The sequence below is a fragment of the Rhipicephalus microplus genome, chromosome 4 (assembly GCF_043290135.1).
Source record: "Rhipicephalus microplus isolate Deutch F79 chromosome 4, USDA_Rmic, whole genome shotgun sequence".
NCBI lineage: Eukaryota > Metazoa > Arthropoda > Arachnida > Ixodida > Ixodidae > Rhipicephalus > Rhipicephalus microplus.
The window spans coordinates 39,853,226-40,386,780 of record NC_134703.1 but is presented as its reverse complement, the minus strand read 5'-3'; the positions used below and the strand labels follow the sequence as shown (position 1 = coordinate 40,386,780).

Here is a 533,555-nt window from a genome sequence, read left to right as displayed (position 1 = left end):
AAGACTGAATGTTCTGTTCAAATTTGCATCGTACTTGTGTTCCGATTCGGGTCACATCCACTTTTTCTGCTGCAGACACCTCAATTTACAGTTTTTAATTAGAACTAGGTCAGTCTTTCCATTTGATTATTTGCAATATAGGTGCAAGGCAGACAATATCAGTTTTTAGTACCATGACTAAGCTGAAAACTTCACAACTGCTGTTTGCACGTCTCATAGCAGTTTATTCAAGATTTGAAGTTCCGAGAGTTGATATAGGAAATACTTCAACAACTCCTCAGCTCGAGAGTGCTTTTGCTGATATGGCAAACTCTCCAAGTTGTGTAAGTGAGACTAGAGATTCAGTACTTGAGTATGTATATATGAACACCAACTTTTGAAAGCAAACTTCTCTGTGCAAGTTGCTCATGAGAAAAACTCGGCGGCTCTTGACACTTGACTTGTGGTGCCCCTTCTGTTTAATATCTGTACGAGAATACTGAATAATATTTGTAAAACACTAATAGGTCATGGGATTTTTGGAAAGATCAGAAATAGGTAGTTGGTAATGATATTTTGGGCAGTGTTAATAATTTTAAAGCATTTGTTTGAAGTTCATAGAATGAAATTCATATTGAATAGCTTTAGTGTAACAAAGAATTGTTCTCGAAGTTGATACTGAACAATGTCCACATCTCTTATCAATAGAAGTATGGCATATTGCACATTGTCGGGCATTCTTTCTGAAAGCACAAATGTAGCACACTGCATCTATATGCTTTTTATTTTTTTGTTGGTGAATGTCGGACTCTGCGGAAAGTGCACAAAATTTTGTGAATGTTTCCTTCTCTGAGGTATATAAGCTGCACTCTTGTGGTTAATACCGTCATATGCTAGCTAAGACTAGATATTAATTTTTCCTCCAGTCATTATGCTTGATTGTAGGCAGATCACATTTTAAATATATGCTCAAACTTAGTTCCAAAGAAACCAAATATAACCAAATATCTGTTGTAACGAGATATATGAAAAATAGTGTTGCAATAGATATAGTGTTAAAAATAAACCTTTAGAGTGAATTTTTGAATACTATAACGAACTTATTTTTATGTAAGGTACAAGTTTGTTATAATGAGGTTTGAGTGTACAAGGTTTGTAAAAATACTCTGCCAATTATAACTTATATAAAACATGAATTGAATAGTATGACATCTTTTTACACAGCTTTGAATGTTCGTGCACCATAACTCTTAAAGACAGCAGTGCATGAATACGCGAGTAGATGTGCCAGTAGGTTATAATAAACCATTAGGGAAATGCCAATTGTAGGTAAAGGCATGTTTCGGTCAACGAAAAGATGTGGCACTGGAATTTGAAGCATAAGCATCCGTGCATTTTACTTTAAAGAATACAGTGTCAAGTATGCAAATGTAGGCACACCTCGATCAAAAAAAATGTACCAGTAGAACCTCATGCATACATGTGTCACAGGTCCCGTTAATTAGGGAGGTGATCGCCGGGCTAATTCCAAGGGCCGAAGTATCGGCCCCCCGAACCGCACCACGAAAGCGTTGACAATTCAGAAGTGGCCCTTTTTGGCGCGCCAGCGGACGCTGGCTGTGGCCCAAAGAACAAGTCAGAGCCGAGAGTTGATAAACAAACAAAATTATATTCTCAATAATGGCAGATCGAAAACAATACACAAGAATGCACACTCCACAATAGTTGCATACAATATGTCACCAATCAAACTACAATATGTCACCAATCAAACAACGTACTACACAGTACAATCAGCCACACTCGAAACAACGGACACAGACAACAATACGCACTACAATGCAGTCGCATGCATTGAACAACCAAGACACTTAAAGACTAAAGAGATAGAAAACCTATTCAGTCCAAAGTTCTTGGAACAAAAGTCTGAATGATACTCTTCCGAGAATCACTCACGGAAGTTTCTCTTCCAGGAAACCTCGCGTCTTCAATTGGCCACTCTCCAAGCTTCAACTTCTTCAACACACACTCTTGCCTGTAGCTCGAGTCGAGTCTCACCCCTCAGGTGGAAATCATCTTCTTCTCCTGCTTTGTCTCTACGGACAAAACCTTTGCCGACTACACGGCGGAATCCCTTCGCGCTCTGGCGCTAACTTCCGTCTTCTCCTGATCTCTCATCTCGGCTGCTCGATTAAATACCTTCCGCGCGCGATTCCAGAAAATTCTCATTTCGTCGGCGCGATACGCAGCGAAGGCTGGGGAGAGGGCGAGATGGTTCGAAGGCCGTCCACGACGGATGACGCAACCCGGCATCACCACGCCCCTTTCCATCTAGAAAATTCCAGTGTTTGCTCGGCCGCCGATGCGAGGAGGTTCGTCGGCGAACCCACGCTTCCGAGGGGAGAGAGGCGCGGCCCGGGGAGTCTTTGAATGCTTGTTTTCTTTTTTTTTTATCGTTGACCTCTCGGCGCTTCGCCGCGAGAATTTGGCAGCGCGCCCGTTTTTGAGCGCTCGTTTTGTGACATGTGTGCCTCTGCTTTTGGAGAATATATTGCTAGCTAATTGAAAAAGATTTTGGCAGTTAGGAGGCCCCCTGTTCACATGTGGCACCCGAAAGTCTTGGCTACAGAAATTAAAAGCACAAAGTTGACGCTCTTTGCTGGGACCTTTTTACCAGGTGCTGCTGACAAGGTATTGCAGCTTTATTTTTGGGCAACCTATTTCACAAGCACAATTTCAGTCTGTAAGTTGTACCAGGAGTTGATAAATTTGCGAACCAACGTTTGAAACCATGTGAACATTCATTTGCTGCATATGTGTTCTCTCAGACATCTTGATTTTGAGGCTACATCCAATCTATCACCATCATGAGCATAAAGGAATCGGCGAGCTATACCGCACGCAAAGCTTGCAGCTGTTGGGGGGGGGGGGGGGGTAACGTTAGCGTTAAGGTCTGACCCCACGTATCAGTTGCAGCGTGTCGGTGCGTCTTTTTGACGCGGCCCGAGCCCTCTCCCAAATGGAGAAAGAAAGCGCGCAGCTTTGCGTAGCCAAGCGCCCTTTCTCTTCACCGAGAAAGGGCACGGCGCGGCGTCAAAAAGCCCCACGCTAACGCGCTGCAACGGGTGTGTGTGGTCAGGCCTTTAGTCATGACTCAATGGGTGCGCGTACGACGCATGCGCAACGCAAACGCACAGCTTTGCTCAATTGCGAATTCTATGCGATAAGCTCTATTGCGAACGCTTTGAAACTCTGACTTGAACTGAACCTTGCTAGCTCTGATGTGAAGGTCGCTTGTTAGGCTACTTGGGCGGATACGTTTTTCTTCTTGCACGACGCTTTTGTTTTTTCAGTTTATTTTTCTTCCCGCCATCCATAGAGTTGTTACATCATCGTGAGCGTGAAGGCTCATGATCTTGAGCATCATGAGCCGCAACCTCCTTGGCCGCAACTCGTAGAGTATCATAGAGTTAATATACAGCAACTTGGAGGCTAATTTAGCCGCCGAAGCCGCAAAACTGCGCCACCAGTACCACCGGGCTGGAAAGCAAAACTGGGCCAGGCTAGAAAGCCTGGCCGTGCAGTGTGCATATCTGTGGCAAAAATGCCACAGCGGCCACAATGAGCTTTGACAGTTTGAAAATTTTTACAGGTGCATGCAAACGTCACGTGTAGAGCCAATATGGCCAAGATCGGTCCTGGCGCAACACCTCCTATATTTCTTGTGCCTGCCGTATTATCGGCGGTCACTTGGGAAGTGGCGGTCGTTGGAACTTCGGTGGTGGCGCCACTCAAGTAGGGGTGTTTTCAAATAGGTTTTTACGTTTTTGAAGCTTATATGCAACACAAATAACGTAAAAAAGTTTTAAAAAAGCGTAAACGTAATTATAATTAACCCTACGCAAATTAAGCTGTCATTCAACAAGCAATTATTTAAATACAAGGCATCCTCTGAAATTAGTAGCAAACGCCCATCTTAAAGGCCAAGTACAAAGACCTTTATTCCTACGTAGGCAGCGCCGCCATAAATGACCGGCGTTTAGCGCTCATTCGGCAGGCACTGAAAATCTAGGAGGCGTTGCCTGGGGCTAAGCCCACCTTTAGCCCTGAGAATGCTGGCCGGCTAGCCACCCTGGTATCAACAAAACGCAACAATCGCTGCATCCGTGGCTGCATCCTTTTTCCAAACGCTGCAACATCAAAACATGCGACGGTTGTCCAGTTGTGTGTGGTGGTTGTGAAAGCGGCGGTCCAATTATTCCGTTGTCAATATATTGGTATATTCTGCAACATCTTGAACGCTAGGTTAGCCTCGTGATAGACGCGGTCTTCGAAGCGACAATTGTCATGCGATATTCGCAGAAACAGCAGGCAAGGTTCTGACAGGTGTGGTCTGGCTATGCCAAGTTTCGTTTCCCTGGTATAATACGCCGCGCCACCGTTGCAATACTACATCGGCGCGACAGTGTGTAAGTTCGAAAATTTTACTTTTCGTATTGTGTTTCCTTCCTTGGCGAAGGTGATGCAAAAGCAGCCTGTTGAGTCGCGTGTGCCTTGGTCGCATTTCAAATGTGCACCGGCGTAAGGTAGGCGAGTATATAGGTGTTCTGTGCCGCTACATTTTCGCCATGTCTTTGCTGATGTGTTGCGTCGACGAAAAAAAAAAGAAAAAAAAATCATGACCTCTGATGGTGGCGAATGTTTAATTGACAGGCGTAGTTCATGTTGTTTGCTTGCTGTACAGTGAGTGCAAAACAGTGTTCGTACATACTGCGTAGTGTACAGCTTGCTGAATACGCCGCGACAAATCGGAGGTGGTGGTGGTTAGAAGATAAAGAAGGCGCCTAATTTCTTCAATCAAATAATTATTATTTATTACCCCCCAAAAATTCTAAATGATGAGGTGAAGTAAACGCAGCTGAGTGGTAATCACAACACCTGAAATCACAAAATTTCTCAGTTTGACTTTCATTTCTTTTCGTTTGCTCCCTTTTTTTATATGGTTTTCCCCGCATTAGTCATACTATAATACAAATTCATTACACATAGTTAAAATTCTCACAGAAAAAATGCACTACGCTTTCTTGGCCAATCCCCCTGAGTGGGTGTGAGCCATGAGTCCAGGGAAACAAACAAATAATCTGCAGCCCGGTAGGGAGCACGGCGCAGTGCCTGGCCGCGACAAATTATCAATGCAGTTACGTCTATCATATGCGTGCTCCAAAGTCAAAATCAGTGCCTTAGCTTAATGCTGCATATGTGAAGTAGTAGAGCTGACATTTAATATTTAGTGTGTAATCACCATAAATTAGGTGTGGTTTGCAGAACTGACTTCTTAGTGCGTCGTGTAAGTCAGAATATTCTGTCTGAACACTGAACAGTTGACACTTACCCACTGTTTGTTTATCGTACTCTTTGCTTTATTGCTTGCGTGACAACAATTTGTGTATGTTTTAGTGCTCTATTGTGATTGGAATTCATGTCACCCGTTACTGCGCCTACTTTTGCGCTATGAAGCTTTTTCGTGTTTGGCAGTATATCTGCAGATCAGACCAGTACAAGGCGCTCCTATTGCAACTGCAGGGCTCTAGAAAGGGTTGTGAGCTGCATCTGGACCCTGGCTCGGCTACAATGAGTTGGTCAGAAGGGGCATGCAGCTATTTGCAGGCACTGAAAGGCACAAGGCATGGTTCACTTAGTGATGACACTGATGAAACAAGCCCTCATGCATTGGCGATAGAGCCCAGGTGTGACACGTCTACTTGTGAAAGCAGGCAAGGTTGGTTCATTCTCTCTGTTGGCTACCCTTTTGCTCTTAATTTTATTATGTCAATAGTACATTGTTTCATGTGCCGAGTTTGTCGTACCGTTGCTGCTGGTATGACATTCATAACACTGTTTTTTGTAGCAATAAGAAGCCAGTCTTAACATAGATGACATGACTGCCTTTTTTGCAGACGAATTGGTAGCCACATCGTGAAAGGTGGCTTGAGTATGAATAGAGCCTAAAGTCATCCAACAAAATGTGTTTCTCATATATGTCCGTATATAGCATATCTGCCTTAGTCATAGACAAAGCGGTAGTATCACTGTGAAACAGCTAACGGTGTCTCCAGCATGATAAGGCCCAAAGTGACTTGAGCAGGGGTGAGTGTGGCAGGGACTGCCGCATGTTTTTTCTTGTGCATTTCTACTCTAAAAATAAAGTAATCACAGACACCCACACAAAGTTGTGAAGCATCACAGAATATCACTAGGGATACACAGGCAAATTGCAGCTGCACTGTCTGTGTGTACTGCACACTCGTTGAAACTGATGTGAATTTTTTATTAGCATTTCTTTGCCTACCATAGGCACTTCGACCCTTTCTATCTACCTCTTTATTTATAAATCTGTCTAGCTGCTTATGTATGTGTGGGTGCCTTCATGATCAACTCTTTAATGGGCCCCTAAACTACCCAGATGTTGAAATTTAGCTGTAGTGTGACAGTTGTATGTGAGTTTATCATGAGCACGTAGGCATGAGAATTTTTCTAAAATGGTGCCGCAATTGTAGATTTATGCGCATCTGGTGATCGAAAAACAGCGATTGCATGCTTCACTTTTTTTCTTCACTACCCTTCGCTCATTGGCTGGTCTCCTCTACCAAAGCCGCTTTGCCCTACTTGCGAAATGCCCCTCACAATCTCTCATGGCACTGCTGACGCGCTCTTTGAAACGCTGTGCACTTTTGGATGCCGCGAATCTGTGAACTCTGTGCTTCTCGGCTAACCACTGTTGTTGTGTTGCCAGCTCATGCTTCTACAAATTGTGCTGGTATGGACCCTCTGTTGCACGCATTCCTTCAGAGAATCGACAGCATGATGGGCTTATACTTTTGAAATTTTTGTGGCCTTGATAAACTTATACTTTTGAAATTTTTGTGGCCTAAGGTCCATATCAGACTTTATCGATTGAAATTGCAGAACTTCTTGGCATTGCTACAAAAAATGGACATCATGTAACATTTCAATGGATACCTGCTCATTGTGGCATAATGGGCAACGAAGACGTGGACGCTGAAGTTAAGAGAGCTTTAAATAGTGCCCCGGAAGTGTGCATTTCATTTTCTCGACAAGATACTAACATCCTACTTCGACGCGTAATACGCAACTCCATCTTGGAGCACTGGCAGAAACCAGAACACCAGCACAAGCGGCTGCACAAATGGGACCCGGAAATGAAGTTCTGTATGCCTCACAAGTTCAAGCGAAGCATCTCGTGCATTATCCACCGCATTCGCCTAGGTGTGGCTTACACGAGATGTTACACCCTCTTGATTGGCTGTAATGACACAGGTCCCAATTGTGGCCACTGTTGGTTGCCAGAAATGCTCGACCATATATTTTGCGACTGTCCAGCACATGCAAGCGAATGTCAGCAACTGATATCTTCGATTGGCCGATATATTAGTCGACCATTAACCGATGAGGTTGCGTTAGGTCCTTGGCCTGACGCCAGCAGCACACATGTGGTTATACGAGCCGTCATTGTTTTCTTAGAAGCCACTGGACTGGATGCACGTCTGTAGAGTTACCCAGCTATAATAAGAACATATCATCTCTCTACCTTACCATCGTCATTCATCACTCTTTCACTCCCCAGTCACCCTTCCCCAGTGTAGAGTAGTAGGCCAGAGCAAACTATAGCTCAGGTCGACCTCTCTACCTTTCTGTAAATAAATTCTCTCTCTCTCTCTTGTGGCCTGCTCAGGGGGGAGGGGGGCTCAGGAGGGGTCGCAAATTGGAGCCCAAGTTTTGAGGCAGGCATGCATGGCCAGTGATGGTAGTCTTGCAGCAGTGAAGGGCTGCCCAGAAACACGTAAAACACTATTGTGCTTTGATTCTACTGTAACTCGGATGCGCTCTTGCGTCTTTTGATTTATTCTTTCAGTCGGTGCTATTGCAGCCAAGCGTCGCACACTGATGCATGAAAGCCATCGCAAAACACTGTTAGATTCAGTTTGCAACTTATCAGACCGCTAGGTGTGGCTGTGCTGGTATGCTAGCGATTTGGTAACTGTGTTATGGGCTGCAGTTGCTAATAAAAAAGTGTATGCATATGGGAAACATGACAAAGAGCTGCAAAGAGCGCGGACAGCTGCTTGCTGATTGACTGGAAGTCATAGGTTCTTGTTCGTCGAGTCGTAGCATCGCTTGCAGATTGCATCACAGATTCAACATGTTGATGTCACGTACGCCACTGGCGACGTTGTAAAGGGCTGGGGAGCAGAGGGAATTGTGTTTTTTTTAGAATTCGTGGTGCACCTATGGCTTATAGCACCGTCACGTGTGGCATTGTCGCTTGTAGTAGCGTTCGGAATGTCTTAAAAAATATCTATCGGACGTGGCTTAGGGACATTTTAACTTGACACACACCCAAATTTGCATAAGAGGACATTGTAATGTGACGAACTCGATTAGCTGGTCATTATATTAATAGCCTGAGATGCTTGCCGCGTACGTCACGAAACCTTTTCCCTCTGTAACGTGGGGCACATACCGGCATTCTGTGGTTCATGGAATGTGAGTAAGAACCTCAGGTGGTAGATAGGCGATATCGAGCCAGGAACAGTAATAACTGATTTTGAACAGTTCAACCTGGAAGCATTAGTTCTTTTATCCCAGAAAACATGATGCATCAGCAGCATTTCTGAGAAAAGAAAAATTTTAAAAAATCAGAGGGACAGAAGGAATGAAAATCAGTGTAAGACCCAGAACCAAACCTAGGCATTGGGTGGGGCAGTCAATTATTCAAACACTGAGTGATGCTAGTACTTGAGATTTTTCCCAAAAAGACCCTTACATCCGTGATCTTGTGGCAAAGTCGATGATGGTTGCAGTGTTGGCTATCCACTTTAATAAAAACTTAAGCGCTACATATGAACTCATATGGCTCGCCAAGCTACAGTCAACTATTGTGCGACCTGGAGTAATATGGTGAAAACAGCATCTTACGATATGCACATCATTGCATTTTATCATGTAGTTATTTTCACTGAAACGGACATCTGCTCTAACATGGGTGTTTATGAGCCTGGTAAAACCACAATTTACACAGAACTACTTATTAAAGTGTGCTCCAACTAGTCCTGCCCCGCCGCCGCGGTGGTCTAGTGGCTAAGGTACTCGGCTGCTGACCCGCAGGTCGTGGGTTCGAATCCCGGCTGCGGCGGCTGCATTTCCGATGGAGGCAGAAACGTTGTAGGCCCGTGTGCTCAGATGATTTGGGTGCAGGTTAAAAAAACCCCAGGTGGTCGAAATTTCCAGAGCCCTCCCCTACGGCGTCTCTCATAATCATATAATGGTTTTGGGACGTTAAACACCACATATCTATCTATCCAACTAGTCATGCTTGGCTGAAAGGAATGAAAAACACGATATGGGCAGCTACTCGCCTACTGTTTCGCATGACATAGACTTCCCGAACGTGTGGGATCAGCCAGAATTTTTTTTTCTTTGCATCATTAATAAAGACAAGTGAATAGGCTGTTATCACACACTCGGCAAAAGCGTAACTCGTGCTAACTGCTTACCTGCTTGCCAAGCAGTTGACTTTTTTTTAGTATGAGTACATACAATCGTTAAAAATGTTTTCTAAAATTGTTTGATATCTACATTACTCCCAGCATGACTATAGAATTGTACATTTGTGCAGTGGAGCAGCATCTACCTGTGCTAGACTTTTCGCACCAGCGTTCATGGTCTGAGACAGGTTCAGCATCGCCTGGCTCTGAAACCTACTCTCAAAATGTTGAGGTGGGTTGTTCTTATTTTCTTGGTGTGAATGTTATGTCTTAAGTTGTTTGGTCTTGATTTTCCATCATCATACTGAGTATTTATAATTGGGACATTATAAAGAGACTAGATGCCTCTTTCTTCCAGTTTATCTGTGGACTCTTTCCAGTGTTTTACTTACTAAAAAAAAAAGTCTGTCTCACTGTGAAAAGACTTTTTAAGTGTAATATTGGTGCATGTGAAATTTATGCTTGGTGGGAAAAGGGAAAAGAGGATTCTTCCCCACCCCACATCATCGTTATGATGGATAACCCTATGCATACCTATGGTTACTCGCAGACAAAATTTGCAAGCAGCCCCTGCATAGCATCCAGACAGGAAGAGAATGGCGTTCATCAACATTGGAATGCCTGTGATGCAACAGCGGAATGGTCACAAAAGCCATGTAGCTATTCGGAGGCACTGAAAGGCGAAAGATACGTTTCGCTTCCCGATGACACTGATGAGAGTAGTCTGCATCCCCTGGCGATTGAGCCGAGACGCGCCACTGGTGGGCCCGAGATCAGGAAGCAAGGTTGGTGCATTCAGACTACTTCTTGCTACTTTCCACAGATTTTTGCTCGAAGAAGCAAAACTGAATAAATGTGTCAGGTGGTTTGCAACAGTGAACAGCGGGCTGTTTTGTGCAAAAACATAATGTCACCGCTTGCTTTGGGATTTCGTAGAGCTTGCAGTATGTGATTCCAAACTAAAAGGAAGCTTCTCGGGACTACATGAAAAATCATTTGCGAGGTAAAGCAATTGGAACCAGCAGGCACAAAGAGCGAGCAAGTGGTCGGGTTCTGGGAACATGATAGAAGATGCGTGCGGATGCTCTGTAGAGGTATTTATTTATTTATTTATTTATTTATTTATCTATCTATTTATTTATTTATTTATTCAGATAGCTGAAGTTCCCCAAGGCATTATTGTAAGGGGGAAAACAAGAAAGAATACATCACAGATAGTATTAAATATGAAGAGGTAACAGATAGTATTAAACATCAAGAGGTAACAATGCAAGATTAGCAATAAGTTTAAGATTACAAATGACATGACACATATACATTCTGAACAGATCACTCGAGGGAAAAAAATATAAGAGAAGTATATATGTATATATATATGTTTGTATATATTGATACAAACCCAAAACAGAACATTCGTGTATAACTACAAAAGGCTAAAAAAAGTCGAATGCTGCGTAGAAGCGACACGATACATATTGGAACAAGAATTCAGCGAAGGCACAGTCAAAGAAACTGATTGGCGACAAGACAGCCTCCTCCGACGGAATATTCCAATCATGGCATGTTGTCGGAAAAAATGAATGCTTATATATGTTAACGCGACGGCTACATTTCTCTGACCTTTGAAGAATTCTCGCGCAGGCCGACCTGTAGGTTGGATCAAGGATATGTTTGCTTCCTTAGTCCTGTTGCTCCAATGAAGATGTTGTGAGAAAGCTGTGTGCGCATGTATTTCCGTCTGTCTTGCAAAGTCGGCCATCTGAGATCGGCTCTTATATCAGAGGAGCTTATCGTAAAGGGGTAGTCGGGGGGAATCTGTGCTGCACGTTTCTGAACGCCTTCTGCTTCGGCTATGCAAGTCTTTGTACTTGGGTCCCATGCTGAGCATCCATATCCCAAAATAGTGTGCACGTTTAAAAAGTAAAGTTTCTTTAAATTTAGGAGGAGCTCTCTCGAAGTTTTGCTTTAGGAAGTTGAGAACACGGCCAGCCTTCGCTGCTACATAGTTAATGCGGTCATTGCATGAAAAGTCATTCTCATACAACAGACCTAGATACTTGTAATTTGATAGAATCGACAGGTTTGAACCATCAAGACAATACTACCTATCGGAAATATGACGTTTGTTAGTAAACTGGACAACCTTACACTTAAGAACAATACGGCTTCATATTCCATTTATTGGACCATTGTAATATCATGCCTAGGTCACTTTGTAATTGGGAACTATCAGACCAGGAAGTAATTTCGAGGTAAAGACAACAGTCGTCAATGAATGATAAAAATTTAAAAAAAAAAAGAGATGAGGCTCCAGAAGGGATTTTTGGGGAACACCTTATAAGACTGTTCTCTATCATAAAATGTCCCGTTAAGGACAGCACGCTGTTTTCGGTCAGCAAGATAGGACTCTATCTAATGTAAAAGTACTGTAGCAGTATTTCATGCAGACAATTTCATCAGCAACAAATTATCTGCTACAGAATCAAAAGCATTTTGAAAATCTAAAAAGATGCAGCCAACCTGTGTACCGTTACTAAATGATAAGGCTATGTTGTGAGAAAATTCAACCAAACTTGTGTCACAAGATAGTCCCCTTCTGAAACCGTGCTGTGCTGGGCTGAAAAAGTTGTTTTCTTGAAGATGAGCCATCAAATTAGAAATAATAATGGGCTCTGGTGCCTTAGACGACACACTTGTGAGTGAAATAATTCTGTAATTTTGAGTTTTTATGTTATAACCACTTTTGAAAAAAGGTTCAACATTTGCAGTTTTCTAGTCATTTGGCAAGGTTCCGGAATCAAATGACTTTTGAAAAGGCATTGCCAGGAAAGGGGCAAGTGACACAGGGCAGTTCTTCATTGCATAGTTGGCAATGTTATCAGGTCCTGGTGCTGACTTCAAGTTCACTTTTAGCAGTAAATTTGCTATTCCCTCTTCTGGAAAGGTTATCTTACACATCTGAGAGAAATTCTGAGGAGTTTACTGCACTGGCCTGAAGGGTAGAATGTAAGAATACTGATTCGAAGTAGCTGTTAAAACTGTTCAGCCTTCTCTTTGTGGCCATCACCATAGTCATTGTATTCTTTAACATTTGGAATAGCATCCTTTGGCTTTCGCTTGCTTCTCACTACTTTCATACTTCTTTTGGCTTAGTCCTTATTTTTTCACTAGTGTTTCTAAGTATGTGCTTTCTGCCTTTCCCATTATTTTTGGTATCTTTTTTTTTGCGAAGTTTCTCCGAGCCGCTGTAAAAGTTGGGTTTCAGAGATCTGCAGTATCGGCTGAACAAGCGGTGTTGTCTGTTAATCAAAGCGCAAATATTTTTGCTCATCTATGGTTTATCGGCTCGGTGCTTGAATGTAATCGCTCATAATGGAACGAATGACGATGTTAGGGATAAAAGTTTGGTTTTTAGGTTATTCCATGCGGCTTCTACATCGATAGAAGTGATCTTTTGAAAAACGGGCAAAGATTCGTCAAGTTTGCGTGCTAGTGAAACGTAATCTGCTTTATCATAGCAGCAGACCAGTTCTGGAGATAGATAATGGTAATACATTGCTAAGCAAGAGAGGTGTGCTAGAACGATTTCGATCACTTACACCTCATAATAGATCAACAGACAAAATGAGGGTACGGTCAGAACAGAACAAAAAGTCTAGCATATTAGCTGAATATAGAGAAGGTGCATTTAATATTTCTCAAGATGCAAAGTAAATTGGTGATGGAGTACTTATATTCGGCTGTAGATCGATCCAGTTTGTGTTAGGTAAGTTGAAATCACCCGCTAAAACGACATACGTTGCATCCAAGGGCAGCAGTACATTGTTCAACTCCTATAAAGGTTGAGAAGAATTGGAACCAGGTGGCCTATATATATATATATATAAAACGACCCAACTGCTAACGAAGTGGCATTGGTGAGGATGATCCTACACCAGACTGTCTCACATGATGAGGTTTGAACGTTAATATGCATACTATTCAAGCTGTTGTGTATCATTACAAATCCCACCGCCTTGTATGTTACTGTCTTCACAATAGATTCTGTAATTATATGGAAATATTTTGTTGCTACTTATAGTGCTGTCTAACTAATATTCTGTACCGATGACTATGTGCGGGATAACCAAGTCCAAGACTGGAGCAAATTGTACATTTTTGTTCTTAATACTGTCACAATTAACCACAATAACCTTCAGGCCATTCATCTGCTGCAGTTTCTTCGTCTCATTCTTATTATCATACACAAAAACTTGATTTCCCATGATCAGCTTATTAAAGCTGTCGAAAGGACCCACTATGATTGCGTGCAAATTGAGCCAATTTTCCCCGAGCTGTCCTGACATTTTCTGAATAACCTTGGTTAACAGAGGAATAAGTCTCAGTCTTGCAGCAGCCGCGAGTACTCGTCGTTTATCTTTAAACGAAAGGAATTTGACAATCAGTGACTATGCTGCTCTTGCTGCATACTGACCAATACGGCGCGCTCTTTCAATAGACGTTGTACTAGTCGTAATGTTCAGTTCATCAGAAAGAAAAGACATAACTTTTTCTTCAGATTCCGTTCATGTTTTGTTGGCACTATCCAGGAGGCCGTAGGTCATCAAATTATTCCTTCGTGATTGGTTATCTAAGTCATATTGGCTATCATGCAATGCCTCAATTGACTAATTGATTTGTTTCAGCGTGTGGATACTTTATCAACTGCATCTCTAAGGTGCGGTACGGACGATGCAAAGCCCTTTGCACGTTCAACCTTGACTGCCAGGTCGGTCACCTTTAACTCAATCGCCCGTAGGTTAGACCGCAGCAAGCGAATTTCGTCTAGTATGTCCATCTGGGTTTGAACCAAGGAGGGTAATTGAATGATAATTTCAAACATCTTGTGTTCCTGGTCAGCCGTAAGAGGCTCAGGGTTTTTTTCAACATCTCCACCGTGAAGTAGACATAGCAACAACAGCAGTATTTTGACAATGGTACTAAACAGAACAGCGCAAGTCAAATGTAAACAAATTCATGCTCACAGTGGTATTTGACGCCAATTTTTCTATTGGTTCATCCCCTATATTACGACAAGAATAACCAACCTGCGGAAATACAGCATGTAGGCATCTGGCATCCATGGCGGCGCCAGGTCCCGTCGTGGCTGGTCTGGGGAGCTGCTTAAGTAGTTTTCTGTCCTCCTTGATAGGCATGGCTGCCAGAAAACTTGGTTGTCGATTCAGTGGCTCTTGCCGAAACCAGGTATTGATCAAAGCTGGGCATGATTCATATGCATAGCCGACGTCATAAGTCAGAATGCACATAGTGTTGTAGGTCAGATCTAAGGCACTCACCACTTGCAAAAGCTGTAGAAATACAGAATGTAAGTGTGGGCTGTCCATGGTGGAGCCAGATCCCTATCAAATCATGGCTGTAGGATCTGAATTTTCACAAGATTGGTATTCTTGCACTACTTTGAAATGCTTTTTTCTTGACTGTTTGTGTGAGTGAATCTTCTGTGGACTAAACTTAGCAGAAAATTTTGAATTTCAATTCAACAATGTTTTGCTAGAAAGGTGTAAATTGCCCATTTTACTAACTTCGTTATATTAAGGTTTAACTGTATACACTAACACCTATAAGCTACCTGGCATATCTAAAAGACAGGTGCTTGTGTGTTCTTTTGTTTGGTTAGTTGGCATGCGATACTGGTCCAAAACTGTTTGACTATAACAGAAAGTAGGTTCTTGTCAAATTTTTTGCTTTGTGTTATAATCCAAATAAACAAGGCACCCCTTTATGACAGAATTTTCGGTGCAGAGAACTTGCAATATTGAATTCTTGCTCTGTATATTATGCATTGACCTTATGATGCATAAAGCTGTTGTGTATTGCCCAGCAGTGAGACATCCACAGACGCCCGACTTTTATGACCTACAGCAACAACTAGGTGGAGATGGGACTCATCGAGGAACTAGTCCGACGTGGTCTTCACCTGAAACAGGCGTAGAAAAGAGCAAGGTCGGTTGTTCTCATGCTGCAGTTCTGAGAATTTGCTGGTTATTTGGAGGCTTGGTCATTGCGTCGTCACTTGATAGGTCTTTTTCTGGAATTTTGCATTTAACACGGGGAAAAATTAACATTTTCTTCTAAGTACAGTCTACCCACTGTCGTTTCCCACCTCGCTTCTCTATTGTGTTCCAGTTTAGGAGAAAAACGTTTGGTTCATACCAAAAGTTATTGGGAGTATTAAGTTTTTCCACTCTCCACTTGGATGAACATGAAGTTTTTACCTTATTTGAAAACTCCAAATGAGAAAGAGTTCATAAGAATCCTTGTAGATAGTATAGACAAATGTAATATCTAATGTGGCTGGGTACTTGCTAAGTTCAGCCATGTTCTGTAGAATATGCTTGTGTTCGTAATAATGGCACAAACGCAGATGCCTGAATCTGTGTGCCTTTGTTCCTTGGTACAAAGCACACTCCTGCTTTTTGCATCTCAGTTTTTTTGTGTGCGCTAGTGCCGCTAGTTCTGGCACGCTGCTCATGCATGCTCGCATATTTTTATACATTTTAGAAACATTTCAGTTGCACTTTTAAGCATCATAACTGTTGCTGCTGCATTGTTCTCTTTTTTTTTCCACAGCCGAAAGTGTTCGCCACAGATGCAAGGCATAATTTTGCCTCATTTGCTGTGTCCTGTGTTCTCTTGCGAAGTCAGGATTTCTTTTTTTTTTGCTCGTTCATTTCAGTGTGCTGCACAGATTGAAAAGATAGTGAAGATGGTGAAAAGAAAGTTGCCTGACTGGGAAGAGTGAGTACCACTTTAACATATCTCCGTTGTTCCTTTGGCTTAATAGACAACCCTAAAATAAGGCTAAATAGATGCGATATACCGTATTTATTTGAATATAGGTTCACCTTTTTTTGTCCGAAAAGGTTGTTCATAGTTAGCTATCGACCTATGTTCATGACCAAAGAATCTCGACGTATATTCACGATCAAACCAACCGAGAGTGCCGAGCTTATGGCTTTAAACTGCCACGCCCACTGTCTTCAAGCGGTTTCTGCTGCATACGCATGTTATATACCATGAAATTTGAAATAAGGACCCCCCCTCCCTCCTTTCCAACTACCTAAGTAATAGAGAAAGAAGTTATTGATGCAATAACTGCATACTGCCATTTCAAAGCCCCTGCAAAATGCAACCACTCCACCATGTTTGCGATGAAACCCACAATTTCCCATAGGTATAGGCCGCGAAGTCCTTAGCCCGCTAGCACTGCTTCCGCTACATCCTCCCGGTGTGCAGCTGCACTGGCACTGGCTTGAGGCCTTGCCGCTTTGCACTTTGTTCATTGTACGATCGGCGTGACGGGGGTGATGGTTCGCATTTGCTTTAGGCGCTGTGCAGTGCTCCCTGCGGGGCTGCAGAAATTAAATGCCTTTTCTTCTTCTTCTAATCACTACCACCATTTGCTTGTGCGCGGTTGCGACGATGTCACGCCGGCAAAGCTACACAGTGCCAAGTGATATGTTTTGCAGTGTGAGTTCTGTGTAAATGAGAAGTTGATTAAGAGATGGCGAAAGCAGCGGGACCGTTTGTTTGCGTGCAACGAACGGCTTCAGGCTTTTTGCGGTCCAGCAATCAGCAGCGATGGCAGCGAAATTGACGTCGTTAAGGAACCATGAATGCTTGCGAAGAATCCGATGACGAGAACATTTTGCACATCTGACAAGATGACGTTCCAGGCAGTGATTAGGATGCTAAGTTATGTAAATAAAGGTGTGCTACATTTCACTTTTTCTGTTTCTAAATTAAAGAGAAAAAAACATGGGCCAACCTATATTCAATTATATATTTTTTTGTCATAGAACACTATAAGTAGGGGTCGACCTATGTTCGTGCCAGACCTATTTTGGAGTAAGTACGGCAGCTGTCCCTTGTGTTGAAAAATGAGTTTCCTTTGATATGAGCATTCCATAATGAAAGGAGCACGTCACCTCTTCCACTTCACTGAAAACATATTTGATGCAGACTGACCATAGTTGAGCACGAAATAAGCCATCGCAGAGGAATTTTAAAATGCCTTTCATCGCCATTTCTCACTACATTTATCGCTAATGGTCCACGTTGCTAATGCTGCGAACGTGGCTTCAGTTTTGTACTCGATCATTGCTTCTTGCAAAACGTGCTTTCTGAATAACGCCCTGGTATTGCAAAATCAGCCTGCGATACAAAATTTGTTAGTCTCGCCATAGAAATGGGGAACTATCAAGTTATCTGGGCTCATGCCAATACTACACCACGTGTCACCTGCGTCACTATGTGACAGTTGTCAGCACAGTTTCGTTTTCGTGTAGCGGACAGGGGGCTGCCATCAAGTGTAATCGATTCCAGATATATCGAACTCGAAGGGGATGGTGAAATAGTTCAATATATCGACAATTCGAAATATAAAATGCATACTTAAGAGTAAAATAAAAGTTCTCAGGGCTCAGAAATCATTACAAGTGCTAACATAACGATTCGCTCACAGTTTAATGAAGAAAAAGGTGTGAACTGCAAGTTACTGTACTTTATTTTGCATGAAGATAGTCCATAAATTTGTCTTGCTTCTTGTGCGCCGCTAAGTTTCAGTCATCCTCAATATCACTGAAGCTTTCCAAATAAGCAAATTAAACTCTTGGGCCACAACAGCGTTGATTGATACAGAATGCCGATGCAAGTTTCGAAGCACGACGAAAGGTTGGTTAGTGGTGGCAGCGCAGGTATTGGCATATCATAATTGCACAGGTACACTTCCGCTTCCGCAGCACCGGCAACGGCAGTCATGATCTCCGCAGCGATGCAGTCAGAAATAGTTACGTCGTCATCTTCATCAACTTCATCTGCACTGATGAAGTTGCTCACTATGAGATAGTGCTTGAAAATGCTGATAAGTCGCAGAAATCACTATGGCACTGTACGCCATTGTCAGCAGTTATGACGCACCCGAAGTCGTCATCTGGCTTGCAAGGAACATTTACAAGAGTGTTTTACTTGACGTCGCTCCACGCGCTGGTCAGAATTTTTATTGCTGCATGCTGGTCAACGTTCTGTTCAACTCCTGAATGAGGATTTATCAGAAACGAGGCGCAAAGTACACAAGTTCACAAGGCGTAAAAGACAACGCCGAGTTCCCGCCATCGACATGTTGGCGATTTTGATATCACTTGTGGCTTTGTAGCTGGCAGCCGCTGTTTTCAGCTGCTTTGATGTGATAAGCTAGAATGCGCGTGGCCTCCGAGACATGCATTTTAAAATCAAAAACAAACTAAAAATAGGTTGCGAGTTTGCACATCTCGAAGGCCATGCTTTTCAGGCTCGCATGCCCATCGCATGCCATTGTGCGCTAACGAACAAGGAAAGAAATGTGAACATTGCAAAGAGATTGCCGAGTCACTTTGCATTTTCGTTTTAGTGTCCTCAGCAATCGGTATTCTTTAAAAGCACTGCGCTTGTGTGTTATGACCTGCAGATCACTCATCAAACATACCGGTGCACTCGAAAGTGCTGTGCAATGAACCAGATCAGCGTGATGGAATAACATGACCTTTTCATCAACTATGCACGAAAAGCGATCAGAACTTGTTAAAATGCCGCTGAAAATTTATCAATATTTGTTTGGAAAAATGCACTTTTTGGGCTTCAGCATGGCGCTGCGTTCGATGTACGAGTTCTTCAGTCCCATACTTTTACTTGGGAAATTCAAGGGGATTTCTTAACTGTTTTATATAGCCAACAGTTCGATATGTCCGAGTTTGATATATTCGGCATCGACTGTATACGGGTCACCGTGCAAGAGGAATTTTTTGTTTATGGCAATGTTTTACATTGCATTTTAGCATGAAAGCATTACTTGGCCAGGATTGCAAAAGTGAGCACTTGTTCAGCATTTGTAAATGTCGATTGAAAAAGATGCGGGGCCTCTCCTGCGGGAAGCAACGCCGGTACCAACAACTGCTGCAAAAGCACTCTCAGTTGTGGAGAGAGGGCCAGTGCTAGAGAAACTCATAAGTCGAAGAAAGTGTGCCCTTCAGCTTCTGTGCAGGCAGTGCTGCAACAGCCTGCAACACTGCTTCTAAAATTATTGCCACACGTAGCGGCAGTTAAGTTAGTTGCTGGAGTTATAGGCGTAGGGTCGACATCGTGAGAAGACTTGTCGGCATTGTAATTTGCAGTACCTCGGCAAGGAGATAGAAAATGATATATAAAGTGTTGCTGACACCACTTCGGTTTCACCTAATTATGAGAATTAACACAATTTGGCCTGTGCATTCTCTTTATAGCACAACTTGGACAGACGACTTCTCAGCACCATTTTGTAGCACTGACCTACAGAATGAAAACACTTGCATGTTCCTGCCTCATAAGAATATTTCAGGGATCCCCTGCAACGTTTCTGTAATTTCACATGGAAGTATAGAGAAATATTCTAGAAATATTAGAAAAATATTCTATTTCATTCTCACTCAAGCTTTAATATTGAAATTCACTTTGCACCCAAAGATTTGCTATTTGCGCAGCTTTAATGACTATAGAAAGTTTACTGCATTGATTCCAATTTTCCTTTGAGGACGTACATGACAAACGCACACATACAAAAACGACGTGGCTAGCAGACGACGCAGGGAGCAATCCACACTAGGCGTGCTTCAGTCAGAAGCCGCCAGGTGGCGACTCTCCCCAATCTCGCGGCCAATAGTATTACACTAGCATGCTGGTAAATACTACTGAAAGGAGCTGACGAGTTCAAGAAAAAAAAAAAAAAAGCTCAAGGCCGTGACGTCTGCAGAGCAATTTTTTTGCCCCTTTGTCATCCCCCCTTGCTTTTTGGTGCACTTGTTGGGATGAAAAAAGAGAGCAAGGACTTGAAGCGTGCGACAAGTCACTAACCCTGGTCACTGATGTGAGGATTTTCAATTGTCATTTTTTTTGTGTCACACAAAAGCCAAGGTCCTCAAGGTCCTAGAAAATGTACTGGTGAGTTTGAGTGCACCATGAAAAGTAATTTTGGTCGGTTTTTAAAAGCTAGTTTCTGTTCCTTTTGTACCCTGATGTCGCAACATGGTATGAGCTATTCGTCGCATGCTTGCATGAAATATTGTGGTGTTTCCACACCTGCTCCTCTGCATGGCTTTCTTGTTGATGCACAGCCGGCCATTTTTGAATGTTTTGGTGATGGGCTAGCGGGGATTTTGTGTTTCTTTGTACCTGATGTCATCACACCTTCCCATGCTGGTTTGTGAAGCCACAAGAATTGACACTGTAGCCTGAAGTCACGCAACTGTCGATGTCAGTAGATGGGGAATGTGAAAATCAACTTCAGTATTAAAATGAGTTACCTTATCGGCACTTTCTGTGCGTCACACTTGCTAAGAGCCGTCTCTGTGTAGAGAAGAATAGTATGGTGGAGTAAACTCAGCTTCAAAATTTGGTGTCAGTACCCCTGTCGCGAAGGGCCATTCGTTGCCATCGCTTAGCGGGTTTCTGAAAAACCAGAAAAAATTTTGAGTAAGTGTAAGCATTTGACGTGGAGAGTGACACCGTGGTTGGGTGCAATTTCTATCGCATGCTTGCGTTGATGTGTGCAGGGAAGAGATCTGCAGTCGTGTAGTCAAAATACGCAAGGAGCAGGGTGGCTTCTCGTACATGACACTCAACGCCATTGTTGCCCTCGTGCTCAGTCACATAAGGAACACTGCACACGGTGAGTCACTCGGCGCTTGCTTCAAGTGCGACATCTCGCAGATAAGTCCAACATCCTCTATACCAAGTGTGCGCAAAAAGTCACATGCTCAATGTCCTGGACAAACTGTTATCATTTGGTGTCAGTTGTTGGGTTAGATAGTTGCAAGCAATTAGGGCAGAGACAAGAATAATGGTGAGGGCGAGCCTAATGCTTAATTTTTATTCAAGGTTGTTTCTTGTGCCTACAATTTTGTTCTCAGAGATTGCTTATTATCAATATGCACATTCTGTGCCTCGTGTTCTGGCCGTGGATATTTTGACCTTGCAGTATTTCAGATTTTCTGTGTGTTTTTTGAGTGTGCTGACATTTTTTGGGAACATATGTTGTTTCCAATATTGCTGCTTCCTTGCTTCATGTATAGGCCTACACTGCTACCACAGTCACAGTGATATGGGCTCTAACTTCAGGGTTTTCATGTGATAGTGAAACTAAGATGTGCACATTACGACCTTTCAGTACCATACATTTCTTATATGGCTTTGATGTCTTAAATTTTCGGTGGAATGTTTTACGTTAGTGCCGTAATAACGAAAAGGTAGGGAATGTATTGAGATGTGGATTTCATATTAATATTGAGTCATAGACTGTATGGCGGCATGGTGCCCAAAAGCAACAGGGATGATTACGGTGGCAATGCAGCAACATTAGTGTAATTGCACATGATTTACATACCAGAGCATCGGTATTGCTCCCCTTGACTACTTTCCTGATTATTTTCTTGCACAAGAACAGCTTGGGTTTTTTGGGCATAGGCCGGCAAAATAAATGGAAATCGCACAGACTCACTCAATGAATATATTTTTCGCTTGGAACTCACTCGGAATCAGTCCTGCAAAAATTTTGTTGAAGCAGACTCACTCAGACTCAGACTCACGAAATTTCTCTCCAACCAAACTCGCTCGGACTCAGACTCACCGAAGTTTTTGTCAGCAGGACAAACTCGGGCTCAAACTCGCTAAACATTTTTTCAAACAGACTCACTCAAACTGAGACTCGCTAAACATTTCCTCAAACGGACTCGCTCGTTCCTTGGGATGCACAAAGAGCGGGAAAACAGGTACGAGAAACTTGACCCTGGGAAACGCTTGTGCCGTTGAGCTTTTTGCAGTGTGGACTGCATGAACACAATGACGGATGAGGGACCACTGAAAGTGCTTCCGCGTTTCAATGCTGACTATGAAAAGAAAGGCATTTGAGAAAAAAAAATAGACAAAAACACAGGCGCTGGTATGTTGTGTAGGGACGGCTGAACTACAGATGTTTTGGGAAAACATGCAAGCAATATCTCATTTGGAGACTGAAAAATTTGAATACGTCATTAAAGTTTGAATGCCCATCTAAATGCCAAAAGGTAACAGAATTCTTCGACCACATTTAAACTTGAAGAAATTCGTTTTTGCGAGTGACGAAGCGATACGTATGGCATGAACGGTGTGTTTCCACACCCTTCCTTCTTGAAACCTGGCGGTTACAACTTTCAAGGTGCCCTAAATATCGTAACCACTGTTTAATTTGTAGCGAATGATGTGACAAGTTCTGATGGTCTCTGTCGATGCTAAATTTTAACAGAACTTGAAATTTGGCAAGATGGTGCATAGCTTTCGGGCAATTTTCATCTCAATGCCTTCACAAGGCGTTCACAAGGGCCCGTCCTGACTTTTTTATTCTTGTGAGTAACTTGTTTCGCACTCGTAACTTTCCCGATCACCACATTTATGCATGGAAAAACTAAAGTGGCATCTGAGGACACAAGCGGTTCAATGTGACCGAGAGAGAAAGGGTGCTCATTGCTCGGGAATCGTGCTGCTTTGTCGTCGTTGAACCCACATGAACGATTGAAAAAATTCGAGCAAAATATAATGATAATAAAACTAAAAATAAATAATAACAAAGTGTGTTTCCCGACTTCGAATTTGAACCCATTCATTCTAAGTGGCAGCCAAGTATTCCACTGCAGAGCCACACCAATGCCTGGCACTACTTTTGGGGAAAGAAACCTTGTAGAGACATGTCTGATAAGGAGTCACAGTAACCATTATAATACTCCTGTCACACGAGCACACAAAAACTCTTTTACGTCAGTGGTCTTTTGCCAGGGTGAAAGACATTCTATATATGGCATTGCCTCGCAGACACATGGCCCTGTTTTTAGTGCTTTCTTCCCAATGTGTGCTGAAAGCGTGGCGCTAGCTTTCAATGAGACAAAATAAAATTATGTATCTCGATATGCTGAAGTGCACGTGTTCTTTCCCGACTGTTGTAATCATTGCTCTTAGCATGCACCTAAGGCTGCTTGGTTGCTAACAATGGCTTAGTACTCAAGGAAATAAGCTTCAAAGGGTTATCACATGTTCTATGAGATGTGAATTTTTTTTTTACGAGCCACGGTGACAGCAAAAGAAACATTTGCTTATTTTTTCATCAATTCATAATGGCTGAAGCTCATTATTTTCGAGAGTATTGTTTAATGGCTGTGAAAGAGATAGACAAATGCCGTTTACAGCAAATACCAATGCGTGTGTCTTTGGTCGATACATTTTTCAGAAGAAGCCTTCTTGCTAAAAAGACTGTCAAGTGCCCCTGTGAGAGTGGTATATTGCTTGACAAAAAAACGGTATCTCGCCATGTGCCACTCACAAAAGGGCTCGTCCATCATTCGTAATCATCATCTGCCACAGTGTAAAGAGATAGTGCGACTACATATGTGCACGTATTGCCATACAGACGCATAGTGGGTACATCACAAAACCCTGACATATGGCACAGTGGGTACGTCTCTACTGCGTTTTCAATAGCTGATGTTCAAAAGTTCGCAAGGGCCAATATTGCGTACACACATTTCTTCCTTCACGGCACAGTTCAGTTGTCTACTGAAAAGCGATGGATGGCAAGGGAATGAGAACGTGATTGCAAGCGGGTTCTAATAACACTGTCTAGTTCCATGAAGGCGTAGCTTGAGCATCTGCCAAGTCTTAACAGGATAGTCTTCTGTGCTAGGGTGCGCACGTAATTTTTGTCATGGATATGACGTCAGTAAAAGGGCACTTGGGTAGCTAAAAAAAAGAAACGAAAGGATTTTTATCACTGGACATGGAAAGCAACACTCCGACTCCACAATATTCAAGCCAAGGGACAAGACAGCGATCACTGCGCCACAAATGCGTGCGTTATCTCAGGTGTGAACACAAAATATGTGCTTCCCGCTTAGGCGGTGATCGTGCCACCATCTAGGAGCAGTGAAGCAAGCTATAATGCCAAAGCGCTGTGGGAGTGTCTTGGCTCGGCACGGCGCAGTCATGAATGTATCGATCCAGCAGTGAATGCTCCAGCTGCAAGCACGGCGCTTCCAGGAATTTCAGGCACATACATTAAGCTATGCCTCTTGCATTGATGAATCTGAGCATGGCACAACTTACTGGATTGTCAAAGGCACCATGCAATCGCATCAAAATCCTTGGTGGAGATGTTGCTTGGGGAAGTATGTGTGAATCCACGTGCGTAATAGGCATTTGTGCCAGCCTATAAGCAATACAAACTAAACTGCAATTATGAATTCCTAACAGAGCAGCAACACCGTTCGAGAAGGCATGTTTCAGTTTCGTGTTAAGAAACGTTTGTTTTGCATGGGAAATCAAAAATATATATGTTTTTATTAGTGAACACGCTGCAGCATCATTTTCCTGTGGTTTCATTTTGATTCGTGCCTCGTTGCAGACTCTGCGGCCAGGCCTACATCTTAGCAATCATCAAGCAACCTGCGCCTTGGCTGCATCCTGCATGAATGACCCTCAATGATGAAACAATCGTTGAATTCTTTAGTGAACTTGCTTGAGATGTATTGTCACTGTGATATGTACATCGAAATTGTCTACATTGGTGCCAACATGCAATCATGCAATACAGGACTAAAATCTGTTTTTATGGAATCAGGAGCGTTGGCTATAATGAACTTTTTCTCCCTGAATAATGCTGTCTTTGTTTTTTTTTTAATGGAGTCTCTTAAAAGAAATCTTTGTTGATAGTGGTATTTATGTAGACCTGCATTCTTGACATAAGTAAAGAACTCATATTTTGTATTGAATAGTGTGGAAGTACTTCATTGCAGACAAAGTGCTCCCGTACATTCAGGTTTAGGGACTACTCATGGAAACCTCATGATCAATGATCGTGAGCCATCCTCTAAATGCGGTCCCAGTTTGAGAATGTCAGCCTCCCATACTTGATATGAAATTACTAGTCAAAGAAATTTAAGCATCCACAAAAAGTAGTTTCTGAGGTCTGATATTTATGGGGAGCAACCCACTGATGCTTCTCGTGCACCATGCTTGGAACACTTTAAAGGGTCGCTTGAGAGCAAAACAATTTTTTGTGTGTTAGTAAAGTACACTTTCACAATCAATGAAACCACCACTTTTACCGTGACGACGCTTGATAAGTGAAAAAAAAAAAAAAAACAGGCGAAAAGAAAGTGCGGGTGGAGATGTCAACTTGAGATTTCCGCATCAAACATCGTGATGTCGTAGATGTTGAAGGCCTTTACTGAGCCCTACGCAGCTAATTGATAAAAATGAAGCGTATTGTCATCTGCGGGTGGTGCCATAGGCCTAGCATAAAGAAATTTTATCGAGTCAATGTCATTAAAATGCCGAAAATACATTTTGCAATTTCTGATGTTGCGCATGGATATTACGGCGTGAAGTTTAAAAATGAAGCTTGACATGCTTGATTTTCTCCGCTAATAAGGAACTTATGAAAGTGAAACATATGGCACTAGATTATCGGAGTACAGTTTGCCAATCTAAACCAAATCATTGTTTTAAAGACGATAGTCTTTCTTGGAGACCTTCGACAGAAAAATTTTGGTCTGTCTGTCTATCTGTACATTGGTCTATTTGTCCACTCTTACCAATTTCTCAAAGGGCATGAAACGGCCAACCCCATCCGCAGCGCCCACTAATATTGCTCAAGTTTCAGCGTTCATACTTGTGCGATTGTCAATTAAAAACAATTATTGCGCATATCTGAGGCACCATTAAAACACATCAATATCTTGTATGTGCGTCTTAATACTAGAGAAGGCACACAAAAGTATTTCTAAGGACCGTAGTGTTTATCACGCTGCACTGACAGTGCAACGCGATGCTCAAAAAGGTAAGTGCTTCCGACGCTTTACTAAGACGACACGGTGGTGGCACCTGCCCGTCGCTTTGTGTTCTACACCTTATCATCTCCGAGACAAGCACGCATCTTTCTCCACGGGCGCGCACGCCTTCCTCCGTTTTCGAACTGCCAGATGGCGCTCGTGTCTAACGTGCCTCGATGTGCTCGTTCGCCTCTGCTACAGGCTCAAGGCACTAACGCAGCGCCTCAAGAATACCATTAACCAATTTTCTGGTGCAGAACATCAAATAAACGTTTTGTTCACTCTATCCGGACGCAAGACTATCGTCCTTCAACGACATATGCAGTGTAACATTCAAATTTGGGGACAATTTTGCTTTAGTGTCTCTTTAACATTCGTGCTGCGGCTTACTTTTTACGCTGTGTTTTTTATATAAGTTCTGATGGAAGGGCTTATCCAATCGCACCGTGCTGCTCCCTCTTGTAATACTTGTTATATCCTCTGAACCTGTTCCAAAATGGCACTGGGAAGCTGAAAACAGTTAACTTTAACCACGTGACCAACCAGTGAGCCCAAATGTAATACAAAAACAAAAAAAAACAAGAGCCATCCTTTTCTGTGCAGCTTGTATACTATCTGTATGCACTCGCACATTGACAATGCTACATGTACTGGCATTGACAGGGTATATCAACCACCTATCCGATGCTGTGTAAGCAGTGTTTGATTTAGCTGTGAATGCATATGGGATTAGCGAACTATTTTGGTGAAATTTGTGTAGGATTAGTTCAGTTTCACACTGATTACTCACTGCTGCTGTGGCGACCTCGACAACTTTGATCGGTGACTGATTACATTTACCGCTTTATCAGCTTTGACCTCGTTTATGCCATGTGAACAGACATTTTGAGTGTTTTGCTCATTTAGCTTATTTTATTTCTGAAGTTTACAATGCTGGCTATTCTCTCAAAATATGAAGATAACGCATTGGATTGGTGTCAATTACGTATAAATAAACTGCACCTTTAACAGTTACATAAGATTGTGGCTACTTTTGTGACTTAGTGCTCAACTTTGTTGCTTCTATATCATTTCTGCCACAAGTGCTAATATTTTAAATGTATGTTGTTCATCTTAGTGTTCAATAACTATCCATCTGCTTGATTATTTATTTCTTACAATTTGAAGGAATCATTCTATGTGCAGTATCTTTAGTAGTAACTATTGTTATTTATGATATACTTAAATGATGTTTTAAACTGCTGGGGTCATTGGGAATATGTTGTGATGTTCTATGAAAATTTTTTGGCCGCTTCTAAGCACCATTTTTTCTGCTTCAGAATCTATTCCATAAATCAAAATGTCGCTTCTGTTACTTTGTATGCAGCTTTAGATTACCTTTAAGAACTTTGAGTGCAACAGTAGAATCTTGTATAGGTACTGCTGTGTGGATGAGAGTTCTCTGAAACTTTTTAACTCAAAATTTTAGCACATAAAGGTTCCCTTGCTATTTCATGCACAGAAGAGTTGACCCCTTGAATTGCCACCTTTCGTCAATTCTGCTAGAATGTTAGGAAAAAAAAATGGCAGTGGCTTAGCTCAGCTATGCCAGGATATACGTAGCGTTAGCAGAGGTTCAGCTGATTATTCTTAGCTTTCCAGATATCATGCTTACAGCTGTTCCAATGACACACACACGGTATACGTATTATGTGGCACATGTATATTTATTTTGCCGGGCAACTACTTCGGGTTCCGATGAGTTAAGCTTCTCCGCTCTACTGCACCGTTGAGCAGCATTTGCACTCTCCTTCTCCATGGCTATACCACAGTGGCAAACGCCAGTCAGAGGCGCTATCAAGCGGCTCCAGGGCAGTGTCAGATGGCGACTGCACAGGGAAGGCGCGCGCGTCGGCGTCCATATGTCTACCAAGGCTATGACGGCACTCCTTTGGAAAGTGCACACCAGCGACGGCGAGTCGCGCGCGGCCGCGGCTGAGTGCGAGGAAAGTGCCGGCTCCGGTGCGTGACACCACTGATCGTCTACGCAGCGCATCGAATGGCGCGCACATTGGCGGCGAGCCGCGCGCGGCCGCGGCGGAGTATCATTGCGCATGCGCAGACCAGTGCCATGTAAAATTGGCTCAGCGAGGCCAGTGTAGCTAACGCTACAATAACAGTACTCACTCAAGAGGAACAGGAAATGAATGGAAGTGGGGACTTCAACGAGTTATTCCATTGTGGGGGCACCACATTTTGTTGTGTAGGTTTACCGGTTTCCGATAGCATCCACAGAGCTGGTCACTTCTGCTCAACATTATTTAAATATGCTCTGTAAGAATGGCCCAGTTTTAAAGCAGCCTAAGAATTATTCCGTGGCGGACCAATTTATTTGCCTACTATCACATTTCCGCACCTTTTCAAGCAACTGTACATTTGCATGCCATGGTATAGCATAGCCCACAAGTAAACACTCCATATTCATGTATCACCATGGTGGGCCTGATTTTTATTATAGCTGCAACGTACCAGAGTATTGACTCCACCTTTCTTTAGATGTGAAGCACTTTGGGGTCTTTAGTTGTCGGCGTCTAATGTCGTGACAATGGGACACGTAGTCACGGTTCATCATAAATGTTCGTGCACCACAAAAATTGGCTAAATCCTACCACTCGTTACTGGTCCACTAAATATGAAGGCAACAGTAGGCGACTACGCTACTGAAGCTGAAACACCATTCCCCACATTCTGTAGGGAACTGAAACTGGGCATGTAGGGAAGAAGCGGTGCCACCTCGAGGTAAGGTGCATTCCTATGCGGTTTAGCGATGACGTTTGTGCAGCAGACATACTTGCTTACATGCCTAGTTTCAGGCTTGATCGTACTATGGGGCCTCAACAAAGAAATCTCTCTCAAAACGCTGCACGCTTCACCCCTCACCAGGTTTCATATTAATGGAGCTGGAACACTCGTTCCTGCATGTGCTCCTTCCCCCTCCCTCTTCTTTTCCTATCTTGCAAGATCTTCATTTCCCTCGCCTGGCTTGGAATATGATCGTGCGCATGTATTGAGCTGTGTAAAATAGCTGAAAAAGTGCCAGGCCTGTGCGGAAAGTGAAGCATAGTCACAGCGAAAGCTGGAAAAACCACCATTTCTAAAAACTCGTAAACTCTCTTGAAAGTACTAATACACATACGCTTGCAAGGTACCCACTGCTTCATTAATCGATTCGATGGCTCCTGACGACTAAGAGTTATGGCTGAGCCCTTTGTAGTGCATTGCAAGCATTGATCGACCCCCTCATTATGTAATTCATGCGTCACACCTGGTTACACAATTCGCATTCTGTGTTATGGTCGTTTTACTCTTCTACCATGTTATACTGCGCATGTCGACGCGGTTGTTTTACTCTTCTACCACATTATATTGCACATGTCGAAGCGGTTCCTTCCCAACATAACGCTTGTACAGGGGTTTTGTGCACTGGACTTTCAAGCACCAGCATAGCTGAGTGGACAATTAAATTGGTGGTGAACACTAATTATGGGATGCACTTGGCAGCTCCTTTTGTTAACCGTCTTTATCGAGTGCTTAAACGGTAATTGAGCGCATGCCAGTTCACGGTGGTGGTTACGTATTTTCTATCTACAACGCATGGCAGACCTCGATCGTAACAGCTCGGCTGTAATAATTTGTCTGAAACGGACGATACGTATATACGTATAAAAAAAGACAACGCACAGGGTCCTTTTGCAACAGTTTATTTTTTGGACCACGTGGCAACTTGGGTGCCATGTAGACATCAGTTCAAACCAAGCATGCCAGTGTGCACTGCTACAAATGCTGGTAGTATATTGTCCTAACAATAAAATGTTAGTAATCCATGCTGCCTCCCCGAAAGAGTCAGCTTTTTTTTGTCAAGACAGCTAACGTACGATAACACCAATTAAGGTATAGGGGATAATATTTGTATTAATTGTGGTATAAATCTAAAGAAAGTAAAGTGCAAAAATCAACTTGCTGCTGGCAGTGATCCAGCCTGCAATTGACCTTTGAATGACCCTGTTTTAAGGCAGCACAGTAATTTGAAGGTTCCAGGTTCGGTTCCAATTGCCGGTGGCAAGTTATTGTTTCGTCTACCTTACTTTCTTCACATATATATCAAAATTATACTACAAATGACATCCCTCCCCTATACTTGGTGTTATTGTCACTTTTCATTAATATTGTGTGTAATAAATGAAAACTATCCCTCTTCTTTTTTTAGTTTTTTGTTGTGTGGTAGGTGTCATGCTTTCATGTAATTCATATAGTCTTCCTATCACCTATGTTCTGGTACCTACTAAGTTGAATATTGCTGCAACATATTCAGCATGTATCACCCAAAAAGTAAACCTTGCAGTGCACTGCAACAAAATCCACGAGCAAGATTTTTATTGCTATAATGCTCTTTTTTTGTTAAAATTTACAGTGCTCAAACAGACGGAAATAGTAAAAGCGGTGCAGCACAACTGCTGGTGTTGGGCTTTACTGGGACCCATTCATTTGAGCATTACAAATTTCAACAGATATGTATCACCACATATTTCGCTATGCGTACTATGCACACTGATACACTCAATTAGCTGTGATGTCTGCGCGCTGTACAAGTTTTAATATGATGATTAACAAGGAACTGATGGAAGCATTGGCCCCTGTGTGTGTATGTTGTAGGCACTTTAATTTTTAATTCACGTGTCCAGTTCACATCTTTACCTACATGCCCATATATAGCCTACTGTCATAGTTTTTTTTTTTTTCGTGTGATGGTAGCTTTAGCAAATTAGTCTGGTGGGCTTCTTTTGGCATGCGCTTATCGGCAGCATTTACCATGCAAGAATGAAATTGCCCCTAATTATTCATGCAAGCTAATGTTCCACATCGTTCATAATTTTTTGGGTGTTTTGGGTAATGTTCAGGGGTTGTATTACACCTGTATGCATATTCTCACATTTGACCCTAAAATTTCGTTGTGCCATCATTGTTGCTGTGGTAGATAGGCACATTATTTGTCTTGAAGAGGCACAGTTCTTTTCTTCTTTTTTCCTTGCGTTTGGTGGGCTTTTTATCGGCATGCCCTTATCAGCGGCATCGAGCATACATGAAGAAGATTAGTGCATAAAACGGTGCTTACTTATTGTTTTGGAGCAGTTGCTAAGCACCAAGAAGCTTAAGCACATTATGTAGCAGAGTAAAAACTAAAAGAAAAAAAAGCACAAGGGGCCTTTCTTTTTGAGTAGCGGTAGCCTTAAATAAATCTATATAACATGAACTTGGGTTAACATTTGAAACGAGGGGAAGGAGGTGGTAACAGCTTCTGAAGTTTTAAAATTTTTCATTTAGAAATTTACGCGCACAAATACAAACACATGCTCCGCCGCGGTGGTCTAGTGGCTAAGGTACTCGGCTGCTGACCCGCAGGTCGCGGGATCGAATCCCGGCTGCGGCGGCTGCATTTCCAATGGAGGCGGAAATGTTGTAGGTCCGTGTGCTCAGATTTGGGTGCACGTTAAAGAACCCCAGGTGGTCGAAATTCCCGGAGCCCTCCACTACGACGTCTCTCATAATCATATGGTGGTTTTGGGACGTTAAACTCCACATATCAATCAATCAAATACAAACACATGCACAACTACGTAAACTTCACGAAAAAAAGTCGCAGCTTTGCCGCAAAGGCGAAGCAATGAATGCGATAGCAACAAATTGGAAGGTCAAGCGCAGAATGACAAGCAGATCGATACGTGCCCCGCGTTTCTCACGCACAAATGACGCATAAAACGTACTCACACGTGCAGATGAACGCGAATAAGCGTTTTAGTTGTTACTTCGCTGTGTCTGAAAAGCGCACCATTTTCACAAACGGAAACTGTGGTACAATTGCAGTGACCTTTGTGCGCCCGGTAACTGCAATAGAATCGCTCCGGTGAAAGCCCAAGGCCAGCCAAGACGTACGATTGTCCCCACCGCGAGATTCGTAGGGCAAAGTATGCGTGGGATATGAGAGCGCGCGCCGCCGCGTCGTGATGATGTGGCGACGCGCGCTTACTGCGCCATCTTGTTGGTAATGTTGAAGTTAGTTCCTCCTAAGATGCCCTTCGCCAGCAAAAAGTGGTAGATATAAATAGCTTGCCGTTTGAACGTTGAAGGAGGTACTCCTTCATGGCTCTGTGTTTAATGCCTCGCGCACCCACTTAAGAGGTCCCACGCTCGATTCCGCGCGCTGGAGTCTTAGAATTATTTTTCTTCCTTGCGTTTTCATATATACAAATAAGTATACATATACGGTGAGTGATGGCGATCATGACGCCGACGCCGGCGGCAAAATCCAGCCGAGAGTGTTCATATAATTGCTATTGCAATAAAAAAATTCTGGCTGTTTTTTTCTTGGCTAGTACTGCTGGAAAGCGCCTCAAAGCAGGTGCGTGAATGTTTTTTTTAGTTTTTTAGCTCCTTACGGCTTAGCTGCTGCGAGAAAGCTGTCGAAGATAGTCTTGCGCAAACTATTAGTATCGCGTATGCACTTAGCATTTTAATTTGGGAAACCGCAGGCTTCGCCAACTGCGTTAACATGGTGGTGGGATGGTAGAAGAAGGGGGCTTGCGATGTCTACTTTCCACAAAAGCCACCGCTAATATTGGAGCCCCCTACTACTGCATCTCAGAACCCTATCATCATCAGCAGCAGCCTGACTACGTCCACTGCAGGACAAAGGTCTCTCCCATGTTCCGCCAGTTAACCCGGTCCTGTGCTTGCTGCTGCCAATTTATACCCGCAAACTTCTTAATTTCATCTGCCCACCTAACTTTCTGTCTCCCCCTAACCCACTTGCCTTCTCTGGGAATCCAGTTAGTTACCCTTAATGACCAGCGGTTATCCTGTCTACGTGCTACATGCCCAGCCCATGTCCATTTCTTCTTCTTGATTTCAACTATGATATCCTTAACCCCCGTTTGTTCTCTAATCCACTCTGCTCTCTTCTTGTCTCTTAAGGTTACACCTACCAGTTTTCTTTCCAATGGTCGCTGCGTCGTCCTCAACTTAAGCTGAACCCTCTTTGTAAGTCTCCAGGTTTCTGCTCCGTAGCTAAGTACGGGCAAGATACAGCTGTTATATACCTTCCTCTTGAGGGATAGTGGCAATCTACATGTCATGATTTCAGAGTGCTTGCCGAATGTGCTCCACCCCATTCTTATTCTTCTAGTTATATTAATCTCGTGGTTCAGCTCCGCGGTTTTTACCTGCCCTAAGTAGACATAGTCTTCTACAACTTGAAGTGGACTATTACGTATATCGGAGCGCTGCTCTCTTCCGAGGTTGTTGTACATTACTATTGTTTTCTGCAGAATAATTTTAAGACGTACCTTTCTGCTCTCATTGTCTAATTCCGTAATCATGAGTTGCAATTCGTCCCCTGAGTTACTCGGCAATGCAATGTCATCGGCGAAGCGCAGGTTACTAAGGTACTCTCTATTAACTTTTATCCCTAACTGTACCATTCTACGCCTCTGAAAACATCCTCTAAGCACGTTGTAAATAGCATTGGGGAGATTGTGTCCCCTTGCCTTACACCCTTCTTGATTGGTATTCTGTTGCTTTCTTTATGAAGCTCTATGGTAGCAGTTGATCCCCAGTAGATTTCTTCCAAGATGTTGATATATGTTTCGTTGACGCCCTAATTCGGCAGTGTCTGCATGACTGCTGATATTTCTACAGAATCAAGCGCGTTCTCGTAATCTATGAAGGCTATGTATAGTGGTTGGTTATACTCTGAGCATTTCTCTATAACCTGATTGATAGTATGAATGTGGTCGATTGTTGAGTAGCTTTTTCGAAATCCTGCTTGTTCCTTTGGTTGATTGAATTCTAATGTTTTCCTTACTCTGTTAGCAATTACCTTTGTAAACAGCTTGTATACTACGGAGAGCAAGCTGATCGGCCTGTAATTCTTCAAGTCCTTGTCATCTCCTTTCTTATGTATTAAGATGATGTTGGCAGAACCCTATATCAGCTTGTTAATCCAACTATACTCCGACCTTGACCTTTTACAGCGCGGCACGTGGCTTGCAGGGCTGTCATTGTTGCAACTCTGGAAGCACCTGGTGGTCTTCGCAGTTTTATCGCCCGATCTCTTTGATGAATAGGAAAAATGCGAGTCCGAATATGACAAGTCGATTGATGTGCCATAAAAAAAAAGGAAGTACAAAACTGCGTTGCTAGCTCGGAATTATATATGGCAGAGATCTCAAGTGCACCTCATCTAGCGGCTGCAATCACGAAATATACTACCTCAAGGGCTGAGACAATGAAGATAATAACGGCGGGGGAAGGGGGTCGACGAGGGTTTGATGCATATAATGTCACCGAACGCTGACATTTGAAAGAACTCTTTTAACCCATATATGGGTCATTTCTGGACGATATGTGACGCCAGGTTCGAAAAACCTGTGGATACTGGTTTGCACAGGGATCAAAATCTGAAAAAGCCGATTGGGAAATATGGAGTTCTTGCCCTACAATGATGTTGCTACCAATAACGACCGCATGGAGTGTGGGACCACTCTCGTCTGTGTAGCTTACCCAATACGTAACAAAGAAAATCATTCGAATACTATTGAGCAGAGTCACCTAGCTTTGTTTCAGGCGAAGCCGCGGGCCGCGTGTTCGCGACTAGATATGGATAGATATGGTCTCACTATTTGTTACATGCGTTAACGAGACCAGATTGATTATATATATATATATATATATATATATATATATATATATATATATATATATATATATATATATATATACATATATATATATATATATATATATATAATTTGTTTTGAAAGGTCTGATGAAGTATTGAGTTATGGGACGAGGTGGAGAAAAAAAATGACAATAAATTCAAAACTCCCGCTTCGAGCTTTTCTTTCATTTTTTTTTACGTTTGCAGTCGTTTCATTGTGAAAACTTGTAAGCGCGCGGAGGATTTAATCGCTACAACCGGTTCGTAAAGCGGCCCAGACGTCGGTCGAATAAATCAGTGCTGCAGTCGGTCGTCGTAACGAACAAAATGTAGGCGCATGTGTCGGCTTAACAATATACAAAACGCTATGTCACAAAATGAAGCAGCTATTTGCGCTTGTGATTGGTCGCATTCCCCCCATCCCCCAACGCTCATTTAAATATTGTTATCGAAGACACATGCATCTCGGGTGAGGGTTTATCCAGCATATTGATTTTGGGGTTGTTGCCAGGACGCCTGGGATGGTGACAAGACGTGGTGGTGGAGTGCCTGTGTCTGTAAGATGGATAGAGAGAGGGGGGGGCGGGGGTGTCCGGAGTAACTTTTTGGGAAGTGTAGAGGCCCTTTGGAGGTGGGTGCAGATGTTGTGTGCAGGAGAATGGGCGTTTTCCTGTGGCAACGACGTGTTTTTTTTTATATATTCGACGTCGCCCTATATAAAAACTTTATGTTTGTAGATTTTTTTAACGACTCCAGGTTTTGGTCGAACCCTGTTGGCATTATAAAATAGTCGAGGCCGTAACAGCTACGTCATAAGGCTGTGAACTGTCGCTTATGCGGGGAGTTTTACAGTATAACGGTATTTCACAATGTCCAGCCACGGCCGCTGAATGCACGCGCTTGCATTATGTGGCCGTGTTTCGGTAAGTAAAGGAGAGGTTCGTTTGTGGAGTCCAGAATAGGGGTATAGATTTAGTGAGCTATCAATGCAATATACCATAGCTGCGTCTACAAGGTTGTAGCTTAGGTTAAACGTCAGTGCTTACGCCAGTTCTCACGTGCGTAATGCACCATAACAAACACGTCAGGAAGAGCTTTATTATCGAGCCACGGGATTTACCTGGATCACTTACGCGTTAGTCAATTGCGCTTTTATTTCTTTATTTGTTCACGCATTCTATAAAGTCTTGCAGCTTTGGTTTCTGTGTGATTCTAAACAGAACGCGCATTCGTTCACGTTGGCGAAGGAGTTTAACGCAAGTACTAGTGCATAGTGTGGCAGTACACGTTTAGGATGCTCAACTTTCATACGTGTTTTCAGAAGTTTGAGCTCCGTATATTCATTCTGGCCTTTGCAATGTAAGAGTACTTCCTGCACTCTTCATCTTCCCTTATTTCTTACCTTTTTTTACCGGAATGGATCGCTTTGTTCGTTCCGCATAAGGTGGTTATGAGCACTTCGAAGAATTTTGTGTTCTTTAAAAATACATAGAGTGACTGAAGGCTGCGCTCTGGGCCATAGCGCAGCCCCGGACCGCTGCTTTAAGCGCAGTGAATCTTCCCAGCCCGGGTGTGATCAGAATTTTTCCCAAAAGCGCATTCCCCCCCCCCCCCCCCCCCTGCCTATATTTCGCGATCTTGCTGCGACATGCGAATTCAAACTTTTCCTCTTGTCGGTGTTCGTGTTCCTCAGATGCAGACGTGCTGCGAAAGCGAATAGGCGCATTGCATTTGAAACTGCTTGGGATTAGATCTCCCAACTGTGTCTGAAAGTGTGTTGTATACTTTGACGAAGCGGGTTCACACGGGCGTCTTTTATAACATGCGCACGTAGCGCACGTGTTGTCTGTGTATGGTTTCAATCGACTCCCAATATGCCCTCGTGTAAGTAAGCGAACTTTCGCGAGAAGGCTCAGCAACGCAAGCGGACATCCACAGAAAGAACTACGATTGCGTAAGCTGGGGTACAGGGAGGCCAGAGCAGTTAGGTCGGATATCGGGGAATAGCGGACCGCTCCGATGGAACAACAGGGCAGTGCCATAGTTCCGCACTCATTTTTGCAGATAGTCCTAACAACCTCCCGGAGAAAACGCTTGGGAATGAGCGCACGATTGGCACAGTCCTCGCGACGCATTTTCTCTGTGGCCTACAGTACGCGCCGCGTCCGTCTGTTCATCAGCTCATAACGCGTGCCTTGAGAGATCTGTATACTGTGACATGGATATGGCACAAACACACGAAAGAAGTTCACGTGTCTACTTCACTCCGGCCGTCAGCTTCTCATGTCGATCGTGGCCCTGATCACCAGCGAGCCGTCGCGAATGTAATCGCCGAGTCGCTCGACCGCCATGAAGGCAGAGAACCCGCAGGCGTGGTCGTTGCGCATTGTCTTTGGCCTGTGGAAGGCCTCGAGTGGACACCGCGCGTGCGTCGGGTCCACGGTCTTGGAGAGGTCCGCCCGGCCACTCGCCGTATCGACGACGGCTAGCGTTATGACGTGCGGGAAGGGCCACTTCAGTACGGCGTCGTGCCTTCCCTTCCAGAGCGTGAAGTAGATGCCCAAGACGCTCTGGTCGTCGTTGCTGGCTAGAGTCTGCAACGGCGTCGTCACCTTGTTGAGTACCAGGCTCATCCTTAGGGCGTAGCCCTGGTTTCCCGTGTAGAAGATGGGACTTTCGACCTTGGCGAAGCCAGCGTTCTGCAGCAGGTTCACCTTGGCGGGCGCATCCTTGAGTTCCCAGAGGTACTCGGAGACGAGTGCGTTGTTCCGCACAGTGACGGATGCCACGTGACTTGCGTATTCTTTGAGGAACACGCGGAACCGTACGCGGATGGCACCGTCGCGTACGTAACCTCCGTTCAGGAGCGCCGCGTGGCTCGCCATGCGGCTCTCGCCACAGCTCCACTCGGCCAGTTCTTGAGTGGGCTTCTGAAGTGCGATGTCCGGGCAGCCGGACGCCGCGAACGTCGTGTGCACTATGTCAGTCGAGGAGTCTTCCTTCTGGTCGACAATCACCATTTCGTACTTGTGCGTGAATGGCCACTCGAGCACGTCGTCGTAGGCGCCTCGCGTGAAGACTACGTACAGGCCGACAAAACCGGACGCCTTCTCAGGGTAAAGGCGCAGCATCACGCGGTAGCCTCCGTTGGTCAAGTAAAACTTGTCGCTGTCTACAAACTGTGCGTTGCCGAGCTTTGCCTGTGCCACTTTTTCCTTTATGTCCGGGACGAGCCAGTCGTACTCGGCGACGACACTGTCGTCGCGAAACACCAATCTTGCCATGTTTGGTGGTTCGATCTCCTCCATGTAGACGACTACCTTGACGAGTAGGCTTCCGTAGCGTATGTACTTGCGATTGTAAACTTCGTCATAGGAAATGGCACTAGAGGACCCGCACGCGTCGTTGCGTCCGAATGGCCTCCAGAAGGAGCCGACGCACGCTTCGTTCTTGATGTACGGGTTATTTGGATCCACGGCTACCACCACATCATTGCCCCTTTTTCCGTGCTGCTGATCGATGATGATGAGGTCGAAGCGCTTCACGAAGGGCCACTGTGCCAGAGAGTCGTAGCCGCCTTCTAGAAGCGTGAGGAAAACGCCTATGCTGCCGTTCGTATAATTCTGGAACTTGAGCTGCATCTGCATGAGATAGCCCTGGTGCCTGGTGTAGAACCGCTCGCTCAGCAGGTTCGAAGGCCTGCCTGAAGTAGCAAGGGCGATTTTCCTTTCCACGCTGGGCACTTTCCAGACGTACTCAGCTACCAGGTGACGATCCTTCACCGACACAGAGGCGAAATTCGGCATCTGGTCAAGGATGGCCGTGAAGCGTAGTAGAATCTTGCCATCTTTCTTGAAATTGCTCCGCTCGAGGGCGCTAAATGAGACGAGTTTGCGGAAGCCGCACGGTGTGTTGGGCTGGAACTGTGGTTTGGTGAACGCGCTGAGCGGGCAGACACCCGAGGTCGGGTCGATCACGCCTTTGCGGTCGGCAGTCAGGAAGCCCGCCGACTGATCCACTATGGACAGCTCGAAGCTGTACGACAGCGGCCACTCTAGCGTGTCGTCAAACTCTCCTGGAATGACGACGGCGAATAGTCCCAGGTGTTCGTCCTCCGAGTGGAAGGTCAGCTGGAGCACCATCAGGTAGCTCTCGCTGTTTATGTAGAAGAGGTCGCTCGTCAGCGGCTGCGGCTCACCCTTGCGGGCCTGCTTGATCTTGGCGTCGATGTCATCCACGGCCCACTGAAACTCGGAGACGAGCTGGTGACCGCGCATGTAGGCCTTGGCCCTCTTGGGAATGGCGCCCTTGTCCTCGAGGAATATGCTGAGTCGCACCTGGAGGGTGTCGTCGGACACATACCCGAGCACCTTGCTGTGCGGAATGAGGAACGACTTGCCGCACCCTTCGACGCCGTCGTTCCTGCGCTCGGTGGGTCGTTGAAACTGTTTGCGCAGTCGGCAGATGGCCGTCATCGGGTTCATGGAGACGTGAGCGTCCTGTCCCAAACCCGACGGGTCGACCACGGTGATGTTGAAGCGGTACTGGAAGGGCCACTCGAGTGCGTCGTCGTAGCGGCCGCGCAGGATGGTGAACCAGACGCCCATGTAGGGTACCCCGTTGGACGGATTGATCCTGCCGAAGGACAGTCCCAGCCGCACTCGGTAGCCGGGCTTGCCCGTGTAGAAGTCGGGGCCCGCCAGGTTGACTCCGTGCATGACAGACGAGCGCTGCAGGAACGCGTACATGTCGCGCACACTCCACTCGTACTGGGACAGGTAGGTGCCATTGTGCGTCTCCTTGACCTGCGAGTAACGGTCGGGATCACCTGCGAAGCGTGGGAAAAGAAAGGCAGGAAGAAATAGGGTTGATATAATATGGTCAGCGATTTATATATGCCGGCTAAATTCTCTGCTTTTCAATAAAGAGTTATCCTTCTCTCCCTTTTCCCACAGTGCTAGTTCTGTATAAGCTTTTGCGTTATTGTGTACTGCCGTCTGTAAAAAAAATGATGGTTACTGGACGCTTTCCAACCCCATTTTTCAGGCTTTTTGTTCACTTCCCACAACATCATTGTGATTCTCATGTTGAAAAATAAGACAAACAGCTGAACTGAATGCTCGCTTGTAAACTATAATTTCACATCGTCATAACACACGACCGCAGGAATCTCTCTAGCGGCTGGCTTATAATGTTTACTACCTTATTGAACTATTCAAAGATGACGGTATTTCGATCGTAATACCGCTGATTGTGCCAAAGCGCTTGTCATTAATAGTCCCAAGTATACAGTCTTCTGAATTCAAGATAAATGGTATAATCATTATGCCATTTGTATTGAATACACAAGGCAGTATATTTGAAAAATATAAACCAGGGGTCACAAATACGTGGCCCGGCGACCTTTCGCTATCGGCGCAAATGATATTCTTCGTCCCGTATTTTTTTATGACTTTGTGACTGTTTGTTACAGGACACCATTTTCTCACCAATTATGATTGTTAATGCCTCGCTACACAGGCGGAGCTGGTCTTAGTGATTTTTTTTTGTGATGTACCCCATGAGGTCACTTTTTGTTGAAACATTTCTTCGGAAGAGATGCTGTAAACTTGAAGGGCCAGTCAACAGACTCCGGAACGCGCAGGAAAAGCTCGCGCATCTTTCGTACGCCTGACCATCCTTCTTCCACGCGCGATGACGTCAACTCGGCGATCGGCGACGTAGACTAAGTTTCTCTTTATTGATACCTGGTTTAGACCAATCGACGAGCTGCGTGCTGCGTCGTCGATCGCCGAGTTGACGTCACTGCGCATTGAAGGAGGTTGGCCACGCGCAGGAAAGATGCGCGAGCTTATCTTGCGCGTTTCGGAGCCTGTTGACTGGTCCTTTAATGGTCGGCGTCCATATTTTTACTCATTGTAGAGATTTACTTATTGTAGATTGGCAGAAAACAGTGCTTTGCGATAAGTGGAGAGACGCTAAAAGTTTTAAAGGAGTATCTCTATTTAGGACAGGTAGCCAAGCCATGAGAGTGAAATAACTAGAATAAGGATGGGGTGGATCACATTCGGCAAGCATTCTCAAATCATGTATGGTAATCTACCACTAACCTTCAAGAGGAACGTATATTGCAGCTGTGTTTTGCCGGAGCTTACCTACGGAGCAGAAACCTGGAGGCCTATTAAGAGCGTACAGCTAAATTGAGCGAGCGATGGAAATAAAAATGATAGGGGTAACCTTAAGAGACAAGAAGAGAGCAGAGTGGGTCAGGGAACAAATCGGGGTTAAGTATAACATAGTTGAAATTAAGAACAAATGGACATGGGCCGGGAATGTAGCGCGTTGGCAGGATAACCGCTGGCCATTAAGGGTAACTGACTGGTATCCCAGAGAACGCAAACGCACGAAGGGGAGACAGAAAGTTAGAAGGGCCGATGAGATAAAAAAATTTCGCAGGTACAACGTGGTAGCAGAAAGCACAAGACCGGGTTGATTGGCTGATCATGGGAGAGGCCTTTGCCCTTCAGTGGGCGTAGTCACGCTGATGATGATGATGAGAGATACGTATAGACACGTTTCTCGAATGCTCACGGCAAATCCCCTTGAGAAATGGCCTACATATGAGATTACAAGACATGGGACAGCCCCCCCCCCCCTTTTTTTTTTCTTCAAATGGCAACGTTAGCGCTGACGTTTTATTCATACTTGGTGTGTATGTGTGTTCTCATCCTTCATGATGTATACGTGCGAAACATCAGCAGCAGACGTATTAAGTTTACTACGTAATTAAACTGTTCAAAAATGTCGGCTTTCTGAATGCTTTCTGGCATAGGAAGGGACGCGCTGCAGTAGAACGCTGACTTTGCCCCTCCCTCCCTCCCTCCCTCCCTCCCTCCCTCTATTCTGTCGTGTTGGGCCAGTGTTAGGCTGACTTCCCCCGCCCTGCTCTTAGGTGACCGGGGGCAGTGGCTCTGAAGGGCCCCCCTCCCAACCTGTGCGTGCGTATGGCACGTGATAAACATATGAACTCCGTCTTTTCAGTTAGTACTGTAGCAAGAACGCTAACCGGCACTCGAATAGACTTGCTATTGTTAATATTACTGTATAATTATGACAACCATCCTCGCGAACACCTTCATCGATTGCCATCACAAAAGGGAAACCTTTGTTTGAAGAGCCTGAATCCGCGCTCATAATTAGGTCCTTATAACCCCCATATCCTCATCTTTATGTAACATATTATAGGTTATTTTCTGCGTGCTTCAACGTTCCTATTGATTGGTACGTAAGGTTAATTGGTTCCGACGAAAGGTCGGGCCTCACCTGTGCTGCAAGTGGCGCAGAGAAGAAGGGAGACTCCCACTGTGAGGCACCAGCGCAGAGCACCTGTGAAAAGAATAACCGGCTGTAGACGGAACCAAAAGCACATGACTACGTGCCCTGCTAATTGTTCATCGCGAATATTATTTTAATCAGCGCCTTATCAGCTTGTTCCCATAACTTTCCGCTGGCCTGTAAGCGCGCAGAAATTTCAATTGAATAGCTGATTTTCACACTTCTAAACAAAATATATTTTAGTTCCGACTCAAAGGCTCAGTTTTGTCATTTTGCCGGGGGAAAACTAATGGGAGGGCGTGGGGTTTTAGCCACCAACTGGATCAACGTTACTAGACTACCTAATGTAATAACGTTGCAGCGTCTAGGTTCTCCTCTTCCCCATTTTCGTGGACGGAAGTAGGGCAGCCGGGGGTGAATAGAAATGAAGGTTATGGTGCTAAACACATAAGCGGGCTCGTTGAATAGATGCATAACAACGCGCAACCATCGTTAAACACAGGTTTGGGCGAGAGGGCGAAAAGACACGAACACAGAGAGAGGGAGAGAATAAAATGAAAGAAAGGCGTGGAAGTCAACCAGAATTGTAGGATGTGGTTTGCTACCCTGCACCAAGGCGAATCGAAAAAAAAATGGCTTCGCGCGGTAAGGTTGCGAGCGAATTCTTGCCCGCCCATAGCTGACTCCCTCGTTTGTGTTGTCCGTCCACTGCTGGGAGGTTATGGTATGTTGATGCTATGTGTAACGTGCTGTATAGCATCATTGGCTCACTACTCAGTGGTTTACGTAGTTGAATTGTTGAGAAGAAGGTCGTGGTTTCTTATTTCTGTAGGCCGCTATGGGATGCGAATGCCCTTACGCTATAAGTGTACGTCAAGTATCCCAGACGGTTGAGGTTGATGAGGAGTCTTTCAACTGCGTTCTTGTAAGCTACAAAGCAGCGTCATATTAGCCTACTAGGACGGAAAAGCCGATCAATCAATCAATCAATCAATCAATCAATCAATCAATCAATCAATCAATCAATCAATCAATCAATCAATCAATCAAATAAATAATCAATAATCAACAAATCGGCTCACTTAGAATGTCGATAACTCTAGTGTTCAGCTATTCGGAATGAGTAACATGACCACATAATAGTTGCACTTTCAGCGGGAATAAAAACTGATGTTGGGCAGCTGTAAATTGTCTGGTGTGATAATATTCTCAACTGCTTCTTTTTGCTGGGCCGTTTTACAACCGATACAATTGCTGAGACTGTTTTTCCAGGTGAGGAGCGAGCTGGGCTTGATTTAATATCATCCTTGTCGCAAGAGGAATGATGCAAGACCTTGTGAATCTGAATGTGGTTCTCTCTCGATTGAGCGTGGGTTCAGCAGCCATTCGTCTCCCGCTGGCCACAGAGGTCACGGCTGTCTTGTGGCACGCTGCGCTACACGTCAGCACAGTCGGCAGGCGTGATCACCCGCGGCTCGCTTATTAGCGTGGCGTGTTTCGGAAAGCTGGCAGCCACCGCTGTCGCTTAGAGCCTTGAAGGCTCCCGTGGTCCATCCAACGTATCTCGCCTCTAGAGCGTGATTTCAGACATGGCTGGCTGACACGTGAGTCTTCATTGAGAAGAATTGGCGCATGCGCTCTTCGATATGCTTCCTTCACCGCAAATATACTGCTTAGTGGCCAAGCGAGCGGGATCGTGGGAAAAAACTGGTTGTCCGTCTTGAACGGTGGGATGGAAGCGTTCAAAGGGCGTCGTTGAATGAGATGCCGACTGGACCCCTGGTGTTCTCGGACGCGGCACCGCGCCACCGGGGAGAATCGCTCGTGGAGTTTTTCGAAACGATCCTTGGCGGCTGATGCGAGAGAAATCGCTCGAGACGCTCGAGCCTCCTTTCAGCGGCGCGCTGTAAGTACTCACTCATGAAAGACTGAGAGGACTCTATGCATTCAAAAGCGTGATAACCTTGCGCGCATAATAAGTAGGCTGAAAGTTGCTCAGCATGAGAAGGTCGGCGTATCACCTTGAATTCGTTGTTTTCTATTTAATTCACACACATTTTACTCGAATGATGTCGCATGTTACGGAGGGCAGCCGATCCAAAGTATATGGCGAATAAACATAGGGAGCATGCAACTGATTCTCTAGACTGTGGAGCTAGCAGGCGTCAAATTTAAATGTAGCTAGAGGACATGCGAGATGGTTTTAATTGTGCAGAACAAGACTGACTCCTGATAAGAGCACTATTTCGATGCTCAGCAAAGATTACTTTGCATGCCATCTTGTGGAGTCTTCGCGCTGTGGCAGCGTTTCTTGCTGTGAGCCAACGGACCTGACTGTATACAGTTGGAACCACACGAGTCTGGAGCAGCCAATTAGCCGCATAAGCCACAGTTTTTTTTCTTTACCACAAAAACGGAGTGTGTTTCAGACTGTACACCTTAACACAGTCTATATCTCGTATATAAAACGCTTTCGCTCTTGTGGCATGTGCTAACTTCAATGGTATAAAACTGCATTGATAGAATTCAAGCGAGGGTGGATGAAGAAAACGTTTCTTTGTTGCAGTGCAGTGTATAGACCTCATCTGGCATAGTGATACAGGTACAAAAGTCCCAATAAAGAAGGTTGTAGGCAGGGAGACACGATCTCCTGAGTACCGCGTGCTCACAGGAGGTTTTCATGGCCATAAATCTGGATGTGTTAGGGATACTAGTTAATGGAGTGCACCCTGGTAACCTACGATTCATTGATGATATAGAATTGATGAGTAACTAAGAGGAAGAACTGCAAGTCATGATTAGAAAGAAGGACAGTAGGTTTGAAAATTAATATGCACAAAACTGAAGCGAAAAAGTCTGGGATGAGAACAGTGCTACACGATAGGTTGTGAATCACTGAATACTGCAAAGGTATATGTCTATTTAAAACAGGTAGCAACTATGGATCCGAGCCATGAGAAAGAAGCAAATAAAATAATAAATATGTGGTGGAGCACATTCAGCAAGCAATCTCAAAGTAAGAATGGTAGTTTGTCAGCATTCCTCAAAAGGAAGTATATCACTGCTGCAACTTACCGGTACTTTAGCAGAACAGAAAATTTGAGGCTTACAAAGAGGTTTCAACTTAAACAGAGGAAGACGCAGCTAGCAAAATAAAATAAAATAAAATAGGTGTTACCTCAAGGAACAAGAAGTGAGCGTAATGTGTCAGGGAACAAACAGGTGTTACGGACATTGAAATCAAAAAGAAACGGACATGGCTAACGCGTGGCTTGCCTACGCGCTCCACGCGCTACCCGGCCATTACGAGTGACCGATTGAATTCCAAGAGAGGCTAAATGCGCGAGGGGAAGACAAAGTTCGGTGCGCAGATGAGATTAAAAATTTTCTGGGTGTGACGTGGCCGCATCAAGCATAGGGTCAGGTTGAATGACGGAACATATGGGAGAGGCCTTAGCCCTGCAATGGGCTTTGTCAGGCTGATGATAATAGAAGTGCGATGGAGACGGGGAGGGTCCCTATTTTGGGATGATAATCTATGAAACAGCCTGGGCTCATTTCACTGGACGGAGCGCTCTACAGGCTTCGGGTGGAATTGACTTCGCCGCCTGCACTGCCGACACTGTTCCTTCTTGTCGGTGCTGGTTTGTAGCCATAGTGACAACGTGGACTGGAACGGGTTAAACCGTGCCTTTGTTGGATGCTGCCCTTGCAGAAATTGTGGCTTGAATTCTAATGCCCTTGGCGAACAAAAAAATAAATAAAAAAGCCACAAGATGGTCACGGAGTGTGATTGTTTGACCGTCAGCTTCTGTAACGTCTTCATATATACGTGTACCGCATACCGCTCCTTTAACCACTGCGTGTGATGTACGAGCTCATTTTGTCCTTTATAGGGACCGTCACTGCTTTCTCGAAATGGAGCCCGCTTTACGCAGTCAGACGTCGTTCTTGAGCCACCATGTATACGGCTTCGCCGCAGCAATTGCCCCGCATTAGCATACGAACGCGTGCTTCGGACGCAATCCGCTGGGAAACGCCGCATGCGACGGCGTGGTCTCGTTTGCGCGTGCGCCGCTAATGAATACTGACTCTTGGCTTCTCGGATGATTCATGACTGTTGCTCTTTCAATTCCCGTAGTTTTCGTTTGACGTGTTTTTGTTGTTTTTTTACGTCCGTCTGATTCAGTGTCGTCTACGTGAGACCTCGCAGTAATAGAGTGAGAAAGATGCCGCAGAACTCATTTCGCGATGAATGCATGGTTAGCGCTGCCTCGCGAATCGTTCACGGGGAGCTCTCTTGCAAATCGGGGTCCTCTTTAAGTGGACCTGGAAGAAAGCGCGTTTAAGAAAGAAGGTGTCGAATAAGATTTCGCAAGCTGTTGTGTCTCGTGGGAGTCCACTCGCCCGGCCTCGTTAGTTTTTATGTCGCAGTGGTTTGCTTTCTCACTCAACCATGAAGGGTTGTTTTTTTTTGTTTCTTTTTCTCTTTTCAGCGTCGGTTTATGCATGCTTTCACTCGAGGGTTCAGCCGGCTCGATTTTAAATGCTGCAGAAATTGAAAGAGAGAGAGAGAGAGAATTAACTTTATTAAAGGTCCTGAAGGGGACTGGGCACCCCTTACGGGGGCCAGCCCGGTGGCTCCACCCATGTGGGGACTGGGAGTCGGAGCTCGCCAGCCACCTTTTGGGCCTTCTGGACGGCCTGGTAAGAACTGCTTGTTTACGTCACTCAACGGTACCACTCAGTGCTTAACTGGCGGAATACGCGCTGCGTTCAAATGCAACGCATGCAAACAAAAAGGGAACACTGTATTGAATGCAAATGATTGGCAACTTACCAGTCAGTATTATGGAGAAAGCTTTAGATGCCCAATGAAACACTTGGCGTTAACTTTTCCTTTTAAAAAGTATCACGGCAGATGTCGCCATTAATGATTAGTGACATCAGCAAGACGTCGGAGGTTGCAAAGATTCGGGGCACCATAACGCTGTTATGACGTCATCACGTGACATTGTCACTTGGTTAAAGGTGAGCCAATCCAAGAGGAAGCGTAACACCATGAGAGGTGCAGGAGGAAGGAGGGGGCGGGGATATAACAGAATAGACGGCTTGCGCTGACGTCACTGAAACAGCCGTATCGGCGCACCGACATGATGTAATGTGAAGTTTGTCATATAACGTGAGTGTTGTCACTACACGGGGCATGCTCACTCGCTCACTCACTCACTCACTCACTGACTCACTCACTCACTCACTCACTGACTCACTCACTCACTCACTCACTGACTCACTCACTCTGCCCTGACACTAAGAGACAGTGATTTGAGGTTAAGAAATAAGCTAGTCTCTGCAACCCTTGAGAGCTCTGCACAGCGTCGTAGAGGAGAGTGAAAGACAAGAAGAGAGTGGAAAGGAAAGGTCGCCATCGGTAGACGAAGACTCTACCATTCCGCCTCCGCTGCGGTGAGCACTCGTCGCCGGCAGAATCAGGGGCGCGACTTTCACATTCCTGACCCACGTGACCGCAATACTTCTCGGCGCGTGCTCACACTTCACGCGCGCAGAGATCGGTTTCCAACACGGACCTCATTCTTCTTCCTGCTTTTGAGCACATCTACGCCATTGACGGGAATGCGGCCAATCAGGGAGCGTACCACCGGGTGCCACAGGGTGTCATGGGTCTTCCGTCAATGGGTCAGGCCACCGCCTTTCGAAAACTATTTTGCAACGGCCCCTCCACGCCGATCGCTCGGTATGCAAATCAGCAGGAGCAAACACACAAAACGCAAAAGACGCGCAGCGACTCGCACGACGACTTTCGACCAGCGCTACTTCCGGCTCCAAACACGCTTGCGCGCGCGCCGGTCGGAAGCTGCAGCGCGTGCGACGGAAGAGCAGCACTTTTCGAACTCGTGCCGATGAGCGAGAAATCGGTGCGGCGTGCCTATAGCCACGCCGGCGGTCAGCCGATTGTGTGCTACATGCTTCTCGTGTCTCGTTCGTGACTCGGAGCGTGATCGCCGGCTAACTGCGGCCGTCGAGGGATTGGCACGGTTCGCGCTCTGCCAGGTTGTTTCGATTTTGCCGGGACGTGCACGTCAGAGGCACGGCCACGTATGGGGGCGATAGAGACGTTCTACGTTCTCTCCTTTTAGAGAAATGCATTCGTGTACCTGAAACGGAAGTTAAAGCGGCGCCGCGTGCGCGAAGCAGCACCTGCCAGTAACGTCCCATGGCCGCTCGCACATCGCATGAAGCGTTTGTTTCGGCCTCTGTTTGCTTTTGAACAATAAGAACCACAAGGTGACGTCACCCCCTCCCCTCCGGCTGACCTCGTTTAACGGAGTTCACAAAATAAATAGAAAGCGAAAAGGCGCAAAATGCTTGCTTTTTTCCCCAGCGTTATAGAAGGTATGTGCACTCAAACCTCCATAGCACGAAGCAGCACAATGAGCATAATTCAGTTCGTTATAACCAATATTCATTGTAACAAAGATAAAAATAGGCTTTGAAGATACTGGCAATGTGGTTTGCTTTAAAGAATCCCGCATACATAACCGCATCGCATCATTATATATCTCTCGTACAGATTACCTCGAGCAAACAAGGTAATATGAACTTGTGACGTTCCAGATTAACCGAGAACGTGAGAAGGCGAAATTGTAAATAAACAAAAGTCACTTCACGAAGCAGACCAGGGATCATATTTATTTCAAGAAGGGCGTGGTGGTGAATTTCAGCGGAAAGTATGTGCTCGTGAATTGTGTTTCAATATTTATCGGGATTTTTGACGCCTTTCGAGTTTTTAACCTTCCGGGAAACAAATATTTCTTCGTTAAGGCCGATATTGCGGTGGCTTTCTTGTTTTTGGTTCCGTTATAAAAGGAATAAATATGACTGAAATGAAGCGCGACCAACCAAAGTTCGTATTTGGCTCACTGTAAACTATAATTCGCTATATCAGTGTTCGTTGTAACGAGATTCAGCAGTACCGCGAAGAAAGTGCGTATGTGTGACGCCATTCTTCTGTCCTAATTTGTCTCTTTAGCTAATCGCAGTTTAATTCTCGCGCATATAGTGACTTCGCACGACACGATTAAACCTCGCCACGATGTGCATTGTTCGTTTGCGGCTTCCGGCGGATGACCGTGGACGCACTTATTCGCACGTGCTTTGCATTTTCGCCGATGCTGCAGCCCGGCTCGTTTGTCCCCGTTTGCTTAGAGGCACGCCTGGCGACGCTCCCGTTTCTTGCAACCTTACTATTACATTTTCTTTTTTGTCTTTCACCCTGTGTTTTCACGTTGCGTGTGGCTCGGGCGTTCGTATTCTTTCGCTCTTGATCTCGTCGCGCTGCATGCGGCAGCATTCCCTCTTCCTTCTCTGCGGTCGTCATTCTGTAAACGTTGCGGGTCGTTATTTCTTTTTGCTACGTACCGGATTTACTCCTGTAAGGCTCGCACCTCCTGCCCTTTGAATAAGGAGTTTTAGAATACCGTTTGCAAGCGCTGCGGGTGTTGCGGGCGTAGCGGGCGCCATGTGAGATTTAGAATAGTGTTTGCCCTGCTGCAAACCCCAAGGCACGATCGCAGCGACATCTTAGCCTCGAAACCAGCGCTTGCGGGCCACATGCGGGCCGCGATCGTCGCACGCAATTTTGGATTTTCTGCGTGCGGTCCGCAAACGCCGACACACGTTACGACGCATGCGCAGTGGCAGCGACCGCGCCGCAAGGGCTCGCGGTGCGCTATTCTAAAACCCCCTATTATCTTGACAGCGTGGGTGTGGTGCGTGCGAAAAGCCGAGCATGAGCTGGTTTAATAGTTGTTGGAATTTTACGTCCACAAAACCACGGTATGATTACGATAAACACCGGAGTGTTGCGGAAATTTCGGCTACCTGGCGCTCTTTAACGTTCGCCGAATCTATGCACACGGGCACTTCGCCAAACGTGGCCGCCGCGGTCGGGATTTGATCCCGAAACCTTCGGGTCACAGCAGTCACGCATTGTAACCACCAGACAAACGCGGCGGGTCTGAGCTGGCTTGCTGTCACTGTGCGTATTTCTTCGCGAAATGTATATACGAGTATTTTAGAGGTGTTAATTTCAGTAAAGGTGTTCAAAAACTTCAAACCATACGTGAGTGAGATGTGAGAGAATACAGATTTGCTACAAACGACCTACTTATAAATCAACAACAAGAAAAAATATAAAATATAAAAGTATAAATATACAGCAAAAACAAAATATATATCGAGACAACACACGTTCGAGGGAGTGATAGGTGTGCTTGGCCGGCTGTAGTTCCACCCGGACACCTGTCATACTCTGTTTTAGCAACAGTGTTTCGCCGTACGTTCACCTTTTCGGTGTGTCGTATGGCAACGCAATTAACTGCTGTTGTAATCGATACCGTACATCCGAATGCTCTCAATTAACTTTAATCTCGTGATGCTCGATCCTATAGCATATAGAGTTGGGCATATTGCATGTGCGAATGGAACAGTCGCAGCCGAGAACCGCAACCCGAACTGTCGCAGCGGGACAAACATTAAGTTTAAGGGCGTAACCCGAACGTTCCAGGCAAGTCGTCTTTTCATGCGCTTCACTTTCTTTGCACTGATATCTTATTTACTGCAGTACAATTACAATACTACAATTAATGGGCCCTGAAATGTTCTTCGCTTCATTATTTGCTGGTTTTTCGTTAATGTTGTGTGAAAGCCCCGGAAAAAAAAAAGCGTTTACGTCTTTCATCCACATTAAAAATACCTTTTCAGTTATGGTGACGGCTATCACAACATTTCTTTCTTTCTTTCTTTCTTTCTTTCTTTCTTTCTTTCTTTCTTTCTTTCTTTCTTTCTTTCTTTCTTTCTTTCTTTCTTTCTTTCTTTCTTTCTTTCTTTCTTTTTTCTTTCTTTTTTTCTTTCTTTCTTTCTTTCTTTCTTTCTTCCTTTCTTTCTTTTTAACTTTCTTTTTTTCTCTCTTTCTTTCTTTCTTTCTTTCTTTCTTTCTTTCTTTCTTTCTTTCTTTCTTTCTTTCTTTCTTTCGTTCTGCTCCCTATGATGCGCATTCCAGCGCCTCCTGAATTTTGGTAGCTCTGAAGTAAGTATACTGAGAGCCTCGCACGAGTAAACACGGTGTATGGTCCGTGCGAATCTCTTTTCCCTCGACTCTCGCTTAAGTATTCGAACGCACGGATGCGGAGGGCCACACTCGAGTCTCCACAGTATTCAGGCACACAGAGGAAGAAGAGAAAGTAAAAAAAAAAAACGTTATTAAAAAAAGAACAAAACAAAAGCTGGCAGCGACTCTTTTTTTGACTCGCGTAAGAGTACACACTGGCCGGGTCGTGCGAGTGTGTGTACACATGCCGGCCGTTGGTTGGCGAACATCTCGTCCCAGAGTGCGTGCTTGGCGTGCAGTTTGCCCAGGGAAACCACGGTGGCGTGCCACTGCTAAATAGTACCGTGCTGCGCGGCCATGAGTCGCGGTTGTGTGCCACGAACTGAGTCGCACGGCTCTTTTTTTTCTTGACTTCCGTGCGCGCATCACATATGCTGGCCGAGATCCCCTCGGGCCCACTCTCACTGTCCGAGCGGTAGCGAGCAAAATGGCCACGCGAAGGTATACGCTGGCGTACGGTATATTTCTCCTAGCTGGCGAAAGCGCCCTGCTTTCTCACGGGATGCATGCACGCTCTGCGGAGAAGAGACACGACACGAATCGTGTGAAGGCACTTGCGAGATAATGCGAGGAAGTATTCGAGATAAGGATTAAGTTAGATAGCAAGCAAAGAAACTGCACTCACTATAGGACACTGAATACCAATACCTGAATGTCAAGAGTTTCAGCGTACAATGTATCAAGGAAATGCTCTTAGTTGTGCTCGAGATTATTTCTAATGTAATAAATGCTGGATGGCGTTTTACGTGTCAAAAATCACAATTTTCCGTTATGGCGGACGCCGGATTAGTTTCGAGCAGCTGGGGTTCTTTAACGTGCACTTAAATACACGGGTGTTCTTTGCCCCCACCGAAATGCAGCCGCCGTGGCCGGGAGCCGAACCCGCGTCTTGGCGCTTTCAAATCCTGTCCAGCTCGAGCGTGCCTTAATCTGATCATGAAGGAAACAGACGTAAACAAGGAGCGAAAAAATACAGGTGACCCTTCCCTTCGTGCTCGGACTGAATTGCGCTGAAGCTGTACAACATTAATATCACATTGCGCCAACTCACCCAATCTCGTGAAGCTTTCAGGTTACTTTCGAAATATTTACAAGACAAACAAAACATTGCTCGAGTTATTCATGGCAGCGCTATATTTTGTCAAACAAGAGCGTCGGGCCTAATTACCAGCAACATTTAGCGGACTCCGTTAAAAGCAAGTTTAACAATGAGCGTTAGACAGCCTGCTCTCTATATCGAGATGTCGGCGCCTGCAGTGAAGGGCACTGCACAGCACATCAGCGTGCTTCTTGTGTGTGTGTGTGTGTGTGTGTGTCTGTGTGTGTGTGTGTGAGAGAGAGAGAGAGAGAGAGAGAGAGAAAGGGAATAGGAAGGAAAAGTACTTTTTGGGTGTAAACGTGAAATATTCCAGCAATATATATATATATATATATATATATATATATATATATATATATATATATATATATAAGGAAAGAAGTGTATACATAAGGGCTCGTTTTTCCGTGTTTTTACACAATATTAATGAGATCTAACAGACAATAATGCCAAGGAAAGTATAGGGGATGATATTAGACCAAATTGTAATGTAAATATGAAGAAAAGTGGGTGAAAAGATAACTTGCCGTGGGCAGGATCCGAACCTGCGACCTTCGAATCACGCGTTCGATGCTCTACCACTGAGCTACCACGACAGCTATCCCCCCAGCCACTTTATAGGGTTTATATGTGAATTAAACGTGGGAGTGTCAGTCAGCGCCACCAGTATATATATATATATATATATATATGACTCTAAAGAAAGATTACATTTTATGGTATATGTGCAGTGTTTTGTTCCCTGAGAGTAAAACACAACAGATGGACGCGTGAGTTTTTTGAAAATATTGTTTGGCCTTTTCTGGCTCTCTATATAGCAGCCTCTGGTAGAAGAAACTGACGGTTTCTTCAACTAAGGCTTGATGAAAGCACATGGGAAAAACATGTGCCCACAAGAAACACTAACTTAATTACTAAAGATTGGTATACCATTCGTGTCAACGCCGCCAACGCCAGCCAGCCGATTTTTTTCTGTACTGATGAGTCATGTAGTAAAGCTGTCGCCTCCCCATTCCTCCTAATTAAACCTCTCTCTCCAAATAAATACACCTGAGAAGGTAAGCATTACCAAGAAATAAAGTATAAAATTCGGGGTTTCAGTTTCTCAATACACGAAACGAAATTCATAAATATCATTTTTCTCTGCAGGCAAGTAATATACACAAGTGATTGGCTGCGACAATTCGAGCTGAATAAAGTTGGTAGCCTTTGTGATATCTAAAACAGAGATATACAACCCCTTTGCGATGCCCTTTTTGTTACCCTTTGGTACCCTTTGTGATACCCTTCGGTACCCTTTGTAAAATTCGAAACGTTATCCATAGACTTCGACGATTTCATATGGTATGTGCGGTAGATGACAAAAACGACAATCGATCTCTTCGGTTATACGCGTTTCGCGTTTCTTCAGAAGCGAAAGTCCAGGTTCCATGAACACCCTTAAGGATTTGAAGTTTGCCAGCAAAGCCTTCTAAGAGACGAATGTTTATGGATTAATGGCTACGAAATAGGGAAAAGGACAAAGACGACTGAATAATACATGACGAATGAATTTTTCTTCTGACGACTTCCGTGCACTACATCCGCAGATCTGAAACAAGCACTTTCTCGGCGAGTCTCTCGTTATAAAGTATATTTGTTATGTGAAACGATTGTCTCATTATAACGAGCCCACTGTACACATTTTCTCTCGACGGCGCACATAAGCTCTGGTTGACCTGGAAAACGCAGCGTCGCGACCCGTTATTTCGCCACTGTCGCGTGCATGCAATCACGTCGGTATTGTAGCTTCCCCTTTCCACCACGCTCCAGTTTCCGGCCAGGCTTGCGCATTACGTTTAGGCGCTAATTAAAACAAAGCGACTCTGAGCAGAGCTTTACGTTTTTTGCGAGGCCACTCTTGAAAACATGTTGTTTGTTGAGAAAGCGATACAAACCACTTTGCAAATGCAAATCGCTGCCCATTTCAAAGGCTTCGCTCTCGTTTCTCCCGCGATGGTCCGCAGAGAAAGGCCGCGCGCTCCCCTTCGCGCTTCCGTGCCTGCAACGGCGGGAAAGCGTTGCACGCAATTGCGCTAAGCGCGGTTACACTACGCAACGTTTTTACGACGGGCCGCAGAGCGCGCGCTCGGCTGGGCGGAGAGAGAGAGAAGGGTGCTGTGGGATGGGGAGGGAGAAAGGGCGGCCACGGTCACCTAACGGGACTTTCCGCGTCTCGTTGCCGCATTCGCAGTTGGCGCACGTAACCGCCGCCGCCGCGGCATGCTCAGACGGCAGCGCGTCGTCGTCGTCTTCTTCGACGGCGTGGCGACCGCAAGACAAGCGCGAGGCAACGAGGTCGGTCGCGCGAAAGAGAGCCGTCCTTGGACCGGAGGAAGAAGCCGCTATGCCCGTCGGCAGTACATGTAGGCATCCCGAAGTTGGTATAATACCGTCGCCCGCCATGTCTGTCTTCTCTGCCGCACATACGCAGTACCGAATGTCCGGGCGCGCGGTAAATGGGAGGATTTTGCCATTGGTGCCCTGTGAAGACATATCTAGCTAGTTCGCACCCGCATTAGGTTGTCATCTTCGGGCCGAAGTCGCGAATCTTTTCGCTCGTAACCGCCGGACTTCGCTAACAGTATTCTCATCACGGTTTGTTGGCACGTGGTACTAAGAGCCCTAGCGTAAGAACTTATTCCGTGCGAATGCGAGTTTGCTTTTTATCCCGTTTAACCTGGCGTGGTAGAAGGAACGATGAATGGCCCCGCAGCGGCGTTATCGCGATTCAGTAATACGGGTCTGCAAGAAGGGTAAGTTATCGCGGAGAATAAAATCGACTGGCTATTTATAGCGCCAAGGTGAAATGTGACGCAAGCATAAGCGAAGTTTGGTGTCCGTTGACACCGAGCCTGCGAGTGTATACGTACAGCCTCCGCCGTAGTTAACAGAAACACTCGTTTGTTTTCGTTTCTCTCGTAATTTACGCTTGCGACAATTGAAAGTGTATTCCACATCTTTCCATGTTTGCTTACAGCTCGCATTCTTACGAAAACAGCTGTAGCTTCTGGGTATGTTCGGATTGGGTGTGACAATGTGTCATGTACGGTCTAGTATGACTGCGATTGCAATTGCACTGCACTAATACGCCTAAATGATAGTTGTGCCACACTAGAACGGTACTATTCTGCATTATTACTGTACTTAAACACAGACTTTATAGTGATATGTTGAACGAAGAATGTCCCTGCAGCCAACGTTTCGACAAGTGGCTTCATTTACACGAGTGACGAGTACAACTTTTCTTATGGAATGTCGGCTTTGGTGACAGAGCACACGTTCCATCATGGACTTGGTGCCTTCATCTTCATTTTACTTCCCGTCGTGTTTGTCTACTAGTTTTTCTGTGACGGTAAAGTGTTATTACACACAGTTCAGTTTTAGAGAAACCGTACTTATATGGTAACTCTGTATCCGTAGCTTTGAGATAGGCGATAGCTTCATTTTTCGCCCGTCGTATACGCACGAGACTTCTGCGACCTTTGGCTGCAAGTTCTGCTGTCCTGGCCCGTCCAACCTTGTCAGGTCGTGCTGGCTGTCTTTTTCTTTCTTTCTTTTTTGAGCGTTTTGCATATACCACTTCCTCGTGGAGATAAGAGCGACTGTCGGAGGTCACGTGGGCTTCACCGAATGCGTCGTGCTACGGCAGGTTTTCGCCTGGTGTCGGGGTTAAGTTCAAACGGACTTCGTGCGGTAAGGCGATCGCGGGTAATAATTTTTAAGGTCGTTAGGTGCCGCGCTGCGCGCGGATTTTACGACAGTGCGCGGACGTTGTGTGTGTTTAAATAGTTCAACTCGTTTCCTTCCTGCCTTTGCGAGTCCGCGTGTACTAGGTGCAATGCTTGGAGCGGCGAAAGAATCGATCGGCGCCTGTGTAGTAGAACAGGGCAGAACGCAGCCGGTCGCGAAACCTACTTAGCGGCGTGCCGATTGCATTGCTTCGGGAATCCCCGGCTGCATCTCAGGGACATACCGGTCGGACGTTTCTGCTAACCTTGCACTTTCAAAATAAAATGAACTGAAAGAAAAAAAGAAAGAAAGAAGGAAAGATAAGAAATCGCATAAGTGTTTACGCCAGTGCTCACCCGTCGCCGGCGTTGTACCGGCATACTCCGACTGTTATGCATCTCGGCTTTAATTGCCAACGTATCATCAGCTTTTACTTCTCTTATCGCAGGATTCCATCTGTTTTTTTTTGTATTATTTGCATACGCGAACTTGCGCCTAATTGCATGAGTATGTGCGGCTAAGCGTCGGATATAGAATGTGTGTGCTTTCCCTCCTGCCGATGGGACGTTTTGGCGCCTGCCTATAAAGCTCGTGTGCAAGCGTGGGCTATTCTTAGCTTGTTATACATGAGTAGCACTGACAGTTGTGAGAGTTGGTGTGAGTTCATAGCTATGAACGGCGCAAAAAGCTATACATCGTTTGTTCATAGCAAAGAATTTGCTTTCGAAAGGGCGATGCTATGAATCGGGTAGGTTGGTGGTAACAAGTCCGTGTTGTAATATCTGTGGCAGCATGGAGACAGTGCAGCACATACTACCAGAATGCCCCACGTACCGCGATCCGAGGCAACTGCTCGAACAAGAAATGCACATCATCTGCCACGAACAATTAACGTTTCGCAACATATTAGACCCTGTGCGCGGACCTTTTAAACATCGTTGGGTCATACTGTCATTGATCAATTACCTATCCGATATTGGCCTTGTCGGAATGCTGTAATAGTAGACATCTCACATAAGAAAGCTTTAATTTACCTGATACCTCAATGTAAATAGTTTTATAAGGTTCACTAGGTTACAACTTTTTTTTTCATATCTTTCTTTCCTCTCTGCTGAGACATTTTAGTCCCCTTCCCCATCCCTATACAAAGTAGCATGCCAGCGATATATAGTAGCCGGCAAAAATCTCTATTTTCATGCTCGGACTTGTTTCAAACGACCAAGGAGACGGAACTCTGGAAACAAACGGAAAAGTATAGCGATGGATGGTTCTTTGATGTAACCTGTGTTCGCCGATTGTTTTATCTCTGTTATTTCAATTTTCCTTCCCCGAGTGCAAAGTAGTAAACCAGACGGTTCTCCTTTTCTTTCTCCCTCTCTCCAAATAAGCTTGCATGTCTCTCGAGTGAACAGACATTTCTCCTTTTACTCGGATTAATATAATTCATTTATATGCTCTCTGTCCGGCGGGATTGCGTGATGTATATGTGTACCAGTGACATTGATGAAGCAGGCTTCATAATTCGCGTATTGAGCAACTATGCGAAAAATCGTCGCGACTGTCACACACCGCCTATGCACGTTGAAAATGAACGCAAGGTGTATTCAGTGAGACAAACATGTTTACTAAACGATATATTGGGGTTACCCCGCTCGATATCCATTATACGAAGTTGCTAAGCAGGCCTGCATACCTGCAAATGAACGATGGAGCATATTGTTTATCACAGAAGCTCATACTTTCATGGTTTTGGAGCGTAATTCTCCAAGGTTCTTGTTCGTTAGATCTGTTGGTCGTTGACTGGGCTCCTGTAATAGTAAGGGCCAATACGAAGATAGCCGCCATTTCTTCTGTGAATAGTGTAGTGCAAGAACTCTGTGCGGGGAGGGGGGTGCAGGTGCTGCAATAATTATCGTTAAGCAGGCGTAGATTTCTAATGAACGAATGGCCACCGTCTACCCTCGGACAATTTATTAGCCACACTTCATAAGGCCTGCGCACATTTCCTCGTATCGACGCTTATTCTCCTTAAGAGCGCTGCAATCAGCGTGGCCAACGCAATGGGACTAATTAACAAACGTAAACTCATTTCCGCTTTCGTTTCGCCGAGCATGCCAGGTTGACAGGATAAACGTTTCGGCACGCTTAACAGGTTCGTCCTAAACTGTAATGGAAAACCTCGCTCTGTAAATGTACACGAAACTTTCCCGGCAAGCCAAGCAAGCGTGAGCGCTTTCTCGTTATGGCGTGTGGCTGCAGGTGTCAAGGATGCCACGAGGGGTCGCCATCTCATCTGTACACGCGGGCGGTCGTGCACAGTTTTGCCGTCGCAGAGAGCACAGTACGTGCAGTCATCTCGTTAATCCCGGCTGGCCTACGCGGTCATCCGCAGGACAAGCATGCATAAACATTAGACCCAAGGAGGACTTCATCGTCCGTCCTTATCCGTTCGTCTATAACACCGAGTCTGTGTACAAGCAGCGCAACGCGCATTCCCAGAAATGAGCGTGTTCTGCCTTCGGAGGGGACTCTTAATATATAGCTTAGGCATATTTTTCCCCCGCGTGGACGGCTTTCCTCGACGTTTTTTTTTTTACGTCCAAGTCTGCGACTAACCATTGTAAACACGCGGGAACAATGTTGTGAGAAAACCGAGTTGATTGGTCGAGCGAGAAAGTCCGCGAGTTGAGGTCTGGTTAATTGATTATTTAGTCTCCGAGTCATGGGACTGACGATTGGCTCAGTAATAGCGTTTCCGACAGGAATGATGTCCCAAATAATTAAAAATAATAATAATAATATGGAGGCAACATCGCTTTGATATAATCAGCGTGCTGGGTGCGCAGTATACGTTACATATAACTTTGTGCAAGGTCTGTATGGTGAGATGAATAAACCTTTCGTGACAGCTTTGAAAACGATCCCATGGGGTCAGGGTAATTGCATTTCCAATGTGTTGGCGCGTATTCACAAAAGAGTTTAGACGTACGAAGAGCATGTCAGCCTGTCGTATAGTGCTGGATATATGTCATTAACGGAGAAGACCATCGGACGACAACGTGCGCTTTCTAACAAACAGCTTTCTGGAGATCGCTCCTAACGTTTTACTAGACCAACATTCGGAGAGAGCGAAAAAGTGCAGTTGGCCCACGTTGATTCAGCACGAGCATGCGTGTGTGCTCCTCTTCTGCTCGTCCTTAAAGTAAAATGCACATTTAAAGCAAAACTTTCGATGTATCTAAAGCGGTGCTTTAGTAAACGGCTTAGTCGAATGCTGTAAACAAAATTCGAAGTAAATTATGTTAATGCAGTGAGTGAATTAGTTTAGTACTGCCATTCATTGCTATCTTGCAGAAAACACGGGCGCGCCCACTGCGTGACGCCATTTCGGGAATAAGCTGCTTCTTGTGTATCTGCCAGTGTGCTTTGTCCTCCCAGCGGGCGAGAACGCTGGACAGTGTAAACCTGGTGCTTAAATGTTGTGTGCGCGTACATGAATAACTTGAATAACCAAGAAAGTGGGCGGGGAAGCAGATGCTATGGTATAGCATGACTAGTTGCACACTCTGCGCGCAATGCGGAGGTCGTGGGTTTGGCTCCTGTCGCAATATATGTTTTTAAAAGAACGTTAGTTCTTTGATATATATATATATATATATATATATATATATATATATATATATATATATATATATATATATATATATATATATATATATATATATATATATATCGCAAACAATTCAATCGATGAAAATCACAGTAGTGAAAATATTACATGAAAGAGCACCTCACAAGTCGGTCATAAGTTATGGCATATTCGAGAAGTCTATTCACGTAACGACATGCGAAACTTCGCATAATTCAATAGTTATAGCGCGTAAACAGAACGACGACAAAGATACAAGAAGGACACGAAGGTATCTTTGTCGCCGTTCTATTCTCGCGCTATAACTATCCTCGTGCCATACTAACTAGCCCAAGCTGCCACACTTCTAAATTCGCATAATTCAGTCCATGCTGTCAAATACTGATACGGTTTACATAAAATGCAGTCACACGCACATCATATACGCTGAAAATAACACTCGTCCATATTATGATTCCTGCAGATCAATTAAAAACAGCAAATGACGTTCGTTAAGCGTATCTGCTTGACATTACGTCCAACGAACACTAGCTCATCGGTCGATTGTGCTGCTTCTCGTTCATGTTTCACAAGGCAGGAACACGGTGAAAACAGAAAGAAAAAAAAGGAGAAAACCATAACGTAAAGAATCGAACTAGTCGTTTGTTGATGCCTTCAGCAGTACCGTTCCAATCCTTCTTCGTCGTCGTACCCTTGTACACGCTATAGTTTGTCTTCAGGCCGCGAAACACCGAGCACGAAAACATACGACGTCGCTGTGGGAACCAGCGCAGAGAAGCCACGTCGTGTTCGCACTAATAGGGAACACGCGTGCCCAATACGCGGAAGGATGTCGTACGAAACGACGCTGTTGAACGCGGTCGAAGCCAGAGAAGTCGTGGCTTCTTTCAGCGAGCATTGACTGCACCATTCAGCCCGTCGCGTGCTTGCGTCTCGGGTCGCAGCGCGGATCTAATTGCCGGGGATGAAGAGCGCTGAATTGAGACGTCGCGTTAGCACGACATAAAGGACTCTCATACTCGAACCGTGGTGTGCCTGTAGTGCTGACTCGATGGGTGTATTTTACTGCCGCTTGCTGATTAGTGTCGCGTTGATGCGATCAACTCCTTGTTGCTAGCACGTTCCAACCACACTTTGTGCTCGTGAAAAGTCTTTGCCCGTACTAACTAGTGTAGTCGGATGTAAACGTGACATAAAACGAAGAAGCGTAAAGGAAATGCGATGAGAATGCCCCAGCCCTAATGTGTACCCGCGAGAAGTGCTGCTCACGCTAACGTATAGCCGAAGCGGGATCATGCATAAAAAGGAATGGCCTCTTGGAAACTCTCCGGTTAAGTCATAGCCATGATGTGTACACTCCAAAACTCGAGCTGGGGCTAATTGAACCGAATGCGTGTGTGACGCAAAATGGGAGGGCGTAAAAGAAGCTCTGTAGTAACGTCTAGCCATATAATGCATGCACTCAAGGAAGTAAAGGAGTAAAAGAAGTATCGAGGTTACTCCTTTAACGGAATAACTAACCTGCCACACCCAATGCACTATTTCGGGAGTAAGTGCGAAGGAGTAACCGTACTCTCGCGGTTACTTTTCGAAGAAGCAACAGTTATTTTGCTCAAAAAAAAATGAGGTTTTGGTTGTGTTAACGAGCCCTTCGAAGCGAATGCGGGCATTTGGGCATTTTATTAAATGTACAAACCATGTGCAAGAATCACATTCGAAAATAAATTTTCGAAAATTTGTAGAAAACACATGGGATTCGAACTCATGACCACTCAGTCAGCATACGCGTACACTAACAACTGCACCACACCACGCTACGTGGCACCGTCCGAAAGGAAACAGGCTTGTTGTGTAGGCGCTGATGGGTCGTTTGCACACGGCGCGAACATTCCTGCAGTTACGCAAAAAAAAAAAAAAAACGGGTGTTTTACTCCACAAGCAGGAAAGTGTCCCTCCTTGTCGTGCCGTGTGCAATCTTTTGCGCAAATTTTGTCTTTTGGAGGATCAAAGAGCGGATAACTGCGAAGTTGCTCTAGAAAACATTTTAGAGTGTCGCTTTGAAAAAAAAAATGTTGCTCGTATATAGAAACCTAATGCAAATACGACATAGAACGGGAAGGCGTAAAAGAAGTGCTTCAGTAACGTTCTAGCATATAATGCGCACTCTAGAAAAGTCTTGTTCGCACTAATGAGAGCAAAAGCAAATGTGATAAAGCGTAATGAAGGAGCTGGGGTAATGTCCTAGCCGAATAATGTACGTTCTCGCAAACTCTTCAGCGTATTCTTGAAACGAAAAGAAAATATGACATTAAACGGCAAAGCGTACGGACAATGCGACAATGCCCTGGCAACCTTACATAGCCATATTACGTGCACTTTCGAAAAGTCCTGTTCGTACTAATGAACTTGAGTGCGAGTGTGACGTAAAACGAGAAGGCGTAATGGAAACGCAGTGGGCAACATCACGGCTAACGCGATACGACGTGTTGCCAAGATCGCTGAGTGCGCGTTAAAAAAAAAAAAAAACTCAGACAAAAGGTTAGACGCGGAAACGCAATGTTAGAAAATGAACAACAAGGGCAGGGAAATCATGTTTTCTGAGAGCGTTCGCGGAACCATGCACTCCACAATTCGCGTGTTTTTGTTTCGGTTTACGTTTCACTAAGACGTGCGCTGATCTCGCTTTCAGATTGAGAGCCATTCATGGCAGCACCATGTGAACAAATCATTAGTGAAACTCAAAATTTGCGACATCTAAAGATGGAGTAATCTTTGTAATCAACGTCGAGCCTGGCGAGTGTTAGAACGATTTTTCTTTGCAATCAGTTCTGCATAGGTGACACCGCTTGTGCCATTCTTACTTGCCTGTAAATATGGCTTTCTGTGTCGCCCCATACCGAAAAGGAGACGAGATCATTTTTCGCATTTATTAGATGGAGAACTGATGACGATCCGTAATTAGCTTGCAAGCGTTGTGCACAGATTAGAACAGCCGGGACAAAGGTCAGACTTATTGAGTACACCCCGACTGCCGGTGACTGCATGGCATCCAAATCATACGCAACACCTCTCAGTGAATCATTACGTTCCGAGTGCGTCGAAAGTCAATAAGCTTAGTCGAATGTTCTGATGTAAATTATACTGAACCTTACTGCACCAGTCATAGGAAACATTTGCAACTTGTTTGTTGCATGCCAAGCTGTGCACTAAACGAGGAACATTTGTTGGCAAGTTTGGTTAAATGTCGCGAGAGTCATGCCGTGGGGGAGACCTAGGTCTGCAGTACCGCAACACTGTTCCGAAGCTGCAGCACATTGCGATCGGAGAAGCGCAGTTTGCGATCGGGCGTCAGAAAACGGGATTATCATGAATCGTGGTTTAAAGTGGGCCACCCACTACATAAGGCACACGTGTTACTAATACTGCACCACGTCCCTTGATGCAAAGTAGGGGGTGCATATCAAGCTCGAAAAGATTTCGCGTGCACAATTGCCTGTGGTTCAAAGTATGCTACCAATTACACAGAATGCACACGTATGCGAAAGCTTTACTGACACAAGCCATTTTGAACTCAGTACGCAGGGACAGGATATCACTATCGCGTTCAACTCTTAAAGGCGTAGCTTAAAAGTCTCCAAGTTTTTCATTGTATTTTTTACCCGTATAACACCCTGCATATAACATACCCCGAAAAAATATTTATGGGTATATGCCACTGATGAAACGGATGAGATTTCTATCTGTACAGGCAGGTACATTAAGCGGAATACCTTCTCCAGCTTCTTTAGATGCACTTTGCTGTTCACTGAAGTCAACCAGCAAGAAAAGCGTCTATGTGAAGCAGCAGATCAACGTTAGATGATTCGTTGAGAAGGTCACACTGCACTTTCGGTTGGCACTTGCCTCGCTGCGATGTCCGCGGTTATTATGCCTTTTAAGCGTTCCCTGGATAGTTTTTGCAAACAAGGTGCTACCAAATGTAATTGTCATAATTTGGGTAATAAGTGTCATCTAGCACACTAGTGGAAACATGCTAGCATTCACGAAATAAACTGATGTCAGTGCAGTGCAGTTTCTGTTGTAATTTTTCTCTACTTTCGGCCCCTAGTCTGAAGGGGGGGATAAACAACAAGAGGGAAGGCAGGGAGGTTAACCAGGCACATGCCCGGTTTGCTACTCCACGCTGGGGGAATAGGAAGGGGGCATAAAGATGAGAGAGAGAGAGAGGAAAGAGAAGAGGAAGAGAGAAAGAGAAAAAAAAGGAGGATTGTCAGTCAATCGGCTGGCGCGAAGGGATTATAGTAGCACTATAGTAGCGGAAAACGTTCAATAATACTGAGCTTAACAGCGATACATTAAACGATGGCTACTTCTGCTTGGCAGATGTTAGAGCGTTGAGTGTGGCATGGTTCGGACCGGAAATTACATGCTTTACTGTAGAAACCGCTGTCGTATACCTGCGAGTCTGTCAGTTCGCCTTTTTCACGATGACATGGCGTTATGCGCCGTTCCGCTGGCGGAAAAGTTGCGAAACGCCTTTTGATATCGGATGCTTTCGTTCTGGCGTTACAAGTTGTTCATGCCACTGCAAAAACCCTATACCAAAAACGGGGGAGGGAAACACAGGAAAATGTAAAAGGCGGATCGCACGAGTTGTATCAAAAAGGCTGTCGCTGTGCTGACAGTTCCGTATCCGGCGACGCCACATATCTCGAATGAGCTCGACGGGAAACACTGTCGTATAGTCCAATCCATATTACCTGCAAAGTTGGTTGTTTACACGCACTCCATCTAGCTTTTGTCGCATGATGACTCGCTTCGTCGGAGACCTGTCTTACGGTTCACGGGGCACACCATGGAGTTTCCGATGAGTGCGCTCGTAGGCCGCCCAGCGATTGCCCTTCGCGAAACCGGCGCAAGCACTCGCACATACATCATCTCCGAGGAGCAGCACCGCTGTTTAGTGTCCCGGATTATGAAAAGCAGCGTTGTCGTTCCTCCTCGTTTCGTGGTGCTCTCGACGATGCTAGCACACGCAGTACGTACTATATGCGTTGACCAACCGGGATACACCGACGAAACGGGCGAAGTTGCTAGAGCGTCGAGTTTGTTCGTTCGTTGGTCTCCTTTGGAATGGCGCGCGCAAGAAAAGCTCTTTGGGGAGAAAGTGCAAGTTCACGATGCCGCGAAGGACGCCGAGTCAACCGACGTTCAGTTCGATGCGTGAAAAAAGACAACACGGTGCCCTTCTGCGAGGCTTGCTATGCGCCTTAGCGTTTGGGGAATGGCGCCGTGATACGGGGTTGCGCCGTGGACGGCACATCCGCGCGTGCCCAGCAATATCGGCGGGGAATAAACGCCGAAAGCGTAAACGCGTGGTTTTGACCCAATTGCGGCGCGCGTCACGTAATACTTCCTTCGCGCCCTTGGCCAGGCTACGCTGACCCGACGCTTGTGTGTGGTTCAGGTGATTATGAGATGCGCCGCAAATTGGTGGGAGCGACCGCATACCGGTCGTTTGCCGCCTGGTCGGTTGGCGTTCGGGGAGGAAGGCGCTAATGTCTGTCACGACCGGTGAATTCCTGCGGAAGCGAGTGGCATGCTGCAGTGTGTGCGAAGCTTCCAGCGCATACCTTCGACACGTGTCGATGGCGCAATAACCGCGCCGTATATTGATTGGGTAGTGGAATGAGCAGTAACGTGTATATACGTAGTTGGAGCGCCTGAAGCACACATGACTGGCTGCTGTCAAACGTGTTCCCGAAAGAGGTTGTCTTTGCGCTCATCGTGACACAAAGTTATGAACCAAATGCTCGCAATGTTTACGTTGTGCAGAATATAAACGAGAAATAACAGTGCTGGTTCGTAGACCAGTAGATGCCATCTATAGAGAGAGTTCCCAGCGTTGCATTCATTCATTCATCGTCGAAAGAGTTCATTAAAAGCACCGGGCCTTTATGATGGCGCACCTTTAAGAAGTTCATAAACCAGAAGAAAAATGGTGGTGTTCAGGAAAAATAAAGATAGCAAATGAAAATAAGCAATAAATATGTAGTGAACGTGTAGAAAGCAGCTGAATAACACGCACGCGTACATAGGAAAGATATCAAGATATACAAAAAAATTTTTATTCTTGGTTACCGAAACGATAACGTGGCCCAAATAATGGCTGTGACTATTAATAAAGAAGCGGGAGGATGTATATCCATTCTGTTCTGTTCTGATTGGCTAGCTAGAACAGAGCATACCATATATATAAATCACCTATCTCGTGTGAAAACACAAGTGCCTCGCTTGAGTGTTTGTCGATATACTTCTCTACAAAGCAGCTTCACCATTAACTAATTTCGTTAATGACGTAGATCTGCACGAAGTCCAACTACTTTATTCCCATTTAGCTAACCTGGCGTCGTCAGTGGTCGCCAGCACAACAGTACACCTACACGTGCATGTTTAACTGACTTAAGCCCCATCTCGTTTTCGCTCATGTAGTATAGCTGTTACATTTTCATGCCGCTGGTCACGTGTTACACTGATTGCGGTGCCCGGCTGCTGACCTAAGGTCACGGGTTCGACCCTCGCCGCGACGGCCGATGGAGAGAATACTGGAGGCACGCGTATCTGGCGCACGCCAAAGAAACCCCGGAGGTCGAAATTTCATATCCCTCCGCTACGGCGTGCTTCATTTGGCGTGCACGTGAAGCCCCAGCCGTTATTAGTAGCTGTTACATTTTTGAAATTACGCTGGTTGGGCTGAATATACTGGTACATTTTAGTGATAGTTTTATATCGTTAGCATGCGCCGTTTCTTACCGTTGACTCGACTTTACTGTTAATTTACTTAAGGCGATGACACGTGCAAACGAAAAAGCATAAGAATGTGTGCCCCACTTGCGCATTTTGGCTATAACGCATTAAATTAGCTCCTAATATAGCGAAACGCCGTAGCTGGCGATCTCTTTGACTAATTTAATCAGTTTTTTCTAATATAGCAAAACGCCGTGGCTGGCGATCTCTTTGACTAATTTAATCAGTTTCTAAATTTCTTACCACATATACTGCTGCCTTTCTGAACTGCGTTTAAGCAGCGAGATGTCTTATGACACCTTTTCGCTTATGACACCTGTGTCTTAATACACAGCTGTTAACAAGGTGTGCGGTAAAGAAACCCGGGTTGATTTTTAGGATGCTTCAGCGGCTGTGGTGGTGCAATCCACTTTAGGAGATCGATCGACCTTCCGGTGATATGGAGAGCCAATAATGTCGAATCAATATTCAGCAATTTACTATCAAGCAGTGCGTATAACAATCCGTGGACTTACGAATCACCTACTTTGTACTTGTGCGCACTAAGAAAAACGGAACCTATATTGCTTAAAAAACTTACAGTAGCAGAAAGGAGAAAACTCGGCTTTCAGTTCTTTTCATCTTGCTTTGGAAGCTAAAAGTTGCATCTCAAACAATCCTACAGTTCAAATTGGGCTACGTGGTGGTACCATTCTAAAGAAAAAAAAAAAACTGAAGAATAAAGTTCAAGCCAAGTTTTCGAAAGAGATCCTTAAGAAGTATCTCCCTTTGAGATAAACTCGACGACTTCCTCAGAAGGAATCTTCAAAATATTCAATCTTATTAGAGAAATAGCGCTAGGGGATTGCGCAATAGACATCGGCTTGTAAGCGCATGTTGAAGTGCATGGAGTGGATTGGCAACGGTGTTTCGCAGAGCTAGACAATTTGTACTGAGAGACGAGATACTGTTCTTTGAACGTGCCGGTTGTCGACATAGCGAATGTAATACTGCCTTTTTTTTTCTTCCCCACCCTACTTGGATTCCGTGTGTTTGAATCAATCTTTTTAAGCTTTTATTAAGTGGTGTGTCCTATATAGTGACGGCTTTAGAAGCGAAATTAATTAACAGGAGCGAAAATAATTATCGCATGGTGCAGATTATTACATGTAGCGGATCGAACAGGCAGGAGACACCAGGGATAGTGTGATTGCCTGCCCACCTTCTTGAAATACGAGCCCCAATTTCTGTGCTGATGGTGGAGAACTGAAAATGAAAGAACGCGTCTACATTAAGGACACCAGGAACGAATATCACAGCGCTGATTGCCAGCTAAAAGTTTATTAACGGAAACCGGCCTCTAATACAATCCCACAATAGACAAGAAGTCAGCGTGCTTTTTGTAATATTTCTAGCTTTGTGATCCTTCATGCTGCAGCAGCGTTCTTTCACCCTCGGTTCTAAACGTGAGCCTTCTTAAAATTCCTGTAGAAATGTCGAGACGACTTAGTGAAGCAAACCAGTGAACGCAACTCGTCATTATTTGAACTCGCAAATATCACAGAAATAGACATCATTTCTAAAAAAGCGTGTAAATGAATTTTCGCCAGATTACTCAGTGGCTTGTTTATATAGGCTTTAAAGCGTGATGGGTTGACGTTGTATAGAGTGAGGTATACAGTTACAAGTTATGCACGCAACACATGGAAAGTCACATTTTCGCTCATATGTGAAATTGAATGATTTATCAATTTTCGTAACGGATACAAATCCTCTAGCACATGATGTCTCTCATAAGCGCTGTTTTTTTTTTGAAGACGAAGACGAAGTTTTTCCTGAGTGGAACGCTGGTTTCAGTCTCTGTAATTTTTTCTAGTTTTATTCGGTGCTTGTGGAAGCCGCCGCTCTTCTGCCTGCGGAAATGGACGTAGAATCACCAGGGCCTCCACCCATACGTTCCGCGTCGTCTGTGGCCACTCTAAGAAAGCGCTCCGGCCACCCAAGTGACGTCGACAGTGAGGACACGCTCATGTACTCCACGGCCAGTGATGAGAGCTCCGATGAAAGTGACTCTGTGCCCGTGGCAAGACACAAGGCGAAGAGGAGGCTGCTTACGACATCTCCTTCCCAAAGTAAGGCCACCACGAATATTCAAGAGCCACACTATTTTGTTTGTCCCGCTGAATGCCGCTGACAGCATGAACCGACTTAATCGCCAGGTCACGTCTATGTCACTTGAGGCGCTCGTTCCGGGACAAATAACAAACGTGAGAATCAATGGCCGCAAGAACGTTCTGGCGATAGACGTTACGCAACGTACTGTTCTCGACGTATTGACCAAGGTGAATGTGCTCGGGAACATCAACGTACGTTCTTTCATACGAGATGGCAAGGACTCTAAGGCAGGCGTTATCTACGACGTCGACACCTCTATCAGCGATATTGATTTCTCACTCTAATCAAACCAGTGACTGAAGCTACTATAATCTTGCAATCCCGCCGTCTCGGGAACTCACGATGCGTGAAACTAGTTTTCAAGGGTGACAGCCTCCCAACTCAAGTAAGAGTTGGTCATTTTCGACACACAGTACGGCCGTTCGTGCCGAAACCTCTTCAGTGGTGGAAGTGCTGTAAAATAGGACACGTGAGTGCTGTTTGCACAAGTTCTGCTGTGTGCTCCCGATGCTCGGAGTCGCACAACACGGAAGCCTGTCAGGCAGAACATCGCAAATGCGGCAATTGCCAAGGTCCTCAGGAGGCGTCATCAAAGAAGTGCCCAAATGTGAAGAAGGAGATGCAAGTGCTGAGGCAGTTGGCCAGAGACGGTTCCACCCACAGGGAGGCTGCTGCCAAAGTGCGACGTCGGCGTTCGCGTCATAGGAAAACTCCTAGGACATCCTCGGCCAAGGCCAGGGATACACCGCTACACCATATCACGCACTCACTACCACAAGCATCAACAATTGCCAACAACAAGGATCCTCAGAAAGACGCAAGAAACATTGACCCTGATGCGTGGCCAGCACTGCCGTAAGTGACACCGCCAGTAGAGCCGCAGCATCGCCCGCTGAAAACTACTTCAGAGCGAGTAAGTCATGAAAGTCAAGATAACGAAATAATAGACGTGATTAAGACCCTCATGAAGACAATTCGAGTACTCCTGAATAATATTCAGACTCCGGCTGCCCACAGTGCTCTTCAAATATTGGACGCTTTGAATCCGGTGCTATCAAATCTACAGAAGCACCATGGCTCTTTCCCTGCAGCCCTTCCGTAAACAAGTGAAAGAGGCATCAATTTTCAAATGGAATGCCCGAGGTCTTAAACCCCGCATTTCGGATTTTCGACCATATGTTTTCAAGAATCAGTTTCCAATTATCGTAATTTGTGAACCACGTCTTCACAATGCTATAAGACTTTCTAAATACGAGGCTTTCAGATCTGCAACCCGTAACGAAACCAGTAAGGTCATTGTTTACATCAGGTGCGAACTCACATATATTGAGCATCCAGTAACACCGGACGACAGCAACCAATACGTGTGCCTGACAGTTAAGCGTAAGAACGTGAACTTCACGCTAGTGGCAGTATATATTTCGCCTTCAGGCCGCTTCGACCCAGCAAGATTAAGCGCCATTATATCAGCGACACCTGGGCCATGGATTATTACCGGTGATTTTAACGCTCATCACCCCCTGTGGGGAAGCCAGAAGATGGACCGTCGGGGAAGAGATGTGTCCTCCTTTGCATCTGACCACCAACTACATTGTTTAAATGACGGCGCTTCCACGTTTTTACGGGGTCTGACATATAGTAGCTGTCTCGACCTAACCTTTGTGTCGAGTAGCCTGAACACCAAGGTGCAGTGGTTTGCGGACAATGAAACGCATGGCAGTGATCACATCCCCACCTATATAAAAATCAAGGGGCTAAGCAAGTCGCAAATCGTGCCCACTTCCCGGATAGACTGGTCAAAGTACAGATCATCCACAGAGAAGCAATGCGAGAGAAACCAAGAAGGCTCTCTTGAAAGCCTAGAAGGTATAATGAAGGCCGCTATTCAAGAGGCAACGTTTAATTGTGGACTTTTGCCAGATTTTTGCAAATATGAGGTGGAGTTGGAGCGACTTCGCGCAATCCGTCGTCGCGCCGAACGACGTTATAGGCGCACGAAATCCATCTACGACTTGAGGGAAGCGAGACGTCTACAAAAGAAGATTCAACGTCGAATCAATGCACTACAGTCGCTACGATGGAAGTCACTATGCGAGTCGCTCGATCCCCACAAACCTCTTTCGCAAATATGGAGAATAATCTGCGGCCTACGAACATTGCCACAACAGCATCGTCCGTTCAAATGCCTTGCTCTCCACCAAGGCCGGCGTGAAATTGATGTAGAGGAAGACTTCTGTGCCAGGGTTGCAAACAAGGGGTCCGGGATCAACATGAGTAACTTACGAAACGCGCCGGTGTCCAGAGACACTCGGATGGACAATATGTTTTCTCTAGAGGCGCTTCAGGCAGCATTGGCAGCATGCAAGCGCTCGTCATCGCCTGGACCCGATGGAGTCACTTACATGGCCCTTGCTAACCTAGGACGAACAGCTCGGCGTGCCCTTCTAGCTGTATGCAATGACTCGTGGAGCAACGGTTTGGTTCCTCCTTCGTGGAAGTGCAGCCGCCTTGTGCCCCTGTTCAAACCAGGCAAATCGCCTCCGGACATGGCCTCTTATCGCCCCATCACGGTTGCCAGCTGTTTTGGAAAGGTGATGGAGAGAATGGTGCTGACTCGCCTGGAGTGGTACTTGGAACATAACAATATATACCCCGATGCTTTGACCGGCTTTCGACGTGGACGGTCTTTCATAGACAATGTTGTTGAACTTGTCACGTCTGTACAACAGCAGAAAAGCCTAAAGAGATTATCAGCGGCACTTTTCTTGGATATTAAGGCTGCATACGACAATGTACTACATGAAACCATCCTGGACGCCTTGGGCAGCATTGGATTGGGAGGCCGCGTTTACCAATGGATCTACAGCTGTTTGAAGGACAGAACCTTCTTCGTTCAGACAGAAGATGGCGCAACAAGGCAACATCATACTTATCGCGGCGTACCTCAAGGTGGGGTCCTAAGCCCCATACTTTTCAACCTTGCGCTCATCGGCCTCATTGACGTCCTGCCACACTCCGTACATCTGTCGATATACGCGGACGACATCTGCATCTGGACATCAGGGGTCACGCGTCTACACGTACGAGCCAGGCTTCAGACAGCGGCTACACTGACGTCAAACTACCTTCAAGAACGAGGACTGGAGCTGTCATATGAGAAATGCTCACTGGTTGCGTTTACGCGCAAGACAATGACGCCATCCCGCATCAGAATTAATGGACACACAATCAGCTATCAAAAGACTCACCGTTTCCTGGGAGTAATAATAGATCGTGATTTGTCTTGGAGCCCTCATATCGCTTACATGAAAAAGAAACTGACCATGATCACCCACGTCCTAAGGTTTCTTGCGGGAAAATCATGGGGTGCATCGGTACGAGCCATACTTCAACTCTATGCTGCACTTTTTCTTGGCTTCATGTGCTACAGCCTACCTGTGCTTGGCAAGGCCCGCATAACAAACGTACACGTCCTCCAGTCATTACAAGCTCAAGCACTGAGAATATGCCTCAGGCTGCCGAGATGCGCATCCTCAGCAGCGACTGTCGCAATCGCTCATGAACACCTTATCACAACCTACATTTGTGTCGATGCTTTAAGAACGCACATAAGACATGCCACCCGGATTCAATCGCATCACCTCGCCTCCCTTCCAACTTCCAGGCCATGCTCTGCGTTCTGCTTTATTATTGCCCCACATTGCACGGTGATTCCCACGAGCCTCGCGCACGCAGCAAGACCGTCGATACCATTGTGGTGTCTACATCCACTGGAAGCCCGGATAACCATCCCCGGAATGCAAAAGAAGAAAAATTTGTCAAATTTGGCCCTAAAACAAACAGCATTACTGTTTCTGCATGAGAAACACAGTGGACGCCTTCACATTTACATGGATGGGTCGGTCGCTTCAACAAGTTCAACAGGCGCAGTGGTAATTCCGGAGAAATTCATCACGATAAAGTTCAGGACCTCGCATCTGACATCATCCACGGGGGCAGAACTCGCCGCCATTCGTGCCGCTCTGGAGCTCCTAGTTGAAGAACCGCAACAGACATGGTCAATATTCTCCGACTCCAAAGCAGCTCTCCAGGGCATTGCCTCGCCATATCTTCATGGACCAAACGAACAGCTAATTACTGAAATACGACTGCTTCATCACCGGGCTATAGAGAAACAACATGGCATAGCGTATCAATGGATACCAGGCCACTGCACCATTGATGGAAACGACCGTGCAGATGAAGCAGCCCGAACTGCTCATGATGATGTCCCTTGTGTAGCTATACCATTATCAAGAACGGATGCCGCTGCAAGGCTTCGATCACTTGCACGAGAACTGACACTAGCTCAGTGGAATTCACCGGCATTCACCAACGTCCGCCTTCATAATTTGGACCCACACTTACAGCTCCGTCTTCCTTCAGGAATAACCAGAGCAGAGGAGACACTTTTGTGCCGTCTGTGGATTGGGGTGGCCTTTACGAATGCTTATTCGTTTCGAATCGGAATGGCCAGAAGCCCGACATGCGACAACTGTGGCTGCGTAGAGACTTTCTCCCATCTTCTCTGCGAGTGTCCCCGCTTCAGCGTGCAAAGAAAAAGACTGTCGAAAGCTTTAGATAGAATAGACAATCGCCAATTGTCGGAAGAAAGGGTATTAGGACACTGGCCGAGACCGTCCTCTGCACGCAAGGCATTGAGAGCGTTGTTGCGCTTTCTGCGGGCAAGTGGTCTTAGAGACAGACTGTAAACAGCGTCGTGGATCGTCTGATGACCTTCTCTCCCTTTTTTTTTACAACGTCTCTTTTCTCTCATCTTTTATCCCCCTTACCCCCTTCCCCAGTACAGGGTAGCCAGCCGGTCTGAGAACTGGCTAACCTCCCTGTCCTTCCTCATTTATTCCTCCTCCTCCTAGATAACAAATCCATTGCTTGAAGAAACGACCGGTACCTCTTTCATTTCACACGACGCAATTAGGGACTACGTTGATGTCGCGCGTTCAGGTAATGTGAAAGCTCTATGCGCGGACCTTATTGTTACCAGCAGTGAACACATGTTCGAGAGAAGTGGAAGGTTACAGTTAATAAGCAGCGCAACCTTGCAAAAGAAAACGAATCTTGTTCTTTCTCTACGGCGAATGCATCAGCTTGTGTGTGTGTGTGTGTGTGTGTGTGTGTGTGTGTGTGTGTGTGTGTGTGTGTGTGTGTGTGTGTGTGTGTCCTTCAACATGCGCTATCGTAAAAGGGCCTATATAGGCGTTGCCTCAAAGCAGAAGTGCCCCGCATATATCTTTTTTTTTTCTTGCTATACACGGACAAAGCATAGTCTGAAACAGCTTTGTGACTCGTTTATAATAGCGCTGTGTTTAGTTACACAGGACACGCTCTGCGATGTCGTCCTGAATTTCCAGATGGCTATCGCACGCAGGGCGCGCGCCTACTGTACATTCGCGAGGCTTTTGCCTTTCATTCCTCTGTTACTGTTCCGTGGAAGCTTCGCTGATGTTTGCCAGTTAGGTGGGCGACGTATGAGACCTCGAGGCACCTCCACTGTTGGCGTTAAGTGATCCGAGAGTAGTCATGCACTCTCTTTAGCATTACGGTCACGCCTGACCATATATCCGCGACCCTGCTGCATACGTGTGGTTGCAGCGATTGCTCCAGAACTGAAATCACTGCAGTTATTCACTCGCAGAATAACTTAGCTTAATCGGTCGGTTTCGCACGAACAACGCAGTCGGCTGAGTGGAACGGCAAAGAGGACTCTTGGTTAATTTCGCTGATCCGGGGTTCATTAGCATACGTATAAACCTAAGGTCGGCCGGTTAGAATTCGGTGGACGAGTTTAAATCGTCATTAACGCGTTAATTCGTCACGCCAAGATGGGAAAAAATATGGCTGCATATTGGCGGCCGTAAAACGCAGTGCTCCGTACAGCCTTCTGAATGTGAAATGCCGGACGAGTTTGCAGTAGCCCGCATGCGTGCGCGTACAGGAGGAAGAAGGTGGGCAGTGTGATGGAGGTGACTCTCCCTAATATTTCGTGTCGCATCGGGTACTAATCGAAAAGGTCTCTGCAGGAATGCGGTTTCGGAAAAGGGGAGGGGGGAAGCAATTCGTACAGCTAGGCGCCCCCTCCCCCTCAATAGAGAGTTCTGCGCACGACTTGGTATAGCACATGAAACCTTCGCGCCGTCCGATACCCTATAGTGGCACATGCTTTCGGGACATCCGGGAGCTTTCTACCAATATTGAAACGGCCAGGACACGATGCGAACTGCAAAATGAAGCGCGCAATAACCTCTAAAAATCAGCCGCACGTCTATTGTGGGTATGAAGTGACTTTTGATAATGATAATAACAATAATATGTGAACTTTTTATACCTGCCGAAACCACGATGTGATTATGGGTCACCCCATCATGGAGGGCTCCGGATATTTCGCCCCTTTGATGACCTTTAACGTGACCTGGCATTGCGCAGTACACGTGCCGCTGACGTATCACGTCCATCTAAATGCGACCGCTACGGCCGTAATCGAACCCGTTACCTGCGGACCAGCAGCAAGGCATCGTAACCACCGCACAACCGCGGCTAACTTCCTATTATGATAGCGGCACTACTGAGTGGATGAGGATAATGAAATGTTACGTCTATTATAATAATCTCGACGCTTTGTCTGCTGCGATATAAAGGTGTGAAGAATGCTCACTTCATTTTGTCAACGAGCTCGAAAAAGGACGGGCCCTCCTATTGCGCACGTGCAACCCCGGGAAAACGGCGCGGGCAGTGCTGTTCCTGTTCTCGTGCATAACGTGACGGGATCGGTGTTACAAGCACGCGCACGTGAACCGGTCCGGCACAGGTCGACGGGGCGGTCTTTTGAATGTGCGTTCGTGTGTATGCACGTACATGCTTGACATGTACGGAAGGGCGTCTTTATCCCGCCTATACGGGTTCTGTTTTCCTGCTTCCTCCATACATGTATCCGCTGCGTTCGCTACTTTCAGCTGTTCAAATATTGCCCGGCGGCATACCGCGCAGGCAAAAGGATGCTTCGATGCATCAGACGGGGTGACAGGAATAGCCGTAATAGCACCTCGGCGGTGCTATTACAGCTATTTCTGCGAGGAACGCGATTGCGTCGACAAAACGAAAAACTTCGCAGTCAGACAGGCGCAGCGCTGCAGTTTCTGCGTCTTGAGCGGTAACTGGAGGCTTTTCTGAGTGCCATTCACGAATAGCCCGTGCATTATCGTGCCTCTTTTGACAGTTGACAGCTTCTTTAAAAGTGTTTGCGCGTCACTAAGCGTACAAGCAGGAAAGTAATTGTTAGCTACTGCTTCTTCTTTCGCTTCACTGGCCACAAAGGGCATAGTGGTCACGTGTGCGCACATTTGAACCTATAGCTTTTGATAACTAAGCGCAAATATAACGGACTTAAAGAGTGATGTGAATGTTCAAAGCCAAGTTGGTAATCACGTTTTTAATGCCGTTTGCCATGACGGTAGTTTCTATTCAGATTCAGATAGTTGTGCTTTCCTATATTAAGTGAAACCGCTGAAGTGTCTATGCTCCGATACGCAAAGTGTGGAATTTTCCAATGGTCACCCAAGTAGTTTATATTAAATCGTCGTGTGTCATATCCCGTTTATTAGGAAAGACTGTGCCCATTGAGCGTTGGCTATAAAACTTCGCGTGATCTCTAAAATATTTTCGTTTGAAGTTTTTTTAAATACAAATTGGTTCTGCGTGTGTCGGTGGTCGTCATTAAACGTGCGTTTGAGTTCTCGATTAATTAGTGTGGAGCCAACATCTTGTGTTGCTTTTCAGTATCCGCTTGAAGTTATCTCTGTCATTTTCTCTTTCAAAGTTGGCTGATATTTCGCAACAGTGTTTTGGGATTGTTAGCATCGAAATAGTCGATGTCGCTTTGTGGTTCGTGATAACAGGGAAGAGGGATTCAAAAATCAGGAGCAACACATGTATATTCGTCACCTGGGCCATCTAGGACAGCTTTCACGGAAGAATATTGATCATATCTCGCGGTTTAGCCCCAAAACCGCAATATGATGATTGTGCGAGACGCCGTAGTGGATGGCTCTGGCAGTTCCGACCATCTAGTGTTCTTTAGCCTGCGCTGACATCGCTCACCGCACGGGCCCATAGCGTTTCGCCTTCACCGAAACGCGACCACCGTGGTCAGGGATCGAACCAATGACCTTTTTTTCAGAATCGGAGCACCATAACCGCTTCTCCACCGCGGCAGACTTCACGGAATAAGTAAAAAGCGACACAAGCGTGCGTAACCTAAGAACTAACCTTTGAAACTGTGGTCACAGCCATAGCCACCATCGGCATGTAATATTCGACAGAGAGCAGAAGATCCATTTATCTTCATTTCGCACCCGAGCGGCTAATACAATTGGATTTCCATACAATGCTCTTGCCACTGTTTACAGAAAGGAACGAAGGTGTTGCAACTGCAATGTTACATGTCTTCTTATTGCTGGTACACTGTCATCAAATAATGTATTACTTCAGATAATTGCTTACGCGTACGATCACACAGCGCGACTAAGCAATCTTGCTCTGCGCGGGAGGGCCACAAAGGGGCGTTCTGGTTTTCACCGATCATACAATGCTCTGTACCAGCGTCCAGCCCGAGGCCTTCATTTGAATATATTTGATGTTGCCTTGTGGGAAAACGACACTTCATTTAGTTACATATAACATGTATACTCTCGAGCCCTAAGGACGGTATCACTTGGCGAGAAATATACAAGAAAACACCGTTCAACCGGTACTGCGCCACATGCCTTATAATAATTGTTCGGAGAGAGTGCTTTCTCGTTGTTGGCCCGGCCAGCGTGTTTAATGGTTACCCGCTCAGAAGACGAAAGGAGAGCTGACAGCTCTTACAAAGCAATTCGATTCGGAGCACTTTCTTATTTTCATAGTGATCTACCTCTAACAACACTGACATGGGCGTTTGTGTGTGAAGAGAATAATGCGTGGGTGGGTTGGATAAGGGTGTGGGCGTGCGCAGGGGTGGGGCGAAGGTTTATCGCAGTGCCCCCCCCCCCTATTACGTCAACGTATAGGGCTGACTTTGCGCTCCCTTGTGCTTCCACACCCCATCCTCGGTGCGCGCGCGTATGCGTATGGGCCTGTAGAAGAGGATTGTATCTTGGTGCACGGGGACATAGCGAGAGTGTTAAATAGACGGCCTACAACTACTTTTGCCGAAACGAGCCGCCGAACCTCCTGTTTACATGTTGATCGCACGTGCGTGTTTTTTCTTAAACTACGTGTGCATGTGTATCTTGCTTATTAGGAAGGGAAATACTCTTCACCGCCTTTACAAAAAGGGATTACCTCAGCCTCGTTGAGAAAGAACGAAAACTGTAACGAGATTCGACATGCCCAATTTCATCAACTGAGGGGATCGTCTTGCGCGAGACATACTAACGCGACTGTCTTTTCCCGTTAATATGCTTTAAAACGCTTTAATTGGGAGATAAACTGAACTTGCAATCGATATTCCCAACTGGACCAGGATCTATTCTCACCTCTGTCTCCACGTCGTTCCGATGGAAGAGCCCAGCTCCAGCGGCGTCTTCGTTCCAGGGGCAGCTGTCCGCTGCTTCTCGACACCGCGTGGTGGTCGCAGCCACCGCTTAGCGCCGCACTCATCAGCTGGCGGCGGTGCGGCGGCAAGACTTGGCGCTTGCCGGCATCCCGACGGCACGGTCTCATCGGCCACCGACGATCTCGTCCCATATTCCGTCGCCGGGACCGGCAGCTACGTGCACCGGGCAGCAAGCTGCCCTGCAAACACTCGACTTCACCGTTCCAGCGGCTGCAGCCCCTCACCACGGTGGTGGTGGTGGTCACTGCGGCGACGGCACATCTCGTATCCACGAGCGCTGTACCATCCCCGCTCAGAGCACGCTACTACACTACTCTTCTAAACGCGGCGGGCGTCCGCCGCTGCTTTGCTCCCAGGCGCCGCGGTAATCATTTCTCTTTTTCTCCCCCCTCGCCGCAGGGCAGTTTCACTGAGCAAGAGAGGGAAAGGACGAGAAAGAAATAAGGGCCGACCTGCGAGCAGAGAAACTTTTTTTATGTTTGTTTCCTACCCTGGAGCATCGACGGGTGACTTCTCCGGTTCGTCCAGCGCGCTTCTTCCTGGCGAGAGGAGGAGATCCGCGTCCGTTCCTGCGCGTAAGTGTGTGTGTGTGTGTGCCTGCATGTAAATCGCCACTCTGGTGGACCCGACCTGGCAGGCTATACTTACTACTCCTGGTGTTCTACGGAACCGAGAAAGAAGGAAGTGCGTGCCCTAGAGACGCAGCAGTGACGTTGCTATCATCCAAGGACCGTTGTCCTTGGTGCGCGATTCCATTCCGAATGGGGAGGAGGACGACAGTCCTGGTATAAGCCGGAACGAATGCGCCGTGCTCTCGTTCGGGCCCTGGCCGATAAATGCGAGGGGAAAGTGCATCAGAGAGGCGGCAATATACGCTGTTTGAATGGTTAAGGCTGCCAGAGAAAGTGAAGCTGCGTGTAAAGTGCCTGGGACGCTTCTGCAATATTAACTATGCCTCAGTTTGCGCGTGATACATGCTCACTGTGGCTGAATATGGGGCGGTCAGTGAATTGCTGAGCAAGATGTTTGCTGTGCTGGGCGGTTGTCGATGGATGGCGGTCTACACACTCACAGCACGCCGAGCTCTGCATTTGGGCTTAGTGCCAAATCTAAGCAGCATGCTATCAAGTAAGTTGTTATAACGCATTTCAGGGTTCCGCGAGCATCAACAAATGATGGGTATTAAATTCTTACAGCTACGGCTTCATGTCACGCCGGTTTTGGATTCACCGCAGGTATAGACATTTTTGTCAAAAAAAAGTTAATCTTAGAGTACACAAAATGCAAAAAAAAGTGTTTCTCAGACCAAGTAAGAATAACTGAACACTAGATATTCACACAGTCGACCTGCGGTAAATTAGGCCGAGGGAATGGAGAACTGGAAAGGGAAACAAGCCGAGAGAGGGAGCGAGTTACATGTGGCGATGAAATTTTAAAGTTTGCTGGGATGAAACGTACCCAGCCTGTTCAAGATTGGTTAGTTTACATATCGTTGGGACATTTAAGCTTGCGTCCTGAGAGAGAGAGAGAGAGAAAATTTAATGCGGAAAGGCAGGGAGGTTAACCAGAAAACATATCCGGTTTGCTACCCTGCACTGGGGAAGGGGTAAGGGAAAAAAAAGGGGAAAGGGAGGAAGAGAAGCACAAACACACACACACACACTCGCACACAGTAGTGTCACAATCGTTCAACGAGGCGGGTCGCTCGCAGAAACTTCATCAGCGCCTTCGTTGCTTTCTGGCGTGAGGCTCGATCTTTCCGACATTCCAAGATTGACTGCTCAGAAAATGGCTGGTCGTCGAGGCGAGCAAACACTGCTGAGAGGGACTGTCGCTGAGAGCTGTACTGGGGGCACTGACATAAAATATGTTCAATTGTTTCGTCATTGTCGCAATGGTCGCATGTAGCGCTGTCTCTCATTCCGATGCGGCAGGCAAAAGCGTTCGTGAAAGACACCCCAAGCCACATACGGCAGAGAAGGGTCGTCTCGGATCGGGGTAGGCCAGATGGAATAGTAAGTCGTAGGCATGGGTCCAGGCGGTGAAGACGGGTGTGGAGAAAACCGGGCGTATTCCGCATAGACCTTGCGACATCCTGCGCAAGCGTATTAATCTTTGCTGCTGCGTCGCTTCTTGATAGTGGAATAGGTTCCATCACTCCATTTTCGTGAGCATTCTTAGCTGCATTGTCGGCATGTTCGTTACCGATGATGCCGCAATGGCCTGGTAACCACTGAAAAGATATGTCATGTCCTTCGTCTATTAGGTGATGGTACAGTTGTCGTATTTCGAGCGCCAATTGGTCTTGAGGTCCACGACGTAGAGCATTGTGTAGACATTGGAGAGCTGGTTTCGAATCAGTAAAAATGCTCCATTTTTGTGGTGTCTCTTGGTCAATCCTGCGGAGTGCGCTGCGGAGTGCCGCGAGCTCCACGGCTGTCGATGTCGTCTTGTGTGACGTTCTGAACTGGATGGTTTCGGCTCTTGCTGGGAAGATCACAGCTCCTGCAGATCCTCCAACAGTTGTCGAGCCATCCGTGTAAAGTTTGACATGATCTTTGTATTCTTCGTGTAGCATGAGTAGAATCATCTGCTTTAAAGCTGGCGCCGAGAGCTCCGCCTTCTTGCGAATCCCCGGCACTGTCAAGCGCAGTTTTGGTCGGTCCAAGCACCAAGGAGGTGTTAGTATCCGTTCCGGAGGCGTGTAGACTGTTGGAAGGCACTCACGGAAAGTCAATACTCTCTTACAGAAGGAGGCACTCGGTCGATCTTCTGGAAGCGAAGCTAGGTGGTGGGCAGGGGCGCGAGCAAGGTGTCTAATATGAGCTCTAAGCACCTCCAAAGTAATGTGCACTGTGGCCGGATGATCTTTGGCGATTGCGATGGTTTCCGCTGTTGATGTACAGCGTGGTAATCCAAGACAAACTCTGAGTGCCTGGCCCTGGGCGTTTTCTATTGTGCGTATACTGCTTTTGCAAGCGTTCGTCAGAACCGGCAAGCTATACCGCAGGTACCCCAGAAACAGCGTTTTGTACAAATGCAACATCGCGTGCACTGATGTGCCCCACGTTTTGCCTCCGAGGAACTTGAAAAGTTGTGCGATGGCCGTTAGGCGCTTCTTTAGAGTGGCCACATGGGGACTCCAGCAGAGATTTCGATCCATCGTGACCCCCAAAAACCTGTGGGTCCTGGCGTAGCAGACACTGTGTCCATCGATGGTGATGGGAAATGACGTCATTGCCTTCCGCGTGAACGCGACCAGCGCCGATTTCTCAGGAGAAATCTCGAGGCCTTGTTCTCTAAGGTACGCCGATATTGAATTCGCTGCTTTCTGGAGTCTCGCACGTACCTGAGGACGTGTTACACCTGATGTCCAGGCACAAATATCATCTGCATAGAGAGATATCTGCACGGAATCTGGTATGCGTTCAACGAGACCGATCAGAACCAGGTTGAACAGTGTGGGGCTCAATACACCACCTTGAGGAACACCACGGTGTGTATAATGTTCAGAAGTCGGCCCATCATCAGTTTGCATAAACAATGATCTCATATGTAGGTAGCATTGGATCCAGCGGTACACTCGCCCACCCAAACCAACTGACTCGAGGGCGTCAAGTATGGCTTCATGAGAAACATTGTCATATGCTCCTTTGACATCTAAAAATAGTGCGACAGATAACCGTCTGCTCATTTTCTGGTGTTGTACGTAGGTCACCAGGTCAATGACATTGTCAATGGAGCTCCGAAGACGACGAAAACCGGCCATGGCGTCTGGATATATTCTATGGCGTTCTAGGAACCACTCGAGTCTGGCAAGGATCATTCGCTCCATCAGCTTCCCTACGCAACTAGCCAGCGCTATTGGGCGGTATGATGTCAGCTCTAGAGGCGATTTTCCAGGTTTGAGAAGTGCAACCAACCGGCTTGTTTTCCACTCTCTGGGGACCGTTCCATCTCTCCAAGACTCATTGAATACTTCCAGCAAAGCACTTCGTGCTCGATCACCGAGATTGCATAATAGGCGGTATGATATGCAATCCGGCCCAGGCGATGACGATCGATTGCATGAAGCAAGAGCCATATTCAGTTCTTCCATTGAAAAAGGCAGGTCCAGGTGCGGGTCCAGTGAATGTGGCGTGTAATCAGCAGTAAGGGCTTCTGTGCAATTTGGCGGGCCCGCAATCTTCCTACAAAAGTCTTCCGCTACCTCGATATCCCTTCTATTTTGGAAAAGGGCCAAGGCTTTAAACGGAAAACGTTGTTGAGGAAATATGCGTAGGCCTCGCACGGTTCGCCATATTTGAGAAAGCGGTTTGCGAGGGTCTAGACTCGCGCAAAATTTCGCCCACCGTTGAAACTCCAGTTTGTCTATACGACGCTGGATCTTCTTTTGCATGCGCCTGGCCATCCGTAGATCTTGAATGGATTTTGTGCGTCGATATCTACGCTCCGCACGCCGACGAATCGCACGGAGTCGCTCTAACTCCATGTCCGTTTCTGAGGGCCTTGAAGAATATGCCAGCGTGCGCATCGCACTCTGCGCTGCTTGTTTGATCGCTTGCTCAATGCCAGAGGTTAAGCCTTTTTCACAAGCGTGTTCAATGTTGGTTGTGAATGCTGAAAGATCGATCCTCCGTACGGTTTTCGGCGGGTGGTCGCTAGCAAAGCCTTCGATGGTGAGATAACTGGGGATGTGATCGCTACCATGTGTCTCGATGTCTAAAAACCACTTAACGCTTGTGGCGAAGCGACGTGACACGAACGTCAAGTCCAAACAGCTGCTGTACGTTAATCCTCGCAGAAATGTAGGGCTCCCATCATTAAGTAGAGACAGTTCATGAGTCGATACAAATGAAGCCAGCCTCCGGCCCGTGGTATTGACTTTTGAACTTCCCCAGATTGGGTGGTGGGCGTTGAAGTCCCCTATAATTATCCACGGATCCGGGACGCTCGAAAGAATGTCATCCAGTCTTTGGCAATCAAAACGGGCTGAGGGAGATAAGTAGACACCTATTAATGTGAAGGTGAGGGTCTTCTGCTTCACAGTCAGGCAAATATATTGGTTCTCATCATGAGGCGACACAGGTTGAATGATGTAGGTAAGCTCCCGACGAATATACACAATGACCTTGCTGCTTTCGTTTCGGGTTTTGGACGGGATTGATTCGTAGCCGGATAGCCTGATCGGGTTTGATAATTTCGGTTCACATATTACGATGATTGGGAAACGGTTAGAAAACACGTACTGACGAAAATCGGAAATCCGTGATCTAAGTCCTCTTGCGTTCCACTGGATGACTGATGCTTCTCTGACGTCTTTGCGGAACGATTGTTGATCTCCTGCCATGACTCTACGCGAGGGAGGCGAGGACTGGGCTCAGCGCGTCCAACACCTGTAACCCGCTTCGAGCGGTTGGAGTTCCCAGGCTTCTTAGTATGTCTGCCATGACAGCGACGAGGGATCGTAACATCGGGATGATCTGTCGATCGACCCTTGACACATCCTCAACGGAAGTAGACTCGGTGGAAGGTGTAGGGCGGCGAGGCCTCGCAGGAGGCTCCTTTGCCGGCTGCGTACGCGGAAGCGTAGGCCACTCATCCGCAGCTGTGAGCTTCTCCACTTCATTTCGCTTCGTGTTTACTACTTCTCTCGTGCTCGGAGGAAATGGGTTATGCGCAACACTCTGTCCTACACGCCTCCGTCGGCGACTACGTCGCCGCCGTACCCTTTCAGCAGCCTCTCTGTGGGTTGAATTGTCCCTAACCATTTGTTTGATAATGGCGATTTCCTTCTTAATCCGAGGGCATTCCTTGGATGCAGCATCATGCGGACCATCACAGTTTCTGCACTTCAGACATGTTGCCCGACATGCGTCTGCAGTGTGCGGCTCAGCGCATCGGGGGCATACTGTGGTGTTTGTACATACACTCTTGATGTGACCAATTTTCATGCAGTTATGGCACTGGAGTGGTTTAGGGACAAATGGTCGAACAGGATGTCGGAAGTGTCCCACTTTGACATGCGACGGAATGGAATCTCCTTTGAACATTATCTTTACACATCGGGTGTTTCCGAGGCGAAGTACATTCGCGATGAGAACTCCTTCGTTCGCTGGTTTTATGAGAGTTGGGAGGTCCGAATTTGCTATGGCCAAATCAATGTCGTAGATTACTCCCGCCGTGCAGGCACCGTCCATTGGAATAACCGGTCGAACTTTGATGCCTCCCAAATCTGATACTCTGCGAAGCTTGTCTATGGCGCTGGCAGTCATTGTGTCCACAGCTAGAATATTCTTCCGCGTGTTCACCCGGATATCCTTAATGTCGTTTGGTGCTACCCCCTCAAAGTACATAGAGAGAGCTTGCCTGTTTACTGCTCGAAGGCTGATGGTGGAGTCCTCGGGCATGAAGAGGATGGTGTGCGGCCAGCATTCTCCTTTTGAATGAGACGTTAATGTCCCTGCTGGTGAAGACGACTTGATACTTCTTCTTTTGGCCTTCCTGCTTCTCACGGTCTCGAAGTCGTCATCCGACGAGTCGTCGCCAGTGGCCGAGTACAGTTCCGTGTCCTCGCTGGTGCTCGAACAGGTGCTTCGTTTCCGCGACGAGCTTGCCAAAGGTGGTCTATGGTCGGACAGAGCCGCAGAAGGCTTCACGTCCACAGCCATGATGCAGTGACTATCACCGTTGGCCTCACTGGTTCTGGGCCAGGCGCGCTGATTTACCGAGGAGCTCGCCATAGCAGACCTTTGGCTGGGCGGACCAGTGGATGACTCCGCGTCCGTCGCCTTGGGGCAGGGAGCAGCGTCTCCCGTAAAAAGCGAAAAACTTGATAACAATGCTCGGAGCCGAAAGCAGAAGCGTTCTATGAAGAGACACTTCGTCGTCGTCCTTGCGTCCTGAAGTCAACATAAACAAATTAGGCTTGGAGTGATGTTGATGATGATAACTGATACCCTAAAATTAATTTCTGGCGCATTTACGACTTACAGGAGTGGGGTGTTCCAGCTGCTTGCTCGGCACTGTCACATTACAGAGCAACATGTAAACAGCCACACAAGGGCAGCGTAAGGCCGGAAGGAGTTTCGTGCATACTTTATGCATATTTTTTCATGTTGAACCATTACGCTTGAACGTGCGCTGAGCGCTTCCTGCTACTGTCGCGTTCATTTCACTTCATCTGAGCCCGTACTGTTTTTTCGAGCATAGCGGCGTTACTTAGCTTGGTCAATTATCGCCCATGTATAGGCCTGCCACGTATGGTATGCTCTTTAGAGAGACCTCCACACCTTTACCCGATAAGTCAGAGATAAAGGAAGGATAAAGAAATGAATAGGTAAAGGACGCTTTTGCCAGTCCATAATTTAACTTTGTCAAACGTGCAAGGGCAGTTAGACGACCATGATGCCAGCAATTGGCAGAACGTGAATTTGTCCATGGCCACAACGGAAACGTATAGCGTCTCCCGGCACCACGATATGTACGGTTCTCGTTATATTGACGCCACATGTTTGTAATATCCATAACGTAACCTGGAATTGAGTGATAATAACGGTTACGCTATGTATTCAGCGATTACCGTAACTATTCGGCGCTTGTTAACGTTACTAGCATGAACGCATGAGCAAGAAGAGAAGCACGTGCAAACGGCAGTTAGAAGCGAGAAGATGGGTGAGATCGTTTCCGGATGAAAAAAGTGCCTCAAGTGATAAGTGACGGCTGCTGCTAAATGAGCTAAAAACACCAATGAATGTTGTTGCTTTGGTGGCGGAAGTGTGGTCCATTAGGATTGATGGCCACAAGAAACGCCTGAAGCTTGAAATGTGAGTGCCACTTATACTGCAGTGGCACGTCATGCCATGTTTTCAATCACCCATACAGGCAAGCTTCCATGATACAATAACGAGATCTCTATCAGGGACGTGTCACGTAGCGGCTGAGGTTGTTTTTACTGTAATGGCAGCAGCTACAAACACGAACATACGAGAACCCCTTCAGCATGCACCACATATATCCTATAGTCCATAGCACTAGTCTATGCAACTACTGTAGCACCACAGCCACTCTTGACCGTATCCTATGGGCTTGTCCACCATTATTCTGTAATACTGGGGTCGCGACCTTTAATGTAGACTTTCGTGCGTGTTGGTGGACTGTGCTGCTCAGTTCGGGACTGGACAAGCAACTCTGGGCGATCCAGCAGGCCGACGAAGCTGGAGTTAGCTCGGTTAGCTTGTGTGGGAGGCTATCCCAGCCGTGTGACGGAAATTAATAAAGTTTATCTCTCTCAATCACACACAATTGCAGTGAATGCACTTGGAGCCTCAGGCTCAGCTTGCCAGAAATACAGGTGTTTCCAGGTGGTTCCAATACACGCTTTCGGACATCACAAGCGAGTAGACGTTTGGTGTCGCAGTTTAACGAGAGGCTATCGCTCCTTCCTTCCTCCGGAACGCGAGAACAAGTAACGAACGACTCGCGGCCACCCATCATTTACCACCCGCTTACGACGCTTACAGGCACTTCCGATTTCCCTGTTTATTAGTGCGCAACTGCTCGCAATGGGTGAGAAAATGTAGCAGGCTAGAAAGCTCGCAAGATGGCACGAACTATCGACCGGACACTAATCGCGCATCTGAGCCCGTATTCACAGAAACGTCTTACGCTAAACAATTCAGTAGGAAATTGTTTCCGCTAATCACGATGTGGAACATATTATTAGCCAAGCCACCTGACCAATAAAGAAGGGCGCTTGTAAAAGAGAAGTTTCCCGGACCTTTCACTCACCTCGAGTCTCGTGCTGTGGTTTACATTTCAATGCAAAGTGAGAGAGCGCACCTTGTAAATCGCGTGGAAGCCACTTTCCTCGCGCGACGGAAGGCCGAACGCAGTGTCCTTTCCGCCGTACGTTGGCGCCCATGTTGCTGGACAAGGTGTTTTTGTCGTGCGCCGTTTTGTATCCTGGAGCGCGCGCACCGTGGCGACGACGCTCGTCAAGGAAACGAGATTACACCGCGCTTATAGGAACAAAAAAGCGCCAGTCCGTGTCTCACCGTATCCATGCTGTCTTTTAGTGCCCTTTCCACGGTTTATTTCTTTTTTTTCTCTTCGCACCATTGCGGTCTCCGGCGCAGTTGGGCGTGAGCGCAATTGCAGGCTGCGTGAAAAGTCGCGCTCGCACGACCGCAGCCAGTGGCAGTTCTGGACCGCTGCCGGCGATTGTGCACCGTGAAAGCCTTGTTGCTGGAAGCGTGTGGACAACGCCATTTGTTTTAAATGCGAAGCATTTCTTAGCAAACTTCGGTGACTTTGAGCGTATCTATCTATCTATCTATCTATCTATCTATCTATCTATCTATCTATCTATCTATCTATCTATCTATCTAGCCGCTTACGTTTGGGTGCTCTAGTGGTCACCCTTTGACTTGGCGTGAACCAAAATTAGCATGGCAGGGTAAGATGGTTTGACGAATATCACGCGCTGGTCAACACATGAATAATTTCAAGATCCCGTGGCGTATGTCGTCGAACACTTCCCGCCAGACAGTGGCGCATACCCATGGGAGGGTATGTGCCGCTGTTATGCGGGTATGTGCACAGATCATTGACACTTAATATTTACCCAGGAATGACGAGAACACACATGAGAAATTTTAACGTGTGGGCATTAGGCAATAATCGACATCGGTAGCGTCGACCCAAAGAAGGCACAGAAAGAAATGCCGGTGTTAAGAAAGACCTGACATAGGCAACATTGACCACCGAAGAACGCAAATAATAAATATCACGGTCCCAGCAGGAATCGAACCCAAGCATTCTGCGTGGCATTCAAGCATTCTACCACCGAGCTACGCCAGGTCTCGGAACTACTTTTCAAATAGACGCTGATCTTCGTGCAACGTCAGTAGTGGTTGCAGTGCGGCCTGCCCAATTTTATAAACATTACATATGTACTCCTTTGATACAGCCGTCACGTCGGGTTAACTTCAATTGCGGTTAGGTGCCATGTGCTGGAGTTGATTTATGACGTAGCAGTGTCCAGGGCCAGCATCTTCGAGAGCATCAGCACTTCATATCAGCTTCTGGCGTTGCTAACACGCATGGTCCAGTTGACATCGTTGTGCAAGTGCAAACAACTGGTTATATAAACATCTGCAACTCCTCAACATATGTCAGTGCGTGCAACATTTGTAAATATATTTAGCGTCATTTCATGACGTGTCGCTGAATTAAATAATTGGAACACGGTCACCTTCTCTCCGCATGCTTCGCATAACGTAGATTCCCAGGTACGTGGGATCTGCCGAATTTTTTTATTACGAGTTTCAATACTTACGCTTTATGGTCGGCACGTGCATACTAAATCAAAGCCTGTGGGCTCCCTTATGTGTTGGCCCAAGACAACTCTAAGGCGGAAGACATACTTTCCTTCTCAATCCACATGTTCATTCTCTCCCGCCCCCTCTGAAAAGTCCCTGCACCTACCGTGGTTTAACAATGCCTCAACTATTGGAGACATTGCAAGATTTCTGCACCTTGTTGCATTTTGCACTGCCTCCATAATCAGAGAGAGACAATCAAACAAAAAAATGCGAAAATTGTCTCTTCTCCACGCACAGCAACAAATCAGCGATTTCTATACAACGGCTAAATTCTCTGCCTTTCCATAAATAGCTCTCTCTCTCTCTCTCTCTCTCTCTCTCTCTCTCTCTCTCTCTCCCTCCGTGATTGGTCTACCTTAGACCAAGCGACAATCGCCTACGTGATGACGCGTCATCACGTGACGTTATATACGTTATTTGAACTCACAAATTTTGGCGTTCTGTGGCTCCATGATTACGTCTTATAGGAACGTCGTCACATTAGCATAGCTTTTTTTTGCATCACTTTGTTGAAGCCGACGTTGAAGGCATGGTTATATTTTTTGTTTGATGTGGCATCACAGACTTTCACCTTGATAACAGTAATTGAATTTAGCACTTGACTCACGCATGTTTTCGGGTATGCCGACAATAATGCGGAAAACGAGTAGCTTTCTTAGCTTGATTGTAATATTTAAAAGGAGGGATGCTATATTTTGAAGCTGTGGTTATATAAATCCTTGAAATTGCGCTTGCCTGAACGCGTTGGACGAGCTCTTGGACGAGGACAGAAGAACACACCGGTGTTGTGTCGTCACCCCTTTTGTGTATACTTGTGCAAACAGTTGGCTGGAACCACCTCGCTACTCGAATCTGTTTCACGTTGCTCGTCTGCAGCTTCCTTCGAAAACAACCGCCAAGTGTTCATAAGCGTTCACAAAGTTGCCATAAGACCCAGCAAGAATTGATATCGTGCCATATGCTTATACTGGACGGCCTACATTCGTTTTAGCTTCGTCGCAGCAGTTCCGCCTGTATGCAAGAGTAAGACGGACATTTCTCAGAATTACGGTCTCGCAGAAACTTCACGTGATTAAAGCCCTCGCTCTGCGACTTAACTCCGGTAAAGTTTATAAGACGTGAAACGGAAAACGAACGACATCGCGTTGTAAGAAAATCTACTATGTGGGTCGGCAGTTTTCTAACCATGCCTTTACCGCAAAACAGCACGAGCAAGTGTGTGTGTGTGTGTGTTCAGAGCCTTACGTGTCTTTACCAGAAACGCGGAAGTAGTTAACTCAAACTTCGCGTGCTCGCTCACGCAAATATTGCGTCGCTGTTCTGTTTCACTTGCGGCTTCCAGAGATGGTTAATTCACTGAGGTGAATGTTCTTGACAGTAATCATGGCGGGCATATACTGCGCAGCTGAAAACCGACAAGTTTCGCCACTGATGAAAACGGTCGTGTTGCGTGCGAGCTTATGTATATATGGCCAACCAGCGATCTACTGTGCAGGGTTGTTCGTTTGCGGAGAATATGGGCTGACATGACTAAGCTAGTTTAGCAGCAGTATACTTGACATTATTTCATGTTAAATATCTAGTGCTTCGTGTAAGCGCTGCTGTTTTTGCCATCGTGCCACGAGTTACAGGTCCTAATGGTCTATTTCCGTTTATGTTACGGTAAGGTATAATACACGTGCAAGTTTGTTTCTCGAACGCGACAATCTTGAGCGACATTTTTTTTATGAAACTGTGAAGTACTCTTGAGTCGGTTTGTCCTGCGAACGCGAATTCAAAGTTTCCATACGCCCACGCTTCTGTGCCCCATACTGTTTGAACGTCCACATATAACGGAGAAAACATTACCAACTGTAACTCGCTGGTTAATGTCGGCTGTTTGTGCACAATTCGTATACGTGATGACTAATGCTTGTTCTTAGAGCTTTGTTAGACGCATATGTCAGTAATCACACCAGCAGTTGCAAGGCTGATGTTACGGCTTTCTCCCCCTTTTTGATTTATAATTGCAAGAGCTTATTGATATATTTTAAGGGGGGGGGGGTCTGATTTTACTTTGGTTAGCGACTTCTGCACATTTACTTCGCACATGCATTTGTGGGTGGCCTTGCTTGCGAAGTATCATGTTGAAATTAAATCATTGAATATTTTAAACTAAGTTTTGGACTAAGCTTGTAACAATAAGGATAACTTAATAGGCCTCCGATAATCTGGGCAGTGGATCAGCGCTTAAATCAAAATACCCCAAAATGCATGTTGCAATGTACTAAACTGGCTACACGGTCAGGTAACCGGTTTTCGCAGCAGCTATAGCGCTGCGTCCATGAACGAATACGTAGAATACTGGCGATAACACCAATGTGTTTACTAGTTCTCACACTATTGCCGTTCGTGATGGACGAAGCTCCTTCAGAAACTTTAGGTGACATTAGCGCTACTCTTTGCCTAAGCTAGATATATCCTGGTTCGAGTGTTTTTGTGTGTATGTTTATGCAGAGATGAAAGAGCCGCATCGCAACTAGAGAAAAGACGTGTTCCGGCCTCACTGGCATCTACAAAATTTCATCTCGTGCTGAAGTCCCATTTCAAATCTGCTCCTAAAAAGATTGAGTTGCCCGTAGCAGAAAAAAATCGTAAAACTAAGAAGTCAGAGACCTGCCTAAAAACTTTCACTGCTTGTCCTTGACGATGTTTATCGTGCCTGTCACTTTCATTTAAGGAGACAGTCGAAGTTGACTTTTTTTTTCAGAACGAATAGGTGAATGCTAGAGATGCATCTCTTTATCCTGTGATATTGTTGTCAAAGGGAATAAAGGAAGAACACCGCTCCACTCGTCTATCCTTTGTCAAACAGTAGAGGAGACTGAAACCAGAACTGACGTCGCGGACTTTCTTTTTGACCGAAAGAAAAGCTGTTCACGTTACCGGTAAACAACGTCGTCTTTCGGCATGGGAGAATCGCGGCGGGATTTAAGGGCGGGAAAAGCTGGCAGTATGAAATGCTACCCGCACAAAATTGAAAGAAGGTGGAAGAGAATGTCACGATAGTTTGGCTTTCAGAGCTACGCTTGCAAAGTTGAACAAGCTTGAGAGCATGACTTAAAAAAAATGCACGAAAAGTGGCAAAGCAAGCGAGTCCGCTGTCTTGTCATTCTTGGTCACTTGCTCTTTTGCGTTACCTTGTTTGACCGAGCGTTCGTATACAAGTAAGTTGAGGCCGCCGTTTCCAAGACATATATGTTGCTTCGCTCTTTGCGCGCGACAAAGGGGCTTCTCTTCAATACTCCTACGCCGTCAGAAATGCGAGCCGACGCGCGAAGTTCAGTCGTCATTCTGGTAGAGTGCAATGCGGAATGCCAGAAGCTCAGAAGCCGACATGCCAAGAGTGGCTGCGAGCGAACATGAAAGGCTCAATGGCTTCGAAGCCCAGCACATGTTTTGTATTTGTGATACGAGGCTGGGAGCTGAATTTCTTCAAAGCTCCGCGCAAAGCCATTCGGTTTGTCGTCGAGCGTTTTGTTACTTGAGTAACGTCTCGGAACTGCAGTGGCGTAACGAAAAAAAAAAGAGAAAACTTCGAGGATGCTTGAGTTTCAGCTTGAAGAGTGGAGCGCGATAGCGTAATCTGGCGCCGTGTGCACTGCCTTCAACTATGCTGCTAGGGAAAAAAAACATACGTGTTTAACACAGGTCGTTTCAAACTGTCCTAGAAGTTCTATTGGAGGTAGAGTTCCAAGGTGCCCACTACGCCATAGCTCTTCCTTTTGCTAATATATAGAGGGACGCATCGAGTATAGGTGGATGCATCGACAATCGCACTCCTGGTGGTGCGCACCTGTGGTTTGGTTGTTGTTGGGCAACGGCGTGGAGTGGTTTCTGAAGACGGGCGTTTATACCTCTAACTTTGCCAAATGTTAAAAGAAGACGCCTTCCGTATTCGCGTCATCTCACGCAAATGAGTGAAGGACCGTGAGACTTTTCCTTCACGGGTTCACTCTACCAGGCAGTTGAACAACCTCTCAACCCTCTCCGGCGTTTTTCTCGCATATCTTCCTTGTGCACCATCTTCCGCACAGGTTCTGCTAACCGCGTTAGTTACTCTATAATTATGCCTGCGTGGTCGTCACACTAGCACAATTTACAAGACTCCTCTGACTACTCAGTGCATCTGGTCCTCCACCACCCTCTCTCTGCCCGACGAGTCGAATACATGTCCCACATCGACTCTGGTGCCCAGTGCTGGCGACGTGATTTGGAAGCGTCAGTGAGGAGTTTACAGCTGGAGGCAGGCTTTCACGGCGATGTTATCACGTATACATAGATTCGAAGAGACTCCACCGACGACGTTCGAAGGACTCAGCGTTACGCCTTAGCTCGACTACTTATCGTGTGCGTGGTACAGGGTGAAACAAGGGGAGCTACAGTGGCTCTTTTTCCTTCTTTCGAGATGAACAATTGGAAAAGTATAGAGTGCGGGAAGTAAACGACCTTGGCGGGCGGAGAAAGAAGGGCTCGCGCTGGCTGCGTAGCCTCGGTATCTTACACTTATGCTGCAGCGTTCTCTTATGTGCAGCGACGTAGAAGTTGCGACCTAGTTCGAAGCAATTACACAGACAGACAGACAGACAGACAGACAGACAGACAGACAGACAGACAGACAGACAGACAGACAGACAGACAGACAGACAGACAGACAGACAGACAGACAGACAGACAGACAGACAGACAGATAGATAGATTCATTCATTCATTCATTCATTCATTCATTCATTCATTCATTCATTCATTCATTTATTCATTCATTCATTCACTTGCTTTTTGTTCGGATTTGACTTATTGATTGACAAATTCAGCCCGTGTCGTCGGTTGCAGTGACATGTGTTGCATCCCCAGGATGCATCAGAGCCGCTGTGGCGCCTATCTACATGGTTCTTGCATGGTATGTCCAGTTTCGGAGTGTTACGATTTTCCCAAGAGCAATGGTGCGCAGTGTTAACCATCCGCCCACGCCCAACTTGCATACATGCACACAGGCCATGTATTAGTCCGTCATAAATTACCGCATATAGTATAACGAAACAGTTGTAACGCGTGTTGGTCGCATGTGAACAGCCTCTAACTGCACTGAGGTCTGCATTGCCCGCTGCCTGGAACTATAGTAGGTAGCATTGAGCGCTACTTGGAATCGAGCTAGAGCGGAGGCGTCTCCAATTACCAGGAGAGGGCGGGACGGTGCCTTTTTCCTTTATCGAGTTTGTCTGGTTTTTATTTCTTCATACAGCATAACTTGCGCTGTATTCTCTGCACACCTTGGTGCTGGTCTATACTTTGTCACATTTACTCAAATGCTCGGTGATCTTGGACCTTGAGACCGGAGTAGGAGATTACAGACTCCTTCGCCCAAACTCACGAAGCTTTTATTTTTTAATGCGTTATACTTCGGTGTACTCTACAGAACAGAGAATGTGAGGATAAAAACGATCGAACGAATTTCTCCTTCATTTTATACTGCACAACACAGCGGGCGAATCTCTTCTGCGAAGCGCGCATGAAACAACTTGCTCGTTCGTATTCTGAAAGAGTTCTCGTCGAGCAACGGCAGTAATCCGCTCTTCTTGCTTCTTCGTTTCTTGTGCGTCGCGACGCGTTGTGACCGTCTGGCTATATGGATTATTTTACTGCTTTAATTCACGGCATGCTATGGAGAAAACCGCCCACCACAGTGCGACGGGCGCGACAGGGTAAGGGACAAATAACGACGAACCCCTAGCTTGCCTCAAGGTCGACGGCACAACTCCGTGAATGTGAATTTACATAACTCGTCTCCGTCTTCCCGCATGTGATGAAAAGAGCTTGAGGCGCACATGAATGGAATCCAGCAGTGTCGTAGCAGGGTGTCCATTGGCGCCGTGTGACGACAGGTTCGCGGTGCGCTTGAATTCATCGATGGTTCTTGTTATTATTAAGATTTTTTTAACATTAGCAACATTTCATGTATTAACAAGAACCCCAATAGTACGTTTACTGGTTTTGGAAAGACTGATGACGACAATATGGCGGCAAAAAGAAAAAGAGAAAACATTAATCGAAGAATAGGTAGCTGGTGAAGGTGCGCGGCTGCCTTATTCCAGGAACCACATAGGAAAATAAAAAAAGTTAGCCATTTACACGCAGTGAAAATCAGAGAACAATGAAGCTGTAAGCGCACGAGCGTATGTGATTGGCTAGCGAAATCAGGTGGGGCGAATGCGCCGCTAGATTTGAAGTACGCGCACTTTTACTTGATTGGTTGATGCAAGGTCACGCGACCTGCGGACTCCGGCAACGGCGTTTCAGCGGACGATTCGTGTCGTGTGATTTGGCGCCAGATTATTAGGCGACGACATATTCTTCCTCGCAGTGGCGTGCAGGAAATAAAGACGAAAAGCAAATCCTGCGCAAATGCGCGCTGAGCCGACCTCTTATGTTCATAGCGAGCGTGGAGCGTTTGCTCATTTGTCCTGAGTCGTAGCTTTTCTTGTTTTTGTTTTTTTTTTCATTTCAATCTGAGATTTCGCTGAGAGCTTGCTGCACTTGATCTCGGAGCGTCCTTTGCACTTTGCTCCAGGAAAGCAGAGTCGCTCACGTATAAGCTCTTTTTCGATCAAGGCTCATTAATCCTTGGCCTTAGACTATTTTCCACAGCAGCGAAATGGCCTTCATGGTTATAAGAAATTGATTGTATGGCGCTGGAGTTGCGCCAAGAAGACCCAGCTACTTAAATATATGTTTGACGTATACTTAGAACTAGCTCCACGGGACTGTGAGTTTAAGAGTATGCACTCGCAGTCTGTGAAAGAGAGAAAAGCTGGTCCACGCTAATTGTAGCGCTACAATAGAATGTGCCCGCTAGGTATTAGCGTTTTGAATTGGGCTGGTTAATACATACTGGTGACGTGTTTTTGTTTTTTCGTCTCCGTCCTGTCCCAGCGCTGTTTTTTTTTTCATTCAAAGCCCGCTATGTAATATGGTTATTTTTACCTTCGGTTCAAACAACTCGCGGTTTTCCCCCACACTGTCGCTGAGTTTAATTAATTGTTACCAGTACCGCTATCGGAATACAAAAGCAGCCCTGGGCATCAGAAAAGTTAGCTTTAATAAAAAAGTGATGATATGTCACGCGGAAAGAAATCAATATAACAGGCAGAATCTAAAAAGGTTTTGGCCCCTAGGTGTTATTAGCCATTGGTCAGCAGGTATCATAAGCCCAGCATCATGATTGCCTGAAGTATTGTCTTACGAACGATTCTAGCGTAAGGTGTTTTTTCGTGACGTGGTTCTCATGCTTTTCTATTTACATTATCTATTTAGCTATAAAAAACAAATGCCACCATAAATTATGGCGAATCGCTCTCGTTCGCCAGTACTGCATTCATATTCCTTCTCTCACTGTCGAACCATATCCTCTGAAAATTGTTCAAGAAGCAATGCGACAAGTGCAAAAAACAAAACAAAACAAAAACGATCAAGCATGCAATGAGACGCCGTAAAGGCCTGTGAAATTTAATATTATGAAAACAATGCTGCACACATATAAAAATTTTTTTTCTACTGAAATACGGTAGCCGTGACTGTTCTCGAACATATGACGTGGAGCTCAGCATCGCAACACCGCGCTCCTAAACAACTGTGGCAAGTGGGGTTTCTGTGTAATCAGCTCATTAGAAAGTGAAAACAAAGGGTAACAGTGTGGTTTGGCAGCTTGGCCAGTCCCTCATTGTGGACGAAAGAGAAAAAAATAAACAATCCAATCCATGGACTGCTTGAACACATAGGAGCTTACTCTCACCTTACTATTTGTAACCTTGACTGTGACGTCCAAGGGACACCACCCTGAGTTCTCGAAAGAGTTCATCGTTTATGTTTTTCTCAGACCTCGACCCGCAAACGCGGTTCAATTTGAACGACGACGATGACGACTACGACGATGATAACGATGCTGATGGTGGTTATGGCGACGTTAATGGGATGGTGCCTATTCACTAAAGGGAATCGGCTAAGATTCTGGCGGATAATATGGCCTTAAATGTGTCGAATCATTGACGTAAATTAGAAGTTGGTTCCTAATTATTTGTTCGGTTCCTAACGGATCTGAATTTTGGACTCTCCTAATACTGATCTAACATAGGCAACCTGCATTTTTGCTTTGTATATTACGGTCTCGCGTTGCTGTGTTTGAGGCGTTGAAGCCGTGGTTTCGAATCCATAAGCTGTGGTTGTATTTTGGAGGAAGCTAAATTAAAAAAAAACGCCCTTGTGGTTAGATTTTCATAGGCACACGCTTTAAGAACTCCTGTTTGTCTAAGTTAACACTGAGTTGCCCGTTACGGCGGGCCTCGTAATCAGTTCTTTCTTCTTACTCGTAAGGTCACCGAATAAAAAAGAAAGAAAAACATACCGTTAATGCTTCGCTAAGTACCCTGCGTACGCTTGCTTTACTTATATAAGCTTCACATTTATTCAGAAATTCTCCGTTCTTAAACGCGAAAAGAATTGCTTCGTGGGCATATCATGTAGCGGGTATTGCACTTGATTCAGAACAACTAGAATAAGAACAGAATTAGGTTTTTGAAATCAATCATTGCTCTTATATTTTACCTTTTCAAATTCCTTTTTAAATTCAATTTACTCGCTTCATTGTTTGCATATCATCACATTTTATTATTCCATTAATAAATCCACCCTGTTTCATATTTCTTCTTTCTCTTAAGTAGTCCAGCCCTGACGTATTGTTAAAGAATTCTTTTATGAAACCTATCCGGTTTTCGGCAGATCCCCCAGCGTGGGTGTGCGCCATAGATTCAAGGTTCTACACTCTGTACTTGATGAGCAAGCGTTTCGGTAAGTATTTGAGCCCTTTGTAGCAATAAGTTTATAGCGATGATACCAATCACTGGAATTTTACGTTCGCGGTTGTGATCTGGAGAAAAAGTGGTAGTTGTCGCGCGTTGAAGGCTCGTGTTATAGCCCCCGTATTCACAAACGCCCCTCGACTCGACTTTCACCCTTCACTTGACAGAGTTGAGCGCTGCGCCGCCGTTCGGCTGAGAATGGCGCTGCTCTACTCAAGAATAGCAGGAAATTACCATTGATATGCAGTGACTCTCCCTGCCTAGAGATGACGCTTCCATCGGCATTCTCGAGTGAAGGTGGAGCGTTGAGTGAGGGGGCGTTCTAGAATACGGGGGTAAGTGTAGCTCGAATGAATCTACGAACGTGCCATTGTGAACGCGAGGTTGTTGAGGAAGTATGCTGTGTCTGATCAACATTTCACAATTGTTTCTACGTGATTGATGCGCATGAATTTCGAATCATTTCTTACCTTTGAATAAAAAAATATAATCAAACAGTTTTCAAGAGCCCGATTAATCGCACTAATAATTCAACAGACGTAGACAAAACGCAATTATTCACGCGCTATTCAATGATCGGAAAAGTATAACGTGCTGAGGAATTAGACGTTCAATTTTGGTCAAAGTAGTGAACAGTACTATTTAATGAAAGAGGAAAACTAAACGAAGAAATCAATAAGAAAGGCGCCAGTTATGAACGACATGTATATCAGTTATGAACGACGCCTATACTCGTATTCAGCCCACCCACACGCATTCTCCTTCTCACACACACGTATATATATATATATATATATATATATATATATATATATATATATATATATATATATATATATATATATATATATATATATATATATATATATATATATATATATATATATATATATATATATATATAAGGGAAAGAAGTGTATACCTAAGGGCTCGTTTTTCCGTCTTTTAACACAATATTAATGAGATCTAACAGACAGTAATGCCAAGGAATGTACAGGGGAAGTTATTAAAACCAATGGAATGTAAATAAGAAGAAAGAAGAAAGAAAAGTGGATGAAAAATTTGCCACGCCTGGTAAATTTTTCATCCACTTTTCTTTCTTCTTTCTTCTTATTTACATTCCATTGGTTCTAATAACTTCCCCTGTACATTCCTTGGCATTACTGTCTGTTAGATCTCATATATATATATATATATATATATATATATATATATATATATATATATATATATATATATATATATATATATATATATATATATATATATATATATATATATATATATATATATATATATATATATATATATATATATATATATAAGCAGACGCACATATATGCGCATACAGAAAGAAATAGAGAGGAATAATAACAGACGGGCGCACGCACGTTCCTATAATTGCAGTTTTCGTAAAAACCCCGAGGGCAAGTGAAAATGATTTCCTTCCCTACCTCGCGAATAAGGCTTCAGGTAGAGATACGAGGAGTGAGGTAGCAAAGTAAATGAAACGGAGAAAGTTTAGGTTCTTCCACAGTTACTTTTTTCCCCTTTTTATGGCCGTTGTTTATATTAATGGTTTCAGGGACTTTTCACTGTTGGTAATTTACAGAATAGGGCCGTAACCTTTGTTCTAGCTCATCCGAACGTAGAGCGTGTGGGTTCAGGAAGATAAAGTTTTGACTTCAAAAAGAACGACCACTGTATTTGCCATCTCCGAAGTCTTGTTCCTCTCTACTCGCGTTAAAAAAAAAATCATCATTTACTTTTACATGCTCTCTTCTTGAGTTTATCGACAGGGGAAACGGCGGTTTGAAACAATTCTGAGAAATACCCCGAAAGCACGTCTGTTTTGCTTGTCCTCTTGTTCATCCTTGACGGTAATGAGCGTAATCTTAGTGTTGGAACAGCAATAGACCGGGATAAACATTCGAAGCGGATGTAGATATTGGAAGGGCGGCGCTTTTCATTTCACCAATATTATTTTCCGAAGAGGCGAAGTAAGAAAAGCGGCTTAAAAATAAGTTGGAAGAACGTAGAGACATCATGTCGGAGCTGGCAATTATCCCGAGGCAATAGTGCGGCCAGTGTTTTCTTTCAATTGAAGCAATATATGCGTCTGTGTGCACGTACACATTTTAGAAAATTCCAACTTATATGCAGATGTAGCGGGTCTCACATGGAGCTTAGACATTTCTGCGCTCGCAGTTCTAGCGATTTAATGCAAAATTTGAAAAGATTCGGTGCTTTAGTTGGCTCAGTCCTTAATTGAACCTTCGCTCACATGCAATTGTAAAGAAGCATAACTTTGTCGCAGAGTGCACTGACATAAAGTGCGGGTCGCATATTGATTTGTGTCGGTTAATGCATATATAGTGCACTGTTCGAATTTGAGCGGTGTAATATTACGAAGTTGTTTCTGCGTAAGTTAACAGCTCCTGTTTATCAACAAACAAGCTTTCATTTCGTCATGCGCTGCGCACTTATTATTTTTCATGTTTGTATACACCTCTGTAGGAACGTGACGAGACCTAACAGTGGGTACACTAAAATATTTAAAGATAAATATTAAGCTGGTCGTTTGCGAACAATGACAGAGTGCTTCAACTGCAGCGTGCGCCCGTGCCGAAAGGCGTGCGGGGTATAGTGGTGATATGCAGCTTTCTGAGCCTCACGCAGGAAGGCCTGCCAAAAATACTCAAAAGTATTTCAGATGACGTTCGATCGTCAGCACGTATAGGGTGTACTAAGGGGCGTAGCCAGCGGTTCTTTCCATGGGAAGGGGGCTCGCCTACTTGATTAATTTTGGGGGAGGGCACCTCCTTAAAATTGTCATTTTTACCTCTCTATGCCGTGGCGAAAATTTTTTTTTGAGAGGGGGGGGGGGGGGGCACGGGCTTGGTGTTGGTGTGCCGTTACCTGGCTATGCCCCTGGGTGTACCTTTTTACTGTGGCTACAAGCCTAGATTGTGTTTTGTACGCACTATAGGTTAGGTCTCGATTTGTATTTCAGATGGCTGGTGGAAAGTACTTTATGATCGCATTGCTAGGAGTGACATGGTAAGCATTTTTATGTACATTCCGACACAAGTAAAAAATTAAAAAATCAAGTGGCGAGAGTAGTGTTTTTGAAAACAAAAAAAGCGAGCTAGCAAAGTGACGATTGCTGTTCCGTCGCTGAAACACTCCCCCAGTATTCTATTCTTCCTTGAATGGCAATAAAAAGGCTGCCATCGCTTTCTGCAGAAGCTCGGAAATCCCGTGAATCCGCGCTCAGCAGGCGCAATGCTGCAGACCCGAAAGTGTTTCGCGAGCTTTTAACTCCATTTAACGAGGTTTGTCTGGGGATGTACTTCGCTGCTTAGAACCATTTCACCTTGAAGAGGGTCCATATAGCGGCAGCGCTAGAAATAGGCAATCAATGCTAATGCGGTAGTCGCCTCAAAGAACAGAAACCGCAGGAGCTTCGCCGGAAAGCATAGCTTCGCACGCATGGAATCTGCACGGGGGCCAAGGGCCACACGTTATCGCCCGTCGTGCAGGAAACCTCCGTGATGCACTGTTGCTCCGTACCATTCGCGTGAATGCAACGAATGCCCACTGCAGGTGCATGTAGCTCAGGCTCTCACTTGACCTCCTTACACCGCGCAGGAATTAGTATGCACAATCCCGGTCAAAGGTTCTGCAGACAGTTGAATAACTCAGACGCGCGCGGGCCTGTCCTATATCCGGGATTGCCTCATTTTATTCCCTAATTGCATCTTCAGTCTTTTCTGTCGCGTCTCCTTTTCCCTCTCTCCAGGTCTTACGTGTACGCAAACCTGACCGTTGATGAGGCGACCACAAAACTTGTCGTCCTCGGCTCCGGCTACAAGAAGTACACAGCGCCGTCCCAAGCCGGTGAGCCAGCTTGTTCCTCGCCGAGTGCACATATTTTTGAGCTTGTGATGATTCTCTTTTATACAGCGTGTGTATACTGAGCGTCTCCTTTTGCCCCTTTTTGCGGCCTGCAGAATGAAGCGTGTCTCGGGGCCATTTGAAACTCTCGCTTGTCGGTTAAGAACACCGTCTTCTCGTCGCGGTTAAGGCCACATGAGTCGTGCACTCGCGTTCATTCTGGTCAGCTATTAATCAACGCACGTTCGACTTTTGAGGCCGGCCGGATACCGGCGGTACAGGCATTGTTTACATATATGGCTAAGACGTGGGGCATCTTCTAGACCTTGCGAAGAACAACACGAAAAACACTGAAAACGTTACGAGGCTTCCTGTTAGGATTGCGCTTACCCCATTCGTGACCACCCTTTTGGCGCAAAAGTACCGTATGGCACATCGTGTCTACTTTGCGATGCCACAGTTCAGGAAAGAACTGCACTGGTCTACAATATAGCCGTCGGCGTCAGCTCCGTGCAACAGGCCTCAGGAATGGCCGACCACCCGACTTTGGCTGCTGGATTCGTGGACCTCACCACCATTCTCTACTGGACTTTATACACGAAGCAAGCCTGTATGTGTATTTTTGAATCAAAAGTTATTATGCGTAGGAGCAGACTCCCGAAATAAAAAAAAAACACTGCACTAATGAAGAGCATATGCAGGGTGCTCTGATATTTAGCACTGGTGCCGATACAACGTATTCGCTTGGAATGTATATATTGCTTTATTTTCCAGCAATCAACGCCAAAAGCCTTCGAAGCTGACTATCACAATACGTGGCCTCTCTGGTGTGGCTAGAAACTATGACGCGTCTGAGGCGCTCTATTCGACGGACACGTGTCGCATGTTTGACCTAATCTCCCGGGTCAATGAAGATGCTGGCACTGCCCAGACAGGCCGTTCGTGATATATTTCCGTGGCAACTAGCACCACTCAATATTTTAATTTTCGGTCGCAGGAATGCATTATTAGAGGTACAGAAAGCCTGACTCTGTATTCGCTAGTAGTCTTACAAGAAAGAGGGAAGACATTATGATGAAAAGAAAATCAGAAGCTGCATCCGTAGTTTTCTTCGTTGCGCATTTTACCGAATCTAGAGATTCCCTCGCCAAGGCGCATCGTTCATCTTTGAAGCACTCCATGAAAGGTGACCTTGCCTGCGCTACATTTTTGGCACGCGTTGAAGCGAGGAGCAGCGTAGTCGTTTCGTGTCCGCCCGGATGTAACGGGACCCTGCCGTTTTATGACATTAGGATCATTCTTCAGCGCTTCTCTTTACTTCGTTCGGACAGTCCTTGTGATTCCTGAGTTAAGCTTATGATATGTAGGTGCTCCTTAGCATTCAAGGGCGACGCCGCACAGAACTTGACCAAAGAACGAACTAGAAAGCGAGGAAACCGTGTGTTGTGCAAGGCTGCGCGTAAGCACGCTCTTCTGACGGGGAGAAAGGACGGCGATCGAATCCTTCGTGTTACGTTGCACAGTGTGTCCCCGAACTAATCGGAATGTAGAAAATATCAAAGTAAGCGGTGAAAGGAAGTTGAGAGTCGGAGTAAGTAACGTTGGCTGCGTGCCTCGAATCGAGTAAGCTCACTGCAGTCCACATGCTTACGAGCATGCGTTTTACTTTGTAGCTAGCTCATTGGTATGCGTGCTGTGCCGTATAGGTTGTATAATGAGGCAATGGGTGCCTCAGACTGCCAGCTGGACGTTTCCATAGGTGTGCCTATCTTTATCAAAGGCGATTTCGAAAACAATTGTTGACCTATCGAAACGTGGACTAGCCTTTCTGAAGTACCATAGCCATGCTCATACAACCTTCATAGCACATTGTGTTTCCATCTGTTCCTATCGTTACGAAAACGTGGTAGCAATTAGTGACTCTTTCAACGGAAGGCGTCCGTGAGGGCGTAAGCCATGCTCAGCTTTCTACCTTTCGTGCTACCGCGCAGTCAACAGTTAAAAAAAAAAATGTGTTAGACGAGTTGTCACTCCTTGCGTATGCGTGTGCTCTGTCCAACATACACAAGCGGGAGAAGAAGGTGTACGCACACCGATAAAATAACCAAGTGCTTTCATAGGTAAAGACTTTCGTTGGCACGCTGTAATGTTATAGGTACGTCTTGTGGCGGCACAGCCGAACGTTGCCAAGAGTGACTTCGCTTCGTCACGGAACGGCATTTTAATTCGATGGACATGTTCATTCATAGACTACTGCGACGGTTCCCCGCTGAGTTGAAGGTCACCACGAATGGTTCAGGTTACATGGAGTGCCAAAGCGAATAGCGCGTGGGTTAAAATATAAATACCTGCGCCAATTTTTTAAGTTTGGGGACGCAGTAACTCCGACTGGCGGGGAAACATAAAGATGAAAAGAGAAAGTCAAGGCGAGAAAAAATTCTCGGCAAAGTAGGATTCGAAGCAGCGTATCAACGATCCGAAGGGCGGTGTGGTAACCCTTTGGTTATCCGGGAGAGCTTGCTATCTGAACAAGCATTTACGAATGTAACCATATGATTGTGTAGCTATGGGCACAACAGCGAGAAAAATATTGCGAGAAACAGAAACAGAGAAAAAGTAAAGAAAAAGAGCGAGAGAAAGAGGCAGAAAAAGAAAGAGAGAGATAAAGAAAGAGGAGAGAGAAAGGAAGTGTAGCATGCATTGGACATGTGTAGTGAAGTCTAGCAAGGGGATGAAAAAGGGAAATGAAGGCGTGGAGTGGGAAATTGGGGGGAAGATCGGGTAAAGCCTAGCATACTGTTTGAAAAAAATATGAAGACAGAAAGGAGAAGGGGAAGGCCACCAGCTCCGCTGTTTGCTCATGCTTTCGCACCAGCGCAGCTGCCCCAATTTTGCATGCGCACGTATTGACCTGAATCTATAAAAACAGGCAGGTTGGTAGCTAACTTACGTCGGCTGTATGCACCTAATCAATGATCACCAAAGCTTTTCGGTCTCCCAACTATATGCACTGTGATGACAATTCTCCGTTGAGTCGGAAAATTTACTCCAACAGTCCACTGTTTTGCCGTAACCTCGTGAATTTTTTTGTTGATTAAAACCCGGCTTATTTTTCCGAACGGTATGCAGAGTGACACAGACCTTGGAAGCATTACAATAGCCCAGAAATACATTTATTTCCTTTAATTCTGTTTTATGTGCTATTTCTATTTCCAGGTGAACCAGCGCAAGTTTACCTCGACATGAATCTATTGAACGTGAACCCGCTCTCAGGCGCGGAAAGTGTAAGCGGCAACATGTTTATTGAATGGAGCACTGTTTTATTTTTGTGACATACTTAAACGGACGAATGTGTATACCAGTGGTGCTATGAAAAAAAACAACAACATAAAGTGTGCAGCATCAAGCGCACTTACTTAAGGCACTACTAAAGAAAACAGTAGCAGGCGCTTACAAGCTATACACTACACTAATACGCACCAAGTAATTAATTCAAAGGCGAGCGAATGGACACCGCGATTATTCATGCATAAATTGATTCGCTTGCATTCTCGTGTTAGTCGGCGCAACTCTTCGATTACGTGCAAGGTGTGTAGCTCATTTATGCTTTGTAGCGTTAGAGCGACGACATTTGAGCATTGTGAGGTGACCTATAGCTTCAGCTCACTTCACTTCACTTATTTATTTAGCCCCGACGCGATGGTCTAGTGGCTAAAGTCCTCGGCTGCTGACCCGCCGGTCGCGGGATCAAATCCCGGCTGTGGCGGCTGCATTTCCGATGGAGGCGGAAATGTCGTAGGCCCGTGTGCTCAGATTTGGGTGCACGTCAAAGAACCCCAGGTGGTCGAAATTTCCGGAGCCCTCCACTACGGCGTCTCTCATAATCATATGGTAGTTTTGGGACGTTAAACCCCACATATCAATCAATCGAATCATTAGCTTATTTATTTATTTATTCAGTACTGATGACTTCTATGTGAAGTCGTATTTCCTCAAAGACCCCCCCCCCCCTAGGGGTTTTATATAAGAAGTGGTGTTAAAGAAAAAAAATCATACATTGGTGCTATTAATAGCTTCAGACAGCAAATATAGATGAGTTGATGATGGCACAGATGGCGTGAGGAAGGCTGTTCCAGTTTTTTGCTGCACGTACAAAAAAGGAGGCTTGGAATGGAGTGACTCGGGCGCGTGGTATTGCGACTTGACCAGTGCGATGACATATGCGTGAAAGGGGCGTGATGTACGGTAGATGATTCAGTGAACTGAAATAAAACACATGAAAAAGAGAGAGGGTGGCACACTGTTGGCGGGAAGCAAGAATTTCCAAACCCGATTTAGCCTTCAGAGATTAGATGCTCATATCATGTGAATATCTAGAATGAATGAACGCGGTAGCCCGATTTCGAAGCTATTCCAGTTCATTTATGATGTATGTTTCATTGGGATTCCATATATGGAACCCCCATCAAACATACATATATGTAAAATGCATACCCGAGCTTAGATCTAGCAAATGATTCATGTGCAAGCATCATGACATAAGGCGGAGTATGGTGTAAGTGACATCTGAGAAATCTAAGTGATTTATTATAGCAGCTTAAATAATGTTTGTAGGGTGATGACGCCAGGACAGATGCCCCGCCGTAGTGTTTTAGTGGCTAAGGTACTCGTGGTTTTGGAACGTTAAACCCCACAAATCAAATCAACGATGCCTGGACAATTCATGGGCCAAAATGACACCGAATTATTTGAATGATTGAACTGATTGTGTAGGAAAATTAGCGATGGAACAAGTGAACGTTAAAGGGCCATGGCGGCGAGAAAAAGAAACAGGTTTTCATTTATAGGGTTCATTAATTACTTGATATGTGCGGCTTAACGTCCCAAAACCTTATATGATTATGAGAGACGCCGTAGTGGAGAGCTCCGGAAATTTCGACCACCTGAGGTTCTTTAACGTGCACCCAAATATGAACAGACGGGCGTACAACGTTGCCGCCTCCATCGGAAATGCAGCCGCCGCAGCCGGGATTCGATCCCGCGACCTGCGGGTCAGCAGCCGAATACCTTAGCCACTATACCACCGCGGCGGGGTGATCTAGGTTCACAAGCCAACAATTACACCATGTTTTTATGTTTCTAAAGTCATACTGAATTAGTGTTTCGTCCTGAGTATTGGTTACTGATTGGTAAATTACGTAGTCATCTGCCAATATACGAAATCACACGATACATGCAATGTAGATTGGTAATATAAATTAACAAGAGCAGAGGTCCTAGGACAGACCCTTGCGGGATACCTGAAGTTACAGGTACTCGGTTAGAGGAGTGAATAATAATAAACACGAATTCGGAGCGATTAGTCATGAAGGATGTTATCCTGCAAGTACGCTTGGATCTAGATTTAACATAGCTCAAGATGTCTATAGCTCCTGCAAATATTACTCTAGCAGAAAAGGTGAAAATACTCTCGCTGATTACATGAATTGAGACGGCGCGTGTTGTGAACATATACTGCAACCAACCATCATAACAGTGAATGACTTCCACTGGTTTCACCGAAAAAGCCATGCTCAAGGGACAACATGGTGAGGCACGAGGTTTGTGATAGCTCGTTGATGTTACTAGTGCATTGCATGCAGTTTCTTTCGTTATTATTGCTTGCAGGTAGCGAACGTTTCAACGGCATTGTTATCACATTCAGGCAGGTTAATCAGCACATTATCATGCCGCTATGACGTTATCAATGTCGCCATTTTTAAGTACCGGTACTTTAGCCTTGTCGTCACGCGCAAGCTATCAATACGGAACATGATTTAAGGTTCTTTGTTCCTTGTGTAAGGTTTTACAGATTTTTAACTAGGGTAACTCGAAAGCTGAGTGCATCTTCCTTGTAAAAAAGATTTTTTTTTAATTACGCAAATGTGTCGTCTGTCTTTGTTGTCGGTGAGCCGCTACACAAGTATTCCCGCCTCTCGGATTGTTTGTAGAGAATTTTCACTCCTTAGGAAGGTTCTGTGCTTGTTGGTCTACAGCCTTAAAAAAACATGTACTTGTTTCTTGTTTGAAGCCCTTGGCAACTTGTGGAAGCCTGGCTTTGTTGGTCTTGTTTGTTGTTCGAGTGGCAAATAATTATCACTAAAGGAATCATAAGGAACCTTCTCGTGCAACAGCTCTAGAACCTGTCTAGTAGCATGTTAATTGTAGTAAGATTTTCATTTTTAACAGATTATCGTGCAACAAACTACTGCACAATCTTCGAAACTCTATTCAGCATTACCACTGACTTTCAACAGCTGTCTGTTGACCTATCTATAAATAGAAGGCTGTCGAGGCTGCTATCGATCGGGATGCTATATGCATGAAATCGCTGGAAGATGAAAGGTGTCGCAAGAGATGGCACAAGAAATGGTGGGACATTGGAAGTATGAGCACGGAGTGTCCGGCTGCAGCGCAACGTTCTTAGAAACGAACTTACTATAACGAGTCGTGTGTGTCGCCTGAAAGGCAACAGTAGAAGTCATCACAGTTTACTTTTTTTTGCGTGGCCACGTTGAGGGAAATGATGACGGATGGGAAGCCGAAAAGTTCCTTGGCGATCGCGCTTAGCGGGATCATCGAGTGGGTGGTGTGCGATGTGGAACACAGTTCGAGGCTGTGTGCGTGTGTGTTACGAAACCAACTGTTGGTCGGAAATAGAACAGGCATCCCGCAAGAAGGCTGCGATCCCCAAAGTCATCACGTCAGGGCGTCGTTCAGCCGTTCTCATTTCTCTTGGGGACGGCTCGCATGGTCACGTAGCGACAGTAGCTCAGTAATGACGACTGGAGAAAAAGAAATCCGTCAGCTTCCCTTTCGCAAGACACGCGAGCTTTGCGCGTCAAAGAACCTTCTTCTCAGAATAGTAGTGGTGCTGGCGACACTGGCGAAAAACCTTTCTTGCGCACGTTGAAAAAATGTTATTGTATAAATTCGTAATAAATTTGTGGGCATGAACAACATGGTGAGGCACGAGGTTTGTGATAGCTCGTTGATGTTACTAGTGCATTGCATGCAGTTTCTTTCGTTATTATTGCTTGCAGGTAGCAAACGATCCAACGGCAGAACTTTTGAGAGGGCTAAATTGGTATATGGCCCCTCAGCTGAATCTTCGACAGTGTACCGCAGAGATGATAATGATGACGCTCCATCCGTCACCTGCGAATCGCAGATTTCCCTAACGAAGTGTTTCACAGGTTGACATTAAGGTTGGAGGACCAGGTACCCTCGAATGATTAAAAGAACCTTTTAGCGCCTTTTGACGGTGGCATCACAAATGACTTCTCGAGGCTGCGTTCCTTTAGGCCCAATCGAGATACCCGAGAACGACAATGCTTTCGTCTGGAGTTGAACTTTCACATCCAAGTGCTGTGGCATAGTAATATGGCGTGACTTGCCTAAAAGGACGCAAAGAGTCGCGGACTTGACCTGCGATACATAACTGCCCATATAGAAGACAACACGTGCCTGCAAATTTTAGCGAATACAGGGACTGTAGGAGCAAACACAAGGGGAGGGAAGTGTCTACAGTTCAGCTTCCTGATCTCTGCTATTTCGTGAATAGATCACGTGCAGCTGTATTATGACTGCCATCATTATCTGTAATTTGGAATAATGATTTGCAAGAGATGAATACGCAGTTGAACCAGCCAATGTCGACGCTCACAAAGAAGTTTTTCGCTTCAACGTTGTGATGTTGCCAACAAATTCAAGATGTTCTACCTCTACATCGTTGCTTTTTTTTTTCTAACAGTGTGTGTCAGTTCAGTTTTGTGAAAATATTCTTGTCTAGAGATTTCGCGATAAAGGTAACATTTTGATGTAGAATTTGACCTGACCCCTCTTGTTGTTCTATGGACTTCCTGTAGCATCAGTGAAGGCGCATGCAACTTTCATATGTGTTGGTTAGGTGCTCCATTCGAGTGATATTCGCTGATACTTCTGCGAATCCGCGAGTGTTTCATGAAGTTAAAGTGGCTAAGTGTATTCTCACGCAAGTATTTTGAGATCTTACACGGGGAAGCGTTACGAAATAGCGAACAGCTCCAGAAAGCACTCAACACGTGTGACTTTGCCTAATAACTATAGGGCAACTTCGTTCGGATTCGGACTTCGATAGGGCAACTTCGTTCGGACTTCATGGGCTGGCAAGATATTGCGGCACATTGAACAAGCAGTAGGCCGCTGGCCTATGAACGGCAATTTCGTCAAGCCACCACTGCACTTCTTGCGTGTAGGTCTCGTTCTATGCGGTTATATTTAAATAATATTTGTTGGGGTTTAACATTCCAAAACCATCATATAATTATGAAAGACGCTGTAGTGGAAGGCTCCTGCAATTTCTACCACCTGGGGTTCTTTAGCGTACAGCTAAACCTAAGCACATTGGGAGCCTGGTCGCGCAGCACATCAGCACAGAAAGCCACACGAGCCCTCCTGAGATACTTGTCAGCAACTTCATTGAGGGACCGCCTGCGAAACTCGGTATTGTGTGTGTCATGTGACATGTGTCTATCCTTCTCTCTCTCTCTTTTACTCCCCCCTCCCCCTCCTCGTGTGTAGGGTAGCAAACTGGTCGCATAGTCTAGCTAACCTCCCTACCTTTCCTACATTCCTTCTTTCTCTCTCTCTCTTGGCCTCAAGCATTTTCGTCTCACTGAAAATGCGGCCGACTCGGCCGGGATTCAATCGCACCACCTGCTGGTCAGCAGCTGATTACCTTAGCCACTAGACCACCGTGGCGGGTCCTTCGGTTATATTTAAGCATACACTCATGTGGCAGATCAAGCTCGCAGTTAAAGAAAGTCCCGTCAGCGTATCACGTGCACTTTCTACCAAAATTTTCCGCCTGCACCTTCATATTAGTGATTAGTGGGGAGTTGTGGGAAACCGATCTGCGCATCTCCGATACCACCCTCCAAGGCCGAGTATTGAGGTGGGTAAAGAGATTGCGGAGGCCTACCACGACTGGTACACTGATGTTATGCCACGTGAATAGGTGTGGGACGCATGCTGTGACTTGGTGCTAGTCACCTCCCTCTTTCTCCTCCAGCCCTTCCCCTTTCATAGTATTTTCGCTCACTCACTCACTCACTCACTCACTCACTCACTCACTCACTCACTCACTCACTCACTCAGCAAACACAAATGTATAGGGAGATACGAGATTTGACAGCGTGGTAACATGAGTGGGCACTGCAACCTTTCCTGCCCAGGAATTTGGCCTACTTTCTCTGGTACGGCTGAGGTGGCACGACCCGCGGCTCAACCTGACCTTCTTCAAGAAGAACAGCTTCGTGGCGCTGCCCGCCTACCTCGAGGACGCCATCTGGACTCCACGACTGGCATTCCTGGACGCGAGCGAGGTGCGTCTGCTGGCCGCCACAGCTGACGATGCCTCGCGCATCACTCGGGTTTCCGAGGACGGCACCATTGCGGACACTCGCAGGTACCTCGTTGAACCCTAGCCTTCGCGATTAGTTCCGGCTGCGCGCCGCCGCAATTGATCGCGGAGGCCATGTTGGAAAGCAGTTTGTTCAAAGACGTAACGCGGGGCTCCCGTGCACCCGCGTACAGCCGCCCAAATCTTTAGCTATTGTGCGTGAGTGCCGACTTTTCTGCGCGTCACCGCCGTATACGATGGAGCCAAGTTGCAAACAGGGCAAGAGTAAGCGCATGCCCAGGAAGCGCGCTCAGCTGGGCCCATCGTCTGCTTGGCTGTTCCTTCGTGAAAACGTCGCCCTGCATTAACTCACTTTAGACGAACAGGCTGCGCGTCTTGCCCGTATCTTTTATTCCGAATATCGGCAAGCAACCCAGATAATAAAATCCGCAGATACGTCGCACACCACCGTGCATGAGATAAGCTGACAAATGTGGATCGTCTAAAGTGAGTTGACGCAGAGCGACGTTCTCACGGAGGAACAGCCAAGCAGAAGATAGGCCCAGCTAAGCGCGCTTACTCTCGTCCTGTTTTACAACTTGACTCCGTCGTATGGCGCTGACGCACATAAGAGTTGGCGCTCGCGCACAATAGCCAAAGATTTGGGTCGCTGTACCAGTGTGGAACAATTATTCAAAGACGTATAAAGTACATCAATTGAGAAACTGCATGTTTGCGATGATTGTTTTGAAGATGCGTACGTCGTATACTTCAGTGCATCTGTCGAACAGCAGACGAGCACAAGTAGGAAAAAGGGAGAAATCGTCATGAATGAACACCAGCGGCAGATCATCCTGGTTTCTTTTGGCCTTCGATCCGTGTTTGATTTTGGTGCGCGTATACGATGTGGGAAACTCCGTCACAATAACACTCAGCGAGCTCGTGAAGTAGTGAAAAAGGGTTCCGCGTTAATGAAATCACTCTTCGTGTGAAGATATCAGAATGAAACGTTGGGGGCTTAGTTTCTTGGAAAACTCAGTACGCTACTGCAGCAAACAATGCTTTATCGTATGAGACTCGGAGTGGAAAGCACCGCCCGAGTAGTGCACTGCTTCAGGCAACTTGTTAATTAGGCGTGTGTGTTCAGGCATGTGTTGAGATGACATGGCGACGTGAATATTGCATCACAGACAACTAGGAATGTCCCACTATTTAGCGATTTTAACCAAACTCGTATTGCAATCGTACGTCTATATCAGTCTATAGATCAGTCTATAGAATTAGAAATAACTGAGAGATAAATTCAAAGTTACATCCAAAGTGTCGTTTTACGACTCATCCAAATTTTAGGAATTATGCACTGAACACTATGCTCTTTAACATGATGCAGCAGATGTCTATATGCATCGTAATTTTGTGACCTCTACTCTCATCTCGACCCAACAGGTATGTGTTCAGGGTGTCTTGTGCCATAAACTTGGACCTCTATCCCTTGGACACACAGCGTTGTCCGTTCAGGATCAAGTTGCGTGAGTTGCTCATCTTGTTCAGTTGTGAGTGATGAAACATCTCACTTCTACATTGCACACCACTGGGGAGACAGAACTTATATGGGGACTATAGTCACCATTTTGTAACGTTGCAGTTGTTTTTCGGCGTACCAAACTGATGTCCAAGTCATGATTGCTGGCAAGGCGCCTGTAGCTGTCAAAATTTCAACCGCCTATTGCGCGGCGTTAAGCTAACGTTCTTCTTTTCTCTTCGATTTTCTTTCTTATGCTGTGCACAAAAAGCAATTTACAGTTACGCCAAGAACTCACGAGGCGTGGGTTGTGACAGAGCTCTACGTTTGCACTGCTAGGCTGTCAGGATTGCTCAAATGTATATGGCACATGTTATTTATTACCTCAGGCTTCAACTTAAAGTTTTTGGGTGCGGGTTCAAACTTCTTGGAGATCTATTGTTCGTATTTTATGGCAAATCTTCTGCATTATAAATGTTGAAATTTCTGTTACTGGTGGGCTGGCGTTATTTCTCAATCCTGGTTCCTTCCTGGCACCCACTATGTGAAAGTGGAGATGTCGCTGTACAAAGGGATCGTTGAGGATATTTGCGCATAGGCAGAAGGATTTCGAATATTCCACATCATTATTGAGAAAAATGAGGAGTTTAAAATGACGTGCTGAAGTGCCACAACTAGTGAGAGGTAGACAGGGGGCGGTGCTTATTCTCATAAATGCTTAATGTTAAGCTTTAAATGACGGGGGTTCACTTGCCGTTCAGTATATGTGGAATTATCTTGACCTATGTGGCCGGTTCAGGCGGCCGTGTCAACCTTCTTGGTGTGCACGTTACGATTACTTTTGCGCTTCCCACAGAGGGTCACACGGAATCCACGGCGCAGCTGCATTGGATCAGCGCGTTCAAGACTGGCGAGGAAAACGTGCTCTGGTTGCGCGGTGCGCGCTTACACACCATCACTCTGAACACGAGCGAGCAGACACTCGATTCAATCGCAGGTGAGGGTCTCTGGAGCATAGCGTCGGCAATAAGAGTAATGTGTCGAAAGCACACGAATCACGGCAGTGCGATTGAGCAGCAGCTGGCGGCTGTATTATTTCTCCGTATTTTTCAGCTCAACATACTAGCCCACTTGCGTTTACGTTTAAATTCTCATGCTCGCGACGCAGCATTCCACTGATGGACAGAATTTGCCAAAAACTTTTGAGGTCGTTCTTCGAGCTAGTGTATTTCGTGCCTCAACTTCTGGGCAGGTGTTTTTTTTTTTACGCGCCTGACATTCCGTACCTCAGGTTATGGAAGATACAGTCCTTACATGCAGCTTTCGCAGAGCGAAAATTCCGTACGCGTTTGCATTTGCCAGCCTGGCCACACGCGTAATTAATAAAAGATGCCTTCGAGTTCGTCGAAAGGCCTAGGTGAGGACAGCTAACTTGAACATTGTTACGAATCACTGTTGTGGCCTCTGATGAAAACGAGACGTATTGAAGAAAAGTGTACATACCCATTCTATTTGATTAAGTTTATTGGTTTTTATATTAAGGCATATGGTTAACAAATGGAGAAAAGGACAATGGTGGTCTCGGAGAAAGGTACTGTGCGGGTGTCTGCACTTTAAGTACATTTTACTTCGGAATTTAGATACCGCGAGGCACAAGAAAAAGCGCAATATTTATGAGGCTTAATTCGGCAGGCAACCATAGTTTCTTTTTTCGGCCTGTCCTGAAACGCTTGAACAACATGTACTGCACCTGCAGTTCGGCTGATCACACTCACAAACTACTCCGAAATTCACAGTTCTCCCAGGCCTAAATGGGCGTCAAAAGTGTGATAATTCTCCAAACATTTGGCACTTTTGACGCCTGCTAAACGTAATTATAGATTTACAGTTGAACAATATTACGTGCCGAATCATGGTGTATAGCGAGCAGCCACAATGAATGTTAAAATCGAAAAGAAATAAATCTGAATTGCTAGCGATTTTTCGTTGCACTGCCTTATTTTCCTGTAAGATATCTAACTCTATACCCTGTCGACTTACGGTCTCCTTGATGTCCCTGCTAGCGCAGGCCGCCAGCGTTACCTGTTGTTGCAGTTCGCGTTCGGTCGCAACCCGTGGCCGCACCTGCTGAGCACCTGGCTACCGTCGGCCATGTTGGTGCCCGTTGCCTGGGCGCGCCTGTGGTTACCGGGCGGTGGCCTGTTCCTGCCCTGCGCCGCCCTGGCTGGTCTGACGCTGCACACGACGCAGTTCAAGGCGATGCTGCAAGGACACGACCTGCTCACTGCCATGGACGTCTGGCTCCTGCTCTGCCTGGGATTTGTGCTCGGCGCCTTCTTCGACTACCTGATCGTCTGCAACGCGGTCTGAGCGCCTCGTTGTCTCCTGACGTTATTTATTTATTTATTTATATATTGAAAACTACCTTACAGACCCGAAGGCATTGAGTAAGGCGGGTTATCTAGATCTCTCGAGAGCTTCGTTGTCTTGTATAGAGCTCAAGAGCGCATGTGCAAGATAACACAGAGATTCGCAAGCAACCAGCCAAAACATTTTGAGGCAAAATAGTATTTTCAGCGTGCAGCGAAAAAAAAAAGCCCTCTTAAAAGGTTAACTCTATTCGAGTTGGTACAGCAGATGGCTGGTTTACGCACTTTTCTGCACACATCTTCATGTGAGATGCTTCAGGGATCTTGCGTGTTAGTTTATTTCGGTGCTAAACAAGCGTCACACAAGACTCGGCGCTTGTTTGTCTTCTTTTCTTGAGAACATGTTGTGTGTGCGCTGAGAAACTTTCCATAAGAAATTTCTTCCAAGTCAACCAGCTTTTTTATACATTTACACTTGATATGCATCGACTATAGCCTTGTCTCTTGTGTGTGTCGGTGCAGCATACGGACCATATACATGACCATATACACACGGACCATATACATGTACAGGCTCACTCAACTTGTCATGGCTATCCCTTCTGTTCGTGTTTCCTTCTACGTGTTTGTGTACTAGACACTGCCTATAGTAAGGCACCGCCAATTTTGTTCCTTGACGCAGAACCAGCGGACGTGGAGCGTGCAGAAACTGGCCGAGGACGCCGCCGTAGACGACTGGAGCCGCTTTTCTGACCAGGTGTACGTGGCCGATGGTTACCGACTCACACACGAGGCCGGCACTCAGACACCGCCGGACGTCGGGCTGGACGAGGCGCGACACGATCGTCGCGCCTGGATTGTCTTCGTCTTCGGATTCCCGTTCGTCACAGTCTTCTACTGGGGCTATTATCTGGCCGCGTCTCGCTGACACCGTATGGCGCATCATCCCCGCACATTGTCTCGGACGCTGTGTAGCCACACTAAGTCTCATGATTGTTTTCTAATCTGAACAATTAAGCGAGTAATCCACAAGGCTTCTTCGTTTTTCTAGGCGATACGATTTTGGAGATGCGTGTTTTTTTTCTGTACGGTTATTGTTAGAACGAAAAAAAAAACGTTTATGAAATGCGGATGGCTTCTTATAGGTTGTCTTCGTTTAGCTAGATATGTAAATGCCTTGGAACCTGAACTTGGCAACGTTTAACGCTAGAACCTTATATAGTGAGGCAAGTCTAGCTGTATTATTCGTGAAGCTAGAGGGCATTAAATGGGATGTAATAGGAATCAGTGAGGGTAGTAGGACAGATGAGGCCTCTACAGCGCTACAGAACGGGCACGTCCTTTGACAAAAGAGAACTGGGAGTGGGGTTCCTTATCCACACGAACATAGCTGGCAACATAGATGAATACTATAGCATTAATGAAAGGGTGGTAGGTATCGTAATTAAAACTCAATAGGAGATACAAGGTGAAGGTGGTACAGGCTTATGCGACTACGTCCAGCCATGACGACGCGCCAGTTGAACGCTTCTATGAAGACGTGGAATCGGCAATGAGTAAAATGAATACACAGTATACTATACTGATGGGAGACTTTAATACAAAGGTAGGGAAGAAGCAGGCTGGAGACCAGGCAGTAGGAGATTATGGCATCGGTACTAGAAACGCCAGAGGAGAGCTACTAGTAGAATTCGCAGAACGCAATAATTTATGGATTTTGAATACCTTCTACCGAAGCGAGGGAACCGTAAGTGGACATGGAGGAGCCCTAATGGCGAAAATAAGAATGAAATAGACTTTATAATGAGTGCAGACCCAGGCATCGTGCAGGATGTGGAAGTGCTTGGCAAGGTACGATGCAGCGACCATAGATAGATTAGTACGATCCCGAATACGCCTAGACTTGAAGAAGGAACGACAGAAACTGATATGCAAGAAGCCAATTAACAAGCTAGCACTTCTTAGAGAGAAACTACAGGAATTCAGAGTCTCGCTTCAGAACAGGTACTCGGCTCTTATCGAGAAAAACACCCTCAGCGTCGACGCAATGAATGATAATCTGACGAATATCATTACGGAGTGTGCAGTGGAAGTTGGAAGTACTGTAGTCAGACAGGACACTGGCAAGCTGTCCCAGGAAACAAATAATCTCATTAAGAAGCGTCGAAGCACAAAAGCATCATGTACAACAGACAAAATAGAGTCGGTAGAGCTTTCGAAGTTGATTAATAAGCCTAAGTTATCCGATGTAAGAAGGTATAACATGGAGAGAATTAAACACGCTCTCAAGAACGGAGGAAGCGTCAAAGCAGTGCAGAGAAAACTTGGGATATAGGCAAAATCCAAATGTATGCACTAAGGGACAAGGAAGGCAAAGTTATTACCAATATTGATAGGATAGTAAAATTAGCAGAGGAGGTTGACGGAGATCTGTACATCCACGACCTTAATATAAGAACTAGCTGTAACCCAGATGACAACCCACCAGTAGTGATAGAAGTCAGAAAAGCCTTGGAGAGCATGCAGAGAGGCAAAGCTGCTGGTGAGGTTCAGGTAACACCAGATCGGCTGAAAGATGGAGGACAGATTGTGTTAGAAAAACAAGCGACCCTGTTTATGAGGTGTCTCCTGACGGGAAGAGTATCAGAATCTTGGAAGAATGCTAATATCATCCTAATACATAATAAAAAAGATGACAAGGACTTAAAAATTACAGGCCGATCAGCTGGCTCTCCGTAGTATACAAGCTATTTACAAAGGTAATTGCTAACAGAATTAAGACAACATTACAATTCAATCAACCAAAGAAACAAGCAGGATATCGAACAAGCAACTCAACAATCGACCACATTCATGCTATCAATCCGGTAATAGAGAAATGGTCAGAATATAGCCAACTATACATAGCCTTCATAGATTACAAGAAGGCGTTTGATTCAGTAGAAATATCAGCAGTCGTGCAGACACTGCGGAATCAGGGCGTCGACGAAGCATATATAAACACCCTGGAAGAAATCTGCAGGGGATAAACTGCTACCATATTGCTTCATAAAGAAAGCAACAGAATACCAATCAAGAAGGGTGTAAGGCAGAGGGATAGAATCTCCCCAATGCTATTTACCGCATGCTTGCAGGAGGTTTTCAGAGGCCCAAACTGGGAACAGTTAGGCATAAGAGTTATTGGAAAGTACCTTAGTAACCTGCGCTTCGCCGATGACATCGCATTGCTGAGTAACTGAGGGGACGAATTGCAACTCATCAGGTAGTTAGACAAGGAGAGCAGGAAGGTAGGTCTTAAAATTAATCTGCAGGAAATGAAAGTAATGTACAACAACCTGGGAAGAGAACAGCGCTTTGAGATAAGTAATAGCGCACTTGAAGTTGTAAAAGACTATGTCTACTTAGGACAGGTAACAATCACGGAGCCGAACCACGAGATTAGAAGAATAAAAATGGGGAAGCACAGTTGGCAAGCAATCTCAAATCATGACAGGTAGATTGCCACTATCCCTCAAGAGGAAGGTATGTAATAGCTGCATCTTGCCGGTACTTAGCTACAGAGAAAAAACCTGGATACTTACAAAGAGGGTTCAGCTTAAATTGAGGACGACGCAGCGAGCAATGGAAAAAATGGTAGGTGTAACCTTAGGAGACAAGAAGAGAGCAGAGTGGATTAAAGAACAAACCGGGATTAAGGATATCATAGTGTAAATAGAGAAGAGGAAATGGACAAGGGCCGGGCATGTAGCACGTAGACAGAATAACCGCTGGTGATTATGGGTAACTAACTGGATTCCTAGAGAAGGCAAGCGGGTTAGGGGGAGACAGAAGGTTAGGTGGGCAGACGAGATTAAGAAGTTTGCGGGTATAAATTGGCAGCAGGAAGCACAGGACCGAGTTGACTGAAGGAAAGTGGGAGAGGCCTTTGTCCTGCAGTGGACGTAGTCAGGCTGATGATGATGATGATGATAATGATGATGATGGTGATGATGTAAATTCAACCTCACCATCTTTCAAACGCGTACTGGTCATCACTTAAGTGATGTTTGCTGATGTCTTTATAATAAGGTTTCACTTGCAGACATCATCTAAAGCCAGACATAGAGAAGTGTTCGCAGCGAGATGAAAGATGACAGCTGTGTTCTGCATGTCGATCCTGGTATCGACTTGTTTGTAGAGGCTGGAGTTAGGAAGTCTGTAGTCTATAAACTGTGGCTGCAGTCTTGTTCGGGTATACATTTTGATCTCTTGCGGACATACGACGTCCTGTATACGTTCTTTTAATTTTATTCGTGGTTCTTGTTAATTTTTTTCGCAACCTGATAAGATGTAGAAAACACCACACGATTCGTTGCCACTCTTGTTTCGTGAGTTCACTGCGCCGTTTCACGATGGTGCAGCGCCACCTCAGAAGCGTGGGTGCCACGCGACACGAAAGTCGGCCAGAAACTAATGAAAAAAGTATCTGTGCGACGCAGGTCTGCTCCTGTGTGGCGTCAGGCTCCTTCGATTGCCTGAACTGTGCGACCTGTGCTGTGTTCGCATAGTGACTGCCCATCACTTTTGTCAAGTTCGTGGCTTCCAACGACTTCATACTTTTGCTGGAACACATGCATGGTTTCAAGAGCCATTCATAGTGTAATCGTTAGGGTTTTTATGTTCCAAAAGCACAATATTATTGTGAGGAACGCTGTGGTGAAGGTTGATTGATATGATAGATATATGGGGTTTAACGTCCCAAAACCACCATATGATTATGAGAGACGCCTTAGTGGAGGGCTCCGGAAATTTCGACCACCTGGGGTTCTTTGACGTGCAGCCAAATCTGAGCACACGGGCCTACAACATTTCCGCCTCCATCGGAAATGCAGCCGCCACAGCCGGGATTTGATCCCGTGACCTGCGGGTCAGCAGCCGAGTACCTTAGCCACTAGACCACCGCGGCGGGGCAGTGGTGAAGGTCTCCAGGAATTTGACCACCTGCTGTTCTTTACCGAACAGTGACGTCACACAGTACTTCTAGCACTTCGCCTTCATCTAAACGCGACCGCCGCGGTTGGGATCAAATCCGCGACTTGGTAAGAGTAATAAATACTTTATTGACGTAAAGCGTTCTGTCTTTTGTCTCTCTGGTTGTGGCCGCGTTGGTTCGTTAATACTAATTTTTGGGACTGGTTTTACATTATCAAACTAGGATATGATCATGAATTCATAAATTTCAGACAGCGTCTGTTCAATCAATTTCTTGCGGAAGAACACAGGTCGATTCCGGAGGCAGTGCAATCAGCCGGTTAAGCGGGACTCGGGCATAACTTGCTGTACGTACGCGCGTCTTGGCATCCTGTTTCATGAACTCTTGGTATACTTCAAGGCTTAGTATACAGAAAACGTGTAATTATATGCGCCATAACTCGAAGAAGAACGGCACGGAACTATCGCGATGCAAGAAGAAAGTGAACACTCCCTTGGAGCGCAGCTGAGAGTCGGTAAATTTGGGGCAGTCGAAGGAATGGGACAGTTAGCCAATCGGCACGTTAGCCAACTATTCACGGGAAGGTGCTGACACAGCGATTGCATGTCTGTAATGGCCGCCGTTTTCGGCGGATTGAGAAAATCGCTTTTTTCACGTGTCGAAAGTGAGTTTATGATATTGTTACGGGTAACGTATTTAATAAGTTAAATACGATGCACTGTGCTCGGCGAACAAGATGGCGACAGTTCATCAACAACCAGCCACCAACGTCGTCTTTCTCTTTCTTCCAGACAGGCTGTGCCGGCGGTTGCGTATCATAACCCCCCGGCGGTAGAAGCACCGTCTCGGTGCTTGAGCAACTCGGATGCGGTAGAAGGAGGGTGATAGGGCTTGAGTCGGGCTATGTGAACGATGTCACTCGAAGGTGACGATGATGACGTTGAATCGGCTGGCACGATCTCGTATGTAACGTCAGTCACCTGGCGAACGACGCGGTATGGTCCAGTGTAGCGTGACAGCAGTTTTTCAGAAAGCCCTACACGCCGAGTGGGGGACCAGAGGAGGACAAGGGAACCCGGTGAAAAGTGCACGTTTCGATGATGGGAATCGTAGAGCTGTCTTTGGTGCTCCTGTGAAGCCTGCAGGCGGCTGCGGGCAAGTTGGCGTGCGTGGTCGGCTCGCGCGATGGCTTCGCCGGCATACTCCGTGACCGAGGGCAGCAAGGTGTCAAATGGTAGGGCGGGTTCTCGGCCGTATAGAAGATAGAATGGTGAATAGCCGGCAGTGTCGTGACGTGACGAATTATATGCGAACGTCACAAATGGCAAATGAACGTCCCAGTCCTGGTGGTCGGCCGCTACGTATTTGGAAAGCATGTCGGTTATGGTGCGGTTGAGGCGCTCCGTAAGACCGTTCGTTTGCGGATGGTACGAAGTGGCAAACTTGTGCTTGGCCGAGCAAGAGCGCAGGATTTCTTCAACGACAGCTGATAGGAAGGTGCGGCCCCGGTCAGTGAGAAGTTGGCGTGGAGCTCCGTGTACTAAAATAATATCATATACCAGAAAGTCCGCCACATCGGTTGCGCAACTCGTCGGAAGTGCTCGTGTGATAGCGTACCGTGTCGCATAGTCAGTGGCGACAGCGATCCATTTGTTGCCTGAGCTGGAGATCGGGAATGGGCCAAGCAGGTCGAGGCCAACTCGAAAAAAAGGTTCAAAGGGAATGTCGATCGGCTGAAGGAATCCAGCTGGTAGCGAAGATGGCTTTTTGCGGCGCTGGCAGGGTTCACAAGCGGCGACGTAGCGTCGAACAGAGCGGGCAAGACCAGGCCAAAAGAAACGACGACGTACACGGTCGTATGTGCGAGAGACGCCCAAGTGGCCCGCCAAAGGAGCGTCATGAAGTTGGTTGAGAACAGTCGCACGAAGATGTGCTGGTATGACGGGGAGCAAGTCATGGCCATATGGATCGAGGTTACGGCGATACAGGATGCCGTCTTTTACCAAGAACATTTGTAGAGATGCGTCGCGAGGCCTTGACTCAAGCTTGCTAATGATGGTTCGCAGTGAAGCATCCAGGCGTTGTTCGTGGCCAAGGTTGAGTAGCTGCGTCACAGACAGAAGGTCTGGTAAGGTGTCAGTATGGGCAGCCTCTTCCACAGGGTAGCGTGATAAGCAATCAGCATCTTGGTGTGACCGCCCTGTTTTGTACGTTACGGTGAACGTGTATTCTTGTAATCGTAGGGACCAACGAGCGAGGCGTCCTGTGGGATCCTTGAGTGGGGCCAGCCAGCAGAGCGCGTGATGGTCGGTAACTACCCGGAATGGACGCCCGTATAAGTATGGGCGAAACTTGGCGACTGCCCACACGAGAGCGAGACACTCACGTTCCGTGATTGAATAGTTGCGCTCGGCTGTAGATAGCAGGCGGCTTGCATATGCTATAACACGGTCATGTCCGCGTTGATGTTGCATTAGCATTGCTCCGATGCCATGCCCACTAGCGTCAGTGCGAACCTCGGTTGGAGCTGATGGATCGAAATGGGCTAAAATCGGCGGTGTTGTAAGGAGCGTCGTGAGCTGGGAAAAAGATGAGGCTTGATCAGCGCCCCAGAAAAACGGGGTGTCCTTCTTCAGGAGGTTTGTGAGTGGGCGTGCAATGATGGCGAAGTCCTTAACAAACCGTCGAAAGTAGGAGCACAAGCCCACAAAACTGCGAACGTCCTTTGTTGACTTCGGAACAGGAAAGTTCGTGACGGCGCGAATTTTCTCGGGATCCGGGCGGACTCCTGCGGCATCGACGATGTGGCCAAGTACGGTTATTTGACGACGAGCAAAGTGGCATTTCGACGAGTTCAGTTGAAGTCCGGCTCGACGAAAAACTTCAAGAATCGCCGATAAACGCTTGAGATGGGAGTCGAATGTGGGCGAGAAAACGATAACGTCGTCTAGATAGCATAAGCAGGTTGACCATTTAAACCCTTGGAGCAACGAGTCCATCATTCTTTCAAATGTGGCCGGCGCATTACAGAGACCAAAGGGCATAACTTTGAAGTGATAAAGTCCGTCAGGAGTGACGAATGCGGTCTTCTCACGGTCCATCTCATCCACAGCGATCTGCCAATAGCCAGATCGAAGGTCGATAGTGGAAAAATACGTAGCACCGTAAAGGCAGTCTAAGGCATCGTCGATTCTAGGCAATGGATAAACATCTTTCTTCGTAATTTTGTTGAGATGCCTATAATCTACACAAAAGCGCCATGTTCCATCCTTCTTTCTGATCAGGACGACAGGAGAAGCCCAGGGGCTACAAGAGGGTTCGATTATGTCTTTTGCAAGCATCTTTTCGACTTCCCGTTGTATGACGGTGTGCTCGGACGCGGAAACACGGTATGGACGTCGGTGAATGGGACTCGCGTCACCAGTATTGATGCGGTGAGTAACAACACTCGTTCGGCTTAAAGCCGTGCTGGCGAAGTCGAAAATGTCACTATAGGACTCTAGGACGTGACGAAGGGCTTCCGCTTGATCAGGAGCGAGGTCTGATGGTACCATGTGGTCAACGTCGACGCCCGATGAACGTGATAGAGTTGGTTCATTGTCTGAGGTGCAGCAATCATCCACTCTGAAAGGTTCAACCGTATGGTCTTGTAGAGCAGTAATTTCGGCCAGGGAGATACCTTGTGGAAGAATTTGGGCTGTGAGGGCGAAATTGACAATAGGAAGGCATGTGCGGTTTTCAACGATTGTCAAAATGGTGTGCGGAACAGCGACGCCATGCGTAAGCATCACGGCATGAATTGGTGCCACCATGTATTCACCGTCAGGTACAGGTGGTGTAGAGAAGAGGTCGATATGTGTGACACAGTTAGGCGGAAGGCGTGCGAAATCAATGCAGCAAAGGCGACTTTGGGGTGGGTTGGTCAGATCAGAAAGTAGAGGCATTTCAAGGTCAAGACAGCCGGCTGAACAATCTATAAGGGCCGAGTGAGCGGTGAGAAAATCCATGCCTAGAATTACTTCATGAGGACAGTTTTCTATAACGGTGAAAAGAACAGCAGTGCTTCTATCGGCGATAGTCACACGGGCGGAGCACATGCCGATAATCGCGGCAGTTCCCCCGTCGGCGACTCGAACGGCTTGGTTCAAGGCGGGTGTGACAACTTTCTTTAGGCGGCGACGAAGAGCAGCACTCATTATGGACACATGCGCGCCAGTATCGATCAACGCGCGCACAGGTACATTGTCTAAAGTAACGTTCAACAGATTCCGGGTGGTCGGTAATGTCACACGAGGATTTCTTGCAGAGGTCGTCGTCAATGCAGCTTCACCTCCAGAAGCTGCACTGCCTAGTTTTCCGGTCGGGGGCGCTGCGAATAGGTCGGAGAGGCAGGACGGCGTTGTGGGGGCGAACGAGCTTGACGGCGAGCAGGGGATGGCGAGCGGGCGTAGCGCGGTCTCGTCAGAGGTGCGGCAGGATCAGAGGATGTGGTCGGCATAGGGGAACCAAAATCAAATGTTGAGGACGATTGGTGGTCAGAAGTGGCTTGGGTAGGTTGAAGTGGTGGCTGGTTGTTGATGAACTGTCGCCATCTTGTTCGCCGAGCACAGTGCATCGTATTTAACTTATTAAATACGTTACCCGTAACATTATTGGTGGAGGTGGACGACTCCCGTACCTCGATGGAGACGCGCAGCGGTCGCAACACCGGGGACTCTTCGGCTACTTCAACTGCCAGTGCCTCATCCCCACCGGTCTCTCGATTCGAGTCAACAACCTACGTCACCCTGCCACCCCTGCGGGATCCTGGAACTTTCTCCGCTGACGGCACCATCGACGTTGACTCCTGGCTGCACCGGTACGAGCGAGTCAGTGCTACCCACCGCTGGGATCCGACGCTCATGCTGGCCAATGTTGTGTTCTACCTCGACGGCACGCCGCGGACATGGTTCGAAACCAACGAAGCCGAAATCACAAGTTGGGATCTTTTCAAATCGAAGATCCGTGATCTTTTCGGCGATTCATCTGGTCGTCAGCTCGCTGCCAAGAAGACTCTCGCCACTCGCGCCCAGACGTCTACTGAATCGTACGTGTCATACATTCTTGACGTCTTGGCGCTTTGTAGCAAGGTCGATCAGCGCATGTCAGAAGACGAAAAAGTTAACCATGTCCTCAAAGGGATTGCTGATGATGCCTTCAACCTGCTGGTTTTTAATAATGTCACGACCATCGACACGATCCTGACAGAATGCCGCCGTCTAGAACAGGCTAAAGCCCGCCGCGTCACCCACGGCATCACGCGCCTGCCGAACACAGCTGCTACTTCCTCGTGTGATGACTCCGTCCGCCAAGTTCCCCGATGTGACAACCTCACCCGCATCATTCGTCGTGAGGTCGAGGCAGCCCAACCAGTAGCTACTCCATTTCCAACGCCTGATCCTTCACCGACCACAATCTCACTGATACAAGCCGTCGTTCGTCAAGAATTATCGAATGTCGGCCTACACCCCATTCAACCAGTCTACTCTGCCGAGCCTTTTTATCGTCGTCCATCCGCTCCTCGATATGGTTCCAACTACTCTCGACAGCGCAATTTGTCCGAATGGCGTATACTGGACGACAAGCCCATATGCTTCAACTGCCGACGTGTTGGTCATATTGCTCGCCACTGCCGCAATCACTGGGCTCCGCCGGCACGCTATGGGCCTCCTACCCAGCACCTCCACCAATAATGTTACGGGTAACGTATTTAATAAGTTAAATACGATGCACTGTGCTCGGCGAACAAGATGGCGACAGTTCATCAACAACCAGCCACCAACGTCGTCTTTCTCTTTCTTCCAGACAGGCTGTGCCGGCGGTTGCGTATCAATATCTCAATTGTAACGCTTTACAAACGCCAGTACCGTTTTTTTTTTCGGCAAGCACGCATGAACAGCGTCCTTCTTCAAAGATGAAATTCGGGCTTGACCACAGAACTTTGGGCAACAAGGATTGTGACAATTGACTTCAGGATGGGACGCGAAACTGTGAATTTTACCCCTGCAATAAGACTGGTGCAGTGACTGGCAAAGCAGCTTCGAGGGTATAAGCTTTGCTGGCCTTAAGAGCAAGTAATATTTTTATTTCGCATTTTAAACAGATATATATTCGGTGGTGCGAAAATTAGTACGATAAAATACTCGCTACACTGGGAGGATTCTAAAATACACCACTTCCCTTTATTTGAAGCTGTTTCATTGTTGCTCCAGGCTAAACGCGGAAGTTGCCGGCTGAGTGCTGCTGATTGCTTAAGGGAGGTTGAACTACTTCCTATAAATGGCAAAAAAAAAGCTTAAGCCTGCTTTGTAGGTGTGAACGTTCTCAACTGCGTGCATGATATCACATCATTTCGATTTCGAAGAAGATGATAAGGGTTTACGAGAGAAAGCTTCGCGACAAGCCTCGCAAGTCAAACAGCGCTGGCGTTGCCAGGGTTGAGGGTTGAGGAGAAGGGTGTTTAACACTCCTACCATGTATTTGAAACTTATGCACGGGTATTGTGGGGTTGCATGGGTAATCCAGTGTCTGCAACGTGGCGCCTCGGTTCATGATATGGTTACGGGCTCCGCAGAGAGAGGGGTCGCATCGGAGGAGGGTAGGGCCATTTCGCCACACCCGCTGCCCTACGTGCTCTGCGCTTATTCCGAAGCCAAGATGCCCCGTCCCTCCTTTTCCTTTTTGGGGGTGGGGGGGGGGGGGGAGGTTCCTCTTTTCAATCCGAGGAATGTGCGTCGCTTTTTCGTGGGGCATCAGGGGGTCTTCCGTCTCGGGATGCGTGACTGGCGGCGTCTGAACCAAACCGGGAGCACCGCCGCCGCCATCAACCCCGGCATGGAGTGCGAACTCCGGCTATGGAGTGCGAACTGCATCCCCGGGTCGTAGTGCAAAAGTCGCGCGAGGTGAGATGAACAGTTGTCACTCCTTCGACGTGTGCCTGCTATTCGTGAATTATTTGCCCCAGTAACCCGGAACGCTGAGCCACTGCGGGCCTCTTTACGATGTACTCAGCTTGTATTATCGCTGCCCGTACATATAAGAAGGGAACACGACAAGGCGTAAAAAAAAAGGTAGGCGCTAAACTTGCAACTGGTTATTTTGTGCCACTCGCACCCATCTTAGTCATGAGCAAAAAAGATGTACAGCTCATCTTCACGTGATCTCTTACCAGTATACATCATTTTCTTTTCCGTCGAAGCAATTGATGAAGAACTGGCACAAGTTTCTCATATCTGCTAAGATTCGGCTTCGTGTCAGCTGATTACGACCGACCGATAACAATACAGCGGTGCGCATTAAGGGAGCAACCCCACCCCTTTTGTTTTGCGCTGCTATAGAAAGCCTCCCGCGCGAAGTCTGTTCCTCGCGTTGTAGCTGTGTTCACGTATTCTGTCATTCAGACATCGCTTAGTATGCCTTATGTAGCATTTCCCGCACGATAATAAAAACAAACAAACTTGTACACCAAACAACACTGAAAATGAACAAACATAACCTGTTGTTTTTTATCCCAGGCAGTGTGAGCGACATTTTTGGGCAGGTCAACTTGCGAAGCTCCCCTAGTTTTTTGGGGGCTGACAAAACAACGAGTACGTTAGCGACCTCGGTCACCTCCTTCAAGTTATGGGAAATAATATGCATATACGGGATCACACCTATCTTGGTTCGCGAACATTCCAAGTCTTCTTGCCTGTTTTCTTTGCGTGAATATACCAGAATGCGTTCGGCAACAAAGACCTGTAACAAAACTATACATATTCAGTTCTATCATTCAGTTCTCAAACCAAGCGTCTTGCCACGCCGCGGTGGTCTAGGGGCTAAGGTACTCGGCTGCTGACCCGCAGGTCGCGGGATCGAATCCCGGCTGTGGCGGCTGCATTTCCGATGGAGGCGGAAATGTTGTAGGCCCGCGTGCTCAGATTTGGGTGCACGTTAAAGAACACCAGGTGGTCGAAATTTCCGGAGCCCTCCACTACGGCGTCTCTCATAATTATATGGTGGTTTTGGGACGTTAAACCCCCACATATCAATCAAACCAAGCGCTTTAAAGAAGCAGGGTATACCCTGTTTCTGTGAGACGTACGCTTGCTTTGAGTCTTGAAACTGGACACCATATTGTGGCTCCAGAATAGAGGATCGTCAGGGCATTTTAGAAACGCCGCTATGCCTCTAAATGCGTCGATACAAAAGAAAGAATAGGCTTATTCGCTCGTGGCTCATACCACCAACATGTGTGCATTTTAAAGAAAAACAAGCGGATATCCAAAACCTGGATAGAGCCCCCTTGGGGAACGTTGCAGTGACTTCAAGGGGTACAAGACATTCCTTGATCGCGGGAAACACCTTATCCTTTTTATACATGTAGCGCTAATACGAGCTATGTTCATGGAGTGACAATTTGCCCGAGCTACAACACGTCTGATCTTTAGGATGTGCTACATACAGTGTTGGTTCAAGAAGTATGGTTCAATCAAGCGTGCTTACAGGAAGTTTTCAGAGGCATATATATATATATATATATATATATATATATATATATATATATATATATATATATATATATATATATATATATATATATATATATTTAGTTGACTTTGTACGTATAGTAAAAAGTCAACTCATAAAAGGTAGTTACCCTCCCCCCCCCCCCCCCCCCCCCCCGAAACCGTAGCATATTCACGGAGTGAACGTTCATGAGTGTGGCGAAGCGTCTGGCCGTTCGTGTGTTCATCCGTGCGCATGAACGCTTCGCCCCACTCATCATCATCCACTCCGGGGATATGCTGTGACAACCACTAACGCCATGTAGTTATATATTTCCCAATGACATATACACACAACGCCATGTACTTAGCAACTCAAGTACTATAGAGGTGACTGCATACTACTACGACTACAGAAGAGGGAAGGCCATACGGCCTAAAAAGCTTCAGTCCTAAAAAAAAAATCTGGCTACTTTCCTGCTATCGAGGGAACAAGTGTGCAATCCTGTTTAAAGTCTGTCATTGAACTGTCGGCTCATAATGATTGCTGTAGACGTTTGGACCGTTGAACTATATATAGGGCTCACTTGACCGACAGAGGGATGTGGAGTGAGGACGTATTTTAGGTATTATAAAATATTTTTATAGCTGCACCAGGGCTGGTAGGAACCATTGATTCACAGAATTTTTGTAGCTTGTTCAGACTTGCTTTATAATCCAGCAAACCCCGTTCTGCCTTCAAGGTAAATAAAACTAAATATATTGTCACACGACATCTCACCCCCGTGACAGTATCATTGTGAAAAGTGTCGCAATCTTCCCGATTCTCGCATACTTATAAATAAAAGTAAACCTAAATGCAATATGTGTGTGTCAGCGTGGAATTTAATTCACGAAACACTTCTATGACGGCTTCAAGTTTCCCTTATGCGTGACTCTAACAAGTGCGTTCATTCTGGCGTAATTTTCGTCCGAATTTGTTTGAAAGCATAGTGATCGCGCTGGCAATCAAGGAGGGCAGGGAGCGAAAAGCCCCACTGACATTAATCACGGATTCGAAGGCTGCATGTAGGTATTCCGAAAAAGGTAGAATATGTATTAAGGCCTTCCAAATTCTGACCAAAGGTCATAAACACTTTCGAATTGAATATGCCCAAACCATTGTTTGGGCGCCAGGGCTCGAGAGCGTCACCGGGAACGAGTTTGTGGATGAGGCGGCTCGAGGCTTCACAAATCACCGAGCTTCCTTGCACACTGCAATAGAGGATCCAACGCCCCTAGACCCCAACTATGGTACAATTCTTCAGTATTTATTACAGGGACAATAGAAAACTGTATCCATCCCTGCATAAGAACCTCACAGCAATGGAATCGGTGGCATTACGCAGAATCCAAACAAGCACATACGCGAACTTACACAGGCTACATGTATTCTACCCGACAGTATACAGAGATATATGTCCGTAGTGTGGGGCCACACCAACTCTGTTTCACATCACGTGGGAGTGTACACATCACAGTGAAGAACACCACAACATGAATAACACAGAGGAACACTGGGAGGCACTACTGTCCAGCTCGGCTGTTGCTGATCAGCGCAGGCTGGTTCAACTGGTACAGATGATGGCCAGCGGAGCCCTGGAATAGGCCTGGGCCCGACCTTTTGGAATGATCCGCGTTATGCGCAAATAAAGTTTTTTCTCTCTCTCTCTCTCTTTGAAAGCAAGAATTTCACAGGGCATGCACTCGTCAATCTAATGCTATTCGCTTTCACATGTATCGTACAGCTAACATTCCGCTATAAGTAAACTATACAATACAATCAGTACTTTATTACGTATCAGTCTTGAGGCGCAAATATGTTGTGCGCAGATAAAATAGACAACGTGGTTCAGCACAGTACAAGCTTAGGCCGGTCAGAACTGTGCTTGCCAGATATTTCATTCGACTGAAGTCTCTTGCGGCACGTTTTGTTTTGCTCATTATTTCGTTTGTTTCTGTTTTTTTTTCTGTCCTAATGCAGACATCTTGGCAGCAGCGTGACAAGTCTTTACCGAGTGGCTTTCACGAAGTCATTCTCTTTTCGTATCGAAATGGCTGACAGAGCCTTTTGTGACATTTGTGGTCGCGAACAGTTGTTGTCTGTTGTTGTCTGGTTCTAAAGAGGTCTACGAACTGGTGCAGACGAGTATAGTATCCTTACTCGTTTGCGTAAACACGTGCTAAGCCAGGGTGACTTTTGTTAACAGCAACCAAGAACCGCAGATGACGTCTGTAGCTGTACAAGAAGCAGGCATGGCTGAGAAAACATGGAGGGCGCCGGCGGGCCTCTCGATCCGTGTTTACCGTCTTTAATCGCTGTCGCAAACAAGAAGCCTGTGCCGCAGTCAGATGAGAGCCTGTTCGAGGTTGTAACACTATGCGTGTTTGCCGTTTATAGAAAGGGTTAGCGGCCAAATTCGCAAATATTTTCTTTCGTAATTGCATTTTTTTCTATTAGTCAGCCGGTTTTGCTACTGATGCGTCTCGTATACCGCGACTGACTGGAATATTCTTTCAGGCAATTTACTAGCGCAAGATGTTATTGCGAATACGAACCTCGAGGCCGAGTTCACACAACTTCTCTCGCTCGTAAGAGCGGCTTTGCTAGTGATATGTTTCGTATCCTGAATGGCTGAAATGTTCTGGTACAGAATTTTTTTAACGTTAAGGCGTTATTGTGAACATGAGGGCAGAGCCGTATATACGACCTTTTGTGCTCATTGTATGAAAATTTTCTCGTTCGATTCAATGCAAAGTTGCCACGGTGGTCCAGTGGCTAAGGCACTCGGCTGCTGGCCCGCAGGTCGCGGGATCGAATGCCGACCGCGACGGCCGCATTTTCGAGAGAGAGAGAGAGATAAAGATGCAAGGAAAGGCAGGGAGGTTAACCAGACGCACATCCGGTTTGCTACCCTGCACTGGGGAAGGGATAAAGGGGAGAAAAGAGGTTGCAGAAAGATCAGAAGGTACACACAATCACGAGCACACTCGGGGAGCACACACAGTCTACAGGCGGTCGCTCAGGTTTGAAGGAGGCGAAAATGTTTGAGGCTCGTGTGCTTAGATTTAGGTGGACGTTAAACAATCCCACGTGGTCGAAATTTCCGGAGCCCTCCACTACGGCGTCTCTCATAATCATATGGTGGTTTTGGCACCTTGTACTCCAAGAATAATTATCAAGCCAAACCTAGTGGTAATCTAGACAGTTATTGCGGTCGACCTGTTCTCTGTCTTCATTATTAACTAACAATGGCTAGGCGCGGGCTCTAACCCGGCCAGGGTGGTCGCGTTTCCGATGGGAGCGACAGGCATGAGCCTTGTGTAATACGCGATGTCATGCACACTACGTGAAGAATCTCGTGTGGTCGAAATAATTTACTGGGGTCGCGTTCGGAATAAAACACAGTGGATAGTGCGAGACACCTGAGAGGGAAGTGTGCAAGGTATATATAGGAAAAATATTGAAACGGAATCAGTCTCCAAGAACATATATATATATATATATATATATATATATATATATATATATATATATATATATATATATATATATATATATATATATATATATATATATATATATATATATATATATATATATATATATATATATATATATATATATATATATATATAGTTCGCGAAAAAAAGAAAAATTCTCCCGTACCTCACTTGCTTATCTTCTGCTCGGAAAGGGTGCACATCAAGGTGCGCATACCCGCCATGATAGCTTGATTGATCAATCAGAGTCACTCAAACAATCAATCCGTCGCAATCTAGTGAACAAATTATAGTAAAAATTTGGGTAAGATGAGGATACATGGTGAGACACATCGCAATAACCGAGACGAGTACGATAAGAAGAAAACACGGTGCTTTGTGTGCCTGTCTTATCGTCCTAGTCTCAGTTGTCACGTTGTAGTTAACCATAGCAAAACCCTCCTGCGCAACAGAGAACTCCAAATAGCTACAAGGACGCTCGTGGAATCACCCATGAACTATTACCAAGTGGCCCAACTTACCACGCTCCTGCCTCTGGATAATTCGTTTGATTCATCTTCCAATTAGCCTACAAAACGAGTCTGTTCCTGGCAAACACTGCAGGTGCGTGTAAGCGGACTTCACAAGAGACATTTCACTGTGCCATTGCTTATGGAAAGTATGAGAACCGGCGATTAGTTACAGAGGGCATCTTTGGGGGGCCGGAGAGTCGACGTCCAAAGCGATAAGTGAGATAGACTGATGCTGAGACAATGACGCATGCCCGTCTTCGTCGTATCTTCACGTGGTTCTTGGAAGGATCGTGGCGGCGGCACTGTACCGAGCAGTGGAAACAAAACAGTATTCGCGACGAAAACTGCAGTGGTCTTGCAACGGGTGAGGTGAGTTGCGTTGCATACAGATGTTGCCACGGCTAGTGCACGTGTAGCCGCTGGGCAGCCGCGTAGCTCAAGTTTGCTGTCGATCTTCCGGCGCGATTCGCGATGTCCACACCCGCCGCTAACGCCGAATGATAGCCGTTCTGAACGTTACTCGTTGGCTCACATGGAACGGCACTTTGGGAACCTCAACCAGTGGCAGCCAAAATTTTGCCGCTGTGAGTGGAGTTCAAGTTCCTGAGGTGATATACGGTGACTATTTAATCGGATGCGGAGTGTGTTTGAACGTGCACGTATGGGTTTCTGGGAGCCCTTGTCGCTTTGACAGCGGATCGGGCCGGTTCGCTGGTCCTAAGCGCTGCTGGGAAGAACGCGGAGATAAGTTTAGTGTGACAGGGTCGGTAGTCCGCAGAGTGGAAAGGAAAAAAAAAATGTCCAGAATAGGAAAGTTGGTGATTTAAACGAAAGTATCTCTTTCGTCATACTGTTTTATGCGTCGGCTGTGTGTAAGTGTGTATCTATTGTAAACGCAAGCGCTCTCACCGTTTATCTCATTCACAATATTTTAAAAAGCGCATTTTTAAGACTTTGATCTTATGATGTATTTACTATTGGGATGGCGTTTCTTACAGACTGAGTTGCTACAGCTTGCACAAGGTGACGAGAGCTAAGAATGCGTGGAATATTGCCCAGTCATAGACTGCGTACCGCAATATATTAATTGCTGGGGTTTCACGTGACCCGAAACCATGATAGGATTATGAAAGACATCATAGTGAAGGGCCCCTGTGCTTCCGCCTTTTCGGGATTTTATAACGTGCACCTAAGTAGACGGGCCTCCAGCACTCGGCTTCCTCCGAAATCCGGCCTCCGCAGCCGGCATTCGATCCTGAGACCTTAAAGTCAACAGTCAAGCATGGTAAACATTATAGACCACAATTGCGGGTCCGCAGACCGTCGACCTCGCGGGATAGAAGTCCGGTCGCGGCGGCCACATTTTCGATGGAGGCGGAAACGCTTGGGGCCCGAGTACTTACATTTAATTTATATGCACGTTAAAGAACCCCGGCTGGTCGAAAGCTCTGGCGCCCTCTACTGTGGCGTTTCTCATAATCGTATCGTGGCTTTGGGACGTAAAACCCAAACATTTATTGTTATAAACCACAGAACCCCCGCTTTTCTATGAACGAAGACCAAAGATGGCCATCAGCACGTGCCGCTTCCTCCGACATCTAAACCGGTATTTTTAAAGAGACCCGCTCGTAACTCGTAGAACGGGCATACACGCAACGTGGCGCCATCTATTGATAAACAAGAACAGCTGCTTGGGTGACGTTGACGGTGCACTGGATTGAAAGTAGGCACCGGCATTTGCGTACCATCACCCGCAGGAGCGCAGCGGCGCCAAGTGGTGTCCCTTGTACCGGTTTCTCAGTTTTTCTCGCGATAGATTGGTCCGTTAGCTTCATGAAAATCGAGGCCTTCTGATCTCGAAATTAAAATACACGACATTGTTTCGAATCTATTAGGTTTTATTTTATTTCATAGGTCGTGGTTCTCATGAACGAAGTACTTTTCGGCCCACGCACCACGTAGCTCGGTAAATAACGTTAGTTTGATCTGGCTATTTTAGCGCCTCATAACGCCGTCGACTGTTAACATGTCGCAGCTTGAGCTTACGGATGCCCCTTCTAGAAATATTAGCTGCACCCAAGTTTGTACACGACGAAAGAAGCATTGATTGGTCTCGATTCCACTCCTTTCTTTGAAGCGGTCATTGTGATGTGGACGAATAACATCTCTTCGTATTACAATGCGTGCAAACAGTGCAAAAACAGGTCTAAGTGCAGTTAACACATAGTACAAGCGCTGACAAACAACTGGTGTAAGTTCATTGCGCCGGAAGATATGTAGCAAACACAACAACTAAAACGACCAAAAATCATGAACTGGGTCAAAGTGATGAAATTAGAGTGAATGTCGGCCACTATTCAAGGTATCACACTAAGCTTCATAAAAAAAAAAACGCGGTTTGTTTATGTAGAAGCGCAATTGAGGGCTTACCGATGTCTGTGTTCCCTTTTTTCTTGATATGAAAGGCTTCACTGATTTCTCGCTTGATCTGATTTCGATATTTTGAGAGCGTGTCACAATGATTGAATGGTGGAGTGCAGTCACAAGAAGAACAATCAGCTGCCATAGTGCTGCCTGTTGAAGACCTGAGATTGCACGCATATACTGTCGAAGGCGGTTATTCAAGCAGCGGTTGGTTTGTTCCGAACGGTCACACACGACAAAGGAATGTCGTATACATCATGTTCGATGCAATCAATGTACTGTGTCCTGCGGTTCTCGAGAGATAAGTACTTTTTGGGTTCTTCAGCGTTTACTTGCTTGCACAAGCGGCCGTATTCGCGGAGAGCTGAAGAAATGAACCTTACAGATGCTTTGCCTACAGTCTTCTTGAACGCGTGGCTAACGCCGTGGGCGTATAAGGAATCGCACAAGTTTTTTTTTGTCCTATACCTGCAGTGAGCTCTACAGCGTGCGTGCCTTGAAAAGCTCTTTTAGTATCTTTTTGACCCAGGCGCATGTATAGTTTCATCGGATAGGTGGCGCCTTTGTACCCATGCACCTGAGCACTAACGTTTTTTTCACGCTTGATGAAAACAAGGCCTCTGAGGTGCACTTATGAGGACCCTAGAGGCAACTCCGTGCTTCAAGAGTTTTGTATGCTCCGATTTGATCGAAAGATTTATTGAAAACATTTATTCGAAACAAAAAAGAGGTATAGTTAAGGGGCTCTGCAATGGTGAAGTCCTTATTCCGCAGCCCCATTGGTATCAGCCGCCAGCTCAAAAGCAATTATACGGCAGTAGCTACTTCTTACGCTTGCGTCGTGCCAGGGGCTTCGCATACCCCAGCATGTAAGCTCACCACCAACAAAAAGTCCAAAACATTGAGGGACCGTCTGTGGGAATTGCTTGGTTAGCAATAATGCGTCGAGGGTGGCCTCAAGCACAACAAAAATTGCTTCTGTTCTTCGTCAATCAACCAGTCATGTTTGAACAGAGGAAGGAAATCATCCTGGCACAGTAGACATTGAGGACACCATGGCCGGAAAAGTCATCCTGCAACTGCCTGTCTATAGGCGTGCCTACAGTAAATCGAACGATACGGGGGCAAGGCATGAGCCGATATATATGCCCACTTTATGAATTTAAAGGCCCCCGTCAAGCTCGAAGAACGTGAAACGTAAGTACAACGTACCAGCAACTCCATAAAAGCATGAGTGTTGACCACACACGAATTTTGAAATCGAACTGTACCGTAGTCACTAACGCTCTCACTAACGACTTCACATTTGGGGTTGCCAGGCAAAAAGTGATAGAGAAATTTGGCAACAAGCGTGAATGATCCAACCTTGTCGGGGGTCCCGAGGAACATGTCGACTCCGTTCGGTCTTCTGACGAGGAATGAATCGTCTATAGTCGGGACAAATACAAACCGCTGGAGGCAGAGACGTGGCGAGTGCTGCCGAGTGCCTTTTTCACTTACGACGACCCTAAATTAGCATGCGTCTTTGTTCGTCCTAGCTCAGAAAAACGTCGTTAAAGTCAAGGCTTCTGTCTTTTTGACTGACCTGACCAACCACTCAAGTCCTGCATCATTGCACAGATGCATCGCCCACCTTTTAACCTTTCTATGCCGATTGCCTTCAACAAAGCTAAAGTTGGCAAGTGTATGCCCAAAGTCAAAGTCGCAGCGCCATTGTCTTGGGTCCAGGAATGGCGGGTGCCGACAAGAAGTAGCGGTCTCCTGAGCTCCGGGTGAATGAACCGACGGGAGGCCCAAGACTCGTCTTCGGTAACTCAAGCCTTCCTTCCCCCATACTACGCTCCGCAGAAATCAACTGCGCCTCCCCCACCCACGCTCTACCATATAACAGCGGGTGGAATACGAGACCCATGATCCGATGGAAGCGCGTTGGAATACGAGCCACGAGTGGTGGGCGGGGGGCAGTGGAGACGGGCGTCAGCAGGGAGGGAAGACGCAGTGCCATCCATGTTGGGCCATACCGTTCTCTTCCTTCCTCCAAACTTTACTTCCTCCCCCCTCCCCCATTTTGCTTTTCGATAGTAAACGCCGCACGTCGGAGCGTAGGTGAGCAGTATGAGCTGCAACCACGCTGGGGTAGAACGATGAGGTTCTGTATTGTATACTTCCCAGTAGCGCCCCGGACTATAACCCCAAAGGACGTTTAGAAGAGGGAAAACCTCTTTGATGCACCCGCAGTTAAGTGACAGTTGCAGTTTTCCAACCTGTGATCATCGTGTGGGGTTTTACTACAGTTTATTCATAATAGTTCAACGTCTCCAGTAGAATATTCCCTCCTCCCCCCGACTTTTCCCGTAAGCTTCATGGCAGGAAAAGAACCTTTACTGGCACAGGATTTCGGCACCTTTCACTGCTGGGTGAAGACCACCCAGTTACTAAGTGGGGCCAGAAGATCCGTGAAAGAGCCCAACGGGAGCCGCTCATCGAGGCCGCCTGTGGCGCTTCGATGAGTTAGTTCGAAGAGTCGCAGCAGGCATTGATGACAACACTGGTGAGTGGCATTTATTGAGCTTCGTTGTGGTGACAGTGACTTAACTGTTAGTGTAATATATTTACAAAATGTGGGCGTAGTGGTGAGTAGTGGAACTAAAGAGGGTCGCGTAGGCGAAAATGATATACAAAATGCCGGAGCGCCAGAACCCACATAAGTGGCCACACGACACTTTGAGCTTCAGTTTGAGGTGCAGAAGATGCAATGCTAGCTACAAGTTATGCAGATCAAGTAGCAGAAACGCATTGCTCTTAAATGCGCTGAGTTTGAGATGGCGGATGGCAGGCACACTCCTTCGAGCTCAGAGCCGGGAGAACTCTACCGCTGAGCTTAGTTGCCAGCAACAGTATCTAAAAACGTTGGTTACCACAGACCTCATCCGTTAGCTTCACGGCAGGAAAAAAAAAAAACCTTACTGCAAGAATGGCGTCTCTTGCTTTGTCTATTTAGGTTGCTGTCGGCTTGGTGGCGAATCGTCTCTTTTTCTGTAGGCCCCTTGTGTTTTTCAGTTCAACTTAAACTCGGTCGCTTGTGCAAGTAAGCAGACGCTCAAGAACCCACGAAGCGCACATGTGTCGAGAACCGCAGGACACGATACGCCGAATGAGTTGGTTACGTGGAGTACGACATCACTCTGTATAGAGCGACCGTTCTTCCACGGGACAAATCAGCCGCTGCTTGAATGACCGCCTTAGAAAGAATGCACGCAATCTCAGGACCTCAACAAGCAGCACCTTGGCAGCTCATTGTTCTTCGTGTGACTACATTCCAATCTTCGATGACTGTGAAGTGCTCTCAAGTTATCGAAATTGGATCGAGCGTGAAATCGATGAAGCCTTTCATATAAAAAAAAAGAAAAAGAAGGGAACATGCGTCATTGAGCATTCAGTCGTGCTTATAGATAATTAAGTATAATTTTCCTCAAGTTTAATGTGATACCTTGAATAGCTGCAGAATTTCATTGTAATATCATCACTGTGACCACCTGACAGTTCATTATTTTGTGTATTAAAAAAAAAGTTGCTATTTTTTGGTACACAGTTTCCAACGCATTCATCCGCGCTTGTATTGTGAGTCAACTCCACTTCGACCAGTGTTTGCGCTGTTTCGACGCAGTATCATGCACCAACTGGCTCTTCGAAAAAGTCTTTTACAATTCGCATTTTGCCCCTTTTACGAAAAAGGTTCTTGCGCCCTCTTTGTTGTTAGCTTGGAAGTTATAGTTCTCGTGGCACTCCTGATGGAGGTGTGCGTAGACCGTCCTAAGCCTTTTCACAATGACGTAACATTCGCGCACTGTTAATGGAATTGTGTCGGCTTGGTGCGCCGGCCGACTTGGCGCGAATGAAATTGCACTAATAAAATTAAAATAAAATTACTTTTCGCCATAAACAGTGATCTGTTGAATTAGTTTAGCAGCCTGATGATTTCTGTTGCGGTGAAATCCTTCCCAATAACATAATATATCTACCCATTATATAAATATAAATGTAACCACCCATCCGCTTCCCTTTTGGCGTAGAAAATTCGTTTAACAAGGAAAAGAAAACTAACAAATCAAATAAATCTGATTGCCGGCCATCAAGCTTTGGAATGATGCCACAAATATTTCTGTGCTGTAAGCAACTTATTCATCAATTCGTGAATGAATGATTAACATTTGTTAAAGTGATTTCAAGATAGATTCATGAGTTTTGTGATTTTTGTAGACAGATACAGAAAGAATTAATAACAATAAAATATCAATACCAGATGTAACGTGCAACGTAATTTAACTATATCTTTAAAATCTAAACTTTAATTAGCAATGCAATTTAATAACTGCTTAGGAGTTATCATCCTTACAAAATGTATGTGGAAAGCAGATTCTCAAGAAGTCTAAAATAACCCTAAAAGCATAACGAAGTACCCTAAAAGCAATTTCGCAGGCACGAGCATTTAGTCATTGCATTCCCAATTTCTCCTTATAGTAACGATGCCGCCAGTACTGGCACGAGCAAAGATGAACCACTTCTACCTTCTACACGCATACTGGAAGCAATCAGCAAGTTTGCATGGCTGGATAATTCAAAAGTTTCGACAGACCCACATAATGAAGAGTCGCTATAGTGTGAACGACGGGCGTATAGAGAAATATGTAAGAATTGAGCAGAAGTAGAGTGTGCAAATGTTACGGCATCTGGTCGACATCCCGCCCATACTTGTCGATTGGATGAGGGAAACGGGTCTTAGGAAATTTCCCGAGAGATCTTGCCTCTCGAACGGTAAGAGACGAGAGTTAAAGACACAATATATTTCTCGGATCTCATTGGAAGTCGCTAGAAAAAGTTAAACCCGTGTTACCTCGCGTCGTGTAAATAGGTGCGCTTCCAGACAGCCTAATGAGATTTCCCAACTTTCTGCGAGACTTCAGGGATGGTACGTGGTGGTGACAATCAACAGAAAGCCGCCCTCCTCTTCTCACGGGGTGAAGTTGAGTAAATGCATCGCAGAGTGGTTGGGGTATCGCGTAAATGTTGCGTACTTGGGTATGATTTGGGAATGCTTATGCGTAATTTCGTCTTTATTATTCGTATTCATTGAATGAATGAGAATCGTTGCCTTCCACGAGTGATGGGACGCTGTTATTGGGTTGTGCCCCACTACTGATACTGTTGCTTCCATCGCATCTACTCGAGTCAAGCAGAGCATCAAGTAAAGCGAAGGTCAAGTGAAGACGACATTGACTGAATTCCTAACACGCAATCCAGTGCCTACATATACGGGCTCGCCAGTGAACGGTTGTGCAGTGCTTGCAGTCGCTTTGCGAGGCGAGAGAGGGAGAAAAAACATGGCACTTCGTCTGTTACGCGCGAGCTACAGAGAGGCTCGTGATTACAAGAATGTGAGCACGTCGTGCGGAATGATATATATGCTTTTTTTGCGGAACCAAGTGAACTTTGAAGTATAGTGCGAAATATGAACGATCATAAATGCCTTTTTCTTTCTTATATTAACATGACACCACGTATTTACGTGGTTGATTTCACACGTGGCGACACCTACATTACTCGTAGATTCACCTGTTGGAATGAGCGTTAACAATGACGCGCATCGGTGCTGCGTAAGCATCTGTCACACCTGTCCCGTTATAAGGGAGGCGATCGCCGGGCTAGTTCCAAGAGCCGAAGTATCGGCCCCCCGAACCGCACCACGAAAGCGTGGACAATTTAGAAGTGGTCCTTATTGGTGCGCCAGCGGACGCCGGCTGTGGCCCAAATAACAAGTCAGAGTCGAGAGTTGATAAACAAAACAAATATTATATTCTCAAAAATGGCAGATCGAAAACAATACACAAGAATGCACACTCCACAATAGTTACATACAATACGTCACCAATCAGACAACGTACTACACAGTACAATCAGCCACACTCAAAACAACGGACACAGACAACAATACGCCCTACAATGCAGTCGCATGCATTGAACAACCAAGACACTTAAGGACTAAAGAGATAGAAAACCTATTCAGTCCAAAGTCCTTGGAACAAAAGTCTGAATGATACTCTTCCGAGAATCACTCACTCAAAGTCCAGCGTTGTTGTCGTTCCGTAGTTCTCGAAGTTTCTCTTCCAGGAAACCTCGCGTCCTCAAATGGCCACTCTCCAAGCTTCAAACTTCTTCGCCGGAAATCCGTCGGCTTCACACACGCAGCTGTTGCCCGCGTCTTCGCTCGATAGCGGTAAACCCACGCTCTTGCCTGTAGCTCGAGCCGTCCCTACGGACCAAAAACTTCGCCGACTACACGGCGGAATCTCTACGCACTCTGGCGCTCACTTCCGTCTCCTCCTGTTCTGTCACTACGGGCAGAACCTTCGCCGACTCCACGGCGGAATTCCTACGCGCTCTGGCGTTAACTTCCGTCCCCTCCTGTTCTGTCGTCTCGGCCGCTCGATTAAATACCTTCCGCGCCACCTTCCAGAAATTTCTGGTCATTTCGTCGGCGCGATACGCGGCGAAAGCTGGGAAGAGGGCGAGACAGTTGGAATGCCCTCTCCGGCCGGTGAGTCAACTCGGTATGGCCCCGCCCCCTTCGTTCTGGAAAAATCGCGGGCTTGCTGGGCCGCCGAAGTGGGGTGAGGAGGATCGTCTGCGAAGCCGTGCTTCTGCGGGGAGAGCGCGCGCCCGGGAGCCTTGGATGTTTGCTTTCTTTTTTTTTTCTTTTTACCTCGCGGCGTTTCTACCGCCCGTTGTCGCAAGGATTTGGCGGCGCGCTCTTTTTTAGCGCTCGTTCTGTGACACTGCCCCCCACTTTAAGAATATTATCTCATAATATTCAAAACCACACAAACGAGCGCGAAAAGTCACCACACACTCTCACAGAAACACCATCAGTCGCTCATGACACTTCACATTCACAATAGATCACTTAATACAATCGTACATTGTAGTTCAATTCCACAACACATGAAATATAGCCACAGGTACCTGCCTACAACACTTCATCACACATTCCAAACAATACAAACGTACAAAGTTCTGTCTATACAACAATTATACAACACTATACATCACATCATCGCACAGAACACTGACTCGCTCGACATACACTTGAGACACAGGATAACAAGAACATTAACACAACATATGTCACTCAGCACTGCCAAACACATTCTGATTCGACCTAAGCACTTATCCTGTGTACTTTGAGCGGCGCTTGCGCCCTTTTTTGCGGTGCTCGCTCGATCTCCTCTTGTGTTTCCACGTTCTTTTTCGGCGAGCCCTTTCCAACGACGATATCTGAGGCGTCGTCTCAGCCGTTAACGCGTCATTACATCCGACGGGTCCTGTCTGTTTATTTACCCGTTTGATCATGCCTCTACATTTTGCCCGGCTGGCCAACTCCGTCTCCTTTACACTGTCGGTCGGTTGAGGTCGTGCCGACGTAAGTCCAGTTGCTCGGCCCGTGAACTTATTGGACACGATCGTCTTCTCCTTCGCTGTCTCTTGCGCCGCGGCTTCACCTTGGGCTCTAGTGAGATCCGTCACGGGATGCTCCTCCACTGTATCTCGCGGCCGCTGTGTTGGCGAGGGCTCTATTTTCGGGTCTTCTCCCAAACATTCTGGATCACTTGGCCCTCGCGCCCCGTCGATGTTTCCGATGACAAGGTCATACAGGGGGGTCGTCATGCATAACGCAGTAACCTTCCCGCTGAAGTACGGGGTTTCAACCTCAATTTCTGCTTCGGGAAGCATCCGGACCGTACGGTCAATTAGGCAAACCGGTTTCGTTCTGCCTGTCAACTCTCTTCCCCGTACCAAATTTCTCCTCACGATAACCGTGGAGCTACCGGTGTCTCTTAGAACCATAATCTTCTTGCCAGCAATCTTTCCAGGAAGTGTTGGCATTCCCTTCGTAACACCGGTTGGCTGTTTTGACATTACAGCCCCCACAATAGGAATTTTCTCCCCATTCTTCAACTCTACGAATCCATCAGTGACGGCATTATTATCAGATTTCGGTGCCGCTTGCACACAAGATACCTGGTGAGTTTGACTCACTCCGTTCCGACAAGCGTCTGCTTTGTGCCCAGTCTGACCACACTTAAAACATTTCACTACCGTAGGGCTCGTAAAGATCGTTCTACAGTTTTTCGCGCGATGACCCACTCGGTTGCACAGAAAACATCGCGGAATGTTCTCTGGTGCACGCTTCTTTTCTTCGGGAGCCAATTTCTTCGAATCATCGGGACAATCCTTCTTGACCTTGGCCAAATTAGTTCCACCTTGCGCTTCCAAGAATTGATCAGCCAATTCAAGCATGTCTTCAAGTGAGTCAGCCTTCCTCTCTTTCAAGTACAGCGACAGGCTTGGGTGGCAACTAGTAAGAAACTGTTCTCTAATTAGCAGCTCTCTAAGTTCATCGTACTCCTGCGCTGTCCCTGAAAGTTCAATCCATCTGTCGAAATAATGACAAAGTCGGGCGGCATACTGCGTAGCCGTCTCACCATCAGCTGGCTTTCCTGTCCGAAATCTGTCCCGGAATCCTTCCACAGTGAATCTAAATCGCTTCAGCAAAGCAGCTTTCACTTTTGCATAGTTGGCTGCATCGGTCGGCGTCAGCCTACCGTACACACCGAGCGCTTCACCACTCAAGCAGGTACTTAAAGCAGTTGCCCATTGATGTTCCGGCCAATTCTGGCTCTTCGCAATCGTCTCAAATCGGTGAAGGTACGCGTCAAGGTCGTCCTTCCTTTCATCAAACGCTACAAGCAGCTTGCTTGGGTTCAAGCGGAAGCCATGATCTTCCCGTTCGCTGCTTTCAACTCTAGCTTGGACCGGAGTTTCCCTTCGCTGTTGCAAACGGAGCCGCTCGAGTTCCATCTCGTGCTGCCGCTGCCGTTCCCTTTCAGCCATCTCCGCTTCTCTTTCTTCTTTCAGCTGTCGCTCCCTCGCTTCTCTTTCTTCTTTCTGTTGTCGCTCCCTCGCTTCTCTTTCTTCTCTCGCCCTTTCGGCTGCTAACTTCTCTCTCTCCAACTCCAACTTCAATTGTTGCTCTCTTTCTTCCTTCGCCCTTTCAGCGGCCAGCCTTTCTCTCTCCAACTCAGCTGCTTTTTCTTCCTTGGCCCTCTCAGCTGCCAACCTCTCTCTCTCCACCTCAGCTTCTTTTTCCGCTTTGGCTCTTTCGACCGCCAACCTCTCTTTTTCCAGCTCGGCTGCTTTTTCTTCTTTGGCTCTCTCTTTTTCTTCTTTTTCCTTCTGGGTGACCCACTTCCGTAGTTCGACGCCAGAAAGACCCATCTTTTCACCAAGAGTAACTAACTTTTCGAGATCCATTGTGTCTCGCAACTCGCAAATAAAACCTTGCCGCGTGGAAAAAGTATCTGCCTAAATCAGTCTACCGGAACACTCCCCTGCACTCGTTAACGAGAACACTGAACAACACACAAAATCGTTCCGATAGCACTATCAACAACTCGAGGCTCTTTCTCACTACTTTGGACACACTGTGCACCAAAAGGTCCTGTATCGCGGACGCCAGATTAATTGTCACACCTGTCCCGTTATAAGGGAGGCGATCGCCGGGCTAGTTCCAAGAGCCGAAGTATCGGCCCCCCGAACCGCACCACGAAAGCGTGGACAATTTAGAAGTGGTCCTTATTGGTGCGCCAGCGGACGCCGGCTGTGGCCCAAATAACAAGTCAGAGTCGAGAGTTGATAAACAAAACAAATATTATATTCTCAAAAATGGCAGATCGAAAACAATACACAAGAATGCACACTCCACAATAGTTACATACAATACGTCACCAATCAGACAACGTACTACACAGTACAATCAGCCACACTCAAAACAACGGACACAGACAACAATACGCCCTACAATGCAGTCGCATGCATTGAACAACCAAGACACTTAAGGACTAAAGAGATAGAAAACCTATTCAGTCCAAAGTCCTTGGAACAAAAGTCTGAATGATACTCTTCCGAGAATCACTCACTCAAAGTCCAGCGTTGTTGTCGTTCCGTAGTTCTCGAAGTTTCTCTTCCAGGAAACCTCGCGTCCTCAAATGGCCACTCTCCAAGCTTCAAACTTCTTCGCCGGAAATCCGTCGGCTTCACACACGCAGCTGTTGCCCGCGTCTTCGCTCGATAGCGGTAAACCCACGCTCTTGCCTGTAGCTCGAGCCGTCCCTACGGACCAAAAACTTCGCCGACTACACGGCGGAATCTCTACGCACTCTGGCGCTCACTTCCGTCTCCTCCTGTTCTGTCACTACGGGCAGAACCTTCGCCGACTCCACGGCGGAATTCCTACGCGCTCTGGCGTTAACTTCCGTCCCCTCCTGTTCTGTCGTCTCGGCCGCTCGATTAAATACCTTCCGCGCCACCTTCCAGAAATTTCTGGTCATTTCGTCGGCGCGATACGCGGCGAAAGCTGGGAAGAGGGCGAGACAGTTGGAATGCCCTCTCCGGCCGGTGAGTCAACTCGGTATGGCCCCGCCCCCTTCGTTCTGGAAAAATCGCGGGCTTGCTGGGCCGCCGAAGTGGGGTGAGGAGGATCGTCTGCGAAGCCGTGCTTCTGCGGGGAGAGCGCGCGCCCGGGAGCCTTGGATGTTTGCTTTCTTTTTTTTTTCTTTTTACCTCGCGGCGTTTCTACCGCCCGTTGTCGCAAGGATTTGGCGGCGCGCTCTTTTTTAGCGCTCGTTCTGTGACAGCATCTACAGTAGTAATATAATAAAAAAAAAACAAGTTTTGCTGGCTATGGTGCGGTGATGCCAATATCAACCCTCGACTAAGTTTACAGTAACGACCTGGCGTTATCAATATGGCCTCAGAACGCTTTGTAAAAGCACATAGCGTCCCTTCTGTTCTGTCCTTAATTTTTGTTCCTTTATGGTGCACGTCTTTTTGTATTTCTCTGCATAATATTACAGTGCACGGTGCATTACAGTGCACTGTGCATTACTTTTGATTTATTTTGCTTTGTATGGCGTTTTCACTTTCTTTTCGCGCTGTTCTCAGCAAGCCAGTTGGAGGTTCGGCGACCGACTTAAGGCTAGACCGATAAAGTTACGGGGAGCTCCCACGTAAGATGAGGCCGCCTAATTTGCTTTCTAAACCTGCAATTACACCCACAATCAAAAACTTAAAAAAGCTTGTCTTCACACAAAGTTGCACAAAGCATCGATCATCAAGTACGACTTTTAGCCACTTCGAGCCGTATTGCATCAAGTACGAATACGAATTTCCACTTCCGCAATAAGTCAATTAACGTGTTCCCCTTAATATCGGACGTACCTGTAGCAGGTGCCAGGACTTTCTCCACGACTGTCATGTCAATATGCAGCGTCGTTCTTACGCGATCTGATACGTGACGTGGAAATTCATATTGCAGGCTGGTGATCAAGTATAGAGGGCTGAATCGGGACTCTGCGTGAGCAGCCGCTTCGTCTGGGGATCGGAATGGCAGAGGAAGGGCAAGGTGAAGCTCATTGCAGCCACGCGAGTCGAAGCTCTTTGATCCCCGGCGTGTCCCAGCACGCTTCATTTTTCAAGCACCGCTCGAGAGATTACCGCCGCTCCTGCCGCTATATAGACTTCTTCTCTTCGCCCAATTTCCCGCCAGTCTCGGGGGAAATCTCGCCGAGTTTTCTTGCATTCTTCCAACCGAGGGGCCATGAGATCTGCTCGCCGAGTCTTCCGAGCCGCGAACGTCAACGAGTCGCGGAAACGACTGCGTCGGTGCGACTCATCGCGCAACTCGGTGAAGTTGACAGAAAACTCGGCCCCGCGCGGTTGGGGAGGAAGCCCACCGGGAATAGAATGGCTCTGGCCGACTCTATTGAGCGTCACAGATCTCCGAGCTCGATCGGCTGCCCAGCTAGAGGCGTGGATCTTTACTAGCGGGGAAGAAATATCGCCCGAAACTCGCGGAATCACCGTCATATCGGAGGTCGTCCGCGTGGCTATCGCCCAAATTGCTGCTTCGTATACGGTTTTCGTGTTTTTGGCCGAGAGCGTGATTTGCCAAATTGCTCGTGTAGTTGTTTAGAACGGAACCGTTGGGACATAGGTGTCGTGCTTTATATGGCTCTGTTAGCCATTACTCCAAGTCGAATTACCGGATGCCTCACAGAGCTGAGCGGCGGAGCACAATTAGGAAGTGAGATAGTTCAAAGACGCTACTAGACACATTTAAAAGCCCTGAGCTCGTATTCACTGTACCGCTTGGTTGTTGCGTGTTCCGTGAGTTTAAGGGTGGTCGTTAGTTTGCAGCGACACAAGTGAAAAAAATTTCAGAGAAACATGAATTCTGCGCTAACATCTCGTTTTCCTCCGATTCGGTTCGTGTATATATAGTCTATTTGACCAAGCGGCCCCTATAGAGTGACAGTTAAGACGTTGGTAACACTGCGTCGGAAAAAAATAATGGTGTTTAAAAAAGTCATAATCTATTGTGTAAAGGTAAATCTCCTCTATTTTCTGCTTGTTCATTTCAGATTATATTTATTGTTAAGGTGAAGAAATTATTCATTTAGTATAGCTGCCCCTAGCACGCAGATTTGTTCCATAAGCTACAACACATGAATAAAAGGTTAAAGCGGGATTAATAAAGAATTAAGTAATCAGAAACGATGGAGAAATACGCGGTGCGAATCTAGTTTTCTTTCTGTCCCGTCATAAACATGGTACTAATGCGCACACACGCTTTTTTCCCCTCACCGTGCAAAGCGTCATTTCGATAGTATACTATTGTGTAAGCAACTATAGTTGCTTACACAAAGCACATTACTGCGACCCCTTCAACTCGCGCACTGTATGTACCTTTGCGTCTCTCAAGAGGGTTTGAATATAATATAGCATGCAATCCGACAAAGCCCAGTAGTTTTGAATAAGATAATAAAAATACTCTAACTGTACTATATTGATGTATTTACGACATTACACTGCGAATGTTTCGTTCCTTCATAGTAACGTGGCAGAGTCTCTGATATACGCGACGCTCAAGTTTTTCTTGCGTTTTCCAGTTTCCCCTATCAGTCACAAACACTCACCGCTAGATCTAGTTTTCTTTCTAGCAATACTTGATACGGAAGAATGCTCCTGACGAAACACCTAGCACAAGGCAAAGTTAGTGACATCCTGACGAATCACAAATAGTGACTTGTTTACTTTCGTAGAAAAGTCAGCACAGTGGAAGTCATTCCCTTATTTAAAAATGCATGTGTACCTCAGCCCGTTCAACCCCCGATACAGTGCTGGACAGACATGCCATATATTTTACCGCTTGAACTTCCTGTTGGGCTTTCTATGTCGCAGGTCGGGTCCACTCGACGCCGGCACGATGGCAGCGTGGCTGCGGGGATATGTCTGCGGATTGCTTCTGGCATCGTGCCACGTTTCTGCAGCCCCTACGATGAGACTTGAGAAGCAAGAGCTTCTTGGTGGCTACCGCGCATTCTGCAGCAAGTACCGCTGCTGCCCTCAAGAGACGGACCACGAGAGCATGGACTGCTCGGCCCGGAACGCCTCCGAGCTCCAGGAAGTCTCGATTCCAGCGCCGATCACGTCTCTGTCGCTGAGGCACAATCGCATCACGCAGCTCCAGCCAGGTTCCTTCGCAGTGGCGCCGACGCTTTCGAGGCTGGACCTGTCGTTCAACAAGATAGATTTCATCTCGCAAGGTTGGTGGACGTCGGGCAGTGGTAACCCTGACAAAGCGACGTCGGGACTCAAGTCTCTCTCCCTGGCCAACAACGCAGTGCAAAGCGTAAACAGCTCATCCTTCGAAGGACTGAGCACGCTCCTGGCACTCGACCTGAGCTACAACCGAATACGAGTCCTGAGAGGCGAGAGCTTCGTGGGTCTGACGAATCTCGAGGAACTCGTGGTGGACCACAATCCTATATATTTCGTCCGAGGTGACGCCTTCGCGACACTGCCGCAACTTCGCGAGCTTCAGATGAACTTCTTGGATCGTTTGGTGCTTCCTCCTAATGCATTTGGATTCGTGCCCGCCATCACGACTCTGGGGATGGCAGGCAACAAACTTGAAGATGTGCCCGAGCAGAGCTTACGGAGCCTCAAGTCGTTGAGGTCACTTGACTTGAGCAGGAATCCGTTCAAAGTAATCACCGATTGGAACTTGCAAGACCTGCCAAACCTGAGTACGCTGCGCCTCAACGACCTGCACAAGCTGAGCAAGGTGGAGGCGAACGCCTTCGGAGTAGTGCCACGCCTGAAGGAACTCCACTTGAGCTACAATCCTCTGCTGACAGAGGTAGTCAAGATATTTATATGAAACCTATGAGTAAGATTAACTTTTGGTTAAGTTGCGGTTGTTGACCCAGTTCATCCTGTAGCATGAACATTAGAGCTTAATTATGAAAAACTGCCTGTTTATTAATTTAATAGATTCAACGTCGTTTCCTTCTAATCATACGTTATTGCTCGTAACCGCTTGATGTTATCTTACCGAGTGACAGCAGAGACGGAAATCCTTCATAACCAGAAAAAAATGATCAGGGAGTGGTGCGATCCATAGTAATACCTTGGGTCTTACAACAGTGATACAGAGAGCATCTACAGTGGTGAGTCATGATTTTTAATGGTAACCCCGCTGGGAGATAAATAAAGTAAAGAAATATATGAAAGGCACGGAGATCAACAAGACTACCTCCAGTTTACTACCCTACACATGGGGAGAAGGAAATAAAGGAGCAAAATAGATAGATGAAGAGAAGGAGAGGTACATTGCGTCCCACATACATACTGCAGGGTTTCAGAGATGATCGCTCGGTGATGTTGCCTTCAAGAGCTGTAGGAAGCTCGTGTGACTTTCTGGGCTGATGTACTCGGAGTCCATGCTCCTAAGATCTTTCCTTGAGCAAATGTTCTATCATCGAGTCTCCTCAAGGCCCACTGGAGAGTCCGGGGATTTTGCTCTAATTCGGAAAAATAGCACAAGGCATAGTCAATAGTGTCTACACAGTTGCAGTCACCACACTTCGATGAATCAGCCACATAAATGCGATGGCTAAATGAGTTGGTAAGCGTTATAACGACCCGCCACAGCATTGCAGTGTCACGTCGTGAAATCTTTGATGACAGGTGTCGTTGGAGTAATGACTCGAGGTTCTGTTGGCGACATGTTGAATTCAGTGGAGAATTTAAAATCGTAAGCGTGACATTGTGCATGATTAGATTAAGTTCTCTTGCCGCATCGACTATTGACAAATGTATGAGCAGTGTGGACGTTCCGTCCCGCCGCGGTGGTCTAGTGGCTAAGGTACTCGGCTGCTGACCCGCAGGTCGCGGGTTCGATTCCCGGCTGTGGCGGCTGCATTTCCGATGGAGGCGGAAATGTTGTAGGCCCGTGTGCTCAGATTTGGGTGCACGCTAAAGAACCCCAGGTGGTCGAAATTTCCGCAGCCCTCCACTACGGCGTCTCTCATAATCATATGGTGGTTTTGGGACGTTAAGCCGCACAAATCAATCAATCAATCAATCAATCAATCAATCAATCAATCAATCAATCAATCAATCAATCAATCAATCAATCAAGTGTGGACGTTCCATTGTGAGCACATCAGGCAGCGCTGTCGGTGATGTGGTTACCGCTAATCCCACAGTGACCCGGCCGCCATTGAAATACTAAGTCGTGTCCTTGATTAGTGGCGTGACGATCCATTTTATAGATTTGAGACACCAAATGATGATAGTTTCCAAATCATAGACTTCGCACGCATATATGGAAGTCACGGGAATCACTTTCTGCGTGCACGAAGTGCGCCGGAAAGACGCGAAACACCAGAAAAAAAAAAGGCTCTCGTTTTTTTTAACACACAAGCGTTTTATGTTGGGGTCCACCACGGCTCCACGTGACGTCATAAAATAAGTACTAACAGATGACAAACAAAAAAAAACGAGAAGAAAAAGTTTCATGCCGGGTGTCGAGGCAATGACCTCTCGCTCCGCAGTGCGCGGCGGGAAACCACTAAGCCACGAAGCATACGTTAAACAGCTTGCTAACGGCCAGCCATTTTCACATAGACCGCATTCAGTTATGGTCCTCAGAGCTCAGTAACTCGGGTGCGTTTTTGTCGTCAGCAGCGCGATGGCGTGAAGGACACGCGTTGGGTAATTCAGTGGTGAATGAGCTTTGGGTGCGCCCTAAACGTTGTCGCCCCGCGTGTTGCAATGAGAGCGCACCTCCACAAGGTGTTGCCTGTCCGCGCGTGGTTAGGCCGCTTTGTATCTTTTGTGCTTCCACCGCATATTCGCTTTAAAGTTAGAGAGTAAGAAAGCACAAAAGTCACTTCGCTCCCTGCCACGGCCGCGTTTACGAAAGCAGTGCGCAGGCCACACTCGAAGAAATAAGAATTCGGACGGTTCGCGCTCGCCTTGTGTATACGTGTGCGTTTGTTTTGGGCATATTTTTTTAAAGTCCCGAGCTGTAACAGCTGTTAGTTTGCGCTTGTCCTGTGTGTGCTCATTTTGTGCGTGCTTTTTGCTTGAGGTGCGCTCTGCAAGCTTAGAGCTACTTGCCGTTTTTCGCCTGACGATAGAATTCGCTGCTGTAGTGCTCATTCCTCTGCCCTTGTGGTGAAACCATTCATAATAAACCCTCAACTTCGTCTGTGAAACAAGCTTCACATTCGTGTTATACCGATTTCTTGACAGAGGGGTCAGCCAAGTTTTTTTTCGTATTTTCATAGGCTGGTGAAGGTCCTTTAAAGGCTATTGCTTTCACGTATGTAGCATATTTTTATTACTTTTCGTCGATTAAGGGAGATGCGAAAAAACTGCAAGTAAGTTTTTCTATACTTCTTGTTTAGTCCGCACTTGCCTAACGACGCGTGCACTGGGAAGCAATTTGTGGGAGTTTGCTATTTGGTACTGCATACTTAAAAGCTTCAGCGCAAAATGTACGCAGCCAACAAGGAAGTGACAAGGACCAGTGAAAGCTTCCAGCTGATGCTTATTACAGCAACACACAAATATATATCTTAGACGCGTGACTGCATCTACACCTGTCAATGCAAAGGAGTGGTAAAACGAACTCATTTAAAATTGTGGATGTATACTACAAAAGGACATCGCGCGTGGGTGAATTCAAGCTTCTTATGTGTTGGAGCAATGAATGGCTTGCTGACGCAGCTTCCATTTGCTATCATCGCAGCCTCAACGGTGATGCTAGTGTTACCGTTAGAGTGAGTGGCCAGTGCGGCTGCTCTGTAGGGAGGGTGCTTTGACGTGCGTTCCCGTATGCTCAAAATAGTATGCACTGCGGACTAACATTATATACGAAACTTTGTACGCGTGTGACGCGCAGTTGGAACCGGAAGTCTTCCACGACGCAGAGAACAACAGAAGCGTGCAGCTCAGCGGGCTTTACCTGCGCCACACGGGCCTGCGTAGCCTGTCCCCGAAGCTGCTGGATTGGAACCAGATCGTGGACGTGGACCTGAGCGAGAACGCGTGGAGGTGTGACTGTCGGCTCAGCTGGATGGCGAGCTTGGCGCAAAGACTGCCAGCCGAACACCGGCCTAGGTGCGGAACTTCTCTATGGTTCTTCGATCCTTTTTAAGGGGCACCGACATTCGGCGTACGGGAGATTCGTAGCGTATCCGACATTCGACAGCGATCCTGTGGCAGAAATATTCGGAAGCGCCTGTTCGCTAATATTTCTGTCTCCTCATTTTGTAGAACCTTTCTTTGCAGTGTTTTGTCCTTAATTTTCACTGTTTAAGAGCTTGTGCTCAGGGATTTCGGAACCGATGTATTGAAATCCCAGTGGCGTGTCTCTGTGCGAGGTGTTGATTCCGTATAAATTCAATCAATATTCAATACTGATTCAATATCATTCAATATCAATCAACAAATCAATAAATAAATTTGAACATGATATCACATCTGTTATAGATAACAGGAAAACAGACAAAAAGCCACATAACGGCTCGACAAAGTCGGTACCCCCCCCCCCCCCCCGTCCTTCTTTTTTTCGTTTTGCAGCAAGAAGTAAACGAGCAAAATAAAACGTACAATGCATAAACAGGTTCGTGTAAAAGAGTATTTGCGGAAAAGGCATTTATGAACTTTAATTAATCCAAAGAAACGCATTTCTGCAACTCTCAGGAAAAGAAAGAAAATAAAAACAGTACAATAGAGATAATTTCAAAGCACTTGTACACGAAAACATTTCAATCAATCAATCAATCAATCAATCAATCAATCAATCAATCATACCAAAGTATCGATATATTTACTAAAGAGGTGGCAACAGGGGCTAGTTGATTCGTCTTCATGCTTTTGATGCGTTGCCAGGTAAGGCACGGACCGGAAAGAACGAGAAACAACACAGGGTGATGGGCATCACGGTGTTTTTTTTTTTTTTGATGCGTGCGTTAACTGTCAGCACATAAAAAGCATGAAGATATCTTATACGTTGTTTCGCACAGCCAGAGGTATTACAGCATATGGCAGCGCAAACCAGGTTACACAAAGAACACACACAAAAAGGGACGACACAAGCAATGAACTTCAAGTGGTCGAAATTCAACTAATTGAAGTTCAGTGTTTCCTTACCTCCTTCCTTGTTCCGTCCCTTCGTGTGCGTGTTCTTTGTGTAACCTGGTGTGCGCTGCCATATGCTGTAATATCTTAGTAACTGGCCCGCCTATACGTTTTAAGCCATAGATAGTTCTAAATAACCGAACTCTCAGGAGGCCTTGTGCATTCGCCTGAGACGGTGACTCAAAGGTCAAAGCCGTCTTCTTTTCCCTCTCAGCCGATGTGTCGATCCTTGCCGCCAGCCTTCCGAAAGCTTTCTGTACCTAGCATGGTTTTAAATTGCCTCCGTGATCTGAGACATTGTAAGCTCTATACAACTTACCCGTTTTTCCACTGCATCCGCGATCGGCCCTCATTTGATCAAGAGAAGATGTCGTCATTATGCGATGCAAGGCTTCGACGCCACGTCATGATGAAGTAGCACAAATTTTAGCTATTTTTGGTGTCATGATGTGATATCGCGCCTTCATTACAGGATGGTGATCTTTAGGGGCGAAGTTCCTTAGGCCTTGGGTCCTTCCCTCCCTTATAGTAGTAGTAGTCTGTAGCCACCTTTAGTTTATAAGTTGCTAAATAGATGGCATTGTGTGTATATGTCCTTGGGAATAATATAACTGGATGGCGTTAGGGGTTTTCACTGCATATCCACGGAGTGAATGATGCTGAGTAGGGCGAAGCGCCCTTTCGTACGTCCATCCATCCATCCGTGCTTGCGTCCGTGATTCCATTTGTCCCGTCCGTCCGTCCGTGCTTCCATCCGTCCACCCATGAGTTCGTCCGGGCGGTCGTTCATCCTTCGGTCTGTCCGTCCGTCCTTCTCTCCGTCCATTCGTGCATTCTGTCCATCCGTTCGCTTGTCTGTCCGGACGCACGGATGGATGGCCACACGGACGAACGAATGGACGCTTTGCCTGATTAACCAACATTTATTTTGTGGATATGCTGTTTTTTTCATCACTGTCGATGCCCGTGGTCAATTGTAGCATCTAAATAGTTCGCCTAACTAAATTAGTTAATTATACATAAATAATTGAAAAAATAAATAATCTGGAAACTCACGTGTCGTGGGCTCTCAGTGCATGTTAACCACCTATGCAGCTGAGATATCATGCGGTGCGTTGCAATGCTACGGCCATCTTTATCCCACCTTTCTCTGAGAGTGTCCCATGCTATGCGGGGTAGCATACTGGCTATCCTAAGCTGGTTAACATCCCTGCTTTCCTTCCTTCCTTCCTTCCTTCCTTCCTTCCTTCCTTCCTTCCTTCCTTCCTTCCTTCCTTCCTTCCTTCCTTCCTTCCTTCCTTCCTTCCTTCCTTCCTTCCTTCCTTCCTTCCTTCCTTCTTTCCTTCCTTCATTCCTTCCTTCCTTCCTTTTTTTCTTGCTGTGACACTGCAGTGACGTCGTTCATATTTAAGCGCGTCCCCTTTGATTACTATGCTTCACCGAAGACAATCACTCGTGTACGCAGATGCGCGGCGCCATTCAGCGTGGAGGGTCGTGCCGTGGGTGACTTGAGGCCATACGAGTTCACGTGTGGAGACACCGACTCATCCGGGCTCGGCTCTTCAATTGCCATGCTGTGCATCCTGATCGTGTCGGCGGCAGCCGCTGCCCTCGGAATGGCCATTTACAAGCGCGTCTCGCGGAAGGACGGGCCAGCCTACAGGACCGTTCCCGGAACTGCGGGCCCCGCGGTAGAGGAAGTGGAACTCTAGCGTATATCTGCGGCACCTCCCCTTCTGTGGAGCGTTCGCGTACCTTCTTCGTTAAGCAGCGCTACGATGTACTACGCCATGGGTTACGAAAGACGTATGAAACGACGGCACCGCAAGCTTCGTGCACTTTCAGCGAGTGTTTCTTGGCATAGCGTGCTTCGTAACTGTAGCGCCGTTTAACCAACATGCAAAACCAACTAGGTTATTCCCGACATTCGCGTACCGCAGTTCAAGTGGGCAGGTGACCACGCGATTATCGAGTCGAGGGTAGACATCATTTTGTTTGTATTTTGAGTGTTCTTGGCTGAATAACTTCGAACTGCGTGTCCCTAACGCTGCCACTCAGGCTGCACTAATCTAGCCACCCTTCAGTATACGCTAACCGTAGCTAAAAAGAAAAGTAAGAAAAATGTTGTACTTGAGTACTGTTGGAGAGCCCCTTTAAAGGGGCTCTCCCCCTTTAAAGGGAAGAGAGAGAGAGAAAAAAAAAGACCTGCATCAGTAAATTGCGCATCTCTAATACCCCTTAAATCCACGACTTCGTGCACAAATCCGCACCCAAATTCATTGCTTTGTAGAAGCAATGTAGCTTATAAAGGTTCTAGCTTGGGAAAATATCCATTTTGCACAAGTGCCATTTTTGATACAGATGCGAAGAAGAGGAAACGTGATCATTGAATTAGATGAATGCACGCGTTTTACTGAATACATAGAACAACTATTTCACTCATGCGTGGCCTGCCCACACTGCCCTCCACTTTGTATGTTACCTCTCCCCCCCCCCCTCTTTTTTGTCATTTCGTTCCATTAAATTCAGTTTATTGATGCGGTTTGATGTCTGTGTAGTCCTTGTTTTTCATGTTCTCAACTTCGCAGCTTTGCCTTTTTCCTACAGTATCTATTTTGGCTGTTCAGCGCATAGAGAAAAGGACGAAATGACAAATATTGACGAGGGGCGTATTTTTTCCTAATGTTGTATGCACTGTCAGAACCTTAAAGATAAACTAATCAATACTGACGTTGACGGTGTGGAATTCTAAATTTCCTTTCCTTGCTTTAATAGTGCTATACACGAAATTAACAATGTACTGAAATAAACCCCATTCAGTACGACCCTAATTCGATTAAAAAAAAGCTTTTAAAAGATGTCTTAAACAGATAAAGCGCAATAAAGGTTAACAACGTACTAAGAAAACAACGAGGCTCGTCCTCGTTGTTCTCTTAGTCCGTTGTTACCCTTTTTTGCGCTTCAACTGTTTAAGACATGGAATACCAACTAGCCCGCTCCCACATTTTGTTTTAAAAGATGACCGCTGATTTTGGTGGCACAGTCGTCCACCGCAGGCGCCGGTGACCAACATACAGCTGTCCTGCTCAATGCGAAAAAAGAAAAAAAAAATTGGCAGATCTCACGTACGACGGGAATAGATGTCATGCAACATATGTGAAGGAACGTTGACTGTGGTGTGATGTCTTTTTTTTTAGCGAAACGTTACGAAATTACGTTAAAGGGGCCCTGAGACACTTTTTGAGCATTTAATGAAAATGCTGCCGAACGGTAGTAGATGAACGCGACAACACGCGAGCCAAATATTATAGCGCAGAACGTGGCCTGGAATTCACAATAAATGATCGAAATCAGCTAAAAATTGCTCTCTCTTCTCTCGACAAATCACGCAATAAGCTCAAAAATCACTCGTAGTAAGCCCATCTTTCAACCATTGGGTGATTTGAACATGGCGCGCTCGGTCGTTACAGAGATCGCCGCGGGAGGCCGTCACTTGTCCACGCGTGCGCGTGCGATCCCACTGAAAAAAAAACCACGTATTCGAAGAAAAATGAATAAAAAAGTGCCCAAGGTCATGAGGCGCGTGTGAAGTTTTTTTTTTTTGTTTGCCCTTCCTATCCCTCCCTGTTTGGCTTCCAGCGCTTCCAGCCGAGAGAAGAGACAATGCGATTGCAGCGTGTGACAAATCGTTGTAACTCCACTCGTACTGGACGGATTCTTACAGTTTGCCGGCGTTGAATTCGTGAGGCAATACGCTTTTCCAGTGATTCATGTCCATGGTCCCCCCCCCCCTCCCCAAACAAATGTTTCAGCGTATTCAGCCCCTTTAAGCGTACTTACTGATGTTATATGCAGAGACATATATATTGAACAGTCGCGCACGCTTTATATAATCGGTTGCTTACAGTCGCGTAACGATGCCACGAGCAGCATTGGTATTACCGAAAGCAGAAGCCTATAAGCTACAATATAGCGCTAGGACTTGCGAGAATGGTATACCACTGGATAATGCCGAGTAGATTAGCCCCTGTGAATGGCGTCCAACTACAATTGACGCGGACCCGATGTGACGCCTGTATCACAGGACCACAGATGTCATGTTTACAAAATTATATATAGAAATTGTTGTAAAGTATACTGAGACTAAAACTGGCGTTTCACCGACATTACGTCTTCACAAGGGTGTTTAACAAAGCCGTTCAGAGTCCTGGCATGGTCTTGCGGTAGAATACTTGATTGGCGCGGAGAAAGATTGGGTTCGATTCCTGCTGGAACAACAGCATTTCTGTGCATTCATTAGGGCAAAGCTGCTGATATTTTTTTTTATTACCGCGTTCGCACCAATACCCGTTCTCACCGTTCCTCCGTAAATAAAACTGTCCAACACCTGTGGTGTATACCCGCATACCGTGGCTCATGGTGTAAGAATATGGGCCACACCTGTCTGCAGGAAAGGGTTTGACGTCGTACGTGATGGGATTTTCCCTTAATTCATGTCTACAACATTCCTCATGCAGCCAACTCGGTTCTGTGCTTGCTGCTGCCACTTTATACCCGCGAACTTCCCAACCTTCCCAGCCCATGTAACATACGCAGATGGAAATGCGCACGGTGTCGGCAGTACGCGAAGAAATGCTTTCAACACACACACACACACACACACACACACACACACACACACACACACACACACACACACACACACACACACACACACACACACACACACACACACACACACACACACACACACACGCACACACACACACACACACACACACACACACACACACACACGCACGCACGCACGCACGCACGCACACACGCACGCACGCACGCACACACGCACGCACGCACGCACGCACGCACACACGCGCACACACACGCACACACGCGCACACACGTGCACACACACGCACACACGCGCACACACGTGCACGCACACACACACACACACACACACACACACAAACACACACACACACACACACACACACACACACAAATGGAGTATGATTTCTATTTAAACCAGGTGAACATAGCAGATTGACTGCAAGGCAGCAACAATTGAAACAGATTCATCTCTGCAGAATAAAATGCAATGAATATGTGTCAGTGCCGACAACTCTTTCTTAACAAGCTAAACTTTTATTTCTGTAAAAGCAAAGAACAACAACAACAAGAAAAAAAAAGCACACAGAGACAAAAAAAAACACAGACTGCCGGCCCGACTTCTAAGGGTTTCGGCAGGTGGCGTCTCGGGCCTTGGACTTCTTGGCCCGGAACTGGGTGGTCCAGATGAAGCTACTGCTTACGACTGTGGTCCATCGCAGATACGCTCGCGCAGGCTCTTGTTCTCCAGCTTAAGCTGGATCAGTTGTTCCTGCAAAAGCACGACAGCTTCAGATTTCGCCGCAATGAAAGAAGCTAGCCGATTTCACCGTCGATCATTTTAATGTGTGCATTGTTAAAGCCTATGCCCGAATGTATGCATAAAGAAGGGTAGAACACTAACCGGGAAGTCGGGTGTTTCGGCTGAGAAATATGTGCGCTTTTGTTGCGATAAAATTTACCTCGGGTACATTTCCATGAAATTTTGCGTGTAAATTTCTTCATGCTGTTTCTTGTATAGGGTCCTTGTTTGTGTGCGCGTCACATTCTGTCAAATAATGGGCGTATAAAGCATCAATACTACAGCGCAGCACTCTAACAATGTGAACTTAAGAACCGAACGCGGCGGAAAGTGGAAATTCTGCTCCCAGGGCGTAGCCAAAGATTTTTCGCTAGGGGGGGTGTATACATACGCAAGCCAAACTAAACATATCCGGGGGGGGGGGGGGCATACAGCCCTTTCCCTTCTCGCGACGCCCCTGTCTTCTCCTGTTTCGGCGCTAATCGAAATATCTCGAACAATCTGAACAGTCTAATGAGCGATAGCAACGGGAAGAATTGTCATTCGTCAAATGTCATTAAAAATGCCGTACTTGATTGATTTGTGGGGTGTAACGTCCCAAAACTACGATATGATTATGAGAGACACCGTAGTGGAGGGCTCCGGAAATTTCGACCACCTGGGGTTCTTTAACGTGCCCCCAAATCTGAGCACAGGGGCCAACAACATTTCCGCCTCCATCGGAAATGCAGCCGCCGCAGCCGGGATTCGATCCCGCGACATGCGGGTCAGCAGCCGAGTTCCTTAGCCACTAGGCCACCGCGGCGGGGCAAGGTGCCGTACTTGCACACTTGACGAAAATGAACACCGTGAACCCGCGCCGATTCTTTTGCTGCGCTGTGCTGTTAGGCATACACACCGGACGGACACAGAAAGACTTAATTACACACCTCTGCTCTGTTTTGTCCTGGTGTAACAGTACAGCGTAGTTAAACAACTGTCATATCAACTGACCCCGTTGACCACGTATTGATCAACGCCGAAGACAATGATCATACAGCAAGAATATTTGGCATTTCTTCTTGTGTTGAGGTGTACTCGTATTTCTGCCTGTAAAATCTAGGGAAGTGGCATTTTACTCAGGGAACCTTAGGCCTTATCAAATACGTCAAATATACTCGCTCCTATAGCACTAATGCTTTAAGATAAGCTACAATATTAGTATTCACTAGCAACAGGACATAAAGTTTGGTTAGTGCAAATGCTTCTCCGAAGCAGCGCGCAAGGACAGACGAGAAGGACACGAGTACAGCGCTCTTCGCGATGCCATATAGCATTCACTTGTCAGGTTAGTTTTGCGCCGTTAAGTTTGTCGCTTGATATATATTGTGTTACCCCTGGCGTTTCACTCACGGTTGTGTCAAGCGAACATCGAGTAACATCGCACAATCGCTTACATCTCCTTGTTGAGCACATTGTGGCTGTACGTGCCAGCGAAGGAGCGGAGGGGCCAGCCGAGCGCATCACAAAAGGAAGAATAGTCGAGTGAATGCTCCGCTTGTTTGAGCGGTTGAACGCGGTTGGAGCTACTGTCGAGCGAGCTCGCAAGCTCCGCCGAGTGGGCGAAATGAGCGGGTCAGCGGCTCGCTCCGTTAAATCGCTGGCTCGCTCATCGTGCCGCGCATGCGCAGTTTGCGTCTTCGCTCGTTCGTTGGGCCCACTGAGCCACTCGGCTAACAGCTGCATTGTGAAAGCTTTAAGAACGAAGCCTTATAGAAACGCACACAGTAGATATCACTCTCGAAGGGTATAGATAGCAGGCATGGCATGCGCTGGCGCTACACTTTTCAGCTTCACGCCCACTAAGGGAACGTGAACGTAACGGAGCGTGAACGGAGCGCAATCGAGCCCCGTGCACACCACCTTCTCAATCGCTCGCCTGGCTTCAGTTCTCAGTGCATGCCTCGACCGTGCCGCGATGAATTGAATTAACTGTGCACGTAACAGTTTCGAAGTGTTCCAAAATGCCTACTGCAAATGCAGTTGTCAAAGCACTCACTACGCCATAACTTCTTAATTGGTGCAGGACCCACTATGCGTACCGTGAGGCAACACGCGAACCTCTGCAGTTTCACTTTGTTGGTGCTTTTGCAGCTGGTGGTGACTTAATATGTCTGAGCTCTTTGTAAAACACCTACTCCTTGCGCACTTAGTGTTTTGACAACCGGTGGGATTCTACGCTTATTGCACGCCATATGCGTTAGGAAGACTACTTTCAGTACACCGCATTTATATAGCTTTTTTTTTCTCGAAACGGTTTCAACAAATAGCGTGGACCTGTGGTAGGCAGAACACCTGCCTGTAAAATAGACCGCCTGTGTTCAGTTCTCACTTGAGCCCGAAGATTTTTATTATTCATTTGATTGGAGTCTTTCTCGATGACTTTCACGGAATTTTTTTTTCTTGCTCTCAACCAATGACTCCGACACCGACACGACACCAACGCGACATCGACACCAACGCTAATATGCGAATTTCTTCAAAACGGGCTCATTAACGCAATCACGTTACAATTCAGCTAGCTCCGCGTGGTGGACAATGGAGAAATTGCGAGGCTAGTGACGTGCATCGGGGTCAAATGAAATGGAATTAAGTGGGCGACTGAAGTCGGAGCAGTGGCGGGAGCGATTGTGGGCGTAGCGGTGAGTTGTGGGGGCAGTAGGCCTGGTGGGAGGAGTGGCACGTTTCCGTAGTTTGATTTACCCCATTTCTTTGGGTAGATCCCACTATACGATGTACGATCTGTGACGGTCCCTGCAAATAAAAATTTCCACCAAGAACAGCCTCGTTGTTCAAAGAACGGAGCTAGCCTGCCGATGGAATCATGTCTTCGTCTTAACAGTAGATATAACTCCAAAGCAAAGAGTAGAACGACCGGCACTTATACCTTGCAACAAGTCATTATGTATTAAGCTTACGCATTATAATTGATGCTATCATGTTGAAGACGGGTGAAAGCGAAGGCTACACATTTCCACCACGTACTTTCTCGGTTGTTTCTATTCGATTCCTGTATTTGGTAAGAAAAAAACGTGTGGACCTTGCATGTGCATCTGTACAGTCTTTGCGCTAGTAATGATGGTTGAATAGACAAAGTGGTATGGTTAGATCGGGCATTATTTAAACGAGATCTATAACAGTTTTAACGCGAATCGACTGCCACCGTTTCTGAACACGAACAAACCATGCAGCGCCGCTGGTAGCGACATCGATCCTTTATTTTGTCAGTTCAGCGCTAACCTCGAGAGAATAATGCCAGGATCGCTTGTGGTAACTAGCTGACTATGCACCGCTCAGACGGGCTAATGCAGAGTTCATTAGTCATGTTCCTTTCGCTGTTTCTTTCCGCAGACGTGCTATTTCGCGCCGGCGCTGAAAGAAAGAATTCGGTGACCAGCGCAAGAGTTTTATAATTAGCTTTCATTTGATGTTTGTGTATATTCGATACGTGTCCTGTTCTTCCTATAGGTAGGGGGCAGCAGGAGGTCGGGGTGAGGGAGAGGAGAGTGGTACGTTTGGGTGAATAATTGAAGTTCCTCTCCGGCATCTAAGTACAGGATTCACGTTACAAATATCCACCATCTGTCACCGTGGTGGAGAATTAATAGAAAATTGCCGCTTCTCGTATTCCCTGCATCAAACCTACCCGCCCCCCTTCACCCCTCCTTTTTGTTTTCGTAAGGACATTTCATTGTTTCAGTCCTTACACAATCAGCGCGACGTTGCAAGGGAACTCGATTCCCTTTTTGTTATTTGCGTCGTTTTAATTACGGAGCCTAATGCGTCCAGGTTGCGGAGGAAACAGAAGCAGCCTTTTCCAATTAAAGGAGCTGTTTTCTCCGATTGCACTGTTCGACAACATCGCTCAGCGCTCGCATCGATTTGCTTCGAAAGTCAATACCACGGCTTTCGCAGACGATATAAGAAAACAAAAAAAAAGCTTGCTTGCTAGCTTAGATTTCGCTGCATAGGAAATGCTCGCGTAATGAGATTATGTTTCTTCGTTTTCTTATAAGCGCGGAGCTGGTTCCCGGGGTGCTTAGCTGTGTAGCCTCACGCATTCGCGAACGAAAAACGTTAGTCTCAAACGATGCGAAAGTTTACTACGACTTTCAATCCTCGCAAACTACGATCCTCGCCTCTGTGAGTGTTCGTTTCTTTGTTGCGTTGCTGGTTTGCACTTGTTTTCTTACAAAATTTGCTCGCGTTATGAAGGCGCACGGATCGAAGCCGGCGGAAGCGTGCCGTCGCTGGAGGCAGGTGTCTGAAAGCTGCGTCGACGTGCGCATTACAGTAAACGATCCCATCCAGTCCTCAGCTGTCGCCGTTCGAAAGAATAGCATATGAGTGAAAGTGCTCACTCCGAAACGATGCTAGCAAAAAAAAAAAAAAAAAAAACTGGACAAAGCGTAGTAACGTTGAATATTGGACGCCTCGGCAGATGCGTAGGGAACTTCAGCTAAGTTTCAATATCTGCGTCTGACGTATAGTTTTAACAGCTGCGAGAGTAAAACACCAATATTGTCAGTTTCATCAAAGTAACGATCGCGATAGTGTTGTTTATTGCAGCGTTTCAGCACGCTACTTAGGCATTAATAATTGTGTTACTTAAGCACGTTCAAAGCAGGGGACTTACGGCGATATTGTCCTTTCAGTGCGACGCAGGACCAGTCGTATACGGATAGTATCCGTGGTTTCAACCACTTTTAGCGAGTTTTATTAAGTTCCCCAAAGTTTCATATGATCAGATTGCCGGGACCTGAAGGAGTCTGATGAAATCTAGTGAGGTAATAGTAATTGCGACTATTTCTCACGTGTACACATGGTCCTGCGTCTTAATTCCCGGGAAGGGGGGAGGAGGCACGGAATTCATACTTACCCCTGATACCTCGTCTGAATTTCTGATTCCCCCAAATACCTCGTCTTAACTACTTATTGCCCCTGACGCCCTATGTAATACCTCCCCCCTTCTCCACCCCCCTAATACCTCGTCATTGCACTGCATACTGATCGCATATAAGGGGCCATAGTAGGGTTTGGAAAGAAGCAGGGTAGTGGCACTGCTGTGAGACTTGGGCCCCCTCCACTTCCCCTCCTCCTTGTGTTTTTTTTTTTTTGATGACCCCGCACACACGCCAACCTGCATGTAGGGCCATGTTGCATCGTCGCAAGCCCCGCGTTCCACAAGCACGCCTTTCACGTACGCACCACCCGACATGCAGTGATTGCCTCACCTTGAGCTGCCTGACAGCGCGATCCTTGTTCAGGATCAAATCGTCGACGATCTTGGAGTTTCGCACGTAAGATTTCCACGCGGCGCGCATCTGCGAAGTGGCCACGCGCATGTCGTCCAGCTTGAGGGACACGATGGTCCAGAGCACGTCTCGCAGCTCCTTGTGGTAGTACTCCTCGGCCGACAGCTCCGCCAGCTCTTTCTCGGCCTCGCTGGATGCACCGTGGTGCTCGCCGCTCGTAGCCAGCGTGGCCACGGCACCGGCATTTGCAGAAGCAGCAGCAGCAGCAGCAGCGGTGGCCGGCACTGGGTTTTCGTTGTAGTACGGCCTGCGAATTCAGAAGTGTAAGACGAACACACTGTGCAGTTATTACAATAAGACGAGTACTTTCAAGCATAGAAATACTAGCACACGAATAAAAAAGAAGGGGGTAAGCATATAAATATTCAAGGAGCCTTATTCTTATCGAGAAAATTGGGGCAAGCAAAGCGTGGCGCTGCTGCTGCACCCTCTGCTATAGTTCCCGTCTTCTTGTCAATCGTCCTTTAAGTAAGGCTCTTGGTTCTTGCGCGCAGCATAGGTGTTAATGAATGGGTGGACGAGCGTCTGGCCGTCATTCAAAGTATGCGGCCAGGCATTTACATCAGTGGGTTATGCGCTAATGCAGCTAAGTACGGCTTTCAGTGTTGTGAAGGGCGTTCCGCAATCGCTTGGCGAAAAGAACGGTCCAAGACTGATCAGGCTCACCTCTTGGGCTTTGGACGAGGTGGGCTTATTTCTAGTAAGTTTCCCGCTTTCTCCCTCACTTAGGTGATGTCTGACTGTGCTTTATTAAGCGCGCGTAAGTGCTTGAAAAAATAAAGTAAATCTCTAGTGAACGACTAAAAAAAAAACTTGTCTGCGTCAGGACAACAACATACAGGACAAGACAAGAATAGTATGCCCATTGGGGTCCGACTTCGTTGTTTCGTCTTGTTTTGCCTTGTGTGTTGCTTTGAAATAATGTACTTGTCGAAATGTTAGCTGGCTCCACGAATATGTCTCGTTCGGACACTGTTTATGCAAGTGAAGAACGTACAGTCGCGAGTAAAATTTTGGATAACATGACAACAGCAAAATTGAATTTCGTTTTCAGACAAAGCTCATCTGCTTGTGCAGATAGCTCCGATACATTGCATTGGTTGCACATGCGCTGTTGGACAGGACCAGTTTATTTCAGACAATACACTACCGCTGCAAAGAAAACTTAGTAGCCCCAATCTGTGCCCAAACAGCCCCGCCGCGGTGGTCTAGTGACTAAGCTACTCGGCTGTTGGCTGACCCACAGGTCGCGGGATCAAATACCGGCTGCGGCGGTTACATTTCCGATGGAAGTGAAAATGTTGTAGGCCCGTGTGCTCAGATTTGGGTGCACGTTAACGAACACCAGGTGGCCGAAATTTCCGGAGCCCTCCACTACGGCGTCTCTCATAATTATAGGGTGGTTTTGGGACGTTCAACCGTTCCTATCAATCAATCCGTGCCCAAACTATCGCTCGCAACTACACATCTCCTGAGCTATTGTCTTGTGTGTTGTATAAGGTTGCACGTGTCGTTCGAGGCTATCTTTCTTCAGCTGACGTATATAAAAAATGTATATGTACATGTATAAAAATGGGTTCTGTCGTTACACGCATGTAAGCCGTAGGGAAAGGGGTCGAGTAAAATGGTCCTTTAACAGCTGAGATTCTACTCGCTTTTCTGATGAAGGCGCAAACTATTCATACGATGGGCAGCAAGCAGCTATGAAGATTAAACTGGTATGAAAATGTTGGCAAAAGCGACAGTTGGCCTATTTGGTGGTTTATGCTTGGATGTGAAAACAGCGCAAAAATATGGACAAAGGCGGAAGAGACGACAAGACGCTGATTAGCGCTTATTAGCACCTTGTCATCTCTTATTCTGTCTTTGTCTATATTTTCGTGCTGTTTTTATATCCAAGAATAGAAATGGTGGGTATAAAAAATGGCAGCATATCCACGGAGTGAATGATGGAGAGTGGGGCGAAGCATTCGTCCGTCCATGCGTCCGTCTGTGTGACCGTCCATGCGTCTGTTCGTGCGCCCGTCCCTGCGTTCGTTCATGCATCCGCCCCTGCGTCCGTTCATGCGTCCATCCATGCATCTGTCTGTGGGTCCATTCGTCCATCTATTCAACACTCCAAGTCCCACCATCTCGCATCTTTTTATCATATATTCCCCATATAGAAGCACCGCCATTCAGTGGACATTCCAAGGACTAAACGAGAGGTGGCACGTGCACACTTTCTCACGGCTTGCGCTTCGGGTCTACTTCCCACCTTCAACCACCTTGAGTTCATGGTATATACTAGTTCACTGTATTCATGGCACTGCGGCCCAATGCTCGCTAAACCTTTCTAAAACCAAAGAGGTTACGCCCAGCGAGTATAACGTAGCAATCTTTTCCTGTCAGATAGTGCTCAATGTACATGCCAGTGGCTGCTAATGTGAAATGAGAGACAGGAGGATTCAGCTTTCAATTTCTTACGGCTTGCGCTTCGTATCTGCTTTCCCCCTTTAACCACCTCGAATTCATTCATGGTATATACTAGTTCATTGTATTCATGACCCTGCGGCTCAACGCTCGGTAAACCTTTCTAAAACTAAGGAGGTTACACCCAGCGAGTATAATGTAGCAACCCTTTCTTGTCCGATAGTGCTCAATGTACATGCCAATGGCTGCTAATGGGGATCGCAGCGTGCGCATTGACTAAAAGCCGAATGCTCCTGTCTTTCATTCCCCATTAGCAGCCATTGGCATGTACATTGAGCACTATTTTTATTGTTAAACAACGCACAGAAGAAATTTCTCACCGGCACCACCCTGGAGGTCAAATGTTATACCTATTTCGGGTATGTGCCACTGTTGGTTACGTACTACGAGAAACGCCCAAGCCACGCCATAAGGAGCTTCGCCCCTAAAATTGCATCGTATTCTGCCTTCAAGGGGCCCCGACATCACAGATTAGTCCCCGGCGGCCTAACGGGGCATTTGAAACGCGACAATAGACAGACTCGCGCAACAGTGATAACGCTTTATGTACGTATGCTATCGTATACATCTATATACCTGTCTAGATGCGATGTAAGAAGCTCATGTCAGCAGGATACAGCAAAGTAGGAGGAATATGTTTGATAGGAACTTTTTTTTGTGAAAGAGGGATATTCGTCACTGCCGACTACAGTGCCATTAGACAGCGGGTATGTGGCGACCGCCTTATTAAGGAGGAATGTTGAATAAAGAGCAATGGGTGATATATCCGACACGGTACTGGCTGCGTATAAGGGATGTTTTCGATAAAATTATCAGTTGTGAGTACATTGCATGTGCTGTCTTCGTATCGTCTAAGTTTGCATTCGTTTCAGTGCTAGTTCCCTTTTCACTTCATTGTGAAACTAAACAAACTCGCTGACCTATTTTTTCTGTATCGGATAGGGCTGGCTTAGGTAATAATATGCACGATATAACTATTTTAATTGCCAACAATTTCCAAGTCTTCTAGAAATCCGCATAATCATACGACGCGTATACAAGCAAAGCGAACGCCTTGAGGCCAGCCATTGCCTCACCTGGGCAAGCCGAGCTGCTCCAGCATGCGATCCAGCCAAGCCTCCTCGTTGAGGAAGTCTCCGTAGCAGCGGGGATCGCCCGTCACCGAGGTCGCCTTGGACGAGGTGTCCGACGACTCGGTCGTGATGTCGGTGCTCGTGTCCGAGGCGTCGCCAGCGGCGTCTCCATGGTGCTGCTGCTGGCGCGGGCCTAAGGTCCTGGCGCCCTCCCCTCGAACGGGCATCTCGGACTGGCACCTGTGACACGTCGGTGGCTCAGTGGTGGTCAGTGGCCACTGCGACTGCGTGGACACGCACCGCTTGCCAGTAGCAGCCAGCGCTGCCTCGCCGGGGCTCATGGCGGTGTCGCACTTCTGCTCGGGCGGGTCCATGATGTTGTTGCTGCTATACGCAACGCTGCCTCCAGATCTTCAAGACGTCTGGGTGGTCGTCAGCCCAGCGGGCCAAGCACCCCGTCGTACAAGCTGCGGCGTTCGAATGAGCAGAACGAGCTGCGCTTGGCACGAGAGGTGACGGGCACGCGACGCGCGCCTGGCCGTCACTTCTTTCGCATTTTCACTGACACTGCGCGAGCGCGTGATGCGTCGGATCTTCTCAGTATTTAAATTTTATTGACTAATATGTAGAACTTAACGCCCAAAAACCATCATGTGATTATGATCAACGCCGTAGTTGTGGGCTTCAGTAATTTAGACCACCTGGGGATTTTCGACGTGCACCCACATCTGAGCACACAAGCCTACATCATTTTCGCCTCCATTCTCCATTGTCCAACCTCCGTTCTCCAACGATGATGATTATCAGCCCAAACAGACGAAGGTGATTGACTGCTGTTCAAATGAGGATGAAGTGCGTAATGTGTGCCTACAATAGCCATGTTGCTCTTGCTATCGTTACGCTACTGCATAAACAATGGTTTCGACAGGTAATAACAGCGGAGCTGAACCATGAGATTGAAGTAACTAGAAGAATAAAAATGGGGTGGAGCACATTTGGCAAGAACCCTCAAATTATGACAGGTAGATTGCCACTATCTCTCAAGAGGAAGGTATATAACAGCTGTATCTTGCCGATACTTAGCTACGGAGCAGAAACCTGGAGACTTACAAAGAGGGCTCAGCTTAAATTGAGGACGACGCAGCGAGCAATGGAAAGAAAAATGGCAGGTGTAACCTTTAGAGACAAGAAGAGAGCAGAGCGGATTAGGGAATAAAGGGGGGTTAATGGTATCATAGTTGAAATCAAGAAGAGGAAATGGACATGGGCCTGACATGTAGCGTGTAGGCAGGATAACCGCTGGTCAGTAAGGGTAACTAACTGGATTCCCTGAGAAGGCAAGTGGGTAAGGGGGGACAGAAGGTTAGGTGGGCAGATGATGTTAAGGAGCTTGCGGGTATAAATTGGCAGCAGCAAGCAGAGGACCGAGTTAACTGGCGGAAAATGTGAGAGGCCTTTGTCCTGCAGTGGATGTATTCAGGCTGATGATGATGACGATGATGATGATGATGATGATGATGATGACATGCGTGATATAAAGGCCGAGGTGATTCAACTATTATCATCGGATGATGATCGTTACTGAGAACCCGTAACGGCTTAACAAAAGGCGTAACAGCTCTGCTGTAAAATACTCCTCGATTCTTCACTAAAAAGTCTCGGCTTTGTTACAATGACTGCTGTATTAAAGACGAAAGAAAAAAATATCCGCACACTGCCGCCCCCGACTGAGCCTGAAAATTTCTGCAGGAAGAAAACGCTACGATCTCAAAGCGCTTATTTCACTGGGGTAGAATAGACACTTGAAAGAACACTAGTCGGGTTTATTGACACACAGTTGTCTTGCCTGAGACCGAAATGGCAGGTTATTGCAAAGGGTGCTTTACAGTAAAAGCACCCTTTTTACACCCTTTTAAATGTAAAATGTTTTACTGTGTACGGCTTGACGTGTACCCTGGTTGACGGCTTTATCGCACTTGGCCTTTTTTTTTTCTGCTCACCACTCACACGGTCGCATACTTCCTTTTCGCCTATAACGAGCATACTTGTAACAAGGACGTCTACGATATAGCTAGCTCAATATAAAACTGTGTACTTATTATGTATACTCACGGATCAGAACCTTCGTTTCGAGTTGGACCGCAGCTTACTTTTGTTTACTGCGATGTCTGCGTTCCTGTCAAAGCGTGTGAAATGAAGTACAAATTTAGATGTATGAAACAAAGACCGCAGAAGACATAATGCTCTAGTGGTGAAGGTACCGAATTCAGTCTTTGCAGATAAATGATAAAAATATATCTGGGGTGTCAAAGCAAAAAAAAAAGATCTCTTATCTTTGTACATTAAGAAAAACAGATTAACAACAAGATGTCCTGCTAGAAGTCACGTGCACTCGAGCCGTCAACATCATACGTTGACGTGGATTGAGGAATTCCTCACTTTAACTTCAGGCTTGAATCGAGACAAGTGGATACGTAAAAAAAATTTGGAAGAATAATATGTGGAGCTGGAGCAATCAGTGAGAAAGACTTCTTACGAAAAAAAAAAATAAGACGGAAGGAAACATTCTGACAGTATCGCAATAGCAGTGCTGAGCTGCCTGTGTGAAGAGCGGAGATGACTGAGGGGAGGGGGTGTTCTTTCTCTCTTTATTTACTTTTTCTATCGCTCTCTCTTTCTCTTTGTTTTTTTCTGTCTGTTTTTTTTACCTCTTGCTTTCTTTTTTATTTTTTTTTGCATTTCTCTGACTTTCTCTTTGTCCTATTTTCTTTTTGTCCTCGTTTTTCTCGCTTCATTTCTTTCTCTCTATTTCTCTATTTCTTTTTCTGTCAGTCTTGCCTGCTTTTATTTTTCTATCGGAATTTCTTGTTCATTCCTTTACATCTCTATCGCTTCTCAAACTCTATGCCTTGCTCTGTCTTTATATGACTTTCAGCTCTTTATTCCCTTCATTTCCTTTTATTTTTCTCTTTCTTTCTATTTCTATTTTTTCTTTCTTTCTCTTTCACGTGTTTCACGTGCTCTACTTCGCAGAGCGAAGTTCTAGTTGAACGCTGGCACCTGCATTACTCGTTTCTGGGGCTCGCCCTTCTCCCATGACGCATACCCACCTGTAGTTCGCTGTGGACGCTAAAGTTTAAACAAAGCTCCACTGTTAAGAAGTAAGCTCCGACGTGAAAGACAGGGACGTGTAGAACGAGACAAACTTCGACTGTCTTCACGAGCTCACGAAAGGAGAAAAAAAGGGGGGAGGGATAAAAACTAGACACAAAAGCTCGTCGTTTGGCAAATTGAAGGGCTCTTATTGGTCCATCAAGGAAAGGCGCGAAGAGGGCTGACAGGCGGCGCCACTTGACGTCTGAAGCGAAAGACGACGGGAGAGCGTGGCCTCGTTACGTGGGTAGAGTCTTCACAAAAGGATGACTTGCTGGGCGTGTAGTTGCGTCATAGTTGCGTGCACTGTATGGCCACATTGCGGATATAGCTGACGCGAGCTTGAAAGCGTGATGGAAGTCTTCGTCAGCTGTCCCAGTAATCGTTCAGCGAACTGGAAGCGCGGGGGAACACACCCAAAAAGCGAAGAGGCACACAGCAAGGTACTCGTGCTGTGTACCTCTTTGCTTTTTGTGTGCTCCCCCGCGCTCCCAGTTCACTGAACAATTATCAACTACCAACAAGCGCACCTTTCTATCCTGTCCCAGTTGTCGCTCGGCACACTGTATGCTCGGAATAGGACGGCACATCATAGAAAGAACCTTCTCTGGGATTCGCTCACTGGATTTCGTGCCGACTGGTTGTGCCTCCGCGATCTCCGACGACAGCGCAGTTCTGGCCGACTGGCTCGCCCTACGCCATCTCCTGCCGCCGACAAGAGCTCTCTCTGACTGGTGCTCCACCCTCGGACTTTTGCGACCGTGTCCATCTTTCCTATTTTCTCCTCACTTCTGGTTGTCACCTTCCTGCGCCACGCTCTCTCCTTCCCCCTCTCTCTATCTTTATACCTTTTAATCCTATCCTTTTAATCTCTCCTTGCCCCCAACCATCGTGAGCTACTGTTGAGGTGTCCTCCCCCTGAGAGACAGTTACGGGGCTCACTTTTAAATCCGTTTCATTTGAGAATCACATAAGAACGTTCTCTTCTCCCCTCTTGGCCGGGCCCATTGCAGAATGTTGCATCGCATCTTTTTTGCTCACCAGTGCACACAAAAATAACAAACTGAACATTGCTATCACGTAGTAAGAAGAGAGAGGGGTGGAGGAGAAGAGATACTTAGATTTCGTTGCACGCTAAATAACCCAAGGTAATTGAAATTTCCGGAGCCCTCCGTTAAAAGGTCTCTCATAATAGTATCTGGTCTTGGGTGCGTAAAAGCCCACCAGTTATTATTATGTGCAGGGGGAAGCTCAACATCCCCTCCCCCTACCTAAAAACTTTCAAATCTTGCATGTACGCACGAATGCAAATGTATACATAAACATAATTAAAGGGTAATCGGCACCGATGCTAACGCATTTTGATATCAAATGTTTGGTTTATTGCGTGGTGATGAACAAACCTTGTAGTGGCGTTTCTGCGAACATAACTGACTCTTCCAGTAATTCTTTATTTGTGTATGTGTGTGTGTGTATGCACGTGGATTCACTAGTGGCTAGTTGGCGCAAGCAACAGAGACAATTGGCGTCGTGCGCGCACGTGGTCCTGCACCGAAAAGAAAGACCGTTGCCGGCGGTGCAAGCTGGGCCAGGATGGGCGTGCTGACAGCAGCGCCGTGTTGCACCCACAGCACGTCAGCACCGAACGAAGAAACCGTCTTTCACTCTCGGCACATCTTGCTTTTTTTTTGTTTGCTTCTGCCTATCCGTGTTACGTACCGACGTGCGTGAGTGGCTTTGCGTTTGCGTGCCAATATAAACTCTCTTTCCGTTTCGGTATCTTTTCTTCGAACGGGGGATGTAGTGTGTGGCACGTTTGTTTCGTTTTTCATGCATCTCGTTTCCTTTGAGACATTAGAAAAAAATTCCATGCATAGGAAGGACGCGCCAAAGCATTTTATTTTCGTATGCTCGCGGTGTCACGTCTCGGCGTGCACGTGCAGAGTAAAGAGTTGCAAAAAGAAAATGCAGGCAGCTGTGCGCAAAATTTAGAAAAATGTGCAAAGCATGCGAACATAACAGCCCACGCCTGAAACTATGCAATTATCAGTGCGACAAACATTTTCGTTCGCAATAAATCACTGTGTTTTCACGTTTGTCCTCACACGAAATTGCTTCAAACTGAGTAATTTATTGTCTACAACTCAGTATGTACACAGCGCACCTGTGAAGCCCCTTTTGCATGTATTTAATAATCACACACGAGTGTGACATTCTCTTGAGACGCTCCTGTCGTGTTCGCTTTAAGCGGGTGTCGTAACATACCAACCCACTATCATCAAAATTTGGCCTGCCTGAATCTCTAACCTCGTTCGAGGACCCATGGAAGAGGCCTGTCGATCGTTAAAAGCGACCATATTAAGAAAACACATGATAAAACCTCGGGAAAGACCAGAGAGTGTCATTCGTAGTTGTTAATTTAAGTATGATAGTTAATCAGATGAAAGGAAAGTAACTAATTGTGGCTGAAAAATTAACTCGCCACTGGTGGAGACCAAACGCACAACCTGGGCGTGCGAAAGGCGTGGATTCGAATTTCGATCTACCAGGGATAACAAAAATTTCGATGAAACAATGAAAAGGGAGAAATTATATTAGACGGCATTTGTACTCTCGTGTTCGATCAAATTGAAGCAAGATTAAGTAGGCCACATCTTCCTCAATTTAATTTCATTTCTGTTTGCAGTTCCTACGCATGTGACTCCTACTTGCTGTCAATACTTCTCTCTTTTTTTAATCTCAACGTTATCGAAAAAGCTCGTTTATGATCGGAGCAATAGAAATATTACGCTGCATTAATCATTCTCGTTTAACATGTGCGCAAGATTGGGCGTTACGACACGACACTGCGATAACGCAGTGAGCGAGAATCACAGCAAAGAAAAAAGAAAGACCTCCCCCCCCCCCAACAAAAAAATAAAAAGAAAAAGTTCACCGTGACGCCCTCTCATTTCTTCCCGAAAGATATTCTCGTTCGCCTGAATGCCACCGCTGATCCATTTTTTTTTTTCCTCCACTCGCAACAGTCGGAACGTACGCCCGTAACGGCATAAGGGCGCGAAACGTGTGGGCTGGCCCGACGTTGCGGATGTGGGCCTCGTTTCAAGGCGCAACCGTGGGCCGCGCTCCACGGCCGCGTACTGGTAGAATCGCCCAATTCACCCTCCCGTCTGCACTGCCCCGATTCGCCCGCCTGTGACGTTGGCTGCCCTGCGTAGCTAGCGAGACGCAAGGCCACGCCGAACTCCTACGCGGCACGCTGTGGGCTCTCCCACAGTACATCGGTGGTGGATACGTGCCGCGCCGCCGCCGTCAGAATGGCGCTTACGCAGAGTGTACCGTGCGAGCGACAGCGCGTACAACGCGTCTAGCGAGTGAGAACCGCCTATTCGCACCGTTTCACTTGTTCGATCGTATGCACTCTGCTTCTGTGCGTTATCGAGGCTTCTAATTAGCGTCGGCCAATTACGTTAGCGACTAGCCTTGGCCCCTACGGAGAAATGGTTCGTGGGAGTGCGGAATTGTAGGATGAAAGTGAGAGTCAATGAAAGCCTTCCCTGACCACGCAGACCTAACACTTATAGACACAGTGACTTTGTGAAGAGGAAGAGGAAAGAAGTAGAGAGATAGAAAGTAGAGCTCACTGTATGGGCACCACGGGATAGCTTCAATGTACAGCTTTTGAGGACCTAGTTAGCAGCCCCTTCTTTTTGCGCTGACGTTTGCGACGAGGCTGGGAAAAGAAAACGGTTGCTTTCGGTGGTCATTAAAGGTCGCTCTTTACTTGTGAGTTGGTCTGTCTGTCTCATTTCACCGTGTACTTTTCTCTCTTTGAAGCCCATGCGTGCGTGGTTTGTGCTTCCGTGCACGAAAGTTATGAGCCCTTACAAAGAAAGAAAGAAAGAAAGAATGAAAGAAAGAAAGAAAGAAAGAAAGAAAGAAAGAAAGAAAGAAAGAAAGTAAGTATATTCTGTGCACACACACACACACACACACACACACACACACACACACACACACACACACACACACACACACACACACACACACACACACACACACACACAAGCCTTCGCTCGCAGGATATTTATTTCGAACGCTTTTGCTCACAGAACCATATTTTATAACAAAATATTGAACAATATACAAGCGGCTGTAAAATAGGCCGCAAAACATACAGACTACGAAGTGTAATTGTGCAAATTTAATGACCTACACGAGAAAGAAGTACAAAGTAAACAATGAAGTAAGACTCCATTTTTATATTTGCATATACCCAGGTGCCCTCTTGTCCTAAGGCTCGTCGCTTACTATATCTTTATAATGTACGCCCTATACTGAATCGAGCAAATGTTTTGCTTTTTCATGAATGTACAACTGCATGGAGCAAGGACTAAGCGTGCGGTGATTTATAAAACTTGCCGTTCCTTCGTAGAAAGAGCAAGAAGCGACAGTGTCGCAAGTCCACCTTATAGATTCGCCGAATCCATTATAGAAAAGTCGCATTAAAAATTCGCAGCCAGTACTTCGTTAAAACTTTTGCGCTGCCTGCGATTAGACCACGTAGTAAGCCGTGCTTACATTGTGCACCCTCATTAGACAGAAGTTTCGGGTATTCGGATTCTATAAGACGTCAGTGCGAGCGCCGCCCGGCGAGCATGATTTTTGGCTCCGCAAGTCTCGTATTGTATCTATGCGTATAAATTAGGGTAGATCCCACGTACCCTGGGAATCGATGCTATGTGAAGCGTGCGTATGGAAAGTGACAGTGTTGTGTTTTTATTGAACCAAACGTGACGAAGTGGCGTGGACGATATGTACGGATGCATGCACAGACGTACGTGAAACAGCCGCATAAGTTTAGCCGATGTAACACTTCCAACAGGATAGTGGAATGTGATAGACTATTATTCCCTTTTCACATTCAACCAATCTGTGCCGGTGTTTGACATCACACTAATTCCATGTTCTCGTCTTGCCACCTTCAACTTTCCTTTCAACTGCTGCGCAGATACGACCTAGCTTGTTCTTGGAGGAAAAAACTATAAGTCAATCTCAAGAAGACTCCCCACATTTTTCATGCACTGAGAAAAAAGCATGCCCCTATGGAGTACTAACGACTGACCTATCATTACCGTGAGCCTCCCTCATTGCGTCACCCATTCCGTCCCTTTTTAACTTCCTCAATACTCGTTCACTGAGTACGGCCAATGTTTTGCAGGGATAATTGGACTGTTGTAGTCGATTGACTTGATTGGAGGCTCACGGCAAGGATAGGCCAGCCGTTAGTACTCCATATGTGCATGCTTTTTCTCACCGCATGAAAAAAGTGGGGAGTTGTTTTGGGATTTGCTTAGTATTTTCCGTCAAGAACAAGCTAGGCCGTATCTGCGCAGTGGTTGAAAGGAAAGTTGAAGGTGCAAAGACGATAAAATGGAATGAATGATGTCAATCACCGGGATGTATTCGTTTAGTGGGAAAAGTGGGTAGTCTATCGTATTCCACGATGATGTGGTAAGTGTTACATCGGCCAAACCAGTCGCGGTTTAAGTAGTCGATCAGTGGACCACAGAAATTGCCTGAAAGGGCAGCCTTCGCCTAAGATCTGCCTGCATTGTAAAGATTGTGGATGTCATGCTTTACTAAATGAAATGGAAGTTTTGTCAAGAGTGAGAGATAGGACCACGGGAGAGATCGTCGAGGCCTTTTTCGTTTACGTAAGTCCGGTGACGTATATGTGGCGAGGCCATCGGTGAACCTTCATAAACTCGAGACAGATTATCTAACCGCCAACTTGTAATCATAACCACGTGTCTTTGCCTTCCCTTTATACGTGTGTTTTTTTTTCTGAAAATAAACTTCGGTTGTTAGTGTGCACCTATCGGTGTTCTCTTTCCTTTTTGTCAGTTTTTTTTTTGCGCAAAATGCCATCCACAAACTTTTGCTGTTAGCGTATAATCTCGTTGTAATGTTCGCGTAAAACACTGGGTATGGTCTCATTTTCTTTAACGCACCTGCAGGCAATACGGCGTAGCCACCTTCTTTTTCATAAATTGAATGTACAGAGCGAATAGCTGGCCAAGACCGGAGAGGGGAGCCAAGTACACAATATGGAGCTTTTTAATAATATTATGAGGGGTCACAAAACCAAGAAGTGATTAGGAGAGACGCCGCAGTGGAGAACTCCGGAAATTTCGACCGCCTGGTGTTCTTTAACGAGCACTGACAATTTCCAGTACACGGACCTCTACCATTGCGCCTCCATCGAAATGCCACTGCCAAACCCGAGATCAAACCTGCGACCTTCGGATTAGCAGCCGACGTGGACAATATGTAGCTTGTTAAATTATATAGTTGATAGGAAGAATAAAAAGCCGCAATATCAGATAACTTATTGAATAATCGGTATTAGAAGCCATACATAGCAAAAAATTATTTATAAAATCTTCGATTATTAACCACGAGATGAACGGAAGTTTTATTGATTGATATATACTAGAATAACGGAATCTACAGGTGTACGAATAGGCTAACCATATGCAGGTCACCTTTGTTCTAGACCGAATATTCGGGGTTGCGGCTAAAAACTTGCCAGGGGCGCTTTGCGTCAGCGCTATTGCCTTTGACAAATTACCGCCCCCCATATACTCCATATCTTATCTCCCACAAATCTTACGTCTCTTTCGGAACCACTTAATGCCATTCCTACATTCACTGCCAGTGCAGCCTCCATTCAAGCGATGGCGCCACCGCTCTGAAAGGCCATCTCTCGAGTCTCGCCGCGTTCCGTATAGACGCAAGCGCCCTTGAGTTTCGACCGGTCCCAGGCCGTAACGCTCTTCCCCTGCTGCATCCCGTCCTCCTCGCTCTCTCTAACAGTCTCGCTTTTGGTTCGCGTGGTCGCACCGCCGTTGGTGCTCCCACCGGCTGCTCCGGCCGCTCGCTGCGTCTTCCGAGAGGGAGCAGCAAGCAGTTGACTCGCCGGACGGCCAGCTGGCGTGTGGCGCGCTCTTGAGCTGCCGCTCCTCTTGTCCACGCAGTGCACGGCGTGCGCTTGCGGTCGCCCGGTGCTTACCGTGCGCGCGTTTGCTTGCTGGTCAGTGGGTCTATTACAAGGTGACTCCGTTTCGTGTGCCATGAGCTTCGGCCTGCCGGGTGGATTTCGCGTGTTGTCACTGTTGTCCACCGGAATTTGACGCTACCGCGTAGCCACATCGTTTGTTTGTGTGTGTGTATCATCGCCAACGTTCGAGTGTTCCGACGCGGAAAAAAAAAATGGAGTGTAGACGCCGTTCTACCGTGACGGTTCTGCTTGCGGTGGTCGTGTGCATCTGCGGATACGCCAACGGCTCCTCGGCGGTTGAAGGTGAGTTCCAATGTATGGAGCTTCGAGTTCACTTCTTGCTCAAATGTGCGTGGTACTGGCCAGCACGACGTCATGCTACGAAATTATTTTATGATTTATTATCCTACGCAATCTTCTACATCTCACAGACAAGCCATTTCAATGTCCACTGCGTTTCCGTTTATGGTCCTTATTGCGAACAGCCCATTCTGTCATGCCTGCGTGTACAAAAACTGCACGGTATCACTGGTTTAATTGGACTTGCACTTTCAAAGAGCGTCACAACTGTTAGTTGTTTCGCCATGCACCAGACGCGTGAGTGACGCACTATGTGAAATGTGATATCAAAAAAAGGTACATGCTACGCCTAGATGCCGATAAGAACTAATGTAACATGTCCTGATGGTCTTACTGGAACCGGTTATATACCGATGGACGAATTGAGGCTGCAGAATGGTTTCAAGCACACGCAGTAGGGCACGCGCTGGCCTATTTTCAGCCAGCTGACCAGGGGTCAATATTGTCTCCGGTCTTTGTTCTCGTGTTTGGAGGCGGTGGAGGCGCATCTTATCGTCTCGCACGGCTGCCCAACATTGAGAGCTTGTTCAAAGTGTGGGATTAGGTAGAAGTGGATCCTTAATTTTAACGTAAGCCCTTTACCTAACCTGCTTATAAAACCAAATAGGTAATGAGGCTTGAACTAAAAGGTTGTCGCGCAAAAAAAAAAAAAAGAATAAAGGGGGTTGGGGTAAAGCCACGTGTTTTCAAACGATGCCACTTTTCGGTTTACAAGACATGGTCATAAATCCCTTGCTTTTCAATGATTAACAGCGTTAGCAGATTGGCGACTGAACTAAGAGACCTGTTACGTAAGCGCATGATACTTTTTATGTTTACTTGGTTAATGAGTACCTAGAAGGAAGACCTTTGGAATGGTTCGAAAATTGCTGTTCAACACGGAGTTGATGTGTCAGTGGTCAGCTTCATGGGCGGGCTGGAAGGGCGATGTGGGATCAATAATGTTTAGGTAAGGGTAAGATACGTCCTCATTGTTGGTCTCTTCTGTTTGCTTTTTGTAGGGGTTTCGGTGTCTATATACCGCACTTCAAAAACAGTGTTATATATGTCAGAAAAATTGCCGGCAGCTTTCCAGACTAAGCTTGGTTGTCGAGTGCAGACCTCTTTCTTACTAATTTTCATTCCAACGGCAAGTTGAACACAGAGAACACCATGAATTGTTTTAGGAATCTTCGTTCACTCTAGTTATTGGTGCGCTATTTATAATCAGAAACGGAAGAATCCAGGTGACGTTCTGACACTCCACGTCCATTGTGCAGGACAGGCGAATAATTTGCACACATGAAACGTTAGGTAGTACTACGTGATTGGCTATGCCACGAAGCTTGTGTCAGACGCCTCCCTATACACGTTACACACTGCCCAGGTGGCGCTGCGAAAAACGCAGTCACCAGCGCCCTCATCACCGCGCTGGACATAACTGGGCAGTCCAAAGTGAGCCACCCGCAAGATAACGCACATAGGCCCTCCTCTTTCGTTAATCTTGAGGCGTGGTTTCCTGTAAACAAAGGACCAGACAAGCTTCTCCCGTCAATCCAATCTCACGTCAAAGAAGTAGGAAATCTCATCAACGTAAACTGCGGGCATAACGCAAGATATGTTTCAGTTATTTCGGCGTGCTGCAACTCCAATTTAAGTGCAGGCGGGCATCGCATGACATCGAGTTCGAGGTAAGCACTTCGAAATGCGTTCTGTCACGCCTAAAAGCGTTAAATTTGGGCATACACATGATGTTAAAGCGATGAAGTGGAGGCACAAGCAATGTATCTTACGATCAGTGAGGCGACGCTCGCTTTTTCTGGCAGAAATGCCACCGGCGATTTTTACCTTTGCAGTTGCTTTCTCCATCCATCTCTTGCTTCTTGTGCGTTGAACTGTTTTATTACGGATCTCAGAATGTTCTGTTCATGTTTTTTCCTGTTTGTATACCCTGTAAATGGGGATACATGCGTGTACACTTTTTTAGTGTACAAAGAAAGGCAAAACCAAGGCCTCCGAGATAGCTTAGGCAACCGCGGAGACCAACGGCAAGGAAAAGCCTTATTGTGGTAACAACCAACATTATGCGATTTACCTGTATGATGTACGTGTTCACACTTGCTAGTTAAAGCTGGAACTTGGAACCTTCAAGCCTGCGTTCGTGATTCTGTGTGGTGGCGACCACTTCAGATTATCGGCGGTCGCGGCGTGTGCGATCTCTATCTCGCGCGTCAGCAGTCTACTATTGCCCGGCGTGCACTGCGGTCCGAGGCTCTATTAAGCTTCATAATCAAAGTTACCACGGTTATCCGTGATGGCTACTCAAAACATTAAGACGAGACATACATTATCACACTTTCTCATGCGACCGGCTGGGGAGAACGCGAGTAATTCGCTTACCCAATACGTTCGCAACGGCCCGAATCCAGCCCTCTCGCCGTTCTCTTTCGCAATAGCTGCAGATATCAGTAAAACTGATGTCTTTTACGTCCGTGGCAATCAGCAACAGTAGCGGCGACTGAGGTCTTTCGTCGTAGAGTGCAGAGCTAATGCGTCTGCTCTTGCTTTCACCGTCGTTATGGGGAAAGAACCAGCAAGCTTTTGATGGTGGTTCAACGACGCGTTTGACTGGTGGAGAGAAATTCGTAGCTCTCTTTCTGAGTGTTCAATGCGCAAACACACCTAATATTATGCTCAATCGTCAGCAGTATTTACACACCTCCACGACCAGCCGCTTTCCAAACAATTAATTTTGGAATGCCGGAGAGATCGAGCTTCACGCCGAAAAGCGACGAAGGCCCTCCTGTGTGTGTGTGTGTGTGTGTGTGTGTGTGTGTGTGTGTGTGTGTGTGTGTGTGTGTGTGTGTGTGTGTGTGTGTTTTCGCTTCCGTACCGCTCTTTTTCTCTCATTCCCTTTTCCTTCTTTTTCTATCTCTCATTCCCTTTTCCCCAGTGCAGGGTAGCAAACCAGATGCTTGCTTTCCGGTTAACCTCCCTGCCTTTGTTAATACCATATCTCTCTCTCTCTTTCCCTCTATTCCCGTCGAAATACGAGGACACTCGCCTTACAGCTTCTGCTATATGCATTTCATACGCAGACTCGGTTTTTAGGCCACACTGTGTGCAAACGGTTTGCTCTTACGCCGTGTAATCGAGTTTCTGAAACACATTCAGTCATTCGGAAGATGAAGAGAATAAAAATGCCGTGCTCGCTCACCGGAACATTCGAGCGCTGGGGATTCACTGGAAGCCACGCTACGTGGTATCTAAGCCAATTATGGCAGCAATTGAGTCACCTGGGAACATAGCAACTAGACCGTAAAGCCAGTATAGCGGTTATGCGCTCCCTGTGCAGCCGAAAGTAGACAAACGCCGAATTACAAGGAAAAATATATTCTAAAGACAAACGCCATAGAGGACTATCTAACATAAAAATTGACCATCGGCGTCGACCATCGTCTCGCGGCGTTAGCGTCAACACGAGTGATGTGAAATAATTATCACGCGATGATGTCGTCATGACGTAGCGTGACGTCATTACGTGATGTCGTTGCCTAGAGAAACGCGCGCAGATCCCAGAGGCCGTGGAAAACCACATTAGGTGTGGAAAGCATTTGTAGAGGGCAGGGAAGGATCAATACAACGAGTGATAAGGAAAAAAAGATGGATTCTGCCTTCAAATCGTCGTAAGCAAATCTGTATGGGACTCTTAGTTCTTTTTTTTTTCACTTAATCGCATTGTCTTGATAGTGTATTCCTTTTGATTTCTTATTTTGCTGAAATTTATTAACGTTGTGTCAAAATCGTCTTACTAAGAAAATCCGAGTAATCAGCGCTGCAAGTAAGTGTGATTATACGGTTAAATTGTTTGAAAGTTGGCGGAAAACTCAATAGTTGTATTGCGATTGAGAGAAAGTCAATATTTTGTCGTATAATAAACAAATACTCAACTGGAAACGAGGACTGGGACTATGAAAGTAAATGCGGTAGTTAAAACCAAGTTAATTAAATCGTTGTCAGACTAGCGCTTCTCCGTGATCAGACCCCAATTTTTGTTGAAAATCGAATATCTTACTGGCCGTTGCAGAAAGCAAATAGAAGACACCGGGGAGCACAAATCAGTGTAGATTCACACGGAGTACCACGTCACGTGTACGTCACATCACGGGTTCACCACCTTGCTATAAACCAAGTGATGGACTGGTAGATCGAAGGTTGCGATTATTAATCCCACTGACTTCACTAGTGCCTTTTAGTGTGCCCTATTTTATCTTCATTAAGTCATTATCATACACTATAATTACAAAACAAAAAAATAAAAATTTCTTCTATGGCCATTATCATCATCAGCCGCAGCCTGACTACATCCACTGCAGGCCAAAAACCTCTCCCATGTTCCGCCAATCAACCCTGTCCTGAGGCGCTTTCTGCGGCCCTATATACTTAAAAACGTCCTAATTTCATCTGTCCACTCAATTTTCTGTCTCCTCAGGCGTTCTCCTTCTCTGGGAATCCAGTCAGCTACCCTTAATGACCAGTGGTTATCCTGCCTACGCGCTACATGCCCAGTCAATGTGCTATTCTTAGCTTGTGCTATTCGGCCCATGCGTTATCTGGTCCCTATGCTGTCCTTGGCATAATTGTCAGTTGTTTTCTTCGGCTGGGTCCAACAAAGATACTCATCCAACGATTTACTTTCTTTCGTGCATTCATAGCTGGGGCTTCGTACTTGATGCCTTTGGTGGCAAGCGTGGATTTATTGGCCAACTGCCACCTCAAGCGAGGCTCACGTTCCGTGCGACCCCTACTGGCAAGAAGAGCGTTCCACACTAGCGCCTCCTTGGCTACGAGCGGCGATCACTTACACTCGGATTACACACTCATTAACGCCGAACAAAAGGTTCGGGGCAGCACCCTCCGTGGTTGCAAAATTGGTAGGACATTCATTGAGCGCCTAATTTTAAGGTTGTGGGTTTGGATGTCAGGTACAAATGGGGTGTTTTTCGTGCACTTTAAGTGCTCACACTTTAAGTCATAATAATATAAGTCATAAGGATACAGTTGCAAAGTTACAAAACGTGAAATACTTTATCCTCTGCTTTCATTTCCTTTTAATTGCCTGCTGGTTTCATTGATTTCGTGTACAACACAGAGACGGCCATAACGTTGATGAGAGCCAAGAGACAAGCAAGCCAAGGAGAGTACAGATGACTTTATTAGTAGTAGTTATGATGTAAACCATATGAATAAATTGATAATTCACTTCCTCACATTTATATAACTATTGCTACAAATAACGTCACCTCTACGTTCTTTGGCTTGATTGTCTGTCTCAAACAAGCAGCCCTAAGAACACTAACAAACACAAACTAAGAAACACCACACGAGGTGTTGCAGCTTGGGCTAGTTGGTATCACATGACGGTAGTTATAGGGCGAGAACAGAACGACGACAAACAGACAAGAAGTACACGAAGGACATGAGTGCTCGTGCACATGTCCTTCGTGTCTCTGCGTCGTCGTTCTGTTCTCCCGCTATAACTATCGTCATACCACACGAGGACGACGAGCCGCTCTTACACAGGTGATCCTCAGGCGAAACATATGCCGGCCATTTAGGCCAGGCGTACCCCGCCTGTTGCAGCACCACCCCCACCAGCGGCCGTCCTCGTGTGCGTTTCTTAGTTCGTGTTTGTTTTAATGCTGTTCACATTGATCTGTAGTAATGAGCTTCAACCTATTCACTTCTAAGTCTTCTTGATTGTCAGTTAGTTGTCATTACCATTGTGTCTAATAAAATAAAAGAGTCCTTCAGTTGCCCTTATTTGGTTCATTCAAGAAGACGGCCTGCGATTTCTGGGCTTTCGATGCGCTGTGCCCGAAGATGCACCGATTCCGGGTGCTCTAAGAAGGACCCGTTGCGGCCTCTGTTTACACTTCCCCTCCGGGACTGCTGACCTTTGGCCATCACCGCAGTCACGCTGCGTGGCCTGCGTTACAGCGACCGCCGCCGAGGGAAAGCGAGCTAACGAATGTGCGAGTCCTGGTCAAACGAACCGCCCGCCGTTAGTTCGCACTGATTGGACCCACGGACATAGCGAGTTGCAGCTGCAAGGGGGCGAATGAGAGAGAGAGACGATGGGGACTAGGTCAGCGGCGGCGTCTAACGGCACCGAGGGCCACCGCTAGAACCGAGTGGCTGCGCATGATGAAGACGGATGCAGCGCGCATGAACGATGTTCTCCAAGGAAAAGCCGAGCCGGAAAGGACCGTCTTTCTTCCATTTTCTTTCTTTCACTTCGTGCGCGCGTCGTCTAGCGAGTCTTTTTTACGTGCGTTTCCGGGAGGATCTGCGCGGCTATTATGCAAGCGCCTTTTTAACGCCTATGCTCTGCGTCGCCGGCTGCGGCGCTGCGATGCGGACGTTGGAAGTGCAATAAGTCAGCGTGAAATCATTAGCAGTCTACCGTCACGCTTTTAATGCAACGTCGCTGTTCGAGCAGTGTCCCCTTTTCACCATCATCGTCGCCATTATTAATAATATTATTATTATGATATCATTATTAGAATATACAAAAATTTTGAAATGCCGAGATTGAGTTTACTTTATAAATCTCATCGCGACGGCCACGTTTAGTTCGTATGAAAAACACGGTCGTTAGCGTACGCAATAAACGGCGGGTCTTATATTGTTGAAATAGCGTGCTAGGCTGAAATTATTGATGAGAGAAAATTTCAGCCAATCCTGGCACTGTACGCATCCTTAACAAAGCTGGCTGGGCTAATCGCAACAATAAATTACAAGAAAAAGAAATCAATGGATACGCGGCGAACTAAATTGATCGGTAACTTTCACTGTACAAAGCACTCCGCTAAATGCGTTTGTGGTCAGTAACTACCCACATTCACTGCGCCCTGCTACATAATGATATCACACGTGTAAACATGAACCACGGGAACAAAGTATTTCAATTCCCCACCTTCTATTGTCGAGTATGTTTTATTTCAGCAGCTCCAACTCAAAACCGTTTAGCTTGCGTAAGAGGCTTTATATATGACAAGCTTGAAAGCACGCATTTATTATATATTTGCAAGGATCATTAAGTTGTTCAATCTAAACGTTGCATGTAAGCACACAGCACGATGCTCATGCCTCTTTCGTAGAGCTTGATGACCCCGTATTCTATGCAGTCAGGGCTGTGTGCTCGGGAAATTATAAATGTATACGTTAGCCGACAGCTCCTGTCAGTGCATGACTGGAATTCAGTTGCGTACAGCTGTCAGTGAACAACGCTATTCCCACTGCATAACGCTTTGGAGTACGTTTTACTCGTATAGTTTCCTTCAAAAAGATTGGGGATGGCGCTGACGGGCCCGTTCACGTTTATAATTAATGAGCTGCTCCATAAACAACCGTTCTCGGCGCTCTGTCTCACATACGGTAAAATAGAAACATTGTGTATCTTCTTTTACTTCACTGTCTTCTTTTAAATCTTAGTCGAGATTTCGCAAGCGTTGTTGGGAAGCTAGGCTGAAAATAATGCATCGTGTGAATGAACTATAATTCAGCGTGATAAAATGCAGCAACACGAAACTCAGCAAAAAATTGAATGGAGATAATAAGTAATTTACGGAGTTATTAATACGCAATTACTTGCGCTTAAAATTAGAAGCCAGTGCTTCTGACACTTCGCGACCGTTCGTTATGCCCGATACCACCGTAACAATAGACTATAGCACCATCAAATTGCGTGAACACTGAATTTTTTTCTATACGCGCAAGCACATTGTGTGATAAGTAGCTTAGCGATATAACTTTGCATGAAGTTACAGCCAATCGTATGCTTGTTAACTGTATATTTTCCTGCGCTTTATTGCCTGTTTCATTCGGTTGTTCACCCTGTCTGCGCCTGCAATCTGCAGTCTGAATTAAGACTAATAATATTACGCATGAATGCAAACATTAGCAATAAATAAGGTGATCGGCACAATTATCGGCATAATGGGGAACGTTGCTGGCGACCACTTCGAGGCACCTGTTTAATTAAAGTTTGGCTTAGCGACATGCCAAGGTCGGCCTTAGACCATGAACAGTCTGGGTAAACTACAGCTGAGGTACCCCCCCCCCCCACCCGCTACACACGCACAACCTTACTTTTAGTTATGCCAACATTACTACAAGTTAAGGCCTTGTGTTTCGGTTGTTCACCCTGTCTGCGCCTGCAATCTGCAGTCTGAATTAAGACTAATAATATTACGCATGAATGCAAACATTAGCAATAAGTAAGGTGATCGGCACAATTATCGGCATAATGGGGAACGTTGCTGGCGACCACTTCGAGGCACCTGTTTAATTAAAGTTTGGCTTAGCGACATGCCAAGGTCGGCCTTAGACCATGGACAGTCTGGGTAAACTACAGCCGAGGTACCCCCCCCCCCCCCCCCCCCGCCACACACGCACAACCTTACTTTCAGTTATGCCAACATTACTACAAGTTAAGGCCTTGCGTTGTTGGTAAACGTGCCAACAAGAGTAGAAATAGGTGCTCTGTCAGCTAGAAAATACATTCAAAATAAGAGTTGCGACCGAACGTAAGGCGTCCTGGATGACCGCTCGAGTGCATACTGAGAAGCACGACGGTGTCACAATAGCAAGAGAAAGGAGACTGGGAGACCGCAGCTTTCGCAACTGCATTTCGCTAGCATCGAAAGCGTGCGTCATGTGCGGAGAGTTTGGCACTCGCAAGTGGCGATCGGGTTGTCTGCTGATCGCGCATCAAATTCCTTATTGCATTATGAGTTATGAGTTCAACCCTTACTCGAACTTATTCCTACCTACTCTTAAATGATCAAATGAAGCAAAAAAAATTCACAGCATATCCACGGAGTGAATGATCAGTAGGGCGAAGCTTCGCGGGCTCTCAGTCCGTCCGTCCGTTCATCCATCTGTCTGTCTGTCTGTCTGTCTGTCTGTCTGTCTGTCTGTCTGTCTGTCTGTCTGTCTGTCTGTCTGTCTGTCTGTCTGTCTGTCTGTCTGTCTGTCTGTCTGTCTGTCTGTCTGTCTGTCTGTCTGTCTGTCTGTCTGTCTGTCTGTCTGTCTGTCTGTCTGTCTGTCTGTCTGTCTGTCTGTCTGTCTGTCTGTCTGTCTGTCTGTCTGTCTGTCAATTCGTCCGTTCATTTCTCCGCCATCCTATCGAACTCCCATCAAAGTAAACCACACGCAACACGCCTCCACGCCATCCAGTGATCACTTCTCGTATGGATGGATGGATTTATGGATGGATGGATGGATGGATGGATGGATATGGCTGTACCCTTTAGATCGGGCGGTGGCTAGCGCCACCAAGCCGTAATACTTAATGAACCAGAAACTAGATTTATTTTTTCCCCTTTAAATTGTGAGGTTGAGGATTCGTACTTTGTAGTGAAGGGTTTAATTTTCACTCGTGCTTTGACTTTAGCCACCAATCAGATAACCTCCTTCTAGTTAATTGTACCCGCTTAGTCTATTTTGCCCTCCCTGTCCCCAAACCCCAGTGCTTTGAAAAACTCTGCGCCATCATCCTGAACTATAGGGTGAAGCCCTTTACAGAACATTATCAAGTGTTCGACAGTTTCTTCTTCCTCTCCACACGCACTACATACCGTGTCTACCCCTTCGTATTTGGCCCGATATGTCTTGGTTCGCAGTACTACCGTCCTGGCCTCAAACAGTAGAGAACTACCCCGAGTATTATCATAGATCCTTTCCTTGGCAATTTTCTGCTTAAAAGTTCGATAGATCTTTATTGCGGACTTCTTAATCATGCCCATTCTCCACATGCCAGTCTCCGTTTCCTTCGCTTTCTTCTTAACCGATAGTTCTTTTTGGTTTGGCCACCTGCTGTTTTCTAAGTGTTTACCAGTCAATTTCCTGGTTCTCTTCCTCCATTTTGTATCGACATTCTTCATGTACAAGTAGCTGAAAGTCTTCCTAGCCCAACGCTCCTCCCCCATTTCTCTCAATCGCTTCTCAAATTTTATCTTGCTGCTAGCTTCCCTGCCCTCAAATGATGTCCATCCCATATCACCTTGTACTCTCTGATTTGGTGTATTCCCGTGAGCTCATAAAGCAAGCCTACCTATTCCACGTTGCTTAATTTCTAACCTTGCTTGAACTTCTGACCTCATGCACAAGACCGCATTGCCGAACGTCAGCCCAGAAACCATGACCCCTTTCCATATTCCTCTCACAACATCATACCTATTGTAATTCCACAGTGCCCTATTTTTCATCACTACTGCATTCCTGTTACCTTTAGTCGTCACGTATATTTCGTGTTCCCTCAGGTACTCGGTCCCATTGCTTATCCATACGCCCAGATATTTGTTTGTATCTCTTATCTCTAGCATGATAACGTATTGCAACAGCGCAGCGCCTCCTAGTGAACATTGTGAGAAGTGGTGGCTACAACGGAGGAGAAACGAGTCACAGCGTAAGGAGCTTCGCCCCCTAAAAACAGCATTATCTGCCATTACTGTTCAAGCTTCCGTGGCTTGTCGGCTTCACACAGATATCTCATGTCGGCGTATCTATAGTTGTGAATTTAACCCGGCTGGTTTCCACATCATAAGACGGGAACAAGCAGGCACAGAACGGTGATATCAGCGCTCTGTCCAGCGTTCTACCACTGTACTGTGTCAATTGTTCGATCAGTGTCTCACAACTTACTCTGATTATTCACACCAAAACACGTTCGGCGAAAATTAAACCTGTTGTATTTCAACACGATGTACCGCCAACCACGCCAGCCCAACCCCTTACCACGCCTCTATCTCGACCTCAGTTAGAGCACAAAAGCGTCCGCAACCTTCGGACACCCCGCGGAAGAGAGCACATGTCCACACGACGCCTGACTCACAGTGTACTCGAAACTCAAGCGCTTCCCAGCGAGCTCAGTGTGGCGCCTCGGGTGTGAATTGCGATGCTTGCCGAACTTCGCGCAATTGCAGAGCGCAAGCAAGGCGCGCGCCAGGGCGCGTCGGCGGGCGTAGCTTCGCGCGGCTGCGGCGGCTTCACGCTTGCCTGGCCGCCCCGATGACCCGGAAAGCAGTGGGTGGCCGTCACTGCAGTCCTCGTCCCCAAAATCTTTCGCCGCAGCTATCGGCGAACGAGCAAAGGCTGGGCAAAGCATGACCTCCTCCGCTTCGTCGTCGCCGTTTTCGCCGTGATTGATGACGCCCGAGAGAGACTCTCCGAGTTCTATACGCGCGGCGCTAGTTTTGATATCCGCGCTTTTAAGGATGGTGCCGCGGAGTCTTCGCTTCTTTGGGAGGCGGCCCAGGCGAGAGGATTCGCGCGTTCTACTCGAGCGCGCGTATGCGCTCTGCGTTCCCAACGCTGAGAGCGCTTGCCCGTTCATCCTGCGCGTTTCGCCCGCTCCCTTTATATCGCGTAGGTCATCTCTCATAGTCGCGCCATATCGAGAAAGAGAGAAAGAAAAGAGAGAGAGGGTGTGATGGAGAGAGGCAGGAGAGTAACAAGCGGGCATGGAACTTACTTCCAAAGTTCCTTTTTATGTTGTTTATAGCTTTCGGTTATTTAAATGGCTGTTTTCCCTATTAGCGCACCCCTCTGACCTTATAGCTTCGCGCGAAACCGAAAAAGAAACTTTGGATAGTTCAGAAGTGATATCGGCTGACGTGCGACTGACGGAGGCGTTTTTGATGGCGCATCGCGCCTTCCTAGATACCCGTCGCGAATGTGGTGATTCTCGCCTCATTTTTTTTTTTTGCTTTTCTCTCGCCACCTCGATAATATTATGCAAGTTGTTTCCCCGCAACTTGTCTTGGGAGTGATCGTACGTGGTAAATGTGTTAACTAAAGCGGAGAGCAAACTCGCCTAACCTGAGCCTTCCGGCAGACGAGGTGATTCCTGGTTTCGCTGACGAGATAAATATTTTTGGCTACTTTTCGTGAAGTCAACAATAAAGAAAGATAAAGAGACAGAGGGCACGAGGTACAACGCACTGAGGAATTACATGCAGAGATAACCGTAGGTAAGCTGATACGAAAGGATTTAGGGTATAAATAAATCAAATGAAAAAAGTTCTCATTACTGCTACTGACGCGTGCACGGTCAATGTGACGTAACATTTGTGGACGCGCCCTGTCACCAGGACTGTCGCATTGACGCCTTTGTTCATCAGATTATGCAGTCACAGCCTTTTGAGAATCTTAACTTCACGGCAGTCAAGCCCGAGAAACGAATCCGAGTTCTGCACAGGGCTAAGTGAATAAATCTCCGTGTTTAGCGTGGTTGCGTTTCTCTGTTGGAGTGTTATATGGCGCCACTGCTAAACTTAGTTTTGTTGTCGGCCGTGACCTTTACTGAAGCTGCTTGCTCTAAGGCTTTATGAATGTACAGGAAATTATCTGGCGAGTCTGCAAGCGAGGAAAGGTTTATCAGGTGCTCAACGCAAATTGCAGCGTGCGTTCGTGGCAGACTTGTGGTGACCTGGAGGCCATGTTCCTTTCCTGTACACCACAATAAGTGTGTGCGATTCCCCGCTCTACAACAGCCGCATTGACCCGAGGGTCGCTGTATCCAATCCCGAATGCTACGGCGGCTACAATTCGATGGAGAAAAAAATTGTTGGGGGCCCCGCAGGAACTCACATTCAGATGCCCGTCAAGTTACTACGTATAGTCGAAACTTCCGGAGTCCCTCCACCGCGTTGTCTCTCATAATGACGCCGTGGTTCGAGACACAAAACCCCAAGAAATAACACTGAAGCGGCCGCGTTCTCGTTTTGGCGTAATACGAAAACGGTCGCGTACTTAAAGAGCGCAGGTGCCTTTCCTGCGGCACCTTTGATATAAGCTTGAATCCTTTCGAACGAAACAGCGTGTATCTAACCCGTCGTGATAACTGAGCTCGTATAACGTGTCGCGCTGACCTCGAGGGCGCGGTTTTCATTCCAGGCGGCCTCACTTCGATGTGAACGAACTTCGAAGAACACCGTGCTCGTACTTGATTTTAATTGTACGTAAAAGAACTCGACCTGGTGAAACTTAATGCGGAGTACATTATACTGTGGCGTGCTCCATTATACTACATAGTTGTTTTTACACGCAAAACGCCACATTTTCGGGATAAACAAAAACTCTGGCCCCACCACGGGGGACCAGTGGCTAAGGTACTTGGCTGCTGACTCGCAGGTCGCGGGATCGAATCCCGGCTGCGGCGGCTGCATTTACGATGGAGGCGGAAAGGCTGTAGGCCCGTGTGCTCAGATTTGGGTGCACGTTTAAAGAACCCCACGTGGTTGAAATTTCCGGAGCCCTCTACTACGGCGTCTTCCATAATCGTATAATGGTTTTGGGACGCTAAACCCCAAATATTTATGCATCAAACGAAAACTGTGTGGTACAACTAAGCTTTCGAGCCGCGTATGTTGCTAAAACATTTATGTTTGGAAATGATAATTCGATTGCTTCAGATCGTTGTGCCAGCCTTTTCGCCCTAAAACATTTATGTTTGGAAATGATAATTCGATTGCTTCAGATCGTTGTGCCAGCCTTTTCGCCCCTCAGATAGATAGATAGATAGATAGATAGATAGATAGATAGATAGATAGATAGATAGATAGATAGATAGATAGATAGATAGATAGATAGATAGATAGATAGATAGATAGATAGATAGATAGATAGATAGATAGATAGATAGATAGATAGACAGACAGATAAATAGATAGATAGATAGATAGATAGATAGATAGATAGATAGATAGATAGATAGATAGATAGATAGATAGATAGATAGATAGATAGATAGATAGATAGATAGATAGATAGATAGATAGATAGATAGAACGGTTACACTCGCGCGCGTTGTTCACGCAGGGTGTCTGTGTGCCACTCGCTGCCTCGAAATCACGGACAAAGTGAAGCGCCCTTTCACAACCTCGCCTTGTCCACCCTATCGACCGTCAGATGAACATATTCGTTCGTACTACGACTCCGTGTACATGGTAGGGGGGCCCTGTCTCGTTCTGGCTTGCGTATTCGTTGCGGCAACGACGACGAAGTCGGCATTGGCGCGAGGAGGCACGCGCGGGCCGTGAAATAAGACAGTTCGCTTTTGTCATTTGATGTAGCAGCATCCTTTTTCCTACAACGCCTGCCGCTACAGATAGATGGATTGAACAAAGGCGAAGCGGTTAACCAATTCGAGTGGTTTGTATCTGGGTTAGTTGGTGATCTCGCATGCCGAATGATTGCAGCTAAATTTAAACGTACGCTCTAAAGAAAGAAACACTGTGAAGAAACAAAGAAACACGTGATGCAGACAGCACTGTCTTCTTCTTTTTTCGTGCATACGTTTAAAATTTGCTGCAGCCATTTGACACGCAATCTCTCCAATGCTATTTACCGCGTGCTTACAGGAGGTTTTCAGAAGCCTAGAATGGGAACAGTTAGGGATAAGAGTTAATGGAGAGTGCCTTAGTAACCTGCGCTTCGCCGATGACATTGCATTGCTGAGTAACTCAGGGGACGAATTGCAACTCATGATTACGGAGTTAGACAAGGAGAGCAGAAAGGTGGGTCTTAAAATTAATCTGCAGAAAACGAAAGTAATGTACAACAACCTCGGAAAAGAGCAGCGCTTCGAGATAGGTAATAGTGCACTTGAAGTTGTAAAAGACTATGTCTACTTAGGGCAGGCAATAACCGCGGAGCCTAACCACGAGATTGACGTAACTAAAAGAGTAAGAATGGGGTGGAGCACATTTGGCAAGCACTCTCAAATTATGACAGGTAGATTGCCCCTATCCCTCAAGAGGAAGGTATATAACAGCTGTATCTTGCCGGTACTTAGCTATGGGGCAGAAACCTGGAGACTTACAAAGAGGGTTCAGCTTAAATTGAGGACGACGTAGTGAGCAATGGAAAGAAAAAAGGTAGGTGTAACCTTAAGAGATAAGAAGAGAGCATAGTGGAATAGGGAACAAACGGGTGTTTAGGATATCATAGCGGAAATCAAGAAGAAGAAATGGACATGGGCCGGGAATTTAGCGCGTAGAGAGGATAACCGCTGGTCATTAAGGTTAACTAACTGGATTCCCAGAGAAGGCAAGCGGGTTAGGGGGAGACAGAAGGTAAGGTGGGCAGATGAGATTAAGAAGTTTGCGGGTATAAATTGGCAGCAGCAAGCACAGGACCGGGTTAACTGGCGGAACATGGGAGAGGCCTTTGTCCTGCAGTGGACGTAGTCAGGCTGATGATGATGATGATTTGACACACGGCTAAACCAAATTGCACCTTATGTCTTACCATATACCGTTGAATGCAACGCTACGCGGGCGTCTCAGCCGCACGCGCCTCGGCATTTAATATATCAATATTTGCACTGGCGCATGCGGTTTTGGATGACAATGTGCGAAAGCTTGATCATATACTTGCACTCGATTGCTACATCTCGATTTGCGCAGCGGATACAACTTACGCGTAACATGCCCAGCGGGAACTCTACCGCAGATACGCTGTGTGGGTGACCGAAAAAAAAAAAGAGAATGCACTCCGCCCAATTAGTTCCTTGCACTGGTAGAGCGCGCAGCGGAAACTTCGAGCCGAGTGACCCAGTTTAGCCACTAATCGGATTATCTAGCAAGCGGAGGGCAAGCTGTGGCGACCGTGCATTCCGGTGTGACATAAACGCGTGGGTGCTAACATTCGATTCTGCGTGGTTTGCTTTCTCGACTGGGCGACATGTATACGCGGCCATGGATATGCGTATGCTGGTGTGTAAATGGGGTTTCCTCGTTTTTTGTTCCTCTCTTCTTCTCTTCCCTCCTTCCGAGTGTTTGCCAAACCTGTCATGTTCACAGACAGATCGTGGTCGTGCATACGAGACGGCGCTTCGTTCGACTTATAAGCACTAAATCAAGCAGCTCCATATAGCCTGGCTCTAATGAAGCTATGGTTATCACACGCGAACTTCTACACAAAATACTTTTGCCGCGCGCGTGAGTGCGCGTGCTCGCACACACACACACACACACACGCACACACACGCGCGCACACACACACACACACAGACACACGCACAGACACACACAGACACACACACACAGACACACACACACACAGACACACACACACACACACACACACACACAGACACACACACACACGCACGCACGCACACACGCGCACACACACACACACACACACCTGCTTGTGTTGGGGCTACTCTTATTGGTTGTATAACTCGCGACCGAAAATTTTGACCTTTCTTTTTTTTTCAATTCACGCTTAGGTCGCTGCACGGTCCTGGCCAGCTAGATGCCTCTTCGGCTTTTGACAATACGAGATTTTTTTTTATTCAAGTGCTAAAACAATTACAGTTCGAAAAGAGGCGACTAAGAACATTCACGCCTGGATTGAACAGACCAGAACCCCCACCAGAAGCAACAACTGTTTGCACATAAGCAATTCCAACAAAAACGGAAGCAACTGAAAAACTTGCATAAATGTAGTAGTATTTCACGCACCACTTGAATACATATAGAAAGATCAAATAAGATGTTAAAAGTAAAGATATAATCAAAGGTATCATTGTTGACACCGAAAACATTCATCGCAAATAGCAGGTTATATGCACTTAATGAAACACAATAAAAACCACGAAAGAAGTAGTTGAATCATTTGGCGCTTGATTATTTTTTCTGATTTGGGATTAGTTATTATTTCTTCCATATCTTTGTTGTTGTTCAAGAGTGTTGTATTCTGGTAGTGCAACGTTAGCGAACCGTAGTGTGTCCGTATCCTGTTGTTCCTGTAGCTAACATGTCGGAACGTATAAGGCGGAGGTTCTCGAGGGTCTTGGAAAGTTAGCGAATTCACACCAAGTGGATTGCGTAACGAGTGGGTTCGAAAAAACTTTCTACCCATTATGCCATCATGATGATGATGCCGTAATGCGTCATCATCAACATTATCGCTCACACCATCATCAACAGAGCGTGCAGCCGCGTATGTTCACAGGTTGCCTTACACAGACGTAGTCGGTTTCTCTAACAACGTAAAATGATGATGGACCATGGCGTAGCGGCTACTTCTCAGCCGAACTTGCACTAAGCGCCCTAAGAGAGTTTATAACGGGCGCTATTTAAGGCCGCTCCTCCAGCTTGCTCAGCGACTGTCCTGCGTGCTGAGCGAGGCCAGGTGTACTCTTTTTTACTTTTATGTATTTGTTTCATTTCTTCTGTTGCTGCCTTTGTCATCATTTCAGTTTAGCTTACACTCTTTAAAAAACGCAGAGCTACTTACTAACTTTGAGGTAGTAAATTGTTGTCACAACATTCACTACCTAAGTAGTAACTGTAGGTAGTAGACCATAGACATTTACTACCTTCGGTTGCTTCTGAGGTAGTAAACGTATGTGATCTACTACCTGTAGTTACTACTTAGGTAGTGAATGTTGTGACAACAATTTACTACCTCAAAGTTAGTAAGTAGCACTGCCTTTTTTTAAAGAGTGTATGTGGTAGGTAATATTTTTTTTCTTTCCTTTCGGGATTTCCTATCTTCCTCTCTTCTTTCTGTCGCGTGCTTAATGAATTGCATAGGAAGGCGCCGTGTCTCTTCCGGTAGCAGTTGCCACTCCACTTCCTACTTCCCTTTCGTTCGCTTTTAATTGCATTTATGTTTTCAAAGAATAACGATTTTTATAAAAACGAAGTGCTTGGTGATGCCACAATGCGCATCAGGGCAGTGCTCTTCCTACTGTTTAGGCGTTACTGCGGAAGTAAACAACGTCGCAAAAAAGTAAAAAAAAAAAACATCGCTTGTGCCAGCGCGGCACCGCGAGGGGTGAGGCCTCGTCGCTGCAAGCGGTGTCCGCGTCGCCGCGCCGGTGATTAAACGGCATCGTGTAGGACACGACCGGGTTCTAAGGAGGCCGTTTCCCGCGCTACACGCACGCGGCCTCGCGAGGAGGTCGCGACGACAAGTGCCGCTGTCGTAGCCACCGCGTGTGCCCTTGCCGTCGCGACTTTCGGCGCTGCGCCTCCAGCGAACGAGACGGCACCCATTGCAACGCGCTGACCCGCGAAGGCGACAAGGCGATTCCACGAGTGCGTCTGCTGCTAGCGACGAAAGTGCCGTGCCTTCGAAGGGCAAACAGCCGCAACACAGCGCGGTGTTTGCCTTTGGGCCCTTTATCGTGCCTCACCCAAAAGAGGAGTGCGATGAAATTCGTAATTAGCATATTTGGATAGTATCGGTCAGCCCGACAAAGCTTAATTGTACTTTTTGTGCACACAATGGAAGATTCTGCTAGCGCAGAGCCAGAAAACTCGGTGCGATATTTATGGCTTAAATCGAACCTCTCTACTTTGAGAATCACGCGTCACCTAGCTAAATCTTAAGAACGGCCCAGAATTAACCTAGAAACATACCCTCAGCACCCAGATGAGCCTAGAAACAACTTAGAAACAACCTTATTAGTATTCACAATCGTGCAGTTTATCTGTTTCAAGCCTGGCACGGCTGAGTGCAAGCACCGTCAATTGTAGTTTTTTTTGTCAGTTTTTTTTTGGGGGCGGGGGGGCTTCAATCATCCTGAATTGCTTTATAATAAATTTGCTCAGGCTACAATCATATGATGCGTTTTCTTGTGTGTAATGAGAATGCGAGGTTGTATCAAAAGTGCATCGACCGCGCACGCGCGTATGCTCCACTGACAGCCGAGCGAGAGGCAAGACTCTAGCCGGCGAAGAAGACAACGACCGAAGCTTTGCATATTCATTGGAAGCACACCGTGTCGCAGCGGCCGCGTCAAAACGGCCTCTCGATCATGGGAACAAGAAGAAGGTCTCGGCGCGGTGAAAACGTATACGCCCTAATTAACGAGTCTCTTCGCAGCGTGTGAGTGGGAAGTCGAGGTTATTGACTTCGCGAGGCTTTATTCTCCAGTCTTTCTGTCGGCACGCCGTCTTTCCGAGAGTGCGTTCCTTCTTCGTAACCGTCGCCCTTCTTCCAATCAGCGAAAGTTTATCATTATTTTGCCTTGCTTCCGCATCCACTGGTGGGTTCGTATTTTTTTCCCCACGCTGTTGATATCTTAGTAACAATGTATAACCAACTCGTCCAAACGATCACGTTAAACGTCCAACGACCCGCTGACATAAAATAGAAAAGAAAATGCGTGTGGCAATGTAAGGGACGCGTGGACGAATATATTTTTCTCATATCGAACACCTTCCCGTGCATTCTTGTTTATTCAGAATACCAAAGGAGTTTCTTGCTCGCGAAAATCTATTTGCTGCTGGTTCACTTCTCGTGCAATCGCCAGTTTGTCCTGCTGGCGTGGCAGGCGCGAGCGCATTGCGAAGACGGTGTCAAGGATTGGGACGGCTTCCAGCGCCCAAGGTCTGTGCAGCACACCTACAGACCTTCGTTGTCCGTGCCATACTGTAGTTAATAAGCGACGAGGCCAAGGTGGCGAAAAGACGGCAAGTAGAAGTACCGCGCAAGAAGAACGAAGCAAGATCACCAACAGAGTAAAGAGAAGAAAGTGAATACAGAAAAGCTAGGGAAATGTGGCAGTCGCTGCAGGTACTTCGCCTTGTGTGCGCGGTGCGTGGAACGTCGCGTTTAATGAGGTGCCGGCCGCAAAATGCGTGCTTTTCGCGAAGACTTTACCAGCTTCGCTTGCGCCAGCAGGTCCGTATACCACCTCGCTTCTTGATGTTTTTGTTTGTTAGGCCGCAGGCATTTTCGCTGTCGCCTTTGCAATGCACGTAGCCCTGTCCTCCCGCCGAGTTCTCGTTATGCTCACATCTTGATGCTCACAGAGGATCATCATCGCCCTCTGATTAAGCATTCTCGCTCGTCACTCTGGAAAGACTTGGAACCTCTTGGCGCACCGCCCAAGTATTCCTCGCTGGGCGCATAAACAGCCCAGATGTAGGCTCATGACGCGTCCTGGGTTTCGCAAGAAACTTCTGGCATGTTAATATATATGCATCTACGTACACCTTGCAAGCCGGGCTCACACCCGCGACGCTGAAAGTCACCCAAGCGTCGTTTGAACAAGACACCTAGACACCGGGTCTAACCGGATGAGAGCTCTGCACCTGGAATAATAACTTCAGGTAACTCATTTGAGACAAGCGAGATCACATTGCTTACTACTGCTTCAACCTTTCGTAACTTGGCAGTCAATTATCTTTCCCACTTTATAATCTGTAGTTTGTAGATGCCTGTAATTGAAGTTATTGGATTAAACTAGCCCTATTTTTTCTTAATCATGGAGGTAAAGGCTGAGCTGTCGGACGATCTCTCAAGCAGTCGACCGTTTCGAAGAAATAAATTAAGGAAAAGTTTTTGTGGTATTCTGGTTGAACACTTGAAATGTTTTTGACTACAGTATTTTTTATCTACAGAGCCGCTGTCGTTATTTCATTATTATACTACTCTGGCAAACGGATTCTATAACACGTCGGATGTGACACAACCATTACCGAGTGCAAAAGGTGCTCGTGTAATTTACCGTAAGCGGTTTTTGAGTAAACACGACTGCTCAGAACTGCTGTGAAATTTTCCAATAAAAGTCTCAGGTGGCTCCTACATCGTATTTTTTTTTTGTACCACTCAGTCACTGCTGAACTATTTAACAACACGCTCTGTCATGTATGTAATTGTCTACGATGGCTCTTGGGCCTGCGGCAACACCGCACCTGTACGGTACGCGCCACGAAAGCACTGTTAACTTTATTGCGGACCACGAGCTTGAACGAAACCTTGTAAACAGTATAAGAATCTACGTGTTGGTGGGCGTGGCTGTATGCATTATGTGATTATCAGTGGATATGTCATATAATCATCATCCAGACGCTGGCGTAGCATGGCAGGCGAATAGGCAGGCTAACAGGTACTGCTTTCCTTTCAAGATCCCTTTCTATTTCTCTTAAGGGCGAATGCCACCTTTTTTCCTTTTCCTCCCAGTCGACACTATTCACGCCTCTCCACCCCCTCCTACACAGAGAGAGAGAAATAAACGTTTATTTTGAAACTGAAAGTTTTTTTTTCTTTTTGACCCGACGGGATTTCGCACGGCGTTCGGGGATAGGAAGCTTTCTGCAGCTCGCGTTAATTTGCACTACTTTCGAGGGCGGCCCACCATTAGACAAGTGGTGATGTCTTGTGACGAGGTCGTGATGTGACGTCAAAATGACGTCAGAACTTTTTGTGACCTGTGACGTAACTGCGACATCGTATGGACGGGGACATCACATGGCGCTGTTTTGTGGCATTACTCGCTTTGACGCCGGCTGACGCCGCCGACGGTCGTGTTTCGCATTTCAGGAAGCATCGCAAGCTTTCGCCTTAAAAAACGATGACACACACAAAGATAGTCGACCCTGGCAACTCCAAATGTCTCCGCCAGGTCAATTTCGAAACGCGAAGCGTAGCGAACGCAATCGACGTTCAACTCTCGGAATGCGCACTCATCTTCGTCTATATAAGATCGCTACGTCCTTTGCCCCCGATCGATATCTGACTCCTTATCTACGATTTTTCAGTCTGCTTCCCTGGTTTTTATTATTACGCCCGTATCATGCCGTTTTATTATCGCAGGAATATGCGCTTCATTTTCCTTTTCATGCGAGTGACAGACGGCACCCAGATTCCGGCCAAGAACAAACACCTGTTCGAGGCCTTATCGTTGACATTTCTCACAGTCTCTGGCTCGACTATTAAGTGCGCGGCAAAACTGGAGGACAGACGCCTCTGTGCGCGTGTCTTCATTTGTTCTCGGAGAATCAACCAATCGAGAATCGATTCGCCTTCGTACATACGTGCACTCTTTCTATTTATGAAGAAGTATTGCAAGGAAAGTGGCCCCCGACTTCTGTTGGAGTATAGTGCCGGGGCCGCTTTTACCGTCACTCTCTCGATCTCGCACCATTTTCGCACTCTGTCGTTCGTTACTTCCGAAAATTTCTCTTTCTTCTCGCCTATTTCCGCATCTCGATCGAAACTTCCGCCAAGGCGCGGCTCAGTGGTCTTTTGTCCGCTCGCTGCTTGCCGTCCTTTGTCGCTTTTTCATCAAGTCCTGCTCCTCTACAGGCGTTTGTTTTTTATACAGGAAGTCAAGAATATACAGGAAGTCAAGAGAAGGGGCGTCGTTTGTATACCGCTGAAACTTTACTACACGACCTTAAGACCTCGGTTACTCTTTTTTACAACCACGCTGTTAAAATAGATCATTAAGAGGTGACGTGCGCCCGTTCGCCGCTCCACTTATCGAAATTACTGACTCAAGTGCTTAAAAAATGACCAAGGGCGTGTTTTTTTTTCTGTCCTTTCGAGTGAAGAGTCTGTGGGCTGTGGTTTCCGCGCTCTTCGAGACATCATTCATTAGTTGTTTGTACAGTACTTTCACTTCACAACGCTGATGATTCTTCTTTAGCGGTTAGAAAACGCTTTGATGGCCAGCCCTGACAGCAACATACGTGCGGGAATCACGAATGCGATTATTGGCAAGACCTTTTAGCACACTTACCGGTACAAGCATGTTGGCCAAGACGCGCTGTGATGCAAGGCACGTGGGTTAGGTAGTACTTTATCTGGCGAAGATACTGAGCTTAAGTTTATCAAGAAATGCTCAGTATTTCACCTGTATGCAAATAAGAACTCTATTTTTCTCGTTAGTCATACTATGTGATAATGGTGCACGTTTGTTTAGAACATACCACTGAGGGCACTCTACACAGGTGGCTGCGTGCGTGCAAGAAAAAAAAAAGCGAGAAATAGATTGAGAGAGAACAGCGAAGGAAGCAGTAAAAATGTGCGATCCGAGCAAGTACGAGCTCATTTCGCGCCTGGTAAGCGAAAGGCAGGTAGCACGTGGGGTTTCAAATGTAGCTGTTTCTACGTGACGAGCTGCCTTTTCACCTGAGGTCCGCGCGCTCATTATAAGATGCCTCATTCATATGCTCGCTTCTCAAGTCTTGTGTGGGGCTTCTGTATATATTTTCCTATGGGTACTCTCGCGGCTTCAGAAGATTTGAGCTCATTTGCATGCGCGACTTCTCAGCACGTCGTCATCACTCTCACTTTCATCGCCTCGTTATTAGCGACCCTTGGCTGGTTTCGCTTGATAACAACGTACCCCTTTGTTCCTTGCACCCACTTCCTTTCTTTCTGTCTGCTTCCTTTTGTCCTTTAAAGCGCTGTCTTCATTTCCTCACCACATGACACAGCTGGCGCTCCTCTTCGTTACCTACATGACCCTTACCGGCCCGGATACCTCCCTCCCTCTTTCGTCATCTCTCTATCCTTGCCTTTCTGACCAAAAACAGCCCTTCGTAGAACACCTCGGTGAAGATTTTAATGATCGGTATCTACATCGCTTGTCGACGTATTCACGGTACACCCACTATAAGCTAACTAACGTCCCATGCATATATAGTCTGTCACCGATGCCTAAATGTTCTAGCGCAGTGGTATAAAACTCATTTTGGCTAGCAGTCCGCAGTCATGTAATTTGGTCCCAAGGTGGGACAGTGAGGAAGGTTGGAGCGGTGGAGGGAGGGGGGGGGCGGTAATTAGGGGTAGCTTCATATGCCCCTTAGCGTTGCCGTCAGAAAGAAGGCCTTTCTCATATCTCGTATATGCGTAATATCTGAAAGTGGTTTCACATCAGGTTTCCATAAATGTTTCAGTACTGATTCCCAAAATGACAAAAAATATAAAAAAAGCTTTTGTCCTACGGTGAAGACCCAACAAATAAAAACTGCATGGGGTGCCTCACGAAAACAATGCTTGAGATGAATCTCTCTTCTGTAGCTTGACTAAAGTGATATTTATCGCAATATGCGAAAAAGTAACGCAATCGCCATTTGTCAAGGCACGGTGTAAGTCGAGGTTACAAAAGTTTATTCATTGCGAAGTGGTGGGCTGCTTGTTAGACACCCCCGCTTTCACTAAGGGTCACATAATGCTTGAAATAGTCGAAGGCAACCTTAATACACCGAAAAAACTGCCACCACTTCATAACTTGCATCGATTTCTTTCCTGTTAAGCATCGAATATAAAATTGAGCACAGCCTCATTGGCTGAGCAGCCTTTTCCTAAAGCCATCCATGGCTTTGGGAAAGATTGGTCTCTTAGAGCAACTGCAGTCTCGACAAGAGCCACTGTAATCTTTTTCATGGCTTTGGCGACGCAACTGCCTAAAGTGATGGGCAGGTGGTATGGAAGTTCATTAAAGCACTCCTGATGTTTCAGAAATGTAATTATGCAAATGAACTTCCCAATTATATAAAACATTTGCTGCCGGTATAGTGTGAAGAACAGTGTTCCCATGGAAGTGATGGACCTTCTTGAAGACCTGGGTGTGGCCGTGGGCGGGAAAAGGAGGTTTCTCTGTGTAACCACGTGTAATCCCTGAATGCCATCTAGCACCGTATAGTTGTCTTCTCATTGTTTTTCGTGTTTTCCTCGTGCTTCTTATCAGTTCTTTATCGATAACGATTTTTCATCATATGAGAGAGAGAGAGAGATAAAGATACAAGGAAAGGCAGGGAGGTTAACCAGACGCACATCCGGTTTGCTACCCTGCACTGGGGAAGGGATAAAGGGGAGAAAAGAGGTTGCACAAAGATGAGAAGAGAGAGAGACAAAAGAGGAAACAGTCAGCGAGTTTAACGAAACGCACTTCTGGTTTGATACCTTTAGCTGGAAATAGCGAAATGATTGAGCGCAAAAAAAAAAAAAAACAAGGGACAAGAAGCGTTAGCTGCGTACATGCTTGGAGAGGCAAATCATGTCTGCAAATGGTCGTAGAGACGTGCCCGTCTTGTTTACATTGGGCTTTGACGAGATTGGTACCACCGTGCGTTGCGTGCACTGGTATATGTAATGAGTCTGACTTCTACTGGTGCAGAGTCACACCGCAGACATTAGCCTCTTAAAACTTGGGATTATTCAAGTATTGACATTTACACCTTTACCGTGTGCCCCCGCTCATTTAGTCCTCGCACTATTTCTCGCGGATGGTTTCGAATAAATGAGATGACGTTGCTGCAATAGATTGCTGCCTTGTTCCACGCAACGCTTAGGCAAGTGTAAACAGTCGTGTCCGAAGCTGTAGACAAATTTTGCAGGCTCATGTTTCGCGCGGCTATCGCATTATTATGGCAAATGCGTGGCGTTTCGCGAACGTGCGCTCGGCCTTGGCTGTTGCGCAAGCTTCCAACACTCGCTACGTCGCCGGCCGGCCGACGGTTATCCCACGTATACGTGCGTCGCGCGACGGACTGTCGCATTCGCGGCAGCAGGCGAGGCACGTGTCGTGCCTTTCTTAGACCCCATGGAGGCTCCAAGAAAGGCACCGTCGATCGAAGCGAGACGTGGTGCCTGAGAGCAACGACACCTCGACAAAGCGACACACGGCTTCCTTTATCTCGTCCCGGAGTCAGAGGCCCCGGTCTTTTTCTCTCCCTCGCCTCCACCCACCGACGCCACTTGGATGGCACAGATCGAAATAGTCCCGATGCTGCAGTGGAACGCGCCCGCGCAGAACGTGCGATGCCACAATGCGGCATCGACACAGAGAACTTGTCCTGTACGCTTGCGGGCTTCTTGGACGCCAGCCAATGTTATACTTCCTCCCTTGTGCGGATGAACAAATGAGCGCCCCGTCACCTCTTTCGGGGTGCCTCCGCATCGTGACCTCGATCGTCCCACTGATGCAGCCATAGAGCGCCGATAATCGTGTTCGTCGCTTGTTCGAGAGTGTTGTTTGTTTGTGGGTCAGAGGGCGGGCTAACCCCGTGTTGCCGGAATTTCACGCTTGATAACAAGGAAACCTTTAAAAGAGACTGAGAAGCGGGATAGGAGTGACTGAATGAAAGCGTAATAGCCATGATAGGGGTGAGGAAGTATCACAAGGAATATTGATGAACGCCGACTGATAGAAGATGACAACGCTGATTGGTCAACTAACGCGTCTAAGTGATGTTCTGGCGGGTTTTAACAGGCGTAAAGTAGGTGATATCGGATGTAAAGCAGATAACCTCTGGCCTACATCAATTTCAAAGGCTTGCGTAACACTGGCAAAATTTGTGGTTCCAGGTAAGAGTAAAAACGGATCGCAAGATATCTTCGATAATTTTTATTTTATGTCATGGAATGAGGCATGGATTAAGTTTTGCTGGACATTTAATACACAAGAGTGAGAGTCTGGTAGTTTTATCGCGCAAATAAATAGATAAATCTAAGAAAGGGAGTCGCAGCCTACATGCCGTGCTGCAGGTATATGATCCTTGAGGGTGGCAGACGTAGATATCTCTCGTACAGTTGCATTTATCTTTTTAATCAGCAGAACGAGAGTTAGCTGGGACATTTCGTATACATATAAGAGACTACTGGTACATCTGACAGAATCTGTCGGTGGTTAAAGCGAAAATATATGCATATCGCTCATTAGCCTATGTAGCTATCCAGTGCAACCACCTGGCTCCACAGTACGCCTTCTGCTTGCTGTTCCAGCAGATGACGCACTTCACAGTTATATAGCATTTCAAGGGGTCATTGCAGCCTTACCGTGCGTACGTCGCGCACAAGAAGTCTAACGCAGCTAGTGTGCCTATATTAGGACGCTGAAAGCGCGTTCAGTACCTTCATTTCGTCACTGTGTGCGCGCGCATACTACACACACACACACACGTTAGCGCGCACACAAGCAAACAGATTTTTGATTAGAGTGAGTGAGAGAGAGACAGAGAGGGGGGGGGGGGTGAAGCTCTTAAGCTCAGCTCGTCCTATTACGCAGTCCCGCTATTATGAAATGGTAAGGCTCACTTTCTCACAAGCGACCACTCACTGATGACGGGTACTTATGAAGTCGGCTCCAGGAATGCAGTTTGCGCATGTTGCCGAGCATTAAGGGAAGGGGGATCGTATTCCGTAGAGAAAGGGGCCCGGCGCAGTAATTTACACTGCGACGGCCGGCTGGAAAACCGACGGCCTTATATTGCCTCGCACGCCCCATTCCGCATCCTTTCCTTTCACTGGTTTGCTCTTGAGCGCTTGCCCCTGGGGCGAGGAGGCGAAACACTGTGGCGAGGACGCACCGAGCTGTACACAGTCCGGCGGAGTCTTCATCGCGTAGGCACAGGGAATCGCGTATATCTTTCCGGGGCCCTAAATTACGGAGCGTACCGCATATGCGGTGGCGTTAATTACAGTGTTAAAGCGAAGCACGCTGGAGCCCCGTCTCGCTCCGCTCATACAGTCACTGCTTCAACGATCGCCACGCGTATTACGCAGGACGCTCGTTTCGTGACCGAGCCGCGCGGGACAAGCGCTGGATGTGCACACCGTAGCGGCGACGTGTTCCGCAGTGTAGACCGGCCGAGCGAGGACCGGCCTATAGGTGCAAGGACGCCGACATCGGGAAGGGTTCGCGCAGCCTCGAGCGGCAGATGGTCCGATTAAAGTGCGCTTACAATTGGGAACCATTTGGCACTGCATTTCGCGGTGTCATCCATAAAGCTATCTTAAGTACGCGAGGGCTTTGCATTCCCTTGCATTTCACCTGCTCAGATCGTCAAGCCTGCGATTTTAGCGCTAGCTAGGTTCCTGCATGGTTAACGATTGAGTTATTGCTTGACGAATGGTTATTTCGTATGCTTTGATCCTCACGAAACGAACCAGTTTAGGCGTTGTCTCGGGATGGCGTGCCACAGAGGCGTGATTGATGAGGTGTCTGGCTAATGGTATCTCGCTTACGGCGCACGAATGCTTTCATCCTGAAGGTTAACGTATACGAAAACAGCTTACACACACACAAAAAGAAAAAGACCGGCTGCGATATTACCAGCAGAGAGAATAAATAAAAGAAAAGTAGCAAGCAGATATTAATAGTTCGCAATCCTATACGGGGAGGTGGGAGGTCGGACAGAATTTCACCATGTCTGAAGGGCGTACAGCTAAGTTGAACAGTTGTGCCTGTGTACTTCCTGTGACAAGATTATGGCAGAATTCGTTATGTGTAGTTATGTCCCCTTAGCGATTCAAACAAAGAACAGTAAGGCATGAAGTGATAAAATATTGAAGGGCAGATCCAGTATTGCCTCATTTGTGTTACGGCGAAGAAGTTAGAACGACTAGAAGGTCTGTTGGACGTTCGCGTTACATTGCGGTCACGTTAAAAATATTTTGTTACTAAGGTTATATTTTCAGGAAGGCGAGAAATCTTAGAGGCGACGTGTAAGGTTCCGAATGCGTCGTACACATTCGAGTGACATCTTAGAGCTTGTGGTCTAATGACAGGCCAGGAACGTTTTTATGCAATCTACTAAAAACTGCTTCATTGTAAATTGTGAACATGCAGGAAGGTAGCACAAATATACTTTGTGTTTATAATTAGATGACTCCCTTATGCCCGCTGGGCTAACTGTGACTCCGTGAATATAGTGTCGGGCCTGTCCGCAGGTTAGATTTTAATTGTCGACGGCTTGGCGAGAATATTATAAGGGAAAGACGGCCGCAGGGTCCTCCAGCATGATGCCGCGTATCGCTGGTATAGGGTATCATTTTGCAACTCTTTAAACCTGTATATAAAGCCTTAACACCGTCTATATGCACTTCCAACACTCCTTCGTTCCACTTAAGAAGGTAGCAAGCAGACGCTATATATACGGGGCATCTTTCCGAGCAGTCCGCACCTCTAATTACCTCGTTTTCGGCGCTCTTTGAACTCGGAAACCCATGCGCGTCTAAAACCTAATTAGGAATAAGGCTCCTTCCGTAGATTATAAGGCAGCGTGTTCCTGGCTGTAGCCGGCTCGACGGCCTGCCAGACCGCCCGGTTGGTTTCGGAGGTCAACGGCGCCTTCGCCGAAGTGACGCTGCTTCGCCCACGCCGTCTCGGTGATACGCGCCGAGGCGGCAGCGTGTCCGTCGAGCTTGGCTGCGCCTCTAACGAGGCTTGCGGCCAGCCAGCTGCATTCTAGAGGCGGGAATTACGTAAGAGTAGTGAACCAGGCTTGGTTAGGGGCACTGCGATGTATTACGCGTCGCTTGCCGAAACTGTAGACAAAGCGGGCGACGACACTGTCACCGCTTCACTGCCCCCATTAGTGGCCCTGCCTTCAGTGCATGTAGAAATACATATGGGAGATTTATTGGAGTTGGATACACTGCATCGAGCGCAGGTCGCTAGCCCGAGGCCCTGCCCCTCCTGTGCTGATATAATTCATTTGCTTTTATTTATATATTATAGGCTATGTGGCGTGTTACGTGGGAAAGGTTCTGCCTGAGGTGTTAAGGATCATGTGTAAAGGATTGGTTGCGCCAGCGTGCTCCAAGGTAAAAAAAAAAATATTGGAATCTCTTGCGTTATTGGCAAAAGAGAGACCAACCAAAGCTTGGTGTATGTGTACCTGACCTTTCTTTCCTTCTTTCTTTTCCTTTGTTTCCTTCCTTCCTACTTTATTTCTTTTAAATCCGAAGCATTTTTTTGCGTATTGCAGGCTATCTATCTATCTATCTATCTATCTATCTATCTATCTATCTATCTATCTATCTATCTATCTATCTATCTATCTATCTATCTATCTATCTATCTATCTATCTATCTATCTATCTATCTATCTATCTATCTATCTATCTATCTATCTATCTATCTATCTATCTATCTATCTATCTATCTATCTATCCGTCTGGGTGCTCTCGAGATCACCCCCTTCACTTGGGATGAACCAAAATCAGTGTTGAAGGGTAAGATTGCTTGACGAATGCGCCTCGCTGGTCATGACATGAATATTGCCACAATCCTGTCGCGTACGTCGTCATACACTGGCCGCGAAACAGTGCCACATACCTGCAGGAGGGTATGCGCCACTGTTAGGCAGGTGTGGGCCTCAGGTATGTGCCACTGTTTAGCGGGTATGTGCCACAGGTGATTGACACTTCGTATCTACCGAGCACCGGCAGGAACGTACATAGGCAATTTTAACGCGTGAGCGTTAAGAAGCTGACATTGGGAGCGTTGACCTGATGAATGCAAAGAATAAATGTCAGGATCCCACAAGGAATCGAACCCAAGCATTCTGCGTGACAATAGAGTATTTTACCACAAAGCTACACCAGGTCTCGGAACTACTTTTCAAGTATACGCTAATGTTCGTGCGATGTCAATTCCAGTGGGAGTGCTGGCTATCCAATTTCATAAACATCATATATGTACCCCTATGAAACAGCCGTCACGATGGCTTAACGTCAATTGTTGTTAGGTGCCATGCGCGGAAGTTGATTGATGTAGCAGTGTCAAGGGCTACCATCCTCGCAAGCACCAGCGCTTCATATGCTTACCGCTTCCGGTGGTTCTAATATTCGCCTTGCTGTTACCATCGTTGCGCAACTGTAAACAACCGCTTGAATAAAACATATGCGGCTGCTTAACGTACGTGTGCGTGCAGTTGTACCTATGTTTAGCGGCACTTCGTGACTTTTCTCTTTTCCCCGCCGCGGTGGTCTAGTGGCTAAGGTACTCGGCTGCTGACACGCAGGTCGCGGGATCGAATCCCGGCAGTGGCGGCTGCATTTCCGATGGCGTTGAAAATGTTGTAGGCCTGTGTGCTCAGAATCGGGTGCACGTTAAAAAACCCCAGGTGGTCGAAATTTGGGGAGCCCTCCAGTACGGCGTCTCTCATAATCATATAAAGGTTTTGGGAAGTGAAACCCCACATATCACTATCATCTTCGTGACCTTTCGCTCGATAAAAAATTACAAGGCAATCACATTCCATGTGCATGTTTCGCATAACATCGATTCCCAAAGTACAAAAATTGAATGTGTTGAATGTCTTTCTTTCTTTCTTTCTTTCTTTCTTTCTTTCTTTCTTTCTTTCTTTCTTTCTTTCTTTCTTTCTTTCTTTCTTTCTTTCTTTCTTTCTTTCTTTCTTTCTTTCTTTCTTTCTTTCTTTCTTTCTTTCTTTTTTTTCTTTCTTTCTTTCTTTCTCCTGTAAACACAGCAACGGAAGAAACAGTGCTGGTCTTGACAGTTTGAACGTTTAAAGAACGTCACTTCCGTTCTACACACATCGGTGGTTAGGTGTATGAACCAACGTCAGCGCCGTCAACTTCCGACCATTTACGTTTAGGCCGCAGAGAGAGAGAGAAAGAGAGAGAAAAAAAACACAACTACAGAGTATCGAACCACAAGTATAGTGCTTCTAGCAGCGTTTCTGGATACGGGGGTCAGCCTCGTGTATCAGGGTTGTAGTGACTCAGGGCGCAGGGAGAGAGAAGGAACATTTACATGTAACGCGCTTGCGGTAAGCTGCAGTGGTCGTCGTCTTTCGGTGCCGAACAGTGGACAGCTCCAAAAATTCCAAAGCAGACCTTCTTATCGCGCTTTCTTGCAGCTAAACAAGAAGCAAAGGATGCAGAGGAGGAATCTCTCCGACGCTTCTCCCATCCGAGTTGAATCCCCAGCCGCGGACTTCGCAGGGAGCTTTGCCGGTCTCTGGACGCAAAGAGAGCAGGGCAGGCTTTCGTGAACTGGTTCGGCTATCTGCTCGGACGACTCTCCGTACGCTCGCCCGCCTTCGTCCCTCATTCTCGCTCTTTTCCTTCGCCGCGTTAAGGCGCGTTGGAGCCCGTCTACACGCTCGATTCGCTCGCAGGATTTCAAGCTGGACGGTTGTGCCCTCGCGATCTCCGACTTCAGCGTAGCTCCCGCCGACTGGTTCGCCCTCCGCGGTCTCCTGACGCCGTGTAGCTCTCGCATTGTGGCACCCCGCCCTTGGACTTCTTCGACCGGATCCCCACTTTCCTATCTCCTTCTTTTTTCCTCTCGTTGGCTGTCTTCTTCTGCTTCTACTTTCCTTCTATTCTTTTTATCCCTCCTTCCCCCCACCCCTATAAGGCACTGCGCCGTGTCGCCTGAAGGCAGACAGAAATTAGGTGCCTTTTTCCTCTTCATTCTAATCACTACCACCACACGCTCTAGCGACGATGACCGATTGGCAGAGTTACCTTGCGTTTCGGAAATGGCGCATTGCGAGTGCGGGCTTGCGTGTTGTTCGCGAAATTTGTTTTTTCCCCGTTGGGCGCGCACGCTGTTTTCGGATGTTGACTGGAATTGAGGCATCTTTGCACCTCTCTTTGTGAAAAAAAAAAAAAAAAGTTTGAAGCGCCGTCAACTCACTCCAGCTCGGAGGCTCCCGTTGCTGTTGCTTGTCAGTCGCGCGACGCATGAGGAATGCCGGGAAGTTTTGCGCTGAAGGTGGCACTCGTCGAGGATTTGGTTATATGAGGACGTTTAAGCACACGCGCACGCTTTTGAGACCCTGGTCACAAAAATGAGCAGTTGAGATGGATTGTCGTGTTATGTATATCAGTCAGCAAGTTAGCTCTGTGTATACCCTATGGCAGCTTAAAGGATGGGCCAAGTATTCTTGACTACATGCTTCTTGTAATGTGATTGGACAGAACTTTTTTTTAACGTGATAGCGTTAATTTTCGGTGTCGGCATCGGTGTCGCTGGTTGCAAATATGCAAATATGAATGCAAATGAAATAAATAAATGACGAAAATCCTGGAGCAGAGTGGAGCCGAGTAGGTTCGAATGGGGATCGAACCCGGGTCGTTTGCGCGGCAAGCGGATGTTGTACATCTATAAGTGGCCGAGAGAGTAAATGCTCGCCAAAATATGATGATTGCGCAGTTTTGTACAGGTACAGTAATGGAAACAAAAAAAAAATTAGTCTACGACATATCGTTGAAAGTGGCAGTGTATGCGTGTGTCGAGTGTTGATATGAATTCCTAGGACTCAAGTGTGCGACTCTAGACGAATACCTCTTGCGAAGTGGTAGTGCTTCCCGACGCGACAAGGCCCACCGAGCTCTCCTTACATTCATGAACCAAACGGACCTGGCCACCCGTTTATAGACGGCCTTTTTTATTATTTTTTTTTAAATATTTTTACTCATACTCGTCAAAGTCTTCGTCATTTTTCCCTTTCTCACCTTCTTTGCTCTTTATCCTATCTAATATATGTTTCCTCTGTTTCTTACCTCCTCCCGAAAAAGTGAGCATGCGTTGTGCCCCTCCAGGTGGCAGTTGCCAGCTTGCTCTCTCCCTCTTTCCTCTTTGTCCTTGTCTATCTGTGTATGCAAATCAAATATTAATAATAATAATTGCCCAAAGAAAAGATAAAATGCCTTAACAGTGATCTCTCACGTAGACCTTTACGCGTGCCCATTTTATAAGTTCGCCCGTTGCCTGGGAATGCTCAAGTAAGTTTTCGAACCTTCTTTCTTTCCTGCCATCTTGCGCCTTTTCATTTGTGATTCGACGTTAGTGGCGTCTTGAGCTCTTTCTTGTGTCTGCAGTGTGTTCGCCAGCCCATGTCTTTGAAACGACACCGCTTGTTTGTGGCTGTCGAAGAAAGCGTAATTGCGGGAACAACGTGGGTCCTAGCTTTATTATTCACTGGTTTCAAATGTGACTATTAGAGCGGCTCTTAAAGATTGTCTAATTTCTGACATGCACTTTCTTGTCTTTTTTTTGGAGCGGCTTTGATTCCGTTGTACCGTCCCTGAGCGTGCTCGCATTCACCGCGTTTTCATTTATGCCCACTTTCATACCGCCGCATTTGTCTGTCTTCATCCCCGAGCGTGGGAAAGCTAATGAAGCGTTCATTTAATTAATATCGACTGCTCCTTCAGGAATGTTGGTTCTTTTCGCAGCGGACGTTGCGTTTGCCAGAGTGAAAGACAGCAGCAGTATTTTACTTCAGCACGTTAAAGAACCCCAGGTGGTCGAAATTTCCGGAGCCCTCCACTACGGCGTCTCTCATAATCATATGGTGGTTTTGGGACGTTAAACCCCACATATCAATCAATCAGTACTTCACTTCAAACCAGGAGGAGCAAAGTAGGAATGATGTGAAAGCTGGTAGTTGTGCACGAGTCGTTGCGGTATTGTTCAGTATGCAAAAGCACCGACTTCACTCGGGGAATCCGCGCGCGCACATAAAACAAAAATAACCGTGGAGCTTTGGCTTCAACTAGGTTTTTCGAGTGCCATAAAAAAAGGGGGGGGGGGGGGTTGAACAAAACAACCCGGAAGATATGTTTGTGAATGAGGTAGCATCGCGGAGAACCCTCAAACCTGGAAATGAAAAAAAAAAACTATTTTGTGCAGGTGCGGAGTCTGTTGGTCACAGAAATAAGTGATCTTGAGAGAGAGAGAGAGAGAGAGAGAGAGAGAGTAACCGCCCGCGCAAGGAGACTACTCGTCGCTATGTAATACGCGGATAAGTTGTCACCAGAGAGCTCGAAAGATCACCTTCCATATCGCGCCCTTAGCAACTTTCCGAGCAGCCGTACCTCGTTTCCATATTTTCTTCCTTTGCGCCTGGCTGGCGAGTTAGTCACATTGTAAAGGGTTAATGTTTTCGTTTTTTTGTATTCTAGTGAACAAGGCCACTGTTTTCGCTTTTACTTCAAGGTAAAGCATTACGCCGAACCAGGATCTGTAGAAAACGTTTCTCGACGACTTTGAATCCAAGATTAAAGAAAGGAAGAGTGAAGTCGGGTAAAAAATTACCTGCAGGGTTATCAGACTGAGACGAGACTAAGCGCTAGCAAATCCTGCTTCAAATGACCTCGTCTGGGTCATGAAAAAAGAAAGCCCGCATAAAAAGTGCGTCAAGTTTGTCCGCCTCATACGGCTGGATTTCAGGAATTTTTATCTGCCGCGAAAGCCCTGTTCCACTCTGACAAAAAAACTTGCTTTGATAGTCAGCACGCGTCCTAAGCGCCACTGACTAAAGAAAGATTGCTGCGAAGAAGCAGGTTAATATTATTGTTTTTTCTTCAGGGTGTACGCAACTTTCCTAGTTCCCTTGCAGCGGGCTCCATAGAGTCTTCCGCGCGTACCTAACCAAAAGACCATACCACCGCTGAAATTGGGATAATTTCGTGCGGTGTGCTTTGGTCGAAAATGAACCAGCTGAGCATAGGCCGTCTCTCCCCCCACCACCCCTGCTTTTGTCGTCGTTGTCTCTGGAAATTTATGAAGCCCAGAACCAGAAAACGAGAGCTGCTCGCGAAAAACGCAGGAGACTCATTTATCTTCTGTATACGGCAGAACTATATGGCTTTGTGTGTACACAACACTGGGGCTGTTGCGACAAACTCGGTCACTAGGGGTCTCACCGGCGAATCCGAGGCGCGCGCTCATCGCTGTTTCGTTGTTCTTTGGTACCACGTGATATGCTTCCTTTTTGTTTGTTTTTTTCCCACCTCAGCTTGTTACATGTTTCGTTGTGCCGGCCGCTCTCGTGTGACCAATCCGACTGGCGGAGAGAGACTTTCATTTCGCGGGTTTTATACTCGCAAAGCGAGCTCGTTTACTTGCGGGGTGCTTGTTTGCGCGGGCTTTGCAATATTGACTGGTCGGACGTATATTGGAGGCTTGAACGCACGTCCCCGAAACGAAAACCCTTTCTCTCTTTCACTCATTTACTCGCGTCCAGTTCGAGAGAAGCCGGTCTGAACCGCGAGTCCACGCGGGACCCATTGATCATTTTGTGGCTGTTTGTATTGTACAAAGCCGTAGTACATGCCGTCCGTGTCGCAAAGGCGAGAAGGTGGGTGAGCGGTCCGGGTGGCGTTGCCGTGGATCGATCAGAAATCGTTCGTAGATCGTTTGAAGCCGTTACTTTGAGCTCGCCTGCTGCGATATCGCAGAGATGTCGTTACGTGCGGACGGATTGCACGTGGGAGGTCGGCGACTGCCAGTCACCGTAGTTCGTTGAACGTTGTAGAGTCGGGGGTATTCTGACCAGTCTAACTTGGTTTCCAGGGTGGTCGCCGTTAAAAATGAGACGCGGAGATCTTATTAAACATCCGAGTCGGGAGGGCGAACTTTCTTTTAAGGGCGAGGATGTCCTGGCCCACCCTGTGTTCGAACGTCGTCGTCGTGGTCGTCGTCTTCGTAGTAGTAGTAGTAGTAGTAGTAGTAGTAGTAGTAGTAGTAGTAGTAGTAGTAGTAGTAGTAGTAGTAGTAGTAAGAGAAATATAATAAGGTAGTGTGAAAGGCAGGGAAGTGTCAACCAGAAGAAAATTTCCGGTGTGCTACCCGGCACCGGGAAAATGGAAATGGGCATGAAAAGGTAAGGTGGGAAAAAGGACGGAAATGGGTAGTTAAAGAAAAAAAAAAGAAAACACGCACACACTCAAGCATGGGAACGTCCCAGTCGTTTAGCGGGTCCGGTTGACCACAGAAACTTCAGCAGCGCCTTCGTCGCTTTCTGGCTGGAAGGTTCGAATGTTCCGGCATTCCAAAACTGACTGTCCCGAAAGCGGCCGGTCATATAGCCGCTCTAACGTTGTCGACAGCAGCTGTCTTTGGCCGCTATAATGTGGACAGTCACGAAGGACGTGAACAATGGTTTCATCACTGCCGCAGTAATCACATGTAGCACTGCCAGTCATCCCGATCCGCTAAGCAAACCTGTTCGCGAATGACACTCCAAGCCGCAAGCGGTAGAGGACGGTTGCTTCGGATCGAGATAGTCCGGATGGAATTCGAAGTTCTAGTGACAGATCTAAACGGCGTAGGTGGTCAGGCAGAAAACCAGTCGTGATTAGTAGTAGTAGTAGTAGTAGTAGTAGTAGTAGTAGTAGTAGTAGTAGTAGTAGTAGTAGTAGTAGTAATAGTAGTAGCTTTAGTAGTGGTAATAACAGTAGCAGGAGTGATAGGTGTCACGCAGGTCACGTGACGATAGGGGCGAGTCAATAAAGAAATAACTCGAAGTGATGATGATTACTTTTTTGTGCCGTAGTCACCATCATCGTTACACTTTTTTTGTCCGGTGGTTTTCACCACGTGCAAGTGGCTGAAGGATTGTGTGTTGGGTGCTTATGTTGATACCAAGAGAAAGAAGCAGCACAACTTGCCATGCCGCCCACCTTCAACTGTTGGTTACGGAAGACGGTGCTCATATACCGAGAGTGTGATAGAAGGTACGCAATAATAAATTTCGAAGCGTTGCGAGTCCAACCTTTGTCAGACTGTTCGTTCAGTGCTTCAAGCGTGTTGTCGCACGCTCGCGTTCTTAGGGGAAATGCACGTGGGTTATCGGTTGCGGTTTTGAATCAGCTTGTTAATAGAACTGTAGAAAGTGAACAATATAGTAAAGGCTATTAGTTCGAAAAAGAGAAATTTTGTCACGTAGTGACTGCCTCATAAAATTCAACAATTTTAATTCACGTTACTTCACTTCAACTATATTATTTAGTACGTCATGGTGATTTTGACGCGGTGGATTTGCATATTCGCTTCTTAGTGGGCGGGCTGGTTTTTCATGGCTCCCGTGCTATCCCGTGGACTTACGTAATGGAATTTCAGGCAGTTTATTTAACCAATAGTTGCCCGTGCTGGTTTTCATGCCGCTGTCAGTCTGTCGAATAATAAGGGAGTGATGGAAAGAAGGCCACCAACACTTGTGTTGTTCGCCAGTACAAAGGGCTGCCGCCGCTAAAATATATTCAGACGCAGAGGAAGGGCTACTCAATAGAAGCTGCTGTACTAAACTGGACTAAGAGGCGACAAGTCGCTGAATCTCATTCGTTTCATTGTACAGTACCAGAAGCTGCTCGCGATGTTCAAGCAGCTTGATGTTCTCGATCTGTTTTTCAACTATATATGTGAGCTTCACTGCGCAATATATATATATATATATATATATATATATATATATATTGATGTTTCACGTGGAACACGTGCTTAGAAGAGTGAACAGGTCGAAACCCGACGTTTAAAAGCCATAAGAGGGCTCTTTGGTTGAGGTCCGATCATCTGCCCCTTCCGCTTTTGAAAGTGACAATGACGAAGCAAAATTGATTGATGAGTCCATCGCGTGCCAACGACAGACCCTGACGTGTTTGCCCTCGCAAGGTCGCTTATGTATACCGCACCCGGTCCTCCCAAAGTGCTCGAAGGTCTCGCCTCTCCGTCCGGGATGTTGATGCTTGCCTGAAGCGTGCATTGCGTAAGCAGAGAGCGACCCACTCAGACGCTTTTGGCGCGACGTAGCCGAGTCGCTTCATCGAATGAGAGGGCAAGCAGAAAGAGAGGCAGACAGAGAGAGAGAGTAGCTCATAATCGTTCGGCTAGGAAGACAAATGTCGATTCACGATTCTGAGTGATGGCGTCCCAAACAAAAGCTGCGGGTACAGCAACAAGACGAAGTGGACGACGAGCCGCTGCATACGATAGACTGACAGGAAGTTCGACAAGCGAAAAAAAAAACAGAAAGAAACCTGTCTCTCCGGCACAGGAGAGCGGACAAATGAGCTCGGAAAGACACCCCCTCCCTCCCTCCTTCCTCTTGGAGCTTTACACACTATCGGCTTTGGCTTAGTCTGGCGCAGGCTGCCGCTGACCTTCCAGTTCCCTTCGTTCTTGGTTTGCACGAGCGACGCACGGATCACGGATGGAACCAGCTGTACTGCCAGACGCTTTGCATACAACAGATGCTACACGACTCTTTCCTTTTTTTTGGTACTTGCCCCCATTTATCGTCAGCATGCTTTGTCTTCGCGCTGCGGAAGGCGCAGGTGTGGTTTAACCTGCTCTGACCGGTCGTTGTAAATCACTGTGCTTCAGTCTCAAGGTCCGTAAAAGGAATGGATTGCTTGGTCACCGCGAACCTGTATAATGATGTAGTGTGTTAGTTATCTAAAAAAAAAGTAGCAGGCAACTTAACCGTTAGCTTGGCGTGAAAACGATGTGGCTGTTGAATAGCCAATAGCCAACAATAGCCGACATACGCCAGTAGTATAGTTGACGTTAGCTAGTGATGGCAGTGTATCAGTAAATAGTGCGGCAGAATTCAGTAACAAACTATGACTGACATCGTGGACATCACACTGTGTTAAAATGGTGCAAAAGGCGCTCATAGACACCATTTTAGAAACATTAAACACACTTGTGTGCCATCTTAATACATTGTTGGAATAAACTGACAAAACTAGGAGAGGAACGACGGCTTCGATGGGGACTACGAATAATTGTTTCTTTAAATAACTAAATCTTTGCACACTTATAATTTATTTATATATTTGCAAGATTCAAGCATGGTGGACACTCTTTTCAACAGCGCGTGGTAAGACGCGACGAAGTTCACTTGGCCACTCGAGGATTCTATAACCTAGTAAATGTAAATCACGATGATCTTCAACCTAAAGTCAGGTGGATGGAGGCAATAAAAAAATAACATTAGGGCTCTCATGAGTGTCGCAAATTTTTTCATTAAAGTAAATGTTCGTAGTTAACTGTTAGGTAGGTTTTTCGGTGCCGGTGCGAAAATTCATACAAGAATAATAGTATTATTGACGAGTAGCACCTACTTCAAGCCGCACTGTTTTACAGCGGAAGTGGTTATGAGACCACAAGGGTCACGTGTGCCGTAGTCATCCGCCTCACTACAACAGTGAAACCTTGCTCAGCGTGCGTGAATAAGTCTCCGGCCGCCCGCACCAGAACATCGCACCGTATTTTTCTCCAGCGTGCGCGACGAGTGGCTTCACTGCACAACCGTTGAACATAATGGCGGATTTATGTGAAACTCTGCTCCCGTAGCACTCTGAGCTCCGTAGCTAGGCCCTTAGTACACCCTCGTCTTAGGCTTACGTGAACACCGTGTGCAAACCATCAAAGGCGAGACCGCTGAGTGGTGCCCCGTTCTCGCACTCCTGTGACCGTGTCAATCTTTCCTATCTTCTCCTTATTTCTGTCTCTATGTCCCTGTTCCTATCCTTATTTTTGTTATTCTTCCCTATCCTTTTTAATCCCTATCTGCCCTGCGCAGAACTGCGGAGGTATCCTGCATTGAGAGAGGCACTAACGGTACTGCGCTTATTTCTTCCCTTTCCCATTTCAGAAGTCACTTTGCAGAAAGAACTATAAGAAGTCACGCGAACGAAACGCTATATTGTTCGAATGTCAAAAAATTATTCGACTTTAATTGCAGTGCACTCTATAGGAGAAATACATATATAGAAATACAGAGGTAGATATATGAAGTGAAAAAAAAAACGAGGAGAAAGAGGAAGAATGATCTATAAGATAAAGGTGATTGGCACGGGGGCTCTCGGAAAAGAGGTTCAGTGCCACTCATTTTCAGACCTTGGACAAAGCGGTGACTCGAGGTGCTAGGAACAGAGAGGAGAAAGGAGAGATACACGGAAGAGAGAGAGAGAGTCGCCGCTTGTCAAGAAACAAGAAGGCTCGAAGGAGTGCAGTCATTACGATACCTAAGCAAGTATGTAAGGTCTGTGTAAACACGCGCCTAGAGCCCGTCAAAGGCGAGGAGCGGCCCATCGCGTCGGCGAGCCTCGTCTCGCGCCGTCGCGCCCGAGATGGACGAGCCGATCGCGTGACGCAAGCAAGCGGCGCTGAACAGGGCTTTCCGAAGGGACGACGATCCCGGGCGTTTTTCGCTGGCGCGTCCAGTCCAGGACCGGAGCCTTGCTTCCCGTGGGAGCCGGAAGCGATGCGTGTAGGATGTGTAGATAGGAAGAGTGGCGCGGGGTAGGATGGTAGACAATGAGAACTCTCACTATTGCAGAAAGTGACAAGCTCTTTTTGACATTCGTGGAAAATATACAAATTGAAATCCTGCATGCGTGTCCTGTTCAAACTCTATACAATAGAATCCTGCAGATTCTATAGGAAGGGTCAAGAGTGAGAGAGAGAGAAGATGCTAGGGTGCACGCTAAGGTAGACAATGAAAACTTTCTCTATTGAGGAAAGTGACGAGCATACATACATACGTACTCCCGTGTAGACTCGCGGAGAGTATACAAACTGAAGAAAGGCGTCGTGCGTGTTTTTTTCTAGCGGCATTCCTTGAGAGAACTAGTGGTTTAGGTCTCTTGTATCCACTAAGAACACATCGGTGCGCTTGTCTTGCACGCTTGATTTCCACGAAGAATGATCATCTGCGTGGCATCAGATGTCGCTGACACCTATCACACAATATTTAAGAGCGAAGCCCGAGCTAAATCTTCGTATGAAAGGGTAGAGGTGAAAGTATTATTGGATTTCTGCAAAGCGCGCGCCTACACTTAGGGGGGTGGATTGCCACGTCGAAACCGTGAGGCCAGGCTTGTCGGCCGCTCCACGAGCCTGCTAGACGGCCCAGAGTTGGTCAGCCAGGGGGGAACTGCGGATGGCCGCATCCCGCCTGGCCGAGGTAGTATCGAGATTGGTGTGCGTTGCCCTGCACTGCCAAAGCATGCCTGCTAGCATGGCTACATCCCCGCTTGCGGGGCACGCGTCATTGGGGAACACCTCGGGATAATTAAGTGTGTCCGCAAAAAACCCTCCGCGCCCTTGCTCATCAGCTGTGCCCATCGACGTAGACAGTCATGACAGTCCGAGATTGCCCGGCTAGCGTACCGAGTACAAGTGGCGAGAGATCCGCACTCCCACCGGGGTACCACTGCCAGCTTTGCACGTTAGTTCTGGCGCTCGAGCTTCGACATTCTTGCATGTTCTGTAACAGGCTGTGATTCAACTCTACTCTGCCTAAGACAAGAAAAGAAAGCCAAGAAGGCTGCGTTAAGCCCCTAAGATCAGTCAACTTCGCTGTTTCTTAATCTCTACAAGGCTGGTGTAACCTTCTCCCTTTTTTCATTTTATTTCAGTGGCCAATGCTATTGTTTAATGAAAGGAAAAACTGGGGTCCGTGCGACTTTGAACATTTAATACCATCATTCTCAAGAGACCTACAAACAAGATTGCTCCCTGTTCGAGTGCGTTGTTGGGATCTCTTCTTGATATGTGGGGTTTAACGTCCCAAAACCACTATATGATTATGAGAGACGCCGTAGTGGAGGGCTCCGGAAATTTAGACCACCTGGGGTTCTTTAACGTGCACTCAAATCTGAGCACACGGGCCTACAACATTTCCGCCTCCATCGGAAATGCAGCCGCCGCAGCCGGGATTCGAACCCGCGCCCTGCGGGTCAGCAGCCAAGTACCTTAGCCACTAGACCACTGCGGCGGGGCTGGGATCTATTCTTCATTTGTATGTCTGCGCCCTGCTTTCTTTTTTCTTTCATTGCACTATAATTGATGCTAATATATGTATTTTAGGTATTGCTATTCATTCGCAAAGGCATTGTCATGTGACATAGTCGTTAGTTGTTTTACAGAAAAAAATTTAGAAGATAAATCGGGATGCAGTCGAGGGGGGGGAGGGTGGCGGGGGTTTCGGGGTGGTAAACTATGCTTAGCATATTCACTGCGTTTGTTCTCAAAAAGGTTCATAGAGTTCATTACCTATGTTCAGCTTAAGAAAAGTTAAGCGGAAGAAGTGCCCTTGATTACGATAATGTCGTGAAAAAGTAGCGTAAACGAACGTACACATGATAAGTTGTGGCGGGGCTGGAGATTAACAGCATCAGAAAAAACCTAGGTAGCGTTTGCATGTCAACTATCCTCTTTTAGTTCACGGAATTCGTAAGCGAATATTTCTTTGTGGACTGGGCTTCGGCTGTGAGTGGAGCCGAGCGCACGCCAGTTTCAATCTACAGTTGTTCTCCTCCTCAATACAGTGTATCAGCGTTTACAAGCACCGCGCAAGCCGACTTACCCGTCTTAATGGAGCTGCGCTTTTTTTTCTTTTTTTTTTTTGGGTGGGGGGTCAGTTTAGAGTTTCGCTTTCCTTAGGCGTTACAATAGTTTACCCTGATGCGACGCGCAAAAGCAACGTGACGCGATGCATTCTTGTATACTTATGCTAATGCGGCTGCTAAAATATCGCGAGAAACCAGGAGGAGCAGGAGGAAGGGAAGAAATGAAAGGCAGGGAAGTCAATTAGACGCGCGTCCGGTTTGCTACCCTGCACTAGGGGACGGGGTGAGGGGCTTAAAAAAGAAGAAAGAGAGAAGTGAAGGGCAACGTGTGGGTGCATGTGACCTTGTGCGTTGCACGCTTATAAGCGGTCGCCGGTCGTCTTTGGAAAACCTGGCAATGCCCACGTCGCTTTGCTGGCCTGCGACGCGTAGAGCCGTGAATCGAGGATCTTCTCTTCGGAAATCATTCTACGAGTCATTGGAACCCCGAAAGTCGGGTCTTTCGCATACAGCGGCGGGCTGATGTGCGCCTCCACTCTCTGCTGGCACACCTGCTATCTAGTCTATAGGATACCTCTCCCACGCTGCTGAAATTAAAATATGCATCACCACCCGGGCGGAGAGCAAACAATCGCGGCGCGCGTAGGCCCGGACTTTGCGCGGCCATATGGCTGCCGCTTGCGCAAGGGACACGGGCGAAACTGCAATATGTAGCGCTGGAACGGCGCGTGATCGCTACAAGTCCAAGGCCGCTCGGCCCACAAACGATCGAGGGCGGTGCAAGCTGCACGAACTCTCTCTCTCTAGTTTTGTGCCACGCGTATCGCATCTACATAATCCTAGCCCAGCCAGCCGCGCAGGCCGAGTGTATATATTTCGCGGTTAGGTGGGCCAATATGCTAAAACTTCAAAGCCTTATTTCGTGTCATGCCGAGAACGAAGGGGAACTGTTAGTGTGCCCGAGTTTATCTTATTGTTATTGTTTGCTATGTTTTCGCTGTTTGAAATAATGTATCTATAGCTTGAAACCTTGACGCCTGTCACGTAATAACTACTGGACGTCCACGTTTCACAACGTTCAGTAAAGGGGAAGGAAGGGGTTATGAATGAGTTGCTAAATGAGTTGCTGAATGAGTTGCTGTGACGTGAGTTGTATGATATTGTAGGGGTCAATATATGAACCCAATATGCGTTCGCAGTGAGTGCTTTCTGTTGGTTGATGAACGTAAAAGTAAAAAGTGACTGCGTAGGTAAGGCTCAGCTGTAGTTTAGTGAACCCAAAGGAGTCAGATTGGTTCAGTAGCCATTTACTACGGAACTTTTAAGCTTCGATGTTTTGTTTAAAATGTCAATAACGACTAAACAAAAGTTGGAAATAGTGTAGCTTGTCACTTCATTGCGTCACAGCACAGGCTAAAACACGGACTAAAATAGGCCACCGATATAGAAGCCTACATCGCACGAGATTGATAAGACAGCACAGGTGGAAAAAAAAGAGAACGGTTCACTTGCAATTGATTTTATTTTCTTGATGAATTGATAATTGCGTGGCAAGAGATAGCCAGACGTAGCCAGGGAACTGGGCAATATTGATCCACAAAAAGGGTCATCGGTCCGTCCGTGCACTCAATTGGACACTACACGAAACTCAAACATTCGTACGCACGTGCACGCAGTAAACTCCACCCACACAATTACTCATAACTTCGCCTAAGCTTCACCATCTTCAAGAGAGTGCACGTAAGTTTGAATCGAAGACCCGCTTACGCTATGCCAATGCCAAACCACCGTCACCTTGCCTGTGGTCACGCGCAACAAACGGTCAACCTCCCTTTTACTTATGTTGAATAAATTGCAAAAAAATTTCGGAAAGGTGTACGTGGGATTGGAGCCCCCCTACTCAATACCACATGGACTACGTCGATGCATGCAAACATGCGAGATGGCGTTCGAGATGTGAGGTACTAGGTGCAACGTCTTCTGATACGCGCATTTTGTTTTTTTCTGAAAGAGCAACGTTTAAGAGATAGTTAAACTGGTTTTTCGGATTTTGGATGCTTGCTTGCTTTCCAGAATGCGTGACCATCAAGGCTTAGTGCAGTGGCATTGGTGCCGATTCGATGCATAGGTTTAGGATTAGATTTAGGATTGAACAGATCATACCGAGGCACTGGGTTACGAGAGCATACACGATGGGAAACTCTTTAAGCGGTTTATGCGCTTTGAGCAGATTGCGTGTACTAAATATACTTTGACAGAGGACCACACAGAAGCTGAACAACGTTTGCGTTTTAAGTCGATTACAGGAGCACTGCGCCTCCCGCAGCTTGTTCCACGTGACTGCACAGAATCTGAGAGGGAAAGTAGCGTTAACCGCTTGTGTATGTTTGAGCAATGACGCGTGAACAGTCGCGTAGAACATTTTCTTAGTCCGCAGTGTATTGTATACTTGTGGCTGCTATGCGATGCCGTATCATTTTTTTTTCTTCAGTGTTGGCAGATCTCACCGCATTGCATCATATGTAAATCAGTGTTTCTATAGCCTGCTGCACTTTGTCCCATTGCGGTGGTTATACATGTTCGCACGATGTTTAGTAACAGCACAGCGGTCATTGAATACGCACCAAGTTAGCTTAGTATAGATAAGGGGTCCTCTGGCAAGTTCGAAGATGCGGGTTTGATTCCCAGCCGTGGGTGGCCGCATTGCAATGTGCGTGAAAATGCAAGGAATACCTGCGTGCTTACATTTGGGTGATCGTTAATGATAATCGAATTTGATCAACAGTTCCCGCACTACGGCGTGCATCCTGATGCAATCGAGATTCTGGCCCGCAAAAAAAAAACCACAGTAATTTTATTAATGACGTAGTGGACACGTCCTGCAGTCCGATACAGCATAAAACTGTAAAAGAGAAAACCTGTTTATGAATGCTTAGAACCTGCAAGAAATAAAGGTGACCTTAATTTTAGGTCTGGTAATCCCATGCCACCTATTTCTTACTGGGTGGGTGCCCTCCCAAGCGCCTAAGAACTTCGTTCTGTTGAGCAGCATGCCAGAAGTGCAATTGTGTATACCTTTTTAGCCAGCAAGTTCCTGGCGGCAGCAATTCTCAGGCGGCCTCCCGCAACAGCGGTGGATGCTCAACTATTTCACCAAGGCTGTGGTGGATTAAGGACAAATGTATAAAAAAGTTACTTTTCTGTATATGCATTGCAAGTATGTATTTTAAATGTTATCTCCCCCCCTACACTAATGACCCACATGGGACGCTGTAGGTATTATAAAGAAAGTGTATTAGGACACTGGCCGAGACCATCCTCTGCACACAAAGCATTGAGCTAGAGCGTTGTTGCGCTTTCTGCGGGCAAGTGGTCTTAGAGACAGACTGTAAACAGCATCGTGGATCGTCTGATGACCTTCTCTCTCCTTTTTTTTTTTTTTACAACGTCTCTTTTCTCTCATCTTTTATCCCCCTTACTCGCTTCCCCAGTACAGGGTAGCACCCGGTCTGAGAACTGGCTAACCTCCCTGTCCTTCCCCTTTCATTCCTCCTCCTCCTCCTTCCTTAAATAAATAAATAAATAAATAAATAAATAAATAAATAAATAAATAAATAAATAAACCTACGAGTGTGCTTCATTCCCGTATATTCCACACAGAGAGAGCTCAATTGTGACATGCAGGGCTATACGCACTCGTTGAGACTGTTGCTGCGCACGTAGTGCAACGCAATAAACAGATCTGATTTCCAGGAAAATGATTTATTTTATTAATTTATCGTGTTTTGTACATCACACCGCAATGCATGGCCTTATGCATGTGATTGGCTGCTGACCCGAAGGTCATGTGTACGAGTCAAGCCGCAGTGGTCGTATTCAGACGGAGTGGAGACGCATGTTGTAGGCGTTCATATTATACTGTGCGAGGCCAGCGCGCGTTCAAGAACAACACCAGATGGTCGAAATTTCCGGAATCCTTCACTACGACGTGCTACACTCTTATATTGTGTTTTTTGGCTGGTAAGACCCCAGATATTGTTATTATGGCCTTTTCTGCGGTCACTCTTTATTCATAGCAGACCACTACGGGATTAGGCTGTCGTCAAAGAATTCCAGCCAACTTCGATGCAGGACGTAATAGTAACGAAAGGTGAGCGATCAATGGCTAATGACGTGTGTGACCTAGGGTGTTCGCAAAACACAAACCAAGTACACTGGGGTGTGCTAACTGATGCCTTTTGAGTTGAAAACTATGTTTAGTTATCTTCAATGAACGCAGTAGCGTCCGTTTGCCTTTCTGGACTGTAAGTTACACTCCTCTGACACCTAAACTTTCGCGTTCGGCCAGCCAGCCACACTATGCTAAATGCGTAACCTGCAGTACGCTCAAACATCTAATTCGAAGTCGCCATTTCACGGCTGACTTTTCTCAGGGATTGTTAAGTTAAGTGGGCTATAGCCAAACTGATGAACATAATCAGCATAACAGCGCCAAGTTCGCGACCGCGACACACAGGACACAACGCTGTCCCGCGCGTTTCCTGTCCACTATTTTGCGCTGTACAGCCATAATGACTTGATTCAGAGAGCACGCAAAGCTGTAACTGCGCACCGTACCCCGTGCTACGCAACACTCCCCAGTCGTTAAGCTGCATATTTAAGGCGTGGCTTACATCAACCGTATAGCACGGTCCGTCGCGCACTGCAGTGGCAGTCCTTGGTGTAGGCTCAGAAGCAGCGACTGGTCGTCAACCTTCAAACAAGCGAAGCTGCGTCCTGAAACCAGACGCCTGTACTGTAAATGACACAAAAGCATCTCCGCAACCGTACACAAGCTTTAAGACAGGTCTCCCGCACGCTGTATACTTCGCTTTGCTGACTCATATGACGGCATTATAGCGGTGTTTACGCATTCGCCGTTGCTTGGTAGCTAGCTCTGCACGCGTTTCGCAACGGCAACTGCGTAGTTGTGCCGGCTGACTGAATTATGCGCTTTCTTCGGGCGAAAGGAGGCGAAACCTACTTAGGACGATGCGACAGTGCTCGGATCGCGTGTTTGTGGTCTCTGTGTTCTCTCTTGTTGCTGTCGTGGCAAGCTAGCCGTGACCAGCGCGCGCTGACCAGGACGGCTCGCGAGGCAGCGACAGTGCAAAGCAGCACAGCGGCGGACATTGGCCAATGTGGCCGACAATTAGAAGAAAGAGAGATCGTATGTTCGGTTTGACCTACTTCGTGTCAGACTCGAGGGCCCGGCGCGTTCAGTATGCGCAACATGGAGGCGACCTCCCCTATTCGCCCTTCATGTATGCATTACTTTTCTCACTGTATGCATTTTACAGATGTTTGTTTTGTCCAGGGCCGCTATATTGTATAGCGTCCTGCTGCCCGATTCTATGCTATCAAGTTGTGGTCCACCGCTGAGGCTCAATAGTTGCGAAAGACATATCCAAGAAAAGGCATACAAACGATATAGTTGCTCTAAATTGGGTGGATACAGTTTTCACCTCAGGCGAATTTCCATTGAACTTACAGGATCGTTTCTGTGGGCCTGTTGGTTTCTCTTTTGACCTTATTGACAAAAAATGCTTTTAGGGAACTGCAAAACGATTTCTCAGTTGAGTAGAGGAACGACGACGACACTCTTAAACTTAAACCCCCCTGCACGCCCCTTTCTGTGAACACTTCCTCGATTTCTCCTCCTGGTTTGTGTTTTGACCATCGGCTCGCCAATGTTTTTGCATGTATAGCCAAGCAGGTCGAACATCGATTTCATTCCCTAATCATTCTTTTCATTCCCCGACGTGCTCACGCATTCTCACCCTCAAGGTAACGATCACTTTAGCAGTGTAACGCCTTGACATATTTTCTAATTGGTAAATTGTGAACATTCTTCACATTTATTTCTGACTATTCACGCGTGTACTTGAAGAAAAAATTACTCAAGTGCAACTGAATTCGGAACTTAGACATGTGTTTATCTAGTTAGTAATAGTTTTGTTGAACTGAATTACTTGAGGCCGAAAATTCACTCCAGCATGTAAGAAACTTCCAGGCTCTCTTATGCACTCACTTTAGACGAATTGAAGGCGGAAAAAAGATGTAATCTTCATCTCAGTCGACGCATTGTTCCTGCCTCGCCACCCTCCCAAAGCTTTCTGCCACTAACGTCGTTTTTCAGTGCCTCCGGGATCTGAGGCGCCTTACCTGTTTTTGCACGGCCTCCGTGATCGGCCTACTGTTTAATAAGTTAGGATGTCACCTGGTGACGTCTTTGTGTGACGTCACTGTGACGTTACGATTGTGTCATAACGTCGCCAAACTTAGCAGCCATTTTGACTTACCATTGAGCAAGCTTCGACGTCATGTGATGATGATGACGATAACAACTTCTTTCCGCCAGATAAGAAGGCCCTCTACTACCCGTTTTCGGCAGTAATGCCTATAGGTAACCGGAGCCGGCATCTCCGCGATGAAAAGCAGGCAAATAGTTTCTGACTCTTCGCGGCTTGTTCCGCCTAGCGGATGGTTTGTTGCTCTGCAGCAAGGTCCTCGCAGCGCCTCTCAGACCTCGCTACGGTTTATATGACATCGTCACGTGACGCATTGTGATGTCATGACATGTGGTGACGTCATCACAGGATATTTCGCATCGCTCGTGTTGACGCAGCCAGCGCGAGATGCTGGCCAATTTTCGCGCTTGACGAGGCACCGGGCATCTTTTGAGGTATTAGACTCAATGTAAACTTTAATAAAACAAATGTTACTATTTTAGATGAGTCATGACTCTCGCCGTGTATGACTCTTTAAAGAAGCAAGTTAGCTCTCTTTTTGGGCCCACGAGTCTCCGAAGAAAGTATTATGATCTCTAAAAAGAGTTCACGTTGTCTCTTTAAATATAGTCATACAGATGGTAACTCAGGAATCACAAGGGAAGTCAGAGAACTCTATTTTTTTTTCTTCAACCTACCACACGCAGCAAGCCGACTGTTGCAAGGGTTAATAATCAAGTGTCGAGAGAAAGGTTTCAGCGTCCTTCTGACACGTCGGTCCATCGGCGCTTTGAGCCCCGCAGCTGTGCTTCCGTGACACAACTCGCAACCTGGCGAGCACATCGGATGGCATTCCGTCGGACCAAGCACTCTGACACAAATGCACTCAGCGACGAAACTCTTTTCAGGTAACAAGCGCACGCATGTTTGAGTTCGCCTTTGTTCGTCCGCGCTCAGTCTCGAGCACTGAATCGCACTCGAGCGGGGCACGACCGCGACGAGTGTTGGACGTGTGCATGGCCGCAATGCGTGTACACACTGCCTTTCGTGTGGCAGCTGCCAATAAAGAGCCCTCGCCACTGCTGCAGTACTCGCCTTTAGCTCTGTCTGCATTCATTGCAGCGGCTGCACTTCGTGGGTGGGCTGGCAGCAAGCAGGAAGCGATGGACATCGCGTGTCATTAGTGGTTTAAATGTTTGTGCATTTTTAAAAGGAAAGTTCAGTGTCTCTTCCTGCTACACTTAGAAGACACAGTACGGAGGTGAACGGCTTTGGCTGTGCAGGATAAGTTCTTCGCGCTGATCCAGCAAATGAAAATCTAGAAACACAACTCGGAGGCGTTCCCGACCCTGCCTTGCTCCTTTCTGCGTCGGGCTTTAAAATTAGTATTATGCCACATTCGTAAACGTTGCAAGTGCTGTGTGTGTATATGCGTTATTATGAAGTCTGCCGTGAAGTCCCAGAAGGGGTTACGACGACTGTTCATTACTTGACGACAGTGCACTTCTACAAGAACTTATACATTCGTCTCTGATAGAGGAATTCCTCGCATTATGAACAACAACAACAACAACAACAACAACAACAACAACAACAACAACAACAACAACAACAACAACAACAACAACAACAACAACAACAACAACAACAACAACAACAACAACAACAACAACAACAACAACAACAACAACAACAACAACATTAACAACCACATTAATAACAACAACAACAACAACATTAACAACAACATTAACAACCACATTAACAACAACATTAACAACAACATTAACAACAACAACAACAACAACAACAACAACAACAACAACAACAACAACAACAACAACAACAATGAGAAGATGGAGGAGAAGGAGAAGGAGAACGGACGACTTGTTCGCGGGCAACTGGGCGCTGTTTCATCGAAAGTAAAATTCATTCTTCATTAATTCGTTGCCACACATTGTTGGATTATAAACACCCTCATCTTTGCCCGCGCAGCTACGCCAGTCATTCATGTGTTCATGTTTACAATATAGTTAGTATGTAAACCAGCCGCACACTGTTGTAGTTTTCCAGGACGTCCTTCTCAGAGACGCGCACCGAACTTCCAGGTTCGCGGCATTATCAAACAACGTTGTGTCGAGCGGACTATACATGCGAAATGGCGTAGCTGTCGTGAAAGGTTGGTGCTATTTATGTGCTGGCATGTTCCGTGCTTCTACGACGTCGATATGAATCTGCTGAGCTTGAGGAAAACAGACGTGCAGAGAAATGCATGCAGTTCATCCGGCAGGCCGTACTGTACACATTTCTCGAAAAAAGAAAAAAAGAAAAAGAACGATGGTAGTATCGGGGAGGGACGCGCAGTAAATAGTGACAATTCAATGCCTGTTTTCTTTTTGTTCGGCTTTGTTTACTGGTAAGCCCACGCGTCAGAAAAAAAGGTTCGGAGATAATTTGCATATTCTAGCAGATTCTGAGGCGTTGCCGGTGCCCCTTTGTAGGCTTTTTCGTGCAGCCCCGTCGATATTGAGCCCGAAGAATGTGCCCCCTTTTCGAGCTCGCCGGCGATGTTTAGGATATCGACTTACATTCTCTTCCGTTCGTATACCGAACTCAAGAGTGTCGCGCACGGGTTGAGAGAGAAAGAGAGTGAGATAGTAGTTCAAGGCCGATTCTTCCTTTTCGCAGCATCGGCGCCGACTTCAATTTGAGGGTTCCGACACCTCCGCATTCTCTTTAATCTCCCGAAGGTATTTCGCGTTGGAGAGCCCCGTCTCTTCCAATTCGCATTTGGCGTAGTTAACGAGGCCACAGATTCACTCTCTCATTTGTTTCGTGCGCTTAGCCTTGCTGTTTGACAACAAAAAAATTCTTGCAAATTTGCCACGGCTTTCAAAACAGCATGCGTTGTAGCGAACTTATTTAGGGAGTCGCACATCTTGCATTGTGAATATGCGACGTTTAATATTTAGGGATTTTTGTTATTTTCTTTTCTGCCCAATTTAATGAGCCCCGTTTAAATCATGGTTCAGTTACGGTGACACGGTGCCGAGACGTGCTGCCGCCATCGTCCACCTTGGTGGCACTGTGGGCATCCAACCCGAAAATGGCGCGTTTGTTCTCAGCCGTGGCATCGCACTTCGATGGAGGCGATTAGTAGAGGTTCATGTTCGATGCGATGTCAGCGCTGGTTAAAGAACGCCAGATGATCTATACTTCCTGAGCCCTCGGCCATGATGTGCCTCATAATTGTGTCGCGATTTCGGCATCTACAACCCCAATATAATAAGTGGGATTTTTACGTCCTAAAGCCACAATATATATATGAGACACTGTAGTGGAAGGCTGCAAACATTTCGACAATCGCACAGTACACGGGTCTCTACCATTTCGCCTCCACTGAAAGGCAACCGCAGGGCTCGAACCCGCAACCTTTGCGCCAGCAGCCGAGCACCCTAGCCACTGATTCACCGTGGCGGACGCGCGTAAAGCGCCAGATAATATTATTCCTAGTGCTCCCGCTGTACAGTTACTGAAAATAGCGCCATTATTCTTTACAAGAACCTCAACTTCGATGATCAAGCGAAGAGGGAAGCCACGTACTCTGCGGTCATGCTTTACGTGCGTAACACCGCTCGGACAAAGGACACAAGGTCCATGAATGCGGCCCGCCGTACAAGTATACTCTCGATGCGCCCGCATTGCCGCTTCGTGCTATGGAGACGAGACGTTAGAACGCCGCTTATGAGAAGCACGACCAACGCGCCGTGTTATTGTTGCAGTCGTTCTCGCCCCATCTTCTTACCGCGAACACTTCACCTGATGCTCACGAAATAGAGCAAACGTTCCGGCCTGTTCCACGAGAAACCGTTATGCGCGTGCTACGTTCAGTCTAAAAATAGACGCCTCACCGTCTGAGCCAGTGCCCTCGTACTGCTGCTGACTTGCTGATAACTGCCGGCATAACGATTCACCGTTTGATGTTCGCTCACAGACGTTTACTATTCACGTCACTGATTTGCTTGTGTTCTTATCGTCTGCAGTCTGGACCGCATCCACGTGCAGCTAGGTCAAAACGAATGGGCAAGCGTGTACAGGAAAGTCTGGCCTTCACGTGCGCAGTAAATCTCGCGAGAACGAACGCTCGCGCAACGAAACGAAAATACCTGCCAAGTAACCATAAAGCGAACGGTCTGAAGCGGTCTTTCAAGACGTTTCGCTTGCTGTTTCCGGCCGTCTGGCGATGTCGGCACGATGCGGTCGTCATCAAATGCCGACGGTACTTTCTCACCGCTCGAAGCGTTGCGACTTACAAGACGAGGAAAAAGTTGACAGGCTTGCGAGGGCAAGGGTGGCTTATGTTCGTGTGCACTGCAACCGAATACTAAAAAGGAGGAGTCAAGAGAAGACACATATTCCGTCTGTCACGCTTCACTTATGGCCTTCGTTTCTCTCTCTCTCTTTTGGTCGTGCTATTGGGGCATCCGGCCATGAGTTACGTAGCCTAAAATATGAGACTCAAAGTCAACATCGTGAAAATTAAGTAAAACAACTGAATGGAGGTGCCACGACATAGTGTATTCCTTGTCCCGTGTTTCTTCACGCTTGTGAAATTACTTGACTTCTGCTGGCTGTCGTCCCAACGTGCCACGTATCATACCTCAAAGCCTGCGCAGCACACATTCCTCCACTGTGTATCAGTTATTATTTGCTTATATCTGAGATTTCGCGTGCCAAAACTTTGATGCGATGATGAGGGGTGCTGTAGGGGAGGGCACCGGAAATTTCGACCACATGTATTTATTCACGGATACGCGTTTTCGTCTCCGTGAAGTATGTGTCCTCCGTGGCCGGGATCGGACCCGGCGTTTTGGCCGAGCCCTTGCCACAGTGGCGGACAGGTTGTCAAAATTTAACATACGAGAAATGTCGCACACAATATGTTACACGTTTACACTAGTCAACATGTAGTTCGTATTCCGTAATCGGTTTTAGAGGGGATTCGAAGAAACGCCGTAAACATCCACGTAGTATTAGTTTTTTTTTGCCTGCAAGAAATATACCCACAACTAGAGATTGATAAACTGATCAGTGATAAATCACAGTTTGATCGAACAAATCAATATTTCGCTGCAAGACACGCCACTCTCATATACAGCGTTTTTATAAAAGTGGCGCAATGTTTCATGTAATAATGTCGCCGAGCCTTGTTGTCTAAACATAAGCAAGGAAGGAAGAAGCAACAAAAGGAAGATGGTAGGGAGGTTAACCAGAAATACATCCGGTTGGCTTATACCCTAAACTGGTGGATTATGGTAGGAGTCCAAAAAGATGAGAAAGAGGGAAGAGAAGGAAAAGAAAAAGAGAGAGGCAGATAGTAAATTCACTGCAGCGTGTTGAAATCCACCGCAAGTCAGAAACGTTCACACAAACCCGTCTTCCTCGAAAAACACAAGAGGCTTTTCACTGATTTGTGGGCTGTCGATGGATGTGGATTGTGCTGCAATAGCACCTGCACAGAAAAAGGTCGATAATCCAGTCGCCGCAATGCGTTTGCAAGTACTTGTCTCTCTGAGGCAAAGAGAGGACAGTGCAACTCGCACGTAACCTGGCTGCTGCCACAGTGCAGCGTACAGATAGGAATTTCTTTATATTTGTTCGGATTTTGTGGTACATTCAACTCTTTGCAGTCTCGTTCCACATTAATAACAGCCGGTCTGTTTATTCAGATCGAGCATACGTTGTCGTGTTTCGTAATAACTGTGAGCGCGTTTTAAATGCAGTGTGGAAAAAGTGTCTTCATTGCGAAAGCGGTTGTGATCCGCAGGTTCCGTATCGCGTGTACCTCAATGACGCTAATTGAACTAGTGGTTAGCAGCCATCCGCCTGTCAGGTTAGTAAATTCGTTCGATTTATTGAAACTTATCGTTTTACTGTAATGTAAAGGAGTAAGACGGTAAGTTAGGCCAGTTGGTTCGAGTAGCCGTTGTGGCGTGTTCGCTTACCTCGACAGACCTGAAATAAATTATGATTGGATATGTCTGCGACAGCGTACGTTGAATAATATGAAAGCATAATGTCCATTAATCAACACTAGGCTTTTTCCCCTGCAAATGACATCGGTAGACGAATATGTGGCCTGATCAGCTGAGGCGATTGCGTGTGTGTCTGTTCACAGATTTGTTAGCAAACAGAGGAATAGAAAAAAACAGGCTTTAAATGAATTTTGTCTGTATTTTGATTTCCGTTCTTTTAGGAGAGAAAAAAAGTCAGCAGTGAGAATAAGTGAGGCGTGACGCTTGTTGCAATGCAAAGCCAATAAAGAATACTGTTGCCATTTTGTGGCACCATGAGTCAGCTCGGCTGTTAGGCTTGCGGTCAGGCCAGGGACGATCTGAAGCTGAAATGTTCGCACCTAGCGGGGAATATGAGTAAACACACTGCTTTTCTTTTTTCCCGCTTGAATCAAACTAGAAATAGCGTTTTAAGCTGTGAAGCATGACAGTAAAAACAAATCCGCAAATAGTGTCTTCAAAGAAATGTTCAAAAGCGGCACCGTTGTGCCCTGTACTGTTTGAGCACCGGCTGCTGCAGCGTCGTGCTTCGTAGAACGCTATTTTATGGACGGCTGCCTCCGCTTGAGTCGGTGTAATGTAGTATTCGTGTCGAATTAGGCACACGGTTCTGCTTATGTAAAAAAAACAAAACAAAAAAAAACGTCTACGTTCTGTCTACGTTGCTGTGCTGACGGAGCCTGAAAGTGCGCTGCTCTGGTGAATCGGGCTGTCTCGCGTACGCTGTAAATACTTTGCACTTTTACTCACCGGTGAGCTTAGGCTGCAGCTTCTTCTTGCGATGCCTTTACTGTCAGTAGTTTCAGATTCGAGAAGGTAACAATTTGCTTTCTGTGAAAGATTTGTTTGCTTAAATTCTTTATAAAAGCACACAAAACCAGGCGCGTCCAGTGAACTCCAGGAATGGTGTCCTTTTACAAGACCAAGATGCTGACAATGCAGTGGCAACCGGAAGTTCTAGTGTTCGGAGCTTATAAGTTAGAGACAGCACGTCTAAATCTGAAGTTGAGCCGTTTTACGAGCATGTATGGGTTGGGTTCACTGCATGGATGTATATTATAGCGATGTAGAGAAAAAACGAGAAAAAAATATAATATTCGACGTGGGAGTGGCCCGCAACGTGGTAAATCGCGTTCCGAAGGACCTGATAAAATTCGTCCGTCCGTCCATCCATCTGCATTTATTGAATGCTACGTGTGCGTCCGTTTTTAAATGATCGGATAGAACAATAACCGTAACGACGCAGTGAAATATTTCAATAGAAATTGGTGAATGAGGGAAGAGCGTGTGTGAAAGATGAGCGCTTGTTATAATGTATGCACTGGAAGTTTGCGCAATTGCAACGATTTAAGGAAGAACCGAAATGGCCGCACCATGTAGTTAAACACGAAGGACACTATTTGCCGGTCAGATTCGATCCAGTGAAAAATGTGTGCTTGATAAAAAAAACGAAAGAAAGAAAGCCTTTTGAAGCTATACACCTTTGACATTGCGGGGTTGCTTATTATGACGTGCTTTCGGATAAGTTATCCATTTGCACGGCTGCATTCTTCTGATCATGTTTCTGTTAACAATAAAAATAAACAAATAAGGACCTTCCGCTGCTGTTCTCTTTGCTCCACTTTTTTCTCTTTCTGCGCTTCGTCCTCGTTGAGGTCTTTCTACTTTGTTAACTGGCACGCCAGTTAGGTTGCCTGCCTAACTTAATCTCTATCGGATAAAGGAAGCAAGCGAGTCGCGCTCATTTTCACACTTTTTCTTTCTTAGTTTGTGTTTGGAGTCTACGCCGCTCGCCCACATAGCTAGAATAGCTAGCTGTCCGGGGCGACACTGTAGCTTGGCGGGTGTGAGAGTTAGCTAGCGACAGAGGTGTGTCTTCGCGCTTTCCTTTCATCAACTGGGTCTCGTCAACAAAACAAAAATAACTGAAAAAAAGTTTGGCGTGCAGTGGAGAACGTAAACGAACGACAACGAGAGAAGCGTCCCGCGAGTGTGTGTGTGTCTCGGCGCGCCCGGGGTACTAACCATGCCTCGCTGTCCCATCTCTACTACGGCAGGAGAAGCCCGGGCTCCCGGCTCCCGCGAGAACTCGTTAGCAAGCTGAGCGGCCCTAGTCACTTGCTCGGGGCGGGCTTCTATGCGAGGGCGCTGCGTGAACGAAATTCGCTATAGAAAGAGGAACATGAGAATGAAAGAGAAAACAAGAGAGAGAGAGAGAGAGGAATGGTCGGGTAGCATGAAAGAGGAAGAGGGAGGGAGGAGACAATGATCGAAGTCTCGCGTTGCTTGTCTGCGTAGGGTCTGCGTTGCATCGACTCGCATTTACGCCGGGTTTCCGGCCTCGACTCTTTTTGTTGACTTTCGCTATAGTTTGTTCGCTTGGTTTTCTGTGAACATGTTTACCGATGGCCTGCGGGCTTTGACACGATGTTTTGCCCGACGGAGAGAGAATGCAGGGCTTAGTGAAAGAGTGTTATTCTTTTTTCTTCAGAAAAAAGAAAAACAAGACCTTGAAAAAGAGGAATACTTGCAGACGCAAGCGATCTTGCTTATTCGTTTATCCCTACGCTTCTAACTGTTGACGCTTCAGCTCAACCATTGGAGAGAGGCGACGACAGCAAACATTTTCACATTCTTTCGTTTTCATTACGCTTAGAAGCGGTATCCGAGGCAAAACGTGCGTGGTTTGCATTTTAATGGTTTCGAAGGCGTTTATAGGCGCAAGTTCCTCGACGTTGTGTTTTTTGTACAGATATCAGATGAACATGTCTTAAATCCCGTGTTTTCAACAGATCTATAATGTTTGAGAGTTTTCTGAACATAAAGTGCTCCCGCCACTATCAAAGGCCAAAGACGCAGTGTAAGAGATCTCATACGAATACACATATCAGCCATGGTTTCATAGACCTTACACGTCATAAGTAATAAAAACATGTTGCTGGGCAAGTTGGTGAATACTAGGCGATATCTTCATTTAGCGCTAAATAAAAAGAACAAACACATAAGACAGCCGCCTGTTTCGTAGTCTTTTATGCGTTTGCCTTTTTTAACGCTAAAATGGTGGTATTATTACATTATGTGTCGTTTTGAGTGAAACCCTTTATCGTTATGCTGCCTGAACACCAGTGGAAAAATACACAAAGCCGAAACAGTATATTGTTTTTAATAATTATTTTTCTCTTTTTTTTCAGGTGAGTGAACGCGTCCTTCATGTCACTTTGAATGAAATTCTTGCGTCGTCATAGGTGAGTTTTTCCCCTCATCTTTCAGTTTGAATAATAAACATAAATGCAGTGTTGACCTACATAAGCAATGCTAGTTAAATAGACTGACATACAAGACTATAATGACTAATAGCGATTCACTAATGAGTGACCCAGCTGACAAAGATTTGCGCCTTTGATATCTTGTTTGCATTGACCGTCATTCTTATCTCAAAATGTGTTCGTCGCCACTAATATATGGCTTCTACATTTATAGAATGACCTTATCGGCCTAACTCCATGGTTCGTGCATATATATTCAGAAACCTGTTCCTATGCTGCACGAGCAGTTCGTGTGCAATAGCATAGCTTGAATGCTAAGCAGTTATATCCTATACAGCTAATTCATGTTTCGCATCAAGAGTATTGTTGCTGGTGTCTTTGTTAGGATCGTTGCATTGTCACCTTCTAGCGCCTTCGGTGTACTGGCGTCATTCACCACCGTAATCACAAATGCTCCTCGACTCGACTTTCACCCTTCACTTGACAGAGTTGAGCACTGCGCTACCACTCGGCTGAAAATGACGCTGCGCTACTCAAGAATCGCAGCAGACTATCGCTGATATGCAGTGACTTGCCGTACCTATAGATGGCGCTCCCATCGGCTTTTTCAAGTGAAGGCGAAGCGTTGGGTGAAGGGAGGTTCTAGAATACGGGGGTTAGAATTCTTGACCTTTCGCATGCGTGTCGGGGGGAAGCAGAAGAACGCATACGTCTACTTGCGGAAAAGATCGCCGCTCTCACTTCCTTCGTATGTTTTTTTTTCTGATACTTATAAACCAGAAAAATTTTCTAGTGTACAAGGACAAAGTGGCACTCCTGCTTGTTTCGTTCTGGTGTGTCTCTCGGAGGTTTTTCTCTCGGGTGGCTCCGCAGTGCTATAGCTTTGTACTTCTCCGCACCACCGAAGAGTCCAGCCCGACTTGGGGGTCGCAAAAAGCAGAAGCGTTTCCGCGGCACGAAAAAGCAATTAGACCGGCCCTCTTGGCTGTACACCGGTGACCGTGCGATACGAGTTTTCCGCCCCAAATGAGCGCGTAATTAGAAATGGTGAGTCCTTTGGCAGTGGCCCTGCTACTCCTATCGCCTTGGAACGGCAACCTCACTTTCAACGCTGCCTCTCTGAGCAGGATTAAAAAAAAAAAGAGGAGGCGCTCGCCTTTCCATCTTCTCCGACGTCCACGCTGGTGGAATCCTTTAGTGCGATGTTGTAGTGCGGGTACGTGTGACCTCTGCTGAACGATGTGCGAGTGTGATTGTGTACGTGCGAAAGTGGACCTCGCTGCGTGCTGGCCACTGTGGAAATTGCTCGTGGCAATTAAGTGTACAGCGCCGCTCGCCTGTTGGAGAACGGCACCTGCGTGTGGACGCGCCATTAGTTTTCGTTGGGAATGGACAGCGACGATCACGAGAGCCCTCAACCGAGGTCCGAAAGTAGAGCAGCAGATGTAAATGTTAGAACATTGCGTGTCCTTGGCGAAGGACCCCCCTCTCTCTGTGCCACTTCCTTTCGACTCATCTTAAGAGGAGTGGACTTTCGCTTAGCTACTTTGTTTGCACTCTCAGGGGAAGTAACAGAATGGTTTTTCATTGAATTTTATTTCTGGCATAGTTAATGCCTGTTTACATGAGCGGTTCGTCTGAATAAAAGGTTCAAGTATGCTCTTGGCCATTGATTACTTTTTAGTGTCTATCTTGTTTATTCATTTTATGTATTGATACTGTCGCTCCAATCAGGGATCATTACAGGAAAATCATATTTGACTTGTTACAATATAAAAATACAAATAGAAAACATTCAATTACATGGAAAGAATGTATTTACAGTAAACATGTTAAGCAGGGAAACGTAATAGTACATCATAATAATAATAGTACATTCTAATATGGAGAAATATAAGGTGAATCTTTTAGCTTATAGTTACTTTAAATAGATTTTAGTCCCGTCCCTTTAGTTGAACTGCGAGTTTGTAAATTAGTTCTTTAGTGGAAGGAAACCGAACAACGTTAGCGTACTCCAAAGATGATCTGACAAAGGTTTTGTAGGACACTAGCTTTGCGATAAGAGGGGGGGGGGGTAGTGTCTGAAGTTTATTCAATTTTTTTTTAATGCAGCTGAGGTGACGTTGTTTACATAGCGTTCCCATCTAAAATCATAGGCTTGTGTCAAGCCAAGGTATTTATACTCTTTAACTGGACCGAGAGTGGCGCTACCTATAGTGCAGAAAAAATCAGATTTGCGTTTTTCCTCGTTATTCATAGGACAGCTGATTTTTTAACACTCAGTGTCATTTTACATGCTTCACACTATTTGGATAATAAGGATAAAGAGTTATTTATTGCAAGAACGTCATTGTAAAAATGTATTACTTGGCATAAAACGCAGCCATCAGCGAAACGTCTGACACTGACAGGAATATTACAAGGCAGATCAGTAATGCATGTGAGAAATAGTATTGGAGCCAGAAGACTTTCTTGTGGTAGTCCAGATATTACGCTATAATAATGAGAATCTTGCCGTCTGACTTCTATGAACTGGGTGCGGCTACTACGATAATTGTTTACCCAAACGACGATAGTCCCTCTCCCCAAGATTAGTTCGAGTTTATGAATTTGTCATGTCATACATGGCCGAAAGCTTTCGAGAACTCTAGAAAGATAACATAGATTTGTTTCTTATCGAAACTTCTGACACCCACTACGGCGTCTCTCATAATCATATTTTGGGACGTTAAACACATATCGATCAATCGATTTCAGGTCTATACACTTGAAGAACGGCAAGGGCCGCGATCAGTTTAGCAAATACAAAGTTCAGTGATAAGCTCATGCGGACTATAAAAATATTGTACTGCAGAATACGCTTGTTTCGGTATCTGTACACTGTGTTGGCATAGTGTTCTAAAAGCAGGCGAGGGTAAGCTGATAGCACGCGAATTTCTTGCAAACTGTTAGCACAAACGTGAATAACAATAACAAATAGATGATGCTAGCATCATAAATGTGTGATGGTGATTTTCAGACACTTAAATGTAGGTATAATACACTGCAGCGCTGAAAAGCCTATTAACACGTGAGGACGTCGTAATTAAACGCTTGTCTTCTACTGATACCTGCCACTCGATCCTTGTCGCCTCATTCCTTTTTTTTTCACAGAGATAGAGATTTCGCCTCCTTCCCTTCTATGGCTAACAGGGAAACACTCATCAAAACGAGGATGCGGAAGTGCTGTTCTCTCAGTATTTCCGTCGAATATAATGGAAACACGAGAACATGGCTTTTAGCGCTCCATGTCATTTTAGTTGTTTCCTCTTTCAGCGGTTTCGTCTCCTCATTTCCTATAATCGTCGTGGTAGTTAAAACGGCTGGGCGATCGCCAAGAGGCACGCTAAATACCCCCCCCCCCCTCCCCCCACGCACTTTCAGCGACGCAGAGACAACAACTTTCGGTCAAGGCCGCGGCAATTTGTTCTCCGACGAGGCTCCACGTCGGCACTGTTAACGTTAGCCGCGCTGCGCTCTCACGTATGGCCGATGTCGCCCGTGATGCATGCACGTCTTTCTTTTTGATTTTTCTTTCTTTCTTTCGAGTAAGGAGAACACGCGTGATCGAGGCCTAACGAGTACACTAAAAGCCAAGTGGCAGCCTTATGGCTTCCGGTAGAACTTGGTGTCTCTGCTTCGGTTTATGCTCTTGACATTGATGAGGCGGGGTGGAAAGTGCTCGTTGTGCAAGTGTACAGGTACACGACACCATTTCGTAGCTCTATGCCATGAAATAAGTTTGTTTCGTTTGTTACAACGATCATCGTCACCAATCTGGCGCGTCATTTCGCGATAATAATGCGGAATTATTTGCTGCTCACTGCGTTGATGGCATCCTTATGCTCTAAGACATTTGGTCACGCTAGTGGCCTTAGAGACTTGGGTAGAAAGGGCCATATTCACCAAAACGGTACGCTCGTTCCAACTGTTCGTAGGGGCACCATCTAGCCAACTAATGGCCGACCGATGATGACTACACTTAGAGATTCGAGAAGGCAAAACTGAAATTTTCCATGCGTTCGATATCAGTTTTCTGGATATCGATAATATATTACGATGTTCTCCACGAAGTCGCTAACGTACTTGAGGACACGGGAGTCGGCAGGGTGGGCAAAGAAGCACTTGCCCCCACCCCCACCCCCTCAAGCCACGTCAGCACATTTTCCCTCACACAAGCTACACCATCGATGTTCCCCTCCCCTAGCCTTGATACAGCAAGGTTCGCACCCTCCAAGACAAAATCCTGCCGACGCCCATGTTTGAATATGTGATTAATTAGGTTTTCTGTAACCATACAATGTACCACGCGATGTTAAAGGGGAAAAAGTCATTATTTTTAGGATATATAAGATGTTACCTTCTAAATTGGCCTCGTATAATGTCGGCCACTACGTTTTTATTTCGTGGGCAAATGATGTGTATCTCCCGGGACCTTAAATAAAGTTGCACCCTCCATTCAAATGAACGAGGAAAAATAATTGATGCATTGATCACTCAATGCATCGTGTTTGTTCCTAGTACGACTGGTACAACGTGACCCTTTTTGTACGCCGAAGTAGCACTGAAGGATTAGTCTGCTATGCTGAAGTAAATAAAAAATTCGGCGCATTCCACGTACCTGGGAATCGACGTTATGCGAAGCATGCTGAGGGAAGGTGACCGTGTAGCAAGTTTTAATATATGTACAAATGTTGCACGCACAGACATATGTTGAAGAGTTGCAGATGTTTATATAACCAGTTGTTTGCTCTTGCGCAACGATGCCAACTGAAACATGTGCATTAGCAACACCAGAAGCTGGTACGAAGCGCTGATGTTCGCAATGATGCTGGCCCTGGACACTGCTGTATAAATCAACTTCAGCGCATGGCAACTAACCACAATGAACGTTGCCCTGACGTGACGGCTATATCAAAGGAGTACATATGTAATGTTTATAGAAGTGGGTAGGCAGCAGTGCAACCACTATGAACGTTTCACGAAGATTGGCGTCTGCTTTAAAAGTAGTTCCGAGACGTGGTGTAGGTCTGTGGTAAAATGCTTCATTGCCACGCAGAATGCTTGCGTTCGATTCGAGCTGGGACCCTGACATTTATTTTTTTTTTGATTCGCCGGGTCGACGCAATCGATGCCGGGTATTTCTTAATGCTCGTGCGTTGAAATTGTCCATGTGTGTTCTCGTCGTTCCTGGGTAGATACGAAGTGTCAATCACCTGTAGCACATACCGACATACCAGCGGCACATACCCGCCCGTGGTTAATGATGTGATATAAGGGTTTAACGTCCCAAAACCACCATATGATTATAAGAGACGCTTAGTGGAGGGCTCCAGAAATTTTGACCACCTGGAGCTCTTTAACGTGCGCAGAAATCTGAGCACACGGACCTACCGCATTTCCGCCTCCATCAAAAATGCAGCCGCCGCAGCCGGGATTTGATCCCGCGACCTGTGGGTCAGCAGCCGAGTACCTTAGCCACTAGACCACCGCGGCGGGGCCCGCCTGTGGGTATGTGCCGCTGTCTGGCGGGAAGTGTTTGACGATGCACGGGACGCGATTGTAACATTATTCATGTCTTGACCAACGCGTCATATTCGTCAAACCATCTATCTTACCCTCCCATGCTAATTTTGGCTAAGGTACTCGGCTGCTGTTTGACGATGCACGGGACGCGATTGTAACATTATTCATGTCTTGACCAACGCGTCATATTCGTCAAACCATCTATCTTACCCTCCCATGCTAATTTTGGTTCACGCCAAGTTAAGGGGGTGACCACGAGAGCACCCAAACGTAAGCGGATAGATAGATAGATAGATAGATAGATAGATAGATAGATAGATAGATAGATAGATAGATAGATAGATAGATAGATACGCTGAAAGTTGATTACCGAAGTTCGCTAAGAAACACTGCACATTTAGTGTACAGATACATATACGTACGCAAAGAAAGCATGTAGTTATGCATCTGAAGTTTTTTTCTATGCAACAAACTAAAGGGCTATTGGAAACGCTTGTTGGATCCTATAACCGTTGTGACTAATTAAAGTACCATATTTCTACGTAATCTACTGTCGATTTACAATTGGTCATGCGTACAATACAGCCCACACACGACCTTGTTTATCAGTGTTTCGAAAGTCCTTGGTTTGATGCGGGGCCACGATGGCCGTTTGGAAAGCCTAGTGGCTATCACGAAGCAAAAAATAAAGTGAACTAGTATACTGTAGCCTACAAAACACGCATTATTGTAGCTAATTTCTTGAAGTGAGACCAGCTTTCATCTTTTCTTAAGATGTCTCTCCATTAAAACTGCTTCTTGGGCGAGTTCTTTCATGATTATTTAAACAGATTTATCAGCGCAAAAAAAAAAAAAGGACGGAACTTCTTTTGTGTGTGTTTCTTCTCAAAATGTCCCGTCTTTTTTTTTTTCGCGTTGATAAAGCCCTCTAAATGTGTCTCCATGGCAAGTTATCCGCCCGGTATTCACGGCATTTAATCTCGTCAGAGAATACTGCTGTGTGCTGAGTACTTAGTCAACCACAGAAATCATCATGACGATAATCATTCAAAAATATAGTTGGTAACATTGAAATTTTGCCTGGATGAGCATAAATTACAGTTTTGAAACGCCGAGCCGTCTTCGAGACTACCCGAGTCGAAAAGTCACATTAAGAAAAAAATGCTTTTATGTAAAAGAAAACCATTTATCTAAGGGGCTGAATACAACGTTAAAATATTATCGTGCTTATTATTACTATGAAGTCTCACCTTTCAAAAAATGCCAGTCTAATTTCACCAATACCGAAGTGCTGCCATCAAATAAAACAAAAGAAAAAAATGTTTCTTATTTAGAAAAAGACTTCAAAGTTACCTAGCTCGACAAAGCGCTTATTGATGCTAATTACGTCCGCTGTAAGGTACGTGCATGTCCTTTTGTTCGACGCGTGCATATTCTATATCTGTAGCGGGCCGCCTGATGCAGCGCTGGCGCGAAGTATATACGCTCCCTCGAAAACAAGCGTTTCATAAATATTCAGCGGCACCCCGGGGGCTCGTTCTTCAAAAGATTACACCGCCGTCCATCTTAATTAACCTTCGCGTCTCCATGTCCACCGGTCTTCAAAGTTCGAAAACTCGGTGGCACACCACGCGTGCACTCACAAGATTGCAGTCCACGTGACGTGGTCTTTGCTGCTCCTCGGGCGACTGAGCTAGAAACACGTACCAAATAAGCGCTCGAGAGCAGAACGGGCATCGAAGGAACGTGCTCGGGTTCCTTGCAAGCGGTACCTTCGAGAGCGCCGAAGAAGACTGTGAACGGGGTGGTCTCTTCCAACATGACTGCGACAGCCATGTTGTGCGGTGGTCTCCCGGCCAACTTACACGAGAGCGGAACTCCAGGACTTCTTGGGGATCTCGACAACCTCCACCAAAAGCGATTAGGTTTATTGAACGAGAGAAGTCGCAAGGAGGTCTCAACGGAAAAGGGCCCTACGGAAAGGCTGGCAAAGGCGGCACAGGTTCTCGCGCAATCACAGCTCGGGGCTTTTCGTCCTCTTTCGAAGGCGCATACGCGTTGATGCATATGCTACCCTGCACGCGGTATTTCTTTTTTTTTTTTGGGGGGGGGGGGGGGAGAAAATGGTGAAGGCAGGGGTTAAGGATGATCGCCAATGAAGAGTGACTCAGCAGAAATTGGAGGATAGTTTTTCCGCATTTGTAAACAGACAAGGACGAACGATGCCGTTCGAAAACAAAAATGAACAAACCAAGAAGCCTAAGCGAAGAAATAAGCCTGTCGTACTCGGCCGGGAGATTTCTTCAGCGCTGAAATGTGTACCGACGGGTGCTATTAGTGCAATGGGGCGCCCCTTCTTCGCAGGTTGGTAAAGTTCCTTTGATCTGAAACTCTGGACGAGTTCGTACATTTTGAACAGCTTATCTCAGGTTGGCTTCCTCGTGTGTTTGGGCATTGAAGTATTTCTCGAATAGCCTCGAAAGGTGAAACTTCTACCTTCAATTCAGTGCTGACAGTGCCACTTTCTATAGGCTCAGGCTTCGATGATTACATCGTTGGCTTTGCGCAAATTTGATTTAGCAGTGCGCGCAACGCTATATATAGCGATGGTTTTATTCGAAGTCCGTCTGTGCATTACAGGGGTATACAAAAAGCTTGCGTACTCGTCGACAAGCGCTTTTACTAATATTGATCAGTGATTTTACTAATACCAGTGCATACAAATGAGTGTGGTATGTACTGATATCAAGCACTCGATTTAGCTAAGACACGTTGCTGGACTGGTTGGTTGGGGTTCATCATTTATATAGGTGTAGCGCACCACGGCAAGGACACAAAAAAGAGAGACGCACACACACAGCGCTGTGTGTGTGTGCGTCTCTCTTTTTTGTGTCCTTGTCGTGGTGCGCTATACCCTTATAATTGATGAACTCGATTTAGGCAAGCTTTACTCTTGAATCTCACACGTGCAGAAATACGAGTGAACGTAAAGAAACCTAGACTGGTCAATCTTAAAATCATGAAGTTGAGACGGTTGGGTGCTGGGAATGATGTGGAGAAATGTCTATTCTATTTATATAGTTGAGCGATGCCATTCGCTGTGATAAGCGTATTTGAGAAGTTGCGCTGGACAGATGATTGATTCTGTACAGTCGTCATAGAGTTAATAAGCGACATCTGTTCGCTAACGGTCCTGGAGTAGTGTTCGGTGGATATTAGTGTCACTCACCATTTGGGAAGTTGGGTTTAACCTTGACAAAAACTCAACAGACATTTTCCAAATTATATTTGCAGTGGCCTCTTAGTCGCACTGGCTTCATAAATTGGTGGTAAGGTACAGCCGGAACATCAGTGCTGCATCACGAGATGGGTTTGCAAGCCAGAAAACGGGAAATATTGGAATTAGAATTGGCGTTCTAGGTTCCACTGGCTATAGGGAAGATTTAGCTTCAGACAGATTTAAAATTGATTGATTGATTGATATGTGCCATTTAACGGTCTAAAACCAACCATATGATTATGAGAGACTCCGTATAGTGAAAGGATACGGAAATTTCGACCACTTAACGTTCTTTAGCGTGCACCCAAATCTTATCACATGGGCGGCTGCACCGAAAATGCAGCCGCCACAGCTGGGATTCGATCCCGCGACCTGCAGGTCAGCAGCCGAGTACTTTAGCCTCTAGACCACCGTAAGGGGGCACAGATTTAAGACGTTGGTCATAAGCTAGCACGCTACTTTAAAAGCCTGCACATTAAGTCACTCAATAAAGAAACCGTCGAATGATTGCACCTAACAGGTTTTGTGAACGTCGTTCACATCGAACTAATCTAAAACACGTGACTGTGCTTTCAAGTATATGTCATTACACAACTCTCATAGCGTTGAAGTTGGCAAGCGAAAGTCGGACGCTGAGAAACTTCTTTATTCTCAATTAAACATGAAATTCATTTTAACTCTCTTTGTCGGTGAATTTGAGGTTCCCTTGAGCTAATAGCAAGAGCTGTTATACGGGCACTCAGAAGAGTCTCTATGGTCATCGTTGCGGAAACAGAACAAAGAGATCCAGTAAAAAGCTGAAAAAACGAAAGAACCGTCTCTTGGCCCCTATCTTTGTTCAGGACCTAATTGATTACGCCTGTCAGTTGCGTAGCCAAGGGGTGGCAGCCAGAGCGGTGCCCCCTCTCCCTCAAGAATTGCTTTCCTTTTTTTTGTACCACGGCACAGGTAGTTCAAAATGACACTGGACCGCATCTCCTTGCCTGGACCTTTCTTTAGATTAAAGAGCCACCCGCCCCCTCCCTCCCCGTTCCTCAAAAATACTTCTCTCACGTATCTAGCTCCAGTTACTGCCCAATAAATTACCGAAAATATTTCTGCCAACGTCCTAATATTTGTCCACAATATCGCTGAAGCTATAACCTCTAGTGCGCTGAAGTTTTCAGTTAGTGACAATTATGTTTGGGGTATAGTGCAACGAGATAGAGTAACGGCACAATGCTGATTGTGGAATAGCACAAAGGCCGCCGTCTTATGCAGGCTAACGTCGCGCTATGCACGATTTTTATTTTAAAAGCCTGCTCGTGCTTAGTTAAAAAGCAAACAAAGGATATTAGCTACAATTATCAAGAGGAAACCGGGCGGGGCGATTGCCTGCAGATTATGCAAGGCTAGATCCGCCGGCTACCTACAACATCCTTAACCTTAACCTTAAGTTTTCAGCGCTAGTATACTGCAATTTTTCGCCACAAATGGCCAAAACATAGTCCTTAGATAACACTTCACAGTTCCATATTTTATTTCGTCATTACATTTCACGTTGTCTCAGCTTCAGACGTCCAAGACAGCGAAATCTCCGTCTTCTGGCGATCGTTCAACTCTCTGAGACGTATACTCGTGGTGTCAGCGGTGTGCCGCGGGCACTTCTCGCGTTACGACAGCGCCGAGGCGCGAACACGTTCGCGCTTTGGTGGCCGGGAGGATTCCCGGAATGGCTTTAGGTCCACTGGAGCCGTCAGAGACAATTCGCGCTCGAGGAAGGAACCAAGAGTAAATAAAGAAGACGCTGTCTGTGTGGCCTTTTGTTTTGCCTCTCTGTTTGCTTTCGGTAAATAGCTCCGCGAACGAGACGAGACGCGCGACACGACTTCCTGTTCTTTCACGCTAGGGAAAACAGACCTCACACGCTTTCTCTCCGTAAATTGAGTGCAGCGCGTAACGCTTGCAGGCGGTTGTGATGCGTTTAGCCGCGGAACGTCTCTCGCAATGACGGCCCGTCTGACACGGAATCACGGACGTCGGTGGAGGTCTTGGTTACTCGCGGCCGTGATAGTGCAGGAAGTATGTGTTACAGTCGGTAGTAGGCCATTCATTTTGTTGTCAGAGCGTGCTGGCAAGATACAGGCACGAGGCTGAGATTTATGCTAAGGTTTTGCCCTCGCCGTTAGTCGCTGTCGGTAAATCTGTGAAATTTGTACTATTTATTCAGGCTCTGCTGTGGCGTCTTAAGTATTTGTGGAATTAGTCAGTCAGACATATATGCATTTTCTCCTGGTACCCATAGAAATTTGTGTTATCTGAACGACTGATTGATTGATTGAATGAATGAATGAACATTGTCAACCAAAGACGGCGATCACAGACTTCCGATTGATGTGATGCGTTTTCGCTGATAATAAATATCAGCATGAAAATCGTATAGTCAAGACATGGGAAGATGATTTCTAAAGGAAAGAAACATGCTGGCGTGGTTGCGGCACTGAATAACTTGAAGAAACCTTTATAGACCACTGCACATAGCAGACCCGTTGTGTAGCTTTGATATGCCATGAGTATAAATCAGGAAAGATTTAACATAAATTCGTCGGCTTTAACTCGACGTTGGTGATAGAAGCCACCCTAACTCAAGCGTGTAGCCATAAATTTATTTCGGAGAGGGCACCCCCATGAAATGGCCATTTTTCGCTTTCTATGCCATTGCGAAAAAAAAAATTCTTTCGGGAGGGGGGGGGGGGCAGGGGTCATGGGCCTGGTGTGCTACCTGCCCTAAATACAAATTAAACAGTTCAACTCTCTTTTGTTCATTATATGTAAAACACTCGGAAAGACCTAAATTTCACCTTGTGAGATTGCCGTCAATATTCCTCAAAACACGATTGTGAAAGTTGTGATGCAATGGGAGCGAGGCTGAGCGCGAAACTGCTGCCCTTTTTCGGCTAATGGGAAAGCAGTGCTTATGCGATGCACAATACGAAAACAATGGGGCTTGTGAAGGCTACGCGTAAAGGGAGTTCGGGAATAGCTATTTGCTGTGTATGTGTGTGCGCGATTGTACGTGTTATTTCCTCGCATCTGCAATATACAGCATAGCCCGCATCCGACATCTGGAGAAGCAAGCTATACAGGTTACGAAGTAGCCTAACTTATGTGATGTACTCATTAACGAACTTATCTATCTATTCTATTTCCCTTATACAAAGCGACAGCTCACTTGTGTCCTGTTTTGTGGGAGCTAAGAGAAAAAAAAAACACCAAGCCTGCGCGGGACGCGCAGCACTGTCACAGCGAAAGCTAGGAGAGCGGCCTTTCAGGGCCTTTTCTGAACACTGTTTGAGTAACTGCGACAAGCAAACTTGCTGGGTATACCCACTACGGCACAAATAATCATAATTTGGTGTAGTAGGCTGGCATTCACTATGCTATCCTTCATCATTCTTCGGAGAAGCGTGGTATGCGCTACGCACTTGCTGGGAACATTGTGCAATATTTCTTATGCAGTGGCTGACGACGATGAAGAAGTATGTCTGAAGTGGGTATGCGCCACAGTTAATAGCTGAACAAAGACAAGCGTTTCTAATGAGTTGGATCATTGGACGACCCACTCTTTGCGCAATTCGCATTGTGTGAGGTCAGCACAGTTGTTCCTTTCATATTCTAAAACGGATTTGGGTGCACGTTAAAGAACCCCAGGTGGTCGAAATTTCCGGAGCCCTCCACTATGGTGTCTCTCATAATCATTAGTGGTTTTGGGACGTTAAACCCCACATATCAATCAAATCAATCTTCTAAAACGCTTTATTACTCATATTAGCGCGATTCCTTTCCCGACATCAAGCCTGCCTAAGGCCATGCCATCTCATTGTGTCCTTGGTGTTTTTTTTTACTTACAGAGCTTATTTTTGTATTTCTTGCGATATCGGTTACCGACACGGGTGGTGGCAGCAGCGGACAACTGCGGCGCCCCACGTGACCTGTGTTTTGATCTCATACCAACTTTCGCTGTAAAAACAAGAACTGATAAATGGGGACTACTTATAACAGGAGGCAGGAAATTTACAATTGAGATCATTTTTTCTCACTTTTTTTGCTTTCTGTCGTTGTTACAAGAGGACTCTTAGGCGTACGCGCGCGCGCGAAGGCGGTTCACAGCCGTGGACTGCCCGGAAGCGACGACGCTCGATGTACTCTACGTGGATCGCGTAACGATGTCGCTTCCGCTGGTTCTCATGGTTCACCCTGCGCTGTGCGCAGTTAGGCCAGCGGCCCCAGTCCCACGGGGGCTCGGCGACGGCTGCATCTCCTGCGCGAACATACGGGGAAGGAGAAAGCGAAGGGCTGAGGTCACCATGCCGCCCTGCCGCCGCGTCCCCCTTTGATGACGGCACGGCCTCCCCTTTTGCGGGCCGCAAGACTCAGCGGCCCGGAAGCCGAAACACAGAAGACCACAGCACGCTGCCTCTAAGAGAGAGAGAGAGAGTGAGAGAGAGAAATATACAAAGCAAGGCAGTGAGGTTAACTAGACGCCTCTAAGATTCCGTAGAGCTCGTACGTGCTGCATAGTTAATGTGCGTGTATGTGAGAGAGAAAGAGAGAGAGAAAGTGAGAGAAAGCGAGAGAGAGGTGAATACTTCATCTCGATTGACTTGTTCAGTTCACGCACGGTTTGGTAAAAAAAAAAGAGGAAAGTAGATTTGGAGGGAACGAACATGGTTCCTTTAATGTCGTCCGGAAGACGGGCCGGAAGAGTCTGGCTTGTCGCGCCAGAGAATAAAGCGAGCGTACCAGTTCCGTCGATTGAAGAAGCATCGCGAATATATATCCTGGGGACAGCTGGCGTCGCTTATCGATTGCGAAATTAAACGTGCGTTATGGCGACGAGTGGCGAGAACATTGGAACGTAAGGAATGTGAGAGCAATGACAATAAACGAAAGTAAAGATCATTTTGTAAGATATTGGACAGGAAACACTTCCAGTGATTCAGCGATCACTGTTGCCTTCTATAGTAAGGGCGCTGGAGGCTTTCCGACTTTCATGCACTTCCTTTATTTTGCTCTTTATTTTGTAGACACAGGTCGACACTTACATGACTTCCGATACAGAAAAGAGTTTTCTCATCAATTCGTGTTCATGCATTACCGCGCTGTTCATATAATTGTGCACCGTGCGCGATAATATCTGCAGTAACCAGTTGCTGATGTCAGTTTCGAAATAAAACCAGTAATAAACACAAAGAGTGGCAACTCGTTTCATCTGGTTTGTTGACGTACAGTCTGTGCAAAAAATTTATGGACAACTTTGTGTTGCTTTGAATTTCGTAGCAATTTTAATTTGGGACTGCATTCAATCAAATTGCACCGTACATGTTGTTATGGCGTTTCAAAACATGCAGGAAATATAAACTCAGGGGTGTCTCCCGAAGCAGAGGAAATGTTCAGCTTTCCTTGCATTTCATCGTTTCCAAGCTTTTGACGCTGACCGCATGTTAGGAGGAGAAAACGCGTACTTTCAAAAGACGGGAAAAGTGAATAAAGGGTTCGTTTGTTGAATTTTGTATGCGTTCTTGTTGATGAAGCGTCTAAACCACACTTGAGACAATGAAATAGAAGAAGGGCCGGTAATGTCTTCGAAAGCTTCCTAATGTTTTTTGCGGACAGATTATTTTAATTAAAACATCGAAAACTAAACCAGACTTTGTAAGTGCCGTTATTTCGAATGCGTGTTCTTAAGATTGATTGATTGATATGTAGGGTTTAACGTTCCAAAACCACCACATGATTATGAGAGACGCCGCAGTGGAGGGCTCCGGAAATTTAGACCACCTGTGGTTCTTTAACGTGCACCCAAATCTGAGTACACGGGCCTACAACGTTTCCGCTTCCATCGGAAATGCAGCCGCCGCAGCCGGGATTCGATCCCGCGACCTGCAGGTCAGCAGCCGAGTACATTAGCCACTAGACCACCGCGGCGGGGCTGTGTCTTCTTAAGCAAGGTGGTGCGAGTTACACTGCATAGAAGTCGAAGCACAGGATCAGAGGAGAAAGATAACCTTGATGCGCCAGCATCTCGCTTAACTTACGAAAGGGATACGCTGGAGAAAGAAAATGATGTTGATAATCACGTGGCTTAAATGCTACAGTATCTCGCTTCTAATTCATTCTTTCGTGCCACTCTGTTCGAGGTGGCTGTTGCATCCATTGAGCTGCATCTATTCTTCCGATCAAGTGGTCCTAGAGCAGCCGCAAGGTCCTTCGGGCAAGCCGTTGCGGCAGTAAGTGAGTGACTCCAAAGTGGCGTCTACAGAATCGTTTTTGCCAAGCCCGGTCGTGCGGCGCTATTCCCATAACGCGGGCGCCGCCTCCGTGACCGGCGTGGCCATGGCCGTTAGGTGGCTTTTTATCTGCGCAGTGGATCGCAGCAATGAAGTCGGGGCCAGCCAGACCGTTATACGCATTGTTATCGCGCTCAATTCGTGCCGCTTGCTTCTGTTTTGTTTTTATTTATTTTTTTCCGCCGTGGGAGGCATTCTCTGTGCCTCCCATTGGAAACAATCGCGATTCGATATTCCAAGGTTGTTGCTGGTCAGGATTACTGGAGCTCTTCAATTTCCGAGGTCACTTGGTCTGAAACGCTGCATTAAGGTCTTGATGGTGCTCCTATATACCTCACTTGACTTCTGTTTTCTTCTTACACTTTGACTCTAGCATATGCGGACGCTTGGGCTGTATGTTATTGAACGTCGCCCACAAAGAACGACAAGTGCTATTAGAAGTATCAACACAGTATGTTCTCATCCTCATGCACGAAAACGGGCCGGTGGTCATTACGAAATCGACACCGAACTGACCTTGTTAATAAAACTGAGATCAGCAGTAAATAAAAGTGCCTGGAGTGTGTCACGTGTGACGACAGAAACACTGAAGTCGACTGTCTAAAGCATCACATTAGCAGCTTTGTCATTGTCACATCCAAATGTGGTGCAACTGTTACGAGTTGCCGGGCTGGGGAATAGACGAGTGGTGAAAGATAAAGAAGCAGTCAAGTATATGCACAGACAGAGAGAGAGGGGTACAGTGTGGCCAATCCCCCCTGTGGGTATGAGCCAAGATCTTCTAGGCGACAAGACGAGACAAGAGAGAGGCAAGAGGAAGGCAGGGAGGCCCAGGATATTGGTATAGGTTATCCTGCCCTCAACTGGGGGAATATGGGATTAGAAAAAGGGCGTGGACAGTACCATTCGTTTAAATGATACAAATACTACGCTAATACTAACACTAAGAAGCACTTGCGAAAGATTAACCAGTGTGTCAGTACTAACCGCTGCCAGTTTAACAAATCAGAGCTCCCGATTTCCAACAGCAGAAATTTTTCGGACAGAATGGTCTCCAGGCGCAATTCTACCCAAGGCAAATATGAGGACAGGAATACGTTACTTATACATTCGCATGCGGCCGAAATCACTTGAAATCAAGCCACTGACGTCGTGTTCAGCAGCAAAAAGCGGTAACCATCAAGCCGCCAGCATTGATAACACAGCTCGTTTTAATCATACATCGCCAGAGATTTATTTTGCCTTCTCTGCCCTGGAAGCAGCACTGTAGAGAAAGAAAAAAAAAATTATTTTACAAGGCAGGTTCAAGCCTTGTATTTCTTGGCTGCACTGGCTACGTGACTTCAATTCATATTGGCGATTGAAAATCAAGGGCGCGCATTTGCTTACATACATACCGATATGAATTGATGGATTCATCCGAATGAATGCGTGTTTAGAACTTCTGTGGTGGCATTCGCTTGTGCGCAAAGCTCAACTGCACATGCTTGGTGTTGCCTTCAAATAGGCACTTTGTACTGTTGGAGGGCTTCGTCTACTTACAGATGTAGAAGGAAAAAAAAAGTACCCAAAATGACGAAGTGGCTTTTTCGGAGTATCGGTTACCCGTACGCACCACGCACATTCAGAATCCGTAATAGGTAGCTTTAGAATAGGGTATGCTGAGATATCATTCGTTCAGCATGAGTAGTACCCAAGGTGACGAATGCGCAAAGGCGACGAAAGCTAACGCAAGGCCTCCGCGGTGATGTAGCGGTTAGTGGGCTTGGCTATTCACCCGAAAGTCACGTGTTCATCCCCGAACGCGGCGGTCGCATTAAGATGGAGGCGAAATGGTAGAGCGATGTCGGTGCGACTGTGCGATGTCGGTAAGGCTTAAAGTACACCGGTTGGTCAAAATTTCCAGAGCCCTCCACTACGGCGTCTCTCATAATCACATGGTGGTTTTGAGACGTTAAACCACAGATACAACAACAACAACAACAACAACAACAACAACAACAACAACAACAACAGTAATAATAACAATAATAACAATACTACTACTACTACTACTACTACTACTACTACTACTACTACTACTACTACTACTACTACTACTACTACTACTACTACTACTACTACTACTACTACTACTAATAATAATAATAATAATAATAATATTAATAATAATAGAAACGCTAACGCAAGAGTTGCCGAACGCAATTCCAAAACAGTGCCTACCCCTGAATATTCTGCCGAAGTTCATTTATCCATAGAACGCTTGCATAAGCGGCCGCCCCACGAGATTCTCTCTGCGCAGTTTTGTTGTCGACGCCTTTGCGTCTGCGTTTCCTCGCCGCTCATGCGAAGTTCACCAGAAATCGGGAAGGCCGCAACAACCTGCTTAGCGACGACGAATATGGCGCAACGGCCGCGCGCATTCCAAATTGGGATCTACGGTCAAGGCCGGCGCCAGAGTGAGCTGCGCCAGGCGCAGCTGTCGGCTCGCGCTAGCGTGAAATGCGAACGTGTAGTAATCCGGCGTCGAGCGAACACGCGCCCAACATCGAACCAATATGTAGGGACTCGAGCCAGTTCAGGCAGATACGATGCGTGAGTTATCAACACCGTTGACGATGAGTTCTAACTCGATTTCTGCTTCGATTCACACCCAATTTTAGACCCTCTCAGCGAGGTCAGTGTTGAAGTTACTATATACGCTCGTGAATGGATATGCGTTCCAGTCCCCGTAATTTGATATTTGTAAGCTATTTAATCAGATCGACGGACATTTAACGAAGTGCTGTTGTACACTTTTCGAAACGTTGTGAGATATTGTCAGATGTGTAAAGTACAAATTGCTCCATGCAGAACAAGTTCGAAGCACGTAATTATCTCTGCTCTTTCAATTCAGGCCTGTCTATCTATCTGTGAGTTCCACTTTTTTTTTTACTTTTACATGTACCATTAAAAAGGCTCTGCATGATATGGCGAAACTCGGCCACTTATGCAGTTTCATGGTGCTAGCTAATCTACGTAGGTTCCTTATGGCTCCCATGAGCAGGCGTACAGATAAGCTATCACTCAAAATTCAGATTGCTTTATCTCGCATCAATACACAAAATATACATAAATGAACAGAAAATGTTGACAAAATTATTGTCGCCGTCTTTCTCTTTCTCAGAACTGGTGCACAATACTTTCAAGGAACGTGTTTTTCATTCCTCGAAACGGTCTCAGTCAGAGTTGACAAGTCCCCCCCCCCCCCCCCCCCTATTTTTTTCAGGCGATCTTTGTGTTTGAGCTTTATGTCACCCACTTGACAAGCTGACTTTGTGAGAAAGCATTTAATTACGTCGTTGTGACGTCCAAAACAAGAAGTGGCAGATCCCACGTACCTTGCGAATCGATGTTCTGCGACGCATGCGGAGGGAAGGTGGCTTGTAATTTTTTTATTCAACAAAACTATGAAAAAACGAAAGAAGAAAAAAAACCACGCCATTTCCACGGTAATAATGATGATAAGTGGGTAAAGCTCGAGAGGGGGAGATCATTGGTAAACCGTAACTCTCCCGTGAAAAGTTAGCTCATTAGATCATTAGAAAAACGTTAGACTGTGCGTATATTAAACAAATCGACTTTTATTTTGTTCTTGTTTGTTTGTGGTCTCGTTTCTTCTTTTTTAATTTTTTTTCGTTTTAATGTCGGCTGGATTGCGAGGTCCCTTCATTATTACAGGTTTATGGTGCGTGAAATGAAGCGAGAGAGGTTCTTGTACTGGCTGCAGTGGGAAGTTTGAAAACTATAAGTCTATGCACGTCCCTCGATCATGGTAGGTTGCATATAGATACATTTGAGCGCGTATTTGGAAAGCATGTGCTGCATGATGCAGCCATTGTCAATGAGGTACATCAGTCCGTTCATCTGTCCGTCTATCTGTCCGTGCGTCCATGTGCGTCCGTCCGTGCGTCCATCCTGCAGTAGATCCTAACCCGACGTTACGGCTGGATCGTAGGAGTGCATATGAAATGTTTAAAAAACTGAATTGCCATCACTGCATCCCCGATTGATGCTTCACGAACATTACGGTCTATTTGAAAAGCAGTTGCGTGGCCTGGCGTGGCTCTGTGGTAAAACAATTGGTTGCTAAGCAGGATGCTGAGGATCGATTCCTTGCTGAGACCCTGACATTTTTTCTTTACATTCGTAAGCACAGCCGGTGCCACCTTTTTCATAATCCTAATGCGTTAAAATTACCTCTGTGTGTTCTCACTCTTCCTCGGTATATATAAAATGTAAATCACTTGTGGCATATACCCGGATACCAGAGGCACATACCTGCCCGCGGGTATGAGCCACTGTCTGGCGGAAAGTTTTTGACGACGTACGCGACGGGATTGTGATAAATTCATCTCATGACCAGCGAGTCGTATTCGTCAAACCTTCCTGCCCTCTTATACTGACTTTGGTTTACCCCAAGTTAAGGGGGTGATCGCGAGAGCACCCCGACGTAGGCGGCTAAATAGATATGTAGATGCGTACATAGCCGCCTAAAGTACTTGCACCATGCAAAAAAAAAATATGCTTTGCATTACAAAAAAAAAAAAAAAACGTGTTGAGATTTGGTCGAATGAAAGTCTGTTCAGACACATCATTTTTTTTCTTTACGTAAATATTTACTTGAAGCTCAAATAAAAGGCAAAATAAATCGACGCATACATGGACACAAGGCGCTTGCGTTGTTTGCGCTGCAAGGAAAATTTTTTAAGACTTCTTACCAGCAAGCTGGCATCTCATTCGTCGTGAACATTGCCAAGTACAGGCTTCGTTTCGTCTTTCGCGTAGCGGTTTTTTTTTATATCCCCCTTTTGCAATAAGAGCGTACCGTACCAACACAGGCATGTCCACAGAGTCACCTGCCTGAACTCGTGAAATAATGTTTTGTTATTTTGTATAGAGAAAGTTAGCTACAAGGTCGACAAACACGAACATGAACACATGCACAGGTGCTCGTTGTGTCTATTATCCTTCGCGCCTCACATCTACAACGACGTAAGCTTTTATTTGTTTATTTCTTTCCCATTTCGATAGATAGCTTAGGTAATTTACAACGAGTACATCCTAGTAAAACGACTGAAACTTATTACCCGCCCTGTATTGTTCCCTCTCTACACGAACGCATGCCTGTTATACCTTAGTGGAGCCAGAATTTCGGCAGCAAGCTTTCTGATCCCATAGAAGCGACTACTCGGGGCGCTCCCAATTACCAGAGAACGGGGGGCATAGACATGTAGGACCTTGGCGTCCGCAGTAGAGTTCAACCTCGGTGTGAGCTGACGCTTGGCGTCGTGTTCCGTGGGGCGTCCTCCGATGGAGCGGCTTCGTCGCATCGTGCGCCTTGCCATGCAAAAGGGGACCGACGCGACAACGAGGTCGCGCCGCGGCCGCATCTTCTCTTGTCGTGCTCGCGCATTGAGTGCGCGCCCCCTTTGTGTGCTCTTTGCCCGGAAGGCATTCGTTCCTCCCTCCTTCGCACATCTTGTCCCCTCGCACAAAGGGAGACCGCGAAAGAGACTACGATGGTTGCCACGCCCGCTGGCTGATGGAACAATCCAGCTGGCTTTGCTTGCCCTTCGGGAACGCTGCCGTTTCACAGGGCCTAGGTCGCGCTGCCCTAGTTTGTAATAAACGAGTATTCGGTCTATCGGGGAATGTTTCGCAAAGGGACGCTATTGCTAAATGTACTGACCCGCATCGAATACACCGATTTTGTTATATTTGTAGTTTTGCCATGTTTGTTTGGTAAATGAAGATGACCAGAGACAACAGTTATTAAAGACTGACAGCACGTTTCGTCATAGAATCTCAGTTTTTCTGTAGATCAGTCAGTTATTCATGATTAGAAAAATAAACAGCCGAAACACACGGGACACAGAAGTTGAAACACGAAGTGGCTTCCGCTTCGGGCCATAGCTGTTGGTGTGTGATGTTTGTTGTTGCGGTTATTGTTAAACTGGGTCCTTAGGTCATTGTGTTACGATCAAAGCCTGAATGCTGCCCTTTCCTCCCCACTGATTTTCGGTGTCTTTTATGCGCTCTATTTTTTTCATTCCTAATTATGTCTTTGTTTTGGCACAGTTGGTAAGAGTAGCTTCATCACATGTCATTGAACATTTTCTTTCTTCTTCGCTATTCTCTTTCAGACATACGTATTCGCATAAGCATTCGCCTTTCGAAGGGCCTGACAAAGTATAAGTGGACGTTTTTGCTTGAAGATTTTTTCGCGTGCACTACATTCCAGCGCAAATGGCTGAAATCTCTGAAAATGTACTTTATATTCGAAAAAAAAAAAGAAAGCGAGATCGTTTATCTGTGGCGTAGCTCATGAAAGATGCAGACTGCTGCATTTCACTCATAACATTCTTTGCACAACAACGCTGGAACTAGGATAAATACATATTATTGCTGTGTTAATGTACAGCGTGGCCTTACCGTGCAGTATTCTTGTCATCGCCCTGCCCTCTTCTTACCGAGCTGCTATCCTATTCTGCAATGGAGAGTGACAGCGCTTTCGGCTCATAATTCGGGTCAACCGTTACAACTTGCTATAAGATTACTACGATTCTAATAATGCCAATGATGTGATTGTTTTCGTAGCAGCGAGTGAAGTCGTCTCAAGACAAATCGGAGGTGAAAGCAATCGTCGTTTTTTTTCGCAATCTATGTATTGATTACCCTCCCTATCACTTACCTCGAAAGCTTTCTCTACCTAACGAGGTTTAGAACTGCCTAAAGGATCGGTGGCATTGCAAGATTTGCGCGCCTCACCTGGTTATGCACTGCCACCGTGGTTGGCGCACCATTCACCAATCGACGATGATGTCACGTAATGAAACTGGTGACGTCATGATGGCGTCACAAGTTTCTGTTATCTAAGAAGTCATGATGGCTTTGTAGAGTGGCGTCATTACGTAATGACAACTTTTTGCATCATTTGCCTTGTAGCCACCAATGTCGTCGGTAAATTTTTGCGTGTGATGTGGCTTCTAAGGCTTTGGCTTTAGCAACAACAACAACAGCAACAACGAAGTCAATGGCAATGACAACATACCAATCTATGTTCTATTTGGGTCGAGGCTTCAGTGAGACTCTCTACAGAAGAGAAGCTGTAAGCTCGTACGTTGGAGCCTCGGTAGGGCGGTCCGATGACTTCTCGATAAAAGTTCTCGTCTTCTTTATGTGCCGGCCGCGCCGGAAGGAAAAACCGCCTCGCGATGTGCAACAACGGGCCGTGTAAACAGCGACGCGCCGGCGTTGACGAGCACACCATCTCGCGCTTGTTAATGTCCTCGGGCACTTTGACCTCGTATCCTTCGACGCCGCTGCCGGTCTTGCATGCTGGAACGGTGCCATATACCCGGCAGCTGAAAACACACACACACACACACACACACACACACACACACACACACACACACACACACACACACACACGCACACGCACACGCACACGCACACGCACACGCACACGCACACGCACACACACACAGACAAGAAACAGGCTGGCGATACAGGTGATTCCGGAGGTAGGCGGCGGCACTTATGGAGGCTGATTCACACGCGGACGTTTGGCATGGTAGTTTCTCTGGTGCGTACGTTGTCACTTAAAATAACATTGCCGGAGTTCGTGTTTATCATACGCGCTTTTCGGAAATAAATTTCATTATTAGGTTGAGACTCACATTGCCCATAAGCATACAACAGGTAGGTCAGCACATCTCAGCTTCTTATTAATCGTTTACTCTCTTTGACTATGTGCATGAGGCAATTAAAGTAGTGGTTCAGTATGCATGATGTAATATAAGAGATTCAATGCCCTAGCAAGTGACACGTTGCTCGCCTATTGTTTGAGCAATATTATAATAGAACATGTGAAACACAATGACGTAGAAGTAAGCACGTTGCTACTGATTGCAATGTAGTCAGTGCACAGAATTTATCAGGTCTTGTACTGCTCACAAATTGAGTATAAACACAGAGACAGGCGAAACTCGGGCTGTCATCTTGATGAGATGCAAACGTGACGAGATAGTCGAAATAATAAATATAAACAGCTAAGCTTATATTTTATATAAAATGGCGTACGCTGACCTTTCTGTAAATGTCTACGACCATCGAAAATATAAACATGACAGAGCGTACGGCTTTATGTGAGCACTGATTGTACTGAACGATCTTCTCGCCGACCAGCAATGGGCCGTCCAGCAGGTGGCCGCCAGGTACTTCCTGTCGGTCCCTACGTCGGAGACGCCTGCTACTCGCTAAGAGTGTCCTGCAGGACAAAAATAGTTTTTCCCTTCCATCTCACCACAGGATAAGAAAATTAAATAAACCCAACAAACAATTACTCCAGCGCAAGCATAGGGGCCCACAATGGTTGTCTTCAACTGTGCGTAAAAATTGAATGGATTTTCTTCTAGTTAAAAAAAATTACTCTTCGGGAAGAGAGGACTAAAGGCAGTCACGCCTGACGAAGACCTCGCACCTGAAACAACATCACTTTACACGCAAGCAATAAAAAAAATAAAAAAACGGGAGCAACTGAAAAACTTACATAAAAAGTAGCAATTCGCTGATTGATTGATTTGATCGATTTGTGGGGTTTAACGTCCCAAAACCACCATATGATTATGAGAGACGCCGTAGTGGAGGGCTCCGGAAATTTCGACCACCTGGGGTTCTTTAACGTGCACCCCAATCTGAGCACACGGGCCTACAACATTTCCGCCTCCATCGGAAACGCAGCCGCCGCAGCCGGGATTCGATCCCGCGACCTGCGGGTTAGCAGCCGAGTACCTTAGCCACTAGACCACCGCGGCGGGCTAAGTAGCAATTCGCGTACAACTTTGAATACGTAAAGAAAAATACACATAACATGTAAATACATAAATAGACGTAATATCGTTGAGATCAAAAACATTGAATACAAATAAATAGCAGGTAATATGCACTTGATGAAACACCATAAAAGACTATGACATAAGTAGTTGACTTATTTGGCGCTTTATAGTTTTTTCTGATTTGTGATTTACTATTTCTTTTATGCCTTTGTTGCTGTTCAAAAGTGTCGCAATCTAGTAATCTCAAGAGTGTCGTAATCTAGTTCAACGTTTCTGAACCATATTTTGTCCATATCCTTCTATTTTTTTAGTTAACATGTTGGAATGTCTATGACGGATGTGTTTAAGGCTCGTGTAAATAATGAGGTAAATATAGATGTGCAAACGTTAACAAGAAGATGACAATGCATGTCTCCAAACATATCCTTTTCTTAACTTTTCCTCAAAGTTGTGTCTAACAAACAAAGAATGAAACAAAAACAATCACAGCATATCTAAGGAGTGAATGATGATGAGTGGGGCGAAGCGTCTGTCCGTCCATTGGTCCGTGTGTCCGTCTGGCCGTGCAAGCATCCATGTGTCGCATCACGTTTGAAAGAGCAGACGGCGCGCAGGTAACATCGACGAGACGCGAGCCAAGGAATCCACGCGCAAGCGTCTTCGACACGCCCGCCTCTCTGCTTCGTCCATGCCCTACGATCCGCCATGCACGGCGACTATCCAGGAGACTGAGAGAGGCACTCGTTTGCCGCGTACCCGGGCACAGCCCACGCAGCAGTCAATCGGAAAGTACCGGTACAGCGCCATCTAGAATATGTACTTTAGAACGTAGATTTTATGGAATGTTTAGAATGTAGAATATGTACTGTAGCAGTTTGTATGTACTTCTATGAGAGAACACCGTCTATTATACTGTTCGGGAGATACTGCCTTCTCTTCTTTCTCATATCTTCTTCTCTCTCTTATACGTGTGACGCATGACAAGGTTATGCTAAGAAGAGCTTCGCCCCTAAAAAACGAAACCATTCGTAAAGTTTCCCGTCACACGATGAGGAAATGTTGCGCAAGTATTACGCTGTTTCGTCGCGTTGCTCCGCATAAACGTTGGCGCACCTTCATGCGGACAACCTTGCCAACAGTTCTGCCTTGATAGAGGTGACAACCTTTATCGCGCACCGTCATGACATTTTTGCATGTTATTGTAATACAATGATGACTTTTGCTTGGCCTAATATCTTTCTCTCTTTCTTTTACTCCCCTCTCCACCTCTCCATGTGTAGGGTAACAAACTGGACGCATAGTCTAGTTAACCTCCCTACCTTTCCTACATTCCTTCTCTCTCTCTCTCTCACGCCTGCACTTGACAGGGTTTCGAAATTGGCAGTGAATGAGGTTGTTAATTCTACGTACATCCTGTTTGCTTTTTATTCTTTAGAAACTCTTATTTGGAGCGGGCATGGGTGAATAAACGTGGATAGTGGTGATATTCAAGCTTAAACAAGCTTAAACAAGCTTAAACAAGCTTAAAATGATAGGTGAACGGGCGGAGTAAATGTTCAAAAAAATGCACATACAAACTATATAGAAAAAAACACTTATCTTTTTATCACGAGAGAATGCAGTTAAAAAACAATTTTCAAACTGTAAGATCCGAAGACTGAAGATAAAATAAAAAGAAAAGCAATGAAAATGAATGTAGCAAGAGTAACTCGATGCGTGGCCTTTGCCGACAGCAGCCTGCAAAGCTGGTAGGCGACTAGTAGTGGCCGGATGTGGCAACTCGTCTCCTGCTGAACTGGATTTGCATCCACGCAGGCGTCCTCGATTTTCCAGTTTCAAGGCCGGACGGCGCCCTTTTCTCTTTTGAATAATTCCTGGGACGTCGCCGCTTTCTATAACGGCTTTTACTCCCTCCTTCATAAAGTGGGTTCCAGAAGGGCCATATTCGAACGAAGTAAAGGGATAACGGAATTTATGTTTGAATCCTTTCTTCGTAAGGAAATAAAAAAAAAGGTACAGTGAAGCTCAAGTTGATAATTGAACGTTGTCTTTTATGCGTTTGGGCTTAGTTTTTTTTTTTCAATTTGCTTTCGGGAGCGCTGATGATTGCCATCGAAATTTATGCCGATAAAGGCTACGTCTACTACTGCTCCTTTTTTTTCGTTAATAAAACGTAAATACTGAAACAATATAGATGACCTTACGCAACTGCACGAGAACCGCCACCATGAGCCGTTAAATAGATGTATATATTTTATTTTTTGTATGTCGTGATGGGAATCCATAAGGTCAAGAAGCTTGGGATGCTCCAACCGAACTGTTTTCGTGAGTGCATAGCCGTAGTAGTACACAATGTTCAATTATTTGTTCAAGATACAAAGCGTAGTATGGCGGCTGGGATATCTAATAATAAATGTCGATGAAGCGGTGCTAACGATCGTGCGCCGTATCATAAAAGTGGCTTAAAAAGAACTATAACCGTAAAAAGTGACTGCCATTGTTATCAACGATTTTCATCCTCTTCAGCCAGTTTATCGCTCAATTATTACTTTTTTAAGTTTGAGTTTTATTAGCTTTCGTAAAAGAGCAGTTAGCCATTAGATCCATGACACGAACAACGTTCTTTGTCGCCCTTCTATCGCGAACTCTATTTTCCCCAGGATTCGTCGAAATCAGTTATCTATGTCAATGACAGGCAATTGTGATTCATTTCTCTTTATTTTAATGAAACCTAGAGATGCAACAAGGATGATAAGGAGCAGCCTAAAGCGCGACGAAGGACGACCACTGTGTAAGCTGCATGCTATAAAACTGGAAGGATTACTCCGACGAAAGTGGTACGTACTGGCGAGGAGGAGGGGGTAGTCTGCCCTCGAAATGGGCATTACCGAGAAACAACACATCGTCGGTATAGGCAGCGTTATACTCTCTGACAGTTACGGATCACAGTGTCGTTTCCTGGCTGGTTGCCGACGCCGAGGCTCATTTAGCACCGCTGTCGAGCGTGGCGTCTGTCTCCGGCTGCAGTGATACGCTGCATTTGCCCCTGAATACGCACTGCGTGATCCGGTCGACCTTCTTCCTCACCCGGCTGGCTCCTCCATCGTCCATGGCTGAAGCAGTGCCCGCTCTCCCTTTGACCCTTGCAGCGTGTCGCCTTCCTTGGGAGCCGAGCGTTCGCGAGAAGGGGACGACCTCGCCCAGGCAAGTCGTGAAGAGTGTGGCGTGGGCGCTCTTGTCTTGGGTGTACACGCGTGCAGGTCACCGCCTTTCTGCAACGCCCGAGATGTTATATTGCACTGCCTTGGATACCTCTGCATGTAATTGCAACTCCTGCAGAACCGACGAGGCAACTGAACATGTCCTGCTCTACACGGGACTCCAGAAATGTGCGACGAAGGCACAGAAGACAAAGAAGGCATAACTTGAATGCGTAAAGATCTGTGCAACTGCGTGTCGACTGAATGTGCTCTCCCAATTGTATGCGTGATTGTGTCCCCTCCCTCCTGTTTTTACAGCAAAAGCTATTATGAGATCACAACTCGGGTCACGCGCGGTTGTCCGCCGCTGCCACCACCGCCGCCACACATCGTGCGAAATTTAGAAATAAATTTATCACTAAAGACAAAGCGGGGCTCGAACCCGGGTCCGCTGGGTGCCAGCCCAGTATTCCACCACTGAGCTACGCCGGTGCTTATGACTTGTTGGCAAACTTAGCACTGAAGACACAAGTGGGCTTGAAGCCATGGTCTGCTGGGTGCCAGCTCAGTATTCCACTACTGAGCTATGCCGGCCGGTGCTTGTGGCCTGTTGGCATACCTAGAACCAAAGACTCAGTAGGGCTCGAACCCGGGTCCGCTGTGTGCCAGCCCAGTATTCCACCACTGAGCTACTCTGGTGCTTGTGACTCGTTGGCAAACTTGCTTGAGGCGGAGTTGATGTCGGGAAAGAAATCGCGTTATTACGACTTATAAAGAATGTTACAACAGCGAAAGAACAACCAGTCATCGCACAATGCAAACAGCGTAACGAGTGGGCCGTCCAATGCTGCAACCAATTACAGAAGCTTCTTCTTGTTTTTTTATTAACTGTGGCACATACCCACTTCAGCCATAATTTCTCATCGTCGTCAGCCACTGCATGAACAATATGCATGAAATCCCTTGCAAGTGTTTGGCGGATACCACGCTTCTCAAAAGAATAACGAAAAATACCATAGCGAATGCCGGCCTACTACCCGACAGTTCATTATTAATGCCCTATAGTGGGTATCAAGGAATTGTGCTGGCGGTAGTTACGCAATGAGTGTTTTGGAAAGGCTCTGAAAGGCCGATCTCCTAGCTTTCGCTGTGACTGTGCAGGCCTGGCACTTTTTTTTCTTCTATCTCTCTTTTCGCTCGTTTATTCCTTACCGCAGTGCGGGTAGCAAACCACAGGTGTGTCTGGCTAACTTCCCTACATCTCCTCGCTCCCTTCTCTTTCGCTCTTGAGACGATAACTCACCAGTGTACAATGCAAAAAAAAAATGAAGTGCGTCGGAAATCGTGCACAGTACAGTGCGAGAAATATCGCGAGAACGTGATGTTCTAGCAGATGATTGATTCGAGACCAGAGAAATCGTCATCAAATTTCACTCAGCTGTATTTGCCCCGGAACTGGTAAGAACCTCAAAGGCTCGGGTGGATGCGACTTACTAGGAAGTCTGCGTGCCTCAGTAAGTGGACTTCCATAACTTCACGTTCAAATCAATTGAGATGAACCGTGGCCATCGTCGCCACGGTACACAGCGCATAGGAAGGATCAAGGACGCAGCAAATAAAGTAAAATATCAGAAACCTAGCAGGACGAGCTTGCAACACGTTTTCCGAATCGTGCACACGAATTCATTTTACATCACATTCTTAATAGATAATAGTAGATATAATAGTAGTAGTAGTAGATAATAGTCTTCATAGTAGATAATATCGACAAAAACGCGTTGTTTGATGTCGCTCATGGTATATTGCCGCTCAGTGTTAATGAGGCTTCGTTATACATAACTTGGCGTGTAAACAATTAATATATACTGTGCATTAACCGAAAATACATAATAGAAGTGCCACAATTACAGCTGCAACTGATGTCCGTGCTATAGCCTAATGCCTCAGTTACGAAGCAATGTTTGAGTGTAGCATTTTTTAGGCGCTAACCGAGGCACGGGTGAGTAAGTGAACACAGAGAAGCGTTTTTCTGTGTTTATGCTTCGCTCCATGTCTTAATTTGCGCGTAAAAGCACTTTCCGAGATATTCATAATCTAGCCCGTTGACAGACGTTACTACTAATGTTTTAAGTTCACCGTTTGTATCCCTTTCAACGATTTGAAAGCTCGAGAACAAGCACGTAGAAACGGCGGCCAAGAGAGCTATTGCGTATATGCACCAGAGATGTACGCGATATGCAACACCAAAAAAAAAAAAGAAGATTAAATCTATCGAAGAATGCATATACGTGCCAGTCAGCATGTTCTTCGCAGTTGACTATGCGCCGCGAGCGCTGAATTTCCCACGCTTACACTTTAAGTTACCGGTTTGCGACAGGAAACGTGCTGCATCGTGCAATACGAAAGCACGAGGTCATGCTCCCAGCGATGACTCCGTATCTGGACGCCTCGTCGATACGACTTGCCTTATCAATACTTATCAATACGCTACCGCAAATGCATCTCGTTAACGGCACTGCCTGGTTAAACCTACCCACGGGCAACGTTTTTTTTTGCCTGCTTGTTGTTCGTACCCTTGAAGTTGAATGCGGAAGACATTTGACCAATCGTTCACTAAAGAAAGGCTTGGGGGCAGTCAATCCAACAAGGTTATGCTGTTGGGGCGAGGTTTAAATTTCTACGACCAAAGGGGCTAATAATATTCATGGAACGAATGTGGGTTACTGTCAGAAGCGCGATCGGCGGCACATGTTGTGTGAGTAAGCCTTTGAAGGCCACTTTCTCGTCGTAAGTTGGATGTGATGACGCTCTCTGCATAGAAAGTGGGTTGCGCACTGCAAATAACTTGTTTGCTTGTCGCCTAAAAAATCTTGGCTCATACGCACAAGGCCCATCTGCATTTTCATATAACTATTCACTGCTTCTTATTATTCTTATCATTATTACCGTGGTTAACATCATCATTTTCTGATCTCAAGAAATCAACATACATAAACGAGCGAATACGTGATATGGAGGCAGCCGGAAATAGTTCAAGATATGTAAAAAATGAAAAATAGAGAAGAGGAAACAAATTGCGAGAATGGTAGATTCACTATCTCGTCAAGGACGGTTATTCCCATTTTCAAAAATCTCTTGAGTAGCCAACTCGCTCCTTAAAATTTCGATCAGGCGAAATCTGGGCGATATCGAATCCACATGTTTTCTTCGTTTAAGCACATTTAGTGAGGATCGGGTAAAGTGTAGAAATAACAGAGCAAAGAATAGCTATAAACACTCTTGAGGAATGATGAAAGCAACGTGACCTTGTTCTGCCGTATGATTCTCCAGAGACGGAGACCACTCGATCTTCGTTCTATGCAGCTTTCTCGGTGTATATATATATACAATGATTGTAGCACAGTAACCGATTTCTCGAAGCAATGCATGACTTGGTTGACCATGACCCACGGCTTCGGTCGCATTAATCACTCAATATAGGGTGTGAAATGAAAAACAGAAGGAAAAGGAAGTATGTACTGGGGAAGTAATGAAAGAAGGGGCGGTGCTGGTGTTTTTCAGCGCAGACATTGAGTGCGATCAGTTTGGCCCGGTCACGATCTGTATCTTCCCGTGACTGATCGCTGTTGGTGGGCAGGCGCGATGACCGGAACGTGCGCCCGCTCCAATCAGCACATCGTGGGCACGTATCAATGCCCATGGTCAGAAGGCAGCAAAATCGAAGCAAGAACGAACCCGTAGTAGTCTGATTGCTTGCAGGCGACAACAAGATGCTCCATTTAGGATGCGTGCCTCGCTACCGACAGCTTGTAAGCGGCGCTGATTGCTTGGCCCTGTAATTAGGTTTATTTCGGTATATCAGAAAAGGGCGCTACCACATGCTCAAGCAATATTCATTACTGTTAGAATTAATTTTTTTTCGAAATAGCCTGTACGTGTTTTACAAAGGAAATATGCGCATAATTTGATGTTTTCCTATGCCAATAACTTGAAAAACATAGGTGGCACAGTGTGTCGTGGTACATGAATTGTGGTACATTGAATTGTGGCACATGATTAGACGAACGCCTGTGTAATGTGCACGCACGCAAGCACGCTCACACACATGCTCGCACAGTTGCTTTACCGCACAATTGTAGGACGCTTTACTGCGTGTCATTCAAGGTCAGTCTAACCGCTTGCCTTTAAAGATAACTGGTTAATTTGTAGATTTAAATGTAGACTGTCACTGCTTCTGGTCGCACGCGCCGCAGTAGTCGAGTGGTTTAGCTTACCTAAGGTCACGTGATCTAATTCCCAGCCACGGCGGTTGCTCGTCCATAAAAGCAAAGTCCACGTGCTTAGATCTTGGCGTTAATTAAAGAACACCAAGAGTTAAAAATTTTCTCAGCCCTACACTGAAGCGTCTCTCAAACTCGCATCGAAGTTTTAGGACGTAAGGTCCCAGAAAGGACAATCATTACGTTTTTGGTCGCGAGCCTCTCTACTGTTCAATTATAAAAGAAATCGTAATGTCAATTCTCTTCCTCCTACGTTTTACAATGGAATGTGATGCTGCGCAGTGTCGTATTCTTTTCGATAAAGACAGGGCATTGCTGAATGCCGTAGTTAAGCCTAATGGAGCATCGTAATGGCGTTATTTCGACTAGCGTGTTTTTTCGCATTACCAGCACTCGTTAGCGATGGATAATTTTGGCTTTCATTATAATTGGCTGAATAACGGCTAATGCTGGCTCTACACTGCTTTAACAGCGTCATTATTGTCGTACTATCTCAAAGCAGTGATTGAGTTTTTTACTACTTCTTAATTTTCTCGCTATTTTTCGTCTCACTAGTCTAATACGATTATAAAACTTATCTTCTCGTCGTACCATTTGTATATACGACAAATTCAAATGTCATTAAGATTATAAGCGGCCAAAACTATACATAGTTCTGAGTTCGAGAATCGATTTGCGAGATGCTGCCATACACTACCATCGTTAAGCAACGACACGGCATGCGCAGATTCACATACAGCGGCTCTTAATGCACTCGCGAATAACCGTTGCCGCCCCAAAAGGTGCAAGCGCACGCGTGCAAGGCGCGAGTAGAATTCTCGCATACGCACTCATCTGTGTAGATAAAACTAGCCGACCATAAACAGTTGGAATTCATGACGCTGCCTACGAAAGCAGCACTGCACTCCGAACTGAGCAAACGGAACAGATTTCAAGAAAAATGTACACAGCGCGTGCGCGCGAGACTCTAGGAATGCATACGTCGCGACGGGTTTCGCAGGCGATGCGAGAAGCATTCTTAAAGTGAGATGTCTCTGAGTGCATCACCGAGAGCGTCGCGACACAGCAAGGGCCCTGCCCTTCCGGTGGCACAACTGTAACGCGCGCTCTTGCCGAAATTTCTTTCTGTGTAAGTTCTGTTGACATGGAAGTTTTTCGAACGATTTAATGAAGCTTGGATTAACCTTTTATTCAGGAGTTCGTTAGGCATTGTACACTCTTACTGATGCAGTTGACGGCACTTAATAACTTGAGCGTCTTTTATTCCGGGGTCCACCACGGCTCCTATGACGTATTTCCGTCACGGATATGGCGTTGTACAGGTTGCAAAGAACATACAGATTGCAAAGAAAAAAAATGGTTCCAAATCTGCGTGTTACACCGCAAATGTAGTCGAAAAACGATAATCTTCCGTCTGGAGAGAGGGAACAAAACGTTTATTTGCCGTTCTGCGCAAGAAAATTGGCTGGAGGCGCAGCGTTACTGTCTCGAGCGTGTAGCGGAGGTGAACGAGCGCATCGAGGCACATTAGACACAAGCGCCATCTGGCAGTTATCTTCGAAAACGAAGGCGTGTAGCCCGCAGAGAAAGATGCATGCCAGTTTCGGAGGTGATAAGGTATAGAACGCAAAGCGACGGGCAGGTGCCACCACCGTGACGTCGTAGCAAAGCGTCGGGAACATCGTTTTGAGCATCGTGTTTCACTGTCAGCGCAGTGCGATAAACGCTACATTCCTTAGAGTTAGTTGTGTGTGCCTCTAGTATAAAGGCAGACATACAAAACCTCGAAGTGTTCTTATGGCGCCTCAAATATGCGCAAGAATGGCTTTATAGTTGACAATCGCACAACTACGAACGCTAAACCTTGAGCAATATTGGTGGGCGCTGCGAATGAGGTTGGCCGTTTGAGGTATCGTTAGGGCGGACAGACAGACAGACAGACAGACAGACAGACAGACAGACAGACAGACCAAAATTTTCCGTCGAAGGTCGCCAAGAAAGACTATCGTCTTTAAAAAAAACAATATACGCAGTTTCCGTCGTGAGGCGTCGAACCAGCGACCTCTCGAATCGCAGAGCACGGCGCTAGTCACTACGCCACAATGCGCTTCAGCTGAGAGCGTCAACGGTAAACCATTGATATACACCATATGCCATTTGACAGTGCTCAGAGCTACGCAGCTTCGCTGCGTTTTTATCATCAATAAAGAGATGGCGGGACGAGCTCGTGTTGAGCCTGCTGTAAATGTCGTCGTCTCTCGCGCTTTGGAGAGCGCCGCCTACGCGGAGCGTGGTCTCTTCTGCGCGTACACTCTTATCAGACACGTGATTCGGGAGAGCACGAAGGTCACTTCGCTCGCTGCCGCGGCCGCATTTACGAAAGGCGCGCGCCGCTCAGAAATGAATTAGTAAAAACTGTGACAGTTGTTCGCGCTTGTCCTGCATACTCGTGCATTCGTTTCGTGCGCCTTTATTTCTGTTCACACAGCGCGCTTTAAGTGACGAGCTGTGACAGTTGTTAGTGCACGCTCATTTCTTCGTGCTTTCTGCTTCAGGTGCGCGCTGCAAGTTTAGAGCTGCTTGCCGTTCTTCGCGTGACCTCGCAGTTTGTCGCTGTATAGCATTAATTCCTTCGGCCTTGTGGCGAAACGATGCCCAATAAACGCTCAACTACCTCTGTGAAGGCATGTTTAGCTTTCGTGTTTCACTGATTTCTAGAAAGACAGATTGGTCACATTTTTTAGTATCTTCGACCCTGTACAAAAAAAAAAGGAGATTCCTCCAACTCTTTTTGCCACATATATAGGTTTCACATGTATACGCGCTTGTATGTGCACTGTCTTAGTTTGTCCTGTTTGTTTACGCTGCCAAGTTGTCATAGTGAATATATGCAAACTAACCCGCCTATGAACTCTCCTGCGCATTTAAAGAGACGCGTTCAAAAGCCGCTACGATGATCTTCTGGTTGGGATGTTTGAATGCTGACTCGAAAGTTGTGAGATAAAATCCCCACCACCGTAGCGCCTATCTTTTGACGTGGAGGAAATTGTAGAGGTCTAAAGGCCCGTGTTTCTTGATTTAGGTGATTGTTAGAGAACGGCAGATGTTCAATATTTCCGTAGCTTTCCACTATTGTGCCCTTATAATCGTCTATACTGGTTCTGAGACGTAAAATTCAAGAATTACTATTGAACAGCTATATTAACTCTTATCTATAAAGAGTTGCGCAGGCCCCGACTTTCCAAACAAAAGTCAGCGTGTCTCTTTAAAGAGAGTTGATTGTGTATATGACAGTTATAAACGTGGCAAAAAAAAAAAAAAAACGCCAGGCTTTTTTTTTTACTTTTTTCTTGGGGTATTGCTATACGCTTCGACGAATGATAATATTGCGGACATAACGAACCGATAATATAGTGGAAGTCGGTCGGTATTCGCATATGGTTTAGGAAGAGCTAGTTTAGGTTTTTTATCTATGCGCTAACTAAAGAAATGGAAGAGCAAAACATCGACATACGCAAGACGATCTCTTTGTTCTCTGCATATAGAATGCGTTTTATTGAAACAAGTGCACCTGCGTTCAGCTCGTTCAGTTCTAATTCGGTTGAATATTGTACTAAAGGTTATTCTGATCTTGCACATTTTACCAATCCCGCATGAATATGCATTTTTCGACTTCACCAATAACACCTATGCGTACGAACCTCTGCCATTTAAGTTACATGGTAGCTTCGGTTTACGCTTAGATACGGTATCCCACTTTTAAACCACGCTTCAACGGGAAAGATTGGTAAGCGCTATTCACCACGCTGATTTTAAGGTACAAATAATCAAAGAGAAGATAGTAAAAAATGCACAAGGCATTTTTCGCAAGCACGTTCAAATGCAAATTAGCGCATGTCATTTACATATATTTACGCTAAACTCCACATTAACGTTGCTGTTCAGCTCAGTGAACAGCAACGGCCAAACTGATATGCACTCCGTCCCTAAAAGCTGAGCCGGCAATGCACCAGTTGTGTCTATGGTGTCGCGAAGCGCGCTGACGTCAACGCTGGCACTGCACCTGCGAAAAATAATGCAATACAATTATTATTTGATAAGCAGACATGAATAGGTATATACAGAGAATAAAAATGTAGTCGCACCAGGACGACGACTGTCAGCGAGAGGGCGGCGATGCATGCGTACTCTTTCGTGAGAAAGCTACGGAAAAAAGCTTCGTGTGTTTGTGTCGAACGCACGGCAAGCCCCTAAACGCTCACACAACGTGAAGGCTGTGTTTGATAAAAACGTTGCACCGTCGTCGATCGATTCTCACATCTGGGAACATTGAGCTGGTACAAATATTTCCGTCCAATTTCCTGCTGTCCGAACATCGTGGCAACGGGGAACCTCACTGACACGTCCACCGACTCCCTCGCTCTTGCGGGGGTGCTGAGGGTTTTTATTGCGTGCACGCCTCACGTATTCTCTCCACCATCTCTTTCTATATCGCCTACACTGCCCGGCAGCAATAGCGATTCTGCAGGCTTACCTACGAGGTTGGTTCCGCTCGGCTGCCCTACGCATTGCGTTCGCAGTTTGCGTTGATCGCAGCGAGCGACAAGCAAGCCCTGTATACGTGCGTCTTCTGCAAGCATGCGGCTCTTTTTATGGCGGATGTCAGTGGTTGACATTTTCATCCGCGCTTGACATGTTTGTTTGTTTCCTTGCATTCGCGTCGGCTTGCGTCCGTCTGCGCATCTCTGTAATCATCGAAGCTTGAGTCTCGCTTATTCTTTGTCTGGGAGACAAAGCGGCTGCTGTGTCGGTTCACTCCGGCTCGAGGTGACTCCTAACATATTGAGGAGGAAGTTAGAAGAGAAAGAAAGATGTGTGGTGTTGCGTTTCTTCATATTTTGTGGCTATACCGAAGCAACTGTACCCTGTCTCACAAAAAATAATATTATGGGGATTCTCCGTTAACTGGGTTTTGGATCACTTTTTACTCACTGGCACGCAACTGACGTTGAACACGAAATTATCGTCGCTGTGATCACAAATGACAGCTGTGGACTAATTACATCGATTTTTTATAATAATACGGATTCATTTTTATGATTATTAATTTGCTCGATTCTGCACACTTTTCATTTGAAGTTTTTGAGAACTGCCGATCTCTGATAAATGAACAGTAAAATTAATGATTTAGAATGGCATGCCATTCGAATGATTGCTAATATATTTTACGCATAGAGATAGTAAAGTGTTGTTATGTACGAGAGTTTCTTGCATATCATGCTTTCCTAAATATTGGAAGGTCTGAGTAATATGGAAATACTTGTAAGCCCCGCTGCAGTGGTCTAGTGGCTAAGGTACTCGGCTACTGACCCGCAGGTCGCGGGATCGAATGCCGGCTGCGGCGGCTGCAATTCCGATGGAGGCGGTAATGCTGTAGGCCCGTGTGCTCAGATTTGGGCGCACGTTAAGAAACCCCAGGTGGTCAAAATTTCTGGAGCTCTCTGCTATACGGCGTCTCTCATAATCATATGGCGATTTTGGGACGTTAAAAACAATCAATCAAATACTTGCAAACATGGCAGCTCTTTTCGTCGTCTCAGCAGCGTGAAGCTCGGGCAGTTATTGTACTGGAACTGCAGTTTTAATAATTTAGTCGGGGTGGGCCCAAGAATACTATTTCACGATAATAATTTGTAAATTGAGTTTGTTTACTATGACAACTTTAACTGGGAAAGTATCGTACTGTCCGGCCCGCCTTAGTGGATCAGTAAAGTGGGGATTGGCTGCTAATCTGAACGTCACGTGTTAGATCTCGGCCGTGGTGGTCGCATGTCGATGGAGCTGGTAGAGATCCGTGTAGTGTGTGATGTCTGTGCGCATTAAAAGACACCAGATGGTCAGAACTTCTGGAGCCCTCCAATACGGCGTTGCCCATAATAATATCCTTGTTTTGGGTCGTAAAAATGACATTAATATTATTACATTATATAATCAATGCATGGTTAGCAGTTTAAAATAAAAACAGAAAAAAAGTGTTCAGCTGCAAACAAAAATATCTAATTTTGGCATTTTGTTTCTTGTCAGTGCTTCACTTAAAGCACGCTCTGATTACTTATTCAGCAAAAAGCCTGGGACCCACATGAAAGAGAGACGTCCGTTAATTATGTTAACATGATGGCCCGATCCCTGCAAATGCTTGAGCGCCTGACTTTAATTATTTTGTGAGAACGCGGTACATTTCTTGTCGCGACATTTAAGTTATTCCTTGACTTTGTTTATCGTCGCTGCAGCTACAAATGATTTTTGTTTTGGTAATAATTCACAAACCGGAATGACCAACTTCTCCTTCACATTTGCAAGCCTTATTTAAACAGCCCAACCCACGCATGTTACCCCGGGGAATAACAGTAGCGACCAAAAAACCAAAGTTCACTCGACCAATGGTCGATTTCGATATTTAAAAAAAGAATCTCGTTCCAACCGTTTCATAGGGTCGAGCCACACGTGGGTATGAAATAACAGTTACATACGGGCGAATCCTTCAACAGAGCCGAGGTTGAACGTGTGTCCGATTTTCTAGACAGTATTTATTTTGACAGCTTAGAATGAAAATGGGACTGGCGGGCACTGACGTACACTACGAGTGTCGTTGTAAGCGCTTGGCTTAATCTAACAGCCAATAATGACAGCTGTCAACTGCAGGAGAAACGAGAACGGAAAGTGTATAAGCAATGGAGATTATGCAAGAACATCTAGCAGCATGTGCGAACCCCGTATCCCAGTTTTTGTACCTTGGTGTATACGCATTTATGGTAATACGAGCTGAGCAACCGTAATAATTGACGCATAATTTGTAAAGGCTGTTTACCGTTGAAAACGTATTTGGGCTCCCGGAATCTGCTTCTTGCTAACGTGTTATTAAGCAGAACCTCAGATCATGTTCACATGATGCTTAAAGTAGTTTCACACTGCGACTTTCAAAGCAAGCAAAAGAAAAAAAAAACGCATTTTTTCACATTTGCCTTCAGGAAAGGTCTTTCACTAAAACAAAGCAAGTCGTGTGCTTTGTATCAGGAATTATTAAGAAAACAAGTCTGAATTGCAACGCTAACTTTGACCGCATACCATAAGGGACCGCGTACGAAGCGCGCTCCGTGCTGTTTACGAAAAACAGCACGAAATCGTGAACTAGGATCAAACTCTGTGCGTCACGCACTTTGTGATGGAAGCACAAGTACAAAGCCTGCGGCACTTCTAAATGCGCCTTTTGGGCGACAGGGATGGCTAGCGTATTTCATATATATACCTGTTTGAGCTGCGACCATTGGAACTTCTTCTAATGAACTCACACATAGAATATACAACGCGTTGGACGATGCTAATGGTTTGAACTTCATACGGAAAATGATGACACAAGTTTGACTGCAGTGTCCATAACACGAATATATCTCAATATGAGAATAAAAGACAAGAAGACGCTATTTTAACAAAGTGATTGAAGAAAAGTGAAACACGAAGACGAAGAATGAAAGAGCGCTGAAAACTGGACAAGAAGAGGATACATACACCTTGTTTGCTTTATGTTACATATCATCACTCGAAATTATTGGAAAGGTATTCTACTCCATTTTTTTCTGCAGACATTGTGAACTACCGCCCAGAATTTTAGTAACAAGTCATGTATAAAGTGGTTAATTGGGTGAGCAATCCGTTGTGCATTAAAATTTTGAGAGCCTAATTACATTAGCAAGTTATGGCGAAAGTGAGCCCGGATAAAAGGAAGTGTTATAAAATGAAGCTGGAGACGTAGAAAATGAAACGTACACCACAATGGATCTGCAATAAGTTCAGAAATGCTAAGTTACCCGTCCTCATCGTTATGAGCACGGTTTTTTCCACGTGCGAGCTGCTTTCTGGATTGAATATTTGTTGCTACTTGCGATCATTGCGGCAGCGATGAAACGATGGAGTACGTTCTCTGTCACTGCCCTCCTTAGAGCGTGCAAAGACGGCAGCTGCGTTAGCTCGCCTTGACAACAGACCCTTGTGAGAACAGTCGGTGCTTGAAAGGCGACATCATCTGTCTTCGCACAGAAAATCAGTGAAGGCCTTATTGAACTTTTTGCATTGTAGTGGCCTATTGGATAGGTTTTAGCACACCAGCTCACTTTTTTTTTCTCTTTCGCGCGTCTCTTTCGCTCTTCGCTTTCTTTCGCATCTTTATTCACCATTTTCTCTTCCCTTAGTGGAGGGTAGCCAACAGGATGCTCCCATTTCTGGTTAACCTCCCTGCCTTTCCCTCATTCTATTCTCTCTCTCCCTGTTGTACATACAGAAACGTAGCGCAAGAGATTCTGGGCGAGTGTTGAATGGTCTTTCTCACAGTCCCATTATCACATGATCCGAAACAGTTTTCAGCCTTGTTTAGCCCTGCAGTTTAAAAAGGCACAAAAGTAAACTTGCTTGTCCACTTTCTCATAAAACGTCACCGTTTGAGTATAGTATAAGACGCAGACCCTCCGAGTTGCTTCCGCTCAAAGATCTTTGTTTTGACATTCGCAAAAATGTCTACAATCGTTCAAAAACTATGGGAAAAACCTGCAAAAGTGTCTATAAGAGAATTGTGGTCTTATAGCTATTTATGGTGTACGGGACGTTCCTAGTATGAAAGCCTCGAAATGCAAGTTTCTGTCGGCAGCACTGTCAACAGATGCACACATTCCGGTCCACACGGCTGAACCACGGCATTATGACTGCGGAACAATGTGGCACAGCCGTATGCTTACGCGAAAAGTTAGCGCGGCTATGCTAGGATAGGCGTAGCGTGAACTACGGACGGGCGGAAGGACTAGCGAGCGAGCTCACGCGAGTCAAGCGCTAGCCCACTAGAATCACGTGACTCCAGGAGCTTCCAGGCCTTCTTCGGATCGCCAGCTGTGCGTCGTGTGGCGTTACTGTTCCCCGGGCATGCACAGCATGGCTCTCGATAAGCCACGCGATACTGCTCAACATCGTTCAGTGTAGCTTACGCTACTAAAGCTAGCCAACCTTCAATCATGTACATATGTGAAGGCGTGCACGCTCACACCAACGTGCATGGGTGTGCTTCTGCAACGCTCCTGCAGCCAACAGCGCCACCCGCGCAATTCATTGCTGCTGCAGTTCCCTTTGCCTCTATTGAAATGCGCAGTGCTTGATACTTTTCATGTATAGCGCACTATAATGATTGCAACGAGGCAAATTTTTGCTTCGGGGCACCTCCCCCCCCCTGTTCTCACTCATGCCACTTATAGGACGGGCCCACAAGTAAACGATTGCGAAAGTGAAATTTAAGCAATGACGCGCTGTTCACAGCAGCCTGTCTTTGGTCTTCTGCGCGTTTCGGGTGCAAAAGGTCGGCTGTAAGTCTTTCTTGGAATGCGACATCTGGAGTCCTCGGCCTCCACTGTCGAGTGTCGACACAAAGCTTAATTTTCTAGGAAAGGGGGAGGGGAGCATAAACTTTGACCCCTATGTCGCCCTGTCGGAGAACCCTGCCTGCACGTTTATACTGGGGCAGCCATTTGCCTCACTCATGGGAGAAGATGGTCGATTCGAAGCTCGTGAATCGTCTATGCCGCATCAGGGAGGGCAGAACGCTCCTTGCGTGCGTGACGGCGTCGGTGACTCCTTTTGGGCATCCCCGGCAGACGAAGCCCTAATTGACGCAGCGCCGGCCGGTCGTATCTGATCTCCCGATCTTGTCGCCAAGCTTGCCTTAGAAGAAAGAAGCGACCAATAAAAGAATTCCGGTGGCAGCGGCAGGAAATGGATGGAAGGAAAACGAGGACCGTCCATGGGGCTGCTGCGGTAGGAAGACAAACGAGTCTGGTGTCCCGACTAGATTGGTCCACGGAGGAACAGGCAGTGGACGGTGAAAGTTCAATTGACCCGTGCACTAAGGCGAACGTGATCGCACAGTATAAACTCGACACCGGCTCCAAAGCGGAATGGTCGAATTTAGTTGAAGAACACAAGTTTGAGGTAGCTAGAAAGAATTCGTTGTAGGAGAAGCCGCATGAGTGAAACACGGACACAATGTAGAAAAAGAGTAGCTCAATTGTGTTGTATCTATCTCTTCTCCTGTTGCGGTTTTTACACGCCTTACTTGATCTTGTGTGGTATATTTTTTTCGTTATCCTCGAAAACAAGAAGAGCCTTCTAATAAAATGCCTTCAACGTTTTCTCTTTCAAGGTTATTCACGTGCAGTTTGTTCATCGAGGTTAGCCCAGCTATCGATCCGACATCTTGTTTTGTAAACAACCGGTGAAATTAAGTCTCGCGGTATTATTGAGACGTGCCGTAATGTCCCATTTTTTTACTACTCCCTCTTAAAATTTGACTACCTGCTTCTTTAATGTTTACTGCCATCGCACAATTAGCGGACCTCCAACGTTTCGGCTCCATCAAAATTCGACCTCCGTGGCCAGGTTGAAACCCACGATCTTCGGCTCAGCAGTGGAGTGCCGTAACCTCAGCACCACCGTGGAAGGCCCACTAAGGCGTTGCTGCGCCAATGCTGCGGGTAGACATTCAATACATAGGCGCCCGTATTTCACGTGGAGCAACGGGGCGACCTGTTGCCGGGGCAACAGTACGGGCAGGGCAGTGTTTTCTTAAAATTATTATTTCGTAACTTATACGATTGGCCGGCCAGGGACAAAAAACAAGAGATTGCCGAAGCATTCAATGCGGGCGTTTTTCATGTGTTCTAGTCCCCCTTTCCCCCTTTCTTCTCGCTCAATTTGAAGTGGTTGTACCCTCCCCCTGCTTCGCTTCCGAGTTGAGGCTGGCGGTTTGCGAATGAGTGCCGGGAACTGCCCGATATTTATCTTTCAAAGACGCGAGAGCAGGCTACGCACACACAGACATATAAAAGGCGGGGGTTGAAGGCGCTCGAATCGGGTCGATGGCGCCGTTTAGGTGGGGGCGCACGGGGCTCGCCTCACGGTTCGTGACCGCTTCGGCGCCTACGGTATAGGCTTCGGCGCAAGCATTAACCGCAAAATGATAGCTTCGCGGTAAAGAGAAGGGGGGCCAGCTCGCCCATGAAGACAAGGCTGCACCGCAACACAGGTTGGTGGCTCGCCCGCTGCGCCAGAAGGTTTCAATCGTTCGTCGACCCGGGAACCTTTTGAAATAATGGAGCCACCTGTATGATCGGTGCCAACTGTTGCGTTTGCTCTCTGAGAATAGTTGACGTACTGTGTGCCCCGCCATGGTGTTCTAATGACCAAGGTACTCGGCTGCTGACCCGCAGGTCGCGGGATCAAACCCCGGCTGCAGCGGCTGCATTTCCGATGGAAGCGAAAATGCTGTATGCCCGTGTACTCAGATTTGGGTGCACGTTAAAGAGCCCCAGGTGTTCGAAATTTCTGGAGCCCTCCACTATGGCGCCTCTCATAATCATATGATGGTTTTGGGACTTTAAATCCCGCATAACAAATCAATCATTGATGTGCTGCGCGTGCTACTTATACTTCTTAACTCTTACTTAGTGTACTATGGTCGTTAGTGGCGTTGCAAAAGCAGGTGGCGATTGGTATTTTGCGATAACGTTCGTTGAGATTTCTTTTCCTAGATATGTCAAGTACTGCGTAATGTAAGGCAGGTGATTTTAGCAGTGCAGTAGGGGTTATACTAACGTACAAAACCTACAACACTGCTGTGGCAGAAAATATTATATTAGTGTAAGCAACAGTCGCAAAAAAAGTGATTAGCGGGAAAACATTAATGGTAATCTAATTACCGACACCTCAGTGCATATTGCGCGAATATAAACAACAACAACAACAACAACAACAACAACAACAACAACAACAACAACAACAACAACAACAACAACAACAACAACAACAACAACAACAACAACAACAACAACAACAACATCAACAACAACAACAAAAACCCATCAAGAAGATATGGGTGTTTCACTGTTCCAATTCATATATTTTTCTTTTTTCTGTTTTTTTTGCGTACGCTTATCCACTGGACAAGTGCATATGGATCGACTCAGCATTGAATTAAACACTTGTTTTAACTTTCTACGCCAGAACTCCCGTCTCTCCTTTCAGCTGTTGTTACTGAATCTTCTCACTATAATTGCATTAAGCTCCCCTTCTCTCTTATTTATTTTTATTCCTGTTTCCCATTCCACAAGTGTGGGGTAACAAGCCGAAGTGTTTTCTGACTAACCTACCCGCCTTCTGACTATACTGTTTCTTTCATTCCCACAATTTAATGCTTTGCTCGAGCTCCGAACTGCGGAGTTGTCTTTGACGAATACTTTTACGCACATTCGTTCACGCTTATGACTACGTTTTCCACACTCAACCGCGCAGGGCCATATCAAGTTCGGCGTTGCTTATCCCGTAATATCGATTGATATTATTGATTGATTGTTTAATATGTGGAGTTTAACGTTCCAAAACCACCATATGATTATGAGAGACGCCGTAGTGGAGAGCTTCGGAAATTTAGACCACCTGGAATTCTTTAACGTGCACCCAAATCTGAGCACGCTGATCCCATAACAGCCGATCCACATCTTCACAAAGCGCTTGAACCCTTTCGATGTCTTGCGCGAGGTCACACCATCTCGGCCTTCTTTCTATCCTTAACTTTTCTTTTTCTTCCATCTCCCTCTCTTCGAAGGGATTCCATCGGTCTCCAGGTGGCGTGCGCTCTCCGGTCTACTGTCCGGGAAGGGTCCAGATTTATCGCTGTCCAACGTAATGGCCTTTTCCTCTCCTGCAAGCCCAGCGACACTTAGTGCGCCCGCTCCACATTCCCAACCAGCCGTTTATATACGGAGAGCCGGCCCGCAGTTCTAAGATCTGCCATTGGTGCACCCCCCCCCCCCCCTGCATGTGTGTGCTGTCGCCGCGAATGGAGATTAAAACTCCGTGGTATTGCTTCTCTTCCTCTTCTCTTAGCACGTGTGTCCTCCTCTTTCTTTAGTCCCTCATTATTTCTCGTGCTATCGCTGTGCTTCTGGACGATCCCTTCCTCGTGACGGATCGTGAATTTATGGGCAATGGCAATGACACGTGGGCTCGCCATTACGATTCAAATGAAACTGAGTTTCCCCCGGGGTCCCCCAATGTTAACGAGATAAAGTGACAACGCACGCCGCTGTTCGTCGCGAGCGATTTACGGGGACATCAGCTATCCCAAGGTTGTAACCTAGGATAAAGGCAGCGAAGGAACAAAGAAGAAAGAAGGAAACAGGAGGAGTGAATACTAGCACGGCTCCACCATTCCTATATAGGATAAAGGAAATGATGACGATGCAGCTCATGAGAAACAAGGAAAATATAAGAGAGACGTTCAGATGCGTGCGGAGCGCAAGTGCTTAATTTATGACTTGTATCTGAAGCAAACGATCCTCACTGCCAAGTTGACAGCAGAGAAAGATAATTCAAACAGGATCAGGACGTTATTCTTGAATAAAACAGTTTTCTAAGACTAGGAGGTCGCAGTACTGCCTTAAGTCCGTAGTTACGGGCGCAGTAGAGTACTGCTTTCTATAGGGCACATGCAAATCAGGGCCAAAAAAACAAAGAAACAAAAAAAAACCGTAGCAATCAAGGCGTGGAACACTGCCTGTGGAGACTAAAGCTTCGACCCCACAATACGCTCTCAGAAATTCAGTTCGCTATCATTTGAGTAATCATTTGAGTTATTGAATCATATGTAATCATTGTCGTTCCTTCTTCATCACTCCTACATTACATTTTATGTATTCTTTACGTAGGTTCATTATTCGTTTTCATGGGAAATATTTGCTAGTATTGCAGTCTCCGATACTCTTTTTTATTGCGACATAGAGTGGCCTTTATGGCGTAATATTTTGTCCGTGTATGGGTATTAAATGTGCACCGTTAGGCTAGTGTTGTGCATGAAAGGATGTAGTGTCTTGTGAAATGTGTTATCATGTATCCAGCGGTCGTAACTGGTTTCTCGCTGTAATAGAGCCCGACTTGCAGGCGACGACGGGCGCGTTCCGACTGTATACAGGGAGAAGAATAAATTGAGAGAAATGACGGGAGGTCAGTACTAATTGTAGCATTCGGTTTGCTACCCTGCACTTAGAAGAGGGGGGATGGTAAAGAAAGAAAAGAAGGAAAGCGAAGAGAAAAGTAGCCTGTGGCATGTCCATATATGGTGGTATGCATCTACTTGCATCACTGGAGTGGTGTAATACGGACACGTATCACAAACCGGTCAAAGCGACCAGTTTCACGATGATATAACAGCTCGTGTAAGGGGCGCCCCTGCCCGAAGCCTCCTAAGCACGACTTCCTCCGCCCTAGTGATGTGAGGAAGTGTGAGCAGACATACGGTGGAATAAGAGCACGTAGTATCCTGCCGGAGAACATTTTTACGGGCACGAAGTGAGTTTATAGGGGCTGTGGTTGAAGGACAATAGCTAGAGGGTTTATATTTGGAGGACCGTGTGCCTGGCGGTAGCAGCAATACTGTGTAGGTTCGCATCACGGCCTTGAAAGCAACTTACCTTGATGCAAGTAGCTGTATTGCGGTTCGTCTTATGAATTGCCTCGCAGATTTCTATCGCCTTGTGAACATTCTTGAGCTCCTGGATAGCTCCTAAAAATCAGTGAATATGTGGATTCGCTCAAGTGTAGACAGCTTAGAAGTGGCATCGTCAACTGCGTCAAGGATGCCTTGAAGCTTCATCACAGGAAGACTGGCTTCCGTTGAAAGATAACTCTAGTGACCATTGACAAAATTAGGCGTAATACTCAGGACTCATGTTCTCCTGCCATCTTGTAGGATAGCAGCATCTGCATATACTTTTCAGGGATTAGCGCATGACGCTTCGATGATGGAGTGTTCGTCAATTGTAGCTGATGTATTGCTGCGCCGTAACTTGGTCATCTTATTGGATGTGATGGTGGTAAATTTCCAAGGATGCGTAGAATCAGGCTGTGATACACTGTACCTGTCACACTCGGTTAGCCGTTACGTATTCGCTAACTAATTTTGCATATGTATTTCTGTTTACTTGTCATTGCCCCCATGTTGATTTTACTATTGTTTGGAACACATTTATGCATGTTTATGCAACCGTGATGCAAGGAGGTGCGTTCTAAACCCTCACCGCTTGCCGTGAGAATGATACTGGCTTCTTGCGACATTTTCCCGCGAACTGTGTCGAAAGTAAATGTACTACACGTGTATCTGTCTTGGAAATTTCGTCTACGCTTTAGGACACGGCGAGGTGGCGACCTTAATGCAAGCCTCGTAGGATTCATCCATGTTAAAAATAGCTCTGCGACGCTCGACTGCATCGCCTGGTTGTGACACTGGGTTTCGCGCTTAAGCTTGCCCCCTAGAAAAATTGCGGACTAGCTGTAGGGGTCGGACACGATGTTTGTTGCGTTTTCCAAAGTTCTGCATTGAATCAGCGACACTTTTTTGATTGTCACACCACTTTTTTTCTGATTTGCTCTCACCGTTCACCACTACAGCTACCACAAAGATTAGTTTAATGATTTATCATGAACACTAGGTGTCAGGATATAGATGTGTCACCAAGCGTAAACGAGGGTGCGTCCACACTCAACAGTGCTATAGCTGTCAATCACCAATAGACAATTGCATGTTGTCTGGTATCGAGGTATACAGTGAGCATTCAGCTACCTTTGTAAAGACACGTTTTGCTCTCTTGTTTTAACCTTTTTTTCAGAAATACTTTGTATTTTTCCTATTCTCGAATAAAATGAACTTAATTGCTATGGGAAATGTCTACTTCATTCAGTCAGTCGATTCGAACAGCCTAGTTTAAAGGCTGTAAACATAACTAACAATTACGAGCTTGCCATCATAAACATCCTTTCTGCGTTGATGCATCCAGCAAAATACTACTGAGCTAAACAATTTTTACGAAATACCACGTTCACGCTTTTGCCTCGTACATTGGAATGTCAGGTCTGAATTCCGAGAACCACTGCCGACATCCCACATGATCTCGAAGGGAAGCAAGATTGAAGCATGGCTATGTTGCATGCATGGCTCACGTTTCGTGCCCGTGTATTATTCACCTCTTGCTTCTTATGAAGCAGGCACTTGTCGTGTGCACTTGAGGAATGGAGCTGTGCCACCATATGCCATTGACTAACGTGCCATAGTGGATCGTACAAAGTCACGTTCGTTGCGATCTCAGCCATGTTAAGGTGTATGTTTTTCTCGGTTGTAAGACTGTACAAAGTGCCACTTACATCGACTATGAAGGCGTTGGATCACCAAAACTGGGAGGTCTTTTTTTTATAGAAGGCAGTGGGAGGACAGGACGTGGCAGAATGAATCTTACGTGGGAAGAAGCATTTAAAGGTAATTTACTGACGTGCGAAATGTGAGGAAGCCTTCGGAAGAATTCGGCTAACAGAGAAAAGCAACGATAGTCGCTGACTCTCTGTCGTTTCTTTAAGTAACACCTCGGTCGTTTCAAGAAGGGGCGATTCGGCTTACTCGGTCTGCTATAAATATCATGCCCGAATGGCCACGGTATCACTTGCAGCTGGACATTGTACTGCGAAGTTCAAGCATGCCGCATTCACTCTGTCTCACTAAATCCATTAAAAAACAAGGAAACAAAGGCTACTCAGACTACAGGAGCAATCGTATTTCATCTGCAACTATGCCTTTTGAATTAGGACGGCCAGTAGGCTCTCAAAGGAATTCCAGATGATTGACCCAACGTAGGCAAACTTCATTTTTTTTTTCGCGAGAACTATGATGTTGAATATACGGCACGTTTGAGAAAATTGTATTTCTTAGCAATGTTTTTTTTTTCGCATACACTTTCGCCGTCTATCGTATTTCATGCCTATTCATCAGGGTGGATATACTCGTAAAAGCCTTCTTCAATAAGTGCGCCCTTGTTGCACGTGAATTGGACGACCTGTTTCGACCGCCCCCAAAGGTGGAAGTCAAGGTCACTTGACCTTGACTTTCATTAGTCAAGGTCAAGTCTCTGAGAGGAACCAGAACTGTAAAATGTCACTCCGTGACAAAATTGCGGAAAGGTTGGGACCCGATATTGTCGTGTAGTCGTAACGTTGACAAAGGCAGCAGTCGACGTTTCCAAAATTAAACTCTTTATTTGGCCGTACTTATTGACAGGAAATGAAAAGTCAAACTACAAGAAGCAATGCGCCTTGTACACTTATATTGGCAAACACCACAGTCGGCCGTCGATAAAACTGACCAGTGGCCAAAGGCGGTCGACTCTTGAAGATTCGGCGTTATCAAAGATTTGAGCGTTATCACTAGCGGCCGCTTAAGTTCCAGAAGTAACTCTAAGGTTCGCGCAGAGCACGTAATCTCATTAGAAGGTTCTAAGATTTTCCAGATAGTTCATGATCATTCGAGCGCGCTTTGCACAACTTGGTCGTTACAATATAAGTGGGTGGTAAAATGGAAAGAAAGGAGCACGTGACAATATGGTCAATGTAATCGAAAATAATCGAGCCATGCACTTGTGTAATTTTGTGTAATGTCTCTTGTGTAATTTCGGATGCTGCATTGGGACGTTAGGCTATTCAAATGTATAAGAAAATGAAATTTCGCGTCGCCTCTTAATAATAAGTTCGTGTAACCTACATGTACTATGCAGATCGGGACGAGTAAACTGTTTCACAACGGTCATTTTTACGTGTACTGATTTCGAGAACAATATACAATGATAAATTGACGATCTGTGTTGCGTGGGGCGGCGGTGGTCATTAAAAGTGACTCTTGTGAAACCGCAGTTACAAAGCCTCCGATCGAAAACGGGGCCTTGGCCATGAAATGCGCTCAAGGCATATTAGGCTTCTCCTCTGACGTCACTACGCGACGAGCGACCGAAAAACACATAAAGAGCAATTTTTTCCTCTATAAACTATGCAGCTTACCGCAGTAGTTTTATTCCTGACTGCGGCTCTATAAATAACTTTCCGCCCACCTAACTTTTTTATCGGTTTCGTCGCAACCGTGAGGTACAGGTATTTCGCCTCGTTTCTAAATTCAATGTTCATGTGCCTCGCGTAGTGCTTGATGGGCCGCATTCTCGAGGGCCTTCTATTGGACAGTTACATCGTTTATGATGGCCTGAGGTCTTCTTAATGGTCCCACAATTGTCGACAAAGCGTGGGAGGCTATAGTGGTACATGTAACAGATGACGCAATGGGCGCTCCCTTGGTCATGAATGCGCCGTGGTTGGCGACGGCGCAAAGTACTTATAAGAAGCCGACGGAATGGTATCTAGTCGATAGCGGCTGTGAGAGCCATAAAATGACAAATTCCTTTGATAACAAGAGGAAGAAAAGCACAAAAATGAAAAGGCAGTTGGAGGCCGTTGATATTGGCCCAATCCTCTGTTTATTTTGTTTAGATACCGGTTGTTGTGCTTGCATAGAAACTTCGTCTAGCTTTTGCTTATCAGCTCAGCTTTGAAGAATCTCAATAGCGTAATTGATTCTCAGAAGACTTCTTTGTTTTCTTTTCTTTTCATCAAACCAACTTAAAGTGATCTTTCTCGAAGACTTCAGAAATAAATGATTATGCTATATTTCACTGTGCGCAATTGTAAATGACCGCAGTAAGTCGTGAGCACCGAAAGTTTATGGGACGGACTTTTCGCATAGATCGTCTACTTTGACGTTTCGTAAGGAGATTTATACGTTGTATGTCATAGATGGATGTCGAAAGCTATGGACTGATAGGATTGGCCATGTATCCCTGGGCTTCGCTTCAAAGGACGTCGAAATTCTTCTCTCCAGAGGCTCTGCAAAGGGGCTTTCGCTCTTCGTAAGATATGGTGCCACCTGGCAGCAATGTGATGGAACGAAAGTTTTTTTTTTTTTTTAGAACGCAGAGCTCCTAGTAGGTAGCAGCACCTGGTCGTTTTAATTAGAGTTACTGTATATGCTACGTACAGGCCAAGCTGGCGGACTGGTCTGCTAGTGTTGCGGCCTCCTGGGCCCCAATTTAGCCCCCGTCAAACTTGGTTCCCTCATTTCCCCTCCCCTTTATGAATGATAAAGTTTATTCCTCCTCCTTACTGTATATGCGCCCGCAGGGAGCATAATACAGTAGCTTTAGTTTTGAATAAAGGCCCTGAATGTTTTAGAGAAGCGTGAGAAACACCCGTTTTTCTGGTTCATAGCGTCGCATTGTTAGCGAAGTGTGATAAACACGTCGGTCTGCAGAATTACGTATCTAGGCAATTTCTAAATAAAAAGACATACTGCTTAACACTTAATTATTAATGTTACGCCTCAAGTATGCCTAATATTTGCTTTGTGATTGACGATGTTCGCAAGTATAAACGCAGCCACTAGATCAAGATAGGTGGTCTTTGAGCATGAACTTAAACGTTTGCGGGGGGGTTGCTGCATCGCTTGGGCAGACAGTTCGACAAAACGTTTTACGGTGCCCCAAAGCATCTGTTGGGTGCTTGCAATGAGTACTCCGGTTGTTTGACGGGACGGCTTTAAGCTCTCCCATAGTAGAGTACCCTGTACTCTAAATCGTTACCCCCTTTTTCTGATCCCCCCCCCCCCCCGACGCCGTCACGGGACGGCTTAAAGCTCTCCCATAGTAGAGTACCTAGTACTCTAAGTCGTTTCCCACTTTTTATAAACACATAGCATAAAACATTCAGGATGCCGATCAAACGAAACACCAAAATGAGTTTATTTCGTTATTTGGAAAAGCAACAGCAGTTTGTCGTCTGCTGCAATATCTGCAGGTGAATGACGCGTCACTACGACGTATTCGTTCACACTCGGGTGCTATAGGGCACCCTTCTTTCCACTCACAGCGTGTGAGCGTCGTGAACAGGGTTGTCATAGGAGATTATCTTACGAATAAGCACTTGCTTAGTGTCATGAGTTTGTACGTTCGTCTGTCGCAATGAACAACCGGACGGCATTTTGGTGCCAACCTTAATACAGAATGTAAACTCGAAGGCTTCGTACGTGGCTTGATGTTGCCTCGTTTATTTCCATGAACTCGAAAAGCGTCATTGTTATACTCAGGAGAAAAAAAAAAGTGCATGTTTTTGAAGTGAAGTGTGCGCCTTATTACGTATTAGTTGAAGAAAAAAGCGTGCCTTATTTATTTAGAAGCCTTCCTTATTAAACACAAAAAGAAAACACATGTTCATTGTAAGAAAAAAAAACAGCCTGTGTATCGTAATAGCTGCAATATTTTGGTTGAGTTTCTGTCAAAAAACACAGTCCCGCCGTGGTGCTGTGGTGGTTATGTCACTCGACTGCTACCTGGAGGTCACGGGATCGAACTTGGCCGCGGCGGCTGCGTTTTTTATGGAGGCTAAAATCGTCGAGGCCCATGTACTTAGATTTAGGAGCACGTTAAACAACGCCAGGTGGTCGAAATTTCCGGAGCCCTTCACTTTGGCGTCTTTGATCATATCGCGATTTTGGGACTTTAAACCCCACATATTATTATTATCTCAAATTACACAGCAGAAATGTTCCTTTTTTTTTACTGTGCTGTGGAACGCGTTCTATAATGCGGTTTAATTTGCTGACGAAAGTTTTCTATCATTGCTAGAATAGATCAGGTCGTAGAAAACGTTTGCGTGCCATCAGTTTAAGGTAATTAAAGTCTTGAGGTGTTAAAGCTGCGATAGCGTGGCCACGTTATATCACTGCAATAGCACTAAGGGACATTTAAGACAAACATGGCCTTTGCGGCCGAAAGATGGTCGTTAAGTGATTGCAAAATCAGATGTAGAAACGGAAACGAAAGTTCTAGGGATGCGTGCGAAATGACGTGAACAGATGATACCGGGTGCGGGCAACGATATGTGCCCTTCTACGTTGTATTTTCAAGTCCCATAGCTTAGCCTTCGTCCTAATTGCTTTTAAGGCATAATGAGGAGCTCAATTTGGAATCGTTCTCCAATTAGACATAAGTTCGTTAAGGCTACAACTTAATTGATTGATTGATATGTGGGTTTAACGTCCCAAAACCACCATATGATTATGAGAGACGCCTTAGTGGAGGACTCCGGAAATTTCGACCACCTGGGGTTCTTTAACGTGCTCCCAAATCTGAGCACACGGGCCTACAACGTTTCCGCCTCCATCGGAAATGCAGCCGCCGTAGCCGGGATTCGAGCCGCGACCTGCGGGTCAGCAGCCGAGTACCTTAGCCACTAGACCACCGCGGCGGGGCAAGAGGCTACAACTTATACATACACATTTAGTTGTCTTGTACAAAATCCGGGGGACGAAGTAATGAGGCAAATCTCAGAAAGTGAATGTACGGTCAGAGAAATACACACACACACGCCTAATGAAGTGAGCCACGGGATCACGTATGGCCGCACAGGGCAAATGGCCACGTCAGACATGGCGGAGGAGGTTCTGGTTCTCTGTGATTGATGATATCAACCCCAGACAAGGTCCCTTCTTTATTTGATGTGTCGAGGTAACTTCAAACGAGATATAGGATGGTTGAAAACAGCAGTATGAAGCGTAGTTCAGTTCAGTTCAGTTCAGTTTTATTTCCTTAAGGGCTCGCATTCAGGGGGTGTTACGTAAGGGTATAGGATTACAAGAAAAAGAAATCTAACAGTGATGTTATACACTAACAGAAATCTGACAGTGATCTAACAGTTATTTGTAAAAGAACTCTATCAGCTTTTCAATCTAGTCAAGTAGATACAAATACTGCATACAGCTGTGGTTAATAGCATAAGATGGATAACGAATGTATTACCTCGTTAAATTACGACAAGGTGCTCCAATTTCTTAGTTAGTCATACGCTGTGAAAGAAAAATAAAGAAAGCTTGAAAGAACTCATGAAAGTGGATATGGTGAGTGCTAAAATAAACATAATTATGTAAAGAAAACACAGAAGGTTGACATCACAAGCGCACGCGTGCATCAGCTACGTCACTATATAGCATTAGGTAAAAAAAATCTTGGACTCACTATTATAGATATATGCAGATGTGTCATCAATAGACACTATGCTTCGCTCCTCAATATGATAACCTACCAGCAGTTCTCACCCAAGGTACCAGTGCTTCTCCTGATAACACTAATATTGCAAAGTGGTGGTTCAAATGCTCGGACCACGCAGTGGGGCAGGTAAATTCTCATTAACTTTAATATTAAAAATAATGCATGTTGTACACCACGGTATTTATTGAATTTTCGAATTTAAAATAATAACTGTCGGGCTTTCACATTCGACATCCACAATATGATTACGAGATTCGCCGTACTGGAGGGCTGTAGGAATTTTGAGCACCTGGGGTCATTTAATGTGCACTTAAATCTAAGCTCACTGATTTCTAGCATTTCGCATCCATATACAAGTGACCACTGCGACCGGGTTTTGGTCCCGCGAACTTCGAGTCCGTTTTCGAAACTGCTGTGCGAGAAGCGAAAGCGCCATCTTCAAAGCACTGATTGCTTTCCACAAGTTAAATGTGAGCTTCAAGACTTTAAATTGGTCTCAAAGCACAGATGCACTAGTAAGTGTACCAAGTTTTCAAGTCGCCAAACTAACTGCTACGATGTATAGCCATAGTGTCGTTCTTCCGCAACCGCCTCTATAGACAAATTCCACCGGACTTACGTCACGAAAATGCGGTGGCGCTGTCTTGGTAGGCAAAAGACGCTCTGCCTACCGCAGTTTCTGCTGGGTTTTCAATGGTGCATGTGGTGTTGTCAGTCAAGCAACGAGCAAAAAAAAAAAAATGGCAGCATATCCACGGTGTGAACGATGGAGAGTGGGGCGAAGCATCCGTCCGTCCATTTGTTCTTGCTTCCGTCCGTCCATGCATCCGTCTTTGTGACCGTCTGTGCGTCCATCTAGCCGTCCGTGCGTGCGTCTGTTCGTGCGTCTGTTCGTGCGTACGTCCCTGCGTCCGTCCATGCATCCGCCCCTGCATCCGTCCATGCGCCCATCTGTCCGTGTAGTCATCCGTGCGTCCGTCCATGAATCTGTCTGTGTGTCCGTTCGTCCATCCAGTCAGCACTCCAAGTACCACCATCTCCCATCTTTTCATCATATATTCCGCATATAGAAGCACCGCCATCCAGCGGACATTCCAAGTACTAAAATAGAGGTGGCACACGCACACTTTCTTACGGCTTCCGCTTCGTGTCTACTTCCCACCTTTAACCACCTCGAGTTCATGGTGTAGGCTAGTTCACTGTATTCATGGCACTGCGGCCCAACGCTTGCTAAACCTTTCTAAAACCAAGGAGGTTACGCCCAGCGAGTATAACCTATGTTGAATTCCAATGGCGGAGTGGGTGCAGCCGACTGACTCCGCGAGGGAGCACTCGACTCTGGCGTAGAGCAAATCCTCCAAATCCGCCATCGGAACACAACCCGCCCTGCTGGAGCAAGGCGGAAGCTGCCGCGTTACCCAGGATACCTTGCGCGTGGTCTTTTCCGCTGTCTGTTTACCACGTGGCTTACCAGCATCGCCGCATCGTTCGTTTGCTTGTTCAGCGCTATTCACCTGTGTGAAATGGATATCACGCCAAGCGTGCAGCAGCTATTGTCCACGATGTCTGCGATGGTGACCACACAGTATGCGGAGCAACATGGTAAGTGTCTCCTCAATTTCAACACTGTGCTGTAATTGTAAGTTGAATGCAACACACGTGTTGGGTGGAGCGATTGTCTGCACGCGCTATGTTCATGTTGCAACGTTGCTCTACTGCTGATGCGATCATGTCACTGAAACGCATCGCATGCGTCATACCGTTGTTCGTTTGCCTGTGTCCGTAGAGAACGAAAACCTTCACCGCATTGATTGCACAAACACCGCTGTAAATATACAGCAAAAAGTAAACGTGCGCGTGACGCCGCTGTTCTTGCACGGAACGGCGTCATTAGTAAGAAGCGACTTCCTATCACTTTAGAATGTAGCCACACGAATAGAAACGAACCGCGTTGGTGACAAGCGTGTTTGGTATAAGGGCAATTGGACCGATCGTCCAAAACAATTGTTTTCTGCCCCCTACTCCGCTCCCGCGGCGAATCTCCCGATTTCAGATGTCTCTAGGTTGGCAGGTACGCATTTGCGGCGAGATACCTTCAAAGTAACCCCCAGGAAATTTTAGCTGCAGAGGTAGCAGCGTGTGTGCATGTTCTGCTATCTAATGGGTTGGCAATGTTACCAAGTTCAGGACATTGAGCACATCCAAATTGGGAATCGGTCTCAGTCCACAGAAATTACGTTGCTTTTCCTGGAGTGTCACTGCCTGTTTCAGGCCTGAAAGATCCTGCTTCATTTTGATGAACAGTCAGCTGATCAGAAACTCTGTGCATCATGATGAGAGTGTGTAATTCAATCAAGAATGTGCACAATGTGTTGAGCTATTGTTGAAGAACTTGCATGCCACCATGTATGCTTACGTGAAATTGTTATTCAAAATTTTGTGTCGTGATGAGATAGCATAGCAAACATAGAGTTACTGTTTTGTGAAGCTGTGTTAGGAAGCCTCACATGGCTTAGCTTAAGTGCATACATAGTTGCATGAAATTCACATGGTGCTTCAATGTACAGCAATTTGTGTCACAGAACACAAATCGGTCGTTATGTCGCTTCATGTATACCAGCTGTATGAATAACAATGCATTTGGTTTTTCCATTCACAGTGCCAGAACACAGCCAAATGAGCGAGCAACGCAGTGAGTCCATTTATTTATTTATTTAGAGAAAACTGCAGGCCCATTTAGAGGCCCTAGCAGGAGAGGATACAAATGCATTCAAGTAATGAATTATACATGATATATACAGTTAGATCAGTGCAAAGAACACCAAGCACTGTAACGACAAAAATCAAAGTAGAAAAATCGATATCAAGACAAACTACAACAGGTTGGTGCTTATATATGCCTATAAGCTCTACATTAATACCAACACAGCAGAATACCACAACTCTCTAACAACTGTGTCGGGTGACGTGCAACTGGTAACGTCTGTACAAATGTCTCAAGCACTTTTTTTTTCAGGTACAGGCTGTGAGTGGACGGCGGGAGAAACAAAGCTGTTGCTCGAGTACTACCAGCAGTATTTTTCCCAAATAGGGCCGATGAAAAAATTTAAAAATAAAAAGGCAATGTTTGCCAAAATAGCGGCCGACATTACAGAGGCTGTCGGGGTCCCTAAAACAGGTGACCAGTGCTGCAGCCGCTACAAAACAGTCATGCGACGAAAAAGAAGCGCTGCAGCACATAACAGCAAATCGGGGAATTCTCCTTGCGACGTTCCTTTTGAAGATGACATTGCCAGAATACGCTGGCTAGATGACAGCCTTCAGCCAGAAGAGCTCAGGGACAGCTCTGGAATAGTCTCCATAAAAAGACCACCCAGACAAGCGTCGACGAGCCAAGCATCAGGGAGCCAGGAGCTGACAAGCCAAGGTTCAACTAGCCAGGAGTCTACCAGCACAACGAAGGAGCCTGAGCCCAAAAAGCCGAAACCCTCGGCTTCTAGATTACTGGAAATGAATCACTTCTTTGATGAAATGAGGAAAATTCAGGAAGAAAAAGAAAAAAAACGAACTGAACGCGAGAATGAAAGAAGGAAGCGTCATCAAGAGAGGCAAGAGCAGAAGGAGCGCATTCGGCAAGAAAAAGCAAAACAACACGAAGAAAAAATGAAGCTTTTGAGCAGATTTCTTGGCCTAGACAATGAATAATTTCAGTGGACTAAAATACTATTAGCTAGTTGAAATAAAATGTGCAGTGCAAAACATGTGTTTGTGTATATAAAGGGGGCTGCGCATTGGTGCACACACACAGCCTCCAAACTACTGTGGGGAACTAAAGGGCCAGTTCAGACAAAACAGAGAATTATGGTGTTATTTCCCACAATCACTTTGCAGGAGCTTGGTCAATACCTTTGCACGCTTAATTTCGCCAAGCTTGTGCAAAGCTCGCTCCTCATCAGTTTTATCACTGTGGTTATCTGTGCAGTTCTCCCACTGAATAGCATTGGGTGCTCCATCATCATCATTATCATCATCTGGCTCTTCATCACCGTAATCGATGCACAAGTTATGAAGGATACAGCAGCTTATAATAAACTTATTGAGCCAGTGGATAGTGTGCAACTCCAGGTACATGAGCTGCCTGAAGCGCTTCTTGAGTGTGCTGAATGCATTTTCAATGAGCACTCGTGTGCCTGAAAACTTAAAATTGAAGCTTTTTTGTTGCTTATTCATTGCACCGTAATCCCTGTATGGTGTCAACAGGTACTCCCGCAGCGGATATGCTGCGTCCCCTAATATATGATAACGGCCCTGACATACTGAAGCTATGTTCTTTGAAAGAGGCGATAAGCTAAACACATGAGAATCATGCATTTTGCTGGAGGTTCCAGTGAACGCATCGAGGAAGCGCCTCTTGTGGTCACAGACGGCTTGCAGCGTTAGTGAAAGGTAATGGTGCCTGTTGCAGTATGTGGACGCAACCTTGTTGGCTGGGCACTGTATCTTGACATACGATCCATCTATACAGCCAATAACAGCAGGCATTCCAGACACCTGCAAGCAAGTTGTACTCTTCTAATGAGTGATATCATCCATGCCTGAGCAAGAAATGAGCATTTGCGAGGAGGTTTAACAGGAAATACTGGTGATCAAGCCCATTAACTCACAATCACAGCATACGCTTCATGACTCAGCACAATATATTTTATGGTAAAGATTCAAAATGCAAACCAAAATTCAACTTTAAGAACTATTTAAGATAACATACATTGCTGTCCACACCATATACTACACGTTTTCTTGCTATCCACCTCTCTTTTTACAATGGTAAAATGGGAGAGAAAACAAAACAAAGCCTGCATATGTTTTTTCCTAAAGGGAGTTGAAGTACGTAATTGCAATTTAATTCTTAAATTTAAAACCAAACCTCATCCATATTGTATCGTACATCTGAACAGAAATGACAAAGCATGCAGCATCATCCGCATGCAAGGAATCGACTGTGACTGCAGGAGAGACATAAGTTGAATGTTTCGAACACAACTGGATGAAGCTCGGTATTATCATCACGACCTATCACATTTTTCTTAAAGTCCCACCTCAGCGTAAAATTGAGCTTGAAATAACCCACAATAAAATGTGCACTCGTGTTTGTGATATGATCAACATAGCTTGGCCGGCCAATATTATTGGTCCTCACAATAAATAAAATCAAAGCAAACCTTCTCAAAACTGCTAGTGAGGTTCTCCAAGTCTGTGGGAAACTTGATCACCGATGGTCCCAGCGTCATCAGGAACTGTGCTACTCTCTGAAGAACTCTGTACACGGTGCTTTCTGACATGTCGAAACGGCTTGCCACGTCTCGCATGCAGGTTTTGTTGGCCGCGTACCTGCGCAGGGGGATTACAGGTACCCGAAAGAAAAAAAAAACAGCTTCAGATCACACTGCACTGTAAGCAACAGGCTCATAGTCAAATGCGTTCTTGTGCAGGCATCGTACAAAGAAAAAGAAAGGGGGGGGGGGTGAAGGTGGGGAGGTGTAACTAACCAGATAAATGTCAAGACATGCGTTTCCGCGGATTTCGCTTGAACTCCTCCGTGTGTGCTCGAAGGGCACATTGTCGAGACAGCAAACTCCGCGACCAACTTTTCGGCCACAGGTCGAGCCAGCCTAAAGTGCCTCCGGAACTGCTCAAGAAAAGAAACAAACGAAAACACCACAACGTGTTAAACCTTGAGCATAATACTTTCCTTCTTTTTTTTCTATTTCTTTACCTCGTGGTCCGAGTACTGCCGAACGACGTCCTCGATGAAGCCGACGACTTTGGGCCTCTTCGCGGGAATGCGGAACAACTTGTTAAATTCCCGCTCGTAAGCGCAAGCTTTAGCGTCGCTGTCGCTGTCCGACGAATCACTCGTGTCAGTACTTGAGCTTTCCGACTCAGAGCTGTCGCTATCGGGTAGCAGAAGCATTGCCGCGCGCTTTGCCGAGGTAGCCGAGCCGTCCATGCCGTCCGCCATTATCAACACAACTCGCGCCGCGCCAGCCGCGCCCCCAAGCAGGCAAACGTGTTAAAGGAAATGCGTCACGCTGAGTTCCGGTCCACTCCACCGATTTCGGCGGAGCAGTTTTTCCTGCTCCACGGAGGGACTCCCGCTCTGAATCCACTCCGGCTCTCTCATTGGAACATTTGACTCTCGCTCTCACTCTGTCATTGGAACACACTTGCTCTGAAAGGAGCAGAAAAACTTGCTCCGACTCCGCCATTGGAATTCAACACTAGCAAGCACTTTCTTGTCAGATAGTGCTCAATGTACATGTCAATGGCTGCTAATTGTGAATAAGAGACAGGATAATTCGGCTTTTAGTTAACGCGCACGCGGCGAATTTTTTTTTGTTCAACAACGCACAGGAGAAATCTCCCACCGGCACCACCTTGCAGGTCAAAGCGTAAGACTGGTTACGCACTACAACGAGGGACGAATGGGTGCCGCTTTAAGGAGCTTCACCCCTAGAAAAAAAAAAAAGAAAAAGAAACGGCATGCCGACGAACTGCGTCGCGGTTGGATGTGAGCGGCGTCTCACAACTTAGTTTTGTTTGTTGGCGCACATCACAGCCCTCAGCGCTTATGACGGAAGTTACGTGCAGACGTCGCTATAATTTTACCCATAAAGTCGACATCGGCCTACCTGTGTTTACAAACATAAAATGGGTGAAATGCTACATGTGCACAAAGAACGTAAACACTAAGTGAGCGCTACCTCGTGTAAGAAATCCAACTCGAGACTTTGAGGAATAGTTATAACTTATCAGTCGATGATCGTGGATGCTTTGCACATACAGTGGATGAATTAAGTAGCACCACTGTGACGTAAAAGAAAATATCCGAAGTGCAAATTACAAAGTCTCTAGTAATACCTGTAGTGATCATGGAGGCGGACTTTAATAATAGGCTGCTCGTCATGATAATTACGCCCGCACATATAACGATTTAACTCAAAGTAACAAAGCTTGATTGCCTCGATAATTCCCAGCAAGCAATGATGCTGTCCTTTCAGATAACATTCTATACTTTCACTGCAGTCGCCCTCTTTACGCACTAGCAACGGCGAAATCCGTAGTATCATATTGTTAAGAATTGCTCTTGAATCCGTGTACTTAGAGGTTTCACGTTGGGTGAAGCGGCTTCCTAAATTTTCAGGACGCCGGAAGAAATCACGGAAACTGGGCGTATGCGATAACGTTGGCGTGCTACGTGTTCTGGCTGGGTATGGAGAAGCCTCTATTTTATCTTTGTCTTGTTGTTTACTGTTCTCTTCACTGCTGATCTGTCCGGAAGCTTCGAAGTGGCCACTTGGCCTCTCTATTATCCGCCGTTCCGCGACATGTTTCGAGAGCGGTGATTACAACTGTAACACGGAAGCAAGGACGCAGACAATATATACGGGACTTTTCTTCGTTTGCCGCAATTTCTATATGAGAGCTTATGCTGGCAGTTGTGCTGTGAATTAATACCTTCTCGTTTTTCCCCCTCTCTTTGCAGGTGAGTTGGGACATCACATCGTTCTCCATCCGGGGTGATAGCGAAAACTTCAACGCTGTTCCCGAAAGCGATGAGACCAGATAAGGAGAGGTGTCTCGCATGTTTTCCTAAACTTCGCTGTCAATGCTTGTCCTGTCGCTTTTTTATTTTGTTTGTACAGTCGCTTACTGTCACCCGCATAATGTGGATGCCTTAAGAAATCTTCTAAACTCTGAGGCAGAAGAAGCACTCTTGGCTGTTTGAAATACAGCGCACTTCTGCGCTGTAATTTCGATTGATTGATGTATTAAAAAGAACTTTTGAACCGCTACTATTGTTGTACATTACTAGAGTTAGAAATGGCATTCCTTTCAGTGATCCCCGCGGGTTCATGTTCATTCGATATTAGTCTCCTTGCCGCATGGAAACCGACGATGGACATATGTTGAGATTATTTGAAATCGCCTCTTTTATGCCCTGTATTCAAAATTTAGTCAATCAGTGCATGGTAATAAGGGTAGCAGCGCAAGCCCAAAGCCCACCAACTAGCCCAAATAGCCGTTCTTCTTCAATCAGTGCACCTGAGAATGATTTAAGTGACAGGCTGGAACGTTTGATGTCTTGCTGTTGGTTGCTCACAACATTAACAACTTTCAATGAGCTTACACCGCCACTGTATTGTAGAGGTCTTCTAAAGGTGCTCCAGAAAAGATGCCGGAGAAGAAAATAAGTGAGCTATTGGATAAGTCACCAGGTAGAGAGTGCGCTCACTTGTCGCACACGTCGTTCATCTTTTTTTTGGTTAACTGAGTATTCTATTTACACGACTCAGTTTGATTATTTTTATACGTGCACGCAGTTTCATAATATTGTTCATCAAAAATTGTCTAATTATTTTTTTCCCGTTTGACTTTACGCGTTTAGTTTATATTCGCTGTTTTGTACAATCGATAAAATTGTAAGGTTAGTATTGTTTGAGCTGGCTATTTGAAGTTAGTCTGATAACGGATCACCATGGGTAATATAAAATGATCCAGACACTCACTTATATAGTACTCGAGTAGTATAATATGCATACAGCTCTAGAAACCTGGTCAATATTCACTGAAGAGCTATTTTAATTGTTTGCTTAAAATTTTGATAGGAAAATAATTTATCCCCGTATGACAGCTTCTCAACAGCATGTTTACCAATAGCAAATCATAATGGAAGCCCTAAGATATAAGGAAACAGGAGAAAAAGAAGCAGAATAGCAAAACTACGTCGCATTGTTTTTTTTTTTACCAAACTGACACTCATGCCATCAAAACTTGCATCTACTTGTAAGTTGGATGCAGCTGAAAATATTACACCTGCTAACATAAGCACATACACCCGGTGGTTTCGTACCAGCGCTTGCAACGCAGGCACGGTGTAGAACAGGGTCTCAGACCCGTGTACCACGTGTCGCATGCGGCCAGGGGTCCTTTAGCTAGCGGCCCGCCTGAGCCCGGCGCTATACTTCGACAGGCTTCTGGGATAATCGCCATGTTTCGAGATATCTACTTGTACTTGCACCTGTTCTCCCTTCTGAAGGTGAACATGTGTTATCGACGAGGAACACTCGTGAACGACCATGATGATCGTTTCCGCACAAGAAGTCATTTCTTTTCTAGTCACCGCCCAGCGTTTCTGCAGCCATCAAGTGTGCATGTTGGGAACTTTAGACGTGCAACTGTGGTTTACAAGAAATAATGTGTAAGGACTTTGCTCAGTGCAACTCGAAATACTTTCTCACCTATTGCGATTATTAACGCATTATTCGGGCGAGATGCGCAGACGTGAGTGGTTTCAACCGTTATTTTCTTTTTTTTCTCCTGGGACACTTCATGCGGGCCCTGCACTTGGAGTGCAACTTCATGCGGCCGCTCTTAGTCGTTCTGGAAATCGGTATCGATGTCTCTCGAACGCTGGCGTCGAATCCCCATAAGAAATGACTCATATATGAGGTATAAGGAAGGTATTTGAAATCGTAGAGTTGGCCAGCATTTTGTACTAGCCTCCGCCCCCCTCCCCCTTCCCTTTCTATTTCCTGTCTCCATCCTCTCAGTGGCTTTTGGGACAATAAATTCCGTTACTAAGAACAGCTGGTTGAGGTGAGTTTGCGATGTCTGGGGTAGACATATCGGTGCGATTACCCCACGGCCCCGCATATCGATATCCCATGTAGTCTACAAGCAAGTGTGGGGGATAGTAACTATCACCCAAAATTTCTCACAAGTAAACTTCATTTGATATTGAATATCGATTGATCATGCCGCAGCAACAGTGCTGAACCGTAATATTTGGTCTATTTTATGTCTTTTGCAGCATTATTCTGAATAATATTATTATTACCTACATTTCTTACTGAACTATGAAGTATGCTCGCTCTTTGAGTACAGGCTTTCTGTCCATAATATAATTCACAATAATGATTATAGTTTTAACTATGAGCCCCGCCGTGGTGGTCTAGTGGCTAAGGTACTCGGCTGCTGACCTGCAGGCCTCAGGTTCGAATTCCCGCTACGGTGGCTGCATTTCCGATGGAGGCGGAAATGTTGTAGGCCCGTGTGTTCAGATTTGGGTGCTCGTTAAAGAACCCCAGGTGCTCGAAATTTCCGGAGCCCTCCACTACGGCGTCTCTCATAATCATATGGTGGTTTTGGGACGTTAAACCCCACATACCAATCAATCAGTTTTAACTATGAGCCGATCGTTGCCTCCGCTATAGCGAAGAGAAACAGATGAAGTACACAAAATAGGCCTTTTGCAGAACCTATTTTAGTCGTTCGTTGTTCGAATTCTCAGGAATCACCGAATACGTCTTTGCTCACGCTTACTTTTTCTTACAAGCCTTCAAGGCATAAAAAAATTTTTTGCTTCTCCACTAGAAGGTAATCATAGTGAAGCCACGTAGACGGTGGTAACGAAGAATAACTTTTTCTTTTAGTCACTATTAGCGCTATGTCTGCTAGCCTTTTACGTCTGTTTTATTATTTTTTTGAGTCCGCGTACACTCCCTGGGCTTGGATGGGCGGCGTGTCGAGCTCAGATTGGAAGCATCGAAAGTAGAAGCGACACCAGCGCGAAGGCATCTCGAAGCTGCCTGCGCGTTGGCGCAGTCTTTTGCGCCCTAATTGAATTTGGCTTCGACGCCGAAACGCCTCCCGGTGCTTTTGGAGTTAAGCGGTGGCCTCCTCAAATATTTACAGGACACGCTTTCATTGGAGGTGACAAGAGAAAAGTTGAGTGGCTCGCTCATTCAGTACAAAGGGAAATCTTTTCCCTGATAACATACGCCACCAGCCAGCCCATATCAAGTCGGGACGCTGTACTTTATATCGTGCAATCTGAGCTGGTTCGGGTCACTGTGTAAACTGTGACATTAATTTAGAACCTCCAGAGAAGGCACATAAGAGAAAACAATGCAGGTGTGTGTTTGCTTTTAATTGTTTATGACGTCGCAGATTTCAGTGTTCTTCGCGGGCATTTGTTTCGTACATGTATCTGTAGGTGTTTGGGCAAAAATTTCGACAGTTGTCATGGAGATTGGGTCAGAGTGCGAAAAGGCACACTTTTGGCGAATTGGTGATATGGTGAAGCAGCCCAAGATGAGCACGCAGATGCTTAAGCGTCTTGCTTTGTTTTTAAGCTACATAGAAGGATGAGGCGAACCTTCAGGACTTCTATACGAGCTTCAATATTACGCTTAATTGAATCTTCAATTTTACGCTTAATTTTACACGAAAACAATTAAACCATCTCTTGCTACAGAGAACCATGTGTAGATGCGAAGCAGTGGGCGCTAACGCTTACACTGGTGGCGGCCTTGACGCTGGCGCTCATCGCGGCGTTGCTCAGAAGAGAAACCTGGGGAGGTGCAAAGCACGCAGTGATGAACCGGTGTTTCCTACTGAACCATGCCAATCGCTGCTAATGTACAGACTGTTTCACACTTAGGGAAAATCTCGGATCGCATAACACGTGCATGGGGCAGCCACCACTGTACTCGCGTGTCACTATAGCAGATCACATGGTTCAAGACTGCGGCTCTTCAAATACCTGTGCATGCACGAGTCGCTGCCGGCGCCTGACTGCAGCGCTCGCCACAGCGCGGTTCATCCGTTCCGAGATTTCCCCTAAGCGTGAAACAGACTGTACATTGAGAGACAGAAGACTCCGATTGGACACAGAGAACCGCAGTACGGGAAATGGTGCAACGAGCCATGGCTATAATAATAATAATAATAATAATAATAATAATAATAATAATAATAATAATAATAATAATAATAATAATAATAATAATAATAATAATAATAATAATAATATGAGAAAAGCTAACAACAACAACAACGATTGTTCGGATTTAACGTCCTAAAACCTTCGCTACCCCTGAGAGGGCACGCCTTTGTATGATGGGGGAGTTGATGTACGTAGGATTCACGGATTACTAGATTTAACATCCGGAGCAAGCTCATTCATCTTCAGTGACTTCGTGGATAATGCGTCACTTTTTTAAATAAATAAAAAAAAACGCTCTAGCAGACGCTGCCTGCATCGGCGTTGCGAGGCGACAGGGGGGTGGGGGAGTGCAAGAGAAGGGAGAGATGGGGAGGAGACGCGCATTATCATGTGATGCCTTCAGGAGAGAGAGAGAGGGGATAGCGAGCAGACGCCGCCTGCGTCGGTGTTGCGAGGTGAGAGAGGGAGGGGTCTGTAGGAGAGGAGAGATGGACGGGCGCGCATGTGCTTTAAGGGTGTTCACGCCGCACAGCGGATTTAGCTCGCCCATAAGACGCTTCGCATCTAAAAAACGAAGGTGGTCCGAGGTGGCTTCGCTAAAGGCTTAGAGCAAATTATCAACGAATCACCGTAGCATACGCACCCTACTTTCAAACAGCAGTAAGCTATGTCAGCAGAAAGCCACAAAAAATTGTTTATAAAAAGTGTTGATTGATTTTTTTTATCGTGGGAGAAAGGAAGCCGTCCCAGATTGGGAAAGGAAAGTTCTATTGTAAATTTAGCTTTTACACACACAAACAATACATCGAAAACAAGCATAGACAGTGTATGCATCTTACAAATGACCACCAAAATTCAATAATCACAGCGTATCGTATTCTTACAAGTTAAGGAAACTTAATATGGATCGATTTCATCACATTTCAGAGAATACCACGTATGCATGCGTACTAGTGTGGGCGCATGGTTAGAACGCATCAACTGGAAACTCCAGCTGTCTCTCCCTTACTCTGAAGAAACGTTCATGCCATCGTCGAAGGAAAGCCACGCTGTGTTTAGAAAAAGTGGTTAACGATTTAGAGTACTTGCATAGAATAACAGTTTACTATGTTACTCTATGGTACTTGGTACTCTACTATGAGAGAGCTTAAAGCCGTCCCGTGAACCCTGTAGGAAAAGACAAAGAAATCTCAGAGATTTGTGTGTTTAGAAAAAGTGGTTAACAATTTAGAGTACTGTAGGTACTTTACCATGGGAAAAGACAAAGAAATCTCAGAGATTTGTGTGTTTAGAAAAAGTGGTTAACGATTTAGAGTACTATAGGTACTTTACCATGGCAGAGCATGAAGCCGTCCCTTGGGTGGAAATCCAGATAATTGGACAGATATTCCCTCTTCATCTAACACTGTGTGTTTAAAAAAAATGGCAGCATATCCACGGAGTGAATGATGGAGAGTGGAGCGAAGCATCCGTCCGTCCATTCGTTCTTGCTTCCGTCCGTTCATGCGTCCGTCTGTGGGACGGTCCATGCGTCCATCCGCCCGTCTGTGCGTGCGTCTGTTCGTGCGTCCGCACGTCCATCTGTGCGTCCGTCCCTGCGTTCGTCCATGCATCCGCCCCTGCGTCGGTCCATGCGTCCACCCGTCTGCGCAACCATCCGTGCGTCCGTCTGTGCAACTGTCTGTGTGTCCGTTCGTCCATCTAGTCAACACTCCAAGTACCACGCATATTTTCATCATATATTCCCCATATAGAAGCACCGCCATCGGACATTCCAAGGACTAAAAGAGAGGTGGCACACGTACACTTTCTTACGGCTTGCGCTTTGTGTCTACTTCCCACCTTGAACCACCTCCAGTTCATGGTATATACTAGTTCACTGTATTCATGGCACTGCGGCCCAATGCTCGCTAAACCTTTCTAAAATCAAGGAGGTTACTCCCAGCGAGTACAACGTAGCAACCCTTTCTTGTTAGACAGTGCTCAATGTACTTGCCAATGGCTGCTAATGGGGAATGAAAGACACGGGAATTCGACTTTTATTTTCTTACGGTTTGCACTTCGTATCTACTTCCCACCTTTAAACACCTCGAGGTCATGATATATACTAGTTCACTGTATTCATGGCACTGCGGCTAAACGCTCGCTAAACCTTTCTAAAATCAAGGAGGTTACTCCCAGTGAGTATAACGTAGCAACCCTTTCTTGTTAGACAGTGCTCAATGTACATGCCAATGGCTGCTAATGGGGAATGAAAGACAGGTGAATTCGGCTTTTACTTTCTTACGGTTTGCGCTTCGTGTCTACTTCCCACCTTGAACCACCTCGAGTTGATGGTATATACGAGTTCACTGTATTCATGGCACTGCGGCCCAACGCTCGCTAAACCTTTCTAAAATCAAGGAGGTTACTCCCAGTGAGTATAACGTAGCAACCCTTTCTTGTTAGACAGTGCTCAATGTAAATGCCAATGGCTGCTAATGGGGAATGAAAGACAGGTGAATTCGGCTTTTACTTTCTTATGGTTTGCGCTTCGTGTCTACTTCCCACCTTGAACCACCTCGAGGTCATTATATATACTAGTTCACTGTATTCATGGCACAGCGGCCCAACGCTCGCTAAACCTTTCTAAAATCAAGGAGGTTACTCCCAGGGAGTATAACGTAGCAACCCTTTCTTGTTAGACAGTGCTCAATGTACTTGTCAATGGCTGCTAACGGGGAATGAAAGACAGAAGAATTCGGCTTTTACTTTCTTACGGTTTGCGCTTCGTATCTACTTCCCACCTTTAAACACCTCGAGGTCATTATATATACTAGTTCACTGTATTCATGGCACTGCGGCTAAACGCTCGCTAAACCTTTTTAAAACCAAGGAGGTTACGCCCAGCGAGTATAACGTAGCAACCCTTTCTTGTTAGACAGTGCTCAATGTACATGCCAATGGCTGCTAATGGGGAATGAAAGACAGGTGAAGTCGGCTTTTACTTTCTTATGGTTTGCGCTTCGTGTCTACTTCCCACCTTGAACCACCTCGAGTTCATGGTATATACTAGTTCACTGTATTCATGGCACTGCGGCCCAACGCTCGCTAAACCTTTCTAAAATCAAGGAGGTTACTCCCAGTGAGTATAACGTAGCAACCCTTTCTTGTTAGACAGTGCTCAATGTACATGCCAATGGCTGCTAATGGGGAATGAAAGACAGGTGAATTCGGCTTTTACTTTCTTACGGTTTGCGCTTCGTATCTACTTCCCACCTTTAACCACCGCGAGTTCATGATATTCACTGTATTCATGGCACTGCGGCTGAACGCTCGCTAAACCTTTCTAAAACCAATGAGGTTACGCCCAGCGAGTGTAACGTCGCAACCCTTTCTTGTCAGATAGTGCTCAATGCACATGCCAATGGTTGCTAATGGGGAATGAGAGACAGGAGAATTTGGCTTTTAGTTGATGCGCACGCTGCGAATTTTTTATTGTTCACCAACGCACAGGTGAAATCTCCCACCGGCACCACCTTGCAGGTCCAAACGTAAGACTGACTACACACTACTACGTCTACTACAAGGGACGAACGGGTGCCGCTTTAAGGAGCTTCGCCCCTAAAAGTGGTTAACAATTTAGAGTACTAGGTACTCTATTATGGGGGAGCTGAAAGCCGTCCCCCGATAGGGAACCGAAGGACGTGGGTGACGCTAGAAGTCTTGAACCGAATGCGTAATGTTGAACACTGTGATTGTTCAAACGCAAAGTGGAAGTCTGAGAAAATGCTTCAATCTTGCACAAGTGGCGCACTGATTAAAACTACGCTTTAAAAGCGACTTGTTTTTCGCTACGCGAGGTCTACAGCGTTGGAGCGACCGCACTGCACATGCAGCTGAGCTTTTATTTGCATGATCTTATTGGGGTATTCCTCTTATACTTGGGGTAAGACATATATCTTACCAAATGACATCTGGCCTTGATATCGTTTGTTGATATCTTCACGTGGGAGCGCGCAAGCTTCTGTGGGCCCAGTGGATCCGTAATGAAATGGCTGAACAAAACTTTAGATGCGTTTAAAATGTTATTTGCTACCATTTTATTTAGCAGGGCGAGATTGGCGTAGGTTATGAGATGCGCGTTCCTTGTCAGCTCCATGAACGGCGTCCTTTATCAGGCAAGGCCTCCTTCACAAAAAGCGGCGTTCCTTCATTTCGTACCTCATGACCGATTCATATCTTTTCGTTTCTTTATTTTGATCTCTTTCACAGGATGTAATGTTGGCGGCTTTGTATGGGATCCTACAAAGAAATGAGGGATCGTTTAGTTTCATTATATAGCCTTGACTTTTGAATATTTGAAGTGTCAACCTAATTGAAAGAAAGGGGCTCGCGGTTTACTCATGACCATGATAAGAGCTTTAATAATCTGCATTATAGTAGGATAATCTTTCACCATGCATTACTGGGGCCCTGGCTCACTTTGCATATTAGGTCATGCCTCTAAGCCACTGAATGACCTTCTGGGAAAACTTTGGTTTCTGTGTGCTGAGTAAGTTCATGGGATTGACAACCGACAAGAAAGCTTAATTTGTTCGAACTGCGAATAGCTCAAGCTATGAAAAACAGTGAAAGAACAGGGCACGCTTTCCGTGGTTCATATTAGATTTGAATATTGAGGTTTCTTTGGAAAGTCGGAAAAACTTCGAGAAAGTTTGGAAAAAGCTGGAAAGTCTGTAGTATTGCTGCCATGAAGCGTGAGCCGCACCACTGTGTGAAAGATTCGTTCTCGTATAGTGTTACGTGTAGCGTACCTCATTTCACGCTTTATCCTCTTCATTAAACCTCCTCTTCATTAAACAGTTACGATGAAGTGAAATGAGCGGACGATTAGAAGCGGTGCGGCCTTCGGGGCGACTTGAGGAGCCGCAAGCCCGTGCAGAGCCGTGGTGCATGCGCAGCATACAGTGCGCTAGCATTAACCGTCGCAACACAAACGTGATGTCCTATTGCGCCACGTGTACAGAACGTGGAATTTAGATTTTACTGCGAAGGAAAGTGTGCCAGTGAGGTACGCTTATATATGTTGAAAAAATAAGGGCCACCCTTCCGCAGTATTCACGTTGTCAACTCTGCGAGAGAATACATATGTGGGCAAATGTATCCGAATGCGAAGTGTATAAGATTTTGCAAACGGCGCTTTGGATTACAGGGTAACACGTGCTCCGTTATTTCGGGCACTTTGAAGAACCTATAGACTATAATATCAATAACGTCAGTAACATTCGTTAGCGCATTCATGAGGGGAAGAAGGCTGTTCATGCCCTCGAAAATGATCTGATTTGCATGCCTATATGTGTATGCATACACACCAACACACACACAAAGATCCAAAACGTGTGTCGAATCCCCCCACACACACCCTCCGAGAAGTTTCTTTATACGTCCCTACCTAAGACGTCGCCATCTCCCTTGGCTTCTCGAAAGACGCGCAGCCTAATAACTGATCTTTCACTGCGCATCCTTACTTTGCCCTCGACAGCAGGCTTTAGATGTTTGTTGTACCTGTTATGCATGTTACGTGGGCCGTCACTTCACAAGCACACGACGTTGTACAGCTTGGCCCAAGCTGCGACGGCGACCTTATTGCAGCGACAGTATCTCCCTTACCCCTCTTCTGCGTCGGCGTGCACGCAAGGGTTGTTTCGACGGTAGGGGGAGCGAAACGTCGCACGCGTGGCTGTGTCGCCGGGAGGCGTCAACGCGACGACGAGTAGCGACAACGAGCGGCGTAGCATCTCGCGAGCTCTCCCAGCGATCTCGCTCGTCTTCCACCCGCCCTTCTCCCGTTCTTCTGACGCGCGACGGTCGATCCACGTGAGCAGGAACAGCCTCCTGGCGTCCCAATCTGGGGTCTCTGCCCCGGTGTCCCAGGCACGCTCGCTGCCGCCACCACCAGCACCATCTCTCTTTGTCCCCGTAGCCTAACGAAGTGAGTCGCTGTTCACGCTTAGCGTACACGTTTTGCGGCTTTTTAGAGCTGCGCCGCGCTGGCGTTCAGCTGAGCTGCGCATTCTGAGAACCATAGGCCTCTGCAGGGAAGGGGGGGGTGAACGTCTGTTGCCGCACCCCCTTCCCTATTATTATAAGGCAGACCTTGCGCCTCCCCTTCCTCCCCATTGTCAGGTGAGAAAGAGGTGGCGCCCCCTTGCACACCCCCGTGCGTGCGTGTTTGCCTAGAACCGTCTCCCCTTTCTCGCATTTCCCTTAAAAATAGGGAATAAAGTTAATAAAGTGAGCTTGTGGGAAGGGCAGTAACTTATATGTCGGCTAGTATAGTAATACTTTCGTTTCCTCTTTCTGAATAGCAATTGAAATAAAAAAAAGAGAAAATGAACGCATAAGACTTCTTATGCATTTGTCTAAGACGACTCGCTCGACATAAATATCAGAAAGAAATGTTTAAGGCTATGCTCGCGTGCTGCATGTTTTGCAATATCGACAGTGCCTTTCTTCCCTTTTGCCCAAAATTATGGCAGAAATTTCCCCGAAGAAGGGAAAATTCCATGCACGAAACATCACTGTATCTAATTTTTATTCCAGTCTAGATGGGTCGTTTCCCGCGAGAACGAGTTTCTCTCGCGCGGTTTGTTAACGCCACAGCGCTCGCATGTGGCATGCACGCATTCCAGTTTCTCGACGATGTGACTTCCTCGCCTTGTGGCGCATTCTAAGAAATATGAACGCTCTCTAGGGTTGCGGCCGACGCTCACTTCACCTGTGCAATGAACGCGGCTATTAATTAAGCGGTCTCCGCGGTGTCGCTCGTGGCACACATTTTCGCAGCAACGCCCGGAAGACATTCTGCCAAGTGCGCTTTCCCGTGGCGCGTGTTTTACGGCGCGGCGCGTTCACCGCATAAACGAAGCACACCGTGCAGTCTCGCTGGGTACGCTGTCCCGTCAGTGAGGCTGCTGCGTATACATTTTATGTTGTTGAACGTATGCGTTGGGCCCTTCTCTCTCTCTTGTCTGATGCGGTTTGTAACGTAGTGGGGCTTAATCCTCACTGCATCGCTTTAATTAAGTTTGTACCACTGCACCGCACTCTTTTTTTTACTCTGATTTCAAAGTTTTGTAAGCATTGAGTTACAACGAAATGGGCCATAATTTCCTCACCAATTTTATTCACTTTATGCGCACGTACGTACATCAATGCGTTCCTTCTCATCTAGGCTTAACCGCTTGCTATAGACTGTTACGTACTGAAGCCGCTGTCACTGTGGATAGCTTCGGAAGCTTCATCGAAGAGTGCATTTACACACACACATGGTTGTGGTCACGGATTACAAACGGACGTGTTGCTCGGCCCGGAAGTTCGCATGGGATCGGTGTACTGTGATGCGTGCCTTTAAAGCGACGGTCGCGGCCGATTCGCTTGACACGGTCGGTCTCGTCCACGACCGGTGCAGCGCTTCCCTTTTGGTGCTCTTTGTTTCCGACAGGCGAGCACGAATTCGGGTCAAGTTCGGGACTGGCACGGTCGAGGCCGCGTATTGGCACCGCCGAAGTAGCGAGCTGACTGTGCCACTGCGCCGGTCGTCCTCTCGCCCTATACGCATCACAACGTGCTCTGGTGTAACTAAAGGGAGTAGCCTCTCTTTGAATTTTCAAGTTTGCGTGTGTATTGTACACGCACTGATACAAACGCACGCACGGAGATTCATGAAAGGTGGATCCCTCTCCCCTCCCACCGGAAATGACTTATGGCTACCTGCCAACTAACTTGACCGAGTTTTTAACTGTCCGTAAACGATCACTGTTTGCGGATTTAGGAGTAACCAGAGAAGTACGCGGCAGCAACGACGTGGCTGAGTAAACTCGTAGCTATCTGAGTAAACTCGTGGCTGAGTAAACTCGTGGCTGAGTAAACTCGTGGTTATCTCGTGGCTGAGTAAACCAGAAACACGCACTGCCAATGCTGCACTACTTTGCATGCTGTCCTTCACTTCCTGTGTAGAGAGAGAGAGAGAGGGAGAGACATGTACACGTTGGTTTTCATGCTCTGATTTTTGCCGGTGTTTATGTGTATAACCGCTGGCATGCTACTGGGTATCGGGATGGGGAATGGGATTAAGATTACAGAAGAGGGAGAAAATGTATACAACAAAGGCAGGATAGAAGCATATATAGATGTGCTATTGAACCTGATACTAATATTCAAAACTGAGATATCGGGTAAGTTTAGGCTTTTGTATACGAAATAGCGAATTGTTAGACCTTTCCAAGCAGGCTAATTTACTACATGTAATTGAATATTAACTCTAAAAGCCATCGCTGTTTTGAAGGTGTGGGATGTTGATGCAAAGGTTCAGGTGGGAGGATACATATAGTGTTTAACATTTTTCTTTCAAGGTTTTCTACGAGCCAGAATACAGACGTAGAACGCAAGTTATTTTTTGGCACATTGTAGTTTGACCAAACACCACAGGATCCGTGTCTACCAGCTTCCCAACTGACATCTACGACTTTTGAGACCAGGTATATAGTCTTGGAGCGTTAATAACTGCAAGGCTAAAGTAAAGCTTTTTATTTTAGATTGTCCGTAAACTTGTAGCTGTATTCAAAGTACAGCATTGTTGAGCAGAAGGGCATAACCATTACTTACGCTACCGACAGGTAAAGTCCGATAAGTAAAAGAAGCCGACGGAGTTGTCCAGAGTTGTCAGTACTTGATCAGGACTGATTTCGGGGCGAAGAAAGGAAGGGGGGAGTGGAGGACATAACAGCGGGCACATCGCGCAAGAGCTGCATCAATTGAATCAAACGATGTGTTGCGGAAGCACTTAATGTTCATCTCATCTTGTTGCCATGACGACATTTGCTGTGACAGGCAAGCAACCAGATGTCTCCACACTGCAAAAGCAAAATAACTATATACGGTAACATCCTGTGACCCTGTATACCAGGCGCGACCTGTGTTCATTCAGATGGAATCCTGATATTGCGCTTCACTCGCTCGGTTCAACTCTACAAGTCATGTACACACCACCTCAGCCAGCTTTGTTGTTGCGAAATACGAAACGAGGTCCGAGACCATTGGGCTAAATGATGTCATTGCCAAATGAGCGTGACAGTGAATGTCCTGCAGCCGTGCTATGCTTTCGCAACACTAGCCTTCGCACGTTCCTCTTGACTAACCTATTTGTTTTTTCTGGAGCAACCGGAAAACTTGTCCGGCTTGAGCTTGTTGGGCGGGAGGGAGGATGTGTCCTGAGGCGAGCTGTGAATGTACCGTGTGCCGGGGTTCAATAACGTGATGTGCTGTAGGCAGTCTCAAACGTCCAGGCTTGCGTCATCTGGCGAGGGCGGACCCGTTTCTATAAGGCCGATGACGTGTAATGGCGACATTATTACGTCAGTGTGACATTCTGTGCAGTGTTCATATAGCTGATCTAATAGTGATTTATTAATGAGGATTTACGTCCCAAAATCATGATGTGATTTTGAAAGACACCGCTGTGAAGGGCTCCGGAAATCCGGAACATCCAGGTTTCTTTAGCGTGCTCTTAAATCTGAACACATGGATCTTTAGCATTTTGCCTTCATGAAAAAGGGCCCGCCGCGTCCCCATTTCGATGGGGGAAATACATTAGCTTCATGTTAGCAGTCAAGAACCATAATGACTACACCACCTCGGTGCTTTTCTAGCTAGTCTGAATGATGTGGTTTAAAGCAGTAAATTGTATTACGCTGACGTTATATGTGCGCTATGCCTCTGTCAAGTGCCGTGTGGCAGTTGTCTATCATTTTACTTGTTCTTGTAATGAGAGTAGGAAGTTTACGGGGATAATGTGGCCGTAGCAGGCACATGACTGGGTTAATTAGATTAGCGTGGGAAAAGCTTTTGCCATGATGTTGGAGTGGCCACCTCAAGGGACAGTGCGAAAAAATAGCAGGGCGTATAAAGTTAGACACACACAGCTTTTGTATGTCAAGTCGTTCTTGCGCGGTTACATCAAGTATGCACAAGTAGCCCACCTTTACGTATGTTTGGGGTGTAGTCAAGTTGATGATGATGGTTGTAGCTCTCGGTCACTCTTTGAGACCCATTAATTTCAAAAATTTTAGCGATATCAGTGCGTTGTTGTGGACTTTCGATTTACTATAGATAAGGACATCTAGGGACCGAGAAACGTCTGAAGTAGGGGCAGGTTAAAAAAAAAAAACTGCGCTGTCTCATCTGGCCTGTTGCCCAACACAAGCGAGCAATGATGCAAGATTCGCGGATGCATTCCAGCAACCGCTCGAGACACTGTACGCCCTTTCGACCTTAGCGCGGAAGCTCGCCTTAAAGTATGCAAAACCACGTCTGAAGGAGAACAGGCTATAGCACTTGACACGTGCGTGGTGGCTGTTGAGGCAATTTTGCATGTGAATACTCGCTTCTTTCTATCGCGCGGTCATTGACTCCTACTTCATTGTTTCGCGCGTATACTGAATTTCATTCTGGGCTATTCAGTTACCGTATTTTCTTGCCAAGCTCTTTGTGTGAGCGGCCTGAAGTTGTGTGAACCGCGCCGCGAAGTTCAATGCAATGAATTCAGTAGGCGGGTTTCTACTGGCTGTTGTGCAAGATTATTTTTCAATACTCGTCTGCTCATCATTCGTCGTTCAGGCGTGCATGCGTTGCACGCTACAAAAACACAGCTCGCTGTGGAGGGTTATGAGCCTGTGTTTGATGAAAAATTTTCTCTGCTTAACGTCAGTTGAGTAACAGTGTCTGCTTGCCCAAACGACTCAGTGGTCGTGATATTGACCCCGCTGAATGTGTTCTGCACTGTGCTTTTAGTGCTGTGGCCTATAGACACAATTTTGAGTGCTACTTTGTGCAAATACTGCGCTTTAAAATTGTTCTTTTTTCTATTGTGTTTTAGTATTTTCCTTGTTCAACAGCGAATTCATAGATTTAGCACATATCCAACTTTATATCGTAGCCTACTGACCTATTCGTTCGTCAAAATAAAACACACTAAAGTAATACTTGATGGGCCATTTTTCAGTAGGAATATATTTATATATTTTCGCATATGGATGAAAAATAAACGATTAAGATGAAATGGGAAAGCGGACCTTTGGCCTAGCGTCGACATTAGAAGAATATTTTAAACTTAGGAGTCAATAGGCCTAAGTAAGTGAAGCCTCCTTTCATGCGACTTGAGCTTATTTGGTCACAACAACGTTTCCTACAATCAGTTCTTAATGTGCTCTATGCCGTTTCGTACGTTCAAGATGTATGCAAACTTTCCTAAATATGACTTGTCATCTAGAAGAAGCTTCGCGTTTGAACTCGTTGGTTAGCTATGCCTCTGGGATAATACTACAGGTGAACAACGATCTCAAAACGAATTAACTGCGTGTCAGAATAGGACTGTGCCGACCAATCTAACATACACATACATTTTTTGAATTAAAACTTAAGACCCGGCGCGGTGGTCTAGTGGCTAAGGTAGTCGGCTGCTGACCCGCAGGCCGCGTGATCAAATCCCAGCTGCAGCGGCTGCATTTCTGATGGAGGCGGAAATCTTGTAGGCTCGTGTGCTCTGATTTGGGTGCGCGTTAAAGAACCCATGGTGGTCGAAATTTTCGGATCCCTCCACTACGGCGTTTCTCATAATCATATGGTGGTTTTGGGACGTTAAAGCCCACATATCAATCAATCAATCAATCAATCAATCAATCAATCAATCAATCAATCAATCAATCAATCAATCAATTGATCAATCAATCAATAAAATTTAACAACATGAAAGTCTGCATCGCACTTATGAAGCGATAGGGACTTCGGCCTCAACTCAGGCCAATTTCACTTGCTAAAAGCCTGGCCTGCGTACGAGTTGTCCCATAGTAGCAGTCTGAATAAATTTTGATCACCTGAGTTTCATTTGCGTGTAGGGGTAGTGAGTGAGTTAGCGGGAGAGGGAGATAAAAACATGATTGTAAGGCTGACATGAAACACTAGTGAAGAAATTTAACGACATGAGTGTTCTCGCATATTGCCCAATGCGGCGATATGCAAAAAATTAATTTGGTGGCCTCTTGGTCACCAGCGTGCACGCAACGCTGAAGCAGCTGGGCACCCACCACTGTGCTCTACTGAGTATTGTGCTTGACCGCTCACACGAAGGTCGTGGGATCGACTCCCGGCCGTGGTAGTCGCATTTAAATTGAGGATCAATGCTTAAGGCTCATGTACATAGGTTTATGTGTACGGGAAAGAAAACATCAGGTCGTCACAATTTCCGGAGCCCTCCACTGCGCCGTCCCTCGTAATCACATCGGGCATTTAGATACGTTAAACCCTGGTAATTGTATAATCTTTATTGTAGCGGCTGGGCTATCTAAGTGTGTAGTCGTACCTGGTAGTAGATCGCTGGTCACGTTGCTCGCCTACTCCGTGTTCGGCCACAGATTTGATCCCAGCCACGCAGGTGGCATTTTGGTCGAGGCGAAATGGTGAGGCCCGTGTACGATGTCAGTGTCAGTGACAGTGCCGTGTGCGAATATCAGTGAACGTGAAAGAACATCAGTTGTTCAAAAATGCTGGAGCTCTCTACTACCGCGCCCCTCATAATCATATCGGGGTTTCGGCGCGGTAAAGTGCAGACATTATTATATTATTTATATTGTAGGAGCCTGATGTGGTTGCAAACGTGAAGGATGTGCTACGAAGTAAAGCGCGCGTTTCCGGCTACACGTGACACCTTTTCGCCAGGCTCGTGTAAACACGCTCTGCCTGACGTGTTCTAATGACATTTCGGAGCGACAGCGCCGCAGTCTCTTCCCCTCCTGCGAAGTGTGCTGAAGGGGAAACTGCGCTCCTCTTGTACGCACAGCGAGCCTGAAGGGTTCTGGCCAACTTTGCCCCGGTCTTCGTGCCCGACGAAGCAGTGCTAATTGCTCTCGCCCGAACACGTTGCCTGGGCGATAGCTGCACATGCCAGCTTGACGCAGGAATTCGAGCGAACGACCTAAACAGGGACATTAACGTAAACGAGCCACTCCTGCCATTTACTCTATTGAGGCTCATGTTGTTTCGAAGTCGTTGCACCAATGGCCATGTGCGTGGCTTTACTGTGGCCAGAAAATATAGATCTGTCCGGGTTGCTATTATGCGCAGAACGTTTCTGTCATACAACGTTTCTGTCATAGAACGTTTCTGGTTGGGCTGTTCTCAGAAAGTGAGAAGTAAGGAAAACATACGAATAATCAAAGCCGAGCAGTGAACTTCTCAGCCTCCGGATAATTCATGCATTTCGTTTAACATCTGAGCTAGAGAGATGCTGAAGACAGTAAAGAGAAGCACTCAGTAGACAAACGCAGCTCTTTGTTTGTCTATTTTGTACCGTTCATCGTACTCCTCGGTACAGACACATTTGCATTCACTATGTCGAACCAACCAGCTCAAATGCACACACTGTTTAATATCAACTTAGCGGATAATACCATGTGCCGTGTACCAACTTCCGTGTTTCCTGTTTTGTCCAAAAGTTTGTCAGTTGCATTGTGAAATATGGTGTGCGTCGATATATGAAGGATCAACGCGACAGCGTTAAAAGGCTCGTTTCGCAGAAATTTAAGCATTGGCATTGTTGGTTGCGAGTGAGAAGTTATCTTATGCGTGACCGAAAAAAAAAATCGAGAATCATTGATTTGATTTGTGGGGTTTAACGTCCCAAAACCACCATATGATTATGAGAGCGCCGTGGTGGAGGGCTCCGGAAATTTTGACCACCTGGGGTTCTTTAACCTGCACCCAAATCTGAGTACACGGGCCAGAACATTTCCGTCTCCATCGGAAATGCAGCCGCCACAGCCGGGATTTGATCCCGCGACCTGCAGGTCGGCAGCCGAGTACCTTAGCCACTAGACCACCGTGGCGGGGCAAAAAAAATTGAGAAAGATGCAAATAAAATAGGTGACAAAAAATCCTGGGGCAGAGTGGGAATAGAACTCGGGTCGCTCGCGTGGCAAGTGAATGTTCTACCACACAGCCACGTGCACGCGTCTGTTTTTGCTTACAGTGAAAATAGTTTCTTCTACTTGAAAATGCAGTGAAAGTCACTTTCATGCTTTAAAAACACACACGTCCCGTATACATTCTTTATTACATGAAATATTGCAGCAATAATACGTGGTACAAGCGCACATCGCCAGGGGGCGTCAGAACATATGGTTATCATAATGATTTCGGGGTTTAGAGCCGGTCACCCACTACAGAAGGCACACACGCTGCTGCGCCGATTCCCTTATGGGCGCGTAGGGGGGAATAGCAAGTTCGAAAAGCTTTCATGCACGAAGTGTTTGAAGTGCGCGCTAACAGGACGTCGCTATCGCGTTCAACTTTTAAAGGCGAAGCTTGAAAGTCCATGAATATTTAACATCACCGTTAGTTTTCACGAGAGCAAGCAAACAAGCAGCAGTAGCAGCAGCAAGTAGCAAGCAGCAGCAAGCAACAGCAAGCAGCGAAAAATTCGGCGGATCCCACGTAACTGGGAATCTACGTTATGCGAAGAAAGGTGACCGTGCTAGCGTTTTTTTTTTTATTGAGCGACACGTCACGAAATGACGCTAATGATATGTACAAATGCTGCACGCACGGACATATGTTGAAAGCTGCAGATGTTTATATAACCAGTTGTTTGCACTTGCGCAACGATGCCAACTGGAACTTGCGTATTAGCAACACCAGAAGCTGATATGAAGTGCTAATGCTCGCGAGGATGCTGGCCCTGAACACTGCTACAGAAATTAACTTCAGTGCATGGCAACTAACCACAATTGACTTTAACCCTTCGTGACGACTGTATTAAAGGAGTGCATGTAGGGTGTATAAAATTGGGTAGGCAGCAATGCAACCGCTATTGACGTATCACGAAGATTAGCGTCTATTTGAAAAGTATTTCCAAGACCTGGCGTAGCTCTGTGATACGGTGCTTCATAGCCACGCAGAATGTTTGGATTTGATTCCAGCTGGAACCCTGACATTTATTCTTTGCGTTTGTCAGGTCGACGCCACTGACATCGGGTATTTCTTAACGCTCGCGCATTGAAATCACCCATGTGTGTTCTCGTCGTTCCTGGGCAGACACTAAGTGTCAATCTCTAGTGACACATACCCGCATACTAGCGGCACATACCCGCCTGTGCGTATGTGCCACTGCCTGACGAGGGGAAATATTTGACGACGTACGCGACGGGATTGTGACATTATTCACGTCTTGACCAGTGCGTCATATTCGTCAAACCATCTTACCCTCCCATGATAATTTTGGTTCGCGCCAAGTTAAAGGGTGACCAGGGGAGCACCCAAAAGTAAGCGGTTAGATAGATAAATAGATACGCTCAAAGTCAACGGAGTTCGCTAAGAAATGCTTTGTGTTTAAAATACTGCTTTTTCTTTCACGTAAGTAAATAAAAGTGAAACGTTGCCTAAGGCGATGTATCAATCATTCAACTTCATACGTATAAAACTGAAAAAAGTAGCATGGTCACTGGAAAGTCCTCGCCGAACGCGTGCATTTTTTCTTCCCGCAGTCTCGACGTCAGAGCTTCGACGTCCGGCCGGCCAAATAAGACCTTCTCGCCGCGTTCGTCCTTGGATTGCTGTCGCTAAACGCTGCGCCGCCGGCGCATGTCGCGGACGCTGTTCGCCAACAGTTTGCCGCTCACGCGTTTCTTTATTTTTTCCTCGAATAACCCGGAATCGGATGTCCTTCCGCCCACACTTATACCGGGGCCTTCTGGACGGCTATCTCAATTTCGGGTGCAGCGATCGGCCCCCGTGGAGGCTACAGAGACCACACTTTTCGGTGTTTCCTACATCCTAAGCGAAAAGTCGTACACATTTTCTAGGAGAACAATGACGTGAAGGTATCTGTTTTTTTTACTGTGCTGCCTGTAGTACTTATGAAAAAAAAAAGAAGACGGAAGTTCAGGAGAAGCAGGATGCTTAAAGTGACGAGAGATCTTGTCTTCCTCAGATGTGTACATAGATGTACATAGTGCCTCAGATGTGTACATAGATGCACATGGTGTGTAATGAATTCATTCATTCATTCATTCATTCATTCATTCATTCATTCATTCATTCCCAAATCAGATAAAAAGCGAGCTATAGAAACACGTAGCACAAACAAACAAAATGACGAGACAGGCTGGCACTTACAACTGATTAAAGACATGCTGGAAAGGCTAGCTTACACCAACCAGCAACCACCATGCGCCTGCTTGAAGCAGCGCAAAGTGGTTTTCTTTTTCTGTGCTTCTTGTTTCCCACTGGTTTTATCCAACTTGACAACGTACCAGCTACCCCAAGCCCATTGCTTTCGTATCTGCAGTTAGTCGCACACGCGCACACGCACACGAATATGCGCATGCACACGCACGCACACGCGCACGCATCCGCGCACGCACCCATTCATTGATTCATTCATTCGCTAATACGCGAAAAGTTTCCCTCTTTACTGTCCCTTTAAGATATATATTCCTCTCTTGCTACTTTTCGAATTATACGCCTCATCTGGATTAAGGGCTTCCCAAATGTTGTTTAGAGATGGTCATTGGTATGCACGAAATCGGGATATTATGCAATTTTAGTATATTTCTTTGAAATGAAGTAATTCATACATGCAACCATGAAATGACAGTACTTCAAGAAGCTGTTACATAAGCAACACTTTGTCAGGTGAAACTATTGCTTAACAAAACGCAAAGAAGGCTATATTGTTTGTGCTCACACAACCAGCGTAGGTTTTGAAAACATTAGCTGCGCAGTCTACGAGTGCTAAAAAACGCAAAAAAAATGAAACTCTTGAGAGACAGACCTATCATGTGATTTTAATAGTTTACACTGCAGTAACTCCAGATCAACTTTGACCCCATGAACTTCTTTAGCGCGCATATAAATCTAAGCACGCAGGTAATTTTCCATATCGCACGCCTCCGAAGTCCTGCAAGTCGTACACTGACCATGACAAGCACAAGTTTGCTGGAAAAGAAGCCTTACGCTGTAAATAAGTCAGAAAGCGTCATGATGTTCCCTACTTTTCTCAGATCAGGATGACCCGGCCTCCACAGAGGACTGTGTACGTACTGGCCGAACGGTTTAATCGCTTACGCACCTGTAGTATTTAATTATACCTTAATGTAACTGTTCGCTTTCGAAAAACGAACACAGATGCTCTTTTGCATATGGGCTGTGTATGTCGTAATGACTTTCACCGAGCACCCGTCGTCCTCGAAAGAATTACTGCAGTCTGTGGAGACAGCTGTAACAGAAATGGGCATTGCAGCTTTGGCGTTTTTTCAAGCGAGGGGAACATTGAAGAAACGGAGTGTAATGATGGTAACACAGGAAGAGTTCGTGTTGTGCTAAAAGCACGCGTTAAGTCCAGTGGCGTTTCAGATGGCTATGGTAGCTCATGCGACCAAAGTTGCACTTGGTATCTGGCCAAGAACCTAACGCAACCACCTAAGTTAGTGACCTATTACGAAATGGTTCTCATAGAGCAAATCATTTCAGTCTTTCCCGGGTGTATGGTGAGGCGGTTCCACATGTATGTTCAAGTGTTTCCGGCATTCGACAAAGAGCCTTGTTGGGATCGGTGTCATTGCAGCCAATGGTGGGCGCATGCATAACGGCTTGTGAACGAGTTACAATTTATCATGGAACGCTGAATAATATCACCCCGCCGCGGTGGTCTAGTGGCTAAGGTACTCGGCTGCTGATCCGCAGGTTGCGGGATCGAATCCCGGCTGCGGCGGCTGCAATTCCGATGGAGGCGGGGATGTTGTAGGCCCGTGTGCTCAGATTTGGGTACACGTTAAAGAACCCCAGGAGTTCGAAATTTCCGGAGCTCTCCACTATGGCGTCTCTCATAATCATATGGTGGTTTCGGGGCGTTATATCAATCAATCATCAATCAATAGCTGAATAAGTTTTTTTGTAAACGCTGCACCTTAGAGCTTTCCGTGCTCTATTTAAACTACGTTACTCCCGCTAGTGTTAGGAGTCGTTCGCTTATTTTCTACGCTTTCCCGACCGACATAAAGAGGCCTTTCCTTTGTGACGTAAGCAATGTGCTTTTGATCGGTGAAACCAACGCGGGAACTTAGATGACGTGTTTAGCGAATGCGTGTACAGTTAAGACTCATCAGGCGTCTTTGAATTAACTAAGAAAATCTTTCGTGTCTCTGCTGCGCATCTTGACCTAGCGAGCGTGGCGGTTTAGCCTTGGCTTTCGTTTCGCACACAAGATTTAGTCGGCTACTCAGCGCGACAAACGAGGGCTCCCTTCGCCGGAGGGCGCTTCCAAGACCGGAAGTAAGCTGTCTACGGAAGCCTGGCAGGCTCCTTCCTACTAAACTATGAAAGCGGCCGCAGCACGAAACTGATTAATTCAAAAGGCTACTTAGTCGACCAGGTGACCACGTCTCGGCTATTTTCTCGTTCGAATCAACATTCCGGTGACCTGCATCGCAGGCTCTCTGCGTTCGACGGTCATTCGCCGAATAATTCAGTGGTATAGCAGTAATAGTTTCTATGAGGGAATTGCTAATTAATTCCGTAGTTTGTTTTCACCATTGCAGTGTTCCACTCTGATTGAAAAATTCCCTTTAATTACCTCTGTTACTTCAAACAACACGCCGTACGGCACATTGCAAGGCAGCGGCCACAAAAACGTTCATCTACAACATCTCCACTTTATAAAAAATAGATAAACAAAGGAGGAACCAATTATTTGTAGCAGTAGGAGGACATGCATGGCCTCCATAAGTCAACGAAGTCATAATAAAAAAATTAGGAAGATTTCATTATATGTTTTAGACGACGCCGTATTTAAAGTATCGCTAGCTGAAGGACACAAAACAATATTACAAGTTTTCTTCGGATATGCGAAAGGACACCTCATGTTTAAATGTTGTAGGCCCTTGTGCTCAGATTTGGCTGCACGTTAAAGGACCCTAGGTGGTCGAAATTTCTGGAGCCCTCTACTACGGCGTTTCTTATAATCATATGATCGTTTTGGGACGTTAAACGCCACACTATCACACCTGATGTTTAACGGTTATGCAGCTTACAGTAGTGCTACTATATTTCTCGACGCTTTTTGTTTCGCAAAGCCATATGTGCGGCTTAGGTTTGTTTGACTTACGTTTGTTTGTTGAAAACAATATCGCAACAAAACCTAATTAATGTAGAAGCTTGCTTTAATACGAGCAGTTGAAATCATAAAAAACCTGCTTCTAGCAGATAGTTATAATGATGCAGCTTTGGTTAACACATACGTTTTTACGCTTCTGTGCGATTCTCCCCCGTTGAAAATATTCACGGTATTGCAAGTAAGGAAGTGTCAACCATAGCTGCAGCTTCCACAGCTTATTCCACAGTTTCTTCCACAAATCCACATTTTTTCACTGCAGCCAGTTGCATACCTGCATTTCAGGAAATGACGAGGCAATGCAAATTTCACTAGTTTCCACCAACATATTTAAGAAAGGCATTGGTTTAGTGTAGACAGATTGGAAAGTGATTTCAGTCACTTCTAAAATTAGGGACCGTTCATGTTGTTTATCGCTCTACGACAGTATACCGTTTTGAGATCGACGTCTCCGTATGTGCGCCTAGTTCACTACAATTGCAGTGGTGGCAAAGAATCGAAAGTCGTTGTAAAGCTTTTGAGCGTAGATATTGATTTAGAAAAAAAATGTGTAATGCAAATACCCCGCCACATCACTGCATGTCTGTTCACGCGAAGCGAGTTGATCGCAGACGTTGTTATCGATTTCCGCATTGCATGCATTGTCTCGGGGGATTTAATTTGGAAGGTCTGGCGAAGTTCTAGATGCGGGAGAAGAACTTCCTTAGTTAGCTTACAGTTGTAAAATTGTCACGCAGAGTGATACTGCACTCTGATGTAAGCCCGACGTGTCATAAACTGCATTTCGCTGTCTCCTTACAACCGTAGTGACTCTAAATCCCTAGATCCAAAGGGCTGTTTTTTTTTGCATAGTATATTGCTTAAACTGTGCATAGGGAGCTCGCGTTCAGAGGAATGCACTGAGCTCGTCTGTCTTGCACACAGCTTCTTCAAGCAAGCCCTTATAGCGAACGACTTGAGAATCGAGGAAAATTCTTATATAGAGTTATATATTGAAAACATCGAGCGCACTGGTGCGTCTGCTTGTACTGCAAGCGAGCCCCGTGTGCGGGCATAAAGCATGTGCGTCTTTGGAAACTGTTCGCGCACCATGTAGCATGCTGCAGATCGTAAAGGTCAGATTGCCGACGCTGCGGGCGTTCTGCGCATTGCAGGCTGGAGATGCGAGCTTTTGTGCGCCGCCGCCCTCGGCAATACGCTTCTTTTGCGGAAGGCTAGCAAGTGCGCGAGGCACTGAAGTCGTAAAACGCTTCGTAGATTTCTGCTCGTACCGAGGTGCGCTGTCGCGGCTCCGAAGCTGCCTGATCTGTTGAACAGAATGAGCTGTGGCTGAAGCATCCCGGCAACTCTTGAGATTCGAGAAATGAACTAAGAATGAAATGCGGCGATTTCGGCTTTAAGGGAACGATCGATCGGGCCGTATCGCGCAAATGGGTGTAGCCAGAAGCAGAGTGGGCAAGATAGAACGGGTTGTAGCGATGCAGCCTTCATCTTCTTATAAGGCCGAATTTGCTTGTATGTTCGGTCTGTGTGTTAGAGCACATGTCGTGCACTTGAGTGGGCGTATCTTTGCTCGGCGGGGTTGCCATGTCATCAGTACCGAATAACTAAGAAATTTTATTTTTACAAGCTATCGGAAAAGTTAGTTTCCTTCAGTGGCTCACAGATCTCCACGTCAGGGAAGAAAAAAACGCCAGGCCTGCGCGGAAGGCGTCGCCCAGTCACTGCGAAAGCTATAAGAGCGTTCTTTCAGAGCCTTTTCTAAGCACTCATTGAGTAACTGCTGCAAAGGCACTTGCTGGGTACCCACTACGGCATTGATAATAATGATTAGTAGGCCGGCATTCGCTATGCTATTTTTCGTCATTCTTCTGAGAAGCGTGGTATCCGCTAAACACTTGCGATGAATTTTGTGCGCCTATCGTTCATACAGTGGCTGACGACGATGAGGAATCATGCCTATAGTGGGTAAGCGCCACAGTTATTACGTGATCAAGAACAAGTTTTTGTAATTGGTTGGAGTATTGGATGACCCACTCGTTACGCTATTCGCATTGTGTGATGCCTTGTTCTTTTGCTGTTCTGAAGCGCTTTGTTACTCATATTAACGTGATTACTTTCCCGCCATCAAGCCTGCCTAAGGCAAGCTTGCGGATAAGTCCCAAGCACCAGTGTGAACCAGTGGTAGAATACTGTGCTGGCACGCAGCGGACCCGGGTTCTAGCCCCATTGTGTCCTTGGTACTAAGTTTGTTTTCGTATTTCGTGTGATAGTTGTTACGAATACTGGCGGCTGCGGACATCTACGGCGCCACCCGTGACTCGAATTGCGATCTCATAATGGCTATCGCTGTAAAAAGTCGCAGTTTCGCCATTAATGATAACAAGAAATTAGAATATTACGTGAAGAACGACAAGCAGATCGACGATTTCAGCCCACCACTGCAGCACAAAAGACACTCATGTACACACCGTTAGTGTGTCGTGTTTCTATTTGAGGAACGTGCTGAAAATACGGAGAATGCTGAAACCGACACTGTTTGATTATTTTTTTTAAACTGCGGCACGTGCACCCTCTGCGTCTCCTGCCACGTGGTAACGTCTCACGACTAGTGTGCCCCTTCTCCTCCCCCCCTTCTCCCCCCCTTATACATCCTGAGTGGTCCAGAAGGAAGGCAAATTTTGTTGGGTGACTCAAGGGCAGGTTGGAATTTGAAAGAAAAATGTTAAAGCTGTGGTGGTAGCTAATAAGCTCAAGCTGTTCCGAGGTATGCGTAACTTGAATGGTGCGTATGAGTAGCTCGCCGTTCTGTCACCTGCACAAGCATGGCGCGGGGCTGTGTTGACTAGCGCAGTGGGTTACGGTATGAGGGGTCACTGGTTCGAATCCCCGGCATGTTGCCTTAAAATTCTCGTCAGTGATTATTTTTTATTCCTTTTTAGATACATAAGTACATATACATATTGGGAACACGACGGCAATGGCAACGGCGATGGCAAAAATCATCCGACAGTGTCTACATAATTGCTATTACAAGAAAAAACTTATGAACTTGCACGCAAGCCTACTGGAGCGCTAAAGCTGACTTAATTGCTTTCGACGCTTTAAATAAAACTATGGCTCCGGAATCAATACCGATAACACCATATTAAATAGCGGTCGCAAAAACAAACTACCTTGCAATAGGAATCATGTCAAATTGTAGTGATGTGTAAACAGAGAAAGCCACAGTAAACACAACAGAAAGAACGGACATATTTAAATTCAGAATATTGTAAGGGAATGCGTGGTTATTGCAAAAATGAATGATGAAAAAATAAATCGCGGCATATCCACGACATGGGTGAATATGAGTGGGCAAATGAGTGGGATTCTATGGTGTTACCGTAAATTACCCGTGACATTGACCACTCACGCATGTAAATGAGCGACAAAGCGGTGTGCAGTTATATACAATGTGTATTGGTCATAACTGGTATGTCGTGTTGAGTTCTGAATTTCGTTTTACCTTCGTTATTACTGCTTTGTGGTATCGAATATATTTTGAAGTTGGCAAAGATGAGGTCTGGGCACCTTTCCTGGTAGTTATTTGTTGTTTCCCGTTAAACGCAATGTATCGTAGAGCATATCAAGACGCCATCTACTGCACAAGTCAGTCGTCAGTGATATTAATCGTCTTCATTGTAATGGCATAAAATGAATGCACCTTGCACGTGCTGTGCTGCGATGGCAGAAAGAGTGTGTGGCCTATAACACGATCGTTCGCCATCGTCATTAACATCATCGTCATCGTCAGGGGTGGCTACGGTACGAAAGAGGACAGGCCGCGTTCATAAGCGGCTTCGAATCTAAAATTTCAGCGCTAATTTTAGAAATAAGTTTACGCACGCTCAAAGGTCATGTCAAGTTTTTTTTTGTCTGCAGCCCAAGAGGGACGTTATCTGTTATAATGTTGTACAGGATATTAGTGGGAAATCAGAAATAAAATGCTCCAACAGAAAAAAAAGAATCAGCTCTAAACCATACCTAAAGGTTCGTTTACATGCGACACGTGATGTTATACTATAAGAAGCGAAAAGGGGACGTTTTTTAATCATATATGGTACTGAAGTGCTAGTTGCGTTATGTTGAGAATCCCGAGAAAAAGTATTCGGCAGGCCAAACTTATGTTTCAAATATCATAGTGGAGGTAACTGTAGTCAAGCCAGCGTCAAACTTCAGCGAAAATTCGGCCAAATAGCTCACACGCTCTAAAGCAAAGGAAAGTACTCCCAGTGATAAAAACAGATGGAAGGCTGTGGTGCAGACAGAGGCTCAGAGAAATACTCTGGACATCTATAACTAGCCGTTGCTCTGTGGGATTGGCCGCCGCACACATGCCGTGCACTGTTCCTAACTAAACATACGTATCGAGTTAACGGTTCCAGTTCGTTTCCCGTCGTCGGCCGGACAACGCGCTGCTCTTCCATTCCCCGACTGTTACATCAGCTTGCCTTTTATTTCTTTTTCTATCTCACGCAGCTCTACTCGAATTGGGTACGGATTCGTTCCCTATAACGTTCAGCACATAACAGCGCCTCACTTATTCAACAGATGGAAGACGCTACTTTGCCGTGTAGGCGCACCCGATGCTTCAATCCGGCAGCCCGTTTACAACTTTGTGGTTGCGCACACACGCACGCACACACAGTTGGGCGCGGCGGAGAGTGCATTATTGAGCGTACCATATACACAAGGATATACCTCATTTGCCAGCGACTGTTTGACCGCGCTAGGTCTAGTGTCGGTTTTGCCGCAAGCGCTTCTTTTCGTATTGCGCTTCTGTTGTTACGTTTTCGCCTCAAAGGCACGGAGCAAGAAGGGTTGCCACAGGCTTTGACTCAAGCTTACGCGTTTTCCTTGCGGAGAAGAAGGCTCCCGTTCATTGCCTATGCATAGACCTCGTATGTCTCCGTCAGATTGCCGCGTCTCTAGGACTGGATGAGGTGTATACGTAAGCCTGCTTGCCCTGCTATAACAAAAAGCGGCTTTCGGTGTCCGCTTTGGTCTCAGAGCCGGCTTTGAAGGAGACAGATGAGTGGACTATATGCGAACAGTTCGTGCAACGAGTCTTGCTTCCGCTTTCGGCGTGCCGGCAGAGACGCTCTTCCAGTTTCGAGGACAGCCAGCCGTCTCCCGGAGCACGGAGAACATATTTGTGGCGGATTCACGTCGTATCCTATGCGTATTCTCGAGTGCGTTCTCGCTACACTTATTTATTTATTTGTTTATTTACCAATATTACCACTGTGCAATGACACCACTGACGTCTGTCTACGATGTATTTCACGAGCCTTGCTGTGAACTTTTTGGCATGTTGCTGTCTGTTCTCGTCTTTTGAATAAAATGAGAAGTGCTACATATCCGTCTATGTGAGCTTGAAGAAGCAAATATATAATTCCTTTCATACTTTCTCGTATATATATCTGTGTACTTTTCCTACTGCCGTTTGTTCTTTTTGTACTTGTAGCCGCAGCACCATTCGGCAACGTCCTTCGTATAGCTTAGTACAGTGGCACACAATAAGACTCGCAGCATGCCGCCTGTGCTCAAAGCTTGACCAATGCTGCATGATGGCGTCGACGTAATAAACAACCAGTGATGTATATTCTATTTTGACTATTGCTATTTCTAAAAGCAGTTCCACTTTCACAGGCGTTAGAGTAGAGGCATTGGGCTCTTTAAACCATGGACAGCATGTTCAACCTATATCGATTGGCACCGCACATTTTAAACACATGTGGTACTCAGAAGCACACATAGTATGTGTGCTTATGCGCACATATCATAAGCACACATAGTATACTTGCCTCGCGTGTTCTCGGTAGCCTCGACTACCGATGGGCAGCGTTTTCTGACCATGCTCAGCAAGTGTTGCAGGGCCCCTTTAAATCTGAAGGAAGACTTTGCGGCAAAGCAAATTTCTTTTGAGTAGGTGCTTTCACGGTTCAGCATTATTACATTGCAGTGAAACCACCTTTATCAACAGAAATGTACATTTATTTGTTGATTGCGAATACTTCGAAAATATTCGATAATTTAAATTCGAATCGAAGCGAATTCGAATACTCACCTATTCATTCGAATATTCGAAGCATTAGAATATTCGCACAAGCCTAACACATACGCTTAATGCATCTACAATGCATAAGCAAGCATATAAACAATATAAGCATATGTAAGTTCATCTAAAGTCAATACACGTAAGTATATACGATTTCATTAATTTTGACCACAAAGAATGTTTGTGTTAACAGAGAATAGCCAACGTTATCTAAAAAGCCAACCCCTATGTGACATCAATCGTAATTCACCTAACACTAATGGTGCATTCAGACGACGGACCGAATCCGGATTTGTCGTGGACGCGGACAGCTAATCCGCGGATGGTCCGCCTGCAGGCGCATCCACACGACGGACGATGTCCTAGGGGAAAACAGCCGGATTACCCTCGACAGCAGATTCGGCGCTCACCTGCGCCCGCTGGCAGCAGACCGGTTTGAGAGTATTCAACATGGATGCCCGCAAGAAGCGAAGCTTGGCTGCGATGTCTGTCGTGTTGTGACAAATGAACGAGTAGTGTTATTCTTTCAGGAGAAAAGGGAGTTGCTAGCAGGATATTCTTTCAACTACATTATTCCCCACTTGTAGAACTTCTAAACGTGTCTCCCGCCTTTTTTTTTTAGAAGCGGCACGTCGCCGGTTGCAGGAGTTGAAATATTTCACCACCATGACGGCTAAGAATCTTGCGTGTTAAGCGACGGCGGCGACATTTCCCGAACCACCAAAAATGATTTCTGCATATTTAATCACCTGAGAACAAAGTCTCCGGAAACTAAGTAAACAATGCTCAAGCGTAGATGATGCCGACCAGTCATGCAGCTGTCCGCGAGCCATGGAGGACATGCCGCGAGCAGACGAAAAGTGTACTGGTTGCCACCGACCCCAAGCTATTCCGCTGAAGTACCGGCTCTCCCCCGCCAGAATCCCGATGTGAGAAACAGGTTGGGTTCATCCGTCCGCGAGCCGCGCGGACGAGTCGCGCACGAGGGGAATCGCTGATGTGAGGTCACGTGACGCGCCGTCCGTCCCGCCACATCGGGATTCGATCCGTCGTCTGAATGCACCATAAGCAACGTCAGAAAGGTCTAGCCAGTGCGTGTAGTGTGGAAGTAAGTACGGTAATTTAAAGTGCGTGACTTACAATATATCTTGTGGGGCTTCCATGCTTCTAGGTTCACCCTACACTTTTGGAAAGGAATCAGACTGTACCCGATGAAAGAAGGCTGGACGAAAAGTCTAAGGAAAACAACGTCTTTAAAATGAGCCTTAAAAAAGGGGCTGTGTCTTCCGTATAGAGATAAGTACATAGCGAAGCATGGCTCCCACCACCTGTCGATCGTTCGTAAAACCAATTAGGACGACGCGGCACGTGACTGAGATTACCCGATAACTGTCGGAGCCGTTCGGATCGTAAAGGTTCTTTTCTTTTTTTTTTCTGCTTTTCAACCCAACCGACGTTCATGGCTTCCAGATTAACGCCATCGACGTCGGTCACCCCTTTTCCGTGCTAGCTTAATTTGTTGCCTAACCACGCTCGTGTCGGTGTAGCCTTGACTTTATCTAGAGACTTTATCTAGAAAAAGAAAACAATGATGTAAACACGAGAGAAAAGGGAAACAAAGAGATGATGAACAGACAAGAAAGTGTCTTGTGTTTGCTCGAGGTTTGCTTTGCGCGCAGCTTTCGCAGCGTAAACACCTGACAGAGCCGTCGGGCCGCCACCATCGATTTTGTTTTTCGCCCTTTTGTGGTTCTTTTTAGTGTCCCTTTTGTTCGTATTCCTTTTGTATGCCGAAGGTCCCTTTCATCTGGGAGTCGCGTTCTTTAATTGAGACGCGACCGAAGCTGTACGGAAAATGGGGAAGGGGCACAAGGCTGATGAGCGAAAGAGCTTGCGCCTTTTGTTGTGACACGGAAATGGTGTGGTCGGCTAATTGTCCGCATTCCCGGCTCTTCTTTGAACAATTCTCATCGTCCTCGCTCACTACGCTCGTGCAGGTGCACGACGGAAGGGAGAATGGCTTGCGTGCATGGCACGGAGCGTGCGCGGAACGGCGCTGGCACGCGTTATGATTGCGCTGACATCAAGAGCTTTTGTTTTTTCTCGCCTTTTCCATCGTCTACGGGTGAGCTGGATGCTTTATATACACAGATGAAGTCAGGTGTGTAGCGCTTGCTGTGTGGCAACAAGTGTGCTTTATTTTTAGCGCGAGCGTTTGTGTAATAATTTTTTTTCTTTGTCGTTATGAAGGCGTTTTCTGGAAACTAGGATGGTATGACGAAAAAAAATATTGACAGCGCACATTATCATCGGAAAGAACACTTGTTCAGCACGCAATGCAAAATAACACCTTGTTTTTCTTTTTTTTCATTACCGCAAAATACTAGTAGGGTAGATAGGTTCGAATATGTCGGCAGTAATGTAGATTTTATGCAGCTCGATAATCGTTGGCGTATCGATGAAACGAGATGAGTGCCTAAATATATAATAATTCGAACTAGTCGAAAAATCTTTCGCTGAAGGTAAGCGTACTTTCTTAGCTTCACATATTGCACTACTTGTGCAGTTTTCCTCGTACTGGTATGCTAAATTACTTGAATTAATTGTGTCATGTAGCTACGTATGTAGTCACTACAAGTGCCGCTGGCTCCCGTTAAGTTGGCCAACTAATACTGCACGTGTGTGACTCAAACAGAAGGCGATGAAAAAAAGAAAATGTACCTGCTGTACACTGTCGTCCTTTATAAAAGGGAACACGCGAACACGTGGCCTGTGCTCTGCGGCGGCTGCCTACAGCACCATCAACCGACAGCAAAAGAAAACACGTTCGCTTTCAGCGTCATCTGTTGCAAAAAAAAAGCAATAACGAGTTATGGCCGGTAGACAAGCGCTGCTAGATTGCACACTCTCTCTGCTCACGCATGCAGTGCGTAGTCCACTGCCGACATACCACGGCGCAAGCTGCAGTAATCGCCCGATATCAGGGAACGTAATCTAGCAGCGCTTGTCTAGCGGCCATGACTCGTTATCTCTCTTGCCCATAGATGACGCCAGAAGCAAACGTACTTTCTTCAGTTGTTGGTAGATGGTGCTGTAGGCAGCCGCGGCAGACCGCAGGCCACGCGTTCGCGTGTTCCCTTTCATAGAGAACGACAGAGTACATGCCGTTCACTCAGTCAGCCCTGTACACTCCAATGTAGTCGTCCTAATTTGTGACGTTGTACGCGCCGAAATCCCGGTAGGATGCGAAACCACGTCGAAATGAATGTAACCAGAAATTTTCATTATAGAGTTTGCTTCAAAATGCACTGTCATCGCAGAGTACACGGGCTTCTAGCCTCCACCAATGATGCGACCACCGCGGCACTGATAGAAATCATGGCGTTCGCGTCAGCAGCCGAGCACCGTAACACTTTAGTACACCTCGGCGACGAGCTTAACGCAAAAGTAGGCATGATAAATGCTTCGAAGTTCGGTGGGTAGGCAGGTGACCGATCCAGAAACATGCACATTCACATTGCTGTCCTAGCATGCCGACACGAGCAGCAATTACGAGTCGTGGCGCCAAATATAGAGCCTTGCGCCACAATTTGCATGGTCATACCGTTGACAAATGGCTGGGAGCTCCTGGCATCGTGACTGCAAGCGGAGTACGTAATCTTCAGGGCGCACTGATAAATGAAGCCATGCTGCAGTCGCCCCCCCCCCCCCCCCAGATTCCCTCTTTGCACGTTGTGTATGCTTCTATACGTTCACTCTCGTTGTTACCGCATCATCTGTCTAATATATATTACCCTGCTCACGGCATCTCTCCATTATACGCAGTGGAAAGAAAGAAAGGATCAAGCCACTGAGCCCTCCTGCGACGAAATAGGAAGCCGCTATACATTGAAGTATGCAGGATAATGGAAACTCGTCTTTTGCTTGCAACTGAATGTGTTTCCAATGGCAGCCACATGTATCTGGTCTAGAAGGGGAGGAGGGAGACTGTAAGATGAAGGAAACGCTGGGAGGTCATTCACTGTAATAGCGTAGGTGTGGTGGAGGAATATCAGATAGATAGATAGATAGATAGATAGATAGATAGATAGATAGATAGATAAGAAGGAAGGAAGGAAGGAAGGAAGGAAGGAAGGAAGGAAGGAAGGAAGGAAGGAAGGAAGGAAGGAAGGAAGGAAGGAAGGAAGGAAGGAAGGAAGGAAGGAAAGATGAAGATGTTAAACGTTGAAGATGATACGAGCCTTCTTCTTGCTTTCCTGTAATGAGGATATCCTAAGTAAAGATCGTGGCCAAGAGATTTAAATACAATGCCGCCTACACTCACCACGTGGCATAATCTACTGGGTCACATTTTCTGACGCGCCACATATGTGTTTACATTACTATCACTTTTTATTTACAATGGGTAAAAGGTAGATTTCAGTAAGGTGGCCACGATGACTAGAAAAGTGGTGGTATGGTAGCGCGTGGACATCACTACGATCGGTCATTCGAAGGTGGTGCTTGTAAAGAAACTTTGGTTGGGCTCGAATAGATTTGTGTGCCTTAGATTGACGTGGGCAGTACCCAATAGCTTTAGCTTCGGACGCTGGTTTTATTTATAGAGAGAATAAAACCAGAGGCCCGGGCTCGCTGATTTCGCTCCGACTGAAAAAGCGAGCCGTAAGCAGCAGCAGTCACTTTTGCGACAAGACAAATGGTTGGTCCAAGTGGTATGAAAAAGCCCATGCACACACATGATACAACTCCAATAAGAAAGAAAAGTATCACTGCTATACTTTTAACCACCTAGGAGCTTTGGCATGACTTTATAGGTTTAGACAAACGTATTGCTTTAAAACATACGTTTGTCGTAGTGCTTCATCTCTGTGAGTCAATGGAAGGGTTCTTATTGTCACGGGTAGAGGGTCTGAAATAAATATTGTGTGGTCAAGAGTTTAACGCAGTCGAGAGTCACCTTATTTAGGTATAAAAGGACGTGCTTGCAAAAACTCATTCTCATTCTTGATGTAACTCTAACAACTTCTCTCCGAAAGACCGGTAATTATTGTCGAAGCTAAATGAAGGGTTTAATTACCACCTCGAGACTCAATAGCGAGTGCTGAAAAAATATCGGAGGGCGTCGTATTGACCTTCTTCGTCTGAGTTGTACTTAAAGGAGGTAATCAACGTCGAAGCTTTCTAGAAGGCTTTCAACATGAATCTCGTGACTGCATACAAAAAGGCTTTTTACTTTTGGTATTCACAGATACAACTGATAAGCGAGAGGTCAAGTTATTGCTTGTTTTTTACACAATATAAAAATCAAAGGAGGCAGTTTTATTTACCGTTCTCCCTTCATGCGATGTCATCGATTAAAGTGGCTCGTTGACCGCAGTGCTCTTAGCAAACACAGTTGCTCAATTCCATGTGGCGCAACCAACTCGTGAGCATTATTTGGCTTTCCTCAGCTCAGTCAAAGTTTCTTTTTTCTTTCTGTTTAAATGTAAAGCGCCTGTATCGTTTGTTGCTCTTATGAACCGAACAGTTTGAATTTAGAGACTAGCCATTCTAGAAACATAAACGAAGTGTAACCACAGGGCGCAACGAAATGGAGGAAAGCATTCTCCAGATCACGTTGTACAACGAAAGCTACGTGCAAGCTAGGCAGCTGTTGCAACGTTTCCCTTTAAAGTAAGTTGTATTCCAAGGGTTGCGCACTTCCTTAGATTAATAACGATGCAAGAGAGAAATGACGGTGTCGAAATGAGCATCCTTCCCAATAGATCGGTCCAACGAACCCACAGCACAAATATCTCTAGAACCCATGGCTTGGTGTCGTCGACATATAGAGTCTGTCGATTATTAATGTGTTTCTCAGCAATCCGATGACACGAAAGGAAAGTTTAAAATCGTCATTAATTGCTTTTTCCTAGCAATCATCGAACTACTTCGCTGTAGAAGTTTCTTGCTTCATAAAGTATTGCCTCACAGTCGCTTCCATTTCTCACCTTTGGCTATACTATGCTGTACTATACTATACCATATTACACTATACTGCGCTGTCCTCTATAATGTTATGTACTGTACAAGACTACACCAATAGTGTACTGTATATCTTAATGTAGCATACTGAACAACTGCATAACAAAGAGCGAAGATATTTAAGAAACATCTTTTAAGTGTAGATCAATCAAGTATGTGACATCACAATACATGATCGCCTGCACCGTCTTTCCGTGCATTTGTCCGTCCATCTGTGCGTCCATTCGTTCGTGAATCTGTAATTTCGTCCGTCCATCTCTAATACCATATGTCCATCCGCAATTCCATGTGTCCGTCGACTTCAACGTAGACATCATAGATCAGCTTCACCCACTCGTGATCATTTACTTCGCACGGGGCTATTGGTTTCTTTCTTTCTTTCTTTCTTTCTTTCTTTCTTTCTTTCTTTCTTTCTTTCTTTCTTTCTTTCTTTCTTTCTTTCTTTCTTTCTTTCTTTCTTTCTTTTTTTCTTTCTTTCTTTTTCTTTCTTCACTCGTTCTCTCGGCCTCTGAACATAACGGCGTTAGTTTTCGGGGAGCGAAGAAGATCAAGACGGTGACGTTTAACAGAGCCAAGAGGGCGCGTGCTTGTTCATGATCATTATTTCTGTTCCCAGTACATGGTGTGACGAAAAGCTTTATGAACCTGAGTGAAGTTTCAAAAATTGCAGACATACCAGAAGCAAAAACGAAATTATAATTGTAAGCAAAATTTGAAAACATAGATGTTCACTACATTGAGCACTTGAAAATGTCCTTTATCTTCTGTGGCGCTCAATTTGCTGTGTTTATTTCTCTTTCCTCTCTCTGCTTTATCTTTCATCTCCCACATCCCCCTCCCATGCGCTGGGTAGCAAACCGGCTGCCTATACACTGGTTAACCTCCCTGCTGTTCTTTTTCTCCTATTTTTCTTCCTCCGTTATCTTCTGTTGCTTCATTTACGTTCTCAGTCGGTCACGGAAGGGCAACGAAGTCAATATCGTGAGAAAAGTTTCGGGGCAGATTTTATTCTCTTATTGTGCAACGACATAGTCTTTTGCGATATCTTTGAGGTAAGTTCTTATATTACCTGTAATATTGATATTACTTAGCGTTTTCAGGCAGTCGTCGGGGCTGTAGTGAAGACACTTTTGACTGGTATTGATCACTAAATACATCTTTTTTATCAAACGTGATCTGGATAAATTGCCGTAATCGCCCGCTTTTACTACTTCATTCACCACCTCTCTTGCAGTCTTCGATTTTCTCCCCCGCAGGGGTAGTCTAGTGGTTACAATGCCCGACAGTTGGCCCTAAGGTCACTGGATCAGGTCCCCCACCGTGACACCCGCATTATGGAGGATTCTAAATGCTCGAGGCGCAGGTACTTAGGCGTACTTTTAAGGAAGCCAAGATGGTCGAAATTTCCGGAACGCTCCACTATGGCATCCCTCGTAATTTGGCCGCGCTTCTGGCACGTCACTCCCCAGCAATAATGTTTTATAAGTTTGGTGAGGACGAGAAGAAGGTCAGTTTGGTTGCTGCTATTATTTAGTCGCCTTTATTTGTTTTTTTTTCTTCTGACCACTATGTTTAAAATCCTTCCACGTATACCTTCACTGCTGAGCGCGTGTATCTTTCATTATTTTCAATGCTTGCGCTTCGGGAATATGGATGTTTTCCTGCAGTCTTGCGGTGATTTATTCATATAGGATACAGTGTGTTATTTCCACCGTCAGGTGGCCACCACTACAGGCAACGCACAACAACGCACATAATGCGTTAAGAGCGGAGTGCATGACGCAAGGATAGCGTATATCGTTCTTTTTGTCATGATGTTACATATACAACATAGATTTATTACTAGCCCCCCCCCCCCCCCCCCGCTTTAAAAATGGTGATGAGATGGGCTGCATTCCGCTGGCACTGCCAGCTCTTCCTAAAAAAAAAACAAAAATAAAGACGTATCATTAGGCTTGCGCGCGTGAGTAATAACATTCTTTGTTGACAGGAATGAAGAATGGAAAGACGTTGCGGCTAGTAGGTCTAAGAATAGACGATGTAAGGACAGCGTGTGCGTATAAAAAGGCAACAAACATGTGAATGGGAGCACATGAATTTAAAAGAACACAGGTTCGAGTTTTATAACGCTACGTGCTGTGTCAATTTTGCGCTCCGGGGGTAAACTTCTTCTAATTTAACAAGCTACGTGGTGTCAAACAAAACCACATACCCGCACGTGCGTAATCGCATTGTTTAACCCATAATGCCTATGTACGTATGTATGTGTGCCAATGTCTGCGTACGTTAGTTTTGCTCTTGTGTTTGTTAAATGTAACTTTCAACTGCGTCATTTAGCAGCCTAAAAAAGCTCTTTTGGACAAACTTTTTCGAAGAGTCTGAAAACGATGTCCCACCGACACCTGGCTGGAAATAAATGAGCCGTCATCAAAATCTGGCTTTTGTGAACAAGAACCATGATCTGGGCTTTTTTCATGTTACATCCAGTCACGCGCTGCGAGACATAAAAAAGATAAAAAGAGATCGCGGTAATTGTTTTCTTCTATCAATCAAGTCTATGTCAATTGTTTCTTCTATCAAGTCTATGTCACGCAATCACTTCGATCGAAGTATAATTCTTTCAGTTTTACTTCGTGCTTTGAACCTTGAACTTTTTATCTTTTTTTTTAGCAATGTAAGTGCATGCTATTCAATAATAACATCTATTTACGTCCACTTGCTCCCACATTGTGAAAAAAAGAACAACAATGAAGGTTGAGGGAAAAAAATTGCTAAACATTTCTCAGGTGTGTCCGGTGATAAGCGAATGGACTTCGAACAGACACAAGTACATGACTTTAGGGAGCGGAATCACCGTAGTTCTAAGCGGCTGCACTCTGTATGGCTGCACTCTGTATGGTAAGCGCACAGCTACATCACTCTCATCATCCTCCCTCATTCCACCCTCGTTTCGGTACGCTTTCACCCTCACCCATACTGCAGCAGTTATTATGAAATTTGAGAGAGAGAGAGAGAGAGAAAACGCTCATACCGGAATGGCTGGCTATTGAACAAAAATGGACCAAATGTGTGAAATGTTCTCTTTCTCTCGATATATATATATATATATATATATATATATATATATATATATATATATATATATATATATATATATATATATATATATATATATATATATATATATATATATATAGTATGCGCACAGGGAACGGACTTCCAGCCTAGCAGGAGCAGCGGCATTGTTGGACGCGCTGTCGCCGCAACACGGCGACACATTGTTCGGCTTGAATGCAATTGGGCTTGGCATCCATTCACTTACTTTTCATGCCTGCAACTCTGTTCATCTCCTCTTCTTTCCGCCTCGATGTGCGCGCGAAAAAAGACGCCCACGCCGCTTCCTTCGTCAATGAAAAGCCGTTTTCTCATCACCGTGCCATACAGGCGGGCCATGGCTTCGTGCGATCGCCCTTTGTGTGTACTTGGTCTGCTAGAATTTTTCTGCAACCGTCTCGCTTTGGGCCGGGCATAACAGCTGAGCCCCGCGACAACGCGAACGCTATTTTTTTTTTTCGCCGAGTTCTATTCTGCACAGCTCGCCCCGTTCATACGCGCCTGCGCAGTGTAGCTTGGCTTTTAAATGGGAACGCAGTGGTCCTACGTGATGAACCGTCCGGTTCTTTCAGAGTGCCATAGCTGCGAAGTTTCTGCTATAGCGTATTCGTTTTTTTTGTCTTTGCTGAGCGTTATTCGATTAGGGACCCCACACATGGCTCCTCCCACGCTGCTTGACCTCAGTGCGGCTCTGTGTGAGTGGCAGTGCGATTAGAGTCTTGCTAACGCTGTTGCCCTAGTGCAGCCTGTTGGTGGCAAACTTGCGGTTGTAGAATGATAGCCGACGCTTCTTCTCGCTTCATTGTTACTTTTCTGTCTTACGTTATCTCTGCTGAGATATACTTCATGACGTAAACAAAAGAAAAAACAGAAGTAACAAGAGGCTTAGGGGGGAGGCGTGTAGCACACACTAGCAATAACGCCAAAGAAAAAGCTGCGATCTTAGTATCATGCATATCCAACGAACATTTGGTGCGTTGGACGTTATAGCATTGCTCATCTTGAGTTTCTGTAAAACTGTCATTTCAACTAAAAAGTATTACAACTCTGCAATCACCATCATCGCCATTATCACCATAAAAAACTTGGTGAGCTTACATAGCGTAAAAGATTTTTCATCATGTAAAAGACGATACCATTAGTACTGTAGCAAAACGCTACTTTCAGTAATGTAAATACTGTAAATAAACATTTCCGTTATCAGCTCTGGCTGCTCTGCTTGACTTCTCCTTTGTGCCTGGCTGGTTGCCGGTCATATGGGCAGACTCCGACTACAGCAGCTATAGGAACAGGGAAATAGAAATAAGCTGGTAGCCGATGTATTTTGCACTGCAAACGTGGTGCAGGCCACACAGAACCTCTGGCGGCTCCCATGCTCTTCGAAGTGACAGGATAGAAGTTACGAAAGCACACGAGGCTGTTCTCTTGGTAACTGTGCTGAGTTTCCTGCACTTTCATCTCGCTTTAATATCATCTGTCCTTCATTTCAACGATGATGCAAAGAGAGAAAACTGAAACTTTTCTGCTTTTTGCACCAGGATTGGGAAACAAAATTAAGAAAGAACAACTGCGGGTGCTCTTTTTAGATTGATGCTAACAGTGGAAGCTACTCTTTATTTTTCTGTTTCGTAATGAATTGGAGTAAAATGCCGCGAATCACTCTCTTCATTCTTTCTTTGAAATCTCAAGCCTTTGAGACACGTTATACGAACCCTTTTGCAGTGGCCGCTTTTTTCATATAGCTTTGTTTCCAATATCGGTTACGTCCGTTTTGAGCTTTCCACACCGGGTGCCATTTGTACCGCGTGTTGGCGGAAGCAGCACAAAGGAACGCTAATGATGTGAAAAGGATTTGCTGGTCATGCGGTAGCTTCCAGAGAAGCAGGAGATAGCGGCTGCCTTTTTTTGTTTAGGTTTTCTGTCCTTCGTCATCATTTTCACCACCGCATGGGGTCCTTTGTTGTCCACGGAAAGCGACAGCAGTCCGAATGTTTGGGCCATCTCTGCCATCTGGCTCAAGGTTGCTACTGCTTTCGAGGTTATTTGTCAGTGCATACAATGCTGCTTTCAATGAAGTACGAAATTGTTTTTATAAATCAGAATGCGTCGAGAGTGACGATACGGCCAATCGTGCCATCTTGAGACCATTTGTGCAGAGTTCGTGAAGTTGATAGTTGGAATTTAGTGCCCCCAAACCACCACTTGGATATGAGAGATGCGGTAAGGGTGCTCTCGAGAAATTTCGAACACCTGGTGGGTAGATGGATGGATGGAAAAAAAAGGAACAAGAGGGAAAAAGAAAATACGCGATGCAGTACCACACAGTTAAAGTCGTCACGAAAGCCAGGCTCCCTCAAATAAACAGGAACGTGATTGCACTGCGGCGCAAATTGACGCGCAGTTGATGCAGTGTAGCTTATCATTACATTTAAAAAAGAGCTGAAATTTGAACGTTTATAAATGGCTACGACTGAATGTCAAGAAAACTAAATAAAAATGAAACACAATAGAGAGTTTCCGCTGTGTACCATTCAAGACGAATGAGCCTACGCCAGGCATACATGGTTACGCACTAAATCCAATAATGGATCACAATGCATACAGCGCAAACAAAACTGTGTGTTGTACACAGATCAGCGCACACGTTTGTATTTAGTCGCCTACGCAGAAGGTTCATCGGGCTTGACCAGCCATTCTGATTCTACAAAGCATGAAGCTGATGTGGATTGTCACATGAGAGAAAATCATTGATTTTTGCACTTAACTATTATTGTTGTTTTGCAGAGGGCATTCGTCAAGGTGCTCGTGGTCAGCATGAGCGCTGCTTTGCCCCTGTTTGAGAAATTGTGATTGGTGGGAAAAATAATAGAAAAATGAAAAGCCAGAACAATATAGCATAGTACAATGGCTGGAAAGTATACCTTGGCGCCGTGCTGCTTTGCATGAGTTCCCGCCAACAGCCGCAATCCAAATTGTCGAAAGCCACTTTGCTGGTTTCTTTTGTTGTTATCTCTTTCAATTAAACAAACTCCAGCTATCAGTTTTTCACGTGCTTCTGGAATTGAGAAGTTAATTTTTGGGCATCAGTAACGCCAGCAAGTATGTTCAATAAAGGGCACCCCAGACGTCGTTGCAAACTCGTGATATCGTTCAGGCACCCCGACAAGTTCTTCCACAAAACGATCCAGATATTACTCAGAATACTGTGAAGTGTTAAAGTATTTACGCTGTCAGAGCCCTACAACAAAGTATTAACCTTCAAAGACACTTTTTCAGACTTTTGTTTTTTTCCAACGAACCGGACGTGGTTGTTTCTCTTTTTCTGCGTGTGATATCACCGTAAGCAGCTTATATACAAAGGCTATAGGTGGCTATTTGTTAGCACTCTGATCGACATCTCTGTCACGTTCATTTCCATCATCATCTTAAGAGCAGTATAGCTTAACATTAGAATTCATCCATGGATGGGGACTAGTAAGAGACGATCAAAGAAAGGATTGGCTGCACAAAGGCAAGAAAAATAGGCAATGACAAAAATGCTACAAACATACATACGTGTGTAGCAAATCTAACTAATAAGTTGATATCACATTCCACTACACCGTTTCTGCCAGTGTGCTCTTAACATTCATCACTTCGCCAGTGTGACGTACCTTCTTATCGGTCAGGCCTCCACAAAAGTGGTAGAAGGGTGCCAGCTAAGCAAGATGTCCAGAGTATTCGGCGTGTCCTTTGGGCTACCGAAGCAAAGTGTGTGCTGCAGCCTGCCTTTCTCTTTGTCTTTTCATTAATGGTTGTTTCATTAGCTGCCGCAATGTACGCCACCGTCATGGTTGCCATTAGGCAAGCACTTCGTTCCTTCACGAAGGATTGCCGCCTACCTCGCTGATGAAGATACTTAGTTTCCCTTCGTCCGAGTGTGGCAGTACTCGCTAACTGCTGCCGTGTTTGTTCCGTTTTTTTTGTATGCAATGTTGCTTCTTGTAGCGCTTCCACTGTCACTTGGAGCATTCAGTAATTGCTTTCACACCTAATTCCGCCACTGTTGCTCTTCGCCAGCGCTCGGCAAATACCATGCTGTCTTCTCTTTTTTTCCTTCGGCGCTGGCCGTCCAAGAGTCATTGCCGACAACTTTGGCGAGGCTGGATTCACTTTCAGCAAGCGTCCCTCTCCTCCTCCTTCTTTTCCCCGCCTTCTTTGATTGTACCTTCTCTCCTTGAAAAACGGGCAGGCGTTTCTTTCTCTCTTTCATTCGCTGCCCGTGAAGCTGTTGGGCTGTAATAGTTGGCAGACAGCTCCTTACATTTTTTTTTATAAGCTTAGACAGTATTTCTAGCCTGCTGCTTGGAAAAACTTTAGGCCTACACCTAGAATATCTTCGGTGCTATTACATAACCAGAAATAATCTGTTGTGCTGGACGCTATAAACCTTCAATCGAATCGGTTCCTCTGGTAGAACAGGTCAACGCTCACCCGTTGCGCCATAGTATAGCGGGTGCGGCGAAGAGTCTTTTTTCAGCGTGAGCACTTACAGGCGTGGAGTTCATTTTGGAGGTGATGATAAAGATAACGGACTATCTGCGCATTGCAAGGTCGCGCCACTAGATGGTGCAGCGTATTCAGATGAAAGCATGAGAGAGGGGCCAGGATGCATGCAGTACAGGGCGCAGTACAGTCAGCGTGGTCGTGTAGCTTAGGTAGGGCGTAAGTGTTGGTGGTATGGCCTGAGGGGTGCAAATTAACTTCTTTCGCTCAACTGATGACACCCATCGTGAAGGGTGAGGGGGGGGATATCCGACATAAAAGTGAGAAATTACACACGAGAATAAAATTCGTACAAAAGGAACATCCTTTCCGCTTTGTGATTAAGAATGGTTCATGTTATGTATCAGCAAGAAAAACGAAAAGAAATGAAGGCGCTGAAAGAAAAGGGCAGTTCTAAGCTATCGCTAGTATTGTTATCGTTGATATTTTTTTTCCAGTTATTTCTGGCTCTTTCTTGGACAGATCTCTGATGCTCAACTTTGTCGCCATTACTGTTTCAGCGATTTCTGTATTCTGCACCATCGCAACACACTTTAATTTATTGTTTTCTTGCTCTTTTTTATTTTTACTTTTGTCGCGACTCTTCTCGACTCGGTCACTTTCACGACGTGCGATGTCCAATCGCTTCTCAGTGCTTTCTGGAGACGCGGTGGGCATCAAGTCGTGCCGATATTAGATTTCGCGCTTCTGATCTTCGCCGTTGCAACCTTCTATATGTCACTTCAGTTTGCTGCCTGCAGGCAGTGGACGCCTCTCTCGGCCAAGCTCTTTGCCTACTCCATTTTCCTTCTTCTCCTCTCACTGTGTTCTTTCCAGCCAATTTCCGCTGGCTGTTCACTTTTTTTTTCTTAATTCCACCAGGACGCTTTCATCTCGTTCTGGTCATTATTTTGGGCCCCGTGTCGTCTTTCAAAGGTAGGGTCATTTGGAAAATAAGGAAAACAGATTCGACCATTGTAAACCGTGCACTGGGTATAACAGAAAATTGGATATCTCTTTTAAATCGGAGAGAAAAAATTCACAAGGGTCCCCTACACGAAGACGACTCGAAAGTGAAAGCCATCTCCTTGCTTCTTCTCAATCGATGTATCGATTCCCCCCCCCCCCCCCACCTGAATGATCTTTGAACATAACGTGATGTTGCTTTTCCTCCAGGCTTTCAGCCACTGATTGATTGATTGAAATAACTTTATTCCAATATATTTAACATCTCATCTTGCATTGCGTCCGTGATTGGCCCACCTTAGACCAAAAAATGACGTTATCTAATGACGTCACGAATTCGGGGGGGGGAGGGCTTGTGACAATGTGATGAACGTCACATAGTTGCATCATCACGTGATGACAATTTTTGCATAACTCGTATTTACGCCAATGATCGAGCTTTGTGTTTTGGGGATGTATGCAAGGCAATCGTATTAGGGGAAAAAACTGGGAAACTGTGCAGCTTTAGGGCTAGAGACCACAAACTTTTGTAGTGATAAACGGGAGGCATTCTGCGTTTTGTACGTTTTAAGTATAGGACTGCGCATAGCTCTACAGGTCAGAACAAAATATAGAGAACAAGCACGAGAACCAACAGAGCATTAAAAAAATGTGTACAGTTGGAAAAAACAACACGTTGCGTAAGCGAGTACATTCAGTGTTTTTATCTTTATCGAAGAACCTCATTATAAAAACGTGATGCGTACTGTGACACTGAACTCTTTTTTTTTTTTGGATGCTGTCGGCTGCAAAGCCGGCTGCGTCAGATGACGTGGAGCCCCGCCGCGGTGGTCTAGTGGCTAAGGTACTCGGCTGCTGACCCGCAGGTCGCGGGTTCGATTCCCGGCTGCGGCGGCTGCATTTCCGATGGAGGCGGAAATGTTGTAGGCCCGTGTACTCAGATTTGGGTGCACGTTAAAGAACCCCAGGTGGTCAAAATTTCCGGAGTCCTCCATTACGGCGTCTCTCATAATCATATGGTGGTTTTGGGACGTTAAACCCCACATATCAATCAATCAATCAATTAATCAGATGACGTGGAGAAAAGTGGAGTAGAGTTGCAATGGCAATCTCAACTCAGCGGTACGAACGGCATGTGCGAGCGTTTTAGCTTGTGGCAGAAGCAGTAGAGCATGAGCACTGGTTTTAAAGTGTAAGAAAAATATCGCACATTCATGCTTTCCCAAGGTACATTCAGCAATGGACAAATGGAAAGCCAAAGAAGCAATGAGAAGCTACATGCGACGAAAAACGTTTCCACTGGCTAAAAATGTACCGAGGACTAGACATCAAGAACGATAATCCGTGTAACGCGAAATGTCGGGCTGCGTTTTGTCAGAGGTAGAAGTTGTTACTTTATTGTGCACCGCTTAGAAGACGAAGAAGCACACGAACGCTGTTAACAATCAATCGATACCAATTGGCCCAAGCAAAATATGCAAGACCACACTAATGCTGTCGTGTGTGCGTGTGTCTAATCTGTGAGTGTAAAGAGTTAACCGTTCGTGCTAGACGTTTTATGTACGAAATCGCGTCAACTACCCATAAAGTAAAGGTCACCGCGCGAGTAATAAGTTTTGTGGCAAATTTAACGATGTTGCATATAACTGGGTCATCGAAGTCTTTTCTCAACAGTCTTATAAGTGCAGCATGACAGTCTAAGGGTAGCATAACCTTCGATGCTCCTAATTCTTCCTGTGCGTATTTCAGAGCAACATCAATCGAAGCTACTTCCGCAGTTGTTCATGAGGATGGCTGTGGTATGCGAAACACCCGTTGTATGTTAGATACCTGTGCTTGTTAGTATTCAGAGCGATGAAGAGGCCGATCCCCTCGCCTCAAGTTGTGCCCACAACGAGTGCGACTGCCAAGAAATTTCTTGCCTGTTTGTAAATTCTCGTATGCTGATCCGCCGACATCTTCTAAAGCGGAACCTCGATCAGCGTGTAGCAAGCGGATTGTTCCCACCTCGTATTTCTGGTTGTGGATTGCCTTACTCGAGACAGAGCTCTGTTATATAAGCTAAAGCTCTTGCTACACGGGCACGCTAATCTCAATTACGACTAACCCCAGTTAACGTTGATAAAGTTTATCGCGAAACTGAGTTCCACGTGACTTGCTTCACTACCGAAACTAACGATAAGCTTTCGCGTGAAGCAAATCACGTTACGCTAAGTTTGGCGATTAAATATGTGAGCGTTTACTAAGGTTCGTTTTTTTTTGTTGATTTGATATATAAGGAGATGCTAGCGCACAGGTACTGCGCGACCACTCCTTAGCCCTTGTGCGAAAGTTGAACACATATCTTAAAGAAAAACATAAAGAGCAGTGCATGGAAAATGAAAAACACGAACACACATATGCAAAAACACATTCATTCATTCATTCATTCATTCATTCATTCATTCATTCATTCATTCATTCATTCATTCATTGAATTCGAAATTATGCTAGCATTATATAGAAGTGAGGTTAGTCGTATAAGTGACGTTAGCGTGCTCGTGTACCAAGGGTATAGGAGTTCGTTCTGTATCAGTGCACGAATGCACGAACGATTATATCGTCAAGCAGCTGTGGACAGTCCACCGTGTTCGTCTTGCGGCTTCGGTGGTACACTAGAGAACATCGATTTAGAGTGGCCCACATTCGCTGCGCAGCGAGCATAGCTCACGAATGAATCTTGACTTACTTCACTGAAGCGCACGACCCTTGACGCTTATCTGTTTCCGGGAGGATGTGCTACTAGACGTCACCAGGCCCATCTAGCCCTGCTAACGTATTCGAGAAAACGAATTCGGCCTCGCGTTTATTTTCCATCTGACTACTTATTTGTGTTTACGTTTGTGTTATTTACTTAGTTTTTTTTCTTCTTTCTTTTTCCAGATGTTTGTTTCGTTTATTGTGTACCCTTACAGTAGGAGCAGGAGGCGTTGTGCTTCTCTAGGTGGCAGTTGCCACCTGTTCCCTCCGTATTCCCTCTGTGTGTTCGTGTTTTCTTTTTATACAAACCGAATAAATAAGGAAATGTAGCCCACTGAAAAGCTTTTGCTAGTTTGCGTTCTCAGCGTAAAAGAGTTAACGATCTGTACAGCCAACCATACCCAACATACCACGTAGAAAACCAAAGCAAGAAATAAAACATAGTGGCACTCTAAAAGAATAATACCGTTTTTCCCATCGAAATTTTAGGGTAATGATTTATCTATTACAGTAAAGCAAAATTTCTTTCTTACGCTTCTTTTATTTCCTCATTTGCATTCCGCGCTGCCATAAGGATGTCGACAACCTGAACTGAAACATTGTTTGCAGATACGTCCGAGACGCTGCACATACGAAGAGATCTTGAGCGCAGTCGTTTGCATAAAAGTCGGAACTTCGTCTTTACGTTGCTGTTCATAATTTAATGAAACCGCCATTCCGTTTGCCACTGCGCTAGATAATGCAGTCACCTGTCTTCAAAGAAAGGCAGCGACTGCATTTTCAGTGTTTGGTACTATCAACTTTGTCCCGAGAACGTTTCTTTCTCAATATCCCCTTCAAGCATTTTCCAACACTAACTGCCTGCTGAATATATATTGCGAAGTCCTATAGGAGGCGATACGTTTTCTGTACCTCATTAACTACGTCTCCACGAATATTTGCCGCACAGCCTCACGTGAGACGGATCGAGCAATGCAGAATATCCAATTAAACTAATGGCGCGTGGCGAGCAGGAACACTTTGTACCGAAGGAAGAGTGCTTTCGCAATGGATCGTGTTAGTCTTGAACAGCGCCAACGTGCATGCTGTGAGTAAGCACTTTAAAGAAGTTGGTACCGAGTGCAATGTGTGCAGCGACAAATCCATATACAGGTGACGGCTCTGCACAGTAATGCGACGTAGGTTCGCATGCTGTCTTAAAGGAAATTTACATGTCTCCACTAGCATAAGGCTAGGGCTCTGCCGAGCCGTGCGAGTCCTTATAATTTAGAGTCTTTTTGACTCGTAGAAGAAGGAATAAAAATATCCGTCAGTCAGTGGCGCTCAGTGTGTTGAACGGATGTTATTATTATTATTATTATTATTATTATTATTATTATTATTATTATTATTATTATTATTATTATTATTATTATAATTATTACTTTGTTTGGACACACAAAGCCCACGAAACAGCTGAAATAGAGAAAGAACTGGTTGTAAACTACCACCAGCTCCTCCGAGAAGGGGGAACCTAAAGGAAAAAGAGAAGAGAATACAAGTAGCGCAGACAGGGGCACAAATAAGGAGTCACACGTTAAAGAAGTTTTTATAAACGCAAGGACAATTCGGCGAGGAGGTCGATACGTGTGGTCATTGCGGGCCATCGTGGTGCCCCGGGCACTCGAGTAATAGGTGTGCCAATGTGTCTGGAACGTTTCATTTAAGAGAACATTAAAATCTTAAGACTTTCTTCAAGTGATTCCTTGGAGTTTTCTCATGGTTGGTTATTGGTGACGAAAAGAGAACATCCAGGAAGTAACTCTTTTTTTTTTTCGTATCTCTGAGTGGAACTACTGTTTACGTTTCGTTTAACCCCTGACATTCTTCGCTTAGCCCCTACTAAACTTTAGCTGAGGTTCTCACTAATATACATTTGCGATAAAACTAAATAAAACACATACAACAGTTCCTACAGAAGATCTGAGGCAGCGTTCATTAACCACTATTGTGGTCGCTCTGACCTGTTTTTCAAATGTTCAGATGGTTCAGTTTAATTAACGTAGTCCCACAACACCAGTGAGTGTCTAGTAAGTGGAAACCCATAAATAAAGGAAAAAAAGGAGATCATGAGAAAAAGGCAATTAGTATGTCTAAGAAATCGGCACACGCTATATATAACCATACCTTAAAACGTTAGTGTGCGGAAGAAGACAACTTGAAAGAAAAAAAATAAAAGAAAGCGGTGGATCCCCCGCACTTGGGAATCGACGTTATGCGAAGCATGCGGAAGGAAGATGACCGTGTTGCAGTTTTTATGGAAATGACGCTAAATATATGTACAAATGTCTCACGCACAGACATATGTGGCAGACTTGCAGATGTTTATATAACTAGTTGTTTGAACTTGCGCAACGATGCCAACTGGGACGTGCATATTAGCAACACCTAAAGCTGATATGAAGCGCTGATGCTCGCAAGGATGCTGGCTATACACACTGCTGCATAAATTAACTTGGGTTCGCTTGGGTTCGATTCCAGCTGGGACCCTAACATTTATTCTTTGCATTTGCCCGGTTGACGCTACAGATGTAGGCTATTCCTTAACGTTCGCCCATTAAAATTGCCTATGTGTGTTCTCGTTGTTCCTGGGTAGATACCAAGTGACAATCACCTGTGACACACACCCACACACAAGGGGCACATACTCGCAAGTGGGTGCCACCGTCTGGCGGGAAGTGTATGACGACGTACGTGACGGGATTGTGACATTATTCATGTCTTGACCAGCGCGTCATATTCGCCAAACCATCTTACCCTCGCATGCTAGTTTTTGTTTACGTCAAGTTAAGGGGGTGACCACAAGAGCATCCAAACCTATGCAGCTAAATAGAAAGATAGATGATAGATAGATACACTCAAAGCCGCCGAAGTTCGCTAAGAAATGCTTCGCATTTAAAAATAATAAATTTATGACAATAAAATTAGGAAGTATAGGTCTTGAGATTCTAGGTGGAATGCAGGCACGCTGCTTATGAGTCGAAGAGCATACATTAGTGCTTAAAGAACAGCGATTCTGTTTGGCTGATATGTTCTCCTCTATCTGCGCCTTTTCCTTTCGTTTTCTTGCCTCATATCCACATGATACAGGCGGGAATTGTGACCTGCAGCTAGTGACGCGGCCCAGCCTGTTACCGAGGCTTCGTAAGGGAGTGCAGCCCCCGTTTTTCAAATGCTACAGTCGCTGACGTCGACGTTCGAGTTGAAGCACGTTTACAGCAGTGTGACCCAACTTTACGTGAACTAATAAGACACGCGCCGTACCGAGCGTTATCTGTAGTGGCGCGTTTACTTGCACGAGTTGTCACAACTTATTCTTAGAAATCTGTCTATTTTGTTATAATTCTGAGCGTTGTATTTTAGAGGTATGAAGGTGCAAGCCTATGTTTTTCGTACAGTGGGTTTGAAAAGTTCACTAATTGGGAAAACCCGCGAAAAAGATTTTTAGATAGTGTAGCGCATTTTTTTTTGCGGGTCTTGACAGAGGAAACACCATGGTGCATGCTATCTTGAACGCACTTTTTCACATATTTTGTGGCGTTAAGTTGTAGGCGTCAAATTAAGGGTAAAACCAGATAATGTGGCATGGACGTCTTAATAAATGAAAATGCAAGAGAAATTTTCAGAACAATCTAGAAGCTCCACAGCGTTATAACGGGGACTTTAGCTGTGTTATACCAAAGATGACCGAAACTGGCTGTATAGAACTGCCTTAGTCGTGAAGAAAACTGTAAGCAGAAACGCATTTAAGCTGATGTCAATGGCTTTTTCTTTTTTGTGCGCTTGGCACTACGTGCCAGGTTTTCGAGGGTGTCTAATAACTTGATACCCAAAAGTTAAAAATAAGCAATGGGATAACAAAAAAAGAGAAATATTTTCCATGAAATTGGTACATACCATGTCCCATGCTGTATATAACGCAGTTCTCTCTCTCTCTCCCTCTCTCTCTCTCTCACTCACACACACACACACACACACACACACACACACACACACACACACACACACACACACACACACACACACACGCGCGCGCGCGCGCGCGCGCGCGCGCACGCACACACATTACGAAGAAAGAATAATAGTAAAAAACAGACATTTTGTCCGAGACGTCTCGCAACTGTCCCTGCGCAGCGCGACAGAACACTTTTTCGTTTGTGCTTTCGGCGTCACTGCAGAGTCGACCAGATTCTTAAAAAGAAAGGCATCGTCGTTTGGTTTTTAAAATTCAATTCCACGGCTTGGACGCCGCGCCATCTGTTTCAGAGAGTGAGGCTTCTTCGGTGACGCAGTTTGTTTCCTTCTCACTTTCTTCTTTATCAAACTTTACGGCGCTTTCCATTTGCTATCTGCGTTCAGCCATCTAGTTTTTTTTTATGACACACTTTCTTTGATGGCAACGAGTAGCTGCTGGTCTTCTCCGTGCGGTCTCTTCCGAACAACGTTACACTCATCAGATTGGAGAGCGGCTTTTGGCAACCCACTTTCTAGGTTTTTTGTTTCTTTTTTTTTTCTTGTATCCAAACACGGCCTTCGTAAAGCGGAATGCTTCTGGTGACCCAGTACTTTCTCACGCGCATTCGTTCTCTCGTTCCGATTCGGTGCGAGCGTCTTTAACGCCTCTGGAGAATGTGCGACTCGACGATGAAGAGGCTCGCTTCGGTCGCCCTTGTCACGCGTCGTCTACGAGGCTCGAACGTATGTGGCCCCGGGGAGGGTGCCTCGACGGTCGGTTCCGGTCTAAGCACTGACCGCCTGTCGCCGAGTGCGTCGTTCTTCACGCGGTATCTCGTTCCGCGCGCCCTGTGGGTCCATTCGCCGAGGACGAGCGGTGCTTCGTCGAGGCACGCGGCTCGGGCTCTGCTCCCGGCTATGCGCGGCTGGTGCTTTGCCTCCGCTTGGCTTATAGCTGAGCTTGTTAGAGAGAAGAGGCAGCTGCAAGGGACGATTTTACTATATTTCACCATTACGACCATCGTTCTCCCTGTGCTTGTGTTAGCCGGGACAGCTGTAGCTTTTCTTGCTTTACTGTGAGGCACGGCCCCTGCCGCACTCTGGTGGTCGACAACTACAAATAATGGCCGAACGACTACCGAGAATGCGCCTCGGCCGCTCGGCCTAAGCGCCGTTGGAAGGAGACCCGGCAGATTACGCTGGGAAGAGTAACAGCATCACGACTCCCTTATGTGCAGTTATATTGAACGGGCGGTGAGTGCCGATGCTGCATTTCGAAAGAAACGTGCTGCGTTGTATTGCCCCGATAATGAACTTTTACAGCGTGCTGGCGTGGTCAAGCTGTTACTGTGGACTGAGAAAACGTGATCTTGTAACCAGGGAGACATTGTATCGAGCGTAAACCCGACACACTATGCCCTTTGCTTTGTTCAACATGCATCGGTTTTGCTTATTCATGACTTGCGGTCGGTCATTTAGTAAGCTTTGCGATATATATAACATACGAATGAAGCATGTCATCTTAATCGTAAAACAAAACAAACAAACAGTATACAATTTTCACGTAAGCGACAAATTGCGCAGCTAGAGTGAGGGACACTGCTGAAAAGATACACGAAAATGCACTTTCACCTAAAGTTGTTGCACACGAGTAGTTCTTGCAGCAAGTCCGTCCAAATAATTGCTACACAAATTAGCCTCGTGTCCGCGTTTAGAGTCGCCAAGAGCTCTTCGATGCGATTTCTATCAGCGGCTTACACAGTTGTGAAGCTGAGAAAGGAATGCGCCATGAATAATTGACCGTTCTTAAGGCCATTGTAGCGGCATTATTGGTGATCATGGTGGAAGCTAATCGCGACGCAGTGGAGTCAGCACTCTGGTCGTTGCGCTTACTGCTCCTATGGATGCCTGAGCTTTCGCCATCACTCCCCACTCACAGCTGGCATGGGCAACTACGAAGACTCGAACAATCGTTTGCCAGTAACGGACTGCGTTCATCGCAGCATGTTTTATTCGCATTCGTAATTGCACCAATCGGTAACCCGCTTCGCAACGCAGGTTCTTTCGGGCTGGTGTCCCTATAATTTTGCGAAAATTACGACTCGTGCTCTGCAGAGTCCACCGCGATAGTGAATGGTTCACCGGATGCGCCATGAAAATACACTGAGCCACGTCATCCTGGATGTGAACTTGCGGATATTTTATGCAAAGCCCCACCCCCCCCCCCCCCTCCAGAACGAACACAACTTGTTAGAATGAAGTTCTTGATGCAATTTTTGTCGGAGAATTAGCTGATGCAGTAGACTTCTTGCCTTGTACTTCCTGCGTTATGGTTTGTAGAAGTACGATGGTCAAATGAATGACCAAAATGGCTCACAAGATACCGCTCTGCTGTGAAAAGAGTTCATCGGTCAGACGAGTCGGTGCTTCTAAATAGGAGCACGAAAGCACGTTTTGAATTTGAGGAATAAACCAGCCAGACATCTTGCTGATCACTGCAACGACTGTAAGTGCACACCGCATTTTGAGTGTGCCACGTTAATCAAGCGGGCAAAAAAAAGAACACAAAAGAAGTATATTATAGGTCGCCCACATTAGCAGATTAGGTATCAACCACGCAAGTGCTCCAAGTTTGTACATATCTGACAAGGAAATGCTGTTTTTGTTCGGTCATCTGTGATTTCGTGTACGAGTGTTGACACCATGAGCATAGTTATAAAACTAGCTTCGTGCTTTTCAATAAATTCAGTTGGAAGCCAATGAAAATCTGCGTTTATTTTTGTATTTTTCTTCCTCGTTCCTTAGCGTTGCAGGTACTCAGTATATATCAAAAGAAATTTGTTGTAAGTGCCCATTTCTAAACGGCCCAGCCAGGCGAAAGCTTCTCTCGTAGGCTAAATTTCATCATATAGTCGCTTTCATCAAATACTTTGCGCGTTGAAGAACACAATGTCTGCCCCGCCCGCCGTGGTGGTCTACTAGCTAAGGTACTCGGCTGCTGACCCGCAGGTCACGGGATCGAATCCCGGCTGCGGCGGCTGCATTTTCGATGGAGGCGGAAATGATGAGGCCCGTGTGCTCAGATTTGGGTGCACGTTAAAGAACCCCAGGTGGTCGAAACTTCAGGAGCCCTCCACTACGGCGTCTCTCACAATAGTAGGGTGGTTTTGGGACGTTAAACCCCACTTGTCAATCAAAATCAAGAACACAATCTCTCACGAACTCCATCGTGAAAGATTGCAATTTGAGTTGGCAGCTTAACAAACTTTTTTAAGAAGGTGAAGGGCCGCCATCTTTGGTGCAGTAGTCGTATCGGCGACTACACCAAAGATGCATTCATTAAATGTCTGCATGTAGCACGGGGAGTACACAAAATCTGTACATGTTTCTAGTCGACGCTGTTCCATCACCAATCTCGATGGCCGCTTGTGACTTGCGCTCATCGCGAGTGCATGTAAGGGGGCCGGTTTTGATGGATATCGCGCAAATGGCCACGCTCGGAACGCGATAGAAAAAAAAAGTTCAAAGAAAGAGCACGGTGGCCTAGCCCCTGCGTCTTCGTCTCGGGAGACGGTCTCTCTTCTTCCGGCTATCACGGAGAACTACCGGGGCAGCCCAGCAGCACGCGGTAATGGCTGCCGCATCCAGGACACTTTATCCGTTGCGGTCATTGATGGGTTTTCTTTTACATCGTTTTCGTTTTATCTCCACTATCGGCTCGGAGAGTGGTGCGGCGTTGGCACACTAACGGCAGCCACTCCCGCCATCGTCGTGTCAGCGTGGATAATGGAGCGACCAGGCCGTGTCGAGTCATTTACAGCCGCCTCTCCGTTACTCATTCCTGTGACGTTTCTCTCCCTCTCTCTCTTCCTTCTTTTCCCCGGTGGTTTCCGTTATCGTCCCTGATTTGTAAGCGACTGATCGCCGCGACTCAACGCTGATGTCCGTGAGTTCCTCTGCGGTGGGCCAAACGCCATGATCTCGAGAACTGTAGCTTACTTTTCTTGTCTGCCCAGTTTCCTCACAACTTCCGAACACGAAAAGGAGGCTTTTCTGCGCATCCGAAAACATTGAAGAGAAGACCGCTTTTGTGACTTTGTAGCACTGAGGAGAAACTCCGGAGTGTTGAAATCTTGTAGAAGCGAGTTTCGGGATCTTGCAGATGATAGAGATAGGGAGAGAGAGAAAGGTACAAAGGTGAGATAGCCAGCGAAAATCTCCAGTTCGCTACACTGTACTTGTAAAGAGAAAAGAGGGCACTATGGAGAGGAGGATAGCATGCAACGACGCTGCAAAGCGATCTAGCGATCTACAAATTCAGCGCTATTCAGATATTAAAAGCTAAAAAAACGTGATACAACATAAAATTCCCGAAAAATCGACATTTGAGAGAAACTAAACTTACTAAATACCTTGAGTTTGCCGCGCAAAAACGAGGACAAAGGGCAAGGATGAACACACGACAATGTGTCATCGCGTGTTTTGTCCTGCCTTGCGCCCCGGTTTCGTTCGCTCTTCATTCAAGATAAAAGCGCTTGCAAGCGACACGTTGAGAGGTCACTGCCACGCTGTCATATTGTCGGCATAGTTGTGAGGTTGAAGCAAGAGGGGTTAGCCTAGCCTATACATGGCCGAAAACTTTCCCGCCAGAGCCTCTCTGAAATTGTAGGTGTATACGTCTGCAGCTTGCGAATGAAAAAATAAAGAGATAGAGAGAAAAGGCATTGAAGGTAACAAAGCTTGCCTCGGTGAGCTACCCTACCATCTTGAGAAACAGTGTTCATAGACACCAGGCATTTGAAAAGGCCATTTTGCCTGAAGGATCTGTGGTGACGAGGAGGAGTGTGAATTTAGGGGGTATTTCTGCAAGACACTGGGCGGTTCAACGTCGTCACACTTTTGCTGACGATTGAGAAAGTGTGGGCACAACGAGAAACTGTTGCGATACGCACCTGTGCTTGAGGGGTCCACTTGTTTGATGTGCAGGTGATGTTAAAAATTGTTTCAGATATGTCGTAGAAAAGCGGTAACCTGTATTCATGCAAATGTGGTAGTATGCAGTGACAAAGTCAACTCTTGAACTTTTTCGTCGAGATGACGCGCATTGCTTGCTGGTCACTGTATCTTCGTTAGAATTTGTGTATATCAGATAGTTGAGAGGAATGAACGAAACTTACGTTATGGTTCTATTTCATATCCGTTGTTTTGTTACAACCTTACCGTGACCAAGCCTTCATATTGCTTTCGCGATTGTTAAAGAACGCAAATAATAAAGTGGCCAGCAATTAAGTTAATGAATCTGATTATTCGCTAGCCTCCCTTTTTCATTAAAAGGCTACGCACGGGTAACTGTCACTCAACGTCAACTTGTGCACCAGAGGACACGGTGTTGTACAGGCCCGGCTGAAAATCGAAACCACCGGAACGAGCGAAGAGCGGCGAAGCGGGGACAAAGCTCAGGACCGTGCTCCAGCCGGGCTTGTAAACACGGACCGTTAAATTCACCACACGAAACTCTGTCTCGACGGAGAGCTTGTTTTCATTTTCGCCGCATATCTCCATTAATTATGCGTCACAGCTGACGCAGAACAATTCGGAAGATGTTATTTCATGCAGCAGGAGCTGAGAGAGAGTGGAGAGAGGGGTTGGTTTTGCAGTGTAGCGAGATGTCGAAGCATAGTTGTTTTTTTTTTAGTTATCACGTTTATCCAACGTTCGCTTATCGTTGCCTTTGCTTTTGCGACGATTTATCGACAGAGCTCGGAAAAGGTCAGCGCATTCAAGGCGCTTGAGTACTTTTTCTCTTCCCTTTATCTTGAATCGGTGTACTGAACAACGAAAAAATTGACAGTAGTTGCTTAATACATTCTGTGACGGCTGCATTTTCGATGGAGGCTAAAAGGCTGTAGGCCCGTATGCTCAGATTTCGGTTGACATTAAAGGACCCCAGGGGGTTGAAATTTCCGGAGACCGCCACTACGGCGTCTCTGGTGGTTTTGGGACGTTAAACCCCATACATCAATTACTTAATACATTTCGTGATCTCATACTATTTCGCTGGAAAATTTTTCACTTCAGCCGCGTACTGTCAGTATCGTAAGGAATTATAATTATGTAGCGTATAAATAAGAAAAACAGAACCATTTTCTTTTACATACTGTTCAACCTCAAAAATGGCGTGGAAAGGTGCCTTATATCTATAGAGTAAAACGGCTGCCTTCGAGCCTAAATGCCACGTCACCTTTTGGCGCCTAATGCCGGTCAGCATCTATTGCGGTTTACAGATGTAATAGCACGTGTTTCGCTCTATACGAAAGTATATACCATCGTCTGGTATAAACGTTTATAGTAATTCGTATAGCAAAAGCATTAAACTCCTTCGTGGAAATAGTCAGCTAGAACTCGACCACAGTCGCCGGACATCATAAATTGGCACTTCCCGACACTATCCACGAAGGCGTATACACGCAGGACACTATATTCAATGGAAGCTTCTTCCATGAGCGATGCTCCCTCGAATCAAAGCCCCGAAAGCGCCCGTTTCTAGACCACTACTATCAATGTGCCGCCGTCGAATAGAATTTTCTCTGACATGGGCGGCTTACCAGCCTGAATACAAATAACACCCGTGGACAGTGTGCGCGCGTGCGTACATCTTCGCGCGGTGGCCGTGCTATTACATTCTCGCAGGAAGGCAGCTTGCCCTCATTGTTGAGCGCGTTATAAACGACTGCGACCCTCTCAGAGCGTGCGGCGCAGTGCGCACCGGCTGTAGCTTGCTGCGCTGCGAGCGGGAAGGCGCGTTCAAATTGAAGCCTATACGGCCAGAGAAGAGTACAAAGGGAGCACCGCTGTAATGGCTGGTTTGCCGGCGTGCGCCGCCTCGTGGCAATTATTTCCGGATGCCTGGGCGTGCTTCAACGTCGATGCATCGGCGGCGGGCCGACCTCGTGCCGTGTGGCACAGCTTTGTTGAGAGTGCGAGCTCACGTCGACCGATATAAGAAGGATCCAAAGGGTGCAAGCTATCGAGTATCGGAAGCTATTAACGGGCGGGCCCTTGTTTGGGCCTCTATTTCGGGTCACTTTGTTGGCCTCGTTGCCAAGTCTGTCTAAAAACGTAGACATATACTAAGGCCTAATTCACGGAGTGTTCCGTTGGTTAATGCTTACGGTGGCGTTCGCCAATCGTGAACAGCACCGGCAATCGGCGAAAGTTTTCTCTTACGAATACAGCGAACGTTTTTTTTAAGGTGTTTTTTTTTGAAGTAAAATATCCATGGCAATTTAATTCTCATCGTTTGCACTGCTGTCTATCGATTTTCTGGTTGCCAGAAGTTAGCCGTAAGAGCCGAAACACAATTAAAAAATTGTGAGCAGCAAATATTGTTGATATCTTAAAGATCAGGTGCACATGTAGAGCACACTTACACCACTGGTACAATTATGACACTCGTCATGTGCCATTCAGTTTATTATTTTTTCTTTTTTTTACTCTTCTTTCACGTGTATATAGCAAGACTTCTTTGTTGACACCTCACTTGTTTACATGCGTCTTATTTTCTTATTCGCTCGTCCACGCTGTTTCGTTGTATAAGTATATACAGGGATCGACGAAACCCCTGTTGCTGCGTTAGAATCAGCAATATATTACAAAAAGTAATGAAAACCCTGCATGTGTACTACAGGATGCTAAATAGACAGAGAACGCGCAACTCTTGTTAGTGGAAACACACGCAAAGATGTGTCATCACCACAATTTCTTCTATGTTCTGTTCAACCTCAAAAATGGCGTGGAAAGGTGCCTGGTATCTATAGAGTAAAACGGCTGCCCTCGAGCTTAAATGCCACGTCACCTTTTGGCGCCTAATGTTGGTCAACATCTATTGAGTTTTACAGATGTAATAGCACGTATTTTGCTCTATACGAAAGTATAGAGCGAAATGCGGAGGGAGAGAAACTTTTCTACGTGTACTCAGAAATGCTTGTTACGTTACGTTTGTTACGGCAAGGCCGCAATGGTTTCGTTAATGCGGCATAATAATATCTCGACGTGCTATTTCTTGTGCGTCGTATAGACGTTGTACGCGATCTAATCACGTACCTGTTGACCGGGAATGGCTTTGTAAATACTTTTCACATGCTTATTTACTAATATAATGGCACAAATATGACGTCTCGGTAAAGTTTCCTTTAAGGAAGTTCAGATTATTCGCGCTTCATTTTTTATATAACGTAGTCCGCCGTACCATAGTATAGTTTGACGTACAATGTTGACATACTTCCGTAGTTTTATTTTTAATGCCTTTGCTTCGTGTTGCTGGAACGAGAAACATTTTCCTCTCTCTCCCTCTCTTTCACTTTGAGGAGAGAGCGTTCAAGACCCGCTATGCTACAAACACCATTTCCATAAAGAACTGTAAAACTATAAAAAAGATACTGAGAAGAGAAAATTGGGCTTCAGGCGGAGATGACAGGCCTTCTTCGACTGGGGTGGAGGGAGAGTAAGCCAGTCGACACCAGCCGTGCTACTGAAGGCTTATTCCGGCAGTGCAGAAAACCCATATTCCTCGAGTCCCGCTTCCGTAACGTCATTTCTCTCTGCCGGCTCAAACGGGGTTCCGCACGAGCGCACTTGGAACGAAATGTTCTCACCACTTCACGGTTCCGCCTCGTTCTACGCTTCTTCTTTATTGTATCGGGGAATTTAGCTATTTATATTAACCTCCTCACATTCGCCTTCAACGTATTCTTTATTTGCGTTTGAATGACACTCGAAGTTTTTTTGTTCACCGAGGTGCGCTGAATTTGTCGCTGTGTTCCTGGCATGCTCGGGCGAACCCTTTATCCTCGAAAGTGCCGGAGCATGGCCGTCTCCTTCGCTACATTTCGTGAAACAGTGGGTTTCGAGAGCATCCTCCTTCTTAACTGTTTCTATCTCTTTAATTCCGTTTTTCTATCCTAACGAGCACAGCTTTTTTGAAGGTGTATCGCTGCGTCGTCTAGTGAAACAAACAGACTCGCTCTTTCCGCCTTATTCTTCTTCTGTCCCTTTGTGAGCACGCAATAAAACTCGTTCCCGATGGCTTTCCGTAGTTTCTCGGCGCAACGTTCCTACTTATGGCACGCTATTCAAAACTCCCTTTTGTGCGAATCGTTCCACTTATAGCTCTGTGCAACAAATCCATAACGAAAGTAGCTGCACGCTTTCTCGGTAGCTACTGCAGCACGCATAAGTGCATCGCTTTTAGGTTTTCATGCTTCCTTGTGATTGTCGAGTAGAGACGTAGTTCCGCATTGCTGTTCGCAGTCGCTTCTTCAGTCCAAGGGCTCTTATACAACCATGACGGGTGCATTTAGTCTTCGTATTCAATATTCAGAGAGGAAAGCTTTAGATGCCTCATCAGACGCAAAGTTCTACTGTCTGCGTTGCCGACACGTGGGCTGCGAAAAATGTGCCAGGTGTTATAGGCATCTCGCGTTGCCTAGCACCTGGCACAGCTCCGCCTAAAGCGTGGACGACATTGACTTGGCCGGAGCGCTTTCTCTTCATCCTCTTCTGAATCTTATGGAGGCTTGACTATAACCCCTCTCCTTCAATGATTTCCTGGTCACGAAACTTTGCCCGTCGTTTCATACAGGGACAGGAGCCGTCGCTAGGATTACCGCGGTCAACGCGAGGGCATCAGTGCGCGCGCGCTGCTCTCGGCTGAATGTTCTGCCGATTCGAGTCAATGCTTTATTTTGCACCGAATCACAGTAATTCAACTACCACTGATACTTACCTGACCAACAATGGGGCTGTTTCCGATGGAGGCGGAAATGTTGTAGGCCCGTGTGCTCAGATTTGGGTGCATGTTAAAGAACACCAGGTGGTCGAAATTTCCGGAGCCCTTCACTACAGCGTCTCTCATAATCAAATGGTGGTTTTTGGACGTTCAACCCCACATATCAATCAATCAATCAATCAATCAATCAATCAATCAATCAATCAATCAATCAATCAATCAATCAATCAATAAATCAATCAATCAATCAATCAATCAATCAACAATGGGGCTGTTGGATACAAGCGCCAAAAACTTATTTTCGTGCGTTTTTTAAGGAGATCAAGTCTGCGATGAATCCGTGTTGAACGCAACAATATGCACTGCATATGTTGTTCCAGTGCGGTTCCCTATACCTCATGCAGTGGGACACGAGAGCACTTATTCTGGCACACGACGTTTACTTAGACTTCTGACACTGGACAAGCCTTGTGAACTCACCAATGCGTAAAATGAAGTCTAACAGCGAGAGTGTAGCCAGTGCCAATTGCGACCACCTACGGTGCGGTGCACGACCGCGCTAGTTCTTCATTCCTGGGTTTGGAGCTTATAAAATCTAAGCTCACTCTTCTGCCGCTTAATACACATAGATTTCGCAGCACTGGAATATGGGAATGACGAAGTATTCCTAGGGTAACGAACATGGACAGCGTCAACACACGCTGATCTCTAGAATATATTGCCTAGCCTTAACTCCGAGCTTGCAAGCACGTACTGTTTATTTCCGACGTGCAACTTCGACAACTACATGTTATGTAGACAATATTGGATGAGTGAAAGTGTGTCACACTTTACATTGTGCAGCATAGGAAGATCAATTTGTCATGGTGGCACTTTACGGAATTACAACGTGCGTTACTTTGACTGCTTATTGGAGAACTTCGTTTGCACCATTGTGATGCAACGAAATTATTGATGGTGTCTGCTCACATGGTAGACTTGATCAAATGAGACACACAGTGCAGGGTTTCACAGGCGGCGCTCAGTGATGTTGTCCCCAAGAATTGTAGAAGGGCTAGTGTGACTTTCTGGGCTGATCTTGTTCGAAGTCAGGACAGGGGCACAAAACTTGGTCAAGTGTTCCCACACAGTGTCAGTTGTCACACTTGGATGAGTTAGCCATTGTGGTAACTGGATGAGTTGGCGAAGGCTACGCCGACCCACAACCGACACAGCATTGTAGCGTCACTTCGCGAAGTCTTTGATGACGGGTATAGTTGGAGTGATGAATCGGGGTTCTGTGTACGACCAGTGGAGTACAGTGGAGACTTACAATGCGTAAGAGTGGCAATATACTTGATGCGGCGAATTTATTTTGCAGCGTGGACCCTTGGCAGCGTTAGGAGCAGTGTGGGTGCTCCGTTGTAGGGACATCGGGCAGCGTTGTAGGTGAGGTGGCCAACCACTGATCCCACAGTAACCCGGCAGCCATTGGAAGATTATGTCAAGTTTTTGGCTACCATCAGTTGTCGTCCCAAATCAATGAGATTACTCATAATTATCAAAAGCATCAAAAAATGAGGAGCTGCATGCGTTCATTATATATTGTGGAGGTGAAGTGGGCTCTTTGATGCGGAAAATAATTAATTATGGTGTTGTAGGCACTTCGCAAAGCCATTGCAGACGGCATTTTCTGTCAGTTTGAAATGATTCGAGTGTTACGTGCACATGTGTGCGCTTTTTTGCGCTATGGTTGATGTATCGAACAAGAACGGAAGTCGAACCCGACTGAGAAGGCGTTGCTGCGCACAGGGCCCGACCACACTGTCGCGTTCTACCCTTCAAGGCGAACCACCACCCAAGTTTTTTCGTTTTTCTCTTTAGTTTGAATGTATCGAAACGTGAAATGTACAGCAAAAATACATGAGCCTGCAAGACGGGGATTGCGTCTTGAATTTGTAAAACTATTTCTGGTGGACTGTTCCTCTTATTTATATGTAAGCTGTGGGTGTAGAAAAAGTGGTTAACAATTCAGAGTAAAGCACTCTACTATTGGAGAGCTGAAAATCATCCCGTGGACTACACTTATCTTGTACCGTCGCACGCCATTGCGCAGCGCTGATAGTTATTGTCCACTGCGAAATAAGCTTATATGTCGGCAATAATCAGATGAACATTTGCACTACCCGATGAAAATCCTGTGCTTGAAGTGTTAAAGGTAAGAAATATTACTTTGACATATTTCATTGCGGTCGTTCTTCAGCAAAAGAATTAATCTTCAAGATTTTTGAAGAAAAAAAAAAGAGCGCGTAGAATTGTCCTGCATGTGTGAAGCCACCATGTTTTGTTTCTAAAATTGAAATGTGCCAATTTGACCTTTCCCACTCCAACAAGCCGTGGCGTACTTGTGGTGTCTTTCTGCCATGCAAAACAAAACAATTCGAACCAATTTTGTCTATCTCACGTGATTTCCGAGCGACCGTTACTCAGCGGCCAGTAACGGCATGCGCATAGGTGGGCGGCATGTGTCGTTCCTGGTTCGAGAGTAGCGAGCGCGCAGTTTCTGAGAGAGAAAACGCAAGTAAGCCAGATGAGAATGATTCTTTTGAGCCGGAAAGGCTCCCCAGATACGCAATATTTTATAAAAGAGGGGGGGGGGGTATTACGGAGTTCATCAATTGTTGCCATAAGCAAAACGGCACTTCTGCCACGTGCATTCTCGTGTTTCTTCCACCTACAGAACGTGCTCGTGCTTCGATTGTTCGGATTGTCAGTTCAGTGCGAGCGATTGTTTCTCAGCTTTGAAGAGAAGACGAAAGCTCGCTGCGAATAGGTGTAGCATAATCACAATAATGTGACTGGGGAGGCCAAAGCAAGATAGATAGATAGATAGATAGATAGATAGATAGATAGATAGATAGATAGATAGATAGATATTGATTTAAAAGAGGAATATGAAAGCAATAACTATTAGTATTTTATATACTTTAGGAGCTCAGGAGTGAATACCGAGCGTTCCATGGAATAATATTTCATTAGCTATAGGGTCACCATTATACTCTTTGACCGTAAATGTCACTGCTTTTACGCAATGCTGTCGTTCACATTGCTGCATTTTGAGTGTTTTTGTAACGTCAATAAAGTACTATTTTTGTACTTGTATTTGATGCACTCGCCATGCTTGCAATTTAATACGATGCAATACAAAATAGTACAAGTTTATTTAGATAGCGGCTTTATTGTTATTAAGGCCATTGATTTATTGGCGCAGTAGCGCCTGTGTAAAGCGTGCAAAAGTCTTACCAGCACGTCCGCATATTGTTTAATTTACAGATCACACACAGGTGCACATATCAGCGTAACATCTATTAAAAGACCACGGAGTACAGCCAGCGACGTATGTGGCCACCAACATCTCCTTGTATAATGTTTCCTCACAATAATGTAATAATAATAATTAAACCCGTAACTCACTGCTCTTGCTAAGAGCAAAGGTATGATTTGATAATAAAGTCTGCACCAAGAATGTATCCCACCAATTCCACGCAGCAATTTAGTCAGGCATCAGTTATCATTGACTTAGCGAATGAGAATCAATCATAATTTACTTGCTGAATTGAACTCCTTTCTCTATCGCGCCTTCTAATATGACGTGCTTTCTTTTCTTTTTTTTTTGGTTAAAGGAAGAGCAAGAGCACGAAACCAGGGTAAATGAGCGGGGGAGAAGCGACTTCTTAGAGAACCAAATAAATCGTGAACTAGGCCGCTAACTCACAAAGCATCAAAAAATACAGGGGTGTGGGGGGGTTAGGACGAGCGGACGGGGAGAAATAGACGCACTCAGTTATATAGCAAACCGATGGCGGCGCGTCATTACTCTCCGAGATCGCGCCAGCGATGTCGTTTCCGGCCGGTAGGCGTCGAAAAGAGCACTTCCTGATAAGCGACAGCCGCCAAGCCTTGGTGACATCGTTGAATAGCTCTGGGGTTCAGAGGGCAGCGAAACAGGAAACACAGAAGAGTGGCTACTGGCACAACGTATTAATGACAGCGAAATGCGAGAGAAGAAAGTGAAGCTTCGGGCTCACTTAAGAAATGAAGAAGGAAAGAGATAAGAAAAAAAGGTGATATCTCTCTCGAAAAGTGTATAAAAAGCGCTGTATGCCAAGCAGTGGGGATGAGAAAAAAAAATGACGTCAGAGGAGTGGAGAGGGGCAAGACGCATTGTCTGGGTCTTGAATTCTCCTCTTTCGGTGAAATTGATCTGCTACGCTGCCCCTGTCGCTGCTGTACGCTCGTTATAGAAGAATAACGGAGCCCAGCCCGATTTGAAAAGGAGGCCTGATGTCACGCTAATTAAAAGGGGACTCTGACTCGTACATATTTCATTGCGATTAAATCAGGCCCGTCCAAGACGGGCTGGATAAGCTGTCGCGTGGGGCAACCAAGTTATAGAGACGACGATTTGTCGACGTTGAAGGAGACGAAACGTTTAGCGTTTGGAGCCGTTGATTAGCCACTCTAAAAGTGAGCTGATAAGTTTTGTTTCTCAGAAAAGAGAGAACACGAAAGAAATACTTATTGTTATGCGTTTAAGGCTTTCAGAGGATGATAGCACCACGTCGTATCTCTTTCCTACTGTTGTTTTTTTGCGATAAGAGAAAGTTACTGTGAGCACATGTCAATTAACCCGCAATTTTGTTTTTGCGCTGAATGCCTCGCGAGCATGTATACATATAGTGATATCCATGCTTTCTTATTTTTTATTGTGACATAGCTTTGCACCGAAGGTGTGTCATGATATCATGTGTGATCTATGTGTGCCGTGAGTTGGAGTTGTGTATGAATCGAAGCAGTGTCTTGTGCAATCATTTATATATTCGGTGGTCTTTGTGGGTAGTGTCACTGTAGCGAAGAACGGCTTGCAGGAGGTGATGGGAGAGTTCCTATTGTAACCCCCGGCATTCATCCATTAAGTATTTGCTAGCCGATGATGAAGCATGCCTAATGTTTTAGCGTTTAGGTCAAAGTAAAACGTACGTTAGATGCAGTGACGGCATAGTGATTAGAGCACCAGCCTCGAGAGCAAAAGGTCTGTGGTTCGAATCCTGGTGGCGGTGGTGCGCAATTTGCTACCATATTAAAAAGATTATCTGTTTGATGATGGAATTACATTAAAGAGGGCTGGTGTGTGGCTTCACCGGTGCAGTATCTGGCCACTTGCTTCCACATGGGTGCGCCAATTAACCCTCGTCCTTCAGTCCTAGCGGCTGCGAAGCAACTGACCACGGTGGCAGTCAGATCTGCGAAGAAGCAGGGGGTGCTAAAAATCTCTACGTCCGGACCGGCAGCCATTGGAATCTCAACTTTTCAACGTTTAACCTTGTCGAATGAGGCAAGACTAGCTGTGCTATTCGAGTAACTAGAAGGCGTTGATTGTGATGTGAGGCCTACACGGTGCTACAGAATAGCAACGTCTTTGCTATCGTAGCATGGCGGACCGAAGAGAACTGGGGGTGGGGATCCTTATTCATATAAATGTAGCTGGTAACATAGAGGGATATTATAGCATTAACGAAAGGGTGGCACGTATCGTAAGGAAACCTAATTAGAGATACAAGATGAAGGTGGTACAGGCCTACTCGCCTACATCAATTCATGACGCACAAGTTGAAAGCTTCTATGAAGATCCAGAGTTGGCAATGATTAAAGTAAAAACACGATATACTATACTAATTGTCGACTTCAATACCAAGGTCAATACCAAGGTAGGCAAGAATCAGGCTGGAGACCAGGCAGTAGAGGGTTATGGCATCAATACTATAAACGCCAGAGGGGAGATATTAGTAGAATTCACGAAACGCGATAATTTACGGATTATTCAACTTAACTTGAGGACGAATCCGAGAGCAATGGAAAGGAAAATGATAGGTTTAATCCTAGAAGACAGGCGCAGAGTTTATCAGGGAACAAACGGGTGTTAAGGACATCATGGTCAAAATCAAGAAGAAGAAATGGTAATGGGCAGGGCACGTAGCAAGAAAGAAGATTACCGCTGTTATTTGAGGATCACAGACTGCATTCCGAGAGAAGGCGAGCTGGTGAAGGGGAGACAGAAAGTTAGGTGGGCAGATCAGGTTAGGAAGTTTACGGGTACAAAGTGGTAGGACTGAGTTGAAGCACAAGACCGAGTTGACTAGCGGAACATTGGAGAGGCCTTTGTACTGCAGTGAGCGTAGTCAGGCTAATGACGATAAACACAATAGTTGCTTTACGGAAGCCCTAGATCCTTCGCTGATGATGCTATCTCATCTGTCACCATAATATCGCTTCCCAAACTAGTCTGTTTCGGAGGTTTTCCTATCGAACGTACATTTTGTTCAGTAACGTTTTCTTTGCGAAGCCAACGCAAGGGATGACGTGTCACCCATGTATTTCCCGTATAGGCGCCAACGTCTCGCCAAAATTAAGATTTCCTCTTCCCGTTAGTATACTTTCCTTTCACCATGCATTTCGCATTGCCGCGCTCTCGCGGGAGAGACATGACCCGTAGCGAAACAATCTTCTTTGTCCCGTTCAAGCCGAACACGTTCGCACATACGGAGCGAGAGGATGGACAGAAACGCAAGGACGTAGCTTCACTCCATCCTGTCTCGTTGTTGACGTTGGTCGAAACGGCGCGCACGGCGTGCACAGAGAGAAAGACTTTCCGGGAGCAGCGGGCACGTGCGGCCGTGTGATGCAATTGCCGGGGAGTGGACGTGCCCGACGAGCTACAGGCAGCGGTGCACACAGCCGCGTGCATTGCTGGCGTTGCACACGCTAACACCGCAGCGCGTGTCCCGTTATCCCGTCTGCTTTGCCCAGTTCCCGCTTACAAAGCCTCCCTGTATCGTTCGTTTTCTCTCTCTCTCTCTCTCTCTTTGGACTCTCCCAGGGCACTGTTATTTTCCTTTTCACTTCTTTCTTTCATATCACACGTCGTTTTACACGCCCGTCTCGCGGCGTTATCTCTACCGGCGTGCTCCAGGCGTTGTATGTGTGGGGACGCGCGAAATGTCTTTCCGGTCCCCTCAAACTTCATTACTTTGTTTTGTGCTATGTGGAGATGTGTACTTGTGGATGCTTTGCCATATATGGGGTTTTGGGGTCTGGTGAGAGGAGTAGTACAAGAAAACAAACAAACAAACTAGGCAGCGTTTACGTAGGCCTATCTTCGCTAATCCCGGAAGCGCACGACCACCCGAGCGCACTTGCAAAGATGAACGCTATAAATTCCGCAGTACGGGCGGCGTGAAATAATTAGTGCTGTGTAATACAGGTGCAGCGTCGTTGCGACACGACAGCGCAACTGCAAAGATGAAACGGATAAAATGATAGAACTCAGCTTCAGTATTAGATGTACCGCACCATGTGTCGTCAGGCTTGTTTTTTTTTTTGTTGCGAGGGGCCTCGCGTTAGATTACGAAGGATCCCAGCTTCTACACTATTGAAGCAGCTCTAGCACGCGAAAAATTTCTTTTTGTTGCTGTTGTCAGCCAGACACCTTTGTCGGAGCGTACCAGCAGAGAAGCGGAAAAATGCAGGTGCAATAGAGACGCCTGGAATGTGGAGTATTTTCTCATGAGTAGCGGAAGTGATAAATGGGAGCGCGTGCCTTACTAGTTGTGACATGCGTATGTGGTGTTTGGAAGCTACCGTCACCAGGGGCAGGCGCGACCCACTTTGAATACTGAAGTTTGCACGTCAGCGCCTCCCGTTGACGTCTGCGCTCGCTATAGAACTTGCGGTGCAGCCAACTTCAATAGTTCTGGGTGTTATAACAGAAATTTGCGAGCGTACAAAAAGTGAGCTTTCAGGCGTTGCGTTCACTCTAGTACTCCAAGCGCCTCTAAGTTTGTTCAGAAGCGCCTGTATAACATAATGACATAAGGCTCCTGCGACTCTTTCCTTTCTGCGAGGAAGTCTATATACAAAAAGAAGGCCTATCTACAGCGTCGTAGACGTCGCGGTGGCTTGGCGGCCAAGCTGCGTGACTTCAGCGCTTGAGTCCGAGGCTTTTGACTCTCTGATTAGGTGGCGGTGCTTTGATGGATGCACATTACAGAAACAACAGCGTGTTTTTGTTTAGATGTAAATTCAAGAACACTCAGCAGACAGAATTCATCCTTACTTTCCCGAAGTGTGCCTCAATATTATGAGAGGTTTGACTCTCAAAAACGCTTTAGTTTGCTTTTTAAATTTATTCTACAATGCTTCTCGAACATTTTGTTAGCTGTTTCGCGTCAGTGTAACAAAATAATAAAAGTAAACTATGACTCAACTATGGCATATAGCTAGGGCAGCTTACATACTGAGAAAAAAAAATTCTTGCCTCGCATTTTGGGTCTTTCGAATCTCACCACAAGAACGCCTGAATGGATATAACGCCAACATAAACATTTCCCGCTTTTTTTTTTCAAACGTGAACCACTGCCGCTTTCAAGAGTCGCTACAGTAAAGACAAAAGGTCATTTTGGGGCGTGGTGGCCTTGTCGTCAAACTGAGGCCACACGCGTATTGCGTGTAGTGCGCGAAAAAATATATACAATAAATAAAAAATAACGCTCTTTCGGCGTTTCCAGCGTATCGGACAATAAATTCGCCCCGCGTCAGTGCAAGACGCGTCTCAAGAGACCCCCCGCTTGACTCAATAATTCAACCCGTCGGAGACCGGGGTTACTTGCTGCGATATTGATGGGTTGAACCCTGGAACGCAATCCGGTAGATGGTGTCTTCAGACTTGGTGAAGTCTGTAGCGGCGCTGGCTTTGTTCGTACTTCTTTTAGCTGCTCTTCGTGCGCGCAATGATTGATACCTCTATTAAAAAAAGGAAAAAAGAAATCAGAGCCAAGAATAACCGGAAAAGTTAACTTTTGAGTTTGTCGGAAAGTTCTGCAGCTTTGATATTTCTGTAACTATGACGAGAAACCAAAACATACAGAAGGCGCCAGAGTAGTGGGGTGCGTTGGAATGTAAGATAATATGAACTCATCAGTTGGAAAGTCGCTAAAAAATCCTGAAAAGGACACGCACGCACGCACGCACACGCACACACGCACAAAGCGATTAAATACACTGCTCAAAAATGGGAAGGTTTCGTTAAGATAGTTTATTAGAGGAGTAAAGGCATAGATTAGCAGCCATTGAAAACAGTAAATGAGCTGAAGAAATAAAAAGAATTCTCGCGTGAGAAAAATCAACCAGCAGATAATTATTTTAAAAGTTTTTTTCACGCCAGATAAGGTTAAAATATCGCTGCAAGCAATAACCGGCAAAAAATACATACGATAAATTTTTGTTTAGTTATCGCGTTTGTTCTAGCGTTCATTCACACTTACTCAAGTTGGATGTAAATAAATAATATATGAAAATAAAGAGAAGAAGCATAGACAGCGAGTGAGTGAGTGTGTGAGTGTGTGAGTGAGAAAAGTATGCAGAATATCAGTGGCATCTAGGGTGAGACAGATGCAGGTGTGACAAAAGTGAAACACGTATACTCCGATGAAATGTTTTTTTTCACCTGCCATAGCTTCATAAATTTCAGTAATGAAATATCGTCAGTGATCTTTTTCTTGCATCTGATCAATTCTCTGAATGAAAAAAATGTTTTAAAATAAAATGATAGAAGAATTTTCGAATACCTAGCTTCTTCTCATGCACTTGGCAAACCGCCCGAATTCTTCACGAGCTTAGCTTGCATTACGTCAATTAAAATTACATAAAATTGAAATAAAGGAAACCAAAGAAAGCTACCGATTGAAAGCGCCAGCTTGCTGGTTGGTGAAAGAAAACGCCTTTTGTATACTTTTACGTTCGAAATATACTCCTTTTTTCTTTGCGCCACTAAAACATACAAAGGAAAGAATTATATACTTCTTGCGAAAGAGCTAAATTGGACTAGAATGACAAATATGCCTTATGGATGACAGTTTCGACAGCCACTTAGAATCATGCAGAAATACTTGGCCCGGGTGCGTCTTTTACGGAGTCTTTGGGAGCTCAATCTCGTCTGCAATTTTTTTATTCTTCCTTATAGTTACCCGTTACTTCTATAGGATTGTGACATAATCCATCTTTTAGTCGTACGCCTGTCGCAGATTTCGCAAGTGTTGCACTCGGGCGTGCTAGAAGTTTTTCCTAAAACCTGCTACTGACGCGTTGGTATCTTTTGCAAGGATGAAGGAATTCGCACATACGCCTTTCACGCCCGCTCGTAATGTGTTTTTAAGCTCGTGCTGTAAACGAAGTCTTTACGCGAGCACGATACCCTGCTGGCGACAACAGCTTTCATAATCTCCTGCAGCGGTGAAAAATAACAGGCGGAGTTAGTGATGACACAAGCGCTGCACCGCTGGTCTAGCATTTGCTTGTAGATAGTTCTTCATTTTTTTTCATTTTAAGCTTTGCCTGATACATTTTCGAGTTAAAAGTAATATGAAAAGAAAAGCTCAATTAAGTTTGATGCCTTGTCAAAGTGCACTGCACTGAAATCATGCCATGATTGTATTTTATATTACTATCATTATTTAAAAGAAAGCAGTTTTAAAGTACTTACTCTTGATTCCAGCTGGCTCTGCCGGCATGCACATTGGGTCCAGTGCTGTAGGTGGTGCTTCCGCGCTAAACTGATGCAGCAGTGATACCCGACTGCGCCTAGTTTTAGGGGCAGAAAAAAAAATCACACGTGGAGTTATTGCAAGTGCTCTGTTGTGCTTTTTATAGCGAATGACTTTTGGTTATTGCCGTGTTACCACCTTAGCTAAACATCTGCAGGATTTTTTTTTATGTTTCGGTAAATCATTGCACCGTGCTGTCCTTGGTGAACTTCTTTCACGTTTGTCTGACTAAATTGTCAGACAGTGCCGGTACTTACTACGCAAAGTTAGGTACGCGTTCAAGTGCTTGTGCGTCGTCTGTGTATTTAAAAATACCTTCCCACCGCCTTACTGCGTCTATATTTCTTTTCGTAAAAAAATTGAAATTCCGCGGATCAATTTACTGTTTCCACGAAAGAACTTTCCGTCATGCGTAGCTAAAGTTACTGACATATTACTGACCGTTATGATGATACTGGTAACGTGCTTGATTTGTTGCTTTGTGATGCTCTGAACATTATTTCAGATATATTTGCTTTGCCCGGCATAAGTGATCATAAGGTTACTGTAGCAGACGCTACATTTCGAAATGCGTGTGTACCGAAAAAAAAAAAAGCCCCTAGAACTGTGTATGCATATAACAGGGCTAACTACGCTGCACTAAATCTAGCTCTTGAATCTTACTTTCCTACTTTTGACACATTGACAGATGAGTAAAACGGGGAAGAGTTATGGTGAGTAGATAAAGAGAAACTTTTTGAACTTCATGCTAAATTTCTTCCCGTTCAAACACTCTCTTCCAACAGTTCAAAAGATAAACCGTGGTTTAACAGGCAACTCAGTTCTTTATTTTAAAAAAAATCAGAAGAATCTATCGGCTTAGCAAGACTCAGAAATCGGATAGCTGCTACGTACAGTTAGCAGAGTTAAAACGTAGTTTTAGAAAGCTCGCTGGATCAGCCAAACAAACATACTTCGCTAACTTAGGCCAGAGGCTGGTAGACGATCCGAAGGAATTTCGGAAATACGTTAAAAGAAACGGTAAGGAGGACACTTCTGTTCCACCATTGCACTGGTCCGACCGAATTATTATTGATGATTTCAGTAAGGTCGAAATTTTTGATAATCACTTTTCATCGGTATTTCAGTCTGATTTTTCAGATGCTAGTGCAGTTACAATCAATGATTTTTCTGTCCAAGTTGACAAAATGTCTGAGGTTGTGTTTAGTGCGACGGGAGTCGAGAGATTATTGTAAGGCTCGAAACACACGAAAGCGAGTGGTCCGTATGATATCCCGGCATCGTTTCTTATTAACTGTCCTGACAATTTGTGTTTATATTTTTGTCGTTTATTTCAAAATTCCTTGAATGACTGCATTGTTCCTGGGGACTGGAAGTTGGCCCGCGTGGTACCAATTCATAAAGGTGGACAGAGGGACAGAGTTGAGAATTATAGGCCAGTGTCGTTAACTAGTATTGTATGCAAAGTCATGGAACTTGTGATTTATAGGAGCATCATGTCTCAACTTGTTGCCAATAACTTTCTTTTTTCTAGTCAGCATGGGTTTCGGGAGAGATTTTCTTGTACGACGCGATTGGTAGAATTTATTCATGACCTTGCCTCGGCTGTTGACAAGCAGCAAAGTGTTGACTGTATATTTTTTGGATTTCAGAAAAGATTTTGACGTCGTTACGCATAGTCTCTTGATCGCTAAACTTCGATATTACAAATGGGATGATAGGATTATTGCTTGGATAGCTGAGTATCTTCGCTCAAGGCAGATGTCTGTGGCTCTGAACGGTTGTTCCTCTACATACGTTGTTGTGACCTCTGATGTACCACAGGGATCAGTCTTAGGTCTGCGTTTATATTCGGTGTTCATAAATGACATCACTTTCGGTATCACATCATCATTTAGAATGTTTCCAGATGACTGTATAGTATATAGGGCCATCAATAGTGACCTTGACAAACAAGCACTGCAAAACGATTTAGATTTAATTGCTGTATAGTGTGAAAATGAAAAATGTCGTTAATTGTGAAAAAAAAAAAGCGTCCACGTCACCTTTACCAGGAAAATCTCGCACTGAAGAAATCATTACACGATTATTAACGCTAATCTTCAACATGTCATAGAGTATATATACCTAGGCGTATTTTTCACTGTTGATTTGAGATGGAATAAACATGTCACTTACGTTAGGAACAAGGCGGAAGGAACATTAAGTTTTCTGAAACGTAACTTCAGTAGTTTATCACAAAAACTTAGAGAGCAGCTCTATTTTACACACGTCCGCAGTATACTGGAATATGCGTGCGTCTGCTGGGACCCATATACTAAAGAACTTACAGGTAAACTTGAAAGAGTGCAGAATAGAGCAATTTGATTTGTCCTTGGAAATTACGACAGGATGCTTAGTGTGACAGAGAGCAGAAAAACATTAAATTGGGATCTACTTGAATACCGTCGTCAAAATCTCAGATTAAAATTCTTTCACAGCATTTATCATTCTAGAACAGGGATCATCAGGCAATTGTATTTTCAACCACCCAACTATGTTTCTCAAAGACGCGATCATCACTCAAAAATACGCGAGATTCCTTTTGGGGGTGACGCTTTTCGCTACTCTTTCTTTGTAAGCACTATAAGAAAATGGAACACTCTGACACCCGAAATATTCTCCATTGATTCAAGTGATGATTTTTTCCATGCTTTATGAATGTTTTTTTATGTGTTTGATCATATGTACTGTACCCTCCCTGCTGTAATGCCTTATGGCGAAGCATGTACTTAATAATTAAAAAATGGTGTAGTGGCTAAGGTACTCGGCTGCTGACCCGCAGGTCGCGGGTTCAAATCCCGGCTGCGGCGGCTGCATTTCTGATGGAGGCGGAAAATTCGTAGGCCCGTGTGCTCAGATTTGGGTTCACGTTAAAGAACCCCAGGTGGTCAAAATTTCAGGAGCCCTTCACTACGGCGTCTCTCATAATCATATGGTGGTTTTGGGACGTTAAACCCCACAAATCAATCAAATCAATAATTATATATATATATATATATATATATATATATATATATATTATGAAGGCCAAAACCTGAGACGTCTCATCCAACGCCAAAATTAATCACCGATGGCGTCCGGTGGCGTCGGCTTCCCACGTTGACAACGTCAACACGAGTGGTGCAAAAAAAAATGTTACCGCCACTGGTGGCATCACCATATGACGCCACAATGACGTCACAAGTCGTTCAGATTATTCGCGCCATAGTGACGCCACATAACGTGGCATCGCGGGATGGTATCATGACACGGCGTCCTCGCTTGGTCTAAAGTGTACCGTTATCGGAGGCAGTGCGAACGCACGTGAAGTGCAGAATGCACTAACATAGCAAAATGAGCTAGCGGCTGAACGTAGTTTGGTACTTAATAGTTTATGCAATAATTGAAAAGAAAGGCAAACATAAGCATTACTGGGATGTAAAATGTTGTTTTTTGAATAATTAACCTAAGTCAGGGAAAAGCTAATTTAACTATTACAAAAAAGAAAATACCGGAACTGTCTTTGTAACGAACTCAATTGGTAATACATAAAAAGTTTGTGAAAAATCGTTGGTTTACTGATTATTGAACATGTTCTTGAAGTAAAACATTATGAGTGTAAGGGAAGAGATTTTATGCAAAAGAAAGGTTGCATTGGGAAGTGTTTTTTTTTTTTTCAATGCGTCTCAAGCTGTGAAGAAGAGCGCATATCACTGGAGCAAAAAAAAAGCACACAGAAATAATTTATCACAGCAACATTTACTGACAAACCTGAGAAATTATTTTCGTATCCCTCGTGAACATTACGGTGGCTTGAAATCTTCACAAGCTTTTAAAAATGTTTTTTATTAAATGATTGTTTATTCTTCGGCTTCCAACCACTTTATAGAACGCTCAATATATTTGAAAGGTAGCGTAATATATTGGTGCTTCGTCCGAATGGACACGTCAGATAGACAGTGCTTCTAAAGTGCTTGTCAAGTACATCCCGGACTTTGTACTAGGGGTGGCTAGAAAGTATTCACAAAGTAAATAAAATGTGAGCGTAAGTGCCCATTAAGGGATTCATTTATGGTGTTTTCCACGAAAACAGATAGCTTAGAAATCCCAGAGAGCGAATGGACGTTTGCTCAAAGAAATAAAAACTTTGGTCGAATAAATTACTTTCTCCCATTCTCTTTGTATGGCATGTCGCACATAGAATATTTTAGATTTAGGTGCACGTCACCAGGTGGTCCAGGTGGTCAAAATTTTTGAAGCCCTCCACTACGGCGTCTCTCATATTCCTATGGTGGTTTGGGGACGTTAAAGCCGAGCAATTATTAGTTGTATTACTCATGATATAACTTTGTGCAGGCTACATGTTTGTTGCCGAGAGAGCCGGAGGCATCTATACGAACAACCAGAGATTGTACATGTGTGTGAATTTAAACAACTGCTTTACTTACATTGGGAGATGTGAAACATGTGCTAAGAAAAGTTAATATATCTTGCTGTTGTCTATCCTAAAGCAACATATCTATATATATGTTTTATGAGATGCCCTTTAGTTTGGTGTTTCGAAAACTTCAAGCACATTGTATTATTTAACATGTGTAATTGTTGCGACGCTGTTAGTGCTTAGCTTCTAATTTTTCGGCGGAGTAACATTTGAGAGCGAACTCGAGCTATCTCAACAAGTGTGGTCTGACCACTGAAGTTATTCAAGATGCTTAGCCACACGAGCACTCCTGAGATACTGGTCAACAACTTCATTGAGGGACCACCTGTGAAACTCGGCATTGTGTGTGTGATGTGACATGTGTCTATCCTTCTCTCTCTTTTTTACTCCCCTCTCCCCCTCCCCATGTGTAGGGTAGCAAACTGGACGCGTAGTCTAGTTAACCTCCCTACCTTTCCTACATTCCTTCTCTCTTTCTCTCTTTCTTACGGTTTGCATTTTTCTTTTTCTTTTTTTTTGCAGTTCAATATGACGTCACCTGTTCGAGCACGGAGATGAAAGTGGTCGTCTTCCTCAACGACTCAGCGTCAGCCACATACCTCGAGAAGCTCAAGGCCTACTCACGTAAGTCAGATTTGCTGCGCGTGATCGCTAGGCTGTTTAATAAATCATGTTTCGAATTGGCCGGCAACAAAGAGCGATAGGCAGAGAATTGTTAAAGCACGACAGACAATGCACTGAGTCCGTAGTTTTTTCGTACATCAGCGCCTTGCCTGTCATTTTATCACCGTCTCATTTTTCGCTCGTGTAATAATGATGTGCCCACCAGCTCACTTAGGCGCCCTCCTGATGTGACCTTATAAAAGTAATACTGAGCTGGCAATCGCCTTTCGGACTCATTGAGAGATAGAAAAGGAGTGGTTGACTGGTGATTTGAGGTAAGAAAAGGCAATTATTTCTTTAATTTGTAAGGAAGAATAGCATAGCGCAAAACAATTGGCAGCATATCCATGGAGTGAATGATGGAGAGTGGGGCGAAGCATTCGTCCGTCTATTCGTTCTTGCTTCCGTCCGTTCATGCGTCCGTCTGTGTGACCGTCCATACGTCCATCCACCCGTCCGTGCGTGCGTCTGTTCGTGCGTCCGTCCCTGCGTTCGTCCATGCATCCGACCCTGCGTCCGTTCATGCGTCCATCCATGCATCTGTCTGTGTGTCCGTTCGTCCATCTATTCAACACTCCAAGTACCACCGTCTCGCATCTTTTCATTATATATTCCCCATATAGAAGCACCGTCATCTAGCGGACATTCCAAGGACTAAACGAGAGGTGGCACACGCACACTTTCTTACGGCTTGCGCTTCGGGTCTACTTCCCACATTTAACCAACTCGAGTTCATGGTATATACTAGTTCACTGTATTCATGGCACTGCGGCCCAACGCTCGCTAAACCTTTCTACAACCAAGGAGGTTACGCCCAGCGAGTATAACGTAGCAACCGTTTCCTGTCAGATAGTGGTCAATGTACATGCCCATGGCTGCTAATGGGAAATGAAAGACAGGAGAATTCGTCTTTTACTTTTTTACGGCTTGCGCTTCGTATCTGCTTCCCACCTTTAACCACCTCGAGTTCATTCATGGTATATACTAGTTCATTGTTTTCATGGCACTGCGGCTCAACGCTCGCTAAACCATTCTAAAACTAAGGTGGTTACACCTAGCGAGTATATTGTAGCAACCCATTCTTGTCAGATAGTGCTCAATGTACATGCCAATGGCTGCTAATGGGGACCGCAGCGTGCGCGTTAACTAAAAGCCGAATGCTACTGTCTCTCAATCCCCATTAGCAGCCATTGGCATGTACATTGAGCCCTATTTTTTATTGTTCAACAACGCACAGAAGAAATTTTTCACCGGCACCACCTTGGAGGTCAAATGTTATACTTGTTATATACTACAACGGCTACGAGGGACGAACGGGTGCCGTTATAGAGTTTTACCCTTAAAAGAAACCGGGCGCGGGGGGGGGGGGGGTAGAAAATAATAATTAATATACTTGCAGTGAGAGGTATGGGAAGAGATGAGTCTGAAGGGCCTGCCCTCCACAAATAGTGGGAGGGGATTCTATAGTCCGGTATCCCGTTGCTGCCGGGCTGGCCCGGGCTCTAGCCACCAATGCATGTACTAGAGAAGCCCAGCAGGACAGCTTCCTAGTCCTCTGGGGTGTAGGGAGGAATGGGGTGGGTAGGTTGAATTTGAGGGGAATACCCACACCTTGTGATAGGTGTCCCAAGACTCGTCCGCACAGTGCGGGCACGCACCCGAAAAGGCCGAATTGAAGTACTCCAGTACTGCCGGGCACATTACAGTATTGGTAAAGAGACGCAGAAGCCGGCGCTCCTCCTCCCTGCTATGCCTTTACAGGAAAGGGGTGGTGGTAGAGACTATGAGAAGATTGATAAAGAGAGAAGAGAGGTAATATCTCTCAAGGTGACAGCTGGATTAAAATCGGGTTCCGGAGCTGGACTGCGTCTGAGTCTGCGCTCTGGTTGCAGCTTCGGGGCGTAACACAAATTTTATGAACAAGCAGCCGAGCAGCACCATAAACCCGCAGTTACCATGGTGGCCATTACTCACTTCGTATTGAGAGGGTTCGGACTCGACAAGTTCTGAAAATAAGACAACAGCTTCTCTGCCCCCCCCCCCCCCCCCCAATTCCCTCCCCTCCCTGTAAAGCTCTCACTACCGCAAATAGGGTACTACTGCAGAAAAGCCAGCTTTACAAAAAAAATGTACTTGGTTTAGAGGTTTAGGTAAGGTGTGGTGATGCGTTGCTCGCGTGTAAGCAATTATTTCGAAGTTTTCTGTGCTGTGTGAAAAACGCACTGCATACGAGACACCTGTAGTTTACAATTTGCTAGGACAGGTTCAGAGAAACGCATACGTCGTCGTGTACTCGCTGGTGCAATGCCTTTTTGTGCTCTGCATTAGGAAAGCGTTAGTATAGACGGAACAAAAAAAGCTTTGCGGAAAGAGATAATGAAGTAAACAAATGAGCGGTGTGACACACAGCTGTCCTAGCAAGATAATATTAGTCGGTGAAAAAAGGAGTTCTGGGTATATACAATATGTATCTTTTACATCTTGTACTTCTACATATTGTTATTCTGGCGGTAATATAGCTAGGCCATGCGTCGTTCTGAAATGACTTTTTCGTTTACATTTGCAAAACAAACGCGAAAGACTTTTATGCCTTCTTTGATGCAAGGCACACTGTTTCGAACGTATTAATTAGCTTGGGCACGCAAATAAACGAACGTAACTACCGCATACGGATAACGCTTATTAGCGTATTGTGTGTTTTTCTGGCAGCATGCCCACGCTTACCTATAAAAAAAAAACATTAGTTCAATATGATGGGAAAAAGGGTAAACTTGCTAATTTCGCAAGGCTAGGTCTGCCGGCTACCTACAACATTCTAAACCTATTTCTAATGTGTCTCAGAAATAGAAGGGATCCACTGATGCCGAAAGAATACATCTGAATGCAACTGCAACTTCATTTTCATTACATTGACAAAGAAATAATATGCGTGAATTTTGATAGGTCTAATACATTGCATTATATTTCACTTAGTTCTTTCGCACGTTGTCGTCGGATATCGAACTATGTGACGCCTTTCTGTGCAGATTGTAAAACTTCAGCTTCCATGTGAGTCCAATCACCTAATTTAGCAAGTGAGGTTTTAATAGCCGTGATGTCGAAGTACACAAGAGTATACCTCTATTATCTGGAGCCAAGATATCAGACACACTTCGTGCATTGTTGTCACCGCACTAAAACAGTCATGCTTGTAACTGGAAGAATAACCGAGAACGGAACCGAATGCGACTTAGCCTTAAGTCTAAGAACAGCATAAGCACTTAACCGTAATGCGATATGGGTTACTATATAGAAGCAGTATCATTGCAGTTACGTTGGGACGCGAACGATTGAGTTTCAGAGGCTGAATAGAACTTCCATGTCATTGTCTTCCACCCATTAAAGTATAAAGAAAAGAGGAAAGCTTGTCGCATGTACGGTTAGCATGAAAGCCTCTGCTAAGCGCGCCCTCGCCAGGCGCTATCACACACTTACTTTTTACCTTTGAGTAGGTGGCTTATTGTGGATAAAGTAGCTGAACTTTGTTGTTTGCAGTAGCAATGTTCTTACGTTTCAATATATATATATATATATATATATATATATATATATATATATATATATATATATATATATATATATATATATATATATATATATATATATATATATATATATATATATGTATATATATATATATATATATATACTAAAGGGAGAAAAGGGAACTAAGCAGCACCTAGTAACTGCTACTGTGAGGCGCATTATGATTATGTGCGCCGGCCCTACAGTAAGGATGGCACAGAAAGTTTAGCGGTACGAAGAAGTGAACAAAAACAATAGAAAAAACAACATAACAGTGTACGATGATTACAAAGGAGCAGAATAGTAATGAGAAATTAGTGTAGCATGAAAAGACTGCTGCGGGTATAGCACTATATTGTACAAATTGTTAAAAAAATTGTTTTGCAAGGCTAGAAATGACTGCTTGGGTGGTCAGCTCTGGAGGCATTAGTGAAGAAGCAAATTAATGCAAAAAAGTCAATCACACAAGAATTGAAGTCAAGCGCTTACGTTTGATTCAATTTATTGTGCGAGTTCCAGTTCGTTGCATTGATTTGCCTCTTAATACATAATGCATGCAGCGGGTGATACACTCGTACCTTTGCTAACCTGCCACTGCTTCGTCTTTTTGGATCAGATCAGTGTCTTTGAACAACGTACTTCCATACGTACAATTGGACGGTGTGTCGGGCTGTCTAGTTGTAAAGCTGCATCGTGTCACGTAGGAGGAAACGGGCTTGAAATGATCGGGCGTGCCTCGTACAGGAGGATGATGCAGCTCACAGTCTTTGGCCTTTGTTTCTTGAATCACTGATGTTGAGGCACTAGCATGAAGAAAAATAAGGCAGATGGCAAACTGCGTTAATGTTCAAAGGATTGAACATTGCTGCCTTTGATCTAGAATGGATGCGGCAGTGTTCGTGGTGCCTCTTCGCTGTGTATACTTTTGAAACTGTAGCAGGCCATCTCTGCTCTCAGATTGACTTAATTGGAAAGGGTTCACTGTTACGGTCTTTCAGGTAACATGTTTAAGCTAGCTTGAGAGGAAAAAAGAAAATGTAGATAAATGAGACAGTGCTGTGTCTTACAATAACTAAAAGCCTCAGTCATTGAAACACAAAATAAAACCAACCGCTTTATTCTCTTTTTGAATGAGAAACGAAGATTAAGTTCATTAGGTGCTTAATTAGAGTCCTAACATTGATTTTTTTTCGAACAGTACCAAACTAAGAGACACACTTCTGTTTTTAATCGTGTTGACTCAAATTATTCGTTGTATGCAATCAGGTATAAAAAGTTTCATCCTGAACACGAACTCTTTCCGTGTCACTGCTTTTTCTTTAAGGATCGAGAAAATGCTTCTAGCTGGTATTTTAAAGGTAGCGCGTTAAACTAAATGGTGTTCCTTGAATGGCAAAGTAAAGCCCATTATGCAGCGAGATTGTTTTTTTTGTTTGCAAAACGCTTTGGCGAAGACAAGTTTGCTTACGCTGCAAGCGTGTAATGCAAATATTAGGAGTGCATTGAATAGCATTAGCCGACCGGAGAATGTCACGAGTATGAAAATACCTACTAATAAACAAAGATGGCAACGATGTCGATGTGAGATTCAGTCTCGAGCAACCCAGTTGGCTTGAAAACCTGTGTCTTATAATCGATGGTGTCGCCAATCCTCCTTGCGGATATGAGCTACTTTCCCCTATAGTTAACAGTACAGAGCAAAGCAAAACAAAACCTGTGTGCTCTGAGAAGCATTAGCCTTTCCAATGCTAACCAGGTACTGCTGAATAAATAATTCTTGTAACATATTTTAAATAAGCATGCTATTGTTCACTATACCTTCCTATGCACTTATAGTGAGGACATTTTTTTTTCCGAATTCAGGGATACATGTTTATAACAGGCAGCATATGCTTACGAGTTTTTAATGGCTTTCTTAGTAAGGGGAAGAAAGTGAGGCAGGAGGAAGTTGCTATCGTGTTAGTACACATAATCCGCTATTGGTATTGTGTGTTTTTGGAAGTAGTGAAACGTTCTTGAACACGGAGTGTCGCATGTGCCTAGCTGAACTCAGTGCTCAGAAGCTTTTTATCTCTTCAAGCTTCGATCTTTCCCGGCACTTCTGCCTTATTTGAGAGATAACATGTAGTGGTTTGCGAAGAATAAAGCAATTTAATAAATTTAATATATATAGCTAAGTGTTAACTAAAAAAACTCAAAAGATCAACCTGCCCTGGCCCAACACACTGCACATCGACAGCAGTCATAGACCTATGGACTTCTCGAGCGATGTATATATATATATATATATATATATATATATATATATATATATATATATATATATATATATATGCTCACAGTTGGTAATTTTTTCATCCACTTTTCTTTCTTCTTATTTACATTCCATTGGTTTTAATAACTTCCCCTGTACATTCCTTGGCATTACTGTCTGTTATATCTCATTAATATTGTGTTAAAACACGGAAAAACGAGCCCTTAGGTATACACTTCTTTTCCTTATTTTATATATATATATATATATATATATATATATATATATATATATATATATATATATATATATATATATATATATATATATATATATATATACACGAAAAAAAGTGTATATGAGGGCTCGTTTTCTGTGTTTCACACAATATTAATCAGATGTAACAGACAATAAAGCCAAGGAAAGTATAGGGAAAGAAATTAGACTGTATTGTAATGTAACTAGGAAGAACAAAAAGTGGGTGAAAAGATAACTTGCCGTAAGCAGGAACCGAACCTGCCACCTTCGAATAACGCGTTCGATGCTTTCTCTCTCTCTCTCTCTCTCTCTCTCTCTCTCTCTCTATATATATATATATATATATATATATATATATATATATATATATATATATTTATTTATTTATGTGTGTGTGTGTGTGTGTGTGTGTGTGTGAATGACTCACTTCCCATTACCATCGGTTTTTACACTTCTGCTGTTTTAGATAACCAGTACAACCAGCCCTTCTAGTGGCAGGTGGCATAAATGTATAAGAGCAAGAAAAAATTCTTGCAGGTACTTATGGTGCATCTTGTCAGTTATTCAAGTCTTTCAGATAAACGAAAACCATTTGGAACAAGTATTCAGAGGCTGTGGCTTTTCTCTTTCTATCTACATATTCATTACTCCTGAGAGCAAATGAATGAATGAATGAATGAATGAATGAATGAATGAATGAATGAATAAATAAATAAATGAACGAATGTGTTTACATATGTTTGCATTATACCGAGGAGCAGTCATGATGAGTTCTCTACATCCACCCTCTTTCAATTCCTCTCATCTTTTGCGTTAGAACATGTATTCATCGCATGCTTTACAATAATGTCATCGTGTCTGCGTTGTTCGAATAACTTAGCTTGCAGTGATTTAAATTTACCGTTCATTCAGTTCAGCATTCTCCAATCACGACCTCCACTTTGACTCTTAATCTGTAGTTACATATATCCATTTCGGCTTCCGACACGACACTGTTGCCGTCTCCGGTGACTAGGTGCTGGCGTCTGTTTTGAGACATTGATTCGAGGCTTGGCTCATTTCGTTTAGCTGAGAAATACTTTCGAACACAGTTGTGTTTACTTACTAAGGCTACAGTAAGGCTGCGTAATGCGCTTCCCTTCCCCTTCATCGAACTTGCATTTCAGCTCGCGGCACTCACAGGATGCACGTCGAGAGCATTTCCTTAAGACTTTTTCGGAGGCCTCTCGCGCCTAATATGGAGCCGTGATCAATATTTGACAGGATTCCCATCACTTGCTTCGAGGACGACGACTACGTATCAGCTTTCGCCAGGCGACCCGCCGCGGCAGCTTCCCGACTCCGTGACCGAGCGTGCTCGAGTGCTTTGAGCGTCGTGCGCCTCGTCCGCCGTGAGGGATTGGGGGGTTCCGGTCGGCGCACAAGAAGAAACGGTGAACGAAGTATAACACTCTAGTCGACCGACCGCAAGCAAACAATTTTCGTGCGACGAGTGGTCCCCGAGGAGAGCTCGTTTTTCACGCTTCTCTTGGAGGACATTACGTACGAACGCCGACTATACGAGGCATGGGATTAGACGGGTGATTGATGCCGAACCTCCCCCTACTCGTGGATTGAACCAGCATTCGCCTGCGCTCTCTCTCGCGTTGCTTCAATAATTTCGCCATGAGCAAACCTGACATTGAAAGAGGAGGTGCCACGTGCCGCTGCTATGGAAGCGAGAACCTGACCTTACTGCACGTTTCTGTAGCTTGAGCCTATTCCGGTCCATAACTCGGCTAGGGATTAAGATAAAGTTAATGGAACAGGAGTATCGAGATGCTGGATTTAAAACACGCGCGTCCTCTGAATATACTCGCGCAGGAGTTTAGAAACTGCTGCCCCCATCTGGATCTGTTTGATTGTGTTTTTAATGCTATGGAAGACGCTTCGTATGTGAATTTGGAAGTAGGATTAGGTGCAATGAAACTTGCCTCAGATCTACTTAGCGTGGTTATTTCAAGGGTTGATTGATTGGCGCGGATTAACACTTCGAAGTAACTAGGGCTTCGCTGGCTGGGCAGAGCCGAGAATGAATACTTAATCTTGCGCGATGTATTAATGCCCACGCAGAAATTGGCACGTGAACGCTGATACCCTTAGCTGCCTTGATAATACCGCCGCCGTTGCTGGGAATAGATTGATTGATACGTAGGGTTTAACGTCCCTAAACCACCATATGATTATGAGAGACGCCGTAGTGAAGGGCTCCGGAAATTTCGACCACCTGAGGTTCTTTAACGGGCACCCAAATCTGAGCTCATGGGCCTACAGCATTTTTGCCTCCATCGAAGATACAGCCACCGCAACCGGGATTTGATCCCACGACCTGCAAGTCAGCAGCCGAGCACCTTAGCCACTAGACCACTGCGGCAGGACGCTGCCTGGAATAGAGACTTGTGGTATTGGTTCTGATATATTCAGTTAGCATTCAAATTGTACAATAAAAAGTGAGGAAAATTGTGCACACATTTTAGTATGTATGTAGGTGTCTGATAGTGGATCCAAACTGAGGTTTCAATAATTAAAAATCTACTTAATAATTAGAAAACGAGATGTGTGAGCTAAAGAAGTGCACAGCGCTCATTCAGATAAAGAACACTGTTTATTGTAAAACTCCGTTGGTTGTGCCGCCGCGGTGACCCAGTGGCCAAGACACTCGGCTGCTGCCCCGCAGGTTGCAGGATCAAATCCCGGCTGCTGCGGCTGCATTTTCGATGGAGGCGAAAATGCGGTAGGCCCGTGTGCGCAGATTTGGGTGCACGTTAAGGAACCCCAGGGGCGGTAGTCTAGTCGTGAGGTTCTAGGCTGCTGACCCGCAGGTCGCGGGATCGAATCCCGGCTGCGGCGGCTGCATTTTTGATGGAGGCGGAAATGTTGTAGGCCGTGTGCTCATATTTGGGTGCACATTAAAGAACCCCAGGTGGTCGAAATATCTGGAGCCCTCCGCTACGGCGTCTCTCATAATCATATTGTGGTTTTGGGAAGTTAAACCCCACAAATCAATCAATCAATTAAAAAACCCCAGGTGGTCAAAACTTTCGGTGCCCTCCACTACGGCGTCTCTCATAATCATGTGGTGGTTTTTGGACGTCGATTGCTAGATATTATTATTATTAAAAGCTCCGTCCGTTGAAATAGCTTGTCATTGTCTGTGCAGAGAACGAATGCAGTTAATACGTTGTGAATTCGAAATGGATTAGGTTGCACAGATAAGAATGCCAGGCCTGCGTGTAAGCCCCAGCACATGTCACAGCGAAAGCTGGAAGAGCTGCTTTTCAGAGCCTTTTCTAAACACTCATTGGGTAACTACTGCAAGCACACTTGCTTGATACCCACTACAGCATTATTAGTAAAATGTTTTGGTACAAGGCCAGCATTCGCTATGCTATTTTTGTCACTTTTCTGAGAAGTGTGGTATCCGCTAAACACTTGCAAGGATTGCCAATTGTCATGCAGTGGCTGGCGACGACGATAAATTATGCCTGAAGTGGGTATGCGCCAAAGTTAATAGGTGAAAGAGAACAAGCTTTTGTAACGGGCTGGAGCATTGGACGACTCACTCGTTACGCTATTCGCACTGTGTGACGACAGGTTGTTCTTTCGCCATTTTAAAACACCTTATAGGTCGTATTAACGCGATTGCTTTCCCGACATCAAGCCTACCTAAGGCAAGTTTGCCAACGAGCCCCCCAAGCAGCAGTGTGGCTCCGTCCGCTGGGTGTCAGCCCATGGCCAGTACTTGGGAGGGAGACCATCTGGGAACACCGAGTGCTGATGGCATCCTCTTTTTTAATTAAGAAAAAAAAAACCGGTGTGGCTCAGTGGTAGAATACTGGACTGGCACCCAGTGGACCCGGGTTCAAGGCCCACTGTTTTTTTTCGTGATTTCTTGCGATGTGGTTACGGACTCCGGCGGCGGTGGCGGACAACTACAGTGGCACGTGACCTGATTTGTGACCTCATAACAGCTTCCGCTGTAAAAACGTGCGAGGTATCTGAAATTACAAAAGAAAACAGGTAATGTTTTACGACATGATCCTGATAATGTTATGAAAAATCACTATGGATTACAAGTCTTATCAACACTATGGTATTGAGAGTAGTTTTTTTTATCGGAAATTTCGTGAATGTTGTGCACTTGCATCTCTTAACTTTTAATGTGATTGTTAATAAATAGACTTGAAAATGACGTTCTCGCATTACGGAGACGCAAATGTATTTCTCTTTTTGTGCATTGGCCAAGGTTAGCGTGAGAAGATGCGGCGATTCGTTCTAACGACAAAGCTTTTAGTCAGCTCGAGTAGCGACACTTCGTGGGATGCGCTGAATAGGAAAAAGGGCTGAGTTAGTTTGTCGAACTGTACCATGCGAGCTCTGCCCCACCTTGCGACACAGAAACGGGGAGAAACCAAGGGCAGCATTTTTTGTACGCTTTTCAGACACGCCTTTCTCGCCGATAGGCGTAACTGTTCTTACACCTACACCGCAGATTGTCAGCCACGAGTGTCGCCAGGAAAGGCAACGTTTGTCCTGCCCTTGGACAACATCTACGCTTGCGGAACAACAAGAATGCACAACAAGCTCACGGTAAGCGACCTCGCCTGCCAAACTGGCATGGCTGAATCCTTAAAGAGAAAATTTTAAAAGCGTGATCAGGCAGTTGTTTCTTAAAAACGCCAACTTTTCTCGCCTCTGTGCTTACTTCTTCTTGTACTTGTTCTACTACTACTACTACTACTACTGCTGCTGCTGCTGCTGCTGTTACTACTACTACTACTACTACTACTACTACTACTACTACTACTACTACTACTACTACTACTACTACTACTACTACTACTACTACTACCTCCTTCCTCCTCCTCCTACTACTACTACTACTACTTATTTTTCAGAAAAAATAATGATTCAGAAATAGAATGACAATTGAAATGAAAAAGCTCAGCGAGTGAAGCTCAATAATAATAATCATAATAAATGCAGAAGGAGTAGCGGTTATGCGTGAAGAACTACACCAAGATAAAATGATATTCATCACTAAAAAACCAAGAAAACTAGGCAAGTTTTATCGCCTGTCGAGCTTTGTAGAAGTATGCCTTTTTATATTATGCATAGAGAAGTGTGACTTCGGGAAGTTTTTTTTTTTCTCGAACAAAAAAATTGAAGTTTATCGGCGGATTTTATTTATATTTGCAAGATGCGTAGCTCTACCTAATCATTAAATGGCAAAGCTCGAGGAGCAAAGCCTGCCGAATAAACTTGAATTCGTATATGGCATATGCTTATCGATGCTTACTCAAACCATCGCTCACAGTCTTGTCGCGCTCTTTTATCGCGTGATTTCATAGCTGTGCCCTCCATTTAAGCTCCATCTTGCAGCGTTGTTGACAATCTCGCGACGCAGCACTTTTTGTATTGAGCCTGATAGACGACGAGCTGCGAGGACACACTTCTAATATATGGCGCTGCCTTGTTTGAGTTTGTCAGGCGTTATTGCACGGAAGACTGTTTACGGGAGGCAACACAGGCACACGTATACATGAATGAATGTTGACCGTGCGTGTTGTAACGGATGGTCTCTCTTGTGTAAACACCCGTCGAAATCTCATTTGTAAAAACGTTCTTAAAGGGTGACGCGCTTTCGCCCTTATCTTGGATAGTGCGCCACCCACACGAAAAATCCTTTTCGTGGAGCTCTGCCGGCCCACGTTGAAACTGAGACGTCAGGAAGGTTTGTGTGGGCGAATTTTAAGTAATAAAAAACAACAACAAACAATGCCCTGCCTGCTGCACTGAAGTACCGGCTGCCGAAATAAAGAAAAAAAAATGAATGTGACAACTGTAAAATGGTAATGTTGAAGAAAAAGAAAAGAAAAAATAAAGTATGGAGCGCCACCACCGTTGCCAAATCACCTGCAAGGTGTCGCGTGAAGAACTCAGCGACATATAGTACAAAACGGAGACGACGGAAGTGGTTCTGCGATGTCGATGTTTTAAGTATAGTGGCCCTTCCTGTCTGCTCCGTAAGTGGACTCGACTGGTCTCGCCAGCGCGACACGAGACACTGCTCCGCTTTGTAGGCGCACATTCCCATATCAATGGGCCCGGATTCATTGTCACGCTAGTTACGTGCACTCTTTGCGAAAGCTGTGACAGCTAGAAGGGCACCACAATGAGCCACAAGGAGCGGTAGTTGAAGCTTTTGTACGTGTAAATATAGTGTTGGAGTTAAAGCTGTTACATAGGAAATTAGGTTAACTTTGGGGGAAGTGCTTGCTCGTTGGGCTGCCCGATCTCTGTGCAGAAGTTAACTGGTGAACTAAGCCGTAGAAGTAACATTATTTGCACAGGGGGGAGTTACAGATGTTACTATGTCTTGTGTGTTTTCGGTTTTACAGCGAAAGCTGTTCTGAGATGACAACAAGGCTCGCGTCCACAGGAAGACTACAGTGAGACATATAAAGGCGCAGGTAGATTTATATTGGTGAACTACTCGCACTGGAAGCACGGGTAAACACAGCAACCTGAAACCATATGGACGCGCAGGGTGGTTTTGGGTTGCTGTATTATTTGGCTCATTCGGTAATTGCGCACAAATGCAGGTAGTCTAACCGACACGCGATGAGTGGTTTCCGGTAAGTTTGCTCATGTGTAGGTAGTACGTTTTCGTTTCCGTTTCGCTCATCAGCGCAATTTATTTTGAAAAAGCGGAACAACTGAAGCAATGCACTCTCGTATATTGATTTTCTATTCCATATGCACAAATATACGCATTACAGTAGTACACGGATTGCTGTTTAAAGAACAGCTAACTCATAATAAAATTCAGTGCCTCAGCACTACGTTCAGATGGTTAGCCAGTGAAGCTCAAACGTGTGTCTCAGGTGTTCATCACTAGCTTAATATCAATGGTTCAGTAGCCTGTCTCTTCTTCAATTAAATGAAGAGAATGACGTTGCAAACGGTGCACCAAATGGCGTGCCCTGATTTCCCTTTCCTTATTTTTGCAATTACTCTATATTCGCACCTCATCTTCCTCATCTTTAGTGGACTCGTGTTGAGTAGGGAGGCTCGCCCAGTGCTCTGGGAGATATAAGCTAGGAGAGAGAAAGATAGAAAGATACAAATCCATTTTGTGAAATTGGACTTTTAACAGAGATGTGAAGGCGTTTCCGCGCACATCGGACTAAATAATCTTAGTTCCACCTTTTCATATAAAACTTCGCTGTGATAATGCCACCAAATCATGCTGACTGCACTTGTTTTTGCAGGGCCAATGGATCTATTACCACCGAATAATGGTGGAGACGCCCGGTGAGGAGACGCAAGTCATTCTCGCAAAGTGCGTTCTTCCAGGGGGCTTCAACCAAACCATCACGTCTCGCGGACGCTCTCGTCGAGAATCGCTTCCATTCGACCTCATCGAGCCCGAGTAAGTGGTGATCGAGTCGACTTAGTCAGCGTAGACTCTAGAACATTCTTTGCTTTTATTGTGTTAACACCTGCTAGTGACAGAGGTCGTGCGACTGACAGCGACCTGCGTCGAAGTGGTTACATATTGAATAGCGCAAAAAAAAAAGACTTAAAAAGATATTCGTAGAATGCGCTGGTTTGAAACACACATTTATTTGTGCCACTTCCAACTTTTTGCCCCCCCCCCCCTTTTTTTTAGCGCTAGTCAACGAGCCAACATGCAGCTTTACCCCAGCCCACCGAACTCTCCACTTTCGGTTACTCAAACTGACCAATGCTGCCATCGGCAAGGGCGACAGGCTTGTCACCGAGAAAAAAAAACTAAAGAAAAATAAGTTTACACTAGCCGTGTAAAGCTTAAGAATCTGTGAAGCTAGTTGACCATAAGGGCATTAACGTGGCCTTGGTCGCCGATGGTCTTTCCTCGGCGTGGGCAAAAGGGAGTTGAAGAACAGCCTGTCACAGATCAAGCTAGAAGGCCTGAACTCCAGCGCCAGTACTAACGTGCCTGGCTGGCCGGAACACCCCTCGTAGAAACGCAGGCCTTTTTTTGCTCGTAGACGGCTCGCGCGGCGGGCATAATTGGCGCGGCGGCCACGCATACTGTCCCTGTCGCTGGGCACGCCTGATTAGCGACGGGGCGCGCGTGAGTAGCAATGGCACGGAGGATACGTTTTCATTCAAGCCTTAAGAGATTCGCTCTTGGTAAGTACACACCTTGCTACTGCACCACAGATATGTTCAGTGAAATTGCGACTGAAAAAATTGAGCAACGGGCGTCTCGTTGAATGCCCACAAATTAAGGTGACCTTATGAAACGACAAATGAAAACACCCTGTCTGTGCTAAGATATAATCAGAAGCTGACTATTGACACCGGAATGAAGATTCGCTTTTGAAGTGACAAATTAAAGCTGTTAATTCGTAGTGAGCGGGGATGGTTGGTTTTGGTAGCAGCTATGTACGCATCGTAGGCTGGCGAGAAAGACGCGGACGAGTTGATGTCTTTCTACTCGACCGTGCCATCTTCGCCAGTGTCAAATGGTGTACAGCTCTAGAGGAGAGCTGCTTTCCTAGTGAAGTTTTAATCATGGGCTGTCATTTGGGGCGATTAATGGCTTACGATTGCTTTGTGACCAGCTGTATTGTGCGATATTTGCGAGTCACTGGTGCGAACATTATTTTTTATAGTATGGCGCACTCGTTGTGTCAGTACTATGGTTCGTGGGGCTGCCACAGGGACCGTGTTCTTGCAATGTTTTTCGTTGACTGCTAAGCGCGAGAAAACAGCGCTTTGTGACGTTGTTTTTGTTGCTATGCTATTGTATTATATTTGAGCTAATTAATGACCCCCTATTGCAGGCACCTGAACATCACCGAGTATATCGAGGCCCGGGCACCTGTACCCTACCTTGACGTGGCGATCCGGCAAAATGGTCGCGTGCTGGACACTACTCTCAACGTACAGCCCGGAACGCCGCTAGAAATGCTTGTATTTTTGGACCCAAAGAGCAGAGGTATGACTACTGCCTAATTACTTGCCCCTGTCTTAAATTGAAAGTAGTCGGCCGAATTCGAAGCCTTTATTTTAGACGTTTATTTTACGAGGCACAAGAATGTGTGGGCTAGTCAGCACGCTTATCGCTGGAGGCTAATCACTTAGCGTCACAACACCGTTATTTTTCATTTATTTATATTTGGGGTCAAACTGTTACTAATCTGCAGCTTCACCTCGAAGGTGAAACCACTGGCTAGGTGTAGCATTGAGATTCGATTCACGGACGGTGTTCTAAACATGCGCATGTGGAACCATACCAATAAATGCTTCGACGCCCGTTGGTCGTTATAATACCGTAAGTTGTGAAGGAAAGGTTTTATTTGCGGGTAAGCTTTCAGGAAATGTTCCGGACTCTAGAACAGCTGCTCTAGAAACATCAACGATTGAATAGTGTATCCACCATACATTAGCATATAGCGTACGTATGAATATGTGATGCCCCACGGTGACAGAGATGGCAACAATTTGCCTGAAATTCCCGTAAATATGGTCGGTATCGTAATTTTTAATCTATTTGAAACTCATGTGTTGTGACCCTATTCAAAGTACTGTAGGTCACTCATGGGTACTTTCATTGCGAAACCGTGTTGCGATACTGTCACGAGACTTGTAAGCGAGGTCGAACAGATGTTTGTTAACAGGGGATGGACCGCCAGTGCATGCCGGTACTGCGCGCCGCTCTCCTTTTCACTCTTCTGTTGTTGTTGCCGCTGCTGTTGGTTGCCTCTGCTGTTGGTTGCCCCTGCTGTTGGTTCAAATTCACTAGATTTAACCCACTGTAACAATATCATACTTACGTCCACTGCTACATAGGACTTGCAGGGCGAAATTTAAATCTGGGACAGGTATACTTGCAAATATTGTCTAGACGTATGCGCACTGCATGCGTGATTGGATGTTTTATGCAGGCACCTATGGCATCTTAACCAGTTACCTGAAAGTCACAGACAGCGCCAACAAGCAGGAAGAAGTGATCGTCATGAATGGGTGAGCACAGCGTGCGAGATGCGAACAAGTGTGGCTGTATAGGTTACGCTTACTGCGACATCTTGTCACGTGATTCAAGACATGCATTTTTCATTGTTTCCTGTACACATATCAATTTTTAGAATGAATATCAGTTGAATTTTTTCGAGGTGGTCTGAAAATCTTGCGCAAATTGCACCAAATCTAGACGGTGCTACAAAATATTTTATAGCTTACTAAAGTTACTTTCAAGTCAAGAAGGCCGGACCCACTTGTTAGGACAAAATAGATAACTGGAATATTCCTCTACTGACTGATTTGCTTTGAAACAATGATGGTCTTTGCCAGTATCACCTAAACATTGTCCTTCAATGTAACTTTGTCCAGCCCATCTTTTTAGTTACCTAGATGCAAATAAAATGAGCTGCTAAAAATGAAAAAGCTTGATATTGCTTCTACAACAACGCTTGTGCTTTCGACAGAAGAGCACGTTGCCTGAACCAACTTTTTATGGTTGCTGAAAGCTTGCATGCTTTGTGTCGTCGCTGTGGGATGAAAAGACAACATATATTTATTGTTGGTAAAGATCTGGAGACGCGCAGCTTGAATATGCTACGGGGAACTCTGGTTTCTCAAGAACAGCACCTGCCATGTTTAATGACATCGTGGTTAAGCCACCGAGACCTTGCCTTTTCGTACGCGTTGCACACTTCCACTCGGATTAGTTCGTGGCGCAAGCGTCTGCCGTCATGTGCTTTTCGCCTGTGACTGCTTGTAATAAGATTAACTCAGAGCTCTGAGGTCAGCGTCTGATACTGCGAAGCGTACACTCGTTAGAATTGTAAGTGACATGTGTATAAAAAAAAGAAGTATTGTCACAGTCACCGTCGAAAAGTTAATAATGGACTCTGCTGCCTCTGCAGATTGGTCTGATACGTATTTAAAAGCGTAATTAAAAGTGGCAGATTACATATGCATAATCTAATTGCATAGACTGAAGATTTTCAGCAGTCCGTGGGAAAGTAAGCATGATGATTGATATTGAAAATCAGAATTAAGTCACGTGTAATATGGTCTAAACTAATGAAATCATTCTATAGTACAGATAAAGTATCAACACTTCTAATAACGTGCATATAGAAAGAAGAAAGAAAGCCAGATAGAAGTCTACAATTTACTTGGTATTCATTGAAGAATGCTTATTCGTTTTTTGCTATAACAGGGAAACTGATTACTTCTGTTAAAGCAAAAAAGATGGGCTTTTTTGCGTCATACCATAGGCATTGCTTTTTTTTTTGCTTCTGACAATGGTGTACAGTAAAAGAGATCGACAAAAGCCATGTTGCTAAGTAGGCTTATGACAATTTCAACTAACTTTAGTATCCACGTTTTGATGATGATGATAGTGATGATGATGATGATGAATTAACTTTTATTCACCCCAAACTACTTAAGTAGTGCAAACAGGCATGAGGCGGGGTGGTTCCCTAGCTATGGGACCCCCAATATCCACGATTTGGGCGATATCTACAAATGAAACAAGAAAATTTTTTCTAGGAAATGATAAATGTGTGGTAATTCTGAGAAAAGTGTGTGCGTGATATCAAGGGCATAAATACCGGCAACAATGCAGGTTTGATAAACACCAATATTTTTTTTATAATTGATGAAGCCCAGCGAGCACTGCTTGAGTGTTAAATAGGGCCGGATGGAACGTTACACCAAGGAACCTTCGAAGTAAGCATAATAATAGTGGCTTTACCCTTACTGCGTTTCAGGTGCTCAATCGACCCGTACATTTTCGGCAACTTCGAGACTCTCGACGGTGGTGACACACTTTCAGCCAAGTTCAGGGCCTTCAAGTTCCCTGAGTCGAATTATGTGCTCTTTGTCGGCACCGTCAACGTGTGCATCAAGGAATGTAAAGGCGTAAGCGAAACTTCCCACATGCCTCAATTTTTTATCACGTAGTCTCTAGGACCCGATTGAAGACTTTGTGAACCTCTAAACGATACCTGTTGGTAGTTATCACAGTGGGCGAGTGTCATTAAAATGCTAAGGCTTAGGCTTTGATGGCCTTGTCGTTGTGAGTTCACACTTTTCATTTAAGTAGCACTAATGTCGCGCTACTTACGAAAAAAAAATGTCGCTGTTGCGTCCCAAGGGGGAGCAACCAATGCGGGTGCGAGAAATTCAAACGTATATGCAGAAAGTCTAGCAGCTCGAAACGTACCGCGTGCTGCTCGAACACAAAGGATGCATAAAAAAAAGCCGCAGGGAGAGAACAACAATAAAAGAAAGAGAGAGAGGCTAACGATGGCTGAGTCCAGTAGGCTACCCTGCATAAAGGAGAAGGAGAATAAAAAGTTCAGAAGGGAGAATAAAAGGAGAGTTACAGAAGAAGCATAAAAAAAGTCACAGTTTTGCCTGACGGGCGAAGCACTGAACGTGATAGCAACATATTCGAATGTTTTACGAAGTAAGGCTAGCATTTTTAGGAGCAATGGTAATTGTAGTTAACATGTGCTTGCTAAGTAACCAAGTTTTTTTTTGCGGCGCAGCCACAGTAGCTGACCACAACAAGGCTCGTGCGTAGCGACGGCGTTGACGAGAAGCGCCCCCCGTGGGCAGCGCATGCCGGTACTAAGGGCTGTCTTTGGCAGGGACGATGATTGCACTAAATCAGATGAACAGAAAAGGTGAAGCAATGAATGTGATAGTGACAAATGGCAATGTTATACGAAGTGAGGCAGGCAGTCAACTCATTCAGATCCGATCTCACGAAACTCGACAAAACGCTGGTATAAGAGAACACTGCCGCTCCAGATACACTCTTTGCCCCGTTTTTTTTTTTCGTGTTGAGGGTGCAGCCCGCAGAAGCTCCCGCCTGCTATGGGGGCACAAGGCATGCGTTGACCGTTGCCACGATAGCGCAGCAACCATAAGCGCTCTTCTACCTCCTCCCCCAACCTTGTTCGCTCACGAGATAAGCGCGCGCAGACGACCCCGGCCGGAAAGGCGATGTTCGCTCTGCAGAAAGGGGAGGATAGCGCGTCCTTCTCCGTATATTATACATACATTTAGGTGTACGTGAAAGACGGTGGCGGCGATGACGGCAAAAAAAAAAAGAAAAACAGCTGAGACGTTCCATGTAATTGTTATTGCAATAAAGGTCTCTAGAACACACAGGCGTAAACTAGACGAGCGTGAACTATTAATTGTGTCGGTTGGTAGTTCGCGCTCAAGTGAACTACCAGCTCACGAATCCTTCTTGTGTTTAAGCAGCAACCCTACCCCTGTCGACTGTGCATAACCAATTAGCCCCTACTTTGACTCATTCAGCGAACGGCTACTTGTTTCGCAAGCACTATCACTGCAGAGAGATAACTACTTCTTCGCGGTCCATAGCATCAACGCAGACTTTGTGCTGAAAGCACAACACGCGCAAACCTCACCCTAATAGATAAGCGTAGTAGCACGCTTCATTGCGCCTTGCTGGTCAGTGTACCAGGTGGAGGTGAGCATCCTAACTCCGGCGAAAGACAAGCTGGGTGACAAACTTCAAAGCACGCCCTTTGAGCCATTGTGCGAAGAAATAGCGAACGAGCTTCTGCCGCGCTGAAGCATATCGGAGCTCTGCGTGCTTCTAGTGGTATACGGTGTGCTTAAAAGCTGCCGGTGGCATGCCGGAGAACGTACGCAGCAAGACAAAGCCGTTTAGCACGTCGTGCTGTGGAGCGAAGGGGCGTGGTTAGAATTCCTGGTCCCACGACTCGCAATAAGTTCACAAAAAGTGGCAGTGGCTTAGCTCAGCTATGCTAGGATATACGTAGCGTTAGCAAAGGTTCAGCTGATTATTCTTAGCTTTCCAGAGTGTCTAGGATTAGCTTGATTATCATGCTTACTGCTGCTACAATGACACACGTATATTTATTTTGCCGGGCAACTACTTCGGGAATTGATGAGTTAATCTTCTCCGCTCTACTGCACCATTGAGCAGCATTTGCACTCTCCTTCTCCATGGCTATACCACAGCGGCAAACGCCAGTCAGAGGCGCTATCAAGCGGCTCCAGCGCAGTGTCAGATGGCGACTGCACAGGGAAGGCGCGCGCGTCGGCGTCCATATGTCTACCAAGGCTATGACGGCACTCCTCTGGAAAGCGCACACCGGCGGCGGCGAGTCGCGTGCGGCCGCGGCCGAGTGAGAGGGAGGTGCCGGCTCCGGTGCGTGACACCACTGATCGTCTGCGCAGCGCATCGAATTGCGCGCACACCGGCGGCGAGCCTCGCGCGGCGGCGGGGTAGTATCATTGCGCATGCGCGGACCAGTGCCACGCGAAATTGGCCCAGCGAGGCCAGTGTAGCTAACGCTACAATATCTATAAAATAATATTGTTTCCTTAACAGTTAACGGTTACCGAGCCTCGGCCATGCTGAAACACATTGTATCACTCCTGTTTTCGCAGTTGAGCCGAACTTACTTAGTTTGCGTGGAATGAAACATTATTTGCCAGTTCTGTTAATGACATTCGTTCATTGTTTGCTTTAAAGAGTCGCTGAATGTTGCTTACATAACTGATAGCTCGAAGTGCAACGTGGTTCATTCGCTTTACCTTTATCAGGTTCCGTGTGGCAACGATCAATACGGCTTTGGCAGGAGGAGGCGTTCCATCCCTCCGGAGATTCCGAACGATCCGAACAAAGTGTTCGAAGTGGAACTCACCACGTTCCTCAAAGTTCAATACAGGGACGACCTTTTCACGCTCAAAAAAGGTAAGCCCACCGCTCAATATGTCGAGCAAAAGTTGTTTTTTTTTGTGTTGTTGGTTGTTGATGCCATTTTCTAGAGTTACTTTTTAATTAAAGCTGTGATTTGTTGTATGGACACGTCGATTGACGTGAAACGGGCAAGTATATTCCAAGGAACAGAATAAAGTTGTATTACCACTATGGTATTGAAGATAGCAAACGCAAATTGACGGAGGTGCAGGAGCACAGATGCGCTTTTTAATACCTACTCATCAAACTTCACTAGCTACAGCCCGAAAATTGGTAACATCACCAGCAAGGATATAAAGTTAGGACTTCTCATTCAAAAGCCTTTTCTGATTTATTTCACTGACCTTCGCTACGCAGAAGGAACACACGCTCATTTGCTGTTTGTGGAATAATAACGTTTCGGCCGAGGCGTCCTATTTTAATAAGGAATCACACTGTTATTACTTGGTTACCGCAGAGGGATGGTGGTATCTGAATTCGTTTTTCGCAAAGGTGCAACTATGTTTACAACTGTTTTCATTAAACATAATTATCAATACAAGAAGTAGTTCTAAGCAATGATATGTAGGTAGCACAGCAATATTTCTCCGCTGAAAACATTCATGGTGAAGAAATTAAGGCCAGGCTTGAAACTTGTTTTCACTTTTGCATAAAGCGTAACTCGCGTTTGGAACACATGCATTATGTGTGTGTGGTTCTCTGCTATGCGCTCATATTTTATCCACGGATGTTGTAAAGCCGCACATACCTGAAATTTATCACTCACCAACAAAAGAGTGATTATCATCATTAGCGGGAATTATCTCAGATATACGTTTCCCTTAAACATGTAAAATTAAAGTTCAGATAACATCTGTGTGATTCAACTTTCAGTAATTCGTGTGCATGTCACAGACCCATTCCTAAGTCACAAAGTGAGCTTCACATGAAACTTTCTGTCGCTTTGCCCACTTAGCTTGAAATTCTTCGCAAAGAGAAACCATCTTGTAAAAATTTTTGATTCATTCTCATTCTTCATTCGACATTCCTAACTTGAATATGAGGGCACCACAAGTAGTGGATCTTATTGTATTAGAGTCATTAATTGTGACACTACTATTATGCGCTGCCTCTGCTTTTAACCATGCTCAGCACTCTTCCATGCTTTCCTAACTGGTCCTTCCGCAACGTCGCTTTGCTTGTCTTCATAATTACGCACTCCATTGCTTTTGTGAGTTTATATGAAGCGCAGCCAAACAAGGTGAGCGTAAAGCAATGGGTAACATAAAGAGTCAGTATAAATTTATTCCAAAGCCATGACTGGGTGCCAATTTTTCGAATGCTATGGATATTGGAATACTTTTTATGTTGCAGTACTTCTGGTAAATTTCAATAACTATTGGGACTCGTAATAGGTTATTGTTTTTTATCAAAAATTAGTCTACACGCTTTTAGGTTAACAGTCTTTAATGCTGTCGCTTGTAGCTTGGGGTACGATCTAAATAAATTACAGAAAGAATTATAAGCACTGACGCGAAATGATTGATATAGAAATATGGTGGTCCTCATCATTTTTGCAACAGGGGGTTGGTGGTACCACTTTCCTCGTGAATATACGTATTATCTGGACTAAACGGGAGTTCGCTGCTCAAGTCCCACAATTCCGTGAAGTGAGGTACAAATATTCTTCAAAAAACAAGAAAAAAATTATATGGAAAGAAAAGACACAGCTTTGCCGCAAAGGCGAAGCAATGAATGTGATAGCAGCAAATTGGAAGATCACGCGCAGAATGGCAAGCAGATCGAAACGTGCCCCGCGTTTCTCACGCACAAATTACGCACGAAACATACTCACAGGTACAGACGAACGCGAACAAGCGTCTCAGCTCTCACTTTGCTGTGTCTGGAAAGTGCGCCCTCTTCGCAAACAGAGACTGTTTGACGATTGCAGTGACCTTTGTGCGCCCGGTAACTACAACAGAATCGTCCCGGTGAAAGCCCAAGGCGTAAGATTGTCCCTACCGCGAGATAAGCAAGAGCACGCGTGAGCGTCCACCCTTCCCTCTCTCCGCTGGGCAAAGTACGCGTGGAAGATGTGAGTGTGCGCCGCCGCGTTGTGATGATGTGGCGACGTGCGCTCAAATGCGCCATCTTGCTGGTAATGCTGAAAACATGACAGTTCCCCCCGAGATGCCCATCACCAGAAGTAAGTGGTAGATATAAATAGCTAGCCGTTTGAATGTTAAGGGAGGTGCTTCTTCGTGACTTAGTGGCGCACTCACAATTCAGATATCCGACGTTCGATTCCGTGTGCTGGACGGAGTCTTTTTCTGGATTATTTTTTCTTCGTGCGTTTTCATATATATATATATATATATATATATATATATATATATATATATATATATATATATATATATATATATATATATATATATATATACGATGGGTGACGGTTACGCCGGCGGCGAAATTCAGCCAAGAGTGTCCATATAATTGCTAACGCAATAAAATAACTGCGCGTTCAAAATACACTGCACTATTTTCGCGGACAACACATGCACGTTTACGCCAAGTGGTATTGTTTGGCACGCGTATTATACAAATGTTGGAAGATATCGGTGCACCACGTGAGAGCTTTATAGTATTTCAGGTATCTTCTTGGACGATCACTTGCATGTAATATTCATCTCAAGTTTTTAGGCAAGTACACGGAAGAGCGACAATGGTACCGATACTCACCTGAAGATGCAAAAAAAAGAAAAGGTGCGACTTCCTCACGCGCGCAAGAGCACGAAAGGGCAACGTTTAAAATTAAACAACTATGAATATCTCACTGACGTGTGCGGTATCTGGTCTCAAAGAATCCGTATAAAACGAGGGTAATAATTACCATTAACGAGGGTAGTTATTACCAATGGTAATAATTACCATTCATAAAACATTGGACAAATTTGTGAGAACGCATTAATTCACGATATCGTTTGGCTGTGTAGCATTCTCTTCATTGCTAAGAAAAGTTGTCAGCAAAGTGTAGGCTTAGAAGCGGGCTTTGAAACGCAAAGCAGATATCGGCGCACTCCTGTACCGGACCAAAGCTTATGGGCTTCGCTAAGAGTGCTGCTTTTTTTGTTTTGCGCTGGTAAATCTATCTTATGGGCTTGGCGCGTTGCTTGGCGTTTGCAGGGTCCATATCGGGCGAGTTCGACGCTCGGACGGCCAACCAGCTGCCGCTCAAGCAGGACGGGGACGCGTCCTTCCAGGATCGCTCTGCTGCCGCCGGTCGTCGCGGCTGCTGCTGCTTCTGCGCGCTTCCTCTGCTTGGCCTGGTTCTCGCTTACTCGCGGGCGACGCTCAGGCTTTCCTTCTGATCACGTGGTGATTCGCTGGCCACTATTTCATGCCGAAAACTGCGCTTCGAGCCACCGACCTTTAGTTTCCGGTGACTCCCGTCGCACCGGAGAACAAAACGAATTATGTTCCCGAGAAAGCATCGTCCTGTCGACCGTATTTGAGAGAAAGACGCGAAGTGTGAAAGTACCGTCGTTAAACGGGGCTTGTTGATCCCTATATTTGTCTCTTTGGTTTACTAGCGCAGTGTAAACAGAACACAAGGAGAAGTAGTAGACGGCCCGGACTATGGTGATATTTGCGGTTGGGTCGTCTGCATCTCGCCTGCTTGTCCCGTTTGTATCGCGCTAGTGTCACGGACCGCGATCGTTGAAAATCGCACCCCCTTTTTTCAGTCATGCACACATGAGCGTTAGGATGCCAGTCAGCTCTCCGAAAGACCTTACGAAAAGCAACGTTGATAGCGCCTCGCGATAACTACTCATTCGGTGAGCTCAGTGGTAAGAAAATTATGTTTTAACTGGATTTTTTTACTAGTTCTTCTGTATCAATAAACAAAAGAAAAGAAAGCTAGAAAGATGCAAGTTAGTTGGAATTGGCTATGTGGCCCCCTGGAAGAGCCGTTCCGAAAAAGTAAGGTAACTGTAATTTAACGGTTTTCATTTGATGATTGAGGAAAATTAGAGCCCATTAGCTGAAGTAGTTCTGCTGTTCTCCAGGACCTTAGCAAAATATTGCGTTAAATGAATTAGTCGCCAAACGTAATGCATATTTGACACTGCATGACAGTGATCTTCGATTTTGCGTATTCATTTCATTTGCAGTATCTTGAAACCTTACACGAGACACTTCGGTGAATGACTAGCACATAACTAATTATTATTCACTCTAACGGTCTGTAGTGTATTCTGATATTTTAAGCGTCGTAAAAGTTTACAAAAAGAAAAGATAGAGACCATAAGATATTTTTTTTGTAGCACTCGAAGTTCTTACGCCGTCAGGGTCAACAAATTGAACGTTTTTGTCAAGAAATGTAAACAAAAGTCAGTTGATGTGAGTGTGTGTGGAATTAATTATAGATAGCTTTGTTCACGAACTGTACCATTGCTTTTTTTGTTTGTACTCACCGCGTGACAATTCGACATGCGCTGATTGTTTGTGTATCTGTTCTGTTCGCGTCCTTCCAAGCGCGGTGAAAGTACGCCACTGCGTCACATCGGAGGCAGCTATATTTTACGAAGTGTGAGATTTCTACTGTGTTTTTTCGTGCCGTTCTTGCTCATAATTTAATTTGCAGCTTTTCGCCACAAAGTTCAGTCACTTGGCTCGTTTCATTAAAAAGATATTGCGAGACCTATGGCACCACATTAAGTAAATATCAATGTTATTATCAATAGCAGGCGTGGCGTCCACGGAATAAGGAAAAAGACGTGGTTCGACCATTTCACAAGCGTGGAAATATTTTTTCACAGATTTATGTTGCCGTTCATGGACTTCATGGAAAAGCAGCCTGTTTGAGCGCTTTAACGGCAACCCTTTCTATGTGACGACAAAGACAAGTAGCCAAAGCAAAAAAAAAAAAAAAAAACAAAAAACCGCGCACGTGAGCTCTATTACAACACAATAACGTTAGTGCGCCACGGGAGAAATAGTTCTTGAAGAAATTGAAGCGCAAGTTGCTAAAATTGCAATACTATAACAACTTTTATACACGTGTAAAAATGTATGGGACGCTATAAGCAGAAGAAATCTTGCATTAGCTTGCTGATTTTCATAATTGCCACTAGCTCTCAAGGAAGCAAGCATTCGCAATTTGTCTTACTTTGTTATTTTTTTTTACTCTGTGGCATCGTGCTCCGCCATCCTATCAACACAAAGACATGTTGATAGGATGTTACCAAGTGGCTCGCCATCTGGAGTGGAAGTTGACCAATAACAAAAAGTTATTACGAATGGAATACTTGGTCAACTCCTCCCGATGGGATTCTATCGCTAGCACTTCATAATTTAAGTCGTTCCTATTTCGTACCATCTCAGCACCTCTTCAGCGGTTGTTCACGACGCTACTGCGTCAAGTAAAAGGTAGAACAACATTTGTTTTGCTTATTTGTGTGCTTGGGTGTCTAAAACAAGCGTTCCCGTCCCTGTACAGACTGTAGCCAAGAACTTGTACAGTTTTCTAAAAAAACAAAAACGAATCGGGAAGCTGGTAAATCATTTGACTATCACCCACCGCTTTACGTAATGCCTTTTATTTTCATTGAGTTTTGTTTTTGATCTCTGTCTCATCACTCACCCGTAGACGCCGATATATGGCACGTCGTTAAAAAAACACGTTTTCATGGTTCTGTTTTCTTGAACTTACTTGCCTCACGTGCACAATTTCTTTGTGTAATTTGTGTCTTTTGATGAAGCATCGCACAAAAATAAAAATACACACACACTGCTTCAAAGAGCTCATGGCTGATCAAGTAGCCCATCAGCACATATTAGGTGTTATGTTTCGTTGATTTCTGAATTCATTAGCTCTGAGGCCAAATCATGAAGCGAGCAGAGCTCTACCTTGGGTTGTAATCAAGTACAGTCGCCAGAACAGTGCTTAATGTGTCAACCATGGTCTCTGAATAGTCCGCCGTTTGCTAGAAAATGTTCAGCAATGGGATTCTGAAGCTTTGCCGCGGCAGCACACATTAGTGACGGGGACAAGATGCTTGGAACGAATGAAGACTTTCAACAAAGTTGGCAGAAATTCTTGGGGTTACTATCATGAGATAGTGCAAAGATACCGGGAGCTACTCAAGGATAGATTTGGTAAAGCCCGGGTGCTTCTCTCAAAGTCTCAACCAGTTTGCAGACTTTAATATCTTGAAGGCAGCTTATTTAATCAGGAGTGGTTGTCTAGTGGTGCCAAGATGGGTTCATGGGTGCGTTAGACGCGTGCTCAAACATGTTTGTTATGTTTGAGACATGGGAAGTAGACTCACAAAAGCTAGTCTGCTTCCTCTCGAATGCTATAAAATTTGTTCATCAATTGTTCGGTGAGGCTGTTTCTGCATTCGCGTGTACTGATACATGAATGTGGGAGTTTTACCAGAGCTCAAGCTTGCTTTTAAGTTCTCTTGGGAAAGTACAGGTGAAAAGGGTGTATCCGAAGGTTTTACAGCAGATTCATGCCTGCGTGGAACGTCACTGTTTTCAATGACCGTTGAACAAACGAGTGTGGTATGAGCTTTGCGAAGTTTATGATTGGACTGAAAATGTTATCTGCACATTTGACGTTATTGGATGCCACGACTCACAATCCCACCACTTCGTGAACGCACAAAAAAGGACTATTTAAAGCCTGCCCTCTCTATACATTTGTCTCGGCCTTCGATCACCTGTCACGAAGTCATGTCCGAAGTTGCTGCGGCGCGATATGCCAACTATAGATGATGAAATCGACCAAAGTTCTCACGCAGCTCTTGGCGTGCGAAAAAGAAAATCCTGCAAAGAGTTTGTTTATCCATCGGCAAAAAGCAGAAAAATACGCGCATGTGTTTTTTTAGTTCGTACAAGGAAAATCTTGATGCACCAATTTGGAGCCGTCTCCTGATTGGATATATTGATAGATAGGACGCCTCGAGCTGACTATTTAACCATCTATTTCTTACTCTCCTCTTTTTCTCTCTCTTTCCTTTGTGTTATTCTCCCTCCCCCCAATTCAAATGTGGGGTAGCCAACCGATTCAAGCTTGGTTAACCTGCCTGCCTTTGCTCTCTATTTCTGTCTCTTTCGAGGAAGTTCAACACGCAGTTTTTATTATCACAAACAAGTAAACAATCCACGACGTCACAAAATGTTAAGAAATGGTTGCGCATACAAAAGACAGGTTATTTAGAATGTAAAAGTAAATACTACGGTTTTAAAAAAAAAGAAGCTCCCGAATGTGCGAAGGAAGCCACATAGAAAAAATCTCAAATAATTGTGAAATACTTGGGATGTACACTACTGTTATAATGTGCATGAAATTATTTGTCATAACATCTGCTTCTTAAATGTATTCTTTTATTTCATGGGACGAAAAAAAAAAGACAGTTATATTGACATGAAAAAAAATTACCTGCACATCTTTTGTTGGAACTGAACGTTGATTCTTTTTTCGCCTCGTAGTTAAATAAGCTTTTTCACCCACCCTCTTGAAGGCAAGGCAGAAAAAAAAACACAGACATGTGGTTGACTGAAACTACCTCCATTAAATATAAGAAAACGAACACGCAATGCTATTTCAGCTCGACCTACATTATGAAGCAGCTTCTGGCGTCGCTTCGTGACATTGTTGACTCGCATTCAAGCAACTCGCGTCCGTGAAAACAGGAACATTGTGCCATTGCGTGCATTCCATCATTATCATCGGCCAGTGTCATCATCGTCAGGCATAACTGAGTCATCGGCACAGCGCATTGCCAAATAACGAGCGCGTCACGTGCTGTTTGTTTGTGTTCATTGTGGAGACAGCGCGCTAACCTTTGAGCTATTAAGAGCGTTTTGTGTGTGGTCCTTGTTGTTTTATTTTCGAGTGTTGGTCTCTCGACATCCTTACTCATTACTGTTCTCCTTTAACACTTGTCCGAATAGTTAGTTGTACCTGTCTATTTCCTCTACTGTGTCTCTTTATTTCTGTACCAGTCGTCATTACTGTTTACCTGTTTCTATGTCTTCAAAATAAGTGTGGTGTTCAAGTGTGTTTTAGTAGCGACTGATTTGCGTGACTTCTTTGTTTATGTTTAGAGATATATGCTCCGTTTCGTACATAGTGCGCTACGCACCCGATGCTGCGGTCTAGTGGTTATGGCTCCTGACTGCTATACCGAAGGTCGCGGGTTCGAATCTAGACCACTATGGCCGCATTTTATTGGAGCCGAAGTGCTGGAGGCCTGCGAACTTTGATTCGGGGGCACTCTAAAGAAGCTGGTCGAAATTTCCGGAGCCCTCCTCTATGGCGTCCCTCATAATCAAATCTTCGTTTTGGGGCGTAGAACAATGATTATTAGTCTTTAGCGTACGCTGCAGCGGAAGCGTGCACAAGAAGTTCGATTATGGAAATGTTTGGCTGGCCACATCTCGGCGTCAGCAATCGTGGTTGCAAATGGTGGCGTGACGCTGAGGGGGACGCACCCCAAAGGGCTACGAATGGGAATAAAAAAAATTTTCCCATAAAAGTAACGAAGCGCTAATTGGTTAGCGATGGTGTATCATCAGCCGTTTACAACTGCTTGTGCATTATCGAGCTACGAAAACGCCCTCATTTATTGCTCAGCCTAAGTTTAGAACAAAATCAAGCATTGAATGGGGAAAACGATGAAATATTTATTGGTGCGGAGGCAGCTACAGCGCAAATCCAAGTCACGCCAGCCTCCGCAGTGTTGCACTATATGCATGAAACGGAGCATAGGCGATGTGTTGTAGTTCACTGCCTTTGTACTGTAAATGTTCACTGGTTTGTTCTGTGCGCATTGCTATGCTTGTCTATTTTCCCTCTATTTTTTTCAGGCGTTTTGTTGAATGAAGGACGCCAGAATGAAAGCACGCGCGTCGGCCACGTGAAATTGCAGTAGCGTTTCCATCCTGCTGACATTACTAATGTACATACTTTGGATGTTCCAAAAGAGTGTAGCGTTTTAGTGGTTCTGGCAACTAAAAAAGCCAGTAACCATGTGAAATAATAAAGAAACGCCTTAACATTTGTACGTGCAGTGTTTGTCTGAGTTCTATTGACCCGTATTTGGGATGCAAGATTAAAAAAGGATGCTTCCTGTTTTTGGAAGAACTAGCTCGCTTCAATGAACGCATGTCCACTCCTGTCTCCCACCTACTCTTGTTTTCAAAAAAGAGACATCGAACGTCTCCTCTTCGACAAGCATCGGCCCTGAAATGAAGCGACTACTTCTACCGATGCCTCGCATACACTCAAATCGGCTTCAGCATGGTTCACAATTGGAAACCTTAACCGACTTCAATATGGATATTAAGTGCCTTATACTCTTTGATGTTGCCTTTCCTCTGTCGATTTTTTTGCAATTTCTCTCTCTTTGCAACATTTCTTTTTATCATCTTTTGTTCCCCTCACCCCGTTCCCCAGCACAGGGTAGCCAGCCGATTTAAGAACTGGCTAGCCTCCCTGTCCTTCCTCCTAAACTTTCCTCCTCCTTCTCCTCCTCCTCCTAGAAACAAAGCGCGCACCTGACGTGTACGGGCAGAGGAAACACAGGACACGGGATCTGACTAACAACTAAGCACTTAATGTTCATACGCCATGATAAATATACATCACGTATCAAGAACAACAACAACAACAACAACAACAACAACAACAACAACAACAACAACAGCAGCAGCAGCAGCAGCAACAACAACAACAACAACAACAACGACAACAAGAGACACTGCAAAAAGGAGCGAATCCTGACAGATACACACTCAAAGTAGTTTAACAAAAAAGAACTACGATTGTCTAGCCGTGATAGGAAGGCTAACTTTTTATCTGAAATTGCCGTGGTGTCACTAGTCCCATTGATAGGGAAGCAATCGCTGGGCTAATTCCAAGGGCTGACGTATCGGCCCCCGAAGTGCACCACGAAAGCGCAGACAATTTAGTGTTGGTCCCTTTGGCGCTTCAGCGAGCACCGGCTGGGGTTCAAAGAATGAGGAAGAGCCGAGAGTTGTTAACAAAACAAAATAATATTCTCGGAGAAAGCAGAACAAACAACACACAAACGTGCACATTCGGCAGTTATCAAATACAATACAACCCGCACGGTACTACAATAAACGCAAAACAACACTCGCGTTAATATGCAGTCTCATGCATTAACCAACCAGGACAATTGTAACTAAAACGTTCGTGAAACGTATTCAGTCTAAAGTTCCCGGAATCAAGCTTAAATGCTTCTCTAACAGGAAACGCTCACACTATATCCAGCACCGGTGGTCGTCTCGCTGCGTGCGAGATTTCTCGCCCAGAAAACTCTCGCCTCGTAACTGACCACACTTCGATAAGCAAACTTCTTCGCCAGTAACACGTCGGTCACTTATGCTTTACTACTGCAGGACACGTATTTGCCCACTGGCGGAATACGCACTCCGAATTCACCTGCTTTGTGCCTGTGGGACAAGCCTTCGCTCACTGGCGGATAACTCACTTCATCTTCTTCGCCGCCTGCTTATACGTTCGCCCCGAGTTCTAGAAGTTTCCAGGCTTTTCGTCGCCGCACTGCACAGCCAAGATCGGGGAAGGGGCGCGACCGTTCTCCATAATTTCCATGCCCCATGACGCAACCAGGGAGTGATTTACTTCTTCCTTCAATTTTAGAGTTCGCTCGGCATATCATCCCGCACTTCGTCGGCGTGGCGGGGGCTTTTCGAGGGGGAGAGGAGACGCGCACGCGGCATCTTTTGATGCTTCTTCGTTGCCTCGGCGCAGCTTTTCACGTAGCCGTTAGAAATCGGAGGCGCGCGCTTTCTTGAGCGCTCATCTGTGACACCTGGAAGGGGTACTAGCGCCGATGTCTTTTAGAGCAGACGGGTGTCTTGAAGGACGAATCGGTGCATTATATTGTGAGTGAACAGTGCAAAAAAAAAACACAAGACTACAGTGGAGAAACAGTGTGTTTTTCCGCTGCAGTCCTAATTTTCCCGCTGTATTCTAGGTTCACGATGTTTTGGGCTTTTACGATTTGTGGAATCAATTTTTCATCAAACCTGCATAGTACACTCGTGCTGCTGCGTTGAGGCGAGCGTTCGCAATCTCTGCAGTAGATGCTCAGGTACCCTGAAATGCACATGGTCACATTGTACTTATGCTATAAAAATTTTTCATGAAGTCAACTGCCCGTTTGGTTGAGTTAGGTGTGGCCGCCGAACGGGGGAATAGAATAAGCGACGCCCTCAATGCATGGTACCAACTGATCGCAATGATTTGTGTGCAGCCTACATTTGTACGACACATCTGATTCATTTGTTTGCAAATGCTTGACGAGCAATTACGAGCTGAAAAAAAAAAACGTGTATCCCATTTCAGCTGCCTATCTTTGCCAGGTTGTGCGAGATTCCTTGCGCGCAGAGGATGACCGCGGGCCTCTTGTCTTGCTCCCTTATGCCAGTATTTTTTATCCTTAGCATTGTCTGCGCCACTAAGAATGAGAGTTATCAAGTACCCGGTTAGCAGTGGCATACTTTTATGACATACTCCTGCATATTCCTCAGGACAGCACAGTTTCTAAATAAATAAGGTGGTGCGGCAGGGGCTTATCTGCAAGCCCCCGCTCTTAAGTTAAAACTTCATTTTCGTGCTTGCTCTGAAAAGTCTTGTTGCACCCTCTTCCGCTTTTATAGGCAAGACCTAACTAATAGATATACTAGTGGGTGCTGGCAGCCAACATTTCAGAATAATCTCATTGGGAACTAATTTCGTGTTGCCGTCATCTCACTTGTTTTCGTTTCCTTCTATTTTTTGTAAGTCTTTCTAATAATTTACGTTGCCACTAATTGGCGAACCGCTAGGAACAGCAGCAAGACGGCTGCATGAATTTTCGTTTTCTTTCAGTTCATACGTCTACGCTTAGGGGGCTGCATTTTATCGCGGCCTGAAGCTAATACAGTCCTGCCAAATTCTATTAGCCGCAGTCGGATTGGAGCCTGACATCCTGCCGCACCGAATAACTACCTGCCACTTTCCATCAAAGAAGAAGAGGAAGAAGAAGACCTCAGACTATTCGTTGTGACCTTCTTCTCTCTTGTAGATCTGCTGTATATGTTTGCATATAGTATTATTAGATAAAGTATGCATGGCACTAAACCTCTGTTGAAGAGAAATACAAAAAGACAACTGTGCTCGCGACAGTAGTTCCCTTTATTGCATAAGAAATGTCAGGGATGAAAACTGAAAAAAGTATTTTATCTCTTTGTTCTTCATGACCATGAGATCTTCCAAAATGACATTCCTAACGTGGTACTTGATACCATAGTCTGTTATTTTGTGTCACTTAATATAGAACATCGAGAGAGCCCGTTATGATGTGGTTATTTGGGTAGAATCGTCGTGATAGTCACTACTTAAACTCGCGAAGTTATCTTTAGAGCCTTTCGCATCGCATATCACTTGTCGCCCCCCCCCCCCCCCATTTACGTAGAGTACGGTGCAGGCCTCAGCGAGGTTCGCTACTATATGGTGCGGGGAGAATACTGCCCCACTACTCTTAAGTTGGCGTAGGTAATTCCGCGAGTGTAATGAGTGAGTGAAACAACTTTATTGACGATCCGGCATAAAGGGGGAAGGGGTAGGGGGATTAAAGCGAGACACTAGCGTGCTCGGACGTCCCAGAGCAGCAACCTACTCGCGTCAAACCCGTGGGGGCACCGCTTTCGGCCACTGGCGTTCCAGGATGCTAAGCACGTGCTGGACCACGTCTCGTTGGTTGCCTGGCTCTCGGCAGATGATTTTGCTGCTTATGGCAGTGTAATGAAAGTGTTAAGTGTTATCGAGTGACATGTGTTCATTTACACTGAAAAAAAGGGAGCTGAGAAGTTACCGTCGTTAATTCGATTAAGTTTGATAATTTTCAGTGCAGTATATAGGGCCGATAAAACTACGGACATTTCTTTAGCTGAGACATCGCCGGGTAATGATAGCATCTCGTGACTATCGCTAACCATGCTTCGCATTTTGCACAAAACTGAGTTTTTTTTTTGTTGTTCAAGCGCTTACTAAGATGCGAATCATGGCAGAAGTGTACTGCGTTTCTCAACTGGCTCGCAGCGTCGTAGAAGCTATAGCGGAATTTGCTGTAGCGTGTTCGCAACAAGAAGCAGACCAGTACTATTCCTAGAAAACACGCAAAATTGTTCTTTCTGTAGGCTGAGCGATGTGGTTGGTGTTGCTACTAAAAGAAAATTATAGCAGCTTCACACTTATGGTACTAAGCTTTAATGATGCGTGGAGCTGAACGTCCTCCCTTGCATATGTATATTTTTTTCTGTCTGTCTTCATATGTTTCAATTTCTTTGTTTGTCTCTGCTCATATATTTCTCTCTCTTTATTAATTTGTTTATCCTCCTCACTTTTTCTTCATTTCTTTCTCTTCCTGTATTTTATCTTTTCTCTTTTCTATTTCTCCATTTTTCTTTGTTTTTATTTCTATCTCTTTGCCTTTCTTTGATTGTGTATATTTGCCTCTCGCTCTCTTTCTATATTGTTTCGTTTTTATCTATATCTTTTTGTGTTTATTTATTTCTCACATCTTTTTGTATATTTCTGCCGTTTCTTTCTTTCACTCTTCCTTCTATTGCTATTTGCATATTTCTTCTACTCTTTATATGCTCGTTCTTTCAACAGATCTCTATACAATACAAAGCTATGCTATGCTCTGCTAGCACACCGTTATAGTCGAAGGGGGTCCCGACGCTACACTCCGAATTGTTGTTACACCGGTTGGAGTAACGCCTCGCCAAATATTAATTTTTTTTCCGCTAAAAAATTTATAAATTTTTCTTCCTCTCTGTTGCTTTCTCTCTCTTTGTGTAGTCGTTCTCTCACCTATCAGAGTTATTGCATCTCACGCCGGACAAATTGGCACACGGGTTCTCGTAGCGAAGCAGGAAGTGAAGAAGAGGATGAACGAGTAGAACAAGATGAAGAGATCACGTGCCGGTTCATGATTATAATAATTTGTGTTCGCAACTAACGGGAATCAACGGGTCTCATATAGGTGCACGGTCGAAATAAAGATGCTATGCAGTTGATGGTATACTGCTTTCAACATTCTATTGTGATAGCGATTATGTGGAGACTGTCGGCGGGTCTTCGTCGTCTCCGTGACCGCCGTGCTCCGTATGTTGACCCAATATGCAAATATCGGCCCATACACATTGTATGTTCTGCGCGCGAGTACGAACTCTTTAGCACCGAAGGTGAACAAGGCTCAAAGAGCTAGGTAGAGTAATGCGAGATTGAATCGAGAAGAATGAGCCTCAAGGCTTAATTCGTGTGACATTTCTATTCGTTGCTACGACATTCGTTGTGAGCAAACAATAAAATTACACTTAGCATCGTTCACACAGGCCGCAACGCCGTTACATTTACCGCATATTAGCTAACATACATGGTTAAATACGGGTATTACTCAACGTCATTGAATATCCAGTAATGTTTTACAACACAATATGCTGCGGCACTGAAACGCTCCTAGTCTACGTAACAATTGAACGTTGGCGCAGCCTTAATGTTTAATCAATTATTCATAAAGAAGGCACGGACATATTAGCTGTAGAAAGACGGGAGACGCATGCCACGCTTGTGTGCGCTGCACTGTCGTAAACGAAGTGATGTGAGTAGGTGGTTTATATGTAAGTAGCTCATCAACATACAGCGAAATCGGAAGCCGCCCTGTTGTATGAATGGCGCGTGCATAACAAATGCCAGCTTCTTTCATACCGCACTTTGAAGTTTCAACTTGTACTCTACCAGATACACCGATTTTGAAAACATTCAGGGCAGAATGTAGACGTTGTGGCATAACGAAGCCAATATCACCATCGTCTCACCACAAGGAAATTGTTTCATATGTATTTCATATGTATTTATGTCGCTGTCATTATCTTTAGTCTTCATGAGCACGTGTTTCTCATTTATACTACTCTTAATTAGGCGCGTGAGGTTTATTGAAGATGTGTTTAATTTTTCATTCAGACATCAATGCTTGAAGCAGTAGCTACAGGCACGCCACAAGCCGACTTGAGAAAACTTTTAACTAAAAAAATGTGCCTCGCGAATGAAGAAGCTGGCAGCAGGATCAATATATTATTTTGAACCACATAAGTTCTCGCCCGAATTTCTTTTGTGTGTGAAGACAAGTTCACCCCCTTCCTAGGCAACTACATTTCTGCATACGATACTCGTAGACTTGTTTGAAATAACAGCCCGAAATCTACTTCGGCGTCCTGAAAAGACAACACCTTTCTAATACATTAAACAGGTTAGATGACCAGCCGCTGTCAGAAGAAAGTATACTGCGCCATCGTCATGACTCATCATCACAGAAGAAAGCCGTGCAAGCGCTACTAGCTGGGCTTCTTGCGAACTACTGGCCTGTCGGAACGCCTCTGAGTGGACTGATTTTTTGTGTGCGTGTGTGTCGGTGTTTTTTAAATTCTCTCTTTCTCTTTCAACCCCCTATTCCCCAACCCCAGTGTAGGGTAGCACACCGGATACTAGCATCTGGTTAACCTCCCTGCCTTCCTTTTTTTCTCGTTTCTCTCTCTCTCTCTCTCTTGTCTTATGAGATTGGAAAAATCATGCTACGAACTCAATGAACATTACAAATTCAGAAAAGTTTGAAGCTAACAAAATATCGAGGTGTTGGAGTGACCAGCAGGGGTTTAATAATTGCTGTCTTTGCAGTTATAATTCCTAGAAAGTGCACGAGTGACTGCGGCTCTCCTCAAAAAATACAAGAAATCCCGAAACGTTGGTTGACCACCATCTTTCGTGCCATCAGTCCGCCTTGTGCGTGTTAAGGATAATTTTTCCAAAATGACCACGAAGATTCCATGAAATTGAAATCAAGACAGTGTAACTTGTTTTTGTGAAAAAGCTACATCAAAAATTTCGCAACACACACACACACACACACACAGAGAGAGAGACGCACACTCAAAAACGCACGCACACACACACGCGCGCCAACATACGCACACACGCACAGAGACGCTCACACAAAGACACAAACACGCACACACACACACACACACGCACACACACAGACACACACACACACACACAAATACACACACGCGCGCGCGCACGCACACGCGCAAATACACACACACGCACAGACACGCACACACACAAACGAACGCACACACGCACTATAGAGTTAACACTCGAAGTAACACGCGGCACAAAATGATTCTTTCGATCGGGATACTTCCGATGACATTTGAAGTGTAAGTGTTGGGTACAGGTTGGTGAATTGTGTACTTGGAAAACCGGGAATTTTCCCCATCGAATGTACGCACGGACAAGCCAGCGTACATTTGCGTCTTTCTCGGCTCTTTATAGCAAGCAGAACGATTTCCTGCAAACCATTTCCATAATCATTCCTAGCAGCATTATTAGTCCAGAGCATTAGTCCAGCGCATTTGGTCCTATTGATCGGGTAATGAATGATGTGAACGCCCCTCTAAACGATATACATAATGCACACAAGTAAGATTACAGGCACTTTTATTACAGGCCCTTCCAGTACCCCCCCCCCCCCCCCTCATAGAAAAGTGCAGCATTGCAAGAAGTCGGCATCGCCACTGCTATTGTTAGACATCGTTTTATAGCTGCTGGGCGTGCATAAATGTGAAACTATGGTAAATAACTCTTCTGTGTCTTTGTTGTGCGTAATACGACTGTGCTAGAACGCTGAAATTTTATCTTAGGTTTGAACTAACGGTCCCCAAACGAAAACGCCGAATTTGTGGGATTCACACCGAGTCGGTCATTAGGTAGTTTAGCTGGCCTAGGCGCCTGCGGTCAAAATGATTGCTTCAGCTGACTCCAGACGAAGTGCCAAAAGAGACAAAAAATTATTGAAGGTAAGAAGGATGAAAGTACAAAGGGAAAGTTAGGTTGAAATTACCGAAACCTTAATGAGGGATCAAGACGCAGACCACCGCACAAAAAAAAAAATCTACATGCCTCGAAAGTATTCCTGAAAAATCCGAAAAGATAATTAAAGAAAGTGAAGGCTCATTATAAGAAAAGCCGCTCTTCTGCGTAAATTATATTCCCCCGCACCTTTGGCCATTTAATTTTTTCGCAGACTATGGCTTGCACGCTTGTGATCGACTAATTCGCCAGTAATAACGACTCGTTGTTCTCTCAACTTTTATCATATAGTGAATGAGTGTTGCATTGGATCTATAATTTTCCGTAATGTATAAGTGCGCAAATTGCGCTCGAAGTAGCCCCGGCATAAGCACTTCCATGTCACTGAATCTTGACCAAACATGTGCGGATCCCTATTCATTTATTCATTTTTTTTGCGCCGCGCTTTTAAATGAAGCAGAAAGGGAGCGGAATCATTCATGAAGAAAAAGTAGATGGGGTCGGGTAAAATGTTCGTTTAGTAGTGCCGGCTGTCGGTTTTTTATTTCAATGACGAATTTGCAAGTACCCCATAGGCACTAATTTTCTACTTCGCAGCTATTGTAGGTAAGTCCATTGCCATTGAAGAAACCATTTGGTATGTTTCCTTGAAGGTGCCCTAACTGAAAAACCGTTTGCGGTGACAAGGAGCTGTTATTAAGTCTGTGGCAACGACGTGACCTTCTTTCCATTCCAATTTTCCGTTCCCTTTTTCCTTCCTCTGGTGGAAGTTAACCTACTCTTCTCAGCCCATAGCCTACCTTCCCGTCTTTGTTATATCATTATTTTTATTGTCATCCTTAAAGGAACCTTGCCGCATGTTAATATTTAAATTATATTATTATTATTATTATTATTATTATTATTATTATTATTATTATTATTATTATTATTATTATTATTATTATTATTATTATTATTATTATTATTATTATTATTATTATTATTATTATTATTATTATTATCGTAGACATTCTATCTCACAAACTAGCGCATAATTCCAATAGTACAGTTGATCAGACTTGTTTTCATTGATTAACTTCAATTGGGAGCTAACTGAGCACACGATGTGTTTGCGCAGCATAACGAACACATCACTTACGTATATTCATGTTCGATCCTGTCTCTAATTCGAGCCTGTCGATAAGTCCGTAATCGCTATTGCTTTGTGGTAGATGCAGCGCGCGGCGATGGCAGCCCGATATAGAAAAACCGGCGATGGTACGCAGCTTTAAAATGAGTCGTCATAGGCCGTAGACAACTGAAGATCTCATTTTAAGAGCTGACTTGACCCTGGCCGAGCCTTTCTTGTTCGAGATATGTAAACTGGTAGGCGTCACAGACATTGGGTAAACTTCTCTACTTACGGTTGGTCTATAGACCAGCCGTAAGTATATATATATATATATATATATATATATATATATATATATATATATATATATATATATATATATATATATATATATATATATATATATTAAAAATCAAGGCAACAACTAGCCCAGCAAACAGGTATACGCCACAGAGATCTGCGAGGCCTATCGTAATACCATCCTAATCATGAATGCGCATGAGCCACAGAAATTGGGTCAATCACACTTTGCAGAACTTGCACTGAATAGGAAGAAGCTAACCACTCAGCAACTAGCACAGTCACGTGAGACTTGGTGATTATAAGAGGTAGTGGCTATGCTTCCATTTCAAAGACTATCAAATAGTGTTTAATAAAGCGCAGTTATACAGTATATCGGAGAATCGCAAGCTTCCTTGAAAACCTCTCTATAGCAGTGGTGTGTCCACGATGCAATAAAACTGTGTGTACTACCACCTTCAAGCTTAACAAAGAGCGTTAAACAGAGACGAATGATGCAACATATCTGGAGGACTTACAGAGCACAGAAATGCGCTCACTTAACTTCGACAACGCCACCGGCTTCGCCGTGTCGTCGGTGTCCGTGAAGCGGAGCATCATTGTGTCTTTCTCCCGAAGGGCCCGCGGTAACGAGGAGGAGCGTGCGACGAGTTTCAATGGTGTTCCTGCGAAAAACCGGGCTGTTGAACGCGTGGTGACAAATGCCTGTACAATTCATTAGATGTTCAGGCGTAACGGTTTTCAGACTTGTAGCCTATGCTAACCCCACCTGCTGCATCATCACAACCACAATCTCCACCGCGCGCCAACGTACAGATGGGCTACATTGATTGCTTTTGCTGTAAAGACGACGAATGGGACGCTTCGCCATTTTATCTTTTGACAAACGAAAACGCACGAATATCTGGGTGTTTCTCTCAAAGAGCTTTGCACATCGATGCACGTATCTATCATGAATCTTGCCACCTCCGCAAAATAAGGCGCGCCGTCATGTGGTGGCGCTGTGGGAAGATATCTACTTCGTGTGCATGCGGTCCCGATTAGATTCCAGTGCTGAGTGTGATTTGCATGTTAATCTCGCAGATGTTGATGAATGGAACACTTTAGATTTTATAATGAGCAGTAGTTACAATATCAACCGTGAAATCAGCTAAGAAGCGCTGTCGAAAGCGTAAAAATATACTTTATTTTTCCACAACCGCGTCGCGGCCAGGCCGCCTATGGAAGTGTGATGATTAACCGTAGGCCGTACCACCTGGCCAGGAAATATTTGCCTTTCGGAAAAATTTTGCATTACGGAAACAGAGCACATAATGAAATGCGCATATCATCGAAAAGTACCAAATATGGAGGGAAATGTAGCAAAAGAGAGTCTTTGGAAAGAAAAACACGCTTTTATTTTCGTTCGTTCAATAAAGTGTGCCTATAGACCATTGGGAAGGTGACAAAATAACTGCAGCACTTATACACGAGTAATTTGAACTTCATAACACTGCATTTATTTCTTCGTAACCACTGATGCCACGTGCTCGAAATGGGTGCCTCAATAATCTCTCTGAACCGTATACTCACCCAGAAAGCCTGGCGGCAAACTTAAACGAGAGTTGTGAAACGTTTTACTTTTTGCACAACTTTTCTCAGACACGTTATAATTTATTTATTTATTTATTTCCGCCGTTACTATCACGAAAGCTGGCGATTGGGCCAGCATGAGGCATGGCTAATATGGGGGGCGATTGAGGCCACTGACTCCGTTCAGCAGTGACCGTAAAATACGAGAAACCACGAGCGAGTAAAGAAGGAAAATTGTGCGAAAAGGGAGGAGATTTTAGGCCGTATAAGGTCCACTCTCAGCCCGTTCGCGTAACGACGCCCCGCTGAAGATCAATTTTGGAGCGGTGCGTTTGAATTGTTCTAGTGATTCTGTTCCTCCCACATAATATTGTATCCCCTCCTCCCCTTTCCGCACTCGAAGCTTGGAAGGAGGCGCGCCCTCAATGAGCGACGGCTGCCCAGAAAACGTGATATGCTAAAGAAGCTAGTCGTTTAGGGCTTAGCACGTGGCATGTGTTCAGAACGAATGGCTGCTTTATTTCATTTTTCAAACTTTTGCTGCTATTTCACAAGAACGTTATATGATAGCTACATAATGTCCTGAAGAAACTTAATGGCAAAATTTTAGGGTGCGTGTGTTGAGGTTGAATGATAAATTGGGGTGCGTGTGTTTGGAGGGGGGGGAGGTGCGCCTCTCCCTCTCGCACTCGTGATCTGTTGTTCAGTGTATTAATCAATCGATCAATTAATTAAGTGCTGTCCCAGAAGCTTGGACCCACCAAGGTGCGTGTGACTTTTTCCACAAGGAAAACAAGGTAGGCTGGAGAAACAATGCCGAAATCTGCATTTGTTGGAGACGCAGTACCACAAGCCAGATAAATGAACAATGGTGGTGTGTAGGTGGCCTTTATTGCTGCTACATTCCATATAAAAAATTTCGTTATATTTTTGTTATTTTATTTAATTTTATGAGTTCTAAATGTGTGATGGCGAAGTCGAAACACATTTTTAGTTACCCTGTAGTAAATTCATGCACTCGAAGCTGTTCTCTCGCTGCTCAATACAGGGCTAACCACGAAATGCTAGAGTACCAGATATATGCTACATCGAGTTCAGTGCCTCAAATTGTTCCTTTGTACATTGAAAACACGACGCACAGCTTGCAGTAATATTTTTATTGCGCTAAAGCTTCTCAGCATACCTTGCATATTTTAGCAAGCATATTGTACATATGTAAGCTCGCTGCCATAATTATGTTTAGAGTGTAAAAGATAACCCCGTAAAACGTCTACGAAGAGTTTTGATGAAGTTAAAAAATCAAGCATAAGTTGTCTAGCGACTTTCAGCTGTTTTTATTCATGTGAAAGTCGAAATACATCTTCCTACTTCTATACGCTCCCCATTGAAACCACCTCAATTCTTGCGGTTAAGCTCGAGTGCTTTCTCTGGTGAGGCTTACAACAACAACAACAACAACAACAACAACAACAACAACAACAACAACAACAACAACCACAACAACAACAACAACAACAACAACAATAGCACGACGGAAGCAGCAGGGCTGCATTCTCTTGCGAATATTGAGTTAGCTATAATTAGTATAGTGGCCGGAGATCTCGAATTGTGCTCGCCAGACCACTTCTCTCTCCTTAACCTAATCTAAGGAGCCCCATATCTGCTTCTCTCCCCCTTGTTCCCTCTTCCACTCTCCCCTGCCTTCATGAAAACACAAGAAACTTAAAAAAAGATGAATAAAAACCACAAAAAAATGTTTTGATAGCACCGTTTTCAGTACGCTTGAATTACACGTTCACATCCCACGGCAATCAAAACAACCATTTCGTCGTGACATCTTGCATATATATGAAAAAAAGGCATTAAGAAATCGAGCTCTTACTGACTCGCTAGTTTTATTTCGGTTACGTGCGTATTTCGCGAAGGACCGTAATAGCTTGCGCACCGTAGACGCTGACGGCTGCAGAACACTCGCGGAAACTCGATTTGCCGGAGCAGTCAGTGCAGCTTGCGGACATGTGCGTGCGTTCGCGTGCGTGCGCCCGTGTCCGAGCATGGCCGAATCTGTGTCGGCTGCCGTTCACCGAATACAACCCTCAATTCTAATTACCTGCTGTCAGCCATGCATCGCTGTATTTCCAGTCGCATCACTGTGCCAGCACAAGCGCTACGCATTCCGAGGACTGCTTTTTTGGCGACGCATTGTTTGTTTTGGTATTAGTCTTACTTCGTTGTTACTTTTTCCAATGCTATCCCGTGCCACGTGCTGTCAAGTGGGATATTTGAACTTTCTGAACACTCAAAGAGCTCCAAATGACAAAAGTTTTTTTTCTTTTTATCCTTGTTCTTGGTCATTGTTATTTCCATGTTGCGCTTGATAAAATAGGCGCCGTGCACGAGCTCAGCGTCACTAAGCGCTAATGAAATGACTTTGGCATTTTTTATTCCCTTGCTTTTCGTCAGAGCGCTGACTTCCGGCGAGTTATACTCCTTTCACATTCAGTTGTGTTATTTCTTGGCGATAGTTTTACGGGAACTTAGTTTGTTCGGGCCATGTTAACTTGTGTTTGTAAGGAAGTGGGAGTCGGAACATTCTAACTATGTTTTGGGATACTGCCGAAGTGCGCAGGTTAGTTTTGCACAGTCCAAAACATTCTAGCCCAGGCTCTTAGGGCATGCCTTGTTTTACCCCGCTGTGCATCGACGGCTGAAACCGCGTTGTTATTGCGCAGGACTACCCGATGATGACGCACATCACCATTGAAACGATGCGTATGTGCCTCAGTCTATGTGCTAGAAACCCTTCTCACCGTTTGGCGAGCCTCGCCACTGAAAGGCCTCGCAGAAAATTTCGCGGAATTGTCTGCGCGCATCGCGCATCGTTTACGTCAAGTTATGCGCCTGCGGAAAAGCCGGTGTATATTCAGTGGTGCCTGACTGTTCTTCAAGTACCTTACAATTACAGAAATGCAGACGAAATCAAATTGGTGTTAGTCAGCCATAAAACAATTGAGCCGGCTCCTCTTGCAAGAAATGCACAGTAAGCACGTGCACATATACACCGATGGTTGAACTACAGAGTCTATTCTGGCAGCGTGGCGGTGAAGCAGCTCGAGGAATAGTCCTGCGAATCAAGCTTTCACATGTCACTACGCCTACGGAGGCAAAACTGGTGACTCTGCCTGGTGCTCTAGAGTACACCACATTCCAGAGCCAGAGTAAATGGGCTGTTTTTTTTTTCAGACTCAAAACCTGCCTTACGGAACATGCAGTCAATGCTTCGACGATGTTGCGCGAACAGCTAGCGTAAGAGGTTGTCAAGCTTCTTCACAGAAAGAGACCACGAGGTCAATTTTCAGCGGCGTACTGATCTTTGTGGGATAAGTGGCAATGGTTCCGCAGACAACACGGCTCACTCATCCCACCAAAAAAGAGGGCACCCTTTATTTCTCTGTCAAGTACGGACGCTGCAAGTCAACTTTATTACCTGGAACGTAGTCTGTGTCTGCCATATAGGAACACCGCAAGCATAATACATACCAGACTCCATGAAATATACCTTCAACTGGAACTTCGACCACCATCCGGACTTCGTTGGCGTGAAGCTTCGTTTCTCTGTTGGCTTTGGTTGGGGATCGCCTTCACAAAAGCATGTACAACCCTCTTGAGAGTGACAAACAGTGCGCAATGCGACGTCTGTGGCCCCGAAGAAGACAATGACTATCTGCTGTGCCGTTGCCCTTGATTCACTTCGGAGAGACAAAGACATTGTGTTGGGTTGTGGCCATTGCAGGATCAGCCACTCTCTTGTGCAGATGCTGCTGGAGCACTGTCATCTTTCATTGGATCAAAATACAGTCAAAGCTTTTTTCGCATTTTGAGGATTACGGGAATATATGTGAAAGCCTTTAGTTTTGTGTAGTACCAACGCTGCATACGCGTCAGCCCATCGACTGAAAATTCTTTTTGCATGTATTTTTCCGTACCTTTCATATTTATACTTCTCTTTCTCCTTCCACAAGTGTACCGTAACAAAGCGGGCATGTGCCTGGTTAACCTCCCCGGCTTCTTTTTTGTTGGTCCTTCCTTCCAACATAAGTGCGCCACTATTCAACAACTATAAGTGTTATTGTTTATTTTTTTTGGTACTGAGGTACTTTCATCTTCGGAAGTGAAAGAATATAATAAGCTGGCATTGTTTCTATTTTGATAACTGGCTTCTTTGGTTTGCTGTTTTGTGCATTTGTTGTTTTGTGTTTGTATGAATACTCCGTTCATTGCTATTAACACACTAAACTAGATTATTGTTAGTTTTATACATGCATTTTATCATACAACCACCTATAACATGGCTTCAAAGGGGCTGTCGAACACATCTTATGTGCAATGATGTGCAAGTTTTCCGTATTACAGTAGAACCTGTCAACACGTTCTACTGGCAGCACTTCGCACCAACAGTGACGAGTGAATTGGGATCACGGGATCCCATTAAAGTCGAGTTGAGGGTAGGGATTATTTTTTCGCCATTTAAATTTTCTAGTCTGAATAACTTCTGATTGTGTCCCCTGTCAGGGCCGCCTTTAAGTCTACGCATCCCGCACGTAAAGAATGCGAGCGTGAATAGGGTTTCAGGACCTTTCAACGAGACTGCTTATTTCTAGTTACTTTCGCGTCTAGTTAATTTCGGCATGCATAATACGAAAAAAGATATCCTGGATATAATTTAGTAATACAGCGATCTGCAGTACTTCCCTGTGTGCTGTTTTATATTACTTTGAAGATCACATAAGCTGTTTGTACGCTTTTGTCTTACGTAATCTGTCTTCGCACAGAAAATCAGTGAAGGCCTTATTGAACTTTTTGCGTAATAGTGGCCTATTGAATAGGCTATAGCACTCCAGCTGACTTTTTTTCTTTTCTTTTTCGCGCGTCTGTTTCGCTTTTCGCTTTCTTTCCCATCTTTATTCCCATTACCCGTTCCCTTAGTGCAAGGTAGCAATCCGGATGCTCCAATTTCTGGTTAACCCTCTGCCTTTCTCTCATTTTATTCCCTTCACGCCTCACCGTGGTGGTCTAGTGGCTAAGGTACTCAGCTGCTGACCCGCAGGTCACGGGATTGAATCCCGGCTGTGGCGGCTGCATTTCCGATGGAGGCGGAAATGTTGTAGGCCCGTGTGCTCAGATTTGGGTGCACATTAAAGAACCCCAGGTGGTCGAAATTTCCCGAGCCCTCCACTACGGCGTCTCTCATGGTCATATCGTGGTTTTGGGACGTTGAACGCCAAAAATCAATAAATCAATCAATCATTTTATTCACTCTGTTATCTTACGTAGGCTACAGAGCTTAGATGCCCAGTGGTTTATCTCAGCAGTTTCTGGCGTGTACAGGCACCAACTTCGCGAAACGTTGAACAGATTCGGCTGCAAAATTATCTGCAGAACACGCCGTGCGTGGGCATCTTGTTTAGAACACAGAGTCTAGATAGATACGTGGGGTTTAACGTCCCAAAACTACCATATGATTATGAGAGACGCCGTAGTGGAGGGCTCTGGAAATTTCGACTACCTGGGGTTCTTTATCGTGCACCCAAATGTGAGCACACGGGCCTACAACATTTCCGCCTCCATCGGAAATGCAGCCGTCGCAGCCGGGATTCGATCCCGCGACTTGTGGGTCAGCAGCCGAGTATCTTATTCAGTAGACCACCGTGGTGGGGCTAGAACACACTCCATAATTGACTAACATCTGTTACTGTCCATTGTTTCTCGCTTTATACCTCATTCTCTTTTCTTTTGTTATTTCAACGTGTTCCTTTTTAGCTGCAAATGACTGTGGTGCACCGTCGTAGGAATCATTAGGTGGCCGCGCTCTGTATTGCACCCGAAAGATTGATGAGCAGCTCGCAAAGTATGTTTGCGCTGTCTCGAATACAGATGTGCGTTATGGTAGCTATATTTTTCTCGGCAACCCAGTTTCCGGCCAAGCCATGTTATTACTGGTCTCCATTCTTTAGGGTAAATAATAGCCGTTACCATTTAGAGAAGAGAGTACCTGTATGCCTTGCTCTTTGTTGATTCGTCCTTTGATTGTTTAGTATATTCGGTACATATATCCAGCACTAATTAACACTAGCGACCTGCTGGCAAACAACTTCGCAAATAATTTGTATCGTATCCTACTTTACCATGTCGAATGCGCATTGTTTTGCAGCGATTAGTTTGGTGGTATGTGAATGAACAAAACTATGCAATTTCTGTAATCTTTTTCTCGGTTGGGCTGTCCCGAGTCCTACGTTCAATTATACAGAATAGGATACTGAGATGAGTTTTTCTATTCCATGACGGTTCGTTCACATCTAGTTTATAAAGTATTCTCGCCTCCAAGTGCAGTTGATGTCGTGCTGTAACGGGTGTTTAAAGAACCTTCAATAGATGTCAGCAAAAGGCGCCTATATTTGAAAGATCAAAGCGGAAGCGAACTAAAAACCGGAAGCGACATAGCGCAAGCTAGGTGTTATGCGGAAGTAATATCTGTAAACTGGAAGTGATGTCAGAAAGGTGAGGAAAGCTCGACGTTATTGCGATGTCTTCTTCACTCAATTTCACTTCAACGGTTCAGTCATGTCGCATACTTTCGTAAAGTCGCATACAAGCACTACAATGAAAGTGATGTAGGACCACACGTAGCCAAGAAGAGAGAGGAACTACGACAGTAGTTTATGCGTGACACGGAGAAGAAAGACTCAGCCCAGAACATTGATTTCCACGCTCATCAACTACGACGAAGCCTTCAGCATTTCTTCAAAGACGTCATTCATCGCTTTTAGGGAGCTTACAAGAGATCTCATACCTTCCCGGGAGTGAAGCGATCGTGAGTGGAACACAAGCGAAGATCCGCGAAGTTGAGATTACACTCACCTACCCAACGAAGTTCGCCGAAGTGAGAGGATGGAAGTACCTGGTAATAATAAAAAAACAATAAAATGAAGAGGCCGCAATGAGGTGGACCAGCCAAGAACGTTCTCGCAAACGACGTCAGTGGGCCCTTTAGTGCTTAACCCGGACTTAGACGGCGATGAGGACAACCATGTCTTCATCTTGCGGCGTACTTTGCGTCCACGTAAACGCAGCGACCGAGATTCGGCTGAGCAAACAAGTCTCAGGGGCTTTTCTGTCGCCTCGCTTCCTCCCTCGTCCAAGGTCACCCTGCTATATAAGAGTGGCGGATTAAGCCCCGGGAAAGCTTATTTGCTAAGAGTAACATTTCTGTTCTCTTCGTAAATGACGATCTTTTCAGAAGGAAGACCAGTGAATAGTGGTTCAAGCATAATGCCTGCTGTGAAGGCTGAATTATGAAGGTTCAATTGAATTTTGAATGTAAGGGTTTCGGGGACAGACCAGCTTCAATGCTCCGTCTGATCTTAAAGGTTGAGCTACGTTAGCGGTGGCTCTCTCATTCACTTTACGAGCACCGACATAACAGTTACCATATTACATATAAAACGCGCACGGGTGCAATCTAAATGAAACAGAACACCGCAGAAAAGTACAAAGATATTGCAATTTTAAGGCTTGCAGCAGCATATTTATAAGGCAACATGTGAAAACACGGTTGCAAGAAACAAGAAAAAAGGAAGGCAGAGATGTTAACCAGATGCTATTATCCAGTATGCTACCCTACACTACGGTCGGGGAATAGGGGGTTGAAAGTGAGAGGGAGAGAAAGAAAGTTAAAAATAAATAAGATAAAAACACGGACGCACACGCACACACAAAATCAGTCCACTCAGAGGCGCTCCGACAGGCCAGTAGTTCGCAAAGAACCTAGTATCGCTTGCATGGCCTTTTTCCGTGATGGTGAGTCATGACGATACCGCAGTATACTTTCTTCTGACGCAGCTGGTCATCTAACTTGTTTAGTATATTAGAAGGGTGCTGTCTTTCTAGGTTATATTCCGGGCACTGCCACAGGGCGTGTCGAATTGTCTCTTCGTCTCCGCAGTGTGCACAGGCAGTGGTGTCGGCCATCCCCATGCGGAACGCGTATGCACGGGTAAACGCGACTCCAAACCATAGTCTGCACAGTGCAGTAGCGTCACCTTGTCGAAGTTTTGTTCGAAGCTGCAAGCTTTGCGCAGGATCAAGAGATGGCAATCCTGCATGCGTAAAAAGAGCCTAATGCAAATTGACAAGAAGCGTTGGCGCCTTTTGCCGTCTCAGGCCTTATTGACGCAGCTGTCAAGACTGGGCGAGTCCTTCACAGGCACGGCGCTTTTCCGGCGGCTAAGAGCAAGAACTGGCTCACATTTCAACGCGGCACTAATCACATTTCGATATTTAGGCTTGAAACTGCCTAAACGGCGCCCTATGGACCCACCATGGTGATTTGTGAATGTTGCGTGTAACTTCAGCGTACTTAATCTACCAGCGAAGCGCACCATTCCAGCCGCGGAAGCAAAATTTCTTGCGCTGGACCACTTGAGCACCATGTACCGCAGCCACCTACAAGTGTACACCGACGGAAATGTGTGCACACAAACGGATAGCTGCGCAGCGGCTTTCTGCATACCCTGCCTTGGCGTGTCATGGTCGGGCCACCTGGATCACGTGGTTTCGTCCACAAGGATAGAAAGCGCTGCAATCACGGTGGCTTTGCGAAAATTGCGATCTTTTTCTGCACGAGATGTTTTAGTGCTGACGCACTCCAAATTGGCGCTACAAAGACTGCATCGTGGCGTACCTCAAGAAAAGTTCACCAGGCAATCTCTGGCACTAATCAAACACCTAAATGACAAGAGTTTTAATATAAAGTTCCAGTGGATCCCATCCCACGTTGGCATTGAGGGCAATGAAAAGGCTGATGCCCTTGCATGCGAAGCACGTACATCGTTTCTAAAAGTAAGAACTCCCATGACTTTCCAGAACAACAAAAATGTGATACGCAATCATTTCAAGGCGATCTACAAGTTTCCACACCAAGCATGTGTAATTCATGGACTTTCTCGTGAAGAATCGACGCTGTTGTACCGCATAAGAACTGGCTCCACATACACCCAGGCCTGTTCATTTAAGACTGGGAGATACGCTTCCCCGTTCTGTGCCTTCTGTGGTGACATTGGGGATATTGAACATTTCATTTGGCTTTGCCCACAGTTTGATGTGCAAAGGGCAGCGATGATCCGCACCTTGCGAAAAGGCTGTCATAGGCACCGGACAGTTGATGACGTCATCTTTCCTGAAGGACCCGCGGCAACTAGGATGAACGTGCAACGAATTTTGTTTGTCTTCCTGCAAGACACTGGGCTGTCTGACACGTGGTGACATTTTCCAAATTCAGGAGATGCTCAGGCGGAACAATTGCCGGCCATGCAGGCCAGGCTAACCCCGCCTGCTGCACCACCACCACCACCACCACCACCACCACCCACCAAGAAGCGTTGGCGAGCAAGCGCGCGGAGCCTCCTAGCAGCGTCCGTCCTAGAGAGGGGTATCGAATGATCGTTGTCTTCTGTATGGGCTCAACGGGCAGCTTGATCCGCCCGTTCATTATCGATAATTCCACAATGGCTTGGCAACCACTGAAATATAACGTGGTGCTCTTTCTCTGTTACATAATGTGGCATTTGTGCTGTCTCAAATACCAACTGCTCTTGTGAACCACGGCATAGAGTTGACAGAGGTGACTGCAGTGACACCTTGCAGTCGCATGCAGAAGAGCGTCCACCGTTGCGTGCTTTGGTCGTTAATGAAAATCAACGCAGATGAAGCGCTGCAAGCTCTGCTGCCGTTGATGTGGTTGTATGAGCTGTCCTGACTTTGATGGTTGTGGCGTGCGTTGGAATAACGACCACCACTGTTCAGCTGTTTGGCAGGACGGAGCCATCGGTGTAGACGTGGGTGCTGTCTTGGTACTTCCCGTACAGCAGAAGCAAGGTGAGCTGCTTGAGAGCTGGTATTGACAAATATGGTTTTTTTTCTGGATGCCTGGTATTGTTAGGTTGATGAGTGGCTGTTAGAGGCACCATGGAAGAACTGAAGGTCTCAGCGCGGGCGTAAAACCAGTTTGTAGAGAGTCACCATGTGAAGTTACTGTTCGACAAAAGAAAGTATGAGGCTTATCCGCTGGTAGAGAGGCTAGGTGGTGACGGGGAGTCCGGGCCACATGCCTTATGTGTGTTGTCATAGCTTCAATTTCAATATGGGTCTGCACGAAGTGGTCTTCAGCTAAAGCTATAGTTGCCAATGTTGAGGCACCCTGGCGCAGACCTAGACAGATTGGAAGCGCCTGTGCCTGAATGCTTTGTATCATGCGTCGACCTGTTTTGCTGGCGTTTGATAATGTGGACATAATGTATCTTGGGAAGCCAAAGAAAGGCACCCTGTTTCAGTAGTAACATAGCATTGGGCTGCATTCCCCAAGTCTTTCAAGCGAGAAACTTGAAAAGATGGCATATGCCCGTCAATCGCTTTTTCAAATACAACACATGTCAAAATACGTCTCTGTCAAAATTCGACACCAAAAATTTGTGAGATCGACAATATGGTGTATTTTAACCATTAATCGACACCCTGTAATTCGTCATGGGTTTGCGCGTAAATGCCAGAAGAGCGCACTTTCCGGAGGAAATTTCCAGGCCTCGATTGCGGAGATACAAAGCAGTTGCAGTAGCAGCTTTCTGTATTCTCGCTCGTAACTGCAGGCGAGTTACCGCAGATGTCCAGATGCAGATGTCATTTGCGTATATTGATATACAAATATTGTTTGCTAGGTGTGTATGGAGTGCGATCAGCGTTACATTGAATAGCACGGGGTTCAGTACACCACCCTGAGGGACGCCACGACAACATAAATGGGCAGAGGTGTTCCTGGCCTCCGTACTCACGAAAAAGAATCGCATTTGGAGGTTGCTACTAATCCACTTAAACATTCGGCCACCCACTCCAATCTCTTTTAGTGCGGCAAGGACGACTTCATGAATAACGTTATCATAGGTTCCTTTTGACATCAAGGAATAGAGAGGCGCAATGACGCTTATGGCATTTTGCATGTTCAACGTATTTGATTAGGTCGACGACGCTATCGATCGATGATGGACCACTAAGAAAGCCAGCCACGGCATTTGGGTAGATCTCATGATACTCCAAGTACCACTCCAGGGGGTCGAAGATCATTCTCTCAATCACTTTACCCCCCCAACTAGCCAATGCGATCGGGCGTTAGGAAGACAGATCCAATGGTGACTTGCCAGGTTTTAGCAGTAATACTAGTTTTCCAACTTAAGGGGACAGCGCTCTCTAGCCAACAATTATCATATAGTTGAAGCAGAGCTATTCTCGCACGCTCACCCAGATGACACTGGCTCTGTAGGAGATTCCGTCAGGTCCTGGTGCGGAGGTACGTTTGCATGAAGCGTGTGCTGCCTTGAGCTTATGAATGGTGAACAGGAGGTCAATACAGGAATCACGAGGTGGCGGACGACTGCTCGAAAGTTTTTTAGCTCTGAAGTGCTGTAGTTTGCCCTGATAATCCGGCACAGAACTCTTATGCAACCTGAACATCTGGTTGGTTTTGGTAAAGGGCTAAGGCTTTGAATGGTGACATCTGAATGGGGGATGACCTTAAACCTCGTACAATCCTCCATAACTGTGATAAAGGATTACGAAGGTCGAGTGACCCGTCTGCAGTGATCGAGCTTTGGAATTCTGTCTTCTCCAACCAACGTTGGATCTTTTTCTGCATACGTCTAGCAGTCCGTAAATCTTGTATGCCCTTAGTGCGCTAGTACCTTCTTTCAGCTTGTCGTCGTAAGGCTCGAAGCCGCTCCAGGTTTATGTCGATGTCCGTTACTTTTACAGAGCATGGGATCGTACACACAGTCTCTTGTACATTGCTCTTGATGGTCTCTTATAAATCTGATATGTGTTCTTGGCATTGGTCTTCCATACGAGGCTGATTTTTTTCCAGTCCACTCTTTTAACCGAGTCGGGAACTTTAGGAGGCGACAATTCGCTGATCTTGAAGTATGTTCTCATCTTTCTTCTCATCTCATCTTTCTGTAACCTTCTCATCTTTCTGCAACCTCTTTTCTCCCCTTTATCCCTTCCCCAGTGCAGGGTAGCAAACCAGATGTGCGTCTGGTTAACCTCCCTGCCTTTCCTTGTATCTTTATCTCTCTCTCTCTCTCTCTGAAGTATGTTGGAGCGTGATCACTCCCATGCGTTTCTATATCCGTAAACCATTCAGCATACTTCACTAGGCTTCGCGACATGAAAGCCAAGTCGAGACATCTGCTGTATGTGGAGCCGCGTAAAAATGTAGGACTGCCATCGTTCAGTAACCAAAGTTCACTGTCAGAGGTAGAAGACACCTAGTTTCTGCCTTTATTGTTAGTCTTCTGACTTCCCCATAATGTATGATGAGCGTTAATGTCCCCGATGATAACACACGGGTCAGGTGTTGACGCTATGATGTCTCGCAGTCTTTGATCGAACCTACTTGATGGTGATAGGTATGCACCAACCACAGTGATGTTGAGCCTCCCCTTTTTCACTCTAAACCATACGTATTGGTTTCCGTGATGAGGTGGTACAGGTTGAAGGATGCAAGTGAGGTCTCGGCAAATGAACACCAGAACCTTGCTGCTTTCAGTAAGAGTAGACGACATAAAAGTTTCGTATCCCAAGAGTCTTATTGCACTCTATAAGTTCGGCTCACAGATGACGGTTACGGGAAACATACAGACGTACAGAAATCGACGAAAATGAACAATGTGCGATTTTAATCCCCTGGCATTCCACTGCAGTATTGCTGCTTTACGAACCTCATCCCTGAAAGACAGTGGCAGGATAGTCATGGTCCATCTCTAGGACTGCAAGCACTGGACTCAGCACGTCCAGTACTTGAAGGGCACTTTTGGATGAAGGTGTATTCATGTTGCTTAACAACACGTGAATGGTGTCCACTAAGGAAAGCAGCATCACCAACACGCGATTATCTGGCTTCCCGGCCGTTGCAGCATCTTGTGCTTGTTCTTGAGGCGGCTTCTGTTGAGGCTCAACAGGTCGTGCAGGCAGCTTCTGTTGAGGCTCAACAGATCGTGTAGGCTGAAGGGGTGGTCATTCTTTTGGTGAGAGAGATGTCTAAGTTTCTTCTCTTTCGGCGCAGATGTTTGCCGTGCTAGGCGCCGCACCTTTCGATTTCACTTGAGTTTCTGACTTTCTGGTGTTATTTGGCACTGTACTTCGTGAAGACCTTCGACGATGATGGTGTCTTCGCCTTACTTTTTTCGCAGCTTCTCTGTGAGTCGAGTTGCCTCGCCCCATTTCCTTAGATAAGAAATGTCCTTCTTAATCTGAGGACACTCCTTGGAGGAAGCACTGTGAGCACCGTCGCAGTTGGGGCATTTCAACGTAGTTTCACTGTAGTTGTCTTTTAAGTGGTGTTCAGCGCATCGGAGCACACGGCGGAATTTCTGCAAACACCCTTTACATGACCAATCTTCTAGCACTTGAAACACTGCACACGCTTCGGAATAAATGGGCGAACCTGGTGAGGAAAATGGCCGACCTTCACATAGTAGAGAAGACCATCTACCTTGAAAGTTATTCGCACACAACGAGAGTTGTCTAGGCGACCAGCCTGCACAATGACGTTGTTTTCCCTCACTGGTTTTATCAGTACAGGAAAATCTTCATTGGCGATTTCAGTGTCTATATCATAGAAAACTCCTGCTACGGTGTCGCTATTTGCTGGTATGATGGATCGGACTTTGATGTTCCCCAGCTCCGACGCAAGCTGTAGCGTGGTCAGTGCACTCGGGTTCCCCACGTTGATTGCCAAAATATTCTTCCTCGTGTTTATCCTGCTGTCCTTAATCTAGTTAGGCACAATGTTTTCAAGATACAAAAACAGTGCTTGCCTGTTGAGGACGCGTAGATTGTCAGTAGTGGTCTGCAGCACAAACAGAATGGAGTGAAGTCATTGCTGGGGCGCTGTCCTCACAGTGGCTGTGCTTGATGCCGATGATGTGTTCATGATTCTTCGTTTGGCCTTGCGGTAGAGCACAGGTTCGAAGCCGTCTTCCGAGGACTCGTTCTCTGATGCGGAGTACAGCTAGGTGTCCTCGCTCTCACTAGATGCATTACCACGATTTCTTGAAGCAATGTCCACGGATGAACCAGTACCGGGCGGGATCTGTGGGGATTGTACATGCATCGCTGCGATGTAGGGGGCGAAAGACCCCACTGTTGCGCTGTGGAACGCAGAAAATACAGCACAGACGGCAAGATGTGTTCCTCAAGAAAAGCACTTCGTCTTCCTTCCCACGGGTGCAACAAATAGGACAAAAGATTAATAACCGACCCACGTGGCGTCCTTTACGTTTCATACCACGACCACAATTTCACTCTTGTCTTTGTGTAACGTGCATTGCTGCCGATTGGCTTGATATTATATCATCCTTGACTGAACAATCACCGAACTCCACCCATTCAGTTCTTACATAAATGTTGTGTGTTCATGTAGTAGGTCGCAGGAATATAGCTTTCATTCGGTGAGTCATAGGTGAACTGCCGTCGTGCGCGTTACCATACCAGAAATGGGTCATACGGGAGCTACCACGAAGTGTGGTACACCGCACAGCTGTTTTTCTTCTGTCGTGTCTGTTGCTCTAGTTATGGGTTAAAGTGATTGCCCGTTAGCAAAAACTATTTTAACCAATACAAGAGCGTGGGGAATGCAATCAAATTTACTAAGCGGATTATTGCACATGCGGTCTCAACAATCGCCATACTTGGGGGTTCACAGCGGTTTCTTAATTCTCGCAAAAAAAAATCTGCTTTCTGGAACAGCCTATAAGCTGGAACCGAGTTACGAACACTGGACATGGTAAGCCACGCCCACGTGTGTGATTAAAGTTAACCACTCCACTTTATATACACGTTGATAGCACGCGATGCAGAATAGCAGGCCGAAGCTTTCATGGGTCCTTTGTGAAAAAATATTTGTTTCCCCAGTTTGTGCAACTTAATGTTTCCAAGCGGAGCTTAGTCTAAGGAATAGAACAAAAGGAACGGTATGAGATGAGGTTTGACTGCGTACGCCTAATTTTATGGTTTTTCAAGTTTATACGTTACCACACACTGTTAGTTCTCATCATCTCATCATTACGTGAAGGTAATTACGAGATGACTAGAACAAAATCGCATTAACAAACACTGTGTTAATTAATGACGAACAAAGTCGGCTAATCAGAGAGAATGTTAGATGGCATTCATCGAAAATATAAAATGCAAGCCAAAAAAAAACCTACTTAAGTAAAAGATTATAAAGCGCTTCAACATTTTCATCCTCACTCTGCTAGTACTCATGGCGCGTTACGCCTCCGGTTGGCTGTGAATTTGACAGCTTTTGAGTACAGCAGATATTACCCATAATAAATATGAGATCTGAAAAGTAAGGACGAACAGTTTGCTTAAATAAAGTAGTACAAAATCCTCCAATTTTCTCGTTCAAATTACGGTCCCACTGTTACAACTTCATGCTTATACTGAGGTGCGATCAGGCCATGGAGTCTGAGAAGAAAGCCAATTAACTCGGTAACAGCAGGCTCGGCTAATAGAATATCCTCTATTGTTTACGGTATAATCTCGTCAAATTAGTTAATTGGACTTACAATATAAACCTACCTGTAGCTATGTTTTTTATGGTTATGTTTATCTTAATGTGACACACAATGAGAAATTGCGATTTCAATTCAGTGGTGAAAACAACTACAACAACAGCTGTACAAGAAAGCAGGCAATGAGTTCCCCTTCGGGCTGGGCATTCGCAATGCGTGAATGGATTAACCTGATTGATATGTTGGATTTAACGTCCCAAGACCACCATATGAATATGAGAGAGGTCATGGTGGAGAGGCCCCGGAACTTTTGACCACCTTGGGTTCTCTAACGTGCACCCAAATCTGAGCACACGGGCCTACAACATTTCCGCCTCCATCGGAAATGCAGCCGCCGCAGCCGGGATTCGATTCCGTGACCTGCAGGTCAGCAGCCGAGTACCTTAGCCAATAGACCACCATGGTGGGGCAATGAATTAACCTCACCGGTGGGGGCGAATACCATTTGTAAGCAGTCCGTCTCCTATCCTAAGCCTTCAGCACGACTGAACTTCGATAGCTCTTTTTAACAACACGTAGCTAGCAAGACCACCACTATAAATTCGTAGGCGAAGCCACGAATATTATATTGTAACGGAAACATGATGAACAAGATATAATGTTTGAGCTAAGACGACAGACGCCCGCTCTAAACCAGATTTCTGCTAGATACCTATGTCAGACCACTATTATGCACTTCAAGTCATTACTTCTTCGTTGATTTCTTGTATTTGCTCTAACTTAGGCTGTATAAGGTGGTAGTTTATAATGTTATATTGTTCGTTGAGAGACTCCAACGGCTGAGGCGAAATGGTAGATGCTTTTAGTGTTTTCAGTGTAAGCTTTGATAGATTGAAATAGCTGGGATTGTCTAACGAGGTAGTTATTTTTACAGAGGGCTCTGTTAGACAATAAAGATTTCCTATATAAGTGCGCTATGACAGCTGGGCAACTGTCGTCTTCACATAAGAACCTTACATCGTGGCGGAAATATTTTGCCACGGCTGCAGTAACACTCAGGAAAGTAATCAACAAAAACACCCTGATTATTACTTTGTAATATAAACTTGAGGACAGGTCTTTCTATAAAAATGTTGTATGGTCAATTGTACTTGGTACCATCCCTGCCTCTCATCTCACTCCTTTTTCTTCCTTCCTTCCTTAGATAGACCTCTTTAACGGAAAACACGCAGGATACCCTCCTATCTGAGGTGTTGCACGGTAGCCCAAAAACCGATGTCAGAGCTTCGGCAGTGCTATTATGGGGGGTAACACATTTTCATAACACCTCAGAGAGGACTGTGGTGGTGCCCAGGGACTCTTCAATGAAGAAGTTTTTAGAGAATGCTTATTTTTATTGCACAACATTCCTTAGAATTGGCAAAATATACAATCGAAATTGGATTGCGTTATCGAAACCGAGATCACCTGGCGCGTCAGAAAGGTGACAACTTCGGTGCACTACATTGAGTACTGCATCCTCACACGCAAAAGTCGCTTCAAGGCTGCAGCTTTACCCTTTATGCTCGTATTTACGAGGTGGTTGGTGCAAGCCAGCCTATCCACTCAGGTACACAAACCAAACTGATGGATTTGATAAAGAAAGGGTCTCCGGTTCGGCAAATGTGCGTGGTGAGATACCCACCATTGAAATTACTGGGAACGCACGAAGCCATGCTTTCTTTCGACAAAACAGAAAAAAGAGAAGGAAGTTGACCAAGAAAAGAATGTTTCAATGTTGCAATTCACGTCAGACACAGAACACGAGAATGAGGCTGCCGAATCACCACAGAGCCTTCGAAAGGCGCTGCCTCCATTCGCTTTCCATCGGAATGTCCCTTCATCCTGCGAGCGCCACGGTGGCATTGTTCGAGGTGCCGCCTGGACATGGCTTCAATCCCATCATTATGTTTCTCCCTTTCCTGATCCTCCAGTCTCTTTAATTCCACCCAACACAGGACATGTCTGGCTATCCTTTCTTCCTTACTCGTCTTCGCCCGGTAGCGCATGCACACACAAACACAAAAGATGAAAAGACGGGACGGCATACAAGGCAAATAAATAGAGCCGAGTTCACAGATTACGGTAGCGAAAGACGAACAATGGCTGAGCATTACGAAGCAAGCATTGGTTGTCTTACTGAAGCCTTTTTCTGAAGACTATTTTTTTCTATATATTTCTATTATTGCAACAGTTCGGGTGCGGCAGCTCAAAAGATATCAGTTCAAACCTATGTTATTTGAACTGCTTGAGCAAGCGACTACCCCAAGTTCCTTATTTTTTTACACAGAATTTTTGGGGCTGAGGGCTTTTCGCTGCGGATATTTAAAGATTTTCTCCGGTAATTATCGTTCCTTATGATCGAAGTGCTGCCTGTCATACATTAAGCAATATTTATAGCTACAAATGCAGTGCCTTTGGTAGCCACGGAACTGCAGAACACTCTCTGGGCTGCTAGTACTTTTTAAGCGTTCTGAGCCTTTCTCATCGAATAAGGTCTCGGGAAATTGATTTTGCCTATTGCATTTGCTTTAAGCATCAAAGACACTCCTACAAATCCTGAGTTCATAGATTTGTGCGGCTGCCCCTGGTGAAGAGATGGACAGAAAGAGACAGAGATTGAGCAAGCAAGGAAAAGAACAGCAAGTACAGTAATCACGGATATGTAATCTGTCTGCAACCCTACTTATGAGGTTGCGCAGATGGACATTGAAAATACAGCATGTAATCACTGCTGCTCCCTGTAAGAAATGCGACTCCTCAGTACAAAAGTCTTTCATTGAGGTATCTTGATTATTCAAGTTGCAATATTGCTTTTAGAAGTTATTTTCTCCAATTCACTAACTGTACTTTTCTACAAGGTTATGTTCAATTCAGGGAAGAATGTGGTCGCTACAGATGGCAAAAAAGAGGAAAGCCTTATTTAAAAGAAAAGCCTTATGGCGGGTATTCAGACCAGAACCCTTTATATAGCCTCATGTCTGAGAGCTACTGCCTCTGAATGGGTGTTTCTGAAACAAATCCTACTTGAAAATATGGCACGACACACTCCAAGGGGAAATAAGCAACAAATATTTCTTTCTTGCTCTCTATTTTCGCAGCGCTCGCACTTATACTGCTCAGGAAGCACTCGACAATCTCAGTTTCTTAAAAAAAAAAAAACAGGATGGCTGAAAAATATGATACCTCTAAACTTTTTCGAGTTCACGGTAAGCGCAATGCTTTGAAGTCAAAAAGATTGCAAAGACACGTTGGCAAGGGTAACACATAGGTTGTTTTTTCCGCATAAAGACTGTCGTTACAGAGCAGCCGTAGTTTATACATAGGCAAAACTCTTCTTTGGAGCCAGATGAAAGACGCCCAGACCTACGAAGTCAGAGGATTCTTGCTTATTTACTTTCGCTGGCACGTGCGAGCCAAATTGAGTAAAAAAACTACTCTTGAAATCAGTTTTTGTACTTTACGAACAAGCCGCGGTGAGTGAAGCTTGGTTTTTCGGAGGGTACAGACATGTGCGTATCGGGTCGCTAAGGGTTCTTGTGTTCGTACTCGTCGCAGCGGTTTCTGAATTGAGTTCAAAGAGAGCATATTCTTTTTTTTTCTTTATGTATGGAAAATTCTTCGTAGAATCTTCTCCTCGCATTTCGATATGTGGCAATATGCTAGCGCAGTGTTGCTTAAAAATTGCCTCCCTTCAAAAGTTTCACCAAGCATGACCTTCGTGTTTGGTTGCAGTTAAACATAATCTACAAATACCTTTACCATCAAACACGCCAACACGAGCCTAGAAAACTAGTAATATGCTTTTACTTAATGCGATTCTATACACTTCCCAGACAGGCACGATCCATGTTATGTACTTTTGGTGCGGCGAATTTCAGGGTGTTCAAGTTGACTAAGCTCGAGCATTTGCTTAAACGAGGGCACCACGCAGAAAAACAACTTTAATGAGAACCACTAAAAGCCAATTTTACTGCATGACACGCAGTAAAAAATAGACATGCCCTGCATTGACATAATTTAATCAAGGAACCAAACTTGATTTGTCGTCAGATCAGTTTAGTTCTGTGTAACGTATATTTAATGCAAGAGCTACACTCTCTAATACTATCTCTTCTTTTCGTGCGTATGAAATACACCTAGGTTGGAACATACGGGCAGCGACATATTTTCTTTTTTTAAGTAGGTTGCTGAGAGCGAAGTTGATGTCGTAGAATCCAAACCTTCATCTATAACGAGTTTGGCCTCCGTGAATTCGTGTGTGGCCACTGCTGCCCTCAACTAGCTTGTGAAGCACGTCAAGGCTTAATTACTAATAACGTTTATCTATTGCAACTACCATGTAATTGATAAATCGAATGAGCTCTAACGCGTAGTTTCCTACCGCACGCCCTAGAATAATGGATTGCATCCTTCTTAACTTGCAAATGGTGACCTAAATACTAGTATATCTCGGTTGCAGCAAAGTTCCACTTAACTACAACCAACAAATGCGGCGAGACATGCCGTGCTGGTGAGAAATTGTGCGTTCGTAATTTCACGTAGGCCCACCCTACCCACTTGGTCCACCGCTAAGTACACATATGCTTAGAGGTCCCGCATAGCGTGCTCGACGACGAACAGAGCCGCCGAACTGAGAGACGAATGAGGGTTGTGGTAAGCGTGTCCATTCTCGCCATTGCCTCGACGGTTCGATTGTTTCCGGTCTGCGGAGACTGTGGCGTGCAGTAATGAGATTATCGAGGCAAGGCGGGCCGTCCGCAAACTAAGCACCGTGGGCGCCATGGCGCCGTGCCCTAATTGGCGAGTCGCGTATTCGACGGCCACCGACGACTACTGGGACACCTTGAGGCCATGTGCGAGCATCGGCGAGTTTGCGAGATGCGTGGCAGAAGCCGAACGAGCGCCACTTTTTCCTGTCACGTACCGCCTTCGGTCTGCGGCACTAAGCCACGAAGTGTCCGTGTTGTTTGCAGAAGACAGTGGCAGAAAAAGTTTGCTCGACACTTGCCGCTGGTGCCACAGAAAAGACTGTCGTGACATATATGTTCCTTCTCCTCCTTTCTCTTTTCCTGTATTTCTCTCTTTCACGCAGACCCTTCTGGCCGTGCAAGAATACCATTGGTCCTATACACGCGAACTATGCACGGTTGTCTCGACTGATTGATGTATCACCTCAATTTTTTTTTGAGAAGAAAGCCTAAATACAGTGTGATTGTTTGGTTGAGTATTGCTTGTATGACTCAGTCGTTCACTCATTGAGTGGATAACCAAACTTATTAGTGAAGGAAATGTGAGTATAAATTAAGTGGTATTCTTCATATTGACCCCATGTATGATGAAGTAGCATACGAGATGGCGATAAGTGTAATAAAAATACATTTTCAGTAATTGAAAATTATTACGATACTATCGCACAGATCGACATAGTCTGCTGCTTGTAATACCAAAAGAGTCATCTAGTCACATACCTACGAGTGTGGTAGAAACCGTGAAGGCCAGAAAAAAACGTTTTTTCATTTCGTTGTTTTTTAACACGCAAATGAATCGTACACTAAAAGTGACGCTCCATATATTTTTTTCTAGTGCACGTGCTGTGCTGCTGCGTAGCATTTTAAAGACAATAGTATTTCTTGGAGACCTTCGACACAAAAATTTAGATCTGTCTGCCTGTCCATCCATTTGTCTGTTTGTCCACCCTTAACGGTATCAGGCATTTTATACGGCACCAGCAGATACGCCAAACGGCTGACCCCATCCGCAGTGCCCACCAATGTTGCTCAAGATACAGCGTTCACATTTGTGCGATTGTCAATCAAAAAGCGATTGTCGCGCATATCAGGGGCACTGTACAACACGTATATATCCTGTATGTGCGTCTTTTACTAGAAAAGGCATACACAAGTTATTCTAAAGACAGTAGCATTTATCACGCGGTGCAGACCATGCAACGCTTGCAAAAAAAGAGAAGTGTTTCCAACGCTTCGCTAAGACGACATGGGGGTGGCATCTACCCGTCGCCTTGCGTTCTACACCTTTATCACCTCTGAGACGGGCGCGCACCCGTCTCAGAGGTTCGCGTGTTTCGTTTTCCAAAATAACTTCCGGAAAGCGCTCATGTCTCACGTGTGACGTGACTTCATGCGCTCGGTCACCTCCGCTGCAGGCTTGAGGCACACTAACGCAACGCCTCCAGAATACCATTCACCAATTTTCTTGCACAGAATTTCAAAGAAACGTTTGTTCAATCTCTCGATACGCCGAGACTATCGTCTTTCGAAGACATTTGCAGATTAAAAAGTAGATACGGGGCCCATTTTTTTGCTTTGTTTTCCTCCCTTATTCACGCATGCATGCACGCGCACCTCCCCCCCCCCCCCCCCCACACACACACACAGATTCTTACTCTTGAAGAGAAGCAGTGCCAAAGGTAATTCACGGAGTCAGCAACAGCACACTATTCTTTGTTATCCTTTGTTTTATGTTCCCCGCTCTTAAACAAGATTGGCGACGTGGCAGCACACCGGACGCCGATAAAAATACATTAATCGGAGGGGGGGGGGGGGTATGGTAGCAGGCAAAGCTACATCATGAAGCTTTCGTTAACTAAGTCACAACGTGACTAGTTAAGTCTTACGAAAACAAGATTTCACCAACTAATCTTCGAGTGTGCCTTTTTTTGCATTCTGAAAGAGGCCACGTGCTTCGAATACTACAACAAGGGATATACGCGTTTTAATTAAATGCGGCGCTAGTTCAGGCAGAATTTCGATTATATTCCTAAGCTGTTTCTGGTAATTAAAAAATGGCAGCATATCCGCGGAGTGAATGATGGAGAGTGGGGCGAAGCATCCGTACGTCCATTCGTTCTTGCTTCCGTCCATCCATGCGTTCGTCTGTGTGGCCGCTCGTTCGTCCATCCGCCCGTCCATGCATGCGTCTGTTCGTGCGTCCGCGCGTTCATCTGTGCGTCCGTCCCTGCTTTCGTCCATGCATCCGCCCATGCGTTCGTCCATGCGTCCATCCGTCCGTGCAGCCATCCATGCGTCCGTCCATGCATCTGTCTGTGTGTCCGTTCATCCCCCAATTCAACACTCCAAGTACCACCATCTCGCACCTTTTCGTCATATATTCCTCATATAGAAGCACCGCCATACAGCGGACATTCCAAGGACTGAACGAGAGAAGGCACACGCACACTTTCTTACGGCTTACGGTTCGTGTCTACTTCCCACCTTTAACCACCTCGAGTTCATGGTATATACTAGTTCGCTGTATTCATGGCACTGCGGCCCAACGCTCGCTAAACCTTTCTAAAACCGAGGAGGTTACGCCCAGCGAGTATAACGTACCGACCCTTTCTTGTGTTCTGTGTGTTGTTGAACAATAAAAAAAATTGCAGCATGCGCGTTAACTAACAGCTGAACTCTCCTGTCTCTCTTTCTCCTTAGCAACCATTGGCTCACATTGAGCACTATCTTTTATTTTTCAACAACGCACAGAAGAAATCTATCACCGGCACCATTGGAGGTCAAATTGTTATACTTGATACACACTGCTACAACTGCTACGAGGGACAAACAGGTCAAGGTTGCCAGATGTGGCTACTTTACGCCAAACTGGCTTTTTTAGCAGGCCGCAGTGAAAAAAAAGCGCTGGCTACTTGGCTAGTTTTTGGCTATTGTTCTGGCGCTAGTGTCAACAGCTACCGTATACGCTAAAATACGTGGAAACATTCACAAAACAAGTGGCGTCTATTTATTCTGCAAGCAACGGCTTTATCGAAGTACTGATGACTGTGCTCTCTTTATTCCTAAAGCAATTGGCGGCATGACAGCAAAGTTCGGCAACATTGCAACATAGTTTGTGCAGTTTCTTTGTGTTTCTTTCTGGCCTCGTTTTGTTTTGCCGGACCAATGCCGGTTGCGGCGTGCACGTGCAGCTGGATGTTATACACTGGCATACACCATACACTAGTGACGGCTTCTCCATGGGCAAGAATGCCACTGCACGGAGGATGTTTCGGTCGCAGTGGCTGCAGGACCCCAACCTAAAAGGTAAGAATGTTTTGGGAAGGGTAATGTCGCTTTTCAGTTGTACAACAGGTCGGTATTTTATCGCGAAGCGTTTTCTCCTACTCCTTATGCTGTTCCTGTCTGCCGTTGTTGTCGGGCTTCTCTCTGAGGAGGCTCAGTGGAAACTTCTGTACGTCTATACTCGAACATCAGTTGGGTGGCAATGTTTAGAACGCTTTATGGTGCACAGAAAGGCTCGCGGCAGGAGCTTTGCGGGGAGCTGGCGGTTAGTTGGAGATGGGTGATTAAAAATTAACGAGAACTTTTTGTCGTGATGGCTTCTGTGGTTTCGACTATATATTGCGATAGCAACGAGCATTGCAATGTTTGGCACTTCGTTTTATGAGCTGCATGGGTACACCAAGTTTATTTACCTGTAAATTCGGGCATACAAGAGAGACCAGACACACGTAAACATACTCCTAACGCTTATTTTTATTCAAACATAGCTTGAATTGACGTGACGTTCCAGCAAGGTTCTTGTACAGAAAAGGAAAATAAATTCATTGAGTGATTTACTGAAATGCTAGCTTTGTGCTGAAAGTGCGTACTTTACCTTTTGTGCAGACTGGGTTGCCCCTTCAGGAAAGGGTGACAACATTCGTGCGGTGCAAGATTTGTTCCTGTGACATACGGGCACACTGCGCCGACCTGACTATGCATGCTGAAACAAGGAAGCGCCGCACAAGAGTTGCACATAAAGACCAGCACCGGTTGCGAGATGTCGCCGCACCTGTTCTCGCGGTTGAGGAAGAGCAAAAAAGATGCGCTCTGAAAATTGCGCTTTTCACCGCTTGCCATATGTCAATAAGATGTGTGGATGAGCTTTTGGATTTACTGAAAGCAGAGCTCAAGTACAACCTCGTGATGAACCGAACCAAGTGTACAGTACTTATTACAGGAGTCCTTGGACCTTGTTATGCCGAATATTTGCGCGAAGGCATTTCAACGAAGCCATATTCGCTACTGGTCGATGAGTCGACAGATATTTCAGTCAGAAAGCTTGATTGTGTGTCAGTGCGCTACTACAGCACAACTGCAAAGAAAATAACCACTACATTTTCTGCACTTGGTGGAGACGGAAGATGGAAAAGCTGATATCATTGACAATGCTGTGCATCTGGCACTGCGGGAGAGCGGGCTAAGCCCGAAAGACTGCGTTGGACGTGCAACGGATGGCGCAAACGCCATGTGTGGCCGTAACAATTCTCTCTGGAAGAAAATGAAGGATGAGAATCCTTCGATAACGCTTGTGAAGTGTGCATGCCACTCTTCGGACCTTGTTGCTTCAAAAGCAATGGATGCAAAGCTAGGGTGTCTGCAGTTTATGGTGCAAGAAACGCTTAATTACTTCGCACACAGCAGCTCACGTCAGGCCGCGTACAGAAACCTGTACAGCAACGCAGCTCAAGAACAAACTGAACCTTTGAATATTTTTTCACTTTCTGCCACACGGTGGCTAGCAATTTCCGACTGCATAGAGCGGATACTAAGCCAGTATGATGTTCTGAAGATGCATTTGACAATTGTGCCCGACAAGGCCTCCAGCGTGTGGCTGCTAAAAGAGGTGTACAATGACGAGAAGAACCGCGCGTATCTTCTGTTTCTGGAGCGGCTTCTCACTGACCTCAAAAGAGTGAACAATATGTTCCAAGGTGAGGGCGAGAACCCACTTGGAATTTTCGAAGAGCTGCAGAAGCTGTACAACCGTTTCTCGCAAGAACCTTGAAGCTGTCCGTGCGACCTGGACCTGGTGAACCTCGAGTCAATACATTTAGGCGTTGATGAGGCAGATTTCGGTAGCAGATTCAATGACCATATCAACGAACTGCATCTCGCCAGTGAAGAGCGAATGTTGTTGAAACAGAGTTGTTTTGCCTTCCTCAAGGCTTGTGCCTCTGATCTTCAGAAACGTCTTCCGAACACTATATCATTGGTCAGGAAGCTTAGAGCCATTAGCCCATCATCTGTTTTAGGACCAAATGCGATGAAGGCTTTGAAAACCTTGCCAAAAGACGTGTTTAGTTGTCCTGAGTACCGCATTGAGGAACAAGTATGGCACCTTCGACAAGTTGACGATGTGAATGCAGACATGCCAGCTATTGAATTCTGGACCAAAATATACGCCTACCGGGATGTCTCAGGTGCTAGTCCAATGCAAGACATTGCAGACAGTGCAATGAAGCTCCTTGTTCTATCTATATCGAACGCCGAAGCAGACAGGGTGTTTTCAGCCGTCGCTCTCACAAAAAGTGACTAGCGGAATAGAATGTCACACGACCTACTCCTCGCGATCCTAAGAATCAAGTTTGGAGTGCGGCTGAGAGGAGGCACAAGCTCCACATTTTCGGTGCCACGGGAAATGCTGGAGAAAGTCAACTCGAGTATGTACACCTGATTTTCCTGGTCTAGTCAACTTTCTGGTCAGCCGTCGCTCTCACAAAAAGTGACTTGTGGAATAAAATGTCCTACGACCTACTCCCCGCGATCCTCAGAATCAAGTTTGGACTGCGGCTGAAAGGAGTTCCAAGCTCCACATTTTCGGTGCCGCGGGAAATGCCGGAGAAAGTCAACTCGAGTAGGTACACCTGATTTTTGTGGTCTAGTCAACTCTCTAGTCAGCCGTCGCTAACACAAAAAGTGACTTGCGGTATAGAATGTCGCACGACCTACTCCTCGCGATCCTCGGAATCAAGTTTGGACTGCGGCTGAAAGGAGTCCCAAGCTCCACATTTTCGGTGCCGCGGGAATGGCTGGAGAAAGTCAACTCGAGTACGTACACCTGATTTTTCTGGTCTAGTCAACTCTCTAGTCAGCCGTCGCTCTCACAAAAAGTGACTTGCGGTATAGAATGTCGCACGACCTACTCCTCGCGATCCTCAGAATCAAGTTTGGACTGCGGCTGAAAGGAGTCCCAAACTCCACATTTTCGGTGCCGCGGGAAATGCTGGAGAAAGTCAACTCGAGTACGTACACCTGATTTTTGTGGTCTAGTCAACTCTCTAGTCAGCCGTCGCTCTCACAAAAAGTGATTTGCGGTATAGAATGTCGCACGACCTACTCCTCGCGATCCTCAGAATCAAGTTTGGACTGCGGCTGAAAGGAGTCCCAAACTCCACATTTTCGGTGCCGTGGGAAATGCTGGAGAAAGTCAACTCGAGTACGTACACCTGATTTTTCTGGTCTAGTCAACTCTCTAGTCAGCCGTCGTTCTCACAAAAAGTGACTTGCGGTATAGAATGTCGCACGACCTACTCCTCGCGATCCTCAGAATCAAGTTTGGACTGCAGCTGAAAGGAGTCCCAAACTCCACATTTTCGGTGCCGCGGGAAATGCTGGAGAAAGTCAACTCGAGTACGTACACCTGATTTTTGTGGTCTAGTCAACTCTCTAGTCAGCCGTCGCTCTCACAAAAAGTGACTTGCGGTATAGAATGTCGCACGACCTACTCCTCGCGATCCTCAGAATCAAGTTTGGACTGCGGCTGAAAGGAGTCCCAAACTCCACATTTTCGGTGCCGCGGGAAATGCTGGAGAAAGTCAACTCGAGTACGTACACCTGATTTTTCTGGTCTAGTCAACTCTCTAGTCAGCCGTCGCTCTCACAAAAAGTGACTTGCGGTATAGAATGTCGCACGACCTACTCCTCGCGATCCTCAGAATCAAGTTTGGACTGCGGCTGAAAGGAGTCCCAAGCTCCACATTTTCGGTGCCGCGGGAAATGCTGGAGAAAGTCAACTCGAGTACGTACACCTGATTTTTCTGGTCTAGTCAACTCTCTAGTCAGCCGTCGCTCTCACGAAAAGTGACTTGCGGTATAGAATGTCGAGCGACCTACTCCTCGCGATCCTCAGAATCAAGTTTGGACTGCGGCTGAAAGGAGTCCCAAGCTCCACATTTTCGGTGCCGCGGGAAATGCTGGAGAAAGTAAACTCGAGTACGTACATATGATTTTTGTGGTCTAGTCAACTCTCTAGTCAGCCGTCGCTCTCACAAAAAGTGACTTGCGGTATTGAATGTCGCACGACCTACTCCTCGCGATCCTCAGAATCAAGTTTGGACTGCGGCTGAAAGGAGTCCCAAGCTCCACATTTTCGGTGCCGCGGGAAATGCTGGAGAAAGTCAGCTCGAGTACGTACACCTGATTTTTCTGGTCTAGTCAACTTTCTAGTCAGCCGTCGCTCTCATAAAAAGTGACTTGCGGTATATAATGTCCCACGACCTACTCCTCGCGATCGTCAGAATTAAGTTTGGACTGCGGGTGAAAGGAGTCACAAGCTCCACATTTTCGGTGCCGCGGGAAATGCTGGAGAAAGTAAACTCGAGTACGTACACCTGATTTTCCTGGTCTATTCAACTTTATAGTCAGCTGTCGCTCTCACAAAAAGTGACTTGCGGAATAGAATGTCCCACGACCTACTCCTCGCGATCCTCAGAATCAAGTTTGGACTGCAGGTGAAAGGAGTCACAAGCTCCACATTTTCGGTGCCGCGGGAAATGCCGGAGAAAGTCAACTCGAGTATGTACACCTGAGTTTCCTGGTCTAGTCAACTCTCTAGTCAGCCGTCGCTCTGACAAAAAGTGACTTGCGGAATAGAATGTCCCATGACCTACTCCTCGCGATCCTCAGAATCAAGTTTGGACTGCGGCTGAAAGGAGTCCCAAGCTCCACATTTTCGGTGCCGCGGGAAATGCTGGAGAAAGTCAACTCGAGTATGTACACCTGACTTTTTTGGTCTAGTCAACTCTCTAGTCAGCCGTCGCTCTCACAAAATCGACTTGCGGTATTGAATGTCGCACGAACTACTCCTCGCGATCCTCAGAATCAAGTTTGGACTGCGGCTGAAAGGAGTCCCAAGCTCCACATTTTCGGTGCCGCGGGAAATGCTGGAGAAAGTCAACTCGAGTACGTACACCTGATTTTTCTGGTCTAGTCAACTCTCTAGTCAGCCGTCGCTCTCATAAAAAGTGACTTGCGGTATATAATGTCCCACGACCTACTCCTCGCGATCGTCAGAATTAAGTTTGGACTGCGGGTGAAAGGAGTCACAAGCTCCACATTTTCGGTGCCGCGGGAAATGCCGGAGAAAGTCAACTCGAGTATGTACACCTGAGTTTCCTGGTCTAGTCAACTCTCTAGTCAGCCGTCGCTCTGACAAAAAGTGACTTGCGGAATAGAATGTCCCACGACCTACTCCTCGCGATCCTCAGAATCAAGTTTGGACTGCGGCTGAAAGGAGTCCCAAGCTCCACATTTTCGGTGCCGCGGGAAATGCTGGAGAAAGTTAACTCGAGTATGTACACCTGACTTTTTTGGTCTAGTCAACTCTCTAGTCAGCCGTCGCTCTCACAAAATTGACTTGCGGTATAAAATGTCCCATGACCTACTCCTCGAGATCCTCGGAATCAATCAAGTTTGGACTGCGCCTGAAAGAAGTCACAAGCTCCCCATTTTCGCTGCCGCGGGAAATGCTGGAGAAGGTCAACTCGAGTATGTACACATGAGTTTTCTGGTATAACCGACTCTCTAGTCTAATGTGATGTGAGAAAAGTGGAGATTATGTTTTTTATGGTTTTTATGTGACAAAGGTCAAGCTGATGTGTTTGATAGTTTTTTTCTGTGGCGATGCGCAAACAAGCTTGAATTACACTCGGCTACATTTCTGGCTCCGAAATAAATCGACCTCGGCTAGTTGGCTCCTTTTCTGGCTACTTTGGTAAATTTTCTGGTTCATTTTTTCTTCGAGGATCTGGCAACCCTGGAACGGGTGCTGCTATAAGGAGCTTTGCCCCTAAAATACCAGTCAGGAGATCTCGAGGAGCGATTAAGTGAAATAGGCATTTGATGTTTGCATAGAGGGCTTTTGGCATTCAACCACCTGAAATGTGTTAATGCTACCCAACAGCGCTAAAGAACCTTTATTGAGGACTTTTTGATTCTTTAACATTGCATTTACTATTCAGAAAATGTTATAGCAGGCTAGGTGGTAGCTCGGTGTGTGTAAGCTCCTGGATAGTTTAGATCGCGTACAGCTCTTTGAGGTACTTGTTACTGAATGCCCACGAACTTTGCGTTTCCAGCTATAACAAATGCAGCCAACGTGATGCGGTGGCTAAATAGATTTGCTATCTCCTGCTTAACGACGAAACATCACTGCTACTTAGTCGGTGCAGATGTCAATTTTTTGTATGCACTACATATACATATATGTATTAGATATAGTATTGTATTATATATAGTATAGGGCATTACATATAGTATTGTAAGTACTCTGGTGCATTAGGACATTACTAAGTGAATGACCACAACTGGTGCTATTCCATGGCAGCCACATCGGGCGTCATTGTGCTACGTGAATACATTTGCGGACCTGAAAGTGCGATATTCAAGGAACGTTTCAAATCATAAGTTTTTTTTTTATATTGGTGAGTTTACGTAAAACTCAGTGACCGGAGACAATAACTCACATTCTGCAAAACAAGAGGAAAAACTGAGAAATTCTCTCCCCTTCATTGTTGCCAGGAGTTCCTCCGAGCACCATGTTCCATTGTTGCGGCGATGCAGGTTTCTATCAGCCTACGGTACTCCCTAGAAACCCGAATAATTTATTTATCTCTAATTTCAGATGAAAGCCATTCTCGAGAGTTGAGAAATAGCTGGAAGCGGGGTGCTACAATAGCAACTCAATCAACTCCCGTATCTTTTGGCGGGCTTGTAAAAATATGCAGTGGAAGATATCAAAAAGAATGCTCCTTTAAAACGGCGTCAAGTTTTCTGCTTAAAACTTAGCGTGTGAAGTTCGATGCACCTTTAAATGAAGAATGATCCTAATTCATGGCGATTGGTAGAGAAGATTTCATGAACGACACCAATAAGGAGACAAAAAGAGATCCAATTTTAAGTGGACAGTGCGACGAATTAAGTCAAAAATGTACATATAGAAACAGATTCTCTTTTGCTGCTGTTCTAAAGTTTTGTAATCGTGATTCCTTCAATCGGGCTTTGGTCTGCGACGTCTTTATAATCCATGCCTTTGTTTTACTTGAGTCACGAGAAGGGCCTGAATAATAAAACATTGAGCCTAGAAAAATAAAAATGTGGAGGAGATATCCCACAGTTTCAACAGTGCAAGATCACAGTTTGCGCCCCTGAAGTTTTTAAATACTCAAACCCCGCTCGAGCTGCTGTCGATGGAGCTATAGATAAGCCACAAGCACGTATTCGACAGACCCTGCGCCGACCATCGCTTTTAGCTTGTGCGATTCGTTGCGGCTTACTAATATTAGGAAGCATTAAGTGCGGAAAAAAAGTTAGGCGGGTAACGTAGAAGTGGCGAACATGGATGTCATTGGTATAAAGAATTATTTACATGAGAAACGTGATGCTATCGGGTGCAGTTGCTGTCCAGCTGACTGTATAAACAATTTATGACCGTGTTGCTGCAAAGAGAGTGGTCGCGCTATATTGTGTTGTACCGAAAGTCAGTCAAACTGCTTGTTCAAAACTAAGCTTATGCCCGAATGATGAAGCTACGACTTCTTCATATGCAAAAGTGCTAAATTATGGCCCCCTTGTTCACAGAAATATGTTGCGCTAAAGCAGTTTATTGTAAAAAATTTCAGCCAATTCTGACGCTCAAGGTATCATGAGTGAAGTTAGCCGGTCAACGGTAAAGGGTACTTACGCCAAAAAAGCTTTGTGAATTTGGCGCCAAACCTGTGGGCAGGCTTTCTTACTCTTTCGGTTAACGCTAATATAGCTGCACAGATATTGATATAATCAAAGCATATTACGAACAGGAGCGTCTGCAAAAATACACTTGGAGTTGACCACCTATTAGTTTCCTGGAAACTCTTCATGCTTCTGAATGTTTCTAACAACAACATACTAGGCATGTACAAAAATATACTCAGAATGAATTTGAAATATTGTAGCTACCTCGAACTAACGGTTACAGTGTCGGAAACGCTTTCCTTGGAAGATGCGGCTATAAGAATTAGTGTTCAAGTTGGTGCAAGCATTCGTGTTGGAACTTGGGCTGGATTGCTTTTACACTGACGAGCCTGGAGGCAATCGTTGTTGACAAAATATCAAGTTTTGAACATGCTTGGTACATGGAGTTAATGGAGTGAAGCTGTAGCAAAATTTTATTAAGTGAGTGATAGAAAGAAAGCGAAATAAAAAAACAATGGGGTTAACTGGCTTATTGTTTGATATCCTGCGTTGAATGAAATGGAAAAGGAAATTAAATAAAAACGAATGGACTAACAAGGTTCCCTAGGCAATCGCGTGAGATGCGTTGACGCCAATAAGAGACGTTTTTGCCGGCTGGTTGGTTCATAAAAATGGGCAGTGTACTGCGCAAGCGTCAATAAAGAAAGCACAGAAGGTAAAGAAAGAGGGTGTACTTTAAAAACTTTTTTTTATTTTTTTAAGGCAACAAGCCATTACATACATACATAAGCATGGGCAACAAAGTTATGTGCCTCCGTGTGTGCATGCCTCCGAGCCTCTGTGAACGCTGTTGCGCAAGTGTGACAAAGAAAAGACTACCCGTATGAAAAAAAAGTACGGGCACCAATCATTACGCATGCGCAAACATCACACAAAAGTGTAAAACGCGAAATAACCTTTTTAGCACTCGGCTGCTGACCCGCAGGTCATGCGATCAAATCCCGGCTGTGGCGGCTGCATTTCCGATGGAGGCGGAAAGGTTGTAGGCCCGTGTACTCAGATTTGGGTGCACGTTAAAGAACCCCAGGCGGTCAAAATTTCCGGAGCCCTCCACTACGGCGTCTCTCATAATCAAATAGTGGTTTTGGGACGTTAAACCTCACAAATCAATCAATCAATCAACCTTTTTAGCACCATCACAGGACAGGCCGCTTCCGATGACAAATATATATAGCGCCACTGATTCGATCAACACTCGCTACCTTGAAGGCGACGGCTATGAAAGTTATGCGACAGGTATGGCATCGAATGCGAAAGCTATCTTTTTTTTTCTTCTCAACCATTTCTATCCATCCTTCCCTTCTTGCTAATCCCTCCTCCTCCGAAAGCTTTGTGGACCTAACGTGCTTTTGCATTGTCCCCAGGGCGATGTCATCTATCTCGTGGCGTCACCACAGGCTGTCGTTATATGATGTCGTCACCAGGTGATGGTTTTCCGCATTACTCGTGTTGACGCAGATTGTCTATTTTCCTGTTTGAGGCGGCACATAAGGCTTTCCGTCTTGAAAGGGAGATACCGCAAATGGCGTTCTCAACATTGATGTTAGCACATGCCGATATCTCGTAAGTCTTGCGTGTTGCCACCAGCTTAAGTACTTCGCCTGCCGCACTAACTTTATGCCGCACCAGTCGCATAAAGCACTCCATCGTTTTGAGGCCTGGTACAGGGAACTTTCTTACCGCGCTATCGGAGGCAGCAACGAGTGCAGGAGCCTCCGCGACGCCACTGAGCTTTTCGATCGCCAGAGTCGGGCGATAGGGGCTTGTGTTCGTCCGCTCCACAAGACAAATGCCTACTTGAGATGCTGAGTGATGGTCCTCGGAACAAAGCCGGCGGGTCCAAACATCGCGCCGGCTATAAGCGGCACGGGGAGGATAAGAAAGCGAGCTGCCAACGTCGTGGAAAACAGACCTGCCACTCCGGCGCCGACGATTGGTGGAACCAGTTTCGCAAGACGTGAAGAGGGCGCGAGCGCGGCATGTCTACTTCAACTGTCCGCCAGCGTAGTCGTTGCTAGAAGCTGCTAAAAGTGCTGCGATGAACGAGATGCGCTGCTGCGCAGTGTGCGTTAGATGTTTACGTGCTAGTAGCTTGATTTACAGCCCACTTTGTGTGCTGGTAGTACAAGCGGCGCGCAGTGTGTTGGAAACGACACGGGCTGACAGAGATAGAGAGACCCATCGTTTGTACTCGTAAGTCTAGCAGTGCTTCGTGCGGCGAGGGATGAACTTTTGAACATTCTTTAAACAAGAAAGCTTAATACGTAAACTTGCATGTAGATTAGGTGGCCTATATTATATATCTCCGCCTATTATAGGAAGTAGTGTGAGCTACAGTATATCTCATGCTTTTTTACCTTTAGGTTATATCCACAGGCCCTCGCTTATGTTTAGTCACTGTGACATGGTACGTTACTTAGCATCATATACAAATCCAATGCATGCGGATTAGGAGTAGAGGCCTTGAATTGATCTTGAAGTACTCTAAGGACAAACAAAGCTCGGGAAACATCATCGCCTACTAGACGTCTGAGTGCCGTAACAGAACGCGTTCGTTAGAACATTGCGCAGCTGCAGTAGATGGAGCTTTAAATAAGCCACAAGCACGTATTCGACCGACCCTGCGCCGACCGTCACTTTTAGCTTGTACAATTCATTGCGGCTTACTAATACTAGGAAGCATTACGTGCGAAAAAAGGTTAGACCGGTAACGTGCAAGCGGCGAACGCGCATGTGATTGGCATAAAGATTCATTTACACGAGAAACACGATGCTGCAGAGCGCAGTTGCTGTGCGGCTGACTGTATGAACAATTAACGATTGTGTTGTTGCTAAGAGAGCTCTTTTGTGTTGTACGGAAGGTCAGTCGAACTGTTTGTGCAATACTAAGCTTATGCCCGAAAGCATCGAATTTATTTATTTATTCATTTGTTTAGTATTTATAATTTATTTATTTACCCTTAGGGCATTTAGTCATTAAAGATGGGAGTGGGTTACTGGGGGGAAAATGTACAGCAGCCATAAAAAGGAACACCATTCATGATTAGTACAACTTTCACAGATCATACAATGTTAGCTGAGTATGAAGAATATCGCACACAACGAGAACATAAATAATTATTGCATGCCTGAATTTTTGCTTATACAGTATTAGCTGGATAGGTGAAACACAGTGATGGATCAAAAACTGCAGGTTCATTTGAAATGAGATGATGAGATTGACAGGTGCAGCATAAATAGCACGCCATAAAAAATTGTTCAGGTTACATTAGTTCATACAAACGCTTGTTACTGTACAATGCTTTGTCATGCTTTACGAAAGTTTTCGTTGTTAATAATACTCACAATATCATCCGGGAGGTCATTCCAATTATGTGATCTGTGAGGTATAAACGATTTCGCAAAAAAAAAAGTTGTGTTACATGCACAAATTTTAACTTTGTGTTGAAGATCAATGCGGTGAGATAAGTAATATGGTCGTGACAGGAATAATCGATGTAATATGGGATGGTGAGACAGTTTGTATTCGTGATATTCGTGAGTTCAAGTCAGCGTTGCACGTAGTCAGTGCTTGCGTATTCATCGAATAACATTTACCTTAGCGTTCTACTTACTTGTGAATTTCTTGCAGCGTAATATTTACTAGACATGACACAGTCACTAGGAAAGGCAAATGTGATAACTGCTTCGAAGTGCAAGTCTTGAAGTGCCAGGGTGAGTTTGATCAAAACAAGGTACAGTTTCAGCAGGTCTGCATCCCTGCGGATAACCCGGCGGCGGTGGCTGAGTTTTCGACGCAGGCAAAAATGCTGTAGGCCCGTGTGCTCAGATCTGGGTGCACGTTAAAGAACCCCATTTGGTCAAAACTTCCGGAGCCCTTCACTATGGCGTCTCTCATAATCATATTTTGGTTTCGGGGCGTTAAACTTCACATATCAATAACTCAAATCATGGAGCCCTGCGGATAAAGGGTTGGCTGGTCTTCCTGCCATGAAGAAATTTGCGTGAGTGCAAAATGCTCTGCTGCACAGCCGCAGTGAATGCCAGATACAATGCAGCCGACACCCATGGCATACAGTTTGGCGACGAAAAAGCAGGTTTATCTGCATGACGGAACTCTGCGTGCGAAATGTAGAAGCTTCACTGCGAAGGATGTGAAGAGGGGATATAGAAAACATGGCCACCTAACAGTTTTTTATTCTATAGCTTGCATGAAAATAAGGGGCTGACAAGGACGAGCGCTGACTTAAAGCTAATAAGTGACAGCTTTGCCGCAAAAGCAAAGCAAGAACGCAATAGCAACAAATCGGAAGGCTATGCGCACAATGGCAAGCAGACCGAAACGTGTCCCGCGTTTCTCACGCACGAGTAACGCATGAAACGTACTCACAGGTACAAATGAACGCGAATAAACGTCTCAGTTGTTACTTCGCTGTGTCTGAAAAGCGCTCTATTTTCGCAAACAGAGACTGTGCGACGATTGCAGTGGCCTTCGTGCGCCCGGTAACTACAACAGAATTGTACCGGTAAACCTTAAGGACAGCAAAGACATAAGATGCTCCCAACCGCGAGATAAGGGTGCGAGAGTATGTGGTCACAGGTTTTATGAACCCCCCTCTTCCACCTCTTCTCCGCGAGAACGTGGGAAATTAGGGCGCGCGCCATCTTGCTTCTAATGCTGAAAACACGATAGCTCCCCTCCAGCGGTGAATGGTAGATATAAATAGCTTTCTATTTGCCCGTTGAAGGACGTACTTTTTGGTGCCCCGATCGTTAACTCCTCGCCTTCACGACGCAGAGGCTCGAAGTAAAATTCCGCACGCCAGAGTTTATCTCTGGATTTTTTTTTCTTTCTTGCGTTTTCGTAACTATATATACGTATACATATACGCTGAGGGACAGCGACGCTGGCGGCAAGATCTAGCTGAGAATTTTCATATAATTCGTAAATCAACATATTTGGAAACTAAAAAAATTGGAGAGTTACATAGCTGTAAAAAAAATAAGAATGTACAGCGCGAAGCAACACAAAAGGAAGTAGTATACTTTCGTAATTCAATATATTATGAACAAATGGGAGTTACACAGATGCAATAAAGAAAATTAAGAAATAACAAAGTACAGCAAAAAAGAACAGCTTATTAGGATTAGATAGCATATAAAAATACATTTTACAAATTGAAGACAACGCAAAGAAAAATGGCCCGAATCTTCATGTTACACTGTAAATGTCGCCGAAAGACGATAGTCTTGCGTCTGGAGAGAGTGAACAAAATGTTTATTTGAAGTTCTGCTCGAGAAAATTGGTGAATGGTATTCTGAAGGCGCTGCGTTAGAGTGCATCGAGTGTGTAGCGGAGGCGAACAAGTGCATCTAGGCACGTTAGACACGAGCGCCATCTTGCAGTTATCTTCGAAAACGAAGGCGTGCGCGACTGCGGAGAAAGATTCGCGCCAGTCTGGGAGGTGATAAGGTGTAGAATGCAAAGTGACGGGCAGGTGCCACCACCGTGTCGTCGTAGCAAAGCGTTGGAAACACCTTCTTGAGTATCGCGTTGCACTGTCAGCGCAGCGCCATAAACGCTAGCGTCCTTAGAGTTATTTGTGTGTGCCTCTTCTAGTATAAAGGCAGACATACAAAACATAGACGAGTTATTATGGCGCCTCAAATAAACAACTATGAGCGCTAAACCATGAATAATATTGGTGGGCGCTGCCGATGGGGTTGGCCGTTTGAAGCCGTTTGAGGTATCATTAGGGCAGGCAAACAGACAAACGTACAGACAGACAGACCAAATTTTATTCGTCGAAGGTCCCCAATAAAGACTATCGTCTTTAAAATAGCGTTTGAAGCACTAACACGTGCATATAAACCAAAGAATGCATCATCGCTGCAACAGGTAGAACAATTTTGCGTGTCTGTTCATGTGGCTATGGCGTAGCAACAAACCCAGTCCCATACCATGATTCTGATTCTCGCACTATGCGTTTATCATGCAGTGCAGGTGGCCAGACCTAAACGCATTTATCCAGCGGAGCGGGATTTGAGTGATGCAAATGAAACATAACGTTGTTAATGAAATCTCAGAACAACGGTAGTAACAGCGACTTTTATGGCGAAAGTTTCTCGTTGTTTCGCATTAACTCCGTTTACGCCATTCTATATCCAAAGCAGTGCGATCAGTAATGAACTTCTTTTGTTAGGAGGCAGACTAACTCCAGAAAATGGAAGCAAATGCGGGTTAATGTGGTTACTGGTGCGTGAAGTGACGTTTGCTAGAAAGATTACATGAACTTGGGCAAGCTTCAGATGTAGTCAAGATTCTGGTGTTTGTTTCCCACTCGTAGCTGCGCTTAGGGGTAATCAGCTACAATTTCTCTTGTTTCGCAGCTGAAAAAAAAAACGTAGAAAGAAGCTGTAAAAATTTTATTTATCAATAAAAAATATGTCACCGAGGTTTCAGTACACTATGTAACGTCGTTATAAAGGGGGAGGGGGCGGGCACCAGGATGGAGGGGGGTATGCAAATCAGTTTCGGAAGGAGAACACGAAGTGCAGAAACGCTGGCCGTATGGAGAATGAGCACTGGAGAAATACAAAACATACACCTTCATACTTTTTTACGGCTCCCAGGAGCACTCTTTTCACCTCTTGAAAAAACTTGACAGTGTGCCGCGTTGTATGCCCCTTAAAGAATCATAACCCAGAAACTCCGAATTTCACCACAACCTCTATCCTCAGAATGCAACTTTACTGTACCGCCAGTGTAAGGTATCCAACCAGAGGTCTTTCTGGTTAACCTCCCTGCCTTCTCATTTTCTGTTTGCTTCCTTCCTTCCCACTGTACTGCCAACTGTGGTTAGTAGAGGCTTTCGCGAAGGCATATTCTTTTCGCATATAGGAATGGCAGACACCTTTAGATGTGATTCGTGTTACAGTGACGAAACGATAGAGCATATACCATGTTTTTGGCACCACTTTGTGAGCAACCGCACCATTTTTGTTAGTTTTTGCACTCGACTGGACAAGCTAGACAACAGACCGTCTTCTGAAGGTCACTCGTCATAAAAAAAGGAACGCGGGCATTAGTGATATTCTTAAAATTGACTGGGCTTGTAAAAGATAGGGGTACATATACATTCATAGTGTCATCTTTCTTTTTCTGTTTCAATCCCTTACTCCGTCCTCCCACCCTTTACCCTCCGCTGTGCGCTAGCAAGCCGGACGCACGCCTTATAGATCTCCCTACCTTTCCTTCAATTTTTCTTCTACTCTTCTATATCTCTTATCATAACTGCAACATAAAAAAGTTGTACCTCCGTCCCAGACAATGAGATGTCACAGAGCCAGCCACACGACAACTGAATTAAGGTGCGCTGGTCTATCCATTATGTGCGCCCTTACCTGCAGTATGCACATGCAGACCGAACGAGTGGTAGAATGTTTTCTTAGGGCTCCAGCGCTCACAAGAAATATCGCACAAGAAGTCATAAAAACACAATATCACAAGAAGGTGGAGTCTGGAACTGCACAAAGGACATCCGGACAAACCATGTCCGAAGAGACGTTTCTCACAAAGAAATGAAAGTTCTTGATACCCGAGTGGTCGTGCGTGGATAACCACTGCGTTTGCTCTAGGCCAGCTGCACCGACCCTAATTACGTAGCTTCAAGGCGCAGGACGTGTGATGGTATATCTGTGTTGGATTATTTGTCACGACTACTTCGCAGTAAAAACTGCGTTGTGCCGGTTCTCAAGAAGGCCTGCTTCTATGGCTGTGAAGCGTGCAACGCTGCTTCTTTATCTTGTTTGCGCAGCGGTATGCTCGTACATAATTCCACAGCATTTCCCCTTTTTTGTGGGATTTGTTTCAAAATGTCTGGCGTGCTACGCGGGACAAACTTTTAGTAATGATATGGCGAAGCTTGTTTGCGAAGTTATGACGACAATATATAATAAACCAAAAGAATAGGAGAGTAGAATTTTAGTAAAATAGTCAGCCATTTTTGATTCTGAGGTATGCTGGATTTATCAATTTCCCCGCCTGGTGTGGAAAGTTCACGTGACCAACAAAGGCTGAACCAGGCAAAGCGATCTTGACTTTATTCTGCATGGCTTTTTTTACTTCTCGCATTTCTTGATGTGATGTCTAGACTAACCTCGTCATACAATATTAGTCTAACGCTTCCATGAACGAGAGCTATCACGAGAGTCTGCTGAATATTGCTCAGCCATTTGCATACGAAGGAGGCCGTCCGCTATCGCACGTGCGAGAAATTGAGTTATACGCGTCAATAAAAGCAAGACGCAGCTGGGAGCTGTGTTACTCTAAAAACTTAATTAGAGTTTCAGGCGGTAAACCGTCACGGCTTAGGGGTGATGTAAATTTACTTATTGTTGGAAGTGAACTCTGCGCTGAACAAACAACGTTTTTAAAGATAAACGATCGTTTTGGTAGATTAATATTCACTGAATGATTACCCTACGTTCGCATGAAGTCGTTTTAAGTTCATACGGAAGGTGTAGCTTTTTATGTTACCTTTAAGGCTAATTCACACTTAGGCCCGTATTCGAAAACCAACCTTGACCTTACCTCGCGTTTTACACAACTTCCTGTGCTCTTTACATGCGTTATAAAGGCCCGAAAAATTGAAAACGAAGTTAACGATAAGGACAAGACTGGTTCATGAATACTGACACACTTTGTTCATAAAGAGCAATAAAGTTTTAAAAGCGATAGGGGAAACTAGAGGAAAGAATGAAGTTGGTTTGGGAATTCAAGCCTAAGACTCCAAAAAGTCGCAAGACCGTAGCCACCTACGATTGGTCCAGTGCATTCACGTCAGTGCGACTGGTCGCGAATTGTCAGCCTTCAGATGTTTTTTTTAATGTTAAAGCCGCTGTTTTAAATCCGTACATTGCTGTTCAATTTTACAGTCATAACAATGTTAAATCGGGCGACAATCTGATACTATCGCTTTGAATGCCAAAAATGAACCTTTTTTGCCTACGCAAGAGCGCTGCGCACACCAACTGAAAGACTAAACCCTGGACGTCCGGAGAGCCTGTGAGTGGACCACCAAACTGGGCTTAGCGGTTCCTTTGTGGGACTAGTCGGATGGCACGTAGTCTCTTCTGAGTGTCCTATAGACTAAATAAAGTTAATTCAACAACAACAACAACAACAACAACGACGACGACAACAACAACAACAACAACAACAACAACCCCGCTGTGTGCAGGATGTGTGTAGTGTGTTTTTATTTTCTTTACTATTTGTTTATTCATCTCTTGACCTTGTACACATGCAGTTTGAAGCAAACAGACCATGTGACTGGTAGACCTGAGTGCCTTAAAAGCTTTTCGTAGGTCAAAAACAGAAAAAAAAAACATACTTTGCATTACGACTTTTTCTGAAATCCATATGTTTTCATTATTTCGGTTAGGTTGGTTTTCACTCGTTTTTTGGTAACGCAGTTATAACCGTCCACTTACCGCAGCTCTCCCTGAAACCGGAGTTCCTTTTCGTGACGGCAGCCTGATGACTGTAGGTCAAGGTCGCGGCAATTCATTCTGTGGCGCTTGTTCGAGCTGTCGCACTGTGCTCTCTGTAGCCAAGGCCTCCAGCGTGGTATAGGAGAGCAGCGGCTGTGATATATGATCGTCGTCCGAGCAATGTAGACCGCATGAGTGAAAACCTAGGAGCACTAAATGTTCTGAAAGGCTTCCAAGTTCACTGAAAACTTTTTTTGTCATTTTCGCCCGAACCTAAATAACACAGACCCTTAGTCTGTCAATGAAAACATTTGAGCAGCACTTGAAGCACTATAGATTTAACTATAATTGTGGACATTCTAAAGACCATCTTTACGACGCGTAATTAGAAGTCAAAATTATACTTATGTTATGAATTGGCTGCCGCGGCAAAGACTCTGATTTTAGTACATGCTCTTATACCCGACATTTGATGACGTTTGGGCAATCTTAATTGTTCTTGTGTGTAGTTTGATTTATTGTACTAGTATTTATAATGTCAAATTTTTTATTGATGACAAAATGTAAGGAGATTACTCTCTTATTGTATATCCCTAACTATATGTAGACCTACTAACTGTACTTTCGCTTCTAAAATTGTTTTTCTGACAATCATGTAGGAAACTGTGCCGATAATCACCCACACACGCGAAGGGTTGACAATAAACTTCTTTGAATTAAATTGACTGGATTTCAAATTGCTCTAATGGTCATAAGGGATACTTGGAACAAAATGTTAGGAGGTTGTTTGCGTTTGAGGAATTCACCATGGGTCTTGCGAATAAAAGATTTCCGAGTGAAGGAGCAATATAGAAAATAAAGCTCCAATAACATTTCTCGGAGGCCATTACATAAACCATTACGTCTCCTTCGCAGAGTAGAATCACGAAGTAAAGGATATGGTCAATTAGAAAATAGCCTTACATTGTTATTTCCCTTATCCTAATGATTTTCTCCTGGTATGACCATCACTTGGTGATCGTCTTCATGTTTTTTTTTGCGTAGCGATTTCCCGTTTGCGAGTTGAGCTAATGTTTCTTCCTGCGAAAAGTGCATTTCGTTCGCAAGGTGCATTGGTGACCACTAGCAACATTTTATACCAGCCAAGCAAATTCATTTATTTATTTATTTTATTTACACATACTGCTGCGATAATTGCACTATGGTAAGAGGGGGTATACAAAGATACACAAAAGTGACATAAAAACAACGAGAATAACGCAAACAGGCAGCATATAAACGTCGTGCAAACATTAGGGCAAAAACTTCAGAACACGAAAAAAAGGAACAAACAAATACCATTAGCATACAGATGAGCGTATTTCACACATATGTGTTAGAAATTTCGGCTAGAAAACTCTGCGATAGACATGAAAGAACAGAATTAGGTAATACATTTCAGCCTTCAATAGAACGGGGGAAAAAAAATGAACTTGAAAATATCAGTTCGAGCGTAGATGACGTTACATACGTGATATTATCGCCATTCACCGCGTTAGAGTTGCTTTGCGATGGGCGATAAAATAGATCTATTCATTGGGCAGATGCGCACAAATATGCGGAGAAAAATAATGTCTTTTTTTTACTCTCTATACCGGAAGGTCGCGGGTTGGATCCCAGTTGTGGTGGGCGCATTTCGGTGGAGGCCCGTCTTCTGCGCAATGTCAGTGCACGTAAGGAACACCAGATGGTCAAGATTTCCGGAAATCTTCACAAAGGTGTCTCTGATAATATTACGGTGGTTTTGGGACGTGAAATCTCAATTATTATTATTATTATTATTATTATTATTATATTATTATTATTATTATTATTATTATTGTTGTTGTTGTTGTTGTTGTTGTTGTTGCTGTTATTATTTACTGCGTGTTTAGAAGTCTTTGAAAATTGAGCAAGATTTTCATTTCTAGACTGTTGCCGCTTTCACGGACCTGGCAGTCGATCACACGGCTATTCCAAAAAAGGAATGTCGAGAAAATCGTCCACGCTTTAAGGGCAAAAGACGTACACCAATTATACACGCGATTCTGAAGTGGGGACCAAAATGTTTGTCCAGAGTAATTTGTTTCAAAAGTCTTTCTTCATTTTGTAATCGTTCTCGATCCCTTTTTTTTTCTCGTCAACACAAGCGTTTCTTATGGGCTAAAAGGTTCGCCCTTTAAACTGAAGCAGAAGCACAACAAGTACTACTGCATTTTCTCTAAAGATAACTAACCTGAACCGACCAAATAGCGAGACGCAGTTGAGCAATTCTGAGTAACTATAGGACTATGACTAAGACTCGAAAGAAGCAACGAAACCGTCGGCTGGTGGTCTTGTGTGGGCGACACTATCACTTCAATGAGTACTCAGACATACTCCACTGAAACTAGCAGTTCAGTGACGCTCGAATGTTTGAAGAATGTCTTTGATGACGAAACGTTTCCAACAAAGACGAGCCGTGACTCATAGATCTCGATGTTTTATTTGCTGCCAGAAATAATGCTTTGATGATTTTTTCTCTCTCCTCAATACACCACCCCGACCTTGTCCGGTGGAATCTATCCCACGTTAGCCGCCCTCAGAGTCTAGACGCCGAAGGAGCTTTCCTTTGATGTCCAATCTGAGACACGTGGGGGCTTCCAGAACACTCTCTGTATCCAGTGTGTGTCAGTTCTGCGGCGGCTGTCCAAGGCATCTCATGACCTTCACGCATATATGTTCGAGCAGTCGAATATACTCAAGTGTGCTCGCCTGTAAACTGCGTTTTCATGGCTCGCTACGATATACCCGAGTGGCCCAGCATTCAAGAGCTTTACAATAGACGCTTTCCGTTCCGCACAGTAGTGTAGCCCGGGGAAAAGCCCACTTGGCATGTCCCCCTCCCCCCCACCCCAATCCACATCCCCGAATTTTTAATGCGAAGCATTTCTGAGCCAACTTCGGCGACATTGAGCGCATCTATCTATCTAGCCGCCTACGACTTTTAGCTCTCCTCGCCGTTCCAATAATGGTATCAATACCAAACTTGGTATGGCATAACATGACTGTATGAAGAACATATTTGACTAGTCGTAACATGAAAATCTTGATATTGATGTCATGAATGTCATAATTTACATTTCATGTTCCTGCAGCTCTTGCGGTAGTTTCGTTCACATAGCATGTTGCAAAACTGGTATGGTATGACACGATTGCATGGTGAACACAAGAGACAGAATCTAACATGAAAATTATGACATGCGTGCCATGTAGCAACATAACTACATACCACGCTCATGATGCGCTCAGGGCCCTTTCGTTAGCGTCACATATACCAAATTTGGTATTACGGTACGTGAATGAATGACGAAGGCATTTGACTGGTGCAAACATAATATTCTTCAGATCCGTGTCATGTAACAACATGCCTACATGCTACACTCATGTTGCCATGTTGCACTGGCGGCCATTTCGCTAGTGTCACATATACCAAATTTGGTATTACTGGACGTGAGTGGATGATGAAGGTATGACACATGTGCAAACATGATAAACATGAGATGCGTGTTATGTAACAACGTGACTACATACTACGCTCATGATGTAATCAGGCCGTTTCGCTAGCTTTACACGAACCAAACTCGGTATTACACGACGCGAACGGACGACATAGGTAAGTGGCACATCCAAACGTGATAATTACGACATGTGTATCATGTAACAACATGACTACATGCCACACTCATGATGGGCTCACGGCCGTTTCACTAGCTTCACATATGTCCAATTTGGTATTACGTGACGTCAATGGACGACAAATGTATCTGATTGGTGTGAACATAATATTCATGAGATGAGTGTCATGTGAGAACTTGACTACATGCCACGGTGAAGGCGCCAATACATTTCGACATGACGTGGTGCGCGTTCTCGCCGGCGTTCATTTCGTCGCGTCATGCCGGCGTTGCCACGCCAGGTGCCGGTCCTGCCATATACTCGCAGGCGCGCGCCGCGGTGCGTTGCTTTTACGCATGCGCGTTTCGGTGCGTCCGGCGTCCCTCCGTCACGAAAATAGGAAGACACATTGTTGTTTGGGGAACGCATCGACGCGAAATGCAGCATGTCGCATTTCGCACCAGTTGCCGTCGGGCCGCGCCGACGGACGCTGGTCGCGCCTGGTGTCAGACTATCGAGTGCTCACGTTTTTCTAACGTTGCGTCGCTGTGCCCAGCGTGCGTGCGCGTCAACGCTACATTGAAGTATATTTAGCCGTTCATGATGCGCTCGCGGCCGTTTTTCTAGCTCCACATATATTAAATTTGGTGTTACGTGATGTCAATGGACGACGAAAAATATAACTGGTGCAGACATGATATATAATCCCGACATGCCCGACATGCGTTTCAAGTAAGAACATAATATACCGCGCTCATAGCGTGCTCGCGACCGTTTCCATAGCTCCACATATACTAAATTTGGTATCACTTGACGTGAATAGATGACGAAGATAAACGACACATCCAAGCATGATAATCATGACGCGGAAGTCATGTACGGTATAATTTATCTCCACCTCGTAACGTTGTGCTGTTTTTCAAATGACATATCAGCAATTCTCATCCATGCTTTGCATATCACCGATTCCCACTATACGTGGGATCTGCCATTTTTTTAATACGCCACGCCAGTCGCGTCCAGTGGAAGTTATCCAGCGTTAGCCACGCTCACTCTCTAGACGCCGAAGGAGTTCTCCTTTGACCACTTGCCTGCCAGGTCCTGGCTACTTATCAAGGAAGTGCTTGCACCTCCCCTCCTGAAAAAAAAAAAGACGGCAGATCCACGAGGTGAATGATGATGAGATTGGGCGAAGCTCCTGGAAGTAATACCGTGAAAGTTTCTTCCGTTAATTCGCCTGGCGATATTCGCGCTTCCTGGCCGCTTCCCATTGTCGAACGTTTTCAAGATCTGCTTCGCGACGTTGACGTGCTGCCTCGGCCTCTCGTTCCCGTACGGAAGCATCTTGCCGACGCTGACGTGCCGCTGCAGCTTCTTGTTCACGTACGGCGGGATCTTGCCGACGCTGCCTTGCTGATGTGGCCTCTCGTTCCCGTCCGGAAGGATCTTGCTGACGCTGACGTGCCGCTGCAGCTTCTTGTTCACGTACGGCGGGATCTTGCCGACGCTGCCTTGTTGATGTGGCTTCTTGTTCCCGTACAGCAGGATCTTGCCGACGCTGCCTTGCTGATGTGACCTCTCGTTCCCGTCCGGAAGGATCTTGCCGACGCTGACGTGCCGCTGCAGCTTCTTGTTCACGTACGGCGGGATCTTGCCGACGCTGCCTTGTTGATGTGGCTTCTTGTTCCCGTACAGCAGGATCTTGCCGACGCTGCCTCGCTGATGTGGCCTCTCGTTCCCGTCCGGGAGGATCTTGCCGACGCTGACGTGCCGCTGCAGCTTCTTGTTCGCGTACGGCGGGATCTTGCCGACGCTGCCTTGTTGATGTGGCTTCTTCTTCCCGTACAGAAGGATCTTGCCGACGCTGCCTTGCTGATGTGCCTCTCGTTCCCATCCGGAAGGATCTTGCCGACGCTGACGTGCCGCTGCAGCTTCTTGTTCACGTACGGCGGGATCTTGCCGACGCTGCCTTGTTGATGTGGCTTCTTCTTCCCGTACAGAAGGATCGTGCCGACGCTGCCTTGCTGATGTTGCCTCTCGTTCTCGCCCGGAAGGATCTTGCCGACGCTGACGTGCCGCTGCAGCTTCTTGTTCCCGTACGGCGGGATCTTGCCGACGCTGCCTTGTTGATGTGGCTTCTTGTTCCCGTACAGCAGAATCTTGCCGACGCTGCCTTGCTGATGTGGCCTCTCGTTCCCGTCCGGGAGGATCTTGCCGACGCTGACGTGCCGCTGCAGCTTCTTGTTCACGTATGGCGGGATCTTGCCGACGCTGCCTTGTTGATGTGGCTTCTTCTTCCCGAACAGAAGGATCTTGCCGACGCTGCCTTGCAGTGCGGCCTCTCGTTCCCGTACGGAAGGATCTTGTCGACGCTGACGTGCCACTGCAGCTTCTTGTTCACGTACGGCGGGATCTTGCCGACGCTGCCTTGTTGATGTGGCTTCTTGTTCCCGTACAGCAGGATCTTGCCGACGCTGCCTTGCTGATGTGGCCTCTCGTTCCCGTCCGGGAGGATCTTGCCGACGCTGACGTGCCGCTGCAGCTTCTTGTTCCCGTACGGCGGGATCTTGCCGACGCTGCCTTGTTGATGTGGCTTCTTGTTCCCGTACAGCAGAATCTTGCCGACGCTGCCTTGCTGATGTGGCCTCTCGTTCCCGTCCGGGAGGATCTTGCCGACGCTGACGTGCCGCTGCAGCTTCTTGATCACGTATGGCGGGATCTTGCCGACGCTGCCTTGTTGATGTGGCTTCTTCTTCCCGTACAGAAGGATCTTGCCGACGCTGCCTTGCAGTGCGGCCTCTCGTTCCCGTACGGAAGGATCGTGCCGACGCTGACGTGCCACTGCAGCTTCTTGTTCACGTACGGCGGGATCTTGCCGACGCTGCCTTGTTGATGTGGCTTCTTGTTCCCGTACAGCAGGATCTTGCCGACGCTGCCTTGCTGATGTGGCCTCTCGTTCCCGTCCGGGAGGATCTTGCCGACGCTGACGTGCCGCTGCAGCTTCTTGTTCACATATGGCGGGATCTTGCCGACGCTGCCTTGTTGATGTGGCTTCTTGTTCCCGTACAGCAGAATCTTGCCGACGCTGCCTTGCTGATGTGGCCTCTCGTTCCCGTCCGGGAGGATCTTGCCGACGCTGACGTGCCGCTGCAGCTTCTTGTTCACGTATGGCGGGATCTTGCCGACGCTGCCTTGTTGATGTGGCTTCTTCTTCCCGTACAGAAGGATCTTGCCGACGCTGCCTTGCTGATGTGCCTCTCGTTCCCGTCCGGAAGGATCTTGCCGACGCTGACGTGCCGCTGCAGCTTCTTGTTCACGTACGGCGGGATCTTGCCGACGCTGCCTTGTTGATGTGGCTTCTTCTTCCCGTACAGAAGGATCTTGCCGACGCTGCCTTGCTGATGTGGCCTCTCGTTCTCGCCCGGAAGGATCTTGCCGACGCTGACGTGCCGCTGCAGCTTCTTGTTTCCGTACGGCGGGATCTTGCCGACGCTGCCTTGTTGATGTGGCTTCTTGTTCCCGTACAGCAGAATCTTGCCGACGCTGCCTTGCTGATGTGGCCTCTCGTTCCCGTCCGGGAGGATCTTGCCGACGCTGACGTGCCGCTGCAGCTTCTTGTTCACGTATGGCGGGATCTTGCCGACGCTGCCTTGTTGATGTGGCTTCTTCTTCCCGTACAGAAGGATCTTGCCGACGCTGCCTTGCAATGCGGCCTCTCGTTCCCGTACGGAAGGATCTTGCCAACGCTGACGTGCCACTGCAGCTTCTTGTTCACGTACGGCGGGATCTTGCCGACGCTGCCTTGTTGATGTGGCTTCTTCTTCCCGTACAGCAGGATCTTGCCGACGCTGCCTTGCTGATGTGGCCTCTCGTTCCCGTCCGGGAGGATCTTGCCGACGCTGACATGCCGCTGCAGCTTCTTGTTCACGTACGGCGGGATCTTGCCAATGCTGCCTTGCTGATGTGGCCTCTTGTTCCCGTACAGAACGATCTTGGCGGCGACGTCGCGCAGCTTCCCGGCGCGCTTCTGCCTCGCGTGTTCTCACTCATGGTCCTGTCGGTGAGCGCGCGCCGCCACTGCCCTGCACGTCCGCCTTTCGGCATCCTTATCCATACGAGCACACACCCATGGCAACGAGCATCGGCAACTACAAACCTGTATCGATATGGTTTTGATTATAAAATATTGCTTTAGAAAACACCTGGTGTTTTTCGTTAGGCAGCTGGCGTCTTCTTTTTTGTTTTAGAAACACCTGGCGTATTTTCGTTTTGCTTTTAAAAAGCTTCTGGCGTCTTTCGTTGGTTTATTTCATCAATCAACTGCGTTTTGAACAAAAATGTTTTATTGTTTAATCACGCACAGGAGAAATCTCACCAGGCACTACCTTGGAGGCAAACAATGGCTGCTACTGGGAATGAGAGACAGCAGAAGTTGGCTTTTAACACTTATACTTCTACTAACGTTTCCTACTGGAACATGCCAGTGGCTGCTAATGGGGAATGAGAGACAGAAGAATTTGGCTTTTAGTTAACGCGCACGCTGCGAATTTTTTTTATTGCTCAACAACGCACTGGAGAAATCTCCCAGCGGCACCACCTTGGAGGTAAAGCGTAAGACTGGTTACACACTACGATTACGACTACGACTACGACTACGACTACGACTACGACTACGACTGCGAGGGACGAACGAGTGCCGCTATAAGGAGCTTCGCCCATAAAATGTCTTACTACAACTCTGATCACTTGCGTCGTGATTCTCACCGACGTGTTGGACAGTGCAGTGTGACTGAAACGGAATGTATTTACCGAAACATTGTAATGTTTTTTTCATATTTAGTTCGCATTTATTCAAATGCACTTCCTTCTTTTTATATACAGCAGTCAAAATCTGAGCTCAACTGAGTTTTTATTCGCGGGTAAAACACTCTCAGATGCTTGCCACATGCCTTTGCACCCAGGCGAAGACAGTTGAACCATTCGTCTCGACGCTTCGCCGAAACCTCCAGAACATGGCTACACTGGCCGCGAAGAGTACAGAAGCGAATGAAATTTAGCGGGCTTTGCGTTAGTACGCGATTTGCGCTTTAATTTTAGCAATTGCTGCACAAAAACACGGTGCAATAAAACGTGAAATCGTATGCGCGGGTGCCATAAACAAAAAGCTGCTCCAACTAATATCCCTCAGTGGCACACTTAGGGAACATGGCTCCACAGACACGGTGGCACAGAACACTGAAAACCAGCGCCTTCCAGCATGCCTCGCGGGTATGGTGCAGAAGCACAGGGTTGCTCATGGTGAATGCCGCCTGCAGTGACACAGCCGAGGCTTGATGCACGCTTTCCCTTGTTCCGTCACCACGCTTGTTATCCGGTTGCCTAAAGCTCTCAACCTTTGCCAATGCCACAGCTACAGATATAATCAAAATTATTCTGCACTGAAGGTCCAGCCATAACAAGCTGCTATTCACCCACTACCGATGTCTTTTGCGATTTAGAACAGTCTGCAAGAGCCGCTGGTGCTGCAGGTTTGCCTCCATCATGACGTCACAAAACCGAGTGAATGTAACCAATTGGCGCATTAGCACAGATACCTTTGACTTGGAAAGCAAGTACATGCCTCTTAATTGTTTCCTTTAAGTTATAAGCGCCTACAGCACCTTGCGAGATAAGGAAGTTCGCATATCCTTATTGCGAAAGCGCCCCACTTTGAGCGGATACCGTTTGAGATTTTACGTTTGGGTGTGTACAAATCCAGGGAGAAGAGAAAATGAATCGAGTATTGATCAACCTTGCATGTTCGGCCCCATTCGATCAACCTCACCCGTAAGGTGTAACGTCGACACTTAGTTCGAAGGAACCTCCCCAACCACCGGCTACACTTTGTTCTACACCCTCTTCACTTCCCCATCTGCGCACGCACCTGCGACCACCATTCGATCGTTCACTGCATTATTACGATTGTCAACGCGCACTGATAATCAGTGAATGTGCTGTTTCACACAGAGACAAGAATGAATAAAGGTGTCTTGCAATAAAGGCAGATACCTACATACATCAGTTCTACTGGAAAGGTATACGCAAGCCAGTTTTGTTGATCTTAGCGAAGCAGCGGTGAACCGCGATAACGGCAAGCAAAAGGAAAACGTCTACAAGCAGTAACCAATGTGCGAGCAAATGGGTGTAAATATGAAAGACCGGCTGCTGGCAACCCGTCCTATCACACTGCCGACGTAGGCTATACCTATTGCACTCATGTTGATCGAGCGTACGTGCCGCACCGCGTATATCCCTGACAACTGTTTCACGCCCTCCTAAAGTAAGTGCCTTTTACGCCGTGTCTATGGAACCACCACAGTTTTGCTGCTGCCTCGTACGTTTAATTATACTTGTGCCTGCATACCGTTGGCATCTACTATGCTTCTTTCCAATCCCATAAGTGAAGCCTAAGCAACGAAAAGCTCGTGGAACTACCATGTGGTTCAACGACGACGCTTCCATCTTCGGCAACTCCTGCAGGTGGGCCCCACACGCGCCTACGCTATGACACAACATTACCTTTCGTTCTGTAAAACTGGTTAGCTGCAAACTTGATTGGCCAAATTGTCACAATAGTTGTATTCAATTTAGAACAACGTGCTTCGTCCGTGGCCACATTGGGCCGTCACCATGGCGGAAGCGGGAAGAACTGGTTATAGGTGCTGAAGCATAGCTGACACTGTGTAGGCAGGGTTAGCGAACGTTAGGTAGGCAACAACGAACTGCGGTGTTTTCCCGCTTGCGACAAAGATATCAGCCCATTCCGCATGTCATTTCTTCACGGCTGTAATAGTGGTATTATTTTCGTTATTCAAATATATTGATCTATGTTAATTGTGATTAGGACATCAACTACTTTTTTTGAAGACACATTTCACAAACAGTATTCTACCGATTGCTAGAAGGGAGAGACCAGCTACTTTTTCTTTTTATTTAGTGAAAATGAGCCACCTGTGTGTTATCTAAGACCCCCTGGCAGGAGTAGCCGCAAAAAGAAAAAAGAATAGCGTGTATACCTATATGTACCGCAAGTAAACCCCAGTGCCTATATAGTATACTGAACATGGTCGTCCTGCGAAAACCATTCTACTTACCGTGCCCTTGATTTTTGCATGTCTTTCAACACACAAATAGAAGACGAATTGATTTTTTTATTCAACCCTACAAAAAAACTCGGAATGTAAAGAGATATGTTTCAAGACATAACTTGTGCTCTGTAGTCACCACGTTTATATCGAGGTGACATTTGCCCCGTCGTCAAATAATTTATACCAAAAGTGATTGGTGGTATGTAGTATGAATTGTCCATTCAGATTCGAGATTTCACGAGCCTGATCTACGATGTGATTATGAGGCTGCTCGTAGTGGAGAGCTACGAAAATTTCGAACAATTGGTGTTTCAACGTGCATTGGCACTTTAAATAGACGGGTCTTCACTATTTCACCTCAATCTAAGTGCGTTCCCTATGGCCGGCATCGAGCCCAATTCTGTCGGGTCAGCAGCCGAGCACGTGACCACCATACCACCGCATCAGGACATCGTTGACACTCCAATAACCTTAACGCACTAGCTAGAACAAAGGAGTGTCTTCAAAAAATCATGGGCGTTGTCGAAAACGCGAAGCGTCTCTGAAAGCCCTTGCCTGCACGAAGAACATTCGATTGAGCCTAACGAGGTGTACGTACTCACTCCATGGGCGCGGTGATTAGTGCTTGGTTCGAATACTTGCAGAGCGTGAGTGAACGTACACTTTTCTGGGATCACGGTCCCCATTCACCGCTATCCAACGCCTTAAGGATACATGCTGGATGTGTTGTCAAGTCTACGACGCTGTGTACTCTTACGGATGGATGAACGAAAGAAGAAAACTCAAGGCTCGTTTTTCTTTGCTACACATGACAGTAACTAGAAATAATAGTACAAAAACCACGGACAATTTAGAGAGTGTTATCTATAGTAGATATTATGTAAATATGAAGACAATAAAGTTGACGCCATCTGCCAGAAATAGCGTTTCAGACTTGCCGTCATGGCTGCTAAAAGCACTGTCTAGCACTCTCAAACTTTAATGCTCATATATACCTCATAATGCGCGCAGGAGGGTGGCTGCCGTTGTATCTTATTGGTAGAGCGTCGGACACGTCAAAGACCGCGGATTTTATTCCTGCCGGTGGCAAGTCATCTTTCTGTCCACTGTACTAAGGTTGAGAACGTGGGTTCTAATTCAGGCCACGGCGTACACAATCACATGGGAGCCAAATTTGAGAAACACCCGTGTACTCGTACACTTAAAAATAGCTGCTCGTTAAAGAGCCCCTATAGGATGTTGAGATTAATGCGGAGTACGGTGGCATACCTCATAGTCAAGCATTTTTAAAACGCAATAACACCACCAATTATGTTTTGTAACGTACAGGGCTACGGATACTTCGCTAAAAATGTATGTATTATTCGTTTCTCGGCGTTCTGTTGAGAGACTACGTGCAAGGTCTGCATTACATTATCAGACACTTTTAGTTGGGCGTACGCAACGAGCCAACGCGGCACGATACGTTGCGTACGCTGCATGCAAAGCGCTCAACAACACTTTTAGTTCACTGTATTGACCGTACCGCGATAAGTTTAATTCAACTAGATGTATGTTCTTAGAAATAAAACAGCTTTTGGGTGCTTTTTGGCACCCTCGTGCGGTAGCAGCGCAACATCGTCTCTCAACTAAAGTATACTCTGTTTAGGCCGGCTTTGTTGCTCGCTGTGTTCGACGCCATCGCTGCCGTTTTGCTGTCACGTTCCTATATCAATCGAGATATCGCGAGAGCGTCACGCCGCGTACGCTTCGCCTCGTCACGTTTACGCACGCCACGCTTTTTTTTTTCGGGCGTACGCGCGCATTTCTGGAATCGACGCGTTACGTACTGCACATGCGCAGTTCTCTCTCGTGGCAGTGCTGCGTACGTGGGCTCCTTACGTACCCCCAGCTAAAAGTGTCTATTATAGCAAAACAGAAAAAAAAAAACGTCGAGTAGGCATACGAACACACTTATCCCTATGACATCTAAAGTATTTATTGTTGACTTGAACTGGTATAGCGCATTACGGGGAAGAATAAACGGCCGAGCAGACTGACACAAGAGGACAAAGCGCTAACTTCCAACTGAGCTTTATTGTCAAACTGCATCAAATATGTAGACCGGCGCAAGCATCCCCCTGTCCTCTTGTGTCGGTCTGCTCGGCCGTTTCTTCTTCCCCGTAATGCGCTATACCAGTTCAAGTACGACAAACCAACTCGCCCAATCTTCAACACTCGTGGAATTTATTGTTGACACAAGTTTACGAATTTTTTTCGTTTGTCCTCAGGAACACAGTACGACACATACAACGCGGAATGCGGCGGCAGCTGTTGCGTCAGGGCTTTAAGATACGGGCGACGCCCCGCCGCGGTGGTATATAGTGGTTAAGGTACTCGGCTGCTGACGCGCAGGCCGCGGGATCGAATCTCGCCAGCGGCTGCTGAATTTTCGATGGAGGCGAAAGCGCTGTGTAGGCCCGTATGTTCAGATTTCGGTGCACGTTAAGGAACGCCAATGGATCGAAACTTCCGGAGCCCTCCACTACGGCATCTCTCGTAATCATATGGTGATTTTGGGACGTTAAACGCCACACATCAATCATCAAGGTACGAACAAAACTAACACCGCCTAACAATTTCTCTTTTATTTTTCATTTTCACGGAGTGGCTAGCTGCACACCGAGTCATCTTGTTGGAAACCGTCACGCTTAAGTCGTGGCTACATTGTGTTCGCCTCGTGGTAAACATTGTCGCTGCTTGTATGGGTTGTGTTTGTCCGGCGCTAACCTTGTGGTGTTGCTCTGTTGGCGGCCTTGCAAAAGTTTTAGGGCGGAAAAAAACTAAAATAATGTAACTACTGCAGCAGATGAACGTGTTGCGAAATCGGTGGCGAGGCTTGTGCTACTGTTCAGCCTTGTTAAAAGTAATGAAGGTGCCACGTGTTTTGCAAAACCTGGTTCCAATTAACTGTAGGTAGGAAGTTCTGAAACATTTTCATGTATACGAGGTACTTGTATAAAACTAGAAGGAAAACACCCTTAGATATCTATACTACTTGGGCATTTTTTCCTGGTGGCTTTTACTGTCACTTCAACTGAGCTAAACAGAGCACCTGCGACTTCGTTCGTGTATTCGAACTGTTAGAAGAAACAGAGAGTTGTTTAGTTCTACAGTGTAAGTAATCATGGCCATTAGTCAAAAACCATATTATCGCATAGCACAGAATATGTAGACACGGCTGACACACCACCTGCTAAATTCCCTCCCCGCACTATTGGTCCGGCCTTAAATATATCAAGCTAAATGCGCACGTCCTGTATGCTGCTAACTGCTTGCGCTCTAAGCCTCCCGTATACAGAGGCCGCAGGCCATGCGTTTGCGTGTGTTCTCTCAACACAAGCCATAATTAGTTTATTTACATATCAAATAATTGTCGTGTTCGTGAGAATTATGCATTATTTTCACTACATGGATTTGACGGTCAGTAAGTGCACCATCATCTTGCCCTATTAGGCAAGATGTCTATGTGAAAATTCAGCCTAAACGCTTCTAGTACTGCCATTATGCTTTTAAACGGGTAAACACACATTCGCAGTCGATGATTTTGCATTTTCGATGCCTCTACGACAAATGAAATGTGTCCAACCTTACTATGTTGTGAGAATGTGCGCCACACACTGTAGTAGCTGGCTGCTTAAAGCACTGCCCTGCTAAGTTCGACGTCACAATTTGTTTTACCGGCCACAAGGGTCACATTTCAATGGAAGCGAAATGCACAACCCTCCGTGTACTGTACGCTACTCACGGATCAAAGGGGGTAAAGTAAGGGCTAAGTGATGCTCGCAATTCTTTTTTTTTTTCGGCGTGTGCACTTCGTGTAATATCAGTCATTTGGACCTGGACATTTATGCCACTTAGTAAGCAGAAATAGCATAACGGCACACCTCTTTCTACACATGCAAACAACAGAACGGCCCAGGTTCCTTTCAGGATCGTAACTCTGTCTAGTCTTTACGTTAAGTGCGGAATCTACCGACATTCATAGGTCTGCTTGGGCACGCACGCACGTAATCGTGCGTGTTAACCTGTTCGCTTTTTTCTTCTCATCCTCGCCCTCTTTATTTTACTATAGTTTATCTTTACTACACGTGCGGATGCCCACTGATCTTCGTTGCGTGACTGCCATCGCAATCAGAGGCGTGGTTGGCGTTCTTCGTGACTCGAGGAATACTTCCACTAGTGAGGTCCTGTATAAGCCTGCTACACGTGGGATTTCGAGAGTACTTGAGCAGAGCAGCGGCGTGTTATAAATAGTTGATCCAACGAGCTACGTGAAAGCTCCCGGCTTCCAATTATTGCTTTATCTGAGAAAGAACTGAACGTTGGAGCAAATGCGATAAATGAAAATTTATGGCTGAAAGAAAAAAAAACTTTGCTCGGCTTGCCAGTACCTACGTAGGACGGGTGCGAGACCTAGTCACGTTCCGCAGGACCAAGGACTTTCCTTCCTTCCTTCCTTCCTTCCTTCCTTCCTTCCTTCCTTCCTTCCTTCTTTCCTTCCTTCTTTCCTTCCTTCTTTCCTTCCTTCCTTCCTTCCTTCCTTCCTTTCCTCCTTCCTTTCCTCCTTCCTTTCCTCCTTCCTTTCCTCCTTCCTTTCCTCCTTCCTTTCCTCCTTCCTTTCCTCCTTCCTTTCCTCCTTCCTTCCTTCCTTCCTTTCCTCCTTCCTTCCTTCCTTTCCTCCTTTCTTTCTTTCTGTCTTTCCTCCTTTCTTCCTTTCTGTCTTTCTTTCTTTCTTTCGCACAATTATTCAAACTAATGTGAGAATTTTAAGAGAACTTGTTGTTGGGCTAGTTGGTAGAGCATTTCGAAAAGTTAATTCGAGCGCGAAAAATTGACACTATCACTCACACACGCACACACCCATGCATCAAACACACAGCGCTCAGCTCACAGCACACAGCACACAGCGCTGTATTTGATGCATGGGTGTGTGCGTGTGTGAGTGATAGTGTCAATTTTTCGCGCTCGGATTAACTGGGGTTTAACGTCCCAAAACCACCATATGATTATGAGAGACGCCGTAGTGGAGGGCTCCGGAAATTTAGACCGCCTGGAGTTCTTTAACGTGCACCCAAATCTGAGCACACGGGCCTACAACATTTCCGCCTCCATCGGAAATGCAGCCGCCGCAGCCGGGATTCGAACCGATGCCCTGCGGGAAAGGGGGTAGAAATGGAGAGGGATGATGGTCACGATGATGACGCAAACAAACGTCTGTACTACTTCGTCTTTTCGTCTCTCGTAATCACTTGATATAAGTTTATTATGAATTTAGTTACGCGAAAATGCTACATCTCTCGCTAAAGGGATCCATGTTTTGATGCGAAGCTGGGTGTAGATGGTTCACTTGAGCAGGAGATTGGGTACTTTAGTGAGCGATTGTGCTGGCGCTAACGCTGGCAAGGCGACTTCGTTGACGCTGGCGTTGATCGCGCCGGTACGCAGGAGAGATTGAAGCGCACATGCTATCATTTTATACCGCGGATATACGGTGGCGTCCACAGCGGAGTACGCAGCTGTCGCCACCAGCTGTACTGCGCACCGCCCCATAGAGTAGGGGAATTCCTAGAGGAGAGAGTGGGAGCGTGGGAAGGGAGAATGAGAAGGGGGAGAGGACGCGCATGCGCATTGGGATGTAGACGCCGCATTAAAGAAAGGGATAGAAGGACGGACTGAGCCCCCGCCATAAGCAGCTTTGCACTAAACTATCCAGCGATGATTACGATACTGCCTATTCAGAATTCTGAGTGCAGCTGCATATGTGTTCTGACTTATTCAATAAGTTCAAGCGAAAAACTTTAGGGAGAGAGAGAGAGATGTGTGTGTGTGTGCACGGTGGAATACAACGTCGCGATTAGCGTTATGGCTCTTAGAATTGCGAGCAGCTACTTCACATCAGCTACCACCGGAGGAGCGTAGTGCGACTGCCTCGCTAGCCGAAAGACCACGGAAGGCAGCGTGTGGGTGCGTTCCACAACACTCACCGCAGGCAGGCTTCCGTTCACGCAGTCACTGCTAGCAATATATTTCACTACTACAATGCTACTATGCCATGTTTACGACGTACATCGGTACATTAGAAAGTCAAATAATGATTGTATATTCACCTTTAGGTAATCATATAAAATTCTTTGTGCACGGGTGATTTCTAAGGGGATTATGGTAGTTCACATGTATTGTAGTTCACTGTGTCTAACGGGCAAATATGCGTGGCCCTAGTTGTTGTAGGGACATTACTTGTGAGTCAGCTGCAAATTGCCAATGCTATAGCGTAACGAACTTTTCTGCGCTCTGCACTGGTCTATTTCTCTCAATGACTTCTTCCATAAGCAATCGGTGATAAACGTTACCACACGAAGGACGAGCACAATCGCGCGTTGTTGCCATGGGTGGCCCTTTCTGAGTAAGCCAGACTGTCACGTCCCTGTTTCCTTCAAGGGTTCCCGCAGCGTCGTAACGACATTGAGACAGTGCATCCGTTGAGAGGAAGCCATTGGATGCGCGATGCAAACGGCAAGAAAAAATGGGAAAGCCTCGCAGCTCAAAGGATTTTATCCATTCACAACTCATCCGCACTCCAATTCGTCATCCGTTCCGCTTTCGTCATGCACTGCCGCTCGCAACGCTCCTACGCTGATCTTCATCGCTCCATTGTTGAGCAAAATCGTTCATTTCTGTGTTTTACTCTCCTTTCATAGCGTTTTTTTTTATGACTGGAAACCAAAAATAGAGCTTACACTTTGCAATAAAACGTACTTCTGTTGAAATTCGTGCCAGCATTGCATATATGAAAATAGTCGCAACATTATAACTGGTATTGGTTTTTGTTGTTGCTGTGTCCCTATTAATAAATCAAGCGGTCACTGCCAATCACAAACTTCACAAAGGGTCTTATGTCACTTGCCTGTTTACAGTAGAGTCATGAATGATACTGGACAGTCTTTTGCTTCTCTACACTTACATGTTAACTTCAACAGTTATTGTAGAAGGTTGCCTCCGTCATAGGAAAAATAAAGAAAAATGAAATAGATCTCCGTCATTTCGTGGCAGCGCAGCACAGTTAAAGTGACAATTGACGACACGTTTGTGGCCTTCGTTAGAACACCTATACGCTCACAATATCACTGTACATATATACAGATATGCAGAAGCATCCCTCGTTGACTGCAATTTGTCGTGCTTTTAATGCATTTACAGAGGCATTATGATGAAATCCATACGAGCGGTATAACTCAAGTTTACCCTTCAGGGCACCTTTGCAAATTACCCGCGCAGATACAGCTCCTGTATTATCTATTCTCACCGAGCAAGCGATATGATACAGGTGGTACACAACCCACTTGGATAAACTCATATTCGTGGTGTGACTAGGTTTATTGATGGTATGAGGTCGTAACGAAAGAAGAGCGCACGGTAGCACAGTGCAAGGCTGGCAAAGGCGGCACAGGTGGCACAGGCTTTCGCGCCGTTACAACGCGTGTCTTTTCATCGTCTTTCGCAGGTGCATACTCGATAGCGCATCTGCTACCTACAATGGGTTTGTAGGTGGTGGTAGCACAAGGTCAATGATCTAAGCTTTTGCGGAAAAATATCTTATACCTGGCCCAAGTGTGTCAAGCAACGTTTCCACCTGTTTAGATCCCATAAAAAAGAGTAAGCCCCTCTTCCCTCTTCAACTAATTTTGCTTTATGCCTCTTTCATTCTTCTGAAACAGAAGCGCTTTGCGTTACCACCATCTTTGTACTCATTTGCGCAGTTTCGTATGAACCTGCTGGAGTGGAGTCAATATGAAAAGTTAAGCGTCTTTCCCCGCGTAAGTTATAACTTCGGTGATTGTCGCAGCCCACGTGTCTCATAATCATATGGTGGTTTTGAGACGTTAAACCCCACATACTATGCATTATGATTATCGCAGCCCGTTCACTGTCCTTTGTTGCTTTAGTGCTGCATGCTTCAATCTCGACCATAAATCGATCTGAAATTGAAAGGAGTGAACGAATAGGCACTGAAGGAAGCCTTACTAGTGCCTTTATGGCAGCGCGCTTCTCTCTGCCCTAATTAAATTTGGTGTGTTCGCTCCAAGCGGACGCCTCCTTAAACATTTACGGGAGCAAGCCGGCTTCATCCAAGCCGGATAGCATGCTCAGGGCTTCAGTTTTTAGAAGAATGAGAACATGTTTTTTGTTTTGTTTTATTTGTGAATACTTGAAAGAGGTCACTTAAGTTGCGGTGACGCATATTTTTTGGGGTCGTTGAGGCAAATGCATTTTCATATTGGTTTTACTGGCGAATGCTATTTCGCACCATTAGTTTAAAAGCCGGAGCTCACTTTCATTCGTCCCATTTTTCGAAGCAGGCTGTTCTTTTAGTTCGCTGGAGCTTTGAACCCTATACTTGGAATTGGATCTCGTGTCTTCCCAGACGAATATTGATCTGCCTTTAAGCGCTTGAAATGTGAGGTAGACTGATAGTGAACAAATAAAAGCAACCAGAGTGGACACTTTGACTGGACTTGTACTGTTTAATACGAAGCCAGGAGCGTGCAGTCAGACGTCGAGTGCTTTTAGTGGCCGGAGCGGTCATCAGTGCATTGCTCAACTTATACAGAGAAAAGAGGTCATCATGTTGCAAACATCAACTTAGTTTTGCTGTAAGAAATTTCCGGACGTGTCGGTACACGTTCGAAAACTGTCATGAGGAGGTTGCGATATTATCCTAGTGCAATGAATCATGGCGAAGTTCAAAACATGTACGCCAGGAAATAAGAAGAATCTGCGCGTTGGTGTTCTTATAAAGCTTTCTGCGGTATGAATCAAGCTAAGTGCCAATGAACTTGATGGTTGGATACTGTAATCTGTCTTATTTGTTTGACTAATTAGTTGTTATACCTTTTAGATACTATAATGATTACCATGATAACAGTCTAATTGCCATGACGCAAATAACGAGACTAGTTGTTATTTTTTGTTCATTTAAATCAAATCTGATCTTTATTTCACACATAGTGTCTGGATACATGGGCAAAAGGCAGATGTGCTCAGCCTGACAGGACCCCAGCACCCGATGAATGATTGATATGTGTGGTTTAACATCTCAAAACCACGATATGAATATGAGAGACGCCGTAGTGAAGGGCTCCAGAAATTTAGACCACCTGGAGTTCATTAACGTGTACCCAAATCTGAGCACACGGGTCTACAGCGTTTCCGCCTTTATCGGAAATGCAGTTGCCGCAGCCGGGATTTGATCCCGCGACCAGCTGGTCAGCAGCCAAGTAGCTTAGCCACTATACCACCGTGGCGGGGTGACCCCATAGGAACCGAATACACCATCAGAATGAACAGATATAACATCATACGCTGCTAACACATAAAAACAGTTTCATACAAGGTGAACAAAATGAACAGTTTTACAATAATAAAGAAAATGCATGAAGCGACAAATGACGAAACCTAAGTAACGTATACCTAAATAACGTATACCTGGACACTCGCTCGCTGGATTCAGTGCCGACCGGTTGTGCCCTCGCGATCTCCGACGACAGTGCAGCTCTGGCCGACTGGGCTGGTCCTACGCCACCTCCTGCCGCCGCACCCCTACGACGACGTCAGCGCAATTCTGGCCGACTGGATTAGCCCTGCGCCATCTTTTGCCGACAAGAGCTCTCGCAAGTGGTGCCCCGTCCTCGGACTCCTGTGACCGTGTTTCCATCTTTCCTATCTCTGATATCTCTCATATGTCATCACTCGCTGTCCTAGCGCATCTCTCTCCCTCTCTCTCTATACCTTTAATCCTATTCTTTTAATCCCTCCTCACCTTCATTCCTTGTGAGCTACTGTTGAGGTGTCGCAAGCTGGTGCAGACAGTTACGGGGCTCACTTTTCTCTTTTTTTCCCTCTTATAACCACAATCTCGTCTACCCTACTTTATACACAACTAATAATTCTTGCCGGTAGGAAGGTATTTACGTCATGTATTTATTTCATACGAGCGATGCAGGACTCAGCCGGCTTTGCCAAGGTTTTTCGAAGTATTGAGTGCTAAATGGCTTTTGGGCTATGAATTCAGATGACATCGTAGCTTACTGGAGAAAACATAGGATGTGTTGCCACTCTGAGAAACGCGTCTTGTACCTGGAGTGTCCCTGTCTTTTGCCGTATTGTGACTGCACCGTTGACAGATATTTCGCTGATTGCTGTGGACCTCCTTCAACGCAGTCATGCTAAAAAAAAAGAACAGTGCCAAAAATTGTCATATGGCCTCTGAACTACATACGTGGCACAGCGGTTTACGAACGACGAAGTTTGCAGCTTTGGTTTCGCGTTCAAACAGTTCAAGTTTGTAATGGTGAAACAGGCTCAGTTAGACATGCCCAGTGGGCCAAATTGTTGGTGACGTCTGTGCGGGCAAACACCCAATGGCACAACCCCATGATCCAAGTTTGGTTGAGGTTCATTTCAAACGAGCATCGCATTCAAAATTGACAGACGTGCCATAATAAGGCTAATTTAATTGAACGGGATAATTATACATGCAGTGGTGCCTGTCGTTGCAACGCGGTGTTTTTTAATACAGTGGCTCCTTGGTTAGTTAGCTTTATCTGCGAATGCTACTACTCACCCTGTGAATCAGTTACTGAGTGGTGGTATAATATTTCCTGCGACTGCCGAGCTCTAGTTAGCGTCTTCGAACTACGTTGAAAGGCGGCCGAGTGGCGCCACTTTCCGCTGGAATCACTGAGAGTTGGGGGCCGTTCGTTTTCTGCTTAGGGAATCGGTTCTCAAGGAGCTCGAGTTTGATTGGCAGTGAGCGCTAGCTGCAGCGAATGATAGACAGAGACGTAATCTCCAGTCAGCAACGATGGAGCTCAGCGTCCCCGATTCACACATGTCTATAACCTTACAACATGAAGTGAAGATGACGCGAAATGAAAACGTTGCAACACACCATCACAAGCATAGAAACGTGTCTTGTGAAGGGAGATGCTCGATGCAGCCGGACACTGTCGAAGAGAAACTTCAAACAAGCCAGTTGAAACGACGTCTCCTGGGGATGCACTGAACGTGAGGGTCTATAAGTAATCCTTCGCCATAGTGCGGATCTTTGAGATGCTAGGATTTGATCATCCAGGATCTAAAGATCGTTATAATGATATCATTTGGCTGTATCAGACAGGAGCTGAGTACAGTCACCCAACTTATGCTAAGAAATGTAATGCCTCTGTTCGACGCTGCAATGTTGACAAAAATTTTATCCAGGAGTAGGGACGCTTGTGATGTTGAGAAGACCCTTGCGGATCGATTAAAAATACAGAGAGGGGGGGGGGGCAAGTATATGCTACGTATTAGAATCATTATGACAGCAAGTAGTTTGAGTGACTGTGAAAGACCGACCACGTCCTATTGTCCACTTCGATTCAAAGGTGGTACTTTGAAATTTTGTCAGGTCTGCTGTACTAAGGAAAGACGTAAAAAAATCAGAATGAATCTCCTGTGAAGTGTATTAAACTACTGTTAGAAGGCTCGATTTGCTGCTTGGCTCTTATAAGACGGTAAACACAAAGAATTATTTTCTGGAATGAAAGCATAATGCAATGCTGGGGATTATATTGAATAGCGTTATCAAGTTGCCATTCACCACAGTGGAACTGTGAACTGCCGTGTCAGGTTAAGGTCCATGGATTAATTTATTTAGGCAATAATGGGAAGGTCCTTTCGAGTGTCAGGGTTAAAAACTGAAACAACCAGGGCATTATTTTTTTTTTGTATTCTCTTAGCATACCATTGATTGCGTGCCAGTACGTGATTTACTACTGAGGCCTATTTAATCTTTTCTACAAACAAATGTCTCAACAACAAACCCCAATTAGTAGCACCCATCTACCAGTGCGGCTTGGGCTATGGGATATTTGGTGCGTTCTAGGCGTATGAATTCATTTGATGTGCACGCCAGAAGTTTCATGCCCAACTCGCCAGCAGCCAAATCTCAAGAGTTTTATTTAAAATGACCTCTTGTCTCCGCAAGTTATGGAACTGGGTATGTTGCTGATTGTTTAATGGGACTATTTTTCTCATTGGCTCCTAAATAACCTGTTTCCGGCTATGCCACATTCCGGTTATGCCACTTCCGACTATGCCACTTCACTTGCACCTAGTGTATTTCTGTATGGTGTGGAGATAGAGAAACGTACCCATCGCACTTCTAGTAAGCCTGTGAAGTTAGTTTTCTTCAGGGGGTGGCTTTCTGCTCTCCAATGGCATGGTACTCTAAATTATTGAACACTTTTTCTGAACACACAGTGCTGATTTTGATCATTTACTTGCGCGTGATGACACATCACATCATCTTGCTACTCATGTCTAAACCCACCTCTGCATAAACGCGAAACTATATCTCTCCAGCTGCAGTGGCTCGTTCGAGTTTTAATTGTGCCCAGTTATATCTATTTCTTTGCGCGAAGCGTCGTAGTGCTGGAAAACCACTTGAAACGAGCCGGAGGTGCAGATAGAGAAAACAATCGATATATTAGAAAAGGAGTAGTTACGATGGCATGCCTTTCTATCGACCATGCACGGAAAACGAGCATGTAAAAAATAATCGCAAAAAACAATAAAACCCGGGTTGTTGATAAACACAGTGCAATTAAGTCAAAAAGGTAAAAAAAAACACAGCAAAGTTACAAACACTCCCGGCCAAATGCCGTTAGCTTTTCTTGGAATTCCTTTCTTTGCCTATCCTGGTGGTGCTGTTCCTTCTCTTTTATTTACTGCAGTGTCACTGCATTCCACAATAAACAAATATTTTGTCCGTCACTGTCTCCACAACCAAAAAGTGAATGCCGCTACATTGCCTTCGGCTCCAAAACGCATTCGATGTAACTGGCGGTTTGCTGTTCATGTGGCCTGCTTTTCTTGTCCTAGTGGTACTCGCTGGTGCGCAGTTGGTGCATGTCTTAACCAAAAGCCAACTTCGAGCCATCATGACCACACCAAAAAGAAAGACAAATACAAAAGAAGAACGAGCGTCCCCCTACAACTGTTTATTCCTTGAGGAAAACAGGGGTGTGATTCTGGATCGGTCCATATAATGAACTATTTACTTTGGCTTCTACAGACCGGCTGGAGCTTGGCGAGCAGCACGCCTCCTGTTTGCGGTTTTTACTTTTGCAGAGTCTTTTTGACGTCACGAAGCTTTCACAAGTCTTGACACAAATGAAATAATGTATGTAGGAGCAAAGCAGCGCTATTACATACACCCTGTCCTGCCAGACAGATATGAATCGTGGGAACACGAACTTGATACGAGGAACATAAGGCAACAAATTCATGCCAAGTTGAACACATTCAGTAGAGCTTCTGCTATAAAAAGTTGTTTCGAAATAATTTCTCAGCCATCGCTCGCTTTCGTAAATACATAGAGCGCTAATAATACGTCGCCATATCACGCCAAGCAGGTGGAATTGATAATTATAGCCTTCGTAACCTTGTCTTCCTGTAGCCCCGCCGCGGTGGTCTAGTGGCTAAGGTACTCGGCTGCTGACCCGCACGTCGCGGGTTCGAATCCCGGCTGCGGCGGCTGCATTTCCGATGGAGGCGGAAATGTTGTAGGCCCGTGTACTCAGATTTGGGTGCACGGTAAAGAACCCCAGGTGGTCGAAATTTCCGGAGCCCTCCACTACGGCGTCTCTCATAATCATATGGTGGTTTTGGGACGTTAAACCCCACATATCAATCTTGTCTTACTGTACCGGCGCCATAAAAAAATCGCAGCATATCCGCGGAATGCATGACGATGAGTGGTGCGAAACATGCGTCAGTCCGTCCGTGCTTCCGTCCGTCCCTGCGTCCGCCCGTCCGTGCGTCCATCCATCCATCCGCCCATCCATGCGTCCATCCATGCGTCCGTCCATGCGTCCGTCCGTGCATCCGTTCATGCGTCCGTCCGTCCGTCTATCTTGTGAACACCCCAAGTACCGCCATCTTGCATCTTTTCATCATATAATCATCATATATAAGTACCACAATCCAGAGCACATTCCAAGGACTAAACGAGAGGTGGCACGGCCGGACTTGAAGAGCGGCACGCGCGCACTTTCTTACGGCCTGAGCTTCCAGTCTAGTTCACACCTTTCACCACCGTTAGTTCATGGCACTGCGGCCCAACCCTCGCTAAGCTTTGCTAACATTAAGGAGGTTATGCCCAGCAGCGAGTTTAACGTAGCAACTTTTTCTGGTCAGATAGCCCTCAAAGTGCGTCTTTATGATACTACGTCTGACTAGTAAGCATCGAATTCAAGGCAAATTTTATTAAAGTATAAGTCACCGATACTCGCCTCCGTAAGTTATTTCATCAGAAACAACTATCTTTTTATTTATGATTAATGTGCGCGGGCTTCCTCCTCAATTCAAATGAGTGTGCACGGGCCGCTCCTCTAGTCCGGCCGGTGGGGTGGCTACCTACTACTACGACGACTACTACTACATACATCTCGGATGCATGACCCACGGCTTCAAGAGCTTAGCCCCTAAAAGACGGAATGCGGGTCCTCGCAACAAATGTGGCCCCCAAGGTTCCAACGCATTTGACCACACATATTGGAGGCCGTGCATGAACTCTAATCACGTTAGCCCTAGAATGAGGTTTAACGCTGCCGCCCTCCTGACGCAGTTGAAGGTCGGTAGCATCTCCTGCATCGTTCCGAAACATCTGAACACGTTTACGAGGCTGTCGAGTTTGTTCAAGTGTTCTGGTACTGCACATTTCGTTCACTTTCATTCTCTTTACGCTCGAAATGTTCTGTCGATTTTGGTGCGTTGTCGTGGTCAAGAGCGCTATGACTTCACGACTGACTGTCCGTTTTTTTAAAGACGATAGTCTTTCTTGGGAACCTTCGATGCAAAAATTTGTCTGCCTGTCTGTTTGTCGGTCTGTACATTTATCTGTTTGTTCACTCTTAACAACATCGTGTATTCGAAACGGCCGACCTCATCCGCAGCGCCCACCTATGTTGCTCAAGATTCAGCATTCATACTTATGCAATTGTCGATTAAAAAGCAATTATTGCGCATGTTTGGGGCACCATAACAACACGTATATATTCTGCATGTGCGCCTTTTACTAGAAAATGCATACATAAGTAATTTTAAGGACCGTAGCGCTTATCACGCTGCACTGACCATGCAACGCTTGCACGGAAAGGCGAGTGTTTCCAACGCTTTGCAAAAACGAGACGGTGGTGCCACCTACCCGTTGTCTTGCGTTCTACACCTTGTCACCTTTGAGACTGGCGCGCACCCGTCTAGGAGCCACGTGTTTCGTTTTCCGAAAAAACTATCAGATGACGCTCATGTCTCACGTGTGACTTGCTTGATGCGCTCGTTCGTCTCTGCTGCACGCTGGAGGCACTCAAACGCAGCGCCTCCAGAATACCATTCACCGATTTTCTTGAGCAGAACAGCAAATAAATGTTTTGTTCACTCCCACCACACGCAATGCTATCGTCTTTTGATGACATTTGCAGATTAAATGCAGATACGGGGCCAATTTTTTTTCGAGTAAGTCAACGGGCACCGCCGAAGTAGCTAGTTCGCTCTGTGGATCCATCGATAATCACGCCCCATGTTAATAAATCCCTCTTTTTGCCAACGCTTGCTCTACCCCTGTCGAAGGTTTTTCCACCTAACTGCCGTTTTAAGCACTCGACAAGCGGTGTAAAAAGCAACGCAATGAATGCGAGAAATAGAGGAGAGAGACGAAGAGCAACGAGGCAATAGGTTTTGTCAAAACATAAAAACTACGGGGTTGCCTAATAGTTCACATTATCCGATTTGTTTGATTGTCTTCTTGCCATCACACCATACGTGTTTATTGACAATAAAGAATAAAGTAATGCCACGAAAACAGAACAATGCAATCTCTGCTCGCCCTGTGACGATACTGTTATAAAGCGCAGTTACTGTACAACGCTTACACACTACAATGAAAGCACCTATAGGAAGATGCATGCGACGTTAATGGCAGGGCTGTTCAGATGGAGGCACGTTTACAGCGACAGTACGTGTTGGTTCTTCTTGATTCTTCGGCGAGAGCTCCGACAGAGGAGAGCGAAGAAACAGATATCGAGAGTGAAGGTGGATGCATAATAGGTCTTGCATATCTGAACAACGGGATAAAAAATTTTGGGGTACAATTTAAAAGAAAAACGGGGGCTAGGATTTTTTTTTTGCATTGCGTTGCCCAACAGCAGTGAATGAACCATTTGCATAGCGTCATAGGCTATGCAAATTCCGCGTCATAGGCTATGCAATCACCCACCTGTGCTTCGGAACTTCTCGGTGCAGAACAAAGAGGAACGTGGGTTGTCCCATTGTCCTCATGATAAAAGACTATGATTGACGAAAATTTGAATTCTTGGTATTTGCAGATTAGTCTGAATAGGCTCTCAAAAGAAAAGAAAGGGAAAAAAATAAGACTTAGATGAATGTCGGGCATTAAAACCCGCACTGAAACCCACTTATCTGCTCTGCTGCAGAGAAGTTGAATGTTGAGAAATACACGAATACGATGAAAGATGAAGAGGGCGGGAAATAGCACGTGTCATGTGTTATTAACTGTTTACTTGGTTAATGCCTCAGAAACAACTATTGTTCGAATATGATATTGGCCCACGACGTAGCATCTGCTGAAGCTTCTCCATTTGCGCGTATGTGCGGATTTGGACAAGGCCAGTGTACGTGTAGCGAAAAAAAAAATGCCGAGGGACGCGAATATAGATTGCTTTAAGAGTAATGCGTTAAATGTCAGAAAATAATAAATACAGGGTGAAATCTTGCCGTAAACCAGCCATGCGTCATTTTCGGTTGTTTTCATTAGCGCATTTGCAGAGGTGACTTACACTTGGGTGCACTAATCTGGCTCCTAGTAGTTTTCACATTGAGTCGTGAACCTATGTGAAACAGCTAAACCAACACCCTTAAAGAATATGCCTTAAATGCAAAACAAAGATCTAAAGAAAGTGAAAAGGTGATGGGAAAATGATGATGGGAAATGATTTCTTTCAAATTTTTGCACAGCTCGCTTATTTTTCAGTTCAAAGTGCACATCGTACATTACTTCGGTTGTGTACGCCCCGAGCTATTAACGCCCGGTATCATAACAGATATGGACATAGTAGTTAGGTTTGAGAAGCAGGATTTGAGATCACTTAGCAAACGTCATATTCATGTATCTAACTGAGAAGAAATAACTCTAAGACATATAAATATCACAAACATTATCCTGAAGATAACATATAAAGCAGATATGGATGATTTTATGAAACTTGTAAGGACGTTACGGATGTTTATTGACTATATTACCCTTTGTTTGCCATAATTGTTTAACAATTGTTAAGCCATATTGGCGGCTGTTGACTGGTGGTGTCGGTGCACTGCGTAGGAGATTTATCCCAAGAGATATTGGCTGCCCTTTTGTTCTAATCAACGGTTTCTATCGGTGTTTCTTGATCAACGCACAACTTCGTGTGAAAAAAATCTAATAGATTTCAAGAGATGGATTACTGCATGAGTGCGCAACATTCCTATATCCACGATGCTGGCTTCGCGGCAGTGGTGTGTTGTAATTAGTGCAACAACATTGAGAAATACATGGTTGACACCTGTTTCGCAGCCCGTACAGCCTAATTTTGTTCCATGAGCGCTGGTAAATTGCACGTTATTACATTCCTGATATGTGGCGTGACCTGATAGACTAATATTTGCCAAACGTCCATCTGTACTTGTTTCTTTTCTTGGTTCTTTCCTGCTACAGTGTTTTGCGTTTAACTTCCCTAAAAATGCCGGTTCTTCATTGTCCATAACAAGCAACAGCAGCTTGGGTCCTAAACAAGTACGCCAACTTATATGACTCGCGTCTGCAAAATCCACGCCGGAAGTTTTAGCAAACGTAAATTCCAATTTCGAGCTAGAAATTGTACGCTAAAATGAAATAACATTTTTATTGTCATCTCTTGCAATTCGGTAGTCATTCTGAGTGTTTTCATTCTCAGTCTGCGTAAACACAACTTTAACGATCCGGACAAAATCCCATGCCATGCAGATAGAGACACACATGAAACGACGCTTGTGACAACGTCCTGCTATCACTTCCGCGGCGGTGGCACCCAGAATGATGCAGCTTAGACGCGGGCTTATTTATATGGAAGAAGCGTGTCGCCTACTAATATCGTACCTGGGGGTACTAAACACCACATACGTGTTTTTTTTTCTTATTGATTGTTGAAGATTTTGTAGCCAGTTGTGTCTTTCGCCCAGTACTAGTCACTGAACGGCGCCTACATGACGAGTTTATCTACTGGAAAGCATGCATGTGACACGACCCTTCCCGTGACGGGGCGGAGCACGTGCACCTTGTTTGTTAACGCCTAAAACAGCACGCAACTCGGCCACCCAGAACCAAAAGATAAACAGGTTCACGTTTCATGGACGCATACTAGTAACGCCCAGTGTGCGTAAATAAAGATAACGCGGTGACACGGATGGGAACAAAATGATGTGTAGCAGATAAAACCGGTTGTCTGTCTGTATGTGAGCGTTTTAATTCCAGTAATTCTACACATACATGAGCTAACCGAAAAGCGAGCGTAGCGTAAAAAAAGACAACCGACAAAAACCACTAGCACATGCGTGCAGACAAACGTAGTCGCGATAACGGGTCCTGTGTGGTCCTACTTGAGCGTGTCCCTTTAGCGCCTTCACCGCATGCCAGCCGAGGCGGAATAATGGTGCAAAGGGGAGCACACTGAAGCACGGGTACAATAGGGTGAACAGGAAATACATGCTGTGACTGTCTGTCAGCCCTAGGGGGCACTCCTCTTCGTACCAAGTATGTTACAACAGCAAGGTGAGCAATTGACTAATTTAATGACATAACTATGACTGCGCACGATAAACAAAAGCATTAGTGAAATGGAAAGAACACCTTTCCCTGTTAATCTTTTTCCGTGATAGATCACGTGGCTGGATGCGCACTGTGCTTAAGTATTTAAAACATTGACCTAAGTATTTAGGTCAATGACTTAGGTATTTGAATAATTGACCGAAACAGCCGTGATGGTGCAGTGATTGCGGTGCTCAGCTGCTAACCAGAAGGTCGTGGGTTGGACCTCATCCGAGAAGATCAAATGTTTTATGGAGGCGGAAGTGTTAGATACCCTTGTACTTAGATTTAGGTGCATGTTAAAGACCCGACTTGCGCGAAACCCACGGAGCCCTTTACTACGGTGCGCCTGATTTTCACTTACCCCCGTATTCACTAACGCTCCTCGACTCGGCTTCCACCTTTCATTTGAGAGAGTTGAACACGGCGCCACTGCTCGGCTTAAAATTACGCTGTGCTACTCAAGAATCGCAGCAGATTATCGCTGATATGCAGTGACTTGCCGTGCCTCGAGATGGCACTCCCATTGGCTTTTTCAAGAGAAGGCGAAGCGTTGAGTGAAATGACGTTCTAGAATAGGGAGGTTAGTGACTAAAGGAAGCCAAAGCAAATAGAAACGGATGGACATGCCGTTTCTTTGTGTTGCGTTATTTTTTCGCGCTTTTTTGAATTTGCGCCAACTCACCCAGCCGTCTCTGCTAATCATATCCTGGTTTGACAGTCACTAACTATCATGATACATTGATAAGGGGGCCGTGTGTGTGTTCGCGCCTTCACGCTTCTACGACACACCATTAAAGACCACCGTTTTCAAAAACTGCAAATCGCAAGTTCGTCAGACTAATAAACTCACTCTAAACAATTGGTTATTATTTGGCAAGCCAAGAGTGAACAGAATAAAAACTGGAAAAAAGGACACAGTTTCGGCACAAGGCCGAAGCGATGAATGCAATAGCATAACATCGGGCTCTTATACATCGTGTAATGCTTTAAAGGCGCAAGCGTCACCACAACTTATCAGGCGTAGCGAGTTGAGGTTGTCCATCTAAATGAAAATGGGAGAGCACATTTTACTGAGATATGAAATGCCATCACGACAGGACTAGCAATTTCCCGAATAGCCCTGGATTTGATATCAGCGACATTTCCTGTTTCTTGAGAGTGAAAGTGGAGACAGAAACGTTTTGGAATGCCCCTTTCATCCAACTGTATGTGCTTCAGTGAACTCAGCCGCTTCATATATCAAGCCATCGGACAAGTCAATTGTTTACGAAAAGCATGTAAGGCTTGTCCACCCAAAGTACGGGCTTTGTTCAAGAATTCTTTTACGTTAATTTACAGTAAGCCAGCGGTAAATGACATATACATACATCGCCGTTAGTGATATGGACAGTATGAGCGGCGTGGCCTAGTTGGTTAATGCAGCGCGCTGACAAGTGAGGTGGGTGCCTTGGAATATCTTATTTTTCTCCTGATCCAAAAAGAAGTGTATACTTAAGGGCTCATTTTTTTGTGTTTGACGAAATGCGGCAGCGAGTTGCGTGTAACATCTCATATATATCCGGGACATGACGGTGACGGCAAAAATCAAGTGAGAGTGCCCATATAATCGCTATCGCAATAAAAGAGATAAGTTCAATTTTTGCCTCAAGAGTTTGTGTTTGTTCCTCTCCGTGCGCAATAATCGAATGCTTGCGACGGAGTGCGTGCGCAGTTAATGAACTAAGATGAACACACTGGGTCACTTGCGCTGCTTGCCTCGAGCCACGGACTCCTTTTCGCGGAAGTAGTTAGGCGAGCAAAGCGAAGAGCTGCGGGAGTTGAGTGGTCGCAGCGAACAAATTACGTCGGAGAGTCCCATTACTCTCCATATACAACAGACTTTCACAACCTGATTCACCTTTCCTTTGGGTTTGTTTTGTTTTAAAGACGAAAGTTGGGACGATTTCTGTGCAGACGTCAAGCTCTACGAAAGGCTAGTTGCACGGCGCTGCCGGGAAATGGCTAGACGAAGTCTCTGGGCAAACAAAATGGTGATTAGCTCAATTAACTTGCATTTCCGACAGCACACTGACGCCGATGGGACATGATTTCATGCCGAGATTGGGAGTCGTGCATTATTCATGGAGGAGATCCTTTTCCAGATGACCGAATAAAACACTACAAGCGAAATAATAATTAAATATCAAGTTATGGGCTGCACAGAATAAGAGAGAGTACAAAGAGGAAGATGTAAAGCGGCAGTTGAACGAAGGCCTTGATATTCCCGTTTCCCGAGCCGCATGTTTTTATAACGAACAACTGTGTTTCTTCAATCTTTCTTAGCAGTGCGTACATGCAGTTTCTTCTATCACGAAGCATTGATTCATCGATCGCTAAAACATTTTTCTTTATCCATTGAGCCACTACGGGTTACATCAAGGACTGTGAATCCTGCAGCCGTGTGCTAAACCTGTTAAACTGCCAAGTTCACATTCAAAATTAAGATAAACTCAACAAAGAAAGTGATCTATTTTTCTAAGAGGAAAGCTTTTGTTCATTGCTAGCAAATCAAACTTCACTGGTTTAACTTTCACATCAGTGAAAAACCTTACTTTGAGTGAGCTATCTGCCTGAATTCTCCGCATAATAATTCTCCCCTCTTTCAAACAAAATGGTGGAACATCTGCGATGACAGCAAGGTTGTCGGGTACTCTGCCATTTTACCAATATAATTTTTCCTCTAGCGACAATATTATTGCTGCTAAGTTTCGGTTTGAACCAGGGGCAAAAAAATCAATGTGAATACTCGAAATGACTGGATAAGCATATACACAAAAAAAAAAATTCGCACTGTTACGTCTGCAACCCAGAAAATGGCGGTGACGTACTTTGCTCTGTGGCTGTCTTTTCCCTCGAGTCGTGAACAATGCTGGGTATAGAGGCAAGAATGGTGGTACATGGCAGGACTCCTCTTAGGTTGCATAAAAAAAAAGCTCATTACACAAAGAAATCGCATGGAAACGAAATGCGTGGGGCCGTAAAAGGACGATGACCAGCGTCCCAAGGGGATGTTTGTTTCTCAAGTCTCGACTAAGGGACGAAGATGTTATCTAAAGCAGCTGTGGTTAAAACGGTCTCTTTCCAGAGGCGCTATTTTGTACTGCGTATGCGTGATGAATGAAAAGAAATGAATTGTGCTTTCAGGTTTTGTTCATACTATAGGCTCCGAATGTGTCTGCGTATGCGCAAAAAAAACAATAAAAAAGGCCACACTTAAAGCAAAGATAGGCAGGGCTGCGTATTTCCCTCGTTGACAACGATGGCGTGTCGGCGGAGGTCATGGACATGCCCGATGCAGTGGGCTCTATCGAACGGAGAGTGGCATGGACGGCGAGAAAAAGAAATCGGAGTGGGGATAGGAAAACCTATAAAGTTTGAGGAAGTCCATTGGGGCGTCGCGAAAGTGTCTTTGGGCACGCAGATGGGAACGAATTGCTGCAACATAACAGATTCGGTCTTACGTGGCATTGGACTTTGCGTTCGGGGAGACCACTGAATTCAATTTTAAGCAGGAAACGACGCCGTTGTTTCTCGCGCTCGGGGTGGTTGGCCGCTCTGGTCGTAGAGGAACTTCAGCGAAGCTGGGGAAAGCCGTGCGGGGCTACCATCGAAAAGCGCGGGGGCTGGCGCGTAATGTCCCTTTCACATCCTTCACACATCTCCCGACTTCCCCCCACATTTCCCGATTTCAAATGTGTTTCCTTAACTTCTTTTGTTGCTCTTGCGTTCGCCCTTGGGAAATCTTTCCCGCTGAGGACCCCTTAAGACTTAGGCCGCCAGCTGCCTGGTGCGCATGCGTTCCTGCCTTCCCCGCTATACCTATGGCTTCCCTAAAATAACACCCGCCATCCTTCTTTGTGTGGTCTTTGTTGTTCCTCGGCAAGTCCTATACTAAACAATCACAACGGAAACACTTAGGTCATTAGGCACGCATAACTCAAGTTCACCGGTAGTACTTTACTTTCTGTTTCCAAGGGTAGTTGTCTTTCCCAGCTCTCGGCACTCCCCTGTGGCAAGACTCCACAATACATGAAACAACACACAGCCAGGCGAATATAAACCTAGAAGTGAAGGCATCGTTTTGTATAAGCAAATGCACTCCTACGCACGGGCATGTCAGGACTCGTAATGTAAAAGCACGAGAGCTCTGATGCGGGCTTGGTCGGAGTGGGCTGTTGCAGGAATTGTATATCCTGAAAAAAGGATGATGCGAAATTCGATGAAAAAAAAAGTGATTGAGAAAGCCTATGGTGTTTTTTTTTAACTTTGAAAACTCCGTTGCCTAACAAAAAAAAAAACGTGTGGCTCAATACTTTTGCTATGTTCTACCCAATATTTCTTTTTTTTATTTGGACGTTTGAGCTTTGCAATTTGACAGGCTCCAATCACCTCGATGTTTCTTTCCCGCTGTTCTCATTGATCGACGTCATGATGTAATCTAAGGCCCTGCTGCAATCAAATACTGTGACTTCGTCTTCCGAACTCCTTAGAAGTAATTAGGTTTTCTGATACGCTCCGCGACGTCTGGTAACCCTGCATCCGTATTGGTCGCTTCTGTGTTACGCTCAGTTTTTTCCCTATGCCAAGTTCCTTGCCTGCGGTACGTATGCACTTCGTCAACACAGTTTTACGCTAGTGAACACTGCCGTGTTAATATCTATCAGCATCTAAGACTTTCTCTGCAACAAAAATACGTGTTATGCCAGTACTTAATTTTTGTTTTGTATGTTACTTCTATAAACAAGATATTCAACACGGTTCTGATTTAGGCATGATAAGCTGCATGCTAACTTTATATCGTGGTTTGCTTTTTTGTCTTCCAGCTTTTTTCCCTCCAGGCACGGGTGTGCTCCAAAGCCGGTGTAAATAAAAATAACCTATACCAAATGATTAAATCTGGTATATGGTTCTTCAGTAAGGCGCTGTTTTGGTGTTATATCAAAACTTGTAAATGCGCAAACGTTTGCACCTGTCATTAACAGAGAAGCCGCTGAAGCCAGCCGTAATGTGTGTGCTCTACGCGAAAATTATCACCATAAATGGGTACGTGCGACAGAAATTGGGCGAACGCCACAACAATTTCGGGAGAAGGGCCGAGATATCAGTTACCAGGTTACGATGCTGAATCCCCCCACTGAACCTTTACCTTTACAGGTCTGGTCTGGTGCCGTCACTTTTATGTCTCCATTGTAATGACAGTGAATCCCTGGATTATTTCTGTCAAACGTGCAGATTATTTACCAATCGCAGGAAAAGACTTCTAGACAAACCACTTCGAAGGCCGAGATTAAATTTATCCCCTCGGCGCTTTTTTCCTTTTAGGCTACAGGGCTGGGTTTCAGCCACAGGAGCGTATGCGAGGCCGTGTGCGATTTCCGTCGAGACACAAGACGATTTGATTTCTAAGTTCTTCAAATTTAAAAATATTTTTCAAAAGCATTGGTGATCTTCTTTCTTTTTATAATAAATTATTTGAATGTAAAATTATCAAGATCAAGCGCACTTATAAATGCATGTCTTTTTTATTTCTTTCTCTTCTGAAATAATATAACACGTGATTTCAAAACGATGTATTGCTTGAAATTTTGAATTTATGAACGCATGTTTTTATATAGCAAGGCACTGCTCGTTTCATGGCTCAACTCCCGTGGGTGGTTGCACCAGGATAAAAAGGGCAATAAATCAATGAGCCACATTGCGGAGTATTGACAAACCTGCACTATCAGAATGACGATAATAATATGTGGGGTATAACGTCCCAAAACAACCGTGTGGTTATGAAAGACGCCGTTGTGGAGGGCTCCTGAAATTTAGACCACCTGGGGTTCGTTAACCTGCACCCAAATCTGAGCACACGGGCCTACAACATTTCAGCCTCCATCGGAAATGCAGCCGCCGCAGCCGGGATCACTATCAGACAAAAAAAAAAAAAAAGAACGGAAAACGAGTATGTGCTACAGAGATTGGGCAAATCCAACCATTCATTACTGGTTCACTCAATCTGATTAAGTCAGCAGTTTCTGACCGAGAAATGGCTGTGAGGCGATGACGGTGAGCCGAAGATTCAAAGTGCGTACCGCCGAAAAATACTAGGAAACGGGGAAACGAAACGGTGACTGCGACAAGACCCCGACGCGATGGAAGGTCTACGCCAACGACGACATGCCTGTAGATTGATGAGAGGTGCGAAAGCTTGGTTTCAACGTAAGGTTTTATTTCTGCAGTTTGGACATCTCTGTCGTGTATATGACTGTCTGCGGCTTTACTTGAACCCCGAGCTATTGAAACTACCTAGCTTCACCTAGCTAAAGTTAAAAAAAAAGACAATCTAGAAGAAAGCTAGAAGTATCCAGATTAGTCTTCGAAGTCATCTATATTCCCTTTTAGGGGCTAAGGTCTTTAAGTTGGGGGTCTGTTCATCCCTTGTATGTAGCACGTAGCCACCGGTGGCACATACCAGCTCTAGAGCGGGTATGTGCCACAGATGATGCGAGATGAGAGATGGCAGTACTTGAAGTGTTCACTAGATGAACGCACCAATGGATGGAAAGACAGAATAGCTGGCGGATGTACGAATGGATGGACGCACGAACAGATAGACAGACAGACAGACATTGAATAGACGGACTCACGGACGGACGCATGGACAGACAGACGGATGCATGAATGGACGCACGGATGGTCGCACGGACGGACGGAAGCAGAATGAACAGATGGACGGAAGCACAAACGAGCTGGTGGATGCTTCGCCCCACTCATCATCATTCACTCCGTGGATGTGCTGTGATTTTTTTTAAAGTCTTGAGTGCCCTAGTGCAAGCTACACTAGATTTTTTGTCATTATGATTATGCTTAACGAGCAGCTAGAATAATAAAATAAGGCTGGCACTTGCTGTGCATCTGCTGGGCGGTGAACACACACAAACAGCTGACGTGAAAAGACGAACGTGAATCGACGAATGTGTGAAGAAAGCGCTTCAAGAAAGGACGAACGTGATTAGAGAGAAGGATGGAATGAAGGATTCCGTGCATGCCGTAAGAAACATTGTCACTCATCTCTTGCATGTTTTCCCGCTGTGATACACGTGCGAAACCAGTCGCTGTTATTAGGCAGGTGCTTCCAAGACTGAGCAGCAGTGTGACGTGAGTCATAGTCATTTGATGTTTCCGCACGTTCAACTAGAACACAGTTTCCTGCCTTTTCTCTACCTTTCTCGCCCTTTCTCCATGCTATCGTGAGTAGGCCTTCGCAACTACGCTTTGATTCCACATATTCATTGTATAAGATTGGTGCGCTGGTACACGACAACGACGACGACAATGACACCAACTCAGACCCACGAAAACCTAAATAATACACCTTGCAAAGCTACTGCATAAGTTCCCAAAAATCTGCAGGCGAATTGGTGGAGCGTAACGTTTTATAAGAAGCATGACTGTAGGAGTAAGCACAGGATGTTCTAAAATAGCTAGCGAGATTATGTCGACTGTCTAAATATGAGCGAGTCACGCATGAAAGAACACTTGACGGCTCTATCATTTCTCACGTATATAGGTTCACATTTGCCCCTAGACAGTTTGCGTCACCGCAGAAATAGTGTCAATGCAAAAAAGCCACATCTACAGTATGATTACGAAGGGAGCAGTTGTTCCTTGTGACTTAATGAGCAGACAATCCAAATCTATTATTATTAGGGGCGAAGCTCCTTATAACGGCACTCGTTCGTCCCTCGTGGCCGTTGTAGTATGTAACAATTATAACATTTTGACCTCCGAGGTGGTGCCGGTGAGAGACTTCTTCTGTGCGTTGTTGAACAATAAAAAATAATGCTCAATGTACATGTCAATGGCTGCTAATGGGGGATGAGAGACAGGAGCATTCGGCTTTTAGTTAACGCGCAGGCTGCGATCACCATTAGCAGCCATTGGCATGTACATTGAGCACTATCTGACATGAGAGGGTTGCTACGTTATACTCGCTGGGTGTAACCTCCTCAGCTTTAGAAAGGTTTAGCGAGCGTTGAGCCGCAGTGCCATGAATACAATGAACTTGTATATACCATGTATGAACTCGAGGTGGTTAAAAATGGGAAGTAGATACGAAGCGCAAGCCGTAAGAAAGTAAAAGCCGAATTCTCCGCCTCTCATTTCCCATTAGCAGCCATTGGCATGTACATTGAGCACTATCTGACTGAAAACGTTTGCTACGTCATACTCGCTGGGCGTAACCTCCTTGGTTTTCGAAAGGTTTAGCGAGCATTCGGCCGCAGTGCCATGAATACAGTGAACTAGTATATACCATGAACTCGAGGTGGTTAAAGGTGGGAAGTGGACCCGAAGCGCAAGCCGTAAGAAAGTGTGCGTGTGCCACCTCTCGTTTAGTCCTTGGAATGTCCGCTGGATGGCGGTGCTTCTATATGGGGAATATATGAAGAAAAGATGCGAGATGGTGGTACTTGGAGTGTTGAATAGATGGACGAACGGACACATAGACAGATGCATGGATGGACGCATGAACGGACGCAGGGGCGGCTGCATGGACGAACGCAGGGATGGACGCACGAACAGACGCACGCACGGACGGGCTGATGGACGCATGAACGCACGAATTCTTCACCCTAATCTCCATCATTCACTCCGTGGATATGCTGCAATTATTATTATTATTATTATTATTATTATTATTATTATTATTATTATTATTATTATTATTATTTAAGGTCAAAATTTACAAACAAGCGAGTGAGCGTTTCGGTAGCGGTAGCAAGCGAGTGAGCGTTTCGACGCTCACTTGCTTGCTACCGCGGCCGAAAGACCGACCTCCGAGGGAGCTACACCCGGGCGTTGTCTACAAAGTGTTGTGTTCTGGGTGTCCAGCCTGCTACATAGGCGAGAGCAAGTGTTTCCCGGAAAGAATGCGCCAACACAAGAACGACGTCAGGAAGATGGAAGTGCAACGTAGCGCTCTGGCGGAGCACTGCGAGAAGCACGACCATAAAATTGACTTAGACGGCGCTTCTGTTATTGAAACAGAACGGAATTTGGGAAAGAGGCTCTTGCTCGAGTCTTGGCACATTCAGCATACGCCTGCCAACGTGAACCGCTCGCTGGGAACAATGCCTTCGGTGTACGTTCACGGTCTCCGAAACGTGGTGGAAAGGGAAAGCCGGAGCCGTGGTGAGAGAACACGACGCGACGACACTTCCATGACCAAGACAGTCACCCCCTGAGGAAGGGACCGAGTCGGTCCCGAAACGTCGGGCTCTTTGTGAACTGTGGCTGGAGCAATTTCAATTTTCTAAAAAGTTACATATGTACGAACAGTAACGTTACAAAAAAAAAAACACTTTGAAGATGAATCGTCTTCTGTAGGGCGACCCTACAGGATTGGGCAGAGCCGATGATGCCTAACACCTCAAGCCCAGTTAAGAACGCTTGGCGGAGCTCTGGGGCCTCATCTTATACCCTCGTTGCTTCGCCCTTACACAACTCTCGGTGAATTGTCGCCTGTTTGTACTCTGATAGAACAGTACACTTGGTGGATCAAAAACCCGCCACGAGGGTGCGACCTTCTGGCACGTGAGGGCCCGTGCCCTCTCCACAAATACCACAACAACCAAAATGAAAACAAAAGAAAAGTAGAAGTCATATAGGCTTGGGTAAGCTCCGCGGTGCGCAATTATCTAGACTGAGCTACAGGTATACTGGGGAATGCGGCCGTAGGCCGGCTTCCCTGTAACACGTCAACATCTTAACGACGGGGCAATAATCCATCTATTCCCTGTGCGCTGTAAGAAAAACCGCTAACTGACCGCACGTTGTTCTACTTATGAGCTCATTTGTCAGAATAAATGCGGCAGCAGTCGAAGACATGTCAATTCAACAATAGGCACTCGAGGCACCGACCTGTCGCGAGCCCGCCCGCTTCCGAGAGCTACCTCACCAGACTGTAACAAAAGGTTCACGGCAATCACTGTGGTTTCGCAATGCGCGCCACCGATTTCGCAGGCACGCAAACAGTAAATGGCCGTGACATAAGCCGAACCGATGTGAAGAGTCGCCGCGGTGCGCTGGGTTTCGGAAGAGGCTCATCGATGCATCGGCTGCCAGTGCAGTGAGGCAATTAGGGTGCTGTCACAATGACGTTTATGATCCCACCCCTTTTGTTGCCCACGTGGTGGTTGGTTTCCTTTTCCCGTGTTAACAGGAACTCGAAACGCTCACTGATCTCCGGCGCAGGTGAACTACGCGGGGTGCCATACTGTCTGCGTTCACGGCAATTCCGGTCGGTCACGTAGTGCCAGGAAAGCAATGCTGCCTGCCAAGGGCTGACATGCCTACCTTAGCTTACGACACAAAGTAAATAAAAGCAAACGAAAACTGCCGCGCAACCTACGCAGCACCGTAACCTTAGAGCGGTCCTACACCCCCCATCCGAGACTTCGCAACAACTTGTTTGCAGTGTTGCCGAAGTAAACACAACGAAAAGCGGATTGCGCTCAACCAGTGGTTGTAAGGGCCGTTCCACGTGCTTCCCGCACAGCCGCAACGCATGTGCCGGCAAACCTGTTACACCACAGTAGAAGGTGAAAGAGCGTCGCCAATCGCGTATTTGTCAACCGCTTGCGTGCGGCAGGGGTCATGGCACGTGAGTTGCGGCTGTGTGGAAAGCGCGTGACCCTAAGGCAGGTTAACCACCCTAGCTGAACTGCCAGGCAGAAGCATCGCCTCCGCCACGTGGTGGTCGCGCTGCACCTGGCCGGCAGCAGCATGCGCAAATGCTATTTTGCAAAGAAAGCGTGCAAAATGCCCCAGTTATTATTTTTTTGGTGCACAGAAAAAAAAACAAAACAACGAACTACACCAGACTACAGCGCCAGCTGACATCATAAAGCTAATTAGTGAGCTGCCCCGCACTTTAAATACAGCAGGCCTATGCAAAACATCATGCAGCTTAGAAGTGTTTCAGCTTGGGCTAGTTGGTATGATGTGACGATAGTTATAGCGCGAGAACAGAATAACGACACAGAGTGTCCTTCTTGTCTCTGTGTCATCGTTCTGTCCTCGCGCTATAACTATCGTCATATCATGCAGCTGTTGCGCGACATCTAGTAGATCTTAACCAACATGTCAGAGCTGCTCGCTCCGCACGCCTTCTCGCCAAACTCTTACAATGCATGCGACATCTAACACCAATGTAAGGATACTAAAATTTATTCTGCAGGCAATTTCTTAACACAATGCAAGAGTTTTCAAGAACATGACACCAATTCCAAGACATGTCACAAAACAATCGGGGGCTGTTTCCCCAACCAACATAATAAAAAACAAAAAAAAACACTGACACGTAAAGCAAACGATGACAACTGGCCATGCACGTGACTACACTTGGTAATTGCCACAGACTGTTGTATGATGTCCAATGGTTTCATCATCATCCACGAGTGTTCTTGTTCACTTTTCACAACATACCAAGCAAAGCTAGTCACGTGGCACAGGACACTTGTTCCTTCGTAAGTGTCCGACGTAGACGGTTCAGTCACAGCACGCATTGCAAAAACACATACACAGGGTGACACCTGGTGGTAAACAAATTCATTGGCCTCCAGTGTCAAATATGGCAATGCGAAATTGAACAGAAATAATGTGACCGTGGGTCGCATTCGCCTGCGCGCCCGTCAACCCAATAGGGTGAATACTCGGAGCGTAGATAGCCGTAGCTGCTCGTCTACGTACCGTTAACCCACAGCTGTCATCAACGCCATAAGACAGTGTAGTCAGTTTAACACATTCCTTGAATCCTACCACTGCCATGGCGGTGATGCAAAGCGATTCTGTGTTTGGCGCACCGGCACTCTACCGGATTCGAACACAGCCTGACAGCTCGAAACGCCTGTCTTTCGTTGGGTTCCGGCCCTGCGATATTCTCATTTGGTAGCTCAGCCGATTGAGATACGGCAATGCACCGGCAATGCGCCGGTGAGCCCCTACGCGGAGATGCCATGGCAAGTTCTCTTGCCAACAACTGTCACCGCATCGAAAGATTCCTAGCTACCCCCGCTCAGCTGCCATTCTTCTCCGCGCAGTAATCACTAATTTTCTGAGTTGAACGAGCCACATTTGACGGATTCTGATACCGCGACATCCTCCCTGAGAGACTCAACCGACTCAGCAGTGGAATCAGGACCAACCACGCGCCTCGCCTTCTGACTGGCTTCTTGGGAATCCGCCGCGGTGTTTATCGAGCTCCCTCGACGCTTGGTGACGATGCCGTGATCATCAGCCCGTCACCGCAAAGGCTAATGTGTAGCGGACACGGGAGTGGTTCTACTCCTTGCAATTTGGTTCCCAAGTCAGCATCCTGAGGTTGCTTAGAAGAGTCAGTATCGCTCTGATATCCCTTATTCGATCGGAGGACACCCTCAGCTACGTCGTTAACCTCCATGACCTGTGTTGCCGCTCCCCCCCCCCCCCCCCCTCTGTGCCTTTGTCTCGCCTTTCAACTCGGCGCACTCTCTCTGCCAAATTTAGACTTGCTTCGAGCACCTGGTGGTGTTGTTCTGCCAACCCGAGATTGAGCTCCATTAGCTATGTTGGCCAATCACGCATTAACGCTACGTCGAAGACGACAGTCGTTAAATACGAGGAATCGGCAACCCAGTCGATTGCTGCGACGACCAGCGATGCTAATTATTGCTCTGCTACGAGCGTTTTGCGGAGCTCTTCTGCCAATTTCGCATTGAGCTTTTTCATCTATCCGGTCCAATAGCGTGCTAACTGTGCGTTGCCCACACTGCCTGTTAAATACAGCGCAGTGGTGTAACGGACCAATCTTGCTATCACCAGCGACATTTCTATCGGCTCGAACATGATCGCCGGAGTGAAAGAAAAAGGTGCCGAAGCAACTCAACCTGTTTCGCTGCCGACTCCCACATCCGATGACCGTGCATCGACCATGCTCGAGGAAGGGTGGGGTCGCTGGTGGTGCTTCGTTGAGGGCTACTTTGGACCAGTCGGTCTTCGTTTTCATCAGAGAAGACAAGGCTCTCAGCAGCGTCCTGCGGCAGTATCCGTTGGTCCGGTGCCTATTTGCAATCGGCATCTTCATCTCCACTTCGTCTGGCCCCGCCGCGGTGGTCTAGTGGCTAAGGTACTCGGCTGCTGACCCGCAGGTCGCGGGTTCGATTCCCGGCTGCGGCGGCTGCATTTCCGATGGAGGCGGAAATGTTGTAGGCCCGTGTACTCAGATTTGGGTGCACGTTAAAGAACCCCAGGTGGTCAAAATTTCCGGAGCCCTCCACTACGGCGTCTCTCATAATCAAATGGTGGTTTTGGGACGTTAAACCCCACAAATCAATCAATCAATCAATCCACTTCGTCTGTCGTTCTTCAACTCACCAAACTTCTTTCAACAACTTTGTCCACAGCAAGTAAATCCTTTAGACTGAGCAAGTAACATCCAGGTTCTTTGTCATGTTGAAGAAACCAACTCTGCCCGCTCGACTCTCTAGACGCGCCATCCTAGTAGGTATAGCAAAGCGGGAGACGAAACGTGCTGCCGCTATTCCAATATGGCAATTGACTTACTGATCTTGTGAAGATGAAGCAGAAACACTGTAAAAGTTCTAGTAGGCTGTGAAAACCTTGTATTTATAGACTGTACAAAATTTACATAAGTACGAACATCACGTTTCGAAAAAGAAGAAAGAAAAGAAAACACTTCGGAAATGAACCGCCTTCTGTAGGGCGACCCTAAAAGATTCGGCAGAGCCGACGGTGTCTAACACCTCCAGCACGGTTCAGAACACTTGGCGGAACTTCGGGGCCTCTTCTTATCCCATCGGTGCTCCGTCCTTACACAACTTTCGGGCAATCGTGGCTCGTTTGTCCTCTAATATAGGACAGTACACATGGTTGATCGAAAATTCGCCACAAGGACGCCACCTTCGCGCACGTGACGGCCTCATACCCCTCACCCCAAATAACACAACAACCAAAATGTAAATAAAACACAACTAGAAAAAGTCATAGAGACGCGGGCAAGCTCCGCGGTGCGCAATTATCTAGACAGAGCTACACGTCCTGGGTATTGCGGCCATAAGATGACTTCCCTGTAACAGGCCAACGTCTTGACGACGGGGCAACAATCCTTTTGTACCCTGTGCGCTGTAAGAGGAACCGCTCGCTGACCGCCCGTGGTTCCGCTTACGAGCTCATTTGCGTGGCAGCAGTCGAAGATATGCAAATTCTACAATAGGCACCCCAGGCGCCGACTTGTCGTGAGCCCACCCGCTTCCGAGAGCTACATCACCTGACCGGAACGAAAGGTTCACGCATTCACTGTGGTTTCGCAATGCGTGCCACAAATTTTGCAGGCGCGCAAGTACATGGCCAGGCCATAAGCCGAATCGATGCGAGGTGTCGTCGCGGTGCGCTGGTTCTCGGAATAGGCTCATTGATGCGTTGGCTGCCAGTGGCGTGAGGCAATTAGGGGGCCGTCACAATGACGTTTCTAATCCCTGCTGCCCTCGTGGAGGTTGGTTTCTTTTTCCTGAGTTAACAGGAACTTTAAACGCTCGGCCGTCTCTGGCACTGCAGAACTACGCGGGGTACCATGCTGCAGAGCCAGACTGTCTGCGCGGTCACGACAAATCCTGTCGGACACATTCTGACCGAGTGCAACTAAAGCAATGCTGCCTGCCATCGCCTGACGTGCCTTCCCAGCTTACGACAAAAAAAAAAAACTGCCACGCAACAAATTCTAACCACGGTCCCACATTCATCTTTCAGTAGTTTTAGGCGAATGCATGAGGCACAGAGAGACGTTGTGGTCGCAGCGTAATGCAACTTGCTAAAGTTCGTTGCCTGCCCCACCGTGGTTGTCTAGTGGCTAAAGTACTCTGCTGCTGACCCGCAGGTCGCGGGATCAAATCCCGACTGCGGCGGCTGCATTTCCGATAGAGGCGGAAATGTTGTAGGCCCGTGTGCTCAGATTTGGGCACACGTTAAAGAACCCCAGGTAGTCTAAATTTCCGGAGCCCTCCACTACGGCATCTCCCATAAAATATGGTGGTTTTGGGACGTTAAAACCCACATGTCAATTAATAAAGTTCGTTGCTAAAATAAGTGTGCACTTCCCGCCTTGAAGAGGCTATGTGTGGTACTGCGGAGCAATCGTGCGCACTTAAAGCACGCACACTTATGCACGCTGCGTTTCAGCAAGCTATGCAGATTTATCCCATACCACAAACTCGCGCTGTTCTACTTCATGTTTCAAGATGAACTGACTGCAAACGAAAGGTCCATTCTGCGCACGACCACGGGTTCAGAAGCAACTGGCTGTGGTCATAAATCACTGCGATACGACTGCAGAACCAGAATGACAAAGTACCAAGCCTCTATTGAAGCGAGGGGTGACGGATGGTGGGTTGCTGTAAGGAGTCGCCACGTAAACATGTTTGCTAATGCACCACAGTGGAGAAAGTTCATGTCCACAAGTGAATTCAATGAACGAGGTCAACACGCATGCGCGTAAGCCATCTGTCCTCGGGCAGTGTATGAATGGACTGCAAGTTCGCAGTAAAAGTGGCACTGATGTTTATCCGCTTCTTTTGAAAGGACGTTTTTCATAAGGATTGAAACATACTATGCACTGAAGGCTAAGTAGTACTTAATAATCTTAATACTCTTTCGGCATACTATAGTTTACAGAACATTGTGTTGGTAAGCAAGTTTCTGAAAATGATTGCTACTTTAAAAGCAGTATGATAGAAGAGAACCTCGTATGTTCTCCTATATAGCAATGAAACATTCTTAAACACAGTGGTTCAGTGTAGCCAACGTTACGAGAAGTGGTCTTGTCTGATTAGAACTTATTGACACAGGCTTGTTTATGAACTAGTACCTGTGACTTGCATGTGAAATATAGGTAAAATATGACCGCTTGTCTAAACCTGGCGTACAGCACCACCACGTGTTAAAATTTTTTTTATCTCCCCTTGCTGCGGCAACTGCGGCAGCCTCGGCCATCGTGCAGACGTTTGCCCTAATCCTAACACAACGTGGTGCCGAAAGTGCGGACTCAAAACCCCACCCGAAAACCACCAATGTAAGCCCCACTGCACCCTCTGCGGTGGACCACACCCCACTGCCGATAAGGACTGTAAACGTAAATTTCAAGTTCCGTACATCGTACGCCAACGACGACGCCGACGCCGTCGACGCGGTCGTAGCCGCTCCCGAGGATCGAGTGGAGCCAGCTCCCGCGATTCCAGCGTCACCTCGAGCACCTATGCGACATCCAGGCGAAGCCGCTCCCTCACACCGACAGCGAGACGTCGCAGTGCCCAGCGCAGCCACTCCCGCTCCAGGAGACACTCCCCATCTCGCCAGGCTGAGCTGACATGGGCGGACCGAGTCCAAGGGAAGAAACCACCGCTACGGAGCACGCCGCCAGTCACAAAGGTAACGCGGCCCTCATTGCCAGAGCATGAAAGCGAGGTAGTTACAACTCTACGAGAAGAACTAGCAGGTCTTCGGGCAACCATACAACAGCTCACCACACAACTAAATGAGGCGAGGCACCAAATACAAACTCTCACAGCTCCTAAAGATCCCCCCTCATCCACTGTAGATGTTAGCAAACCTAAACGCAGAGCCCCACCACTCCGCGAAGCGGACACGAATGACAGCGACTCACCAGAAGACACTCTAAACGAAATCTTACGTCTCACGCGAGAAAACCACGATAACATCGACACGCTGTCACGCCGGGTGGAAGCACTAGAGCAAAAAGCCACCATAAAAGCTAAAACCAAAGCCAGAACAGTAGTTTCTGTGGATCCTACGGCAAATCTGCCTGGGCCACCAAATTCAATGTAATCATCATGGCTTCCACAACCCAAAACACGTTAGAAATTTGGCAGTGGAATTGCGCTAGCTTCGCGACCCGTAAAACCCCACTGCTGCAGTACATTAAAGCGCAACCCAAGAAGCCTCATGTAATATTACTGCAGGAGACCCTTTGTGATACTCTCACATTATCGGGTTACCACCCCATCTCACAACGAGGGGATACCAAGAGAGGTATAGCCACGCTGATTAGCAAGAAATTTGCTCACATAGTACATGAGGTATTACCCACCCGCAGCCGCCTGGAAGCGATACTCGTCGAACTCGTACCAAACCGTTTTTTAAAACAAAGCGTTTTTATCCTTAACGTTTACAGCTCCCCGTCAGACTACAGACAGTCCTTCCACGCGCTCTTAACTAAAGCCACAACGCTCGCGCGAAACTCTCCGCTTGTTATAGCAGGCGACTTCAATGCCCCCCACCCGTCATGGGGTTACCCCCAGGCAACGGCTAAAGGCACTAACCTCACGCGAGCAATTGACGACTTGTCCCTCACACTCATCACAGATCACCGATTCCCTACGAGACTTGGAACATCGGTACAACGCGACACTACGCCGGACTTGGTATTTACCCGTAACGTCACAGGCCACACCTGGACCAATACGCAGGAAAATCTGGGCAGCGATCACTTCATCATACGAACCGAACTACCCAACGCATCAGCCCCACCCCGTACATTCACGCTGACGGACTGGGATGCCTTCCGCACCCTCCGCAAAAACAACACAAAGGAATACAACACATTCATCGAACTACTCACCTCACTTCAGGAAGACATAGCCAAAACAACGAAAACAATACAAACAGAACTCGAGGTCCCGAGAATGGACCCACACCTCGCACATTTGCTCGAGGCAAAAGCGTCAATACTCGCGCGCTGGAAAACACAACGACTAAACAGACGCTTACGAAAACGTCTATCAATACTGAACCAAGACATTGCCAAATATTGCACGGAGCTCACACGACTCCAATGGCATGAACTCTGCTCGGCGGTCGACGGCCGCATGCGAACTGGGGGTAAATGGAACCTCCTAAAATACATGCTGGACGACTGCGAAACAAAAAACAACCAGAGTCATGCCATAGACCGGCTCCTACACTCGCACAAAAAGATGGGAGGAACAAACTCATCCTTTCTTGAAGAAATCTCCAAACGTCACCTCCCCTTAAACACAGCACAACCCACCGACTACCCAGAAATAGAATGCGAAACGATACCCGAACTCGACGAACCCTTCACGGAGTCAGAAATTCGGGAGGCATTACACAACCTCAACAGCAGATCAGCCCCCGGTCCTGACAAGGTAACCAACCGCCTGTTGCGAAATTTAGACGACCAAGCCATCACACTACTCACAAAAGACATTAATTACATGTGGGAAACTAGCCAGGTACCTGAACAATGGCGCACGGCCACGGTAATCCTTCTCTCAAAGCCAGGTAAACCACTCAACTTCGACAATCTACGCCCGATTTCCCTAACCTCATGCATAGGAAAAGCAGCTGAACATGTCATCCTAAATCGTGTATCGCGCTACATAGAGGATCACGAACTCTTTCCGTTCAACATGGTCGGGTTCCGTCCGCACCTTTCAACACAAGACGTCATGCTATTACTAAAGAAACAGATCTTCGACTCAAAAACGAGAGATGTTCGTGGCATTCTCGCCCTAGACCTCACTAAAGCATTCGACAGCGTCTCACACCGCTTTATACTGGAATCCATTGCCAGCCTTGGTCTCGGTAAAAGATTCCAGGCGTACATTCGTTCTTTTCTGCAAAATCGAACAGCTCAGCTGCATTTATCGCAACTTACATCCGATACTTACACATTAGGTTCCAACGGGACACCACAAGGGGCAGTCATTTCTCCACTCCTTTTTAACATAGTAATGAAGGGACTATCTGACAAACTCCGCGACATCCCAAACATAAACCATGCTATATACGCAGATGACATCACCATCTGGTGCCCAGGAGGCTCATTGGCGGAGTTGGAGCAAGCCCTTCAAACTGCTCTCGATACCACAGAAGCCTACTTAAAAAACACTGGACTTCGTTTGTCGCCCACAAAATCAGAGTTGCTACTGTACCGGCAATCTCGCCAAGGCGTTCGTAACTTAACACCCTTAGGTGATCTACCCATAGCGCTACACGCCAAAGATGGGCAGCGAATACCCCGAGTGGACTCCATACGCATTCTCGGCCTCCTCGTCGAGGCCACTGGCTGTCATGCAAGAACAATTAAACATATCACAGCAAAAACAGAGAACATGCTCCGACTCATTCAGCGAGTCTCGGGTCGTAGACGAGGCCTTGGAGAGGCCAACCTTCTGCGCATATACCACGCGTTCCTAATGAGTCACATCAATTACGTCGCCTCTGCCCACAACTGGACGAAGGTAGAAAAGACGAAACTAAACACACTCATGCGCAAAAGCATTAAACAAGTCCTTGGTTTGCCTCAAAACACGAGCACTTCCCGTCTCGACCAACTAGGCATGCACAACGGCATCGATGAAGTGATCGAGGCCCAGACCACGGCCCAAGTGATCCGCCTCTCCTCCTCCAAGGCAGGCCGCCGACTTCTAAGCGAGGCCGGCATGTCCCCACACCCCTGCCTTGAACGCGCAGTAACCCTCCCCAGAGTTGTCCGAGCTACTTACATGGTAACCCCATTTCCGCGAAATGTCCACCCACAACACAATGAAGGCAGACGGCTGGCCCGCGCTCGCGCGATCCTAAACCGTACCGCCGCGAATCGCAACTCTACCGCATTCGTCGACGCAGCGCAATACGGTAACTCCTCCTCTTTCGCACTCGCGGTAGTAGATGGCGACGGAGCCCTACGCTCAGCCGCCTCGGTTAGGCTATCAACAAGCGCCATAGCCGAACAAGTTGCTATAGCTTTAGCGATGACCGACCCCTCACTCACTAATGTCTTCACAGACTCTCGCGCCGCCATTCGGGCTTACGAAACCGGCAACATCGCTCCAGAAGCAGCCCGCATTTTACAAACACGGAAATATACGGGCTCGCACTACCTCTCTTGGTTCCCTGCCCACATGGGCAAAGACGTTCACCCACAACAACCCAACCTCAACGAAATGGCTCATGATCGAGCACGAGAACTGACCCGCCGTGACGATCAATCAGCCACCGAAGAGCTGGGCCCAGACGTGCAGTTTAATGACCCACTACTCACCTTCCATGAAATTACCTCCCACTACCGACACAACAGAAGCCGATACCCTTTACCCCATTCAAAACTAGAACGCGCGCAAGAAGTAGCCTTTAGAATGTTACAAACGAGATCGTACCCATCACGGGGCCGACTCAGCCATTATAACTCAGACATAAATTCACAGTGCCCAGATTGCACAGAAGTGTACTGTTCACTCGCGCACATGCTCTGGCAATGTCCCGCGTTACCTCAGGGACCTCTCACCAGTGAGTCCGACTGGGAGGAGGCACTCAGGAGCCCCAATCTCCGAAACCAACTTAAGGCAGTCCAGAGGGCCCAAGAACTGGCGGAACGCCACCACGTTCCCGCCCCGACTCGGGCGTCGCCTACGGTAGCGGCTGCTAGGATGTCCCACGTGGGCACCCTGGTGGCTTAAACTCCTCAGGACCATATATTAAAGTTCTTGACTGACTGACTGATCTCCCCTTGCTTACAACTTCCCCTGAACTTTTCCCAGACGAAACCAAGAGGCAGAGACTCTATAGGCGAGGGCCGGCAACCTCTACAAAGACCACCATCACCGCAACAACAACTCCAAAAATAGCGAGTTTTCAGGGTAAAGGCCTTCCGGCCTTCATTTATTTGAAAGCAACTGCTCCTTTCTCCGCGTGAACACAAGTGGTTTGGTTCTAGTTGCTGTTTATCTCTGTTCTTGCTACAATTACTGTCATTTTTTTTCATTTTTAACTGTTCTACATGAACCCTAACAAAATTTGGCTCAGCACACGACACTGGGAAAATTATAACGGCCTCGCAGCGTTCTCATCGTTCGGCGTTTTGTCTCCCATGTTTGCAGCCGTCGCCTTCTCAAAGTGTGTCACTTTGAGAAGGCAGTAAATTCTGCAATATTATCAGGCAAAAAAAAACAGTATCACAAATATCAGTCAATAGAAACATGGTGCAAAATCTGGGAGACATTGCCCGGCATTTTTTCCAGAATACGTCTAAATTGAACTATGTATGTAACGCAACAGCATATTTTTATGCCGGAGCACTTTTTTTTATGATGATGTGTTATCCATGCTGCTAAATTTGAAAACCAAACCTTTACGCGGTCCTGATAATATACCAAACGTATTCCTACAATGACGCACGGGCCTCCAAGGTTGGCTTGATGGTCCCTACGTGGGATTAGACAGGTGAGACGGGGTCTTCCCTGCATCTTCTTTGGACCAAAATAAAGTTTTAATCATCATCATATGCTTTATTTGTTGCAGAATTTTCGGTTAATAATTTTCTTTGTTATCTTCGCAACTACCCGGTGACTGTAGGACAACCAGAACAGTGCCTATCTCTAAAAAGGGAGACCCCTCAACCGTAGGAAATTCCCGTCCTGTTTCACTAATTGCTCAACGGTGCGAACTTATCGAACACATTACAGCTACTAGTATATACACCTTCTTGCGAGACCTCTTGATTTTGAACAAATTTCAACATAGCTTTCGTAAAGAATTATTAACCGTAATACAACTCGTAGCAATGTTTTATTCCCTTGCATTAACTCTCAACAGACAGGGTAAAATATACGTGCTCTTCTTACAGAGAGAGAGATAGAGAGAGAGAAAGATAAAGGAAAGGCAGAGAGGTTAATTAGAAGAGGACTCCGGTTTGCTTGCTTGTGCTTGGGAAGGGGAATGAGGGGCGTAAAAGAATGAAATAGAAATAGAAGGGTTTGTGAAAGTAGGGAAAAACAGGTAGTGACTGGAAACAGTCGCAGCTTGTCACTAAGTATGGTTGCTTGCAGGAGCCGCAGCGACGCCTTCAGAGCAGCTCGTGATGCAGACCGGGTATCGGGGCTAGAGGATTTTGTTCTCTCTCAGGGGTTGGTTTTCCTGCTGTCCTAGGGAGGCTGAGAGGGTCGCTTTTGTACGATTAAAGCAGGTGCAGTCAAACAGAGAAGCTGCGCGACTGTTTCGCTGGATCCGCATATTTCACATAACGGGCTGTCAGTCATTCCAGCAAGAAGTAAATAGGCATTGGATAACGCCACTCCAAGTCACAAACAGGTTAGCAAGGTAGTGTCACGTGCGTGATAGGCTGAGTGGGAGACGTAGCTGGAGGTGAGGGTCCAAAGTACGAAGTCGTGCTCCCGTGAAAGTCAATGAATACCATGAGTATGGCATTCATCGACAGACTTTTTAAGTAGTCATATTTTCGAAGAACAATTAGCGAATAAAATTGTCTTACCAAAACATGTGATGAAACTCCAAATTGACATTGTACATTGTTCACCTTCATTGCTGTTGTGTCACTGGTGCTTCTTCTGTATTTGTATTAAACCACCCATCAAGCACTACGAGTGAGAATTATTTAATAAATAAATAAAAAACAGGTAATAAGATAAATAAGTGAATAAACAAAATACAGCCTCATATTTGGCTGCAATGAGAAAACACACCTCACTAAGCAGCAGACGTGCGTATTAGAACAAATATTAAAACGGAACTATAAGCAGTCAGAAAAGTATCGATGAAGACCATTGGTGCAGGCAAGTCCTTTCCAAAAGATTATCTACCGAGGTTAGAGTTGCGCGCAAAAGCTTAGAAAAACGTAAGTAACTACGCGCATCTTCAGGTTGTTGGAATCGCGTATCTCATGTAGCGCCTGCTGGAATGAGATTTGCCTGTTAGAACGAAATTTCGACTAGTATTTAAGAAGCAACGACCCGTTCTCCACATAGCACTCAACGAATTCGGAATCGGAGGAACGTTATTCTGCAATGAACTCTGACAGAAGTCAAGAGAGGGCTCGCCATGTAAACCACAAATACCAAGAAATAAGAGAAGATTGTGAAATATGATCACTCTCTTTTTTTTATTTTTCAGCGTACGTTATCTTGATAATTTTGTCCTCACACTTCACAAGTTGAGCACTGGAAGTGAAGGCGTGGTGAGTGTAGCGCAGGCGAATGGTTACGCGTGAAATATATTCAATCACAAAAGAAAGAGTACGCGTGCGCTCGCGTGTGCGTACATTTTTGAAAGTGACGACTGCACTCCATGCTGTCGCCTTGTTCATGGGCTCGACTTTAATTACCTGTCACCCGGATATCACTGTCAATTTTCAGTTATAAACTACTGCGTGGATTTTGTGTAGCTTCTGCAGATTTTTTTTCAACTTCTATTTCTTTTATTCACCGCTGTTCCTATCCTGTGATGGTAAGTCTTCGTTGCGTGTTTCCCAGCTCTTGGTGGGCAAAAACAAACTAACAAAAGCAGGAAAGCTGTGCTTACTTTTTTTTTAAGTCAATTAAGAAACGACTTTTTGCTCTTTTTACTTCATTAGCAGCATTGGAGACCTCTGTATTGATTGATCCCGACTAGCTCCCATTACCCTTAATTAAAGGCCTGTTAAATGTATGCGTCTGCGTTAACTACTAAAAACTAAGTTGCGTTTTATGTTGGCACCTCTTCGCGTATCTGCCTCATTTTTTTCGTTCCTAACTACGCACCGTGGTGGTTTAGTGAATATTGTGCTTATCTGCTGACTCGAAACTTGCGGAATCAAATGCCGGTGGCTGCAACCACATTTTGATGAAGGCAAAATGCTACAGGCCTCCGGGCTTACGTTTAGGTGCAGGCTAGTGTTCACACGTGACCGAAATTTCCGTAGCCCTCTGCTACGGCGTCTCTCATAGTCATACCATGATTTTAGGACGTGAAACATCGGCGATTACTTGTTATTATCGCCCGCCTTTTTTTTAGTGGAATAATGCAAGCGATAAGACATTTCTTAGAAGCCATGCGACAGCTTAATGAATTGCACTTTTTGTGCGATGCCATCATATTGTCGCCCGCCATAGAACAGCTTAAGTACCACTTCTGACACTACGTTATGGTGCGTCGGAACCATCGCAACTTGAACGATTTCTGCAGAGGAGTGTTCCTCCCTCCTTTCGTCAGCAGTCTTCTAGATTCTGAGTGGCTAATGGTTGGTACGCAGCCGATTACCAGAATAAATGGCATGGGACCACCTCATTTTGTTCGCACGGTATACAATGTCTTTTTTTACTGTTTTTGTTACTTCGTTAATATCGCTTCATGGAAATACGAAAGCCAATCGTTCAACAAGAGTTATGCACTTGGTAAACTCTACCGTCTACATGCGAAGACAAATGTATTGAGAGTAGTGTGTTTTTTTTATAGCTTCGCGCAGACAGTAGCACGTGTCTCAGCTGTTGACCTCCTTCGAGCCAGTACAGTTCGAATCAGTAATTACCGTTTCTTTATATATTGTGGTTCGTGGTGCTCACACCATAACTTATCGCAGATCCCTGTGTACTTGTTTGTACAAACGGCTGTCAGCGCCAGTAGACGCCTTCTACACTTCTACTTTTTGTTAACATCGCGACGATGTTGTGGGTAAAAAAGCAGCTGAGGGGTCACATTTTCTCGCGTTAATCTCACAATAGCAAAAACAAAGACCCGTAGGTGCACAGCTATTTCTAAGACATAAGGCATAGGGACCTAAATAAAAACGAAATTTGACAATCCGTGTTGGCGTCCAGCGTCAGGAACATCGGTAGCGTCAGCGTCTTGCGCCTTCAAAGACGAATGATCTAAGAAATCACCTTCATGTGATGACGTCCTTGTATGACATCACGATGACGCCAAAAAGGCCAAAAGTTGTGACGTTATTATGAAATAGCTAAAACGTCAGTCGCAGTAGCGGCAAGGCAATGTCATAGTGACCATGTTAAGCGACATCACGTAATCATCACATAAAATCGTAGCTTGGTTGACAACATGAAGGAAGAAGAACTGCTGCTGCTACTACGTTTTTCAAGCGTTCAATGTGCTCGGCACATTCAATGTAATGTTGACGCGCGCAATTAGCTGCAATAAAACTCCTTGCCTGATTGGGGCTTCTGCTTGAAGCGTACGAGTCGCCTTCACTTGTAGAAGGACTAAGAGTGAAAACTTTGCAAAAATTTTCTTGCCTTTGCGTGCAGCAATTTAAGGGAACATGAGTACAAATTATATGATATGTGGGGTTTAACGTCCCAAACTATCGTGTGATAATGAGAGACGCCGTAGTGGAAGGCTCCGGAAATTTTGACCACCTGGGGTTCTTTAATATGCACCCAAATCTGAGCACACGGGCCAACAACATTTCCGCCTCCATCAGAAATGCAGCCGCCGCAGCCGGGATTCAATCTGGCGACCTGCGGGTCAGCAGCTTAGTGCTTTAGCCACTAGACAACCACGGTGAGCCATGAGTACAAATCCTATTGCACGTCTTCCTTGCTTGGAAAGAAGAAAACAAGTGTGTGTTTCGGGAGCAGTAGCCGGATAACACGCTGGAAACTTAATTAGCTTGAAAAATAACAAGGGTAAAGTGCACTGCTTATTTTTCTTCCTTCAGCATTTTGAGTTCACCTCTATGCGCGACAAGGGACGCAGCTATACGTTGGCCTCGCGATTATCAGCCCATACGCGCTCCACGTCGATACGCTTTAAGTATACATATACGCAAACAAGTGCGGACTGTGCGTACTGAGCCTCGCTGGACCTCTAACATGGCGGTATGCACATGATGGCCGCCAGATGGCAGCAATTCTGCATAAGGTCTATAGCGTGGAAGCCCTGTGCCTGCATTTCGGACAACCTCTGCGCGTTTGTGCGTATTCGTTCTCCAATTCATCAGACATTTTGCAAAGGGCAGGGTAAGGTTTAAACTAAACTATGGTGAAAATCTGTCTGAGTCGCGTGTAACAATATATTACAAAATACAGAATATACAAAATGCCTCAAAGCTTGGTCGTTTATTATTGTTCTACTTTTTTTTCTTTGTTGTGCGCCGATCAACTGCACGTAGTGCGAAGGGGGTAATATTTGGGGCCAGTTTATGGCGTCGTTTTGTTATCTTTGCCTCCCAATGCGTCTCAGTGAATTCTGCTTAGGAAAGGCCCCTCTGCTTCATCGCTTACGGCGAGAATGGCATTGATGAAATCCTATTTCTTTCACACTGAAACAGTGGATATCGCTCCTTGCGATGTTTGCCATCGTGACGAGATGGTACAAAATATCCTCAGCCACTGCCTGGTATATATTGTTCAGAAACTGTCTAGGGCATTCGTTATAGCGTACGCTGACGACAGAAATGTATGTTGAAACTATTCTGGCATGTCGCCCGCCGACAAAAGACATTACAGTTGGAGGTAACGAGGGCACTACTTTATTATTTGAAGAAAAACTCAAGAGTGACTCAAGAGTGACGGATCGCGACTGACTGCGCGTGCGTGCGTGCGCGTGCGCGTGCGTGCGTGCGCGCGCGCGCGTGTGTGTGTGTGTGTGTGTGTGTGTGTGGTGTGTGTGTGTGTGTGTGTTGTGTGGTTTCTTTCACTCTCTTTTTTCATCTTTCAATCTGCGTTGTCACGTTCTCATGTGTAGGGTAGCAGACCTGCTACCTATAAGTGGTTAACCTTCCGGCCTTTCGTTCTCTATTTCTTTGTTTCTTCTACTACTACCCAATTCGTGTTACCTGCGCGGAACCTAATTCCCCCTTTGAATTATTTGACAATTCAACGGAAATAGCCCGGCTTGAATAATACACTACGCCTGCCCCAATCAATTATCAATTCCACCGTAGTCCAGAAGAGGTGGCGGAAGAGTCAATTTGATGGCGGTGTAGAGGAAATTACAGTCAGAATCGTCCCGCACAGCACCTCAGATATTCAGCCGACATTCGCTACCATGGCCATCGACAGAAGCCGTCTGCGTTGCGCACAACTCTTCCTATACTTGCCGATTGTCTTAGTCTGGCCTCTACAGCGTTCAGAAAAAGCCGAAGGCTCATCGTCTGTGTCTGGCATTCGTAATGCGGCCTGGGTATTGCTTGGCCTACTTTACGCTCCATTCGCTCGCTCTATCATGGGAATGAGCATTGTCGGGCTGCATGGTGTCCCTGCTTCCGTTTGTCATTTTCAATATTCTAAGCGCGTTCATCTTTAGTGATGGCTGCCTTCACGCTTCCAAACTTCCTGTCATCATTATAAACACAAATGATGAAGACCGGAGGTTCTTTAGAAGGCTATCGTAGCTAGCATAAAAAAAAAAATTGTACGGCGTTGCTGACAGTAGTGGGAGCCTTTGGAGAAGAAACGTTTTCGGTGAATGCGACGAAATCAGATTAGACTGACATACACTGCCACACAAACTTCAACAAGCAATACAAGTTTTGTTATCAAAAATAAATTACCATATAAATGTGCGCAGGCGGACACTTGGGCCGAGTTTTCTGCGAAGAATGAGCCCTATACATCACGTGTATATTCCCCATCTGTAAGCGACACTTTAACGCTGCGCGTTTCAGTGGGGATGCTTTGGTTGTCGTTATCGTCCATTGACAACTCTATTTACGCGTCGCTGCACTGGATAACGAACCAATTACTCTCCCAGAGGGTAGGACAACTCAGGCTCTACGTTTCAGTATAGCACAGTGGCGGGCCGTCAGCGAGACGCAGTGATGTGGTATTTCTGAATAACCGGCGCGCGCGAGTGAATACTGGGCAAATACACCGGCTTTCAGGGCTTGATAGCCAGAGCAAGCTTCACTGCATTTCTATCAGCTCGATTCATCTCTATCAGCGCTCTTCAACAGTCGTTTCATCGCCGAGTTGTAACTTGTGCGTTTGTGAGAGATAAAGAAGGAAAGTAATTCATGCATTCAACTTCCTGGTACGACGACTTGGTTACTGATACGATGCCCTTTTCTTTGGAGTCTAGTGCAAAATACAATGTATACGAATGAGAAGCCACAAACTAAAGTATGTGTGTGTGTGTGTGTGTGTGTGTGTGTGTGTGTGTGTGTGTGTGTGTGTGTGTGTGTGTGTGTGTGTGTGTGTGTGTGTGTGTGTGCGTGCGTGCGTGCGTGCGTTCACTTTCCCAGGAGCCACATTCCACGCAACTCGCTCCATTTGCTTTTACTTCACGTTTGATCGAATCCATGTGTTATTGCAACGATCGACATCTTCAATGTCACAACCAGCCATCTACATATGCGAATAGGTGCATACTTATACCTAGGTGGGTAGTAGTCCTCCATTTGTTCGCTCACATATCTGTTTATTTAGGTGACGCAGAACAGTACACAACCGTGCCATTTGCCAGTTATCTTGCGTGAACGGCATATTGCCGAATGTGATTAGCGCGCGTTTTTGTAGAAAAAGCAGTCATATTACCGCAACATGTAGTCTCAGCTCAGGTGGAAGAGATTGTAAAATGTATACTGCTACACGCTGTGTCTAAGCACAAAAAGGAAAAAGCAAAAAAACAGGTCCAATTAAACTGGTTTTCACAATAAGCTGCAGAAGCTAGCTACTGTATACAGCACAGTTTGAAACGCCATGCTAAAACATCATATCATATTATGGGTATTACCACGTGTTACCACTTCCAAGACCAAATCGACGCTTATCTAGTCAGTGAAAGCAAATATCTACAGCACCACACACAATATTTTGCGTGCTCTCAGAAATATTTTTAAGTACAATTGACAGAATGCTATTTTCCATTCTTTTGCCTCAATTTTGGCATCTCTTTGGTTGAACCAAACAGTCCATTTCATATGATGTAATACGAGTATCTAAAGCCAGCATCAGCAGTGCTCTTTGCAACGCCCACTTCAAAGGGCAGAAGACGCAAGACACGCATGTGTATGAGCCGTGACAGGAGGCTTTCCGCAAAGCTCATGAAGAGATGTGCACATCCAGAGTGCTTCACTGCAGCAGAAACTCATGATAGCCACTTTGTATGGATGGTCGTGTCGCTCCTCTCCGCCGTCGGCGCTCGCAACCCTCCCAATCTCTAACCTAGTTTAGTGCAAGAGTGAGAGAGAAAACGTCGTTTGGATCGACCTATGCGGGTGTGTGCTAATATTAGCATGCATACGGTATAGACGGGAGTATAGCAACAGAGATCGGACACGAACGCGTAGTTCCGCTTTCCTTATTACCGATGTAAACCTGAAAAGTATGGCAAACAGAATAATAGTTATGTGATTAAATAAGCACAGATTTTGATAACGTAATAAACCGAGGCACGCGGACGGCCTGAAAGGAAGACGATTGTTGTATGTAAATTTGGGAGGTTTCGTTATTTGACACCTCAACGAGATTACACTCCCTCACTAACTCACTCACTCACTGAGACAGCTAAGCTCATTTCTTAACATCAATAGCTGATAGTCTGGCTTCACTCAGCTTCAGTCATTCCTACATCACCGCCGAGAATAGCCATATTAGCCTTCCAAATCCGGACAAAGTAATTGTACACAGCGGAGCTGGAAGTCGGAGAGAACGCGTACGGCGAGTTGTGTAAGCTACACGTTACCCAAAATAGCCTGCAAAAAGGTGGAACAAAAAGAAATTTTAAAAATCTCGAAACATGTATTAGCGCCCCCGCGATTTCCACTTCCCTGTTACAAACGTCAGTCTGAAACTTCACTGTCATTAGGACCAAATAAAAGAAAAAGTGTACCAAACGTCACGCACACAACGTACTTCATTTCCCGATGAATGCGCTGCAGTGAGTGGCAACTAGAGAATTGAATGTTTCTTTGCCGCCCTGACGTTAGCCTAAAAAAAAAAACTATCATATTCATGCAAAGTAATCACAAAATGTGAACCAATGTGGAGATGCTGGAGTAAACTCGGTCTTAGCAGAAACTGTTTGCGACGCCAAAAACGGCCTCATCACAAGTGGCACTTAGTGGCTTGGAAGAAATCTCAATGGTTACAAATGACACTTCATTTCCTCGATTCTTTTTTTTTAGATGGTGAATCATTATATGTTCCTCTAGCGAACCACTTCCCTTAAAGCAAAATTCGACGCACTATAACGACGAATGTATGTCGCCCTCCCATTCAAGAAAACGGGGGTGAAAAAAAAACAACTATGCCAAATAACAACTGCCGCGGGCGATGCTCGTCAAAATAACGAGCGTCTTTGTGAACTTCGTTCCCGAATCGACTCTGGCAATGTTTGAAACCAGAAACTGGGGACCATGTGTGCGTCTCAGCCGGAAACTAGAGTAAAAGCCCGGAGGCATGTGGAATAAATCTAGGCTGCCTCCCACAGCACACCGTAATAAAGGCAGCGCACGTTCAGAAAGGACGTCGGACTCACGGTGACTGCGAAAATGTGCAAGTCAGCGATGACAAATCTCGGTGGCTTTCACTACAGAAAATAACTTGAAAATGATTGAGTGTGTTTATTTTATTAGGTAAATTTCGCGTCATATTATTTTCGACGAGCATCGGGAGTGGTGGCAAATCAATACAAGTAGCACAACGAAAATCTCCAGTCCTTCTCATAAAGACTCTGGCTCAAAACAAAAAACAAAACCTGTATTTCCTGCTGGTCGACTAACATAACCAAAGATCGTAAAACTCCTGTTGTCGTGTACGTTTCCGCAGCGTTCATTTTGAGCGTTATTCATACGCACGTATGCGCTAATCTTTTTTTTTTTCAAGTCAAGTCAAGTCAAGTTTATTTCCAACAACATCAAGTCGGAGCTCCTTAGGCGAAAAGATGTCGGAGACATCTTGAGAGAGCCCAAGAACCCTTTAAGAGCAGCAGGCATTTTACAAAAATATCGCGTAATTCACTGTACATGCATAGGCAAAATAAAATCATAGTGTTTTTTTCCTTTTAGTGAACAAAATAAACATACAATTTCACATGGGTCACAAATCTTGTACGCACATGCGCAAAATCAGCAATTTTTACACAAAAGAAGAACACGTGAAAAAACATGATAACATAAGATAGCTAGTGCTATTTGAGCAGTTTTTATATCTGTAGAGCTAGTGCTATTTGAGCAGTTTCTATATCTGAATATTGAAGACTCTTAACTTTCTTCAATCGAATCTAGCTTGGCCGTGGCCTATGCCTGCAGTGGCAAAAGTTTATGAATACTTTAACTTATCAATAAGTGCATCTGAATTCAACAAATGAGCAGCTCTACTCTGCAGAAAAAGCGTATCGATCTTCTTCTGGGTTTCCAGAAGTCTGTTGTAGAAATCGCACAGTCAGGTGTTCCTGTCGCTTTTGCAGCCCCAAAATAAATGTGGAGCACGTTCAGCATGGTATCAACTCCTTCTAAGACGTCAATGTAGTTGAAAGGTTGAAAATTGGATGTGTATAAGTTGGATGAAATGCATTTACAGAAGAATATTCGCGAGCTGCAGCAATGCTGCATATACACAGACAAGGTGGCTGCCAGAAGAAAGCACATCCTTTTCGCGGAATATAAACTTTTTTTTCTCTACATCATCTTTACGCTCGTACGTACTCATAACCTTGATTCCGTCCTGTGCGATTTCATGGCCGCGCTTTGTTAAGCTGTCAAATAACCACTGATTTCCAAGAAGGTTGTGTATAGTCAGGTATGAGCTAACGCTTGCCTCGTCTAGTCTTCAGCTATAGCGACGGTCTCTTGACTCACATTCGGCTACACTTTTGTGTCTATCGTATTGCTGCGTCCCTAATTTTACTCATTAGTTAACAATGGTCGTAATTTTCGGAAATGCGCCAGCTTGCAATGCGGCAGTAGCATTCAGACGCCGAGTCTTCTGAGGAAGCGCGCGGCGCTTTCATTACTACGTAAAATATACTAGTGAAACGCTCGCCTATGGGGGTCTCACTGTTGCCGTTGGCATTACTTTTATTGCTTTTCAATATGCTATTGCTCTTTTTTTCCCAGTAAGTTTCAACACAGGGCCATTTAATATTGCGGGGCAAAAATATTAAGCGGATATTTCTGTACAGTGTTCGCGGAGTTGACAAAGACTTGTCTTCAAATTTATTTTCGCTATCAAGCATGTCAGAACCAAAACGTGTCACTGGGGCTCCGACTTTGCTTTGACGCGTAGTAATCCTGCCTTACAGTGCTAGTACTGATTTGAGACTTCTTGGAGAATCTTTTAAGCCAATGATTCGGTTTGTACGAGATTTGTTTGTGTGCCGTATTATCTCCGAAGGATACGCGTTTGTTATTGACACTTCTTATTGTTTAAAACACCGTCTGTGTGTGCCTGAGACAGTTCAAGTATTGCGCAAGAAGTCCTATATTTCCTAGTCACGTGGACTGCAACCTGCTAGCTTTAATCAAACAGGACTCTTTGTGTGTACACTCAGAAACGACACACACAGAGAAAGGTAAACATTATTAATTATTTTTTTTCTTATGAGTCCATGTATACGGTAAAGTTATCACGAGCCGTGGCTTCAGATGCCACCATGAAGCGACGTCTTCATTCTTTCTTGTTGAAGTCGCGTGCTCTCAGAGAGTGCTACAACGGCATCTTATCACGTGTCACATGACGTCACGCCATAATGGACGAGTTCATGAAAGTTTGTGATCTGCGACGTCGTAGTGATGTCATGCTTTTACGTCACCACTTGATGATTTGTTGCAGCACTAGTATCCGAAGCCACGGGATGGTCAGCACCGATGGTCAGTTTTTTTTTTTTTCGCTTGGTGAAGCATATATGGGTTTTGCCTCCATTATTTGTTCAGCATAGTCGTAGTGGTAGTTTCAGAACAATGATAATGCGTCGCCTCTATTCGTTTGCAGTCAGGCGCTAGCTACGAGGAAGACGATGATCAGTCTGCTTGATAGTCTCGGAAGGACATCGAGAACCAGGTGTTTTTGCTAGGCTGAATTGTGCATGCCCTTTTCGAGTGCCACTTGGCACTTCTTTATCTCTTAATAGTTCCTGTGTTTTTGTGCTTTATGAACTGCAATATGAAAGGTATCGTTGCATGCATTTCGTATTGTAGCAGCCTGAAATGTACCGACATTTAACGCTGGATAGATTCTGTGAAGAAGGGTGCACGTTAAAGAACCCGAGGTGGTCTAAATTTCCGGAGCCCTCCACTACGGCGTCTCTCATAATCATATAGTGGTTTTGGGACGTTAAACCCCACATATATATCAATCAGATTCTGTGAACAATGCTTCATCATGTTTGAAAACTGTTTGTTTGGTTTTCATGAATGCGAGAGCTTTCGACGGGATCCAGAGCAGCGTACAACTGCTAAAAATCAGAACTATTTTTAATGTTATCAGTTTCTCAGCTGGACTGTACAAAGTTTGAATTTCGCAATCCCATTTTATCTGGAGCTAAGAAAGACTTAGGGGCGGCTATAAAAAATGACAAAATACAATTTTTCGCAGAGTAATTATTTTTCTTCAATTCGGCCAGGATTTCATCGACCTACAAAATGAGGCAATCATACGCTGTCGTGTAGTAGAGCGTAGGGAACGCTACGGGCTGGTATTGCTGAACTAGTAATAGGAGAAGGGCTGATTGCGTCTTTTCCAGATGTTATATGGGAACGTCACTATAGCACAAGCCCATGAACTTAATACCAAAACATAGCATACTTGTGCTTTACCGCGATTCACTCTGGCGAGCATTTCACGAGAAGAGGCGTATACGGTGAAAATATTGAAAGAAAAAAAAAACATTAGACGAGGGTTGACTGGTACTCGCGTCGGCCCATCGTTCAATTTTGATCGGAACGTCTCATTCTTTCGCAGACGAAGTAGTCATGAGCTTTCTTCGATGCTATAGCTCTGAATATAGCGTCAATATAGCTATTATGTTTTGCCTCTCCCAAACGTACCCTCTTCCTCATTTCTCATTGCTTCCGCTATAGCGGTCTCTATCTGGCTATATATTTTTTTCTTTCGTGTTTACAATCACGCACAAACACACACAAAATCGGCGTATCTTGATAGGATCCCACGATGTCCCAGTCGAATGAAGCATATATCCCCATGTCCACTGAGCAAAATGAACCGGAACCAAACCACGATGACCTTTTTTATTTGTTTTTCTTTCCCCACCGAAGCATCTTCGCTGCACTCATTTCCCCTTCACGTGGACACGAGGACCATCAGATAGGATGAGGAAAATATTGCACTGATGGAGGTGAGCTGTCGTGTTGCAGCTCTGTCAGTTTTTCTTCTACCCTGTCCTGTTTTCTTTGTGAAAGGCGTCCAATTTTCTTCTTTCCTGTCCTGTTTTTTTCGCGGAAGGCGCTTCGCCCGTGAACGTTGTGGATTCGACAGCGTAACATTTCGCAGTCTTTTTTTTTTAATTTAAAGCGTTCATCACCACTGCTTCAATTCATGGCGATGCATTGAAGTAGTTTACGATTGCAGATATAAGAAGTACTTTAGTAGGCACTGAAGATGTTTGCGTGGTGGTATGCTTAGAGTGCTCCTTCGCATTCGTAAGAAGAAAAATGAAGTGATACAAACACAATGGCGTGAATGAACATATGCTAAACATACTACAGCCCTGAACAAAAGAACTGTTTGCATTCGCAGTGTCTTAGCAATATGTTACGTAATCATTGAGTCGTATTTACCGATTGGTAGTGCATTTTATTCACTTCACGTTTGCCGTGGCCGAGTTACGCGTCCAATCCGCATTAAAGCAGCAGCTGCTGAATTTATGTATGTGTAAAATTATCAGAGAATTACGTTAAATATGAGGTTGCCAAAATGCATAAACGCAGGAGAAGAATGGATGCCAACATGCATAAACTGCAGGTTAAGTTTGTCAGCCAACCTAATTGGGCCAATTTATTCCGCATGGCAACAATGTGGATGCGCTTTGAAGACGTGGACCGGAAATTGAGAGCGCACACCTGTCTTTTCCCTGTCAACACCTTCAAAGCGCACCCACATCGTCGACATGCAGAAGAAAAGTCGCTCGATTTATTGTGAAGTTGTTCAATTCAGCTTTTCGACTTGAACTGGAAACCTTCCTCCTGTTGAACACTGAACATATTTGTGTTTTCGTCTAAGCTCACAACCTCAGGATAAAACACTTACTTCTGCGCCTGTGTCACACCGGGCACTTTTCAAAGAGATCAGGAGCGATCGGAATTGTTAGCGATCCAAAGTGTTTATATGACTGAGAAATTATAAAATGTGCTGATGTGACGACGTCGACTGTGCTTGCAAGGTCTCGCGAACTATTATGGTTTACTCCCGAGTAAGCTATTCGTGAATCAAACTTTCAAGTTGAACTTACCTTCATTTACAGTCCTTGTTCACACCCAAAGATACATTAGCGAGAATGCGGCGATGTTCATTAGCGGCAGAAAGACAGGCGCTGAGTCATTTGCTCGAAAAGATGAGAACCCATTCGCCGGCGTTGCTCTCAAAAAAAAAAAAAACTAATGCAACGACAACGAAGCGTGCACACCACGACGGACTTGGTGTGGTGATTTATGTTAAGCGCAGGTACTTTGCGTCCCGTGTTGTTTCAAACAGTGCACATAATTGATATCACTCAAACTATAAAACAAACACTTTTGCGATGGATTTTCAGAGTTAGCTTACACGTTTTGCTGCCAAAAATTTCGGGCGTCAGTACACTTATGTGCCACGGGTGGAACACGACAGTGACTGCATCAGTAACTGGGCGCATTTGACTTGTCTAACATCTGAGTATCACATCTGTGCCATCAGTCTACGCTGAGATTTACATTGCCTTTGATAAAGGGCAGAACAAACTTACGCGTTCTTGGTGGGAATCCAGTTTTCTCGCGTGATCGCTGCAATGCAGGCGCTCTTTCGATCGTCATTGGTCAGAAAACAGAACGTTTAGACTAGCATATAAAATATCATAGGCGTGTAGACTGCATCCTGGCTTGTCACAGCTGTGCTCGAGTTGCCAGCGCTTCATCGGAATAATTTTATTCGCATAAAACATCGAAACACAACCAGCCACGGCCCGCAACAAACGCTAAAACCGCGTAAAAACAAGCGAAACTGGAAGTTTCCAGGGGTGGTTTCCCGGTGAACGCACAATGTTGCTAGAGACCGGCAGGCTCTGGTGAAACCGTCTATAACGGGTTTGTGCTCGTAGGTGTTTTATAGTGTCCTGTCACAATTATGATTCATACTAGTGTAATTTAAACCACTATTGTGTCTCACACATATCGTATATACGTTACCCGAGCGTAGCCCCGTATATTGTAGTTGTGACCACGGACACCGTAAGAGCACCACCCTTAAGGTGCTTCGCTCTTAAGTTGACTGAAGCATTAACCTAGTACTACACAACAACAAGTCTTTAGTATTCAAGGCAGATATGTCGCTGCCTTTAGGAAGGCACCAGCCCTTGTCGAAAACTCTGTTCTAACGAAAGCCCCCTTTCAAGAATAAGAGACTGGAATGAACTAACAAAAGAAGCTGCTGAAAGCTATAGCGGGGAGTTAGTTATGAGAGCGTCATTTCGGAACAACTCTCTCCCCATAGTTACCGAAGCCCGTTTGCACACATACCTACCCCCTTATGTAAATGGGTGTCATGTGACCATGTTTTACAGCCAGGCTTTTCTAGCCTAAATAGCATGTCTGCCTCATGGAGTAGTGGTTACGTTACATGGCTGGTGACGCGAAGGTCGCGGCTTAGATTTTGCCGTGATGGCCTCCTTTTGGATGGAGGTGAAATGTTAGAGGCCCATGTACTGTGCGATGTCAGTACACCTTCAAAAAACACCAGACGGTCAAAGATTACGGAGACCTCCATTACGGCGTGCGTCATAATTGTACCGTGTATTTGGTTGTACTGATATATTACCATTGTCCTGAACAGCCCACGCAAGCCAGTGTGATGTGCCAGGATTCTGCTTTTGAGGCTATGGCAATTGTGGGCATTAGCGAGCTCAATTAGTTGCTAAACAATTCCATGAGTACCACGGCTATGTCAGCGCAAGGCAATGCAGACGCAGAACCAGCATTTAGCGTATTGTAGCATTGCTCTTTTACTTCCAGTAAGTATCGAAGACCGATTTGGAAATCAAGAACTGTTTCTAGTGATTGCCTGAACAGCGTGTGAACAAAGCATTCATTGCAAATTAAGTTTTAGAATCTTTCATTTTCAGTAGTTTCCGGCGCGGTGTTTGGGAGAGAGATATGAATGCCTAAACAGAATGGGAGTTACTGTTTTACCGATGTTTATACAAACTGACGCATTAGTTTTGGGCAAAGATTAACAATTTTCGGTCCGCAACTGTAGCAATTACATGCGTTTTCGAGTGAAGGGTGGAAAGGCAAGGTGAATGCTACCAGCCTCACATTCGGACTGCACATACAGTTTTTCTTTTATAACTCATGTTCACACTTGTACTTTTTGTTTTTGAGGTTGTGCGAAACAGCATTCGTTACTTTTTACGGTGCCTCCCAAACACTTTCTCGGTCAATAATGATAACAGAAAAGAATAATCTGAACACGAATTTACATCCTCCACCTTTAATTATGTGATAGTTTCCGGGAAAGCCTGAGATGGGACTCCTAACGAATAAACTTGGAAGCATGTTTCCGCCATATATGAAATGGACTGCGCAAATGAATACTGATCATAACTAAGAACATAATGATCACTGATATGTAGTGTTTAACATCTCGAAACCACGACATGAATATGAGAGACGCCGTAGTGAAGGGCTCCGGAAATTTCGACCACCTGCGATTACTTAACTTCCTCCCAAATCTGAGCCCCCGGGCCTACCGCATTTTCGCCTCCATAGAAAATGCAGCCACCACATCCAGGATTAAATCCCGCAACCTGCGGCTTTGCAGCCGAGTACCTTAGCCACTATATTACCTGGGCAGGGCATAACTAAGAACATAATGTTTTGTTCGCGCCTTGGTAATTTTGAACAAAGGAACATCCCTCTAATGATAACGCTTTGCTTGTGAGTGTGAACGGTGCCACAAAACGCAAAGGCCGAACGTGAAATTTTAAATCCCTTGATACCTAAAGGCACTGAAGTTTTATCTGCACGAAAAACTTCTCCACTGCCTTAAGCGTGGCGTCAGTGAACTTGCACGTGAAATTGGAAAGCGAAGCGATTTGGCCGAGTTCTTTGATACTTAAGAAAGACGAATAAGAAGTTCGGGCACAATGAAAGGAGAATATGAAAATGGGATGCTTTTTTAACTTGCGATAAAGTTTTTTGTAGGCGCGTAATGCTTCACGAAGTTTCTTCGCGCACGTAATCTGCTTAGAGTGAGAACGTGAAAGAACGAGAGATAACGCCTACTCTCATCAGGGAAGTGCTAAAAAGATTCTGCTCTTCAAAGGAGGTAGAGGTACGCTACAGGCTACCGCCAATTTTCACGGCTCGCTGTTTACGAACCTCATCATTTTCGCAATGCCGCATTCTTTTATAGACACCACCGAGCCATGCATACTAATAAAAAATAGTCAAGCATGTACGTTCTATAAAGAAAACATCGACCATGGCGTAATAAAAATACTAAAAAGAACACAACAGCTTGCAATTTTGTTGGTTGTCAAAAATATTATAAATTAGACGGGACACTACAGGGAAGCAACGAATGTATTTTTAGATTGATAAAGTGTTTTCTCACAAATCTGCCATTAATTTCACCATCGTAAGTTCGGTACGAGAGGATAAAATCAAGCTGAAAGTTGCATTTTTAAATTTCGAGGTGATAGCTGTGTGGTTGACGTCAGGTATTTCTAACGTCCATCCGTCCTTGCATCTATCTGTCCGTCTCTAAATCCGTCCATCTGTCTGCCCATCTGTCTGTCTGTGCATCTGTACATCCATCCCTTGCCCGTACATCCGTCCATGCGTCTGTCAGTTTTTTATACAAGTCGGCGACTTCAACGTAGACGTTATAGACCTTAGGACCTAGCTTGCCCATTCATCATCATTAACTTCGCTGGCTTCGCCCACTAGTCATCGCTCACTTCGTGAAGGTGCATGGACGTTTTTTTTTAGTTGGTGTCTTTTTGTGGTTTGCCCTCTGTTTATTTTCTCAGTCTTCTCTTTCTTTCACTCTGTTTTTTTCTCTCAGTTTTTTCTGTGACTTTTTTTGTCCCTCTTTCCTGGTCGTTATCTTACCGTCTATCGTTTTATCTCATCAACCATGAAAGCTCTCACGTACGTACCGAAGACCTTGTGCTTATCTCTCTAGACACCCCAATGTCACAATAAAAGTGAACAAGGGAACAAATATGTGGCAATTACTGATTGGGGGCCACACATTTCTGCTTCTCTTGTTAGCATTTTCGTACGAAGTGCTTGGGTGGTGATTGAGCGTATGCTAGTTCACGATGACGATCATTTCTCATCTAGGGCAAGCGTGAAAGCTCAACCATAACAGCTGTGCTGTACAAATAAACAATAACAACAATTAAATGCAAAGTCATGCAAAGTCATGCGCGTATCTCGCAAACAGTCTAACTCGGAACACGTCTACAATTTAAACTCAACGACTTTGGCGTATGTTGATAGTTACCGATACCTTGGCGTGCTTATTTCTAACACTCTCACGTGGTCGGATCACATCACACACTTAGTTGCTGACGCATCAAAGAAGCTTGGTTACATCCGAAGAGCGTTATGCCTATCACCTCCTACAGTCCGTAAAATTGCGTACGTAACCTTTGTTCGTACGAAGCTCGAATACGCGTCGTCCATTTGGAGCCCTCACCAAACCTATCTGATTAATCTGATGGAATCCGTTCAGAATAGGGCCGCCCGGTTCATTATGTCCAATTATGATCACTAATCAAGCATCACTTTTATAAAGGAGTCTTTAAACTTGCAGAATCTAGCTGACAGACGTATGCTTTCTCGACTTTGTTTATTTCACAAAATATACTATTGTTCTCCTCAGTTGCATGGTTCTCTCTTGCTTTCTCCCGCCCGCTATTCTCGCCGGCTATTTAATTCCAGAAGCCTCCAACGTCTTTTCGGTACGACCATTGCATTCAGTAAGTCATTTCTTCCTGTCGCCATAGAGGAATGGAATAACTTACCGGAAGCCATCGTCTCAGAGCGTGACTCATGCGCATTCAAACAACTACTAACAAGTAACTTAAACTTGGAAGCCCATTAAAACTCTACCACTGTCACTGTATTTTGCGCTCTTGTATGTGTAAATTTTGTGCGCGCATGTTTTTATACTTGTATAAGTACATTTTCTGTGCGTCTGTTCTCGGATCCTGCAAAAGTATTGCTCGTGTGTTTGTACAACTTTCTATTTTTTGCTTTGTTTTTGTATTTAGAAAAATGTCCCCCCCCCTTAAGTAATGCCCCTATGGGGCCCTTAAGGGTCAAATAAATGATGATGAACTGAAGTGCGTCAGTTGTCATTATAAATATAAAATGAACACCACAGCCTGTCAACATCGTCACAGCAAGCATGCTCGACAGCATAACCGAACTACACTCAGAGCGTGAATTTTCTCATATTGTTCGCTACGTTCTACGCCTCACGTAAAGGTGTTATTGATTTTAATTCATAAAATTTGTCCCCTAAATGGTTTTTGCAATTGGCCGACCACATTCACTAATAATGACTGAAATAACTTGTTATGGTTTCTGATGCTACATAATGATGTCTCACATGGTGCCCGATCAGTATTAGATCTGAAAAGCGGGAATAGGTAGAATTAGATTGTGTATTAAAAAAAAACCCTTTGGTCAAGTAAACAAGATGGTACAGTCACATGTTGTGGTGGATAATCTGGTTGGTGAATTACTGTCGACAGCATTGAATGCGATAAACTGAAGTGAAAATCAAATATCAGAGGAAGATAAAACAAAGCCAAACGCAGTAAACACAAGCAGAGTCCCGGAAAGGAGATAATGTTTGAGACACTTTTTGCTACAGCAGCCGAAGGTTGATATTCAAGGTTGCGCTTACGGAAGAGCTTTGAAAGCGCCCATGCATTCTGTGAGCCACGCTTCACTGAATGCAGATTGAAGGAAACTTCGTCAAGTTTGTGGTTTGGGCAACGCAAAAAGCATAAAAGTCGAGGTTGTGACAGGAAGCAAAACAATTACAGACGTGCAGTGAGTTGGTGATGCTTGTTTTTTGAGTCGGGCACACAAAGAGGTAAAATGTACCGTGCAGTGATTGAAAGACAAAGGTTTCGTTTTTGCGTGCAACGATGGTTCAGTGCTTCACCGTCAGAACTGCATAGCGAGGCTTTGCATGGCTTCCTGTGTGTGCGCGCGCTTGTGTGCGTGCGTGCGTGCGTGCGTGTGTGTGTGTGTGTGTGTGTGTGTGTGTGTGTGTGTGTGTGTGTGTGTGTGTGTGTGTGTGTGTGTGTGTGTGTGTGTGTGTGTGTGTGTGTGTGTGTGTGTGTGTGTGCGTGTGTGTGTGTCATTTCCCAACGTTATGTTTTGGTAATTCTTACTACCGGGAGCCATCATGCAGCAAGTTCTAACATACATTTTTTTTACAACATTGACCCTTCGTCTATAAATTTTACCAATCGTAAACATAAACTGAATACTCTACTCTATCTGTTTGTGATTCAGAAGTTAAAAGACTTTCAGGCGATTGTACATCATTTTAGTAAACATATATACCTTGTTTTTTTTTTATTGAGTCGCTGGTTGTTGCATTTTATACCTCTTTCTGGCTTCTGGGATTTCAGAAACTAGTTCCGGAAGCATCTAATGCGTGTGCATGCAACATCGTCCGCTATCTACCTTTCCGATTGATCTATTATTGTGAGAAGTCCTATCATGAATCACGGACTAGCACCCAAGATTCCACTAATACGAAAAAATAGAAGCCAACCGACACGACAAGAATAAGCGAGAACGGGGAAGCACGAAATGTGAGTGGCACGAAACGAGAAATCCCGAGTCATTTATTGCGTTTGCCATCAGTTGCGCTGGACGAGACCAGTACGCTACCCATGGGTGATGCATTTTCACCTGGAAGCTTCCGAACCCGCACTTCCGCTTACTTAGAAACCCACTGATACAGCGCGGAAAGCGTGTCCCCGCAATCTCTCCAGGCAAAGCCCCTGTTACGGTACATGCCAGCACGCAAACAAACAGCGCGTTGCAACATATTTCTTATGTCCGGATACCTTTTTTTTTTCTGCATGCGAAAAAGCCCGGGAGACATATTTCTCCTCCGAGTTAGTTCTTGGGAAAGTGGTGGATGCAAGTGCAAGAGTCTGGAGCCACAATGTGTACAATCAGCGTGGTAGTTCTGACAATTTTTCTCATGGAACCGAAAAGTCCCATAACATCACCCGCGGCGTTCTTGCGTGTCTCGAGCTCTACGAAGTTCTCTCTCAAATCAAATCAAATTAAATAACGTTTTATCATTTTATAATAGAAAGCTCAATGATGGCATACAGAAGACGGTCCCGTTGTATACATGAAATGTAAACAAGTATTATTAGTAAACATTATGTAAACAAGAGAAAAAACAAGAGACTGCAGAAAGAATGAATTGGTGAGAGAGAAACCAGTTAGACAAAAGAATGCCGCATAAGAGAAACTTCTTCGATTCATGGCGATATTTGCGCTTTTTAAAATTTTTATTACAAATGGTAATGTACTCGATAATGATATCGCTGCAAAGTTAACTGTCTGTTTGAAATAACTCGTTCGCATTTTGGACAGATTGAAGTTGTCATGCTGCACGAAACGAGCAGGATTAGTACTTAGCAAAGATGATCCAAGAATTAATGATAATGAGATTTGTTTATTGAAGAAAAATGGCGAGATTGAATTTCACAAGGGTGGCAAGATCTAGAACTTTATTTTCCTCCTGCACCTGTTTAACATTGTATAATGAGTGAACTAAACGTGAATTATCGAATTTTCCGGTTCCGAATGATTTGTAGGGGTTTTAGGGGAGTTGTGTACGTGTCACCCCATGAGATTGTGCAGTAATTGATGTGAGAGTGTACAAACGCAAAATGAAGTAAGAGCAAAACTGGACGTAAAAAAATGAACCTGTTGTGATGAGGATGCGTATATTCTGTGAGATAACTTCTTTTTAAGTTATGCTACGTAATTGTGAAAATTCAAGTTAAGCTCACTATTAGCCTCTAAGGTAACACATTTTTACTTGCCGGTAATGCATGGTTATCAACGAGAATGAGCGAAATGCACTGTGGCGAGTTATTTCGTGTTGAAAACAAAATAAATTTAGTTTTAAAAAGATAATTGGTATATATGTATGTTTTACATCATGCTAAAGAGCTGTGAAGGTTACTGTGAAAATCGCATTACGTTTCGGTACATTACTTTCTAACTTTTTGTGTCTGGAGTTTCTAGTGCGTGAATATTTGCGTCATTTTATCTCAGGTGCGTGAGGAAATGACATGGTTGTGTGCCAGTCGGTAGTGATCAAGTATCATACTGAAAATTGAGAAGACATCGAATCGAGAAGCGAGCAAGTTGTGTCCCTTGTTTGTTTGTTTGTTTGTTTGTTCTTGTGCGTGTGTGCACTTGCGCACATGCGTGTGTGTCATCTGCTTAATTCTTACATATATATTGCTTTCATATGCTCTATTATAATATACGTGTGTCGTGAAAAACGGTAACCCGTGGCTTAATAAAAAAAACTGTTTAGCTCACTCAATCAAATAATCAAAGAATCTGAACCATCCGCAATTGCGTCCTGTGGATTGGGTCGTACCCAATACTGATTTTTAGAATGTTTTAAGGGGTTGTTTAATGAAGGTAGGTTATTAGGAGCCTTCTGGAACCTTTCACTACTGCCAGTCCATTATGTCCCACTGTTTAGGCTTCGTAAGTGAAGAAACGTTGCTTTTTTTTTCTAATAATGTTGTATGGCTGCCTTTCGTATCTTTCTTGTCATTGGGGTCCATTTTTTATACAAGAAGTGACTATAATGAAACAGACCAATAAGTATGGCTGTTAGGGTAGATATTAGAAGGAAACACACTAATTGCCGTAACGTTATGTTTCGGTCCCACACCACGTACAATAAATGCCACAGGTATGGAGAAACACTGCACTGTACACTACTTATACACCTTGCTGAATTTAGTGGTATATATATAGTCCCAAGTTTTGTCGTTGGTAAGAAATGCATCAATGTTGCTCCGGTTAAGAAACAATAAACCATGCCATGTTCGTACGGGGGTGATTCTTCCTATAAGTCATTATTTACCACAACGTACCAGGTCTTATTTTCTCGCGTGTTGTTACCGTCCGCGGCAGAGCTCGATAATCTAATTAGCAAGAAAGAGGCGGCTGCAGGGCAAGTATCGGGGATGCAAGAGTTGCCTAATTGGCGAGAGGCGTGTTGTAGGCTTCTACCCATTAACAAGATTCCTCAAAGCGTCGTGCTAGTGTCTGTGTTGCCGACTTGTAAGGGTAGAAGCTGGCAATTAAGGAACGCGCCATTCATCTCAGTCACATTCCCCAAGCTCTGTGCTTAAGCGTGATCGATGTTCGAGTGGAGTGGGGTAATTATTAGGAATAACAACAGTTAAAGCTAGCGATTAAGCAGTATTTCATGCGTTAGAATGTATTACACAGTAGTCACCAGCTGTGAACAATGAACGAGCAAATAAGATATTTAATGATTTTATTGATTGGTTACTGGAAAAACGAGAAAAATTCGTACACCATGTGGTGATCTGCTAAGTACATGCTGATTACGATATTGACAGGATGTGCTCCCTTTGAAGGCAACATTAAGATGACGATAAGCATTCCCGCTCGAGAATTGCTTCCTCTACCTTGCGAAACGTCAGCGTCTGATAATAAGTCTATATACCGCGCTAGTAAGCAGTGGTAGGTTTATTTACTATATCTTATTTTATATAGTATACTTTCCAAAGAGGAGCTAATTATTTTTTTTTGCGAAGTTGCAACTTTTGTACAAAAAAGAACAGAAAATAACTGTCAGACGTCTGTCACCACTGCCTGCAATGTTTGCGGCAGTCCCGTGCAAACCGAGGCCCGTTCAATGCAGCTCAAGATCTCCCTTCCTCCTCAAACAATTGGGGTTCGGACAGATGCAATGCCAAAGACAAGGCGAAAGGAGTATTCCGGACGCGGCGTGGGGGTACATCGGGAGTGGTTCGGCCTGTACTCACACAAACCACGCATGCCTGTCCACACACTACACGTGGCGTTTGTTCTCCCTCAGTAACGCCTATAGCTGTCCACTAGGCCCACGTCGCAATGCCCGCGATGTACGCTGGACAGGCTTTGGCTCAAACTCGCAGCTACGGTTAGGGAAAGTGAAGGAGCGGTAAAAGGGTATCGGAAAACAAGGGGCCATAATCTCATTTGCAGCGGGAAAAGCAAACAAGAAAGCGTGAGAATAGATAAGGGAGAGAGTAGGGGAATCTGAAAAGGGCTGGAGGGTAAGACAACGCGCCATTGAAGGAAAACCCGTCGGGGACAGGGACTTGACGCTATGTTTGTCCTTTGCCACACGTTGACAAGACAGGCCACTGTTTTCGCTCACGACATGAAAGGAAAGCAAATACGCTCTCTTCGCGTTGAAAGGCATTGTATGAAGACGCAAAACTTGGGGCAAGTCTTTCTGAGCACACGCTCACACATGTGCCCACACTGTTCCTTTGTATTAGAAATGGCGCCACATAGAAGAAAAAGTGTTCTCACTATGAAGACGCGCAGCTCTTGCTGACGATTCTCGGCCCCAACCAGCTCTATTAGACTCGAAAGTCTGTTAGACTCGGCCAAGGCTCCACATTGGTCTTGCCTAAATGTGTTGTCGAAAAGATGGTCCGTATGTCCAGTTAATGACCAAGAAACAGTAGAACAGTTAAGAAGTTGCAGTATAAAGTGGCTTGATGTTGAAGTAGTTTTACGCATATGTCAGCAGCATTTTTATTTTATCGCGCGTTTGTTACCTTCTTGACGGAGTTCAAAGTAGGGAAAATACAAAGTTTTTCAACTTTCTTGGAGTATTCGTGAAAAGTGAAATGGTGTGATCCGGAAAAACTAGGTTTTTGTAAAAGATAGTGGTTAGGCCTGTGGATGGCGAGAATGTGCCACACTTTCTTGGCTGTCTACTTTTTACCGTGCCTATAGATATTTTCAAATTACTTTCGTTACCGCAAATATTCCATTGCGTTTTGAGATGTTTTCATGGTAGTTGTGTGAAGTGCTTCATTTGTACATATGACATTTATATAGTTGTATATGTGATCATTGTATATACTAAATTAAGCACTTGGAGTTACAAGCCATGCGGTGAGACAGGCGAACATCAGTATTTGTGGTGTGCTCACCAAACTGTTGTTTGCTATTACATTCCGTGTTCACAGACTCTCTGATATATTGCAACAGGTGATGTATCGCCATGTGCAAGTGTTTACTACTGGGGCTGCCTAGATAGTAAATAGGAAATTCGTATGCCAAGATCCAAATATATATTCAAAAGCAGTTGTAGCTCTACTAGTGGCAAATAAACTAACATTACAGTGTGTACAGAGACTGGTTTCTCGGAGAGTGGCTATCATTCAAACAAGTGTGCTATATGAGGACTTTTCTATTTAGCCTGAATGTTAGCTGGCTTTCCATACACCTTTTGACTGCGTTTTTCACATTCTTCCTAGTTATCACCATCAATAAAAGAACTGTTTAGAATGGCAATGATGTTGCTTTTAAGTGATAGTCTTTTTCAATTGATGCAATCAGACCACCTACTTTTCATGCAGTCCAAGCGAATTTCTTTACCCACATGGTTTATTTATGATCTTTATTACCATGGAGAGATGTGAAATGTTAGCGCAGAATAACTAAATGGACAGATGGATGACCAGTCAAGCACAAATGTTAGAGCCCCTTCATCCTGCTTGCTGTTGCCGAAAAAACGCTACAACACATGGTTTCTTGTTACACATAGGCAGAAATCAGAAGCACGTAATCGAATATATAACGCATCCCAGTGTCGCATGTTTGAACCTGAATTAGTCACAGACAGACAGACAGACAGACAGACAGACAGACAGACAGACAGACAGACAGACAGACAGACAGACAGACAGACAGACAGACAGACAGACAGACAGACAGACAGAGGGACAGAGGGACAGAGGGACAGAGGGACAGAGGGACAGACGGACAGACGGACGGACGGACGGACGGACGGACGGACGGACGGACGGACGGACGGACGGAGGGGTTGACGGACGGACGGATGGACGGGTAGACGGATGGACGGACGGACGGGTAGATGGATGGATTGGTAGATGAATAAAATATATATGGAAGCTTCGATGAGGGTTTTGCTTCTCTTTCT

At 45.6% G+C, this 533,555-nt stretch overlaps 7 protein-coding genes and 1 long non-coding RNA gene across 13 annotated transcripts; 6 read left to right on the top strand and 2 right to left on the bottom strand.

Moving 5' to 3' along the window:
* Nucleotides 1-4,143: 4,143 nt before the first annotated feature.
* On the top strand, nt 4,144-25,291 carry LOC142761607 (uncharacterized). 5 transcript variants are annotated; one of them, XM_075892603.1, is made up of 8 exons: nt 4,144-4,448; nt 5,515-5,758; nt 9,677-9,777; nt 10,096-10,330; nt 15,427-15,548; nt 16,282-16,343; nt 21,167-21,282; nt 22,300-22,525. In XM_075892603.1, exons 2-8 carry the CDS (start codon nt 5,611-5,613, stop codon nt 22,419-22,421), a joined length of 906 nt encoding a protein of 301 aa, XP_075748718.1. In that variant the 5' UTR covers nt 4,144-4,448; nt 5,515-5,610; the 3' UTR covers nt 22,422-22,525. The 5 variants fall into 5 exon arrangements, with proteins under 5 accessions (XP_075748718.1, XP_037278678.2, XP_075748717.1 ...); XM_037422781.2 differs by lacking the exon at nt 22,300-22,525 and adding an exon at nt 25,039-25,291 and having other exon boundaries at nt 4,166-4,448; nt 5,563-5,758; XM_075892602.1 differs by having other exon boundaries at nt 4,166-4,448; nt 5,563-5,758; nt 22,300-22,523.
* A 10,241-nt stretch (nt 25,292-35,532) lies between these two features.
* LOC142814237 (uncharacterized) lies at nt 35,533-79,662 on the bottom strand. The gene is made up of 3 exons (XM_075892601.1): nt 78,797-79,662; nt 42,543-42,605; nt 35,533-40,047 (listed from the first exon to the last, which is right to left on the bottom strand). The coding sequence occupies exons 1-3, from the start codon at nt 79,005-79,007 to the stop codon at nt 37,493-37,495; spliced, it is 2,829 nt and encodes a 942-aa protein (XP_075748716.1). The 5' UTR covers nt 79,008-79,662; the 3' UTR covers nt 35,533-37,492.
* A 34,902-nt stretch (nt 79,663-114,564) lies between these two features.
* LOC142814342 (gamma-aminobutyric acid receptor subunit pi-like) lies at nt 114,565-116,289 on the top strand. Its single transcript, XM_075893027.1, has 3 exons — nt 114,565-114,583; nt 115,061-115,356; nt 116,044-116,289. Exons 1-3 carry the CDS (start codon nt 114,565-114,567, stop codon nt 116,287-116,289), a joined length of 561 nt encoding a protein of 186 aa, XP_075749142.1.
* A 3,241-nt stretch (nt 116,290-119,530) lies between these two features.
* LOC142813888 (uncharacterized) lies at nt 119,531-120,470 on the top strand. Its single transcript, XR_012894716.1, has 2 exons — nt 119,531-120,062; nt 120,322-120,470. It is a non-coding gene; the product is annotated as an uncharacterized LOC142813888 (long non-coding RNA).
* Nucleotides 120,471-147,050: 26,580 nt separating this feature from the next.
* On the top strand, nt 147,051-155,661 carry LOC119171378 (uncharacterized). Its single transcript, XM_075893026.1, has 4 exons — nt 147,051-147,115; nt 148,694-149,654; nt 152,709-152,926; nt 155,415-155,661. Exons 1-4 carry the CDS (start codon nt 147,051-147,053, stop codon nt 155,659-155,661), a joined length of 1,491 nt encoding a protein of 496 aa, XP_075749141.1.
* A 3,507-nt stretch (nt 155,662-159,168) lies between these two features.
* Nucleotides 159,169-168,792, bottom strand: LOC142813887 (uncharacterized). The gene is made up of 3 exons (XM_075891848.1): nt 168,265-168,792; nt 164,636-164,963; nt 159,169-159,332 (listed from the first exon to the last, which is right to left on the bottom strand). The coding sequence occupies exons 1-3, from the start codon at nt 168,633-168,635 to the stop codon at nt 159,261-159,263; spliced, it is 771 nt and encodes a 256-aa protein (XP_075747963.1). The 5' UTR covers nt 168,636-168,792; the 3' UTR covers nt 159,169-159,260.
* A 9,538-nt stretch (nt 168,793-178,330) lies between these two features.
* LOC142814235 (uncharacterized) lies at nt 178,331-404,636 on the top strand. 2 transcript variants are annotated; one of them, XM_075892597.1, is made up of 9 exons: nt 178,331-178,780; nt 374,543-374,644; nt 385,291-385,388; nt 388,073-388,233; nt 389,636-389,790; nt 390,740-390,818; nt 392,576-392,726; nt 395,421-395,571; nt 398,743-404,636. In XM_075892597.1, exons 1-9 carry the CDS (start codon nt 178,690-178,692, stop codon nt 398,925-398,927), a joined length of 1,173 nt encoding a protein of 390 aa, XP_075748712.1. In that variant the 5' UTR covers nt 178,331-178,689; the 3' UTR covers nt 398,928-404,636. The 2 variants fall into 2 exon arrangements, with proteins under 2 accessions (XP_075748712.1, XP_075748713.1); XM_075892598.1 differs by having other exon boundaries at nt 178,333-178,780; nt 404,440-404,636.
* LOC142814236 (uncharacterized) lies at nt 291,997-294,391 on the top strand. The gene is made up of 3 exons (XM_075892599.1): nt 291,997-292,281; nt 293,339-293,371; nt 293,696-294,391. Exons 1-3 carry the CDS (start codon nt 292,203-292,205, stop codon nt 294,382-294,384), a joined length of 801 nt encoding a protein of 266 aa, XP_075748714.1. The 5' UTR covers nt 291,997-292,202; the 3' UTR covers nt 294,385-294,391.
* Nucleotides 404,637-533,555: the final 128,919 nt, after the last annotated feature.

Excerpts from the sequence above, each read along its gene's own strand:
- LOC142814236 (XM_075892599.1), top strand. The coding sequence starts at position 292,203 with ATGGATATCACGCCAAGCGTGCAGCAGCTATTGTCCACGATGTCTGCG. Across the intron at positions 292,282-293,338 it reads ACAGTATGCGGAGCAACATG|TGCCAGAACACAGCCAAATG; the intron begins GTAAGTGTCTCC and ends TTCCATTCACAG. Across the intron at positions 293,372-293,695 it reads CCAAATGAGCGAGCAACGCA|GTACAGGCTGTGAGTGGACG; the intron begins GTGAGTCCATTT and ends TTTTTTTTTCAG.
- LOC142814235 (XM_075892597.1), top strand. The coding sequence starts at position 178,690 with ATGGAGTGTAGACGCCGTTCTACCGTGACGGTTCTGCTTGCGGTGGTC. Across the intron at positions 388,234-389,635 it reads TTCGACCTCATCGAGCCCGA|GCACCTGAACATCACCGAGT; the intron begins GTAAGTGGTGAT and ends CCCCTATTGCAG. Across the intron at positions 390,819-392,575 it reads GAAGTGATCGTCATGAATGG|GTGCTCAATCGACCCGTACA; the intron begins GTGAGCACAGCG and ends ACTGCGTTTCAG.
- LOC142814237 (XM_075892601.1), bottom strand. The coding sequence starts at position 79,007 with ATGGGACGAGATCGTCGGTGGCCGATGAGACCGTGCCGTCGGGATGCC. Across the intron at positions 42,606-78,796 it reads GGAACGACGTGGAGACAGAG|GTGCTCTGCGCTGGTGCCTC; the intron begins GTGAGAATAGAT and ends TTCTTTTCACAG. Across the intron at positions 40,048-42,542 it reads CTGCGCCACTTGCAGCACAG|GTGATCCCGACCGTTACTCG; the intron begins GTGAGGCCCGAC and ends CACGCTTCGCAG.
- LOC142814342 (XM_075893027.1), top strand. Across the intron at positions 115,357-116,043 it reads ACCTGATCGTCTGCAACGCG|AACCAGCGGACGTGGAGCGT; the intron begins GTCTGAGCGCCT and ends TCCTTGACGCAG.
- LOC142761607 (XM_075892603.1), top strand. The coding sequence starts at position 5,611 with ATGAGTTGGTCAGAAGGGGCATGCAGCTATTTGCAGGCACTGAAAGGC. Across the intron at positions 5,759-9,676 it reads TACTTGTGAAAGCAGGCAAG|TGGAGCAGCATCTACCTGTG; the intron begins GTTGGTTCATTC and ends ACATTTGTGCAG. Across the intron at positions 15,549-16,281 it reads CAGGCGTAGAAAAGAGCAAG|TGTGCTGCACAGATTGAAAA; the intron begins GTCGGTTGTTCT and ends CGTTCATTTCAG.
- LOC119171378 (XM_075893026.1), top strand. The coding sequence starts at position 147,051 with ATGAGATCTGCTCGCCGAGTCTTCCGAGCCGCGAACGTCAACGAGTCG. Across the intron at positions 149,655-152,708 it reads ACAATCCTCTGCTGACAGAG|TTGGAACCGGAAGTCTTCCA; the intron begins GTAGTCAAGATA and ends TGTGACGCGCAG. Across the intron at positions 152,927-155,414 it reads CCAGCCGAACACCGGCCTAG|ATGCGCGGCGCCATTCAGCG; the intron begins GTGCGGAACTTC and ends TCGTGTACGCAG.
- LOC142813887 (XM_075891848.1), bottom strand. The coding sequence starts at position 168,635 with ATGGACCCGCCCGAGCAGAAGTGCGACACCGCCATGAGCCCCGGCGAG. Across the intron at positions 164,964-168,264 it reads GAGCAGCTCGGCTTGCCCAG|GCCGTACTACAACGAAAACC; the intron begins GTGAGGCAATGG and ends CTGAATTCGCAG. Across the intron at positions 159,333-164,635 it reads GCGCTGTCAGGCAGCTCAAG|GAACAACTGATCCAGCTTAA; the intron begins GTGAGGCAATCA and ends GTGCTTTTGCAG.